Source organism: Bos javanicus, chromosome X (genome assembly GCF_032452875.1).
Source record: "Bos javanicus breed banteng chromosome X, ARS-OSU_banteng_1.0, whole genome shotgun sequence".
Classification (NCBI taxonomy): Eukaryota; Metazoa; Chordata; class Mammalia; order Artiodactyla; family Bovidae; genus Bos; species Bos javanicus.
Window position 1 is genome coordinate 136,161,683 of NC_083897.1, and position 522,853 is coordinate 136,684,535.

Below are 522,853 nucleotides of genomic sequence, written 5' to 3' on the forward strand. Positions count from 1 at the left end.
ATTATCTTCTCACTTTCTGATAGCCCATTATTAGTACATAGAAAAGCAACAGATTTCTATATATTAATCTTGTATCTTGAAACTTTACACATCAGTTTTTTTTTACATTTCTCAAGAGATAAATCTTGCAAAACATAAGTTTCCAATGTGGATGTGCACTTACTCATAAGATGGTGGCTCTATTGTTGTTTAGTTGCTAAATTGTATTTGACTCTTTTGCAACCCCATGCACTGTAGCCAGCCAGGCTCCTCTCTCCATGGGATTTCCCAGGCAAAAATACTGGAGTGGGTTGCCATTTCCTTCTCCGTACACATCAACTTTTAATGGGAAATACTAAGCTATTGTTTCTAGATACACCCAATTGTATAATAAAACCACATATACATGCAAAGAAGAATTATTATAAAAAGAAAAGGTGGTTAATTTTAAGGGGAAAGAGAATGTTGAGGGAGAATTTCAGAGGATGACTGGCAAAGTTCTATATCTTGATCTGGTTAGTGACAGAATCATGTTTACCTTATAAATGCACCAGGATGCACATTTGGTTTTTTTGTGTGGTTTTCTGTATATGTATTTCATTTTGAAATAAAAAGATTTTAAAAGTAATATTTATACTCATATTGCTATCAATTTTGGCATACTTTCATTGCATTTCTTTTCACCTACCTCTACTCACCCCCGAACTTACATCTACATCACTCTGGGGGCCCAGTACCAACATAAAGAAACTCCTTCTCAATTTCTGGATAGTAAAGTAATTGAAACCTCAGGGTAGGATGTATAAGTCACTCTACATGAAATTTTTGTGGTGTTTATGGATCTAAAAGTTTATTATAAACCATTTGCATCACAGAAATATAGGGACATTATTTTGAGAACAATGGCAGAAGGTTTCAGAGTACTGGGAATTGGGAGGCATTACTTTGTGAACATTCTTGACAGGCTTTGGGTATCTAACACTGGTGCATATGACATGTTCCCTGGGTTCTTTTGAGACCAGATTACAGGAATTTTTTTTTCCCTTTTGCATTTGCCCCTACCTGGACTGAATCTGATTTTTCGGCTTTTGGTAAGAATAACAATAAAATCTGGAAAGCCTGTCTATCTTGAAGACAAGTCTAGACAAGTAATTAGGTTACATGCCCGAAACATTTCACAATAGTAATATAAGGTGACATGCTAGAGAGGCATAAAGAATAATCCTATTATATTTACATGCAGATATTGCCCTTGGGGCTGGCCTAATTAGTCCCGTTAATCACTATGGCCCTTTCAGCGCTAAGCTGGTGAAAAGCTAAACCTAATTAATACTCTCTACGGCCAAGCAGAGTTTCAGTTATAGTGGAGCCTAGGCTCACAGCTGTCAGAGAAATATTGCTGCATTATTTTTCCTTTCCTTCCATCATCTTTGCGCAATTCTCCCCTTCCCAGGTTATGAGCATATAAGCAACTTGAAGGCAAAAACTGTCTCATCATCTTCATATTCTACCTACACTTAGCACCCTGAACTACACAAAGCAGAGACAAGGTGTTGTTACCCATTCAATTCCTTTTTACAGAAAAAAAAAAAATTATCTGCAAGGGAAGTAGGCAATTAAACTAGAATGGGCTTTAGCTTTGACTTTTGCTTCTTAATTTTCAACTTAGGTAGAATTTACATATGGTGAAATACATAGATTTTAGGACTATAGTTTGATAAATTGTAATAGGTGGATACAACTGTGTAACCCAAATACCTAGCACAATATAGAATATTAGCATGACCCATAATATTGCCTTGTGCCCCTCCAGTCTGCACAGGCCCTCAGAAGCAACCTCAGTTGTAACATTGCCATAGATTATTTTGGCCAATTCTGGAACTTCAGATATGAATGGAATGATGCAACATGTTTTCTTTTGCATCTGGCTGTGTAACACAACATGACATTTTTTTTATAGTCATCAGTGTTGTGTATATAAGGAACTCATTCTACTTTATGCTGAAAAAGCTGAAGTTGAACGGTTCTATGAAGACCATTCCCTGGTAGCTCAGAAGTTAAAGCGTCTGCCTGGAATGCAGGAGACCCAGGTTCGATCCCTGGGTCGGGAAGATCCCCTGGAGAAGGACATGGCAACCCACCCCAGTACTCTTGCCTGGAGAATCCCATAGAGGGAGGAGCCTGGTAGGCTACAGTCCATGGGGTTGCAAAGAGTAGGACACGACTGAGCGACTCCACTTCACTTTATGAAGACCTACAAGACCTTTTAGAACTAACACCCAAAAAAGATGTCCTTTTCATTAAAGGGGAATGGAATGTAAGAGTAGGAAGTCAAGAAACACCTGGGGTAACAGGCAAATTTGGCCTTGGAATATGGAATGAAGTAGGGCAAAGGCTAATAGAGTTTTGCCAAGAGAACGCACTGGTCACAGCAAACACCCTCTTCCAACAACACAAGAGAAGACTCTACACACAGACATCACCAGATGGTCAATACCGAAATCAGACTGATTATATTCTTTGCAGCCAAAGATGGAGAAGCTCCATACAGTCAGCAAAAATAAGACCCAGAGCTGACTGTGGCTCAGAACATGAACTCCTTATTGCCAAATTCAGACTTAAATTGAAGAAAGTAGGGAAAACCACTAGACCATTCAGGTATGACCTAAATCAAATTCCTTATGATTATACAGTGGAAGTGAGAAGTAGATTTAAGGGACTAGATCTGATAGATAGAGTGCCTGATGAACTATGGACTGAGGTTCATGACATTGTACAGGAGACAGGGATCAAGACCATCCCCATGGAAAAGAAATGCAAAAAAGCAAAATGGATGTCTGGGGAGGCCTTACAAATAGCTGTGAAAAGAAGAGAAGCAAAAAGCAAAGGAGAAAAGGAAAGATATAAGCATCTGAATGCAGAGTTCCAAAGAATAGCAAGAAGAGATAAGAAAGCCTTCCTCAGTGATCAGTGCAAAGAAATAGAGGAAAACAACAGAATGGGAAAGACTAGAGATCTCTTCAAGAAAATTAGAGATACCAAGGGGACATTTCATGCAAAGATGGGCTTGATAAAGGACAGAAATGTTATGGACCTAACAGAAGGAGAAGATATTAAGAAGAGGTGGCAAGAATACACAGAAGAACTGTACAAAAGGACCTTCACGACCCAGATAATCATGATGATGTGATCACTCACCTAGAGCCAGACATCCTGGAATGTGAAGTCAAGTGGGCCTTAGTAAGCATCAATACAAACAAAGCTAGTGGAGGTGATGGAATTCCAGTGGAGCTATTTCAAATCCTGAAAGATGATGCTGTGAAAGTGCTGCACTCAATATGCCAGCAAATTTGGAAAACTCAACAGTGGCCACAGGACTGGAAAAGGTCAGTTTTCATTCCAATCCCAAAGAAAGGCAATGCCAAAGAATGCTCAAACTACCACACAATTGCACTCATCTCACACGCTAGTAAAGTAATGCTCAAAATTCTCCAAGCCAGGCTTCAGCAATACGTGAACTTCCAGATGCTCAAGCTGGTTTTAGAAAAGGCAGAGGAACCAGAGATCAAATTGCCAACATCCGCTGGATCATGGAAAAAGCAAGAGAGTTCCAGAAAAACATCTATTTCTGCTTTATTGACTATGCCAAAGCCTTTGACTCTATGGATCACAATAAACTGTGGAAAATTCTGAAAGAGATGGGAATACTAGACCACCTGACCTGCCTCTTGAGAAACCTATATGCAGGTCAGGAAGCCACAGTTAGAACTGGACATGGAACAACAGACTGGTTCCAAATAGGAAAAGGAGTACGTCAAGGCTGTATATTGTCACCCTGCTTATTTAACTTATATGCAGAGTACATCATGAGAAACACTGGACTAGAAGAAGCACAAGCTGGAATCAAGATTTCTGGAAGAAATATCAATAACCTCAGATATGCAGATGACACCACCCTTATGGCAGAAAGTGAAGAGGAACTAAAAAGCCTCTTGATGAAAGTGAAAGAGGAAAATGAAAAGGTTGGCTTAAAGCTCAACATTCAGAAAACTAAGATCATGGCATCTTGTCCCATCACTTCATGGGAAATAGATGGGGAAACAGTGGAAACAGTGTCATACTTTATTTTTGGGGGCTCCAAAATCACTGCATATGGTGATTGCAGCCATGTAAAGTTGTCATGTTCTTTTACTTTCCCACAAAACAATCTATGCAGCCTCAGTTACTCAGTGCCCTCTTTGAATGTTCATGAGTGTGCATAAAAGGAAAGTTATGACCAACCTAGATAGCATATTCAAAAGCAGAGACACTACTTTGCCAACAAAGGTCCATCTAGTCAAAGCTATGTTTTTTCCAGCGGTCATGTATGGATGTGAGAGTTGGACTGTGATGAAAGCTGAGCGCCGAAGAATTGATGCTTTTGAACTGTGGTGTTGGAGAAGACTCTTGAGAGTCCCTTGGACTGCAAGGAGATCCAACCAGTCCATTCTTTTTTTTTTTTTTTAACTTTTATTTTATTTTTAAACTTTACAATATTGTATTAGTTTTGCCAAATATCGAAATGAATCTGCCACAGCAACCAGTCCATTCTAAAGGAGATCAGTCCTGGGCGTTCTTTGGAAGGACTGATGTTAAAGCTGAAACTCCAATACTTTGGCCACCTCCTGCGAAGAGTTGGCTCATCGGAAAAGACTCTGATGCTGGGAGGGATTGGGGGCAGGAGGAGAAGGGGACGACAGAGGATGAGATGGCTGGATGGCATCACCGATTCGATGGACTTGAGTTTGAGTGAACTCCGGGAGTTGGTGATGGACAGGGAGGCCTGGCGTGCTGCAGTTCATGGGGTCGCAAAGAGTCAGACATGACTGAGCAACTGAACTGAACTGAACTGAACTGAGAAGTCTATTGTACAGATGTAAGACAATTTGTTTTATCCTTTCTTTTGTTGATGAACATTTGGCTGTTTTCAGTTTAAGGCTGTAATGAATAAACCTGCTATGAACATTCTTGAAAAAGTCATTCTGTGAATGTGTTTTCATTCCTCGAGTAAATACCTAGGAGTGGGATTACTGGGTCGTAGAGTAGGTGTAGGCAATGGCACCCCACTCCAGTACTCTTGCCTGGAAAAATCCCATGGACGGAGGAGCCTGCTAGGCTGCAGTCCATGGGGTCGCTAAGAGTCAGACACGACTGAGAGACTTCACTTTCACTTTTCGCTTTCGTGCATTGGAGAAGGAGATGGCAACCCACTCCAGTGTTCTTGCCTGGAGAATCCCAGGGACGGGGGAGCCTGGTGGGCTACCATCTATGGGGTCGCACAGAGTCAGACACGACTGAAGCGACTTAGCAGCAGCAGCAGCAGAGTAGGTGTATGTTTGACTTTGTAAAAAACTGCCAATTGTGTAAAGTTGTCATGTTCTTTTACTTTCCCACAAAACAATCTATGCCAGCCCCAGTTGCTCAATGCCCTCTTTGAATGTTCATGAGTGTGCAGTAGAATCTTAGCGTGAATGTAATTTGTATTTTCCTCATAATGAAAGATGGTGATCAAGCTCTCATGTACATATTGGCCAACTGTATAGCCTCTTTTGTGAATTGTCTCATTTTTTAATTTATTTTTATTTCATTGTTTATTTTTGAGTTATGAGAGCTCATTCTAGATCTTGGATGTTAGTTTTCATCTGATATATATTTGGTAAATATGTCTTCCCCCTCTGTAGCTTGCCTATTCGTTTGCTAAATACTGTCTTTGAGAAGCAGCAGTTTTTACCTTTGATGAAGTTCCATTTATCAATTTTTTTTCTTTTATGGTTAGTGTTGTCTGTGTCCTGTCTGAAAAATCTTTGTCTATCCCATCATCACAAAGACATTCTTCTATTTGTTCCTGTGTCTCTGTCATCTCCCACATTCCCAGCAGCTATTCTCTGCTAGAGCTTGTAGTCTTGCCCTATGCCTGTGCAGCTTGTATTTGACTAAAGGGGTCACCTCTACAGATTTCTGCAACTCCTGCTCTGCTCAGGTCCCTCTATCCAGCAAAGTCCAGCCAATTTAGCAATTTTGATATCTGATCTCTGTTTCCTGAACCCCAACAAGACTGCTGTTCTCTGTCTGGGTTACTTCCCTGCTGTAGTTTGAAAAGTTTACTCAAGCAAAAAAGCCGAGCAAATATGAGGCTTACCTCATGCATCTCCTTCTCTCAAAGATCAAAAACCCCCCGTTTTGTCTACTGCTTCCAACCAGTTACTTCATGTATTTTGTGCAGCTTCATAGTTGTTTATGATGAAAAGATAAATCCAGTAGCCATAATTCTGCCATGATCAAAACCAGTCTTTAATTTTTATGTTTTTATATTGTTAAAGATTTCTTGGAGGATGCATGTAAAAGCCCTTGCGAATCAATTCTGATAGCTTTAATGTGGTTGCCCTCTGCCATGTATTTTGAGTCATACACACCTTTGAGAATCCAATGCAATATTTTTTTTCTTCTTTTTTTCCCAGTGCAATCTTAAGAAACTTTCTCCAGAAAAATACATGCATGGTCACATTTTACAGGCAATTCCAGAGATTTCATTGATTCCCTGAAGCCCAGCTGTGAACGATTGCTATAAACAGACTGAGAATTAAGAATCTCTGTTCAATATTATTTCTATAGCTCACATGTGTGGTTGTTTTTGTTTTATTTCCAAAAATGAAAACAAGATGATAATAGCCAACATAGAAAGTTTGGATAAATTTTATAGGATGTAAATAGGCTTGGATATGGAGCAAATATATTTCTATGCACACCTCAACAGGTTTGTGATTCACTATCTGAGCTTAGGAAAAGGCTTAAAAGGCTTTTTCTAAGGGAACCTAAATTTTATACCCACCATACTATACCCTTTGCACTTGTGTCTGAAAAATGGATTCAATTGATTTTTGTAGAGAAATCAATTGTTTTTATAGTTAAAATGATTGGTCATTATATAGTCAACCTATTCAGTTATGTGCTTATGAGTCTTCTTATGAATTGTAAATGTAAATACAGCAATAAGATGCAATTCAAAACTGTACAACAGATTCCCACCCTTTTCACATCAGTTTCTCCAGAAGCCAATTCTGAGATAAGGCCTCAAATGCAAGAAGTATATTTGGGAGGTAGTTTCAAGGACCATAGGGCTTCCCTGGTGGCTTAGATGATAAAAAATTCACCTGCAGCACAGGAGACGTGGGTTCAGTCCCTGGGTTGGGAGGATCCCCTGGAGAAGGGAATGGCTACCCATTCCACTATTTTTGCCTGAAGAATCCTATGGACAGAGGAACCTGGCGGGCTACAGTCCATGGGGTCACAAAGAGTCAGACACGACTGAGTGGCTAACACTTTCACTTTCACTTCTTTCCAAGAACGTTCGAAGGAGAGAGGAAAGTAACATGGGATGGGGAGAAAGCCAAGAAAGGGATTATGGTGAAGCAAGTTACTGCTTTGGAAAGCTAGAGCTTAATCCCACTGGGGAGCTCTGGGAGCCAGTCTAAAACACACACCTCAGAAATAGCACATCTGAAGGGCAAGAGAGTTGGAATATCTATCTGCCAATTCCCATTAGATATTGGTTGAAGGCTGTACCTAGAGGATGTTAATTCTCCAGCATGCCTGGCCTACTGTATGTGGGCAGACAGAAGGGATTCAGTGGCCAGAGAGATCCATAAAAGATCACCAGTGCTGACAGTTGAAAGTCAAGCTGTCTTATACATCAGTGCCAAGGTGATGCAAGCAGGACTCTAAGAGCAGCTGCTATTTCCTTCAAGCCAAAACAATAACTAGCCCTGGTGACACTTAGAGTAAATAGCAAGATTTCCCCCCATTTTATAGTTTCATTTTGTTCTACAGGATGATGGATTCTTTTCCTGGAGTCCCCAAAACTTGATATCTGTCTAGTAACATGGGCTCCCTAATATGTTGTGCTTAGAAAATAGCATTCAAATTTGCTGATTTGCTTTGGTTTGTACATTACTTCCCTCAGGCTATGACAGCTAGAGCATCATCAGAATATGTTTTAATAATAAATGGAGTCTCTGCAAACATAATTAATTTTCTCTCATATAGTTTTTTTTTTCTTGTGTGATGTCAGCATAGGATTCTAAATGACAAAGATAAACATAATCTTGATGGAGACTGCTTTAGTTCATCGTCTAAACTGAAATCTAGAGTAACTTCAGGGGGAAAATGTTTGCCTAGAGTGCTTTGCTTCCTTTGAAATAGCTCTCTAATAATGGCGAATGTTCTTTGAGTGCCAGGCTCTATTAGAAGCACTTTATGTGTATTAATTCATTTAAGATTCATACAGCCCAGGAGCTTTGTACTATCATCAGTCATATATTATAATTAAAGACAAAGAGGCTAATAAAAATTATTTCCCTTATATAGTAAAGCCACAGAAATGATAAGCAGAAGTTTTGTAATTGAATTCCTCCTAATAACCATAGCCCATTTTTTCCCATCTGCATGTCAACCAGCATGAGGTAACTATCATCCAGCAAAGTAAATCTAGAGATGACTTGCTCTTTCTTCTTAAACTTTTGCCAGACATAGATTCGAGCTGGGGTTTTTTTAATGAACTTCCAAAAAATCTTATAGATCATTTCAGAATCTTGATATACTTAATGATGGAGGCTGTTCCCACAGATATTTGGCAAACCAAAGTAATGTGCTCTAAACATAGGTCAACAAACTTTCTCTATAAAAGATCAGATCATAAATGTTTTCAACCTTACCAGCTCTATGTAGCCTGAAAATAATCATAGACCATACATAAACAAATTGGCATATCTGTGTGCCAATAAGGTTTTATTTACAAACACCAGCAGCACGCTGGATTTTGCCCACAGTCTAAGTTTGCCAACCCCTGCTCTAGAAACATAGAATACCAAGTATATTCATCAATAACTGCCCATGAGTTCCACTTTCAGAAAGCTTTGAATGTGTAAAACCATTATTACACAATTTCTAGGAAAGTTATGTGAAGTTAAAACTAGAGGGGACTTTGAGACTGAGACGTCCTAGTCCAATGAGGAAATTAATATGAAAGACATTCCCACTTGATTTTCTTTTTCTGTGTAAAAGCTTCTTTTAGTGCCCCTTAGCTTTGTTAATAAGTGTTAACTAGTAAAGGGAAGACTGTGAGACTTAGGAAGAGAATATTCGGGGGAAATGAATGCTTTCCTTGTTAAAATTAGGCATAACCTCAGAGTTCAATAAAGTTCTTCAGATTAATTAAATGGGAAAACCAATGATAAAGAATTAAGATCAAGTAAAGAATGTCAACCCTGAATACTCGTTGGAAGGACTGATGTGGAAGCTGAAACTCCAGTATTTTGGTCATCTGATGCGAACAGCTGACTGTTTGGAAAAGTACCTGATGCTGGGAAATATTGAGGGCAGAAGGAGAAGAGGGTGTCAGAGGATAAGGTGACTGGATGGCATCACCAATACAATGGACGTGAACTTGGGCAAACTTTGAGAGATGGTGAGGGACGGAGGCCAGGCACGCTGCAGTGTATGGGGTCGTGGAGTCGGACATGACTGGTGACTGAACAACAACAAAGAATGCCAATAAAACAACCTTTACTTTCTTGTGCAGAAGAGAAAAGAAAAATCATACCATTTATAAATTTAACTTTTGTTCATTTTTCTTACAATAAAATCAGGTGAGTATATTACTTTTTGGAGGTAACTAGATGACATATACGTCTACCTAATTTGAAAGATATTTTATTTTCTGGAAAAGAACTTAGATGTAAGAAAAATTGACTCAATTATATGTAAAAAGTTATAATGGAGGCATACTGAACTGACAGAGACCCTAGACCTTAGTTATTGCAGTTATTAGTTATTTTACAAATGGAGACTTGAGGCTCAAGTTCACTGTGATGCCAAAGGTCAACCAGTTAGAATGAAGCTGGGATAGAAGGCGCATGCATTGGTGAGAGTCACGTTCCAATTTTAGAGCCAAGAGGGTTCAATTCCAGCTCTGCTACTTGTAACTTTCTTTCAGGAAGTTACTTAAACTCTCTGAGTCTCCATTATATTATCTGCGAACTGGGGATGACTACTGAGCGTTCAAGGTTTTGTAGTGATTAAATGAAATACCCAGTATAAAGTTCCAGGTCCCTAGTAGTGGCTTAATAAATGATAGCTATCATATTTCATTGGATAATTATATATTGAGAAATAATATATGTAAGGTCTCCATCAAGGAATGGGGATGAAAAGATAAATAAGACAAAATCCTCATCCTAGACATGTTCATAGGAAACAGACCCATGAAGAGATGATTGGTAATATACATAGTCTGTGATAAGGACTAAAACTGAGATATTCTTTAGTGCTATGAGAATATAGGAGATGGAGCCTTTAGAACTATGCTATCCAATCCAATGTCTATTAGCTGTATGTAGCTATTAAGTACTTGAAATGTGGCTAATTCAAACTGAGATGTGCTAGGAATGTAAAATACAGGATTTTGAAGACATAATACCCCCCACCCCCCACACACACAAAAAGCAAAATATCTGATAAATAACTTTCTAGGCAGAATTCATGTTAAAATGAAATATTTAGATAATAAAGGCCAAATCCTGTCTCTCCACCATTCTAAGTCTGGTAAAGAAGACAGGCAAACAATTGATATAACACAATATTAGAAGAGCAATAGGAGATGTATACACACGGGGGAAAGCTGTGGGCCTGTGTCACACATGATATGACATTTGAGCTAGCTCTGCAGGCTGCATAATTCCCCGGATAAAGGAGGGAGGAAGAGCCCTCCAGCTAGCCAAACAGAAAAGGTGGGAGTGAAGACATGGAAAGAACAAGCAGTTGTTTCTTTTACCAGTTTTCTCAGATGTCCTTGAACCCACTGTGAAGAATGAAGTGCTGTTTGCAAGTCCCTTCCATAGTTTAGTTATTCAAGCAATATTTATTCAGCATCAAATAATATATTAGCTAGTATTTATTGAGTTCTTATAATGTGCCAGACACAAAGTGCTTTTCATTTAATCCTCAATAATTCAATGAGCTAGAAAACATCCCATTTATAGGTGAGGAAACTGAAGATTACAAAGATTAGTCACTTGCCCAAGATCATGCCATTAAAAAAAGGCAGAGATGGAATTACAGTTTTGCCTGATACCAAATTCATGAGAATACAGCCTCCCTGCCTTGTCTATACCTCCCAGCAGGCCTTGAGCAGGAAAAAAGCAGAAAGGTCACAGTATAGCCAGAGGGGACAACTCCAACTGTGGTCACCTGGGATGTGACAGCCAGTGTTCATCCTAAAAACAGCTCTATGTAAAGCACATTTTGAAAAAGCGGAGGACCCAACAGAGAATTTTCTGTGGAGATGCTTAGAGTTGCCAGAAATGGTCCTGGAGGGTAGAACTCTAGAGAGCAGCCAAGAGAAGCAGCTTGTGGCTGCCAGAGGGAAAGCTGCCCTTACCCAGAGCATCTCTGTTTCTGGAAGCTACTGTGAGCAGAGATGGCTGCTGAGGCTGCTACTAATAGAAGGGCAGGCTGGGGGAACATCATAATCAAAGGTTTACTGACCTCTGCCATCTCGAGAGAAAACTGTCTTGACATCAATGTGAAAAACTGACTCCACTGATCTTTTAGTAGTCTGCTTCCTAAAGATATGAAACAAAGTTCCCTACCTGTAAGTCTGGTGAGATTGGTCCCCAGAACTTCTGAGTGGGGGTTTCTTAGACCAACAATATGGAAAAATAGAAGAGAATTGTGTCAGAGAAGGGGAGAGATGGACTATGAGCCAACTAGGAAAATACAGGGTTACATGTGTGTGGCAAATAAGGGAATCATCTATCTATAGGCTTAACCCAAATAAATAGTTTTACTCCAATGACAGTTTTCACTTTTAAATATATATGACTCGTATATATATTTGATTCATATTTATACAAATATATGTGGAATTTGGGATTTCCCTGGTACCAGATAGTGACCAAAAAGATTTGAGTCACACTGGGAATAAGATTATTTTAAATTTTATGGAAGTATAGTTAATTAACAATGTTGTGGTAATTTTTGCTCAACAGCAAAGTGATTCAGTTACACATATATCTACATTCTTTTTCATATTCTCTTCCATTATGGTTTATCATAGGATATCAATTATAGTTCCCTGTGGTATACAGTAGAACCTTATCATTTATCCATTCAATATATAATAGTTTGAATCTGCTAACACCAAACTCCCAATCCTTCCCTCTCCCATCCCCTTTCCCCTTTGGCAACCACAAGTCTGTTCCCTATGTCTATGAATCTATTGCAGTTTCATAAAAGTTCCTTTGTGTCATATGTTAGATTCCACATACAAGTGATATCATATGGTATTTGTCTTTCTCTTTCTGACTCACTTCACTTAGTATGATAATCTCTAGGTCTATCCGTGTTGCTGCAAATGGCATTATTTCATTCTTTTTTATGGCTGAATAGTATTCTTTTGTGTGTCTATATACATGTGTGTATATATATATACATACACACCACATTTTCTTTATCCAATCATCTATCAATGGACATTTAGGTTGTTTCCATGTTTTGGCTATTGTAAATAGTGCTGCTATAAACATTGGGGTGCATGTATCTTTTCAAATTATAGTTTTGTCCAATTATAAATATATGCCCAGGAGTGGGATTGCTGGATCATATGGAAATTCCATTTTTAATTTTTTGAGAAACCACCATACTGTTCTCCACTATGGCTGCACCAATTTACATTCCCACCAACAGTGTAGGAGGGTTCCCTTTTTTCCACACCCTCTCTAGCATTTATTATTTGTAGACTTTTTATAGTTTAGTTTATTTATTTATTTTGGCTGTGCTGGGTCTTCATTGCTGTGCAGGCTTTTCTCAGTTGCGATGAGCAGGGGGAGCTACCCTCTAGTTGTGGTGTGTGGGCTTCGCACTGTGGTGGCTTCTCTTGTGGAGCACAGGTTCAAGGTGAGCAGGCTTCAGTAGTCGCGGCACATGGCCTCAGTAGTTGTGGCTCCCGGGCTCTAGAGCACATGGCCTCAATTCTTGTGGCCCACAGGCTCATTTGCTCCATGGTATGTGGAATCCTCCCAGATCAGGGATCAAATCCATGTCTCCTGCATTGGCAGGCAGACTCTTCACCACTGAGCCACAAGGGAAGCCCTATTTGTAGACTTTTTAATGATGGTGGGGGAATCAGATTCTTGAACAGAAGTTTAGTACATTTGACTATACTTGTGCCAGGCTGTATAGAGAGTCTGAGAACCCAAGTCTCAAAGAAGACTGTCTGGCCTCAGTTCCAGGCTTTTCCATCCTATAGCCATTTGACCATTAATGATGACTCCTCACTTCACTGAGAGCAGAAATATTCGTCTGTTGTGTTCTCTATGGAATCTCCAATGCCCCGTATATGCCTAGCATGTTGTCATTACTCAATCAAAATCTGTTGAACTAAACTACACTGGAATAGTATCATCAGAATCATTCTTGTCAAATATTTATTAAGTACCCTGTATAGTATGGTGCACTTGATATTGGGAAATTCAGAATCAAGGTAAAAGAATTCCAGCAGATGTTTATCCAGAACCTACAAATAGCTCTTACAACAAAAGAATGAGACAATCCAATTAAAACATGGACAGATTTGAATAGAAATTTTATCAAAGCAAATATACAAACAGATACCGAACATATGAAAAAAAGCTCCCTATTATAAGTCATTAGGGAAGTGCACGTTCAGCCCATGATGAAATACCATTTCCTACTTCTACAATGGCTAGAATGGTTGTATTCAATACAGCAGACACTAACAAGTGTGAAGAAACAGGAACTCTCATACACTGCTGGTAGGATGTAAAGTAATACTGCCATTTTGGAAAATAGTTTTGTAGTATCTTAAAAGGTTAAGCACAGGGCTTTCCTGGTGGTTCAGTGGTAAAGAAACCACCTGCCACTGCAAGAGACATGGGTTCGGTCCCCGATCTGGGAAGATCCCACATCCTGCGGAGCAGCTGAGCCCTTGTGTGACAACTATTAATATTGAACCTATGCTCTAGAGCTGGGGAACCACAACTACTGAAGCCAATTCGCCCAAGAGCCCATGCTCCACAATGAGAAAAGCCACCTCAATGAGAACCCCGAGCACCACAACTAGAGAAAAGTCCACACAGCAATGAAGACCCAGCACAGCCAAAAATACATCAATCAAATTATCTTTTGAAAAGGTTAAGCATAAATCTACCATATGCCCCAGCAGTTCTACTCCTAAGTATCTACCCAAAAGGAGTGAATATATATGTCCACACAAAGACTTGCATACTGTGAGTGTTGTAACATGAACCCCATGCATAGTTGAATCCACTGATGCTTCACTAAGTTCAGGAGTTTTTCCAAGGTCATAGAGTTAGTCAAGAGCAGAGCTAATGTTTTACCCTTGTCTGGTTCTTCTGTGGCTAAGTTGCTTCAGTCATGTCTGACTCTTTGTGACCCATGGACCATAGCCTGCCAGGCTCCTCTGTCCATGAGATTCTCTAGGCAAGAATACTGGGGTGGGCTGCCATTTCCTTCTCCATGTCTGGTTTTAGGGAGTGTTTTTTCCCTCATTGTATCACACTGTTCCCCAGATATATACAGATTATTTTTAGATAAGCTATTCTTGGTGTTATTAAAAGTTAAACATTCAAAGCTCATGGTAAGATGGACAAGAGATAAAATTCTATATAAGTTTGTTCTTTTATTCCATAAAGTTCTGTAATAAGACAGTTTTGGTAACTTCTCAGTATTTCTTTCCATTTTCTTATCCACAAAATGGATATATTAATAGCAGCTAATTCCAAAATTATCTGAAGAATTAATGACAGAGGATGAGGTAGTTGGATGTCATCACCAACTCAATGGACACGAGTTTGAGCAAACTCTGGAAGGTAGTAAAGGACAGGGAAGCCTGGCATGCTGCAGTCCGTGCAAGCATCCTAAGCCACTTCAGTCGTGTCCAACTCTTTGTGACCCTATGTACCATAGCCCGCCAGGCTTCTCTGTCCATGGGATTCTCCAGGCATGAATACTGGAGTGAGTTGCCATGCCATCCTCCAGGAGATCTTCCCAAGCCTGGGATTGAGCCCGCATTTCCTACATCTTCTGCATTGGCAGGTGGGTTCTTTACCCCTAGCGTCAGCTGCTGTGGTCCATAGGGTCACAAAGAGTCAGACATGACTTAGCAACTGAACAACAAAGTGAATGAGGTAAAATAAGATTAAGTGCATAGCACAATGCCTCACACATGGAAATGTTCAATAATGCTTATTTGTCATTTTAAATGTTGTTTATAAGCCTTATTATTTTCAATTATTTCTCCATGGACATTGAGGAAAGGAAAACAAGTGTCAGCTAATATATGAGGAATCTTCTCAAGAAGATTTAGCTTTAGAAATTGTGGAAAAGTCATAACAGAGCCTTGATGATGTCATATTGGATAGAGGGTAACTGCAAACATGCTGAATATACTTGGGTTGAGAATGTACTCTTGAATAATTTGAAATTATGTCATATTTGTCAGTGTAATGGGGCCACAAAAATGATTTACTTTCCAGCCTTGCTAAAATTTGTCTTCTTAAGCAAGATAAAGCAGTTAAGCAGCAGTAATTACCATCGTAGTTCTCTCAAGTGGATTTTACAGGAAGTGAACCAATAAGAAATAAGCTCTCAATTCTGATTGAAGAGTCATGGTGACAACCCTGCCCTGGGGGAAGGGTTGACAACCCAACCCTGTTCTCTGGACAGGACAAGGGGGCGGGGTTAGAAGAGGGGGACTGTTTACAGAGAGCTCAGCCCCTGTGGGAGGCTAAGACTGCTCTGATTATGACCTGTGGGCACACCTGAGTCCAGGCGGCCCAGATGATGGCCCAAAGAGTCATCCTCTTTATGTGCATCACCAGCTACATCCAGCCAGAAAGGGAAAGAACAAACCAGAATAGTACTGTACCTTGGGATCAGCACAGAGAGAAGGGAAGTATGCTAGTTCACTAGGGCTATCATAACAAAACTCCACAGACTCCATGGCTTCAGCTACAGGAATTTATTTTCACAGTTCTGGAGGCTGGAAATCCCATATCTAGGCGCTGTCAGAGTTGGTTTTTTCTGAGCCCTGTCTCCTTGGCCTGCAAGTGGCTGACCTCTTGCTGCCTCTTCACAGTGTCGTCCCTCTGGGGGGTGTGCATCCCTGCTGTGTCTCTCTGTGTGTCCTAATCTTTTTCTTCTTTTAAAGACACCGGTCAGATTGGATCAAGACCCACTTTAATAGCCCCATTTGACCTGAATCACTTCTCAAAAGACCTTATCTCCAGCTACAATCACATTGGGAGGCGGTACTCCTGTGCCAAAATATCAAATGTATAAAATAATTTTGCATTCTTAATGAATTCAATCAGGCATAGCCATTGGAAATTTGGTTTTTATGTTGAGAGGGAACCCAGAGGGATGGTGATTTCTGTCTGACCTGAAGATGATGCTGTATTCTCCATTTGGTAGAATAGGTGGTGGCCAAAGGGTTAATTCTCCCCTAGAGTCACATAAGAAATTTAAGAAAGATGTCATAAAATATATTTTCTGTGAATCAATATCATTTCTGAAGGAAATTACTTTAACAGAAATGTGTGATATGTTCTCAGAGTCACCAGAGAAAAACAATTGATAGAGGGGGAACTATATATATATATATATATATAAATCTTTAAACCTGAAATTGCCCCCAGCAGGACTGGAGGGAAGTGATGATATTTTAGGCCAAAGGCCCCAAGCCAATTGTGCTTAAATGATGCACTTGAGGCTTTTTTTTGAAAAGCTGAGTGCCATCATTGGTCATTCTCTAGTTGAATGGACAAGGTGCCCCAAGGCATCTCCCAGACACTTTTTCATTTATACTTTAAAGATAAAAGGCAGCAGCTTCCTCTAACACATTAGATCAAACAGAGAACAGAGGACAACAAGACTGCATTCATCTCCTTCTGTGCTAGGTGACTGGCTCCACTCACTCCATCAGCTCCCTGCTCCAGCAAAGCCTCCACCTCCCCTAGTAATAATAATAGTCATCATCATCATAAAAGAGCTAATGTTCCTTGGGAGCTTACTATGCATCAGGCATTGTTTTAGGCACCTTATGCATATTGTTGAATCATCGTGATAAACCTAGGTATCCAGATATCAGTAATAACAACATCATCCTGTTTTGCAGAGAGGAAAAAGGAGAACAAACAAGTGAAGTGCCTTGAACAAGATCATAAAACTTGTGACAGCTGGGAGCTAGACCCAGCCATCACGGCTGTGGGATCCGGTCGTGTTCCTGCTGCTCTACACGGCCCTGTCAAAGCCTTTTGTTACCTACCAGGACATCAGCCCCAAGTTACAAATCTCAACCCCACCTCCTCCCACTTCTGCCCTCCTTCATAGCAAACAAATGATTCTCCAGACAGCTTTCTTGTAGGTTTATTTTTAAAATAGCATATTTGGATGTTAGTCAGATCTGTTGAAAACATGAAAGTGGGCTACATCTTCCCTCGTTGTGATGCTTGTGTACTTGTCTTAACTCCAGTGGATTTTAAGAACATGGATCCATTTTAAGAATGTGGATCTATTCAACAAAGTTGGCAATTGTATATTGAAAGGAGCCTACTTGGACTGGCTTCTCTTTCTGGGTTTACACAACTCTAGTTGCCAGGCCCTGTGCTGGGCACTTAATGAAGAAGGATCCTTAAAGGGACAATTAAGCATACTGGTCTGCAAAGAGCCAACCTTCTCATCACAGTATTTTGTCAGCACTGGTTGCACATGCGAATCACTCGGGGGAGTTTCAGCATAAATATCAGTGCCCTTGCCCCACCCTAGACTTTTTGAATCAAAATCTCTGGGGGTGAGGCCAGGACAGTGGTAGTTTTTCTGGAGCTCACCAGGTGACCAAATAAGCAGCCCAAGCTTGCCTGTCCCTGCAGAGAGACACACATGTAAATGAGTAATTAGAAGGCCCTGTGGTTAAGATAAGAGCAGAGTGTTATAAATAGCATGAAGACAGAGCCACTGCTTCTGACCAGAGACCCTGCCGAGGACTTTACAGAGGAGGAGACGCTGACCTGGTCTAATTGGATGAGAAAATGCTCACGAGGTAGAAGGGAGTGGGGCCTGGATATTCCAGGCAGATTGAAGAGCAGGCATAAAGACAGAGTTATAGAAAAGGAAGATGCATTTTGAAAAGAAATAGGGTTCCCCCTGGCTAAACAGTAGGTGGGTGTCAATGGGGTAGAAGCCTAATCATTAATGGCCTTGGGTGCCCTGCTGGGTGCTGCACTTTAATCCTGCAAGTGAGGTTCCTGGCTGTTGTAACCCAAGTATGAACCGATACTCTACTTCCCTCAGGTCATGTGAAAGAGGACTCAATATTTTTCTATAGGAATTTTATTATAAAAATTTAGGGAGGAAAAAAACAGAAGTAAAACCAGAGAAAATCAAAAGCAGAAAGACTAAATAAATTTTGCAATAATTAACATATGGAACGCACCTTTGTTGTCTGTAAAGAATGCTCAAGTAGAAACCCTTATCAAACAACGATCATCTTCCCTTCTTTCCCATGAGTGTCTCTGAGTTCTTGCTACTTCCAGAAGCAAAAAGAAATTTCTTCATCTGCTTTAAATTCTCCTGTGAAGGAGGAGATAATGTCAGAGGCTTCTATATGGAAAATATGGAATGTGCCTAAAACTCATATTTATCAAGGACAGAAGACAGCCAAAGCTTTCCATCTGGACATGGGACTCCCATTCTTCCCTGTACCCCAAGCGCTTTAATAAATCTCTTCATGGAAATGTGGGCCCTGCAAAATTGTAATTCTTAGATTTTAACAGTGTATTATTTTGTGCCAGCAGTAGTGGCAATAAGCTATAGTAAGGATGGCCATTCACTGGTTGTATGACTTACTGCAAGCCATCTCACCTCTCTGAGCCTCGTGTTTCTCAGTTGCATCTTGAGAGGTTATGCTTAGTTCTTACCAACTCTGAGATTCTGTGACTTCTGTGGATTCTACACTTTTTCCAGCCTTAAGCGTGGTGATCAAAATCACTTCTGATGCTAACTCACTATGATTCCTCTGACAGCCCATGAAAACTATTTTACACCTTGGCGCCCCCCTCCCCAGAGAAATCAGCTTAAAATGTTTTTCTTTGACAAAAATGTGGGCTTAGTTCTTAAAAATGCTGTCAGGTTGCATGCAGTTTGATGGAGCTGCTTAAGAAATCTGTCAACAGCATCCTGGGTTAAATTGTTGAGCAAGCAAACCGATCCTGTACTAATGTAGTTGAATATTTTCTGACAGCCTGCGATAGCTTCTTTAGCTCTTTATGTTCTGTCAACTAGTGGAGATAGCTTCTTAAAGAGGGGTGAGTCTTTATGCATTAAAGAATGTCAAATGTAGTTCCGTCACTTACATTTCAAGGGCATTCTATGCAAGGCTGCCCTAGGTCTCTGTTGTAATGCCCAGAAAAGTTCTGCTAGCCTCTGCTCCAAAGAAAACTATTTTGTTTCTTCTTAGAAGATGAAGGTTCATTCTTGTCTGAGTATTTGAATTTCATCAAGAAGGTGCAAAGTCCTTGCTTTGGATACACAAAATTAAATCAAATTATTCAGTACTTTTTTGAGATGTCCTAGTCTCTTACCAAACAAACTGTGGAAAATTCCCAAAGAGATGGGAATACCAGACCACCTGACCTGCCTCCTGAGAAATCTGTATGCAGGTCAAGAAGCAACAGTTAGAACCAGCCATGGAACAACAGACTGGTTCCAAATAGGGAAAGGAGTATGTCAAGGCTGTACATTGTCACCCTGCTTATTTAACTTGTATGCAGATTACGTCATGCAAAATGCCGGGCTGGATGAAGCACAAGCTTGGAATCAAGATTGCCAGGAGAAATATCAATAACCTCAGATATGCAGATGACACCACCCTTACGGTAGAAAGCGAAGAAGAACTAAAGAGCCTCTTGATGAAAGTGAAAGAGGAGAGTGACAAAGTTGGCTTAAAACTTAACATTCAGAAAACTGATCATGGCATTTGGTCCCATCACTTCATGGCAAATAGATGGGGAAACAATGGAAACAGTGAAAGACTTTTTGGGGGGGCTCCAAAATCACTGCAGATGGTGACTGCAGCCATGAAATTAAAAGATGCTTGCTTCTTGGAAGAAAAGCTATGACCAACCTAGACAGCATATTAAAAAGCAGAAACATTACTTTGCCAACAAAGGTCCATCTAGTCAAAGTTATGGTTTTTCCACTAGTCATGTATGGATGTGAGAGTTGAACTATAAAGAAAGCTGAGTGCTGAAGAATTGATGCTTTTTAACTGTGGTGTTGGAGAAGACTCTTGAGAGTCCCTTGGACAGCAAGAAAATCCAACCACTCCATCCTAAAGGAAATAAACTCCAATACTTTGGCCACGTGATGTGAAGAATTGACTCATTGGAAAAGGCCCCGATGCTGGCAAAGATTGAAGGCGGGAGGAGAAGGGGACAACAGAGGATGAGATGGTTGGAAGGCATCACTGACTCAATGGACATGAGTTTGAGTAAACTCCGGGAGTTGGTGATGGACAGGGAAGCCTGGCAGGCTGCAGTCCATGGGGTCGCAAAGAGTCGGACACAACTGAGCAACTCAACTGAACTGAACTGATTCTCTTACCATTTCAGAGCTTCATAGCCTACCTCTTCCATTCCAAGAACCATCCCAACTGTTTCCATTACCAGTTTAGAATGGAGGCCCAAACACAGATAGCTACTGGTAATACTCTTTATGTATATGTATACTTTGTAGGTATGTATACTTTGCATGCATGTGTGCTAAGTTGCTTCAGTCATGTCCGACTGTTTGCGACCCTATGGACTGTAGCCCACCTGGCTCCTCTGTCCATGGGATTCTCCAGGGAAGAATACTGGAGTGAGTTGCCATGCCCTCCTCCAGGGGATCGTCCCAACCCAGGGATTGAACCCGCGTCTCTTGTCTCCTGCATTGGCAGACAGGTTCTTTACCACTAGCACCATCTGGGAAGCCCATATGTATACTTTACCCACACATTGTAAGCGTGAGACATACCGTTCAGCTGTTACTGCTGCCAAAAAGTGACATTATTACATTATTAAGTGTTATGATGATGATCATGTAAATGTTCCAGTTCCCTGTTGCTCAGAACACAGTGTGTACCAGCAATGTTAGCATCACCTGGAACCTTGTGAGAAATAATCTAAAGCCTCACCCTAGATGCGCTAAATAAGAATCTGCATTTTAACAAGATATCCAGGTGATTTATAAGCCCATTAAAGTTTGAGAAGCACTGGCTTAGAGTATAGACTTTGGAGTCAGACTAGCTGTGTGACTAGGCAGTGAAAATAAAATGTGACATTTACTAAGGGCTTAGTGGCGCCATAACTGTGCCCAAGTCATCCTAATTAAATAACACCTCTGAGTCCCTGTTCTTTTTTTCTATAGGAAAAAAACAAAGGTAAATATACTTAATTCATCCAGCAAATAGCACCACCAAACTGCTCCATCCTAAACCCCAGACGTCATCCTCGATCCCTCCTTTTTCCCTGCCTTCATCCAGTCCTGACTGCCCTGCTTGCGGTCGATTCCATCTACTTTTCCCTCTCTGCACAACCAACAGCTTAATTTTAATCATCATTTCCCTTGCCTGTACCACTGCAGTAGCCTCTTGATTGGTGTCCATCAACCATCCATCTCAACTCAATCCATTCCTCACATAACATTAAAATACATGTAAAACTCAACCATAAAATGCCACAGAGACAACCTATGACAAAAGCTCATCTGTAAGATGTAATAATTTCCACAGGTAAGCAAAGCCACCTGGGTGTGACCTCAGAGAGGCATATTTGATGTGGTTCTCATGGATTCTAGGGAAAGGAAGATCAAAATGGAAGAATTTCGGTCTTCCTTTCCCTTCTCCCCCTTTCCATCCACCTCACCTCCTTTCTAAATCTCTTATGCTATGAGAGTGGACATACATGCAGCAGTCTATCTTTGAGATCAAGCACTTGCCTCCCTCAGGCTGACTTTTTACTATCAAGTTTGCCTTCTGAGTATAATTTAAGTTCCCATGAAAATTCTCCTAAAGAAGAAAATGCACTGATAAGCATCTTGTCTACCTATCAGTCTTGCTTCTTAGCATGTTAATAAATTTGCATTGTTTTATTCATCTGTCTTTCACGTGAAAGTATTAGTCACTCAGTCGTGTCTGACTCTTTGTGACCTCATGGACTGGAGCCCGCCAGGCTCCTCTGTCCATGGAATTCTCCAGGCAAGAATACTGGAGTGTGGAGCCATTCCCTTCTCCAGGGAATCTTTCTGACCCAGAGGTCGAACCCAAGTCTCCCATGAGGTCATGCACCACCCAACCAACTAATTCTGAGTAGACTGACTAAACCACATTCTTGAGACCTATATAGATTTGGTTGCAAAACAAACCACCCAAATACATAGTGGCTTTAGGCACAACTATTTATTGAGCTCACGATTCTGTAGGTCATCAGTTTACACTGGGCTAAACTGGCTGGTTCTGCTGATTTGAGCTCCCCTGGTTGACCTTGGTTGGGACTCACACACATAGCTATAGTCAGCTGCCAGCCTGACTGGAGGCTGGCTGACTGCCCGTTCTCCTCCACATGGTGTCTAATCCTCCAGTAGGCTTTCCTAGGCTTGATGGCAAGATTTCAAGCACACCAAAAGGACAAGCCCCAATGTGCAGGCACTTTTCAGGTTTCTGCTCATGTTACATATGCTCTGGTCCCATTGGCCAAAGCAAGTCACAAGGCTAAGCCCAGAGTCAGTGTAGGAGGGAACTACTAAAGGATGTGGATATTGGAAGCCATGAACAAATTGAACCATCCTTGCAAGCAATTCACCAAGCATCTGAAGTGGATAGCCAGGACATAGTGAGGACATCAAGGAACCACCAATCATTAAACCCAGGCAGCTTCAGATGTTATTAAGTCATTGTCTATTTTCGGTATATCCAATAACTGCAATATTCTATACCATTTTCTTAAAGTAAGGTCAACCTACATGTGTGAAATGAATTCAAACAAAAAGGCCCTTAATCCATGGGAGGCACTGCCACAACTCTCTTCTCTGTATTTGGGTGTCATCACTGTGAACACAAAGTGTTAACGTCGTGGCTCATATCCATGCTGTATTGTCAGGAATGGGAGCAGGCAATGAGAAGCCAATTCTCCCCCTTGACATATAAGGAATCACAAGTTTCAACATCCACAGCAGATGTCAGGTTTTTCTGGCCTTGCACGTAATTTGACTTTCTCTGTTATGCTACTAGAACAAAAAGAGTGAGAAAATGTGTTTCCAAATACAACTGGCGAAAAGAACTCCTCATAATAACAAAACTAAATTAAAAACTGTCTAAAGTGGTTAGGTCAGAACTCTAGGGCAGATTTCAAAAAGACAAACTCAATTAAACCTAGGTTATCTTCTGAAACATTCTGGAATATTCTATGGGTATTGTGTGCTTGTAGGGGTGCCTGGTGAGCTAGTTCCCCCAGAGTCCTAAATAGGAAGTAAGATATGAGCCCACTCTTTTTGGCATCACCCATCAAACTATGTGGAACTATTTTCTTAATGCATCTTCACCTCTTGAGATTTCAGCCATCAGCAGGGGATGAAGAAAGGACACTAATGTTTGATCTCTTAAACCTCTTTCTCTTTCCTTGGCTCTTTCTCCCAGAACCGTAAGAACTTCCTTTCCCAGTGGAATAGAAGCATCTCTTCTTCACTTCCTCCTTCCTTGTGTATGATCTTTGATTTCTCCCATTCACTTCCTAGTCATAAACCTTATGACTCACAAGATAGTGGAAAGGGAGTAACACCTAAAAGGAAATTAAAAAACATATTGAGTTATTATTTTCAAAATACCATTGCCATCTAATTGTTTTCAAAATTGTATTTTTGTTGCAGCAGAAGTGGAAACATTGTCCAAGTACAACATAAAATAAATAGTGTCTGTGTAATAGCAAGAATATCCCAAACCTTGGCATAAAGATAAGCCAGAAAGGGATTTGTGTTTGTTACAATAGCAGTCTTACATTTCTCTTGTTCTCTTTCCTTTTTGTCTATTAACCTCCCAAATATTAGGGGATGCAGAGCTGAATAGTGGCAAGAAGATGGTTGTGGTTAAAAACATGGTTTAGAATCTTAGTTCTTCTACTTGGTAATTGTATGATCTGGACCAAATTCACCACATTTCCCTTGAGCCTCAGTTCAGTTCAGTTCAGTTGCTCGGTCATGTCTGATTCTGCAACCCCATGGACTGCAGCACGCCAGGCCTCCCTGTCCATCACGAACTCCCAGAGTGTACTCAAACTTGTGTCCATTGAGTCGGTGATGCCATCCAGCTATCTATTCCTCTGTCGTCCCCTTCTCCTCCCGCCTTCAATCTTTCTCAGCATCAGGGACTTTTCCAATGAGTCAGTTCTTCACATCAGATAGCCAAAGTATTGGAGTTTCAGCTTCAGCATCAGTCCTTCCAATGAATATTCAAGACTGATCTCCCTTAGGATGGACTGGTTGGATCTCCTTGCTGTCCAAGGGACTCTCAAGAGTCTTCTCCAACACCACAGTTCAAAAGCATCAATTCTTCGGCAGTCAGCTTTCTTTATAGTCCAACTCTCACATCCACACATGACGACTGGAAAAACCGTAACTTTGACTAGACACACCTTTGTTGGCAAAGTAATGTGTCTGCTTTTTAATATGCTGTCTAGCTTGGGCATAGCTTTTCTTCCAAGGAGCAACTGTCTTTTAATTTCATGGCTTCAGCCACCATTTGCAGTGATTTTGGAGCCCAAAAAAATAAAGTCTGTCACTGTTTCCACTGTTTCCTCATCTATTTGCCATGAAGTTATGGGACCAGATGCCATGATCTTAGTTTTCTGCATGTTGAGTTTTAAGCCAACTTTTTCACTCTCCTCTTTCACTTTCATCAAGAGGCCCTTGAACCTCAGCTTCCCTTTTTGTGATATTGGGATAAAAATGCCTTTCCTCACAGCATTGTGATGAGAATCAAATAAGATATATAAGCAGACACCCAGTTCAGTACCTGACCTATAGTGGATGCTTGGTAAATGATAATATTATCATACCCTCAGTTAATAGATTTTTCTACTCAAAGCATTAACATCCAATATCCCAATCCATCTCATCCCATGATGCACCCTCTAGCCTGCAGGTGTTACCAGCTTGTGTTACCAACTGCACACTTTTAATAGCTCAGCCTTTCTCTCTGCAAAGATTTCCCAGCAGATCTGCACTCCAATTCTCCCCAAGGCTGGGACAGGTAGGAGGGGAGGAAAGGCGAATTCTCACCACCTGCCTGCAGTGTGGATGCCATTCTGTTTGCATAATCTCTTTATGCAATGCCTCGAGTCCAAATAGCTCATGAAGCACTTTATAAACTTCACTGACTCGACAAAGCATGTTACAAAGAGAAAAGTACTAGGCCCACCACTGGGATGGTTCCCCTCCAGGGTACGGTGAAGATGTTGCAAAACCTGGCACAGTAGCTCTTCCCAGCAATTAGGAAGGCAAGTAAGGAGTAATGCTCTGACTTCACCTGAGGGCACAGGGGAGTTGGACTCTTAAGAGGAAATGACCCAAGCTGGAAGTGTAATAAGAAAAGAGAGATACCTGGCTTTCATAACCATGGGTAGCCAAGAAATTGGATTTGTGATGCATCTAGAGATTTAATTTGTTTTATTAAAGCCAGCATAATGCTCAGAAAATAATAGATCCAGGCTTCTCACAGCGTGGCTCGAGAGGACCACACTGGAATCATTTGAAGTGTGTTTAAATATGCAGGTTCGTGGACTCACCCCGCCTCTCTGGCTGATCCAGGGGATCTAGACTGAGGCCTTGGAGTCTGTATTTCAAAAGCAACCTCCAAAAATAAGTAAATAAATAAAAGCAACCTCCAGTGGTCATTTTTCCAGGAGGTTTGTCTTTTGTTTCATTTCCATCTCCTTATACTGCTCTCTGGGAAATGGTGGAGAAGCAACAGAAGAACAAGAAAATCCCAGAGGGACCAAGTACCAATGCTAAGGCACTCAGCTTCCTGTGGGCATGAAGATAAAGAAAACCTCTCCCTGCCCACCCTCCATCCTCAAGAGAAAGAGAATATTTAAAAGTACAGCCTTATGCCTTTTACAAGCAAAAGACTCCCATGAACTCCTACCATAGGTATCTCTGTTGGTCCCTCTCCAAATCTGTATTTTTAAGTCTCATAAACACTTATTTTTTACTGAAATATCTTAGATTTACAATATTGTGTTGGTTTCAAGTGATTCAGTTCTAAATATATGTATATGTGTACACACACACACACACATATATTCTTGTCCAGATTCTTTTCCATCATAGATTATTACAAGATTTTGAGTATAGTTCCCTGTGCTGTAAGTAGGTCCTTGTTGTTTATCTATTTTATATATAGTAGTATGTATATATTAATGCCAAACTCCTGATTTATCCCTTCCTTTATAAAAACTTCTTAACTCAGCTGATTATAACATAATTTCCTTTAAGACAATGGTTCTTGATATTTTTTAAGTCCAAGACTGCTTGAGACTCGTGGGAACTATGAATCCTCTCCTCACAAAATATTTATCAGTTCAGTTCAGTTCATTTCAGTTCAGTCACTCAGCCTTGTCCGACTCTTTGCGACCCCATGAATCATAGCACACCAGGCCTCCCTGTCCATCACCAACTCCCAGAGTTCACTCAGACTCACGTCCATCGAGTCAGTGATGCCATCCAGCCATCTCAGCCCCTGTTGTCCCCTTCTCTTCCTGCCCCCAAGCCCTCCCAGCATCAGAGTCTTTTCCAATGAGTCAACTCTTCGCATGAGGTGGCCAAAGTATTGGAGTTTCAGCTTTAGCATCATTCCTTCCAAAGAAATCTCAGGGCTGATCTCCTTCAGAATGGACTGGCTGGATCTCCATGCAGTCCAAGGGACTCTCAAGAGTCTTCTCCAACACCACAGTTCAAAAGCATCAATTCTTTGGCGCTCAGCCTTCTTCACAGTCCAACTCTCACATCCATACGTGACCACAGGAAAAACCATAGCCTTGACTAGACGGACCTTTGTTGGCAAAGTAATGCGTACACAATATTCAGGAGATAGCTCCAAGTCCTAGGACTTTAAGTGTGGTCCCCACACCAGTAGTATCAACCTCACCTAGGAGCTTGCTAGGAATGTAGATGCCGTGTGTGACAAAATGGATGAATCTTGAGGGTATTATGCTAAGTGAAATAAGGCAGACAGAAAAAGACAAATACTCCATGATCTCACTTATATGGGGAATCTAAAACAAAACAAAACAAAACAAAGGGAGGTAGGGGTAAGGTAATGGGTAAAGGTAGTTAAAGGGTACAAACTTCCAGTTATAAGATGAATAAGTTCTGTAATAAGCAAAACATGATTTTATTGTTCAGTCTCTCAGTCATGTCCGACTGTTTGCAACCCCATGAACTGTAGAACGCCAGGCCTGCCTGTCCTTCACCATCTCCCAGAGTTTGCTCAAACTCATGTCCATTGAGTTGGTGATGCCATCCAATGATTTCATCCTCGGTCGCCCCCTTCTCCTGCCTTCAAAGCCTGGTGACTATAGTTAATAAAGCTGTGTTTTATATTTGAAAGTTGCTAAGAGAGTAGATTTTAAAAGTTTTCACCACACCCACACAAATTTGTAACTATGAGGTGATGGATGTGTTAACTAATCTTATCGTGGTAACCATGTTGCAATGTATACAAATATAAAATCACTACTTGCTCATCTTGGGCTTCCCTGGTAGCTCGGTCGATAAAGAATCCATCTGCAATGCAGGAGACCCAGGTTCAGTCCCTGTGTTGGGAAGATCCCCTGGAGAAGGAAATAGCAACCCACTCCACTTTCTTGCCTGGGAAATCCCATTGGCAGAGGAGCCTGGCAGGCTACAATCCATAAGGACACAAGAGTCAGATACAACTTAGCGACTAAACTACCATGACCATTTGCACATCTTAAACCTACAAATGTTACATGCCAATTATATCTCAATAAAGCCAGGGGGAAAAGGAATATAGATACTTGACAAAATTCAACATCCTTTCACTGGTTAAAAACTTACAACAAATTGAATATAGAAGGAATGTACCTCAATGTAATAAAGGCCATATATGACAAACCCATATCTAACATTATACTCAAGGGGGAAAGGTTGAAAGCTTTCCACTAAGATCAAGAACAAGACGTGCCCACTCTTACAATTCCTATTCAACACAATTCAACACAGTGTTTTAAAGTCCTAGCCAGAGCAACTAGGCAAGGCAAAGAAAAAAAAAAAAGATGTCCAAATAAGAAAGGAAGAAGATTGTCTCTGCAGATTTCATAATCACATACATGTATATAACACACACACATATTATACACACACACACATACACACACACACATATATATACATGCATATGTATATCTCCCTAAAGATTCCACCAAAAAACTGTTAAAACTAACAAACAAATTCAGTAAAGTCAGGATACAAAATCAACCTGTAAGAATCAGTTGCATATCTATACACTAGCAACAAACTATCTGAAAAAGAAAACAATCCAGTTTAGAATAGCATTAAAAAGATTAAAAAACTTAGGAATAAGTTTACCCAAAATGGGAAAGAGCTCTGCACTGAAAATTATAAAACATTGATGAAAGAAATTGAAGAAGACACAAATAAATGAAAAGATGTCTCATGTTCACAGATCAGAAGAATCAGTATAAGTAAAATGTCCATACTACCCAAAGCCACCTATAAATTCAGTGCAATCCCTATCAAATTTCCAATGGCACTTTTCACAAAAATAGGAAAAATGATCCTAAGTTTTGTATGGAATCATGTAAGACCCCAAACAGTCAAAGCAATCCTGAGAAAAGAACAAAGCTGGATGCATCACACTCCATAACTTCAAACTATATTACAAAGCTATGATAATCACATTATATTATTGGCATAAAAACTGGCATGTAGACTGATAGAACAGAATCAACAGCCGAGAAGGAAACCCACACATATATGGTAAACTAATATTTGACAAGGAAGCCAAGAATACACAGTGGGGGAAACATAGTCTCTTCAATAAATGATGTTGGGAAAATTGGATATTCACATGCAAAGGAATGGAATTGGATCCCTATCTTACACCACTCAAAAACACTAACTCAAAATGGATAAGACATAATAAACATAAGAATGAAACCTTAAAGTTCCTAGAAGGAAACCCAGGATTTAAGAAGCTCCTTGACATTGGTCTTATTAAAGATTTTTTGGATGTGGCAACAGAAGCTAAAATAAACAAATGAGACTATATCAAACTAAAAAGCTTCCACACAGCAAAAGAATCAGCAAAATGTAAAGGCATCCTGCTGCTGCTGCTGCTGCTAAGTCGCTTCAGTCGTGTCCGACTCTGTGCGACCCCATAGACGGTAGCCCACCAGGCTCCCCCGTCCCTGGGATTCTCCAGGCAAGAACACTGGAGTGGGTTGTCATGTCCTTCTCCAATGCATGAAAGGGAAAAGTGAAAGGGAAGTAGCTCAGTTGTGTCCAACTCTTAGCGACCCCATGGACTACAGCCTACCAGGCTCCTCTGTCCATGGGATTTTCCAGGCAAGAGTACTGGAGTGGGGTGCCATTGCCTTCTCCGAAAGGCATCCTAGAGAATAGGAAAAATATTTGTAAACCACCTATATGATAAAGAGTTAATATCCAAAATATGTAAGGAACCCATACAACTCAACAGCAAAAATCAAATCATCCAACTAGAAAATAGGCAAAGGACTTGAATAGACATTTCTCTAAAGACAACAAATGGCCAACAGGTACATGAAAAATACTTAGCATCACTAATCATCAGGGAAATGCAAGTCAAAACCACAATGAGCCAAATGCCACACCTTTTAACTGTCTATTATCAAAAAGACAAGAGACAGCAAGTATATTCGAGGCTGTGGAGAAAAGGGAACCCTTGTGCACAATTGAATGGAAAACAGTATGGAGGTTCCTCAAAATTGTTTAAATACCACTACCATATGATCCTGCAATCCCACCTCTAGGTATATATCCAAAGGAAATGAAATTACAATCTCAGAGAAATATCTGCACCTCCATGTTCATTGTAGGATTATTTTATAATAGCCAAAGCATGGAAATAATCTACGTTTCCAACAGTGGATGAATAGATAAAGAAAATGTATACAATGTAATATCATTTATCCATAAAGCAAGAAGGAAAGCATGCCTTTTGCAGCTACATTGATGGACTTTGAGGTCATTATGCTAAGTGAAATAAGTCAAGTAGAGAAAGACCTATATTGTATCTTTTCATTTATATGTGGAAGCTAAAAACAGCTGAACTTATAGAAACACAGAGTAGGATGGTGGCTACTGTGGCCTAGGGGGTGGGGGGAAGAGGCAGATGTTGATCACAGAACACAAACTTTCAACTACAAGATGAGGAGCTAATGTATCTGGGGCTCTAGTATACAGCAGTATGGTAACTATAATTGACTGTAATGTATTCATACTTGAAAATTAATAGAGTAAATTTTAAATATTACCACCACACACAGAAAAGGTAATTATGGTAGGGGATAAAGGTTTCAACTAACCTTGTTGCTGAAGTGAAAGTGTTAGTTGCTCAGTCGTGTCTGACTCTTTGTGACCCCATGGACTGCAGCCCACTAGACTTGTTGTTAGTTAAATATATGTGTGTGGGTGTGTATTAGTTAAATATACATTTATAATGTATACATGTATCAAACATCACATTGTACACTTTAAACTTACGTATATTTCAGTAATATCTCTGTAAAGCTGGAGGAAAAAAGTAAATGTAGATGCTTGGTCCTGACCTCAGAATGACCAAGATAAGGACTTTCCTGGCAGTGCAGTGGTTACAATTTCACACTTACACTGCATGAACCCACAAATGGGTTCAATCCATGGTTGGTAAACTAAGATCTAAGATCCCACGTGCCATGTGGCCTAATGATAATAATAAAGTTTAGCTTAAAAAAAAAAGAACTACCAAGATATGATCTAAATTTTAACAAAAGTCCCAGGGAATCTGTATGCTCATTACATTTTGAAAAACTGTACTTAAGATACAGCTACATATGCAGTACTCAACTTGGGGAAATGTACTGTTGAAAATGTCCCCCAGGTGATTCTAGCATACAATCAGTGTGGAGAGCTATAGCTTTAAACCAGTGCTTCTCAAACTTTAGCAAGCTTGAAAAACCACCGATTGCAGGGCCATACTCCCAGAATGATTCAGTATGCCTGGGGTGGAGCCTGAGATTCTGTACTTCTAAAAAGTTTCTAGATCATACTGCTGCTTTTGATAGGGAATGAAACCATGAGACATTTTCTATCCCCACCATCCATGGCCCAAACTCCTAATTCAAAAAAAAGTTGAAGAAGCAGAATTGATTCTGAGGGTAAAAAGAATCATTCTTCACCACTATTCCAGCTCTCCCTACCAATCTGTTTCCACAAGATGAGGCCAAGGGTAAAGCACACTTGACTAGAAATTAGACAAGCTGGGATAATTTTATATTGAACAATTAGGATGCTGGGAGTGCACCAGAAAACTTTACTTCCCCTCTTCCCAGCCAACACTGTGACTCTCCAATCTCAAGACAGTTCTTTCCAGCTCCTTGAGTGAAATCTAGAACAGAACCCATAGGTCCTTATCATTCTTAGGCCTAAAAAATCCTCTGGCAACTTTAGTTCTCCAAACAGTATGAGTTCAATCATTCATATGTCCAGCCTACTTTAAGAAACAGAACTCCTATTTACAGCTTTGCTCTCCCACAACTACCAGCCTGCCTCCAGGGAAGAGGCTGAATTCGCCCCTCTTACTTTCCCACTTTCCCATCCCCAGTTCAGTGCTAGGTTCCCTTCTGGCTCCTCCAGATTTGGAGAAGTATGCTGCTGCTGCTAAGTCACTTCAGTCATGTCCGACTCTGTGTGACCCCATGGACGGTGGCCCACCAGGCTCCCCTGTCCCTGGGATTCTCCAGGCAAGAACACTGGAGTGGGTTGTCATGTCCTTCTTCAATGCACGAAAGGGAAAAGTGAAAGGGAAGTCGCTCAGTCGTGTCCGACTCTTCATGACCCCATGGTCTGCAGCCTACCAGGCTCCTCCGTCCATGGGATTTTCCAGGCAAGAGTATTGGAGTGGGGTGCCATTGCCTTCTCCGTGGAGAAGTATAAGTAGATTTTTTATTTATTTATTTATTTTTTGGCCCCACCCAGGGGCATGCAGGATCTTAATTCCCTGACCGGGGATCGAACCTGTGCCTACTGCATTGGAAGCATAGAGTCTTAACCACTGGACCCCCAGGGAAGTCCCTGGAGAAGCATAGATAAAGATGAGGGTCAGGAAGGGTCTAACTTAATCCATACTGTCACTGCCAGACATTGAAAGGCTTTAGACTTGTTAGGCAACACACCAGGTACCATTCCTATGGACTCCAGAGTGAATATCTGCCCCCACCCCTGGGAATTCTGGGCCTCTATTTCCCTGAGGCTGACTGTCTTCTCCAGATGACCTCTTGGGAAGCCTCCTTTGACTCTTGTCACCCCGGCTTCTATTCAATAACCTCTTACTACTGCTGCTGCTACTGCTAAGTCACTTCAGTCATGTCCGACTCTGTGCAGCCCCATAGACGGCAGCTCACCAGGCTCCTCCGTCCCTGGGATTCTCCAGGCAAGAACACTGGAGTGGGTTGCCATTTCCTTCTCCAATGCATGAAAGTGAAAAGTGAAAATGAAGTCGTTCAGTCATGTCCAACTCTTAGCGACCCCATGGACTGCAGCCTACCAGACTCCTCCGTCCATGGGATTTTCCAGGCAAGAGTACTGGAGTGGGATGTCATTGCCTTCTCTGCCTCCTACTACTAGAAACCCTTAACCCTGGGAAGATGCCCTGTTGACCATTCTTTATAGAAAATGCCTGTCCTGTTCTCCATGTGAATTCTGACAATGCCAAGCGTTGTGGCCATACCATATGGTGGAATTGCATTCTACTCCCATGGATGGCATAGCTCCCCACCTTCTCTTATGGGCATCTTGAGCCACCTGTATTTAATCTTCTTGATATGAATCAAAAACCTTGATATGAATCAAAAATTAAAAAATAATCAAAGAGTTTCTTTGCACCCTCATAATCCAGAGCATTTCATTATTGCTCACCCTCTCAACATGGCTGCCAGTGTGGCATATAGAAGTATGGTTGGCTTCTCTCTTTTCTCTGTCAGTTCCCTACTCATCTCACTAATTTTGGACTTTGATCATCCTAGAAGGGAGAGCAGGGGGGAAGAGTGAAGTTAAGAGGCAGGAAAGAACTTACTCTTTCTTTCATGAGGTGTTTTGAGGGAGACCTTGGAAATTCCCCACTGGGAAGCTACATGACCTTTCCCCTGTCTTGGACAATGAGTGTCTTCTGACTGATTGTTGATCCTCAACAGTTCTTACAGTGCTGATCCTCAACCCCTGTGCTCCAGAAGTCCACATTTGAGCAGAGTTCTTTTTAAAACATTCCAGGCTGGTCAAGATCTGGTTCCCAGGAAACACTCATTTAATTTGTTCCCCTTTGGTGAAAATAACAATTTGTTTAAATGTATCTCTGTTCCTTTGCTTCCAAGAGCCATGTTATGGGTTAAATTGTGTTCCCCCAAAAAAACAAAGTCAAAGTCCTGTCTTAACCCCCAATACCTCAGAATGTGACCTAATTTGGAAATGGGGTTATTAAAGATGTTATTAGTTAAGAGGAGGTCATACTGAAAGAGATGGGTCCTTAATCCAATATGTTTGGTGTCTCTATAAGACAATGTGAAGACAGAGACATGGAAGGAAAAGACAGAAGTAGAGATTGGGAATGAGCTGCCACAAGCCATGGAATGCCTGGGGCCACCAAAAACTGGAAGAAGCAATGATGCTGCTAAACATCTTGATTCCTGACTTGTAGCCTCCATAACTGTGAAATAGATTTCTAGTGTTTTATGCCACACAGTTCAGGGTACTTTGTTACAGCAGCCCTAGGAAACTAATAGTGGCTACTTTAGTCTTTCCCTTGCCAATTCCTTCTTTCATCATGAGTCTTGTACCAATCTCTGCATGCTCACTGAATCCAGAGGACACTTAGCTCTCTCTAAGAGGTGCCCATGAAGCTCCCCCTCGGTAACTTGAGGTGAGGGTGATGCAAAGACCTTCACATCCACCTCAGGATGAAGAAAGAGGAAATGTCACACAACTACAAAATCCCAGTACCCTCCCCACCCCTTTCCTGGCCTCTCAAGCATCAATCTTCTTATGTACTTCACTTGATGTTGAGCTCAGATTCCAAAATTCTGTGTGTGTTCATCACGTGCGTCTTGTTGGAACATTGGAACGTGAGAATATTTAACACTTTTTATTTTTTATTAACAACCTTTAAGACCTTAGCAAAAACTAAGACTGGTAGAATCCCATTTTAAAGTCCTGATACACTGGAGGGCAAAACAGCTTAGTCTCCCGTTACCTTGGAAACTTCTCTTATTTCTAGTCATGAGAAACGTAAGTGAAACTATTATCTGATAAGCAGGTAAGGTCCTCTTGCTAATTGTCTAAGTCAAACAGAAAGGAAATGGCATTCTGAAAACATCAGAACTAGTGTTTCCTTGAGTCCCCATAAAAATCATTACAACCACTGAAATCGTAACTGTGTACTGTTTACAGAATGATGCCCCCCCCCCTTTTTTTCTTGGAAAATCCAAGGGATTAGGGGGAAAAAAAGAATTTTCCAGAATACGTACAGGTAGTTTCCAGATTTTGGATAGGTTGTGTTCCAAGAGTTTATTTATAAGGTCTTTGAAATTTAGAACATATTTGCTAACAAAATGGTGTCCAGGAAAGTAGGTTTTCTGATAACCCCCAAAACTTAGTGTAGTTTGATTTTGTTTAGTTTGGTGCAAGAGATCCTGAGACAACTTTGTGCTGACACCGAGCAGGGTTGCAGTTGTAGCATCCACTGTTAACGCCCCGTCCCTGACACCCAACAGATGCTCAATAAATATTGCATACACCAATGCATTAATGCATGAATAAATGAATCTTAGTTGAGGAGGGCACGGACTTGCAGTCTGATAGGGCTGGGTCCATCTTTTACTTGTCTTATGACACTGGGGAAATCACTTACTCTTCATGAGCCTCGTTTTCCTTATGTGTGATATGGACATAACAAAATGCTGGAAGGACCAAATGAGATGTGTATGTAGAGCAGCAGGTAGAATGCCTTGAACATGGGCATTTGATAATGTTAATATCATTATAATCCTCTTGAATGAATTAATAACCTGCCAAGTCAATATGTCAATCAAGAAGAGAACAGTCTCATCTCTAACTGCGAGTAACTTTGCCCTTCCCCCAAGGTTGCATTTGGCAGTATCTGGAGACATTTGGGGTCATCATAAATGGTGATGGAGGGATTGCTACAGGCTTCTATTGGGTAGGGGGCTTCCCTGGTAGCTCAGATGGTAAAGAGTCTGCCTGCAGTGAAGGAGACCCGGATTTGATCCCTGGGTGAGGGAAGACCTCCTGGAGAAGGGAATGGCTACCCACTCCAGTATTCTTGCCTGGAGAATCTCATGGACAGAGCAGCCTGGCAGGGTCTATGGGGTCGCAAAGAATCAGACACAACTGAGTGACCACTTTCACTTTCTATTGGGTAGAGTCTAGTGATAATTGTTCAACTTCCTACAATACACAGCGCAGTCCCCCCAACAGAGACCCAAATGTCAGTTATGCCGAGATTAAGAAATCTTGCTACGTACTCACAGAACACACAGTTGGGTGATATACTTTCTTCCTTCTGTCTGACTCCAGCTGTTCCCTTATTTTTCTCCACCTCCAGCATCTTTAGAGTTGAGGACTCCCAGCATTGAAAGAGACTATCTTACTTTGGTTTCCCTCAAAATCACACCCTGAGACAAGGTTCAAGTGAAAGATATTTGGGAGGTGAATGAAACATTAGGAGAGTGAAGAAGTGAGTCAGGGAGCAGAAGGCAGATAATAAAGGGTGCAGAGTCAGCTGCCACAGTGGGCACCTAAACCCAGGAGCCAGAGCTGAACTTTTCTCAAAGTTACCCCACTCCGGGACCGAGCTGGGGTATTTATCTGTGAACCCACAGCAATCCTTAGTCGAGGGCTGCTCCCAGGATGTTGACTGCCTGTCTTTGTTGGTCTTCCACGTGAGTGGTGAAGGAGGATTCACAGGCCAAAGAGAAATGCAGCAAAATGCAGGTGCTGGGAGTTGGAAGTCAGGCCAGCGTGCCCTGGTGTAGTAAGAGTGATGGGCTATGAGCAGGGTAATGACAGCTTGTGTTGCATAGCTTTGTCCTCATGGCTTTGCTCTAGAGTCTCGGGGCTTGGATGGAAATTCTGGGTGCAACATTGACTTGCTCTGTGACCTTGAACAAGATACCAATCTAACCTCGGTCTCCTCCACTGTAGAGTACAGATGACAGTGGTGCCAACCTCATTGGGCTACTGCGAGGACGATACAAGAAAACGCAAGTGAAACAAGTCCCTCGCTCAGACAGCCTTAGCTATTATTGTGCTAAAGGTCATAATAATAGCTAAGCACAGTTGAGAATTGACTTCGTGCCAGGCACCCTTTTAAGTATGTGCTGTACACTGACTCATTTAATCTTCCCAATGCCTCTTGGAAGTAGAAGCCATCATTATCCCCGTGTTGTGGGTAAATACAAGGTACTGAGAGATCAGCCACATCAAGTCGTGTGCCCTGAGATAAGATCTGAAGGTTAGAAGCATCCGTTATACAAAGGAGAAAAGGACATTCCAGAAGGAGGAATTATGCGATGTTCATGTATGCAAAATCAGAGTCCTCTTTAAACTCTTTCTCTCCTTGTGTGGTGACAAAGTCAGACACTGTGAAAAATGACCAAATATTTCCTGATGATCCAAGTGCCAGGTGCAATCACTCACCTGAATTGCACGGTGACATTTTGCCCAAGCCCTGTGCTCGCCAAACCAAGCGGTGGGCGGCTGCTCCGTCCTCAGGAATGCGGTCTTTCTCAGCAGAGCCTGCAATTACAATGAAACCTGACCTTTGCAGTTTCATCTTCAGGCTTTTGAAATGAAGATGTCGGGATTCAAAATTGGACAACGTTGTCAGCAGGGAGACGCCTGGAAGCAGAAGAATATTTATGGTAATAAAAAACTTGAGCTCTCAAAGGACCAGCTAAATTACAGTTGGCACAAGGCATATTAGAGCTTGTCCAGATTTACTGTCAGCCCTCTGAATTCATGGCCTTAAAAGGCAATAAATTGTGGGAGGAGTATACTGCTTAAGCAGATCAGAGGTAAAAACGAAAATGGAGAGCCTAGAAAATGTAAATTATTGAATTCCAAACTTTTCTCTTAAATTTTATCAAAATAGAAGGTTTCCTTACATGAACTGGAGTATTATTAAGGAAACTGAAATTCCTGTTGCCATCTTACTCCTCAGTTCATTTTATTCCTGATTCTTCTCCCCCATAATGGTGAGCGAGGGCATCTCAGGATGTTGAAGGAAGAAAAAAGATCGAGCAAGAGCTAGCAAATGAGTTAATACCAGTTTGCTCATTTATTCTATTCTGTTTGCCCTCTTATGCTATAAAATTGTGAACACTAAATCTAGAAATTGAAAACATGTTAAAAATGAAAACAAAGTTCACCGTGAATATCCTGTAAGACTTTATGTATGGTATTAAGCATAGATGTTATTCCTTTCGTGACACACCCATCTATAATACAAATATCCTTAATTTACAAGTAAATCTAACACACTTATCAAGTTAGAAAGTACTATACCAGCTTTATGTGCAGTATAATAAAGGGATGATGATTAAACTTCATTCATACCATCCTTAATACACAAAATATTTCTCCCAAGAAAGCTGAAAAGAAAGTAAGCAAAAAAAGAGAAAAAAGTGTGAACACAAGAGAATGCAGAACAAGGTGTAATCGGTGGGGAAAATCTGTACTTTAACCTTGCTTAATGAGATGACAGGAGAAGGCAATGGCACCCCACTCCAGTACTCTTGCCTGGAAAATCCCATGGATGGAGGAGCCTGGAAGGCCGCAGTCCGTGGGGTCGCTGAGGGTCGGACATGACTGAGGGACTTCACTTTCACTTTTCACTTTCATGCATTGGAGAAGGAAATGGCAACCCACTCCAGTGTTCTTGCCTGGAGAATCCCAGGGACAGGAGCCTGGTGGGCTGCCGTCTATGGGGTTGCACAGAGTCGGACACGACTGAGGTGACTTAGCAGCAGCAATGAGATGACAACTTTGTGCTGCCTCCGCCCCGTATATCCACCTGGGTACCAGAATCAGCCAACCTGCCCTCTCTCACTCTCCCTATAACATACGCCATCTAGTTCTCCTAGTAATGATGTAAGCAATGACAAAAACTACAAGATAAATAGGAAACACAAACAGTCTTTAAGTATGTTTCACCTAGAATAACCATGCCCACTAGAGTGAAAAGAGGAGAAATTCTATCCAACTTGCAAAATATAGCAATAAAATCCCTTCTTTCCTCAAACCAGCTCCTTGGAAATGAGATTCCACACCCCACCCCCCACCCCCGTTATAACCCAGTTGAATTTTTAACAGGCAGGATGATGAAAAAGATCTTCCTTATGTCTAATTGAAATTCTTAATCCTGCACTTTAAAACACATTTCATTTTGATTGTCTTCACTCAATATAGGGAAAGTTTCATTTACCTAATGTCTGTTTTCTTATTTCCTTTGATCTTCTCGGAATCATTCAATTTCACTGTCATTCTTACTTCCACACAATCTAGGAATTTTCTGAGCTATGCGTGAACTCTCTAAAGTTTTTTTTATTTTATTTTTGGCCGTTCTGGGTCTTCGTTGCTATGGGGGCTTTTCTTTAGTTGCAGCAAGCAGGGTCTGCTCTCTGGTTGCAGCATACAGGCTTCCCATTGCAGTGGCTTTTCTTGTTGTAGAGCACGGGTTCTAGGTCCAGAGGCTTCAGTAGTTGCCACACGGGCTCAGTAGTTGCAGTTCCCGGGCTCTAGAGCACAGGCTTAATAGTTGAGGTGCACTGGCTTAGTTGCTCCGCGGCATGTGGGTTCTTACCGGACCAGGGATCGAACCCATGTCTCCTGCATTGGAAAGCAGATTCTTTACTACTGAGCCATCAGGGAAACCCTCTACGGTTCTTCTTCATGAGTTTTGTAATTCAAAATTACATAGTTTCTTTAAAAGAAGTGACAAAGACTATACATAAGCTATTTTATTTCAAATTTATTTATTATAGATAAAAATACATTCCCTTTGTAAAAAAAAAATTAAACAGTATAAAAGCATGTGGATTAGAAAGTAAATGAAAGTCCTATTTAAATCCATTACCCTTTCTAAGAAAGTAACTACATTTAAAATTTTGATGTGTCCTCTTGGACTATTTATTGTCTTTACATTTACAGACCTATGTATGTAAACATACTCAGTTGAACCTTGAACAATTTTGACTGCGTGGGTCATTAGGGGCACTGACCTCCCACCCCCATGTAGTCAAAAATTTCTGTACGACTTTTGCCTCCCCAGAACCTAACTATTAATGCCTACTGTGGACTGGAAGCCCTACTGATAACATAAACATCCAATTAACACATATTTTGTATGTTATAAGTATTAGATACTGTATTCTTACACTTTGTTGTTGTTCAGTCACTGAGTCATGTCCGACTCTTTGCAACCCCATGGACTGCAGCTCGCCAGGCTCCCCTGACCTTCACTATCTCCTGGATTTTGCACAGATTCACATCTGTTGAGTCAGTGATGCCATCCAACCATCTCATTCTCTGCTGCCCATGTCTCCTCTTGCCTTTAATCTTTTGCAGCATCAGAGTCTTTTTCAATGAGTCAGCTCTTTGCATCAGATGGCCAAAGTATTGAAGTTTCTGCATCAGTCCTTCCAATGGATATTCAGGACTGATTTCCTTTAGGATGGACTGGCTGGATCTCCTTGCAGTCCAAGGAACTCTCAAGAGTCTTCTCCAGCACTACAATTAGAAAGCATCAATTGTTCACATCTCAACCTTCTTTATGGTCCAACTCTCCCATCCATACATGATTACTGGAAAAACCATAGCTTTAATTATACAGACCTTTGTCAGCAAAGTGATGTCTCTGCTTTTCAATACTCTGTCTAGGTTTGTCATAGCTTTCCATCCAAGGAGTAAGCATCTTTTAATTTCATGGCTGCAGTCACCATCTGCAGTGATTTTGGAGCCCAAGAAAATAAAGTTTGTCACTGTTTCCATTGTTTCCCCATCTAGTTGCCATGAAGTGATAGGACCTGATGCCATGATTTTAGTTTTCTGAATGCTGAGTTTTAAGCCAGCTTTTTCACCCTCCTTTTTCACTTTCTTTTTTTTTTTTAATAATTTATTTATTTTAATTGGAGGCTAATTACTTTACAATATTGTAGTGGTTTTTGCCATACATTGACATGAATCAGCCATGGGTGTGCATGTGTTCCCCTCCTGAACCCCCCTCCCACCTCCCTCCCCATCCCATCCCTCAGGTTCATCCCTGTGCACCGGCTGTGAGCACCCTCTCTCATACATCAAACCTGGACTGGTGATCTGTTTCACATATGGTAATATACATGTTTCAATGCTATTCTCTCAAATCATCCCACCTTCACCTTCTCCCACAGAGTCCAAGAGTCTGTTCTTTACATCTGTGTCTCTTTTGCTGTCTCGCATATAGGGTCATCATTACCATCTTTCTAAATTCCATATATATGTGTTAATATACTGTATTGGTGTTTTTCTTTCTGACTTACTTCACTCTGTATAATAGGCTCCAGTTTCATCCACCTCATTAGAAATGATTCAAATGCATTCTTTTTAATAGCTGAGTAATATTCCATTGTGTATATGAACCACAGCTTTCTTATCCATTCGTCTGCTGATGGACATCTAGGTTGCTTCCATGTCCTGGCTATTATAAACAGTGCTGCAATGAACAGTGGGGGACATGTGTCTCTTTCAATTCTGATTTCCTCGGTGTGTATGCCCAGTGGGATTGCTGGGTCATATGGCAGTTCTATTTCCAGTTTTTTAAGAAATCTCCACACTGTTCTCCATAGTGGCTGTACTAGTTCGCATTCCCACCAACAGTATAAGAGGGTTCCCTTTTCTCCGCACCCTCTCCAGCATTTATTGTTTGTAGATTTTTGGATAGCAGCCATCCTGGCTGGCATGACGTGGTGCCTCATTGTGGTTTTGATTTGCATTTCTCTGATAATGAGTGATGTTGAGCATCTTTTCACATGTTTGTTAGCCATTTGTATGTCTTCTTTGGAGAAACGTCTGTTTAGTTCCTTGGCCCATTTTTTGATTGAGTCACTTATTTTTCTGGAATTGAGTTCCATGAGCTGTTTTTATATTTTTGAGATTAATTCTTTGTCAATTGCTTCATTTGCTATTATTTTCTCCCATGCTGAAAGCTGTCTTTTCACCATGCTTGTAGTTTCCTTTGTTGTGCAAAAGCTTTTAATTTTAATTAGGTCCCATTTGTTTACTTTTGCTTTTATTTCCATTACTCCAGGAGGTGGGTCATAGAGGATCCTGCTGTGATTTATGTCAAAGAGTGTTTTGCCTGTGTTTTCCTCTAGGAGTTTTATAGTTTCTGGTCTTATGTTTAGATCTTTAATCCATTCTGAGTTTATTTTTGTGTATGGTGTCAAAAAGTGTTCTAGTTTCCTTCTTCTGGGACCAGTTTTCCCAGCACCACTTGTTAAAGTGATTGTCTTTTCTCCGTTGTATATTCTTGCCTCCTTTGTCAAAAATAAGGTGTCCATAGGTGTGTGGATTTATCTCTGGGCTTTCTATTTTGTACCATTGATCTATATTTCTTCTTTGTGCCAGGACCATAATGTCTTGCTGACTGCAGCTTTGTAGTATAGTCTGAAGTCAGGCAGGTTGATCCCTCCAGTTCCATTCTTCTTTCTCAAGATTGCTTTGGCTACTCAAGGTTTTTGTATTTCCATACAAATTGTGAAATTATTTGTTCTAGTTTTCTGAAAAATACAGTTGGTAGCTTGATAGGGATTGCATTGAATCTATAAATTGCTTTGGGTAGTATACTCATTTTCACTATATTAATTCTTCTGATCCATGGACATGGTATATTTCTCCATCTATTTGTGTCATCTTTGATTTCTTTCATCAGTGTTTTATAGTTTTCTATATATAGGTCTTTTGTTTCTTTAGGTAGATTTATTCCTAAGTATTTTATTCTTTTTATTGCAATGGTGAATAGAATCATTTCCTTAATTTCTCTCTGTTTTCTTATTGTTAGTGTATAAGAATGCAATGGATTTCTGTGTGTTAATTTTATATTCTGCAACTTTACTATATTCATTGATTAGCTCTAGTAATTTTCTGGTGGTGTCTTTAGGGTTTTCTATGTAGAGGATCATGACATCTGCAAACAGGGAGAGTTTTACTTCTTCTTTCCAATCTGGATTCCTTTTATTTCTTTTTCTTCTCTGATTGCTGTGACTAAAACTTCCAAAACTATCTTGAATAGTAGTGGTGAGAGTGGGCACCCTTGTCTTGTTCCCGACTTTAGGGGAAATGCTTTCACTTTTTCACCACTGAGGATAATGTTTGCTGTGGGTTTATCATATATGGCTTTTATTATGTTTAGGTATGTTCCTTCTATGCTTACTTTCTGGAGGATTTTTATCATAAATGGATGTTGAATTTTGTCAAAGGCTTTCTCTGCATCTATGGAGATAATCCTAGGAGACTACTATGAGCAACTATATGCCAATAAAATGGACAACTTGGAAGAAATGGACAAATTCTTAGAAAAGTATAACCTTCCAAAACTGAACCGGGAAGAAATAGAAAAATTAACAGACCCATCACAAGCATGGAAACCGAAACTGTAATCAAAAATCTTCCAACAACCAAAAGCCCAGGACCAGATGGCTTCACAGGTGAATTCTACCAAAAATTTAGAGAAGAGCTAACACCTATCCTACTCAAACTCTTCCAGAAAATTGCAGAGGAAGGTAAACTCCCAAACTCATTCTATGAGGCCACCATTACCCTAATACCAAAACCAGACAAAGATGCCACAAAAAAAGAAAACTACAGGCCAATATCACTGCTGAACATAGATGCAAAAATCCTTACCAAAATTCTAGCAAATAGAATCCAACAACATATTAAAAAGATCATACATCGTAACCAAGTGGGCTTTATCTCAGGGATGCAAGGATTCTTCAATATTTGCAAATCAATCAGTGTGATACACATATTAATGAATTGAAAGATAAAAACCATATGATTATCTCAATGGATGCAGAGAAAGCCTTTGACAAAACTCTTTCATCAAGAGGCTCTTTAGTTCTTCTTCGCTTTCTGCCATAAGGGTGGTGTCATCTGCATATCTGAGGTTCTTGATATTTCTCCTGGCAATCTTGACTCCAGCTTGTGCTTCATCCAGCCTGGCATTTTGCATGATGTAATCTGCATATAAGTTAAATAATTAGGGTGACAACATACAGCCTTGACTGAATATACTCCTTTCCCTATTTGGAACCAGTCTGTTGTTCCATGTCCAGTTCTAATTATTGCTTCTTGACCTGCCTACAGATTTCTCAGGAGGAAGGTCAGGTGGTCTGGTATTCCCATCTCTTTCAGAATTTTCCACAGTTTGTTGTGATCCACACAGTCAAAGGCTTTAGCATAGTCAATGAAGCAGAGATAAATGTCTTTCTGGAACTCCCTTGCTTTCTGCATGATCCAACAACTGTTGGCAATTTGATCTTTGGTTCCTCTTCCTCTTTGAAACCCAGCTTGTACGTCCGGAAGTTCTTGGTTCATATACTGCTGAAGCCTAGCTTGAAGGATTTTGAGTGTAACCTTGCTAGTATGTGAAATGAGCACAATTTTCTTTGGCATTCACTTACAGTAAAGTAAGTTAAAGAAAAAAAATTATTAAGAAAATCATAAGGAACTATACTACAAAGCTAAAGTAATCAAAGCACTATGACACTCACACAAAAACAGATACTTAGATCTACGGACCAAGATACAGAACCCATAATAAACACATACAATGCAAGAGGCGCAAGAGATGTGGGTTGATCCCTGGGTCAGGAAGATCCCCAGGAGTAGGAAATGGGAAGTCACTCCAGTATTCATGCCTAGGGAATTCCATGGACCGAGAAGCCTAGCAGACTACAATCAATGGGGTTGCAAAGAGTTGGACACTAAACATGCACACATGTGCACATATGGTCAATTAATCTATGACAAAGGAGGCAACAGTATACAATGGAGAAAAGACAGTCACTTCAATGTGTACTGCTGTGAAAAGTGGACAGCTACAGGGAAAATTGAAATTAGGACATTCTCTAACATCATATACAAAAATAAACTCAAAATGGTTTAAAGGCATAAATATAAGACTGGAAATCATAAAACTCACAGAAGAAAACATAGTCAGAACACTCCTTAACATAAGTCCTGAGGATCTGTCTCTTCAGGTAAGAAAACAAAAGCAAAAATAAACAAATGGGACCTAATTAAAATTAAAAGCTTTTGAACAGTACAGGAAACCATCAATAAAATGAGAAGACAACCACTGAATGGGAGAAGATATTTGCAAATGATATGTCTCATAAGGAGTTCAGATCCAAAATATAGAAAGAGCTCATAAAACTCAATATCAAAAAAAAAAAAAACAGACATACACAACCAGATTTTAAAATGGGCAGAATACCTGAATAGACATTTTTCCAAAGGAGACATACAGATGGCCAACAAGCACATGAAAAGATGCTCAACATCACTGATCATCAGGGAAATGCAAATCAAATAACTATCATAAAAAGATAACAAATGATAAATGTTGGCAAGAATGTAGAGAAAAAGGACCTCTAGTACACAGTGGGTGGAAATAGCTTCCCTGGTGGCTCTGACAGTAAAGAATCTGCCTGCAATGCAGGAGACATGAGTTTGATCCTGGCTACCAACATTATACAGGAGGCAGTGATCAAGACCATCCTCAAGAAAAAGAAATGCAAACAGGCAAAATGGTTGTCTGAGGAGGCCTTAAAAATAGCTGAGAAAAGAAGTGAAAGGCAAAGGAGAAAAGGAATGATATACCCATTTCAATGCAGAGTACCAAAGAATAGCAATGAGAGATAAGAAAGCCTTCTTCAGTGATCAGTGCAAAGAAATAGAGGAAAACAATAGAATGGGAAAGTCTAAAGGTCTCTTCAAGAAAATTAGAAATACCAAGGGAATACTTCATGCAAAGATGGGCACAATAAAGGACAGAAATGGTATGGACCTAACAGAAGCAGAAGATATTAAGAGGTGGCAAGAATACACAGAAGAACTGTAGAAAAAAGATCTTCATGACCCAGATAACCAAAATGGTGTGATCACTCACCAAAAGCCAGACATCCTGGAATGTGAAGTCAAGTGGGCCTTAGGAAGCATCACTACGAACAAAGACAGTGGAGGTGGTGGAATTCCAGTTGAGCTATTTCAGATCCTGAAAGATGATGCTGTGAAAGTGCTGCACTCAATAGGCCAGCAAATTTGGAAAACGCAGCAGTGGCCACAGGACTGGAAAAGGTCAGTTTCATTCCAATCCCAAAGAAAGGCAATGTCAAAGAATGTTCAAACTACTGCACACTGGCACTCATTTCACAAGCTAGCAAAGTAATGCTCAAAATTCTCCAAGCCAGGCTTCAACAGTATGTGAACTGTGAACTTCCAGATGTTCAAGCTGGGTTTAGAAAAGGCAGAGGAATCAGAGATCAAATTGCCAACATCTGTTGGATCATCAAAAAAGCATGAGAGTTCCAGAAAAACATCTACTCTGCTTTATTGACTTGCCAAAGCCTTAGACTGTTTGGATCACAACAAGCTGTGGAAAATTCTGAAAGAGATGGGAATACCAGACCACCTTACCTGCCTCCTGAGAAATCTGTATGCAGGTCAAAAAGCAACAGTTAGAACCAGACATGGAACAACAGACTGGTTCAAAATAGGGAAAGGAGTACGTCAAGGCTGTATATTGTCACCCTGCTTATTTAACTTATATGCAGAATACATCATGCAAAATGCCAGGCTGGATGAAGCACAAGCTGGAATCAAGATTGCCAGGAGAAATATCAAGACCCTCAGATATGCAGATGACACCACCCTTATGGCAGAAAGCGGAGAAGAACTGAAGAGCCTCTTGATGAAAGTGAAAGAGGAGAGTGAAAAAGTTGGCTTACCCAGCAATTCCACTGCTGGGCTTACACACCAAGGAAACCAGAATTGAAAGAGACACATGTACCCCAATGTTCATTGGAGCACTGTTTATAGTAGCCAGGACATGGAAGCAACCTAGATGTCCATCGGCAGATGAATGGATAAGAAAGCTGTGGTACATATACACAATGGAATATTACTCAGACATTAAAAAGAATACATTTGAATCAGTTCTAATGAGGTGGATGAAACTGGAGCCTATTATACAGAGTGAAGTAAGCCAGAAAGAAAAACACCAATACAGTATACTAACACATATATATGGAATTTAGAAAGATGGTAATGATAACCCTATATGCAAGACAGCAAAAGAGAGACAGATATATAGAACAGTCTTTTAGACTCTGTGGGAGAGGGCGAGAGTGGGATGGTTTGGGAGAATGGCATTGAAACATGTATGATATGTGAAATGAATTGCCAGTCCAGCTTCGATGCAGGATACAGGATGCTTGGGGCTGGTGCACTGGGATGACCCAGAGGGATGGTATGGGGAGGGAGGTGGGAGGAGGGTTCAGGATGGGGAACACGTGTACACCCGTGGAGGATTCATGATGATGTATGGCAAAACCAATACAATATTGTAAAGTAATTAGCCTCCAATTAAAATAAATAAATTTATATCAAAAAAAGAGAAAAAGTTGGCTTAAATCTCAACATTCAGAAAACTGATCATGACATCTGGTCTCATCACTTCATGGCAAATAGATGGGGAAACAATGGAAATAGTGAGAGACTTTATTTTCTTGGGCTCCAAAATCACTGCAGATGGTGACTGAAACCATGAAATTAAAAGACACCTGCTCCTTGCAAGAAAAGCTATGACCAACCTAGACAGCATATTAAAAAGCAGAGACATTACTTTGCCAACAAAGGTCCGTCTAATCAAAGCTATGGTTTTTCCAGTAGTCATGTATGGATGTGAAAGTTGGACTATAAAGAAAGCTGAGTGCCAAAGAATTGATGCTTTTGAACTGTGGTGTTGGAGAAGACTCTTGAGAGTCCCTTGGACTGCAAGGAGATCCAAGCAGTCCATCCTAAAGGAAATCAGTCCTGAATATTCATTGGAAGGACTGATGCTGAAGCTGAAACTCCAATACTTTGGTCACCTTATGTGAAGAACTGACTCATTGGAAAAGACCCTGATGCTGAGAAAGATTGAAGGCGGTAGGAGAAAGGGACGACAGAGGATGAGATGGGTGGATGTTATCACTGACTCGATGGACATGAGTTTGAACAAGCTCTGGGAGTTGGTGATGGACAGGGAAGCCTGGAGTGCTGCAGTCCATTGGGTCGAAAAGAGTCAGACCGGACTTAGTGACTTAACTGAACTGAACAGTCCCACAATTCCACTCCAGTAATTTCTACCCATAGAAAACAAAAACACTAAGTTGAAAAGACATATGTACTATAATACCTGGAAGGTACTATGCTTAGTGATGTAAGTCAAAAGGAGAAAGAAGAATACTGTATTCTGCTTAAATGTGAAATCTAAAAAATAAAACAAATGAATTAATATAACAAAACAGAAACCAACTCACAGATACAGAGAAGAAACTAATGGTTATCAGTGGAGAGATTGGTGGGGGGAGAGACAAAATAAGGGAAGGGGATTAAGGAGTATAAACTCTTAGGTATAAAATAAATAAAACATAAGATAATGTACAGCACAGGAAATATAACCAATATTTGATAATAACTTTAAATGAAATACACTCTATGAAAAGTTGAAATCACTATCTTGTACACCTGAAACTAATATAATATTTGAAATAAACTATACTTCAATTTTTTAATTAAATTTTTAAAAAATCATATAGAAGATAAAATATATTTATAGTACATATATGCATTTATTGAAAACTAGCTGTGTATAAATGAAACCATGCAGTTCCAATTTGTATTGTTCAAGGGTCAACCTTAGTATGTTGAATTTTGTATAGGTTTTTTCTCTTTACATCATTTATTCTTATTTTTATATTTCTTGGAAATTTTACTATCCTGGTACATAACACATATCTGTTCAATACTAAAATTGATGTAACTACAATTAGGAACAGGCTAGAAATAACAATCACTTAAATTAGAAAACCATTCTCTCCAACCACAGCAGAAACTAGCTGGTTGTTCTTCAAGCCATATTTCTTTTCCTCCTGGACACACGGTTAAACTACACTTCCCAGACTTCCTTATAGTTGGACACATCCATGTGGCTGTGGTTCACCAATGAGCTGAGTCCTTATAGCCTTGTGTGCCACTTCCAGGCTTGAGTGATGAAACCATCCCACAGGTGATCGTCCACTCCCCATCTGAATGGACTGGACTCTAAGAGATACAGGATAGGGGAATCGCAAGCTGGAAGACCAGATCCCTATTTGCCACTTTGGAAGGATCTTCCCAGAGAGTCATTCAGCACAAACATCTAAGATGGATATTTTCATTTCCATGAATGAAAATGAACTTTCATTTTGTTAAGCCCCTAAAAATAGAGGGTTGTTTGTTATAGCAATGAATCTACCCTGAACACCACATTTCCCAAAACTACATCTGAGTTGAGCAGTCCAGGCCTGGCAGGGTGGCTCAGCAGAATCATCAAAAATCTGAACTTTTATCTGCTGCTTCACCATCCTTAACAAATATGATAGAGCTTGGTACCATCTTCTGTGCTTAGTCTCTGGATCTTGTGGGAAACTGAATGTGTGAGTCTCCAGGCTATCATCCCTTCAGTGGTTAAAATATATTACATGTCTGATGCCTAATCATTATTATGTAACCTGTGAACAATACATAGTAAGAGGACACTCATATCATAGTAAGAAAATGTAGCTAAGTCTTGTATAATGTCTTAAAAATGATACACAGTTTCCCAAAGCTCCAGAGCAATTTATTTGTTCACTATCTCATACACTAGGAGCCCCTCTTTTTTTTCTTTTTTATCTTGAAGTACAGTTGATTTAGAATGTTGTGTTAATTTCTGCTGTATAGCAAAATGATTCAGTTATACATATGTATATATATTCTTTTTCATATTATTTTCCATTATAGTTTACATCAGGATATTGAATATTTCACAACTTAAAATAGAGATAAAAATGTTACTTATCTCAGAGGTTAAATTAAATAACACATATAAAGTACTTAGAACAATGCCACGCACATGATCGCTCCTGGTTAAGTGAACACTTTGTGACAAATACATTTACTGCTCTTTGAATATCCATGTACCCCTGCTCCATGTTTCTCAGCCCCTTTAAAGTTAAACAAGACTGTGTACTTAGCTGTGTCCAATGACCTATGAGCATGTGATGTGTGCCACTTCTGGGCCAAAGCCTTTAAGAACCAGTATAGGACCTTCTTGTCAGGGTTGCTAATGCAAGTTGGAGTTAAAGATGAAATGTTTCCACAACCCTTAATATCAATACACCCCCTTGTGTTTCCATACAAGAGAGGATTTCCACACCTCTCCACCTGACTGTTCGGGTGACAACATCTCTCCCCAAAGGTTCCTCCCAACAGAAAGCATGAAAAACCCAACTGGTTAGAGTCGAGAGCTTTCATAAGGTGATACTTTTCTTAATCAGTAGTGTTACTGTGCCTTAATGACCACAGTCCAGTCGGCCCCCTTCTGTCTTTTCCCTTTGTAAGCTTAGGTGACATTTCAGGACAGAGTCCTCTACCTGCATATCTCACATCCGTGGAATGGGGCCTCCTGGACAGAGCTTCTCTAGGAAAAGGAAAATTTCTATTCCCTCTTTTTCAACATGTCCTACCAGCCACTCTGTATGTGAGGCAGGCCCGGCCCTGTGAAAGAGTACGGGTAGGTGGACATAAAGAGTGCCCTTCAGACTCCACTCTTCCAAGAGGCAGCACTCCAGAGAACTCTGAATTTGAAGAGTTAACAGTCTCATCCTGCCATTAATAATGCGGACATCATTTGACTTTGGATACTTTATGTTCTCCATCACCCAAGGGCTTAGAAAGGAGGAAGAGGAAATGCAAAACTCACCTCAATCCCCAACACAAAGAAAGGCACAGTTTTCCTTGGAATGCTACGTGTTGCATGATTCCTGCATAAACTGCCTAGCTCCCTTCTTTTTTTAAAAAAACACATATATGTATTCTTTTTTATATTCTTTTCCATTATGATTTATCCCAGGATATTGAATATACCATGTGCTGTGCAGTAAGTAGGACCTCGTTGTTTATATATACTCGTTCACATCTATTGTTGTTTGGTCAGTAAGTCATGTCTGATTCTTTGCGACACCATGGACTGTAGCCCGCCAGGCTCTTCTGTCCATGAGATTTCCCAGGCAAGAATACCAGAGTGCAGTGACATTTCCTCCTCCAAGGGATCTTCCTGACCCAGGGATTGAATTTGTCTCTACTGCATTGGCAGGTGGACTTTTTGCCTCTGAGCTACCAGGGAAGCCCAATAGTTGGTATCTGCTTACCCTAAACTCCCACTCAATCCCCTCCCCACCTCTTGACAATCACAGGTCTGTTCTCTGTATCTGTAAGCCTGTTTTTGTTTCGTGGATAGGTTTGTTTCTGTCATAATCTAGACTCCACATATGTGATATCATATGGTATTTGTCTTTCTCTTTCTGACTTCCTTCACTTAGTGTGGTAATCTCTAGTTGCATTCTTATCTCCCTTTCTTATCTTTTGTATATTTATAGGAGATATAACAAAAGACTCATCTGGAAATAAATTATGATAGCTACGTGGAAACATGATCTTTTTCATAAGAATTGCTATAGCCCTTCATTCAGTCGTAGCTTGGGAAAGGGGGCCTCTTATGTAGTTCCATATTAAAGTACTGCATCACTTATAAAAGAAATAACATTGCTATATTATGATGCATTTCTTTTCTGCTCAATAGAATAAAATCTGTAAAATCTGATCTAGTCAGTGTGCACAAACCAAAACTGTTTGTTCCTGCTGGGTCTTATTATGAAAACAAGAAATGGGTGTTCATAAATTTCTGTTTATATTATGTACACAGAAAGATGTGTAAAGTATGAATAGATATGTGGAAAATATTTTAGTGAGCTAAAGCTTAAGATATCTAATGTCACAGAGTGAACTAAAATGTTTGGATTTTTATAAATTATGCGGAGCTCACCTTCAAAGGAAATCATGATATGTAATTGTGGAATGAAGGCAGCTCAAGCCATGGCAGTCACAGAGATAGCCAACATATTTCAAGTGATTCATTTTAAACCATAGCTCCATCATGCAAAAATACTGAACTCTGGCTCTCTAAAAGGTTCACTTTAAGTATAGTGTTGCTTCTGTATTTTCAGTCTCATGTTATATTAATAGAAGAAAAAGAAAACATACAAATACATATTTCATGAAAGTGACTTCGTAAGCCTAATTAAGAAATTACAAGCTCTATGGTTTGTGTTCCATGCTTCAAACCTATGGGATTTGCTTTATGATGATGTAAATTGCTACCCTCTACAAATTTCTATTAATATGATACATGTCAACTGATTCCTGATCTTTCCCAAACACATCATTAATTGGGACAATTCACACACATCTTTTGATTTTAGGGTGTGGGGGGAAGGCAGTTTCCATTTGTGGCACACAACTTCATGTTACTTAATATTATGCTTTATCCAGTCAAATTTTTAAAACATGCTAGTTACTATTGATTGTGTTTATTGTATTATTATTATTGCATTGTGTTTATTGTATCTCACAATATTGAGATACTGTGTTATTGTATTGTACAATCCACTAACTTTAATTTCTTTGAAGAAAGGTTTTAAAATTGATTTTATTGATATATAAATTTACTCTCTATAGTTGATTTACAATGTGTTAATTTCTGCTGTACAGCAAAGTGATTCAGTTATACACACACACACACACATTATTTTTCATATCCTTTTCTGCTATGGTTTAACACTGGATATTTAATGTAGTTCCCTGTGCTCTACAGTAGGACCTGGCTGTTTGTCCATTCTGTATATGATAGTTTGCATCTGCTCACCCCAAACTGCCACTCCATCCCTCCCTCCCCTCCCCCTTGGCAGCAGCAAGTCTGTTCTCTATAAGTTCATTTGTGTCATAATTTAGAGCCTACATATAAATATTATATGGTATTTCTCTTTCTCTTTTTGACTTACTTTGCTTAGTATGATCATCGTATGTTTGCATTTCTCTAATTATTAATAATGTTGAGCATCTTTTCATGTGCCTATTGGCTATCTGTATCTCTTTGTTGGAGAAATGTCTATGTATGTTCTGCCCGTTTTTTTAGTAGGTTGTTTTTTTGATATTGAGCTGTATGAGCTGTTTGTACATATTGGAGATTAATTCATTGTCAGTCACATCATTTGCCAATATTTTCTCCCTGTCCAGAGGTTGTCTTTTTGTTTCGTTTATGGTTTCCTTTCCTGTGCAAAAGCTTATAAGTTTGATTAGGTCCTGTTTGTTTATTTTTCCTTTTATTTCTTTTGCTTTGGGAGACTGACCTAAGAGAACATTACTACGATTTATATCAGAGAATGTTTTGCCTATGTTCTCTTCTTGGAGTTTTATGGTATCGTGTCTTACATTTAACTCTTTAAGCCATTTTAAGCTTGTGTGTGGCCTGTTGTTTAGTCACAAAGTCATGTCTTTGCAACCCCATGGACTGTAGCCCCACACCTCCAGGCTCTTCTGTCCATGCGATTTTCCAGGCAAGAATACTAGAGTGGGTTATCATCTCCTCCTCCAATATGTGGCCTGTAATTTTCTTTATTTGGTAGTGTCTTTGGTTTGGGTATCAGGATGAAGGTGGCTTAGAATGACTTTGCAAGTTTTCCCCCCTTTATCCTACTTATTCTCTGTAACCGCAACTTCAAAACTTTCACATGGGGTGGTGTATAGCATCCTTTGAATGTGTCATATATTCAAGCTGGATTATACTGTCACCCTTTCTTCACAGTCCAACTCTCACAACCATACACAACCACAGGAAAAACCATAGCCTTGACTAGACAGACCTTTGTTGGCAAAGTAATGTCTCTGCTTGTGAATATGCTATCTAGGTTGGTCATAACTTTCCTTCCAAGGAGTAAGCATCTTTTAATTTCATGGCTGCAATCACCATCTGCAGTGATTTTGGAGCCCAAAAAATAAAGTTTGACACTGTTTCCACTGTTTCCCCATCTATTTGCCATGAAGGGATGGGACCAGATGCCATGATCTTCATTTTCTGAATGTTGAGCTTTAAGCCAAATTTTTCACTCTCCTCTTTCACTTTCATCAAGAGGCTTTTGAGTTCCTCTTCACTTTCTGCCATAAGGGTGGTGTCATCTGCATATCTGAGTATGGATGTGAAAGTTGGGCTGTGAAGAAAGCTGAGCACCGAAGAATTGATGCTTTTGAACAGTGGTGTTGGAGAAGACTCTTGAAAGTCCCTTGGACTGCAAGGAGATCTAACCAGTCCATTTTAAAGGAGATCAATCCTGGGTGTTCTTTGGAAGGACTGATGCTAAAGCTGAAACTCCAGTACTTTGGTCACCTCATGCAAAGAGTTGACTCATTGGAAAAGACTCTGATGCTGGGAGGGCTTGGGGGCAGGAGGAGAAGGGGACAACAGAGGATGAGATGGCTGGATGGCATCACCAACTAGATGGACATGAATTTGAGTGAACTCCGGGAGTTGGTGATGGACAGGGAGGCCTGGAGTGCTGCAATTCATGGGGTCGCAAAGAGTTGGACACGACTGAGTGACTGAACTGACTGAACTGACTGACCCTCAGCAAGGTGATTACCTCACTTGATTTAATTTTGCATTTCTTCAGCTCGTCAGATGTGTACATGTATTTTACCCAGATATATTCCTGCATTTTCCCTCTAACTAGAAAAACCTTTGAACTTGATTCTTCTCATGTAATTCTTGTCTCCCAAGCCCACATGACTCTTGCAGAAATTAAAAGCCCAATCAGATGATCTCTAATTTCTCTTGCGATTTTGTCTGACCACTTGATCATAAACCTACAGAAACTGAATGACTGGAGACACCTGGCCAGCTGCTCTGCACACATCTGTTGGGCTTCCCTGATGGGGGAGTCTAGTGACCCAGGTCTTGAACATGGAGTGATGAGGGTTTCTAGACACACACTGCTGTAACTGCCCACACCCTGCCCTCTTCAAAGAAGGCATGAAAAAAGATTATGCTACTTGCCCAGAGCATTTCAGAAGGGCTTGCAGCTTTCCCTTAAATGGCCACACTTTCTTTGAGAGTCAGTTTTACAAAATGATTTCACTTCCTCTCTCTGGCTAAGCAGCAGAATGAACACTGGCATCTGGGCGTGCAGGAAGTCATTTACTGAATGCTTCTCATGCACCCTTGCTCTATGCTAAATGTGTTTTCCATGTATCACCTGAACTTCATGTTTATAATCACCCTATGGGGTGGAGACTGTTCCCCTTTTACAGATGAAGAAAACTGAGGCTAAAGAAGATGAGTCTGCTGATTCTCAGAATTGATGTCTAAAAATAAAACAGGTTTTATCTAAATAACATGTTTCTTTACATTGGGCAATTTTCAAGTTTGTCATTTTTCAAATTGCCCTTTAAAAAAAGTGAACAAACTTTTCCTACAAGAGACCAAGCTGGTGAATATTTTTGGCTCTGTAGGCCATGAGTTTTCTATTGAAACCTACTGAACCCTGCTGCATTGTAGAGGGAAAGTGGCCCTAATAATACATGAATGAGTGTATGTGGCTGTGTTCCACTAAAACTTTATATATAAACTCAGATTGTAGTTTGCTGATGATGGAAATGTTCTGCAATTGGATTGTTGGTTACCCAATTCTTTAAGTCTACTAAAAAGTATTGAATTGTACACCAAAAATGAGTGGTATTATTGTATGTCAATTATACCTCAATAAAGCTATTAAAAACAAAAACAAAAAAAAAGAGTTGGCTTCTGGTTTTAGATAGCATGTATAGTCAAAGCTATGGTTTTTCCAATAGTCCTATACATCTGTGAGAGTTGTACCATAATGAAGGCTGAGCAGCAAAGAATCGATGCTTTTGAACTGTGGTGTTGGAGAAGACTCTTGGGAGACCCTTGAACAGCAAGGAGACCAAACCAGTCAATCCTAAAGGAACTCAACCCTGAATATTCATTGGAAGTACTGATGCTGAAGCTGAAGCTCCAGTACTTTGGCCACCTGAATCGAAAAAGAGCCAACTCATTGGAAAAGACCCTGATGCTGGGGAAGATTGAGGGCAGGAGGAGAAGGGGACAACAGAGGATGAGATGGTTGGATGGCATCACCAACTCAATGGATGTGAGTTTGAGCAAACTCCAGGAGATGATGAAGAATATTCACTAATCACAAACAGTTCTCACATAGAGCAAACCACCTCTTGTCTTTTTTTTTTTCTTTTCAAATTCCTCCTCAGTTTTTATTTATGATATATTCCTCTCAGGATGATCAGAAAAAAACACCTGAAAACCCACTGATGGACTAGAAACTCTGCTCACAAATGAATTGGCTCCATGGCTCCTTATTTGTATTTGCCTTCTTCTTAAATATACTTCTCAGGCTGAACAGAGGCAGCCAGTACTCTACTGTGAAACTGACAGTTCTGGAGAGTTCTTTATCAGCTCACATACAGGAGGGAAGATTCATGCTTCAGGTTTGATATCTATAACCTTGGCTCTAAATATCTGTTGCTCAAACACAGAGACACATTTGATCTTTCTGAAGCAATTAAATATGCATATGCACTAATGCCTGTTTTCATTTATAAATGCCAACACATAATAACCAACTAAGAATCATGACATGGTGTTACTTTCTTTTTATTTTACCATCTCCTTAACTGTGTAACACATTTTTAAAAAGTATTTCAGGTACTTCTTTTATTTTCATAGAATTCTAAATGATACATAGAAAGGTTTTGGTCTCCTCAGGGTGTAGCTCAATTGGTGGCAATTAATGAGGACAGAACATCATAGTGCTTCCTTCAAGGGTGTTACCAGCTGTGTGGAGTCATGTAAAAGCTCCTTGCAGTGTGAGTGTGGCTGGACCGTGGAAAATGCCAGAAGAAAAACATCAGGAAACCTCAAGAATATTTTAAGGCCCCTGGCCCCATCCTACAAGTTCACTCAGGATAAAGATGCAAAAGAAAAGGAACAGAGAAGCTCAAAAGTCATTGCTTGGGGGGTGGGGGAAAGCAGTGGTTTTCTGTCACATCAGATGCTGATGTGAGCCTTTATCAAAGCTGTCAAAACTAAATGAAAGAAAACAATCTCGTCTTCATAATTAATTTCCCTGTTTCTTTCCTTAATCTGCACTGCCCAGGCAGTTAATCTTTGCTCAATATGCTTTTGTCACCCTACTTAATTATTAATAAAATCTCCTACGTGAGAAGGCAGAATGCTACATGCCAACTGGGAGAGTGAGCTTCAAGGCTGTGCAAGATGATAGAAAAGAGGAGAGAAGGGCAAACAAGACATGGGAACAGTTGGATGGACCTAGAGGGGATCATACTCAGTGAAGTAAGTCAGACAGAGAAAGACAAATATATGATATCACTTATATGTGGAATCTTTACAAATTATATAAATGAACTTACTTACAAAACAGAAATAAACTTATAGACTTAGAAAACAAACTTATGGTTACCAAAGGGGATAGTGAGAGGGTGGGAGAGGAATAAATCAGGAGTTTGAGATTGTTTGTTTGTTAATTACAGTACGGTTGATTTACAATATCCTGTTAGTTTCAGGTGTACAGCACATTGATTCTATTATACATATATATTCTTTTTTTTTTACAATAATGGTGTCATTGATATACCTATTTTTTTTCAGATTCTTTTCCCATATGTGTTTTTACAAAATACTTGAGTATTGTTTCTTTTGTTATATAGTAGATCTTGGTTGGTTATCTATTTTATATAATAGTGTGTATCTGCTAACCCCAACCTCCTAATTTATACCTTCTCCCACCCTTGGGATTAAAATATACACGTTACTATATATAAAATAGATAACTAACAAGGACCTACTGTATAGTACAGGGGACTGTATTCATTATCTTGTAATAACCTATAATGGAAAAGAATTTAGAAAATAACACACACACACACACACTGGAGGAGGGAATGGCAAACCACCCCAGTATACTTGCCGTGAGAACTTCATGAACTGTATAAAAGGAGAAAAAGATACGACACTGAAACATGAGTCCCCCAGGTCGGAAGGTGTCCAATATGCTCCTGGCGAAGAGTGGAGGACAACTACTAATACTAATAGCCCAGAAAGAACGAAGCAGCTGGGCCAAACGACGCTCAGTTGTGGATGTGTCTGGTGATTAAAGTAAAATCCGATGCTGCAAAGAACAGTATTGTATAGGAACCTGGAATGTTAGGTCCATGAATCAAGGTAAATTGGACGTGGTCAAGCAGGAGATGGTAAGAATAAACATCGGAATCTTAGGAATCAGTGAACTAAAATGGACGGGAATGGGCAAACTTAATTCAGATGACGATTATATCTACTACTGTGGGCAAGAATCCCTTAGAAGAATTGGAGTAGCCCTCATAATCAACAAAAGAGTCTGAAATGTGGTACTTGGGAACAACCTCAAAAATGACTGAATGATCTCGATTTGCTTCCAAGGCAAGCCATTCAACATCACAGTAATCCAAGTCTATGCCCCTAACTGGAGAAGGCAATGGCAACCCACTCCAGTACTCTTGCCTGGAGAATCCCATGGACGCAGGAGCCTGGTGGGCTGCGGTCTACGGGGTCACACAGAGTCGGACACGACTGAAGCGACTTAGCAGCAGCAGCAGCATGCCCCTAACACCAGTGTTGAAGAAGGTGAAGTTGATCAGTTCTATGAAGACCTAGAAGACCTCCTAGAACTAATACCAAAAAAAAAAGTTCTATTCATCATTGGGGACTAGAAAGTAAAAGTAGGAAGTCAAGAGATACCTGGAGTAACAGGCAAGTTTGGCCTTGGAGAACAAAATGAAGCAGAGCAAAGGGTAACTGAATTCTGCCAAGAGAACGCACTGGTCATAGCAAACACCCTTTTTCAACAACACAAGAGATGACTTTACACATGGACATCACCAAATGGTCGATACTGAAATGAAATTGATTACATCCTTTGTAGCTAAAGATGGAGAAACCATATACAGTCAGCAAAAACAAGACCTGGAACTGACTGTGGCTCAGATCATCAACTTCTCATAGGAAAATTCAGGCTTAAAGAAAGTGGGGGTGAATATGCACTGGAGGTAACAAATAGAGTCAAAGGGTTAGGTCTAGTAAAGAGTGTATCTGAAGAACTATGAATGGAGGTCTGTAATATTGTACAGGAGGCAGTGAAAAAAAATCCCAAAGGAAAAGAAAAGCAAGAAGGTAAAGTGGTTATCTGAGGGGACTTTACAAATAGCTGAAGAGAGAAGAGAAGTGAAAAGCAAGAAAACAACAGAAGGGAAAAGACTAGAGATCTCTTCAGCAAAATTGGAAATTCCAAGAGAACATTTTGCCCAAGGATGGACACAATAAAAGAAAGAAATGGTAGAGACCTAGTAGATGCTGAAGAGCTCAAGAAGAGATGGAAAGAATACATGGAAGAATACAAAAAAGATCTTAATGAACAGGATTACTACAATGGTGTGGTCAGTCACCCAGAGCCAGATATTCTGGAGTGTGAAGTCAAGTGGGCCTTAGGAAGCACTGCTGTTAATAAAACTAATGAATGTGATGGAATTCTAGTAGAGCTCTTCAAAACCCTAAAGGATGATGCCATCAAGGTGTTGCATTCAATATGTCAGTAAATCTGGAAAATTCAGCAGTGGCCACAGGACAGGAAAAGGGCAATCCTCATCCCAATTCCCAAGAAAGGTAGTACTAAAGAATGTTCTAACTATCAGACAGTTGCACTCATTTCCCATGCTAGTAAGGTCGTGCTTAAAATCTTGCATGCTAGGCTTCAGCATTATGCAAACCAAGAACTTCCAGATGTTCAAGCTGGGTTTAGAAAAGGCAGAGAATCCAGAGATCAAATTGCCAGCATTCACTGGATCTCAGAGAAAGCAACAGAATTCCAGAAAAACATCTATCTCTGTTTCATTGATTATGCTACAACCTTTGACTGTGTGGATCATAACAAACTGTGGAATATTCTTAATGAGATGGGAATACCAGACCACATTACCTGACTCCTGAGAAACCTGTTTGTGGGTCAGGAAACAACAGTTAGAACCCTGTATGGAACAATTGATTGGTTCAAGATTGAGATAGAAGTATGACAGGCATGTCTCCTCACATTCTGTTTGCTTAACCTGTATGCTGAGCACATCATGAGAAATGCTGGGCTGGATGAGTTACAAGCTGGAATCAATATAGGTGGGAGAAACATCAACAACCTCAGATATGCAGATGATACAATTCTAATGGCAGAAAGTGAAGAGGAACTAAAGAGCCTCTTGATGAGGGTGAAGGAGGAGAGTGAAAGAGCCAGCTTAAAACTAAGTATTAAAAAAACTAAGATCATGGTATCCGGCCCCATTCCTTCATGGCAAATAGGAGGGGAAAAGGTGGAAGCAGTGACAGATTTCCTCTTCTTGGGCTCTAAAATCATTGCGGATGCTGACTGCAGCCATGAAATCAGAAGACGATTGCTTCTTGGCAGGAAAGTGACGACAAATCTAGACAGTGTGTTGAATAGCAGAGACATTACTCTGCCTACGAAGGTCCGTATTGTCAAGGCTATAATCTTCCCAATGGTCACGTACGGTTGTGAGAGCTGGACTATAAAGAAGCAGAGCACCAAAGAATTGATGCCTTCAAACTGTGGTGCTGGAGAAGACTCCTGAAAGTCCCTTAGACAGCATGGAAATCAAACCAGTCAGTCTAAAGGAAAATCAACCCTGAATACTCGTTGGAAAGGACTGATGCTGAAGCTGAAGCTCCAGTATTTTGGTCACCTGATGTGAACAGCTGACTCATTGGTAAAGTCCCTGATGCTGGGAAAGACTGAGGGCAGACGGAGAAGAGGACATCAGAGGATGAGATGGCTGGATGGCATCACTGATGCAATGGACATAAACTTGGGCAAACTTCGGGAGATGGTGAGGGACCTGCAGGCCTGGTGTGTTGCAGTCCATGGGGTCACAAAGAGTTGGACACAACTAGGCGACTGAACAACAATAACACATATACAAACACACATATATAACTTAATCACTATACCTGAAACTAACCCAACACTGTAAATCAGCTGTATTTCAATAAAAATTAAAATGAAAAAGGGAAAGAGAGAAAAAGGGAGGGAAGGGATGATGAGGCTGAGTAAGTGAACAGAGGAAGGGAAGAAGAAAAGTTGGACTTTGAGAAAAGATAAAACATTCAAGTTCTCCCGCAGCAATCATGTGTCTGAAGCCAACCCAGAAATTCTTTCTAGGAAAGCCTTGCCTGGCCTGTGGGTGACCCTGGGTAGGTCTGCCTGCCACCACGTGGTATCTGAATGGATTTCTTTCCAGGAAAATATTCAAGTTCCATTCTGTAAGAATCAACCCTCCTGAGTTCCAAGCTTCTGGATCCAACTCTATTGACAGCATGGAATCTCAGCCTGCTGACTACTCACCAAAAAAGAGAACCACCCACTTAGCAAAAGCTCAGTCCCAAGAAACAGTGTTTGTACATCATTGCCAGCCCACTCTGCTATCTTCTTGGTTCAACTGCACATACATTAAATGCTAGCCTTGTACAGACCAGATCATTGGAGATGTGTGCTCTTTATCCATTTTATTTTGGCACTTCCTAGTCTTGCATTTACTGCCCTGAGCTTTGGTATTAGACCATCAGGCAATATAAGAGAGTTGATAAAAAGTAAGTCAAATTGCTTTCTTGGTGTTTGGGCGGGGGGGGGGGGGGCGTTGTTTGGTTTTTAGCACAAAGCATATTGTTCTTTTTAGGATAAGCCAAAGAAGAAAATTCTTTCAAGACCCCAGGGCAGGGTCTATTACATATGCTCTTTCTGAACTACGAAGGGTCTTTAATTTGGCTCAAGTTGGGATATGGAGTGTCTCTGTCTCTCTAATAGAACTTATTTTTTAAAGCACTTTTGGGTTCACAGTAAAACTGAACAGAAACTGTAGTAATTTCCCATATAGCCCCCACCCCACACTTGCACAGCCACCATTATCAACATCCCCCACCAGAGTACTACATTTGTCACCATCAATGAAACTACATTAACACATTATAGTCACCCAGATTTCATCGTTATATTAGGGTTCAATCTTTGTGTTGTACATTCTACATATAGAATAATTTCACTGCCCTAAAAATCCTCTGTGCTTTGTCTATTCATCCTTCCCTCCCTCCTAACCCCTGGCAACCACTAATCTTTTTATTTCTGTATATTTTTGCCTTTTTCAGTGTGTTATATGGTTGCAATTATACAGTATACAGTCTTTTTAGATTGATTTCTCTCTCTTAGGAACATGCACTTACATTTTCTCTGTGGCTTTTCATAGCTTGATAGCTCATTTCTTTTTAGCTCTGAATAATATTCTATTGTCTGGATGTACCACAGTGTATTTATCCATTCTCTTATTGACATCTTGGTTGCTTCCAAGTTTGGCGATTATGAATCAAACTGCTATAAACATTCATATGCAGGTTTTTGTGTGGTCATTAATCTTCAGTTCACTTGAGTAAACACCAACAAGCATGCTTGCTGGATCATATGTTGATAGTATATTTAGTACTGTGAAATACTGCCAAACTGTCTTCCAAAGTGGCTATATAACATCATTCCTTACCAGCAATGAATGAGAGTTCCTGTTGCTCCACGTCGTCACCAGCATTTGGTATTGCCGGTGTTTCTAATAGTGTGTAGCAATATCTCACTGTTGTTTTAATTTGCATTTCCCTGGTAGCTCAGATGGTAAAGAATCTGTGTGCAATGTGGGAGACCTGGGTTCAATCCCTGGGTTGGGAAGATCCCCTGGAGGAGGGCATGGCATCCCACTCCAATATTCTTGCCTGGAGAGTCCCCATGGACAGAGGAGCCTGGCAGACTATAGCCTGTGGGATCGCAAAGAGTCAGACATGACTGAGTGAGTCAAACACGACTGAGCGACTAAGCATAATGACATATAATGTTGAGCATCTTGACATATGTTTACTTGCCATCTGTATATCTTCTTTGTGAAATACCTGTTTAGGTCTTTTGCCCACTTTTTCATTGGGTTGTTTGATTTCTTGTTTTTGAGCCATAAGAGTTCTTTGTGTATTTTGGACAGCAGTCCTTTATCAGATGTGTCTTTTGCAAATATTGTCTCCCAGTCTGTGGCTCGTCTTCTCATTCTCTTGAGAGAACAGTACTTCTTAAATGCAAGGCTCATCTCTTTTAGTGTGTTGGATGTTGGGATATACACTTGATATATTAAATTTATCCTTACTTGCTTATCATTTTTCTACCTTTAATTTCTTTGCCATATTTTTATGATTCTTAATGTTTAGTTTCTTGACACAAATGGAGTACATATGCACTATAGAAAATAAAGAAACATTATCACCCTCCTTCTCTCTCCCTTCATTTCCCACCCCTCAATACTTTAGTTAATATTTTGAAGCAATTTTCTTTTTTCAATTTGTACAAATAGTTGAAGTTCTTTTATAACATGAAATTGTTTCATAATACTTTTAAAACACTATTTCCTGTTATTAAGTATCTTCATACAATGTTATGTTTAATAGTTGTACAGTATTTCATCATTTAATCAACCACATTTTGTCAGATATTAATATTTTATTACCTTCCAAGTTTTCACAAAAGTTCAAGTGCAGACTCTAAAGGGATGAAAAATTTTAAAGATATTTATATTTATTGACAAAACATTTTCCAAAGAAGTTATATAAATTCATACATCTACAATTAGTATACAAAAATATCTCTTTCTTAGACTTTGGCTATTGTTGTTGTTCAGTCACTAAGTCATGTCTGACTCTTTGTGACCCCATGGACTGTAGCACACCAGGCTCCACTGTCCTCCACTATCTCCTGAAGTTTGCTCAAATTCATGTCCACTGAGTGATGTTATCTAACCATTTCACCCTCTGCCTCCCCCTTCTCCTTTTGCCTTCAATCCTTCCCAGCATCAGGCTCTTTTACAGTGAGTCATTTCTTGGCATCAGGTGGCCAAAGTATTGGAGCTTCAGCATCAGCAACAGTCTTTCTAATGAATATTCAGAGTTGAACTCTCACATCCCTACATGACTACTGGAAAAACCGTAACTTTGACTATATGGACCTTGGTTGGCAAAATGATATCTTTGCTTTTGAATACACTGTCTAGGTTTGTCATAGTTTTCCTTTCAAGGAGCAAGCATCATTTAATTTCATGGCTGCAGTCACTGTCATAATCAATCTGATTTCAGTATTGACCATCTAGTGATTTCCACGTGCAGAGTCATCTCTTGTATTGTTGGAAGAGAGTGTTTGCTATGACTAGCGTGTTCTCTTGATGAAACTCTATTAGCCTTTGCCCTGCTTCATTTTGTACTCAAAAACCAAACTTGCCTGTTACTCCAGGTATCTCTTGACTACCTACTTTTGCATTCCAGTCTCCTATGAGGAAAAGGACATCTTTTTTGCTGTTAACTTTAGAAGGTCTTGTAGGTCTTCATAGAACCCATCAACTTCAGCTTCTTTGTCATCAGTGGTTGGGGCATAGACTTGGATTACTGTGATGTTGAATGGCTTGCCTTGGAAACAAATGGAGATCATTCTGTTGTTTTTGAGATTGCACCCAAGTACTGCATTTCAGACTCTTTTGTTGACTATGAGGGCTACTCCATTTCTAAGGGATTCTTGCCCACAGTAGTAGATATAATGGTCATCTGAATTAAATTCACCCATCCCCATCCATTTTAGTTTACTGAATCATAAGATGTCAATGTTCACTCTTGCCATCTCCTGCTTGACCACATCCAATTTACCTTGATTCATGAACCCAACAGTCCAGGCTTCTATGCAATATTGTTCTTCACAGGATCAAACTTTACTTTTCCCACCAGACACATCCATACCCGACTGCTTTTTCCACTTTGGCCCAGCCACTTCATTCTTTCTGGAGCTCTTAGTAATTGCCTCTGCTCTTCCCCAGTAGTGTATTGGACACCTTCCAACCTGGGGGGCTCATCTTCCAGTGTCATAGCTTTTTGTCATTTCATACTGTTCATGGGATTCTCCAGGCAAGAATACTGAAGTGGTTTGACATTTCCTTCTCCAGTGGATCACGTTTTGTCCGAACTCTGCACTATGACACGTCTGTCTTGGGAGGCCCTGCACAGAATGACTCATAGCTTCATAGAGTTATGCAAGCCACTTTGCCACCACAAGGCTGTGATCCATGAAACCTCTGGCCATACTAGATACTATTTTGCTTTAATCTTTGCTGTTGGTTAGACAAAAATGCATTTCAAATTTCATTTTTTATCTCTTTAGTGATTGGTAAGGTTGAATTGTTTCTCATTTTCAATTTTATATTACAACCTCCTTATATTACTTGCCTGTTAGTATCTTTTGTTTTATTTTTCTAATGGAAGGCTCCTCTTCTTTTAACTGGCTTGTAATAGCTTTTAGATGCTAAGAATCACAATCTTCATCTGGCATACACATCACAGATATTTTTTCAGTTCATCATTGTTAAAGTCAGGTTTTGACATATAGAATGTTAAAAACTTTTACTCCAACCATTCATTATTTATTTTATTATTTTTTGCTTTTGCATGATGCTTATACAGTTGGAACTGGAGTAAGAGTTTTCCTTGTGGCTAGGAACTGGCACTAGAGCTAAAATGCTCCTTTTTGTTGTTCTTTTTTTTTTTTTTTAGTTGAAATATACTTGATTTACAGTGTGTGTTAATTTCTGCTGCACAGCAAAGTGACTCAGTCATACACATATACACATTCTTTTTATATTCTTTTCGATTATGGTTTATCCAAGGATATTGAATATAGTTCCCTGAGCTATACAATAGGACCTTGTTGTTTATCCATTCTAGATGTAGTAGTTTGCATCTACTAATTGCAAACTCCCACTCCATCCCTCTCCCTCCCCCACTCCTTGGCAACAACAAGTCTGTTCTCTCTGTCTGTGAGCCTATTTCTGTTTCATGGATAAGTTCATTTGTGTCATATTTTAGACTCCACATGTAAGTGATGATATATGGTATTTGTCCTTTTCTTTTTTTTAATTTTAGTTAGTATGATAATCTCTAGTTGCATCCATGTTGCTGCAAATAGCATTGTTTCATTCTTTTTATGGCTGAATAATATTCTATTAGGCTTCCCTGGTGGTTCAAATGGTAAAGAATCCATCTGAAATACCAGAGACCTGGGTTCGATCCCTGGGTTGGGAAGATACCCTGGAGGAGGGCATGGCAACCCACTCCAGTATTCTTGCCTGGAGAATCTCCATGGACAGAGGATCCTGGTGGGCTACAGTCCATGGGGTCACAAAGAGTCGGACGCATGGGCTTCCCTGGTGGCTCAGATGGTAAAGAATCTGCCTGCAGTGTGGGAGATCCAGGATGTGTGCCACATCTTCTTCATCCATTCATCTGTTGATGGGCATTTAGGTTGTCTCCATACCTCAGCTATTATGAATAGCTGCTATGAACATAGAGGTGCATGTACCTTTTGGGATTATAGTTTTGTCTGGATATATACCCAGGAGTGGGTTTGCTGGATCACATGGTAATGCTACTTTAGTTTTCTGAGGAATCTCCACACTGTTCTCCATAGTGGTTGTACCAACAGACATTCCCACCAACAGAGTAGGAGGGTCCTAAGGATGCCCTGTTTTAAAGAAAGTTATAAATACATGGGAGCAAACACCTCCCCCCAGGGCTTCCTCGGAGGGAGGTGAACTTCAGTGGCTGCCCTCTCCCACTTCTCCAGATGATGTTAGAAGACTGGGGCCAGAAGAGTCAATCAGTCAGGGGAGTCCAATGGCTTTTTCCTCACCTCCTCCATGAGCATCCTCACGATCCTGAATCCAAATGAGGGGCAGGCACCAGAAGGACCACTAACTGCACGTGCCTGCAAGGAAGATGCTAGGAGAGACTGCTGTCTGGACACTGCTTGACATCTACTCTGGCAGAAGATGTGCTTCTCAGCCTCTGGGTTCTTTGAGCAAGGGAGAGGACAACAGGTGGGGGACACCAGGCAGGAGGAGAGGAACTGGCAAGCTTCCTCCATGCCCTTCCTTTTGGTGGTCGATGGCCATGAGCCATCTGACCGGCACCCAACCCAAGAAGGCTCCCATGAGAAGGGAGCCAGCCCTGTACTGCTGTGGAGAGCACCACCCATGGCAGTAGCTGAAGGGAAGACAGAGGAGACTGTGCTGGACTCAGATTGCAAAATCAGGGACGTGCGTCATGAAGTAAACCTCGATCGCACCCTTCTGGCATGCCATGGACAGAGCCCATGATCGGGCTGCATGTCACAGAGATAACCCAGAAGATCAGCTAGTATTAGCCAGAGAAACAGCAACACCGAGAGAAGGAACAAATGAGACCTGTTAGGGAAAGAGAGGTTTTTCTCTTTCTCTCTCTGTCATCATTGATGTAGCAGGGGGTCATGGAAAAGGGAGAGAAGGCATCCCACCGCAGAGAACCATCTCAACTTCACATCAACACCACTCTAAATACAAGGCATCCGTTATCTGGGAGGGACAGTTTTATTGATGGGCTGACTCATTAGAAAGGATTAATGTCTAGGTCATTGATACCTCATGGCACATTTTCTTGGGGACGGAGAGGATCCTGTGGAGATGGACACAAGCCAGGTGTGTTTTGATGAGGAAGAGAAATCCAACTCAGTCTGACAGCTTTCTGAAAAGAGGAGGCAGAGAGGAGCCTGAAGACAAATGTGGCCTGCCTCCCAATTCTGGCTACTGCCAACCCTGGCAAAAACTGTTCTCCGCAGGATGCAAAAGTCAGGTTTGACTTGACGGGTTGTGAGACTGGACACCTGGTGTTTTTTGACCAAACTGATTATTCAGGGAATTTGCTTTAAAAGTAACCCATGGAGCACCTGCAGTGGTCTGGGGTCTCTGTGTTAAGCTGGCTGATGATGTGTAACCCACGTCAGGAGGCAAAAGAGACAGTCCTTCAAACAAAACCAGATTTTAACAGAATGCAGTAAATTAAGGCGGACAGAAGAAGTGTTGATCTCCCCTGCAGAATCTGTTACCCTCAAGACAGCATAAGTGGTGAGATCCAAAGATAAAGCCACTGTATTCTGCCCCTTTCTGTAGCATCCCCAAGGGAACCTTCTCCCTACACCCCAACTCGTGCAAAGGGAAGACCATTGCCTGTCCCCCTAGAAGTTGTCATAGTACCTTCCTCATAGGCTGCTTCAGTTGGTTAAGTGAAATAAGGCATCTTAAACACTTGTTATAGCACTTGGGAAGATCCCCGGGAGGAGGGCATGGCAACCCACTCCAGTATTTCTTGCCTGGAGAATCCCATGGACAGAGAAGCCTGGTGGGCTACAGTCCATGGGGTTGCACAGAGTCAGACACGACTGAAGCAACTTAGCACACACACATGCACATAGCATGTCCATATAATACATGCTCAGTAAATATTACTATTACAGTATTATTCACTCTGCTCCTGTCCCTCTCAGAATGACTTCCCATCAGCGCAAACTCGAATAACTGATGACTCCCCAAGGCCTTCAAAAATAACACCCACCCTTGTTAGGAGGGCATGGTTAACGGTTCCTGACCTGATTCCATCCACATGTTGAACCTCATCTCTTGTCACTTCTTGTTTTGAACCCTAGTTCAACCCAGGTTGAATAACTTGTATTTTTAATTTAATTTTTAATTTATATTGGAGTCTGGTTGATTTACAATGTTGTGTTAGTTTCAGGTGTACAGCTACTCAATCAGTTAGCTGAATAACTAGAATTTAACTGAAGGGGCCCTGCCTCTGAATACCAGTGAGTTGCCAGGTATTGTGTTCCCTCTGCACACTACACACGGGAACCCTTCCCTTTCCAAATTCCCATTCACTTGCCACCTCCCGGCCTCCCCGCTCACATTGCCTGCCGTCGGCAGCCAAGAGCCACATGGTGTTCTAGTGCGAGCCCATAGCACTGTGTGATCACGTCCACTCTGACACTTCACCTGTTGTCCTTGGCTTTTTAACTTGTCTGCGCTTTCTTACATTTTAATGGATATACAGATGACCTGGGCATCTGGTTGATGTGTGAATCCTGATTTAGTCCATCTAGGTTGGTGCCCAGGATGTGACACTCCTGACAGGCTCCCAGGTGATGTGGGTGCAGCCATTCCTAGACCACACTTGAGGACCAAGATGTGAGACAGTGATCTCCTTAATATCAGGAAGCCTGTCTCCTTAAGTCTTCATATCCCCAGCACCCAGCCCATCTGTATACCTAACACTCAATCCATTCTTCGGGAAAGTTTTTTTTTTCCTAAATGTTTGTTAAATGAATATATGATTGAATGAACAGTCGGAGACACTCTGCCCCAAATCCTCACTTGTACAACAAGCTAGCAGCATGTTTCCTGGTCAAGAAAAGTTTTCCCTCAACTTCCTGTTCTCTGCCCAGGATGGTGTTATAAAACATTTACTCCTATTGCACAGCTCACTTCTCTTCTCTTTCTCCTGTTCCTACCTGTGTGTTTCCCCTTTGACAATTTCTATCAATGAGACAATGACAGAGTGTAAAGTGGTAAAGACAAGCCAAAGGATAATTCATAGAAAAAGAGAAGAGGGGGAAAAAGGCAGAAAGGGGGCATGTAGATAAAAGGAAAGGAATAGAGGACATCAGAGGAAGGAGAAATGCCTAATTCTTCACCTCACATAATTTGAGTTCACACACCTATTATCCTTACATACCTGGCCTTCCTCTCACATATTTCCCCCTTACACTGACCTTGATCTTCTTTATTTATTAATTTATCCATTCAACAAATCTACTTTGTGTCAGCCACTGAGCCAATGATACATTCGTGAGTAAAAATGACCAGAAGCTTCGAGTTTATCATCCAGAGGGTGGGTAGAGAAAGAGATTAATTAATTAAGCACTCAGTGTAAACTTAACAACAATGTTAAGAGCAGAGACGTCTCTAGGAAATGAATGGTCGAGGGAACTGTGACCAGCAGTTAACCAGGGGATAGAGGAACGGAGGGTGTACAAGGCACTGTGGCTAGGGTGAGCATGGCACATTGGAGGAACCGAAGGGTCAGAGGTCCTGGCGCCCTGGAAAAGAGAGTTGGTGAAAGAAAGAGCAGGTGTGGTAACCAGCTCCGAGGTGGCCCCCTTGATCCCCGCCTCTTGCTGTTAGCAGTTTTGTGTATTCCTCTCCCAGTGACACCAGGGTTTGTCTGTGTGACCAGTAGCACACAGCAGAATGAAGGGAGGGCATCTTCAAGATTAGGTTACAAAAGAGTGTGGCTTCTTTCTTGGGCACTTTCTTGTGGTCCTCTCTCCTGACTCACTCACTCTGAGGAAAGCAAGCTGCCATGTTTTGAGCAGCCCTATAGGAATGAGAAGCCACTCCAATATTCTTGCCTAGAGAATTCCATGGACAGAGGAGCCTGGCGAGCTACAGTCCATGGGGTCACAGAGAGTCATACATGACTGAGCAAATAACACACACACACACACACACAGAGTCATAAGTTCCCAACAGTCAGTAAGGAATTGCAGCCTGGCAACAACCATACACATAAGCACAGAAGCAGATTCTACAGCCCCAGTCAAACCCTGAGGTGAATGCAGCCCTGGCCAGCAGTTCAACTTCAATCTCATGAGAGATACTAAGCCAGATCCACTCAACTGAGCCACAACTGGATTCCTAACCTTCAGAAAGTATGTAAGCTAACACGTCTGCTGTTGGAAGCTGCTAACTTTCAGGGTACTCTGTTATGCAGCAATAGGGAACTAGTCGGACCACGCACTGTATCACTAGCACGTTAATGTTTGTACAGCCTTGTAAACCCTCCCTAGTACCTTGAGGGAAAAAGATATGGTTTAACAGTATCACCTCAGAAAATAGAGGGATGCCCCTGAAACGTTCGGGGACAGTGGCAAGCCTATCGTGAACACAGAGATAATAGCTGGGCTCCTCCATTTGTTCCCAAAGCTCATCATAATCTGCTAATCCAGGTCAAGTCCAGGATACCATGAGCCCACATAAGTTAAAATGAAATACATCTTATAAAAGTTGAATATCTTTTCACTGGTATTTTATATTTTTCATAGTTAATCATAAGATCCTAAGTTAGAGTATTAAAACTGAAGCAAACAGAAGGGTAGCCTCTTACAGCTGTTCCACACTATGTAATGTATGGGACAGAGCTCCCATCTAGGAACAATGCCTGCAGGTCCCCCAAGGCAGAGAGAATACATCTATGACACCTGAAGGGAAGGTCTCCAGGGGACTCAGGAGAATTGCACCCCTCTCAGCTTACCAAGGATTGTCATCTGGGAAGCCTGGAGCTGAATGTCTGGATTCTAAGGACATCTTTAATAGCATGACATGATAGCTGCTGTGGATCCTTGAGGAATCTCCTTCTTATTGGAGTGATGTTGAGACCTTGAGGAGATAACTCACTTTCAAACTGAACCCTAAGGCAGAAAGACAAGCCTGAGGTCCTGTGAGAAGACGTGGGCTGCTGAAGAACATTCTAGCATCTGACTTAATAAAAGGGGGGAAATATGAATAGGAGAAAGCCAGTTAAAACTAAATCTGTCAGTAAATAAAGCCGAATCAAGCTGTATCGTGTGGAAAGTAGACTCTCTCACATGTGACTAACCATAAAAATCCTTAATCACCAGTGAGCTTTAACAGTATGCACCAGAATTTTGTAATAAGTGAAGAATTTTCTATTAAATATTTCCTTATCTGTCTTGTTCTGGGGGGAAAAAACTCCATTAGGGTCATAACCATCAAACTAAAAATTCCTTTCTTTTGGTTTAGAACTTGGAATCAAAGGACATCAAAAATAAATCTGCTTGGGAAAAAATTGTTTGAAGTTCTTTTCATCTTGGTAAAATTAGGATAGCATGCCATTTCGGCTTGGGTAGAGAGAAGAGGAATGTCTGTGTTTTTTTTTTTTTTAAACCACACTAAAACCTTGCTCTCCAGAGCATGGCAAGACATTGTAACACCTCCATGAATTTTAAGAGTGATTGGGCTTCTTTCACCTAGAACCTGGATCCTTTATAAAACTTCATGGCTATTTTTCCATAGGACCATTGCTTCAACATTCACCCACGTGTGTTATTCAAATGCATCTTATTTGGGTGCATTAAAATGTCCATATGGGCTGAGTTCCTTCACTGTTCACCTGAAACTATCACAACATTAATAATGGACTATACAGAGTCTGCCTGCAATGTAAGAGACCTGGGTTCAATCCCTGGCTTGGGGAGATCCCCTGGAGAAGGAAATGGCAACCCACTCCAGTTTTCTTGCCTGGAGAATTCCATGAAGAGAGGATCCTGGAGGGCTACAGTCCATGGGGTCACAAAGAGTCCGACATGACTGAGTGACTCACACACACACATACACATACACCAATACAAAATAAAAAGTTTAAAAAATAATAAAAAAATTAAATGCCCATATGATAATTTCCAGGTTCTACTAGAACCCAGAAATCTGCTTTCCAGATATTGGCACTTTCCTTGACACAGCACTCGGCTTATAGGAATGTTCCTTTCCCCAATGCTCGCAAATTTGTCAATAACAAAATTAATAAGAATTAAGAATTAAAATGTCAGTGACTGCAGTTAGATTCTGGATAAAGCCCATCACCTTCTCCGTACATGTTCACATTCCCACTGTGTTAGGATAAGGTGGGCAATGCTGCAGTACCCAAAAACAACCCCTGGAATTGTCAGTTGCAATGCAGAAAGGTTTCTTTCTTAGTCATACTCAGTCCATCCTCCTCCATTTTGTAGCTATGCAAACTGGAACCCATGGCTACAGGTCAAAGTAGCAGGCGAAGAGGGAGATGCAGGTGACACACAGACTCTTAATTGCTTTAGCCAGGAGCGACACATGTCACTTCCAATCCGTTCCTTAGCCCAAAACAGTCACAGGTTCAACCCTAGCTTCAAGGGACTATGGGAAACGTAGGAGTGGACATGGTGATTTATTAAGATTACCGTCTCTTCCAGACCCACAAAATAAAGTAAGCCTCTCTGAAAAATGGGCTTCCTTCATAGGTCGGTCGGTGAAGATCTGCCTGCAATGCAGGAGACCTACGTTCGATTCCTGGGTCGGGAAGATTCCCCTGGAGAAGGAAATGGCAATCCACTCCAGTATTCTTGCCTGGAAAATCCCATGGACAGAGGAGCCTGGTAGGCTACAGTCCATGGGATCACAAGAGTCGGACACGACTGAGCGACTAAACCACCACCTCTGAAAAATAGAATTGCTTTTCAGTGGGGAGAAGGAACAGCATAGATGCCCCCATACTCAGACTCACATGCTCCCCACCTTCCCCTGACCCTTGCACCTAAGGCTAGAACTCACGTGGTCCGTGAAATGACAAGTTATGGGAGACGACTGTTGCTTCTAACACAGTGTCCCAGCAAGACCGGGCATCTTCTTGGCAGTCACAGCTTTGAGATGACAGGCAGCACATACCAGAACTGAGAATGAAAGAGAACCGGGCCAAGCTCCTGCTTAAATGCTTGTGTTCCAACTCACCTTGTCATCAGAGGCACAAGATTTTTAGTTTCTATAATTAAGCACAATGCTTTTCTTCAGGGAAAGAAAATGCCTACCTGAACTATACTGGCTTGGAAGGAAGAGTTTATCAATAACAAATACATATAGCACCTGCTGGATGACTGCGACGCGAGGAAGCAAAGGGTAGTGTCCACGCCACATTACAAGGAAAGTGAGGGTGTAGCACGTGACCTGCCCAGGGTGTGTAGTGTCGGCTGAGCGGGGTTTCCCACTGTCTCCGGTGGTACCTGCCTGCAGTCCTAACAAGACTGGTGAAGCGAGGAGTCAACCGTATCCTACAGTGGCCCCTGGTGGGCATTCGGGGTCATTGCACCTGCATTATTCGTGCGTACACAGAGCTTTCCCAAGGGAAGAAGCTTCCTGGGAAGATCTGGACCGCACAGGTGATCGAGTGTGAACTCCTCATTTTACAGAAGAGGAAAATCAAATCTCGCAGAATGGAGTGCTTGAGAGGCTAACGTTAAGCCTAAAATAACGTAGATCCCTCCAGCTCTTCAGGCGGCCAGTAGGTAGGCAGGTTCCTCCTTAGCAACTAACATATTTGCTGTAACCCTCATCACAGCCCTGCGAGGTGATTATTATTATTCCCCAAAGAAACTCATCCTAGGCCTCACAGCAAAGAGTAAGCGTTCGTCTACCCTTTCCATCTCTTTTCCCTTTTTTCCTTTTATCTTCCCTCCATGCTTCCCAGGCATCCTAGAGGTTGTATGTGGGCTATGCCACCTTATCCAAGTGCCCAAAGATTGGAAAGTCATCATCACTGGGTTCTGCTTCCCTGTAATTAGACTTTTCTGACATGGCAGCACCAGACCCTCCTTTCACCTCTTTAACCAGACCAGTGGAGAAGAGAACTTCTTTGTTGAATGATCGCCCAGAGTCCTGAACAGGCTCTCACGGGCCAGGCTTGGGCCATGGGTGACCACATCTGGACTTGCAGGGTGGGGTCAGCTCCATGTGGACCATGTGGTTCCCTAATTATATACTAAGCAGGCAAAAAAAAAAATTCCCTGCATCCTAAGAAGTAGAGAGGTGACTCCCATGCTCTGCCCCTGGGTATTTTTAGGTCAAGGTCCCTTCACCCTGTAGTTTAAAATTCCTTAGCTGTGGAGCTATACTGCCAGGGCAAATTTAGGGTGACACATAAGGGTGTGTGTGCTGTGTGCTGTCACTTGAGTCCTGTCTGACTCTTATGCGACCCTCTGGACTGTACCCCACCAGGCTCCTCTGTCCATGGGATTCTCCAGGCAAGAATACTGGAGTGGGTTGCCATGCCCTCCTCCAGAGGATCTTCCCCACCCAGGGATCAAACCCATGTCTCTTATATCTCTTGCATTGGCAGGCAGGTTCTTTACCACAAGCGCCACCTGGGAAGCCCCAAGATAAAGGATAGAAGGACCTATCTCTTCCTTGCCCCTAACTCAGAAGACTCATGTATTCCTTCTGTTCTGTGCTGTTCAGATAGTAGTGCTGTGCACAGCTTTTGCTGAGAAAAGGAATACTTTCTAGACTTTGTATTGTCTGGAAGAGTCTATAACATTATTGAAAAGTATTTTGACCCATCAGTGTCTCCTCCATTCCACTATAGATGACATCATCTTGCAGAGGCTTGACTAAAATCTTTCTTTTATCAAGAAAAGTCTGCCTTGGCCAAAACACACAGCAGGAAGAATCACTGCTGTCTAATTCTTTCCTGCCCCCTACAGTTCAATTACACCAAGTTATCCATAGCTTCTAAAATTACATTTTAAAAAAGAGACTGACGTTCGCGTTTTTATCTAGTGGTTTGAACAGTAAGTGGGCCATAAGAACTAGTTCTACGTTTTGAAACCCTAAAATGGGCAGATCAAGAACTCAAAGAACAAAAATCTTAAACAGTTTAGGCAACAAGGTCAAGAAAGCCAGGCAGTTATGTCAAGGAAGCTGTTTCTCTACCTGAAAAGCAGAGTGCACCCAAGCTCTCTGAAGCTAGGCTGAGCAATTTATCAAGTATCTTCACTTCATTTTAGAATAAGTGATAAATTATAAGCGGTCATCCTTAGGTCTTTGGAAAAGTCCATTTTTAAGGATGATAAATCATCTGATGATAATGGTTCTGTTGGAACCCACACTTCAGGGTCAGCAAGAAAACCACAGACTCTTCATGACTCCATTGGAAGATTTTTATAGTAAATTAGGCCAAGTATGGGACACGCTGCCTTCATTCCCAACGCCTTCTACTTCTTGGGAAAGAAAGATTCTAACACTTCACTCAGATGGGCAAGGAACTGGATGTGACAATTATACAATTTTGAAAAATAGGAGCTACTATAGGTAGCTTTTTAGACAGCTATTGAAACCACACCTAATTTTTAGGTCGCATTACTATTTTCAGCCTTTACTGGCCTCCTTTTCTTTTTTTTTAAATTTTATTGATGTATAGTTGATTTACAATGTTGTGGTAATTTCTGCTATACAAGGTGATTTGGTTATACATATATACATTGATATATATACTTTTTCATATTCTTTTCCATTATGGTTTATCACAGGATATTAATTATAGTTCCCTGTTCTCTACAGTAAGACCTTGTTGTTTATCCATCTAGTATATAATAGTTTGCGTCTGCTAATCCCAAACTTCCAATCCTTCCCTCCCTCATCCCCTCCCCCTTGGCAGCCCCAGTCTGTTCTCTGTCTGTGCATCTCTTTCCGTTTCATAGGTAAGTTCATTTGTGTCATATTTTGCATTCCACATATGCTGCTGCTGCTGCTGCTGCTAAGTCGCTTCAGTCGTGTCCGACTCTGTGCGACCCCATAGTTGGCAGCCCACCAGGCTCCCCCGTCCCTGGGATTCTCCAGGCAAGAACACTGGAGTGGGTTGCCATTTCCTTCTCCAATGCGTGAAAGTGAAGTCGCTCAGTCGTGTCTGACTCTTCGAGACCCCATAGACTGCAGCCTAGCAGGCTCCTCCGTCCATGGAATTTTCCAGGCAAGAGTACCGGAGTGGGGTGCCGTTGCCTTCTCTGCATTCCACATATAAGTGGTGTCATGTGGTATTTGTCTTTCTCTCTCTGACTTAGTTCACTTAGTTTGATTCTCTGTAGGTACATCCATGTTACTGCAAATGGAATTCTTTAATTCTTTTTTGTGGCTGAGTAGTATTCCATTGTATATATACCACATGTATGTGTATGTATATATATATGTGTGTGTATGTGTGTGTGTGTGTGTATATATATCACATCTTCTTCATCCATTCCTCTGCTGATAGACATTTAGCTTGTTTCCATGTCTTGGCTATTGTGAATAGTGCTGCTATGGACATAAAGGTGCATGTATGTTTTTTAATTATAGTTTTGTCTAGATACAGTGTAGGAGGGTTCCCTTTTCTCCACACCCTCTCCTGTTTATTGTTTGTAGACCTTTTAATGCTGGCCATTCTGACTGGCGTGAGGTGGTACCTCATTGTAGGTACCATTGACTTGCATTTCGCTAAGAATTAGCAGTCATACTTGTCTCCTTTTCAACTAAGGGTATGGGTTGAAGACATGGCTTGCATAGTTTGCTGGAAGCAAACTTGTAGTCTGTAAAGGAACCAAGGAGGCCCATTCAGCCAGCATGCCTACCCACCAGCACCACCCCATCTTCTAAGGCATACTAGCTTTGGCTTTGAGCATTCCTGGAACCAGAAAGTTCTATGACACCCTGGAAAGCTCCAAGTCCACTAGGTATCTTGTTAACATTTGATTTCTCCATGTTTTGCTTTTTCATTGCTAAAAAAAATTTCATCTATGTTGTGATTAATTAACTATTTAGATTCATATTCCCACCTTTTAGGTCATCCTGAGTGCACTAAAAAATATCAGCAATTTATATTCCACAACACAGAGTTCTAGTTTGTAAGAGTATTAACTACATATGAAGGGAAAATGTATCAGAACCATGGAGGGAACAAAATACTCATGAATGAAAACTTGTACTCCTGGCATCTGGGAGATACTCCTGTTATTCAATAACAGCTGAACAGATAATCTGTGGAAGAACTGAAAAGATAAAATGATGCAAGTGATATATGCACTTCCAGAAAATCCTACGCATTGTGTTTATTGGGTCATTACATTTGTCCCTAAGATAATCAGCTTATAAAAACCGATTTTACAAGACCCATGGGCTATTTCACTATTTCAATTACATTCTAGTTTCATGGCTGAATTAATAATGAATGATGTTTATGGTTTGAGAAAGATTATAAATACTTGAAGTAATATTTTCAGGTGGTCATGAAATTTCTGCATAGGATTATTCTCATATTTGCAGATGAAACATGTTGTTTTTGTTTAGTCCCTAAGTCATGTCTGACTCTTTTGCAACCCCATAGACTGTGGTCTGCCAGGCTCCTCTGTCCGTGGGATTTCCCAGACAAGAATACTGGAGGGTTGCCAATCCTGGGTTGCCATTTCCTTCTCCAAGGGATCTTCCCAACCACATGTCCTGCATTGGCAGGCAGGTTCTTTACCACTGAGCCACCAGGGAAGCCAGATTAAACATGTGACCCACAAACTAGTAGCTCCAAATGAAAATAGTGTGCATAGAAAATAATTTTTTTTCACTTGAAAATGTGACCACCACTGTACTATTCAGTATATTCAGAAGTGGGCATCCCATGGGACATATCTTGGTCTCTGCCCAAAGGAATTTATTCCCACACAGATGATCTTCAAATGATCTTGTAAAAGAACATCTCATCTATAAATAGGTCCCTCAGAACACATAGCATCAATATATTAGTGTGGAACTTGAGTGGATTTTTTTAAAGCATTGGTAACAATAAAACTTTCAGGGAGGTGAGCCTAAGAAAAAATAAGAGGCTCTAACATGATATTTTTTCATTGGTTTGGAAATTTTTCCATCCATTTAAATGAACCTCTGATACACCAAGCACTGTCTAATAACTTTGTCATAAACTTTGGCCTTGTCAACTATCTCCATCTTCTGCTTATTCCCTAAAAATTATATACTTATCTCACCTTGTCTTTTAGCATCATTTTCCGAACTTTATTGGTCTACTACTTACCTCTTCCTTCCCTCCCACTATCTTCCACAAAGCCACCTCCACTACTCAAAGGTCTGTTTTGTAAATTAGCTCCCCCAGAGCTTCCCATTTTAACCCCAGTTGGTGTGACCAATGTCTTACTTCGAGGCCCTCTGAGAAATTCCTTTAATTTACATAATCTGACTTTACACTGGGTAAAATATTCTCTTCTCACAGACGCCTCCCCTAACACCGATCAGTCTAATGACTGACTCTATCATAGCATTTTTATCATTTGCTTCGTTGTATGTTTCACAATTAATGGTTGTGTTTTTATGAACACAATATGCTTCTGTCTCATGAAGCTTGCAGTGTATACAATGTATACACGAAAGAGAAGCGTGTTGTGTTCATCATTCTGTATCCAACACCTAACACGGTTCCTACTATACAGTAGGTCCCTGAGAAAATGAATAAATGAAGCCATTGTCCCCAAAGTTACTCCCTTTGTGGGTTTTTTGAATGCAAATTATTCAATCCCTAGTGTATTCCTGAATGTTCTGTAAACCGCTGCCCCCAATAACTATGTATAGGCAGTCATTCAAGAAACAATGAAGAAAACACCTATATTCAAACTATAGTAGAATTAACTGATACATGCCTATTCGGTACCAAGCAGAAAAACAGATGGTTAAAAACATTGTGTTTGAGGCTCTCCAAGTGGCATCTTAGGACCCCCCACTGACATATTATTAAGGCTCTGCCAAGTCTGGAATGTCTTTTTCTTACTTTTATGTATTCATTTAAATAATAACCTAAACTTTTAATATGCCACATTGTGGATCATCAGAGTGTCCTCTTTAAATCACAAACTGTCTTTTACTTTCAGATATGCCTCTTACTTTGTTTTTTTTTACAATCACTTTGGCCTCCAAGCAATTTCCCGGAGTGACAGTGTTTAACTCACAATGTGTTGATAAGCGTGTCTGGCTTCCTCTGTGTTGGCATTTCTTAATGTTCAAATGACAGCAATCAGCCTGCATCTGCTTTTGAAGTCAGCCTGAATTCTTGTACTAGATATAAAGGGAAAACTTGATTTTTCAGTAATAATTTGTGTTTGAGAGACATGATCATAGAATAAAACTTCAGTTTCTAAAGTATTTTTCAGAAACCAAGACTTTCTTGAACATAATGAAAACTTCATGGTATAATGAAATGGAGTATTAGGTTAATTATCAAGGTTAATATGAAAACAGAAGAGAAAAAAAAAAAGCCCAGATAGTTTTTTGTAGAAATTGAAAGCAAATTCTTAACTTCATATAGAAATGCAAGGGACTTCCCGTGCGCCGCAACTACTGAGCTTATGTGCCACAACTACTGAGCCCGAGTGCCTAGAGCCTGTGCTCCACACCAGGAGAAGTCACCACAACGAGGAGCCCCTGCACAGAAATGCAGAGTAGACCCCTCTTGCCACAACTAAAGAAAGCCCATACAGAGCAACAAAGACCCAGTGCAGCCTAGTTAATTAATTAAAAAAAAAAAAAAAAACTTCTACCAAAAAAAGAAATGCAAGGGACTGAAATTCCTGAAAAAGAAAAACAAAACTAGAGGACTCACAGTCCTGCCTTCAAGACCTACTATAAAGTTACAGCAATCAGTACAGTGTGATATTGACACATGATCCCCATTATGTCAACAAAGCACCATAGAGACAAGACAGATCCACAAACCTATGGCCAAATGATTGTACACAAAGATTCCACAACAGTTAAGTGAGGAAGGAAAGTATTTTCAACAGATGACACTGGAAAAAATGAGTATCCGTTTAAAAAAGGATGAACTTCAACCCAAACCTCACACCCTACACAAACTTTTCTCAAAGTGGATTGCCAACCTGAGCAAAAAAGCATAACTATAAAGCTACTAGAAAAAAATTTAGGCCAAGATTTCTAAGAATACAGAAGTCTTTACCCTTAAAAAGTCTTTACCTTTACCGGAGAAGGCAATGGCACCCCACTCCAGTACTCTTGCCTGGAAAATCCCATGGACGGAGGAGCCTGGTGGGCTACAGTCCGTGGGGTCGCTAAGAGTTGGACACGACTGAGCGACTTCTCTCTTTACCCTTAAAAGAAAAAAAATTGAGAAATGGACTTCATAAAAATTTGAAACTTTTACTTATCAAAAGAGATCATTAAGAAAATAAAAATTAAAGCCACTGACTTGAGAAAAATTAAATATATATTTAATTAATATTATTTAATATATATTAAATACATATATATCCAACTTGTGTCCAAAATGTGTAAAGAACTCCCACAAATCCATTACAAAAAGACAAACAATTAAATTAAAATTGGGTAATAGATTTGAACAGATATGTCAAAACAGTAGATATGTGAATGGCCAATGAAAGCATGAAACAATGCTTTGCACTGTTAGTTACCACATAAATGCAAATGGAAACAGTGAGATACCACTCCATATTCACTAGAATGGCTAAAATTTTAAATATGAAATTGTAATTTAAACATTAAAAACTATCAATACTAAACAAATGTTGACAAGGATTTAGAGCAAAGGAAACTCTCATACATTGCTGGCAGGAATGTATATGCCAAATCCATATGGCAATTTGTTAATAAAGTTAAACATAAAACTACCTCATGATTCAGCAATTCCATTACTAGGGACTGTACAAAGAGAAAGAAAAACATGTTCTCAAAAACACTCTGTCAAGTATATTCATCACTTTATTTACTATAACCCCAAACTACAAACACACATCAGTAGGAGAATGAAAACCAAATTGTGGTATATCTATCTATGAAATACAAATCAGCATTAAAGAAAAATTAATACTCATGCATGCAACAACATGGATGAATCTCAGAAGCACTAGTTTGGTTCTAAAAAACCAGACACCAAGAGTATATACCATACAATTCCAGTTGTATGAAATTCCAGAACAGGCAAAACTAATCTATAGTGATAGAAATCAGAATACATGTTCCCTGGCGGAAAGGAGAATTAACAGGGAAAATGTACAAAGGCTATTTCTCAAATGATGGAAGATTCTATATCTTGATTGAAGTGTTGGTTACATAAGTGTACATACTGTCAACACTCATAAATTGCACACTAAAAATCAGAGCATTGTACTGTATGTAATTATACTTCACACGCACTCAAAGAGAAAACAGGGGGGTAGGCGGAACAGCTTGTGTAGCATTTTTTTATGACATTGTTCCATGTGTTTTTATTTTCCTTCAACTGCAGTAGCACTGTGAAATGCTATTTTTAGAATGTAAGTCATAGAGGTGGGAGCTACATCTGTTTAACTTGCTTAACATAATACCAATCCCATTGCCAGTTACTAGTGAGGTTGTTAGATGACGGAGGGTGAGGGAGGGGACGGCAGAGGGTAGCTAATGTTTAAGTAACAAAAGCTTGCTTTTCGTGCAGAAAAAGAAATTAGCAGAAAGTGAAATAGTAAATATCTTAGCACATTTAAATTTAAGGTGCATTACTTAGGAAGCAATCTGTGTCATCTGAGTGTGCAGGACATCAGTTAAATAGCTTCTAACTGTGCAAGTAGTTTGCATCCCATTTCTTCTCTACTTCTGTTGAGTTCAAACGGTACCATCTGTTACACGAGTTTAAAACAGGTGTCTTTACCACCACCAATGACTTATGTTCTCGATCAGGACAGAGGAAGGGAGCGTGGCAGGTAATATACTAGTGATATTTTGATGACGCTGGAGAAGTAATAAAACATGAGGTCCTATGACCCCTTTACCCTAAAAGCAAGGCTTGATTATATGGAAGTATCAGAGCTTCTAAATCATGACCAAGGAAGCTTAAGAATACAAAGTGTCTTGTCTCGGCTGGCTGAGATTGCTTAAAAAGAGGAGATAAAAACATGTCGTCTTATTAGATAGCCATGGTAGGAATTCTGTCTTGAGAGGGAGGACAAGAAGGTCAGAACCTATTTAATAAACCCCAAAGGTAGTGGAAAACAGTCAAGCAATGCACATCCATGACTCATGGGTGTAGCTGAGTCATTTATAAGAGACAAAAAGAGCAGATAAGATACCTCAACCCTCATTCCCCCAGATGTAAATAGAGAAGAGAGGTGGCGGGGGGAGGGGTGTCTTAAAGCCTACTGGTGTGTGTGAAATCTCCCTCTAAATACCCAAGAGAATCTATTGTACAGGGATACATCAAAAGCATGGGAAATGTGATTCATGGAAACATCAATGACCAGGGAAACAGAAGCCATAGTTCTCTCAGATTTCTACTAATAAGCTGTTGTAACTCAAAGAAGTGAAAACTGTTCCCTAAGTGATGTGTACAGAGACGGTAGCGAAGCAGCATAAAAAATTATGCATCAATCCATTATACTAAAAAAGAAAGTGGAGTCATCCAGTGGAGTAAGAGTATCAGATAGCTGCAAATTACTGCTATTATTTTCAATGATGCTGTCAAATTCTTCTTAAAAGATTCTTTCAGCTCTTAAGACATTTTGATATACATGCTTAAAATTTCTAGTTCTAATGAACAAGTGGTAATGTGTGCCCTTATGGTGGGGTAGCAGTAAAATTCAGGGAAAATCAGTGCTTGGTAAATTATTTTGTGATCTGCCTTCAGAAAGTTTGCCTACAGACAGAAAAAGATTACATTGAATCTGAATTCAAATATCTGATATAAAATATCATAGCTAAGACAGTGTGGAACAGGATCGATAAATATACCTATATAGTTTGTATAGTAATAAAGTATTAGAGAACTATACCTATATAGTTTGTATAGTAATCATATATTAGAGAACTATTTTTTAAATTAATTAATGGAATAAAATAATAAATATTAGGTGTTCATGCAGCAATAACCAACATAGCAGAAAACTGAAAATAACATACACCTACCCATGGCTCCGATGGTAAGAATTCACCTGCAATGCGGGAGACCTGGGTTCAATCCCTAGGTCAGGAAGATCCCCTGGAGAAAGGAACAGCTACCCACTCCAGTATTCTGGCCTCAAAAAATCCATGGACAGAGGAGCCTGGCAGGCTACAGTCCATGGGGTTGCAAAGAGTTGGACATGACTGAGCGACTTTCATTGTCTTTTACACACCATTAGGGGAATAGTTAAGAAAATCATGATACTTTAATTAAATTAAATGCCATTCAGCCATTAAAAACTAAATACTTATAACCTGTAAGGGAAAAGAATCTTAAAAAGAATAGATATATATGTATGTATAACTGAATCACTTTGCTGTACACTTGAAACTATAATATTGTAAACCAACCATACTTCAATTTTAAATAATTAATTAATTTAAAGATAAATAAAGGCTATAAATCAGGCTAAAAAACTACTAAAAGTATACATATTACTGAAAATCATAAAATACCATGGGAAATGCACAGTTAAGTCACTAAAGCAAGATTCTAAACTATATGTATCTATGTTGGCAATACATAAGATATAGATAGATAGACACAGGGAGACAATTAGAAATGGATGTAATCAATTTTTTCTCTTTTAAAAAAATGGAAATTCTATTTTACATTGGTTTATAATTTTTAAAAAAGCATGTCTCGCTCCATCTCTCACTATGTTTGTAAGTAAACACATGCATATGAGCAGTAGGGTCTGTTTTTTCCTACTAAACTTGCATCATACTCTATATTTTACCCTGAAGATTATTTCCCCACTCTTCCTTAGTAACATCACTGCATGTCACTAAGTCTCTCTCTCTCTCTCTCTCTCTCTCTCTCTATATATATATATATATATATATGTAATTCATTTTTCTAGTATTCATTCATGGTAAGAATTTGCATGATTAATTCAACTGTTTTTCTACTGAGGAATATCAAAGATTTTCCAGTTGCTGCACTACAAGAAAAAGCTGCCTGCATATTCCTGAATGGGCTTCCCTGGTGGCTCGGATGGTAAAGAATCTGCCTGCAATACGGGAGACCCAGGTTCAATCTCTGAGTTGGGAAAATCCCCTGGAGAAGGGAATGGCAATCCACTCCAGTATTCTTGCCTGGAGGATTCCATAGACAGAGGGGAGCCTGACAGGCTACAGTCCATGGGGTCACAAAGAGTCGGACATGACTGATCGACTACACTTTCACTTAACATTCCTGTAGTTCTACTTTATGTTATGGTGTGTTCAATCCTGTAGGACAGATTCCCATAGCTGGAGTTGCTGAGCCAAAGACATATCCACTTTTTCATTTCTACAAATATTAAAAGATAGCTTTCCATAAGATTCTACATTCATCTTCCCTCACCAATATACATATGTCTGTTTTCCCAAATTGCCACCAGTACTGAATGTTATCAACCTTTCCTTTTTGGCAATTGGACAGGAAAAATTGTACTTCAACTCTACAATCCCTTATACGCTAACAAGATTAAATCTCCTTTTGTTTGTTTCTTCATTATTTGCATTTTAGTTTCTGTAAGTATGAACCTTCTTTTCTGTGTTGTTTTCCTAATAATTTCTGGGAGTTCTTTGAAAATTGGAGGTATTGAGTTTTTGCCTGTCATATGTACTGTGTGTATTTGACTCAATCTAATTCTTGTCTTTTGGGGTTTTCGTATACATTTTTTTCATTCAGAAATATTTTTTAAATGTGTATGACTTTTGATTATTGTCTTGATTGTCTCTAAGATTCCTTTCTTGATTTCTGATCTCTGTTCACCCACAAGGTTATGGAAATATTTTCCTAAATTTTCTTCACATATTCATAAAGATTTAATTTTACATTGAGATTTATTGTCCACTTGGCGTATAATTTTGTAAGTGGTATAAGGTCAGAATTTATAATAGTCTACCTCCAAATGGGTAGCAAAATAATACCAACATTGAATAATCTTCCTTTTTCTGCTGAATTGTAATGCCAGCTTTTCCAGTATTAACTTCTATATTCTTGCATATGTGTTGAGAGTCTTACTATTTTCCATTTTTCTGGTTAATATTTATCATGCCATTGACATTCTGTTTGATTACTATAGATTTATTATGAGTTTTATATGGTAATACAAGATCCCTCCCCCCGATTATTCACCTTCTAAAACATAAATTTTGTTAGCAAATCTCCCTCATTTTTTCTTCCACCTAAGTTTTTAAAACAATTGTTCTAATTGGAATTAAAAATATCTTTCTTTTGGATTCTGATAGAAATTATTCTGCATTTGTTTATATGTTTGGGAAAAAAATGACATTTGTATAATACTAAGCATTCTCAAACAGTACATGGCATGTTTCTCCATTTATTCAGGTGTTGTTTCAACTGATACAGACCTAGGTATTTTACAGCTTGAAGTAGCATTATAAATGAAATTTGTTATCCATTTCTTACAAGTTAGAAACATGCTTTATACCTATCTTGTTGCCTGTTCCTACATATTTGTTCCTCCATGCAGAGGAAAGAGCAGGTCAGCGGGTACACCAGGCTAGTCATGTACAAGGGAGTACCTCTTCTGTCTCTGAGTTATATAATGTGCAGTTGGATTACTGGGTGAAGAATACTACAAAATGCCAAGGCATGAACACAGACTCTGTGCATTAGGCCTGATGTCCCCAGACTGCCAGATCAGCCAGGTCTGAGTATTGTCCTGGATAGAGTTCTGTGCTACAAGAAAGGGAACGTTTTCCAGAAGCCCCGGAAACTTTGCTAACAAGCCCTAAACTGACTATGGCAAATGTTCACATTTGAAGAGTTTTTTCTCTGTTGGTTTTCAAAGCTATTAAGCATGAGTGTGTGTGTGTGTTTCTAATATAAAGCCATTTTTTTCCCTGAATCTACCATAGGGAGAAAAAAGAGCAACCTGGTCAAAACTTGATTTAAAAAAGAACAGACGATCCAGAGGGATGGTACGGGGAGGGAGGAGGGAGGAGGGAGGAGGGTTCAGGATGGGGAACACGTGTATACCTGTGGCAGATTCATGTTGATATATGGCAAAACCAATACAATATTGTAAAATTAAAAAATAAAATTAAATTAAAATAAAAAAAGAACAGACCAAAGGAATTTTACCTAAATATCTAAAAACATATAAATGTTTCTTAACATCTTTATGTTAAATATGCTATAGTTAGTGTATCCATATAGAGGCATCTGATACATCTATACAAAAGAATTTCATTCCGTCTATATAAAATATTTTTCTAAGAACATTTCATGGACTTCCTTGGTGGCTCAGTGGTAAAGATTCTGCCTGCCAATGCAGGGGATGTAGGTTCAATCCCTGGGTCAGGAAGACCCCATAGAGAAGGAAAGGGCAACCCACTACAATATTCTTGCCTGGGAAATCCCATGGACAGAAGACCCTGGCGGGCTACAGTCCATGGGGTTGCAAAGAGCCAGACAGGACTTAGTGACTATACCACAAGAAGAACATTTCATAACATTGCAAATGTTCATGCTAGCATATTAAGTTCAATAGAAATCTTCCAAAACTGCGTATTTAATTTGACATTATTTTTGGAGATAATGTATGAAACAGAACAGGTGGGAATTGCATATATACTAATATGTATAAAGGTCTCATAGTACTTTTATATGTGGAAAAGGATTATACTTCCTTTAAGATTAGCGCCCACTCTGTGACCTCACTTCAACTTGATCCCATCTGCAAAGACCTTATTTCCAAACAAGATCACATGCACAGATTTGGGGGCAGGGGGCAGTTAGGACTTGAGCATATCTTTAAGAGGAACACAATTAAACCATGACAGTCCACCCTCTGGCTCCCCCAAATTCATCTCTTTCCTACATGCAGAACACATTCACCCTGTCTTAACATCCCCGAAGTCTCCTTTCCCTTTCTCTCCCTGTTTCCCTCTCTTACATTCTTGTGGCTGATTCTATAAACTGAATGCAAGCATGACTGTGACATAACTCTAATGGACAACCAGTGCCCGTATAACCAGACCTTTATGAGGCTAAAATTAAAAGAGAATAGATCAATCGGACCCTCTGCTCCCAGACAAAACCAACATTTCCGTCAGTGATATAAAGCCAGGGTGAAGTCCTCACTTGGTGAAGCCCTCAACTCTCTCAAAAACCACGAACAATTTTATCAAGTGCTTTCTGGGCCAATATATATAATGTAGATCAGCCTTCCAGGCCACTGAAAAGTATTTTGACTATTTGGCCACCAAGCAGTGCTCCCTGATTTTAAAATCATGCTGCTTAGCCAAATGTTTCCATGTCTGTAGAAAAATTAATATCTCCCCTTCAGGAGAGGAGTTATAATTCACAGTTCAGCCCTGACAACAGCATGAGCTAATTAACCAACCTTGGAAACAAAATAGAGCCATTTTTTTTTTATTTTAAACCTGTTTAATAAAAATGATATGCGTAGCTACTCAGGCAGTAGCCACTGCCAGGAAATTATTATGAACATAAATTAGCAGCATAGTTTGTCTAACTCAGAGGTAAGCAAGTTCTCTGACTGATTTGTTTTTTAAAATAGAAACCAAAGGCATCAAGGCAAAAACTACATGCAAAAATGCTGAGACATTCATACAGAGGCAGAAAAGTAAAGTTTGGGGAAATTAAGGGAACAGACCATGAGATTGGGTTCAAGTCATAAGTCCCAAATTTGATGTAAATGAAGAGTAAATTCCATATTAGAAAACACTCAGATCTCCTCAGAGGCACCGATTCTATCTGCCTGTGTGTGTGAGCAAGGCAAGCACTCCCAGCAGGACTGCCTTCACCACTTCTGGGGCCCAGTACAAACTGAAAATGCAGGGCCCCTGATTCATAACCTAAGACTTTCAAAAAGGTTGCAACAGAGTAGGAAACCAAACACAAGGCCTTTCTAAACACAAGACCCTGTGTGACCACATGGGTTTTACTGTCTCTAGGTTTCAATTTTTTTCATCAGTGAAATGGGAAAAAACAAAATGCCATTTGTCTTGCCTCCTTCATGGGCTGTTTGGGATGATGGATTGAGATATCTGTAAAAAAAAAAAAAAATGCTTTGCAAATTTGAAAGAGGCCACAGAGAGTCTGGAAACACAAGCAGGGGTTTCCTGGATACCTCCTGCCCTCTTCCAGGAATTTAATAAAGGATAGCCAAATACCTCACCTATATGGAGCACTTTATAAATCACACAATTGAGATGGAGCCCGTTCTTTAAAAATTTCCACTGAATTCAAAGAAACCGGTTGACTAAATGCAGTGTGGTTTCTTGGATTGAAACCTGGAACAGAAAAGGAAGAGTAGTGGGGGAATTAGTGGAAACCCATAAAAGCTCTAGGGTTTAGTTACTAGTAGCATGCCACTGTTAATTTCTCCGTTTTGACAAATGTGGGACGCTAACATTGGAGAAGGCAATGGCAACCACCTCCAGTACTCTTGCCTGGAAAATCCCATGGACAGAGGAGCCTGGTCGGCTGCAGTCCATGGGGTCACTAAGAGTCGGACACGACGACTGAAGGACTTCACTTTCACTTTTCACTTTCCTGCATTGGAGAAGGAAATGGCAACCCACTCCAGTGTTCTTGCCTGGAGAATCCCAGGGACAGGGGAGCCTGGTGGGCTGCCGTCTATGGGGTCGCACAGAGTCGGACACGACTGAAGCAACTTAAAAAAAAAAAAAAAACAAACATTGGGGGAAGCTGGGTGAAGTCTGTGCAGGAACCCTCTGTGCTAGCTTTGCAACTCTTTTGTAAATCTAAAGTTATTCCAAACTAAGAAGTCTATGTAAAAAATGAAACTAGTCTAGTTTGACTGACTGGGAGGAAGTGATTCTTACATGAAGGCAAAAATAACAAAATTAGCTTCTGTATTAAAATGTGGAAACCTATCCTAAGTTCCCTAGACAATCATTTTAAGTTATATATACCTAAATAGATACATACATGTGTACATACATAGAAAGGAAAGGGGACAGGGGAGGAAAAAGACTGGAGAAATACGAAAAACTTGAACATTTTGTGGCATGTACACAGTAGTCTACATATTTCTAGTTTATTCAGAGGTTCTAATTTCATACCAGAATCTTCTTCCTTGAGCAGGCATTACTCCATGTTCTTTTCATACTAACATTTTTTTTTTCTGGTTGCAAGATTAATTCATGCTTGTTCTAGAAAATACATAAAAATGCAACCCTTCCCTCCTAAAAAAAGTATCTATAATCCTATCACTGAGAGGTAAACATGATCAGTACTTTGTCTCATTTTTACCACTCTCTTGGTGTGTATGTGAACATAAGCTATATTTAGAATGATGGAAGCCATTGTATTTAAGCCAGCATTTCCAAGATTTTGTTCCAGGGAACATTGGGATCTATGAACAAAACACTGGGGAACACAGCAGACCACCTTCTCCCTCTGAGAGACCCACTCTGCAAAGTAGCATAGAGAAAGCTGTGAGGAGTCCTGCATAACTTTGTAAACTCAGATTTCTCAATGTATGTATTCTATTATTAGCCCACAGAATACTCCTTGGGAAGCTCTGGTATAAATAGTTTGGTTCCAGGTTTTTTCACTTAAGATGTTAGGAGTATTTTCTCATGTTACTAAAAATTAATTGCAAATATTTAAGTTTTTTAATAATTTATTTTTATTGAAGTATAGTTGATTTACAACACTGTGTTAATTTTTGCTCTACAGCAAAGTGATTCAGTTATACACATACATGTACATTCTTTTTTATATTCTTTCCCACTATGGGTTATCCCAGGATATCTAATATAGTTCCCTGTTACAGTATTAACAGTATTCCCTGTTATAGCTATTATATAGTAGGACCTTGCTGTTTACCCTTTCTATTAATAAATGTAATAGCTTGCTTCTACCAATCTCAAACCCCAAGTCCATCCCTCCCCCACCTCTTCCCCCTTAGTAACCACAAGTCTTTTCTCTATGTCTGTGAGTCTTTTTCTGTTTCATGCATGCTAAGTCGCTTCAGTCATGTTCGACTCTGTGCAACCCCATGGACTGTAGCCCACCAGGCTCCTCTGTCCATGGGATTCTCCAGGCAAGAATACTGGAGTGGGTTGCCATGCCCTCTTCCAGGGGATCTTCCCGACCCAGGGATCAAACCCATGTCTCTTACGTTCCCTGCATTGGCAGGTGGGTTCTTTACCACTAGCGCCACCTGGGAAGCCATAAGTTCATTTGTGTCATATTTTAGATTTCATATATAAGTGGTATCATATGGTATTTGTCTTCTCTTTCTGGCTTACTTCACTTAGTACGATAACCTCTAGTTGCATCCAATAATTATCATTTTAACGGCTACAAATATTACATCATATGAGCATATTATAATTTATTATACCAGCAGTCATCAAAAAATTACCAAAAAAAGAACCAGATAGAAAATATTTGAGATTTTGTAGGCCTTGCCAGCATCTGTCTGCTGATTCAAGTCTGCTACTAAAGCATGAAACCATCATAGACCCCACACAAACAGGTGGGCTGTGTTTCAACAAATCTTTCATATAATTTTCATATCATGAATATTATTCTTTGAATTTTTGTCAACCATTTAAAAATGGTAGACTCGTGGTTGCCAAAGGGAAGGGGGTGAAAAAGGGATGGATTAGGAGTTTGTGATTAGAAGATACAAGCTACTATATATAAAATAGATGGCAAGGTTCTACTGTATTGCACAGGGAACTATATTCAATATCCTGTAATAAACCACAATGGAAAATATGAAAGAATATATATATATGCATAACTGAATGACTTTGCTGTACACCAGAAACTAACACAATATTGTTAATCAAGTATACTTCAATTAAAAAGAATAAATTAAAAAGTCAAAAAATATTCTTAGCTCACAGACTGCACGAAAACAGGTGATAGGCCATATTTCGTCCATAGCCCATAGTATGCCCACCCATGATTTTTCCCTAAAAATAAAAATACTATACTAGGTATTTGGAGAAATAAATCATTGTCTGAACTTTTGATCAATTCCTTTGGATAGATTCCTAATAAATTCATAAACCTAAACAACTAAGCTGGGGAATATGAATATCAGGTTCCAAAACATTTTGCTAAGTTGTTCCATAGAAAAGAAGTACAGTGCTCAACAGCAGCGTTCAAAAGTGTTTTGTCCAATATTCTCAGGGCCATGGGTCAGGAGACACTGAAAAAAGTTGGGGGCAACACAGTGAGGGTAATACAGCCCACATGAATATACCCTGGGGAAAGCGGCTGGCAGATTTCAACAGCAAGTATGAGAAACATTAGCCCAAAGCCAGTTTTCAGGGGGACTTACCTGGTGGTCCAGTGGTTAAGACTCTGTGCTCCCAATGCAGGGGGCCCAGGTTTGATCCTGGATCAGGGAACTAGAAAGAGTTCACATGCTGCAAATAAGACCCAGTGCAGCCAAATAAATGAATACTTAAAAAAAAAAAAAAAGAAAAACAGTTTTCAGGAAACAAGCCTGACTTGCTGCAACTAAGACCTGGCACAGCCAGATAAACAAATAAAAATAAATATTTCTTTAAAAAAAAAAAAAAGTGTTTTGTCTCATCATAACCATGCTAGTTTTTACTATTATCATTTTTTACCTTCTGGCAATTTGATAAATAAAAATTAGTATCATGTCTTATGATACATTTCTCTGATCACTAGTGAGGCTACACAATATTTCATGTTCACTGACCCTGTGTGTTTCCTCATTTGTGATGTGTCTGCTGTGCACGCTTATCTCATTTGTTACTTTGTATTCTTTGTCTGTTGAGGTTGTTTGTTAAAGTCATAGGAATTCTTTATATTAACTTCTTATTCTTGGCAAATATTTTCCTAATTTGTTGAGTTTTTGTTTTGATTTTGATGCTTTCATTATAGAGATAATTTTACATTTTATAGATGAATTATAGATTGACTATACATTGATATAGATTTATAACTCTGCTCATTTATCCACTTTGGTTTCTTTCTTTGCTTTTATGGATCAAAGTCATTTTCTACTTAGAGATCACTTGGACATGAAATTTTCTTCTGAATTTTATTATACTTTCATGTCATATCATATCTTCATATCATATCATTCATAACTCTTTATGTAATCTGATACTTATTTTTAGTGTGTAGTATGAGGTGAGGTCCTAAACTGTTTTCTTTCCAAATTTTTTTTTCTGATTTGACCTTTCTACTATCATACCCACCCCTCTGTCATGTATTTGTGAATATTCTTTTCTCTTATATAAATACTGTGGTCTAAATATGGTTAAAAATAAGATGTAATATGAGGTTAAATATGGGAGGTGGGGGTGCATTTCTAAGCCATTCCTTTTATCTGGCTGTTCTTTCTTACACCAGCTCAACACTATCATGATTTTAGCAGACATTTGAGCATCTGTTACTATTAAAATGTATGATAAAATACCACTCCAAATTCTTTATTCTCAGAAGAAATTAAAGGGCATCTTGGGAGTATTTATATGAGGCAATATAAATATATGACTGAATAGTCTCAGCAGAAACCACACACAGATACTTAACATCAAGTTTCAAAAACATCCAAATGCAAACCAAAAAAAAAAATTATATGAAAATGAGAGTGACAGAAGCACGCTGTCTTGGAACAAATTGTCTTTCCATTTCCTTTGGGCCTATAGATAAGCTCAGCCAATTCTTAATTCTTCTGGTTAAATCTGCTACCAAAATGCAGCTAGAACTCATGGATCATCAATCTCTTATTAGCCATAATTTTAGCCTTGTGCCCAACCCAATGCATTAGCAGAATCTTAACAGAAAGTGTGCTTTGTGTAAACAGCATCTCTCACTTCTGTCTCTAGCCATCTTCCTTGGGTAAGCTGTAAACACTGAAATCCTCAGTGTGTCACAGGGAGAAGAAACACAGCAGCTACAGCTCAGATAACTTACCCAGAGCTAGACATCCTGGTGTGTGAAGTCAAGTGCACCTTAGGAAGCATCACTACAAACAAAGCTAGTGGAGGTGATGGAATTCCAGCTGAGCTATTTCAAATCCTGAAAGATGATGCTGTGAAAGTGCTGCACTCTATATGCCAGCAAATTTGGAAAACTCAGCAGTGGCCACAGGACTGGAAAAGGTCAGTTTTCATTCCAATCCCAAAGAAAGGCAATGCCAAAGAATGGTCAAACTACTGAACAATTGCACTCATCTCACACGCTAGCAAAGTAATGCTCAAATTTATCCAAGCTAGGCTTCAACAGTACATGAACTGAGAAATTCCAGATGTTCAAGCTGGATTTAGAAAAAGCAGAGGAACCAGAGATCAAATTGCCAACACCTGTTGGATCATCTAAAAAGCAAGAGAATTCCAGAAAAACATCTGCTTCATTGATTACGCCAAAGTCTTTGACAATGTGGATCACAACAAACTGGAAAATTCTGAAAGAAATGGGAATATCAGAACTCCTTACCCACCTCCTGAGAAATCTGTATGCAGATCAAGAAGCAACAGAACCAGACATGGAGCAACAGACTGGTTCCAAATTGGGATAGGAGTACATCAAGGCTGCATATTGTCACCCTGTTTATTTAACTTATATGCAGAGTACATCATGCGAAATGCCAGGCTGGATGAAGCACAAGCTGGAATCAAGATTGCAAGGAGAAATATCATAACCTCAGATGTGCAGATGACACCACCCTTATGGCAGAAAGCAAAGAAGAACTAAAGAACCTCTTGATGAAGGAGAAAGAGGAGAGTGAAAAAGCTGGCTTAAAACTCAACATTCAAAAAATGAAGATCATGGCATCCGGTCCCATCACTTCATGGCAAATAGATGGGGAAACAGTGTAAACAGTGACAGATTTTATTTTCTTGGACTCCAAAATCACTGCAGATGGTGATTGCAGCCAGGAAATTAAAAGACACTTGCTCCTTGGAAGAAAAGCTAGCACCAACCTAGACAGCATATTAAAAAGCAGAGACATTACTTTGCCAACAATGGTCCATCTAGTCAAAGTTATGGTTTTTCCAGTAGTCATGTATGGATGTGAGAGTCGGACCATAAAGAAGGCTGAGGCCGAAGAATTGATGCTTTGAACTGTGGTGTTGGAGAATACTCTTCAGAGTCCCTTGCACTGCAAGGAGATCAAATCAGCCAATCCTGAGGGAAATCAATCCTGATCATTCATTGGAAGGACTGATGCTGAAGCTGAAGCTCCAATACTTTGGCCACCTGATGCAAAGAGCCAACTCATTAGGAAAGACCCTGATGCTGGGAAAGATTGAAGGCGGGAGGAGAAGGGGTCAACAGAGGATGAGATGGTTAATGGCATCACTGAGTTGACGGACATGAGTTTGAGCAAGCTCTGGGAGTTGGTGATGGACAGGGAAGCCTAGAGTGCTGCCGTCCATGGGGTCACAAAGACTCAGACACGACTGAGCAACTGAACTGAACTGACTGAAAGTTCAGCTTAGTTGTATACAACCAAGGCCCACAGGCCAAATCTAGCCCACAGCTTCTTTGTGTACATGTAAAGTTTTAAGAACCAAGCCCTGCTAGTTCTTTCTCTTACTTCTATGCAATGGCAGAGTTAAACAGTGGCAACAGAGACCGTGTGGGCTACAAAGCTGAAAATATTCACTCTCGGTCCCTTTAGAGAAAAAGTTTGCTGATGGTGCTGTGGAACATCTACTTCAGTAGACAACTGCCTTACTGATTGTCGAGACAGACTCTTATTTCTCTTTTACTTTCACCCCAGTAATTCCCATCTGCTTTTAATTAGAATCAAACCCAGACCTCAGCCATTCACATAGAAGACCAGAGGCTAATGCAGTCACAACTTTTAATTTCCCTCCACTAGGCTGCAGTCAGCAGTGAAATTCAGTCTGATTGTCAAGGTCTGAGACGTGTTCAAGCTAGGAGTAAGAAAAAAAAAATCAAGGTATGGAAATGGAGAAAAGGGCAAGGTGCCTCTTTCATTGTGCTATTTCTGATGTATAAGAGAAGCCTAGTCGAAGGTGAAAATAGCAGTGTGAAAATATCCAAGTTTCAGGATGTCTAAAATAGATGCATTATTTTTAAGTGCATTGCTTCTGTCAGTCTGAAACCTCTTCAGGTAAGAGCTGAGACATTTACAGGCCTTTGCCATCTGCAAGGTAATTGCTGGCTCTATCTAGCCCAAGAGGTTCATCCTGAGCCATAAATTGAGTGACACTTTGTACCAATAATCCTGTGTTTCCATAACAGTGAATGAGAAGGGCAAACCGAGTGGATGGTAATAATGTTCTGGGCTTACACCCTGTCTCAGACTTCCAAGTCCGAAGCATGTATATTGTTATTCAAATCATTTCCTACAAGCTCAGCCACACCTTTGGTGAACAAAATTATAGGAACACTTCATTTATTCTATTTTACCAGAAAATGAGGTGTTCCATATAGATAAAGTTTCCAAAGAAATAAATGTGGAGTTCAGAATTCTTTTAATCATGATCACTTTGAAAATAATTTTTTTTCCAAAATGTACTACTTTACTTTGTACTAAATGCAAAGCACTAGATTTTTTGTGTGGCCAAGGGCCATCACTGGGAGTATTTATGGCTCTGTCAAGAATCATCCTTGCCCTTGGAGGAATTTATAGTCCAGGTGTCAGTAAACATTTGAGGCTTTGTGGGCCACATACAGTCTTTGTTGCATGTTCCCTTACTGTGGAGAAATATAGTTCTAGCTGGGGACATTATGCTTTTTGCAGGATCTGAGTTGACTCCTCAAAGGATGAGTGACACAGTTTGTTTTCAAAGGTAATTATGTACCCAGAATATATAAAGAACTCTTACAACACAACAGAAAGACTAACAACCCTAACTGAAAAGGGGACAAAGGTCTTAAACAGATGTTTCTCTAAAGAAGATATACAAGCAGCCAAAAAGCACCTGAAAAGATGCTCAACATCATTAGTCATCAGGGAAATATAAATTGCTTTGTTAGTGAGGTGACTTTTATACTACACCTAGGGATGAGGGCTGGTTGCCAGGAGAAACAGCCATGTGACTAGAGGGTTAGAACTTTCAAGTTCACCCCCTGACTTCCAGGGATGGGAGAGGGGCCGAGGATTGAGTTGAATCACCAATAGCCAGTGATTTAATCAAGCTTATCTAGATAATAAAGCCCCCATGAAAACCCAAAAGGTCAGGGTGCAGAGAGCTTCTGGGTTGTTGGTGAGCAGGTGGAGGTGCTGGGTGAGTGGGATGCTCAGAGAGATCATGGAAGCTTCAGGGCCTTTCCCCTTCCCTTGCCCTCTGCCTCTCATCCATCTGGCTGTTCTTGAGTTACAACCTTTTGTAATCAACCAGTAACCTAGTGAGTGCATTGTTTCTCTGAGTTCTCAGAGCAGTTCTAGTACATTAATGGAATCCAAGGAGGGGTCATTGGAACCTCTGACATGTAGCCAGTCAGTCAGAAGCCGAGGTGACAGCTGGGTCTTGAGACTGGTATCTGAGAAAGAAGTGAGGGGGCATTCCTGTGGGACTGAGCCTTAACTCATGAGATCCAATAATGTCTTTAGGATCGAGAGGATCAGAATTGAGTTGAATTGTAGTATACCCAACCGGTGTCTGAGAATTGCTTAGTGGTATTGGAAACCACCCACTGCCCCCCCGCCACACACACACACATTGGAACTGGGTGTCAGTTCATTTCCCTGTTTTTCTAGAAAGGTTTTCCTTTTCTTGTTTCCTACTCCACCTGGAATTGATGTTTGTTTATGGGGAAAATTAGGGCTCTAATTTTAGAAATGAGGAGGACAGCAGATAAGATTATATCAGAATTTTGCATTTTGTTTGGTTAGTTGGTTAGTTTGGGTTTTGAAATTCAGTTTTCTTTTCAGGGGAGTGAATTTTTCCTTTTTTGAAAAAAATTTTTTTTATTTATTTTAATTGAAGGATGACTGCTTTACAATATTGGTTTGATTTCTGCCATACTTTAACATGAATTACCCATAGATGTATATATGTCCCCCCCACCTTGAGAGTTCTTTGTTTTTATTCTATTTTTTTCAATTATCTTTGCCCATATGTTGCTGTGGAGAATAGTTTTAACTGCAGATTCGCAACAGAACTGATTCAAGAGTAATGTTCAGAGCCTAACATTATGGCCCCTTTCCTTTTCATGGACATCTCTATGTTACCAGACTTGGTCCAATGGGGACTTGAACAAGACTGTACAGCTATAGATGTGAATAAAATGAAGCTCAAGTCAAAGAATAGGAAGGAAAAATGCCTGAGTGGTGACACCATGATGACATGGGCATTTATCAACATATCAACACTTATCAACAATCCAGATCTATGCCCACTTGACCGAGTCTCATAGAACTGGGATCTGGGACCAAGTTGTTGGGGCCACCATAAAGACTGTTTTTGCATTATGGTGCATGTAGTGCAGATAAAATGCTGGATAACAAGTTCATCCGTGTCCATTGTGAGTCTTAATTCACAAGTTTCAACAAGGAGCAATGGAATGAGGGTGATGGATGCTCAGAGACCTCAGGAAGCACCCAAGTTCTTAGAGCTTTCAACTCCCTTGGACTACTTGCTGGAATCCGCATGTAGACTAGGAAGGTAAGGAAGGAGACAGTGAAACTTCCTGCAGTCCTTGCACACATCTGGCCTGGCAGGCTGATAGAGCCTTTGTGTCTCTCCTTTATCTCTTCAGCTTGTGCCTCTTTCTGTGAGATTTAGCTCCAGCCCACTTCATGCCCATCTTTTTTTTATTTTTTAATTTATTTTATTGAAATATAGTTGATTTACAATGTTGCGTTGATTTCAGCTATACAGCAAGGTGATAGTTATATATATATATATGGGATTTCCTGATAGATCACTTGGTAAAGAATCTGCCCACAATGCAGGAGAGCCTGGTTTGATTCCTGGGTCGGGAAGATCCACTGCAGAAGGGAAAGGCTACCTACTCCAGTATTCTGGCCTGGAGAATTCCATGGACTGTATAGTCCATGGGGTTGCAAAGAGTTGGACACGACTGCATGACTTTCACTTTCACTTTCATAATCACTCAGTTGTGTCCAACTATTTGCGACCCAATGGACTATAGCCAGCCAGGCTCCTCTGTCCATGGGATTCTCCAGGCAAGAAAACCCGAATGGGTTACCATTGCCTTTTCCAGGGGATCTTCCCAACCTAGGTATCAAACCCCGGTCTCCTGCATTGCAGGCAGATTCTTTACCATCTGAGCCACCAGGGAAGCCCATATATATGTATATATACATATATATACACATTCTTTTTTATATATTCTTTTCCATTATGGCTTATCATAGGATATTAAATATAGTTTCCTGTGCTCTGTAGTAGGAGCTTGTTGTTTTATCTATTTCCTATCTAATAGTTTGCATCTTCTAACCCCAAACTCTCAATTCTTCCCTCCTCCACCTCCTTTCCCCTTGGCAACCATAAATCTGTTCTCTATGTCTGTGAGTCCATTTCTGTTTCATAGATATGTTCATTTGTGTCATATTTTAGATTCCACATACAAGTGATATCACATGGTATTTGTTTTTCTCTTTCTGACTTATTTCACTTAGGATGATAAACTCTAGGTCCATCCATGTTGCTTCAAATAGCATAATATTGTTCTTTTTATGGCTGAGTAATATTCCAGTGTGTGTGTGTGTGTACCACATCTTTTTTATCTGTTGATGGACATTTAGGTTGTTTCCATGTCTTGACTATTGTGAATAATGCTGCTATGAACATACGGGTGCATGTATCTTTTTGAATTATATTATGTCCAGGTATAGGCTTCCCTGATAGCTCAGTTGGTAAAGAATCCACCTGCAATGCAGGAGACCCTGGTCGGGTCTGGAAAAGACCCTAGACTTTCACTTTCACTTATGTCCAGGTATATGCTCAGGAGTAGCATTGCTGGATCATACGGTAATTCTGTTTTTACTTTTCTGAGGAAACTCCATACTGTTTTCCATAGTGGCTGTACCAACCTACCTATTCACCAACAGTGTAGGAGGGTTCCCTTTTCGCCATACCCTCTCCAGCATTTGTTATTTGTAGAATTTTTAATGATGGCCATTCTGACCTATGTGAGGTGGTACTTCATTGTAGTTTTGATTTGCATTTCTCTAATAATTAATGACATTGAGCATCTTTTTATGTGCCTGTCGACCATCTGTATGTCTTCTTTGGAGAAATGTCATTTAGGCCTTCCACCCATTTTTCAGTTGGATTGCTTATTATACCCATCTTTATCCCACTGTCTTACTTTCTCTTCATTGAAGCACTTTTTGAAAATGTTGCATTTTTTTACAAACAGATTTCCACGCTGTTATGGGTTGAATTGTGTCCCCTCAAAAGAAACATAGAAGTCTTAACCCCAGGTACCTGTGGATAGTACTGGAATGCAGTAGGCCTTAAATCCAACATGACTGGTGTCTTTGTAGGAAGAGGGAAATGTGGACACAGACACAGAGAAAGAACAGAGCTATGTGAAGACAGAGGCAGAGATTGGGGTTAAGCCACCCCACACCAGGAATACCTGAGGCTAAGAAACTTGGAAGAGTGAAGGAAGGATTCTTCACTAGAGCCTTGCTGCGGGCCATGGCCCTGCCTAAAGTGATTTAGGACTTTTAGCCTCTGGAACTGTGAGGGATTGGATTTCTGCCATTTTAAGCCACCAAGTTTGTGGTATTTTGTTCCAGCAGTCACAGGAATTGAATCCACATGTTTACAGTCTATCTTCTACCCAGACCCTGACCACATCCACCACAAACATGAAAACAAGGGCGAAGACAGGTCCTGTATGTCCGGCACTTAGAATAGCACCTAATGCATAGTTGGCTCTCATTAAATATTCCTTGGAAAGAGTGACTGTAACATGCTTTGCCAGCGCCCTCTTCCTCTACCTCTCTTCCCGTCCCTTGACTCTTGGCAAGTCTGACTCAAGACCCTACCAAGAAGCTTGCCCCAGTGACCTCTAACTGCTTCCATGTAGCTTCAAGCTGTGCTGTCCAGTTCAGTGGTGCATTGGGTTTGCCGAGCACTTGAAATACGCCTTAAGCTCTGGAGGAACTGAATTTCTTATTTTCTATCACTCTAATTAATTTAAATTTAAATGTAAAAAGAAATGCCTGATTCAGTTACTGGAAAATGTCTAAGTATGCTTGGAACATCTGGGGTATGTGAATCCACTTTTTTCAACTGTCATTTTCATGAAAACCAAATGCTAAGTAGGGATGTCAGATAAAAATTTAGCATCCAAATTGAGATGTGCTTTGAGTGTAAAAGACACTGGAATTTGAAGATTTCAGATGAAAAAAAGAATATGTGTTCTCATTGATAGTTTTATATTGATTGCATTTGGAAATGATAATATCTTGAATATACTGGGTTAAATTAAATAGATTATTAAAATTAGGCTCACTTGTTTATGTTTTAATGTGACTACTAGGATATTTAACATTATAGAAGTGGCTCACACTGTAATTCTGTTGGAGAGAGCTGGCTTAAGTTAACAGTTCTGCAATCAGATGGAGTCTGGTTGGAGCCTCCACTTACTAGGTCTGTGAACCGAGGCAACTACCACACTTTTCTGAGAGTGGCTATTGTCATCTATGGCTTGTATGATCTTGTTACACTTAAAAGAGATAAATAAGGCAATTTGTACAATGAATGGCATAGAAGGACTAGATAAATGGCAATTCATTTTGAATTGTATTATAATTATCGCATTTCCTGATGTGAGCATTACAATGTTTCCACCTGTTATGACCTGCAACAGGAACCTCCCTGTTAAAAATGATCTTAACTTGACCCTGGCTGGCTAGCTAATTTGCAGGACTCAGTACCAAATGAAGATGTGGGGGAAGAAAAAATAAAGTGCTCTTAAAGTCATTAACATATAGGAAGTTTTCTTTCCTTCACCAGTTCTCTCTCGGCCTGTGGCCGTGGTATTTGCTGTTCCAAGCCTGGTTCCCCCCGGGGCATTCCACCAGCATCTGTGGGGTACTCGTGATTGAGTACAGACCCTCCCAGACAAGGAGGACCCTGGCCTTGTAAATTGGTGTGATCATGCACATTTGTGCACCACCCCTTGGCTGCCACGTTCCTGCTCCAGCCCTCCACTGGTCAATGTGACAGGCTAGGCCAGGAGGCAGGCAGTCAGTCCATCTCCCCTTCCCAGGGGACTGTCACCACATCCACAGTGGCCAGGCATGCCCCCAAGGGTGAAAGGCTCCAGGCAGGACACACTCAGAACCCGGATCGTGGCGTGTTGTGGGGAGTACCCTTCCTCCCGCACTCCTCTCCTTCCCTGGGTGATGACAGCCACCCACTCCCACCCCAAGATGGAGACGTCATTTGGCGCGACTGGCTCCAAGGCTTCCTCCATCCTCCAGAGCTTGCAGGGATCAAGCCAATGCCGGGACTTTCTCATCCTGCACCCTCCCTTCCCACCTCTCCTGGGAGCACTTCTGTAGGAAATCACTTTCTCTCAGATTCTCACGTCAGGGTCTGCTTCTGGGGAACATGAGTTCTGACAGACCTTCCTTTTACTGCTTTTAGATAATAATATCATTTTTGAGGCCTGCCATGTACCAAGCATGGTGCTGGACGTTTTATCCTGTATCTGCCTTGGCATGGAACAGAGCAAGCAATGATGATTTGCTTGGAAAGAAAAGCACAAATGTGAAAGAGCAGTCATCATTTTGCAGAACAGAACGCTTAGATTAAGGGAGTAATGCGACACATCTTCAATTAGCAAGGCTCCCGAGCAGAATTGCCCTGTCATCAGTGTACTGTTTTCAGTGTTATTCAGGCAGTCAGATGGAGCTCCTTAGGATTTAAAGAAGCTGAAGACTTTATTTGCTACCTTTAAGCCAAAATATTCTTAAGATAAACATACAGACTCACTTAGACATGACCATATGTGACACCAAGGAGCAGAATCGTTTATTTTACGCTAATGGAGTAAATGAGAGAAACTCCACTGGAAAAAAATACACTACATGTGAAGGCAGAGTGCAGTCTTTCTTTCTCTTAAAAGCCACATTTTATTCAGATGAATAGTACCAGTTATCCTAGGGAGAACAGAAGAGAAAAAAAATCCTCTCTTTTAAGTAGGCAATTGGATCATCAAAGAATTTTTTTGATCCCCGAGAGTCTACTTAAATTAGAGAATTATGTCTAACGCTCTTCACTCCTGTCATCGTCCAGAAAGTAATTTTTCTGCTTTAAAATGAAAGCACGATTTTTCCCTTTTCAATTCGAAAAGTGAGCAACTGTACCCACAAGAAGGTGAAAATGCTGAACAAAATGTTTTTTAAAATTGGGCATAGGTATATTTTATGTAAATCCTGACAACTTACAAAAGTTCCGTTATGTTCATTTAATAAGTCTATATTTTAGAAAACTTGGAACATATAATCCTAAGCAAACAGTAGGATACAAGGTCAAGACAATTGAAAAGTCTATTTAATCCATAGCTAAGTAGAATATAATGTCATCATAATTTTTAACCAATTTCCATGTATTTATATGGATGATTCATCCAGAATGTTTGTTTGATATGCCCAAAGTCTGGCTTCTTTGCAATAGCATCCTGAAAAAGAAGGGCTATAAGGGGTGCAGAAGATAGTCCAAGCAAAAAAATGTTTGTTCACTGTTTATATCTGCATAGGTATTACGTAGATATTTTTAACTTCGTTTTTTGGATACGTATTAAATTTTCAAGGTATAAAGTTCAAAGTCACAAAGGAATACACAAAAAAAGTCACCGTGTCCTCACCTACCCATTTCTTCCCCCATGTTATTAGTTTCTTGTGTATCATCCAAAGGTTTTCTCTGCACACACAAGCAAATGGGAATCCATTCTTTCCTTCTCTTTTTATATCCATATCATACACTGGAATGTCCCTTGCTTTTTTGTACTTAATAATAATAATAATGATCTTTTTAAGCAAAGGCTATTAATAAAGTCTTCGAGGGTTTCCCTGGTGGCTCAGTGGTAAAGAGTCCACTGGCCAATGCAGGAGACACAGGTTTGATCCCTGATCTGGGAAGATACCTCATGCCACAGAGCAACTAAGCCCATGCACCACGATTACTGAGCCTGTGCTCTAGAGCCCAAGAGCCGCAACTACTGAGCCCACATACTGCAACTGTTGAGCCCTCACGCCCTAGAGCCTGTGCTCCACAAGAGAAACCACCGCAATGAGAAGCCCACACACAGCAACTAGAGAGTAGCCCCCACCTGCCACAATTAGAGAAAAATCCTGCACAGCCACGAAGATCCAGTACAAGCAAAATAAATAAATAAGTCTTTGAACCTCAAATTTAATTCAGTACCATAACAGGACATTCCCAAAGTGACAAGCTCTGGACAACCAATATCTGAATCACCAAAAGCAGATGTCTCAGCCCAGCTTAGACCTAGAGACTCAGAAATGTGTGTGTGTGTGAAGTTATGAGCAAAAGAGCACTGGAGTCAAACAGATCTGAGTTAGATTCAAATCCAGTCTCTCTGAGTGTGCCTACCTCAGGCAGGAGGGATAATGGTGTCTACCTCCGTGTCCCTGGAAGGGGTAGAGATAAGATGCATGTTCACAGTAGGACACTATATCAGGATCTGATGTGTCAGCCCATAGCATCCGGGGCTTCCCAGGTAGCGTTAGTGGTAAGGAACCTGCCTGCCAATGTGAGAGACATAAGAGATGTGGATTTGATCCCTGAATCAGGAAGATCCCCTGGAGGAGGAAATGACAACCCACTCCAATATTCTTGCCTGCAGAATCCCATGAACAGAGGAGCTTGCAGGCTGCAGTCCATAAGGTTGCAAAGAGTTGGACATGACTGAAGCTAGTAGGCACCCACACCAGCATCTTATAGCCGTCTCCCTGGAAGTTCTAGCAACTGCTCCCACCAGTCTCGCTTCTGGCCAAGCAGGGAGCTTCTTTGCTGTCCCTCCCTTTCTTGCCAACTTGTCACATTCCCTTGCTGCTGCTCAGTCACCCAGTTGTTTTCGACTCTGCAACCCATGGACTGTAGCCCGTCAGAAAATCCCTCTGTCCATGGGATTCTCCAGGCAAGAATACTTGGTGGGTTGCCATTTCCTACACACTCCCTTACCTTACCATTAACTGAAGAGATAGATCGTGAGTAAGAGGTTCATGGGTAGAATTCTTCCAGCACATTCATTCAGGGAGGTAACAGGCACAAACAAACAAAGTATATATTACTACACAAACTAAAAAGCAAACAAAGAAGATTTAAAGAAAAAGAACATTTGCAGGTGGTAGCTGAGAAAATCTCTGAGAAGTTGACATTTCAAGGTCACCAAAAAATTACCAGTTGATGTCAGACTAATGCTCGCACTGAAAACAATTTTCAGTGTTGAATGTGGAACAGAAAACAACCATTTGAAGGCACCACAGGGTATCTAAGACAAGCAGGGCTGGAAGCTTTGTGAAAAGAGGAGCCCTGGAAGTGAGTTCCACATTCACCTCAGCTTTTCCCTGAGAGCACTTCACACTCGTGGCCCCTGTGGACAGCAGCCATGTTTCTGAGCTGAGGAGATGGAGGTAACAGTCTGAAGCTGCCGGAGAGACTGGAACTTGACAGGGGGAAAGTTTCAGAGAGACGTTGAGCCCCAAACTCTGCACAAAATTTCCCCTCAAGGGATTGGCTATCTCTAGCCAATGCACAAGGTGGCTATCTCTAGCCTTGCGCACCTATGCACAAGGTGAAACTCTAGGAAACCCATCAGCAAACAGGAACTGAGGGAATTCCCGGGATGCCCAGTGGTTAGGACTGCCCAGGTTCAGTCCCCAGTTGGGGACTAAGATCCCACAAGCCACGAGGTATAGTCAAAAAAAGAAAATAGCAATTGACAGGCTAACGAGGCAGGCAGGGGTGGCAGCAGCCACACAGTATTAGAAAGACAGAAGTTAAGTGGCAGCTGCAACTCTACCAAGGTAGAGGGGCCTTTAGAAATACCTCGCCCTGGTAAACACTCCTAGGCTATGAGTGAGCACACGCAAATATGCTCTAGGATTAAGGGAAAAACTGAAATAGACCATTCCTCACAAAACCTAAAAACTGAGACTTCATAAGACCTGAGTGAGCCACTAGCATTTTATTTGCCTGCCAACAGAAAAGTTCACCCTCTTTGGAAGAGGAGAATATCATTCAGAGCCTCTATAGTTTGCTGCCCACAATATCCAGCATCCACCAAAAAAATTACAGACCATGCTAAAAGTAAAAAAGTAGGAGCAATGACCAAAATCCAAGAGAAATAAAATAAGCAATTTAAACAGAATGGTGGGTGATTTATAATATTAAAATCTTAAAATAATTAAGATTAATAGAATCTTAAAATAATTAATATGAAAAAGATGAAGATTCAGCTGATGGGTTTAACATTAGTTTAGATACAATTGGACAGAGGATGACAAATGAGTTGTAGTTGTTTAGTCACTCAGTCATGTCCGACTCTTTTCGACCCCATGGACTGCAGCACACCAGGCTTTCCTATCCATCACCAACTCCCGGAGCTCGCTCAAACTCATGTTCATTGAGTCAGTGATGCCATCCAACAATCTCATCCTCTGTTGTCCCCTTCTCCTCCTGCCTTCTATTTTTCCCAGCATCAGGGTCTTTTCCAATGAGTTGGCTCTTCGCATCGGGTGGCCAAAGTATTAGAGTTTCAGCTTCAGCCTCAGTCCTTCCAATGAATATTCAGGGTTGATTTCCTTTAGGATGGACTGGTTTAATCTCCTTGCTGTCCAAGGGACTCCCAAAAGTCTTCTCTAACACCACGGTTCAAAAGCATCAATTCTTTGGTGCTCAGCCTTCTTTATGATCCAACTCTCACATCCTTATATGACTACTGGAAAAACCATAGGTTTGACAATACAGACAAATGAGTAGACATATATAAATTGATGCACAGAATATAAAAAAATAGAAAATACAGAGAGAAGCTTAATAGCCATGTAGAACATAGAAAATAGGCCTACTGCACGTGTAACTGTACTCCTAGAAAGAAAAGAAATAAAGAGAATGGAATACAACCAATGTTCTAAGCAAAGTGGTAATAGCTAAGAATTTTTCCAATACTGATTAAACCAATGAAAGATGCCAACCCACAGAGTTAAGAAGCTCAGTGAACTCCAAACTGAACAAATACCAAAAACACACATAGGCATATCTTAGTTTAACTGTAGAAATGGAGACTTCATGGTGTGTTTTCAATCTCTGATTGGGACAAACATCTCCCTCAAGGGAAAAGAGGAGAGCTCATACAATGTTTGCATATCAGATGAGAATATTTCCATAGAACAAGAAGGTTACTTTTACATGTGAGAGAGAAGTAGGGCAGGGGGAGGATGACTGAAGGAGTGAAGTGCTCCAAAAAGGTAGAAGAGGATGGGATCCAGAGCTCAAGTGCAAGGGTTGGAGGGAAGAAAACCATTGCAACCCAGAGGTAGGGCCTATGCATTTGTGTGTGTGTGTGTGTGTGTGTGGAGTGGGCTTGCAAAAAATGGAGTCATTCTGTACATCTTGTTTTGTATCCTACTTTTTTAACTTTTTGCATTATCAAGGACTGTGTGAAGTGTTAGTTGCTCAGTTATGTCTGACTTTTTGTGACCCCATGGACTACAGCCCGCCAGGCTCCTCTGTCCATGGGATTCTCTAGGCAAGAATACTGGAGTGGGTTGCCACTCCCTTCTCCAGAGGATCTTCCTGACCCAGGAATCAAACCTAGGTCTCCTGCATTGTAGGTGGATTTTTTACCATCTGAGCCACCAGAGAAGCCCACATAAATGCTATCAGGGCCTCTAGTCCTTAGCACTTCAATGCCTATAACCCAGCTTCCTGCATCATCTCCTGTATCTCCTTTCTCAGAAGGCTCTCTGTGGCATTGTAGTTGCTCTGACCACCCACTGGCAGACTAGAAATGCCAGGGAATTAATCCCTCCTGGGAGCAGCTCTCAACAAATGACTGAAGGGAGGTGGTAAGTAAAAATACCTCAGGTCCCTTGCCCCTGAGCTGAGGTAACTCTGAGATATAGTTTTACATTGGCTCCCCAAGTCTCATCACTTCCCCATTCTTTACTACAGTTTCCTTCACCCCCCACCAAATAAACTACTTGCATCTGAATTCTTGTCTCAAGAGTCTTCTAAGGGAATCCAATGTAAGACATCTTTAGTGAATCCCCATAAATTGGAAAATTGCCAGATTGTAATTGGCACTATATGTGTTTGCTATCATTATTACTATTATTATTGTTACTACTATCTCCATTTTTAATGGTTGGTAACCTCACCATTAATAGTTGTCCTAAAATGCCTCCTACCTTGTTTTGCTAAGAAATCGTTTTACTCACCAAGAAACTGAACTTGCCCCATCATTTACATTTCCTAGGCTACAGCAGGCCTTTACCCGAGCAAAATTCATAGAAATTGAATTGCCTGTATCTGAATTACATTTTTTTGTTGTTATAATCATTCTCCAAAGCCTTCACACTCTTCTGTCTCACTCACATATAAGGCACACATTATTAATTAAATGACAACATTATTATAGCCAGTAATTGAATTACCCCATAGCTCCTGCCTGCAGTAATTAACATCTATCAAAATAAAAGAGGAGGAGTTGTGTTGCCCTTATTACAAATGGTTTGGCTTCATGGGGCTTTGACCAAATTAGATAGAATCAAACTAACAGGTGATTGAATTAAGTGAAAGGCATCATCCTTGCATTGCCCTTATTTGTTTCCAGACATGAACAAATATCAAAAGTCAGCTTTCAGATCAGATCAGATCAGTTGCTCAGTCGTGTCCAACTCTTTGCGACCCCATGAATCGCAGCACGCCAGGCCTCCCTGTCCATCACCAACTCCCAGAGTTCACTCAGACTCACTTCCATCGAGTCAGTGATGCCATCCAGCCATCTCATCCTCTGTCGTCCCCTTCTCCTCCTGCCCCCAATCCCTCCCAGCATCAGAGTCTTTTCCAATGAGTCAACTCTTCGAATGAGGTGGCCAAAGTACTGGAGTTTCAGCTTTAGCATCATTCCTTCCAAAGAAATCCCAGGGCTGATCTCCTTCAGAATGGACTGGTTGGATCTCCTTGCAGTCCAAGGGACTCTCAAGAGTCTTCTCCAATACCACACTTCAAAAGCATCAATTCTTCGGCGCTCAGCCTTCTTCACAGTCCAACTCTCACATCCATACATGACCACAGGAAAAACCATAGCCTTGACTAGACGGACCTTTGTTGGCAAAGTAATGTCTCTGCTTTTGAATATGCTATCTAGGTTGGTCATAACTTTCCTTCCAAGGAGTAAGCGTCTTTTAATTTCATGGCTGCAGTCACCATCTGCAGTGATTTTGGAGCCCAGAGAAATAAAGTCTGACACTGTTTCCACTGTTTCCCCATCTATTTCCCATGAAGTGGTGGGACTGGATGCCATGATCTTCATTTTCTGAATGTTGAGCTTTAGGCCAACTTTTTCACTCTCCACTTTCACTTTCATCAAGAGGCTTTTGAATTCCTCGTCACTTTCTGCCATAAGGGTGGTGTCATCTGCATATCTGAGGTTATTGATATTTCTCCCGGCAATCTTGATTCCAGTTTGTGTTTCTTCCAGTCCAGCGTTTCTCATGGTGTACTCTGCATATAAGTTAAATAAACAGGGTGACAATATACAGCCTTGACGAACTCCTTTTCCTATTTGGAACCAGTCTGTTGTTCCATGTCCAGTTCTAACTGTTGCTTCCTGACCTGCATACAAATTTCTCAAGAGGCAGATCAGGTGGTCTGGTATTCCCATCTCTTGAAGAATTTTCCACAGTTTATTGTGATCCACACAGTCAAAGGCTTTGGCATAGTCAATAAAGCAGAAATAGATGTTTTTCTGGAACTCTCTTACTTTTTCTATGATCCAGCGGATGTTGGCAATTTGATTTCTGGTTCCTCTGCCTTCTCTAAAACCAGCTTGAACATCAGGAAGTTCATGATTCACATATTGCTGAAGCCTGGCTTGGAGAATTTTGAGCATTACTTTACTAGCGTGTGAGATGAGTGCAATTGTGCAGTAGTTTGAGCATTCTTTGGCATTGCCTTTCTTTGGGATTGGAATGAAAACTGACCTTTTCCAGTCCTGTGGCCACTGCTGAGTTTTCCAAATTTGCTGGCATATAGAGTGCAGCACTTTCACAGCATCATCTTTCAGGATTTGGAATAGCTCAACTGGAATTCCATCACCTCCACTAGCTTTGTTTGTAGTGATGCTTTCTAAGGTCCACTTGACTTCACATTCCAGGATGTCTGGCTCTAGGTGAGTGATCACACCATCGTAATTATCTGGGTCATGAAGATCTTTTTTGTACAGTTCTTCTGTGTATTCTTGCCATCTCTTCTTAATATCTTCTGCTTCTGTTAGGTCCATACCATTTCTGTCCTTTATCGAGCTCATCTTTGCATGTCAGCTTTAGAGTCCACTAATTTTTCCTTAAGAAACTTCTTCCTTCTAAGTGCAAACCCAGGAACAGGACTATGCTTTTAAACTGACAAATGGTGTTCTCATCAGACTATATTTAAGAGCTGTTCTACACCCAAGGAACTACTTAGAGATAAGTTAAGAATAACCAATTAAATCGAAAAACGATTCTGCAGCCACTGTACCGATTATGGGCATAACCAAGGAGCAGTTTGTATGCAAGAATACTTGTAATATCAGAATGGTGTCAAAGTCGGTCAATAGCTATCAATTTTGATTAGTGTAAAGCAAAACAGTAACACGAGGAAGTGCTGAGCAGGCCAAAAACTGAATCAAACGGAAGTTCTCTCATGAATAGGCAAACAGATGGTCTTCCAAACAGAGATGTGATTATATACAGAAAAATCAGTAAAAAAAAAAAAAATACAGACCACCCCCAAAATAAAAGAACTTTTCACCAAACCACTTCCCCATCAGTATTCAGAGCCCCGTGAACCAAAAAAATGTAATGAAATCTGTATTTGTAACAATATGCATGACAGCTGTACACTTCAGCAGAAACAGACGACTTTCCTTCTCTACCTGAATTCACAATGACAAAACCTGCCTTAACTGGAACCTTCCTCTCTTTAGACACTGTTCCCTCACTCCAGTGCACAGTCATGCATGCTGCTGTAGCCATCACTCACCAGTTAGCTAATGGCAGCTTAGCCGAACTTGTTCTAGCCTAGACTGCCTGGGATAGTTCAGGCTGTTGTGCTAGCTGAATGAGGACTAGTCCTATTTCCTCTCAAAAGTGTCCTGATTTGGAAGATAAATTAGGGGTCCTGTGGTGTCCACATCAAAGGATTCCAACATGTATTTTCATTCTCTTCTGATATGACATAATAAAGAGTTCCAAATCTCAGTTAGCATTCCTGAACATTTCCAAATTTCCTTTCAGATGTTCGCTCAGATGCTAGAGCATGGTAGGCTTATGGAATAGATTCAGGGGAGAAGAAATGAATTAGGGAATGAAAGAATATCTCCTGGTCCTCATACAAATTTGAGATAATTTATACGTTTCTTAATTAAGATATTCTTCTCTTAATATGCAAATGATGGTCTACTAGATTGAAGGCAGGGATAAGTAGTATGCCTTTATTCTGAACTCTCAGGTGGCTCAGTGGTAAAGAAGCCGCCTGCCAATGCAGGAGAAGTAAGAGATGCAGTTTTGATCCCTGGATCAGGAAGATCCCCTGGAGGAGGGCATGGCAACCCACTCCAGTATTCTTGCCTGGAGAATCTCATGGACAGAGAAGCCTGACGGGCTTCAGTCCATGTAGTCACAAAGAGTCAGACACGACTGAAGCGACTTAGTATGCAAATGCAAAGCATTATCATGAAGCCGAGGTGCTTCCATGCTTAAAATTTCTTCAATAATAAAAGGGAGTTGTCCTTAAAGAAAAGCTGTACAAACAGCTCTTTAATTTCATCATAAATAATTTGAAAATCAAACTCTGTGACAACCTAGAGGGCTGGATGGGGTGGGGCGTGGGAGGGAGATTCAAGAGGGAGATAACATATGTGTCCTTATGGCTGATTCACTTTGTTGTATGGCAGAAACCAACACAAACTTGTAAAGCAATTATCCTCCAATTAAAATAAAAATAAAGCTGCATAAATATCAAATAAGATCAGGTGGATGTAAGAACATTCTAGAAGTCAATAACCTCACTTTTTCCTCAATGTAACAGTATTCTATCTGGCATTTACCTGTCTCAACAGGATCTTCTAAGCAATCATCCATCAAGATGATAAAGTATTGAAAGAGGCTGGCTACAAGAAGTAGTAGGCTCTTTGTACCTTGAGACATACCAGAAGAAAATAAATAACCACCTCTCCTGAGTGCTATGGACATTCATCTTCTGAACCAGCTGATTTTTCAAGTTACTTTCCAGCCATACAAACTCTATGATTTGTTGGAACTTTGAAATCTTCTGTAGGCAATAGGCTAATACAAATGATACAGCATTAAGTACATTCAAGGAAAATGCGACCTTGCGTAGACATAAATTTGCAAATGCCCAAATTAGAAAAATTAAGCTCACAAGCTTAAACAATAAAACAATTTATTTCTAAAAAATAAATTATAGTTACTCACTGGAGAAAACTTGGAAGACACAGATATAGCAAATAAGAAAAATCACTCACTTCCAACATGGTTAACATTTTGGTTTATGTCTTATGTACAACTGGATGACTAATGTATATACCCATGTAACTTCCACCAGAATCCAGAAGTAGAATATTTGCACTTCCCCCCAAAAGCCCCCTTGTGGCTCCTTCCAATCAGTCCCACCCTCCATAGGCAAACACTGACCTGATTGCCGTAACTGAAGAGTAGTTTTGCCTGCAAACTGCATAAAAATGGAATCCCACAACAAAATGCTCTTGAGATTCATTAACACTGCTGCATAGATAAGCAGTTAACTTTTAAAAAATTGCTTAGCCATTTCCCACCATATAAATATAGTGGCATTCCGTTGTATACCCCATTTTGTTTCATCTATTTCATATTGATAGCCAAAGTGTAGACGCGGTTGTAGAGGAGAGAACTGGAAAGTTCTCAAACCAGCCACAGAGATGAAAGCTATAGTCCTCACTCACTTTCCTCATAAAGATTTTGGCAGGAAAGATCAACCAGACTTGCAAAGAAGCCATTCCCAGAACTGATTATAAAATTCAAGGACATCCGAGTGGCACAAAGGATGATGCTCTGAGGCACCAGCAAGATTCCCTGTAAGGACTGAAGCACTCATTTCACCAACTTCCAGAAGTCCTAGTGGCTGATGACCTTCTTCTGAAGAATGCTGAGCTACCAAGGTTCTAGTCCCTCCCTGGGAGAAGCCAGCAGCCAGTGAGTGGTCAGAATGAGGTACAAAAGCCAGGCCTCCTTTACCTCAAAGCAGGGTAGTTCTAAAGGGCTCTCCATTGCAAGATTCCCTGACTGGTCGATTGAAGCAGCCCGTTGCAGCTCTTCAACTTTTCCCTCTGCTTATTCACACTTCTTTCACCACTCATGGGTCTTGTTCCTTTGAGCTCTCTCCCGTCGAGCTTCTGCAAGCACATGTCACAGTCTCAGAACCGCTTCCTTGTGGAATCTGAATCACAACGAGCAAGTTTTGAAGTGAGGTAAAGTCTTCCAATTTTGTTCTTCTTTTTCAAGATTGTTTCTATAATTCTAGGTCTGTTGCATTAACATGTAAATTTTAGAATGGGGTTATCTATTTCTACCAAAATGTCTTCTGGCATTTGGATTGGAATGGTGTGGAGTCTGTGGATCAGTTTGGGGCTGAGGCTAATCTTTTTCCCATATGGATATCCAGCTGTTCCAGGAATTTTTTGAAAAGATTATCCTTGCCTTCATTGAATTACCTTGGCATGATCATGTCATCTGCAAATAAGAACAATACAATGTTAAATGCAAACTATTATATAGAGAATGGATAAACAACAAGGACCTACTGTATAGCACAGCAAACTATATCCAATACCCTGTGATAAACTATAGTGGAAAAAATATGAAAAAGAATGTATGTATGTATATATATGTGTGTGTGTGTGCACACATGTGTATAAGAGAGTCACTTTGCTGTATATCAGAAGTTAACACAATATTATAGATCAACTGTACTTCAGTAAAATAATTTTTTAAAAAATACAATGTGGAATAGAAGTTGTGAGAGCAGATATACTTGCCTTCTTTCCAGTTTTTGGAAGAAGCATTTGCTCTTTCATCAGTAAATATGTTAGCTGTAGGTTCCCCTACCATGACCACCAAGTTGAAATACCATTTTTATTAAATACCAAATTCCCCTATATTCATGGACCTGTTTCCAATGAACTGTCTTTTCCCACAATAGCATCACCATGTTTTCATCACTATAGTTTTATTGATCATTTTTATATCAGGTAGATCAAGTTTTTCTTTTTTTATTATTTTCTTGGTTATTCTCCACCTGTTTATTCTTCTAGATAACTTTTAGAATACTATTTATTTGTGCAATTTTTGTTGTTCCTGTTTTTGCTTTCTTGCTGTCTGTGTTAGTCAAATGTTTTATTATTCCATTTTAATTCCTCTTTGACTTTTTATCTATAATTGTATTATTTTTATAGTTATTCTAAGCATTATTATATGCATCCTGAACTTATCAAAAACTATGTACATTTAACATTATACCACTACACATAAAGTATAAGACATTGTAACACTTGAATTCTATTAACCCCCCATTGTTTTCATATATATTATTAATGCCACAGAAAAATATCACTTTTGCTTTAAAGAGTAAGTTGTATTTTAAAGAAATTAAGATTAAAAACAAAAAGAAAGAGTCTTTGCATTTATGCAAATATTGATCATTTCCAGTTTTATTTATTCTTTTGTATTTGAGGTAGCCTTTCATGTCATTGACGCTGAAAACTCAGCCTCTGTGCACTGGCCCCAAATCAAATCTTGAAGACAGAGTTTTGGGAGAAGTAGGGAAGAATAGCTTTATTGCTTTACCAGGAAAAGGGGGACACAGTGGACTCCTGCCCTGGAAAACTGTATGTCCCAACCCAGGAGGATTCGATGAAGAGCTTTTATAGTAATGGTTCAGCAATGCGATTGGTAAGATTAGGGTATGTGCAGGGCCTTCCTTAATCTGGCCTTCCATAATCTGGTGGGCTCTGGATAAGATTCTTTGGTTCCTTTTATCTGGCCTCACGTGGTCTTCTCTGAAATGAAGAATGCTACATCTTGCATTTGCTGGGGGGTTTTGGTCTGCAAGGGTTTCCCAGGTGCCCCTAGTGGTAAGGAACCTGCCTGCCAATGCAGAAGATGTAAGAGACGCAGGTTCGATCCTTGGGTCGGGAAGATCCCCTGGAGGAGCACGTGGCAACCCACTCCAGTATTCTTGCCTGGAGAATCCCATGGACAGAGGAGCCTGGTGGGCTACAGTCCATGGGGTCGCAGAGTCGGACACAACTGAGCGACTGAGCACACAGCACTTTAGCTTTACAGAAGAGCTCAAAGATACCTTTCTGTGTATACCAGGACTCTGTCCCAAGGCTTCTTGGCTGCTCCTCCCTTGTCTCTGCATCCCTTCCCTTCCCTAATTAGCAACTGTTTGAGTCTGCCCTTTGGAACTTGGAGAAGGTCTTGGAGGCTGGAGTCTGTTCCTTACTAATAAGGAACAGGGCACCCACTCCAGTGTTCTTGCCTGGAGAATCCCAGGGACGGCCGAGCCTGGTGGGCTGCCGTCTATGGGGTCGCACAGAGTCGGACACGACTGAAGCGACTTAGCAGCAGCAGCAGCAGTAGCAGCAGCAGCACACAGAAAGGCTTCCGTGCCCAGGAGCCCCACAAGGTCTTGCTCAGTTTCACCATTTCCCTTGGGCCTAAAGAAATTCCTTTTTCATTTCCTGCACTTCATTTCTGCTTGGAACATATTCCTTCATCATTTGTTCTTCTCAAAATATATTTTTAATTTTTCCCTTTTATTTTTAAAAGACACTTTCTCTGGATATAGATTTGTGTTGGTTTTTATTTTTTTTTATTGAATATAGAATTCTAGTTGAATTTTTTTTTTCTTTAGGCTCTTTAAAAATGTCATCCCATGGTCTCTGGGTAGCTTTTATATCTGATGAGAAATCAGAAATAATTCATAGCTTTCTGATGTGTCTCTCTCCCCCCAGGCTGCTTTTAAGATTTTCTCTTTACCTTTGGTTCTCCTCGTTTTGACTATAATGTGCCTAGATGTAGTTTTCTGTGTAGTTTTCTGTCTTAATGTCCACTGAGCCTCTTAGACCTATAAAGTAATGGTTTTCACCATTGGGAACTTTTCAGCCATTATTTCTTCAGACTTTTTTTTCCTGCTCCTTTCTCTCCAAACCTTCTCAGACACCAATTACACATATGTAAGATCATTTGATATTGGCCCACCCGTCATTGAAGGTGGCTCATTTTTTTTCAATCTTCTTTTCACCTTATTCTTCAATTTGGATACTTTCTATTGATTCTCTTTAAAATACATTTATCCTTTCTTCTGCCAATTCCAAGCTGCTGTTAAGCCCATCAGTGAATTTTTCACTTCTCTTATTGTATTTTACAGTTTTAGAATTTCATTTGGTTCTTTAGGTTTTATTTCTCTGCTTTAGTTTCCCAGCTGCTCAATCATTATAATAATTTTTTATTGAAATTCTTGGATGTGATTATAATAGCTCCTTCAAAGTTCCTGTCTGCAAATTTTCATCTGTTTCATTCACTGCTGCTTTTTCTGACCATAGGTCACACATTTCTGCTTTTTTTCATATCTTATAATTTTTATCATGTATTGGACATTGTAGATGACATGTGTTCGAGAATCTAGACTCTGTTATATCCTATGAAATATTGTTGATTTTTGTTTTACCAGGTAGTTAAATTACTGACTGATAACCTCGAACTTCTGGAGGCTTGGTTTTACACTTTCATAGGAGTAGATCTGTTTTGATTTGTCCTTAGTCTTAGGATTAATTTCTTAGTCCTGTGACAGTTTTAGCACCCTGGGCACGGCCTTTCTGGAGTTTCAGCAGAAATCCAATGTATTTGCCAAACCTATATAACTTGGCAGGACTCACACTCTAGACTGTCTCCCTGGTTATGAGCCAGAACTTAAATCTCTGACCACATTTTTGAGCTTTCCAGTTTTTGCCTTCCACCAGTATCCTTGGGTGCTCCCTCCTGATTCAGGAATCAGCCTAGGATGTCAGAGGAGGTTGTACGCATATTTGTATGAATATGAGAGATGCGGTTATAGGATTTAAGGAGAAATTACATGCAACCACCTCTGTGACTCCTTCCTTTCTAGAATTTTGCCACTCAAATTCCAGCCAGTCTTACATCTCCTAATTTGGTCTCCTGACAGCTCTAGCCAGTATGATGTCAGCTTTCTGTTTGAGTTTTAGCATAGACTAGAGATTGCCTTTTGAGGAAAATCTGTGTAAACTTGGATCTTACCCAGTGCAGTTCCCTTGTTTCAAGAGTCAAACCCAATTTCTATAGCCTTTTTGTCACTTCCTAGTATCCTCAAATAATTGCTTTGTTAATATTTTGTCAAATGTTTGCAATTTATACATGTAGGAGGGTTAATCCAATCCAAGCTACTCTGTCATCAGTAAAACTGGAATGCCTCTAAATATACTGTTTGATAACTTGCTTTATTCACTTAACGATCTAGCTTGAACATTTTCATTTAGTTAGAATTTTCTTCTACAATGTAGCTTTTCAGATTTAAGCATATTTTTTTTCAAATGAACCTCACTGCATTTGTGTCTGAACCATGGAAACTGCTAAAATATATAACTTTAGTTTCCTCATAAGATTATGATGCCAGTCTGGTTTGAGGCATCATGGAGATGGTGAGAAAATATTAGTAATCTTTTGTGGAAATCCAGAATTTCACAAGCTATTCTGCTGAGAGTTCAAATAACTGGTTGGTGATTTCTCTCTTCTGACTGATGAACCAACCTTAGGGATATTAAAAAACTGTGACTCGGGCTCTAAATGGAAACCTCCTCCAAAAAAAGTAAATGTTCCTTGCACCTCTCAGATATTTTCCATTTCTCATCATGTGCTCTCTTTCCCCACCAGTATTTTCCTCAGGGGAGCTCTAGGAAAAGGTGTAGGAAGAAAAAAAATTGACACTAATGGCAACCCTTTACCACACATCAGAGCCCACCGTTACTTTATATTTCAGACACGCTCCATGATTTACAAACACAGTAAAACAAGAGAGCTTGACAGGATGTACTGTCTGTGGGGAACTCTTCATACCTAATACTGACTTATAAAATCCTATCATTCAGAGACAAACTGGGGTGCTTCTCTTAATACAGTTTTGGCAGCTCTCAGCACTTAGAGTAGATAAAAGTTTCAAGTATTAGTTATCAGCTCTGACAAGATTTATTTTCAGGTTTCATTTTTTAAATTCCAAAGTTTTTAGGCAATTCCATGTCCTGAAAAAGAAAATATCTCTGTACAGTTTATGCCTGTGTTTATTATTCACCACGGAGAGTAAACTGCTGAAATGAACACTGCTTTTCCTGGATTATTATTCTGCTATTGGGCTTTTAGAAGTGGAGCTGTAGTGGTCTTTACTCAGGCCACCGGAGCCCTTGCCTTCAAAATCTAAGCATACAGGAAAAAACAAGATTCCCCAGGCCTCAAATCATTAAATACTGAGCATCAGAATCTACAAGCATCCCGCTGTGGTTCTCTGTCTCTTGGATAGAAATACTGGTTAAAAATTCAGGTAATAAATTTGATGAATTATGCCATCCTACTTATACTAAGCTGTTCCTAAAAGATGTATATATTTTGAGGAACAAAAGGCATGTTTGTCTTTATTTTGACCAACACACTTTCAGTTAGCCACATATGAGCGTGTGCGTGCTAAGTCTCCCTGGACTATAGCCTGGAGAAGGCAATGGCACCCCACTCCAGTACTCTTGCCTGGAAAATCCCATGGACAGAGGAGCCTGGTAGGCTGCAGTCCATGGGGTCGCTAAGAGTTGGACACGACAGAGCGACTTCCCTTTCACTTTTCACTTTCATGCATTGGAGAAGGAAATGGCAACCCACTCCAGTGTTCTTGCCTGGAGAATCCCAGGGACGGGGAGCCTGGTGGGCTGCTGTCTATGGGGTCGTACAGAGTCAGACACGACTGAAGCGACTTAGCAGCAGCAGCAGGACTATAGCCTACCAGGCTCCTTTGTCCGTGGGATTCTCCAGGCAAGAATACTGGAGTGGGTTGCCATGCCCTCCTCCAGGGAATCTTCCCGACCCAGGGATCGAACCCACATCTCTTATGTCTCCTGCATTGGCCAGTGGGTTCTTTACCAGTAGTGCCACCTGGGGAGCTGACGAGTGGCTTGACCACGCATGACCACTTAGAGGTAAGACAGCTGAATTGAAGGTAAGGAGGTCATTTGTTTTGGTTTTGTTTATGGATGAATAAAACACTTTAATTTGAATCTTCAACTTTAAGTTACCCCTTTGTCCATGAGGAAAATCAGACATCTCTCTGCTGACCACTAAAGTGGCCTATACTCTATGAATTTTTCACCTGCATTTCTTTTCCAGACCCTCCTCTGAGGCCTATGTTTTCATACCCAAATGTTCCATCAGGGTATTTTCCCAAGTAAGGAGAGTTCTATCCCCAGGAGGAGTTCTGGCATCAGTTGACAAGAAATAGAGACAAGGGAACCAAGGCTCGAAGAAATTTAGAAATTTGCCCCAAGTTAAGCCACTACTTCATGGGAAATAGATGGGTAAACAGTGGAAACAGTGTCAGACTTTATTTCTCTGGGCTCCAAAATCACTGCAGATGGTGACTGCAGCCATGAAATTAAAAGACGCTTACTCCTTGGAAGGAAAGTTATGACCAACCTAGATAGCATATTCAAAAGCAGAGACATTACTTTGCCAACAAAGGTTCGTCTAGTCAAGGCTATGGTTTTTCCTGTGGTCATGTATGGATGTGAGAGTTGGACTGTGAAGAAGGCTGAGTGCCGAAGAATTGATGCTTTTGAACTGTGGTGTTGGAGAAGACTCTTGAGAGTCCCTTGGACTGCAAGGAGATCCAACCAGTCCATTCTGAAGGAGATCAGCCCTGGGATTTCTTTGGAAGGAATGATGCTAAAGCTGAAACTCCAGTACTTTGGCCACCTCATGCGAAGAGTTGACTCATTGGAAAAGACTCTGATGCTGGGAGGGATTGGGGGCAGGAGGCAAAGGGGACGACAGAGGATGAGGTGGCTGGATGGCATCACTGACTCGATGGACGTGAGTCTGAGTGAACTCTGGGAGTTGGTGATGGACAGGGAGGCCTGGCGTGCTGTGATTCATGGGGTCGCAAAGAGTTGGACACGACTGAGCAACTGATCTGATCTGAAGCACGTAGTAAGTGACAGAATCAAGATTCATTCTCTAGGGGCTTCCCTGGTGGCTCAATGGTAAAGAATCCGCCTGCCAATGCAGGAGACACGGGTTCAATCCCTGGTCTTGGAAGATCCCACATGCCACAGAGCCACTAAGCCTGTTTGCCACAACTACAACTGAGCCTGTGCTCTAGAGCCTGGGAGCCACAACTGCTGAAGCCCAGGCGCCCTAGAGCCTGTGCTCTGCAACAAAGAGAAGCCCACTCACTGCTATTAGAGAATAGCCCCCACTCGCCACAACTGGAGAAAAGCCTGTGCAGCAACCAAGACCCAGCACAGCCAAAAATAAATAAGCAAATAAAATAAAATTTTAAAAAAAGATTAATTCTCTAGAGTTGCACTGTCCCATACAGAAGCCACTACTTCATGTTGCTACTTCAATTTAAATGGCACTTAATTAAAATTAAATAGAATTAAAATGTCAGTTCCTCACTCTCACTAGTCACATTTCAAGTACGCAAGAGCTCATGTGGCTGGTGGCTCTTGTACTGGACAGTCCAGATACAGCACAGTTCCATCATCCCAGGAAGTTCTCTGGGACAGTGCTTCCTCAGATGTTATATATACTTCCCAGACTCTGCCATCTCTTGCACAGATGCCACCATTGGAGATGGTCTTGGATCCATCTTTTGATGTTGGACTGCCATCTGCTGTGCCATTTAGAAATGAGAAGAAGCACAGTGCAGAGTTACAAGTATGGAGTCTTTGGGGAAAAAAATCAGCCTCGTTTCTCTGTCAAGTGTGTGTAAGGCGCCTCTCACTTTGCACAGGTGCCCACCTTTAGGTGAGGAAATTGCCAGACCACGCTCTCCAGTGTTTCTGCTGGCCCTGGAAGACTGTTGAGACTGCCTGTCTTCCTTAAACAAAAGTTTCTGTTCATAATCAAGGCACTGGCCACTTTATGACCCTTACAGGTCTTTTGGACTCCCCAAGTGGCACTAGTGATAAAGAACCTGCCTGCCAATGCAGGAGATGTCAGTTCAATCCCTGGGTCAGGAAGATCCCCTGGAGGAGGCCATATCAACCTACTCCGGTATTCTTGCCTGGAGAATCCCATGGACAGGGGAGCCTGGTGGGCTCCAATCCAGGGGATTGCAAAGAGTCAGACACGACTGAAGCAACTTAGCATGCACGTAGGTCCTTTAAGAGCAAATGTGTTTCCTGCTCCTGCTACCCCCTTAAAAGATCACTCAGAGCAGTCTAAGAGGAGGAGCTATTAATGGTGTCACATTGATTAAAATGTGCCTACTCCCTCCCTCTGTGACAGTCCACACTGAATTCTTTCTGTTTTCTCTCAACTCTTTTGAATTCTCTGATTGTTACTCAAACTGCCACCATTTCTCTCTTTGTGTGTGTGTCTTAATCAAGAGGGTGACATAATCAGATATGCCTTTTTAATTTTTTTTCACTTTTTTAAATGGCAGTATACTCGATTTACAGTATCATGTTAGTTACAGGTGTCCAGCATAGTGATTCCATATTTTTATAGATATACCCCATCATACATGATGACAAAACAATGGCTAGGATTCCCTGTGCTATACAATATATCCATGTTACTTATCTATTTTGTATGTAGTAGTTGATATCTCTTAGTCTTCTACCCCTAACTTGTCCCTCCCTATCTCTTCATTTGAAGCTTTGAGAGCAGGAGGGATGATTCACTGGGATTGAATACCTTTAAACCAGTGCTTCTCAACTCCCCAGAGCAATCACCTGGGAGCTTGGAAAAACCCCGATGCGCAGGCCTTCTAAAAAGGGAAACTGGAATACAGCTGGCATCTAGAGAATCCTCAGAGAATCCCTATGCCAGTGAACACTATTCCATTCAGAATACAACTTTTCTGCCTCAAGGTCAGTCTTTCTCTCTAGCACCCAATCTGTTTTGTGATTGAGTCCATGGTCCCAGCATCTTGCCTTACACACAGGAGGTACTCAGTGAATGTTTGAATGTGAGTGACTAATATACAGAAGGATTTCTGTATTCATAACCTGACATGCAAAGATATTTTTAAAGGTCTACTTTTGACAGTCAAAAAAAGTCCCTTTTCTAACAATCAAATTAGTTCAATGCATATCTTTGCATTAAAAAAGTGGTAAAGTACAACTTAGGGAAATTATTTAAGTTAGCAGAAGATGGACCCTGCAAGCTGTCTAATTAATGCTTTGGGAATTAATGTCATTCCAATTTTAAATAAATTCTCTGAAGTAAGTGCAAGAGCCCACTGAAACCGCCTTCCACGTATTTGGATGAATTTTGCTCTCAAATGCATATAAACTAACCAGAAAAGGAATGAAAATAGAAACAAATGTTACTTTTTTTTCAAGAGGATTTCCTTGAAGAACCCCTAGCAGTTTCAGAGTTCAGGTTGGGGAGGGGGGTGGTCTCTGGCATTTATCAGAACTGCCTGTCAGTGGTTTTTCTCAAGCTTAACCATGGAAGTTTCAGGAGCTCAGAACTGCTAATGATTCAAAGATGCTCATCCAGGGACCTTGTAGAAAGAGGCCATGGTTATTTCCAAGGAGAGGGATCTTTCCTTCCTTCCCTTTGCTTATATTTCCTCTTTCTCATACAATAAAAATCTATTATTAGTTAATAATAAGTTTACATCTACCAGCTTAATAGTGAATGTTGGGCTTTCTGTTTTTATTCAAGTGTAAATTAGGACTTTTCATTTCTATTGGAAGATGGCTTAGGTGGTCAAACCAGTGTTCACTACTTGGTTGGAATCCATCTCTTTATCAGGAGCTTTCAGCAAGTTTAAACCTTTGATGATAAATATTAATCCATGATAGAATATTTTGTCCATCACACAAAATTTTCCAGTTGTGTATTCCTTTATTCATTCTTTGTAGATAAAGAAAGACTTCAAAATGGATCTTGAAAGTAGCTTAAGAAAATAATCCAAACATTGAAATTTGGTATGCCAGAAAATCTATCTGTAAAGGTAAAAATTTGGAAACAAATGTTCCCAGATAGAAGATGGTCTAGCAAATTATACTGTAGCAATTAAAAGAATATTTTGGAGCCATTTTAAATATTGATTATGAAGGATAACAATCTGGAAAATGCAAATCAAATACCATTTTTAAAAAAACAATATATCATCAACACTACACTGATATGCCACTTCATACCCACTAGAATGACTAAAATCAAAAAGACGTGTAATAACAAGTATTAAAGAGATGGGAATACCAGACCATCTGACCTGTCTCCTGAGAAATCTGTATGCCGGTCAAGAAGCAACAGTTAGAACTGGACATGGAACAACAGACTGGTTCCAAATCAGGAAAGGAGTACATCAAGGCTGTATATTGTCACCCTGCTTATTTAACTTCTATGCAGAGTACATCATGAGAAATGCTGGGCTGTATGAAGCACAAGCTGGAATCAAGATTGCCGGGAGAAATATCAATAACCTCAGATATGCTGATGACACCACACTTATGGCAGAAAGCAAAGAAGAACTAAAGAACCTCTTGATGAAAGTGAAAGAGGAGAGTGAAAAGTTGGCTTAAAACTCAAGATTCAGAAACTAAGATCATGGCATCTGGTCCCATGACTTCATGGCAACAATGGGGAAACAATGGAAACAGTGAGAGTCTTTATTTTGGGGGGCTCCAAAATCACTGCAGATGGTGACTGCAGCCATGAAATTAAAAGATGCTTGCTCCTTGGTAGAAAAGTTATGACCAACCTAGACAGCATATTAAAAAGCAGAGACATTACTATACCAACAAAGGTCCATCTAGTCAAAGTTATGGTTTTTCCAGTAGTCATGTATGGATGTGAGAGTTGGACCATAAAGAAAGTTGATTGCTGAAGAATTGATGCTTTTGAACTGTGGTGTTGGAGAAGACTCTTGAGAGTCCCTTGGACAGCAAAGAGATCCAACCAGTCTATCCTAGAGGAAATCAGTCCTGAATATTCATTGGAAAGACTGATGCTGAAGCTGAAGCTCCAATACTTTGGCCACCTAATGCAAAGAACTGATTCATTGGAGAAGACTCTGATACTGGGAAAGATTGAAGGACAGAGGAGAAGGCGATGACAGAGGATGAGATGGTTGGATGGCATCACCAACTCAATGGACATGAGTTTGAGTAAGCTCTGGGAGTTGGTGATGGACAGTGAAGCCTGGCGTACAGCAGTCCATGGAGTCGCAAAGAGTCAGATACGACTGAGTGACTGAACTGAACTGAACAAGTGTTGGTGAGAATGTGGAGAAATTTGAACACTCCTATATTGCTGATTACACAGCCACTTTGGAAAGCATTCTGGCACTTCCTCAAAAAGTGCCATATGACCTAGCAATTCCACTCCTAGATATATACCCAAAAGAATTGAAAACAAGTGTTCAAATACTTGTACACAAACATTCATAACAGCCCCATTCATAAGAGCCAAAAGGTGGGGAAAAAACAAATCTCCATCATCTGATGAATGGATAAACAAAATGTGGTCTTTCCATACAATGTTAACTCTAATAGATATAGTAATAAATGTTATACAGCCATAAACAGGATTGAAGTCCTGATACATGCTACAACCTTGAAAACTTTATGCTAAGTGAAAGAAGCCAGACACAAAAGACCACATATTGAATTAATCCATTTATATGAAATGCCCAGAATAGGCAGATCTAGAGAGACAGAAAATCTCTAGAGCAGGGAGGATTGAAGGGAAATAGGGAGTGACAGCTAATGGGTATAGGATGTCTTTTGGCGGTGATGAAAATGTTCTCAAATTGATTGTGGCAACAGTTACACAACTCTGTAGATATATTAAAAACCATTGAACTGTATACTTTGGATGGGTGAACTGGATGCTAGGTGAGTTATATCTCAATAAGAAAGCTGTTATTAAAAACACACCTAGCTATATTTCACACTATGACTAGAGAAAAGTACATGCGTAGAGAAAAAAAAATTCAAATTTTAAAATGCTTTGTAATGTGATTATATAATTATAATGACAGAAGTTTTTAATGAACCCAATTAATGGAGAGCAATTAGCACAGGAATTTCCAAGTTAATTTTGTGAGCATTCCATATGGTCTTCAGTAAAGATTCATTTTATCAGTTTCAAGCCAGACTTAGAACATCTGGAGACGGGGACTGAAGAAGTAGGAGACAACGTTCCCTAAAAGTCAAATGTGGAAGACAGATTAGGAAGGTGACTGGCAAGCACACGGTAGGTCCGCATTCATATTAGCCAAGAGGAGATTTCTCGTGTTACATCTGAGCCCCTTCTCTCTTCTCCCGGGCAGTTTCATTCTCTCCTGTAACTTTGACTTCTTTTGAAGTCATGATCCCAAGGCTGTTTCCAGCATGAAGCTCTTCCCTGACTTTCAGACTCCTGTAGCCATCTGCCTCTTGTAAATAATAAAGCTTATTAATAAACCATGTTCATTGCTATTAACCCTCTTGTTTTAGAATCAGCACTACTAAGAATATCTTTGACCTTTTTTGGACCAAAGGCAAACTTATTTTTATTTGAACACTCCCCCTCAACACAGGGGCCATGCTAGTGGTAAGATGTGAGGGGAGTGTGAAAGGTGGGGGAAGGAATTTAAAGCAGTCTTCCATTTGGAATCCAAAACAGATACATTTCGAAGACAACCCCGCCCTGCAACCCCTTTCTCACTCCTGCCGCCAAGTCATGAAATATTAACATTGAGGTTGTCCGCAAACAAATGCTGGAGAGGGTGTGGAGAGAAGAGAACCCTCCTATACTGTTGGTGGGAATGTAAACTGGTACAGCCACAATGGAAACAGTGTGAATGTTCCTTAGAAAATGAAAAATAGAGTTACCATATGACCCTGCAGTCCTACTCCTGGGCATATATCTGGAGAAGAGCATGGTCTGAAAGGATACATGCACCCCTTTGTTCATTGCGGCACTGTTTACAATAGCCAAGACATGGAAATAAACAATCTAAATGTTCATGGACAGATGAATGGATAAAAATGTGGTACATGTATACAATGCCATATTACTCAGCCTTTAAAAAGAATGAAAAAATGCCATTTGTCTCAACATGGATGGACCTAGAGAGTGTCATACTGAGTGAAGTAAGTCAGACAGAGAAGGAGAAATATCGTATGACATCCCTTATATGCAAAATTTAGAAGATGTGATTCAAATGAACTTATTTACAAAAAAGAAATCGACTCACAGACTTAGAGAACAAACTTATGGTTACCAGGGGTGAAGGATGGGGGAAGAGATAGTTAGGAAGTTGGGGATGAACATGTACACACTGCTGTATTTAAAATGGATAACCAACAAGGACCTACCGTAGAGCACAGGGAACTCCACTCAACGTTATGTGGCAGCCTGGATGGGAGGGGGATTTGGGGAAGAATCAGATCAGATCAGATCAGTCGCTCAGTCGTGTCCGACTCTTTGCAACCCCATGAATCGCAGCACACCAGGCCTCCCTGTCCATCACCAACTCCCGAAGTTCACCCAGTCTCACTTCCATCGAGTCAGTGATGCCATCCAGCCATCTCATCCTCTGTCGTCCCCTTCTCCTCCTGCCCCCAATCCCTCCCAGCATCAGAGTCTTTTCCAATGAGTCAACTCTTCGCATGAGGTGGCCAAAGTACTGGAGTTTCAGCTTTAGCACCATTCCTTCCAAAGAAATCCCAGGGCTGATCTCCTTCAGAATGGACTGGTTGGATCTCCTTGCAGTCCATGGATACATGTATATGTATGATTGAGTCCCTTTGCTGTCCATCTGAAACTCACAACACTGTTAATCGGCTGTACTCCAATATAAAGTAAAATTTTGAAAAAAAAAATTGAGATTGTCAAGGATAGGATCAAACAAATCATCTCACAGATACTGACAAGAAGCCACAAATGCCTCAAAATAGAAGAAGACGTATTTTGGAGATAATTTGCTCCCTGCTCTGTGTTCATGTTCCACATGCATTAGCCCATTTAAACCTCGCGTCAACTGCAAAGCAGGTGCTAACAACATTCATATATTCAGATGGATCCAGGCCGGCATAGTAAGTTGCTCAAGATTACACAGCTAGGAAGTGAGAGAATGAGAATTCAGGCACAGACTCCACTGCCTCACTCTGTAGATCAGAGTCCCTTCCCCTCGGCACCAGTGACATTTGGCACCAGATAACACTGCACCATGAAGGATGTCCTGTGTATTGTAGGGTGATTAGTTAACAACATTGCTGGCCTCTACCCACTAGATGTCAAAACTCCAATGTTGTCAAATGTTTCCTCAGGGTAAAATAACCTCCAGTTGAGAACCACTGCTATAGCTGGGGAGAAAACAAACAAACCTAGCTTAGAGATTAAATAAAGTGCCAATCTGTGATAACTAGTAAACAGCCCAACCTGTATTCAAATTTAGGATGACCTAATGGCATATGCTTGGAGAAGGCAATGGCACCACACTCCAGTACTGTTGCCTGGAAAATCCCATGGATGGAGGAGCTTGGTAGGCTGCAGTCCATGGGATTGCACAGAGTCGGACACGGCTGAAGCGACTTAGCAGCAATGGCATATGCTATTATGCTACATTGATCAGTATGGCAGAAAAACCAAGAGCAGAGAAAAAGACAGGAGGGACAAAAGAAAATAAGAGTATTCTTTGGGAACGATTTGCTTTTATTTAAAGCAAAACAAACAGAGTGGTCCCTAAAGACTATTAAAGAAACAGACTGTTAAGAATTGTTCAAAAAGGAGCCCCTAACCTACTTAAGCTTAACTAAGAGTAAGCAGTGCTTCCTAAACTCCGCTTTGTATTAAAATCACCTTGAGAGCTTTAAAAATACTGATACCTGAGTCCCAGCCCCTAGAGATTGTTATTTAAACGTTCTGGAGTGTGGCCAGGGTTGGTGGTTTTTAAAAGCTCTCCACACTGCTAGTGTGAATCCAAAGCTAAGAACCACTGTTATAATACATGATTCAGCTAGTACTTTATTCCTATGGGTCTTACCAGTTATGCATGTTAAATTGATTGCATTTGTTTAGCTTAAAAGAAAACCAAATGGTTACCTAATAAATTGAGTACATACATTATTCTCAACAATTATCGAGCTACTGATTGATCATCAAATTTGTAGATGTTCATAGCATCCTATAACCAGAAAGGAAAGTATTGTCTAGTTCCTAACCTTTTCTTGTCTCCTGTCACATTTCCAGTAGAAAATGAGCCAAAAAAGATGGAAAGGATATCAATTATTTCATAATTTATCACAACATTGTAAACATGTGATGGAAGAATTTTTTAATTATTGGGTAAAATGTAGTTTGGAATTGTTTAAGGGCCCTAAATAGTTTCTTTTGGATTATTCCAATATGTTTGGTGAAAATATTTTTAAAAAATTTAACCTTGTCCCTACCATCGTGAACAATCTAGAATTCAATAGATGTTTCAGTTTCCAAAATGTGATTTATTCAGATATCAAAAGGACATTGTCATTTTCATTAATATAGTTTTCAAACTATGGGAAAAAGAACCATGTACTCAACTAACTTTCTATCAGACAGTATTTTCTAATCTAGACACAACACTGCTATTCACTCCAAATATATGGCCTTTCATTCCCTGGACAGTCTACACTGCCCAGAGTAAGCAGTAAAGCAGGATAGACCTTCCCATCATTTCTCCAGTACTAGCAATCATTTCTAACCATGGTGAACAAAAATTTATCTTTCAACCACGACTCTGAAGAATAGGGGGTGGGTTTGCTTTGTGTGTGTGTGTGGCAATTGACAATTTCTGTGTGTACTTTTTTTTTTAATAAAGAGAAAGTTTGGAAGTGTAATCAGTTTCCCCAGACCCTGAAAGTCCATAAATACCTTCAAGAGTGGGATGGAATTCAATAAATTATGATAGAAACTCTCTTCAGAAGGGTGTCTACACGCCCAATATGGCCACCATTGAGTTGAAGTCTTACTTTAGACACCAGAACTAAAAAAAATAGCACTGGCCCTGGGTAGCAGAAATAACCGAATTCATGCAACACATATATTCGCTGAGAGTTAAGTGTTATTTATTTAGTTGATTACATTTAATTCCATTTTAATTGAACAAATGGTCCACTCTGCTCCTACAGTTCTTTATTTTACAAAAAAAAAAAAAAAAAAATTGGAGGGAAGAAGTATAAATGTGTAGTTCTTTTGAGTCTCCATGGCATCTAGCAAACTGCTTTGTATGTTAAAATATGCCTTATATGTTCAAAATCTATGCTATGTAGTAGTTGGCTGAGGGAAAAGATCCTTGAACCACATCATTTACTATTCTCTGATTTGTTTTGTGCAGTGTCTGCTTTGGATGCGTTCTTTTTTCATTGTTCCTTTGTAAACTGGAGGTAAACTTGTACCAGGATGAAGCCTATGAATGGCAAGGATGAAGTGGCGCAGGGAAAGAATGGAGCAGATGCAAGCATGGGCTTTTCCTGACTATTGATTGAATGACTCTGCCTTCAGTTTCCATTGACCTGTTGGCACTGACTGGATTTACTACTACTGTGCTTTGTTTCTTTTTAAAAAAAATTTTTTTTAGTGAAGTATAGTCGATATACAATGTTGTGTTAATTTCTGCTCTACAACAGGGTGACTTGGTTATACACATATCTACCAAGTTCTTTTTTCCATAGTTTGAAAGCCATGTTAATGAAAATGACAATGTCCTTTTGTTATCTGAATAAATCACATTTTGGAAACGGAAACATTTTTAAATATTCTTTTCCATTATGGTTTATCCCAAGAGATTGGATATAGTTCCCTGTGCTCTGCAGTAGGACTGTGCTTGTTTCTGAGAGTCTATAGTTTATTTGCCCTGGAGCAGAATCTCCCTTGTGCGTAGGTCATTTCCCTGAGACCTCCGTGTATCCAGGAAACAGCCGAGAGCTGAGAAGGAAGTCAAAATACTTCTGAGCAACTAAAATAGATGTGACTGTGTCTCCATTGTCCCAATATACAAAGCCAAAAGCTCTTTGGAGCTCTCTGTACATAATTCTAGCAAACCTGATTGTATGATTTTCTAACAGGGCATATTAGAAGCAGCAAATTTGGTGGGAGATTAGGACAGAAAGGCTGCCAAAGACTGAGATGCTGGCAATCACAAAAATGACACCTGATGGGCGGCAAGAGAGAAAAAGACCACACAGCAAAAAAGAAAACCCTTCAAAATACATCAAGGAAATCAAAACTCAGCAGAGATTTGATCATTCCATGTAGAGGCAAATAACCCTATACTTCAACTACACACGAAAACATCATTGTATTCTAGCATGGGAAAGAAACTGACATTTATTACAGTTAGCATGAGATAGAAAGAAACGAATATGTTCAGGAAATTGTAGGAAATGGCAGGAGAGTATGCAATACGTTTTACAAAGATTTCTAGCCAAAACGGTTTTGTTATTGTTTTTGTGTTAAGAGGAATAAGAATCAGTAAACAGAAAAAAATCAGATCCATAAGTCATTTACATATGCCACTTCTTCCCTAGCATACTGGATTCATTAAGCATTATTGTATTTTGAACAAAGCATGAAAATCTCTCTTAAAGTGTCAGGTTCTGCAAATATCACTATGACAGCAATAATGTGATTTAGGAAGGAGAGAGGCACACACATAGACTGAGATACAGAAAGAAAGAGACTGCTAACTCTCTGCCATGGCAGAGGTTAGTACCATGCCGTTTCACAGCCACTATGCTGTCAATTTCAATTATGGCACATAATTCATTCTGCTTTTAAATAAAGTCATCATTATCACTCATCAGATCATCCACTTCTGTAATATTCATAATGTTCATTCTAATGCCTGCCTAATATTCCATGTTCCTAAATTGCTTCCAATTTCACCAATTATCCATAAACAATACTGTAATAAACATCTACACACATATAGCTATTATGTCCTTTTATAGTTTTGAATTACTATCAAAAGAGAAAATTCCTCAAACTGGCATTTGAAATAGCTCTAAAATGAGAAACTTTCCTGGTGGTCCAACGGCTGAGACTCTGAGGGGGCCCTGGTTGGATCCCCGGTCAGGGAACTAGACCCCCACATGCCACAACTAAAGATTCTGCATGCCCCTTGAAGATCAAAGATCTCGAGGGCCTCAACTAAGACCTGGGGCAGCCAAATAGAGAAATCAAAAGAAAGGAAGAAAGAAATATTATCTGAAGAGTGACCTACTTTACAGGGTGGCGGTAAAAAAGAAAAGTTGTAGCACTATCAAAGCCCTCTTCCCATATTAGCAGCGATCTGAACCTCTCACCTGGAGCCTGCTTCCTCCCACCGCCCTAAATTGTCCAAGAACCTGGGATTCATTCAGTCAACCGCGTCACAAATAGAAAACTGCAGGTTCTGGCTGCCATCTGGTGGACATTTCATGACAGTGCTGTTGAATTCAGATCCACGCATCTAAGGAGCTATGGCTGTTACACATTAAGCACAGCCGTAAATAGGACCCGGTGGGCATCACTGTTCCTCTATTAACAGATGAAGACAGGCTCAAAGAAGTAGTGACTAGATCAAGGTCACACAAGTAATGGACAAAGTCAGATCTTCCATCCCCTAGAATAAGTCTTTGCCCATTTCATGAGCTGTTATGTGTGAATACAATTATCCATGCCAAGCAAAATCTGAAAGCAGTGGGGGAAACATTATGAACCTGATTTTCTCTTAATCCATAAGAGGGATACTGCACAGTATCTGTAGGTAGGTGTGCTTTACTTCTGTGTCATGACCTGTAAGATATCTTGTGAGAACAGAAAAACACACCATGTGTGAAATGAAGCTCTCAGAAACCCTGACACATTGTTGGGTACCAGTAATTTTAGCCTGGTGAAGTTAACAATATTATTTAGAGATTGTGTTGTTCAGTCGCTAAGTCTTATCAGGCTATTTGCAACCCCATGGACAGCAGCTTGCAAGGCTTCCTGTCCACAGTTCCCCAGAGTTTGTTCTGTTGAGTCAGTGATGTCATTCAACCATCTCTTCCTCTGTCGCCCCCCTCTCCTTCTTTCCCAGCATCAGGGTCTCTTGCAATCAGTTGACTCTTTGCATCAGGTGGCCAAAGTATTGGAGCTTCAGCATCAGTCCTTCTATTGAATGTTCAGGGCTGATTTCCTTTAAGATTGACTGGTTTGATCTCCTTGCAGTCCAAGAGACTCTCAAGAGTCTTCTCCAGGACCACAGTTCGAAAGCATCATTTAGAGATGAACTTTTACCTAATCCTGAGGCTGTTGAAGATAAAATAACTTTAAAAAACAATGTGAAAGAAGAGAATTGGAAATTCACTTGGCAAAAAATATATTATGGAACTTTTGGTGTACAGTCACACTCATTTAAATGTGATGACATATGTCACTCTAGTGTTAGGGCCGTTAAGAATAAGGCACTTCCCTTTACATTTCTCCATCAATAACTATGTACCATGTGCCCTCTGGTGGATGAAGATGGGTATTGTTTTGTGGATTTAATCCATAGACAAAACAATGCTTTATAATTATAGCTATTTAAACAAAATTTTTTATTACTTGAAACCTGGATAACCTTTCATAAATTAGTTGGTTCTATCCCACACCAATCCCCTAATCATCTTTTTAAATTACTGATAAAGAATTTCATCTACCAAAGATTCAAAACCATTAAAGATAAGCTCAGAAAAAAACTAAAGGAAGTTTCCCCCCCTCAAAAAAAAAAAAAGCTCAGAATGTTTGGTATGGTCAGTTGACCGGGACCCTCATTACTTCTCAAAAAAGTACTGATCGCTTAATATAATAATATAAACAGGGATTAATCTTTTGCCTGTTTTCCACATCTCAAGAAATTTCATAAGAAGCCCTTCATTATCCTATTTAAGTTTGCAGATATGCAAATAATCACAATTATTGTCCCATTTCATTTCTTTCTTAAAATTTTACTGAAGTATAGTTGATTTACACTGTTGTGTTAAATTTCTGCTGTACAGCAAAGTGAATCAGTTATACATATATATATTCTTTTCCATTATCTTTTATCACAGGATATTGGGTATAGTTCCTTGTGCTATACAGTAAGACCTTATTGTTTATCCATTCTATATATTAATATAATAGTTTGCATCTCCTAATCCCAAATGCCCAATCCATCCCTCCCCAACCCTGTCCCATTTCATTTACCCTTGCACGTAACCAGTATTCATTCCTATGTAGTATGATGGGCTGTGATGACACAGAACCAAATGAGGCCAGGCCCCAGCTCTCAGGTGTTGTACCACTGAATGAAAGATGCTGAGAAGTAAATGTACAACTGTAGAATCACATGTGTCGCGAACACCGCATGGCCCAATCTCCCTTTGATAAAGGACTTGTCCCAGTGGCCGAGAGCCACCTCATCCAGTGCCATGCACCTTTCTGGGGGCTCAAGTCTACTGACTGTTCAGTGTGGGCAAATATAGGCCCAGCCATTTTGACCCTACTTCTGACCATTCAGAAGAATGCTGCTAAAAATCTTACAATGCTCAGGAGCCTCGGAGGTCAATCGCGCCAAGGGTCAGAAATTCTGCTTTGATGAGTCCCTCCTCTTGAAAGACCCGTTAAAGCTTTGCTAAAATCCAGTTAAGGCTTATTTATAATTTGAGTTTTAGGCCTGAGGCTAATGAAAGAAAATATCAGGCAAGAGGGTGACGAATGGTCGGATTTATTTCCACCAGATGGCGCCAAAAGACAAGTTTTTAAAAAATCCAACCCTCAGAAGCCAGTTTTTCTGCAAGGTTAGATGTTTGGAGTAACAATCACCATCTTTCCAAAACGGATTGTTACTTTTTAAGTGTTTAGTTGTCCTCGCCATGGATATTTTCATGCATGTGAATGACAATGAATAATAATGAAAACTCTGCCTGGATGATGATAAAAACAGGGCCACCTCCTCAGTCAGCTGTGCAATTTCCACTCCCTGTAGCAACCAGTGTGTAGGAGAATCAAGCTATCTTCTCACCTTCTTGATCTCACTTTTAGCTGGCTACCTGGCCAGCAGACAGTGCCAAGACTCCTTTACCTCTAGGATGGCTGAGTGATGACCTTCTGGCCATTAGTGGGATTGGAGCAGAAGTGTGGGAAACAGAGTAGTAGTTAAAGCAGTGATTCTCAACTGGGGAGACGCTGTCACTTTGCCCCTAGGGGACATTTGGCATGTCTGGGGACATTTTCTGTCAAAACTGGTGGGGTGGGAGGAGGTATGTACTGGCATCTAATGGGTAGACGCCAGTGATGTTGTTAAACAAAGTATAACACACAAGAGAACTCTCAGAATACAGATTTGCTGCTGCTAAGTCACTTCAGTCATGTCAGATCCTGTGCAACCCCATAGACGGCAGCCCACCAGGCTTCCCCGTCCCTGGGATTCTCCAGGCAAGAACAGTGGAGTGGGTTGCCATTTCCTTCTCCACAGAATACAGAATTATCCAGCCTCAAATGTGAATTATGTTGAGGTGGGGAAACCATACCTTACCAGTGGTCCCCAACATTTTTAGTACCAGGGACTGGTTTTGTGAAAGACATTTTTGCCATGCACCTGGGCAGAGTGGGGATGGTTTGGGGATGGTTCAAGTATGTTACATTTATGGTGCACTTTATTTCTATTATTATTGCATCAGCTCCACCTCAAATCATCAGTCATTAGATCGAGGAGGTTGGGACCCTTGCCTCAGATGGAAGTGGCTTCACCTTTCTCCCTTCCCACTGGCTAGAAGAAAGATGCAATGGTGTACCATGTTGGACCATGTGTGCCAAGGTAGCAAACCAGGGAGTCTGAACCTACAAGGTAGGTGGAATTTGAGTCCCTGGCCTGGTGCGTCTCCCTTACAATTCTGAACACTTACATCCAGACAGAGAGAATACATATGAGTGTGTATATACACATACTGACTGTACTACTGTATATAAGTCATAGAACTCCAGTAACTACACGACCTGAAACACATCCACTCCAGGTCTGCTTCGTTGTGCTTTTCCGACGTGGGCCCCCTGAGCTCCTTCTCCCTGGTACCTTCCCTTCTCTCTTTCCTTCCTCTCCTGATGTGGTTTCTTCCCTCCGGTAGAGATTCCTCCAGGACCCAATTGATTTATCAGACTCAATCCATACCTGGCTTTTCCCAGGAGACACCACATCCCTACTCTCCCCCCACCCTTCTATCCTTAGATATCTTAATTCCTCCCACATCCACCTTCTGGAGGACAAATCTTGTCTAAAATAACCACCCTCAATATAAACACACTTTCTGGCCCTTACCCAGCTAGATTTTCTGCACAGAACTTACCATTGTGTACAATGATGTTATTTATTGTCTGTGCTCTACTCAACAGAGTGTTCAAAATTTGAGGTAAAAAACTGTCTTGTTTACCACCATATATCCAGTAAATGGATTAACACTGTCCCATAGACATATGTAATATGCAATATGCATGCAATATGTCTTGCATGCCCCATATAGAATGCTGAATGTTCTGGTAGCCACATTAATAGAGTAAAAAGATAAAGGTGAAATTAAATTTATTCTTATTTAACCTAAATGGTCCTTCCCTAACATGTTGTCACTATTTCAAAGTGAGATATCTTCCATTCTTTTTCTCAAACGAATTCTGCAATAGCTACTGTGTAATTTACCCTTAAAGCCCACCTCAATACAGACTACATCTCAAGCTCTCAACAACCACACAGGGTAAATGGCTGCAGTGGACTGTGCAGATATGGAATAATACCTGACCACAGTGGGCATCCATACAGATTCGTTACTTTTCTTCCACAGTATTTGATTCTTCTAGAGTATAAGAATAACATGAAAAAAAAGAATAACATGGTAATAACGTTCACACCATTGATAAAGCCTAATTGAACTAGCCATCTACTCTTATTAGGAATTTGTTTCCAATCTCCGGTTTTTGAAATAATTCTGCAGTGAGCATCCGGTTTATGTGTGTTTTTCTTTAGGATAAATTCTCAGAAGTGAACATTCTAGTACAAAAATATGCCCCCTCTCTGCTCTTGCTGCATTTTGCCAAATTACCCCGGGAAGGTATGCCACTTAGATTTCCAGTGATTTATGCTTGTTTATTATTGATCCTTTGCGACCCTAACAGCAGAGATATTGCTAATTATTGTGATGATAAAAATGCTAATTAATAGGCACTAATTTTTGTCTGTTATATACCAGGCACTGTACACTGGTATTAGTCACTTTTTCGGGACAAGAACCTGAGGCTTAGGGAGGCTAGAATCGGACTCAAACGCATCTCTGTATGACTATTTCAAAGTCAGGATGTTTCTTCCTGGGCCACAACCACGCTCCGTTTAAAAAAAAAAAAAGGAAAAAGCTAACTAAACACAAGGGAACGAAGGTGAGAACGTTGAGAGAAGAGCGAAGAGTTAAACGCCAAGAAACTGTTGTGGACACGGGACCCGCGCAGAGACGAGTACACCCCGCCACTACCCGATCCCACCCGAGTGCCGCGATCCGGTCACTATAACGGCCGTCCCCACGCTCCGCCTCAAGAGGAGGAGCCCCATTCCGCGCCACGCCCCTTGCGTGGTGCGGAACGTGGCGCTGGTTTGACGTCACCGCGGGGAGGGCGGGAGTTCCGGCGCGTCGCAGCCACGTGATCCGCGCCGGAAACCTTCTTCTAGTCAGCCCCGTAACGGTCGCCCACTAGTTTCAGCCAGTTTCCAAGCGGAAATAGGTCTCAGCTCGCCCACCGCCCAGGATTCGCAAGCTACGAGCCTTTGAGGTGACGCGTCCTCTCTGGGGACGGTTGGGTTTCATTTGGGGAGTGAAGGAAGAGTCCCGTGAGCTTGACTTCCTCAGAGGCCAGGAGAGCTTAGAGCTTGGCTATCACATTGTCGTATTTATCACCATCCCGCGGCAAAAGACGGGCCAGAGGCCCATGAGACCCCCTAAATCACTGGTGGTGAATTGTGAGAGGGGACGGGTTCCAGAGCCTCTCAGCTCTGCTGTGCATCAGAATCACTGGGTGGCTTTAAAATGCCCGGGCCTCCATCCCAGACCAGTTAAGTTCAAATCTCTCGAAGTGGGGCCCAGGTATTGGTTATTATTATGAAAGCGCCCCCATGCGATTCTGATGTGCCAGGTAACACTTTAAGCTAGGTCTGAAAGGTGAACTCGCTTTACCCACCCAGCCCAGTATTGGAGAAGAAGATAGCCCAGGTCAGCCTCGTTCTTAGAAGGATGTCTAGGATATTGGCCCGTCTACCCAAAAATTGGGATTTTCTCTTTTCCCTCGCATGTTGACCTCTATGGGAGATCTGAGGCTTTGATGGAAGTTATCTGGAGAATATTTGGCACCTACAGCCTTCTCTGCTCCTTACCTGAGGAGGTGGAGAAGGTCTTTTCCCTCTTTTCTTCCTCAGTAATTAAGTGAAGTCAAACCAGTTGCCAACGAAGTACCTTTTAGCTCCGAAATCTTGAGAGTTCCTTAGTATAGACCAGATGGTTCTGAACAATTTTTTTTTTTCAGGAATTTTTTTTTTAAGTTGTTTCACAAGCTAGGTTCTGTATTCAGCTGTTTTTCACTTTAAGTCAGAACATTACTTGAAAGTCTAGAGTGAAGATTAATAACACAAATCACATTTCTGGCATTACTTTGAGAGTTCCCAGGCTCCTGTGTGGTGTGTCTGGCTGACCCGACTCGTGGTGCCACCTCCGGTCTCTGGGCAACCCGAGGGCAGCGGGGCGAGGCGCCGTGGGTCTTCTACCCTGTGCGCTTCCCCGCTGCGGGCACCCGGTGAAGGCTGTAACCTTTACAAGTACAGTTTATACTAATATAGTTTATAGGAGTAACAGTCCCTTTGGGATGGCATTGTGAACAAAAATATATTTTCAAAGACCGTTAGCTAGTAACTCTGGATTGGCATGACTGAAGGCAAGTTCACAGTAAGGCATACAGAACTCTGATTATTCGTTGCTGTGCTAGGCAAGTATATAAACTAAAGCTCCAGAGAGAATTTTCATTCTAAAAGTGTTTTATAGATGGCAAAGGATTATTTTGTTTTTTAGGGTGCAACATTTAAGGGTAGGGTGAGATGAGAAGGATAGGGAGAAAATTGAACAAATAAGCATAGAGTAGAGGTTGGAGAATTCACAAAATAGATGCTGAACTCTTGGAACTTCATTCCAAGTAACTATTTCCAAGTGACTGGTTCCAAATAACTAGTCATGGTTAGACCTTTTTGGTTAATTTTCCATTGCCTGTTGTGTTCATGAGTCAGGAGTTAGTTTTGTTTGGGGGTGTCCTCGTATTTCACACAGGGAATTGGTGAGTTAGTGACATGGGGATTGGTGAACTTGGGAATAAATACATTCACAAATCCCTCACCCTAGCTGACGAAACAGTGCCATTCAGTGGGTGCAGTATGATTTGTATAAAACAGAAGAATTGTTAACTATCCTTTCAGCCTTTCTGCTCTCCCACCTGTGCCTTCTTTGTGATATAGCTTCTTTTAGCAACAACCAGAAGAGTAAACTGGGGTTTGGAATGGAGGGAATGAAAAGGAAATCAAACTCAGGTTTAGGGCTCCTTCACCCATCAGTTTGAACTGTTAGAGGCAGAGAGGGGCAGGCCTTCTGAACCCCAGCTCATGGGCTTGTAGGAGGCCTGTTCCTGGCAGAAATGGAGCTTGGCCTGCTGAGGGTGGGAAAAGGCCGTTCAGACTTGAGCCATCTCTGATGTCCAAATCACTGAGCAGGGACCATGCCAAGCCGCAGGAGGGAGCCTCTGAGGGCAGCAAGCCAGATGAATTTGCCAGCCTCAGATTGTAGCTAGGGGTGACAAGAAGAAGCTCTGCTCCCTAAAAACCTCCTTTTCTCATTTATATTAGTTGAGGACGTTGCTACCAGCATGTGTGTTATTGGGAGACATCTTTGATAGGGTTATTACCTCATATCCAGAGAGTCCGCAGAATCTCATGTGACTGTCTGTAATTCACATTTCTGTACCATGCAGTCATTCATTTTGAGGAGTCTCCAGCAGACCCGGTTTTTTCAACCTTGAAACAGTGTATACTGAAGGCCTAATTAGATCCCCCAAATTCTATGGTTGCCTCAAGAACCAAATTACTGAGAGCCTTATAGGAAACCTGCATAACTTATTTAATGACCAACACTAAATGTGTTTCTTTGCAAAACTCACAAAGTAGAGGAGTCTTCATGTATTCAATCTTCAGAATTCTAGTGGGAAAGCAGGATAGAGAGGAAAATCCAGTTATAGAATATCCATTATCGTTTCAAAGGGAATTTGTGTTTCATCTATCTGGTTGCTATGAGGTGTCCTAGACCCTATATTTATAAGAATCTAAATAGGCAGTTAAAAGATTGTATACAGTGTGACTACCTCTCAACAAAGGCACATTGCTTATAGGTGGAAATTTTCAACTGCTTGGTGGAAATTTTCAAGGACTCAATGGAAATACTCACGTTTTATTCATCGAAAACCACAAAGCTCTTGTCTGTTGTTGTTCATGTATAGTTAGGCATTTTTAAATATATCTCTCAGGATAAGCCGAGTCATTGAAGAATGAGTGCATTTTTTAAGAAGGGCTATATGGGAAAATGTATCATTCAAGACTCAGAGGCACTGTCTTTCGCCTGTGGGCCTCGGCAGTGTTTCGTGAATGACCTCAGTGCTGTTTTTTTCCTTCCTCCTCTGTTGGCTGAGGACAGACAATGAATTGGGTCTCTGTGCTCGCCTGGGCTCAGCTGGGCAGTGACTGTTGTGCCATTGTCCTCCCTGGGGAGGGCTGCCCAGTTGGTAGGGCTGTGGGTCCCAGCCTCCCCTGACATCAACCCTCTCTCTTCTATCAGCTCCACCTCCCACTAGGAGAAGAGTGGCCACGAAGCCAGGCGCCATAAAAGAGTACGAGACGCTCCTGGGAAGGTGGGGAAGGGAAGATCGAATTAAAGACCACTGAAAGGGCATCTCCCATCTGCTGTTCCCATAAGCTTTCTTTTCTTTGAGATGGTAGTAATGTGTGAAAGTACTGTGGTAGTGTCAAGAATTCTTTTAATGTTGGCTTTTCAGAAGCCCCAGCAGTTTTATTAGGTCCTTAAGCTCTCTGTGTGGAAAGAGTACCCAGTTTAAAAAAGTTAACAGGGCCCATTCCTCAGGGAGGTTCTCACCTTCCTTTGGGTGCTGACAGATGCGGTTAGCTGGGGAAGATATGGGTTCCTTCTTCCAAGGAATAGACACTCGGAACTCTCTCCTGCTTCCTGTCCCTTGTTGAGTTCCTGCAAGGCCCGGGCAGCTTGTAGGATCTCCAGCAGAAATCAGGGCACTGCATGTGCTTTCTAAGCCCTGTTGATTGATCCTCTTTTCCAGGAGTTAGAATTTTGTTTTGTTTTGTTCTTAATTAAGTCTTTAAGGTCTGTGTAGCTTTAAGAAATAGTCCGATTTGCTTATTTAGTCACAGACAGGATTCCTTTGTCCCCAGTATTAGGAACTGGTCACCATGATTTCTATTGGTCATAATCAGTTTTCTTGTTTGCACTGGTCGTATTCTGAGCCTGGTAACTTCTGAGCTGTGTGAGAATCTCAGTTCTTCCGCTGAGTGCAAAGCGAGGAATAGGTGGGATGCTTAGCATACTGAGGGCAGGGTCTCTACAGTATCATAATGGATTAACATTAGGGAGAGGTGGGCATGTGATGGCCCATGACTAAGAATGCTGTTTACATTGTTACTGGGTGGTCTTTTCAATTAAAAAAAAAAGAGGAAGGCTATGTAGCAGGATATGTGGCCCACAGGCCCAGAGTATTTGGCCCTTTAGAGAAAAAAATTTGCTGGTATAAAATACCAAGAGTAATACTGGAAATAGCCAGCTAACAATAATTACAAAGGTCTCTGCAAGCTACTTTCTTTGGACATGTTTTTCTATACTTTATTGTATTTGATTTGAGAGAGAATTGATTAATTTGTCATTCATTCTCAGGAACTATTTTTTCAACCTAAATAAAACTTTTTTTACTTATTATTTTTATTGAAGTATAGTTGATTTACAGTGTTGTGTTACTTTCAGGTATACAGCAAAGTGATTCAGTCATATATTCTTTTTCAGATTCATTTCCTTTATAGGTTATTACAAAATATTGAGTAGAGTTCCCTGTGCTATACAGTATGTCCATGTTGGTTATCTGTTTTATATATAGTAATGTGTATATGTTAATCCCAAACTTGTAACTTATACCCCCTCCCATTTCCCCTTTGATAACCATAAGCTTGTGTGGGTCTCTCTCTGTTTTGTATATAAGTTAATTTGTATTTTTTTTTAAGATTCCACATATAATCAATACTCTTTTTAATTGAGTATCTATAGGATTTTAAGAACCTTAAAGATACTTAAGATGTAAAAGCATATGACACATATGTTTTGGAATATGAGGAGGGAAAATAATAAAGCCAAGGACAGAAGGAGCAGCATATTGAACGTAGAGCCTGAGGACTCTAAACATGTTGGAAGATGGCACTATAAGTGTCCCAGTGGCTAAGCATAATCAGTAAAGGAAAGCATAATCAGTAAAATCGACAAAGTTGCCTGTATTCCATGATGGATGTAAATTCATCTTTCCTTCATGGCCTGGGTCTTAAAAGAGGCCAACCTCTTGGCAATGAATTGATAATGCTTTATTGATAGTCGGCACCCAGGGCTGAATCTGAGTGACTTCTGATCCAAGTGCAGGAACTGGCTTTCTTCATCCCAGCCCCTTGTCCTGGCTGCTTTCTTGCCAAAGTGCTAGAGTGCCTTTAGTGATTTCTGAGGCAGTGGAACATGGCAGTCCTTCTGTCAAATTATTTGTTGAATCAAATGCATACATAAGTAACCACTCCTCAAATTAGCACTCCCATCCCTTTTTAATCACAGCCATTGACATTTGAACTGCCTAGCAAACGTGATGAATTACACTCGAACCTCTTAAACAGTTGTCTACTCTGTCACATGTGCCTGACTTCTCGCTCTGCAGAGGGGAGCCTTTCATAAGCCATTTTGTGTATTTGCAGAATATTGGTACTACTGCTTCTAAAGCCAGACTGGACTTTCCCAATCATAAGTAAAAACAGGGTTGTCTGGGATCTGCAGTAGTGTTCAATCACAGTAATATTTATTACATATTGGAAGCTGTCAGATCTCCCAGTTTGAGATAATTAATATTTACATTGATCTGGTTCTAAGTACAGAGAAGGCGATGGCAACCCTCTCCAGTACCCTTGCCTGGCAAATCCCATGGATGGACGAGCCTGGTAGGCTGCAGTATGTATTTTCTAAGGTGTAGAAGTCAGGATTCAAAACTCTTAATTTCCCCAAGATGCACAGATGTCTCCTAGGCTTTTCTAATTTAATTCCTATGCTAATTGTTAATCTCTGAAACAAATTTGATTAAGAATCACATGAAGTTCACTTTAATGTCATTATGTGCTTCAGGCACTCAGAAAACTGTTCAGATTTCAGTGGTGGAGATAGAAAACCTGACAGGAGGGAATTAGCCACTTAAAGGCTACACCTTACCCTTTAGCACTCGAGTATTAATATACACTGATTTCTACTATAATTTCTCTTGTGTTTGTTTTACCTCTCTAGGTGGTTAGCTCCTTAATTGTATTGACTGTGTTTAAATGTATTTCTTCAGTAACCTATAAAGCACATAGCAGTTAGCCACACTTTCAGATACTTGCTCATGTTTCAAGCCTTTATAGTTTCAAACTAATGTGAACATTCATTTACACTTGTATTTTCACTACATTTGTTCACTTTCCCCCAGTTTACATTTACTATGTGTGTGTGAATTTAGAACAGGTAACAAGAAGTGTGGGCTGTGTTTAAGATAAATTTACAGAAGACCATGTCAGTCCTCTTGGAAATACTCTATTTGAAAGCTGCTTATATTTAAAAAGAATGTGAATCATTCTCTTTAGTCTAAATCTTAAAAGATGTGGTCAATTTAACTTACCAGTTTTCCACATTAACCATAGCAAAACATCTGATGGAGGTTACAGAATAAGTCGAGTTTATTTCTTAAGGCTTGGAGGTTTTCAAATTCTACCCTATAATTAAGTGAAGTAGGAGAAATAGGACTCCTTCAGTATCTGATTTCCAGAGTTTCAAAACCCAAGTACCTGTTTGCTCAGCATCACGTTGTTTAGGGGTTTCGTCTCATAGATGCTTAAATTCTCATGGGTTTTAGGCTATTGCTTTTGTTTAACTTTTTTCTTAGGTACCTTCTGGTACATGCTGGCACTTTGAGCATCTCTGAACCCTTGAACAGGAGGGAATTTTAAGTCTGTTTTAAATAGGTTGTAAAAGGTGCAGCTGCAAATTAAACTTTACCTTGAGGTGTTTCCTGCCATATCAGTAAATCACAAGAGGTAGCTATTGGGGAAATGGCCACAAACCTCACACCACTGGACTGACCAGATGTCTGCCCTGGACTTGTTCTTTTCTAGTTTCGGGGCTCGGTTTGGACTTTCACAGTCAGAGATGGAGGCAAAGGTAAGATTTTTCGTTTTAACTCATGAGAGGAAAAAAAAAAAGGTACATTTTCACTTTAAAAGTCTTAGTGTCTCATTGCATGATGGAGTAGAACAAAGGGATACATCAGAAAGCTATAAGTAAAGCACCATGGGATGCGTGGCTAGTCAGCTTCTGTCCCAGACACTGAGGGCCCGCAGGTGTTTAGGGGCCAGAGAGGGAGGGACCAGAGAACATCATCCTCAGTAATCCCCATGCTTCTTGGCAGGCATTTCTAACTTGGAATTGGTCACTTCATTGCAGCAGGTTGAAAGGTCCAGGATGATAGGCAGTGGCTCCTCATTGCTCCCTGCATGTCATCTAAAAATGATTATTATTAGCCTCTGTCCCTAGTTTTATCAGGGAGAAGGAAATGGCAACCCACTCCAGTATTTTTGCCTGGAGAATCCTGTGGACAGAGGAGCCTGGTGGGCTGCTGTCCATGGGGTCATATAGAGTCGGACATGACTGAAGCGACTTAGCATGCATACATGCATTGGAGAAGGCAGTGGCAACCCACTCCAGTGTTCTTGCCTGAAGAATCCCAGGGACAGAGGAGCTGGGTGGGCTGCCGTCTCGGGTCGCACAGAGTCGGACGCGACTGAAGCAACTTAGCAGCAGCAGCAGCTAGTTTATCATGGGCTGCCACCTCAGTCATTGTTCAGTGCCTACGTCATGTGCAAGTACTTCAGAACAAGTGTGCACTCATGGGCGTGGACCTGTCTTATAGCCTCTTTGGCCCCCAGGCATCCTAATGAGGAGGAGGTATTTAGTAGATACACAGTACAAAGGTTAGTTGATTGACTGTTTGAAGGTTTCTTTTGAGGCTGAACCCATGTGGTGTCTAGCCTGCAGTCTCTGTGTTTTGCAGTCGGAATCCACACAGGCTTCCGAGTCTTGGTCCTCTCATCCAGTCTATGCAAGGTACTGGCAGCATTACCATCAAGCCATGGCGTGGATGCGCAGCCACCAGAGTGCCTATCAGAAGGCGGTGGAATCAGTCGTCACTTCCCCATGGTACTACCCAGCCACTGATCTTGCCCAGAGCCCTGCCGCCAAGGGTGGCACAAGTCCTAAGTCCCGCTCCAAGTCTCCCTCGGCTTCCGGGGATGCCTGCCGCAGGCGTTCACGTCCCGGCAAGCCGGGACCACAACGACGCAGCACAGAAAAGCCAGCCCGGTTCGCAGAGGACAACGATAGCGAGTCCGACGACTGCGGCATAGTGTGCGACCTGAGCAACATGGTGATCACGGATGAACTGCGCCAGTACTTCGCGGAGACCGAGCAGCACCGGGAGGAGCTCCGTAAGTACAGCCCGCCCCGCCCTGGGCCTGTCTTCCTGCCCTCATGTACAAACTTCTAACCCCTTACTTGGGTCCAGGTAATAGTCAAACCGAATCCTAAGCCTGGAAAAAGCACTTGTGATGTGGTACCTCACTTACATTAGTTTTCCAGAGTTGTTTCAATATAGGACTTAAAAAAAAAAAATCCTTGTTGTAGTGGTGGTGGTGGTTTAGTGGCTGGCTCAGTCATGTCTGACTCTGCAAGCCCATGGACTGACTGTAGCCTGCCAGGCTCCTCTGTCCATGGGATTCTTCAGGCAAGAATACTGGAGTGGGTTGCCATTCTCTTCTCCAGGGGATCTTCTCCACCCAGGGATCAAACCTGCATCTCCGGTGTCTTCTGGGTCAGCAGGCAGATTCTTTACCACTGAGCCACTGGGGAAGCCCCTTTTAAATTCTAGAACAAAACTTATCCTAATAGCACCTCTATCACTGAATTTTAGGCAGTACACTGGGTGGAATATATTTGCATGCGTGTGTGTATGTATGTATTCCCTAACCTACACAACAATCCTTTAGGACTTTAAGCCCATTTCACACATGAGGAAACTGGACTTTTCTCATGTGTGAAACCTCAGGAGGTTTCTGGACTTGTTCTATGAGACCAACTAGTAATTTGCTATTAGGATTCAAACCAAGGTCTGTCCAGTCTCTGTGCTTATTCATCTAGCACAAGCTTAGGAAGGAGATTTTGTCCCTGAGATCATTCGGTTCCTAAAGTACTGTTGCCAGCTCACTGGTACACAACTGAGAGACTGCCCTGGTGCTGCAAAGCCACCAAGTCTTAAATCTCAAGCTCCCTTCAGAATGGAGACCAGTGAGAACCTAAACAGAGCAACAAAATGCCTGGTACTTACTCTCTCTTGTTTGATCCTTCATTGTGGCTGTCTTTCCCTAGGGTTGGAGAATTGTGATAATGGTCTTATATCTTCAGTCAGAAAGTAGGAATTTTCTTTTTTTAATTCCTCAGTAACTTGCCACAAAAAACTAAAGTTGTTCTTTGTACTTTCCTTACTATTAAGAGTCACCAGCCCATTTGCATTTTAAGTGTCTCTAACAGACATACAAATGCTTTTCTCCCTGTTACAACCAGTGTGTGTGCTTTGTTGCTCAGTTGTGTCAGACTCTCTGTGACCCCATGGACTGTAGCCTCCCAGGCACCTCTGTCCATGGGGATTCTCCAGGCAAGAACACCGGAGTGGGTTGCCGTGCCCTCCTCCAGTGGATCTTCCCAACCCAGGGATCGAACCCAGGTCTCCTGCGTTGTATGCTGATACTTTACCATCTGAACCACCAGGGAAGCCCATTACAACCAGTTCAGTTCAGTTGAGTTCAGTCGCTCAGTCGTGTCCGACTCCTTGCGACCCCATGAATCGCAGCACGCCAGGCCTCCCTGTCCATCACCATCTCCCGGAGTTCACTCAAACTCATGTCCATCGAGTCGGTGATGCCATCCAGTTACCTCATCTTCTGTCGTCCCCTTTTCCTCCTGCCCCCAATCCCTCCCAGCATCAGAGTCTTTTCCAATGAGTCAACTCTTCACACGAGGTGGTCAAAGTACTGGAGTTTCAGCTTTAGCATCATTCCTTCCAAAAAACACCTAGGACTGATCTCCTTTAGAATGGACTGGTTGGATCTCCTTGCAGTCCAAGGGACTCTAAAGAGTCTTCTCCAACACCACAGTTCAAAAGCATCAATTCTTCGGTAGGCAGTCTCAATATTGTTTTTATTGCATTCTAATCATATATATTTTACTTAGAATTTTCTAGTAAACAGAGGCATAGAAACCAGGGGATGTGTGATTTCATTTACATCTTGATTGATCTGTATGTTCCTACTTACAGGTGGGTGAGCATTTATTGATGCCCCCTGAGTGCAAGGAGAGAAGGCAATGGCACCCAACTCCAATACTCTTGCCTGGAAAATCCCATGGATGGAGGAGCCTGGTGGGCTGCAGTCCATGGGGTAGCTAAGAGTCGGACACGACTGAGCGACTTCACTTTCACTTTTCACTTTCATTCACTGGAGAAGGAAATGGCAACCCACTCTGGTGTTCTTGCCTGGAGAATCCCAGGGACGGGGAGCCTGGTGGGCTGCTGTCTATGGGGTCACACAGAGTCGGACACGACTGAAGTGACTTAGCAGCAGCAGCAGAGTGCAAGGAACTGAGCAGTGGGCTGTGTGTAAAGCCTCGTGGCCTTTAGTATCTGCCTGTGGTTCTCACTACTCATTCAGTTGTTTTACTTCCCTTCTTTTGATTAAACTGTTGGCTTCTTTTTTGCATATCAGAAAGTACATCCAAACAAGTCTTTTTAAAACTACTTTCTATTACACACAGAATACATGTCTTTCCATGATCTTCAGAAATAAATTTTACCTTTTTTCAAAATACACTGGAAATAACCATGGGTCTAATTTAAAAGTATATAAACGGATGAGGGAGGGTCGTCATTGGAGCATGTCCATTTGTGTTTGGAATGCTGTTACAAGCTTTTGGAAAAGAAAATATGAGGAAGCCAGTGCTTATTTCTCTTGTCCTTACCCAAGGCAGAAGACCATGTTCTTCCTGCCAGAAAGAGCACTTCTTTTGTGACAGAAGTTGTAATTAAGGATGGGAGCAAACCCCAGCCATAAAAGGCCATTTTGAATGACCTGCTAATTTAAAATAAACCTGAAATATCTATACCCAAGTGAGGAGTTAGAAGTTTCTGAGTGAGTGTAGGAGACAAGGGCATCTGCCCTGGAAGCATTGTCAGGTTCCTGGGAGACATGAGAGTTGTCTGGTGAGGGTGAGAATAGGCTTTGGTGTCAGAATTGAATCTTCTCACGAAAGACATGGTCTGTCTGAGAAGCAGCTGCTGGGGCCTGATGCTGCCCCTCCAAAAATAACAGGCATGGCTTCAGCAGCGCCAGGTTTTCCAGCAGCTCTTTCAGTGGTGTACAGGATCAATATGTGTTCCTCGGAGCAGTCATGAATGATGGCACTCAGATGTAAGTAATTGGAATGCCCACAGTGCTTTCCAATCCATTACCTCTGCTAGAAATGCTCACGGAGGTTCGGCTACACACACAGCTGGTAGATGTTTGAATAAAGACATGAGGGACCTGCATCGTGTGAATATTTGGTTGAAGTTGTTTTGCTCTTCGAGCCACTAGAAGCTATTTATTCAATCAGGGCAAACCCAGCCCATCACATGAATCATTTAGAGAACATAGATTGTATCAGATATTACTAGCAAGGGAAAACATAGATAAACTTGAAAGATTTAGCTTCTTCTGGATTACTCACCTGCACAAGAACTTACACATTTTACAGTTTAGTGTCATCTGAGTCTTATTTAATGTTTTCTTGGGATAAAATCCTTTAGCGTGGACAGCGTGTTCTTGTTTGTGATTACTGTTCTAGAGAATCTCTAATTTCACATATTTCCATGATAAATTTTTTTAATTAACTATGATAAAGAACTCCTCTTGTGCAGGGGTAACGGGCATGCTTTTGATGGTTCTATATCACATTTCCTTAATGGTTATTTCTGTTATTTAAAACTTCACTGGTAATATTACTTAAGGGAAATTAGATGGTTGTGAAGTTTTAAAAGGTTGACTTGTGTTGTCAGGTATTTCTTAGGGAAAATTACTGTTAGGTTAATAAAGGCATCATTTTTAGTCATAAATAACAATGAACTGAGACTGTGAGGTCCTCATCCTAATACTTAAGAAGGAGGCCCCCTGAAACAAACACCACTGTTGTCTCACTGAGAACCAGTCTGATACTTTGGGGGTAGATGTCAGGTGCAAACAGGGACATTGTCTCAAAGAGCATAAACTGGTGTGGGAAGAGAAGACAAAAATCGAGTTTAAAAGGATACTAGAAGAGTTGTCTGGGGTGCGGGTCATGGGTAGCTTTGCAAGTGAGGGGAAGAGCCAGTGGGCTCAGCTGTCAGAGGAGTTCCACCAAGTGATTGTGGAGAAATGGAGTGTGCGCTCAGCTTTGAGGTACTGGATCTGTGTGCAGTGAGAGGGAAAGGAAAGGGGTCAGTGCATGCCTGTGCAGCACTCAAAGCACTGTTCTTACCGAAGGGCCCAGATGTGGTTCGTGTGCGTGTGATGGGCATGTCTGCTCCACTCTTTGGTACCCACACCCGCTCCCCACCGCCTTCCCCGAGCAGGAAGGTGTAGACTCTAGGCTTCCTAGTGAGCCTTCAGTCAGTCTGCTGGAACCCCAGCCCATCCTCCCTGGAAAACCTGGAGGATATAGCGAAGTCTACGACCCGGTGTCTAGTGAGCCATCCTGGTTTCGTCAGTGAGGTTCAAGTGTAGGAGCATGCTGGTGGAGCACAGTTCCACCGTGTGTGTGTCTCATCTAGTCCAGATGTTCAGATGGGCATCAACAAGTTTGTGAGAGGACATGTGTGAATGGCCCTAGAAAAATGGAAGGGAGGGCTGGAAATGCACTTTCATTCTAAAAGTAAGCTGCCCGGCTAGCTCAGTTGGTAGAGCATGAGACTCTTATTCTAAAAGTAAACATGGAGATTGCCCATGGACTTGGGGACTGCATTTGTCATGGAGTCAGGGATGCAGGCTGAGGAGGGGAGAAGACCCATCAGAAACGGCTCCAGCTCTTGGCAAGCACCTGTGTTCTGGGTGTGTTGCTGATGAGCCAGAAACAAGGCATTAGTGATATAAATCAAGTCTGTGCTTTCGCTCAGTTCTGCTGAGGTCATTAATCCTGGCAACACAGCAAAGAATATAACCAGACATGCTAATCCTAGAAAAATGGGGGGAAATCACATTCTTTAACACTCTTTGTCTTAATGCTTTGTCCTCCAAAATGTTCTGCCTTTGGGCTGATTATCTGTGGAATACTGAATAAATGTTTTCCTGCTATGTCAGGGTCTCTGAAGTCCAAGTCACTTCCCATGATAGTTTTTTTTTCCTTTATAGACTTGAAGTCTACATTTGTAGCATCATGTGAATGTGTAGATTGAGGTGAAAATATCAAGGTTATATAGCCTGAACCCAGATGGAGTTGAGTAGAGTTTCTCCCTGATGGTCTAATGCTGTGTTTCCTATTTTAGCTCTATGTGCATGTTAACCCTGGAATTAGTTTCCTAGTACTGTTGTAACAAATTACACAAACTGTGTGATTTAAAACTACAGAAGTTTCTTCTCTCACAGTTCTGGAGGCCAGAAGGACAAAGTTAAGGTGTCACCAGCGCCACACCTCGAAAGGAGCTACGGCCTGCCTCCTCCAGCTCCTGGCAGCTCCTGGCTTTCAGTGGCTTGTGGCAACAAGGGCGCTGTCTCTGCTGCCATTTTCCCGTGGTTTCCCCCGTGTCTGTATATGCCCTGTTCTGTCTCACAGAAGGATACTCTCATTGGATTTGAGATCCACCCTAATCCAGAATCATCTCAATCTGTAGTTACATCCCCAAATTCCCTGAGCTTCTGAGGTTTTGGGTAGCTGGAAATTTGTAGGCGGTTTACCCCACTACAACCCTGTGTTAAAGGTGGAATCAACAAAGATACTCCGATTTGTTTTAAAGCAAGTTGCCTTGGGCAAATGTCCTGTACGAAGAAAGTGCTTAGTAACACTGAGTCCCACAACTGTTTCCAGGAAAAATGACTGACGTCTGCATGACAAGGGCCAGTTATATCTGAAGTGTGATGTTTAGCTCCTCTGCTTGTCAGCCATCTGGTTGGCTGAGCCCTCACCTTGTTTTGACAGAAAGAAAAATGGCCAGTGATTGACATTCCTTTCCTTCACTGGGATGGAGGAAGCAATAAATAGAACCCAAAATAAGTGGATGCCCTCAAATGAGTATTGATCCTGAGGTTTGCTTGGATCCCTGGGTCAGTGTGCCCTAAAGTACTTTCATGCGTCACCTGTAGCCTCCAGTCCAGCCAGTCTGAATGTGCTTGGTTTTAAGCTGACCAGGTTTCACGTCTGTATTAAGAGTCTAATGTTAGAACTTGGGTGTGTGTATGTAAGTAAAGGTAAAGCAACTCAAATTTGAGGGAACAAAATCAGACTACAACTCAGTAGTGCCTCTCCCCAGGGAGATTCAGAGGCCCTCCGGGAGAGGCTCTGCCCAGTGCCTTTTGAGAGGTGAGCATCTGTTTCTCTATCACTGGGTTGTCATTTTTCTCCAACAGCATCTGGAAGGGACAGTTGTTTACAAAGAATAATGTATGGCCTTTGCCTGAGCTTTCTGTTGACAACCACTTCTGACCACCTGCTTTGGGTCAGGCATTGCAGCCTCCCCAGGGCTGGGGAGATGGGGTGAGTAAAGGCCACAGTGCCCTCCCCGGGGTGGACTCCCACAGGTAGGCCGCTGGTGCCTGGGGCCCTGCTTCCTGTCTCTCTGATCTATGTTGGAGGGCAACTACCCGCTATGCAGGCTTCCTAAGTGACACTGGTGGTAAAGAATCCGCCTCCCAGTGCAGGAGACATAAGAGACGTGGGTTTGATCCCTGGGTCGGGAAGATCTCCCAGAGAAAGAAATGGCAACCCACTCCAGTGTTCTTGCCTGGAGAATCCCATGGACAGAGGAGCCTGGTGGGTTACAGTCCCTAGGATCACAAAGAATCAGACACATGTGAAGCGACTTAGCACGCACAATGTCCATGAGAGTCTTTGTCAGAAGGGCAGCAGAAAGAAGCATCATGATAATAGTCATGGTAAGTTACAAGGAAAACAAAGATGCAGAAGTAAAAAGGTTAAATTCACATATTCTTACGGCAGAGAGCAACACTAAAGACAGAGAAGGTTCCAGTGTTTTTTAAAACTTGTAAACTCAGAGACTGATTTCAACAGGAAGTTCAACATCTGTTGCGTCACTAAACCTGTCAGTGAGAATTATGGTAGTCTTAGGACAGGCTTGAGAGTGAAAGGCCCACAGTCTGGGAACCACTGCCCTCCACGTGCACAGGCTCTGTGGGACCGTGTGAAACTGTTTCCTCAGGGCCTGAGGATTATCAACATGTCCTAGGCTGTCACAGGCAGCAGGGGGGCTCTACTATCCCTGGTTTGGGTGGAGATGCCAAGCCTTCAGAAGAGAAGTCCCTGGCCGTGGCGGTGGGGGTGAGGGGGCGGTTAGAATTGAAACACCCGTATACCCATATGAGAATTGAACATCTTAAATCCTGAAGTTTCAGATTTGCCAGAAAGACCAGAAATGAGAAACAAATGCTTGTTGACCTCCCATTCATTTGCATGTCAGGCCAATATTTTGGTTTAGTTCTGCCTTTTACACTAGGTCAATTCTGTCTTTTCTGTGGATAAGGTAACAGTTATATTGTATTTCTTTTGCTTGACAGTCATTTGGATTATCCACATACTACCTCCTTATATAAAAAGAAGCTGCAGGTACGCTAAGACAGAAATGGCCACATGCATTTTTAATGTTTCCAAGCTTATAAAACTCCTCTCCAGCTCCACGATGTGATTTATAAGTGAATGAGATTTGTGAGTGTCTGTACCTAGCCACATCAATAGCATAGGCACATAAATATCTCACAGTTCACTTGTGCTCACTCTTGTGTTCCCTTCCATACTGAGCTTTCTTTCTACTTTCTTTTTTTTAACCAAGGAAAAAATGATTTATATCATTGTTTTATTCCCTACAACCATCTTCAGTCCTTACTAAGTAGCATTTCTCTTGGTAGCAGCAGTGGCTACAAAGGTGTGCATTCTCTGTTCTTGACAGTCACTTAGAAAAATCTGTAAGTTGGCTAAAATTTGACCTCAGGTTTTGTTGACATTTTTATGTTGTTTCTAGTTTACATAAGAATAAAAGTTATGCTACTAGGACTTATTACCGTAAAAACTGAGAGGGGAGGATAACCTGAGTAAATACGCGTTGCTTTACAAGAATCCATTTAGATGAGATGAGAGCATATAACCCACCATCATGAAGTTGAGCCTAAGCTGGCCTGGAGCGAAGGAAAAGCCCCATCCATCCAGAAGGAAGGTGGCCTGTGGGCTGCTGCAGGCAGCACAGAGGCCTTCCTGCCATCTGCAGAAGCATGCTTTCTCGGGCCTTTGGCCTTTGGCCAGCCTTGAAACCCGTTCACCTTTCCTCACGTGTGATTTGTGTTGAGGAGGTGTGTGGGGATCGTTTCTCATCCTCAAGTTCTCTAGCTGCTAGCACTCACCCTTTTCCAGATGACCTCAAACCCATACCTCTTCCACAGAGGTGATTGTTTTTCCCCCGCCAGCTCACTTGTGGTGGGAATTACTACTACTGCAGCCCTGGACTTGGCAGGAAGTGTTTCCTTTCCCAGCTGGCCAGGTCCAGTGTTGGAACCCACGGGAGTACCACTGGCTATGCCTCATGGGGCAGCTTGTGGGCAGCCATGTGGACCCAGAGAAACCTGAGGGGCTGCGTTTTTCTCCTCTGTTTTTCAGGCCCATTGCTGAACATGGATAGTTTGGGGGTGCTGAGTGAGTGAGAGATGCTCTTCCTAAAGGAGATAGTGATCACTGCACATGGGTTACGCCTTAGAGTCTGAGAAGCTCCCAGCCAGCGGGTTAGGGCCAAGTGCCCTGACAGTTAGAAGGGGAAGGCAGAGGGAAGTGAGGGCCAGCTGAGACGACCTGGCTCACAGAGCATGTTGCTTGCTTCCCAGGGCGGCAGCATCAGCTGGATGCAGCACGCCTGAAAGACTACGTGAATGCTGACCACGGCCTGTACTGCGACAAGCGCGGCCGCTCCACACTGCCCCCAACCGAGCGGCCTGGAGAGCGGCGCCAGGCTGAGATGAAGCGCCTGTACGGGGCCAGTGCCGCCAAGATCCAGGCTATGGAGACAGCCATGCAGCTCAGCTTTGACAAGCACTGCGACCGCAAGCAGCCCAAGTACTGGCCCGTCATCCCGCTCAAGTTCTGAGCCCCGCCCCGGGGGTCCCCCTGCCTGCCTCTGCCTCTGGTTGCCTTTCACGGTCACCCTCTCCCCCTCTCCCATGGCTCTTCTCAGGGAAAGGGGGCTCAATGCCGACAACTTAGCATGTTCACCCAAGTCCCCTGGGGGTAGTGATAAGGCCAGCCACCTGGAAGTGGGCAGAACACGTCCTATTGTAAGAGAGGTTTTCTTTCAATATAAAACAATAATTTCATATCCATCCTATTGGTTTTGAATGTCAATAAGAGTGACCAGTTTATTAAAGTTCTTACTTGCAGATCCTGCCTAGTCGTTATGTTTCTCTTTTCTTCTTTCTTTAACCCAGCTGAGCTAGGCAAAGGCTTTCAGGGGCTCAGATGTCCTCTCCCACCCCAAGTCCTCTAGCCCCGCTGTGAAGGATGCAAACCTGCTGGCCCAGGAGTACAAAGCTCACCAGAGTGCATGTGCTGTCAAGGGCCAGAGTTCCTAGTTCGGGCTTTCAGGCTGCATGGTCTGTGTCCCAACTCCTCATTTCTTCCCTTGCAGGAGGAAGACAGCCAGAGATAGTGAGTAAAGGCCTGGGCATCACCGCATGCCAATAAAACTTTATTGATGAAAACAGGCCAGGTTTGGCCTGTGGGTGGTAGCTTGCCAGCTCCTGCTCTAAAGGAATGAGAATCCGTGTCTGATGTCCTTCTGGTTACCTGCTCTTCTCGACAGAGCTTGAAAGTCATCCAGAATTGAGAGCCAAGGACAGTGATTCCCAAACTTGCTTACCTCTGCAGTCTCCTTGGTGGTAGCAAAGGTGTCATTGAACTCTTACTACATATAGCGAATACTGTTTTGATAAGAGAATATATTTCAGGGAACAAAAACCTAAAAATGGATGTCTCAGTCCACTTATAAAAGCCAGCTGCCTTTTAAATAAGTTATTTTGGTGCATTGCCAGGGTGAACTGCGCTGACCTGCGAAGATTAGCACATCCATCAAAGGTTGGTGAAAAGATAGAGTATTGACATGTTTCTCCCTCGAAACACTTAGCTGCGCGTTTCAGCCCCTGCCCTGAGACAAATACATTACTTTTCCTCAGCCCCAGGTGCTTATTTTTCCAAGCTCGTGTTTTATTACTGGAGTACAGTTTGTGCTTGGGTATTGCAGACAAAAATCAGAATTAACTTCCCCTGTGGTGACACGTGACCAAAATTTCAAATCTTTAGCGGTTCTCTGTCTTTTTTTCTTTGAAACCTGTACGCCTAAATAGAAAATAAATGTGACTGAGGCAGAAATACAAACTGAAGCCTCTAATTATGGCAGTTTTCTTGGCAATTTGAGAGTGAAGTGTTTATCCTCCCAAAAGACACTGCTACCTTCCCCTAGAGAAACCCCCAGGTTGGCCCCACCCTTGCTGATGAGTGCCTTTCACCTCCCAGGGCTTGGTGTTCCTCACTCCTGATGTAGGACTTCATGATACCTTGAGGACCACCTGGAGTCAGTGCCTGGAAAACACACAGCGCTGGCCACGTGGTATATACACAATCAATGCTGATGCTTATCTATTGCCTATCTTTAAAAATTGCAAGAATGCCAACAGAAGTCCTGGCTGTGGAGCTTCTTCCAGATAAGGGGACATATCTCCCTGTCGGCATTTGGAACAGATGGACTGGCTCCTGACACCTCAGCCCCACCTGTCCTTCTACCCCAATGTCCTTTGTGTGATCACTTGTTCATTCATTAACACAGCAGATGTTTAGTCCTTTCCATCCCAATTAGCTGGACCATGGTCTTTTCCCTTGGGGACATGGTGGTAGGCACTGAGGGTGGGGGGCAGTGCTGCAAGAGCTCAGGGGAGGGAGGTAAGGGCCGGGCTTCTTAACTAACCAAAGCAATGTCAACACTTGGAACTGGATCATTCTTTCTTCCAAAGAATCCATACCATGGACGCCTATTTATGAACTAAAACTGATAAACTTGGGAAATATTCACACACACCGGCTTCAGAATAAGAGTTTGGTTCTGGGCAGTGAGAGGATTGGAGTCCCCATCCAGGGGGGTTTCTCTGTCTCTCTGATGTTTCATTTCTTTATAACAAAAGTTATTATAGAACCCAGCTTCGATGGAAGCCCCCCAAAATTCAGCAAACTTCTGACAAAATCATTTCTCTTTTAGTTCATTTCTAGGATTAACTATTACATGAAGTTTTTATCAAACTCTTATATAGGGCTTTAAGTAATTGGTGGCTCAGACGGTTAAGCATCTGTCTACAATGTGGGAGACCCAGGTTCGATCCCTGGGTCGGGAAGATCCCCTGGAGAAGGAAATGGCAATCCACTCCAGTACTATTGCCTGGAAAATCCCATGGACAGAGGAGCCTGGTAGGCTACAGTCCATGGGGTTGCAAAGAGTCAGACATGACTTGACTTTATATAGGGCTTACCAGGGGCCACGTACTCTTCTAATGGCTCTACAAATACTGAATTTCTTGAGCAAGCAACCTATGACAAACCTATGAAGTAGCTATTACAGGCACACAACCTGTTTTCCAAAACTCTTCAATCAGATGTGTTTCAGAATTCAGACATTGTGGTACTTTTGAAAAGTCAAATAGCATATTATGGAACTGGTCTCATTGGGCTGGGGCAGCAGCCTGTCATCAAACTCAGTTGTTGCAGTAAAATGGAAGAATATTCTAAGCGGAATAACACCATAAATATTCCCAGTTCCATTCACCTCAGGTTTTGTCCTCATATCCTTATAGTCAAGTCAGGTTTGGCTGCCAAACAAATTATTTGAAAACAACGAAATATGACTTCCAGTTTCCAGAGCTTCAGAGGTTTCAGAAAAGTGGTGAAATATTATTTCCATTTTGCATATGAGGAAACCGAAGCACAGAAAATTAACCAGCTTAAGTTCATTCTCAGTTGGGGAAGAGAGGGTCAAACCTAAGTATTCTGACTCCTGAACTCCCTACTTTTAGGTGTTTTACCCTGCTGAGTTCAGCCTCGACAGCCGTATTCACAACCTGTGTAAAGCACAGTGTATCCAGAGCATGGTGAAGAATCTGGAGCTGATTACAATGCTCAGCAAGATTCCAGTATGTTCCATGCTGGAGCACAGGGTTAGACTCTAGTCCTGCTGGAGAATGTGTGACTCTGGATAATGCACTTGTTCTTTATCTGAATTTTAGAATTGAGCCTGTAACCTCGAGAAGAGGGGACACAGTTGAGCTATTAAGGAAACAGACGGTCTGTGGCTTGGCAATTTGGGGCAGGTGAGGAAAATTCTAGAATGGTTCAGGTTTCTGTCTTGGATGGTGGTTCTCATCACTGAGCTAAACAAAACATTGAGAAACAGATTTAGGAAGAAAGATAGTTAACTCCACTTGGGGCCACAGTGAGTTTGAAGAGCTCACAGGACATCCAGGGACACGGTGGCGGTCACCAGATACTTGGGCTTCAAACTCAGTGGAGAGAGTCGGCATCAAAAATACGAACTTCTGGGACTTCCCTGGTGGGTCCAGTGGTTAAGAATCTGCCTTGCAATGCAGGGGACATGGGTTCAATCCCTGGTCCAGGAAGTAAGATCCCACATGCCACAGAGCAACTAAGCCCATGTACTGTAACTACTGAGCCCACACACCTAGAACCCATGCTCTGCAACAAGAGATGCCATGGCAATGAGAGGTCCTCACACCACAATGAAGAGTAGCCCCCACTCCACAACTAGAGAAAGCCCGTGTGCAGCAACGAAAGAAGCTGTGCACTGCAACAAGTGTAACCCCCAAATATAAATATTAAAATTAATTTAAACAAAACATTAATATTAAAAAAAAATACAGACTTCTGAGTCCTCAGCCTTAGGAATATGGAAAGGGAGACCACATATAGACTCTTAGGAATGGACCACTGACAGTGGGGCCCTGAAGACAATGACTCTAACCCACAGATACAGAAGAGTCTGAAGGGAACTGAGAGAAATGGCAAAGACAAAAAGGGAGAAAATCAGGAGCTAGAGGTGTCTCTAAAGAGGAAATTACCACTGGAAAAGCTGGACAATACGCCTTCTATTGTGATGCTTTAGGAAGTTGACTACCCCACCAATGAAGTATTTTTTAAAATATATGTGTATATATATAATTAAGATATAGATAAATTGAGTTATGTATCAAACATACTGGAAATATTTTGCAAGTATGAAAACAATCTCATAAAGACTCTACATCTAATTTCCAATTTATAGGAAGTTCAAAGACTAGACTAACATAAGACTCTGTGAAGACAATGAACCAAATCCAGAATTGTGAAATTTAATAAGACAGAAAACCCAGTTTCTTCAGCAAATGGACTTTTATAAAGTGTGAGTTGGAGAAGGGGTCATGGTGCACAAGGAACTGTCAATAAAATATTTTTAAAGTTCTGATCTGTTGAAGACACAACTCCACAGTTGAACTCATATGATGTCTGGGGTTTCCTTTAAAGAATGTGTCCCAGTGGCAGAGCATGTGAGAGAGAACACAGTGGGCAAAATGCTGACAATTGTTGAAGTAGGGTGATGGATACATGGAAGTTCATAATGCTCTTTTCTGTAGCTTTATGTTTGAAAATTCCATAATAAATTTTTAGAAAATGAAATGGAATTTGAAGGAAAGAGATTAACAGTATTGTCACAGAAAGTTCTGGTAAATTAAGAATAGACAAATAGAGTTTGGCTTAACAATCTAGAAACCACCGTAACCTAAAGGGCCTTAAAGCAATTTCAGTGGAAAGGTGGGGAAGAATACCAGTTTATATCAAAAGCTAAGATCTTGGGGTTGGGGGAAGACTGCAGCATGTCAAAGGGACATGGGAGCCAGTCTGAAAGATCTCCCAGTGGCCAAATGGAACAATTTAAGCAACAAAATCTATAACAGAGAATTGGATTATAACCCAAAGTATAAGAGATATACACGACTTCATACTGATAAGTGATTGTATAATAAAGGAAGAGAAGAGACAAATCTTCCAGAAGAATTCTAAATAATGGCTGTAGATTCTGCCCCTTCTAGAAGTCTGACCTTACTCTTCCTCCCCTCCCCTTCCTGACCTTCTCCTTCCCCAAAGAACAGGGAAGAGAAAAGGGGAAATAACAACTTTCAGTGGAAAAGCTTCACCGACACCACATTATGCACACGCTCAAGGTCAGCATCACCGGTGGTAAGTTCTTCGGGTACCATGTTACCATGTGCTACTACCTGATGTCTCAGAACCTGTAACCCCAGTCTCACCATGAGAAAACATCAGATAAAGTGAAATTGGGGGACATTCTAGAAAATACCCAACTAGTCCTCTTCAAAGCCCTCAAGGTCGTGAAAAGCAAAGAAAGATGAAAACTCAGAGGAGACCAAAGAGACATGAAGACGAATTGCATCATGGGATTCTGGTTGGATCTTGGAGCAGAAAAGGGGCATTATGTGGGGAAGATGGTGAAATCCACATCAAGTATGCATCAGCGTTCATTTGACAAATGGCCCGTGGTTAACCCTAATTATGGAAGAAACTGGGTGAAAGTTTACAGGAACCATATTATCTTTACAACTTTTCTATAAATCTAAAATAATTCTGAAATAAAAAGGGGTTTAAAATAAAAATAGAAATTAAGTACAGGTTTTTCTAAAGAAAGAATTTACAAAGCCTCTTTCCTTACTTCTGAGTGCTGTAGAATCTGGCACTAGGACACCAGAATGACAAGGCCGAGAGCGAAGGTGAGGACCTGACCTTTTATTAGGTACCTGATGTATGTAGTGCTGGGCAATCTATACACATTACCTGCCTGTTTCTCCTAACAACCTGAAAAAGCAGCATCCCCAATTATCTAAAGAACAAATTGATTCAAACTAAGAAGAAGTAACATGCCTAATGGCTGGGAGGTTGAATGGAAATGGTGAGGGGTGACTGCAAAAGGGAGCAGGGTTTCCTTTTGAGGTGAGGGGACTATTTTGGAACTTGGAAGAGATGGTGATGATGCAACACTGCAAATGTACTAAATGCCACTGCATTGTTCACTTGAAAATGGTTACTTTTATGTGAATTTCAGCTCCGTGAAAAAAGGTGCAATACTTACTAAAAAGGTTGAGAAGCTGTGGTCTGGGGATGGTGAAAACACCTGGAGAGTGATGTGCAGAAATCACGTGGTATGTAGTAGCTCTCAATTTTCTTTTTTTATTGCCAAAGAACAGTCCCACAAATAAGTATTAGTATATGACTGAACACTACTAGTCCATAGAACAAACAGGGTTTGAGAAACACCTTTTCATTGAATGAGGCCTCATTTTAACAAAGAGAACAATGTTGGGATCTTATTTGGCTACGAGTGCCATAGAAGCCACCCACGTGGCTTCAGGAAATAGAAGAGGACCCAAGACCTGTTTGAAGAGAAGCTGTTTGGGGGCTCAGTCTATTCCTGGATGGGTATTTCAGACAGTATGTAAATGGCATGGCGCACACTTCAGGTAGAGTAACCTACAGCAGCAAGAAGCAGAAAATTTGGCTGTGTACGGGACACAGAATGGAGATCAATCCGTCAGAGTCCTGAGGTTCTCAGACCTGGTGGTATACGGGCATCACTTGGATCTATTCCAGCCAGTTGAATCAGCATCACCAGCAGTGAGGCCCAGGCACTGCTGTTGGATTGAAAGCTCTCTCAGTGGTCCTGATGTGCAGCCAGGGTTGAGCCCTCTAGCCTAGATCAGCTGTTCTCAAATATGTCAGAACCTACTGATATTCAGTTTGCGGTGCGGTCTTATCCACTCTGTATCCAAGCTTAGCATGTGTAGGAATCACCTGGTGAGTTTGTTACAACCGATTTCTGGGTCCTGCCATCCGATTGTGATTTAGCGGTCTAGGGTGGGGCCCATGAACTTACATTGGTACTAAGTTCCCAAGTGACGCTGGTGCTGAGTGGCAGTGATGTAAGCACGTCCATACACAATAAAGGCAAAGTCTGCAAACAGTTTGCTTTCTTCAAGGATATATAACAAAAGTAGATTCAAGTGGAAGAGGGACAGTGTGGTGGCTTAAGGGCAGCCACGCCAGGGATCACAAGTATCCCACAGCTTTTCATCCTTCATAGCGTGTCCATCATGATGGTGAGGTCATGAATCCGTGGGCAAGAGTCAGGGGCTCATGAAGGTGAGTAATGACCCAGGGAAGAAGGGTCTTCCACGCTAGACTATGGCCTCTGTAAACAACTGCAAGGTCTTTACAAAGGCCTGGACTTAACAAAGCCATTTCTCAAGAAGATGTTTGCAGTACCTGTTTGAAGGCAATTACAGTAATGGGAATGAATGGGGCTTGCCTAGAGAAGTGGCAGTGGTACTGGAGACAGAAGATGGATGCAAGAGACGGGCATAAATGGCAACTCCATCCTTCCAAGTGCTCAAGTGACTTTTCTCTTTCGCTCCTCCAACCAATCCAGTAGCAATTCTGTTGGCATTGCCTACTTGTCACATTGTCCCTGGGGTCCAGGTCCTGCCACCACCATCTCTCACCTGGGTTCACTCAGTGGCTTCCTAATCACCCTTGCCCTCCTACAATCTGTGCTTAATAGACTTCCTACAGAGATGCCTCTAAAATGTAAGCCAGATCACAGCACTTCCCTGCTCCCATCTCATTTACAATAATAATGCAAGTCCTCCCAGTGTACTCAAAGGCACGGCAAGATCTGGTCCCCGCTCATCTTTCTGAGGGCTTCCCTGGTAGCTCAGTTGGTAAAGAATCTGCCTGCAATGTAGGAGACCCCAGTTCAATTCCTGGGTCAGGAAGATCTGCTGGAGAACGGATAGGCTACCCACTCCAATATTCTTGGGCTTCCCTTGTGGCTCAGCTGGTAAAGAATCTGCCTGCAATGCATGAGACCTGGGTTCGATCCCTGGGTTGGGAAGATCCCCAGAGAAGGGAAAGGCTACCCACTCCAGTATTCTGGCCTGGAGAATTCCATGGACTGTATAGACCATGGGGTCACAGAGAGTCAGACACAACTTAGGGTCTTTCACTTCACTTCATCTTTCTGACTTGGGTTTGGTTTCCTTGCCCACCCTCTCATCTCCTAACTCTTTCTAGGACCTTGCGACTCAAACTGAGGTCTCTGGACCAGCAGCGTCAGCATCATGTGGGAACTCATTAGAAATGCAGAGCTTCAGGTCCTGTCCAGACCTACTGAATCAAAATCTGCATTATAACAAGAGCCCTGGGGTATTCTACATATTACCATGGGAGGCAGGATCCAAATCAGCCTGACACACTGCTGTCCACAGGATTCTGCATTTGTCAGTCCTCTACCCAGATGGCTTACCCTGTAAGGATCAGAAAGCATCACAAGAGTCCTCCCCTCCCATTCATATGACACCCTCTCAATGTCCTATTTAAAGTTGCAACCGACTCCACCAGGAGGCACTACTTAAGCCCTCTCTGCTTTTTTTCCCCACCCCCAAGCACTCACCACCACCTGGAAGTTGTGGCCTCCGGGGAGTGGAATCAGGTGTGGCATGATGGGGGCTAGGTCTCTGACTTTCCTGAGTCTGTCTTGCAGAGTTCTTTGACTTTAAAACTCTGTGCGTATATACCTTTTGTTTGTGTGTTGAGGTTAAAAATTGCCAGAGAGTCTGATTCCACATGTAAGGAGGCTGGGAGTCAGGGCTCCATCTCAGGAACAAGTAAAAACTGAGCAGACTGAAAAATCAACTCCTGTTCTTGGGTCTTTAAGAGGGGAGGACACAGAGCAACTTCTGCCCGCAGGAATGGAGATAAGAGCAAATACAGGACTCACAGCTACCATGGCAGAGACTCGGAGCAGAAACCTCATGGGAACAAGTGTCGGGTAGGAAAAGACAAACTGTAACTGACAAATTGGCGGAGGCTCAGTGTGGAAAAGCCTGAGGGTTAAGAACTCCAGGGGGTCCAGTGATAAGGGGGCCCCCCCACTACATGGTGGTATTTCTCTTCAGGAATTTGACCAGATTCCCACGGTAAATACCGGAGAAAGGTCCCCTTGGGTTTCCAGCAGGGGGAAAAAAACTGGGGTTTTTTTGGAAGATAATTGCCTTACAATGTTGTGTTAGTTTCTGCTGTACAACGAAGTGAATCAGCTGTATGTATACATACATCCCTTCTGTCTTGAACCTTCCACTCCATTCCATCCCTCTAGGTCACCACAGCCCACTGAGCTGAGCTCCCTATGCTATTCAGCAGGTAAAAGGAACCATTTTGAAATAAGCCAGGGCCCTTTCTTTTCTTTACGAGGCCTGCCCTGGGGAAAATTAGTTAACCAGACCTCCAGGAGTTGGTGATGGACAGGGAGGTCTGGCGTGCTGCGATTCGTGGGGTCGCAAAGAGTCAGACATGACTGAGCGACTGAACTGAACTGAAATGAACCGAACCTATGGGGATATTATTATCAGGGCCTAACTGACCTGGGGATGGGAAATATCCAACTCCAGCCATCCTGTCCACCTAAGGGAGGGAAAAAAACTGAGAAGCGTTTGTGAAGTTCACCATCCAGTGAGCTAGGGTCATGAAAAGGTCAAGACATAATCACCTGAGAATTCTTCCCCTCCCCCGACTTCTGACCACAGGACTGAAGGTCCACTTACAGCATTTCCTTTTACCAGGTATATCGTGTCCAATGATCAGGGAAAAATTACAGGGCACATCAAAAGGCAAAAAGCACAGTTTGAAGAGACAAAGCAACCATCAGAACCAGACGTAACAGGAACATAGGAATTATCAGCCCAGGAATTTAAAACAACTCTGATGCATATGCTAATAGCTCTAATGGATAAAATAGAAAACATTTAAGAACAGCTGGGCAATGGAAGCAAAGAGATGGTAATGCTAAAAAGAAATGCTAGAGATCAAAAAACACTGGAACAGAAATGAAGAATGCTTTGATGGGCTTATTAGTAGACTGGACACAACTGAGGAAAAACAACTCTGAGCAGGAGGAGAGATCAATAGAGTCCTCAAACACCAAAAAGCAAAGAGAAGACTGAAAAAAAGCAAGAACATAATATGCAAGGTCTGTGGGACAACTGAAAAAGGTGTACATGCATACTCAATCATGTCTGAGTCTTCACGATCCATGGACTGTAGCCCACCAGGCTTCTCTATCCATAGGTGTAACATACACGAAATTAGGAAAACTAAAACTTGGCATATCATCTTCAAATTACAGAAAATCAAAGATAAAATCCTGAAAGAAGCTAGAAGATAAAAACAGCTTTCCTATAGAGAAACAAAGAATTACATCCAAATTCTCTGCAGACACCATGCAAACAAGAAGAGAGTGAAGTGAAATATTTAAAGGATTGAGAGAAACAAACTTACAGTTCCCTACCCAGAGAAATACATTCTCAGGCAAACAAAAATTGAGTGAAAAACCCTTGTTGCCGAGAGACCTGCCTTGCAAGAAATGTTAGAAGTTTTTTGGAGAGAAGGAAATACAGGTCAGAAACTCAGATCTACATGAAGAAAGGAAGAACATCAAAGAAGGAATAAATGATGGTAAGACAAAAACTTTTCTCTTTTATTTTTCCATTTGATAGTTGGGTTATTCTGATGCAATTTCATTGTTTAAGGAAGTATGGTTATACTAATTGGTTTATTTTCATCCTGAAGAAAACTAAGAGCCTCTATGTAACAGCCTCTGTCTTGTGTGATTTTGTCAAATTCAAACTTTGGCTGGTTAAAAAAAATATCTTGATAAGATTTTTTTTCTGGAACATTTTTTAAGCCTTCAAGTAGTTTGGAAACATTTGCCTATTTGCATATTCTTCTGGGGACAGCCTTTCAGAGCATTTACCCCACCTGTACTGAAAATCGCTTTTCTCCCAGCTGATGGTAGTGCAGCTTGATGGAAGTGATCAGGGAAAAATGAGGAGTGAGCAAGCTTTGCAACCTACTTCTAATTCTCTTCATTAGTAGACTCTGAGCCACCCCAGCTCCTGCCTAGTCAGACCTGCAAATATGTGGCCAAAAAGCAGGATTGTAACTAGTACCAAGTGTGTGTTAGTCGCTCAGTTGTGTCCTACTTTATGCGACATCATGGACTGTAGCCCACCAGGTTCCTCTGTCCATGTGATTTCCCAGGCAAGAATACTGGAGTGGGTTTCCATTTCCTTCCTCAGGAGATCTTTTCAACCCAGGGATCGAACCCACATCTCCTGCACCGCAGGAAGGTTCTTTACCATCTGAGCCACCAGGGAAGCCCCAACTAGTACCAAAATACATTATAAATAAAATAGAATGTCTATCAGAAAGAGAATCAGTTGTGCTTCCCATTCCCACTCTTACTTTAAGATATCTGTATATTTAAGTTCACGGGGGACTTAGAAACCTGTTCTGCTTCAAGCAAAAATTCAGAATGTCTGAGTACATTCATTTTGCATGGTCACAGGGAAGTGTCTTTGGGAAATGGTGCAGTATGTCCCTCCAACATTAGCAATACAGTTGGTGTGTGAACAAGTAACGTGTGAAATGTGTAGGGCAGAGAGGATGAGCCTGATCATGGGCTAAAAAATAATTCTGAAATGTGATCACTGGAAAACTTGAGCTAATTATAAAGGAGGAAACAAAACTCATTATTTAACAATGTCTTGTTAGGCCGGGCTTCCCTGGGGGCTCAGATGGTAAAGAATTTGCCTGCAGTGCAGGTGACCTGGATTTCATCTCTGGGTGGGGAAGATTCCCCTGGAGAAGGAAATGGCAACCCACTCCAGTATTCTTGCCTGAAGAATCCCATGGACAGAGGAGCCTGGCAGGCTAGTAAAGAGTCAGACACAGCTGAGCAATGAACACTTTCACACTTGTTAAGCTATATAGGTGTCTCTTTTGGAAGCTGAATTCCAACATAGATCTAACTTAAAAGTTTCTTTTTACTTTTCATTTTACCTAAAATTTCTAAAAAATTTTAATTGTGATACAGTTGATGTATAACATTTGTTTTTGGCATCCAACATAATAATTTGATGTGGAAATGATGACCAGAATAAGTAGCTAATGTCCATCACCTCACAGTTACATTTTTATCTTCTGATAAAAATTTAAGACTTACTGTCTTAGCAAATTTCAAATATACAATACAATATTATCAACATTAGAATTAATCAACTGTTAACTACAGTTACCACGCTGTACATTGCATCCCCAGGACTTATTTATCTTACAACTGGAAAGTTCGCTCCTTTTGACCCCCTTCACCCATTTTGCCCAGCCTCCCTTCCCTACTTCTGGCAATCACCAATCAGTACGTAACTGATTGGCATGAGGTTTTTTAGATTCCACATGTAAGTGAGATCATATCTGTCTTTCTATGTCTGACTGATTTCACTTAATACCCTCAAGGTCCACCCATGTTGTTGAAAGTGGCAGAATTTCCTTCTTTTTATGGCTGAATAATATCCCATTTTATATTTATACTTTCTTATCCATTCATCTGTCATCACATAGTTTGTTTGCACGTTTCAGCTACCATAAATAATGGTGCAGTGAACATTAGTGTACAGATGTCTACAAGATAATGATTTCATTTCCTTTGGATCTACCCCCCAAAGTAAGACTGTTAGATTGTATGGTAGTTCTGTCTGTAATTTGGAGTGGAGCTGCCACACTGTTTTCCATAGTGGTTGTGTGAATTAATCTCCTGACTAACGTGCACAAGGGTTCCTTTTCTCCATCTCCTCGTCAACACTTATTATTTCTTGTCTTTTTGATAACAGCCATCCTGACAAGTGTGAGGTGATCCCTCATTGTGGTTTTGATTTGCATTTCCCTGATGGTTTAAAGCTCAACATTCACAAAACGAAGATCATGGCATCTGGTCCCATCACTTCATGGCAAATAGATGGGGAAACAGTGTCAGACTTTATTTTTGGGGGCTCCAAAATCACTGCAGATGGTGATTGCAGCCATGAAATTAAAAGATGCTTACTCCTTGGAAGGAAAGTTATGACCAACCTAGACAGCATATTGAAAAGCAGAGACATTACTTTGCCAACAAAGGTCTGTCTAGTCAAAGCTATGGTTTTTCCTATGGTCATGTATGGATGTGAGAGTTGGACTCTGAAGAAAGCTGAGCACCGAAGAATTGATGCTTTTGAACTGTGGTGTTGGAGAAGACTCTTGAGAGTCCCTTGGACTGCAAGGAGATCCAACCAGTCCATTCTGAAGGAGATCAGCCCTGGGATTTCTTTGGAAGGAATGGTGCTAAAGCTGAAACTCCAGTACTTTGGCCACCTCATGTGAAGAGTTGACTCATTTGAAAAGACCCTGATGCTGGGAGGGATTGGGGGCAGGAGGCAAAGGGGACGACAGAGGATGAGATGGCAGGATGGCATCACTGACTCGATGGACGTGAGTCTGGGTGAACTCCGGGAGTTGGTGATGGACAGGGACGCCTGGCGTGCTGCAATTCATGGGGTCGCAGAGTCGGGCACGACTGAGCAACTGAACTGACTGAACTGATGGATGGTTAGTCATGTGGGGCACCTTTTCATGTTCCTGTTCGCCATCCTGTTCTCTCTGGAGAAGCATCTATTCAGATCCTCTGCCCATTTTTAAATCAGATTGTTTTCTGAGTTGTATGAGTTCCTAATATGCTTTGGGTATTAGCCCCTTTTACATGATTTGCAAGTATTTTCTCCCTTTCAGTAGATTGCTATTTCATTTTGCATATTGCATTGCTATTGCTGTTTTCATTAGTTTCCTTTGCTATACAGAAGCTTTCTAGTTGGATGTAGTCCCACTTGTTGATTGTTACTTTTGTTGTCTTTTCATCAAATCCAAAAAAAAAAATCATTGCCAAGACCTCTGTCAGGAAGCTTGCCCCCTATGTTTTCTTCTACAAGCTTTATAGTTTCAGACTTTACATCTAAGTCTTTAATACATTTTCAGTTGATTTCTGTGTATGATGTAAGATTTTACCTTTTAGTTTATTTTTTACTTTTACTTTTTATTTTTCTTATTGTTAATTGATCTAACAGATAACAGTTCAAAATAATAGCACCTATCTATTTGATTGCATATAGGTATTTATATTGGAGAAGGCAAAGGCACCCCACTCCAGTACTCTTGCCTGGAAAACCCCATGGATGGAGGAGCCTGGTGGGCTGCAGTCCATGGGGTCGCAAAGAGTCGGACACGACTGAGCGACTTCCCTTTCACTTTTCATTTTCACGGATTGGAGAAGGAAATGGCAACCCACTCCAGTGTTCTTGCCTGGAGAATCCCAGGGATGGGGGAATCTGGTGGGCCTCTGTCTATGGTGTCGCACAGAGTCGGACGCGACTGAAGAGACTTAGCAGCAGCAGCAGCAGCAGCAGGTATTTATATATCTTGTGTGTGTGCCAAGATGGCTGGGGGAAATATCAATAACCTCAGATATGCAGATGACACCACCCTTATGGCAGAAAGTGAAGAACTAAAGAGCCTCTTGATGAAAGTGAAAGAGGAGAGTGAAAAAGTTGGCTTAAAGCTCAACATTCAGAAAACGAAGATCATGGCATCTGATCCCATCACTTCATGGCAAATAGAGGGGGAAACAGTGGCTGACTTTATTTTTATAGGCTCCAAAATCACTGCAGATGGTGACTGCAGCCATGAAATTAAAAGACGCTTACTCCTTGGAAGGAAAGTTATGACCAACCTAGACAGCATATTAAAAAACAGACATTACTTTGCCAACAAAGGTCCATCTAGTCAAGGCTATGGTTTTTCCAGTAGTCATGTATGGATGTGAGAGTTGGACTGTGAAGAAAGCTGAGTGCCAAAGAATTGATGCTTTTGAACTGTGGTGTTGGCGAAGTCTCTTGTGAGTCCCTTGGACTGCAAGGAGATCCAACCAGTCCATCCTAATGGAAATCAGTCCTGAATATTGATGGGAAGGACTGATACTGAAGCTGAAACTCCAATACTTTGGCCACCTGATGCAAAGAACTGACTCATTTGAAAAGACCCTGATGCTGGGAAATTGAGGGCAGGAGGAGAAGGGGACGACAGAGCTTGAGATGGCTGGATGGCATCACGGACTCAATGGACATGAGTTTGGGTAAACTCCAGGAGTTCGTGATGGACAGGGAGGCCTGGCGTGCTGAGGTTCATGGGGTCATGAAGAGTTGGACACGACTGAGTGACTGAACTGAACTGTGTGTGTGCATGTGTATATGCTTACATATGCTCATGTATCAGTGAAATGAGTGAGAGCAATGATACAAGGGATGAAAGGGAGGAATTAGGATTATTTTGTTATTATAAGGTCCTTACACTACCTGTAAAGTGGTATAGTGTTATTTTAAAATGGATTTGGAGTAGTTGTAAAGTCTTATTATTATTGTAGACTCTAGGGAAACCACTAAAAAAAGTAAAACACGAAAAGCGGTATAGCTGATATGATAGAGGAAACAAATTAGAATCCTAGAAAATGCTTCATTAAAATCACAAAAGACAGAAAAAGGGAGTAGAAGATAAAAATAGGAACAAAAACTCCAACCAAAAGAGAGAGGCACAAATTACTCATATCAGTAACGAAAGAGGGCACAGCATTCTGCCCACAAATATGATAATCTAGATAAAATGGACCAATTCCTTGAAAGACACAATCTTCCAAAACTCTTATAAGAAGAAATAGGTGATCTGCATTGGCCTATGTCTCTTTAAAAATTGAATCAATTTTTAAAGTTAATAACCTTCCAAAATAGAAAGCACCACACCCAGATGGGTTCACTGGTAAACTCTATCGAACATTTAAGGAAGAAATGACACCAAGTCTTTCAATCTCTTTCAGAGGACAGAAGCACAGGGAATACTGGCTTCCCTCATAGCTGAGTTAGTAAAGAATCCACTTGCAATGCAGGAGACCCTGATTTAATTCCTGGGTCGGGAAGATCCGCTGGAGAAGGGATAGGCTATCCACTCCAGTATTCTTGGGCTTCCCTTGTGGCTCTGCTGGTAAAGAATCCACCCGCAATGCAGGAGACCTAGGTTCGATCGCTGGGTTGGGAAGATCCCCTGGAGAACTGCAAAGCTACCCACTGCAGTATTCTGGCCTGGAGAATTCCATGGACTATTCAGACTAAACAGCAAAGAGTCGGACACAACTGAGTGACTTTCACTTTCATCCTGTGATTAGGCCAGCATTATCCTAAGGCCCAAACCAAACAAAGACCCTACAAGAAAAGAGAAATACAGACCAATGTCTCTCATGAACATAGATGCCAAAATCCTCAACAGAGAAGATATACAGATGGTGAATAAGCATATGAAAAGATGCTCCACGTCATATGTCATCAGAGAAATATGCACATCAGAAAAATGCAAATTAGAATAGTAATGAGACACACTCCACATCTGTTAGAGAATGGCCACTGACAAGACCACCTGCTAATGAGGATGCAGAGCAACAGGCACCCTCATTCATGGCTACTGGGGATGCAAAATCATCCAGCCACTTTGAAAACCAGTTTGGTAGTTTCTAACAAAACTCAATATACTCTTAGCATACATTTCAGCAATACACTGATATTTACCCAAAGGAGTTGAAAATTTATGTCCACACACAAAAAACTGCATGTAGTTGTTTGTAGCAGCTTTATTAATAATTGCCCCAAATTGGGAGCAACCAAGATGTCCTTCAGTAGGTGAATGGGTAAATAAACTTGGTACATCCAGAAAGTGGAATATCATTCAGCGCTAAAAAGGAAATCAACTATCAAGCCATGAAAAGACACGGAGGAAATTCAAATGCATATTACTAAGTGAAAGAAGGCAATCTGAAAAGGCACGTGCTGTGTGATTCCAATAATATGACATTTTGGAAAAGGCAAAACTATGGAGACAGTAGAAAGATCAGTGTTTGCTGCTGGAAGTGGTGGGGATGAGGGCTTGATAGAGCACAGAGGGGTTTTAGTGCAGTGAAAATACTCTGTGATATTTCAGTGATGGATAGCTGTTATTATACATTTGTCCAAACTCACAGAATGCACAACACCAAGAGTGAACCCTGACGTAAACTGTGGACTTTGGATGATGGTATGTGTCAATGTAGATTTATCCTTTGTAACAAGGTGCCATTCTACTGTGGGCTGTTGATAATAGGGGAGGCCGTGCATGTGTGCAGGCCGGGGCTATGTGGGAAATCTCTGGACCTTCCTCTCACTTTTATTGCAAACCTAAAACTGCTCTAAAAAAGCTAAGTGCAAGTGACGTGAAAGTTGCTGAGTGGTGTCCAACTCTTTGTGACCCCATGGACTATACAGTTCATGGAATTCTTCAGGCCAGAACATGGGAGTGGGTAGCCTTTCCCTTCTCCAGAGGATCTTCCCAACCCGGGGATCAAACCCTGGTCTCTCACATTGCAGGTGGATTCTTTACCAGCTGAGCCACAAAGGAAGCCCCTAAAAAAGCTAAGTCTTTTGTAAAACTGCCAGAGAATGGACACCAAACTAAGGAGCCCTGGTTCCAGCAGAACCTGCAAAAGGGACAATTCCACCACTGTGATACTGCTCCAGCTATCATGAGCTCAGGCAGTGAGTGCCCTGGCAACAAGGAAGGAGAAACAGCCTGGAAGCTCAGTGAATATCAGTCTTCATGCTTACCAAGCTGAGATAAAGAGCTTTGCCGGCTGTGGGATGTCCATACCCATCGAACTGTAGACACGGAAGAAAGGAGTGGCCACAGTTGTTTGAATGTCTGAAGGAACATGTGCCTCATTAGAGCTGTGTCCAGATATTTCTAACCCTCCTTCCAGCCAGCAGTAAGACAGCAAGGTCCCCAAGCCACGTGACTTGCTTTGGCCAATGAAATGCCAGCAGAAGCTTTTCAGCGCCTGCACACAGTGGTTCCTTTTTCCTGGGCGCCAGTGATGCCAATGCATGGATGACATGAGGCCTTGGACGGTGAGCCCCATCAGTCCGCAGGAGTGGGGATGTGGTGGTCAGCCTCCAGCTGTCCACTTGGTAGTGCAGTCCCACAAGGGATATGCAGTGTGAGCAAGAAATAAACCATTGCTTTAAAAGCCATGGCACCTTTGAGTCATTCGCACAGCCCAAGCCCAGACTAACTTCTGACTGGTGTGGGAAGGGACCACTGAAGAGGAGGAGATGAAGCTTTCAAAAAGTTCAACAGAATAAGGCCCAGTAAACAGAGCAGTGCCATCTCCTCTACCCAGAAATCGTAAGTCAAATTTACAGGATGCACACTCTTGGTGAAGAGCTGCAAGTAGCCCACCAGTATGCTTTGTTTGGCCATGATAGTATTAGTTTAAGGGTTTCAACCTGGAAGATTGGGTGTGAATGTGATTTATTTCCTTCTTAACTATAGTCCCCTGCTCCCTACTTACTCATGAACAGCATACTCGCTTGACCTGGGTACTTGCCTACCTAGCCCCTGAAGGCACTAGATCCCTGGTGGTTTAGGCATCAAACCCATTGAGAGAGGGTAGAGTAGGCATGACCAGGTTCACCTTGTTGTTGTTCAGTTGTTAAGTAGTGTCCGACTCTTTGCGACCCCATGAACTGCAGCACACCAGGCTTCCCTGGCCTTCACTGTTGCCCAGATTTGGCTCAAACGCATGTCCATTGTGTTGATGATGCCTTCCAACCATCTCATCCTCTGTCGTCCCCTTCTCCTCCTGCCTTCAATCTTTCCCCGCATCAGGGTCTTTTCCAATGAGTCAGCTCTTTGCATCAGGTGGCCAAAGTATTGGAGCTTCAGCATCAGTCCTTCCAGTGAATATTCAGGATTGATTTCCCCGAGGATTGACTGGTTTGATCTCCTTGCTATTCAAGGGACTCTCAAAAGGGTGTTCTGCAGCACCATGGTTCAAAAGCATCAATTCTTTGGCACTCAGCCAGCTCTCATATCCATACATGACTACTGGAAAAACCATAGCTTTGACTACACGGACCTTTGTCAGAAAAGAGATGTCTCTGCTTTTTAATATGCTGTCTAGGTTTGTCATAGCTTTTCTTCCAAGGATCAATCATCTTTTAATTTCATTGCTGCAGTCACCATCTGCAGTGATTTTGGAGCCCAAGAAAATAAAGTGTCACTTTCCACTTTCCCCCATCTATTTGCCATGCAGTGGCAAGTTCACCTAATAGATATGAAAACAGAGACTCTGACAGGTCCAGAGGCTTCAGCAATGACACAGCAGAGCTTGAGCCTGGACCCTGGTGCCTCTGTGCAGGGCAGGCTGTGGATGCCCGAGCTGGAGACAGCTGGCTGCTGCTGTCTGCAGTCATCCCAGGAGGTTAATCCATTGATTGCATCCTCTATTGTCTCATCAGCCCACACACTGCCTGAGTTTATCACCAGGCAAATTCCCACTTGTTTTTAACAGGAAAATCATGCCATCCTGAAATGCCTTGAACCAAACTCTGCAGTCTCAACAAACAGCTTGCCTTCTAAATCCATAAGCTAAACACAAATCTCTCTGCATGGTTTCAGCCAAGCCATTACAGCTCTTTTTCTCTGTAAGGCTGAACTTGTGCGTGATGAAGAGAGCCAAGCAGAGGAAACTAAGGAAATGACTACAGTGAAATATCTCCAAGACATATTGTACTATTAAGTGCAAAAAGCAAAGTGCAGAAGAGTATGTATAGAATGGTCCCACTTGTATAAATAAGACAAAATATTTACATACATTCTATGTATTTCTATTTATAGATGCAAAAAAATGTCCTTAATGATATGTGTGAAATATTAGAGTTGTATCAGGAAAGCAGACAGGGGTCAGGAGTGGGAGGGGCAGGTAGTGTTCGTGCCCCAAAGTTCTCAGGCCTCACCAACTCCAACCACTGGCCTCTGTGACTTGGCCAGAAGGCTCCCTCTGGCTACAGAGCCCTCTGAGTCCACACTCTGGACAGCTGGAAGTGCCAGGGATGAACACCCCTCAGTCAGTGACTGATGGGAACTGGTGGAGAAATACAACTGTTTTACCTCTTGGGGCTTTGCAGGTGCCACAGTGGTAAAGAACCCACCTGCCAATGCAGGAGCTGCAGGTTTAATCACCTGGAGAAGGGAATGGCTTCCCACTCCAGTATTCTTGCCTGGAACATTCCTTGCACAGATGAGCCTGGTGGACTACAGTCCATGGAGTCACAAAGAGTTGGACACGACTGAGTGACTAAGCACCCATGCACTTTGCCTCTTGAGCAGGGTGATTGTGAGAAAATTGGTGTGTGCTCCACACTGGCTTTCTTGGTATTTCAGATGGTAAAGAATCCACCTGAAATGCAGGAGACCTGGGTTCAGTTCTTGAGTCAGGAAGATCCCCTGGAGGAGGGAATGTCAACCCACTCCAGTATTCTTGTCTGGAGAATCCCCTGGACAGAGGAACCTGGTGGACACTGCATGGGGTCGCAAAGAGTCAGAGACCACTGAGCAACTAATACTTTCACACTTTGACTACACTGACTCTCAGAGCGTGGACATGCTCTTTGCTGGCTGCCTTTTCCTCTCTAACTTCCTACTTCCCTGCTCTTCCAAATCAATGCCGAACCCTGTTTCAGTGCTGGTTTCTGAAGGAACTATGCCATCTAATAGAACTTTCTTGAATGGTGTGTGTCCATTCAAGTGTTGGCTGTGTCCAGTCCAGCAGCCATAAGCCATGTGTGGCATCTAACTTTAAATTACTTAAACTTGAAAATGCAGCTCCTCGGTGATACGAGCCCTAGCTCAGGTGCTCCACGGCCACGTGGACAGCACAGAATGGAACTCTTCCAGCATCACATGAGGTTCTGTTGAACAGTATTGGTTGGCAGTCATTGTCGGAGGAAATGAGTGTAGATTTGTAACATATGCATGGAGAAGCAAACATGTTTTCAAAGGGGGGAAATATGATTTCACCTCTGTGAGGCCGTCGATGTGTGGGGTCTTTTAGTGAAACCAGATTCTGACCCAAGCATTCTCCTGTGTACTGCCTAAACCTAAACCCTTTCCATTCTCAGCTAAGGGAAAGACTGCTGCCAGCCCATATGGCAGCTTTGTGCCAATAAGACCAAAGCGCCCCTCCTTCCTGGTGGTTGCAGGCCCATGCCAGGGCATGCCAGACCTCAGCAGTGCCACTACACAGGACAGTGAACAGGGCACTCTGAAGGGTCTTCATGACTCTTCTTTCTGCATTTCAAGCCTTCCCTTAGCAATAAGAACAGGTGGAATGGCAGTGCTTGCATAAACAAATGGGCAGGAAGGCCAAAGGATAAAATAAATACCAAGAACAGCAACTTTTAAAAAGCAACACTAATAATACTACGAGTAAAAAATATGATCTTGGGAAGTCCTTGGTGGTCCAGTGGTTAAGACTCTGCGCTTCCACTGCCAAGGGTCTGGGTTCAATCCCTGGTTGAGGAACTAAGATCCCACAAGCTGCATGGCATGGCCAAATAAGTAAATAAAAAATTTAAAAAATATATGATCTTCTTGTGTTACTATTAATTTTCAAATATTCTACTAAAGGAATTAATGGTTGTCCTGTTTTCATATATGCCTGGGTCATGTCCTGATTATGTGATCATGCCCATTTAGTGACACATGTGGCTCTCTCTAGTCTGTTTAACTACTTAAGAGGATGAAGAAACTGATGACCACATACAGTATCTGACTGTTATATAATCCAGCTGTATGCAATGTCCAGAATAGGCAAGTCCATGGAGACAAAAAGTAGGCTAGTGTTTGCCAGGGATGGAGGAGATTGTGGGGAAAGGGAATGTTAGGAGTTTGGGTTTTTTTGGAGGGTTGATGAAAAAGTTCAAAAATTGATTGTGGGCACTGGTTACACAACTCTGAATATACTAAAATCCATTAAATGGTATATTTTAGATGACTGAATCCTACAGTATGTGAAGTATATCTCTATAAAGCTATTATAAAAATGCTTACAAAGAAGGTCTTATCTACAGAGGGAAACTTTATACTAAATCTCTATAACTCCAGTCTTTGAACATCTCAACATTTTTTCTAAGTTTCTACCAAATATATTCAACAGTTTCCTGATCTTCTGTGTTAAGAGCATGTTCTTAGTAAGTAAGCTTTACCTCTCAAGCTGATCTTCACTCTAATGGTTAAGAGTCTAACTGTTAAGAGTCTAACTGCTGGCACAAATTCAAGGGGTTCTATAACCCAGTTCTGCCATCTTGCTGTTGGGCATCATAGCACTGGAGACGGTCCCTCTCATTTTGACCACTTTCTTTCCATGCCCTTCCTGTGAAACAGACATGACTTATTAATCCTGTAGTGACTCAAATAATACTCTGGTTATCTTGGCTTAAGCTGCACACTTCATCTTCCTGACCTAAATGTTCTCTTTCAGGAAAACCAGAAACTTCGAGAGACCTAAAAATGTCATGTCACTCAACTGGTGAATGCACAGGTTAGTATCCCCATGTACTGATGGATTTGACAGCTCCCTTTGCTGCCCCCGGGAAAGAGGTCCTTTATCCTTTTGGCCTGTATTGCTTGAGTGCTTACTGACTGCTGGGTACCACGGATACAAAGCCAGCTTCTGCCCCTAAGGAGCTGCAGGCCATCCTGGGGACATACATGAGTATGATGAGAGTATATTCTCCCCTGTCACCCTCTCTACCCAGAAATTCATTAGCTCAGGAAAGGGATGAAGACCAGAAATAGAGAAAATGAGCCACCTTTGGACTTTTGAGTTCCAAAAGCCTCACACTCAGAAGGGCTAAATGGAACTCACATGTGCAACTACCACTGATCCTGGAGTATGTGAGAGAAATTAAAGCAATGCTTTGTCACCCTCTCTCAGCCACTCCACCCCACTAGATAATTCCTGGGATGGAGGCACTTGTCAGAGGAGCAATTATATGTGCAGAGATCTGTTCTGGGTTTTACACCCCCTCTGCCTGAAGAGCCTGGAGCCAGAAAAGGACAGATAGAAGCTGTGGCAGACGCCATCTTTTAATATTGTCCAGATAATAGGTGGCAAGGTGCTGAGGTCCAAGGAATGAATCAGGATGGTTCTAAACCAGTCAAGGTAATTCTTCTCTTTGCCAGTCAGTGGTTTCAGGGGTGCCCTGTGACCTGGCTGTGCCCTGTGAGTTATTCAGCAACAGGGTCTAATGAGGTTTTGCCTCCTCAAGAGAAAACAGAGGACTACTTCTTCCTGCTTTGGATGCAGGCATGGGAGAATGTGATAGTGCTGCAGCAAATGTTTGATGATGAGAAGAGGGAAGCCAAGAAATCTAGCCTGTCTACTCCCAGCCTTCTCCTCACGTGAGACGATTCAATCCATAATTTAGCCCCTTGACAGACAGCCAATACTGACGCCATGCAGGGATCCTGGAGGAGGTGTGTGTCTTGCCTCCAGGGTAGGACCCTGTGGCAGGAACAAGACCCCAGAGAAAATACAGCCCCCTGGTCTCTGTCTCAGGGGTCTCAGGCAGCCAGGCGTAGACCTGGGGAACAGGCTGTTCCCATATATCTGAGGGGGGCAGAAGTGGACAGAAGCGTCTCAGGGAGTTCTGCAGAAGTTCCCATGGACAGTCCTTCTTTTAAAAAAAAAAAAACTATTAAAAAATCACCACATTGAACAAATTTGTCTACATTTCAACAGAGCCTAGTGAATACTTTGTTGTGGGTTGGCACTGGTTCTAAGAGCGAGCATTTGGGAGCAACACATGGAGGACACGTTTCATTGATCAATTCCTGGCCCATTGTGGCAGAGACTGCCAGATGTGCCCCAATATCCAATGTCCTTTCTTCCATAGTAATAGAAACCCTGATTTTTAGCTGTATGCATGGAAAGACTACATTTCCCATCATCCCTTGTAGTTGGGTGTGGCCATGTGACTCTGTCCTAGCTAATAAAGTCCCATGGTTGCTGACATGTATCTTCTTTAAAAGATAGCTGGCACATGCCATTGTGCAGTTTTCTTCTTCATCCCTTCACTCTCCTGCTGCCCAGAATTCTGATGTGATGGCTGGTGTGCTGAACTTCATCTTAGACCATGCGTACTAAGTTGCTTCAGTCATGTGCAACTCTTTGCAACTCTATGGACCATAGACCACCAGGCTCCTCTGTCCATGGGATTCTCCAGGCAACAATACTAGAGTGAGTTGCCATGCCCTCCTCCAGGGGACCTTCCCGACCCCGGGGTTGAACTCACCTCTGTTATGTCTCCTGCATTGGCAGGCGGGTTCTTTACCACTATTGCCGCCTGGGAAGCCCCAAGTGGAAGGTTACACCCTGGGGTTTGGGGTGCAATGAGATGAAAAGAGTCTGGCTCCTTGAGGACTTTGAGAAACATAACAGCCACACCAGCTCTGGACCATCCTGTCCTGGCTTTTATGTAAGAAAAGTTCATTTCTATCTCCTTGAACTATTATGATTTAGAGTCTTTGCTACCTACAGTGAGACCTAATCCTTACTGATACACGTACCCCACAGCCATACAATGAGAAAGCCCCATGTCTGGACAGTCAGAATCTGGGCTGTTCAAGATGGAGAGCAGCTATGGTAACTTCTTCCCCTCATCTGCTCATGTCCTCTGCCCACCTTAAGCACGGTTCTAATAACTTACTTTGTCTGACTTTTCTATTTCCTTACGCATAGTTACTTTTCTTTCTATTTTCTGTTACGACCATTTCGCGAGATGCTTCAAGCTGTTTTCTTTTTTCTAAGTACAGTAGAAATAGAAGTAGTTACCAAATAGAAACAGCACAAGTAGCAGAGAATCTCATTATAACCATGCATGAAGTGGAAAGCAAAGGCATATAAAAATCAGGTTTCTAAAAAGAAACCAGAAAAGGCATTACTGTTCTCTCGTCTGTGCTTCCTTCTGCTTTCCCTGGGGTAAATGGCACTCCTTGTGCAAGTCTCTTTTGATGGTGAACATGCACATCTGTTATTTCTGTTTTTGAATATGATATGTCTCTTTGGGTCACAAAAAGCCATTGTTGCCCAAGTGATGAAAAGAAGAATATTAATCCACCATGAGTGTTTTCCAGCATATAGACCTTTCTGTCATCTTTCCAGCCAACAGTTTTGTGTACTAATTAGAAAAACAGATTTCTGATACACTATTCTATATTCTGTACTTAATCTTGTTTCATATAAGGAAACAAACGGCTGAACAAACATAGCCACAAGACACCCAAGACACCCATTCCACAAATTGGAGCATTGTTGGAGTCTTTCACGGTGATTTGTTAGATTGTGTTAAGAACCTAAGGCAGTAAGTCAGTTCACAGAAATAATAATATCTGTGGTATTTAAGTGCCTGATCAATTGCAACCCTCTTTCCACCCAAGTTCAGAACCAGTTGAGACATAAATTTAGGAGTCCAACCGATGTAGATGGAAATAACAACTGATGAGAAGATTGAAGCCTTAAATTCAGGGGCAAATGGACTTCCCAGTACATTCCCACTGACTTGAACTGTGGGCTCCACTCTTTCTGGGGCAGCACCCACCCCATGATCTCCTCTCATAGTAGAAAACAGACCTACTCTCTAAACCTTCTATGGGCAAGCCAATCTGAAAGAGAAATAACTCAGGAAACCCTGAGCCAATCATGTTCCTCTTTTTCTTCCAAATGCACCGTGTAGATGTGCCACTCCTCCTCCTCCGGGGAGAGGTGATGAGTGAGGCAGGGGCATGGAGAGAAGCTGGACCTGTCCACATGTCCTTGTATACCCTGCAGCAGGCCCTGCTCTTGCTCCTGCTCCACCTCTAGCCATCAGGATTTACCACCACTCAAGGCTGACTTCCCCGGAGAAGGCAATGGCACCCCGCTCCAGTACTCTTGCCTGGAAAATCCCATGGACGGAGGAGCCTGGGAGGCTGCAGTCCATGGGGTCACTAGAGTTGGACACGACTGAGCGACTTCACTTTCACTCTTCACTTTCATGCATTGGAGAAGGAAATGGCAACCCACTCCAGTGTTCTTGCCTGGAGAATCCCAGGGACAGGGAAGCCTGGTGGGCTGCCGTCTATGGGGTCACACAGAGTCGGACACGACTGAAGCAACTTAGCAGCAAGGCTGACTTCCCACTGCCCGTATTGCTATCTTTTTGCCCAAGGGATTTCTCAAAAGCCAGGGAGGCAGCAGCCCATGGCAAATGACTGATGGAAGCTGATTACCCTTGCTCCCTTGCCCATCACATAGATAACTGAGGTACATGTTCTGTGCCGCTTCACAGAGCTTTCTGGTGGGGTTAAACCCCAGTCATCCACAATGATAGCAACCGACTCAATAACATACTCCGTTTTTTAAGTTGAACTATAGGTGATTAACAATATTGTGTTAGTCTCAGGTGGACAGCAAAGTGATTCCTACATACGTGCTGTGTGTGTGTGAGAGAGAGAGAGAGATGGAGAACAGGGAACTATTTCCCTGTGCTATACAATAAATCCTTGTTTATCTGTATTAGATATAGTGGTATCTCTTAATCCCACACTCCTAATTTATCCCTCCCCACCCTTTCCCCTTTGGTATAAATTAGTTCCATAAATTAGTTTTCTATGAGTCTGTTTGTGTTCTAGAAATAATTTCATTTGTATTATTTTTTAGATTCCACATATAAATGGTATCATATATTTGTCTTTATTGGTCTGAATTACTTCTCTTAGTCTGACAATGTCTAGGTCCATCCATGTTGCTGAAAATGTCAGTATTTCATTTTTTATTATGGCTGAGTAATATTCCATTATGTATGTATATAAGCATTGATATATGCTTCTTTATCCATTAATCTATTGATGGACACTTGGGTTGCATCCATGTCTTGGCTATTGTAAATAGTGCTGCTATGAACATTGGGGTGCGTGTATCTTTTCAAATTGGAGTTTTTGTCTTTTCCGGATATATGCCCAGGAGTGGGATTGCTGGATCCTATGGTAGCAGTATTTTTAGTTTTTTAAGGAACCTCCATACTGTTTACCATATTGGCTATACCAGCTTATATTCCTACCAACAGTGTGCAGGGGTTCCTGTTTATCCACACTCTCTCCAGCATTTATTATCTATAGACTTTTTGATGATGCCATTCTGACTGGTGTGAGGTGATACCTCTTTATAGTTGTGATTTACATTTTTCTAATAATTAGTGATGCGAAGCATCTTTGCATGTGTCTATTGACCGACCATCTATATGTCTTTTTTAAAGAAATGTCTATTAGGTCTTCTACCCATTTTTCAAAAAATTTGTATTTATATTGAGTTGTATGGGATGTGTGTACATTTTGAAAATTAAGCCCTTGTTGGTTGCATAATTTGCAAATATTTTCTCCCAATCCATAGGTTGTCTTTTCATTTTCTTTATGGTTTTCTTTGCTGTGTAAAAACTTATAAGTTTGATTAGATCCCATTTGTTTATTTTTGCTTTTGCCCTAGGAGTCTGATCTAAGAAAACATTACTACAATTTATGTCAGAGAATGTTTTGCCTATGTTCGTTTCTAGGAGTTTTATGGGGTCATGTCTTATATTTAAGTGTGTAAGCCAGTTTGAGTTTAGTTTTGTATATGGTGAGAAGGTGTCTTCTAACTTCATTGATTTACCTGTGGCTGTCCAGCTTTCCCCGTACCACTTGCTGAAGAGATTCTCTTCCCAATTATATAGTCTTGCCTCCTTTGTTAAAGATTAACATAATAGAGAACCTAGAAATAAACCCACACGACTCCTATATTCTGTTCCACGCAGCACATGCACACTGTAAGAAATGAAGACCAGAAAGGGGCTAGAAAATGAGAAACAAAGTTTTCCCTCCTGCAACATAGACCCAAGTCCCACTACCAAGAAGTAGCATTATGGATCTTTCCATAAAGTTTTTTATACACATGTAATAATATGTAAGGATATCCATTCTATCACAAATGGATACACTACACCATCATATCACTACACGTGTGTTTGCTTTTATTATATCTTATATCACATAATCACATATAAGGTCCCAAGTCATTTCTTAAAAGGCTAGTTGTTGTTCAGTTACTCAGTTGTGTCCAACTCTGTGACCCCATGGACTGCAGCACGCCAGGCTTCCTTGTCCTTCATCATAAACTCAGATCCATTGGGTTGGTGATGCCATCCAACCATCTCTAAAAATGGCTATGGAGTATTCCATTGTATGGCTGAAGAATATTTAATCAGTGTTTTCTTATTATTGGGCAATCAGATTTTTATTTTTTAATGCCAGCAGTGCTACAATGAATATCCTTGAATAGTCATCTTTTTTTTTCTTGTCTCTATAGTACAAATTCCTATATGTGAAAGTGCTGAGTCCAACAGTATGTTCAGCTTTAATTTTCACAGAAATTGCCAGAGTGCTCTACAAAGACAAGTTCACTTGAAATTACCCTCCCCAACAGTGGGTGAGAGCGCTGGTTTCTCTTCCTTGCCAGCAGGAACTATTAACAAATTGTTGGATCTTTGCCCATCTGATATTGTAAAAATATATTTTCTTGACATTTGAATTTGCATTTTTAAAGTTATAAATGAAAGTAATCATTTTGTCAGTATTTATTGGCCATTGGGATTTCTTGCTCTGAGAACTGCTGATTCATGTCCTGTCTCATTTTTCTGTTAGCTTCTTTATCTTTTCTCATTGATTTATAAGAGCTTTTTGTAACTTTAGGAAATTACTCATAAGTCATATAACGTGCAAATTTTTCTCTAGCATATGTTGTCTTTTTACTCTGTTTATGGCAGTTTTCCCTGCAGAGACTTTGTTATTTTAAGTGAAATATATTGATCCTTATTAATATATTTCATTATTAATTATATTATCTATTACATATATTATATTACTTATCTTCTTAATTTTGTGTCCTGCATGGAAAGGCTGTCCCCATGATTAAAAATTAATTCCCCCAAATTTTAGTGTTGGATTTTTTGTGATTTATTTTTTACATGTATATCTTTGGTCCATATGATGTTAGAGACATACAGATTTCATCTTATTTTCTCCAAGTGACCAGACAGGTACTTCAAAACCATTTTTTGAGTAGTCCATCTCTTTTTTCTTGTTTTGATTGCATATGTGACTTTAATTATATTTTAAATTTTCATATGAATTTAGGTGTATTTCTGAACTCTGTTCTATTTTGCTCAATCTATTTTTCATCCAGAAACCAGACTGTTTTCATTATATTGCTTTATAATATGTTTTACTCTTTGGTAAAGCTAATAACCTTTTACTCATTAATCATCCCCCCCCCACCAGAGTTCTAGCCACTCTCACATGTTTATTTAAACTAATAAATGTTGAATGAGTGTTTATTATGTGTCAGGTTGTGGTCTAAGCACTAGGGATGCAGTAGTGAGTAGAACAGGGAAAATCTCTGCCCACATGGTACTTCCATTCTAGTCGTGTGAGAGACCAATTCTATTAGTCATTACAAACAGGGTCAAAGGGTGGTAAATGGGATGGAGAAAGGCAAAACAATGAAGTAAGATAGGAAGTGGGGAGAATGTAAAACCAGGTGGTCAGGGATAAGTAGGAGTAACATGTACAAAGGCCCTGAAGTTGGAGGCCAGTACACCTGGAACAGAATGAATGAGAGAATGAGAAGGAGATGAGGCCAGAGGAGTAATAGGGAGTGCTCAAGGTGGGCCTTGAGGGCAAATGAAAAGATTTGGGCTGCTTCTCTGAGCAAGGTGGGGAGCCATCAGGGCTGATAGAGCAAAGTGGCATCATGAACTGCCTTCAAGTTCCAAAAATTGATTCTCTAGGTATTTTGGTTGGGCTCATTTTGAAATATTACATTAATTCATGGAGGACAATGTCTTTATAGCCTGCATCCTCATATCCAAAAATAATGTATGTGGCAATATTATACGTGCACAGAGTGACAAACTGACGTGCTTCTGGGAATGTTATTCTACAGATTGCATACACAAAAGTTGCTATGTACAAGCATTGTTTCCAATGGCAAAAGACTGGAAACAGTGCAGACATTCATCTATCTACCAGTATGGGACTGGCTAAGTACATTTTGATGCACATACACAATGGAATAATATGCTACTCAGAAACGAATGGGAGAATTTTTGTGTACTGATTCAGAATGATCACGTAGATATATTGAGAATAATAGCAAGGTATGGAGTGATGTGTATAGTATGATACCATTTGGGTAAAAGGGGAAGTATATATTTTGTATGAATTTACTTTGCTAGTGATAAAATATCTTTACAAGAATACATAACAAACTGCTAGCAGTAGTTGTCACTAGGGAGGGCAGTAAATAATTGGGAGACAGGGATACAAATGAAATTTTTCTCTGTATCCCACTTTCTGTCTTTGGACTATTGAGCCAAGTGAATATACTATTCTATTCAAAAAAACAACTGTAAATTTTAATGAAACAAAATATATCTTTGTGTTAGGGCCATTTTGGTAATGTATTTGACATTGACAAACAGTTAGTAGGGACTGAAATCATATACAATGATCTGTATGATGAACATACATGTCCAGTTGTAAAATATACAAATAGACAAATGTTAGGTCAGATACACAATGTAATCATTTCTCTTCTCCCATCCCCAAGTGTTTTGGAAGAAGAATAAAGCACAAAAGGCAATTTGCACATTATTGCAATACAGGTGAGCTAGAGAGTCCAATCTTCTGACCTGCCAATTACAGATTAAGGCCTGTGTTGAATCAGTGGGCTGTGTAGTGTGTTAAAAGATGATGTGTCCTTTTATTTATTTTTTTAAATTTTATTTTATTTTTAAACTTTACAATATTGTATTAGTTTTGCCAAATATCGAAATGAATCCGCCACAGGTATACCTGTGTTCCCCATCCTGAACCCTCCTCCCTCCTCCCTCCCCATACCCTCCCTCTGGGTCGTCCCAGTGCACCAGCCCCAAGCATCCAGCATCATGCATCGAACCTGGACTGGCGACTTGTTTCATACATGACATTGTACATGTTTATTTAGCTGTGCTGGATCATAGTTGTGGGATGTGGAATCTTAGTTGCACCATGTGGGATCTAGATCCCTGACCAGGGATTGAACCCAAGACTCCTGCATTGGGAGCACGGAGTCTTAGCCACCGGACCACCAGGGAAGTACCTGATTCTTTTTTAAAGAAAAACTAATATCTAGAAAGAGCAATCAGGAGTGTGGGGTAGATATCTGAGATGAGAATAGAGTGTAGAGTTCTGAATTGGGTAGTTAGGAAGGCTGACTGAGAAGGTAACATTTAGGGCAAGATGTGAAGATGGGGAGGCAACTGGTGTCTGAGAGAAGAGCCTTCCAAGCAAAGAGAACAGCCAGTGCAAAGGCCTTGAGGCATGAGTTTTCCTGGCCTATTGAAAGTTCGGTGAGAGGGGGCCAGAGTGGCTGGAGTAGATAGACAGGGGGAGCGTGGGAGGTGCAGAGGAGGCAGCAGCTGCCCCAGGGCATTGTGAGCTCTGCTAAAGATGGTGCCTTAAGGAGATGGGAAACCACTGGAGGATATAGAGTCAAGAAGTGAAATTTGCACTTCGATTCTAAGAGCATCCCTCTGCCTGCTGGGTGGAGAACAGGCTGTAGAGAATCAAGAGCAGAAGCAGGAAGGCCAGGGCCAGAATGATTCTGTTGCTTCTCATTTCACTCCCAGAAGCATTCTCAGAGCTGATATTCAAACCAGCTATTGGTGAAGAACTAACATTCAGCACAGAAACAGAGTTTGTAAAAGCTCATTTCTTTTACAAAGTCTGTAAAAGCTCAATTCTTATATGTAATATAAGAATTACATATACTCACTGCAGAATAGTTGAGAAAAACAGAAAAGTATATAAGGGAGAGAAAATTTACCAATGCTACCTCTCAGGTACAACTCCTATTGACATTTCGGGATGTTTCCCTCTCATCTTCGTGGTTTTATATAGTCAGTTGATAATATGCACGTGCATTGGTATTCCACCTGATCTCTTAACCTAATATAAGAAGCATTTTAGCCACTAGAAGAATTATGTATTCTAATGGAAGAATAGTATTCTATTTTATGGCCATCTAAAATTGAACTCAACCAGTCCAGTAAATAATGCATCAATGAAGATTTTTATGCAGAAATTTTTATCTGCATTTTAAATTTGCTTTCCCTAAGACAGATTCAAGAGGCAGAACTAACAAGTCAAACAGAATGTGTTTTAGGCTTTTGATACTCATTATCAAACTGTTCTTCAAAAGAGTTATGTCTATATAAATTCCCATAGGTTTACTAAAGCCATAAAAAACCTTTAAGAAGAAAATCCTTCGTTAGCATCGACCTCTTAAAGAAAAATAAGTTTTAAAATAAGAAAGCGTCAGAATTTCACACATCATATGCATAGCAGAGAGGGTGAAAAATCAGATTCTGAAATAATCATTAGTTTTTAGACCAAAGCCACAGTTAAATTATGATCCAGCTTGAGGAGTACATATGAAACCAAATGCGTGTGGGGTGTGCTTTATAGGCAGAGAAGTAGTCATCACTAAATATATGTGGTTGCTAAGAGACTAAACTGGGGACTAGGAATTAAATTTAACACATTCTCCTCAAATTGAGTTATTCCAGGACAAGCCTTCTCTTCTTTTTAAATGGTATGACATGGTGATATTTGTGACAAATTGGTATTCAGCCAGAAGGAAAGAAATATGTAGAGATGAGATAGGGAGTCAGAAGATGTAGGTTCTAGAACAATTCAGTACTTCCTTACTCCAGATCCATCACTTGATCCTTTCAAGTGGGACTACTATGGCCTGTCTTGTCTACCTCACAAAGCTTTTATGCTGATAAATGGCAAAGTGATATACAACCATAGGGTGTTATTACCATGTTGAGGTCTCAGGCACTCTGCGTTGGAAACATATATAATGAGATGCTTTAATTCCTCTTGGTGGATTTGTCGTATATTTCATTATAGCGGATTCGATGATCTCCTTTTGGGGGAAATCCATTCAAAAAGGAAGTATAGTAGTTCAGGTCATCATTCTGAGCTCCCAATGAAACTGAAATTTCCTGAAGGGCAAGGATTGTGTCTCATTCACTCTTGTGAATAAGTGCCCCAAACCCTGTGTGAGGAGGAAACATGATTATACATCTCTGTCTGAGCTCATTCTTAAAGGTATTAATAATATGTGAGAGACGAGGGCAAGATGGAGCCCAGGGAGCACTTTCTTTCCTGCCTCTGATTCTACCCCACCTCCATCTCACTGTTCATTCTTCCCCCTCAGCTGCCAGATAAGCTATTGCTCAGCCCTCAAGTCTCAGGAAAGTCATCCTTCTAGTACTTTCTCTGATGCCATCATCTAATCCCAATCGTCCATTAGCACCCAGGACACTTCGTTACAACACTGTCTCATTGGATGCCACTATGCCCTTCTCCCACACTGCCTGGCCAGGCTCATCGGGCTTTCCCTGCCAACTTATCTCCTGTGGATCTACTGAAGCACCCAGGATAGGCTCAACACAAGGTCTTTGAATAGTGGAAAGGATGAGTTTTCAAGGGCCCATGTCACAAAAGGAAGCGAACAGAAATGAAAAGAGAAATAAAGCCATTGTGTACTTTGGCTCCAGAAGCATAGTGATAAACCAATCTCTCTGCACAGATACATGACTATATACCATCTACTTAAAGGCATTCACGCAGTCATAGGACCGGTATTCTCTTGGTAACACAAGAATGTTGAGAAGAGCAAGAAGTTGAGGTTGTTGAGCCTGATACTGATCATGCCAAGGTTTTAGAGCAGGGAGTCTTCCCTGGTGGCTCAGACAGTAAAGAATCCACCTGCAATGCAGAAGACCTGGGTTTGATCGCTGGGTCAGGAAGATTCCGTGGAGAAGGGCATGGCTACCCACTCCAGTATTTTTGCCTGGAGAATTCCATGGACAGAGGAGCCTGGCGGGATGCAGTCCAGGGTTGCAAAGAGTCGGACATGATTGAGCAACTAACACACACACACACTCACACACACACACACACTCTCACACACACACACACACATGCAGGCATGAGTGCACGTGCACGCACACACACACACACACACACACACACACACACACAGAAGAGCAGGGGCTTTTTCCATCTGGTCCGCCTAAATCCTCTACCAGAAATCGAAGTCAGTGGTTTTCAGTTGTCTGGTGATTCTGTAGCAGTGGGAAATCTAATAAATACTGCTGTCTGTGAAAACCAGCCTCAGAGATTCAGATTTCATTCCTCTGTGGTGGGACTTGGGCATCTGTACATTTTAAAAAGCTCCCTGGGGGATTCTAATGTGCAGCCAGGCTGAGAACCGCTGCTCTGAAGTGTCTCTGGTTGAGATGATGGATCTGACTAATTAAACCTCAAGGCTGAACACACTGGGCTTCCTGGACATCTGCATAGAGTCTCTTGCTCTCTCCCACGCTCTCACTCTCTTGTTCCCTTGCTCTCTCGCTCTTTCTTCTATGTATCCAATAAATTGCTTTGGAGTGACTCTGCTGCTTTGCAGCCCGTCTGGTAAGAACTCAGATCCCAATGGTTCATGTCGAAGCATCCTGGAATCTTTAAACCCAGGCTGTCGCAGGGTAAATCAGGGACTGGGAAAGAAGGACACAAGCCACTGGGTTCCCTTTCCTACTTCAGCTTGTGTTATACAAGTGTTCTCATTAATGGGAGGGGACAGAAGAAACCTAGAGAAGACATTTCCTTACCGGGATTTGCCAAACCTTCATACAGTTTCACTCTCAGAATGAGGTATGGACCCGGTACAATACCATCTGACTCCCAGATGCTGCAGAGCCGGTAAGCATCCTCAGATGCTCTGAACCAGGCAGTTCCTGCTTTTTTATTACAAGTCCCAGGAGCCTAAGGAGCCATGACTCTTGGACTGAGGTGTCTCAGTATCAGTGAGACAAAAGCACTCTCTACACAAGATCGTCCTTGCATGGGGTGAGTCAGCTGAGGTACTTCTTCAAAAGTCAACCTCTGTAAGTTCCCAGACACCTGTTTCTCAACCCTCACTGCCTCTCACAGAGGGATGGCCATCCAGCTGGTGCTCAGTGAGTACAGAAGACATGCCCTCCAGCTCCTCGATATTTCAGTAAACCACTGAAATCCCATGATTGCCTGATTGGCAGCATCAGAAATGGTTACTCTAGAGACATACAAGCCCTGAGGTTTCTTCCACTGGCCTGCTTAGAGCTATAAGATATGAAGCACCAGGGACAGGACTGAAATAACATGGATGCCTCCCTGGTGCCATGTTGCTCTGCTGGGGCATCTTGATGATCCAGGAGGTCACAGAAGACCTTGAGCTGCTGGCCCCCAGCATCCCCACACCGATCATCTCCCTGACAACCAGCAGTGGCCACCTGACTCATACATATTCGTTTGAAAGGTCTGAGCCCTACAATTTTCCCTGAGTTGCATTATATTGGGAGCTGATTCAACTGGTACTCCACTCGACTTTGATTGCCACAATCAGGGCCTCAACCATCATTAGGATGAAAAAAAGTAAAAAGCTGGTCACATCATGATACTTTTAGAAAATATCAAATAGAAAAATTCTGCCCTGCCTTTTATCTCCGTGTCTTGGGTCCATTTCCCTCCCCCACTCTGTATCATTGTGACGTCACATAACCGAGATTTTTATGCTAAGGAAAAAAAAGTTCTAAGAGAATGCTCTTTCCACTCTATGAAAATGGAAGAAGCTAATCAGAAGGCTTTTTGCTGGAAGGAAGCCCTGTTTCTGTTTTCACTGGAAGATTCTCAAAGCAAGATAATGCAGATTTCTCAGGGCCATGATGTTCCTTTCCCCAACTTGCCCTACCTAAAATCAAGGAACTCTCACACAGATACATTTTGTGTAATTCCATGAAGTAGATACATTTGATGGAACCTTTTCCTATAGCATCATTTCCTGCTAATTTTGAGTTGTGCCATTGCCCTGCCAGATAACACAGAAAACATGACTATTAATAACATTGGCCAGCCAGGACTCAGAGGTCCGTGGGCCAGGACTGAACCACAAGAGTGCCAATGGAGGAGGCTCTTGACATCCACGCTCATTTCTGAATTTGATATCGCACTGGCATTATGGCTCCCAAATTCTGTTTTTGAGTTGATTTTGTTTTTCATCATCTGCCAGAAATGAAGCCAGCATTTTTGCAGGTTAGGAGGCTCTAGAGTTTTAGGAAACTGCCCTGATGAGTTTTAGGAAAACTGTCAGAGCAGTGCATTGGTTTCCTTCTGTCTAATACTGAATTTAATTCCAAGATTTTAGACTACTGAATCAGCCTAGATTAAATAGTGTGTGCACATGCTAAGTTGCTTCAGTTGTGTCCAACTCTCTGCAACCCCATGGACTCTCTGCAACCCCATGGAGCTCACCAGGCTCCTCTGTCCATGGGATTCTCCTGGTAAGAATACTGGAGTGGGTTGCCATTTGCTTCTCCAGCAGATCTTCCCAATCCAGAGATAGAACCTACATCTCCTGAATTGGCAAACAGATTCTTTATCACTGAGCCACCAGGGCTTTGCAGATATTGCTAATTGTGATAATAATATTTCTTCATTATGAACTAGGCACTCATATGCACAGAAATCCACCATCTACAGTTCTAAGTAGATACAAAATTTCCAGACCTCACTTGGCCAAATTTTACAAAATTAAAAAGAAAAGACAAAAGTAAAGATGAAAAAGAACCAAATAAATAATCCGGGCCTTTTTCCCTTTTGCTAGTGTCTGAGTTCTGTGACTGTCACTTTTCTTCTCATCATTAAGTGGGAAGGATAGAAGATAAAAAAAAAAAAAAAAGACACAAATGGAAAGCAGAGGCGCAGGAAGGGAAGAGGCAGAAAGGAAGAGCCAAGTAGTGAGGCAACAGAAGCAGCGCCCCCGGGCCTGCTGTTCCCCTCGTTCGCCAGCAGCCCTGCCAAATGTGGCAACGTGCAGCCATATGAGATGCTGTAAGCTGACCCAGCAGCATTGCCCATCATCCAGGCCATAATGTAACTCACTTGAACAAACACAAATGCCCTTCTTTGTATATAAGGAACAACAGCCTCAGACCTTAGGAACTTTCTGGGAGATGGGGAAACAAGTGTTAACAGAGACACAATTGGAGGAAGCAGAGAGTTAAGTGCAGTTGTGTGGGAGGCCAGAATGCTGTGGGGGCGGGAGGGTTAGGGGGAGAGTTAGAGCCAGGCGATGTGTGTGGGCTGATGGGGGTCTGGAGAGAGTGCCGGAGAGTGGTGGGACTTGATCAGCCTTGAGGGTTGGGCGGCAGGGATGTGTGCAGACAGGGAAGAAGGGCAAATGCCTTCTAGATGCATCTTTCTCTTGACACTGCTCGGTTATGTGGCAGGGGCCTCTGGGGGACAGCATCTGCACTTTTCTTCAGGTGCTCAGCTATCATTTAAAATCAACCTGCTCACATGTGTCATTAGAGAAAGAATCAGCACTTTTTTTCAGAAAGGATTATTTGTCCAACACATGGAACATTCCTTTTTCCTGTCAATGTGCAGCTGATTTCCTGCCACATTTTATTCATTTATTTTTCCCATGCAGTGGATTTCAGCAGCCTCCATTGATGGACTCATCCTCCCGTTTTGGGTGTTATATTGTTGTTGCAAGGTGATCCTGCTAAAATGTGGACGGTTTATTACTTCTCTTTGCCACTCTTCCATCTCTGAGAGCTGTGGTTAAGTCAGAAGGCTAAGGGGGCACAAGAGAGAGAAAGTAAACTCCCATTTGTGATATTGGCTGCATTTCACTCACTATAAGACTCAAACCTCCAAATCAGACAAGCATACAAATGGTCTGAGACTCCATTTTAAAATGCTGCTCAATGTCTGGATTTAACACACACATGCACAGACACATGCTCACACACACAGATGCACACACCAGAAATTTATGGTTGAAAGAAAACCAAAAGCAGATGTCTAAATGCTATAGCTTCTTTTATGTGTACACTAAAAAAGGTGTACTGGTGAAGACAACCCACAGAATAGGAGGAAATATTTGCAAATAATTTATCTGATAAGAGACTTGGATCCAGGCTATATAGAACTCTCATAACTCAATAATAGAAAGATAAATAGCCCAACTGAAAAAATGGGCCAAGGATGTGAACAGACATTTCTTCAAAGAAGATAGACAAGTGGCTAATAAATAATGCAAGATGATTAGCACCATTAACCATGAGAGAAATGCAAATCAAAGCCACAGTCAGATGCCAGTTCATACCTGCTAGGATGGCTATAATATAAAAGATAGATAATAACAAGTGCTGGTAAAGTTGGGGAGACAATGGGACTCTCATACTTCCAGTGGGAATGGAAAATTGTGCAGTCGCTTTGGAAAACAGTCTGGCAGTTCCTCAAAAAGATAACCAAAGAGTTACCATACCACCCAGCTGTTCTACTCCAAGGTATCTACCCAAGAGAAATGCAAACGTATGTCTACACAGACATAGCAGCATTGCTCATAATAGCCAAAAACTGGAAACAGCCCAAATGCCCACCAACCACCTCATCCTCTGTCATTCCCTTCTCCTCCTGCCTTCAGCCTTTCCAAGCATCAGGGTCTTTTCCAGTGAGTCAGTTCTTCACATCAGGTGACCAAAGTATTGGAGCTTCAGCGTCAGTCCTTCCAATGAATATTCAGGGTTGATATCCTTTAGGATGGACTGGTTGGATCTCCTTGCAATCCAAGGGACTCTCAAGAGTCTTCTCCAACACCATAGTTCAAAGCGTCAATTCTTTGGCACTCAGCCTTCATTATGGTCCAACTTTCATATCCGTACTACTGGAAAAACCATAACTTTGAATATATGGACCTTTGGTGGCAAAGTGAGGGCTTCCCTGATAGCTCAGTTGGTAAAGAATCTGCCGGCAATGAGGAGACCCCAGTTCGATTCCTGGGTCATGAAGATCCACTAGAGAAGGGATAGGCTACCCACTCCAGTATTCTTGGGCTTCCCTTGTGGCTCAGCTGGTAAAGAATACGCCTGCAATGCGGGGGACCTGGGTTTGATTCCTGGGTTGGGAAGATCCCCTGGAGAAGGGAAAGGCTACACACTCCAGTATTCTGGCCTGGAGAATTCCATGGACTATACAGTTGCAAACAGTCAGACATGAATGAGGGACTTTGACTGTGTACACTATGTACTGGCAAAGCTTTTTCATCTGCTACCTAGATTTGTCATAGCTTTTCTTCCAAGGAGTGTCTTTTAATTTCATGGCTACAGTCACCATCCACAGTGATTTTGGAGCCCAAGAAAATAAAATCTGTCACTGCTTCTACTTTTTCCTCTTTGCCATGAAGTGATGGGGTCATATGCCATGATCTTAGTTTTTTTGAATGCTGAATTTTAACCCAGCTATTTCACTCTTCTCTTCCACCTTTGCCAAAAGGCTCTTTAGTTCCTCTTCACTTTCTGCCATTTGAGTGGTATCATCTGTGTATCTGAGGTTGTTGATATTTCTCCCAGCAATCTTTATTCCAGCTTGTGCTTCATCCAGTCCAGCATTTCTCATGATGTACTCTTCATATAAGTTAAATAAGCAGGGTGACAATATACAGCCTTGATGTACTCCATTCCCAATTTTGAACCAGTCCATTCCATGTCTGATTCTAACTGTTGCTTCTTGACCTGCATACAGGTTTCTCAGCAGGCAGGTAAGGAGCTCTGGTATTCCCATGTATTTAAGAATTTTCCACAGTTTGTTATGATCCACACAGTCAAAGGCTTTAGTGTAATCAATGAAGCAGAAGTAGACATTTTTCTGGAATTCCCTTGCATTCTCCATGATCAAATGAATGTTAACAATTTGACCTCTGGTTTCTGTGCCTCTTCAAAACCCAACTTGTACATCTGGAAGTTCTTGGTTCACATATTACTTGAAGGATTTTGAGCAAAACCTTGGTAACATGTGAAATGAGCACAAATGTACACTAGCTCAAACATTTCTTGGCATTGACCTTATTTGGGATTGCAATGAAAACTGACCTTTTTCAGTCCTGTGGCCACTGCTGAATTTTCCAAATTTGCTGACATATTGAGTGTAGCACTTTAACAACATCACCTTCTAGGATTTGAAATAGCTCAGCTGGAATTCTGTCACCTCCACTAGCTTCATTTGTAGTAATGCTCCCTAAGGTGCACCTGACTTCACACTCCAGGATGTCCAGCTCTAGGTGAGTGGTCACACCATTGTGGTTGTCAACTATACTCCAATCGAAAGAACATGAAGGGACAAAAATCAAATGACTACTCAACCACTGTGATTTTCTAGTATCCATCAAAACAGTTTAAAATGGTGCCCATTTATTTCCACAAATCAGTCCTGTTGGCATAAACAATCAATGGGGTGAGCACACCTTATAACGCAGTTTGTTGGCTAATAATAATAATGCTGTCAGCGGAGGAAGCTGTCTTAGAAGACAAGAGTCCCAGGTTGGGAGCGAGTGGTGCCTCACTCAGTAACAGCATCTCCTTGAGACAGAATCATTTTCGTGGGTTGAAGCCAGTCTGAATTGTTCAAGAACAGAGATGAGACATCATCACTCTATCACATAGTCTAGATGAAAAAGATTAGATTTCTGTGCTCCCCAAACAAGTTCACATTTTACACACACATATACACATTCTCTCTCTCTCTCAATGTACCACTGATTTCTTAAAATGTGCTTTTCTGAGTGTTTATTACCAAGGATCCAATAATTCCTCTTTTGAAAATCCATTCAGATGTTTATCACAGTATTCCTTAGATTGGTGAAAAATTACCCCAAATTGGGGGATGGTGAAATAAATCATTCTACTCTCATAAAGCCATTGAAATGATGATGGTAAAATTGTGGTTTTCAGACTATGTTCAGTGAAAAAACCTTTTCCAAGGATGAAGAGTGTGATGTGGAGCTTCAATGTCGGTGTGTGGAAATGTACACAAATAAAAATAGCAGTGACATTAAGGCATTGGGAGAGCAGGTGGTTTTTTCCTTTCTTTTCCCCCATTTTTCCATAATGACGTTTTATTACTTTTAGGAGAAAACGATTCAAAAATTTTTAATCTTGTATCTTTAAATATAAGATTTATATTATATTTAATATAAATCTTTAAATTTGTAAGAATTAAATGGCACTTTTTCCTTATAGAAAAGAATTATGACTGAACTTTTGCCTGTATCTTCTGGTTGCATGCAAATCACACGAGATCTTGTTTAAATACGGGATCTCAGCTAACAGGTCTGGGGTGGGCCTGAGACTCTGCGTTTCTAACAAGGTCCCACATGATGCTGATGCAGCTGGTCCATGCACAACACTTTGCGTAGCAAAGAGTCTAAGAGTTTCTTGAGAGAAATTGGCTAAAAATCAAAACCTAAATCAGACAAAAACACTGATTGAAGACTATTAGGTTCAAGAAGTGGCTCCTATAAATTGGTACCATGGACAGCCAGGGAGCCAGACTTCCCCCTAGGGTTTTCTTTTACCCCAAAGATGCTTTTATTCAAGAACATAAGCTTGAGAATGTCAGTTTTCCATATCATTACATATTTCACCACATTTAAATTAAAAGAAAATTCTGGTGAGATTTGTTTGTTTTTCAGTTGCTCAGTCTTGTCTGACTCTTTGTGATCCCATGGACTGCAGCACACCAGGTTTCCCTGTCCGTTACCAAGCCCCAGAGCTGAGACTCTGCATTCCTAATCTGGTGAGATTACTTAGAGTGAATAGAAAAGTCATCGTTTTGTCCCTGTCAAGTGACTTGAGTTCAGTTCACATATCCCAGGAACCAATCCGTGATTCCTTCCCTTTCTACAAATTGCCACTTAGCTGTTGGTTTCCACAGAAGGAAGCAATCGAGAGTCAGGAGCCCTTTTCTGTGAAATGTGCAATACTTTCTCCCTCTCTCCCAAGGGCAACAGCTCACCTGAGCTTTCTCTAGGCTGTCTCCAAAACTAAAATGTGGAGAAGCTTTTCTTCTCAGCTTCCCTCAGGTTGCTCACGGCCTTTGTATGCTGCCTGTGGAATTTACCACACTGTTCACATGGAATTTGTACTAGTTTCCTACCACTCCCATAGCAAAGTACCATAAATGCAGTGGCTTAAAAGTACACCAGTTTATTCTCTCACAGTGTGGGGGCTGGAAGTCTGAAGTCAAGGCACTGTGTTCCTTCTGAAGGCTTCAGGGGAGCATCGTCCCTCCCTGGTCTAGGAGCATCACTTGCACCTCTGTTTCTGTCCTCACATCTCCTTTGTCTGACTCCAACCCTCCTGTCAACATAGTCACAGGCTCTGGGAATGAGGTTGTGGACATCTTTGGGGGGAACATTATTCAGTGTATTACAGTGGTCTATGCACAGCCCATAGGAGAAGGCACTGGCACCCCACTCCAGTACTGTTGCCTGGAGAATCCCATGGACAGAGGAGCCTGGTAGGCTGCAGTCCATGGACTCGCAAAGAGTTGGACACGACTGAGTGACTTCACTTTCCCTTTTCACTTTCATGCATTGGACAAGGAAGTGGCAACCCACTCCAGTGTTCTTGCCTGGAGAATCCCAGGAACAGGGGAGCCTGGTGGGCTGCCGTCTATGGGGTCACACAGAGTCAGACACGACTGAAGTGACTTAGCAGCAGCAGCAGCAGCAACATGTTGTAATCAGCCTTCCAGGTGATTCTGATGTACACTACAATGTGAGAAGCACTGCTCTGATTGCAATTAAAAGGATTCATTGATGGATGACAGCAGAGTCATCCCCTGTGTGGCTTTAGTCAACACGGCTGCCTCTCATGTCTCTCTTCACATGCCAGCTGTGTGAGTATGGTCAAGTCACTAGTGTGCCCAGGGCCCTGGTTTCCTCATCTGACTGTGTAATGGGAATGATCTAACAACCCTTACAACCCACAGGATTGCCTGGGGAATCAACAGGACAGTCTGTGGGAAGAGCCTAGAATAGTTCAGTGGGACCCTCAGTGAGTCCCCTCACTTGCCTTTGGAACTGTGTGGCTTAACACGATGCGTAAGCATGATGGAACCATAAACACTGGCCCACTGGCTTGCAGGTAACAGTTACACATTGACAAGGATCTTGTTAGATATTGCCTGTAGAAGGCTGAATAATACCCACCCCATATGTCCATGTCCTAATCCTTGGAAGCTATGAATGTTACCTTATATGGCAAAAGTGACTTTGCAGAAGCAATTAAATTAAAGGTCTTGAGCTGGGAAATTATCCTGGTAGGCAAGGAGGGCATGTAAACCCACTCCAGTATTCTTGCCTGGAGAATCCCATGGACAGAGGAACCTGATGGGCTATAGTCCATGGGGTCACACAGAGTCGGACATGACTGAAGCAACTTAGCATGCACACATCCTGGTGGGCTCAGTGTAATCACAAGGGTTCTTATAAAAGGGAGTCAAGAAGGTGGGAGAGACTCACTGTCCTGAATCAGGTAACCCGAATGACTGTCAGATTGGTTGCTGGGACCACCAGGGCTTTGCCCGCTGGCTCTGCAGATGCGATGCTCACAGAGCATGGACACACACCATCACCTGGACCCATCCCCCAGGAAAGCAGAAAGAGCTGGGAAGAATGCACCCGTGACAACTGCCACTGCCCGCTAGGCTGAGGGCTGCCCATCTCTGTCTACAGTGTCGGCCTGGTCGGCATAGAGGGAGCGGGGCAGGAGACGGGAAAACCTGCCAAGCAAAGGGTGTCATCAGCCTGAGACCCATGGGAATTGGAGGAGGAAATGGAAACAAGCAAAAAAAAAAAAAAAAAAATTGAGGAGGTGGAGGAATAAGAAAAGGAAAATCAGAAAAGGACAGATTGAGAACAGTCAGTGATAATGAGTAAGATGTGGGAGCAGCAAAGCTGACAACTGCCGCGTGGTCCGAGCCAAGGACACGGTGGGCGTGGGGAGCCGGGGGCTTCTGTCAAAGCTCCTGGGCTGCGCCAGGGCACTCGGCCCCCACCTCTGATGCCCCTTTCTCCATGCAAGGACGTGCTTCCTCCCTTCCCCCACCATAAGCAGCTGGAAGCTGCTGGATGCCTTGACCTGGAAGAGAGACAAAGCTCTGCAGAAGAAAATTGAAATGAATGCTGGCTTTAGAACTTCACTCTAGAAATAAATCTCTGCTGCTTGGGATAAATAGCTTAAAGAAATGAGACAACCAAGAGAAACACCACTGGATGGTCATTCGGGTTACCTGATGCAGGACAGTGAGTCTCTCCCACCTTCTGGCCTCCCTTTTAGAAGAACACTTGTGATTACACAAAAGGGGAGCAAGGTTGATATATGTGTCAGTACATACACATGTACCCAGCCCTACAGCATCTCCATGGACACGGAGCAGAAGTGGGAGGGTGCCATCCAGCAGGATGGTGTTCTTGGGCCACACAAACACGCCCACACACACACACTAAAATGCACTAATAAACAAAGCCTTCGGAAGACCCCAGGCATGAGGAGTGATGAGGTAGGAGTCACCGGCACCCGGGTCCACCCAGGGCCACTCCGGCTGCTGTGGAAATGTAGACACTGTCTGTGGAGCCACTTAGCCAGAGCAAGCCTGTGTGCTGCACTCCGAGTGCATTAAGTTACTGCCTCTTCACAACCCATCTTCTGGGAGAGGTATCACTCTGCAGAAGAGGAAAGCCACGCAAGGCCAGTCAAGTCATGCCTCTGCAGGCTCCGCAGCTTCTCTGAACTGGATTTGAATCTAAGTCTATTTGACTTCAAACCCACTCTGTTAGCTGAATCCCTGGCTCTCACCTCTCAGCTGTGCGGACTTTGCTGGGGCAGACAAAGCGCCACCCAGCAGTGCCCTTCGCCACTTGCCCTTCTTACTAGGCTGTGACACTTAACTTCTCCAAGGAGTGAGCCAGGTTTCCCTGAGCCAGTGGAGAGGTGAGACAACACAGCAGGCACCGGGAAGAGGTGGAGAGAGGCATCTCCAAGGACTGGCCCAGAGGACAGACCCAGGGGAGGCGAGGAGACCCTGTGCACAGCTGCTGCGAAGAGGAAAAGGAGCCTGGCTTTTTAAGACAGCCAATCTGCTCTCACCACCCACACAAGAATCCTTAAGAGAGTGGAAACCAAACGCAGAAAGAGGATTAATGGTACCTCAACAGCCACACGCCTACATATTTTTTCCTGGCCCTTTGCTGTGGCATAAAGACATACACACTGAAAGGTCGATTAGCAAATTGGCTCCTAAATGGCATTTTCCTTGATAAGTTTAAATCACAAAACCACTGTTTTCAAATGCCAGAGTGGCAGGCAAACACAGGGAACTGTGAGGGGTAATGGGTGTGCTATTCAGTGGTGAAAAATAATGCAGTGTTTCATAATTGCTTCAGAATCAGTCGTTTGACTGTACAAAGAAAAAAATTAACTGAGATAAAATTCCCTTTCGGGGAGGTAATTATGATTATTCTAAAGCCATCATTATTCATTTTACATATTGGAAAATTGCTCCCCAAATATGACCTGTTTGGAGATAAAGAGAGATTTCAATGTAATTCTCTTAAAGGATTTTAATGCTTTATCTCCAATTCAATGGCATTTTAAGAAATCAAAAGAAATGTAACAGTTTTTAGAATTTGAATTAAGGTTTTTGATTGCCTTGTTTTAAAAAAAGGACATTATGTAGGTGGACTAATTCACTAATATTTTAGCCTGGTGTGTGCTGTGCTTTTATTTGTGACTCTCAAAGCTAAAAGGGTATTTTTCAACTCATGACTAGACAAAGAAGGGACAAAGCCTGGAGAGAAGTCTGGTTTGGGGCAGATCTGACTCAGAGTACCTACCTCCTAATTTGCTTCTGCCTTTAACAAGTAGAAAAAATTGAAAAGAAAGAATGAAATATAAAGCAGATACCATTATGGAAGGGGAAACTGAGGGTAAATTGAATGTGGAAAAGAGACAAATGCCAAGCAGCTGTTACTGAAATCCTCTTCCCAACCCTCCAAGGAGTGGATCGTCTTCAGTTTGCAGATTGAGAAACTGAGGGTCAGCTCATAAAGGCCCAAAGTGAGGTTTGATCTCAGGTCTGTCTGCTCTTTATATTCATTCATTCATTCAGCAAACATCAGTGAAGGGCTTAGGGCACAGAGGAGAAGAGGGGAAGAGTCCAGCTAGTCTTTAGAGCATCTCCTATTCCTTTATCATGAGTCTTGATTTCAAGCCTGTCAGTTTGCATCCCGGGTCTCTTCAGGGCTTTGTAGACATGATCAGAGACCCTTTGGTGAAGATGCACCAGGAAACTGGATTGAAGCAGGGGTCTCCATCTTGAATAAAAGAAGTGAGAGAGAGATTGATTTGACCAATCATGACAAAAACAAGAAAAATATAAGCCTGGATAAAGCCAGGCTTTATCTTAAATCATGTGTTTTGAAATACTCTCTGATAAACCTCCTCAGGTTCCCACAAGGGCACATGGGCCAATAGTATTCCTATCTGTCTCTCAAGCATGAGGAAGCAGGTTCAAAGGAGTGAGGTTACTTGTCCCAAAGAAACCAGCAGGTTGCTTAGTCACCATGTCACATTTCTACCTGGATGTTGATAGTGGTGGGTAGGACAGGAAATTGACAAAGAGTCGTGGTGGGCTCCAGTCAACAAGTTCTAGTTCTCATCATCCATGAGTCTTACAACCATGGCTGAGGCGCCCAAGCAGTCCCAGTCTCAATGACCTCTTCTGCAAAATATTGATAGTGTTGACCCTATCTACCTCTGCGTCATGACTCCATTGGGGAGATACTTGGTGACATGGATGGAGCATCTACAAATGTAGAGTTGCATTTAGTATGATAATGTCTGAGTCCATCCATGTCACTGCAAATGGCATTGTTTTGTTCTTTTTTATGGCTGAGTAATATTCCATTGTATATATGTATAACATCTTTATCCATTCCTTTGTCCATGAGTTGATGTACATTTAGGTTGCATCCATGTCTTGGTTATTGTAAATAATGCTGCAGTGAACATTAAGCTGCATGTATCTTTTCAAATTAGCATTTTATCTGGATATAGGCCCAGGAGTGGGATTGCTGGATCATATGGCAGCTCTATTTTTAGCTTGTTAAGGGACCTCCATACTGTTCTTCATAGTGGCTACACCAATTTACGTCCTACCTACAGTGTAGGAGGCTTTCCTTTTCTCCATACCCTCTCCAGCATTTGTTGCTTATAGACGTTTTGATAATGATTATTCCGACTGGTCAGAGAAGGCAGTGGCACCCCACTCCAGTACTCTTGCCTGGAAAATCCCAGGGACAGGGGAGCCTGGTGGGCTGCCATCTATGGGGTCACACAGAGTCGGACATGACTGAAGTGACTTAGCAGCAGCATTCTGACTGGTGTGAGGTGATACGTCATTGTAGTTTTGATTTGCATTTCTCTAATAATGAGTGGTGTTGACCATCTTTTCATGTGCTTTTTGGCCATATGTATGTCTTCTTTGGAGAAAAACATCTAGATCTCCCCATTTTTGGATGGGCTTGTTTGTTTTTTTGATACTGAACTGCATGAGCTGTTTGTGTATTTTGAAGATTAATCTCTTGCCCATCACATCATTTGCAAATATTTTCTCTGATTTCTACAATTAGGATCCCTGATCATTTTTAAAAGAAAGAAATGGTCATAAGGAACCAGCATATATTAAGGCACAACAGCTCCCCCCCGCCCTTTCCCCTGCCACTTCCACCTTCATTGCTTTCCTGGATGAAGCTTCTAGATGAGAGAAGAGGGCCATGTTCCACACCGTCTCTGGATTTCAGGAAGAGCTAAAGCGGAGGGTTAGCCATTCCCAGGAGAGGAGAGAGGGGGAGCCCTGAAACCATGCTGTATGGACTTGGGAAAGGAGCAGATATTGTTGCCCTGAAGTTGCTCCTTGACCTTGATTTCAGTGTGGCACAAGAGCTGGTTCCTTCCCCATGAGGCAGCTTCTGGGCCAAGAAATATGCAGGGGTTGCATAATTGCTACATCTGCTTCTCTTTCTGGGATTTAAATGGGCCTTGATTGCAGTTTGGAACTCACCCTATTAACAGGTGTCTGCCCCAGCTGAACAGCTGAATCAACCTCGAACTTTGTGTGTGCAAAACAGATGATGGCCTTTTTCCACAACAAAACTCATTTCCTTGTGGACAGGAACATTGAGCAATGTGTGCTGGGTGTCAACACAACTGAGGATCACCCTACTGGCTGAAAACAATCACACCCAGAGAATGGTGATCAATGAGTCAAGGTCAACTTGAAGGAAGAAAGAATGTCAGAATCAATATTTTTATCCTCAGGATGGATGAAAATTGAGAAAGACTGTTGGGGTGGCTAATATGTTATATAGAAGAATCAAAACTCAGAACGATACATATAAGATGACCTAATTTTTTTATACAAACAAGAATTTTAAAGATCCTCAGGATCAAAATGATATGAGTTCCAATGGAGAAGATATTCATTTAATAAAGAGTTGAGTATCTGATACATTCTGTGCATGGAGGTTAAGTAGTGATCAAGATAAGCAAGGTTCCTGGCCACCTGGAGCATCCAGTCTACAGGGTGAAACTGACAATAAGAAATGAACATAGTCATGACAAGACAACTCTACAGTAGTAGCACAGGAGACTGAAAAGTTGCATCTAGTGAAGGAGAAAGAAGACCAGAAATGTCTGGCTTCAGGAATGCTGAGATAAGAATATGTTTCTAGAAAAATGGAGGCCTCCACTGCAAGAGCCCCATGTGACCACATGGCAAGGATGATGGACACACAAAGCTTATCAGAGCAGGCTTCAGACAGTGAGAAGTGACGAAGCACAGACAGGAGGGATGATGCTCCCATGAGGTCTTGCTAAGAAGGGGAGCAAGGAAGTAACGCCATGGTAGAACACATGTGTGAACCAGTGGGAATGATCCGGGTCAAAGGGAGATACCAATGATGCAGGAGAAATGGAAGACCTGTTGTTGGACTAGAGTCCTGGGAAGGAGATGGGACATGAATTTGAAAACTTGATGTTCAAAAGATGTTCAGAATGAGGTAGCCACAAGTTCAAATTCTCACAGGGTTCCTCAAAAAGTTTTTCATTGGAGTTTGTCGGGCGTTTGGCGGGAGCAATTGTTAGTGGGTGTCGCTGTCATGTCTGGTCGTGGCAAGCAAGGCGGCAAGGCCCGCGCCAAGGCCAAGTCGCGCTCAAGATTTAAAAAAAAAAAAAAAAAGTTTTTCATTGTTTAATCAGCAGTAAATTAATCAGAGTAAATTAATTTAATTTACTCCCACTGTAGTCATAGCCCAGCAGAGGAGAAAAATATATTCACATCATCTGAAGTAAATGGCCACTGTGGCAGGTCCTAGGAAGGGGAGCTGGATAGACCATGAGACTGTCAGTTGGGGCATTTGACCGGATTGGGAGATTGGAGGGCTTCCTTGAGGAAGTGATACTCAGGGTTTGAGGCGAATGATGAGTGGGCTGTAGCCAAGCAAAGAGGCAGTGGGAACTGCCTGTGCAAAGGCTGTACATATAGTGGGGGAGACCCTGTGAGTGCAGCCAGGCTGGAGCACGGGGAATGGGGCTGCAGAGGCCATGGCAAGGAACTCTTAAAAATAGATTCCTTAGGATACCACCTCACTCCTATAGGACAGTTATAATGTTTTAGAATTAAATTAAAAAATCTTTTTTAATGGAAAATAAATATTGGAAAGGAGGCAGAGAAATGGGAACCCTCAGATGCTGTTGTTGGGAATGCCAAATGATAACAGCCACTGTGGAAGACACTGTCACAGTTCCTCAGAAGTTAAACATAGAATTCCCACATGACCCAGCAATTCCATCGGTATATATACCCAGAATAATTTAAAGCAAGGACTAGAATAGGTTCCTGTACACTGATGTGGATACATAGCCAACAGGTGGAAGCAACTCCAGATGGATGAATGGATAAACAAATTGTGGTCCATCCAGATGATGGATATTTTTGGATATTCCATTCCTGCAATGGACATCCTATCCATCCAATGGAAGATTAATCAGCTATTTAAAAAAGGAATGAAATACTGGTACGTGCTATAGCCTCATGCTTAGTGAGAGAAGCCAAGATACAAAACCCACCTATTGTATGATTCCATTTATAATGAAATGCCCAGAATAGATAGATCCATAGAGACAGAAAGTAGGCAAATGGTTACCTAGGGGGATGAGGAGTGACTGCATAATGAGTACACTTTTCCTTTGGGCTAGAGAAGGTATTTTAGAACTAGAGAATGATGATATTTACAACACGTTGTCAATGTACTAAATGCCACTGAGTTCTCCACTTTAAAACGGTTAATTTGATGTCATGTGTATTTTACCTCAATAAAAACAAATAATTCCAATTACTTAGAACATTTTCCACTCAAGAGAAGAGAGTTCCAAGCAGCTAGACATTTTCGTCTTACTCAGTGCTCACTCCTCAAAGAGGAACTTTACAAAATTTGAGAATGTCACCCATAAGACAACCAGGATGCTGAGAGATTTTTTCAAACTTTCATAATGAAGAACGGTCAAAGGAGCGGGACTCAGCTTGGAAAGAAAGGCGCCTCCCTCAGGGACAGCTGACGGAGGCTGAGAGGCACACGGGAACTTGGAATGGAAGACACTGTAACAATCACATTTGTTGAGAAGTAATAGTAGTGAGCTTCCTGTCCTGAGATGTAGTCAAATGTACCTGAATGGTTGACAGCCATGGACAGGACATAAGGGATTCCTGAACCTGGAGGTCTAGGTTGATTGCCTTATAAATTTCCCTTTAACTCAGAGATTCTATGACACATTTATAAGACTCAGTCAGGAGGAGAGAGGAACATTCTAGCCCAAAGCAGTATTATGTTTTCCAAGAGGCTACCCCAAACGGTGTTGCCAGGCAAGTGGGAAGTGTGGGATGGTTAAGAGAAATTATTGTCAGCTAATGAAAGTGATGGGCTTGTTAAATAACTTTGAGCTGTGTACATGGTTGCATTTTCAATTTTGTCTGTGAAGGCAAGGACATGCCATCAGATTAGCTATATTCTTTGGTGTTCTCTGATGCTCTACTGTGAACTCAGCAGGGCATTCATATATGAGGGGATTCATATATGAGGGGAACACAGCTACAGTGCAAAGGCAGAGTGTCCCATGAAAGACCGAAGCATCAGGGGTGGACATAACCCAGGTTTATGGATTGAAACACTCAGTACAAACCAAAGGAAAACCACTGGCCCTTCCCTGTGCTTCGTAAAGAGATAGGAGGAAGTGACCTGTGTTTTAAAGGCAGGGTCGGCTTTCAGCCAGCTTTGAAATCCAGGGCCCCCTGGCAGGCTGCTATTTTATGTCTTACCTGCATTCTCCTAGCTTTTAGCTGCAATTCCATATGAGGCATATGGCAGGAATAGCCACTTCCCCTGATCTCTAAGTCACAGACTAACTGGAGACTGATTCTGAAAGAAGTCCCTACAATGAACCCTTGCTGGGGTCTTGCGCTTGTTCCTGGTAGCCCAGACCAGAAATCTGATAATCCGAGCACATTTTCTATGGATGGTAACAAGGTGGAGGGGACAGATTTGCCATATACTCAGTGTGCGCCTATGACACATGATGTAATATGTCTTAAGACCCCATTTCTTCACCAAAGGAAACGTTGAGGAAAGGTCAGGAGGCCATAGAGAACCAGGAGAGTGTGAGAGGGCATCTCAGGCCCTCAGGAAGAGGGCCTCAGGGGAGGACCAAGGGTGTAGAGAGCTGGGACCCCCTCCCTCTGTCACCTGCAGGAGACCAGAAGACCCACTCAAAGAGTCACGGAGGCTCTGTTTTGTCCTACCCCGAGGGTGATTAGCCCCTTAAACATCTAGTAGGCAAAAATCACATCTTTTCTTCCATCCCCAAGTTGAACCTGGGAAGATGGAGGAGGGGGAGGCAAAGTGGAACATCTTGATGGTGCTTTAATCTTTATCTCAGCCTCTCCAAGACCCGGCAGCTCTTCCTTGTGAGTCTTCCTTGAGGGCTGCAAAAGGTCCCCCAGCCCCACCTCTGTTGCCCCCAGGGTTGGCCCTGAGGGCCCCTGCCTTTAGGGTGCTATGCTTTTCGTTCCCCTCTGACTTGCCATCTGCCCTTCTTCCTTTCAGCCTGCCGACTCTCAGCACAGCTGATCACATGTAGGCACTGAGAAGACCATTTAGAGTCACACTCAAGGTTCTGAGTGATCTTTAGTCTTTGGGAGCATTTGTAGTCTTAAGGGATGTGCATTCAAGTTCATTTTTTTTTTCCTAATTAAATGATGAACTGTCCAACTATATAGGAAAATTATTTTTTGTTAATTTCCTGTTGCTTCTTGCTACATTGGGTTACATTCTATATTTTCTGACCTCCATCCCTCACCAAATAGTAAATAAACATCCAAATAAAACAGTGTGATAGGAGAATGGAAATCAATCATCTCCCGCTACCCTCTGGTACAGCTGCTGCTGCTGGGAAGTCGCTTCAGTCGTGTCTGACTCTGTGCAACCCCATAGACAGAAGCCCATCAGGCTCTCCCGTCCCTGGGATTCTCCAGGCAAGAACACTGGAGTGGGTTGCCATTTCCTTCTCCAATGCATGAAAGTGAAAAGTGAAAGTGAAGTCACTTAGTCGTGTCCGACTCTTAGCGACCCCATGGACTGCAGCCCACCAGGCTCCTTCGTCCATGGGATTTTCCAGGCAAGAGTACTGGAGTGGGGTGCCAGGGCCTTCTCCGCCTCTGGTACAGATGTAGAGCCAAATGAGGGCTCCCTTACCTGCCTAAAAAAATAAGGAAGACATTGGGACCAACACTTCCATCCCTTTTGGCACCACAAAATCTTGGAATGCCTTCTTCCTAAAGCTGCCTTCTGGGACCCCTCAGCCTCTCCAGGGGAAATGGGAGAGATAGCAAAGATAACATCAACAACAATGTCAAATAGCTACCATTTATTGAGCCTCCAGTGCTAAGTGTCTTACTAACATTCCCTCCTGTAATCCCTACAACAACTGTATGAGGTAGGGACCATGATAATACCCATTTTATCAATATACATGGGGTATGTCTGGAAGTAAGTTCTCAGGAGCCCAGAAGGTGTAGAACTAAACACCCACTGGAAACAGGTGCTTTACTTGAATATGTACCTATATATCTGTCTATAAGTAATATATAATATACACGTGGTAACAGTTAAATTGAATAGTAGGGCTTGATGAAAAACAGTATTGCATGGCCTTGCTCCAAGTTGTTGTTCAGTTGCTCAGTCATGCCTGGCTCTTTGCGACCCCACAGACTGAAGCACCAGCCTGCCCTGTCCTTCACTGTTTCCCAGAGTTTGTTGAGTCGATGACGCCATCCAACCTCTGTTACCTTGCTTTCATCACCTCTCATCATCTTGCTCCAAGAGATAATCTCTTATTAACTCTTTCTTGCTCGAGTTGCTAGAGGGATGCTTCCACAATCTAGACACAGGGAGGTGAGACAGTTTGGATATTGGTGTGGGCACTTGGGGCTGTCATCATGAGGGGGAGGGGGCACTATTGGCATTGAGTGGGTCCAGGATGGGTCTCGGACAATGTCCCCATTTCTTGATTGATTTGCTAATGTCCTCTGGACATTTATGTAGATTAAAAATCTGCTTCTAATTACCAGTAACTAAGAAGTAAGTCCATCTGACATATAAACACAAGATATTTGGGGGTGGTTTTCAGAAACAGATGTTTTTCAGGACTGCAATTGCCATGTCAGTGGAGGGAAAAACGTGCTTTGTCTCTTTTAAAACCTTACCAAGTTGTTCACCATTTTGGAACATCAGGGCACTGATGGCAGGATCGCCCTTGGTATTTGAATGACCAACACACTACATCTCAGTAGGGTTAGCGTCTTAGCTGTCCCAGGCATGGCGATTCTGCAGCTCAGCTGCCCATCAGATGACTTCATTCCATCTTCCAGTGCCTGAATATTTACACATTGAGAAAATACAATTCATTTTAAATTACTTCTTTATACTGCAATTGAGGTGTTATATTGATATTTTTTTTCATTTGGATTTCATTCGTGGAGTGCCAAAGGGACAGTATATATGTTTGTTTATAAGTGATGTCAGATCTGATGGGCTTGGAAACAAGTGGCTCTGATCTTAATAATATGCTTAATTCTCTCTTTCTTGATTTATCAACTTTTGACAATATCTGCTGATTCCTTGACATGAATGATGAGGCTCTACGTCATCCCCCCTCACAAAGCTCTATTTGTTTTTTCATCAGAGTTTGACTGTATCTTCTGATTCCTGCTTGAGCAGCTGAGGACATCAGTAGTGCTGCCTTTTCATTCATATTCTCCCATGTCCCCCTGTGTATCAGCTATGTTTTCATTGGCAGAGTCAAACATTGTCAAAGTTTACTAATATTTTCATTTAGTTCTGCAAACAGAACTCAGTCTTTTTTCTTTTTTTTGCTTTGTCATAAGGTGACTATAAAAATCGAAAACCAATTCATGGGCTTCCCGTTAGTTTGAGAAATCAGTCAACATGCAGGATCTCAGTTCCCCCACCAGGGATTGAACCTGCAGTGGAAGCATGGAGTCCTAACCACTGGACTGCCAGGGAAGTCCCAAAAAAGCAGTCATCTTTCTGAGTGACAGGATAAAAGGTTATACAGGCTAGAAATTATGCCTGATGTGCTGAGAAAGTAACTAGAGAAGCAAGAAGCTGAGAGGAGATTTTAAGAGTCAAACATAAAGCAGGATTCTGCATATTAAGACTTTTGCTGGAGAGATAAGCCTCATGAGTAATTATGGAGCAGTAAGCAATGATATGCACACATGTGGTTAAATGCCCCCCCAAAAGATCAGGGCAGACAAAATGTGTCCTTATAGTTTATAATTAGTTGTACTCCTAGATGAGGCAATGAAGGTCAGTAAGATCTCAAATTGTATAAAATCCATTGGAAATAAGATTTCATTAATGGTCTAAAATTAAATTATTAGGAGAGTATCTCTACTGTGGAATAAGGTAAAACTATATACTCCCCCCCCCCATTATGAAAGTAATCTTGCTCTTTGTAGAAATCTGGGAAAACACAAAAGGGTATAAATAAAACAACTAAAAACTCTATTAATCCTTAGAGATAAACCCTGTCAATATTTTGGTATACATTAATATATTGATATATTAGTAAGGGTAGGGCCACTGCTAAAACTAATAAGCCCCTGAACACAGTGTTCAGCAGTTTCTTTCTGGTTCACATCAAAGTCAGTTCCAGGCTGTCAGTGTGTTGGGTAGGAGTGAGCCTCTGCTCCACAGAGTCATTCAGTCACCCAGGCTGGCAGGGGCAATTCCATCTTCAACATGTGGTTTCATAAGGCATGATGGGTGTCAATGTCACATTCCAGCTGAGAGGAGGGGAAAGCGCCGAGAAACACATGATGTGCTGGAGAATCTGTCCGGGACGCCTGGAAGTGGTGGACGTCACTTCTGACCTCATTGGCTAGAACTCAACATGTAGTCCCACCTAACTGCTAAGAAGTCTGGGAAATGTGGTTCAGCTGTGTGGCCAGGTAGCTGAGAGATGTTTGGTGAATACCAGTCTCTACCATAGTGTATTTTCTCTCAGCCTTTCCCAGTACATATATATGTGTATGACTAGGGTTATATTGTACATTTAGCTTTTTATTCTGCTTTAAAAATAACAACAACAACAAAAAAATATCTGAGCACTTTCCCACCTAATTCTTTGCAAACATGGCTGTGTGTTATCTAGTCATATAGAGCAGGGTTTCTCAACCTCAGCACTAATTTTTTGGAAATCTGTATTGGATTACAGTTGATTTACAGTGTTGTGTTAGTTTCAGGTATATAGCACAGTGATTCAGTTATACACACATCCACTCTTTTTTAGATTCTTTCCCATATAGGTCATTACAGATTATTGAGTAGCATTCCCTGTGCTGTACAGTAGGTTCTTATTAGTTATCTATTTTATACACAGTATTGTGTATATGTCTCTATTTTTTGACATTTGGGGCTGGATCTTTCTTTCATGTGGTAAGGCCTGTCCTGAGCACTGTAGGATGTTAGCAGCCTCCCTGGCCTCCATCGACTAGATGCCAGTAGCACCCTCTCCCCAGCTGTGACAACTAAAACTGTCTGCACATGTTGCCAGATGTCTCTTGGGGGACAAAGTCATCCACAGCTGAGAACCACGGGGCTAGATCAACAGTAATTTATGCAACCACACCCCTTTTATCAAACAGTTGTTGCTTCCTTTATTGTTTTTATTGTTTGACATGCTATTACATCTTGCTCTGTGCTAAATATCTTTTTACATTAATTTTGACTGAAACAGTCATGAGTTACTTAGGAGAGAGAGTCCCAGAAGCAGATTATTAGGCCAGAGGCTATGAATAGTTTTAAGTCTCTCGATACATCCTGCCAAATATCTTTCCAGAAAGGATCTACCAGTTTACTCTTCCACTGGCAACACAGTCTTGCTTTATTTTTAAAGGTTTTAGTTATATGAGAAAAATGGTTTATTATTTTAAAAGAGCATTCTTAGACTAATAGTCAAATGTGCATATTAGCTATCTTGTACACCCTGTCAGTAGCCTTGCTAATTTCCCAACTGCTGTTTTGTTTTTCTTAAGGGTTTTAGGGACAATTGCTTGTTGAAATCAGTCCATGACATTTCCAGAGTGAGTAAAAGTTTCTATTAAAATGTGGCTTTCCTTTGACATTGTGTACACAATGGCTATAACTTGGTTTTTAATCACAGCATCCCATTGTGACTGGCTCCAATATTTGGACAGCTGTTATTTCTTTTCTTTGGTTAAAAAAAAATCCAAGACTTCTAGGGAATGACAGAAAGTGAACCAAAGGGTTTACTTTTCATCTCAGTGCATACAGCCTTAGAGTTCTTGCTTCCAGAGTGGCTGAATGAGGTCATATCTTGCCAAAATACTATTTCAGACTGTGTGCCCAAGTCCCATTCTGTTGTGTTCCTTGTCTCCTAGGAGCCTCCCAAGATGTAGGAATCAACCAAATCAAATGCTCTTCCCTAAATCAGGACTTAAACCAACTGCTTGTTGCCCTTATCCCTTTGCAGGGGATCCCGCTTATTGTCAACTGCAGTTGGATTCCTGCATGCACGTGCTTTCAGCACTGGTTGAAATGGATTACTTTCCTGTAACAGGACACAAAGTTAAACCTATGAGCTCCCTGCCATTTTATTACTGCATGAAGATTGGTTAGGCATGACTGTTCCCATGGGACTGTGAAAATGAGCCAGTGATTTGCCTAGCACAAATCTCTGTCCTTTTGGGCAAAATATTATTAGGCTTTCTAGAGCTTTGCCTTGATAAAATCTTTCCTAATCCAATAAATTCAATAGATGAAATGTTTGTTTCCTCCACTCTTTCTCAGTCCTAAAGCCTCTTTCTTCAGGCTTAAATGTCCCTTAAGTGGACTATCTACTGTTACTGTTTATGTAACCCTCTGTTCAAGTAACACGATGTATTTTCAAAACAATGAAGAAACACAACATAAACTATCGGGGGGAAGGTTAGGCTCAGAAATGTCTCACAAAGCATTAGCCAGGGGGAAACTGCAGGGATCTCAGAGCTTTGCTAATACCTTTGGAGACAGGAGAATTCTTCTCTTAAGGAGGCAGAAGGAATTTAAGATCTGGACACTGTTAAACCATTAATTCCCTTACAAGCTCAAGCAGGAGGACTGAGCACTGGGAGAGGCCGTGTCTGGGGAGGGTGGGCAAAGCCTTCTGGAGCCTTCCAGGGTGGGCTTCCAGGGATCGGGCGGCTTATGGAAACCCCCAAATCAGTCACCACTCAGATGGGAGAGTGCCATCTGTGCCCTTCTAAGTCATTTGTTTTCCACAAGTAAGTCAGTGTGGCAACCTTGGCCGCACATTGGAACCAGCTGGGGAGATTTTGAGGCTTGGAGGCCTTGGTCCCACCCGCTGAGGCCCAGAAGAAACTGAGTTTCAAAAGCTCACCAGGTGATTCTAATGTGCAATCTGGGTGGAGACCCACGGAACGAACTAGCTCCCGCCGCCCCCACGTGAGCCAAAGGTTCCAGGACTCTGGGCTGGGGCGAGGCCGCCAAACACCGGGGCGGTCCTCGAGTCAGCCTCTGGGGCCTCAGTTTCTTTATCTGCACAATGGGTGACGGCCAGGACTGCCAAGGCCCCCTCCGGCTGGAAGAGTTCTCTTCTGGGACGCAGATCTGCGCCTCCGAGATCTTCTAAGCCCGCTCCCCTCGGTCCCCATCCCCCCCTCTGGCTTTTCCGGTTTCCTCGCCCCTCGGAGCTCGCCCGGGGGGTCCCAGAGGAAGCTGCGCGCTTCGCCGCCACCCCGGCGCGCGCGCTGCCCGGTTGGGGCCCCGGCTGCGGGCGCACAAAGCCCCCGGCGCTGACGTCAGGGCCCCCTCTCGGCGCGGCCGGCCCCCAGTGCAGGCGGAGCCGCGCCGCGCTCCCACCCCGGCCGGGAGTGATCACCAGCCGCCAGCCCCGCAGCCCAACGCCGCCCGCCCGCCCGCGCACGTGCCCGCCGGACCTGCAAACTTGTGCTGCCGGCTGTGTCCGTCCCCCGGGAGCCCGAGCGCCCGCAGCCCGCGCCTCCCGCCCGTCTCCAGCCATGGGTAAGCCGACGCGCTGGCCCCTCGCCCCGGCCACAGCCTCGCGCCCCCGCCCCCGCTCAGGTGGGGCCTCCTGGGGGCACCTCCCCGACCCGGGCCGGTTTTGGGGAGGCTGCAGGTGGGAGGGGCGCGGCGCAGGTGTCCCGAACGCCCAGGTGCGTGTCCCCGCCCCATCCCGGGGGCGTCCCCACTCCGACTGCGGCCCCCCTACCGGGCGTGTGACTCGCCGGAGGGGACGGGCGGGACCCTCCGGAGGGGAGCCGAGGGGGCGGACGGAGCGTCCCGGGCTGCGGGCTCCTGCTGTGATTTTCAGGGGGTAAGAGACAGTTGCTCCTGGTCCTTTCCCCGGGACGCTCTCCAGTCGCCCGATCTCCCGGCTGCGAGTCTGATCCGGTCCCACCCTGCCGGGGTCTTGTTCGCCTTAAGCCCACCTGAAATCAACGCCCAGTTCCCCAAGCCTGGGGTCTTCCGTGAGCTCGTTTGGGAACCGTGAGCCTTGAAACCAAGAAGGTGGAAGGGAAGAGGGACAGGACGGGACAGAGGGCGAGGCTCTTTGTCCCCCGTTTCCACTATCAGAAGGCGAACCTGGGGCGCAGGTGGAGCCTATGTGCCCCGCGGGGTCCGAGGCAGTTGGGGAATCGACTAGTCGGGGTGAAAAAAAGCCGAGCTCTGGAGATTACAAAATCTCCCACCTGGCCCGGGGCGGAGAGCAGGAGGCTGTAAGATTGTGTCTGTCACCTCCTGACACCTCCGAAATCCTGCAACATGTTTTACACGGGGACACCCCCGAAATCCTGCAACATGTTTTATACGGGGACGCTGTGTCTCTCGGAAAACTCGTTAAAGAGTGCGGTGGAAATCAACCTCGTTCCGCTGCACCCCCGAAAAATGTGTCTGGGAAAGGGTTTCCCCTGCCTGCTCTGTTATCCTTCTCTCGCGGCTGATAGGCTCCAGCCGCAAAAGCCACAAAGACTGTCACAGGAGCCCCTCGGAATCCGCATTCCAATGAGGGAGTCAGTGAATTTAACCATTGCAGCCCCTGGGGAGACCTTGGGCATTCCCTACCGGGCCCCAGCCCCCGCCCCCTACCCCATCCTGCAGTCCCTGTGCTGTTGATGGCGTGGGTGGTAATTTTGTACCGAGCAAACGTTTGGTGAGGGTTTGTAAGCAGGGCACATGATTTTGCGTTTAAAAGGAAGCTCAAAGAATTTTAGAGTTAAACCTTTTTTTTTTTTTTTCATTTTTTGGTTTATTTTATAAATTTACTAGGTGATCAAAATCTGAAAGAAAATAAGGTCCGTGAATCCACCAGGACAATTTCTTGCCAAAAAGTTAGGGGTGAGCTAGGATAAGATCCTTCTACAAAAGGGCAGAATTGCATGACCTGTATCTCATGTTCCTACTTGTTGTTCAGTTGCTCAGTCGTGTCCAACTCTTTGTGACCCCATGGACTGCAGCACACCAGGCTTCCCTATACCAATTCACCATCTGCAAGAGTTGGCTCAAACTCATGTTCACTGAGTGGGTGATGCCATCCACCCATCTCATCCTCTGTCGTCCCCTTCTCCTGTCCTCAATGTTTCCCAATATCAAAGGTTCCAACTAGTCATGTCCTGTGACTATCAATATTTCAGCAATGCTTGGCTCAAAGACGTTGAAGTTGCACAAAAGTGCCAGCTTGAGGAAGGCATTAACTAATTTTCCTGAAATAAAGTTATTTCTGTTTTTTTGTTTTGTTTTTGATCCTAGGCATTCGGATTTGTTCCGGTTAGAAATTGAGCGTCGAATTACCACTTGGGGACCTTCTTGGGAATGGCTTTCGGTGCCCAGGGCCTAATTGGGGGCGGGCTTTATTTTTAGGTAGGTGTGGAAGTTCCCCAGATTCTCATGAAGCAAAAGCCCAAACCAGAGGCCTGTTCTCAAGGAAGTACTTTGTGTCTTGGACAATTGTTGCTTCTACACTTCAATTGCCAATTTATGTTAATTTGTGCATACCTCACTGGTTCTGGCAGTTTCCTTGGTTTTAGTTTTTAGCTTTTACATTAAAAAAGAAAAAAAAAAAAGTCCCCCTCAGGCCAGAAAGGAAACATACTGATTTCCTTTGGTAGATTCTTGGTAAATACACCACAAGGCCGTGAACTGGTTTTATTTTTCCAGATGTATTTAATTACTGAACGTACCCCAATGAATGTTTTAATTGAAGTGATTTAATGCTGGGAAAACTCTGACCATTTGTCCATTGGCTGGAACTTTGATTCTTATATAAGTCACTTCCTTAATGTGGTATCAGTTCATTTACTGGTAAACTGGGTGAGGTTTGTGAAAATAAAAGTTCCTCTGGACTCAAATTTTAAGGTATTTAAAATCTTTACGTTGACCAAGAAAATAATGAGCAATGTGTGTACAGCTTTATCTTTCAGTGCATCTTAAAAGAAAGCATGCTTTTCAAAAATTGTTGAGCCAATTGACTTTTTTAATGGCTTTGTTGATAGAATTCACATACCATGTAATGCACACATTTAAGTGCACAAAATCAGTGAGTTTTAGTATATTCAAAGTTGTACAACCACCACCACTAGCTAACATTGTCATCACCCCAAAAAGAAACCCTGTACTCATTAGAAGTACCTCCTCAGGCTCCTAGCAAACACTGATTTACTTTCTGTCTCTATAGATTTGCCTGTTCTGGACATTTCATGTAAATGCATTGAGCCAATTGATGTTTGACGTGTGTTTGACTCTTCAGTACCTTGGATTCTTTTGCACAATGGGAAGATGTCATGATGTACTGTTTGTATGTAGTACACCACCTAAATGAGGCAGTTGAAAGTATTTCACTGGCTGAAGAGTTCCACATTTGGCCATTGTGCATGTGTATGCTCACTCTCTCTCTTTTCCTCTCATCTCACTCTCTCATTCAGTGTAACTCTGGTTTTCTCTGATAGCAACTCAGGTTGCCTAATAGAGTTTTGAACCTGTTACTTTATAGACCCTAAGACATGGCAACTAAATGGATTCCCTGCAATAATCTCTTATGAGGCTTTTGTGGACTATCCACCCAGAGTGAATACGGATCATGTATCCAGAGAGAGGGCCTCCCAGGTGGCGCTAGTGATAAAGAATCTGTCTGCAATGCAGTAGACGCGGGTTCGATCCCTGTGTCGGGAAGATCCCCGGGAGGAGAAAATGGCAACTCACTCCAGTATTCTTGCCTGGAGAATCCCATGGACTGAGGAGACTGGTGGGTTACAGTCCATGGGGTTGCAAAGAGTCAGACACAACTGAAGTGACTTAGCATGCACACATCTGAGAAGTGCCACTTTTGTTTCATTAGTTGCTTGTAATTTTAAATGAAAATTATATGTGAAATGATCAGATATAGCAAAACAACGAAGTAGTTGTTTAGATCTGTTTTTGTGATAAGGAAGTTTTTATGAGGATTATGAATTTAAACACAGTCAATCATTTCACTAAACAGCATTAAAAACACGGGTTGAGAGCTGTTCTTTAATGTGCAGGCAAGTCATCTGGTGATCTTGTTCAAAACGCTGATTATGATTCTCTGGGTCTGGGTGGGGTCTGAGTTTCTGTGTTTCTAGCAAGCTCTTGGTGGTACTGGAGCTGGTAGTCCCCAAGGCCAGCAAATAGAGAAAGCAGAGCAAGTCTGAGGCTGGGATGCCTGCCTCAGGAATTCCACGAACTTGCCATGTGAGCTTGGGTAAATAATTTTCATTTCTTAAGTTCAGTTTACTATACAGTAAAAGGATTTGATAAAATCATTTCTTCGGGCCCTTACAGATCTAAAAGGATGTACTTTCTTGTTTTTCTGTTTTTAAAACTTCTTGTTTTATGTTGGAATATAGCCAGTTAGGGCTTCCCTGGTGGCTCAGAGGTTAAAGCGTCTGCCTGCAATGCGGGAGACCTGGGTTCGATCCCTGGGTTGGGAAGATCCCTTGGAGAAGGAAATGGCAACCCACTCCAGTATTCTTGCCTGGGAAATCCCATGGACGGAGGAGCCTGGTGGCCTACAGTCCACGGGGTCTCAAAGAGTCAGACACGCCTGAGCGACTTCACTTTCACTTTCATAGCTAATTAACAGTATTGTGATAGTTTCAGGTGGCCAGCAAAGGGACTCAGGTATACATATACATGTATCCATTCTCCCCAAAACTGCCCTCTCAAAGGATGTAAGTTAGAAAAAAGAAATAAGAGGGTCACGTTAGGCTTGACAAACGTGACAGCACAGCTTCCTAATTGTTTAAACACCACGTGCTTCCTTGAAGCCAGCATCACAGGCATCATTGGTCGTTGCATTGAATGCCGGGATCTTGATGTGCCCGCCAACAGGACACCCAGCCATCCCCGAAAGACACTAGCGGAGGAAGCTGTAGTGTTCACCCACTTGAGGGCCTCCAGCTTTAGCTTCTCCTGCCCTCTTGTCTTTAGAGCTGGCCTCATCAGAGAGCCTTTCTTGATTCTACATGCAGGGCCCAGGCCACCTTCAGAGGCCAGAGTCAGAAGGAAGGAAGCATGCATGCCGAGGACCCACACATATAACGTTTGCTTCTGGCAGTTTGCTCAGGAATTCAGATGCAGCTGGAGACGAAGAATGCTACCCTGAAGATCAGCTGGGAAGGAAATAGTCCCAGGATGGTTCGCTTCCCTCTGTCTGAGTCTAAAGACCTAGGAACAGCCCACCCTTGGGTCTGGGAGAGAGTGCCCTTCAAGTCTTGGGGAAATTTTGCATAAAACTCTAGTCCAATAGCACAGAGTGTGGTTTGTGACAAACAGGAAGTAATTAATTATTGAGTATCTTTTTGCTCTAGCAAAACCTCTAGCCCAAACCACTTGATCCTTCCAAGGGGTTCTTAGAGGACATCCTTATTGGCTGCATCCGGGGTCAAGTAGTTGATGGTTTATTGAAAATGCCAAAGGGGTGAATCACTGTCAGTAACCATCTTACACATTTTGTTTAACTTTAAATATGAGTTCACCAGTATTTTGTTGCAAAGTTAAGGTCTTTGAGTGTGAACCCTGATTGAAATTCTTGAAGACTTCCGTGTAATACACAGCCAGAATTCAATGGGTTTTGATTTCCAGTTTGATCCTTTTAAAGTAGAGAGAGAACCAACCTGTGTGCAGATTCCTTGTAGATCAACAATCCCACTCCTCTTAAACCTTTAAAATTTTCTCGCCCCTACTTACACTGGCAACTGTTTTTCTAAGTGACTCATCTCTTAAGGCTTTTCAAAGCCAATCAACTTGGTTTTCAAAGAAATAAAAAACTATTTTTGGAGCTCATTTTATTAGCTTGTGTAACACCTAATTAAATGTCATAATTCTAGTAACAAGTACAGCTGGCATAAACAGACTTGAGAATATAATAGACTTCTGAGGTACACAATTCAACTGGTGGGAGAAGCAGTATATACATAGATGTCTTGGAGAGTAGCCTAGAAACCAAGTTCTGTGGGCAATGCCCAGTATTATTTACAAAAAGAATAGAGAATATTGGGTAATTGGGTGGATCCACTAGGTGAACATTGGTAAGAGGACTCCTACTATATCTTTAAGCCAATATTATCCATTTAACATTTTAACATGATTTTTCTGGTTCCCATTAGCTGGGTTGTTAGTGTTTATGTCTTTTCTGTTCACATGTCAAATTTTTCAAGAACAAAGATTGCTTTACTCATTGTTTTATCCCAATGTTCATTCAAATAATTGACATAGGTACTCCACAAGTATTTGTTAAAAGGATAAGGGTTTTATCATATAAAATCGATTTTATTAAGGCCTGTCTGCATTATAAAAGTATAGATTTCAAGGCATATAAAATTATATATGACAAACTGTGATAAACTAGAACAAATTAACTAGTGCAAATGACATGAATTATTATTCTTTAATAACATTAATACATTGAGCACAGATTAGCCCAGAATAACAGAATTTCAGGGCTTGAAGTCACTTTCGAAGTAAATTGATTGCTACAGGCATATACAGACACAAAAACAATTTAAAGAACAGTGTGAATTTTATTTCATTACTTTTTTTTTGCCTTTAGCCTTTTCTTTTGATGTTATAAAATATTTTCCTCTCTGGTGAAAAGTACTTCCTTCTTGTCAGATTTTTGAAGTGCACAAAATTTTTGGAGTGAAACAGTTTGTTTCAGTGTAATTCATTATTGCCCTGAGGATTAAAAGGTAACAATGGTCTTGAGCTTCCACTCTCCACTTGTGTAACTGGGTTAAATGAATACCTATTGCCGTGCCATGCAACAGCCATGTGCCCCTTTCTAAGTGTTTGAGTTCCGGTTACATGGCCATCACCGTGAAGGCTTTCAGGGAATATTAAGACAGCTGCTCACTCAACAAGTGTTCACAGAGTCCTGTTCAGATGAGCCAGGTACTGTGCTAAATCTTGAAGCAAAAATAAACAAGACCCAGTGCTGTCCTCAGATCACCACTGTTATTTCAGAGATGCAGATAAATAGTTATAATAGAAGTACAAGGTCCTGTCGAATAATTTCTTCTGTCTCGGAGAAAAAAGGGCGGAGTGCTATTTCTTAGGGGGATTTCCTGGGGAGGTGGTCTTCCTTGATCTGAGTCTTGAAGGATGAGCAGGATGACAGGAATCAGTGGCGGCGGGGGGCGGGGACATCTTGTACATAAAGTGTGTACATAAAGTAACCTGCTTTAAGTGATCACACATGGACAGACATAGCTGAATCTTGCAAGAATATTTTTGGTCTTGTCTATTGCCTCCTCCCTTTTGAAAGATAAAGCGGAGAAGGAAGGAAGTGTGAGCCTTTTGAGGGAAGGAAAGGGTCTCTTTGGTGTGACTCCAGAGGGGTTAGGCATCAAAATGAAACCCAGTTCTTGTCTATTTATACATTTGATTATTTTGAAAGTGTCATTATTTCTTCCTTAAATATTTGAAAGAATTCACCAGTGAAGCTATTTGGGTCTTGAGTTCTCCTTGTGGAAATGTTTTAAATTATGAATTATGTTTCTTTAACAGAGAGAGTACTATTCAGACTTCCTGTTTCTCTTTGTTTCAGGTTTGATAAGCTGTGTTTTTCAAGGACTTTTTCATCTTATCTAAATTATTAACATTATTGACTTAAATTCGTTCATAATATTTTTGTATTATATATCTAATCCTGTTGTCTATAAGATCTGTAGTGATGTTCCCACATTCATTCCTAGTAATGTAGGTAATTTAAGTATCTGTTTATTTTTCTTGATCAATCTTGGGCATTTATTTTAAAATTTATTTTAGTAGGTTGATGCTTACATCTGATAACTACATCTGATAGATGAGCTGATCACTTAATTAAAAAGGAGTACATTTTCTAGTAATCAGAAAATAGAATTTTAATGTCTAGAGGTAGAAGTTGCTTCCCTGATGGCTCAGACGGTAAAGAATCTGCCTGCAATGAGGAAGGATCAAACCTGGGTTGGAAAGATCCCTGGGAGGAGGGCATGGCAACCCGCTCCAGTATTCTTGCCTGGAGAATCCCATGGACAGAGGAGCCTGGTGGTCTATAGTCTATTGGATCGAGAAGAGTCAGACACAGCTCAGCAGCTAAGCATAGAAGTTGCTTACTTGGTTAGAAACAGAATCTGCCAAAGGAAAAAGTATTAAACCTGATCTTTTGAAATTTACTCTTAATGGCTCTATAACTCGGGTATTTGAACTTGGTTTGCCAAGATCTGTTGTAAATGATCTTGCATTAGAGTTATTGCTTAGTATCTGCTTGTGTATTCATTTTCTGTAGGACTGTTGAATTCTGCTTTCCTCTTCAGAGCAACTGGAGACAGACACTGAAACAAAAGAAGTCTTTCCTTCCCTTTCAAGTGTACTTTTAGATCAGGGTTTCTCAAGCTCAGCGCTTTCTGACATTTGGGGCTGGATGATTCTTTGTTGTGTGGAGACCATTCTGCGCACTGTGGGTTGTTTAGCAGCAACCCTGGCTTCTATATGCCAGTAACATTACCGTACTTGTGACAACCAAAAATGTCTCCAGAAATTGCCAAGTAAGAACTATTGGGAGACAAAATAATCCCATGTTGAGAACCACTGCTTTTGAGTAAGAGGGATTGAAAGCCTTTTGTGTTTCCCAAATATTATAAAATCTGAATAATGGCATGATTGGAGACTTGGTTGAGCACACCTACAGGATCACAAAATCTCTGGTTAAAACTGTTATCCTTCCAAAAGGGATACTTGACTTTTCTAGCTAAAGAAAGTTTTAAACCTTTTTTCAGCGTCATCAGAGAACCTGGAGATATAGCGGGGAGCCTTGCACACCACGTAATTCAATTTTCGTTTCAAGTAAAATGGTACCTAAACCATCTCAACAGTGAGAGCAAACCTCGAGTGTCTGGCTTTCCTTGGTAAATTGTTCTGATCTTCAGGATGCTGTATCTCTGAAAGAACTGAATCTATATGAAGTTCATTCTGCTTACCAAAGTTGTTTTCATCGTCCTTTGTTCTCTTCATTAAGTAGAGAGACCTCAAGGATCCAGTCCCCTTTCTTAACATCCTTAATTACCTTGATGGCCTTTCCAAATTTAGAATTCATCCCCTTAGCTGTAATCAAATATACCCAGATTAAGCCTTAAAGGCAACCTCCTGAACACTGTTTCATCCTTAGGGTCTGTAGTAATGACTTCATTACATTTTCCCCATGGGTTTGAGAAATGCAGAAGTTGTAAGAGAGGGGACTGATTCTCCCTTCCTGATCACAGAGATCCTTTTTGAACAGCCATTGATCTCCCTGCCCACTCCCCATCCCTCACTTCTTCCCTCTGATGGAGAGCTTAAATTGGTGTTCTCCAAGAGATCTGAGCACACTTGCAAAACAGTTCCAGTGTAAAAAGAGCAGGAACCTTGGAAATGAAAGTCAGAAGGAGCCTGTAAAATCTGCCATTTTGTGTGTGTATCAGGTCACCCTTTTAGGTTTAGGACTGCAGTGTTTCACGACTCACTGAAAAGATTGTTTAAATGGAGAATTTTCAAATGGCAGCTTCAATTCAGGCATCTGTTCCTTCACACAAGGAGCAAAGAATGGAGATGTAATTAACAAAGAAACTCACACCCTTAGGATGACCTTATTTGATGCAGCCCTCTATTTTGTATTTTCCTTTTAGTTTTCTCCTGTGGCATATTCTGACAATAATCATGATTAAGTAAAGCAGAATTCAGAACATTAAAGAGATGAATTTTTATTCCATGAATTACTGTCATGTTGCAAAGCCACTGTCCTGGATTACCAAAAACTGTTTTGAACTCTATTATATAATGATAGTTTGTCATAGGTATTTTTAGGTGTTTTGCGAGAGGCACAAGTATTATACAATCACTTTAAAATTTGATATTGAAGTATAACATACATGTAAAAAGTGGGCAGATATTAAGCATACAGCTCGATAAATTTTTGCAAACTTAACCAGTATGTAGATTAAGAAGCAGAATATTACCAGCTGCTCAGAAATCCCCTGCAAGCTCCCTTTTAGGCAGCCCTGACCAAGGGTAATCATTCCTAATTTCTGCAAACATAGTTTGGCCAGTTTGTGCACTTTATATAAATGGAATTACAGAGGATGAACTCTTAGGTCTGGAAGCTTTTGATCAACATGAATAACATTATGTTAAAACTCAGTAATATTTTCTGTCTGGAAGTAGACCTGCTTCTAAATCATTATGGTAAAAAGCATTTATTAAATGCCTTCATGTGTAGAGCTATGCTAAGGGGTGCATCAGCCACTGGTTCCTACCCTCTGTTTTAAGTAGAAAACATTGACATAGCAGGTGTATGAAGGACTTTGAAAATAATTGGTGGGAGATGAGATGGGTAACTGAAAAACATGCATACAGTGGAAGGGATTATAAAGATAAGGTAACCCCACTATCCACCTTGGAAATGGAAAATATGTCAGGAGGATTTGAGAATAAAGAGGAAGTTGTTAATGTTGTGTATTCAGGATACAATCTGTAAGAATGTTTTCTGGCTTCAGGGTATAAGGATGTAACAGATGTTAAGACCTCCTCCCAATTAGTTGCCTGAAGAAGATAGAATTTTAGGAATTGTTTCAATTAACAGTAGTTAGAGAACTGATGGCCAAATGGGTGTTCCAAGCAATGTGCAGATTTAGAAAAAAGATTGAAGGCCTGGGATGATTTCCGGTTATCTTCCTGAAAATTCTTAGATGTAAAATGGTTTTTGCCAAATTAACTTTTCTTCTTGCGGTGTTGGGACTTAGACAGTAAGCTGCCTTCGTTCCTTCAATGAGGTATTTTGTCATCTTACTGACTGAAGTGATGGTATAGTTGTTACCAAACCAAACTTGAATCCCTTTGCCTGCATGCAGGAAAGCCAATCTATTGATACCAAGTTATGGTGAAGGAAAAGTACAGCATTTATTGTTGGCGACAAGCAAGGAATCTGGGTCATTGGTGCTCACAAGACCCAAAGTCCCTGATGGCTTTCAGCAAGGCATTTTTAGAGGCTAGGTGAGGGAGGGGCATCCCACAGTGTGTGATCAGCTTGTGCTCGGTTCTCAGATTAGTTGAAGGTGAGGTAACAGGGCGGTGTCAAAGGAGTTAATATTATTAGGCCTTAGGCTCCAGGAGGAGCCTGTAAGACAGCTTACAATACATACAGTGATATAAGTACTTCAGAGAGGAGCTAAAGCAGAGAATATGGGGAAGGGGTCTGTCCAGGTAATGCCCCACCGGGTCCTGGGTTTCAGAATCTGCAGAATGAACACCTTGTCATCACATGGAGCTGCCTTTCAACTGTATAGTGTCACCACTGTCCCCCAAGTCATGGTATCAATTTATACCGTCACCAGGAGCATCAGAACATTCTCGTTTCTCCAAATCTTCTCCAGCATTTGGTGTTCTCACTGTTTTACATTTTTTTCAAGAATCTCATAGGTAGGAAGTATTTCATTGTTTTTTTTTATATTGAATTTCCCTAGAAAGGTTGAAACTTTGGGGTAGGTTATTGGCCATTTGGGTTTTCTCTTTCATTTATGTATTTATTTTGTTCTATTGATTTGTAGCAATTCTTTATACATTCTGGATACTAACCCTTAGTTAAATGTATTGTCAATATCATCGTCCTTTTTGTGGCTTATCTTTTAACTTTGAGCACATTTTGTGTTGTGCTGAACATTTTTTATTATAATAAAGCCCTAATTATCAGTCTTTTCCTTTATTCTTCTATGATTTGTGCCTTTTAGCCTTGTTCTAAAATTGTTCCTATCTCCGAGGTCATGCAGATGTTCTTCAATATTCTCTTTTAAAATGTGCTTTTCAAGGACCTATTGAAAAGCATAGGGAACTATAATATACTCAGTATTTTATAATAAACTGAAAGGGAAGAGAATCTGAAAAAGAGTGTACACACACACACACACACACACACACACAACTGAATCACTGAAACTAACACAACTTTGTAAATCAACTACACTTCAATTTAAAAAACAATTGTTTTTCATAAAAAGTATGGTTTTCAGTTTTCAGTCTTCATTCTATTAGGATTTTAGTTTTTTGGGTATAGTATGAGGTAGAAATCTATATTTTACATTTCCTATACAGAAACCACTACATTCTTAATATTTCCTCCTTTCCCCACTGATTTTTATATAATCTCATGCATTACATTTCTCTGCTGTACCTGTGCATACATCTCTGGCCTCGGTTTGGTTCTCTTAGTCTATTTTGCCATCCATCTGCTAAGACTACACTGTCGTAATTAGTATATATTTAAAGTAAGCCAGGATATCTCCTAGAAGTGTTGTCCTCTTATTCTTCTTTCAAAGTGTCTGAGATGTACACTTCACTTTTTGCTGTTTTTGCAGTCAGCCGTTGATGTTCCACCAACGTCCCTGCTAGGATTTTGAGTGGGATTACAGTGAGTTTATAGAATACTTTCCACCATAGTCACTGTGTTCACTGTACTGCACCTTCTATTTATATCCATGGTGTATGTTTTCACACAGTCAGATCTTCTCTTTCATTCCCCAATAATGTTTTTGCACACCTTTAAAAAACTAGTGAAGGTCCCTTATAGAGTGAGAAAGTAAATCCATTGGAGTCAAAACTAATTCCACAGATGTCATGGTTTCCTTCCACAGACCTGCAACGAATTGCAGCTGAATGTACCAAAAGTTCAGATTAATACACAGGCTGTAGGGAAAGCCGATTTTGAGTTACCACCTACCAGCCTGGTCATAAGAAGTGAAGTGAGGTATTCTTACTTCAACCGACCCTAGATATATTCTAATAAGATAAGAAAATATAATCCTCAGTATGTTAAAAATGTGGATTTCTTTGAAAAGAAAAGTATGGCCATATTTGCCGTATCATTACATTCAGGATGCAAACTCTCTGTGGAAAGAGAAAGAAAGGAAGCCAGTCTTCAGTCGGAGTGCACAGCCATGCAACCAAGGTAACCCTGCTGCTACTGCTAAGTTGCTTCAGTCGTGTCCGACTCTGTGCGACCCCATAGATGGCAGTCCACCAGGCTCCCCCATCCCTGGGATTCTCCAGGCAAAGGTAACCCTAGAGCGGTAGAAACCCGCCTCTTGTGTGGGAGTGTTACTTCCATGTTTGGCTGTGTCACTCACAAAAATGACCTTTTCTTGGTTGATTCAACATTACCTGGTTTCCCAAAGCGGTTTAATGGGAAACTTTACCTGGGATGGTTTTATATACTGCTCACCCCGCTGAGAGGAGGCCAGCGTCCGACTGGAGTGTGAGCTTGATTTATTCTGGAAAGCGATTTGTTCAGCTGTCAAATGAGATTACGTGTGTGGCTGTTACCCATCACTTCACAGAAATATTCTTAGTCCTCCACGTGGCCTCAGACTTTTATTTATTTATTTGATGGGAACAGAAATCACACATGTAACATCTCCTAGAACACATCTTTGGAAATGCAATTTTTAATAGAGCACGATTACCCCCTTACTGTTGATGATGGTGATGCTGCTGCTGGCTAGAACGGAACTGGACTGCTGGACAATTTCCCGCTGTCCCAGGACACCATCCCCCATCCCCCAACATATGGACTTCCATATATTTAGATTTGAATAACCTGGAAAGGCCCGTCATCAGAATCCGTTCTTAAAATTCACTTTTTTTTGTTGTTGTTGTTACATGTCTTTGTCTTGGAGTGGTCGCTCATTGTAGAAACTCATTTAAAATGGAAGTCTAATAGAAAACACACTTGTGCTTACGAAAAGGGAAAAGGGGTGAGGAAAGGATAAATTAGAAGTTTGGGATTCGCAGATACTAATTACTACATATAAAGTAAACAGTGAGTCCTACTGTATGGCACACAGAACTATATTTGGTATCCTGTAAGAAACCATAAGGGAAAAGAATATCATAAAAAAGAATGTGTATATATGTATATAACTGAATCACCTTGATGTACAGCAGAAATTAGCACAATATTGTAAGTCAACTATACTTCCAACAGTTATTTAAGAACTGAAGTCTAAGTCTAGATATGAAAGTTAAGTTCTTTTTACTTCTTATCATCTTATTTTTGCCCTTGGAGATTTGAGCAAAAATGGTGGTATTTCTGCTTTGTGATTCAATTTCTGTTTTCCTCAGCCTAACACAACGATGAGTGAGATATCGTTTAAAAGAAAAAGAAAACTGACCAAAATAGCTATGTCACAGCATGGATTGTTGACTGGAAACTTCTGCTTGGTTGGAGGCTTAAGAGGTGGGACGAGCCACCTGGGCAGGCTCTTGGCCCACGTGCTTGTTGGTGATGTTGGCAAAGTTAGGCACTTCTTTCCAGGACTCATGAGAAACGGTGGCCTCACAGTTCTATCAGAAGTGACCATGAGTTCTTTTTTGTTTGAAGGAGAGTTTGTCGAACCACTGATTTTCCACTCGAATTGATTTTTACCCCCCAGGGGACGGTTGGCAATGTCTGGAGACATTTTTGGTTGTTAGCTGGGGTGAGGGGGAAGGTGCTACTGGTATCCAGTAGGTAGAGGGCAGGGCTGCTGCTAAATGTCCTATGAACCCAGAGCCCACCCTTCCCCAAACACAGTCTTATGGTTCTCACCTCAAGAGTGCCAAAGGTGGGAAACACTACTTAGACTAAACTTTGTGTGTGGGTGTTAATTTCTGCTGTACAGCCAAGTGGTTCAGTTATGCAAAATATATACTTCTTGTTTTCTTTTCATTTATGGTTTACCACCCAATATGGAATATAGTTCCCTGCGCTATACAGTAGAACTATTGTTTAGCCATCCTATATATATATGTAATAGCTTGCATCTTCTCATCCCAAACTCCCAGTCCTTCTCTCTCCCACCCGCCTCACCTTCTTGGCAACCACAGTCTGTTTTCTATGTCTGTGATTCTGTTTTGTGGTTAAGTTCATTTGTGCCTTTAGATTCCACATATCTTATGGTATTTGTCTTTCTCTTTCTGACTTACTTCAATCAGTATGATAACCTCTAGTTGCATCCGTCTTAGTGTAAATGGCATTATTTCATTCTCTTTTATGGCTGAGTGAAAGTGAAGTCGCTCAGTTGTGTCTGACTCTTTGCAACCCCATAGACTGTAGCCTACCAGGCTCCTCTGTCCATGGGATGTTCCAGGCAATAATAGTACTGGAGTGGATTGCCATTTCCTTCTCCAGGGGATCTTCCCAACCCAGGGCTCGAACCCGGGTCTCCCACATTGCAGACAGACGTTTTACCGTCTGAGCCACCAGGGAAGTATATGCCTTTGTGTATATGCACCACATCTTATTTATCCATTGCATCTGTTGGGCTTTGAGGTCGTTTCTATGTCTTGACTATTGTGAATAGTGCTGCCGTGAACATAGGGATGCATGCACCTTTTTAAATTGTAGTTTTGTCCAGATATATGCCCAGGAATGGGATTGCTGGATCATGTGGTAGTTCCATTTGTATTTTTTTTTTTGAGGAGCCTCCATACTGTTCTCCATAGTGGCTGTACCAGTTTATATTCCCACCAGTAGTGCAGGAGGGTTCCCTTTTCTCCACATGCTCTCTGGCACTTATTATTTGTAGACTTTGTGATGATGGCCGTTCTGACTTGTGTGAGGTGATGACCTCATTGTAGTTTTGATTTGCTTTTCTCTAGTAGCTAGTGATGTTGGGCATCTTTGCATGTGGCTTTTGGGCATCTGTATATGTTCTTTGGAGAAATGTCTTTAGGTCTTCTGCCCATTTTTCGATTGAGTTCTCTGTTTTTTTGTTGTTGTTACTGAGTTGTAGACTTAACTTTTGAACACATGAAAGGCAATCTTTGCCAACCTTTAAACCACAGAACCCATGGTAAGGTTTAGAATTTGGCCTGAAATAGAGCAAGGGATTCTAGACACCAGATAAAGGGATCCAGGCGTAGAAGAAGCTGCTGAGTTAATTCAGAAGGTGCCTTTCTGAATGGGAGCCTTCAGGACAAGCCCCTCTCTGCTGCTGGCAAACCCAGTCCTGGTTGCCACTAGTTACTGGTGCCGATCTGAACCTGCTTGTTGAATCCAGTTGCAATCCATTGAACTCTTACCTTGCACAAGACCTTCTTTATGATAAAAAAAAGTCAAACTATGATAGTGTGTATGATCTAAAACCGAATCATAATCAGCTTCAGAAAATTCTTTTTGCCTGAGAAATTTCATTTATTATTTCAGCCTCTATCTAGGAAAGTCGCCAATAGTCCTATAACAAAAGAAGAGAGCACAGAATATTGTACTGAAGCAGTTATTTTTTCATTCACCATTTAGTTTCAAGCAATAGGTTTAACCTTTTTATTTTCTCCTAAGAGCTGCTAATGAATAGTACAGTAGGTGGGTTAAGTATCATATTTTCTCCATTTTTTTCCCAACCTTGGTGAAGATACTAAGTTGAGGCATGTAAAACAGACAATATTTGTCCATTTGGGGGTGTACAATATGGTATTTTCATATAGTTCAGTCTAATCCAGCATAGTTGCCCAACAAGCTAAAAAGAAGGTAGTGGCCTAAATATTCCTTCCCAAGGGCCTTTCCCAGCCTGAAATTGCCATGAGAAAAAAGAAATGCCCATTCATTTTTTTCTCTGAAGCTTTGCAGATGTAACTGAAACCTCATTCTGATGTGTCTTCAATGGACTCTGACTTTAAACCTGGGGTTTCCCTCATAGATATTTAAAAACCTAAGAATTCTGCCCTTCAACAGCTTTTCTGGCAAAGCAAAGAATCGTCCCCCAGTTTATCTACTGCTAAACGTGGATTTGGGTGTTGTATTCTCTTTAGGTATGTGATACACCTGTCTGGGCAATTGTTAAGCAGGAATTGTAGGAAGCTCTTAAGTTTGGTCTTTTTTTTTTTTTTTCCACTTGAATTTAGTGAATGCTTCTCAGTGGTTTAATTTTGGTGCAGAAAATTAATGATAGCTGATATTTGTAAGAATGTTTGTCCTCCATATTTTTAGTTGAAATCGATAAAAGTGTGGCCATTTCCAGGTAAGTGTCAAGGTTTTACGTCCGTACAGCTGAGTTATTCCTAAATGTATTTATATCTCTATGTTCCTGTGAATTTGCAATCTGTGCACCATTGACATCTTCGGGAGAAAAATCCAACATAATTTCACAGGTTGTTGGAAAGTCTTACTGTCTTGTAATTTTACCCTGCTTAGCATTCCTGAACATTGTTGTTGTTCAGTTGCTAAGTCATGTCTGACTTAGTCATGTGACCCCATGGACTGTAGCATGCCAGGCTTCCCTGTCCTTCACCATCTTCCGGAGCTTGCTCAAACTCATGTCCATTGAGTGATGCCATCCAACCATCTCATTCTCTGTTGCCCCCTTAGGTGAAATAAATATAAAATTGCTCTTTGAGGATGAAATGAAGACTGGGGAAACCCCTATCTTAGTTTCCTAGCATTAAGAATTTATCCTAATATGAAACAGCAAGTCATCAGAACCCTGTTTGTTTTAGCACTTACCCTGATGCTTGGAAGCAGGTGTTTTATCTTGAAAATGTTATTCAACAAAAACCCTAGAGCCACATATTGGCCCAATCAAAAAACTCTCTCCTTCCAGTTGTGATCCATTGGCAACCATGGATCCACCCCTGCCTCCAGTTCATTTGCCTGATCCTTCTTTGCACTGTCCACCATACAGGTGTACTGTTGTTATTTGAAATCTCTGTGATAAAAGGTCTGGCTTCTCTTGACCCTTCCCCAGTTGAGGAAAGTTTGGGGGGCTTCCCCAAAGAAGTAAATCAAGGGTGTTGAGAAGTTAAGAAAGGACGTGACCATGAAGGTGAGATTTGCCCCACTGTAACTCATGTGCCCAGGTAACTGGGAGATGTCTATGCTTCCATCCCCAGGAAGAAGTGTGTTTGTAATGTTACAGAGAAGGGCTACCATTTGGTCATTGTCACAGTCAGCTGCCACCCGGCCTGGGAAGAAAGGACAGGCTCTGAACATCCATGGTAGTTCTTTGCTGTGATGTGGCTTTTTGTTGATATCATCAGAGGCATCCTGGGAGACTTGGCTTCTTTGACCAGTCAGCTTCCCAGTTTTCACTGTGCACTTTCATCACCCAAATGTGACTGTAAATGCAAGAGCTATGGTGGTGAGTAAGAGGGCCCTTGACCTTGAGGAGGAGCCTGCATTCTGGTGGGAGAGATGTACCTGTGAGCAGAGAAATTATGATAAGATGACAATAAAACAATAGCAATGTGCTCAAAACAGCATTTTCATCTGATGATGTGTGTGTGTGCTCTGCGGCTAGGGGACAAATCTCTGTTCTTTCGCCAAGTACTAGCTGTTGTAATGACAATATGAACAAATGCCAGAGTTCATTATATCTGAATGTTGTGGCTTTTGCAGATGGACCTCCAGCCAAAACATACTCAGTTGGGGAGACTCAGACCTTCGCCAAAGGACGTTTTGTGAATGTAGCAAATCCTCGTCGATAGTTTAATTAGGGGTAAAATAGAAATGGTTGGTCAGAAAACTGATCAAAACCACAGATTGTATCACCAAATAAACCACCAGTGATGTCAGTAACTATAATGGCATAATGAGACATCATCATCATATGATGTTTCTTTCTTTAGAAGCCCAGCGACACCATCACAGGAAACTGAACGTTAATTAAGGTGTTGTTTGAATGCCTGGTGAATTTTAATCTCTTATAGAGTTTAGTCTTGAATGCGTCATTTAATTATTTCTATAATTTTATTACCTATGAAAACTTATCTTGAGGTAAAGAAGACAGGGTCTGTGTTATCGTTGCCATGGTGACTTTGTACTTAAAATGGCAGGCTGTGCTTACTTGGTTTAAAAATATCTACTGTGTGATTGCTGTAAAAATCTCCACAAGTAATTTGCTCATGTCCATACTGCCGTTTCATTGGCATTTCAGTGAACGACTTGATCACAGAAGTTGCTGTGAGAAATGCCAGAGGTTATCACTCTCAAGCACTAAAAATATTTTCAATTTCCACCACTAAAATTTTTGAATATTGCAAAATAGCTTCTATGTGTCCTTTCCATGTTCCTCTGAGTGAAACAATCTTAACTGATTGTGTTGAGGGACCAGAGGGACTCGGGGATGAATTGTACTTGGGCAAGATACGGGGTGTCTACAGTCAGCTGCCATTGTTGAGGCCATGTGCCCACTTTCCGCTCATGGCTCTAAGACACTAGATTGGAATAATCCAGTTGATTGCTGTCTCCCCTCTGCTGTTAGGTCCCGTGAGAGCCAATTGGCTGCCTGATTTTATTTATTTTTTGAAGATGGAAACCCCTTAAAACACACACACACAAATAAACAAATACATGTTCTTTGTAAACTAGCTTAAACAGCACAGAAATCTGCATTGTATTGCAGGCGATAGCCTGGAGTGGGTGCCCAGGAACGTCGTGGCTCCTTTGTGGAGTGGGCTTTGTGACAGCTGTTGACCACTCAGAGTCTTTGTACTTGACTGTTTTGCAAATGTTTTGCTTCCAGAACAGTTCAAGTCCTGGATAAGTGGGGAGTAACAGTGGATATAGATGCATCCATGCAGAAGCTGCATTCTGTATCCACATGGGGGATATAAACATGTCATTGTTCTTTTTATTGTTTTTTTTTTTTTGTAAATATCCACTTCCAAGCCTTGGAGGCAGTGTGGGAAAGAGTATTGCTTCACTTGTGAGCATCTCCTTCGTCCATTCCTGCCTGTCCCAGAACTCTTTCTTTGGCAGAGTGTGTTTGTCTTTCTGTATCAGCATCTTTTTTTTTTTTCTTCCCTCTGATGGCAGCTCAGATCAGTGCCCTTGGTCACTGAGAAAATAAAATGATAGTTCAGAGTCTTGTGAGGCAAGTCTAGAGATGGCTGCCTTGGATGCCTTGCCCCTCTGTATCCACAGCCTCCTCCCACCCTGAGGTTGGGCCACAGCAGTTGAAAACCCCGCTGGGCCATTTCAAGCCCTTTAGGGGACGTGTAAGTGGCAGATGCACTTAATTATTAGGTATATTACAAATGCAGGAGATTAAGCTCTGACAAGGTTTTGGACTCGGGACAGAAGGGCACTTCGTTTTTATGAGTCTACTTAGTTTACAAAGAAATCACAATATAGATGTCTATCAGTCAAGAAATGGAGATACACAGATACACGATACATGTAGACCACTCCCTGGTGGCTCAGATAGTAAAGAATCCATCTGCAATGCGGGAGGCCGGGGTTCGATCGTTGGGTTGGGAAGATCCCCTGGAGGAGGGCATGGCAACCCATTCTAGTATTCATGCCTGGAAAATCCCCATGGACAAAGGAACCTGGCAGGCTACGGTCCGTGGGGTCACAAAAAGTCGGATACAACTGAGCGACTAAGCACACATGTATAATGAATATATATGTTAAATATAACATACATCTATGTGACAGACATGCATGTGTATATATAACATGCATATCTATTAGATACATGTATCAGTACATGTGTGGTACATGTACATATACGTGTAGATACATGTGTGCTGTGTGTGCTTAGTCACTCGGTCATGTCCGACTCTTTGCAATCCCTGGACTGTATCCCACTGTGCTCCTCTGTCCATGGGGATTCTCAAGGAAAGAATACTGGAGTGGGTGGGTTGCCATGCCCTCCTCCGGGAGATCTTCCCGACCCAGTGATGGAACCTGTGTGCATACATACGTGATACATATACAAAACCTGTACTGACTGTGTGTGGGCAGTGCTCTAAGTGCTTTAGGTGCATCAACCAGTGTAATTCTCTCCATTTCTCAGATGTGACCAATGAGGTCACAGAGCCAGGAAGTGGCAAGGCCAGTTTTGAACCCATGCGACTCTGGCTTTGTCTTCGCATTCCTCACCTCCTCTTGATGGAGGTGGTACAGTCGGTATCATTTAACAGTATGGTTAACTTGGTTTGTCGGGTGTTGGTGCTTATAACCACAGGGAGTTTTGAACTAGTGGTGGATGGTGGAGGTGGAGGGATGTGGGGAATGCTCTCTCTCCTACTTGTTTTCTTGTGCCAGTGCAGGAAAGGGAGACGGAAACCTGAGGCTCATTTGTTTTAACTGTTTCAGCAGTGACACACTTCTGAAGGTGGGTTAGATTTTGGGGAAGTGGTCACAGTTGACTGGGCCAGATCCAGTGAGTAAGGGGAGTGGTCAACTTGAGGACTGCCACTTAGGGACCCAGCAAAGTAATGTAAATTGTTTATCCCCTCTGGAGATCCTTCAGCACCATTAGGGGCCAGGTGACTTGGAAGAACCATTCTTTTTATGTACACTTTTGTAGTTATCATTACTTTTTAATTGTAGTATAGATGATGTACAGTATTAGATAAGTTGCTGCTAAGCTGCTAAGTCACTTCAGTAGTGTCCGACTCTGTGCGACCCCATAGTTGGCAGCCCACCAGGCTCCCCCGTCCCTGGGATTCTCCAGGCAAGAACGCTGGAGTGGGTTGCCGTTTCCTTCTCCAATGCATGAAAGTGAAAAGTGAAAGTGAAGTCGCTCAGTCACTCATACAGCAGCCCACCAAGCTCCTCCATCCATGGGATTTTCCAGGCAAGAGTACTGGAGTGGGGTGCCATTGCCTTCTCCGATTAGATGTTACAGATGTATAATATACTGATTCACAATTTTTGGTTATACTCCATTTATAGTTACTATAAAATATTGGCTGTTGCATCCTTATAGCTTATTTTAAACATAATAGGTTGTACCTCTTAATCCCCCTGCACTATATTGCCCGTCCCTGCTTCCCTCTCCCCACTGGTAACCACAAGTTTGTTCTCTACATCTGTGAGTCTGTTTCCTTTTTGTTATAGTCACTAGTTTGTTCTGTTCTTTAGATTCTAAATATAAATGATACGCAGTATTTGTCCTTCTCTGTCTGACTTATTTAGCGTGATACCCTCCAAGTCCATCCATGTTGTTGTTGTAAATGGCAAAATTTGACCCTTTTTTATGGCTGTGTAGTATTGCATTTTATATACGTATGTACATACATACACCACATCTTAATGCATTCATCTATTGATGGACACTTAGGTTGCTTCCATATCTTGGCAATTGTAAATGATGCTGGGTGTTTTTTTGATATATATCAAAAAAGTGGAATTGCTGGGTCATATGGTAGTTCTGTTTTTATATTTTTGAGAAACTTTCCACCACATCCTCACCAAATTTATTTGTGTTCTTTCTGACAGGTGTGAGGTGATACCTCATTGTGATGTTGATTTTGATTTGCATTTCCCTAATACTTAGTGACATTGAACATCTTTGTCTTTTCATATGCCTGTTGGCCCTCTGCATGTCTTCTTTGGAGAAATGTCTATTCAGGTCTTCTGTCCATTTTTTAATCAGGTTTGTTTTCTTAATGTTAACTTGTATGAGCTGTTTATATGTTTTGGAATATTAACCCTGTATTGGTCGTAAGTAAGTTACCCCTTTATTGGTCGATGATTTCCTTTGCTGTGCAAAAGCCTTTAAATTTCATTGGATCTTATTTGTTTATTTTTGCTTTTATTTCCTTTGTTTCAGGAGACAGAACCAAAAAGATACTGTTAAGATTTATGCCAAAGAGTATTCTGCCTATGTTTTCCTCTGGGAGTTTTATGGTTTCTAGTCTAACATTTAGGTCTTTATTTTGAGTTTATTTTTGTCTATACTATTAGAGAATGTTCTCATTTCATTTTTACGTGTAGCTACTCACTTTTCCCAGAACCACTTACTGAAGAGATTGTCTTTGCTCCATTGTATATTCTTTCTTCCTTTGTCATAGATTAATTGACCATAAGTATATGGGTTTATTTCTGGGCTCTGTAATAATTATTTCTTAAGAGAACAAAACACAGATAATTTCATTACTTTGTCATCATGCTAATTAGCTTGGATATATGTTTACAATAATATACTCTCCCCAAAATGTTAATAATAACTGGTTTGCCAAAATTTTCCACCCTTCTGATGTAAAAATGCCAAAATATTATGGTAACTCTCCTTTAAAACAAAAGTCAGAGATCAGGACTCTGTCTTATTCTGTCCTACTCATGACCTGGCTTCCATTTCATGGTTCAAGACAGCTGCTGCAGCTCCTGCCATCACCTTCACATTCCTGCTAATAGGGAAAAGAAAAGGTTAGGCAGGCCCTTCTCTTAAAGGCCATTCTGTGAAAGTTGCCCATGTCACTCCTCACATCCCAATGGCCAGAACCTGATGGCATAATCACACCTGCCTGCAAGTGATTCTAGGAAATGCAATCTTTAGCTGGGCAGCTAGCTAAAAGTATTATTACTATGGAAGAGGAGGGCAGAGATATTAGAAAAAAAGGAAGCAGTGTCATTTTAGAAAGAAAAATTGGTGAAAACATAAAAAGTAAACCTTCAGATTTTTAAAAATCTCACATGTTGAAATAATTTGATTTTTCTTTCAGAATAATGAAATGCTTGCAACCCATAATCCATATTAACATAACAAATATAAAACTTGAAAGATCCATGTAGCTGATGTATTACTAAATCTATGATGGAGAAAGGGAAGTTTTTGAAGTAGCTGATAGTGTTAACTTATTTTGAATATAAATTCCCTTGCTTTGCAAAATGTTCCTAAGTGAAGACTGTAAATAAGATGGAACAAGAAGATGGCCGAAGTGTTTATTAACATTTGAACAATAGATTCAGGGACTGGCTCACCTCTTCTTTCCAGTCACGTTTTTTGGCTGGTGTAAATTGAGGAATTTACCTACTTTTCACATGATTTTCAATCATGTACAATTTCAAATGTAATTGAAAGTTACATTCAATACTGAGGCAGAACCCTACGTCTACATCAGGTGTAGTGGTCTGACAAAAAGGGGAACATCTGGGATGTGATGAAATTGTCTTTCAGCACTGCAAGCTTTTTATTCTAAATAATACTTTTCACCTGAATAAAAAGAAAGTAAGATATACACAGCTGTCCCTTATATCCATGGAACACTGTTCAAGGACGCCCCAAGGATACAAAAAAAAAATCTGTAGACTCTCAAGGCCCTTATATAAAAAGGCTAGTATTTGCATACAACCTAAGCAGATCCTCCCATATACTTTCAAATTGTCTCCAGATTACTTATAATAACTAATATAGTGGAAATGCTGTGTAAATAATGGCTCGTGGGCAGCTAATTCAAGTTTTGCTTTTTGAAACTTTCTAGAATCATTTTTTTCTGAGTATTTTCAATCTGAGTGTGGTTGAATCCTCAGATGTGGAAGTGAAGGATGTGGAGAGCCGACTCTACTGAATTTTCCTCAATCTGATATTATAAAATGGATGCAGTGATTTTTTTCCCCCATCCCATATGGAGTTTTCTTCAGGCCAAGGTCTGGAAACAAATTAGATTAAACTGGAAATTTCAGGTTTTCCTCTTCAAGTAACCATATGTGGAGTCATTTTGAAATAGCCAAAACTGGGTCAAGTATAGGAAGTATATGGGTCAAGTATATGATTATCTTAGTGGCGTTTACAACCCGAAGTGAACATTTGTTAACAGTGACCCATCTTTCCACTGGTGAAAGCGGGAATTCTGGTTAAATTCCCTTAGCTAAATACCCCAGCTATTTCTTTCACTGGGTTACTTCTGTGTTTTTTCTTTTGCCTTCAAACTGTGCCCCCACCCCCAAGTTTAGATGGTCATTCTCCTTTTTTACCAAATTTGAAATAATACCGACCTTCTTCCAAATGCGTCCGTCAAAAGATTGCAACAGAAGCATCTTGGTCCCTAGTCTTTTGTTCTCTGCACAAACTTGAAGTAAACGTTCAAGTAGGTTTCTGCAATTGGATTTTAAGTGCTAATAAAGCATTCTGTGTACAAACCGCTTTCTAGAGTGACAACCATTACATCTCTTATTGGTTCAGCACTACTTTGCTCTCTGAACTAGAGAGATTTTTCAGCAGCGGAGCATATAGCAATAGAGAAACTGCAGAAAAAATTGTCCTGTTTGCTTTAATGGAAAGTAGTGCTTTCCGCAGAGAAGGCAGTGGCACCCCTCTCCAGTAGTCTTGCCTGGAAAATCCCATGGACGGAAGAGCCTGGTGGGCTATAGTCCATGTGGTCTCTGAGAGTCGGACACAAATGAGTGACTTCACTTTCACTTTTCACTTTCATGCATTGGAGAAGGAAATGGCAACCCACGCCAGTGTTCTTGCCTGGAGGATCCCAGGGACGGGGGAGCCTAGTGGGTTGCTGTCTATGAGGTTGCACAGAGTTGGACATGACTGAAGCGACTTAGCAGCAGCAGCAGCAGTGCTTTCCAGAATTCAACTTTAGAAGTAAGAAGCCAGCATTTTAGGTTTTTATTCTTGGATTTACTCTCAGTTAAGCCTGTGATTATTTGGTAAGATTGTTCACCTTCATCTTGGCCTCGGTTTTCTAAGCTATGGAAATTAAATGGTGAGAGCATAGAGGAGAAAACACCTTATGTGGTTGGCATCTGGGGAAGGACTTGGGGTAACGGTGTCTTCAAGGCCACAGTTTGTGCCATTATTTCAGGCAGGCCAGGCGATTGGCTCCCAGTCAGTGGAGTTCATATTTGCCTTATCTTGAAACTTTTTCCAGTTCTTTGTAAACAAACAACATCCTCAACATGCAAAGAAATGTACAACGGCATTTCTTCAGGAAATATTTTCCTTGACTCTACTCCATTTCATGAATCACATGTTCCAGTTTATACCTGAGCCTGCTGTGGTGGTTTTGCCAGGCAAATACCCAGTGAGATCATGGAGATCACACTTGTTTAAACCCCTTGGTCTTTTATTTCAATAGAGCTTGCAGTGCACTGGTGAACTGTTAAATGAACGTGGAAACAGAGCCTGGAAGTGCATTTGGTTTGAGAAGTAATTGGAAAAGGTGACAGTGATAGGCCTTTCATGGTCTGTCTAGCTGTGTGTCCAATATGATAGTCACTAGCTATTTCAGTTTGAACTAGCTGAAATTAAATCCACATCAGCCACATTTTAAATGTTCCGCAGTCACATGTGGCTAAAGGTGACCATATTGGATGACACAGATCTAGTAAATTTCCATCATCGTAGAAGATTCCCAGGCACTGCTACTCTTTAGATGGACGCCTAGGAAAGAACTTTCTATGGTATAGAAAGGAAGAGGCTTGGAATGGAAGTCCAGCGTTGATTCTGTTCTAATGTGAGCCCTTAAATGCTATGTGATCTTATCTCTGAAACATTGCAGGCCTCAGTGGACAGGTCAGTATTGCAACCACTACCTTCATGTGCTTTGGTATGTTATGATGCTAATGTGAACAGATAGATAATCAGATGTAATAGTGCCGTTTTATGGTTTAGAGAGTGGCCTATGGAGTCAAACTGCTGGATTGAAATACCAGTGACCCTTAGGTAGGCTTCTCTGGGCCTTGGTTTTCTAATCTGAGAAATGGGGACAGTGAAGCACCTCCTTTGTATGATTGAGTGGTAAATGGTTTCATAGACATATATGAGACATATATCTGGCCCATATTTAAGCTATCATTACTATTATTACAATGATTACTTATTTCATCTGTTGCAGAGTATAAGGTGCTATCAAAAGGTCCTGTTGCAAATAATATTTTCAGTTTGCTGGCGTTTTCTGATTTTTAAACTCTTTGCACCCTGTCCTGTATCGAGTATAAGTGTGCCACGTTGTAGCTTCTTAATGTTTCTGTTGTCCTGCATAGTTTAAGCCCCTTTGGGGAATAAATTACGACTTGGACAGGTTCAAGGTTTGTTCTTTGATATTTCAGCTCTATAATTGGTTCTTTGCAAAAGAAATTAATGAACTTGATGTCAACGCTGAGAAATGCTAGAGCAGATAAACAGCTCCATAGATCGAGGAGTGAAGCAAATCACAAGGGCCAGTATTCTCTTGGGAAAGGTGTTGCCATGGTCCACAGGGAGCCACATCCTTTGTCAGTAGGTGGTAATCCCCAGTCTCCTTGCGGATAAGTGGGAGATGAATGCTCCCAGCCGTTCTCACCCCAGCCACGTTCCGGTCACCCAAGGGCTTTCAAAATGCTGGCACCTGGCTGCACCGCCCCCCGCCCCAGAGATTCTGCTGTGATTGTCTGGGGTGCTGCTTGGGCGTAGGGACTTTTTAAAATCCTCTGGTGATTTTAATGTGCCACCAGGGCTGTGAGCCACCAAGCCCTCCTCTCCCTGGTGAGATGGAGGAGCCACAGTCCAGTGCTTGAGACTTTGCCCTCCGCTGCAGCAGATGCAGGTGTGACCCCCTAGTCAGGGAGCCAAGATCCTATAGGCCTCATGGCCGGAAAACCAAAACATCAAACAAAAGCAGTGCTGTAACAAATTCTGATACCGTCTTAAAAGAACATGTTTGTTTTAAAAAGTTATGGCTTCAATACAACATCATAAATTGACTATACTTGAATAAAATCAGTTTGAGAAAAAAGAACAAGTTATTGCTAAGGTAATACTGCCCTGTTAAGTGGGCATGGGATATTTATTCATTTTTCAACATATATTTGTGTGCCAACTCTGTTTGGTCAACAGGAAGTTACCCCAGTTCACGAAGAACCAAAATGTTTTTGTTGTAAATATTTCTGGGGTGGAGATTTCTAAGATAGTTATTTCCATATGTGTGGAGAACCAAATTCAGTCAATTTAAACTTTGCATTTATTTTGAAATCATTTTGGATACAGTTGTAAGAATAGTGCACAGTTCGTGTCTATCCTTCCCTAGGCTTCCCCCAACGTTAAGTATGACTCAGAACCAGGCAATGATCCTTGGTGCAGTACTGTTACATAAATTACAGCTTTTATTTGGGTTTCATCTGTTTCTCCTCTAATGTCATTTTTCTGTTCTGGGATGCAATGGAAGATCCCACACAGCATTTAGTTGGCACATCTCCTTCTTGTCTTCCAATCTGTGACAGTTGAGTCTTTCCTCCTCTGTTCTGCTCTGATGAAGAGTACTGGTCAGGTATTTTGTTGCGTGTCCCTCAACTGGGACCTGTCTGATCTCTCATGATGAGATTGAGGTTATGAGCTTGGGGCAAGAATGCCACCGATCGTCTGACATTGTGCCCATGGCAGGGTATCGCTTCAGGGGATACGCAATGTCAGTAGGTTTCATTCCTAGTGATATTAACCCTGATCACCTGGTTAAGGGGGCATCTGTGGATATTGGTCTATTTTTGTAAGTAGCTTTGATAACGGATGCCACTCCTGTGCCATGCTTCAGTGTAAGAATAAGATGAGAGGAATTATGGCCAAGCATTAAATGGTTTCACACTGCTGTGCTTTGTACGTCTTATGTATAAGTCTTATCGTGTTCTCCTATTAATCTCATTGGTACTCTGAACGATGCCTTCTCACCATTTGCAGAGTTCTGCCCTGAGAGTCGATTGATAAAGCAGATAATCAAGCTGTTATAAGTGTGTGTAAAGTAAAAAATGAACAGGCTATAAATCGAGACTTGGGAGAGTCCTCTGGAAATCAAGTACGTGAACTTTAATAGGCGTTGTCTGAAGCAGTTTTTTTCCTGCTCTGAACAATCAAGTGCAATATTTGGCAGTCCATTCGGAAGTTAGACAAGCCCCAGTCTCCACTCCCATCAAGCCTCCTCTGGCTCGTTGTGAAGAGGAAGTGAAAAGATGTAAAGGGGGTGCTGGGCACCGCGTCTGGACACGGTAAATGGCCAGTGAACGTCAATTGCTTTCTGTGATTTTATCCCACGCAGGGCTCAGGTGGCCTCTTAAGAGCTGACAGAGCACGAAAGGATAAACAGTTAGCTTTATGTCCTAATTAATCTGCAATTGGGTTGTAGAACGAATAGGATACACAGAAGGAGAAAGAGCATACAACCTCTTTTGTGCATTTATCCCCTCAAATTTAAATGCAGTTGGATCGTTCTCAAGTTAGTGATCTTGCTTTTTATGACCATTTTCCCAGAACCTTTCCGGGGATGGCTATAAAACACAAAAGAGCATTTTTGTCCATAATTATCACATCACTTCCTAGTAAAGGAATGATATCCTGAGATTAACTTATTAAAATTGTTCTCTGGAATCAGTTTGGGGACTAATCTGACTGTTGACAAGATTTGATGAACTTGGGTGGTGAATTTCTTTCTGAGTAGTTACTCTGTTCTTTGAAGTACTAGCTATTTCTAGTGGATTTGATCCTAAAATGGGAAGGTCTTAACTGTGGTGTTGGAGAAGACTCTTGAGAGTCCCTTGGACTGCAAGGAGATCCAACCAGTCCATCCTAAAGGAGGTTAGTCCTGGGTGTTCATTGGAAGGACTGATGTTGAAGCTGGAACTCCAGTACTTTGGCCACCTGATGCTAAGAGCTGACTCATTGGAAAAGACCCTGATGCTGGGAAAGATTGAGGGCAGGAGGAAAAGGGGATGACAGAGGATGAGATGGTTGGATGGCATCACCAACTCAATGGACATGAGTTTGGGTAAACTCTGGGAGTTGGTGATGGACAGGGAGGCCTGGTGTGCTGCGGTTCATGGGGTTGCAGAGTCAGACACGACTGAGCGACTAAACTGAATGTAGGCCGGGCATTTCTTTAAAAATGCTGAATTTGTTCTATTTCTAGGAAGGTAACATCTAGTTAGACGTAGTGTGGAAAAGATCCGAATTCTGTGTACAGCCACTGAGTTTAAATTTCATCTGTGTCTGTGTCTCTATTTCTGCTTTGTAAATAGGTTCACCTGCACCATTTTTCTAGATTTCACATATATGCACTGATATACAGTATTTGTTTTCTCTTTCTGATTTAACTTCACTCTGTATAACAATCTCTAGGCCCATCTACATCTCTGCAGATAGCACAGTTTCGTCCCTTTTTGTGGCTGAGTTATCTTCCATTGTATATATGTGCTACGTCTTCTTCATCCATTCCTCAAATGTATGGACACCAAGGGGGAAAAGGTGGGTGGTGGTGGGATGAATTAGATCAGGATTGACGTATGTTACACTGCTGCTGCTGCTGCTAAGTTGCTTCAGTCGTGTCCAACTCTGTGTGACCCCATAGACGGCAGCCCACCAGGCTCCCCGTCCCTGGGATTCTCCAGGCAAGAACACTGGAGTGGGTTGCCATTTCCTTCTCCAATGCATGAAAGGGAAAAGAGAAAGTGACGCGACTCTTAGCGCACTAATGAGAACCTACTATATAGCACGGGGAACTCTACTCAGTGCTCTATAGTAATCTAAATGGGAAGGAAGTCCAAAAAAGAGGGAATATATGTATACATATGTTTGACTCCCGTTGCTGTACAGCAGAAAATAACATGACATTGTTAAATATACTCCAGTAAATTTTTTTTTAATTTCATTTAGTCATAAGTTGTTAATTTAAACTAAAAATCTCTTCATTGCTTAGCTCTGTGAGAAGTGGTTTATTTTGTTTAAGAAGTGACATCAAATTTTTACCAAAAAAATTTTAATTGGAGGATAATTGCTTTGCGATATTGTGCTGGTTTCTGCGGTACAACAGGAATCAGCCACAGGTATACATATGCCCCCTCCCTCTTGAACCCCACTCCCATCTCCTACCCCATCTCACCCCTCTAGGTTGTCACAGAACACCTGTTTTGAGCTCCCTGTGTCATACAGCAAATTCCCACTGGCTGGCTGTCTTACACATGGTGATGTATGTTTCAATGTACTCATCCCACTTTCTCCTTCCCCCCACTGTGTCCACGCATCTGTTCTCTGTGTGTCTGTGTCTCCATTGCAGCCCTGCCGATAGGTTCATCAGTACCATTTTTCTAGATTCCATATATGTGTGTTAATATACGATACTTGTTTTTCTTTCTCTGACTTCACTCTGTACAATAGTTTCTAGTTCGTCTACCTCATTAGGACTAACTCAAGTGCGTTGTTTTTTTATAACTGAGTAATATTCCATTGTGTTTATGTACCACAACTTCCTTATCCATTCATCTGTCAATGGACATCTAGGTTGCTTCCATGACCTGGCTATTGTAAACAGTGCTGTGATGAACATTGGGGTACATGTGTCTCTCTTACTTATGGTTTCCTCAGGGTGTATGGCCAGTAGTGGAATTATCAGTCATATGGTAGTTCTGTTCCTAGATTTTTAAGCAATCTCCACACTGTTCTCCATAGTGGCTGTATCAATTTATATGCCCACCAACCGTGTAAGAGGGTTCCCTTTTCTTCACACCCTCTCCAGCATTTATTGTTTGTAGACTTTTTGATGGTGGCCATTCTGACTGGTGTGAGATGATACCTCATTGTAGTTTTGATTTGCATTTCTCAATAATGAGCAATGTTGAGCATCTTTTCATGTGTTTCTTGGCCATCTGTATGTCATCTTTGGAGAAATGTAGTAGAAGTGGTTTATTTTTAATACATATCAAATCTTCCAAACATGGTGGCCAATAGAATCAAATGAATCTCTTGCCCCCCACCCCCTCCCCCACGATAGGAACATGGTGTCCTAGAAACAGCCAGACCTATACTAGGTCCCATTTTAGTCCTGAGCCTCCAAAATGGGTCTTTAGAATTAAATTTGGCTATTAGCCCAGATTTACTCAAATTTTTAACAAGCGCTGCTTTGTATTTCAGCATCCCCCCCCAGCCCCCTACTTTGTCACTGGTTAGGGGAGGGGAAGTAGGAGGGGGGCCCATGAACAAGAAACAAAAGCAGCTGCTGGAGAGAAACCCCAGTGAAAGGGGGTGAAGAAAAACAGTTCTGCTACAGCAGCTGCTCCAATTATCAAAAGAGGAAGCCCTTGCTTTACATTTGAGCACTCTCGAGTTTGGAAGGTATTTATCGCTCTTCTTTATTTGAGAAGCAGTGAAATGAAGTCTGTACAGGAAGCCAGTCGATTGGTGCAGAAATGAAATTGGCAAGAGACCAGTGACTCTTGAATCAACATGGCCCTTGGTTTTAAAATTCTGAGCCATTACTTAATATTCGACCTTGAGATGAATGTGGACGCTTGCGTTGTTCTGTCATATTCCCACTGTTAGACGAATGGAGGACATGGCTGTCATTGGCCCAGTCTTCTCCTATCCGAGATCACATAGAGGTTTTGAAGCTTACAACAGGAGAGGAACAAGTCCACATGGTATATAGCAGTGAGAACTGGGAAGGCAGGTGGTAAGATAGCACCTTGATCCATTTTACAGGGGTGCTCTTCTTATCGCAAAACACATATATGGCCGGTGTGCAGAATTGTAATGACCCAGAGCCACGTGAAAGAGGCAGAGTGGCTAGCCGGCCTAGAAATCTTGGAAGCGCTCATTTCCATGTTTTCCAGATGGCTTATGCATATGCAGTACATTTATCATTGCATTTCTCAGTCCCATGAGCAAGTTCTTCCATTTTGCAAGGGGGCCCACTTCAAAAGGTAGTTTTATTGTCGTATTACTTAAGAAGTAAGGAGCTGGAGCTCCTTGGTCTAAGAAACGGTAAAGGACGAATACAAACTCTGAATAGAGCGACAATTGCGTGCAGGACGAGGGGGTCTATGAAGGCCATGGCACGTCCTTGGAGGATCATCACAGAGTCTCAAAGGCAGAAGCAGGCCTGGTCGGCAGGAAGTCTGCTCTGGCCTTGCTCTTTCTCAGGCCCAGAGACAGACTTCCTGTGCAGTGAGCTTTGGCTCCCTCGAGGTTCAGAGAGTTCAGGAGGCTCGGAGGATGGGAGCAGCATCAGACGCTCCACTGGCCAAGCTGTTAGCATCTGCTTGGGACCCGCTGCCCCCTCTGTCACTCCCAGCATCAGACCTGAGCCCTGGCTGGCCCCAGACTCGCTGAGTCTGTCTAACACTGGGCTCAGCTGACTCCTTCTGTAAAGAGCCAGGTAGTCAGGCTTGGTCACAGTGACCCACCTGTGCCACTACAGTGGGGGTGGCCTTGTGCCAGTAAAACTGTATTAACATGAACAGGCAGCAGGTCAGCTTCGGCCTTTGTGCCATAACTTGCTGCGCTCCGGTCTAGAGCAAGGGCTTCTCAAGGGCTCTGTGGGCTAGAACTCAGAGGGCACTGGGGTAGGAAAAAAATATGCTCCTGTATTCACTAACCTCCGACAGAAACTGAGCGCCTGCTCTTGTATGAGTGGGGGCAACGCTTTAGCAGGCCTGTGACTTTGCCATGAATAGACGTCATGGATAGACCTGCACACTGTGTTTTATTGCACTTCGTTTAATTGCACTTCCCAGGTATTGTGGTTGCGACAAAATGAAGGCTTGTGAGAGCCCTGTGTCAAGCAAGTCTGTTGGTGCCATTTTTTTCAACAGCAGTTTTTTTTTTTTTTTTATAAAGTATGTACTTTTGGGGGAGGGCATAATGCTATTATTGCACACTTAATAGGCTGGTATGATGTAAAACTTTTATATGCACTGGAAAACCAGAAACTTTGTGTAATGCTTTCTGGCAGTGTTTGCTTCATCGCTGTGGTTTGGAACAAAATCTGCAGTATCTCCAAGGTTGGCCTGTATCCATTTCTCATTGCAGTTGTTTCAAGAATCTCCAAATATCATTATACTCGTCATGACTTTGATATTGTGTACTGTATCCTCAGCAGCATTAATAAAGAACATACATATTAATACATGTATATATAGTTGCATATTATATGATTACATATAAAGCTTTGACCCTGACATCCGCGTCTGGTTGTGGTCATTTCTATGACCTACTGCCCTGCCCTGGAGAACCCTGGGATGGTTCCACAGTCTCTCGGTGGAGTTGACTATCGATGTAGCCCTTCATAGCCAACAGAGTAGTCTTACTTGAGCCCTCTTCCATCTTGATGGAACCTGAACTTTAGTACCTTCTGTTTGGAACTGGGTCACACAGGCCTCCTGCAGTTCACCCCTTGGTACCACAGCTCAAGCGCTTGGAGGGCACCAGTCACTGTCATTGGGATTGTCCAGGCCATTGGGACAAGAATAGACAGGCTTCTCTGTGATTGGACTGGCCTTTGGTTGTGAGTGTGAGTCATTAGTCCTGACTGGGGTGGGAGACAGAGACCTGACCTCCTCCTCAGTGATTTTCTGCTGGCCTTTGGGCCGCTCCTTCGGTGGGGGCTGTTGTGGCTGAGTAGAAGGTGTTAGCAGAGGCCCAGGTGTCAGCACAGGGACTTCCAATGTCTTATCTCATGATCTCGGCCAAGCTGCTTAACCTCTGTGTGCTTGCGTGACCTTGTTGAAAAAGGAGTAATACCCTCCCCAAGGAGTAGATGAGATGGTGTAGAGAAATCACTTGATGGGCAAGCCATTGTCTGTGATCAAATGAGGGATGATCAAGTGAGATAATCAACACAAATACCCAGTAAATTCAATCCACCTTTATGGAATCACCTTTAATAACAAATTAAGAGAGAGAGAACATTCCTGTGTTTGGGCCTGTAGTATTTCCCACTTGTTTTTGAGGGCACCTCTTGCCAGATAGGAATAAAGACCTTAGCAAACAGGATCCTATTTGTGTTTCTACTGCCACAGAGATGTTAAAGGAGATTCTGCATCACTGATGGCGGACCAAATATGGAAACCATATTTGGTCTCCTAATTTTCTCTATCCACTAGTAGCCCAAAGATTGTATAGGAATTCTGAATTCAGACCAACAAATGATGAGTCTTGATACTAGAAGTTTACATTTCTCAGGTAACCTTATATTGTCACCTTTCCTCCTACGTGATGGTAAGCAATTCTTTTTTAAAAATAAAACTTAAAATTGGAGGTAATTTAATTAATGTGTAATGAAAAAGATAATCAGCAGGCCAACTTCAGCCTTCAAAGCATCTCTTTCTTTGTTGGGAAAGTTCCCTGGGATCTAAGTTTCAGGACCAGGTTGAGCAGAGAGGAGTTGTTGTTGTTCAGTCACTAATTCATGTCTGACCCCATGGACTATAGCATGCTAGGCTCCTATGTCCTCCACTGTTTCCTGGAGTTTGCTGAAATTCATGTACATTCAGTCGATGATGCCATCCAACCAAATCATCCTCTGTCGCCCCCTTCTCCTCTTGCCCTCACTCTTTTCCAGCATCAGGGTCTTTTCCAATGAGTCTGCTCTTCGCATCAGATGGGCAAAGTATTGGGGCTTCAGCTTCAGCATCAGTCCTTCCAATGAATCAGTCCTTCCAAAGGTTTGATTTCCTTTAGGATTTGACTGATTTGATCTCCTTGCAGTTCAAGGGACTCTCAAGAAACTTTTCCAGCACCACAATTTGAAAGCATCCATTCTTCGGTCCTCAGCCTTCTATGGCCCAGCTCTCACATCTGTACATAACTCTTGGAAAAACCATAGCTTTGACTGTATGGACCTTTGACTCAGTGGTAGAGTTGTTCTTCTGCCAGTGCAGGAGATGCAGGAGACTTGGGTTCGATCCCTGGGTCAGAAAGATCCCCTGGAGGAGGAAACCCAATCCAGTATTCTTGTCTGGAGAATCCCATGGACAGAGAAGCCTGGTGGGCTAAAGTCCATGGGGTCACAAAGAGTCAGATGTAACTGAGCATGCACGCATTAAGAGCAGAGAGTAACAGGAAGGAAAATTCACCGAGTTCACAGCTCCATTCTTGCAGTCTATGTCCATCTTCAGGTTCACATGCGTGTTCTCTGTTGAAGGAGATTTGAACGTGGAGTCCCTAAAACAAACAGAACTCTTGGGATTTGGCAGCATGACCTTGTCTGGCTGGCTGGGCTTTGGGAACAAGAGCTCTTCGTTCCTGGCAGGTCTTGGGGAAGAATGAAACCACATCACATGACTCTGAAGTCCCTTCCAACACTCTGACAGGAGGAATGGATTGAGCAAGAGTAATTTTTGTAGACTCAGGAGATTGAAACTTCTTTTTTAGACGAGGAAGTGGGACATTCCAGACTGTGAGACAAGAGACCAGGGAGACGAAAGCTAATAAAACCCTGAAGGAGGAAATGAAATTCTCTCTGGGTTGGTAGAGGTGACTGCTTTCCCTCACGTCTTCCTGTGTCTGTAAACTGCCTTAGTCTTTCACATGTTTATTTTCTATTTTATCTGCATTTTTATAGCCACCTCAATGACCGTTTTGTGCCAAGGTAGTAAAATAAAGAATGTTTTTGATATGGTGCTCCTTACTTTGTAGAGGGACAAAGTTAAGCTTTCTTCATGATTATCAGTCAATCCGTGTCCAGATTTACATTCAGCTGATATTTTTCAAGCACTGGCCCAGGTAATTTCAACATGTATTATCTCATCTCATCCTCAGAGCAACCTGAGTTGAGAGATTTGGTATCGGGGCTCAGAGAGGTGAAGGGACATTGCAAGGCAGACGGGTTTGCATGTAGACCCCTCTCTGTGAGTCTAGAATCCCCTCCACAGCTGCCTCCCATGTTCATCACGTTGTGTTACTTTTGTGAATTCTTGAACTCTGCAGCAACTCAGGAATGGCGTGAAATACTGTTCCTTGAAAGCATTGTTGTATGGCAACATGGGCTAGACATATCTCAAGACTTAAGACTACAGCTGATGGATCTGATTCTGAATTAAAACATCCATCAGAAAAAGGAGTCTTTCTTTTTTGCAGAACACCCAAGATGAAAAAATGAAGCCATCTGGCTTAATACAGTCAGCTCTGTCCTAGCTCCATTTTGAAATCATACATGTGTTCCGATGGAATTGATACAGTAGGGAATTGCCTGAGCTTAATGGGAATTTCACATTTCCTTACGTGCCATTTTCTCCTCATGAAACATTTGGTGAAAGCAGAGCACTACACCCAACTGAGCTGAGCAGAGTCAGAACACACCAGCTCTCACACCTCCTGCATCTCCGAGCTGACCCACATTAGGAGGTGCATCCCCCCAACCTGGGCTGCAGTGCCCCTCACCCCCCAGTTTGAGGTCTTCCTCTTCACAGTAACTTATAAGCTGTAGTACCTGTCAGCCACCCCAAAGCACCCTTCAGGTCTTCCTTCAAGGGAAAGGAAAATATTGATGGTTATATTTATATATTTCTTAATTGTTTCACTTATATAAAATGTTATCATTTTTATTAGGTTTCTTTTTTATAATGTGTGGCACTGATGAAGTTTTTGAGTATCGTGTCCTGAACCTCATTTTCCCCCATAACACATATGCTTTTTTATTGTGCATTTTTGTAAAGAAGGATATTTTTAGGATCACCTGTGTGGCATTATAGCCCTAAACCTTACATCTAACTTCACCCTGTTGAATACAGTATTTGGGGAGTGAAAGTGCTCTATAATAGGATGTACTAAAGTCCTGTTTATGATTTATTCAGAATCCAAACAAGGAATAGATTCATTTGCCAAAAAACCCTCAAAATTAATGACATTTTAAAAGTCCTTACATAAAATAAGCAAGCATTTACTGTATAGCATATGGAATTATATTCAGTACCTTGTAATAGCCTATGATGGAAAATAATAATTATATATATATATATGATACTAGATGATAGATTCCAGCCTAGGGTATTAAAGAGTAGGGCTCCTAACCGAGTCACTTTGCTGTATATCTGCAACTTAACACAGCATTGTAGATCAGTTATATTTTTTAAAAAGTTGCGGAATCATACGGCTAGAGAGGCTATTTAAGAGGAAAAGAGAAAGTTAACCTTGCCCTTGAACTTACCTTATTGCCAGGTCATGTTGAATGCCTTCAGTAGTCCCTGCATCTCATCCTCCTGACAAGGTACATGGTGGTGAGGATTTGAGGCTTTGAAGGAGAGGGGGACTCCTGTAGTGGGGAGGTGACCAGGTGGGACTCAGAGCTCCAGACGGTTCTCTCTCCCTGTCTGTGGGCTTTCCCGTTCCTGCTTGTGTGTTTCTGTCTGCTGACACAAACACAGGATTCGTGAGCTTTACCCAACGGTACATCGGGGTCTTAGAAGACTTTATCTTTCAAGAGACCATTTTTTCAAAAAATCATTGTTTCTCAATGTCTTATTTTATTATTGCTTTTTAGACATTTTCCCCCCAAAAAAGACATTTTTCCCTCAAAAGAAGACATTCCTCCCACCCCAAGAGGACATTTTAGATATTTCAAATACACCATCTGTATGTTTATGGACTGGATGTCTTTTTGTGCTTTTTATGTAAGAAGAGTAAGGTTTCCTTTTGCCCCTCAAGAACCCATTTTCATCATATTGGGGGTAATACTGCCCCTGTTGAAAATGCAGATCCTGGATCCTCAATTATCTTAAACTCATGTGCCTTTAAAATTACTGTCAGACTACCTGAGAATGGTATCCTTGAATTGGTGGGGGTTGACAACTTGTTGGGGCTGTGTTGAATGAGCCTGGCAGGAAGTACACTGGGTTGACTAACAGAGTACGGTCCCAGCAAGAAAGTGGGGTGTAAGAGCAAGTGCCCAATTCCCAGCACTCTGGGTATCTCTGTATAGAGAACAATTTTTTTTTAATTTGCTTAATTTTCTTTTATTTTTTTTCATTTAAAAAAAATGTAAATTTATTTTAATTGGAGGTTAATTACTTTACAATATTGAAAAAGCATGTATGGGGCCAAAAACAAAAGGGAAGAAATCAGCTGTTGAATAATAAATGATTCTGGCTCATCAGCCTATATTTAGCACCTTTAATTAATGAGTCATCTTCTTTGAAGATACTAAATGATAGATTCCAACCCAAGATATTAAAGGGTAGCACTTTCTCAGACTTTACTGCGCATCGCATCACCCATGGGTCTTGTTAAAGTGCAGGTAGGGGGTGGGGCCTGAGTCTGCGTTGCCAAGAGGTTTCCAGATGTTGCAGATGCTGCTGGTCCAAGGGCGCCACTTTGAGCTGCAAATTCCTAAGAGAACACAAAGGCAGTTATAAGGGCATCCTCAAGTATCCTCAGAATTTTAGAAAGTCTGAAGCAATGCTTCTCCGGGGGGTGATTTGCTCTCAAGGGGCCCATTGTCAGTGTCTGCAGACATTTTTCGTTGCCCATCTGGATGGCACTACTGGCATCTAGTGGGTAGAGACCAGGGATGCTGCTAAACATCCTGTAGAGCACAGGACAGTGCCCACTGCAAAGAATGATCCAGCCCCACATGTCCTTAGTGCCGAAATTAGAAATCCTTCCCTAAAGGAAATCGCACACTTGCCCCCTGTAAGGTAGCAGAGACTAAGACAAGTAGCTGCTTCTCCTCCTGGACAGCAGTGATTCTAACCCACTGTGGTAGCACCAACTAGATTGTAGTGGCCACGCTCTGCAATTGACAGTAATACATACTGCTAATCAATTTCAATGGGAACATTAACTCATGGTAACATAAAGAAGAGCAGTTAAGTAGACTGCAAGGAAGACTTTCGTAATCCTGAGATCTGCGGCAGTTGTGCATGTGTGTGTCGCAGGGGCCCCTGCTGGAGGAAGGAGGAGCATGCCTGCCCCTTGTGGAGTGTGAACGTGGTGGGCTGATCAGGCTGTGCACGCCTGGCTGTCGGGGTTTTTTGGCGTGGTATGTGAGTGAGCCCATCTGGACATTTTTGGAACAAACTTAGGACATTCCTTTGGATTCTTGAATATGACTTGCAGCTGGGTAGGAAAGTGGTGCAATGTTCTGACCCACAGATTGAAGATACTTTTTAACAATAAAAATAATTCACTGTGGACGACTTTTCCCTCGAGAATCATAAATACAGATTGATGTGTTAAGTCTAGGTATGCTGATTTGCAAACCAGCCTTGTTGCATGGGATGTACATGTGGGAGCATTGGGATTTTTCAGTGTATTAATATCATCCGTTTGTATTTGAATCATTTAAAACAACAGCAGCAGGAGATAAAAGTAGCTCCTCAGAGGATGGGTTGTTTGAAAATTCTTTTCTGTCAAGTGTAATTTTCCATTTACGTTAAAAGAATCTTAATATTAGGCAGTTTGCTCCTGAGAGATATTTGTAAATTTATACTGACTACAGTCTTTGTTGGAAGACAACATGATAGTCACCTCATGTCAACTGAGGCATGTTGATTCACTCAGCAGAAGGAAGAGAAGATTTGTTGGGTTATTTAAGATGACTTTAACCCTTGTTGACCCTGAAGGAGAGAAGATTCTAAAATACACAATTCTAACAAATCCTAAGACCAGTAGACTTTTATAGACTGAGCTCAGCTTTTGGTAAAAAATCATTGAGCCTGTGTGTTACATACCCTTAAGACAAAATCCAGACTTTTCCTACAAATAAAAACATGTCTGCTCAACAGTTGACTCCATCATCTGGAATAAATGTTCCTTATTTTTTGTTCCCACTGGTACAATCAGACTAATTAGCTGAATCATCACAGTTTCTCTGGTTTAATTTTTAAAAAGCTAGACAACCATTATCTTTTACCTTTTTCCATGTAACTCCTTTATTAGAGCGAACTACATGAAATTGCCAACATGGGACCATTTCCTACCTACAAAACTGGTGATTTCATATGGTTCAATCTATTATTTAGTCATGTATTTTAATTGTGCTATTTAAAAAGCTTTGAGAAGCGTGAGGGGTAATGCCTAGGTCTACTTTGTATTTTCCGATTAGCCAGTTCTGTTTGTTCTTTTCCTCTCTGTACTGGATATGGTTTCCTACCAGTAACACCTTTCATTTAGGGGGTGGCACCTGAAACCTCACAGTACGTGAGTCACGGTGATTGGTTCTGTCCTTTTCCAGCCATACAGAGGTCTCATTTTTCTTACTTATTTTTTAAAATGATGAACTACCTACCTTCTAGCTATATCTATTTTTAACTCTTGTTCATAATGCACCATATTTAAGATTTTAAAAAGAAAAAACACTCATTGTATCCCAACATTTCTATCCTATCAACCAGACACTAGTATCTCAAGATATTGACATATGTTCCTTAGGGGAAAATGGAGATTTTGAGGTCCTAGAAATGTCTGGAACACTGAGCTTTTTACAAAAGATTGCTTTGTTGTTAATCTTCTGAGACTAATTTCCATGATGGAGATATATATAAATTGTTTTTCAGATATTTAACTGTGGAACACTTCATAACATCCCAGGGTACTAGAAATCTTCAGTGTACAGTCTGGGAAATCCTTTCCAGAAAGGTTGGTTCCTAGTGGGCTATGATTTTTCCCTCCAGATGATAGCTGTTCTTTTTTTCCCCCAGCTTTTGGTCCATTCCAAAATACACATGAGCTTGACCTAAGAATTTTGCCAAAGGAATATTATTCCCCTCCAGGGAAATGAAAACAGCATGTTTCAACACAAGTTGAGAAATCTTAAAACAAAGTGGAAAAAAAAAGGACTAGATTGTTATTATGTTCGGTGGAAATTACACTTTCAGGTAAGTCACAGCCTTACTGTGGGGCAGGATCATAGCAAGGAGCTTATTGACCCTCCCACCGTGGGCTGTTGTGATTATGTGGGTATATTTAGAAGCTATAATGAAAGCAGAGCATCAGCCAAGATGCCCCAGTAGACACTCTCAAATGAAGATCTCTCCCATTATGAGAAAACCCCCCCAAAGAAAATATTTGCTTGGCAAGTAAAGAAGAGTGCTTTTCTCACCAAAATGATGTTGTAACGTTTCAGGGAAAACAGTAACCACGACTCATTTATTGTTGTCATGTGTTTCTCCTAGAAGCTGAGCGGTTATCAGAGAGGATAAGAGACAGGGAGTGTGTGGGAGCCTGCTCTGGGTCTCCTTTGATCAAAAGCGCCATGTTTCAGCAAATTGACATGCTATTTCCTTCAAATGGATTGAAAGCAGCAGACCCTTTTGTTGCAGATGCAACCTATAAAATGGAAAGTGGTCCCGTAGCCAGTTTGCATCCAGGAAAAGAACGCAACATGGCATTCCTAACCAACTCCTTGATCTGCTGTATAACTTCCTCTCATGTGGTTGTGTGAATTTTTGTTCAACATGAATAATCACTGGGGGAAATGAATGTATGAAGCTATGATTTAGTTTGTAACAAAGAGTTACCAAAAGAAGAAACACCCCCAGCATATGATTCTACCATATGAGTATGCTACCTAGGAATATTCCTCTAACCATAAGACAAATGAAATGCACTCTGAGATCTGTGGATGAAAAGAACTGCCTTATACAAACTCACACAGAGGGATCAAATTTGGGTGGTAATTGTGTGATAAACTTTTGCCATCTAGTTTGTCTGATTAGCCAGATTTCATAGCGTTTTGTCTAGTTTTACTATAGCAACACAGTGAGTGTTCCCTGAGCTGTCCTGGAGACAGAACCCTTTCCCCAGTGACGCCCGCAGACCAAATCTGGCCTGCCACTGGTTTTTCAGTGGCTCACAGGTTAAGAAGGATTTTTGTATTTTGAAATGGTGTAAAGAAAATAATATTTCATGATAGGTACAAATTACATGAACTCCAAATTTGTGTTCATAAATAAAGGCTTATTGTAGCCCGGCCATGCCCCTTCCTTTTTATATTATCCATGGCTGTTTTTGTACTACAATGGCAAAGCTGAGTCATGGCAACTGACTGCATGTGGCCCACAAAGCCTAAAATATTTACTGTCTGGCTCTTTACCAAAAAGAGTTCACTGACCCCTGATCAAAATGTTCCAGAGTATGTTCATTGGAAGTTTCATTAGAGGACCTTCCAAGTGAAGTCACAAGAGTTAAAGTTGCTTGTGGCGGTCTGGTTGACCCCTGAGAATAAATTGGCTAAATGCCGACTGAGACCAGGACTACAGGGAGGGCATGATCATCATGGCCAGCCTTGAGTTGTTCAAAGCCTCTGTCCTACAAGCAAAAACTTGCAGTTACTCCATGCATCAGCTGCACTTACCTCCCCTGCAAAATTCTTGCCCAGACCTGCTAATGAAAAGAGAGACTCAAAATGGTGCCTCAGCTTTGGAAGCATCACAGGCAGGCCCTCTCTGCCCAACCCCCACCCCCAGTGTCTGCCAGGAGTTTAGCAATGGGAGATCACAGAGCCCTCCATGGCGCAGTGGTAAAGAATCCGCCTGCCAATGCAGGAAATGTGGGTTCGATGCCTGGATTGGGAAGATCCCTTGGCGGGGGGCATGGCAACCCACTCCAGTATTCTTGCCTGGGAATTCCTGTGGACAGAGGAACCTGGCAGGCTACAGTCTGTGGGGTCAGACATAGCTGAGCACACGTGCACACACACACCAGCAGAAGACCACACCAGAGTTTAACTTGTGGTCACTAAAGGGAGAAATGATGTCTACAGTGTTCCCTCCCCCTTAGTCTGAGCCCACAAGGCCTTTTGGTTTCCTCTTATGGGGCTTACAGTGTTCAACCTTTAGTGATTTGGGTAACTATTTCATTCCCCTGGCTACCCTGGGAATTTTGTTAAAGGTCTCAAGAATGGATTTGATCAATGATAGAGAGGATAGAAGATATATCTTTTACAAGTCTTTGTTGGCTTATATCTTTATTTCTGGCCGCATTTCCTAATGTTGTTGTCAGTTGTTAAGTCCTTCTGGCCACATTTCCTAATGTTGTTGTTGTCAGTTGCTAAGTTGTGTCTGACTTTTTTCGATCCCATGAACTGCAGCACACCAAGCTTCCCTGTTCTTCACTATCTCCTGGAGTTTGCTGAAACTTGTGTCCATTGAGTCATTGATGCCATCCAACCATCTAATCCTCTGTCATCCTCTTCTCCTCCTGCCCTCAATCTTTCCCAACATGAGGGTCTTTTCCAATGAGTCAGATCTTCACATTAGGTGGCCAAAGTATTGGAGCTTCAGCTTCAGCATCAGTCCTTCCAATAAGTATTCAGGGTTGATTTCCTTTAGAATTGACTGGTTTGATCATCTTGCTGTCCAAGGGACTCTCAAGAGTCTTCTCCAGCACCATAGCTTGAAAGCATCAATTCTTCAGTGCTCAACCTTCTTATTCCCATATATGCTTTTTACCACCATCCTGCCAATTAATTCATGTCCCTTCAAACTTGCCACAGTCTTTCCTAGTGTTCCACCTTTGCATATTCTGTTCCTACTCCCTTCCTCACCTTGTCTGCCTAACTAGCCCCTAGTGTTGTTTCAGTGTTCCTCTCAAAGGCCCTTTCTTCTTCTCTGTGTAGACAGTTTCATTTTTCTCTCTTTTGTGGTATCATCCTGCATAGGTTCTGTCTCTCTTACCCATCAGATCACATGGTATTACATTGATTTGTTTACATGTCTGTTTCCTTCATTATCTTGTAAGCATTTTAAGGGCAATGATTGTGACTTGTTAAATTTGACAACAAACTTTATACATGACAAAGTGCTTAATAAATGGATACATGGTCACATGCACCTTCGCTGATTATTTCATTCTGTACTTAGGATGGAAGACTAAACGTATTTTCTGTTTGTCAAAGACTATTCCTTGGAACTCCCTTCTCCATAATTGGAAAAATTAGTGTATCTTTTTGAGCTCAGAGAAGTTCTATCCTTAAGCCTATCTGTGACTTTCTGCTTTAGCAGCAAGACCAAATGAAGTGATGTCACCCTTTAGTTTCATTTGTTTGTATATTTTTATTGAAATAATAGTTGATTTACAGTGTTGTGTTAGTTTCAGGTATACGGCAAAGTGATTGAGTTATACATATATATATTCTTTTTCATATTCTTCTCATTATAGGTTATTATAGTTCCCTGAATATAGTTCCCTCTGCTATACAGCAGGATCTTGTTATCTTCTTTGTATACAGTAGTGTATATGTGCTAATCCTATATCCCCTTACCCCTTTGGTGACCATCACCAAACATCACAGTTTGTTTTCTGTGTCTGTATTTCTGTTTTGTAAATAAGTTCACTTGTATCATGTTTTAGATTCCACATACGAGTGATGTCATATGATATTTGTTTTTGCCTTACTTCACTGAGTGTGAGCATCTCTAGGTCCATTCACATTGCTACAAATGGCGCTACTCTTTTTCATGGCTGAGTAATATTCCGTTGTATACATATATACATATGGTAGAGAAGATATGATACACACACATAAACACTGTATCTTCTTTATCCATTCATCTGTTGATGGAGACTTAGGTTGCTTCTGTATCCTGGCTATTGAGAATAGTGCCGCTGTGAACATTGGGGTGTGTGTATCTTTTTGAATTAGTTTTCTCCAGATGCTTAACCTTTTGTTAATAATTAGTTACCACTCACTACAGATACGTGCTATAAGGGAAATTGAACTGGAATTCCACACCAGAACATTTTACAAACGAGAGGAAACTCAGAAATGCATTTAAGGTTAAAACTAAATTGTCATGACACAAATCAGAGAATAGCACATTCATATTTCTCTTCCATTGCCTCAAATTATCTTTACCCAGTGGAACACCCTTGAGTAGAACATGCGAGCACAGAGCCATGTTTACCACAGAGGGACATACAAGGTGCTTCACTGGGCACAGGAAGAAAATACTGACCCCTCTGCATTTATTTAAAAACAACGAAATTAACCTTGTATTTACTATCTATCTAGTGCTTCAACCTAAATTTACATGTATTGGGAATATATGAGCTTTTACTTTTAAGTAATAGAGGTATAGCAATGAAAAAATTATTATTACTTTTTAATTGTAGTATAGATGATGTACAGTATTAGATAAGTTGCTGCTAAGCTGCTAAGTCACTTCAGTCGTGTCCGACTCTGTGCGACCCCATAGATGGCAGCCCACCAGAATCCCTGTCCCTGGGATTCTTCAGGCAAGAACGCTGGAGTGGGTTGCCATTTCCTTCTCCACTGTATGAAAGTGAAAAGTGAAAGTGAAGTCACTCAGTCGTGTTCGACTCTTCGCGACCCCATGGGCTGCAGCCCACCAGGCTCCTCCATCTATGGGATTTTCCAGGCAAGAGTACTGGAGTGGGTTGCCATTGCCTTCTCTATGATACAATCTAGTTGTTGTAAAAAAAAAACAAAAACAAAAAACGGGGGCTTACCTAAGGTGGTAGTGGGAGGAAGTGAAAAGTAGTCAGCTCTTAGATATTTTGATGGTAGAACAGATATAGGACTTGTTAAACTGTATAGAGCTAAACAGAAAAACTGGATACAGAAGTTTATGTTAACAGAAGTTATCTCTGGGTGATAAGATTAAACATGATGGTTCCTTTATTCTTGTTAACTTTTTTGGAGTAATTAAGCTAGCGTAACTTAATTCTAAAGACAAGAATAAATTCTTTATGTAAAAAAAATTTTTTTTTGAAAATGGGGGAGACTGTTGACTAAAGGGTCCATGTGATTACTTCCTAACCCTTGTGCACTGCATATGAGACCATTTATTTTGAATCGAAGCCTTGAAGGCTTGTCTGAAATAAGTCAGTATTCCTGGACTTCTCAAGCTGCTAGTTTAGGGACAACTCACGCAGGCCTCCTGGTGCCTAATCATCCACAGAAATGGATGGCATGACTTGTATTACCATGATCTTCTTTAGTACTTGCCAGAACTCATTTATGGGAGATACGGACATGACTCGTCAGGGTAACTGACAAATAATGACTGAAGATCCAAAGGCAGAATGATGACAGCCAAGCTGTGCCCACAAGGCAGTTTTGTGGGCAAGGAGATTCTCGGAACACTTTTGCTGTATCCACATCCAGCTAACCAGACCACCATTGCCTTCTTGAGCCCTTGCTGCTACTTCAGAAAATGGTTTCCAGAAAAAGAAATCCTCTCGTCCCCAAGGACTCAGCAGGATAGACAGTTCAAATGTTCATTTGCCTGGCCCCCGAATGAAATGTTTCTTAGGTACACAATTCACTGCCCAGATCAAGAGCTCAGCCCAGAAAGAAAAATGCCCCAGTGCATGGTAGGCAGAATTTTCTGCCCATGGACATTGACAAGGCTGCATTGTGGAAACAGAAGCCGCTCGGATTGTTCATTGTTCTTCGGCTCCTACTTTGGCAGCCAGAAGCGAATTCATTAGGCAGTGATTGGCATACTTCTTCTCTGTTTATTCCATGCCCTGAGTACAGTAAATACGTTCTGTGCCCCCCGCAGCCTCTTGCTTGGCCTCTTACTGTTCCAATCACCCCCCTCCTTCCCGCTCTGCACCTGTAGCCCTCCTGCTTCTCAAAGCCTAGAGTCAAGCCGACTTGGGACTGCTCGCCCTAAACAAGAAATAGTTCGGTCGGTCCATCTCCCCCAACTCAGAGAGAGGCACATTTTGTTCTCACATCTGTGCTGGTCAGCCAGCCAGCCCATGTTGATCAGGCACCCACGAACGCATAGCAGCGTGTCCAGCCCCCTCTGGGGGACTGCAGGCTCAGACAGAGGCAAACATGCCATATTTCTCCCTTGTTGTCTCCGCCCCCAAAGTGTGGCCTCTCGGGCTTGGAGGAGGGAACCTGAGAAGCAGCTCTTTCAAAATGACCATTTGCAACATTGGGTAGTGTTTTTTTTTTTTTTTTTTTTAAATCTGAATTGCTCTATGCAGCTCGGGGAGGAAAGATGAGCGTGACTGCTCACAAGGCAAGGTGCTATGTTTCATGAAGTCCAGAGCAGCATTTCTCAAACTTGAGCGTGCATTTGAGTTGCCAGGGGATAGTGATAATGTAGATTCGGATTCAGCAGGACTGCCAGGAGCCTGAGACTCTGCATCTCTCACAACTCCTGGGTGATGCTGAGGGTGGTGATCCACGCACTACCACGCTTGCGTAGCAAGTGCTAGGTTGGTGGTTCTCTACCTTGGGTGCGTGCATGTTGGCGTCATCTGGAGAGCTTTTAAAACTAGTTATGTCCATAAAATAAATTTTACAAATAGCTTATGGACGCGGTGGGGGTGGGGGACAGGAGGAAGGAGAGGGTGAGATGTATGGAGAGAGTAACATGGAAACATGTACATTACTATATGTAAAATAGATAGCCAGTGGGAATTTGCTGTGTGACTCATGGAACTCAAACCAGGGCTCTGTGACCCAACCTCGATGGTTGGGATGGGATGGGAGGTGGGAGTGAGGTTCAAGAGGGAGGGGACATATGTGCCCCTATGGCTGATTCATGTTGATGTTTGGCAAAAACCAACACAATATTGTAAAGCAATTATCCTTTAATTACAAATAAATAAAAAACCAACAGGGTTCTACTGTATAGCACAGGGAGCTATGTGAACTGTAATGGAAAAGAATATGAAAAAGAATTTTATATATATATATATATATATATACACACATACATACATACAACTGAATCAGTTTGCTGTACAGCAGAAATTAACACAACATTGTACTGGGTTGACTGAAAAAGTTCGGGGTTTTTTGTAACATCTTAGGGAAAAACTCAAACAAGCTTTTTGACCAACCCAATAAATCAACTATACTTAAACATAAGTAAAAAATTACTATGCCCAAGCCTCATCTGCAGATATTCTGGAATAACTGATCTGAGCTTGGGCATTGGGAATTAAAAAAACTCTCCCAAAAGGCTTTTCATATGTGCATTGGTGGGGCTGTCACAGCCTTGCACATGGAGTAAGTGGGTTTGTCCTCTTGGAAGGGAGGATATGTCTTCTTTTCGGGTCCCAAGTGAGACTGAGTCCAGTTCTTCAGCCCTTGAAAAGGTGGCACTTGAAGACAGCATCCTTCTGATGCACTGGTTCTCCACCAGGCCCTGGTGCTCCAGGAGACACATCTGTTGATGTCTGGAGATGTGCTTATTCACCGCAGCTGGGGAGGGTGCTACCAGCATGGGGCGGGTAGAGGCCAGAGACATTGCTGTACTTTCTGTGATGTGCAGGACAGCACTCACACCAGTGATCCAGCCCAAATAGCGACGGTGCCCTGGGGGAGGAAACTGCTCTAACTTACTTAATGCCCATCTTCAACAGGCCAGCAGGTTCAGCCCTTCTCTCTCCAGTGACCACTGGGAGCCATTAACTCAGAGCAGGTGGCTAAGAGCTTTTCTTTGGGGTCTCATTTGGTTTTACAGCATGAGACTGTGGCAGATGTTCTGAACTGGAAAGTCAGTTTCCTCCTCTAGAAAATCAGGCTGCAGAAGTACAAGCTTCCAAAAGCCCTTGCAGTTAAAAAAAAAAAAAATCCTACAGTTGTTTGAATGGTTACAGAGATTCTGTTTCTGGTGATGAGCAAGTTCTGAGAATGGATGCTGGTGATGGTTACTTAATCCTGTGGATGTATTTAAGGCCACTGAATTACAAAGTTTGTGTCATGCGTATATTAGCACAGTGTTTAAAATTCCATGATCAGTGATCGGACAATAAACAAACTCTATGTTTGCCCAGTTCTAATGTGAAGCCAGCACTCTGCTCCACTTCTTATTACCCTCAGTACTTTTTCCCTAGTGCCTATGGTGACTTAAAATTGCAAGGATTGGCATGATTATTCAAGTAATGTCTTTGCCCACTAAGGTCAGCTTGATGAGTGTAAAGACCACATCTGTCTCGCTCTGCCAGGTATCCCAAATTCCCAGCAGGGTTTTCTTGGGATTTGTAGGCATGCTGCAAATATTGGGAATGATTGAGGGAATGATTGAGGGCAGGAGGTGAAGGGGGCAACTGAGGATGAGATGGTTGGATGGGATCACTGACATGACATGAGTTTGAACAAAATCCAGAAGATAGTGAATGACCAGGAAACCTGGCATGCTGCAGTCTGTGGGGTTGCGAAGAGTTGGACAGGACTGAGTGACTGAACAACAACAACCACAGATATTCATTAGATGGATGGATTTACTATGGTTTATATGTTCACCTCCCTGGGAATGCGAATTGGCCATTATCCATATATTCAGACTTAGTATCTTCTGTCTTCTAGCCTCGGCTACTGGACAGGTTGTAAGATGGAGAGTTGGTGCCTGAGCACTGGTTTTCTGAGGGTCTTCTCTAGAAATTGGCTTAGAATAGAATCCTGGTTCAACTCAATGTCGAGTCTTGCCCCAGGGGCTTAGGTTCCACTGGTGTGCCCCAGCATGCCCTGAACTTGAAAACCAACATCTAAGTCTTTGCTTCTCAAAATGTGGTCCTGAGACCAGCAGCAAGACCAGCCCCTTGGGCATCTGTTGGAATTCTATATCCTCAGGCCCCAGCCCAGACCTGTAGAATAAGAAGCTACATGTTTTCAGATGGGGCTGTAAGTTCCTTTTTTCTTGCTTGTGTCCCATGGTTCTAGTTGGCCTAGAGGGCTGTTGATTCCTGGGTGAAGGAAAGTGGTGTGTGGTTTTGGAGGCCAATGGAGAGAGGTCTAAAATGCAGAAACATTTTACCAAGAAGGAGGTGTCATTAACCACCAGCACCAGTTGTGCTTTTATTTGTCAATAATTGGCTCAGGAAACAAAAGGCTGAAAGCCTACTTCATTTCTCGTCTTAGTTTTTAAAAACCATCCCCCCTACCAAAACAGAAAAAAAAAAAAAACACCAAAAACGGACCGAGGGTGAAGGGGGCTGTTGAGGAACCAAATGGGTAGACTTTTCAAATCATCTTGCCCTGTGCTGAAGAAAAATAAAAGGCAGAAAGTGCCATCTTTCTCTTCCAGAGAAAAGAATGTGTTTCCTGTTTGCCCTCACTGAGGGCCGGAACATAATGCTTCAGTGTGTGCAGGGCCGCTGAACAAAGAATATAGAACAGAGAGTTGGCTCCGCTAGAAACCATGTGACAAGCACAACTGCTGATTGCGTGTACCAGGGCAAGAGACAGAAATGTGTGTGTGTTTCTAGCTTCTGAGGCTTGAAAGACAGTTGAGGAGAATGAATTTTACCTTCAAGAGTTTTGTATGTGCTTTGGAAGATCTGTTAATGATTGTAAACTCTTTTTTTTTTTTTTTTTAAATCAGGATGAGGCTTGTAACCAAATGGCTTTGTGCAGGAAAGCAGAGTTCCCAGTAACCCACGGCCACATGGAAAAATGTTGCAATACAGGGACATTCTCTGTTAGTAATTGGCTTGTTTCCTATAGGATGTGAGATGCTACTAGAATCATGGAAAAAGAGCCCTTGGTTGCTGAAAGAAGCCTTAGAAATGATCAAATTCAGCGCATCTCAGTCTGTTTTTCTGTCCCCAACCCACCTGTAGAATCTAAACCTATGCCATTTAGGAGCATTGGCTCCGTAATGCATAAATGATAAGGGTGGAGATGTTGCTTGTTTGGGAACCAAAAAATCCTGAGTTCTCATATGCCCCACGTACCAGTGGTTGTCAAACTTTGCTGTACACTGGGATCACCTGGGGAGCTTTATAAGGTACTGCTCTCTGGTCAGGGATTCAGATGTGATTGTTCAGGGGTGAGTGGGAGGGGACCGTGCAAATCTCCCCAGTGATTCTGATGTTTAGTCTAGGTGGCGATCACTGCCTCAGCCCATTGTCCTTCTCTCCCCATGTTGCAAATCTCTGTTTCTCTACCCTGGGCTTCGAGAAGGGCAGGAAGACTCGGTGATTGTGTTGATGGCAGCTTTGTGATGGAAACTGACGAGAGGACCTCTGAGCCCTCTGACTGCCCTGCCAGGGATTCTGGTGGACTCAGACTGGGATGGGGAAGTTCACACCATTCACTCCAATGCCCTTACCTGTGTGTCCCCCCAGGATGGCCCCAATGTGCTCCCGAAGGAGAAACTCAAAATGATGAACTTGATTAACTCTTTCCACTTAAATCATCATCCTCTGAGCTTGACTTCTCTGTCTGTTCCCAGCAGTAGAGACATAGAGCAGGTATCAGTGGTCACAGTTGCGTGGACAGGACTGCAGTTCATGCAGTTGGAAGATGAAGGCCACCATTAGAGGGGGTATGTGTGGCTCAGTACCTGAGTTCATGCATCAGCCATGGAGGATAAGGTCTGTTTTGCTATCACCTCTGATTGGGCTTCCCTGATGGCTCAGATGGTAAAGAATCTTCCTGCAGTGCGAGAGACCCGGGTTCGATCCCTGGGTCGGGAAGATGCCCTGGAGAAGGGAATGGCTTCCACTGTAGTATTCTTGCCTGGAGAATCCCACGGACAGAGGAGCTTGGCAGGCTACAGTCCAGGGGGTTGCTGAATCAGACATGGCTGAGTGACTAACACTTCTTACTGATTCAACTGTGGCTTGAGATAGCCATGGGACCTCAAAAGCGGCATTCTCTCTCGTTGGGTGTTCCAGTTCCATCACGTTTGAGAGCTGGAAACGTGACATCAGCAGAAGGGTGGCTGTTCAGGGTGCAGTGGCCCCTCTCCATGTGGGCTAAGATCTGAGTCCAAAGCCCCAGATTCTATACCAGGCCCTGTAATGTCAGCAATGCTGGGAACTTATAAATACTGTCTGTGCGGAGGCACTTTTCACGTGCTCAAGTGAAACAGTGTTCTGATCCATTCAGAACTATAAATGTGAAGATGAAGGAATGCTATATGTAGAGGGGAATGTTTGAAGACTTCACTGGAGGAAAATGTGCTGGCACCTACAAAGATAGCTCTTGAGTTCCTAAAGGCATTGGGTTAAATTAATCATTGATTAAACATGAAACTTCAGGATAAGATTTTGCTTCCTAGTTCATTAGCTTAAAATCTGAATAAATTTGCATCAGTGCACAAGTAGAATACTAATTTGGTGAAATCCTTTTGCAGCGCATATCCAGAAAAGCAGTGGGTTTTATGCTTATGAGTTGTAGACTCAGAAGAAAGGGGGTAAATAGCAAGGTCAAAGTTGGATTTCTGTTGCTGATTGAACAAATGAACAGTGTATCGCCAAAGCAGAGAGCCTAAGTTTTTGTCCTGTTTGGATATTTGTTCTTTTTTAAAAAGTGAAACTATGCACAACCAAGAGATGCCAGCTTTTCACTTGGGGCCCTGATGATGACAGGTGGAAGCCATGGGGGTGCAAAACAAAAACTTCTCAAAATTCAGACATAAACTATGTCATGACGTTCCCATAGAAGGCAAACCTGGTCCTCCTCCTCTGCTCACTCACTGCTATTAGATGACTCCCTCCCTGCACTTGCACCGCTCCGTCCATCACGCTGGTCTGCTCCAGTGACTGACCCTGGCACTGGGGTTTGTTGACACAGATGTCGGGTGATAAGCACTTCATGGGGAGGGGAGCTGACGATGCCCTCATTCATGCATCCCTGGACCTGCCTCTGAAAATCTTGCTGAGGAGGGGTCAAAGAATCAAAGGACAAGATCTTTGGGTGTGGTGGGAGTCTGCTTCTAGAGTCCTTGCCTGTGAACTTCCCAACCAAAGCTTAATGGTACCCCCACTATTGGCAATACTATAGAGGATATTTTTGGAGGTGACCTCTATTTGCTGGGGTGACACTTACCTGGGACACATAAGTCCCAAATAAACTTGGGGGTACTTAGCTGCCCCTTAGTGGACATCCACTTGAATAGCTAAGAATTCCTCTTAGGGGGCAAGCAAGATGGCAGTTTAGCGCTCGTGTTAGCTAATATGTTGGTTCTGGATGAAATAAAGGCACAGAGACATTTTGTTTTCCATATGATGCCTATATACTTTATAATAGACCTGTCCTTCATGTATCTATACTTAATCATTTACTTATGCACAGTTTATAGAATTTACCAGAAGAGGGGTGCAGAATGCTTTTGTAAAAAAATGCCCTTGGGACTTCCCTGGTAGCCCAGTGGTTAAGACTTTGCTTTCCAATGTAGGGGCTGCATGTTCAGTCCCTGTCAGGAGCTAAAACCCCACATGCCTCACAGCCAACAAATCAGAACTTAAAACAGAAGCAATTTTGTAATGAATTCAATAAGACTTCCAAAAATTTTTTAAGAAAAAAAAAATGCCCTGGCCTCTAGTTTCCTCAGTTGGATATTGAAATAAACTGACCCAGTCAGGTCACTAGTGAGAAAGAACCACAGGGGACGTTCCCACTGTACTGTTCATTGTTGGAAATTGGGTTTGAAAAAACGCCTAAGGCAGCTACTGCTCACCTATCCAAAAATTAAAGATGGCAGCAAAACTGGCCAAGGAGCAGCAATCAGTGAAGAGCAGATATTCCCATCACGTTCTTAGATGATTGTTTTTGTGATAGAATTTGATATTTGTAGAAGTCCGATGAGAGGACAGGACTAACTTCTCTCATTTGGCCTTAAGGACAGAATTCAGTAGACATCCATTCTTTTGGTATGTATATTTATTTATGTATCCAGTTCATTATTTTCCTTAGAGTGTACGGGATTTGTTTCATGGATTCATATGGATTAAAATGGGTTTTTTTTTTATTTAAAATACTAAAAAATGTCCTCATCTGGGAATGCAGAGTTTAGGAACAAGACTTTTGTATTAATAGGTGACTGGATTTCTCCTAAAGCAAAATACATGTAGATACACAACAAATGTTTTTCTAGCTCTGCCGTTCCCTTCCCTTGGGTTCCTGTTCCCCCGCATATAAATTTGCGGACAGGACAAATCCCCTGGTGAGGCCTCTGCTGGGCCCATCCACTACATGGATCCTCCTCTGCTGTTTTAAATCTTTGTGCAGGCCAGAGGTTGTGTATTTCCTTCTGTCACATTTCTTTGCCTGCCTTTGTCTCTTTGATTTGAATCCTTGCTCAGGAACCCAGGTTCAGTTAGCTAATGTCTCTGGGAAAACTCAGCCCACTTAATGACATGCTGCATAATTTTGTAGCTCTCGAGGGAAAATTGTGGCAAGAAAATGGAGAATGCTTGTTATTTCTTCTTACACCATGTTTCCAGAATCTTCTAATGCAAGTAGATAGAGAAAGGGTGAGATCTGCAGAATCTTAGGGAGTTTTGCATTGCTGCTTGGTAGGTCCTTACAAACATTTCCTTCTATTTCAAAACAAGGCAGAATTGCTTTATGGCCATTAAATTTACTACTTTTGAAATAGGAAAATAAAGCGTAGAACATCAGATTAGTAGTTTTGTGTATTCTGCTAAATTGTGGGAGCCCTGATGAATCCATGTGACATTTAGAATCTAGAGGAATCTGATATTTGTTTCTAGAAAAAGCCTGATTAAGAAAATATGCATTTCCAACATGGAAAGCTATTCTAAAAAAAGACATATATAATCATACAGACAAATGAAAATAGATATAGTATCTTTTGCTCCAAAATTTTACTCATGAGTCAGTAAAACACAGTAATATAGAATCATCTGTTTATATATAAAAAAAGAAAATGTATATTTCCAACACGGAAAACTATTCTAGATATTTTTTCCAGTAGGAACTATTGTAGAATATTCTAGACTAGCACTGTCCAAGAGAATTATAATATGAATCACATGTTATTTTTCACAGGCTATTACAAATTATTTGAAGGGATAAGCAGGTATAATTAATAGCAAATTTATTTAATCTGATATATCTGAAATATCATTTCAGGGTGTAACCAATATAAAAAGTTGAGATATTTTACATTATTTTTCAGAGTAGGTCTTTTTGAAGTCCAGTCTAAATTTTCAACCCTTCTTAATGGTGACATGTGGCCAGAGGCAACTGTTTTGGACAACACAGCTGTCCATCTGCATTCCTAAATCCAGATAGTGAGAGACTGAGAACTAACCAGGAGTCTGGCCCTGATTTAGAAGGATGACTTAAATGCTGAGAAAAGGTGCTCTTGGAGAAAAAAAAAAGTGATAGAAAACTTAAACAGTTGACCTTAGGAAGTAAACCACTTTGCAAGAACTAAACAATCTTGGTTTTCATCTGAAGACCATGGTGGGGGACGACCAATCTCTTAAAATGTTTCTGTGTGAATTGGAAAGACATCTTTCAGTTTGCACTTGTGGAAAAAAACAAGATCCTGGGGACCTGGAAGGCAGATGGATTGTACTTGAGGGTTTAGGGCATGATCACTGTAGCTGCAGTGCCGGAGTTCACATCCCACTTGCTGGCTTTGTGATCTTGGGAAAATTCCTCTCCAGGCCTAGGCTTCTTTACCTGAAGGTTCAGGCTAGTAAAAAGTAACCAGCTTCTAGGTTTTTGAGAATTAAATAGCTAACAGACCCAAAGGACTTATTATATCTAAGCAGTGAGCTATTGTATCATAGCATTAGCTCATTTTCAAAAATTTTTTTCTTGATGTATAGTTGATTTACAACGTTGTGTTGATTTCTGCTATACAGCCAAGTAATTTGGCTATACAGATTGTATTCTTTTTCATATTCTTTTCCATTATGGTTTATCACAGAAAGTGGAAAATTGTTCTCTGTGCTGTACAGTAGGACCTGTTATTTATCCATTCTGTATAAATAGTTTACATCTGCTAATCCCAAACTCCCAATTGATCTCTCCTCCATCCACTCCCACTTGGTAGCCATAAGTCTGTTTTCCATGTCTGTGAATCTGTTTCTGTTTCATAGATAGGTTCATTTCTGTCATATTTTAGATTCCACATATAAGCGATATCATATGGTATTTATCTTTCTCTTTGTGATTTACTTCCCTTAGTATGATATCTATGTTGCTGCAAATAGCATTCTTTCATTCTTTTTTATGGCTGAGTAGTATTCCATTTGGAGAAGGGCATGGCAACCCACTCCAGCATCCTTGCCTGGCGAATCCCATGGACAGAAGAGCCTGGCGGGCTCACAAAGAGTCGGACATGACTGAAGTGACGTAGCACATGTGAATGTGGTATTCCATTGTTGTACGTACCACATGGTCTTTATCTGTTCATCTGGCAATGGACATTTAGGTTGGTTCCATGTCTTATTAGTTATTGTGTGTAGTGCTGTCATAGCATTAGCTCTTAAATGATCATCCTTCTCATTGAAAAGTTGTTCCTTTGCCCCATGTCTCATTTTGGACTGGCTTACCTGTTCATTCATTAACTTTTGACTGAGTGTTCTCTGCATTCCAGTTAGAGGTTGTGTTGCTAGAAGCGTTAGTGATGAATGAGGCGAAGGTGAAGCCTGCTCTCACATGGGGCAGTTCCATGAAGGAACATGAGAGGTAAGCAAGGAAATGAACAAGGAACAACAGGGAAATGAACAAGAGCACCTTGGAGGTTGGGCCCAGCTTTCCGTCTCTGACTACGCTCAAGCATAGCCCACTCCCTTGCCGCTATCTCCTCTGCCAGCCCTGGGTTTTGGAAAGTGTCATTTTCTGTCTGTAAAGCTGGGTGGTGCGGCCTTTATCCTAACATGGTCTGCCCTTCAGACTTAGACGTGACCAGGTGTGCACTGGCAGATGTCTCTAGGAGGATCAATGGGTGTGTCATCAGAGATCATTTGTGTGCTTTGCAAAGGAGGGAAAAGAAACCCTCACAGAAGCTGCAAATTGCCACTAGCCATTGAAACAGCTGAACTCTGTTCTTGGTCAACAGAAGGCTGGCTCTGAGTTACCTCAAAGTCAGATGATGGATTTATACTAGTGGTTTTCAAAGTGTGTTTCCTGGACCAACAGCCTCATCATCACTGGGAAATTTGGTGGAAACAAAAAATGCCAGGCCCCCATCCTAGCAGATCTGTTGGGTCAGACACTCTGGAAGGGCCCAGCAATGTTTTTTTGTTTGTTTGTTCTTATCTTAAGGGATTTTATTTTATTTTATTGTTTTCAGTTTTATTTATTTATTTATTTTTACTTTATAATATTGTATTGATTTTGCCATACATTGACATGAATCCACCATGGGTGTACATGTGTTCCCCATCCTGAACCCCCCTCCCACCTCCTTCCCCATCCTATCCCTCTGGGTCATCCCAGTGCACCAGCCCCAAGCACCCTGTCTCATGCATCGAACCTGGACTGGCGATTTGTTTCACATGTGATAATTTACATGTTTCAATGCCATTCTTCCAAATCATCCCACCCTCGCCCTCTCCCACAGAGTCCAAAAGACTGTTCTATACATCAGTGTCTCTTTTGCTGTCTCGTATACAGGGTTATCATTACCATCTTTCTAAATTCCATATATATGCATTAATATACTGTATTGGTGTTTTTTTTTTTTTTTTTGGTTTACTTAGCTCTGTATAATAAGCTCCAGTTTCATCTACCTTATTAGAACGGATTCAAATGTATTCTTTTAATGGCTGAGTAATACTACATTGTGTATATGTACCACAGCTTTCTTATCCATTCGTCTGCTGATGGACATCTAGGTTGCTTCCATGTCCTGGCTATTATAAACAGTGCTGCGATGAACATTGGGGTACACATGTCTCTTTCAATCAATGTTTTAACAAGCCTTCCAGGTGGCACAGTGGTAAGGAATCCGCCTGCCAGTACAGGAGACCCAGGTTCGATCCCTGGGTAGGGAAGATCCCCTAGAGAAGGAAATGGCAGTCCACTTCAGTATTCTTGCCCAGGAAATCTCATGGACAGAGGAGCCTGGCAGGCTACAGTCCATGGAGTCACAAAAGAGTCAGAGATGACTGAGCGACTAAAGAACAACACAGTAGGTGACTCACCCATCACAGTCGAGGGAACTGCTGGTTTTTGCTGATAGAAATGGTTGCCTGGAGTGAATAGTGCCGAGTGACTGAGGAGAGGGCTCCACTCCTTTCAGGGTAATCTTTTAAAGTCCATCTGGAGCATTGGGGAGCTTTTGGAATCAAGGGTTTGAATTCAGCTCTTTGTATTTGAGGCTATTCATGTTTTATTCAGGTTCTTCCTATCGGATGCTACTGTATGGGGTAATATTTACAAGGTTTCTGGGTTGGCTGCTTATCAGAATTTTCAGAGTTGTAGAACTGATGTAATTACGTCCTCCGTGAGCCAAATTGAACAGTGTAAATTGGTAGAAGCCTCTGGCTGTCCTGATAAAAAGTTCCTACTGGGAACAATCAGCAGCATTGTATTTGAATTTAAAAACCAGATTCTCAGTTGCCTGCAGGTGGGCGGTCTACACTGCAGCTCCCTCCACCCCTTGAGTTTTTAATGCTTGGGTGGCTCATGCCACCAGCCAACTTGTTTGTACATGAATCCTCTACTTGGTTACAAATGATCTGCTTGTCTCAGTCCACTTGGGCATCTGTTACAGAATACCATAGACTGGGTGGCTTACAGATGACAGAAATTTATTTCTCATGGTTCTGAAAAGTCCAAGATCAAGGTTTGGTTTGTACAGGGCTGTCTTCTTGCTGTGTCCTTGCATGGTGGAAGGGGGAGGGACCTCTCTGGAGCCTCTTTTATGAGGGCACTAATCTCATTCACATTCAAAAAACAAAGACCATGGCATCCGGTCCCATCACTTCATGGCAAATAGACAGGGAAACAATGCAAACAGTGACAGGCTTTGTTTTCTTGGGCCCCAAAATCACTGTGGACGGTGACTTCAGCCATGAAATTGAGAGACGCTTGCTCCTTGGAAGAAAAGCTATGACAAACCTAGACCGTGTATTAAAAAGCAGAGACATCACTTTGCCTACAAACGTCAAAGCTACTGTTTTCCCAGTAGCTATGCAGGGCTGTGTTCCTTTCTAGACGCTCTCAGGGCGGGGGATGTTGGGGGGAACCCATTTATTTGCCTTTTCCATTTTCTAGAAGTCGCCCCCTGCCCAGCCCCATTCCTTGTCTTGTGACCATCTTCCATTTTCAAAGCCAGCAGTGGCTTTACTGGGATCTGGGAGTGACCTCTCCTGCCACCCTCTTCCACATTTAAGGACCCTGTGATTACATGGAGCCCACCTGGATCATTTAAGCTACTCTCCCTGTTTTCAGGTCAGCTGCTTGGCAACCTTAATTCTGTGACCCTAATCCCGCTTTACCTTGGAAAGGATTAGGATGGGGGCATCTTGGGTGGTGGTGGTATTGAGAACCATGATTCCTACACAGCAGGCCATGGAACTGCTTTACAACCTCAGTTTCTTTATATAATGAGGATAGTAAAAAAAAAATTTCTCATGGATCTCCTTGAGGATTAAATGGAACATATGTGAAAATATCTGGCACAGAGCTGCTCTAGGAAATGCTCGTGGCCTTTTGTGAGAATCTGAAATTCCCAGCACGTTTATTTTTGGCCTCCCCAAATCTCTACATTGGTTTTTTACAAATTACTTAAATGCTTCCTTCTGGTCCCCCTTTGGTTTTTTACAAATTACTTAAATACTTCCTTCTGGTCCCCCCATTTGTTGTTGTTCAGTCGCTAAGTCACATCAGACTCTTTGACCCCATGGACTGCAGCACCCCAGGCTTCCCCGTCCTTCACTATCTCCTGGAGTTTCCCCAAATTCATCTCTCTGGTTTTTGCCTCTGCTCAATTCTTCGACACCCCTAAGGGGCTGCTCCCCCGCTGCTGTTAGGGAGACAGAGAGATAAAGTATTTGCAAGTGGAAGGTGGAGGAGGGAACAACCCTTCCTGCCCAAATAATCTGTGCCTGTTTTCCCCTCTACTTCAAACCCTGACTAGAAAAAAGTCCACAAAAGTGTGTGTGCTTCGTTTGATTGTTTTTAAATCAGCTTTAGTAAGGTATAATTTTGATTTTTTTTCCCTGTCTCTGCTTTTTAGATTTGTTTCTGTCTCATATCCAGGCCCTTGTCAAATCCTGGTCCAGTCAGACCAACTTGTGAATGACGTTTGGGAGGGGGCAGTTAGCAAAATTTCAGTGTGCACGGGTCTTGCATGATATTAAGCAGCTGTTGTTAACTTGTGTTGGGATAATAATAGTATTATTGTGGTTATGTAGGAAAATGTGCTTTGGGGGGATATACATACTGAAATATTCAGCTGTGAAATGTCTTTTAAAAAAAAGATAAAGCCAATATGCTGAAACGATTTTTGAAATGTTATCTATAGTCAAGTGACTCAAAGGACCCAAATGGCCAGAAATCTAGTTTCTGAAACAGTGATCTTTTTCTTAGTACCACACTGGAGAAATCCGTTGGATGCTCAGAGCTTTACCAGTAACCCCCCACCCCCACACACTCACAAACTCTTGTCTGTTGTTATAACTTGTGCTTTATCAGGAGCCTGAAGTGCTCTGCCTCAGCATCCCTGTCACATTTATGTGTTCTGATTGCTCTTTGGTGGGACCTCAGTTACATCTTTTAAAAATTAAAAAATTTTTGGCCATGTGGTGCAGGATCTTAGTTCCCTGACCAGGGATTGAACCTGCGGCCCCAAAGTGGGAGTCTGTAGTACTAACCACTGGACCACCAGGGAAGTCCCCTCATTTACAATTTTAAGAATGTCTGTCTTGTTATCTTTGTTCTGTTCCATACCACAATCCACTCTCCAGCTTCTAAAGGACACATCCTCTTCTAGATGGACAGAGAGCCGATACAATCATGTATAGGCCTAGCCAGGATGCAGTCGCCAGTGGATCTTCAGCTATGCCACTGGGTCACGTGGTGGGAGGATATGGACAGGGAAGTGTCCTCTGCTGCCTCATGACCCAGGCCTTGCAGTGACCCTGAGACACGCAGCTGGGCATTGTGTGACCCAGAAAACAGTCTTGCCTTTGAACTCATGGGAACCCCAGACTTGCCGCCCCCAGCTTGGGAATTGAGGTGGTGATTGCAAATTACCCCAGTGGCTTGAGCATTATTTCAGCAACTGGACGGGGGTGACACAGCATCATGGTATGTGCATGACCTCATCTCAGATGTTGCTGGACAACAGGCCCGCTCAAGTCGGCCCTGCGGCGCTCTGTAACAGAGGCTGGGCTCCGCTGGGAAACAGCTGTTCTCTTGTCCACCATCCGCAGTGTGGATGTGCTGTGCTGGGCCTTGCACAGGCTTGCAGAAGGTTCCTTACGCCTCCATAGCCAGCAGCAGGCCATCTTCACAAGTGGGAGATTGTTCCAGAGCACCCTTGACCGGCTGGCTGCGTCCGTCCCATCATCTGCCTTGCAGGTCACTGCTATCCCATTCCCTCATGTTTCTGGTAAACAGCTTCAAGTTGCCTGTGACATGATCTACTTAGGGTTTTGGGTACCACTCCTGGGTGACCAGTTATGCTGGGAACGCAGGACCTCTGGGCATTCATCAGAGACCATCTCAGGTAGAAATTTTGAACAAGTGTGACTTAAAATTTCAAAGACAAAGATATAGACACCTTATATATTCACCTTGATGAATAACCCAATCAATAACAATTTATCAGTGACCGGCTGCTGCTGCTGCTAAGTCGCTTCAGTCGTGTCCAACTCTGTGCGACCCCATAGACGGCAGCCCACCAGGCTCCCCCGTCCCTGGGATTCTCCAGGCAAGAACACTGGAGTGGGTTGCCATTTCCTTCTCCAATGCATGAAAGTGAAAAGGGAAAGTGAAGTCTCTCAGTCGTGTCTGAGTCTTAGCGACCGCATGGACTGCAGCCTTCCAGGCTCCTCCATCCGTGGGATTCTCCAGGCAAGAGTACTGGAGTGGGGTGCCATTGCCTTCTCCTTATCAGTGACCTAAAGACTTGTTAATATGTTTATTAGTGATCTGGAAGTAGGGTAGGGCCTAACCAGTAGGTTCAAACTATGCAGAGCTTTGAGAATGTTGCTTTTGGGTTTCCTTTTGATGTTGGATAAAAAAAGAATTGCCTTAGGTGCCGTACCAAGTTCATCCCATCCTGTTGACAAATGAATTACCATTAGTTCTCTTATTTCTACACAACATGTTACCCTGTCACACTCACCGTGGCTTTCTGTAGTTGTTCATCTGAAATCTTTCCTCCTTTTTATCCCTTTCATTGAATTTATTTTTACTTTATGGTTATGTATATAGGTATATATATGTAAAACAAATTTTTCCATCTAGCAATTTTAAAGTATATGATTCAATGGCAAGTAATAGATTCATAATGTTGTGCAAACATCACCACTATCTAGTTTTAGAACATTTTCATGACCCCCCCACCCCCCGCCAAAAACCCCTCTCCCTGCTCTCCTTTTCCTCTCCGCTCAGCTCCTGGCAACCACTAATCTGATTACCGTCTCTCTGAATTTGCCTGTTTTGGACATTTCATATAAATGGACTCACACAACATGTGGCCTTTTGTATCTGGCTTCTTTCATTTAGCGTATTTTCAGTGTCCATGTGCTTTGTCGCATGTATGAGCACTTTGTTCCTTTTTATGGGTGAATGCTGTTCTGTTGTACGTTTTGTTTATTAATTGCTGGATGGGCATTTGGGTTATTTCCACCTTTTGGCAATTGTGAAGAGTGCTGCCATGAACATGTGTGTACAAGTTTTTGTTTGAACACCTGTTTTTAATTTGGAGGGCTGTATACCTAGGAGTGGAGTTCCCGGGTCGTACAGTAATTTGATGTTTCACGTATCGAGGAACTGCCCATGGTCTTCTGTGCATGCCAGTCCTCCCCCACCATATATGTCCATTCTTTTTCAAATCCATGTTGGGACTCGCCTCCACTGTGATTTATTTGCCTGGTGACTCCCTGCAGTTTCTCTTGACTTGTGTGTGCCCCTCATTCAGCTCTGCCTCGAGAAACTTTACTTTTGCCCCTTTGTATCTTCATTCGCACCTGCAGTCTTTCTTTTGGCTACAAGGATATGTGTCCCTCTCCCGGCACCCAACTGCAGTCTCGCAAGGACAGAGACAGACCCTTGTTCTCTGCGCTCAAAGGCACTTGGTACTATTTTTGCCTTTCTATTGTTGGGCTATTCTAGTAACAACTGGAGATAACAAAAATAGATTTGATCCTGTTGTTCATGAAGCTCAGGTTTTCACTGAAATAGGGGTATCACAGATTCTACCATGTTTGAAACACTAAACTGTCAGAGGATTAAAAAGTAGGTCAAGGAGGGAAAGGGAATTGTTATGCATGCAGGGTAAAAAATTTAAATTCCAGAATGACGATAATGGCATTCATGCCACCTTCATGACTTTGATCTCATTTAATTTTCCTGATGGGCTTCCCTGGTGGGTCAGCTGGTAAAGAATCTGCCTGCAATGTGGGAGACCTGGGTTCGATCCCTGGAACAGCTGCCCACTCCAGTATTTTGGCCTGGGGAGTTCAAAGAGCCGGACATGACTGAGTGACTTTCACTTTCAGTCTTCCTGACAACCATATGAGGTGGATCCTATTATTATCTACACTTGAAAACAGGGAAACTGAGGCACAAAGGGATTTAGCCCTGGCTGAAGGCCTTGCCGCTCTTGCATGGCAAGGTCAAAATATCTGACTATAGAGCCTGTGTCTTTGACTCGTCTTCTATTCACCTTCTTAGGTCCTTGAAGAGGGCATGCCCAATGTGCCTCGTAAATTTGTTTCCTAGGGCTACTGTAGCAAAGCACACGAGCAGGATGGCTCAGTCAATAGAACTTTGTTCTGTTACAGTTCCATGGGCTGGAAGTCCGAAACCGCAGCAGGGCTGGTTCCACTGAAGGCTCTGAGGGAGAGCGTTTCATGCCGTCTCCTGCCTTCTGGTGCTGCCCACAATCCTTGGCATTGCTCGGCTTGTGGCAGCATCATTCCAGTCTCTGCCTCTACCTTCACCTTTTCCCCGAGTCTCTCCTGTCCAGATTTCCCACTGTTTAGAATAGCAGTCTTCAGGTTAGGGCTCACCCTAATCAACTGTGGCCTCATCTTGACTTGATTTCATTTGCCAAGACCCTGTTTCTGAGTGAGGTCAGATGCACAGGTATTGGACGTTAGGGCCTGAGCATATATTTTTGTTGGGACACAGTTCAACCTACAACAGTGTATAAAGTTAATTTTGCCCTCTGCCACACCTTGTCATTTCCAAGGCTGGACTGCCGTCATCACTCCCTATACTAGCCTTGCAGGAATTACCGATGAACCTCTAGCATTCCAAGCTGCTCCCCAGTTCTATACTCTGTGCTCAATGACTCGCTGTTGAATTTAATGGCTAAGGGATAGGCCACTGATTGTATTAATTTTTCCTAACATACATTTTCTTTCTTTTGGTAATTTTTTCCCTCAAGTCCCAGAAAACTGTTGGCTTTTGTTTATGAGATTTTCCGATTTATTCTTAGATGAGAGAAGCTTCAATCTTTATTTGCATCTGTTTACAAACTGTTGAAACAAACCTTTTGACTGCCTCATAAAGTCTTTCTTAATCCCATTCTTTTTGGATAAAAATGGTATTAATATATCCATTGTAAATCACTGGCAGCTCAATTTGAAATGTGTCTTTTTGCACAATAAGTACTATTAAATATTCTCTGGTGGTGTTTTTCAGGGTAAGAAAAGATGACACAGTGTTTTCTCCTATTTAAAGAAGCCCAGTGTTGTTTTTTTTAAATGCTGTATTTCATTTTTAAAAGACAAAATGCAGCTGAATGAAATGGGAGCTTGCTATTTAGATGATGGAAAGTGTGGAAGACAGGATACTTTGACACATTCTAAGAGGAAATGCATTTTTAAATATAAATGTTTGGTTTTTAATCACTCATTAGGGAAAAATTGAGACACTTGAGTGGTCTAGATCCCTTAAGCATGCTTTCATGGCACTTATATGGAATGAAGCAGCTGAATGATGACCTAATTGTGCTCAGTCTCATTGGAGCTTACGGCGTGTCAGACTGCGTTCTCATTGCATAATGTGGATTGCCTGACCATTTAATCCCAGGACCACACTGTATGAGGTCGGTAGCCCTCTTAAAACAAATTGAGATGAGATTCACATAACATTAACCATTTTAAATTGAACCATTCAGTGACATTAATGCATTTAATATAGTGTTGAACAACTACCAACTCTATCTAGTTCCAAAACATTTTCATCGCCCCAAAGGGAAACCCCGCTATCCACTTTTTAAGAACCAGGAGACAGAGGCATGGAGTAGATAAATCTGTGTCCTAAGGCGGTGGTGGTGGTTGTTTAGTCGCTAAGGCATGTCCGACTTTTTGTGACCTCATGGACTGTAGCCCACCAGACTCCTCTGTCCATGGGATTCTCTAGGCAAGAATACTGGAGTGGGTTGCCATTTCCTTCTCCAGGGGATCTTCTCAGACCAAGGATCGAACCCGTGTCTCCTGCATTGGCAGGCGGATTCTTTACCCCTGAGCTACCAGGGGAGCCCCATGCTAAGGTTACCCAACTGGTAAGTGACGGAGCCCATGTTTGAACCCGAGCACTGGGACTCAGGCCACTTGCTACCACTGTGGGCAGCTCTCTACTGGTGTCTGAGCGCCACCTCGCTGCTGGGGGGTCAAAGCGCTTAGCTTCTTTAACTTTGTGGTCTTCAGGGGAGATGACTGCTGGTTGCTGAGCCCTCATGACTACTCAGCGTTCCCTACACTATGCCCCTGAGGAATCAGGCCAGAGCTTTTTCTTCTGCCAATCTCTGGAACACTGGTTGCACAGAGTAGAGCGTGCTGTATCTGTTTCTTGCTGCCCCACCTCCATGTTTCCAAACATCAGTGCTCCCTGATGCATCTCCTTCACCAGCGCTGGGACTCGAGGGTGTGAAGCAAGAGAGATGTCCAGGGTGCAATCAATAAGGTGGTGTTCACTCTGGGGGTCATGTGTGCCCTGGGGCAGGGCTCTGTTGCCTCCCCTCATTCAGGACTTGCCCTGCACCTCCTCCAAGATAATGTTCAATTATCACTGCCTCTCCTTCTTGCCTCCCCTTTGAACTTCTTCCCTCTACTGGCTTCTGGGCTCCTCCTCCCTCCTGAATCCTCCGTCCTGTTTCTGATCGTTGATTTCAACCCTCTCCAATGGGCTCTTGCTCCTCCCGCCCCCTTCCTGCTGGTGGTCTCTGTCTCTTTTCCTGGCTCTGCAGACCCAGCTGGCTCATCCATCCACTTGGACTTCCTCCAGCATGTGGTGGTGATGCTCCCGCCTGTAGTTCTGGTCCTGTCCTCTCTCCCACCATCAGCCTCAGTGGCCATAAATCCCGCTTGACCTGCAAAGTCCCAGTGTGTGCCTGCAGTCCTTGGAATCGGTGTTGGTAGTGCTTCCATCCCTCTGTGCTCACATGGCCCTCGGTTTTGACCTTGGTAGGATGGCCGTCATTGCTTTGTGACATGTCTATGCCCTCTTCTCCCTTCTAGACTGAGAGCTCCTCTAAGGTAGGCCCACCATCCTGTTTTCTCTCTGCCTTTCCATCCAGGCCATTGCCATGGTCTCCTCTCTCAGACTCATGGGCTCTGAATCTCGAGAGGCTGAGCCCAGGAATGTGTGTGTGTTGAAGGCCTCGCAGGTCATCTTCTTTGCAGGCAGGAGTGTTCATTGTTGCTTTGGAGCCCCACGTTCTCCCTGGCACATGCAGATAGTGAAGGAATATTTTTCTGAGCCTGCAGAAATAAATTTGAAATTTAAAATGTCAGTGGAGAATCTTGGCAGACCCACCCTGGCCAAAGAATCAAGATTAACATCTTGAATAGTACATGGCAACACCACTCGCCCCTAATAATGCATCGCAAAGGATATGGTTTCTCTGGTTGCCTTCCCAGTAATGCCAAACCTCAGCCAAAGCCTGAGGGAATACCAGACAAATCAAACTGAGGGAATGTCTACAAAACACGTGACCAGTACTCTTCGAAAGAGTCAAGGGCATATGGAACAAAGACTGAGGAGCTGTCCCAGATGGAAGGTGACCAAGGAGACGTGACAACTAAATGCAGTGGGAGATCCTGGGTTGGATCCTGGAACAGAAAAAGAACATTGGTGGGAAGATTAGCAGAATCCCCCAAAGTTCTGTGCTTTCATTCATCCCGTTGTATCAAGCTTCATTTTCTTAGTTTTGATAAGTGTTCTGTAGTTACGTAAGCCACTAACGTAAGGATGAAGGATACGTGGAACCTCCCTGCCGCAGTTTTTGCCTAAAGTTATCCCACTCTCCTGCCAAAAAGAGTGGTTAAAAAGAAATCATGAATAAAGGAATGGGAAATAATTGCAGTGTCGCTGAACAGGGCGTTCTGGAAGGAGAGTAAAGGAGCCCAAAGGGAGACAATTACTTCAGCATTGAAACCCAACTGGATAATCACAGATGACACAGTGATGGCTCCTCATTTTCATCATTTCTTTCCCTACAGGTCATTTTCCGTTCATGTCTTATTCTGGACATTTATTTTTTTCAATTGTTTAAAAATTTTTCTTTATATTTGGCTATGCTGTGTCCTTGCTGCTTGGGCTTTTCTCTAGTTGAGGTGAGCAGGGGCTATTCTAGTTACAGTGTATGGGCTTCTCACTGTGGTGGTTTCTCTTGTTGCAGAGCATGGGCTCTAGAGCGAGTTCAGTTCAGTTCAGTCGCTCAGTTGTGTCCGACTCTTTGTGACCCCATGGACTGCAGCGCACCAGGCTTCCCTGTCCATCACCAACTCCTGGAGCCTACTCAAACTCATGTCCATCGCATTGGTGATGCCATCCAACCATCTCATCTTCTGTCATCTGAGTGAGTGGGCTTCAGTAATTGGGGCTCAGGGGCTCAGTAGTTGCAGTTCCTGGGCTCTCAAGCAAAAGCTCAATAGTTGTGGGCTTAGTTGTTCCACGGCATGTGGGATCTCCCCAGACCAGAGATCAAACACCTGCCTCCTGCATTGTCAGATGGATTCTTTACCACTGAGCCACCAGGAAAGCCTCTGGACATTTATGTTAAATGGTATTGTTTGTGATCTTTTGGGTATGACTTCTTTCACTTAGCATAATGTTTTTGAGATTCACCCATGTTGTAGCCTATATCAATACTTCATTCCTTTTTATGGACCAGTAATACTCACTGCAGTAGGTGATTGCAGCCATGAAATTAAAAGACGCTTACTCCTTGGAAGAAAAGTTATGACCAACCTAGACAGCATATTGAAAAGCAAAGACATTACTTTGCTAACAAAGGTCCGTCTAGTCAAGGCTATGGTTTTTCCAGTGGTCATGTATGGACGTGAGAGTTGGACTGTGAAGAAGGCTGAGCACCGAAGAATTGATGCTTTTGAACTGTGGTGTTGGAGAAGACTCTTGAGAGTCCCTTGGACTGCAAGGAGATCCAACCAGTGCATTCTGAAGGAGATCAGCCCTGGGATTTCTTTGGAGGGAATGATGCTGAAGCTGAAACTCCAGTACTTTGGCCACCTCATGCGAAGAGTTGACTCATTGGAAAAGACTCTGATGCTGGGAGGGATTGGGGGCAGGAGGAGAAGGGGACGACAGAGGATGAGATGGCTGGATGGCATCACTGACTCGATGGACGTGAGTCTGAGTGAACTCCGGGAGTTGGTGATGGACAGGGAGGCCTGGCGTGCTGCAGTTCATGGGGTCGCAAAGAGTCGGACACGACTGAGCAACTGAACTGAACTGAATACTCCGTTGTGTGGATGTATATCACATTTCGTGTATCCCTTCATAAGTTGATGGACTGCTAATACATTCTGGAGATTGCCCTGGTGGCTTTTGGTCAAATCCCAGAGAGTTATAGAATTTCTCCAGATCCTCCTACATTCTGTGCATCTTGTTGCTCTAGGAGGTAACTCTTGGGATAAAGAGTCTGTAGCATCTCCAGAGTGTCCCATGCAGGATTGTTTGCTTATCTTAACCACTTGAGAATGTCTTTTGAATTAAGGCAAGCAGTGAACCCAGGATCCCAAAAAGAAAAAAAAGTGTGTGTTACATTATGTCCAAATCAATAGCCACCACTTCAAGGAGCTTCTCAGTGAAACATTTTATTGGATAAGTGTGAGAAAAGAAAGATATTAGTTGTCCAAGAATGCTGTTGCCAAACTTTGTGGAAACAGAATCTTTTCTGTGAAAACAGCATACATTTTTTTCCTGTGCCATGGAATTTCCCCTCATTTGACCCAAGGGGTGAAGGAAAACTCTTATGCAACCATCTCATTTTAAAAGTTATTCTTTTATATGTAGGCTGGTTAATAACCAACAATAGACAATTTTATCTAAGAAGAGATGACTAAGATCCTGTATTTCACTTTTAGCGGGAGCTGATTTGCATATCTAATTCATGTTCCATTAGCGACAGTTAGGGTGAAAAAGGGAATGCAAGAAAAACCCAAGACCGGTTTTGCATCTGATTTCAATTCAGTTGTGAAGATTACCTTCCAAACTCAGAAACTGAGTAAACTGTCAACTTACTCTTTGCAGAGGTGTTGACTTTGACATTTTTACTTTTGAAATCCAACAGTTGTCAAGGGTTGCTCTCTAAAAGTTATTTTTAATACAAAGCATTTCCTCCCATCATTTAAATAACTTTTTTTAGGGGTACCTGTACACAAACACACACACACACACTCACACACTCTCTCTCTCTCTCTCTATTTCAGTGTCTAGGAAAAACTTTTCACTGTCTGGAAAACTTTGTGCCCAACTTGAGTGTTCCTCAGTAATCTGATTTCATACCTAAATTTGAAATGGAGACATTTCACAGAATCTAAGAGTTCAAAATGAGGTTCTGTGCTTATTAATTGGGAGGATAATTTCTGTTCTTCCCACCAGCCCTTCCATCCACCCACTTACTGGACTACTTATAGTTACCCTAGAAGTACAGTATTCAGAACTGGACCCCAAGCAACAGATGTTGTTTTGCTGTCACATTTTTGGTCGTTTAGCATAAGCCCTAATTGACCTTTTTGGGGGAACATGGCATTGGGCTCAAGTTGACGTTTATGTCTCCAAAGCCCTTCAGTCCCTTTTGATGTGCTGCTGATGAATGAGCCTGACCCTGGCCACCCCTTCTCACCCACATCTTGAAATCATGGAATTGGTTCCTAAGACGTAAATTTAGGAGATGACATCTGTCCCCACAACACAGCGTTTTCAGATTCTTGTTTTGTCAAGTTCCTTTTGGCTTCTGATGATTTTTGTCATCATGACAAAAGGGTGTGGGTTGGCCTCACTGCCTAGTTTCCTGTCACCTACTGACCTAACCCAGTGGGTGTCAGTAGGTTTGCTGAGCCTTGGAGGAGCAGGCTTTGGTAGCAAACGGGTCAGCCCCACACCATGCCAACCAGTGGAGGCTGCCGGGCAGCTGGTACTTCATCCCCATGGCTGGGCACAGCCTGAGGTCTGTTGAAACATCAGCATCACTAAAGATCGCTTCTTCCAAATCGATCTTTCTTGTGAACACTGGCAGTCTGAAAGGCCTTTACCAAGTGCCTTGCCATATCAAGTGACTTTGTGCCTGGAAAATTCCCTCATACTAATAATCTAATTAACTGAAGAAAAAAAAAAAAAAACCAGGAAGACAGACTAATCTTACATCTGATGATCCCTGCATCCTCTCTTAAGTGTGCACAGGACATTCTTTAATAATCTATTCTAGACTCTTGACTAGGATGTATATCAAATTCAGCAATCCATGGTTTTAAAGCCATATGTCTTCTTTTTCTCTTTGGAAAGTTACCACTACATTTCCTTGACTATTGGTATGACAGAGGTGTGTCCTAAGTTACTTCAGATGTGTCTGACTCTTGCGACGCTATGGACTGTAGCCCGCCAGGCTCCTCTGTCCAGGGGGTTCTCCGTGCAAGAATACTGGAATGGGTTGCCATGCCCTTCTCCAGGGGATCTTCCTGACCTAGGAATCAAACCCACACCTCTTATGTCTCCTGCATTGGCAGGCAGGTTCTTTACCACTAGTGCCACCTGGGAAGCCCTATGACAGAGAAGGGTTTAGCTGTTTTTTTCCCCAGGTCTCTTAAGAACCTGGCGTGTGATTTGTCTTCACTATAATGCTTAAATTCCTTTAGAAAATCTTCTAATCGATTTGGGTCCTCGGTTCTCTCTCTCCCTAGGAGTATCTCCTGTTCTTTTCCTGGCTGAAGGTCATTGTTCTTGGCCAAGAAATCAGAAGCAAAATGAAGTTGAGGAGACAATCAGGTTTTTCTTGTATCTGTTGGAATTGAAACACCAGCCCACAAGTTTAGCACATGACCTCTTTGCTCTTTTTGATTGTGGTGTCAGGACCCACGTCATCATTTACATGGTGCCCTCATGCATATTTGATTTTTATAATCCCTGGTAACCTGGAGTCTTTACTAGCTGCCTTTGAGGAATTCTGAGGAATTTCTTAGAATTCACTTGTGAGGAAATGGAACTGAACTTACGTGTGGTGACATGTAGGGTTGAGTGACTTTTCCCTTTTCTGCTCTTCATAGCAAAAGTAGGCACCTCCTGGCCTGTACACCACATGGCCTTTGGTGTGTTTCATCACCCATACTTCAACGCTCTGAGGCTCACCTTTCTGTCTTTCTCCTCCAAAGGCCTTGTTCATCCTTTCATCCAGACCCTTCTCTTTCATAGACATGGCCTGGGGAGGGAGATTCCCATAAACCATTTCAGCTCCTATGTTCCTGTTTCACATCTTTTGGGGCTGGTTGATGAGTATATGACCAGAATATCATTTCTGCGATTGTCCCAATCCTGTAAAACCATCTTCCTATGAAAACTCTGGTATCTGGAATCAAATTGGCCATTTTCTGAACCTTTGGAAAACCAAAAGGCTGGAACCTCTCCCTTCCCTGGGCCCCCTAGGCCGCCCCCCGCATTGTGAGAAAATGTAGCCCCTTCCTCCCAAAATTCCCTTCACTTCACCCACTTAGCTCCCAAGGGGGTTGGCATCAGTCTAGTAGAGCAGCCCCCTGGTTGACTTTCTCTGGGACGAAATTAGCAGCATTGCTAAGGAAGGTGATCCAGAATTTATCAGCTCCTCTGCTTTTTTGCTGAATAAGATGCGATGCAGATCTGGTTCAGTGATGTGTTTACATTACCTGGCATGTCCTTGGAGAGCTGGTGGAAGGTCAAGGGTCAACATCAATTTCTTTCAGAGTTGTCAAGCCTCTTGCTGACTTGCTGTGTTCCTTATACTCTGAGAGCTGGGCAACAGATGACCTTTTAAATATAACTTTATTGATACTGTGTTGGCAACTTTTTCTCTTGCCTCCACTAACCTCTCCCCACTTTCCAGAAATAAATGCTGCTGTCACTTGTTATCAAATCTGCATATAATGAAAGGCAGTCCCAGGAAGAATTGCTTGGGGGAAAATACTGATTTGGTTACCACATATGATCCTAAAGATAAAACTGCAACGTTGAGTCTTTCTTTCTGGTTTCTCTCACCACTTCCCAACAAACTTATGAAACGGGACAAGGATGGACCAAAGGGAAATTATTTCTGTGTTGTTCTGCCAAAGACTCTTCTCATTCCTTTTCAAAACACCACACATCCTGGCATTTTGAAAACCACTGTAATTATCACAAGGCAGCTCTTTCTCTGGGAAAAAACTGAGCAAGTTTCCCACTAGGAGATGACGATTAAAATAATCCGTTGGTGCTGGGACCAAACGTAACTAGCAAAGTCCGTTCAAAAGCTGCATTCATTGGGGAAAGAGAAAGAACAACCTTCTTCATAATGAGCCCTGGGAAGCGGCCAGCGTGGAAAGAGGTCGCACAATTGACAGCTTGGCGTCTGAGTAACTACTACAAGCCTATTTTTGCTTGCAGTGTTACAGCTTCTGTGGTTTTCTCTGGGGCTGATGCCTGGTGTCTTCAAGCAAAGTTTCCACTGAGTCTGTCTTTTTTTTTTTTGAAACCACCATGCATTGTGGGATTGTAATCTACCACTTTTGTAGGAGGTGAAAGAAGTTACTGTGACATGAGCAAGCAGAGTGGGGTGCACTGAACTTTTATTTCAGATGGATGTAGCATGGGGCCAGGACATTTGTTCTTATTCAGAAATGAGATGTTGTAAGATGGTGTAAACTTTTCTCAATCCTTTGCTGTTCACTTTTTGAAGATTGCCCCTGGAGGATGGTGTGGTAAAACTCTTTATGTGATAGGTTTAAAATGTGCACAATCTTCTTGTCATCCCAGCAGAGCTGACAAGGATACTGTTTGTAAAGGTTCTACTTGCTGCATATCCAACATGCAACACATTGGTGGGCTTGAGGGTGTGGGAGAGGGGAGAGGCTTCAAGGCTAAATGGCTTTCTGTGGTCCTACCAATTTTAAAACTTTACATTCATGATTGAAGTCAGAAGTGAGAAAGCTCTTTGGGATAACATTCTTGATACTTGGCTCACTGGGTATTTTTGAAAAGCTCTACAATGTGCTTTTATTTATTACTGTTGCTTCATATTATTTGTGTTGTACCTGCCTGCTATTGGCTCAGTGGTAAAGAATCTGCCTGCAAATGCAGGAGACCCGGGTTGGATCCCTGAAAGCTCCCCTGGAGAAGGGAATAGAATATGCCAGTATTCTTGCCTGGAAGATCCCATGGACAGAGGAGCCTGGTGGGCTACAGTCCAGGGGTCTCAGAGAGCCAGATACAACTTAGTGACTAAACCACCACCTGCGGTGCTGCAGTTAGTATTTAATGTTAGGAAAATGGTGTCAGGGACTGAAAGCAGAAACCAGGGGAGGGTTTTTAAGGAGTCCCAGAGGCTAAGATTGCTGCAGCCTCTGCTGTCTTCATCAGAAGAAACAGTCACTGACTCCAGAGGGTCCTGTGAGACCTTCTGTAATCTCTCCCATGATAGTATGTGACCTCAGTGGAGGAGGGACAAATGCCAGGGTTTCCCCCATTGTCTCCCTTTTCCTTCCTGGATCTTGACTACCCTGTCCATAGGAAGGGGGAGCCACAGCCGAAGGCAAACAGAAGTTTCCTTTGTGCACTTCCAAGGACCAAGACCTACTTCACACACACATACATACATACACATACCCCTTCCCCTAGATTTGACCCTACTGAGCTGTATTAAGCAAGACGAAGCAGTCTCTTGGTTCTCACCATTTCTGGGTTGTAGACCACATAAGAATCAGTTGAAAACTTATAAATTCCCTCTCCCTTAAAAGTTTCTCTTGAAGAAGGGAATGACAACCCACTCCAGTATTCTTGCCTGGAGAATCCCCATGGACAGAGGAGCATGGTGGGCTGTAGTCCATGAGGTTGCAAAGAGTCAGACGTGACTGAGAAACTAAGCACAGCACAAGTTCTCTACAAATGAATGTAGTGTTTGTCTATGGTTTCACAGGAATTCATGGCTTCCATGAAGCCCGTGCTGAAGGACTTACTTTTCCTGTATACCCTTATTTGTTTTGAGTTTTGTTACCATCTGCATGTATTACTTTTGTTAATTGAATCTGTCGAGGTCACTTTTGCAGTTAACTAACTAATTAATTAAACGACCAGGAGCCTAAAACTGGTTTTTCGTGTGTAAGTACAGCATTGAGTCCTGAGAATCGATTTGAAAGCCCAGTGTTCATTATTGACTTTTTCAATACCAAAACATTGATATGTGACTGCCCCCCAAAAAGTGATGAGAATCAAAATAGTAAAAAAAAAAAAAAAAATCAACAGTTGAATTTTTATCTGAATTATTTTAAATCAAAGAGTATGAAAAAAAGGCTCCTTATTTGAAAGCAGACATAAATATGTTCAGGGTTTGCTGTGTTAATTGCCTCATATTCACATGGGAAAAATCTTACAGTTGCCAAAATGGTTCTTTGACAGCATCGAAAGGATGAGAGTGGATAATTACCACATCAGGAGCAAAAATACTGGGAAAGCTCCCTGAAGGGTTTTCACCAGAGCTTATTTTATATGACTATCTTTTTTTATTTAAAAAGCTTCTTCTGGAATGGTAACAAGTGCTTTGCCTTAGTTGGACTCCACATGGGAGCCATCTTTCATAGTAAATCTTGCACTATACCAGAGTGTTATAAGATTCGTGTATATTTCAAATGGCAGTCATATTTTACTCTTCCCACAAAAGTTTTATGTGACATTTTTGTACTCTGTTCTTAAAATCCATAAAACTGAAATACTTAGGGGAGGGAAAAGAAAGAGATAGGTGAGGGAAGAAGAAATTCTAGTGAGGATTCTCTAGTCTTCTTATTCCTTCCTATGTAAAATCACCTGGCCCACTACCAGAGTTTTACTTTCAACTCACTGTGAATTATTTGTCTTAAGCACATGTTGGCATGGAATGAAGTTTCAGTTATTGCTGTGATGTGATGTCAGTTGCTCAGGTGATGAAACATGGATTTCTTTTTTACATCTGGGACTGAAATGGAGGATGGGGAAGAAAAGAGGGGTGAGCCGAGAATGAGGACAGTACAACTGCCAGGCGTACATTGGCGAGGTGCATTGTTCATTCATTTCAGTAGCTGCATGGCTTTAGTTTCAAGCACTATTGAATACTCTGCATGGTGGGGCCATGTGCGGCAGAGTGTAGTCGTGATAGCTAACAGTTATTGAATGGTTACTGTTCTAAGCACTTTATATGTATTATTGCTCTGTGAAAACTGTATAGGATAGCAATGTTCAAATTCTGACTCCTCCACTTCCTAGCTGTGTGTGCACGTGTGCAACTTTACAATTTTGTTTTAGATGAACCCTTAAGTACCCATCCCTTGGGGTTGATATTACCATTAAATGAGGTGGTAGCCATAATACATCTATAATTATGCCTGATACATAAAAAACTCAAAAGAGGTAAATAAATTAGCAATGAAAAGAAAATATTTATACAGAGACTTATAAGTAACTGTTCATAATGGCATTATTCACAGCAGCCCCAAACTGGAAACAGCTCAGATGTCCTTCAGGTGGTAATTGGATTAAGAAACAAACACACACACACTGTGTGTATCCCTGCCATGGAACAGTACTCAGCAACAAAAAGGACACACTTGTGGATGTGGATGTGCACATGCTCAGTTGCTCAATCGTGTCCAGCTCTTTGTGACTCTGTGGACTGTAATCTGCCAGGCTCCTCTGTCCATGGGATTCTCCAGGCAAGAATACTGGAGTGGGTTGCTGTTTCCTGCTCTAGGGGATCTTCCCGACCCAGGGATCCAATCTGAGTCTCCTGGATTGGCAGGCGGGATCTTTACTGCTGAGCCACTTGAGAAGCCCTATGGATATAACATGGCAATGGGGAAGAGTCTCAAGCATTATGTCCAGTGAAAAAAGACAAATGCAAACATACTGTATAATTTCGTTGATGTGACATTCTGGAAAAGCCAAACTATAGCAATAAAAAGTATATCTGTGACTCTGCTCAATGTTATATGTCAGCATGGATGGGAGGGGGTTTGGGGGAGAATGGATACATGTTTATGTATGGCTGAGTCCCTTTGCTGTTCACCTGGAACTACCACAACATTGTTAATTGGCTATACCCCAATACAAAATGTTTTTGGTGTTTTTTTTAAAAAAGGTATATCTGTGATTGCCAGTGGTCAGAGAAGATCAGCTGCAGAAAGGTTCCAGGAAACTTTGCAAATCAGCATTCTGTGTCTTGATTGTGGTCATTATATGGCAGCCCACAGTTACTAAATTTCAGCAGACTGCACACGGAAAAAAATAGGTGAAATTAATATATGGAAGTTATACCTCAAAGCTAAAAAGCTTACTTGCTGCAAATTGTAAGACTGTATGATATTAGAGGGCTTCCCGGGTGGCTCAGTGGGTAAAGAATCCACTTGCAATGTAGGAGATGCAGGTTTGATCCCTGGATTGGGAACATTCCCTGGAGAAGGGAATAACAACCCACTCCAGTATTCTTGCCTGGAGAATTCCGTGGAGAGAGGAGTCTGGTGGGCTACATTCCATGGGGCTGCAAAGAGTCAGACACAGCTGAATGACTGAGCACGCACATACATGATACTAGATTGTCTTATATTTTAGAGCCAAGGTGAATGGGTTTTTAATACAGATCCAGTTTGGAGGACTATTTAGATTATTTCCAAGGAGAAATAAAGCAGGTGCCACTGGGTGGTTACCATACACCTGTCTGCCATGAAAGAGACCCAGGATGCCACCAACGGGACCGATGCTAGTCTTTATTTTACAGAAATGGCAGGGAAGTTCCAGAAAGTTCATGTCCATGAAACCATCAAGAAATCCCATGAGCAAGAAGAATTCAAGGTGTGCAATGCAGATAAGTAATGGGTTGGATCAGCAAGAGGGGAGAGAGTTTAGTGGAGATAGCAGTAGCCACAGAAACCCCCTGCCAGAGAGAAGACTTGAAAGGGTTGGATAGACTATGCTGGAAACAATTTGGAGAGAGGTATGGAGGTCACAATATATATTTGAAACTGGCCAGACTGGAGCATGTTGGGAAGACCCAGACTGACTCTGATTTCTGTCAGCTTCACAGCTATGATGCAGGGCAGGGGGCGGCAGTGAGGGTTCCTGACTGCCCAGTGGTCTGGCTGCCTAGAGTGGCATGTACTGGTTCCTGCTCTGAGTATGAGTGCCCCCCCAACTCCTAGCTCAGCGACATCACATTGGTAGCTTACAGTTGGCCATGTAGTTCCACCAGGGACAAGGACAAATGCTATACAGACCAGGTCTCCCCACCCCCAGTGATACCCCAGTGTCTGTGTGTATAGTACATCACTGACAGTGGAGATCCAGCCAGTCCATCCTAAAGGAGATCAGTCCTGAATGTTCACTGGAAGGACTGATGCTGAAGCTGAAACTCCAAGACTTTGGCCACCTGACACGAAGAACTAACTCATTGGAAAAGACCCTGATGCTGGGAAAGATTGAAGGTGGGAGGAGAAGGGGCCAACAGTGGATGAGATGGTTGGATGGCATCACCGACTCAATGGACATGAGTTTGAGCAAGCTCTGGGAGTTGGTGATGGACAGAGAGGCCTGGCATGCTGCGGTTCATGGGGTCGCAAAGAGTCGGACACGACTGAGCTACTGAACTGATGGTGGTAATCTTAAATAATCATGAACTCGAGAGAGGGGAGCAAACAGAAGAATTGAGAGGTGGATAGGAAGGTGTTGAAAGAACAATAAAAAAAAGAATTCCTCTTGAGGGGGATGAAAAGTCACAAATACTTAAGATGAAAGAGGAAAAGGTGGGTAATTTTCATATATTTTCCCGGAGAGCTGAAGCAGTGGCAGGCGTTTTCACAGCACAGATGTCATCACCTATTACAAAAATGGGGTGCTTTCAGACTTCAAGAAAGGGGGCTCCCTCTTGATTCAACAACTGTTTTGAGATAACGCACAGCACTGGAGCTGTCATTGTGTGTGGTGCCAGTTGGGTCCTCCATGCTCCAGGCCTGTGAAAGGCAGTCGAAGTGGTGGATGAATGAAATCATGAACTAATCCCTCTCATAGTATAGTTCTCCAGTACTGTGTGCTTCCAACATAAAACCTGTCTTCCTTGTTTGTCTCCCCATTAGTGTGAGCTCTGGGAAGAGCCGGGAATTTTGAGTCTTTGTGTATCCTAGATCCTACCTCTACGCTGATTAAACTAGTGAATTCAGGCAATTTCCATTTTAGATACCATGCTGTTAGCAAAAGATCACTTAGGTTCTGGTCAATAACAGCCCAACCTTTCTTAAAATATTAAAAAGAGAGAGCTTTGGGTCATTTAAAACATGGTTCCCATCCTCATCTCTGGCTGGAGGGCACTAATTGGCCAACGCCTTGGTTTTCTTTGTACTATACCAAAGTTGAAGCATTTTACTCTCAAGGATTCTCCCGAGACTGAGGTGCTGTGATTCTATGAGGGAGGAAAGTTCAGACTTTGTGGGCTTAAAACTGTGGGTCCTTGATGGCTGTATGTTGGAGATGCAAAGTTATATGCTGCGAGGAAGTTTTCTCTTTTTGTTTGACTTCTTTGCAACACATTCTTTTACCCGTATAAATGATCATTGGTAAGTGATGCTGGCTAACAATCATTGCCTCATTCTGTCCCATTTCTCTTTCCCCTCATCTGCGATGTGCTGAATAATGCCCACCCCCTCCTAATTCCCCACATCCAGGTCATAATCCCTGGAACCTGTGAATGTATTACCTTATATGACAAAAGAGACAGCAGATGTAATTGAGAATCTTGAGATGGAGGGGTTATTCAGGTGGCCCAATGGAATCACAGTGGTCCTTGTGATTCCATCTCTGGTCTGTGGCCAGAGATTCAACAGGAGATGTGAGGATGGCAGTCAAGATGGGAGGGACAGGACTGGAAGATGTTTTGTTACTCGCGTTGAAGATGAAGAGGTCACCACCCAAAAGAGTACAAATGGGCCCTGCAGGCTGAAGAAAACCAGGAAATTCTCTCCCTAGAGCCTTCAGAAGGAAGCAGCCCTTCCAACAGTTTGACTTAACCTGATAAAACTGATTTTGAACTTCTGGCCTCTAGAACTATAAGAGAAGAAATTTATATTGTTTTAAGCCCTACAGTCTGTTCCTTGTGTGTTATAGCAGGGTTAAAAACCAGTAAATCATCTCTTCTCAAGATTAACTTTTTTTTTTGCTATGTTAAAAACCATTCAATTTTATTAATTAACATACTTTACATTCACAAATAGTCTAAATAAATTCTTTCACACTGCACTGTGTGATTCTAAATCAAAATACAGATTCTTGTACTCTAGAAAAGGGAACCCTCTTATACTGTTGGTGGGAATGCAAACTAGTACAGCCACTATGGAGAACAGTGTGGAGATTCCTTAAAAAACTGGAAATAGAACTGCCTTATGATCCAGCAATCCCACTGCTGGGCATACACACTGAGGAAACCAGAAGGGAAAGAGACACGTGTACCCCAATGTTCATCGCAGCACTGTTTATAATAGCCAGGACATGGAAGCAACCTAGATGCCCATCAGCAGATGAATGGATAAGAAAGCTGTGGTACATATACACAATGGAGTATTACTCAGCCATTAAAAAGAATACATTTGAATCAGTTCTAATGAGATGGATGAAACTGGAGCCTATTATACAGAGTGAAGTAAGCCAGAAGGAAAAACACCAATACAGTATACTAACGCATATATATGGAATTTAGAAAGATGGTAACGATAACCCTGTATACGAGACAGCAAAAGAGACACTGATGTATAGAACAGGCTTATGGACTCTGTGGGAGAGGGAGAGGGTGGGAAGATTTGGGAGAATGGCATTGAAACATGTGAAATGTCATGTATGAAATGAGATGCCAGTCCAGGTTCAATGCACGATGCTGGATGCTTGGGGCTGGTGCACTGGGACGACCCAGAGGGATGGTATGGGGAGGGAGGAGGGAGGAGGGTTCAGGATGGGGAACACATGAGAAATAAAGGAATAAAAAATTAAAAAAAAAAAAAAGAATTCAGAGACCTTCTTGTTCTGATACACTGATCTGAGAATTGTGATTTCTATGGTTTATAAAATAGAGGCTAGTTATTTAGTAAACATGGATATACATTAATTTTATGACCTTTTAGGAAAGGATTACCTATACTTGAATATCTGTGAAGATGTCTTTATTTGAACCATGTCAACTAATGTTCATAACTTCTATTGCTTTTATGAAGATATATCTTGATGTTAATGGACTGCCTTCTTTTTATGCTTAAAAAGCAATTGGAAATTAAAAAACAAAAAGCAATTGGAACACTTCCCCACCGGTCCAGTGGTTAGGACTCATGCTTCAACTGCCAGGGGCATGGGTTTGAGCTCCAGTTGGAGAACTAAGATCCCGCATGCTGCAGAGCCAAAAAATAAATTAAAAAAAATAAGTGAAAAAATAAATTTTAAAAAGTAAAAAAAAAAAAAATTCAGTTGAAACAACCATTTAAAATTTAGAGTGATCCTCGGCCTAACTTTGACACAAAGAATGATTCTCTGAACACTGAGCAAGTAAATCATGTCTGTTCAAGATTTACTTTTAAGTAGAGCACCCTTTGCTCTCCACACTTCAGTATCCATTGGATCATCTTGGTATCTGGTGAAAATGTGGTTGTGCTGAAGAGGTAGGCTCTAGAGGGTGGATTCATGATCTAGGCTTTGGTCTCCTCCATTGATCTGGTCCATGTTCCTAAAATATTGTATCCTGTTGGGGCACTTTTGTTTCTGGAGGCATGTGGAGAATTAGAAAATGTTCCAAGGCGAGCCACAAAGACTTGGAGAAGAGCCAGTGTGGGCAGAATCGAAGAGCTGTAATTATTCAACACAAGGAGAAGGAGGCTGAAGCATGGTTTGATGATGATACATAAGAACCTATAGAGTTAATCAGTGGGAAATGGTGATTAACTGCTCCTTGTCCTCACGGAGCCAACTCTCAGATAAAAGAACAAAAAGAATTTGGGTTGAGGAACCAGGGACAGGCAGGGAAGGCTGTGGCTTTATTTGATGTGCAGACTTTTGTAGCTGTGTGGAGCCCTGGGGCCCCAACTCGTTCCATCTCCTCATTTGCAGGTGATGAAACAGAAGCTGAGAGTGACTTTTGTAAGGTCACAGGCAAATGACAGAGCCTTGAGTCAAACCCGCGGCTTGATCCTATTCACTGCACTACCTTAGTGGAGCATGTGCAGTGGGTTTAAAGAGGGCTAGTAGCGTATCTCTTGGAAGTGATTTCAAGTTGAAGCAGTCTCAGGCAGCCTTTGAGGTTGATGAAAGTATTCCATGTCTTCCCCTTGGGTTGTGTGTGTGTGTAAAATCCATCAAGTTATATACTTAGGATTTGTGTACCTGATATATGCCTATTATTGATCAATTTTTTTAAAAAAATTATCAGCTTTTGGAAAATGAACATGCTGAACTCTTCATAATAGCCCCAAACTAGAAACACTCCAAATGTCCTTCACCAGTAGACAGGATGAATAAACTGTGGCATATTCACACAGTGGATTTCGATACAGCAGTGAGAGTAAGTTAACTGTATACCACAGTGCACAGCAACGTAGATGTATCTCACAAGCAAGCTATTAAATGAAAGAAGCCAATTAGGAGAGAACATTCCATGTGATTCCATTTATGTGAGAATCAAAGCTGAGCAAACGTATCAGTGGTGTTAAAAGTTGGGGTAGTGGCTAGCTTTGAGGGGCACAGGAAGGAGGGGATCTTGGGTGCTCGTAGAGATATTTTTAAAAATCTGGCATCGGGTTACATGGTTATATCCATTTTGTGAAAATGGAGTGAGATGCATGTGTCTCATTTGTGCATTTTATTTGTGTAGATTACATTTCAATTAAAGATTGACTTTAAAGATTAGAAGGTTTAGCAGGAAACCTCTTACAAGCCTTTCTGCTGTTAAGCTCTAAAGAATTTAGTTTGGGGATTTCTTTTAAAAGTGCATAGGTAGCCTGCATTAGAAAATGTGTGTTTCATAGAATCATTAGAAAATACCCACTACAGAGAGAAAGTTCCTGTTAAGGAATCTGTCTATTTCTATCTCAGCAGTTGTAAACCAAAAGAAATTCATTCCATGGAGTGCATGCTCCCTGAGCTAGTACAGTCTTTCTTTCATGAAAATCTATGAAGCCAGCACCAGCCCTCAGTTCCTTTTTAGCTCTTTGTAGTTCTATAGAATGAAAGAATGGGGTCATTTTTTCAAAGAAGCAGCTTGACATAAATAGTAAGTTTGTTAGGAGATGATTTTGTCATGCCAGGCACATTTTCCGGCAGCAGCGCCTGGAGTGCTCCATTGGGGTTCAAATCATGGGAAATGGTTCAAGGCAAGCAGCCGACCAATCAGAACTCATCCTTCTGAGCCAGACTTCGCTGGTAGCCACATCCACTTCTGGCCACTAGCCGGAGAGTTTCCAGCTAGCTGGTTAGCTTACCTGAGAGCATCTTATGAGTCCACAGAATGCCAGAAGACGGTAAGGACAGGCATCATGGGGATCCCCACAGCTCTGTCTTCTCAGCCTCTTTTAATGAGCCTGCTGCCTTCTTAATTTCATTCCTGCCTGTCCAGGCCATGATCATCTCTGACCTGAATTGCTGTACCTGCTTCCTGACTATTTCTTCCACATCTGTTTTTTTTAAACAATTGGATTGCATAATTTACACACTATTGAGTTCACCAGTTTTAAAGACATTTAAGTACTCTTAGTACAGTAAATTTGCTGAGTTATACATCTACCACCACAACCCAGTTTTAGAACATTTCTGTCATCCCATAAAATCCATTCATCCCTTTTCCCATCTCCAGTCCCAGGTTCCCTGGGGAACCACTAGTCAACTTTCTGTTTACCTTTTCTGAACATTTTATATAAATGGACTTAATAATATGAATTCTTTTATGTCTGGCTTTTTCACTGAACATAATGTTTGTGAGGTTCATACACACTGAAGAATGTATCATTGCTTTGTTTTTATTGCCAAATAGTATTCATCCCTGTATGGACCACATTTTGTGCGATTATGACTAATGCTGCTTTTTCATGTATGAGTTTTTCTTGGGTGTATACCTAGGAGTGAAACTGTCGTGTAGATAACCCTGTCTAACTTGTCTAGAGATTTTTGTATTGTTTCCCAGAGTGGCTAAACTATTTATATTCTTGCCAGCAGGCCGTGTATGAGGGTTCCGGTTTCTCCTTATCCTCACCAACACTTGTTATTATCATTTTGAGTATGGCCATTCTAGTTTATTGAAGTGAAGTGATATTTCATCCTTGCATTTAGTTTTGTCAGGTAAGAAACATTTGTGATGTGGAGCAGTTGTCGGAGTAAACAGGAAAAAAGTGTTTGAAACTCTTAGTTCATCTTTTCGTAGGCCCCTGAATATCTTTGTAATGGCCATTGAATATTCATGTGGTTCCAGGCTTAGAATATAGAAAGAAAATGTAGGTGTTTATTCTCTGCTTCGCCATTGTCCATGTCTTGAAACAAATATGATTAAAGAAATAACATAAAATTTTAAAAAATAATATTTAAATCACAGTATTCATACAATTGCTTGAAAAAGAACCTTTCTATTAAGCAAGTATTAAAGCTGTAATTTGGAGGGCCTTTTTGGCTTTATTATTAAGTCCAATATTGGAATCACTCACTTGATGTGATATATAGGAGCCATTTTCTAATGCACCAGTATTAATCCACTTATAGCTGAGTGGCTAATGGATTAGCAAACACTTTCATTTTCTATAAAGGAATGGATATTGTGAGGGCCTGAGAGATGGTGAGAAACGCGGCTGAAGAGAATCATACTTCATGTATTCAAACTCTGCAAAAGTTTAGGATTGATGGTGGGATTAATGTTGTGTTGGAGTTTAGATATTTATGCCTTGCATTTAGAAATAATACAGTGGATCCATAAAAAAAAAGCATACTTGTTTGTTTAAAGTAGACTTGGAGAGAGAAACTCATTAGTACATGTTAAAATTTGACCTCTGAATACTTAATTATATTAAAAATTGTTTGGATTTTTTTTTTAATTGCCTTACTGCTCTCATAACTGATTTTCTGCCAAATTTCTCTGTTCAACACTCAGAAGTTGGACAGCAAGTCGTGTGTAAGAATGTTTGCAGACACATAAGGCAGTATTTTCTCTCATCTCAAATCATTTCATAAGTCTCATTTTTATATTATTACTGATTTAGGACTTTAAGTACCATGTTTATATATCTAACATATGGAAACACAACAAGTGCTGGGGGAAAACACTTGGTGCAAACAGACATACTGACACAACACCAGGGCCTTCTGCCTGTCTTTGTCCATTAGGACTCATCTCGCTGGTGTAGTTCTGAGCAAGTGCTCACGCTTACTGTACAGGATTACTGTGCGCATTGGTGACCCACCACGTTACTGACATTTGCCTAAAAAAGTCAGTGCTAGGAAAGATGGTTAAAGAAGAAAAAGTTAGTTTATTAAAAAAGATAGAGTGATAAGTCAGGAATTTGGGAGTAACAGGTATACACAAATATATATATAAAATAGATAACAAGATCCTGCTGTATAGCCCAGGGAACTGTACTCAATATCTTGTAATAACCTATAATTGAAAGGAAATGAAAAAGTATATATGTGTGTGTGTGTGTGTGTATAACTGAGTCACTTTGCTGTACAACTGAAACTAACACAACACTGTAAATCAATTATACTTCAATTTTAAAAATTAATTTTTTTAGGAAAAAGGGTAGTGAGGAAAGGGAAGAAGTCAGGATTTGCTCTGGTTGGTCAGAGTCAGTTTCTTTACCTTTTACTAGATGGAATAAGAAAACAGAAATATGAGCCTCCATAGTGTAAGACAGACTTTGGGAGTTGTGGATATTGGAAGAGTGTTTTTTGGCTCAAGGTTCCTGAAAGTCATGTCTCGGAACACAGATCAGAATTAGATGAACAAAGTTAGAAATGCTGGGGGTGATTTGGAGATGCCACAGAGAGATGCATGAAAATTCTGAATTCTGTGGAGGAAATGCAAGTATGGAAAAGGAAAGGGGCTCAGATGGAAAACCCAGAGGTTTAGATACTAAGAGGAGGCGGGCAACTGGTGATAGAAGGGAAAGATGAAAAGTGAGGAAGGGAGAAAGAGTGGAGGGTGGAGGGCAGGATTTTGGGTGTTCTTCTCTGGGGAGTAGGAGAGTAGGACTCCCCATCAATTCTCTCCAAAACAGAGAACCTACCACTTCAGACATGGTGCCCATTCATGGCTGGGAAGGAATCTTCAGAAGGACACAACCTCCTGCGTGGACAGGGGCACATTTCTGAGAAAACCCATGATGAGAGCTGTTGATGTGAAGCTTGCCTGGGTTCTGTGTGGATGTGTCCCCCTTACAGAACAGGGAACTGAAAATTCAACACATGCTAAAGAAAGTTTCCTTGCAAGGTTGCTGATGGTCCTGAGGCTTTTTTTAAATCATCTAGTCTATAGACCTTTGTTAAATTTTATCAGTTTTCCCAAAAATGTCTCTCATAATTTCTTTTTCTCTAGTTAGGTCCTTAGTCTTAAGAAGCTGAAGCATTAGGAGTGGTGGAATGCTAAAGATTTAAGCAAAACCCTAAAACTCAATTTAGAAATCTAGAACTATGGTAAGCTGAAAGCTAACTTTTAGTTGACTATAAATACAAAAACACATATTGCAGGAGAGAGAATTTTTACTGGCAGTTTCCTCTCTCATGGAAAAAATCAAATCTATCTTCGTGTGTGTAAGAATGTTTGCAGACACATAAGGGAAGCCTTTTGTTTTTGGAATAGGTTGTTGGAATAGGTGGGATTGAAGGCCATTTCATACAAATGCACAGAAATTCTGTGAGAGGGAAAATGGCAATCGATCCTAAATAAATACTGAAGAAGCTGGAAGCTTTTCAACCGCTTAAATTTGCACCGTAGAAAAGAAGGCATTCTGGCCAGTGTTAGAAGATACTTGAATAAGTAAGGCAAGATACAGCCCAGCTTCCTTAGTCTGACTTGATAATAAAGATAATGAGTTGTCTCTCCTGTTATCTGATTTTAGTTCAGACGATAGTCAGTGGTAAAGAATGGTTAGAGAGCTGTAAGCCCTAGAGAGCTCAGATACCATTTGGAGTCTGTTGGTAGGTTCTGACGGTGGGGGAAATCACCTGGAGCTGTAGACAACTGGCAAATGCTGTGGACCACACCAGGAAATATTTTGTCTTACCTAAGTTTGAAACTCATTCCAGCATTGACCTGGAGAATGACATTCTCCAGTTCCTTGGACTCTGAGTCTCTTTGTGTTCAAGGTTTGGCAGTCATCATACAGTATCCAGCTAGAATAATAATGTTGATGCTGTTTGCTCAAATAATTCTGAATATACTAAGCTGATGAAATTGTTGGATGGAGTGTTTGACTTTCCTAGGATATATATGTAATCAGAGTACGTTTTAACTGTCAGAAGATTAAGGCACTAAAAGTTTTTGCCATCTAATGAACATCAATCAGTCCAAAGGTGAGATGAGGTTTTTCCAGTCACTTTTCATATAACCAGCATTTGCATTTATTTACATTTTTAGCTTTTTGGAACCCCCAAATAGCCAAAACTGCACAGCTAAATCAAGGCGGTGTGAGACTGGCATAAGAATAGACATATAGATCAATAGAATAGAATTGAGAGTCCAAAAGTAATTCTTGCACTTGTGGTCAATTTATTTTTGACAAGGGTATTGCTGTAGGCTGAATGTTTGTGCTTGCCTCTCCTTGCATTCATATGTTGCAGCCTAATCCCCAAAGTGATGCTATTTGAAGGTGGGGCCTTTGGAAGGTGATTAGGTCATAAGGGTGGAGCCCTCATGAATGGAATTAGTGCTCTTATAAAAAAGAAGCCCCGGAGAGCTCCCTCACCCTTTCCACTTTATGGGGACACAGGGAGGAGTTGGTCATTCATGAACCAGGAAATGGAACCTCACCAGACATGGAATCTGCTCGCACCATGATGTTGGACTTCTAGCCTCTGAAACTGTGAGAAATAAACGCTTGTCGTTTAAGCCAACCAGTTCATAGTAGTTTGTTATGGCAGCCTGGATCGACTACGGTACTAAAACAACCGTGGAAACGTGGTACAGCACAACTGGATATCCACCTGCAGAAGAGTGAAGTTTGACCCCTACTTGGCATCATTCGCAAACACTAACTCCACATGTATCATAGGCTAAATATAAAAGCTAAAACAAACAGAAAAGCTAGAAAATGTGGGAGTAAATCGTAACGACTTTGATTTCTTAGGTGGAACACCTAAGTATGAGTAATAAAAGAAAAAAAATTTAAAACGTTTGTACTGTGAAGAATCAAAAAAATGAAAAGATAACTGACAGACTGGAAGAAAATATTGGAAAATCATGTGTCTAAGGGACTTGTGTCCAGAATATATATATATATATATATAAATTTTATTTTATTTTTAAACTTTACAAATTGTATTAGTTTTGCCAAATATCAAAATGAATCCACCACAGGTATACATGTGTTCCCCATCCTGAACCCTCCTCCCTCCTCCCTCCCCATACCATCCCTCTGGGTCGTCCCAGTGCACTAGCCCCAAGCATCCAGTATTGTGCATCGAACCTGGACTGGCAACTCGTTTCATACATGATATTATACATGTTTCAATGCCATTCTCCCAAATCTTCCCACTCTCTCCCTCTGCAAGAGAGTCCATAGGACTGTTCTATACATCAGTGTCTCTTTTGCTGTCTCGTACACAGGGTTATTGTTAGCATCTTTCTAAATTCCATATATATGCATTAGTATACTGTATTGGTGTTTTTCTTTCTGGCTTACTTCACTCTGTATAATAGGCTCCAGTTTCATCCACCTCTAATAAATGCTGGAGAGGGTGTGGAGAAAAGGGAACCCTCTTACACTGTTGGTGGGAATGCAAACTAGTACAGCCACTATGGAGAACAGTGTGGAGATTCCTTAAAAAACTGGAAAAGAACTGCCTTATGATCTAGCAATCCCACTGCTGGGCATACACACTGAGGAAACCAGAAGGGAAAGAGACACGTGTACCCCAATGTTCATCACAGCACTGTTTATAATAGCCAGGACATGGAAGCAACCTAGATGTCCATCAGCAGATGAATGGATAAGAAAGCTGTGGTACATATACACAATGGAGTATTACTCAGCCATTAAAAAGAATACATTTGAATCAGAATATATATTTTTTAAAGTCTTACAGCTCAATAATATAAAGAGAACCTGAAACAAGAGACAAAGGATTTAAGAGTTATTTCTCCAAAAAAGATAAACAGATGATACGCACATGAGAAGATGTTCAGTATCATTAGTCATTGTGGAAATGCAGATTGAAACCACAGTGAGGTACCACTTCACACCCACTAGGATGGCTGCAATGAAAAAAAGATAGACAATAGCAAGTATTGGTGAGGACAGGGAAACAATGGCACCCTCATACCTTGTTGGTAGAGATGTACAATGGTGCTGCTGCTTTGGAAAACAGTCTTGCAGTTCCTCAAATGCTTAAACATAGAGTTACCATATGATCCAGCAATTCCACGCTTAGGTTTATACCCCAGAGCAATGAAAACTGAGATCCACAGAAAAACTTGTACATGAATGTTTATAGCAGTGTAAGTATAATAGCCAAAAAGTAGAAACAACCCAAATATTCATAAGTTGATGAATGGATAAACAAAATGTATATATAATATTGTTGAATATTACTCATCAATTAAAATAATGAAGCACTGTTACATGCTACAACATGGATGACCCCTGAAAACATTATGCTAAGTAAAAGAAGCCAGTTACAGTTTTCTCTGTATATATGCCCTATAATTTGAAAAGATGTTTGCACCCCAGTGTTTGTTGCAGCACTATTCACAGTAGCCAAGACATGGAAGCAACCTAAATGTTCATTGACAGATGAGCAGATAAAGAAAATGTGGTGTACACACACATATATACAGGAATATTACTCAGCCATAAAAAGAATGAAATAATGCCATTTGCAACAATATAGATAGACCTAGAGATTATCATACTAAGTGAAGTGAGTCAGAGAAAGACAAATATCATATGATATTGCTTATATGTGAAATCTTAAAAAATGATACAAATGAACTTACTTACAAAACAGAAGCAGGCTCACATACATAGAAAACAAGCTTATGGTTACCATGGGGAAAGGTGAGGGAAGGGATAAATTAAGCATTTAGGATTAACATAAACACTATTATATATAAAATAGATAACCAACAAGGACCTACTGTATAGCACAGGGAACTATACTCAATATTTTGTAATAAACTGTAAGAGAAAATAATCTGAAAAAGAATATATATGTGTGTGTGTGTATGTATTTGAATCACTTTGCTGTATACCTGAAACTAACAACATTGTAAATCTACTTTCTTCCAATAAAAAAGAAGACGTGAGTTACAAAGGACCATATACCCTAAGTCCAGAACAGGCAAATTTATAGGTAGAAAAAGTAGATTGGAGATTGCTTAGAGCCAGAGTTGGCAAGTGGGGTAGGGTTGGGAGGAAAGGGGACTGACTGCCAGTATGATCAGAGTTTATTTTAGGGGTGACCAACATTTTCAAAACTAGATCGTGGTGACAGTTGCAGCCATAGAATTGAGGCAAGTGGAAAGGGAGAGATAAACACAAATCTGTTGACTTGTGTACTTCTCGAATGGGTGAATTACATGGTATGGCAATAATATCTCAGTTAAGCTGCCTTTTTTAAACATGGATTTCGGCCTAATCATACATTTTAACCAGTGAAAGAAATATGTTGAGTAAATGTTAGTAATCCATCATTTTATGTTCTGCCCATTGACTCATATTTTAATTAGAGAAATATACATCTCTAATTACTGCCATTGTGTGCCTCAGGCTGATGTGTTTGGCTGAATCTCGTTGACCATGGAAATAATTGTTCTTTAATCAGGTCAATAAAACAATTACTGCTGGCAGACGGATGTGCCTCCTGTTCAACATCGAGGTCATTCTGAGCCCCTGGGCCATACAAACTGTAGGTCGAAAATTAAAACCACTTGGTGTTTCTAGAGATTGAGCCCTACCAATATGATATATTCGATATGTAAATTTACACTTAAAAATATACTTTGCCAAGTATTCCCTGTCTGGCAGTGAAGAGCTGTTAACTTACTAATTTTTTAAAAGAGGGGTTCCTTTGTAGTCCATTTTTATTTCTTTAAGACAGAAAAACTATACTGTTACTTTAAAAGCCACTGGATAAGCATAGCCAGGATCCTAGTAATTATTCTTTGAAAAATCAGTGGGTTTTCATTGAATGTGACTGCATTTTTCTCAACCTAGGCTCTGTGCTTTGGCAAGGCACCAGATAAGTAACCTGTGTGATCTCTCTCCCATCAGCGGTCAAAGCCTTTTTGTAAAATAGCAGATGGATACTTTCAGTTCAAGATAATTGTCATAATGTGGTCAATTCAGACACTGAGATGTGGTAAGAACCAAACCATTAGGAGGGTTCCCCACAAACTGGAGCCTTTGAGTTACACCATGAAGATGAGTAGAGTTAGAACAAGGATGAGGAGGGGGAAACATGAGGAGGAAACTGGTCCAAGAAGCAGAGGCAAGAAGGTACGTGTGGGGAGCCGCGAGGAGCCTGGCAGGCAAGCATGGATGACTTGGCTTGGAGGAGGGCGATCCACGTGGGTCCTTGAGACTCCTATTCTAGTAGGCAGGGGCCCCACTGTAGACTGTGGGAACAACTCAGTGAAAGTGTTCATTTTGGATGGAAGCCTTGATCTGGGACTTGAGATGGGAGATTGTAGAGGTTGATAACCAGGTGGACAGCCATTGCTACTGTCCAAGTCTGAAGCCAGGAGAGATTGGATAAAGGGGTCAGGAAAGAGTTAAGTCACACACACACACACACACACACACACACACACACACACAGACACACACACACAGAAATACATATATTTATTCTCTTTTCGTTTCTGTTCCCAGGTAGGTTATTACAGAGTATGAAGTAGAGCAACCTGTGCTAAACAGTAGGTCTTTATCTATATCTTAGTGTGTATATGTTAATGTAGACCTCCTAATTTATCCCTCCTTCCCCCATACTCATCCCCTTTGATCACCTTAAGTTTCTTTTCTAAGGCTGTGAGTCTGTTTCTCTTTTGTAAATTAATCTATTGGTATCATTGTAGACTCCAGCTCTTAATGGTATTATATGATATCTGTCTCTCTCTATCTGACTTACCTCTCTGACTTTGATCATGTCCAAGCCTCTTCGTGTTGCTGCAAGTGGCATAATTTCATTCCTTATGATGGCTGAGTAGTATTCCACTGTATATGTACCACGTCTTCTTTGTCCATTCCACTGTTGATGGACATCTAGGTTGCTTCCATGTCTTGGCTTTTAAGAGTAGTGCTGCTATGAACATTGGGTGCATGTGTCTTCTTGAATTATGGTTTTCTCTGGACATATGCCCAGGAGGGGGATTGCAGGATCATGTGGTAGCTCTATTTTTAGTTTTTTAAAGACCTTCCATACTGTTCTCCATTGGAGAAGGCAGTGGCACCCCACTCCAGTACTCTTGCCTGGAAAATCCCATGGACGGAGGAGCCTGGTGGGCTACAGTCCATGGGGTCACTAAGAGTTGGACGTGACTGAGTGACTTCACTTTCACTTTTCACTTTCATGCATTGGAGAGGGAAATGGCAACCCACTCCAGTGTTCTTGCCTGGAGAATCCCAGGGACGGGGGAGCCTGGTGGGCTGCCGTCTATGGGGTCGCACAGAGTCAGACATGACTGAATTGACTTAGCAGCAGCAGCATACTGTTCTCCATAGTGGTGGTGGTTTGTCTGAATGTTTGTCAGTGTTGTGAGTTTTAAAAAAATATATACTACGTGCCTAGTATGCCCCGAGCACCGAGTGAGGCCCTGGTGGAAGGGGGCCACTAGGAAATCTCAGACGTAGCCCCAACCCCTGGGGTCCTTGGCTGGGCAGGGAGATCACGCTGATAGCATTAGCGTGGCTCACAGTGGAAGAGGAAGTGCCAGGGCTTCAGAGATTCAGGCAGCTCACATCATTGGGAGTCACACAGGATACCCCGGCCATGTTTGTGGGGTGGGTGGTGTGATGCTTCAGCCACGTACTCCCCTCCGTGGTGTCCTTCAGGAGGAAGTCTTTCCCATAAACTCGTTCGCTCTGATGGAACAAACGTCTTTAAAAACATTTAAACCAAGGAGAACCTGCTTTCTTAAGCTCTCATTTTGAAGTCTACCTTGACACTTTCTCATTTGTGGACTGTGCTTTTGGGTTCTGTCCCTAAACACACATGCATGCTAAGTCACTTCAGTCCGACTCTTTGTGACCCTGTGGACTGTAGCCCACCAGGCTCCTCTGTCCATGGGATTTCTCCAGGCAAGAATACTGGAGCGGGTTGCCGAGCCCTCCTCCAGGGTATTTTCCCAGTCCAGGGATCGAACCCAGGTCTCTTATGTCTCTTGCATTAGCAGGCGGGTTCTTTACCACTAGCGCTACCTGGGAAGCCCGTATCTCTACATCCCCCAAACCCCAGTCGTGCAGATTTTCTCCTATAGTTTCCTCTACAAGTATTATAATTTTACATTTTGTTCTGTGATCCATTTGGAGTTCATTTTTTGTTCAAGGCATGTGTCTACATCCATGTTTTGGCCTCTGGACATCCAGTTGTTCCCATACCATATGTCAAAAAGAGTAACATTTCTGTCAAGTTACCTTTGGCGAAAGTCAGTTGACTATATTTGTGTGGCTCTGGCTCTCCATTCTGTTCATTGAGCTGTGTGTTTGCCCTTTTGTCAAAAGCACTCAGCCTTGATTGATGTTGCTTTATAGTACGTCTTGAAATTGGGTAATGCGAGCCCTCTGACTGTTCTTGGTTTTCAGAATGATTTTGGCTGTCCTCATTTCTTTGCCTTTCCATAAGAGCTGGAACATTTGCTCAATGACAGCTACCAAAAGGCTTGCCAGGATTTTGACTTAGCTGCATTCAGTCCATAGCTTGGACTACACAGAATTGAGCTGTTGTTTTGAACACTGAGTTTTAAATTGGGTTTGGGGACCTGGTACTAGGAAAGATCCAAACTGAGAAACCCCTAGGCCAGTGAAGCATCAGTTAGCAGAGAACAAGGGGCTGGGGCCTGTGCAGTAGATGAGACAGTGAGATGGAGGTGGGAGTGAGGGTTTTGGGGGTCAGTTAGAGAAAACAGGCTGTCAGAATTAGTGACTGGAGGTATACTGAGGTCCCAGGGTTGGGGTGGGGTTTGGACCAGAAGTTGTGTTTAGGTATCTCAGAAAGGCAGGAGAGGACCGCAGCTCTGTGGGGCGTGGCGAGGAGGCAGAGCAGATGGCCTGATGTCGTGTTTTTTGGCAGGAGGGCTGCCCTCCAGAGCCAGCTTAGCCCAAGCTGGTGCCTGGCTCCATCCTGACCCTGCGGAGAGCTCGAATGCTCCGAGTCTCCCCTTGGGAGGCCTTGAAAACCACCCACTTGGCCATAGGGAAGGAAGTGGAGCTTGTAGGGAGGAAGGGCATCCTTTCAAGTTATCCCTGATGGTGCTGGGTTACTATTAAAGCACTCTGAGCCCTTGCAGAGAATTCATTCTGAGCCAGAGAAATCTTCATTTCTCCCCGTTGAGTTGAGATGCTGTCTTTTGGAGAATGACTTTTTAGTGGCTGCTTAGAGATTTACTCAATTGATGCTTTTATGACCTTTCAAACGTCCTAGTCTGGTTGGCCAGCCAGTGCCTGTTGCAGCTTTAAGAGTCCCTGTTAGCCCAGACAAAGGTGATGGGGACTGCAATGGACAGCATCAAGTCTAGGGGAGCTGGAGAATCTGCGATGCCTTTCCATGTTTTTTCCTCCTTTTTGTTAATGGGGATTGGAAACATATAAATACACGTGGCAAGGGTGTCCCCGCAGAGGATTCCCCCCCCGCCATAAATATTTCCAATAACCCGATCTCTTCACATTGTCAGTTTCTCAAGGGAGATGCCATGCTCCATAGCCACATTGCAAGAAGAGTTTTGAGGGTTGATAAACTATTATTTTGTAATCAAGGAGTTGAATTGCAATTCAGTAAGAGGGTGAATGCAGATTACTCCATGGCCCAGTAGGTATTTTCTAACAAGTTTTGAGGCCCGTGGAGAGGAGGCTGGCTTTAAGAAGATGGAAAAACACGCTAGCCGCTTTGAGGGAGGGCCATGACTACATTCAGACACTGTTGCTAAGAGCAGCCTGGCTTTTCCCCTCCTCCTCACTCCCCTGCTTTTAAAAAGCTGCAGCTTAAAAGCCTCTATTGTGTGGAGGGGAGAAATATGCTAATTTGAGGCACAGCTCCCCTCGGAGTCTTTTTTGAGCCTGTCATAGCTGAGATATGACTGATGATAAAGAGAAGAGAAGGCGGGAGGGCTCTTATTGTGCCCAGAGAAAGGGGCTGAACCAGCGGCCACTCCAGTCACCCGTGACGCCCCCTGGGTGAGTGGGTCCCACTGGGCCCGCTTGCCCTTGATCCTTCCTACCCCACACTGTACCCTGCAGGGAGGCTGTACGCTGAAAATTATGAAATGCAAGGGATTGGGGGGAGGGAGGACCTTCCACCTCCTAGACACACCATAGCCAAGAAAAAAAAAGAAAAGGAATGGGTATTTTGAAATGGCAGCAAAACCGTGATTATACCCAGGCTGTGATTGAAGAGTTGATCTAGATAACTTGGCACTTTCCAAAGCTGGTCCGATCACGGTTTACCACCATTTGGGTCAGGTCAATTTCTGTCGTGTCTTCCCGTAAACACTTGGCTTGCCTCTTGGATCAGTCAAGGTGTTCCTCAATTCTGAGGCCTTGAACTTTGATTTTTTAGGTGGCTCATTGAGCCACCATTGGGTCTCTGTACAATGAGTTGCTGCTGCTGCTGCTGCTAAGTCACTTCAGTCGTGTCCGACTGTTTTGGATATGCAATGTTTCCTTTCACAACAGGAAAAACACATCTTCCTTTCTGCTCTGACTGGCTGATTTTTATGCAGGGAAGTGCACTGATTTAATTCCTTGTGGACACATTTGAGCGCAGTTAGTTTTTTAAACGTGTGAAGTTTATAACTGAAGAATAATGCAGGCATTACCAAACAGCCATTAGGACTTGCGAAAGTGCTTCCAGATTGAAATGTCACACGACTCATTGGAGGCAGTTCATATACTTGTCACTTATACCTGTAGTGTATCCTGTATATATATAGTTCTATGGTCTATTATACCATGTTTTGAAGTCAGAGAACAAATCTTGATTGAATTCTATGTTTGTGTTGAGTGACTGGTAGATATGGATGGTTGTATCCTTTATGTGGGAAACAAAAATATAGGATGCCTTTATTGAAGTGGTTTCTAAATGTACCTTTTTTTTTTTTTTTGAACACGTTAAGCGTTGGGACTTCCTGGCGGTCCAGTGGTTAAGACTCTGTGCTTCTACTGCAGGGGGCATGGGTTTGATCCCTGGTTGCAGAAGTAAGATCCCTCATGCTGTGCAGTGCGGGTTGTGGGTGTGGCAGGGGGTGGATTTCTTTTTTAAAAAATCAAGCATTATGTCTTTGTTTCTCTTCCTTATAAATTCTGAAAAACTGAAACATGAGAAATCTTTGCACTGTAAAAATGAGAAGTTACTCATAGGAGCTTCACTGGATAGAAACTAGGGTTGGAATTCCTTCATTCATCCCTACAAAGAAATAGCTCATGTACCTGGATGCACACACATATTAAATGAAGAAGACTGTAGGTTTGCTTCTTTCTGAAATTAAGGTCGCAGGAGTCCTCCCTTTGGTGGGTTCTGTCTGCTGGTATGGTGAGTGTGCTTTACCATTAAAATCACAGCCTATAAACAGCTTCCATTCATCTTTTTTTCTGAGTTGAGTCATAGCTGGCTAAGGATCTTATAGTGAAAAAACAGATCAAGCACCTATCTTAGTGATTTACTGGTCACTAGTTCAGTAAAATCAAACACGCTCAGATCACAAAGCAATGGTTTACTGTGCTTCCTTTGTACATTTTTTAAACCTCAACAGGTGGCATAAAATCAGTGTTTAAGAGCCAGATTATTCTGAGTAACATTTTGCATGTGCTTCTAACTCAGCTTGGGCACGCCTGTGAGCTGCGGCTGGGTTCGCCTTCTTGGGAGCTGACACTAGTATGTGTCTTGCTGAGTGCTTTTCACCTCTAGCAAGGATCATGAACTTAGACATTTCACCATAAACATGTAAAGACTGAAGGAAAGCGGGAGATCAGCAAACTGCAAACGCCAGACTTTCTGCCTCCGATTTCAAACTTAGTAATGCGAGGAACCCTCCTGGAGTTCTCGATGGCTCCGGCAGACTGCAGATCACAATGCTGTGACTTGGGAAGTGTCATGTGGTCATGGCTTTAAAAAAGGCGTGTGTACATGGCTAGCGTCGATCTCTACTGACATCCATTTAACACTTAATACTGTAGCCAGGAGCTGGTCTCACTACTTGGCTGCATTCTCTTTCATCTTCCCAGTCCCTTTAAGGTGGCTATACAGGTGGGGATCTGAGACCCAGAGGAGTTGAGTAAACTTGCTCCCGATGTTGAGCTGGAGAAACTCTTAAATTCCTAGTTTTCACCGTGGGCTCTAGGACTGTGACACAACTAAAAGTATCACAGGGAGAAAACGTCTGCTCGTTACCCCTCAGGTTCCCAATCAGATGGGGGCCTCGTCTCTGAAGCCTGCCTTGCCCCCCACGCTCCCCCCCACGCTCCCAGCCCACCAAAATCAGCCTTCCTGCTCGTAGTTCCCCCACATCCTCCCCTGAGCTCTGGGTCATGTGAGTTCAGGGTGGCCAGGTACCAGATCCCACCCGGTGATCAGTGAGCAGCATTCATAAATCAGTTGCCCTGGACCAGACAGTGGGCCTGCTCCTGGGAACGAATCAGAAGTGGAGCCTGTGCCCAGGCAGATAGCCTGTGATTCCAGCCACCCTGACAGTGCTCCCACATGACCGGATGGGGTGCGGTGGGGCAGTGGTCAATATTTGCTGAATCAGAAGTGACCGTGTGTTCCCATGTTCCCAAGAGCCCCGTCACTCCTGGAATGATTGTGCCTGGCACAATCCCAGGCACATGATACATGTGTTAAGTGAACAAATGAGTCACTGAGTGAAAAGTCTAAGAACTGGTTTTCGGTGTTGTTAGTGCTAAATTGCAAGTATTTACAAAGGAAAGAATGGACCGTCAATGCTGTCTGTATTTCCCTTTCCCATTGTGAGCCTTAATGTATTTTTAATCGAAATAGTGAGATATCTCAAGATGTCTGGATTTTTGATGAGTGAGGAAGAGGAGGGCAAAGAGAAGGGAATGGAAACGTTCTGGCTGCAAACTTCAAAAGTTAGCACTTCACGTAAAATAGATAGCCAGTGGGCATTTGCTGTATGACTCCGGGAACTCAAACTGGGGCTCTGTAACAACCTAGAGGAATCAGATGCGGTAGGAGGTGGGAGGGAGGTTCAAGAGGGAGGGTACATATGTACACCTATGGCTAATTCATGCTGAGGTATGGCAGAAATCAAACTGATACTGTAAAGCAATTATCCTTCAATTTAAAAAATTAATTAAAAAAAAGTTACCACTTCAGGCAAAGGCTTACTGCTTCTTATTCACAATGATACAAAAATAATCACTTTTCATGATAACAATTTAAGCTCTGAAATCATTCCTCTCTTTCAGTTCAATTCAGTCACTCAGTCGTGTCCAACTCTTTGTGACCCCATGAACCACAGGACACCAGCCCTTCCTGTCCATCACCAACTCCCAGAGTTTATTCAAACTCATGTTCATTGAGTCGGTGATGCCATCCAACCATCTCATCCTCTGTCGCCCCCTTCTCCTCCCGCTTTCAATCTTTCCCAGCATCAGGGTCTTTTCAAATGAGTCAGCTCTTTGCATCAGGTGGCCAAAGTATTGGAGTTTCAGCTTCAACATCAGTCCTTCCAATGAATACCCAGGACTGATCTCCTTCAGAATGGACTGGTGGATCTCCTTGCAGTCCAAAGGACTCTCGAGAGTCTTCGCCAACACCACAGTTCAAAAGCGTCAATTCTTCAGTGCTCAGCTTTCTTTATAATCCAACTCTCACATCCATACACGACTACTGGAAAAACCATAGTCTTGACTAGACAGACCTTTGTTGGCAAAGTAATGTCTCTGCTTTTTAATATGCTGTCTAGGTTGATCATAACTTTCCTTCCAAGGAGTAAGCGTCTTTTAATTTCATGGCTGCAGTCACCATCTGCAGTGATTTTGGAGCCCAGAAAAATAAAGTCAGCCACTGTTTCCACTGTTTCCCCATCTATTTGCCATGAAGTGATGGGACAAGATGCCATGATCTTAGTTTTCTGAATGTTGAGCTTTAAGCTAACTTTTTCACTCTCCTCTTTCACTTTCATCAAGAGGCTTTTTAGTTCCTCTTCACTTTCTGCCATAAGGGTGGTGTCATCTGCATATCTGAGGTTATTGATATTTCTCCCAGCAATCTTGATTCCAGCTTGTGCTTCGTCCAGCCCAGCGTTCCTCATGATGTACTCTACATATTAGTTAAATAAGCAGGGTGACAATATACAGCCTTGACATACTCCTTTTCCTATTTGGAACCAGTCTGTTGTTCCATGGCCAGTTCTAACTGTTGTTTCCTGACCTGCATACAGATTTCTCAAGAGGCAGGTCAGGTGGTCTAGTATTCCCATCTCTTTCAGAATTTTCCACAGTTTATTGTGATCCACACAGTCAAAGGCTTTGGCATAGTCAATAAAGCAGAAATAGATGTTTTTGTGGAACTGTCTTGCTTTTTTGATGATCCAGCAGATGTTGGCAATTTGATCTCTGGTTCCTCTGCCTTTTCTAAAACTAGCTTGAACATCTGGAAGTTCACGGTTCACGTATTGCTGAAGCCTGGCTTGGAGAATTTTGAGCATTCCTATACTAGCATGTGAGATGAATGTAATTGTGCAGTAGTCTGAGCATTCTTTGGCATTGCCTTTCTTTGGGATTGGAATGAAAACTGACCTTTTCCAGTCCTGTGGCCACTGCTGAGTTTTCCGAATTTGCTGGCATGTTGAATGCAGCACTTTCACAGACTTTTCCTGTCTTTGCTGCCACCGAATATATGAAAATAAACATCGGGTTAATGACTTTGAAATCTATATCTCATTTCCTTTACATACTTCTACTGGAGTTAGCAGTAATTAGTGAAAAATAATCAAATTTCTTTTTTAAAAGGAGTAAATACACTGGATAATTAACATTGACTGATCAACTCTTTGGCATGAACATAACAAATTACCTGTCACTTTTAGCCTTGAAACTGACAAAACAGAAGAAAAAGTCACACAGCCAATCCCTCAAGTAAGATTTTTGACATTTTAAGCAAGCTAATTATTAGGATGGCCACTTAGAACCAAAAATGTTTAAATTTTCTAAATACATGTGACTTTCACAGTGCCATGTTCAATTTATCTTGTAGATAGCAACCCCTGGGATTGGACACTTTTAAAAAATGCTGCAAACTTATATTTCCTTTGGGGATTTATAGAATTTGCCCAAATCAAGAATGTGCTTATTTTTCTGTTATTGCAAACATTGGTGGGAGTTTCTCCTTTGGCAGTTTAACACCAACAAGAGCTTGGATTCTTTTTAATGCTTGCTCATTTTAGGTGCTTTAAAGGCATTTCACATTCCCTTGAAGCATCTGAAAATTCTCAGCTGGGGAACACGTCACACTCATGTGCTCCAATTATTGGTGAAAAGTTCTAATTTGTTACTAATGATCAAGCATGGTGATGTGCACTGATTGCCTTATTCTTTTTATAAATGTATCGTCTTTTCTTGTCATATACTGCCATCACTCCCTTGTACTTTGATCTCCTTTCCTAACTGGGATCTCAGATTCAGTTCAGTTTGGTTCAGTTCAGTCGCTCAGTCATGTCTGACTCTTTGCAACCCCATGAATCACAGCACGCCAGGCCTCGTTGTCCATTACCAACTCCCGGAGTTCACCCAAACTCACGTCCATCGAGTCAGTGATGCCATCCAGCCATCTCACCCTCTGTCATCCCCTTCTCCTCCTGCCCCTAATCCCTCCCAGCATCAGGGTCTTTTCCAGTGAGTCAACTCTTTGCATGAGGTGGCCAAAGTATTGGAGTTTCAGCTTCAACATCAGTCCTTCCAATGAACACCCAGGACTGATCTCCTTTAGGATGGACTGGTTGGATCTCCTTGCAGTCCAAGGGACTCTCAAGAGTCTTCTCCAACACCACAGTTCAAAAGCATCAATTCTTCGGCGCTCAGCTGTCTTCACAGTCCAACTCTCACATCCATACATGACCACAGGAAAAACCATAGCCTTGACTAGACGAACCTTTGTTGGCAAAGTAATGTCTCTGCTTTTCAATATGCTATCTGGGTTGGTCATAACTTCCTTCCATGGAGTCAGCTTCTTTTAATTTCATGGCTGCAATCACCATCTGCAGTGATTTTGGAGCCCCCCTCCAAAAAAGTCTGACACTGTTTCCACTGTTTATCCATCTATTTGCCATGAAGTGATGGGACAAGATGCCATGATCTTAGTTTTCTGAATGTTGAGCTTTAAGCCAACTTTTCACTCTCCTCTTTCACTTTCATCAAAAGGCTTTTTAGTTCCTCTTCACTTTCTGTCATAAGGGTGGTATCATCTGCATATCTGAGGTTATTGATATTTCTCCCGGCAGTCTTGATTCCAGCTTGTGCTTCATCCAGCCCAGCGTTTCTCATGATGTACTCTACATATAAGTTAAATAAGCAGGGTGACAATATACAGCCTTGACATGCTCCTTTTCATATTTGGAACCAGTCTGTTGTTCCATGTCCAGTTCTAACTGTTGCTTCCTGACCTGCATATAGGTTTCTCAAGAGGCAGGTCAGGTGGTCTAGTATTCCCATCTCTTTCAGAATTTTCCACAGTTTATTGTGATCCACACAGTCAAAGGCTTTGGCATAGTCAATAAAGCAGAAATAGATGTTTTTCTGGAACTCTCCTGCTGTTTTGATGACCCAGCGGATGTTGGCAATTTGATCTCTGGTTCCTCTGCCTTTTCTAAAACCAGCTTGAACATCTGTGGGAGTGGGTAATTACCCAGAATCCTAGGCTGGCCCCCTGGGAGTGGGTGGAAGGGATGACCATTATCCATCCATTACACTTGGGCTGGGCTGCTTGACAAACACCATCCTGGAGTTTTATTGCCATTGTGTGAAAGCATAAACTGCCTATTCATCATAACAGCTACTTCTTATTGAGTGCTCCGAGCTCTTGTGCAAAGCCTACAGCATGCGTTAGATACTTAACCCAATGGCATGGTTTATCAGTGGCTTTTCATTAAAAAGATAAATTGACATTAAGAAGCATGTATTTGCAAAGATTTATGTTGTCTCCTCCCTTATACTCTGTCTTGGCCCAATATGATTTACTCTTAAGAGGTGTTTTGCAAAATACACAAACGTGTTTTTGTAAAGATGTGATGTATATTTTAGGAATTACCTCCATCCAATGTGCACGTTGCAGATCTGGCATTTGGGCCTGGGCCTAACAGAATATTTACTTTGATGACTACCCATCTCTCAAAAACAAGAGCGTGTTTGGCTAAGAGTCAAGAGACCTGAGTCTTTAGTCCAGTCTTTCCTGATTACACACTGGAAAAGCGAGTGATGGTTTTAAAATTTTCCTCCTGCTTAGAATTCTGTGTGAATGGAATGTGTATTTTGAGCAGGGCCAGAAAATCAGGCGAGGGTCAAACACATCTCTTCTCATTGTAGTTTCGTTGTTTGACTCCTGGGCCTCCATTTAAGTGGCCTCAGTGGTAAAGTGACATTGTCATGTCCACTGCCCCAGACCAAGGACAGAGTCCAGTGGTACAATCCTGGAAACCTTCCTCTGTGAATTGACATCCATCATTCAGTAACCACTTTGAAAGCACATTAGCCCATTCTAATTCCGCTTGAGTGTATGATTAAGTGACCTGAAATGTTGTTGATTACATGTGCAGGACGAGCACACTGCACCATGTTGAAATGCGCTGGCGTGTTGCCAGCCTTCCACCATCTTTTCCCCCAAAACCCAGGAAGGGTTTGATCAAATGGCTTGTGAGGTCAGAGTAGATGATGACAGTCACCTGCCTTAGTCATTCTCTCTTTAAAAACAAAGATTCCTTTTAGCAATACAGAACGCCATTGGTGTAAAAATAGTGAAGCCTCCATTTAGAATAAACACTAACTGCCCGACCCACCTGAAGAGGTGAATTCTGCCAGTTGGTGCTTGTCGTCTGCTGGGCAAAGCTCAGCAGTAGCCACAAACTTTTCAGAAGTGCTGGGTGTCAGCTTGGAAGGAAACAGAGGTAACAGGCTCTGGGAAACCAGTCCGTGACTCCAGCTGGCGCTGTCTTGGTGACTACAATGCTGATTGGTGAATGAATAACGTTGAAGATGTAAGAATAGAGTTTGACTAAAATTGATTCACAGGATGTTCATGGGAGACGGCAGGCTTTTTCCTCAGTGACTGGCATTTAAACATGTCAAATCCACAGATTAAATATTCAAATTACAAAAGAGCATAGGTTAGTTTTGTATCACTTGTGCCTCAGGAAACCTGGGCTGCCTTCTGGACATTCCAGTTTCCTGTTAGGAATATTCCTGAGTCATCTGTTGAAGAATCTCAAGTTTTTCCAGTGATCAGAGAGAACCCTGTTCTGTCTGCTTTCGAAATTTAGGACAATTTTTGTCTCAATTTTCAGCATTTCTCTGGTTTCACAGTGATTTTCTGTAGCTGCTATGCAATCACCACCTTTCAGGACCCATACAGAGAGGTTGTTCCTCACATTTTCCCTTTGCCTCTGAGATGCTCTGAATCTTTTAGACTTCCCAATAAGAAGTAATTGCATCAGAAGTAATTCATGACATCAAATAGTTTGATAGATTTCAGTGCGATGGCTAAGATGTAATCTGTGTTGGCCACCTTGTCAGTGCTCTAGAATATTTTATGTCTGACCTGGCAGGGACGGCTATTTCAAGTCATCCCAGTGGTTTCTAACTTGCAAAGGCAAAGTGAAAGTGTTAGTTGCTCAGTCATGTCCAACTCTTTGCGACCCCATGGACTGCAGCCTGCCAGGGTCCTCTGTCCATGGGATTCTCCAGGCAAGAATACGAGAGTGGGTTGCCATTTCTTCCTCCGGGGGATCTTCCTGCCCAGGGATTGAGCCACCTGCAAAAGCAAAAAGCCCACAGATTATTTTAGTGCAGTACAGGGCCTTAAATGACTTCATCCTACTTCTCCTCATTTCCATCCCAGAAAAGAAACAGAAGAGGCAAAAGTGAATAAAAGATTGCATTTGAATAAATGTGGTATATTTTGAAGTATGTGGTTTGGGTTCTCTTTTAGTGTAGGTTCTTAACAGCAGTTGACTAAATGACACAGCTCAAAGTTTTGTGCAATTTATATTTTATACCAGTCCTGGACCACCCATCTGCTGATCCACCAAGGGACTGATTTTTCTGTGGACTTTCATCTGAGGACACTTAAATTATGTATCAATGAATCCTGGGTGTTTCCCTGAACTAGCAGGAATAGGCATTCTAACGGCCCAAAGGAGATGTCATGTCCTCTGTCAGGCTAAGTGTTGGTAACGCGCAAATGTTCTGTCAAGCTACATGTTAGATAATCATGCTCTCCTGTAAATCAGTGGTTTCTAGACTTTGGTTGTTTATCAGAATCACTCGGTGTGAGACTGCCTGTCCACACTGCGCATTATCCTTCACCTGAGTCGCTGGTTTCAGGAAGGTCACGTTGACAGTAGGAGCAGATGACAGCCACATGCTCAGCCAGTCCACCTCAGTCCACACTGGGAGCTCATGGGCCAACAAATACTGTAGTCATTCCATCTTAGCCTCTCAGTAGCCTAATTTTTAATTGTCAAAAGTAAGCAACTGTATACTTCATTTGTACCAAAATTTAAAATCCCTGACCCACGAAGAGATCTTAATCAAACCTCAATTAAAACTTTTCTTCTACCAGGTTTCTGTGTGGAAAACCCCCAAACATTAGAACGTGACCTTCAGTGTTGGTATATTCTATTGGAAAGCACCATGTTTTATTCATTTTGATTAAAAAACATATTTCCAAGTGGCTAACAGGGTCTAAAATTTTCATTATGAAAAAGTTTTGTAATGGTTCTATTGGTTTTCATTGTCTTTGTTCTGTCAGCTTTTTCACTCTCCTCTTTAAGTTGGCTTAAAGCTCAACATTCAGAAAACTAAGATCATGGCATCTGGTCCCATCACTTCATGGCAAATAGATGGGGAAACAGTGGAAACAGTGGCTGACTTTATTTTTCTGGGCTCCAAAATCACTGCAGATGGTGATTGCAGCCATGAAATTAAAAGACACTCCTTGGAAAAAAAGTTATGACCAACCTAGACAGCATATTAAAAAGCAGAGACATTACTTTGCCAACAAAGGTCCATCTAGTCAAGGCTATGGTTTTTCCAATAGTCATGTATGAATGTGAGAGTTGGACTGTGAAGAAAGCTGAGCGCTGAAGAATTGATGCTTTTGAACTGTGGTGTTGGCGAAGACTCTCGAGAGTCCTTTGGACTGCAAGGAGATCCAACCAGTCCATTCTGAAGGAGATCAGTCCTGGGTGTTCATTGGAAGGACTGATGTTGAAGCTGAAACTCCAATACTTTGGCCACCTGATGCAAAGAATCAACTCACTGGAAAAGACCCTGATGCTGGGAAAGATTGAGGTCAGGAGGAGAAGGGGATGAAAGAGGATGAGATGGTTGGATGACATCACCGACTCGATGGACATGGGTTTGGGTGGACTCCGGGAGTTGGTGATGGACAGGGAGGCCTGGTATGCTGTGATTCATGGGGTCACAAAGTGTCAGACACAACTGAGCGACTGAACTGAACTGAACTGTGCTGTCAGCACTATGAAGATAAGTTTAGTGGAACTGCTTCAAGAAGCTCCAGGTTAGTCAGGGCAAAGCTGAGAGAAACTGAATTGCACCACATACTTCCAAAGGAAGAGGTGTTGGCATCTTGTTCCAGAGAATTCCAGGAGCCCAGCAGAATCCATCGCAGGGTGTTGACACGTCACTTAGAGCAGGTGAAACATGACCTGCACAGGAAGAGGATGACTTAGGTCCACGGGAACAGTGATGGAGGTGGTGGTGGTGGTGTGCAGAGCCTCTTACCTGATGTCTTTTATTTTTTGTAACCACGCTGCCAAACCGGTCATTTCAAGCTCAGTGGACCTTCGAGCCAGGACGGGCTTTGCAAAGCATCTTGTCCAGTCTTCTTATAGATGAGGGAGTGGAGGCTCAGGCATGCATTGCCCAAGTTGCCATGACTGGTAAGGGACGGAGCCAGTGAGCACTCAGTAGTAGACAGAACATCCTCACCTTGTCCTGTCGTTGACTCTTTCCCTGCCTCGTGGGTCCACTGGCTTCCTGTGCATGGGGCACTGAGTGCTGTATGCAAATAGGGGGCAAGGAGCCCATGGCTCCCCTGCTCACATGCATGTGCCATTGTCCCATCGGATTTCACTTTCAGAACAAAAGTTCACAGATAAGTTATTAAGAATTTCAAGACATTAACATCAGTGTATGAAACCAATCTTGAGGCCCTTCTGACGGTGGGCTCTATGTGATTTTTTTTAAAGCAAGCATCAGGGGCAAATCTAATTTGGTCTTGAGTACCCAGGTATTGGGGCTTCCCTGGTGGCTCAGATGGTAAGGAATCCTGCAATGCAGGAGACTCAGGTTCGATCCTGGATTGGCAAGTTCCCCTGGAGAAGGGAATGGCAACCCACTCCAGTATTCTTGCCTGGGAAATCCCATGAACAGAGGAGTCTGCTGGGCTACAGTCCATGAGGTTGCAAAGAGTCAGACACGACTGAGAGACTAACACACACACACACAGAGGTATTAGCAACATCTTCTAGATTCTAGAAACCAATTTGGACACTGTACTAACAAGTGCCCTTGGAGGCACATCTCTTTTTAATCCCATTGCCTTGTTCATCTCCAGGTCCATTGATTTGTTTATAGCTTATTCACAGAGGTCTCATCCAAGCTGTACCTCTGCACGGAGGTTTGGGGTGGGTGTGGGATGCAGAGTGCCCTTCGAAGTTCATTCAGGCAAGATGGGCACAGAAGGGAACACTCGTGGACAGGGAAAGTTCTAAAAGGATGCAGAATCACTATCTCTTCCTTCTTCCTCTCTCTCCATCCTCCTTGGATCTGTATGATTGTGGTGTGAGCATGAGAACCCAGAAGACAGAAATCCTAGCCTTTCGTGAGTACCCTATAGGACGCTTTGTACGAGTCTCTAAGGGCAGGACTTCATCGCCCTCACAGTAGCCTGAGGAAGGCAGGTTTCTACTGGCCATTTTAACAGATGACAAAGCTGAGGTCACATGGCATCACCCAGGTTGGTACCTGGTGGAGCTGGCCTTGAAGGAGTGGTGGGCATCCAGAGTGTGTCTTGGGCGGTGACCCAGATTCTCCAAGGTGACACAGCTGGTCACCTAGTCACCATCATGGCTGCCTGACCCTTGAGTTCCCAGCTTTGGCATCCAATGGCCTGAGTCAGTCAATGCTCAGTGTGGCCTCTGACCAGCTCTGTGACCTTGACTGAGTCCTGTTGGCTTCCTTTGATCTGGGTTCCTCTGTCCAGGCAAGGGGGTAATTATGCCCGCCTCCCAATGCCATCATGAAGGAAAGAATGAAGGAGCATGGGTTCAAGTTCCAGCAGCAATGTTGGTACAGAGGAGACCTCCCAGTCCCTGAGTTCTGGCCACTCTCCACCCCTTTTGAGCTGGTGTCACATCTCTGGGAGAAGGGGGGTATGGTGGCCTTCTGGACACGGTGCTACCTTGATTCCCCATCCACCCAGCTCTTTCGCTGTAGCTTTTAAAGGGAACTGGCCAAGTGTCCCTGGTAACTGATGCTTCCAGTCTTATATGATGACTTGCTGATCATTGCAGAGGAGTGTATACAATGACTGGGCAAGAATAAGGTCTTCATGCTCCCAGAGTTCTCAAGTTTAAAGAGTTCCCATCAGCTTTTTCCCTACCCTGACAGACTCACCCCATAATTTGCCAAATTCTTCTGCTGAGAATTTTTGAAGCTTCGATGTCTTCAGATTTCATTTTGAATTTGAAAATGTCCAGCTTCCTTCCCACCAGTGTGGGAGGTGGGTAAAGGGAGGTGATGTGTCTTTCCATTGGAAATTGCTGTCCTTCGGAGCAGCTGCATTTATAACTGAGAGAGGGATGGTTCGAGGGAAGAATGGGAGGAAGAGGAAATGGGTAGATTGAACACAGGAGGCCTTTCTGGAGGAGGGGGCTTTCAGCTGTGCCTTCCGGGAAAAGGGGAAGAGCTGGGGAGGCAGTGTGGGAGGGATTTTGGCAGATAATGCAGAGAAAAATCCCCCTCAGAGCACCCCCGACCCACCCAGCTTTGAGGTTGAGCTACCACCTCCCCCTGGGTAAGAGGACATCCTTGCCCCAGGGGTCTCTAGCTAGCAGAGAAGGGATGGCTCCATTGATCCCACAAGTGCGATCTCAATAGTTGCAGGTCAGCAGTTACCAGAAGGGCTTGGGAGACCTGCCCGTGTTCATATTGGCTGGTCCATGCTTAGCGGACGAGTTAATTGGGGGCCCTCCCAGGGAGAGCCCATTGATGGTACGCCACTCTTAATGAGGAGACTCAGCTCCCCACGGGATGTGATAATTAATCAGGAAGCATATTGTTAGGGGATCAGCTGCCTTGTCTCCTCATGTATGCCTTGTGTACACAGGAAAAAGGAGAAACTTGCCCTTTTTCCATTGAAACTGGTTGAAAAGTTCATCATCTCGTCCTTGTGTATGGTTTGGCTTTCAGCGTGGTTCCAGGGTGTTGGGGTCCGTTTCTGTCCGGCATGATGAGAACCCCAGTGAGGATATTATTTATCTTTCTCGTTCAACTTCTGGTTGCAGATCTCCTGAAGTCTCAGCCCCATTCAGGACCCCAAGCCATCTGCACTCAGAGCACACTGTTTTTCTGACTGAGACCAATCCCATCATACCTTCCCATCGTTATGGATGACATCCTAGAAGAAGGGGCCAATGATCCCTCACTCCTAAGGCTGTGATGTGAACTATAAAAAGCAAGTAACAAATGGACCCTTCTCAGGGCCTTACGGGGGTGTCTTTGTAACCTCCCTGTCACCACTACCACCTCTTCTAAGACGAAATGCCTTCAATCTTAGAGAAACTATTCCCTCCACTTCCTCTTTGCTTACTCCCACGTCAGAGGGAGCAGTGTTCCATCCTCCTCTGCCTCTCCTGTGACCTCCATCCGTTGTTTCTCCACCTTCACTTGATTCTCCTTAAGTCTCTTTCAACCCCCTATCTTCTTTTCAGCCTTCGGGGACTCTCTTCCTCAGGGTGTTTCTCCCCCTTCATCTGCCTGCATCTTTCTCTCACCCTCCCCTCATGTTTCTTCAGAGAGCAGGCTGCCCCTGCTTCCTCTTCTTTATTCCACCGGACTGTTGTCTAAAGTGGGTGGGGGGTGGGGAGAGCCAGTGTCGGGGGAGCTGAACCCTTAACCTCTGGGATCTGGTGCTGGGTCCTGGGAGTGTTGTACTTGAGGTGAATTGTAGGTCACCCTGGTGGTGTCAGAGAATTCCTTGGTGGTGTGGGGAAGTCCACCCCCATCTCTCCCCACCCCACACACACACACAGATTGGTGACCAGAATGGTTAGAGACAAAGTAAGCCTGGAAAGACCATTCTTAACGGAATAGATCATAGAAGAAAAATCAAAATGGTCTTGACAAGTGGAATACTGAACCCAGAGAAATAAACCTGGGCACACAGCCCTATTACAAGATTACAATTTCAGCTGGACCACAGGAGCCTTGCATCTTGAGTTATAGTTGTGCTCAGACTTGGGAATTGCCATCTTCCCACCAAAACCCTTCTCATGGAAGTTTCTCGGGCTGTGTGGTGGCAAAGGGCCCACTCTGCTTGCCCCTTGGCTTCTTCCTTGCTCCTCCTGTACTATTCAACTCTGTCTGACACTGTTAGCTTGATGCCCTTCATGGGACCTTTTTCTCATCCCATCGTCCCACTTTGGCCTTATTCCCTGGCTTTTCTGATTTTTTCCTTCTTGGGCTCTTTGACCTCCCTTTCAAGTGTTTCCTTAACCTTTATATTTAAAAGTCAGTGTTCCTTAAAATTCAAATCTCAGTGTTGCTGGACTTTCTAATCTCCCCCTAGTCATTTGTTTGCTGTTCATTTAAAGTATGTTCTTTGAAGACCTACAGTTGAGGACTGTTCTAGGAGCCGGTGATACAACAGAAGACAAAGAGACAAAAATGTCTGTCCATAAAGGGCTTATATTCTAAGGGAAGAGAGGCAATAAATGGATGAGTGAACAGCTAGATCAGTGGTGGATTGTGGTTAAAGTCACAGTGAACAACCAAGGTTAAGAGACTGAGCCTGTCAGGGCTCCTCTTTGAGGCAAGAGAGTCAGGGAGAGTCCCCTGTGAAGGTACATTTGAGCACAGATGGACTTTGTGCATTCCCAAGGGTCCCTCTAGACCACAGCCTCCTAGATACTCGTCTCTGGGAGCCCCCAGTCCACCAAAGCCACGTTCCCGATTGCCTCCTGGACAGCTTCCGCAGGCCATCTGGGGACCCCTGAAACCACAGACTGAGCTCTCATACCAAACCTCTGCCTCCTCCTCCGTTTCCCCATTTGGTTCACAGCACTGCCAGCTCTTCACTCCCCCAAGCTAGAGACTCCAGACTTCCCTTCCCACCTTCTCCTTTTCTACTCCCCTGATCCAATCAGGCGTCATCAGGGTCCTTGCCTTCCTCCTCATGCCCTCATTCACACGCCCCTTCTCTCACCTGTACTCCCTCAGGATACTCCAAATGAGTTTGGCAGCCTCTAGGTTTGCCCTGTGCCATGCTGTCTTTCCCATTACCAACAGGACGACCTTCGGAATTCATGAGTTAGATCTGCTCTCAAGCCTTCCATCTCTACCTACCCACTGCCTCCAGGATTAGCAGGTGTTCAACCTCCCTGGATCCCACTCTGCTGGTTCAGCTGCCTCATTTCCCTCCCCACTCCCACACCCTATGCTCTGGCCCCTCTGTCAAGCAAATCATCTACCCAACACTTTGAAAATACCCTTTCTCCTTTTGTATGCTTTTCAGAATTTCCTGGACTGATCTATCCCTGCCTCCGCCCCACCCCCTGCTTCCCTGCTCTTAGTCTTTTGCTCACCTACCTTGCAGGCTGGGAATCCCTGGTGGCTCATATGGTAAAGAATCCGCCTGCAATATAGGAGACCCAGGTTTGATCCCTTGGTCAGGATGATACCCTGGAGGAGGGCATGGTAACCCACTCCAGTAGTCTTGCCTGGAGAATCCCATGGACAGAGGAGCCTGGCAGGCTACAGTCCATGGGGTCGCAGAGTCGGACACGACTGAGCAACTAACACAACAACTCTGTAGGTTTTTAACCTTAGTGCAGTAGCCACCTCTGTTCTGTGAAGCTTTTCCCCATTCTCTTCCCCCACCTTGCCCTCCTCTCCTTTGTTGGGATACCATAGTGCTTGTATCAGATTGGACTCCCCTGGTTTAGAAGGGTTCTCTGAATTCCATTAGCCTACATTGTACCTGGTTGAACCATAAGAAACTCCTGTTCTTTTAGTCAATATCAGAAAGCTTGTATGGTTCAATCTACTGTATCCAGTTTATGTCAATACTTGTTATTCCTGTTTGGGCTTTGCTTTCAGAAATATTCATACCTTCCACCAGAATGCTTTAAAACGTGGGGCTCAGAATAATTTTCAGCTCTCGGAGATATTTTGCATCCTGTTCATTCTACATAGTCCATTTTTCTGGCCAAAAATGGATGTGAACTTCAGAAAAGTTCTCAGTGTATACTCCGCTTTCTTTCTGGCTATGAACAACTTTCCTGTCATGTTTCTTCTGATTCACAAAATTCTTCTGGTTTGTCACAAACACCAGTGAGGATTTGAGGATGCTTAGAAAGTGATGCGATGGTAACTTCTAGAATTGTCATACTCATTTTCTCATGAAAAGAAAATGACAAAGTTGTGAATAAGGCAAAAGCAACGCATAGTCTATTTATAGTTTTTCAAGGTGAAAAAGAGATCAGACTGTCAACTGGAGAATTTGTAAATATTTTGTCCAATGGTTATGATTTCCGTGACTCTGATACAGAACTAGAGTGGCCCCTAAATTTAGAATGTCTTTTATATTCTGCCTGCCCACTTCCACCAACATTTTAAAATGCTCTTCTTAAGTAATAACCCCCCCCAAATTATTCTGCCATTTCTATAATTGAATGATTTTGCTTTTGATTGAGTGATTGCACTTTTTAAATAAAACCCAGTAATGTAGCTAATCACAGTTGTGCCCTTTTGTGCTGAATTGAATTTTGTTTGGGTATTAATTCTCTCTTGAACTGCTGAGGGAGAACAAGCCTGTCATGAAAGAACATTCGGCATCTTCCCCTCTGAATACACCTAAGCCATTTTTGAAAAATGTTTGCAGACCATCCTATGTGGACACATCATCACGTTTTCCTTTGTGGGTTAGTTACATCACATCCGTGTTTCTTTTTGCAAGTCTGAAATCTTAGGCTGCCATGCTTCTCAATCTTTCCACCATGAGACAGTAAAGTTGTCTGGGGCCGGAATTCAAGGGACTGGCTAGTTGACTGTGGGCATGGTCTCCTAAGACAAGGCTGAAAGTGGAAAATGAGATGTACAAAATGAAAAATGTTGAAACAAGCTAAACTGGTTTTTAAAATCTTTTCTGGTTCAACCGGGACGGAGGCATTGAATGTAGAAGTCTTCAGGGATTATCTCACATGAATGCATTAAAAGCTCAGGTTGTTAGAAGATTTTGATTCAGGATCTTATACCTTTTTTTGTTCTCAACAAACAGAGCAACAGACCTTCAAAACTTGGGAGAGGACTTTTTAGGAGATGGTGGCCTCCTCCTTGTCTTTATGTCTGCTTCTGAGATGTGTTCACCCCTAAACAACTAGCAGACTGTCTGAATCAGGAAACCCATCACCCTGTACTTATTGGTGGTCATGAATGTATTTAACTCAAGTTTCTAGAATTTTTTTTTAATTGAGGTACAACTGACATACAATATTATGTTAATTTTAGGTATACAGCATATTGATTCAGTGTTTGCATACATGGCAAAATGCTCACCATGATATGTCTAGTTGCTGTCTGTCACCTTACAAAGTTAATACAATATTATTGACTGTATTTCCCATACTGTACATTACATCCCCACAAGTCACTCATTATTATAACTGAAAATGTTTATATCCTAATCTCCTTCACCCGTTTCTCCCTCCTTCCCAAACCCTCTCCCCTCTGGAAGCCACCAGTCTTGTCTCTGTGAGTCTGGATTTTGCTCATTTGGTTTGGTTTGTTTGTTGGATTCCACGTATAAGAGAAATCAGATGGTACAGTATCTGTCTTTCTCAGTCTGACTCACTTCACTTAGCGTCCATGGATGGACCTTGAGGGTGTTACACTGAATTTCTCTAAATCTTTTGAATAGGAGCAGTGAAGGTGAGCAGGTCAAACAAATGTTTAAAAATGGTGGAGAAATTAGTGATGTTTGGAACCATATAGCTTATAACTCTGATATATATGCTTAGATGGGTTGAGAACATTGGTTCAATAGTATCTGAGGATGCAAGGAGACTTGTGAGAGCAGTAGTCACAATCATTGTTTTTAAAATAGCCTTTCTGCTGAACAATTAGAACGTTCTTGAAAACAGCCTTTTGACTCCAAATGTGGGATTCTAAGGACTAAGGCTCCATACAGAAATAACCAGATCAAGAAGAAAAACCACTCTAGTTTGATTTTTTAACCAAGGAGTCAGCAAACTGTCAGCTAGATATACTTGTAGCATATTATGTTCCTTTTAAAATAAAGATGGATACTTTTTTATGAAATAGGTTTCAGCTGAAGGTTCTTACTATCTCATATGTTAGCTATAGATAAGGAAAAGGGTTCTGGGGCTGAATTGCTATACTGCTGTTGTTAAATCGGTGTTTAGGCCCTCCTCCTCCTCCTGTCCTTTTTCTCCCCTCTTTGATATGTTCAGGTCAATCTAGCTAGCTTGCTAGAGGTTGTGTGAAAGACACATTTTAAAAAATTGGAAGTGTGGTTGATTTACAGTGTTGTTAATAGTTTCAGGTGTATAGGACAGAGATTCAGAAGATACTCATATATGCATATCTGTCCTTTTTCTGATTCCTTTCCATTGTAGATACTTACAAGATATTGAGTATAGTTCCATGTGCTAGCAAGTAAGGCCTTGTTGTTTATCTATTTCATACATGGTAGTGTGTATAATCTCAAACTCCTAATTTACCCCTTCCCTCCCCTTTTGCCTTTGGTAACATTAAGTTTGCTTTCTTCCGTCAGTCCATGGGTCTCCTTTTGTACATGGTAACTGGTATCATTTTTGTTTGATTTTTACATTCCACATATAAGTGATGTCATATGGCATTTTGTCTTTTTCTGGAAAAACACATATTAAAGGAAGAAAAAGAAAACGGAGACCCCGGGCAAATCTTTTACCTGGATCCTAGGGTCTAGGGTCAAGGGTAAAGGAAATAAAACAAACTGATGCTGTGTCCAGGGGTCCCAGGGGAAGGTGAGAGTTCCCTTGTGGGAAGAAATGAGGCTTTCTGCAGAAACACACAGGGGCCGGCGGAGCGCCGAGTCACGTGGTGGGAGGGGGCTCTCTTCTCTCTCACAGCCCCTGCTCTGATGTCACAAATCTATTCTTTCCTGGGAGAATTAATTAGCATTCGTCGGGTGCAGTTGGCGAGGAGGAAGGAGGGAGCTGGAGCGCGCGTGTAGGCAGGCGAGCCAGAGGCGCAGCGCGGTCTGTGGGGCGCGGGGGGTGCCCCGCCCCGGGAGCCGCATCGGGGACTTGGGCAGCGGCGAGCAGGGGTGGCGGTGTTATAACCGGGATCCTCCGTGACGTATGGCTGCCGGCCCCTTGGCAGCTGTCTTTCTGGACCAGTAGGCGGAGGGGGATTGACGCCGCCGGAGACTTTTGCATCTTGGAAGGGACTGTAATCTTCTGGAGTGAAGAACCGAAGCTCTCCATCACCCGGGTGTAAATAAGAGCCGGAGGGGAGAGCAAAAGAAAAGGAAGAGGAGGGGGAGACGTGGGTGTCGGGGGCGGGGGAGCGGGCAAAGCATTTTTGGTGGATGGTATGAAGCCAGCCATGGAAACTGCAGCGGAGGAGAATACTGAACAGAGCCGAGAAAGAAAAGGTACCCTGGGCTCTGAGAAGAGCCCGTGTAAAGCTTTTCACTGCGGGGGGAGTGGCTAGAAAGGGGCAGCTGGATTTGTGTCTCTGAAACTATCCGGATGGCCTGGTCTGGCTCTTAGGGTGGTTTTCTCCTAGAGGCTGGTGTTAAATGAATAGAGAGCAGCCTCTCTTGAGTGCATCACTCGTCCAAATCTTTCTCCCAAACGTGGTATTGCACGGAAGGAGGTCCACAATCTGTCACCTTGGGAAGCTGGGTTGGGGAAATTGTCTGTTTTAATTACTATAATGAGCCCTAACTGAGATCCTAGGCTCGGCAAGTTATATTCCGGGGACATGGAATGCATTGTCTGTTAGTAATGCAGAGGGGAAACGGGAGGGACACGCGTATCAAAATACGCTTTGGTTCTGCTGATGCTGTACTGATTTTGGACATGCTCTAATTTTTGTATTTAATACGATTTCTATTTCTGTGTATCAGACCCTAACTCTGATGTGTAATAACCATTTACAGTTGGAGCTTGAGAGAGAAAACATCAGCTCTGTGGGCTAGTACTGATGGAAGACGGTTGCGGGGTGGTGGTGGGGGGGGGGGTCGTGGGTGGGTGGGGAGGTTAGTCTTTCGCTGTTTCTGACTTGGAGATCTCCAACAGGAAAATCCACACAGGTCCTGTTCTTCAAAGGGCATCTGAGAACACATCCCAATCTTGACTTTTGCGAGAAGTCAGTGTTTTGCGGTAGGAAGATGGCAGAAAATAGAGGCTAACATTAATCTCTCTCTTCCTAGATAATGACTGGTTTAGGTTCACTACCTCACAGAATCAGCTCAGGCCCTGTGAGGTGAAGAGCATCTCACTGCATTGTAATTTACCTCCTTCACCCAAAGTTACTGTCCTAAAGGCACCAGAACACGTTCGGTACCTGCAGTGGCTCTTATAGCAAAAGCTCCCCATGCTAGGGTTGTTTCTCCTGACCCTGACATCCACTAATAGTCACTAAACAATAGTCAGTCTCCCGGATAGAGATACAGGTACATTTTACATAAGCCTATGTAGGTTGATCCGTCTGAAATTCCTGATAGTCAACCATTTTGCATCTGCAAAAACAGCAATTTCGAGAATTTCACTGTGCTAGCATGCTTGGGTAGAACAGTCCTTGAATAACATTCTCCCCTAAACTGAGCAATTTCACTTTTTAAATTAATTGCTTTTCAAAGTATGATAAAATATGCAGAGAACAAAATGTGCCTTTTGAACCATTCTTAGATGGATAATTCGGTGGAATTAAGTACATAGCATTTAGATTTCTGCAATTGATAGTTGAGCTTAATTGCTGCGGCAAACCTACTGCCCCCCCCAAACAACAGCAAAAGCCAGCCCCCATATCCCCCTGCCTTTTCTTATATGTATACATTTGTTCATTTATATGAATGACCAAATAGCAGTAAGAGAAGCTTGCGGGAATATTTGTAAAGCTAGGGAACTGAGATAAAAGTTGAAAGATTGATTTCCATGACAAATAGAGACAAAGCTTGGGAGATGTAATCACGCAATAACAGCATTGTTGTGAAGAAGCCAATCACAGTTGTAGCAATTTTCCGCCAAACAGATGCTTAGAACACACTTTGTATTAATATGCAGCTGAAAGCACTTTTGGTCTCCACAGAAGCAAGAACAGGGCATAAAACCAATGTAGAATCCTTACTACCTAACTCTGGTTCTCACCATTGTTTATCTTCTGGAGTGCTATTAATTCATATCCATTAAATATTTATTATTTAATACCAAAAATCTACAGCTGCTACTCCATCCCTGGCAGTCTGTATATGAAAACTCATTAGTGAGGGTTCCAGAGACAAAATTAGAAGCAAAAGATAATTTCTGGAGGAACTTTAAAAATTACCAAAATGGATAAACACTAGCTGTTGAGTAGTCCAGATGTACCAAGTTACTGCAAGACACGGTCACACGTATAGCTTATACTCGAGTAAGAACATGGGCCCGGGATTGGATTTTGAGCACAGCAACAGGGGTCGCGCTTGCCCTTAACCCACCAGGAGTGTTGATCTGGACGGCAGCCTGCCTGCTGAGCTTGGTTTAAATGAACAAGTTCATCTGCCAGCCAGGCAGGGTCAAAGCTTCCACGAGTGTGTCTTTGTAGTGTGCCCAGTTTGCTCTCCCATCGTAGTCCAAGGCACATACAGAGGCATAAAATGATAAACATGTTTGGACATGCTCGCCACTCCAGGATTCCTTCAGACTTAATTTTAAATTTATAAAATCAGTGTTCACTTAAATTAATATTTACAAGTTTGACACAGAGAATGCATTATATAATTCTTGAGCAGGTGGATCTGGGGGGATGGGGTGGTTTCCTTTAAGCCTGTCACCAAAGGATTTATTTTAGTAAATTGAATCCTCTACATTTTGTCACTTCCCACAGAGCGTTTTATGCACATGTATTTTTCCCCCTCTATTCTTCCTTTCCCAGTTGTTTTCATTGTCGGTGGTATGGGCGATACTTATCTGAATTTGGAGTATTATTGCCCAGTGGCTAAAACCCAGTAGCTTGTGGATTAATGGCTTTAGATAATTATTAATAATGTTTACTAAGAATACAAGTTATTATAAACTGATCTCAGCTTTTCCAGACAGTCTCACTTCTCAGAGTTTTAGCAGGACAAAGAAAGCTGTTTCTTTAAACTCAATCAGAATGACTTTGTTCCTGTTGTAAACAAAGATAATCCAAGTCCTTAAAAAAAAAAAAAAAGCGTATGTGTTTTGAAACAGTCTCCTAGCTTTTGTCATGGAACCCTACTGGATGCTTAAAATTCACAAGAAGTAATTTAGCCTTTATTCAGGAATTTTTACAGAAAGCAAGAGGTTTTCTCAGAAGGATGTAAACAAAAAAAGCCAAATTATTACCAATGACAGTTTTTAAATCTGAAGCATTAAATTAAATCAAAGTGTTGGGGATTCAGTAAGCAGATTCACTGAAATAGAATAAGTGGAGGAAATGAAGACAGAATAAAAGCAACTAGATCATGAGACTCGATAATAAAGAGATGAGAGTGAGGTTTCTATTTATTTCTGTGGAGTATTACTTGATGTCAATTCATTTGTGAAAAACCAATGCATCTAGACTCACTGGGAGGGTGTAATCTAGGGGCAGAAAAAACAATGGAATCACTTGCTGTATTGGATGGGAAAAAAACCCTAAGTATCTGTTAGGAAAATTATTTTTATTACATGTAGGAAATTGGAGTCTACTGAAGCAATTGTAGTCAGGCTAGTTAAGCTCCTGTGAATCATTGCTCAACTACATTTCAGAACTCCAGGTGTCAAATTAAATTTCTAAGCACATAAAAAGAAAAATGTAGAAAATCAGGAATAATGTGTAATTTAAAATGAATTGCAGGCCATAGTCAACATAAGAAATGAATGTGAATGGTTGATATAATTAGAAAATGAACACATCCATTTAAATCTTTTTAATCAAATAGGTATAATTTCTTAGGTTTTTATTTTTTTTTAAAAATTGAGTGAAAGATGTGCACTTCTGGCCAAAAAAAAATTTATTTGTATTGTTTTTGTTTAAGAAGGAAAGCACTTCTCTAGAATATCTGACCTGTAGGCTAAAAACCCAGAGGGACACATTTAGCACATTACACTCATCCTGGTGATCTGGGAGTTATTTGATGTTGAGATTTTTATTGACATTTTCTGACTTGATTACGTACATATGATACGGAGAAAGTTGTAGATGCAGTTTTTTCCTATAAGGATCTTCCAAGGAGGACATTTGAAGGGAGTGTATCTGGGGATGAGACTGTAGAGAAAAGCAGGGCCGGCCAGATGGTGCTGGACATATGTGGCAGGTATGATACAGCTTGCTTTTATTTTTTTTAGAAAATTTAAATGTGGAGAAGATCTCAGCAAGCCAGTTGGTACCTCTCTTCCTTTGATACGATCATTTCCTGTCAAAGATTTGGCCTTGCTCATTCATTAGACAAAGAATTTGGACTCCTTTCTGGAGACGGAGATTTACCTTCCTTGGAAGTGAGCGGAAATCCTGAATTCCGATTGTAATGTTAAAAAACATCGTCTCTCCCTGTTATCTGGGAGTACATGCCAATGTAAACAGTCTTCATAACATGACTTATTAGCTTCGCTGTATCTGGGAACACATGACGTACCCAGCGTCCCCATGACATAAGTTTCCCCTCACTGGGGCTGGTGATAAATCGGCCTGTTCTGAGATACTCCCTTGCTTGTTTCTCCTTGAGACCCAGTGTCCATCCATGTGAGATGGTTGGCCAGGAATAAGGATGGCTGTGGGGTGGAGGAAGAAGGTGGCTTTTAAGAGAGGGAAGCCAGACTCCCACCTTCACAAATGTACCTGGTTGTGCATTCTTTGGTTCATTTCTTTATTCATTTAATAATGCTCATCTCGGAAGCATCACCCTTCTTCTGCCCTGTCAGCTCATGTCATAGGAGCAGAAGGTGCCAACTCATCATAGGAACCATTCTGTAGAGTATAATCGTGCTTTTTACAGTACTCTTGCTGATTGGTGGCAGATTAAATCTCAGAGGATGATGTCCAAGAGGAGAATTTTGATCCTTGGCCAGCCCAGAGAAAGTATAATAGAGAAAATAAAATATTTTCCTATTTTGTAGACTCATTTGATGAATTGCATTAATTTTTTTTTTTTTTGTATTTCACGCCTGACTGACTGACTTTGAGATCAGGGATCAGTGCACTTGATCTGTAATGGGCCCGAGAGTAAATATTTAGGCCCAATGGGCCATGTAGTGTTGTAACTACTCAACGCTTCCAGGTAGTGTGAAACAGCCACAGATAGTGGATAAGCGCATAGGTGTGGCTGTGTTGCAGTAAAACTTCATTTGCAAAACCAGGTGGCCATCACTGGCTGACCCCTTCTATATCCTGTAGTGTTGTTATAGCGTCCTTTAATATTTTAAACTCTACTTGAGAATGGAGGATGACAGACATAGCTTTCAGAGACCTGGCCCACTGAGTATGGTTTATTTATTTATTTTTATTTAGAAAGCTTAATCTTTGTTATTTAGTTGCTTCCAGTGATAATTTCCTAGATGGCAGAAAGCACACCAGCCTGCAGTTTAGTTATATAGCCTCATCCCTAAATCACAGCATCTGAGTCAATGGGGGGAAAGTGTCCACAGCATTATTTTTATTTTCTTTCGTCAACCCCCCCCCATCGTTTGTGTCGTGCCCATCTTTGGCGATGACCACTCAGTTCTCTGTCTCACCTCAGCCTCAACCATAAATAGTATGCAGTTGGCCAAGAAGTTCATTGGGATTTTTCGGTTCCCTCTTATGGAAAAACGCAATCAAACTTCTTGACCAAGACCATTTCCGAGATGTCATAGTATTCTGTGCTTCCTCGAGAATATCCAGAGGTCTCCTGCCCATGTCTCCCTCCTACTCTCTAAGGGGAGCATTTGCAGTCTTCCCACTGAAGAGCAGAAGCTGAAATCTTCCTGCATCTGAACGTTTTCCCCACTTCTTGGCAGTTGGCAGTCCAGAAAGGATGCCATTTTAAAACACTCCCCAAGCTGAGGTGTCCCCTCATGATCACGTGACTCCCTTTTAGATTTTGGGCCCCTGTTTTTTTAAACAAAACATATCCTATGTTCTTTAAAATTTTATAATTTGATGCTTACTGTCTTTAAGTTTGGCTCAGAGATACAAAATAGAGGGTTTTCTTTCCCTCCATATGGAAAGATGAATTGTTGTCCAGAGGCCTTGTCACGCACTTACTGACCCTGTCTCCACACCTACAGGAGGAGGAAGAATGCTGAACTGAGTGTCTTGGGCGTAGCCACCAGGCTTTACTCAGAAAACACGTTAGTGTTGGGCAGTGCATGGTTTTTCACTGTCATTGCCAAGTAGCTTGTGCCCATATGAGAGGATGAGGGCAGAGAAGGGATGGGCTGTTGACAGACATTTCCTGAATTGCCTACCCTGCCTTGGGTGAGGTTAGTGTGGTTGGGGGTCGGGGTAAGGGTGGGGACCTGGAGACCCGTTGCTTGATCCACAAGGTCCCAGGATATTCTCTTGCATGCAGCCAACTATTTATCTGGCAGACATAGATTGGGCACCTGCTGTGTATTGGACTTGGAGAGAGAAATTTTTTGAAAGGAGGGTGAAAACTTTTCAGATAGAAGTGATCGAGCTACAGAGGGCTTATAGCCACTTTAACCAGGAGTATGACTTGGTCTCCTGGTTCTTTCCATTGGCCCCAGTGGGTTGCCCTGCTTTTGGAGAATATAGCACAACCCACGGTGTGAGAGAAACTCCCCTGAAGAGTAAACCAAAACTCTAAATGCAGGAAAAGCTGAGAGTTCAGAACTTTTAAGAAATAGCATCAGGAGCTTGGGATCTGAAACACGTCTTGATGCACAGAAGCACAGTTTACCTCCAGACAGACCTCAGTAAAAGAGTAGAGACAGTGACAGCACAGGCCACAGTTGGATAACCTGCCCTCTGGAGTCATATCACCCACATTTACGCACAGGCTCCTCCCCTCCAGCTGTGTGGTCATGGGCAAATGACTTAACTCTCAGTTGCCCCTAGGTTCTTCATTTGTAAAGCTAGAGTAATAAGAGTACCTCCTTCATAGGATGGTTGTGACAAATACCTTGATCTCAAATGATTGAGGTCATGGTAACAGTGAGACTGTTTTTAATCTTATGTACTGGCATATCCCAAATGTTCTAAGCTGTGATTGCTTAGGAAGGTATCTGATTTAAACCTAATGCATGTGTAGAGGCCATCTAAAATTCACAGCTAAGGCAGATCCATCTCCTCTGACCCTAAACAGGGTCCTGAAATAAATTGCTTGAGGAAATCAGATCCCTGTGATTCCAGGTGGGAAACTTTGAAGTGTGTCCAATATTCTATTGGAGATCAAAGAAGCCCAACTAAAGAAATTGTGGACTGACTGGCATAACAACCATGGACTGAGCAAAAATTCTTTTTGGAAGGACTGTCTTGAAACTTAGGACTCAAACTTTGGAAAGACTAAAGTGATTGGCAGAATCAGAACATGTGACATTCCTTAAAAATGTATTGACTTAAATAGTTTTGCCTGTGTTACACATAGTTTTTTAAAAAAAAAACTTTAACACTTTGCATTAAAAAAAACTTCCTGAGGGAACAGGTGTAACATGCTTTGTGTGGTGCCCAGCACATTGTAGCACACATCTCCATTTAACAACAGAACCAGCGGCAGTAAAAATACTTTCATTGTGCAGTTCTGATCTTGTCCTCACATCCTTTTCCCCCCTCTCAAATGCCTTTAACTCTCTTTAATGTCTCTAAAAAACATTACTTTATCATGAAACCAAAGAGATTTGCCCTAAAACACCACCTAGAACCGTAGGTCTTCACTTCCCAAGTGGAAATACCACGAGAGTTTTCAGAGACTGTGGAGAGCAGAGTCAGGTTTCATAATGGCTGGGGAGGTGTTCAGTGGATCTGCTTGGGGCATTTGCTCTTTTACCTTACCATGTGATGGTTTGCCTAGTCCTTATCCTCAGTGGTCTAAGATGCCCGATGGGGCATTATAATGTGCTCTTCTGATGGAATAATTCCCCCACATCAATGTCAGCACCATTTGTTTAATCCTTAAATATTTGTGGCACCCCGGAAGCCATAACCCATCATTAGGTTTGATAGGATTCTCAGCTAGAAACTGGCCACAGCGACCTTATGGTCTCTTGGGATTTCAGGGTTGTAATTCAGCTAACAGTTACCAGCATCTGATTCTGTGTCAGGCAAGTTGGTAGATAGTTTTCTGTCCGGTTCCCTAAGAAGTATGAGATATAGTCAGATTACTAGTTGGGACCTACTTGAGTCCCCAGGAGGCCACTTGTCACCTTGTGTGTGAGGAAGCCCTGCTTCAAGCCCAATGCCCACAGCCCTTTCTCTGTCAAGACACTGGGAGATAATTGGAACAAGATTGAATGTGGAAAATTCTAGACTCTGATGTCCTGAGCTTAGATAAGATGAGATGACAGAATACTGCCGATGTCATTGGGAAAACAGGAGTGTCACCTAAGATTCAGCAGACCATGGGGTTATTGGCTGGAACTAGCTACCATTAGAGCAAGCCTGGGTTCACCTTCACTTATGTAGCTACAATGATGATTGTGCTCTGTGGGTCTGAAAGGGAACTGAACAGAAAGAAAAAATACAATGGTGAGAAGCCAGCTTTTCCTTATCAACAGTATCTGCCCAAAATGAGCATTTGGAGGGGTAAGGAGGATTGGGAGGAGATGGAGAAAATAGAGAAGGAAAATATTGGTGATTTTTTTTTTTGTCAACTTAAATTCAAAAATGGAGGAGGAGATGCTAACGTTCTCAGCATATCATGCCGAGTTGATAAGATGGTACTGCAAGGTTGCAGTTCAATAGCGTTTTTTGTGTATTCGTCGTTTCCTTTAATTATATGGTAAAAGAATACATTAAAATGCTGATGTAGAATCTTTGCTGGAGATAGAGACACTGACTCTTTGCCACCTGAAATTGGCAGTGAACAGCAGAGCTGAAATGGAAATTGGCAGGTACCACTGGATGTACCCAGGCTCAAAGAACCACCAGTACCGTCCCGTGCCAACCCTGGGGGACAGGGCTAACCCCTTGAGCAGTCCAGGTAAATACAGCCTCGGGGTGCATTCGCATAGCAACTCAACTGTTATCTTTAATATGATTTGTGATAGCTCTTTTGGTTTGGTGCTGTTTTCTGTTTTGCTTGATGCATTCATTTGTTCACAGGGGCTGGGGTGGAAGTGGCCCTTTAAACATTGTTTTCATCATCTTTCTTTTTCTCTCTTCCTCTCCATTCCACCCCATCTTTCCCCTCTTTCTTCTCCCTCCTCCCTATTTTCTCCCCCTCACCTCTTCTTCTCAAAGGGAGCAAGGTGCAATGAGATGTGCCTTGGAATTAAGCACGAAATGTCTAATATTTGAACCACCAGTGGGGTGGGGCAGTCATATGTGCCCATCATGGGACCAAGAACTGAACTGGGACATTTGAGGAGCCTGGGCTCTGAGAGTGCTGTCAGTGGCCCCAAACATCTCTCTGGCCACATGGCTCTTCAGCTCTCTGATTTATTAACATCAGTCTGTTACCTTTGAGAAGGAAAACTCAAAGCCCATGAAATGAGGATCATATACTTGGGTACTTGACCCCATCAAGTAGGTCCATGGGGTCCGATCTCTAGTCTCCTTGCTCAGAGGAACACTGGCCTCTCAAAACATCTAAGTGCTGGGTCTGAGTAAACTGTGCATCAGCCCGTCTGGGGACCTGGAAGGGGAGAAACCTGAGCGATATGCACACCCACTCTCCACATCCCTGAAGTCCACACAGAGCTAAGATTCAGTGGTTTTAAATTACTTAAAATGGGAATACAAAGGGATGGTGGTGGGTCAGAGAAACACGCCAGGCTTCAAGTTATTGCTGGAATTCTGTGTGAACCCATAGCATTGTTCATCCGAAATGTCTTCTTACTTCTGCAAGAATAAATCAGAAATGACAGCATAGAACCGAAAAGTCTAGAAAGAGCAATCTAGAGGTACAATGTAAGACCTACACTGAGTTACAAAGTCATAGCACCTGTCATTCACTTAATAATTAAAACTTTTTTCCTTTAAAACCTGAATTGTGGCTTCAGGTTAATTAACATGAAATCTGTGTTTGGATTTAGTTCTATGCGTTGAGTGACATATTCCTTCACTCCATCTCTGGCCACTAGGCGCCAGCTCTGTGTGCCTGTGTAGTGCCGGCTCGAAGAGGTGAGCAAGAAATGCCACCAGACATTTGTTCTCTTGGAGCCTTTGAAGGATGGAAGGTTCTAGAAGCTTGATTTTTTAAAATTGCCATTAGGCGTGATGTATCCATACAGTGGAATACTGTGTGGCGGTGAGAAGGAATGAAGGACGCATACTGCAACACAGATGGGTCTCAGAAACAGGATGCTGAGTCAAAGATGACACATGAGAGCAAATACTGCAGGGTTCCACTGACATGAAATGGCAAATCCAGAGAGACAGAAAATAGCTGAGTGAGTGCCGGAGGCTGGGGGAGGCAGCGCTGGGGAGTGACTGCTGAGGGTACAAGGATCCTTTATGGAGTGATGGAGATGTTTTCAAATTAGATTGTGGTGATGGTTACACCACGCTGTAAATTGACTCAAAACCACACTGGTCCGTACACTTAAAAAGGTGAATTTTCTATGTAAACTTAGCTCAAAAGCCTCCCCCGCTCCCCGCCCTGAAAAGGAAAATATGTATAATTGAATGGCAGAGAGGGAAAGAGAACGGGCAGTACTTGTTAACATGACAAGAAGGTCTCCACATTATCTGTAACGGCTGGGCTAAATTCTTAATTTAGTTAAGAATTCAGAAGAGTTGGGGCTTTTGAAAAGTGATGTGGTGCACATACCGTATGCACTTGCCGTGTCCCCAGCAAGGTCCGGGTGCGCCCCTCAAGTCCAACACATGGATCTTTCTGGAGCACTGAACTTAGGTCAGGGACATCTGCGAACAGCATCTGGGCCATTCAAGGTCAGTTCTGGATATCAAGGGAATTCAGAGCAGAATGGGTTTCACTGCCAGATGAACTCCACTCCCACCCCACCCCCAAAAAGAAACCAACCTTAGTTTTCAGAGGTTCGAGAATTCTGGAGTGGTATGATGAGAAACTGTAGAACTCTAATAGTTAATCACATGGCTGGTGATGTTTCAGCTGAGAATTCCAGGATCAAGCAGGTTCTTGTCAGAGGGGGAGAAAGAAAACCCCCAGAGGGAGGGACTGAACCTAGCCATGGTGTCACCTTCCCAGTGGCCCAGAGATTTTGCTGTCTCCTCAGTCAGCGCAGTTGCCATTCTGTGCTTAGATCCCAAACCAGATGGTGTGAGGGAAAAAATAGACGATTCCATATGGCTCTTGTGTCTTTTATTTTCCCCGTTTGCAGAGTTCTCAGTTTCTTTCCAGTGGGGGACAGACAGTGGGAAGAGGTTTTGGTCCACGCCGACGGGGAGATCTTTACCAAAGGAAAATGCAGGCACTGTGGCAGAGACCTCCTCCCCCAAACTGCTTACTCCCCGTGAGGGACGTCAAGGTGCTCCCAGTTTCCTTTGCCTCAGTCGTTTCCCATCTTCCTTTTTGGGTGAAACTTCTCTGTGGAGTTACATTTTTAGCACTTGGATAGTGAATCCTTCACCATCTGTACTGCTTTCTTCTTTCTGAATTAACTTCTTTGACCAGGTGGCATCCACATCTTCTTTGGGCCTCCAGGAAATCAAGGGGCGGGTGGCCACAAGGGCCACCTCAGGTGACACTGCCTTGGGGACCTAGGCCTGAGGCAGTGGCACTTGGGAAATAAGGAGCCCTTTGGGCTTCAGTTGTGTTCGATGGAATATTGTGCTTAGCGTGTAGGGTGTGGTTCAGGCTACTGCAGTTGTCACAAGGGCTTCAGTCAGTGTCATCAGAGAGAATTCAGATCCTCTCTTCCACGTGCGGTCCATGGGCCAGCAGGATCAGCATCCCCTAGAAGCTTGTTACAAATGCAGAGTCTCAGGCCACCCCAAGGCCTGCTGAATCCGAGTCTGCATTTTCAGAACTTTCCAGATGATTGCTGGGCATAATGCAGTTCGAGAAGCACTAATTGAGAGCAAGGTCCAAAAGCAAGAAGGGAGAAGACAGAAGGAATTGAAGAGGTGGATTTACCCTCAAAAGTCTGAGAAATCACTGTGTTTTCCATTGTCCTTTCTGTCCCTCTTTATGGGGAGGCAGGTGTAAGAATTGCCAGTCATTAATGCACTGAGTCCTGGTTAGTTTGAAAGGCCGGTGACCTTGGATTCTCTTAGCCACTTGTCTGAAAATGTGCCTCCTCTTATTTCTTTGTTTAAAATTGTGGTGAATGAGAATGGGGGGTGGGGCAGTGAAAATGGGTCCAGCTTGTCTCTTTCTGGAGAAAGCGAGGAGAAAGCAGTTGATAGGAGTTGGGAGAAGTTCTCAAATGCTCCTCATCATCTTCTTGAATATAATACAGTGACATGTAAGATGCTGTCACCTAATACAGCTGTAAGCTAAAAGACCAAGAATGACTATTCAGACACTGGTAAATCTGTGTAGTTCCGCATTCAGTCTACCAGGTAAGGAGTACAAAAACCACTCCCTTCAGCAGTTGCCAGTTCCCCTCCTGTTGTTGTCATGGATGAGTCACTAAGTCATGTCCAAGTCTTTTGCGACCCTATGAACTGTAGCCCTCCAGGCTCCTCTGTCCATGGGATTTCCCAGGCAAGAATACTGGAGTGGGTTGCCATGCCCTCCTTCAGGGCATCTTCCAGACCCAGGGATCGAACCCACATCTCCTGCATTGGCAGGCCGGTTCTTTACCACTGAGCCAGCAGGGAAGCCCTTTCTGGCCAGCTCACAAATCCTAATGGCTCTAATGCTTGGACTCAGATGTTTTAGATAATTCCAGAAGTCCAAAGAGATCACCCTCTCACATACGGATTAGAACTAAAGGTGTGGGGAGAGCATGAGGAATGTTGGTATTTGGCCGAGTGTTGAGCAGGAAGCCCCCGTGTTGGGATTTCCATGGCCAAGATTCCCGGGCAGCCATGGAAATCCCAACACAATGGAAATCCCAACACAGGGGCTTCCTGCTCAACACTCGGCCAAATACTAACATTCCTGCTTGCTCAGTACTGTGCATCAGGTCCCACTGTGGGCTCCTCCTATCTGCCCAGGTGGGACCTGAGAAGGCAGGCCCCTTGAGATCCCTAGCCTTTCTCCCTCTGGCCCCCTAGCCTGGGACTTCTCTGCCATGGATCCACTCTATAGAGTGACACCTGAGATATGAGAGTCCTGGGAAATGCTATTGGATTTGGTGTTACACTGTCTTGTCACACTGTCCTAACCTATAGTTGTAAGGCAACTATGTTTGAGGCCTTTTCTGAAAACACTTGAACTGTATTTCAAGGTGGGGAGCCTGTAATCTCTCTGTGTGCATCTTTGGTCTCTGTTGCTGGTCATGTGTGGACTATAGCCCGGGGTCTGATGGTGTCGTGTGAGTTTTCGGGCAGGGCAACTGATCCCCGGGGTCTGGCTGGAGAAGCATTCTCGGTTTACACAACCATGGCCAGGGGAAGCACCCAGCATGTGTGTCTGATGGCTGCCACTGACTGAAGGTGTTTCAGGTTACCTGGAGGTGAACAATGGACTCAGTACAAGCATGTTCTAGCCCGGGTTCATGCCATAATGTTTCTGAGTTTTTAAAGAGTTCTTTGCATTTTGTTTTCTGCTGTGGATTATTTATTCTATTTTCAAATTACCTGCAGTTTTCACCCCAAAATGTGCCAGTATAGGGCAGGTAACTATTTTATAACTTATTTACCAAAGGCTATTATGTCAGTCATATACATAGTTTTTCATTTACAAATGTTCAACTTTTTATCAGCTATACTGTTGGTATATGCTTAGCACTCAATTATGTAGCAGTGGCTGCCACTGTGTCTGTGACATACAGAACTCCCTTTGCCTTTCAGTCTTGTGTCTATTCCTCAGCTCAGAGCAGACAAAGAAAGAAGAGATGAAAAGCAGATCGGTCAGAACTGAGTGTCTATCTGGGGCTTTCTCTCAGGTACAGCATCTGGTTTTAGAGAAACTGACTTGGATTATTCAAAGCAGCAATTTATAGTCTCTTAGAAACAGTGACATCTTATCTTCATTACCTTTATAATACCAACCCCGCCCGTGTTGTATGTTTTCAGTTTGAGTTAATTAAAGTTAATTTTGTCTTGAACTCTTTTGCCTGCCCCCCTGCCCCAGAGAGCTAACTGGAGACATTGGGAAGCAGCTCAAGTCTGCTTTTAGAGGTTAGTCTTCCCACCTCCCCATGCTGTGTCCTTTTGTGGGTCCCTGTTCACTCACAAATAGGCCACACATACACCCATACCCGTGTGTTTCTAGATCTGTCAAAAGCTTTTGTGAAACGGCTTGTGCACCGGGAAGCAGAAAGCTCTGGAGGTTTGAGTCATCTAGGTATGGTGAGACTTTCTCTGAAGAGCAGCCTGTGTTTTCTCTAGGAACTTCCAGAGTCAGTGCTTTCACCCCAAGGAGTAACTCTAGTGGTGAAATGTCAGGCCAGTAGGAGCAAAACAGGTCTTTTCTGTGGTCTTAAGACAACCCTGTTCATGGTCATGTGCTCTTTCCCAGTGGTGATAGATGGAGATTCTGGAGATCTATGAGGACTTGGCTTAAACCAGGCTGATGATCACAACTGTGTTTCACCACACAAAAATCGCAACTGAGTTTTTGTGAATAAAGTTTTATTAGAACCAGCTATGGTCATTCATTTACAGATTGTCTGTGGCTGCTTTCCTACAAAAACAGCAAAATTGAGTAGTTTCAGCCATATGCTCTGCAAAGCCAAAGAGAATTATTATCTGGCCCTTTCCATTAAAAAAAAAAAAAAAAAAAAGCCAAGCCCTGACTTAGAGTGATTGTATTCTTAGCACTCATTATAAATCCAGTCACTTATGGTAGGCAAGACCTAAACATTTTGCTAGTCACTCAGTTTCCTAAAATCTCCACTCAAGATCCCTCACCTTCTTCTCTCCAGGCTCCAGAATCCTTGCTCCCTGGGGTACTGGTTGTTCACAGGCTTTAGGCTAAAGCTCAGTCTTTCTTCAGAGGGTCCCTTGACTCTTTCTGGAAGCTCAGGCCCTTTGGCCTCTTACAAGCCCTTTTCTGAGTGTTCCCACAAGAAACCAAGTCCTGTTAAATAGACACCATGGGCTGTTTTCATCTATTACTCCATTTGTTGTACTTTAGCGAGTTTTATTTTCTGTGTTAAGTAAAAGAATCACCAAGGATGCTGGTTAAACGTTCAGATTGCCAGATTCCCCCTTTGGGGTGGGTCCCAGGAATTTGATTTGTTTTAATAAGCTCCCCAGGCAATTCAGAGCCACACTGAAGTCTGACCACCACTACTATATATGTGGAGGATCAAAATCTTAATGGAGAAAATAGTTCCTCATGATAACATCTTTGGTAAAGTATTGTTTCAGGTCAAAATACCTTTCTGAAGGGCAACATAAACTTGAAATTGAAAGGCAACTTGTATACATGTTTTCTATCAAGATGCCCAAAGCCAAATCACCACATCCCTAGCAGAGAGTAAATTTGAAGCAAACTTCTCTTGATGTTTTAAGATTGTCATTGCATCTTTGTGTCATTGCATTTTTTAAAAAAATGCTTTAAAGATTCTATTGTAGAGCTGCAGGCATATACCAGAGCTGAAGCTGTGTATTAGTTATCTACTGTTGCATGACAGATTAATCTTACACTCGATAGTCAGAAACAACAACATATATCATCTCAATTTCTGTAGGTCAGGAGTCTGGACTCTGCTTAGCTGTCTCTGGGTCTCTAACAAGGCTGTGACTGAAAGCATTGGCCAGGGCTGTAGTTTCATCTGAAGGCTCAACCATAGAAGAATCCACTGCCTAGATCACTTTTTGTGGTTGTTGTCAGGACTCAGTTCCTCAAAGGCTGTGGAACTGAGGGCCTAGGCTACTCACTAGCTCTTGGCCCAAGACCTCCCTTGATTCTTTGCCATGTGGGCTTTCCCATATCTCCCTCATGACGTGGCGGCTGACTTCATCAGAGAGAGTGGGTGATAGAGTGTGCCAGCAATAGAGAGAGTGCTAGGAAGATGGAAGTCAGTTTTTTGAAACCTAATCAGGGAAGCTAGTCAGTAGGTTTAGCCCATACTTTGGGGGAGGGTATGAATATCAGGAGGTGAGGACCATTGGGGGTATCTTAGAAGGCTACCTGCTGCAAGCCATATAAATGTTTCAAAATGGAAATGCATCACGTGTCCCCTTAAAGCACTGGCTTCTCTGCTTAATGACAGTAGCCCCTACACTTTCCTGTCACCAAGTAGCCTATAGGTTCTGTAGCTGTAGGATATCTCCCTCCCCCACCACCAGCCCACCCCACCCAGGTCGATGTGGTTGTTAAGGCTCCTGACTTTTGCTGCCAATCCTTAGTTTCTAAAAGGGATTTATAACCTTTTACCATTACTAGCATCTTTTGTAAAAATTGAACTTAAGAAGCATATCTTGAAAGGAAAAGGAAAAGAAAAAGGTCATTTTTAAAAACTTTTTTTGAGTTACAGTTGATATGCACAACGTGCATACATGTAAAGTGACCTGTTGGATCAGCTTTGACATACATACGTGCCCATGAAACGAGCAAAAAATTGACATGTCTGCCAATCCCCCAGGTCCCTTTGTAAGCCCTTTCTTTCCACACAACTACTGATTCGCCCTCTGTCTCTGGGTGAGTTGATATTTTCTGGAATGGCCCCTAAGAAAATTCGTTCACATATATTCTCTCTTGTTTTCTCACCGAGCCATGCCTGTAAAATGCTGTGTGACTTTGCTTCACAGCCCCAAGCTTTGTCTGGTTTTTACCCTTCCTGCCTTCATTGAATACACCCTGCGCCCTTTGAATAAAACTCAAAAAGACGCATTCTGCTACCACCCACAGTGGAAGAGTTTAGTTTGCACCCACTGCAGTTCAGCCTACACGCTAGCACCAGATTAATCTCTTAAAAGCACACCTCAGATCATGTCACTCGCCTGTTCACAAACCTTCCCTCTCTCCTTACTGCCTACAAAATGAAGCACCCAGGGCTGCAGGCTGGCTCAGAGACCTCCCCACAGGAGGGCCTTGCCTGCCTCTCCAGCTTGTCTCCTGACACTGTCCCAATGCCCTTGACAAACTCCACCACACACGCCCTCAACTTTCCCTACTGGCGCCTAACCACATCAGTCCTGTTCTTCACTCATGCCTGTCAATCTCTCCTAACCACAGGATCCTTCTGTTCTTAAAGGCCTGTCTACACCACTGCCACCCACACGCCCCTTCCTAAGCTCCCCACACTAAGCCAAGGAGATGCCTCTACCTCCTTCCCCATGTCCCTGAGTCACCTCGCTCTTCATTCTACTTGAATATTTCTGCTGTGTTTGTGTCCCTCACCCCACTCCAAACTGTCAAGACCAGGAGGGCAAACCAAACCCCTGCAGCTCCCAGTATGGTGCCTTGCACATAGCAGCAATTCAATAGACACTCACTGAACTCAGTGCAATCTAGCAACACATAGACACTGAAACCTAGATGGTCAAGGAGGTTGAGTGATGCTAAAGCTTAATATTGCAGGGGCGCCTCAAATTTCCTGAACACCCTGCAGGAAATCTCTGTGCTCTTAAAACCTCTGTCATTTAGATTTAGAGCTAGCTTTCCAAAGAGTCTAACACAACTGAGCAAGCACACACTCATCCCCAACTTGCCTAGATTGCCCTGGTTCTTCTCTCCCCACTTCACTAGGCTTAGAGCACACATATGGTCTTTAGGAAAAACCTAAGCCAGTCCCCACAGAAGGTGAAGGACGGGACTAACAAGATCTCTGTCTTAACTTTATTTGCTCTCACCATGTGAACATAGCTTTCCTTTTCTGTGCTTGCTTATCTCCTACTCCAAGCCATATTGCACATGTGAGAGGCTCATCAATTGTGAGATGTTGCACAACATGCCACAAAAATGAAAAGTTTTGATTTCACAGATTTTAGGACCAGGTTTGAGAAGGATATCCCCAAAAAAACAGTTCTCTTTATATCATTAAAAAGTTTCAGTGTTCTTGGCATTATACAGTTGGACTTGTACATTAATGACTCTAAGAAGGTCTTAAGAGAACTAGGAAGCAAGCTATCATTTGGGTGTTTTCTTAGGTCTTTAGCAGGAAGCTCCCGTGTCCACTGCCTTCATGATACCTTCTTAATGGTACATACCAGTGGTTTACGGACTTTGGGGTGTAAAGTCCCTTTACTCTCTTAAAAATAATTGAAGGCCCTGAAAGCTTTTGTTCATGTGGGTTATATCTCTAGGTATTTTTGTATTAGAAATTATAACTAAGATATTACTTAAGTAATGTTTTCATCATAGAAGTTAAAAGTTATATAATTTATTTTTATATTGTCTTTATTAGTATTTGACCTCAGAAATAGATTATATTCTATCCTTTAAAAAATAATGAACTTATTTAAAATGTTACTAATAAATCCATAACCTGGTAACAAAAATAATGTTTGAGAAAGATAACTCTTCCCAAACAAGGCAAAGCTTGAGTGAGAAGAGCAGCACTGATTTACATTTTATCAGATCTCTGTAATATCTGGCTTAATATTCAACAGCTGTTATCTTTACATCTGCCTCTGCCCTCACTCACAGGCATCTTGGAGCATCTAGTTTTTGCTGAAGTGTATGAAGAAAACTCAGTCTCTCACAGATAGGTGGTTGGAGAAGGGAGGAATGTTTTAATGGCCTTTTCATGTTTTTGTGGAACTCTTCCTTGATAATGCACCAAAATCCAGCAAGTGGTTGATTGATAATGTGGAATAAAGATTATTGATAATGTGGAATCTGAAACTGTATTAGTGAACTTTTTCTACTCCGTTCCATTAAAATCTATTGCTCTCCCTTGCAGTCTGATCGGTCTGTATTAGAGAATGATTTTGTAACATCCTTCATTGGTCACTTGGAAAATACCGGTTCTCTGGCTGGTACAAATCTTCCAAGTATTGACACATTTTATTATACCATATCCCAAAAGTCACATTTCATTAACATCACCACTGATTTCATTAGGAAGTTTTCTAAGTACTGGTAAGCTGGGCCTTTCACAGGTGCAAGTTTTCCAAAATTGATTGGCAAGATATTGTCGCTTATTTTCTTTGAAGTTGACAAGCTCATTTACATCATTTTTAAGAAAATTTGTGCCAGATAACCAAGTCTGTGTGTGCATCATGTTTCAGGTACAGTATTACAATTCAGCATCTGTATACAACATCTGTGTACACTGCAGAGTGGTCATCACCACAAAATCTAGTTACCGTCCATCACCAGACTAACAGTTGACCCCTTCACCCATTTCACCCAACCCCCGACCCCCTTCATTTCTGGTAACTACCCATCTGTTCTCTATATCTATGAATTGTTTTTTGTTTTTGTTTTTTTTAGATTCTACATATGAGTGAAATTATATGCTATTTGTCTTTCTCCACCTGACTTACCCTATGTAGCATAATGCCCTCAAGGTCCATCCATGTTGTTGCAAATGGCAAGAATTTGTTCGTTTTTATAGCTGAGTAGTATTTCATTGTGTGTGTATGTGAGATGTACACATAAGATATATATCATCTTTTTAAAATTATTGAAGTATAGTTGGTTTATAATGTTGTGTTAGTTTCTGGTGTACAACAGAGTGATTCAGTTATACATATGTTCATTCTTTTTCAATTTTTTTTTCCTGTATAGGTTATTACAGAATATTGAGTATAGTTCCCTATGCTGTGCAATAGGTCATTATTAGTTTTCCATTTTATATATAGTAGTGTGTATATCAGAGAAAGCAGTGGCACCCCACTCCAGTACTCTTGCCTGGAAAATCCCATGGACAGAGGAGCCTGGTGGGCCACAGTCCATGGGGTCGCTAAGAGTCGGACACGGGTGAGCGACTTCACTTTCACTTTTCCCTTTCCTGCACTGGAGAAGGAAATGGCAACCCACTCCAGTGTTCTTGCCTGGAGAATCCCAGGGACAGGGGAGCCTGGTGGGCCGCTGTCTATGGGGTCGCACAGAGTCGGACACGACTGAAGCAACTTAGCAGCAGCAGCAGCAGCAGCAGTGTGTATATGTTAACCCCAAGCTCCTATTTTATCCTTCCTCCACGTATTTCCCCTTAGGTAATCATAAGTTTGTTTTTGAAATCTGTGAGTCTGTTTCTGTATTGTAAATAAGTCCATTTGTATCATTTTTAAAAATTAGGTTCTGCTTATGTGATACATGATGTTTGTCCTTCTCTGACTTAACTCAGTATGATAATCTCTAGGTCCATCCATGTTGCTACAGATGGCATTATTTCATTCTTTTTAATGGCTGAGTTGTATTCCATTGTATATATGTACCACTAAGTGGACATGAATTTGCACAAACTCTGCAAGATAGTGAAGGACAGGGAAGCCTGGTGTACTGCAGTCTATGGGGTCGCAAACAGTCGGAGGTGATTTAGCAACTGAACAACGACATCTTCTTTATCCATTCATCTGTTGATGGACACTGAAGTTGCTTCCCTATCTTGGTAAATAGTGCTGCAATGAACATTGGGTTGCATGCGTCTTTTCAAATTATAGTTTTCTTAGGATATATGCTCAGGCGTGGGATTGCTGGATCATATGGTAGTTCTTGAGCTTCCCAGGTGGCGCTCGTAGTAAAAAAAAACCTGGCTGCCAGGGCAGGAGACATAAGAGATGTGGGTTCAGGATTGAACCAGAGGAAATGGCAAGCCACTCCAGTATCCTTGCCTGGAGAATCCCATGGACAGAGGAGCCTGGTGAGCTACAGTCCATTGGGTCACAAAGAGTTGGACATGACTGATGTGACTTAGCATGCACGCACGCATGGTAGTTCTTATATCATCTTTATCCATTTATCCATCAGTGGGCATAGGTTGTTTCCATGTCTTGGCTATTATAAGTAATGTTGCAGTGAGCAGAGGTGCATATATCTTTTCAAATTAATGTGGAGATTCCTCAGAAACTAAGAACAGAATTACCAATATAACCAAAGCTGTTTTACTTCTGAGTGTTTATCCAGAGAACAGGAAAACATCGTTGGTGGGAATGTATTGGTGCAGCCACTATGGAAAACAACGGCCCACAGGGGCTCCCTTTTCTCCACACCTTTGCCAACACTTGCTATTTGTTGTCTTTTGGATAGTATTCTGACAGGTATGAGGTGATATCTCATTGTGGTCTTAATTTGCATTTCCCTGATGTTTAGTGAGTGATGTTGAGCATTGTTTATCATATGCCTGTTGGCCATCTGTCTTCTTCCCAAGTCTTAATAACTATACTGTGTTAGTCATTCTTTAAAGAAAAAAACAGCTGTCGGCCAGAAAACAAGATGCTAGTTCAGCTTGAAACTCAGTCGCACTTGAACTTTGCATAGTGCTCTGGTATGCTACCGGAGAAGGCAATGGCACCCCACTCCAGTACTCTTGCCTGGAGAATCCCATGGATGGAGGAGCCTGGTGGGCTGCGGTCCATGGGGTCACTAAGAGTCAGACACGACTGAACGGGTTCACTTTCACTTTTCACTTTCATGCATTGGAGAAGGAAATGGCAACCCACTCCAGTGTTCTTGCCTGGAGAATTCCAGGGACAGGGGAGCCTGGTGGGCTGCCGACTATGGGGTCGTGCAGAGTTGAACACGACTGAAGCGACTTAGCAGCAGCAGCAGCAGCAGCTGGTATGCTACAGAAGTCCTGGATGTGTCCTCATTTCATTGCACAGAATCTTCAAAAGGGTGTGTAGAGTTATCACAGTTGATAATTTTTTTCAACCACATCAAAGTGAAACTCTCTTGTTTTTTCCCTGTGAGTGTGTGGTGGTAAGGAATGAACTGCTGATTCATTCACTTTGGTGCCACTTCCTGATTTGTGCTATAGCCATCGGCAGTGTTCCTGTGGAAACGTCAACAGTGGGAAAAAGTCAGTATTATCTAGTGCTATCATGAAGACAGTTTGGGCCTCCTGCACCTCTGGAGTCTTGGGGTCTCTCAAGGCTGCGCCGACCCCCCTTGGAGAGCCCCTCTTTTCTACCCTTGTGGTTCAGTGAGGAGCGATGGCCCAGACCTGCCTAAAGAGACCCTGCATTGTAAGGAGTTTCCCTGGGAATTGATGTGCACATGAAAGGTGGAGAACCAGTGCTCCTGAAGAGCAAGCTGCAAACTTTTCCTGTAAAAGGCCAGATGGTAAATATTTGGCAACTACTCAGCTCTGCCTGTGCAGCTTGAAAATACCCACATACAGTACAGAAAGGATTGAGCTTGACCGTGTTCCAGTAAAACTTTATTTCTGGACATAGAACTTTGAATTCCATATACTTGTGTCACGAAGCAGGAGTATTCTTTGACTTTGGTATTTTTTCACAATCATTTCGAAATGTAAAAAAGCATGCTGAATTCACAGGCTCTGTGGAGAGCCCAGTTGGGCCCGTGGGCCACAGTTGGCTGATGTCTGCTCTAGAACACGTGTTCTCCAACTTAAGATCACTTGGGGAGCTTTTTTTTTTTTAAAGCAAAAAAGCAAAACCTCTAATTCTTGAATCCCACCTCTAGAAATTGCGATTTAATTTGGTCTGGGTAAAGTCTGGATGTCAGGGCTTTCCCGTGCACTCCAGGTAATTCTCTTGGGCAGCAAAATTTGTAAACTTCTGTCTGTAATATTTTTTAAACAAAGTAAGGTTATTTTAAGCTCTTGTTCTTTTTTTTAATTGTGGAGTTTGGCGGGCATGCTGGTGTCTCAGACCAGGATGGTACATGGTAGCCTGAGAGCGGGGTGTCTCATCCTTGACCCTTGGTGGCGCCTCATCCTTTGTTGTGTTTGGGGTGGGGACCGTCCTATACACTGTGGAGTGCTGAGTGTCACTGGCTTCTACCCACTACCTGCCAGTGGCACCTGCCCAGCTGTGATGACGCAGTGTCTGCACGCCTTGCCTGGGGGCAGAGTCGGCCCCAGGTGAAAACCAGGGATGTGAACATTGTGGAGCACGTGTGTGCATGCACTGTCTCAGGACTCTTCCCCCTTGGTGCTGCAGACATTGGGGTTGTGTAATTGTTGCGGGGGGCTCTCCTGTGCCCTGTAAGATATTGAGCAGCATGCCTGGCTTCCACCCACTAGAGCCAGGAGTGTCCCTTCCACCAGTCCTGACAACCCCAGGTATCTCCGGATGTCACCCCATGTCCCCGAGCGGGGCACAGTCACTCCTGGTGGAGAACTAAGTCAGGGAGACCTTGGTCCCCTACCATCCAATCTTACGTCTCTTAACTAAGGATTCTCTCTGCTTCCATTTTCCTGCTGGTTGTTTCAAAGTTGCAAACCTTGATTACTTCTTTTCTTTTTAATTTGATGGATTGTTAGGAGTTAGTAAAGTGGCAAGAAAGGTCCTGAATTGAGGGTGTGTGTGTGAGACATTCATTCCCTGGGGAAGAATCTGAGCCCTTATTGCTGCCAGCCCTCCTGGGAGCCAGCATGAGAGCTGCAGCCAGGATCACAGACAACTTGGGGCAAATGACTGGGCCGTTGTGAACTCCCAGCCATGGCAACGGGCATCTGCGAGCCCGAGGACAAAGCCAGTTTTCTTCTGTTGTTCTGCACAAAAGGTTCTAGAGATGCCGGAGACAAAATGGCCATTGAGAGGGAGAGGCATTGAGGCCCGTTTTTTTTCTCCCTACTGTGTGGTTTATATTTAAACCATCTTAGACTAATGCACACTGGAGTTTTTGTGCAAATCAAAACCGAAAAATCTCTTTAGCCACAGAGACCAGCTAAATGAAGGTTGAAGATGTGACTAACCTAATGGAGGTTCAGGAGGCCGGGTGAGAGGCACTGAGAATTACTAGTAAAATGTACTAGAAAGCCTAGCAGTGATTTGTTTTTTCCATGAGTTGTTAACAGTCATCAAAAAAATGCTTTCCTTGCCCTTTTCTGGTTCATATTCACCAGCGTTGTCATTGCTGGTTTGAAGCTTGGGAAAACTCAGCATGTGGATTTATGGGAATATCCAAGAAAAGCATTGCTCTTGCTTCGCTGGCATCCACTTTGCACGGCGTGGTGCTCTGCTGATACTCAGCACCACCTAACTCTTTTTAAAAAAAAATCAGCCTGGCCTTTGACTTCTCCTGCTGGGGACAGCCCAAAACCCAGGTGCTTTCTGAATGGGGGAGGTGAGGGGATAGGTCTGTGTTCTCAGACCCTGTCAGTGGTATGACACTAAAGCATCTTTGTTGTGAAAAATCTGAGCTTAACAGTGCTTGCTTGGCTCAGAAGAAACACTCTAGTGGCACTCTTTTCAAGGCGGCTGAACAGCTTGGAACACTGTGTTTTTCTTCGTTGTGGCCCCTGGAACTTGCCATTTGATTTGCAAGTGGCTGGAGTTAGGGCCAAGCCCAGTAGGCTTTGGAAAAAACACCAAACATGGTTGCACACAAAAGCAGGCACTTCACGGGGACTCGGGGCTCCGCACCTGGGACTGGACAGATGGGACTGGTGACTGGCAGTGGGCTTCTCAGACTTCCACGTTCACTCCTGGGGACTTGTTCTCACGCAGATTCCACTGACCCGACTGGGCTGGGGTGGGGCCTGAGACTCTGCATTTCCCCCAAACTCCCTGCTAAAGCTCTTGCTGCTTGTCCAAGGACCATGCCTGGCAAAAGAAAGGGTCTAAAGCACTTGGAACTGCTCAGTGCTCCCATGTCTTTCCTTGACCTCTGAAAGTTTTCATTGCGATCCTGAAGCTGACAGCATCCAGCATCAGCTCATCTGAGCTACAGACCCATGTGTCTGATCACCCCCTGGAATCTCTCCCTTCGGATGGCATCAGGACACCTCAAAGTCAGCACGTCTAAAACTGAACTCAACATCTTAAAAAAAAAAATTTTTTTTAATTTAAGTATAGGGACTTCCCAGGTGGTGCTAGTGGTAAAGAACCCGTCTGCTAAAGCAGGAGACATAAGAGATGCTGATTCGATCCCTGGGTCTGGAAGATCCCCTGGATAAGGGCATGGCAACCCACTCCAGTATTCTTGCCTGGAGAATGCCATGGACAGAGAAGCCTGGTGGGCTACAGTCCATGGGGTTGCAAAAGAGTCGGACACGACTGAAGTGACTTAGCATGCAAGCACACATAATTAAGAAGATTGGATAGTCATATAAGTGAATCCATATTTCATGGATTTCCATATTTCATGCAGGAAAATCTGTGCCCATTTAACTACAAATGTGACTCAATTATAGACATATAGACATTCTTTTTTAAGATTCTTTTTCTTTATGATTTATCACAGGATGTTGAATATAGTTCCCTGTGCTATACAGTAAAGCCGTGTTGTTTACCCATCTTATACGTAAAAGTTTACATCTGCTGGTCCCTCTATTAGCCTCTGCCCTGCTTCATTCTGTATTCCAAGGCCAAATTTGCCTGTTACCCCAGGTGTTTCTTGACTTCCTACTTTTGCATTCCAGTCCCCTATAATGAAAAGGACATCTTTTTTGGATGTTAGTTCTAAAAGGTCTTGTAGATCTTCACAGAATCATTCAACTTCAGCTTCTTCAGCATTACTGGTTGGGGCATAGGCTTGGATTACCGTGATATTGAATGGTTTGCCTTGGAAACACACAGAGATCATTCTGTCGTTTTTGAGATTGCATCCAAGTACTGCATTTCGGACTCTTTTGTTGACCGTGATGGCTACTCCATTTCTTCTGAGGGATTCCTGCCCGCAGTAGTAGACATAATGGTCATCTGAGTTAAATTCACCCATTCCAGTCCATTTTAGTTTGCTGATTCCTAGAATGTCGATGTTCACTCTTGCCATCTCCTGTTTGACCACTTCCAATTTGCCTTGATTCATGGACCTGACATTCCAGGTTCCTATGCAATATTGCTCTTTACAGCATCGGACCTTGCTTCTATCAACAGTCACATCCACAGCTGGGTATTGTTTTTGCTTTGGCTCCATCCCTTCATTCTTTCTGGAGTTATTTCTCCACTGATCTCCTGTAGCATATTGGGTACCTACCGACCTGGGGAGTTCCTCTTTCAGTATCCTACCATTTTGCCTTTTCATACTGTTCATGGGGTTCTCAAGGCAAGAATATTGAAGTGGTTTGCCATTCCCTTCTCCAGTGGACCACATTCTGTCAGATCTCTCCACCATGACCTGTCTGTCCTGGGTGGCCCCACATGGCATGGCTTAGTTTCATTGAGTTAGACAAGGCTGTGGTCCGTGTGATCAGATTGGCTAGTTTTCTGTGATTATGGTTTCAGTATGTCTGCCTTCTGATGCCCTCTCACAACACCTACCAGCTTACTTGGGTTTCTCTTACCTTGGACGTGGGGTATCTCTTCACGGCTGCTCCAGCAAAGTGCAGCTGCTGCTCCTTACCTTGGACAAGGGGTATCTCCTCACCGCCGCCCCTCCTGACCTTGAACATGGAGTAGCTCCTCTTGGCCCTCCTGCCCCCGTGCAGCCACTGCTCCTTGGACGTGGGGTTGTTCATCTCCGCCACCGCTCCTGACCTCGGGCATGGGGTAGCTCCTCTCGGCCGCTGCCCCTGACCTCGGGTACATGGACATCACCAGATGTCAACACCAAAATCAGACTGATTATATTCTTTGTAGCCAAAAATGGAAAAGCTCTATACAGTCAGCAAAAACAAGACCAGGAGCTGACTGTGGCTCAGATCATGAACTCCTTATTGCCAAATTCAGACTTAAATTGAAGAAAGTAGGGAAAACCACTAGACCATTCAGGTATGACCTAAATCAAATCCCTTATGATTATACAGTGGAAGTGAGAAATAGATTTAAGGGACTAGATCTGATAGACAGAGGGCCTGATGAACTATGGACGGAGGTTTGTGACATTGTACAGGTGACAGGGATCAAGATCATCCTCATGGAAAAGAAACGCAAAAAAGCAAAATAGCTGTGAAAAGAAGAGAAGTGAAAAGCAAAGGAGAAAAGGAAAGATATACCCATTTGAATGCAGAGTTCCAAAGAATAGCAAAGAGAGATAAGAAAGCCTTCCTCAGCGATCAATGCAAAGAAATAGAGGAAAACAACAGAATGGGAAAGACTAGAGATCTCTTCAAGAAAATTAGAGACACCAAGGGAACGTTTCATGCAAAGATGGGCTCGATAAAGGACAGAAATGGTACAGACCTAACAGAAGCAGAGGATATTAAAGAAGAGGTGGCAAGAATACATAGAACTGTACAAAAAAGATCTTCACAACCCAGATAATCACGATGGTGTGATCACTCATCTAGAGCCAGACATCCTGGAATGTGAAGTCAAGTGGGCCTTAGGAAGCATGAACTATGGCTTAGTACTTTGGCTTTGTTCATAGCTTTAGCACTGTGAACAAAGCTAGTGGAGGTGATGGAATTCCAGTGGAGCTATTTCAAATCCTCAAAGATGATACTGTGAAAGTGCTACACTCAATATGCCAGCAAATTTGGAAAACTCAGCAGTGGCCACAGGACTGGAAAAGGTCAGTTTTCATTCCAATCCCAAAGAAAGGCAATGCCAAAGAATGCTCAAACTACCGCACAATTGCACTCATCTCACACGCTAGTAAAGTAATGCTCAAAATTCTCCAAGTCAGGCTTCAGCAAATACATGAACCGTGAACTTCCAGATGTTCAAGCTGGTTTTAGAAAAGGCAGAGGAACCAGAGATCAAATTGCCAACATCTGCTGGATCATCAAAAAAGCAAGAGAGTTCCAGAAAAACATCTATTTCTGCTTTATTGACTATGCCAAAGCCTTTGACTCTGTGGATCACAATAAACTGTGGAAAATTCTGAAAGTGATGGGAATACCAGACCACCTGACCTGCCTCTTGAGAAACCTATATGCAGGTCAGGAAGCAACAGTTAGAACTGGACATAGAACAACAGACTGGTTCCAAATAGGAAAAGGTGTATGTCAAGGCTATATATTGTCACCCTGCTTATTTAACTTATATGTAGAGTATATCATGAGAAACGCTGGGCTGGAGGAAGCACAAGCTAGAATCAAGATTGCCGGGAGAAATATCAATAACCTCAGATATGCAGATGACACCACCCTTATGACAGAAAGTGAAGAGGAACTAAAAAGCCTCTTGATGAAAGTGAAAGAGAAGAGTGAAGAAGTTGGCTTAAAGCTCAACATTCAGAAAACAAAGATCATGGCATCTGGTCCCATCACTTCATGGCAAATAGATGGGGAAACAGTGTCAGACTTTTTTGGAGGGGGGCTCCAAAATCACTGCAGATGGTGATTGCAGCCATGAAATTAAAAGACGCTTACTCCTTGGAAGGAAAGTTATGACCAACCTAGATAGCATATTCAAAAGCAGAGACATTACTTTGCCAACAAAGGTCTGTCTAGTCAAGGCTATGGTTTTTCCTGTGGTCATGTATGGATGTGAGAGTTGGACTGTGAAGAAAGCCGAGCACCGAAGAATTGATGCTCTTGAACTGTGGTGTTGGAGAAGACTCTTGAGAGTCCCTTGAACTGCAAGGAAGTCCAACCAGTCCATCCTAAAGGAGATCAGTCCTGGGTGTTCATTGGAAGGACTGATGCTGAAGCTGAAACTCCAATACTTTGGCCACCTCATGTGAAGGGTTGCCTCATTGGAAACGACCCTGATGCTGGGAGGGATTGGGGGCTGGAGGAGAAGGGGACGACAGAGGATGAGAAGGCTGGATGGCATCAGCAACTTGATGCACATGAGTCTGAGTGAACTCCGGGAGTTGGTGATGGACAGGGAGGCCTGGCGTGCTGCGATTCATGGGGTCATAAAGAGTCGGACACGACTGAGCAACTGAACTGAACTGAGTCCCTCACTTCCAGTCCTTCCTTCCCCCATGCCTCTTCCCCTTGGCAACAACAAGTGTGACCTCTGTGTTCATGAGTCTGTTTCTGTTTCATAGACAGGTTCATTTTGTGCCGTATTTTAGGTTCCACATATAAGTAATATTGTATTTGTCCTTCTCTTTCAAACTCACTTCACTTAGTATGCATCCATGTTGCTTCAAATGGCATTATTTCATCCTTTTTCATGGCTGAGTAGTATTCCGTTGTATGTATTTACCATATCTTCTTTCTCCATTCCTCTGTCAATGGACATTGAGGTTGTTTCCATGTCTTGGCTGTTGTAAACATAGCTGCTATGAACATAGAGAAGCATGTTATCTTTTTAGATTAGAGTTTTGTCTGGGTATGTGTCCAGGAGTGGGATTGCTGGATCATATGGTAACTCTACTTTTGGTTTTTTGAGGAACTTCCACACTATTCTCCATAGTGGCTGCACCAATTTACTTTCCCACCAACAGTGTAGGAGGGTTAAACTCGGCATCTTTGTCCTCAAAGCCTAGCCCTCCTGTGTCAACCCCAGCTCAAGGAACAGCACAGCACCATGGGGTTCCATGTGCAGAAATGGAGGAGTTACTCTTGGTACTCAGCACCCATCCCCAACCCCTCCTTTGGGTTCACACCAAGTTGTGCCCATTTGCCATTTCAAACCTCTCTCCGACACATCCCTTTCTTCCACTTCTGCTGCCTTTGCCCTGGTCCGAGCACCTGTCCTCTTTTGCCTGCACCATTGCAGCAAGCTATTCACCTCCAGGGCCACTTTGTTCCTATCACATCCTCCAGAGGAATCTTCTGCAGCCCCGGTCTGTTCCCCAGGGTCAGAAAGGCTTGGTGGTGTCCTGTGATTCTGAGGCTAAAGTCCAGATCTCTTTGGGTGGCCTGGAAAGCCTCCAGTGCATCCAGCTCCCCTAGACCCCTCCTGCCTTCCTTGCCCCACCCTCCTCTCGTACTCTCTCTGTTCTGGCATCATCTTCCATGCCCAGGAACGCACCCTGCCCTTTTCCCCCACAGAGCTTTTGTTCACGCAGTTCCTGTTTGCTGGAACACCCTCCCTAACCATCCCATCCTTCATGTCTAAGCTTCATGTCTAAGCTGTGGAGGCTGTCCCTGGTTACCCTCCAAAAGCCTGAGTAAGTCCCTACTGTTTCCTAGCACTTCTGATCCCCACGCCATTTGGATAATGTCTGTTTTCCCCCAGGCTATAAACTGCATTAGCATGTAGCTTGCCTGTCTTAGCTCGCTGTCGAGTCCCCAGTGTCCAGCCCAGTCCGTGGGACCTCAGACACTTGGGTGAGCATTGAATGTGCTAATGGAATGAGATGGAATAAATGGACAGCTGTGCCCTCCCTCCCAGTGCTCTTGTCCTCACCCATATCTGTTACTACCCTGCTTAATTGACAGCTTCCATCCAATTAGGCCTTTAAGAAACCCCAGTACCTGAGATGATGATAACAGCAAGGTTATGGGGAAAAGCTTCTCCTGTTCCAGTGAGAGCTGAGCTGCACCTTCAGGTGACCCATACCAACTGCGTCTTTGAAACGTGTCACAGGGCGTTTCACGTGGCTTCTTTGGTTCTATTGAGAACTTAATCATTGACTCATTCGCCATGGGTGGTCCTTCACAGCCTGCTGTCTTAGTACCTTGAAGACCATTGTTGCATAGGTTTTATTCAGTTCGGTTGTGGTTTCAGGCTGGAGGATAAACTAGCTCTCTGATACTCCATCTTGGCCAGAAGCCAGGAATCGTTTCATGGTGTTCGGTATTTATTGTCACAGAGTTTGGCTGGTAATAAAAGAAAGCTGGTGGGGCTGCCACAGTGAAGAGCTGGTGTGACTCGTTAAGACTGTGGTTCTCAGATTTGAGCCTCTGTGGGACTCATCTGAAAGCCCAGATGCCGGGCTACCCCGCCGCAGCGCTGATTTTCTGATTCAGCTGTTCTGGGGTGGGACCCGAGACTCTGCATCTTTCCCATATTCACAGGTGATGTTGGTGCTCCTTGTCCTCAGACCACAGTCTGCATGTCAGTGCCTCCAGATAGGGGTCTGCAAACTTTTCCTGGAAATAGTAACTGTTGCAGGCTTTGTAAGCCATGCACTCTCTGTCACAGCTACCCAGATCTGCCTTGGTAGAGCAGAAATAGCCGCCAGCAATTTGTCAATGAAGGGGTGTAAGCTGTGTTCCAATAAAACTTTATTGACAAAATCACAGGCTCTAGTTTGCAGATCCCTGGTTTAGCAGAACCTGGAGCATTGGCTCTGTTGGGAGTAGTACAGTGGGTGATTCCTACTCCCTCTCAGAGCAAAGGGGAAGCTAGTAATTCTCCCACATGCCAGGCATTTGACCTCATGGGACGGTTGCTGTGCTCAGGACAACGTGGTAGGTAGGCAAGGTGACATCTGCCTTTCTAGGCTGTATTTCTATCTGACACTGAAATAAAACCGTGCCACGGTGGGCATATAAAGTAGGAAGAACCCCTCCCGTCTCCTCTCACCCAGGAGTAAGTATACCCAGGACTGGCTCTGTAATTTGTAGGCCAAGTGCAAAATTGAAAATTCAGACACCCTTGTGCAGAAAGTAGTAAGAATGTCAAGATGGCAGTAGCGGAGCATTATAATAAACCCAGGACCCAATGGGGCTGTGCCAGTGTACTCCTGTGAGGCTAGCCTGAACGCACAGTGTCACCATGGCCTCCACCCCCTACCTCTGCCACACTCATACCCATAGGTCAGAAATGCTCTTAATGTGAGGACACTAACAGTATTGATATCATATTTTAGAAACATATTTGGCTTTTTCTTGCCAGCTTTTTGCAGCACTCTTGGTTCCTCTGGGATAAGCGTGTGGCATATGACCAAATTACCCAGTGTTCAAAGATATGTTACACAGTGTAAGGAGAGATGGCTTCTAGACTGACAGAAAATATACAGTGGGGAGCAATCCATCCACAGCTGGTTGGATATCCACCAGAAATGCGTTTTTAGCCTTGTGGGTAACTGGCCAACCATGTTAGAATAAGCTCTGTATCCAGTTCTCTTATTTCCTGTGATTTTTTCCCAGGATGTATTTCACAGGCTCTGGCTCCTGGTGGCCAGGGGGGTCCATAAGAGTTTTAGGTGTGCACATGCAACAGCCCTGACCAATATGGAGACTTCTACAGGAGCCAGAGCTCTATGTTCATAAATAAAACCCACCAAAAACCTAAGAGCATTGGCTTCTGCTGAGAGAGTATGCTTCATTGAAGTGATCCCGGAAGTCTTGAGTCTCTGGTTTTCCCTGCTGTTCTAGAACTAGTCCATGAGAAAGACAAATTGGAGGAAAATGTTAGCCTTGATCTAGTGGTGAATTGGGGACTGAAGAGCATCATTCTTCTGATCCCCCCTCGTCTGTTTTGAGCCACGGAACAGCTGTGGCATTTCCTTTGAAAGCAGCAGACAGCTCTAGCCCATGTGGAGGAAAGATTGTTTTGAAGTTGCAACCATGGATTTGGAAGGTTGAGTTCTCTTGTTACAGGGTGAGTGCACTGCACTATAACACCTAACCATAACCCCAAATGATGAGAAAGGATGTAGGCTTAGTAAGATAATGTACACCAGTAATATGCAGATTTCTTCAAATTTTATCAGTGTCCCCATGTCAGCTGTTCACATATTTGGCATCCTAGGTTTTACTGTAGAAAGCCTTTCAGGATCCCTCTCCAATTTGAATTATATTTCCTCCTGTCCTTCTGTCTCTCTCTCCTCCACCTGACCATCCACTGGCCCTCCAGCAGCCTCTGTCTTGGTAGTCATCACAGTGTGCCATAGAAATTGTTACTCATCTAACTGATCTCCTTGAAGGCAAGGAATGCGTCTTATTTTATGTTTGTATTCCCAGTGCCAACAACAGTGCTTATCACCCTCTAGATCTTCAAAAAGGACCGAATGAATGAAATCCAAAGTAAAACTCAGAACCTAGCTCATGTCACAAGAGAGTATGTGGCAGGTCAAAATTGATCTTCCACAATAGCAGTGTTCTCCAGTGAGAGAATCTCCTGTATCTGTTCTGTCCAAGATGATAGCCAAAAGCCCATGTGGCTCTTGAGCACGTAAAATGTGACTTTCTACAAAGGAAGAGCTGAAGTTTTGATTTTGAGTAATTTAAACAGCCACATATGCCCAGTGGCCACCATCTTGGCCAACACAGTCTCAAGGCCACACATCTCTATCCAATAAGGACCAGAGATAACTTCATTAGCTATGGAAGCAGGCATTCATCTTGTGCCTAACTTCATCGTGGAGCCTGAGAATGGGAGAAGTGGGGATGATACAACACAAGAAAAAAGAGGTCTATTTTCTCTCTTGTTTGATGCAACACACATATCAAGGCCAAGAATTTTAGTTGCTGTTGGTTTGGGAGCCTGGAGAATTTGGACTTTTAGTTGTGTTCCTCTTACCTCACTTCACCCTGCTAGGAAGTCACGGGACAAAATGAGATTGACCTCCATCATCTGTGTTCACAAATCTCACATGTCCGAATCTCTTTAAGGTAGCGACTTGCTAGTGGACTTGAACTGTATTGTGTACTGGGTCCCATTTTGGGTGGTTTCATCAATCCATTTCAGGGAGGTTGGTCTTCTTGAAAACAGCTGGTCATCTTTTGAAATGAAAGGAAGAACACTTTCTTATGAGGGCCTGGCATTTTTACTTTCCAGTGAACTGAAGAGAGATATATGGGGTTATCTCCTAGGGTAGGTTTAAGCAAATGCTAGTTTAGCATGGAATGATCATCAAAATGGAAAGGCCTAGCTCCAGTGTTTCATGCTGGGTAGTCATTCCCTATCTACTGTAAAGGCCGTTTGGGGGAAAGAAATTTAGCCACCTTAATGTGCTTGCCCTGAAGTCATGAACTGCTCTTGATTGCTGTTAAACATCATAATGCATTCAGAGTTCGATTTCCCTGACAAGCCATTTAGTTAAGGGTCTGGATAGTATAAACAGGGACGCGAGGTCAGGAGAGGGACCGACATTACCCTGAGGCCTGCAGTGCTCCACTGAAACATAAAATGTCTCCAAACTGAAAATGTCACCTGACTTAGTCCCTGGGGAGGTCTTTATGGACATCTCAAGTCAAAGTTGATTTGAAAAATGAATGAGTTTAATTTCTCTCAAGAATGAAGAGTGAACTGTGGCTCTCTCCTTCATTTCACTTCATGGGTGCTCATTTTGTCCCCTCCCACCCCAACCCTGTTCCTTTTCCCTCTTCAAGTACTTAAACGTCACCCACCGGTTCTGGGTTCTTGCTCTCAACATGTGCATTGGGCGGGGGCAGGTGGAAGCTGAGGAGGTGGGTTCGGGGGATGAGTATGATTAAATTGCTTGTGCTGCCTGGCTCTGGGGGAACATTTTTATTTAAAAGCTGAGCTGATTTCTGGTATTGACATGAATGAAACCTGAGTGGGCCCATTTGAGTAGATCTGGGTGGCTTGGTACTTCTAGGGACCCATATGCCCAACCCCTTTCCAGACTGATTCCCTTGATATTTTTCTGATCACAGCAATAGTGTAATTACTGTATTTGACTCTTCTGGTTGCCCAGGAGGTCAGAGGCTGGGGAAAGCCATTGGCTGCTGCGAAAATAGAGAAATAGCTACCTGAAACCCCATAAGGGTGAGGCTGGGGGGAACTTGACGGTCACTTGTCTTCATAGAACGGCAGCCTCACTGCAGTTCTTCTGACATTGTTAGTGGGGTGACTGCTTCTCATTGTCACTTGAGCAGGGGTCCCCTAACCTCAACCCTGGGTCAATCAGGAAGCGGTAGAGTTGTGCCTTACTCCATAACCATTTGTCACTTAGCTGCTCTGCCACACACCCCGAGCAAATTAAGCTTCATTTCCCATTGAAGCCCCCAGGTCCTCACCCACAGAAGCAGATGAGGGCAGCTCCTCTTAGCCTCTGCGATGCTGAGCTGTTACCCAAAGAGCACGCGGGGCAGAGGGAAGAGTCGACCTTCTCTGTTAATGCGCGGTCTTCATGAAGTCGTAGGCGTTTTACCCTTACCAGCCATGTTTTCTCCCCCCTGGGTCCAGGCTGCTTTGAATGCTGCATCAAGTGTCTGGGCGGAGTCCCCTACGCCTCCCTGGTGGCCACCATCCTCTGCTTCTCGGGTGTCGCCCTGTTCTGCGGCTGTGGGCATGTGGCTCTGGCAGGCACCGTGGCGATCCTGGAGCAGCACTTCTCCACCAACACCAGCGACCATGCCCTGCTGAGTGAAGTGTAAGTTGCCTCCTTCCTTTTAGAAGTGCATTTAAAGTGCCACCACCCCAGGAGGGTTGCAGAAATACTGCTGTGGGCACCCCTGGGAGAAAATGGATGCCTTTCATTCACGCTCCCCAGGGGCAGACAGGAAAAGGGCCAGGAAAGAAGGGAAAAGAAAGGGCCAGGAGTGCAGTGGGTGTTGGGGACCTGGGATAGGACTGCGCCTGGGGAATGGGACGGTGCACACATAAGACACAAGGCACGGGTGGCCAAGGGGGATGGTGGCAACACTGCCCATCCTCTCACCAAGGGTTACCACAGTCCCCAAGTAACAGATGCCCTCCGGTGCTGTCAGAGAAAATGGCCAGCCCTGGCCTGGTAGGAGCCTGTCAAGGACTTAGCCCCACCCGAAGTCTACAGGAGCAGGACCTGGATGTTCATTCTTCAAGCAGAGGAAAAATCCCCAGGGATCCTCCAGTTCAGAAAAGGGGAAGTTTTAGGGGTATGGCCTCAGCCCTGCTGTCCTAGAATCCTCTTGAGTGTCCAACTCCCATGCATGGATTCTCATAAGCGTGCCTGCCTGGCAGCAGTGTATTGATGATTATCTTCGCGTGTCTTCCCCTGCCCCTCACTGTTTGCTTTTTCCTTCCTTACTCCCAAAGTTTGACAGTCTTTAGGTGCCTTGTGATTGGGAGATACTTTTCTACCAGCCCTTTGAAAAAGGCAGGAATGAATTTTTATGAAATAATAAGGGAAGCATGTTGGAAGAGTCCTTGGAAATTTTTTTATCTGTGAAATGATTCAAAGAAATCAGCAGTGGGGGAGGCCATGAGGAGGATCAAGCAGGACAAGGGATTCAATGAGTGCAAACTGGGTACAAAAAAAGACCAAGAAATATTTACCATGACTGAGCCTCAGGAAAGCATGGTAGTTTAATTAGCTGGTGATGTTGGTAAATGGCTCTCAAAGTTGGAAGAATGTTTTTTTAAAAAATCCAAAGGTCTGTGTTTCACCCCAGGCTGAGTCATAATCTCTGGGGATAGGACCCAGGTACCTGTAGTCTCTTACCAGCTGGTTCCACTGGGCAGCCAAAGGTTGTCATCTGCATTTCTGTGGGGTTTCATAGGACAAAATTAGATGTGAATTAACTTTTTGTATCTTAAACCTGCTTGATACATTATCACTTGTGTTATGACAGTGTCTTGCGCAGAAAGTGTTTGCCCGAGTTACTCCATAGAGAGGCCATGAATGCTTACTTAGGGGTTTTAGCAGAAAACCATTAATCACAAAGCCTGGTTGGGAGACATTCTGATGTGGTGGAAGGAACAGACCATCCACTGGACCCAAGTTGAAATGCTGGCTGTATGTGTGTCCTGGATGAGTGGCTGTAACTCATCAATCTCTGCATTTACTTACATGCAAAGGAGTATCATCTAGTAAGTCCATTGGGGCCCCGCCCAAAGGAAACATCTCCCTCATCTGGGAAGTTGCCCACCCCTTGGAAGAAGGGTCCAGGTTGCTGTGGTCTGGGCAGGGGTGCCTGTCTGCAGCACCCCCACCGAAGCCATCAGTGGGTCGGCTGTCACAGGGTGTCACCTACCCTCACAGCCTCCCTCCAGAGGCCAAAATCAGGCCGCAAATGTAACCACTTGGGATCTTCTTTTCACAGAATTCAGCTGATGCAGTATGTCATCTACGGAATTGCATCCTTTTTCTTCTTGTATGGGATCATTCTGCTGGCAGAAGGCTTCTACACCACGAGTGCAGTGAAAGAACTGCACGGGGAGTTTAAAACCACCGCCTGTGGCCGGTGCATCAGTGGGATGGTGAGTATGCATGAAATGATACGAAATTCAAGTTTTTTCTGTCTGGTATGGTTTTTGGCACCCGCTCCCCTTTGCTGACATGTGGTCTGTGACTGCATTCACTCAGCAAAGCTGAGGCGTGTCTGTGACCCAGTGGAACCTGACCAGTTCCTTCTCTGGCCTTTCACGGACAGTGTTTGCTGACCTCTGGCCTAGCAGAGGACAGAGCTTAAAAGGGGCTCGGTAAGAGAAAGGGGCAGAGAGTGCTCTATCACAAAAGGAGATTCAGGGGTGGAGGGAGAGGTGGGAAGGAGGCATTTTTGGAGTTGGAGTTGGGGGGGTTGTTGAAGTGGGGTTTATAATGGCCTATGCCAAGCAGCTGGATGTGTGGGTCTGGCATTTGAAAACTTGTCGGATGTGAAGAAAACAGCTGGGGAGTTGAGAGAGATGCACTCACATGGAGGCAGAAAGTCATGGAAGGAGGAAGATAAACACACAGGCTGCAGGGCTGAGGACACCAAATGAGCTCTCTGCTGTCCTGAGGTGAGGACTCTTAAAGGTGTAAAACCAAGCAAGACTAGAGGGAAATGAGCATTTGAGCAGGTTTACTGTGCACTAAGCTTGTGTTCATGGCTATTGTAAATGTAGTAAAGGCGCATCTAATGCTTTTTAGTAATTTCACAGGATCATGAACTACCCAGGTTCTTTTCCACAAAGAGCTTCCTGTAGTGGTGGCTGTTCTACAGCCCATCTATTATGTAGAATAAAGGCAATTTGGAACAGAGTTCTGATGCAGTGGCCTGTGAGAGCATCCACACACCTTGGTAAGTGTGGAACTGATATTTACAAGGCACGGCTGAAGGAGGCCCTGCCCCAGCTAGCTCAGTGACCTTGGACAAGGGACAGCCTGCCTTGGCCACTCACGTCCTTACTAAATAGGGAACTGCAAAGTTCCAAAACTTCCCTTGTATCTGCTATGGTCCAGTGACTGCATCCAGCAAGTTCAGTATTAGGAGAAATATATTATTCTTCCTCCCAGGGATTACACTGGTTGGTGAAGATTCTTTCTCCTTCTTGTCCTAGTTCGTCTTCCTCACCTATGTGTTGGGAGTGGCCTGGCTGGGTGTGTTTGGTTTCTCGGCAGTGCCAGTGTTTATGTTCTACAACATATGGTCCACCTGTGAAGTCATCAAGTCCCCCCAAACCAACGGGACAGCAGGAGTGGAGCAGATCTGTGTGGACATCCGGCAATACGGTACTTCCTGCACAGTCCCATAATCTGTTTGTGTTCTATGTGCATATGCAGGTCTAAATTATTATAGGGTCATAATAATAATAATTCTAATAATCATTAGGATGGAGAAGAGCAGAAGAAAGCAGAGAAGACTGAAGAAACGAGACTCTGGAGATCAGGGGATGAGACCCTAGAGACTCAGGAGAGGAACTTGGGAGACTTGGGAGACGAGACCCAAGACTGGAGACTTTGGAGATCTGGATAGGAGACTCAGGAGATGAGACACTGGACAGTAGACTCAGGAGAGGAGACTTAGGAGACTAAGGAGATGAGATGAGACTTAGGCTACTCAGGACAGGACAGTTAGGAGACTCGGGAGACAACACAGTGGAGACTCAGGAGATGAGACTCTGGAGACGAGACCCTGGATAGCAGACTCAGGAGCAGAGTCAGGAGACTCAGGAGACAAGACCTTGGAGTCTTAGGAGAAGAGACACTAGAGACTCAGGAGATGAGATCCTGGAGAGCAGACTCAGGAGAGGAGACTGAGAGGAGATGAGAGTTAGGAGACTCAGGAGATGAGACCCGAGTGATTCAGGACATGAGAGCCCAGGGTCTCAGGACAGGAGACTGTGAAGAGGAGACTCATGAGAGGAGATTTAGGCTACTCATGAGCAGAGACACAGGAGACTCAGGAGAGGAGATCTATAGCCACAGGAGATGAGATCCTGGACAGGAGAGTCAGGAGAAAGACCCTGGAGACTCAGGAGATGAGACTCTGGAGACTCAGCGAATGAGACTCAGGAGAGAAGACCCTGGACAGGATACACTATCGACTCGGGATAGCACCCTCAGGAAAGGACACCTAGGATACTCGGCAGAGCAGACGAGCCTTAGGCTTAGCAGACAAGACTCAGGAGATGAGACCCTGGTGTCTCAGGAGATCAAGAAAGGAGACTCGGGAGAGGAGACTTAGGAGATGAGACTCTGGAGGTTAGACCCTGAAGACTCAGGAGACTCCGGAGATAAGACTTAGGACAGGAGATAAGACCTAGGCTAGTCTTGAGAGGAGACTGTAAACAAGACTCTGGACACTCAGGAGATGAGATTCTGGAGACTCAGGATATGAGTGGAGACTTTGAAGATTCAGGAGAGGACATGCGGCTCTAGAGACTCAATGACAACATAAAATCCAGGCATATTTTAAAGTCATCCAAAGGGACTCTAACAAAGCCGAGCGCTGGATACCTATTCAAACATATTTTTCTGAGTGGGCACTTTACCTAAGTTCAGTTTATGTTGAGAGGCCACAGAAAGGGCCATGGCACCTCCTGTCCATCACTGCAAACCAGACATCCCTCCTGAATGAGAAAAGGCAGTTTCAGTAGTACTTCTGCCCAGAATGGTGGAAATCCTGTTCTTGGCAGGATCAACTAGGGGGAAAAAGTTTTCCATTAGAATTGAAGAGGAAATAATTGTTCTTTCAGAGCTTTTCTAGAAGAGCTTTCTTCCTGTCTGGCTTATCCTCAGCATCTTACCTTGAACCATAATACAAAACTTAACCTAAAATGCCCCTTGCACTGAGCTCTTCTCATAGAGCCAAAGGTTCAACTACACTGTTCTTTAGAATAGATGGAAAACAGAGACTCAAGTTGATTTTTTAAATATTTGTAAATGAATATCTAGGTGCATGTATCATTTCCCTACTCTTCAGCATTCACTACAAATCTCTGGTCATCAGTAATCATTTTTAAAAATCTTCTGTCCTTGAAATCAGTGGTTTCATCATTTCCCATTCATTTCCCATTCTCCTGAAACAAAGACTTACTACTGGTCCATAACAAAGGTAGAAGGAATAGTTTTTAAGTATTTTCCTTTCTGACCTCCTGGGAGACAAGAGAACTTGAGGTGTGTTTCATATTTAAGGGCACATAGAGGCATTGATGACAGAAAAAGCAGCAGCCGCCATGTGGACGAGGTGACCACAGAGGGGAGTTGGATACAGCAAGGACACCACAGGCTGAGCTGGCCTCGCTCTGTGGGGAAGTGCAGTGATTTTCCAAGCTTCCAATTGGACTTTCAATCCAAAGTAGTTCTGAGATACTTGTAAAACACAACAAAAAGGAACAGAAAAGCAAAGACATACCAAATGGAAGTGCAGATTACAGAATATAAACAAATTCCTCTGTCAAATTGCCATGAACCTTTCTGAGCATAGCCTCTCCCTTTCAGAACGGAGTCAGGGCCAACCATGGTGAAAGAGCTTGAGGAGCAAGGCCACAGACCATGACGTTCAGGGCGAGATGTGTTTGGCTTGAGGAGGAGGAAATGCCTTATAAGGGCAGGGGTGGGGGTTGTCCTGCAGCTGTTGAACTCGAGTTCATGAATATCAGCTCAGCTAACCAAAGCATAATTTGTCCAATTATCTCATGGACTAGTTGCCTTTGTTCTTGCCCTGTTGTCCAAATAGGACTTTTTATTATTCCAGAAAGTTTCTTCTGCAGAGGGCAGATACATCAATTGTTGATGAAGAGCACAGCACGTGATTGTGTTGTAATTGCCTCTGAAAGTGGAGGGGCCCAGTACAAGCAGGGGTGCTGGCATTTGTGCTAATCACTAACCTTCTGCTGGGATTCACTTCTAGGAATCATCCCTTGGAATGCTTTCCCAGGAAGAATATGTGGCTCGGCCCTGGAAAACATCTGCAACACCAACGAGGTAGGCCCCGGCCCCTCAGCTGGTCCTAGATGACCACTGGGCACTTCAGGCTGAGGCAGAGGGTGCTCCTAGGGAGAAAGTCCACGAGGGCTCTGAGCCACCATTTTCCACCTAGACAATGGCCCTGTCCATGGCTGAATCCAGAGTGACGGTCCTGCGCCACCAGACAGCTTTCTCTTTTAGGGATATTTGGAGAGTGATCCCAATCCTGCCCAGTCTGAATATATCTCGATTCTTCTCTTTCATCTTCAGATTGTTTTTCAAAGTAGAACATTTGTCATCGGACCAATGTAAATTTTCACATAGAGGATTGCCCTTAATTTGTATACAACTGAATTTTTATACATTGGCAACTTAGTCTTTTGTTTAAAGACTGAGTTGCTGCTATTGCTTGTTCATCCTTACTTGGCAGTAAATCCTGACACACTATGGTTGAAAAATCTCTCTGCCCTAGAACAGTCTTCAGGCATTGGCTTACAACTGTATATAAAAGCAGATTCTCAAATGCACTGGTGGGAGCTTGCATTTAAGACGATCCTGACATGGTTTAGGAAGGAACAACCGCAATAATCAGGGCCCGCTACCTGGCTGCTGGGTGTGTACATCCACGATCCGGGCCGCAGGTGGCAGGCATGCAGGAGCAGGATAATACCCTGTTCGTGGGGAGCAGCCCCAGCTGCTCCCATGTAATTGGCCTGAGGTGCAGCCTCTTGCCAAGTTCTGAAAGCTCCCCAGGTAAGCCCAGCATGTGCCCGGCCTTCAGAAATCAGCCCTACAGAGGAAAAGGGAGCGTGCCCAGAATAGAGGCGGCCATCATTCCCCCACAGAATGCTCACCTTGGTGCCCGGTTCTCTCCTAGTTCTACATGTCCTATCACCTGTTCATCGTGGCCTGTGCTGGAGCTGGCGCCACCGTCATTGCCCTGGTGAGTGCTGGCCCCCTTCCCTGCAGGCACCATCCTAACAGATTTCCCTTCCAGCCAACACACCTGGGACTCTGCCTTGGTTCAGGTGCCCCTATGTAAACGTACCCCGTGTCTAGCCTGCAGGAAGGACGAGGTGCTGGTCTTGGCATTCATGGTAGGTGATGAGATTCAGATTCGGTGGGAAGAATCCTTTTGCCTCTGTTTAAAGGCATCTTGTGGGGTATAACTTGTGGGATATAGTGCTAATTTATGAACAGTGTACCCAAGGCCGGCAGCAGTGTGCCCCGTCCTGACCGGAGCTTGCTGAACACATGTATTTTCTCTGTCAGGCCCCCTGCAGTTTCCCTGCGCTTAGGAACACTAGACGGCCCTTTAGCACTCTCATGAGGGACCACAGAAAGAGTGAGGTCACAAAAATGCAAAAACCAGGGCACATGATGAAAAAGACGCTTGTCTACAGCTTGCCATAGCTGCCAAGGCTGCCACAGTTGCCTTGGGCATGTCAGCTTTTCTGCATTCTGTGCATCTGCGTGGCCGTCAGTGCTGACCTGAGAGTTAGGGAAATTTTAGCACAAGGACATATTCACAAATACGGAAGATACCACCACACAGGTGTGCATCTGTGTGTATCCACATGGACCGAAAACTTGGGAGGGCTTGGCTTGTGGTGTCCAGAGTTCTAAGGTGGGTAGAATGAGGGGGAACCTCAAGTGCTGAGAAATGAGGAAGTGAGTACTTCAGAGTTTGTCCTATCTTTGATGTCATCCCTCCCCACGTGGAGGCAACCCTCTGTTCCCTCAGGGTGGGGACCTGTTCTCTGGGCTGATGACTTATATTGTATACGTGAGACTCCAGAAACTTGAGTGTGCGAGACATAATGGGCTTACAAATGGCAAAAAAGAAACACCCTAGGCTCTGAGCTGGCTCCCATCCCCGGCCGAGTTTAGAAGTATCAGGGCAGCAGCCCACACTGCCTGTATCTTACTGTCCTGTTCTGTTCTCTTCCACCAGCTGATCTACATGATGGCTACCACATATAACTATGCGGTTTTGAAGTTTAAGAGTCGGGAAGATTGCTGCACTAAATTCTAAGTTGCATAAGGCCAATAAGGAGCTTTAGAGAGCTATATTCCGTAGCGTGAAGTATCACTGACCCCCAGACTAAAGCAGAGCCTAGGCTTCTGCAGTTTTGTTACAGTAATTTGTAAATCGCTTTAGTCAACTCATTTTGCATGGTAGATTACTCAAATGACTTACCGTACATGAACTCCAAAATGATGATGAGATCTGGCTATTTCCACATTGTGGAAAGGATTCAGTTATTTACTGACATTGGTGAGCAGCCACTGAAAAACAATGTCTTTGTTTTTTAACAAAGTTCTTTGAACTTAAACTCTGAGCAGTATCTCTAAGTGAAGTATTAAAACTGGAATACCTGTGTTTTCCATTATTTTTGCTTGCTTGATAACCCATTTCAGTCATGAACACAAGCACTGAAGATGAATTGGAAGAGACCCGTTTTCATCTGGATTTGGTCTTCTCAGACTCTGTCTGGAAAATATTTTATAAGTATATTTAAAATCTGATTACAGTATTTTTAACGATTATAGGTCTCATTACCAAATAAATGCCCCTCAAATAAGCTGATGAAAATCTGAAGAAAAAGAGCTCACTTGTTATCTCTCAAGAAATGTTTATATGTAGTTTTATTTTTACACAACACTATCAGTCCTTTCAGAGCCCACAGAATGGATAACCTCACAGTGTTGGATTGGGGTGAGTAGTAACTGATTCCTCATAGCCACTTCTCAAACTGCACGTAAGATTCTAATGGGGAAAGTAATTGTGCTTGGATCTGAAAGTCTCCAATATGTTGAGAAGGAAATATAAGGAACTTGATATATAGATATTGCAGGAAAGATGAGGAAAATAAGTGGAAAAGAAGCATTTGCCACATCAAACTGTAAAGAATGATCATAACGATTTTGATGTTTTGTGAAATGAAATCACGGCAGTTATACATGAAAACTAGTTTCACTACTAAAAGTGTGTTAACACAGAGACTGCATGCTTTGCTGATAGTTCTTAATTTTGGTTTTGACATTGACTTAATTTTTCCATGTTAAATATGTAGTTTTATATTTACTCAAAATAAACACCATTCACACTTTCAGGCCTTTGGGGAAATTGATTTTTGTCCACAGATAGGAAAGATCTTTGCACAACACTCATTCTAAAATAACCACACAGCGTGTTTCTGAACTTTTGCCTTCGTTTTTAAAGTGACTCTTAAAATGGTAAAAAGCACCCTGTCGTATTTCATTTTTGCCTTTTCTTAACAGTAACTTGGGCCATTTTCTCTTGATTCATTATGTTTGTTTACTAACTTTTTTCACCCTTTTAATATGAAGCGTCCTAGCAGAGCTTGCACTCAGTCTCCGATGCCTCTGATAGCAGAATGAGTATTAATCCGGAATAACCCTCTCCATTTTTACAGCACAGAGCGTCTAATCTGCCTTCACAGCTCGCTTTGCCTTCTCACATGCTCACTAGCCATCATGCTCACCCTTCTTTTCCAGATCCACTTCCTCATGATACTGTCTTCTAACTGGGCTTACTTAAAGGATGCAAGCAAAATGCAGGCTTACCAGGATATCAAAGCAAAGGAAGAACAGGAACTGCAAGATATCCAGTCTCGGTCAAAAGAACAACTAAATTCTTACACATAAATGTTTGCCAGAGGGTCTCAGCCAACGAATTTACAGCTCTGACAAATCATCAGACAGCTGCTCTGCAGTACAGATGTGTACCCCACCAAACAAACTCATGTAGAAGTCCAAACACTTCACTGTCTGTCTCAAGCTGCTGGGATGTATTTCTAGGAAAACCTTCCAGTAGGTAACTCTTTTTCTTTACAACAGATATTGGAGGTTTCATGGGAGCCATTTTAAAAGGCAACACTTCAACAAAATGAATATTTATCCTTTTGAAATTTGTGGCATGTTCACAATCCTACCAAGACAGGCTGTGAGAACACGACACCCCTTGATAAGGACCATGCCATAACAGCATCAGGCGGTATGACCACACATTCACTTCTGCCATCTGTCCTCAAACACATCTAAATAGGAGCTAAAATGGAATTGATGTGACATTCCATTTCTGACAGCTGACATGTATGAAATTGTGGCTCAAAGATAAAGTGATTCTTAGAGTTGACCCTTGTAAGAAAAATATTAGCTGGTCTCCCCACCCCTCTTAAGTCCAGGACATACTAATTTCCTGGTCCAATCAGAAATTGTTTTTCTTTCCCTCAAGAATGCTAAAATGAGCCCACTATAATAATTCTGTATTACCTACCATGGATGAAGCTAGATTCAGACTGACAAGCTATCCAAAATCAATTTTGTAATAGATTTCTTTTAAATAAATGTCAGCTTTGCCTTAATGAGTATGTTTTCAATTTCTAAGAACTTACAATAGGTAACCCCAAATCCTTCAAAGAATTTTGTTCCACAAATGTTTTTCTTAATGAAGAAGTGTTACCTTATTAAAATGACCACCACTCAAAACCATTTTTATGTGGTCTAAATAGCAAGTTTACAGTTTCATACCAATTACCCAAAACCTAATTACCAACAGACCACAGACCTCCTACTTTTATAGACTTGAATATTGAATTAATTTCAATTAGGTTTGATATTTATTTCATGTTTTCTTATCTAAAGTTTCCTGGAATAAAGTTCAATATTCAGGAAAAGAAAAAAAAAAAAACCCCAAATGCTTGAGTTTAAGCCATCTTCAAAAGAAACTTGCCTTCTAAATCATTGTGTTTCAGAACATTAAGTGACTATAGGTATTGGGTATTAGTGATGGTAAACTTTGTGTTGTTCTTTATGAAATGATACATATAACTGTTGGGTGCATCAGTGCTTTTAAAGGGGGCTGCATAATATAATAGGGTTAACTATGTATATTCATGTTAAGAATTAACTTGTGGTTTGGCTGTTTCCTGGATTTTAAACATATCCACGTGCAGAAATGTGTTAAAATGAAAGGAAGCATACCTTTATCAGATGCTATTAAAATTGAACAGCAAGTATAATATTTCATTTGGATTCTCTTTGTTGGTGTTGTTGTTAATGCCTAAAAATGCCTATTTGGATCTTGACTATTTTTTCTTTTTCTAAATCGGGAGACGATCTCTTCTGTGTAGAACAGTTGTTCCAGAATAGCTTGGTGTTTTGTTTTCCTGTTGCATGACAGACCTAAATATTTTTTCCAGCAGTGGAGGTGCTGTTTGAGTCCAGTGTTCTAGAAGAGGCAGTGTCTAAAGCCTAATTTTACTTTTCTAATTCTGGTAGCTCTTACCAGGAATTTTTGAAAGTTTTGTTTAAGTAGTCTAATATTTTTTATGTAAAGAGCATTAAATTTTGCTATGTATAAATTTTTGTAACCTAACAGTGAATCAATATTTTCTATCAGTGCCAAGGGCTTCCTGTAGTTCTATTCAAGTGTTACAATAAATATTTGTAGATAATAGTCAATACCTGTGTATGCTTATTTTAAAGATCTATTTAGGTGGAAATAGCTGTGGCTGTATTAAGAGAAATGAAATAAAAATTATAGCTTCATTCACTTGCCTTTTTACCATACATATATACTCTCTCTCTGTCCTCGGTATGGTGTCATTTTTAAACAGTACGCATAATCAAGATTCTACATTTGTATGGGAATCAAGTTTCCAAGTGCTATGTGTTTCATTTCTGACAGACGCCTCTCTCAAAGCAAGAGCAATTTGAGAAAACACTGTAACCCACTGGGCGGTGTGTTACATCAATTGCCACTAACACTTAGGTATGAAGCTAGTCAGAAAAATGATATACTAATTTATGGGATTAATACAAAGCTTTCTGTTTGGAGACAGTGGGAACAGTGAGGAACCTTCATAAAAGTCCAAGTAACACTGGCTGTTTTACCAACCGAAGATACCACAGTCTATTCAACAACAGGGTCCCATTGTATAGAGCACAGGAAACTATAATCACTATTTTGTAATAAACTATAAAGGGAAAGACGAGTCTGAAACAGTGTATGTAAAAAACACATATATGTGTTTATATATACACACACACATGCATAACTGAATCACTTTTGTATACATCACTAACACAGCATTGTAAATCAACTATATTTCAATTTAAAAAACTAAGCCGCAGAGCTAGATTTCTTACTTAGGACTTCATTTTATAATCTCTTTCAACTACTTACCTGTTGACATGACTATACATGTGGACTGTCTATATCTGACCTTTCTGAGTAAGGACTGGCTTTTGGCACTATTGACGTTTCTAAAGGAGGCACTGCCTCTGGATTATCACCCTTCCCTCACGCACAGCAGGAGAACATCAGCAGTCCAATTATTATGCTGTTGGTCACACAGCTTAACACGTTCTGTTTATGGAGTGTTGTGTGCAGTTATTTCTTAAGTTAATCAGATCACAGGTACTATCTAAAATACTGACAGAAATCCTGCCACAAAATGTAGGAACCTCTAGAGGTTTAAAAGTAAGAGTTTTCCCTTTTTCTAGTTACACATTGTGAAAATTAATTTCTAAGGAATGAAAATCAAGTCAAAATTATACGGGACTCACCTACTCATTTAATAACCAACAAGCAAAATACTCTACATTGAAACAATCTTTTAGGGCTTTCTAACAGTTCCTAATCCAGGCAAACCTCAGACACTGCAGGTTTGGTTCCATACCACTGTGATGCAGCAAATGGTACAATAAAGAGTAACATGAATTTTTGGACTTCCCAGTGCATACAGGTGTTCTACACCACAGTCTATTAACACGTGCAATAACATTGTATCTTAAAAAATAAACAACATATATACCTTAATTAAAGGATACTTCACTGCAGAAAACACTATCCATCATCTGAGCTTTCAGTGAGCTGTCAACTTTCTGCTAGCAGATGGTTTGAAATACTGTACAGTTCAGTTCCATTCAGTCACTCAGTCGTGTCTCTCTGCGAACCCATGAATCGCAGCACGCCAGGCCTCCCTGTCCATCAGCATCTCCCAGAGTTCACTCAGACTCGCCTCCATCGAGTCGGTGATGCCATCCAGCCATCTCATCCTCTGTCGTCCCCTTCTCCTCTTGCCCCCAATTCCTCCCAGCATCAGAATCTTTTCCAATTAGTCAACTCTTCTCATGAGGTGGCCAAAGTACTGGAGTTTCAGCTTCAGCATCATTCCTTCCAAAGAAATCCCAGGGCTGATCTCCTTCAGAATGCACTGGTTGGATCTCCTTGCAGTCCAAGGGACTCTCAAGAGTCTTCTCCAACACCACAGTTCAAAAGCATCAATTCTTCGGCGCTCAGCTTTCTTCACAGTCCAACTCTCACATCCATACATGACCACAGGAAAAACCATAGCCTTGACTAGACAGACTTTTGTTGGCAAAGTAATGTCTCTGCTTTTGAATATGCTATCTAGGTTGGTCATAACTTTCCTTCCAAGGAATAAGCGTCTTTTAAATACTGTTAGAATTACCAAAATGTGACACAGACACAAAATGGGCAAATGCTGTTGGAAAAACAGCACCAACAGATTTGTTCGGGTTGCCACAGACCTTTAATTTATAAAAATCTTAGTATCTGTGACATGCAATAAAGCAAAGCACAGTAGGAGGAGGTCTGCCCATTTCAAGATCTAGAGGCGGCAATGCACTTTGTGAGTACCGTCTTGTCCTAAATGGTGACACCTGCTGCTAGCCAGTGCAGGGTTACTTTGTTCTTGGCAGTGTGTGAAAAATTACAGATTTTACTTAAGCTAACCTTTTCAAAGTGAGTGTTAGGATGAGTAAAACAACAGAAAGTTTTGAGGAAAAAAAATACAAAGAGAGGTCAGTCGGGTTTGGTAAAAAAAAAAACACTTTTTCTCAACCGCCCCTCCATCTTCCTGTTTGCTGTCTATATACTTACCCACCTGGGGAGGATTTGAACAGACTCCATTTGGGGGGTCTTGGGGAGGCAGGAGTAGGCAGCCTGCAGGGGAGCGTGTCACATTTGGCAGGCTGTATTCACTCGCATGGGGGATGATGTGACCACCTGCTGTGCTGCATAAAGAGAAGACTTATTGCTCTTGAAACAGACCCTAACCTCATCTGGAGTAATAAGAATACTGTTTAGAATTTAAGTTGACTGACAGGAAAAAAAAAAAAAAGAAATGAAGCGAACAAACCCCAAGCTAGAAAACTGAAACACAATAAATGATTTAGACAAGGGCTTTGAAGATGGGGGCGGGGGGGGGGGCGAAGTAATACTAGGAAGTGTTAAAAGTTATCTGAGGGTTTAGGACTAAGACCATGACATAGGAGCCTCCTGAACTCCCCCTCCTCCCATGGACACACGGCACAGGCCACTGCACACCAAGCAGGTTGTTCTAAAAGAAAAAACTAGCTGGGCTACTCTTACACATTGAGCAGAAAACACCCACATTGAAATGGACAGGAAAGGCTCAGACATAAGACTTACCAGAAACCCTAACTCTGGCACACCACCACACAATCTGGTGGGCACTCCCACCTCCACAATTCACCTTGAAGAGCAAAGGGTTCGGACCCCACATCTAGCACCTCCCCTTTTTATGACTCACCTACAGAAAAGACCATGCCCCAAACACCTTGTTTTAAGGTGTTTTGTGGTGTCCAAGAAACCCACATGGCTGTCACAGCCAGTTCTTACCCAGCTCGAGAGGACTCACCAACTCCCAAGTCTTTCCCTGAAAAGGGTCTATTTACACATATTAAAAGGCTGCCTAAAGTCAGGCTTCTAATTTAGCACACAGGGCACAGCCATCCTCCCCAGGGACCAAGAAACCACTGCACCCATGCTCTGCCTGCTCCAATCACCCATGTCTCCAGGGAGGAGCTGGTACACTGATCTGTGTTGCAGCATTGGCACCTGCCACCCAGGGGACAGATCTGAAGGCTATCCGGCTCTGACAGCCACCAGGACTGGCATTCACAAGGCCTACAGGATGTAGCAGCAGTTCTTACCAGGCACTGGAGTACGAGTACCCCTGCAACTATGCACCCAGGCCAAGTGCAGAGGGAGCAGGCAAAAACCACTAGCTCCCAGGACCGGACCTAACTGCTCACTTTCCCAGCTGCCATCTGAGAGGTCAGTTTCCCAATCAGCCTGCATCTACGTGCTGACTGTGATCTTCCCCACTGCCACACTGACCAGTCCTGACAACACCCTCAGCCACTAAGAAGCACCAAGAACAAAGAAGGTAGCTTGGACTATCATGAAGGTTTGAGAAGCAACCAAAAGCTTGGGCTGGGCTGAATGACAAAGTTCATCTCCCACAGAGACCACTCTGTTGAGACTGGGAGAGGTGACTGTTTTATCCAATGTACAGAAACCAACACAGACAAAGAAAATGAAGAAAAAAATATACTATATTCCAAACGAATAAAACTCCAGAAATAGATTTTAATGAAATGGAAATAAGTGACTCACCTGAGAGTTCAAAGTAACAGTCATGTAGATGCTCACCGAGATTAGGATAACAATGCATGAACAAAGTGAGAATTTCAAATAGTATGTCTAAAAGCACCAAACAAATCACATAGTTGAAGAATAACTGAAAAATTCAACAGATGGGTTCAACAACAGACTAAACAAATGGGTAAGCAAATTTGAAGACAGTCACTGGAATTTATCCAGTTAGAGGATCAAATAGGAAAAAAATGAAAAAGAATTAAGATAATTTAAGGGACTTACAGGACACGATAAGGTAAACCAACTATATACATTATAGAGGTCAATGAAGGAGACAAGAAAGGGGCAGAAAATTTATTGAAACAAATAATGGCTGAAAACTTCCCTAATATGGGGAAAGAAATATTCAGATCCACAAAGTCCATAGGGCTCCAAAAAAAAAAAAAAAAAAAGAATCCAAAGAGAGATACACACTGAAACACAATATTTTGTTTGTTTGGCTGACCAGGGACTGAACCTGCAGTGGAAGCATGGAGTCTTAACCTCTGGACTTCCAGAGAAGTCCCCGAGATACATTAATTTTGAATCATCAAAAGCTACAGACTAGGAAAGAGTCTGAAAAACACCAAGAGAAAAACAAGTTGGTACATATAAGGGAATACCTGGAAGACTATGGGCAGAAACTGTGCAAGCCAGAGGATACTGAAATGATGTATTCAAACTGTTCAAAGAGAAAAACTTCCAAGCAAGGATACTATGCCCAGTTAAGCTGTGCCTCACAACTAAAGTTGAGAGAGATTTCCCAACAAGCAAAAGCTAAAAGGAGTTCATCACCACCAGCACAGTCTTACAAGAAATGTTAAAAAAAAGTTCAAGCTAAAATGAAAAGATGCTAATTAGTGACAGAAAACCTATCAAAGTACAAAACTCACTGGTAAATATAAAGTCAAAATACTCTAATTTTGTAATGGTGGTAGGTAAATCCCTTGAAACTCTAGCAGAAGAATTAAAAGACAAAAGGATTGAAAATAACTATAATTTGTCAGTGGATACATGATGTAAAAAGATATAAACTGTGACATCAAATACAAAATGGGAAGAAGTAGTTTATAAATGTACAGCCTTTGTCTATGTTCAAACTTAAGTTGTTATCAGGTTAAACTGTTATAAATATGTTTTATGTAATCCCCAGGGTAACAGCAAAGTGAAAAGCTATAGAAGATACACAAAAGATAAATATACGCATAACGTAACAGAAAACCATCAAATCACAAAGAACACAAGAAAAAAACAAATGAATACAAAATAAAAAAATTAACAAAATGCCAAAAGTTAACATACCTATCAAAAATTACTTTAAATGGACTGAAAAACAGAATGAATTGAATCACTTTTCTGTACACTTGAAACTAACATAACATTGTACAATAACTTTACTTCAATTAAAAAAAACAGACAAATGAATTAAAAAAAAAAACAAAAAAAGACCCATAAATAATGCTGCCCACAAGAGACTCATTTTAGCTTTAAGGACAAACCAGATTGAAAATGAAGGGAGAAGACAGCTGGCAACTCATAAGCAGGATGCATCTGGATGGCCGGGCAGATACTTGTTGCTGGTCCCGATCTTCCTGGTGCACATTTCTCCACTTGGGGCTGACTGAGAAGCCGGCAAGATTATTTCTGAATGTCCCTGGATGGCGTATGACTGCCGGGTAGGGGACAGATTCTTCCCTCCCCATCACACCTCCTGACCCATGCTTGGCTGATTCCGGGGACTGGAGTTCACTTCCAAGTTTCACCGTAGGTCAGCCTCAGCCAGCCCAAGGACGTTGAGCAATTGTCACCATCACCCTCCGTCAGTATCACACTTTGTGCACACATGAAGAAAGTTTCCCTTTATCCCCCCCTCGCTGCCACCACAATAAAAGAACATCCATAAATGAGACAAATAAAAACAGTAATACTGAAAAAAAAATTTTAAAAAGCAAACAGAGGGAAAAATTTTATGCAAATAGAAGCCAAAAGAAAGCAGAGGTACTATACTTTTATCATACAAAGTAAACTTTAAGCCAGAGACTGTAACAATACACAAAGGAGGTCATAATGTAATGATATAGAGGTCAGTTCAGCAACACATGTAACATTTATAAATATTTATGCAACCAATATAAAAGCACCTATATTACAAAGTACAGTAATCAAAACAGTACAGTACTGGCATAAAAACACACACATAGATCAACAGAACAGAATATGGAGCCCAGAAATAAACCTATGTATATATGGTCAACTGATTTCCAACAAAGGAGCCAAGACTATGTAAGAGGGAAAGAACAGTCTCATCAATAAGTGGTGTTGGGAAAATTGTATAGGCATATGCAAAAGAACGAAACCTGACCCCTATTTCACCTCACACACGAAAATCAACTCAAAATGGATTCAAGACCTGAAGACATAAGACCTGAAACCGTAAAACTCCTAGAAGAAAACATACAGGGTAAACACTGGTTTTGATGAGGACTCTGATTTCACACCAGAAAGAAAAACAAGTGAGAAATCAAACACCTTTTGCACAGCAAAGAAAATCATCAACAAAATGAAATGGTAATCTATATAATGGAAGACATATTTACAAACCATGTTTCTAATAAGGGGATAATATTCAAAATATATAAAAAACTCCAATAACTCAATCCAACAACTCCAACTCTCACATCCATACATGACTACTGGAAAAACCATAGCTTGGACTAGACGGACCTTTGTTGGCAAAGTAATATCTCTGCTTTTTAATATGCTGTCTAGGTGGGTCATAGCTTTTCTTCCAAGGAACAAGTGTCTTTTAATTTCATGGCTGCAGTCACCATTTGCAGTGATTATGGAGCCCAAGAAAATAAAGTCTGTCACTGTTTCCATTATCTCCCCATCTATTTGCCATGAAGTGATGGGACCAGATGCCACGATCTTAGTCTTCTGAATGTTGAGTTTTCAGCCAGCTTTTCACTCTCCTCTTTTACCTTCATTATGAGTCTCTTTAGTTCCTCTTTGCTTTAAGCCATAAGAGTGGTATCATCTGCACATCAGAGGTTACTGATATTTCTCCTTACAATCTTGATTCCATCTTGTGATTCATCCACCCTGGCATTTCACATCATGTACTCTGCATATAAGTTAAATAAGCTGGGTGACAATATACAGCCTTGACGTGCTCCATTCCCTGATTCTGAAGCAGTCTGTTGTTCTATGTCTGGTTCTAACTGTTGCTTCTTGACCTGCATACAGAGTCTTCAGGAGGCACGTAAGGTATTCTGGTATTCCCATCTCTTTAAGAATTTTCCACAGTTTGTTGTGATCCACACAGTCAAAGGCTGAAGTAGAAGCAGATGAAGCAGAAGTATTTCTGGAATTCTCTTGCTTTTTTTTTCCAGAATGTTTTTCTGGAATTCTCTTGCTTTTTCTATGATCCAACGGATGCTGGGGCAATTTGATCTCTGGTTCTTTTCTGCCTTTTCTAAATCCAGCTTGCACATCTGGAAGTTCTTGGTTCACGTACTGTTGAAGCCTAGCTTGGAGGATTTTGAGAATGACCTTGCTAGCATGTGAAATGAGTGCAATTGTGCAGTAGTTTGATCGTTAGAAGCCTAAGGAATAATAAACACCCCCAAATCTCCTCCCTGTTTTAGTATGGAACTTAATGGCCAAACAAGCATCACCAGCAAAGACAACTAGCCCAATCTGAATATGTAAAGGGGAAAGAATCCTCTAGGGTTTCACTGGAAAGACAGAGTAGACAGACCCTGCCTGTGTTATGCTCTGGGTGACCACTGGTTAGCACTGAAACTCTAGAATAGAAAAACATGTGTTTGTATTTTCAGGGACAAACAATAAGGAGAATGCCAGGGAAGATGGCCTCCTATTTGACAGGAGGGAGCCCAATACTTAAGAGGAAGGGACACAACTGAAAGTTCGAAAAGGGAGGCCTAGAACTTGACCAATAAGATAAGTTCTCAAGAAGACATAACCTAAGACAAAAATGGAGGAAAAAATAGCTCATTTCAGTGTAATGAAAGGCCCAAGAATGAGAAACCCTAAGGAGGTGTCACTTGACCAAATTATTTTTCATTTATACACTATAGTAGCAAATAGAACCTAGGAAAAAAAATCACACTGGATTGCACATGATTTTTATTAAGCAGTCTGTCTCATTACAGAGAACTCACAGGCCGTTAGTTATGATATTGGAGTAAGAAGCTGGGCAGCCAACATGATTACCAAATGTCATCTGGTTCCTCGTGAGAAAAGGCCGCAAAACTAAATTAGGGAAAGACAAAAATTTTTTTAATCTGTTATATTCTTTTCAAGTTTATTCTGTGATCTCTATCATGTTCTCATTCCTTTCCTGTGGGGTTTCTGCCCTTGCTCATGATTTTTATCAGTAATTTGACAGGTTAATAAAATGCAATAGATTTTTTTTTTTTTTTAAGTCAGTCATTTTGACTGATTCAGTTACAGGCAGACTCAAATATCTGAACACTTCCCTGGCTGAGAATGAACCAGCAATATGATAAATGGGGACACCATACCTTTTGTCCTTAGTGTCACTAGACGGCAGCGTGTCCAACTGTGAGCTCTCTCGGACCACCTTTTTGGAACTCTGACACAACGAGGAGGGGGGGGAGAGGAATTTTGCAATTAGATGTATATTCATTTTATTTAAAACTTTATGATTTCTCTAAGAACTGTTTTTGAAATATATAAGTAACTGAGTCTATAAAAGCAGTGACTTTTAAACATGACATTCGGCAAGCACATCAGAATAAGCTACCTGGAAGGTATTCTCAACATAGTACATTAGACTTAGACAAAATGTTACTGTCTCAGGACTAACTCATTCATTATTCAATCATAGAGCTTTCATTTTATTTATCTCTTGTTCTGAAAATAATAAGATATCCCAACTTTTACAAACTTTGACAAATCAAAACTTCCTCCATCTTTTACTCAAACAAAACCCATGATTTGTCAGGAGTGTCAGATATTGAGAAGGCTGGAGCTCTATGTGACCTTCAGATTTTCTATGCTTTTCCCTTTGTCTCCAGTAGAGATGGCAGATCTTTACCACGAGGTTTTCGAGTACACCACAGAAGCCCTCAGCACTCCCCACCCACAGACGCCCGTCCACAGGATCAGCACCTTATCCGTGGTGTCCTCGTCTGGATTCTGTTGCATGATTTTCATGTATTTCTCTAAAGGATTTTCACCACTAACAGATTTAGATTTGTCTTTCATTTCCTGAACACTTGATTCGTATTCTTTTTCCATTTCCAACTTCAATGATTGTTCAATTAGCCTCTGAAACAGATGGGTACCAGAATAGGAACTATACATCTTTTAGAACTAATAAGGGTTGAGAAACACACAGTAATGTAATCCTGATCCTTTACCTACAACCCGCATGCCACAGAACTGTTTTTTAATTGAAGTCACTGCTACCATCAAAGGGGCACAAGTGAAGTGGCCTGAGTAATCTGTCTGGGACCAGCCTAAGGGCCAGGAGCACATCAAAGAAAAGAGGACAGGGGAGCCCTGAAGCAAGAGGCTCTTTTTTTAACCTCATTTACGATGAGAAAATCAACCGCAAAACAAGGTCCTCCTCATTCATGAGCCTGTTGCGAGGCCCAGATGAGGATGCATGGGACTGGGCTGGCCCTGCTACCCTGAGCCAGAAGGCCTGTGTGCTCCACAGCTCTCCTCAGGCCGCCCAGGGCTGGTTCGCGTCCCTGCTCCTCCTAGGACTTGGAGACCCAGGGGGCTCCCTCTCCCACCAGCATCACTACCCTCTCCTGATCCAGCTTTTCGAGTTGTCGTCGCTCCCTCTGCAGAGTTTCCTGCCACTTGCTCTGCCTCTGCTCGTCTCCCTGCCTTCGTTCCCTGGCCTGCTGTTCTCGGAGTTTTTCTTCTTCCTTCTGTTCTCCAAGCGATTTCTGGTTGACACCTAATGGGACAGAAAATAACGAATAGCTTCCGGCAGCAGATTTTTCAGACAAACGCAGGATGGGTACGCAGGGGTCTTGCCAAGCCCCAGGGAGATGGTGCGATTGTCAGCCGCTTCCAAGCCCTCAGCCCCAAACCTGGCAGCGTGCCCCGCCCACCTCTCAACTGTGTCCCCATTCCCTCCTTCCTCGCCGAGGGAGCCCTGTATTTCTCTGCCTCTGCATCTGGTTCTGAGCCCGCCAGATCCTTAGCATTCTGACCCGATCATTCATCCCCATTTACTCCCACAGCATTCTGGTCACTACCCCCACCCTACTTCCACAGGGGTACAAGAGTCTCCTGCCCAGAGCAAGACAAAACCACCAACCACCCTCCCCTCCCCGCTCAGGCCACCTGGCCGTCACTCCATCCCCTCCAGGCAGATCCCTCCCTGGGGTTTGGGGTTGCCTCTGTCCCCATCATCCCCCATGTTTTCTCCTGTCCCTTTCTGGCCTCACACCGATGCTTCTACGGGGCGGTTCCCTGCCATCTGCACGTGGCAATCCCACAATGCTGGCTTCCTTTGCCGAGCTCACTCTGTGCTCTATCCACCAACCTCCAGGGCTTCAGGCTCCCACCTCTCCTCATCCTGCTACTGCAGTGAGGGTCCTGACCACCCTTCACCCAGAGCACCAACACCACAGTCTGCACTCCCTGACACCAGTCTCTCAGCCTTCAAGCCAGTATGCTTGCTTAGCACCAGTCACCTCCCAAGGAGAAGGGAGGGACACACTGAGCACTGTCTCCGCTCCGGTAGAGTCCAGACCATGGCAGCCGAGGCCCCGACAAGCGATCTTTTCCTACTGGACTGACTTCCTCCACCATCACCATCACTTGCACATCCGACCTCCACAAACCCCCTCCCAGCACGTTCACCGTCACCTGACTCCAGCTGCTCTTCTCGTCCCCGCCTTTGCTCCCACAGTCTCCCCAGCTGGGCGTGCTCCCTCCCCATCTCTCCCCGGAAACTCCCCTCCTACCAGGTGAGCCCCCGGCCTAGCGTCCCCAGTGCCCCCTCTCCAGTGCCCGCCTTGTCCACAATGGTATGTGTCTACTTTCTGTTCCTTCTGGGCGTGGCCCAGGCTTCATTTGCTGACTCCTGAGAGCCCACAGCACAAGTCCCTGTGCCTCGTGGTTGAATTATCTTCCAATCCCATTGATGCTTATGTGGACTTTTCTCCTCCAGCCCTGGCTGAAAAACCTCATCTCTGAACCGCCCCCACCCCCCGCCCCCAACAGTGTGGAGAAACAGACAAATTCTCTAGTTCATCAGAGTACTCTGAATCTCTGTGCTGGGCCCTGGTTCCATATCACCCACGGAAGACAATACAGGCTTGTCTGGTCCTTGATCCTGGCCGTGAACCTGACTACCAGAGGCAGCCAGTACTCACTTTCATGGGCAGAAAGGCAATCTTCTGCTTGTTCCTGGGGGAGGTGGGTCACTCCTGAATGGTGCAGCCACACTTTTGAATACTCATTTTAGAAGACCTTATTATACTATCTAGTACCTCTCAGAGGCAGAACACCTATCTCCTCAGTTGGTTTCTCTTACTCTGTTATTTCTATTACCATCTCCTCCAGATGGCTGCCACCATCCCTATTGAATAGACTGGGGCTCCTTGGTGATGGCTTGCTGACCACCCCCTCCTCCACAACCCACCCCCCCTACCCTACTCTGAGATGCTCCACAAAGCAGGGGCTGATTGCAGGATGCCCAGCCCCCGGGAAAGTGCCTGGCACAGAAAAAGCTCTTGAACAAGCCATCCTGAATGGATGTTTTCCAGTGATTTACGCTGGACTCAGCAAAATCAACCCTCTCACAATCTTTCTTCTGTCAGCAATTCCTCCTGTTTCCGAGTACGGTGACTTCACACTGCCTACAAGAGGCTTTGCACAGCTTTGGGGGAGGATGGTTTTACTAGTAGGTGGTTTTACGTGAGAAAGAATGTGTACGAGGCTTCAATGCTTTGGTCCAAGGACAGAAAAGGACCTGTCCACTGGCCAAGGCCAGAACTACTTCCACACACTGGTGAGGGAAGGGGGAGCCTGCAGAAGAGATGGGGAGAGAAAGTGGGCCAGACAGGACGGAGGGGTATAATGACCACTTTTCCTTCAATGTCATCACTGTTTTGAAGACTGAAATGTAACAGGTTAACCATCCTAATTTTTTAAGGTATGAAGGAAGCAAACAGAGAGAAAGAAAACAATATTAAATGTTATTATTGACATACCTTGTTAGTTAGAACAGAGGAAAACTCACCCGGGTACTGAAAGGAGATGGGCCTGGTGGGCACAGGGGCTGCAGCGCCATCCACGTGAGGCATGTCGCCAGCATGATGGAGGCCCTCTCTCTTGAATTGCCTTGGCACACTCCATCCATCTATAAGAAGTGTTAAGTGAGTCTCCCCTAGCCCTCAGCAGCAGCAAGAGAAGAGAGGGTGGGGATAACTGCTTGCTGAGCACTGAAGTTTCAGACAAAGCAACTGGGCCAGCCCTTTCCTTACAGGGTTCCAGGAGCTCACTGGAGCCACTCGCCAATATATCTGCTTCTCCAAGCGTTCTTAGGAGATTCATTTACAAATTTGACTTGTTACTCAGTAGGGAAATCAGTCTAGTGACAGCAGAATTCATCTGGCTTGGTGAAAAACATCTGAATTCTATTTCAATTGCAGTGATTTAACAAAGTTACTGAAGTTGGTTCAAAGATTTCATAAAATATACTAAGCCCTTTCATTTCCCTGTTCAAAGTACTAGACAATCAGACTTGAGGATGAAGCTCTCAAGGCAAAACAATAGGTTAACACACAAATATAAAGACTTTCTGGGGGATGGGATCAAGATGGTGGAGGAGTAGGTCATGGAGTTCACCTTCTCCCACAAACACATCTGCATGTGGAATGATTCTCACTACTACGAAAACATCAACTAAACACTGGCAGACCACCTCAGACTTAACAGAAGGGCAAGAAAAACTCTAGGTAACTGGGTAGGATGAAAGGAAAAAAAAAAGGAAGGAATTGGGAGGGGACCTGCACCCATGGGAGGGAGCTGTGAAAAGGGAAAGGTTTCCACACCCTGCGAGCTGAGGCTCAGCCTTCAGAGGTCAGAACCTGGGAGACAGCCTGAGGGGCTAGAGTATGGTGTGTTACAACCAAGGGAGTACAGCAAGAAGCCTGGATCAGCTAGGTTGTTCATGGGGTCACAAACACTTGCACATGACTTAGTGACTGAACAACAACTGATGGATACCTAGGTTGTTTCAAGTTTCTGGCTATTATGAATAAAGCTTCTACAGCCAAAAAAAAAAAAAGACTTGATAAGCCAGAAAGAACCTCAGAGCTGGTTGATACTACATTCCTATTGTTTAGTGAAGTAGTAGGCTCCGAGGTAGAACAATCTAAGGCAGGACCAAAGCCAGGACAACAATTTCTAGTCTCTGAAGCTAATACTCTTTAATCTCCATTCTGTAACTAAGGAAGGTTTTTCTAAATCTGAGGCAATTGATGGAATCATTATAATTCAAAGTAAAGTCACTTAAACATGTTCACGTTCCATAAAGTGGCGGGGGGAAGCAAATTTTAAGAAGTTACTTATTTTAAATCTGAGGCAATCCTAACCTTCACAAAATAAGGATTTATTTATAGGCTTCATTTACCCCATGAACAGTATGAAAAGGCAAAAAGATATGACACTGAAAGATGAACTGCCCAGGTCAGTAGGTCATGGAGCCCAATATGCTACTGGAGAAGAATGGAGAAATAACTCTAGAAAGAATGAAGTGACAGGGTCAAAGCAAAAACAACACCCAATTGTACACATGACTGGTGATGGAAGTAAAGTCTGATGTTGTAAAGAACAATATTGCATAGGAACCTGGAATGTTAGGTTCATGAATCAAGGTAAATTGGAAGTGATCAAACAGGAGATGGCAAGGGTGAACACTGACATTTTAGGAATCAGTGAACTAAAATGGACTGGAATGGGCAAATTTAACTCAGAGGACCATTATATTTACTACTGTGGGCAAGAATCCCTTAGAAGAAATGGAGTAGCCATCATAGTCGACAAGAGTCTGAAATGCTGTACTTGGGTGCAATCTCAAAAACGACAGAATGATATCTGTTCGTTTCCAAGGCAAACCATCCAATATCAAGGTAATCCAAGTCTATGCCCCGACCAGTAATGCTGAAGAAGCTGAAGTCAAACGGTTCTATGAAGACATACAAGACCTTCTAGAACACCCAAAAAAGATGTCCTTTTCATTATAGGGGACTGGAATGCAAAAGTAGGAAGTTAAGAGATACCTGGAATAACAGGTAAATTTGGCCTTGGAGTACAAAATGAAGCAGGGCAAAGGCTAATAGAGATTTGCCAAGAGAACGCACTGGTCATAGCAATACCCTCTTCAAACAACACAAGAGAAGACTCTACACATGGACATCACCAAATGGTCAATACTGAAATCAGACTGATTATATTCTTTGCTGCCAAAGATGGAGAAGCTCTATACAGTCAGCAAAAACAAGACTGGGAGCTGACTATAGCTCAGATCACGAACTCCTTATTGCCAAATTCAGACTTAAATTGAAGAAAGTAGGGAAAACCACTAGACCATTCAGGTATGACCTAAATCAAATCCCTTACAATTATACAGTGGAAATGACATATAGATTCAAGGGCTTATATCTGATAGACAGAGTGCCTGAAGAACTATGGACGGAGGTTCGTGATATTGTACAGGAGGCCATGATCAAGACTATCCCCAAGAAAAAGAAATGCAAAATGGTTGTCTGGGGAAGCCTTACAAATAGCTGAGAAAAGAAGAGAAGCTAAAGGCAAAGGAGAAAAGGAAAGATATATCCATTTGAATGCAGAGTTCCAAAGAAGAGCAAGGAGAGAGAAGAAAGCCTTCCTCAGTGATCAATGCAAAGAAATAGAAGAAAACAATAGAATGGGAAAGACTAGAGATCTCTTCAAGAAAATTAGAGATACTATGGGAAAATTTAATGCAAAGATGGGAACAATAAAGGACAGAAATGGTATGGACCTAACAGCAGCAGAAGATATTAAGAAAAGGTGGCAAGAATACACAGAAGAACTATACAAAAATGATCTTCATGACCCAGATAACCACGATGGTATGATCACTCACCTAGAGTCAGACATCCTGGAATGCAAAGTCAAGTGGGCCTTAGAAGCATCACTTTGAACAAAGCTAGTGGAGATGATGGTATTCCAGTTGAGCTATTTCAAATCCTAAAAGATAATGCTGTTAAAGTGCTACACTCAATATGCAAGCAAATTTGGAAAACTCAGCAGTGGCCACAAGACTGGAAAAGGTCAGTTTTCACTGCAATACCAAAGAAAGGCAATACCAAAGAAAGGCAATGCCAAAGAAAGGCAATGCCAAAGAATGCTCAAACTACTGCACAACTGCACTCATTTCACACGCTAGCAAAGTAATGCTCAAAATTCTCCAAGCCAGGTTTCAACAGTATGTGAACTCTGAGCTTCCAGATGTTTAAGCTGGATTTAGAAAAGGCAGAGGAACCAGAGATCAAATTGCCAACATCCACTGGATCAGTGAAAAAGCAAAGGGATTCCAGAAAAACATACACTTCTCCTTTATTGACTATGCCAAAGCCTTTGACTGTGTGGATCACAACAAACTGTGGGAAATTCTGAAAGAGATGGGAATATCAGACCACCTTACCTGCCTCCTGAGAAATCTGTATGCAGGTCAAGAAGCAACAGTTAGAACTGGTCATGGAACAATGGACCAGTTCCAAATTGGGAAAAGAGTATATCAAAGCTGTATATCATCACCCTGCTTATTTAACTTATATGAAGAGTACATCATGCAAAATGCCATGTTGGATGAAACACAAGCTGGAATCAAGATTCCTGGGAGAAATATTTAACTTATATGCAGAGTACATCATGAGAAACGCTGGACTGGAAGAAGCACAAGCTGGAATCAAGATTGCCAGGAGAAATATCAATCACCTCAGATATGCAGATGACACCACCCTTATGGCAGAAAATGAAGAGGAACTCAAAAGCCTCTTGATGAAAGTCAAAGTGGAGAGTGAAAAAGTTGGCTTAAAGCTCAACATTCAGAAAACAAAGATCATGGCATCCGGGCCCACCAGTTCATGGGAAATAGATGGGGAAACAGTGGAAACAGTGTCAGACTTTATTTTTCTGGGCTCCAAAATCACTACAGATGGTGACTGCAGCCATGAAATTAAAAGACGCTTACTCCTTGGAAGAAAAGTTATGACCAACCTAGAGAGCATGTTCAAAAGCAGAGACATTACTTTGCCAACAAAGGTTCGTCTAGTCAAGGCTATGGTTTTTCCTGTGGTCATGTATGGATGTGAGAGTTGGACTGTGAAGAAGGCTGAGCGCCGAAGAATTGATGCTTTTGAACTGTGGTGTTGGAGAAGACTCTTGAGAGTCCCTTGGACTGCAAGGAGATCCAACCAGTGCATTCTGAAGGCGATCAGCCCTGGGATTTCTTTGGAAGGACTGATGCTAAAGCTGAAACTCCAGTCCTTTGGCCACCTCATGCGAAGAGTTGACTCATTGGAAAAGACCCTGATGCTGGGAGGGATTGGGGGCAGGAGGAGAAGAGGACGACAGAGGATGAGATGGCTGGATGGCATCACTGACTCAATGGACGTGAGTCTCAGTGAACTCCGGGAGTTGGTGATAGACAGGGAGGCCTGGCGTGCTGCGATTCATGGGGTTGCAAAGAGTCGGACACGATTGAGCAACTGATCTGATCTGATCAGATATGCAGATGACACCACCCTTATGGCAGAAAGCAAAGAGGAACTAAAGAGCCGCTTGATGAAAGTGAAAGAGGAGAGTGAAAAAGCCGGCTAAAACTCAAGATTCAAAAAACTAAGATCATGGCTTCTGGTCCCATCACTTCATGGCAAAATCATGGGGAAACTATGGAAACAGTGACAGACTTTAACGACTGAGAGACTTCACTTTCACTTTTCACTTTCATGCATTGGAGAAGGAAGTGGCAACCCACTCCAGTGTTCTTGCCTGGAGAATCCCAGGGACGGGGAAGCCTGGTGGGCTGCCGTCTATGGGGTTGCACAGAGTCAGACATGACTGAAGTGATTTAGCAGCAGTAGCAGCAAAATCACTGCAGATGGTGACTGTAGCCATGAAATTAAAAGACGCTTCATCCTTGGAAGAAAAGTTATGAACAACCTAGACTGCATATTAAAAAGCAGAGACATTACTTTGCCAACAAAGGACCATCTAGTCAAAGCTATGGTTTTTCCAGTAGTCACTTATACATATGAGAGTTGGACTATAAAGAAAGCTGAGTGCTGAAGAATTGATGCTTTTGAACTGTGGTGTTGGAGAAGACTCTTGAGAGTCCCTTGGACTGCAAGGAGATCAAACCAGTCAATCCTAAAGGAAATCAATCCCAATATTCATTGGATGAACTGATGCTGAAGCTGACGCTCCAATACTTTGGCCACCTGATGCAAAAAATGACTCATTTGAAAAGACCCTGATGCTGGGAAAGATTGAAGGCAGGAGGAGAAGGGGACAACAGAGGATGAGATGGTTGGATGGCATCAATGACTTGATGGACAAAAGTTTGAGCAAGCTCCAGAACTTGGTGATGGACAGGGAAGCCTGGCATGCTGCAGTCCATGGGGTCACAAAGAGTTGCACACAACTGAGCGACTGAACTGACAGGCTTAGCTCTGATTTGCAATTGTTGTTGTTCAATCCCTAAGTCATGTCCGACTCTTTGTGACCCCACGGACTGCAGCACACCAGGCTTCCCTGTCCTTCACTAACTCCTGGAGTGTGCTCAACTCATGTCCATCCAACCATCTCATCCTCTGTTGCACACTTCTCTTCCTGCCCTCAATCTCTCCCTAACTTTGCAATTTAGTTACCCTGAAATTTTTTAAAAATGGAACTGAGAACCTAAAAATCTTCATGATACAAAAACATGGCACTATATCTGTATCACTGATTTTATCAGAAAATAAAAATGTGTTACTTTGTAACTGTTTTGCATTTTGTAACAATCAGTATGTTTTGCCAAAACATTTTACATTTTGAAACAAGTTCTACATATAAAAGCAAGTATTAATATTTAAACTTACATTCAAAAGATGGTTCAAATCCCTCGTTATCCTTAAAAACTAGCTTGTCCGGATTTGAAAATTCACTTTTGTCTTGAAGTTCTGTATGTCTTTGATAAAGACTGGATGGGAAGAATAAAATTCAAGAATGTGAAACTTTAATAATGTAAGACATAAGAGCAGAGGGTGATGAAAAGCCTTTTGTGATTTGAGAAAATAGTTCAGAAAATTAATTTTTCGTGGACACATAGTGAATAGGAGCTACTCTGCACTGGGTGCTCTCCATGCACCAGACATCATTCCAAACCATTAATATGTATTAACTCAGTCACTCTTCCACACTGCCTCATGCCATGAGTTGGGTTCTACCATTGTTAAGAAAGAATATCCTGGCACTCTCAAAGCTGTTCCAAGGAGGAATTTTTATTTAAAGAACTTGAAAATTTTTTCAAAAAGCTCTTTACACCATTAGCATGAGCCAGCTGAAGATGTGTCCTGCCTCTCTTCTTGGCTTTAACACAGAAAGACCGATACGAGAAAAAATTACCTACTTTAGGACCAGACAAGCACCTGTGGTAGTTCTCACCTTTGTACAGTAGATGAGCATCAACACACAGACGCCCAGGCCTGAGCCGAGAGAGGAGTCAGAATCTCCTACCGTGGGGACTAGGCACAGGTAGAAGGCCTACCCTTGACTTGAATCTCAGCCTGCTGCCCACCCCCGCCCCCAAGCTTCTCGACACACCCACCCCATGCTGCTTCAGCCCATGTATCCTAGGACTAACTACCACTTTTGAATTTGTTTCAGTGATTGACACTGTGGAACCTTATTTGTTTACGTTTAAATGCCTAAATATTTGTAAGTGACTTTTTAATGATGTACGAAACTATTTAACGTTTACAGTGAATTGGTTTGCATTTGCAAATTTTTTATGTGTTTTATCTTTATAAACCAAGTCTATTCACAGAACTATGAAGATGCTTATTAATACCCAAGTACATATACTATAGGTCTTCCCTGGTAGCTCACTTGGTAAAGAATCTGCCTGCAATGCAGGAGACCCCGGTTCGATTCCTGGGTCAGGAAGATCCACTGGAGAAGGGATAGGCTACCCACTCCAGCATTCTAGGGCTTCCCTTGTGGCTCAGCTGGTAAAGAATCTGCCTGCAATGTGGGAGACCTGGGTTTGATCCCCGGGTTGGGAAGATCCCCTGGAGAAGGGAAAGGCTACCCTCTCCAGTATTCTGGCCTGGAGAATTCCATGGACTGTATAATCCATGGGGTCACAAAGAGTCAGACATGACTGAGCGACTTCTACGCATACACTATACATCAAGTTTAGCAAACAAGTAGAATCTTTTTTTCCTCCAGGCAATAATTCAAATGATTCTCAGAGATCATGCATCTTATAATCTGACTGCAAATTCTATCCTGCCACGTGGTCTTTAACATCACCTAAAAAAATGGAGCCAGTCCTGGCTGAGACCACAGGAAGCTAACCAGCCTCAGCAGAGGCCAGGCAGAGAACGAGGTACTTACCTGGCTTTCTGCTCCAGAGGGCTGGAGAGCGAGTGCACTGAAATGTGCCTGGACTCTGCAGGCGAAGGCTGTGGCTTTCTGTCAGGACAGGTGGTGGTGACAGTGGACCGGCCCAGACCTACGGGGCAGGAGCAACCAGGAAAAGCACGTTACAAACTGCATGGAGAAGATGGCAGTGCAGCTTCTAGAGATTTCTACCACTTTGAAAATGCATTCGATCATCTTTGCAAGCAGTGGGGTATGTGAAAATTATCCACAAAACTAACAATTCAGGCATGAAAATGAAACTTCAGTGATAACAGGAGAACACATGAAACTAACCAGCAGCCAAAGAAAAGCCACAGTCACTCTAAAAACCTCCACGTGCCAAGCAAAATGCTGGCACTTGACCCTCCATCCTACAGCCTGCACACCACCTGTAACCTGGGGTGGGGGAGTCAGGGTTCCCTAGGAGCCCACAGTTCAGAGGCTCCCATGACTCCCAGTTTATCAGCCTCCAGCTGCACTGTTACCCAGAGGAGAGGGGGGATGAGGAGCAACTGAGCCCCAACCAGAGCATCCACAGGCCTGTGTCCATAGCTCACCTTCCAGGTATGTTTCACTATCGAGGCTTCTCGGTTTGGGGAGTGGCGTGGAGGAGAGTCGCCTGGAGGCTGTGCTCTTGTGTGACCTTGAGGCCATGCTGCTGGGCACCTCGGACACCTCGCTGTCATCCCCTCCGCGCGTGCTTACTGGAGGCTGCTGAGAGGTGACTCTGGCATCCATAAAAACACACCTCTCGGGAACAGCTGCAGTGATGTTCTTGAGAGTCCCCGGCAGACACAGCAAGGGTGGGCTCCTGGCTGCCAAGCGGCTCTTGGTAGGGCACTGACTGACCCTTTGATGGTAGTTCTGGAAAGCTTTTTCCAGGCACTCTGCTTCTTGCTCCAGCTCTCTCACTCTCACCTTAGTGCTGGCTACAAACTCGAGGTCGGAATCAGGGGAACTTCCCTCTGCGCTGGCATTTGGGTATCTGGGGATCCGTGGTGTAACTGGGCCTGCTGTCACCTCCTCTTGTCTCAGAGGATTTTTCAAGAAATCCCCACTGATGTCGCCATCACGAGGTCCCACCCTGGTGCTCATTAACCCGCTGATGGAGCGATTCAGCAGAGAGTGGCTCGGGTTGGGGTACACTTCGTTCTCTAGTGCTGCAGGTCACAAACAGAGTGTGAGACAGGAAGGGAAGAGGTGGAGAACCAAACTGAAACGTTTCAGCAATTTTTTGGTTGAAAAATCAACTAGCACATTAAACAGTCTGTGGTGTGTGATCAAGATGGTGGAGTAGTAAGATGTGAAGCTCATCTCTGCCCACAATACATCAACAATACATCTACATGTAGAGTGATTTGCACAGAATATCTACTGAACACTGGCAGAAGATCTCAGACCTCTGAAAGGGCAAGAAAATCTCCATGGAACCAGGAAGGACAAAAGGGAAAAAAAAGCAAGGAAGAAGTTGGGACAGGATCTGTATCCTCAGGAGGGTGCTATAAAAGAGGCAAGGTTCCTGCACCCCATGAGATCAGCCAAGATGGAGGTGAGCTCCAGAGCCTCTGGAGAAGAACGCAGCCTCTGGAGTGCAGCAGCTGGGACGGAGAGACCTGCACAAAAGGTCAGCACCACTGCCCTATACTCCCCAGCCCGAGACATGTGTCCTCCCATGCAGGCAGGAGCTGGGTGCTGAAGCTCACGCTTCAGAAATCAGACCCAGGGAGACGGCTAGGGTGGGCTGTATGGAAACAGCCTGAAGGGGCTGGAGTCTGGAGCAGTCGCTCCTGAGGGTGTACATGGAAGAAGCTTGGGCCACCTTAGAGGCCAGGTGTTATTGATGGTTGGGGTGTGTGAGGGGAGTGGTGGGACGCACTACTGCAGCCTCTTCCACTGTTCACACTTTCAGGTGGCATGACACGGCTTACAGGAGCTTCAAGAGGGGTCACGAGCTGCAGCAACCACCACCTGCATGCCACAGGCTTCAGGATCGGTTCTGAGCCTCTGCTGTGACTTACTCCCCACACCTCAGGCTACAGAAGCAGTCTTGAATGGCCACCACTGCCGCCCTTCTGGGCTCCAGCAGTGGTCTCAAGCCATCAATGATCCCATCGCATGCTCTGGGAGTGTGTGAGATCCTCCACCAATGCTGAGAACCTCAGGACTGGGCACCAGCCACTGTACCTGCACACCCTGATTATAAGGGGATAATGACCATGGCCAGCACACGCTGAGCAAAGAGGTCACAGGCATCCATATCAAAAAACAGCCCTCATGCCAAACAAACACTAAACCCACAGAAGCTACACAGTGATGCTTCCGCATATAAATAGTCCCCCAAGACCACAACAGATATATTTCTCTTCTGTAAGTTTGAGAGAGAAAATTAAGTAAAATGAAGCAAAGGAACCACTCCCAGTTAAAAGACCAAGATAATTCCCCTGAAAGAGCAAACAATGAAACAGACCTCTTCAGTTTAACAGACACTGATTTCAAAAAAGATAATGAAAATATTAAAGGGAGTAAGAAAAAGTGTCAGTAAAAACGCAGAGTACTGTAAAAAAGGGACTAGAAACGATAAAGAGGAAGCAAGAGAATTACAAAACTCATTGCTGAGATGAAAACTGAACTAAAGGCAATGAATTATGTAGAAAAACAAGCAATTCCCTGGTGGTACGGTGGTTAGGACTCCACACTTTCACTGCTGAGGGTGTGGGTTCAATCCCTGGTCAGGGTACTAAGATCCTGCAAGTCATGTGCCAAAACATGGCCTGCATGGCCTGTTTGGCCTGCATGGCCAAAACAAAACAAAACCAGTAACACCAAAGAATGAATAAGTGACCCAGAAGACAGAATAATGTAAATCACCCATTCAGGACAGCAGAGAGAAAGCCAAATGAAAAAAAAAAAAAGAAACCTAAACAAAAGACCTGAAAGTAGTCAGTCGTGTCCAACTCTTGGTGACCCCATGGACTATACAGTTCATGGAATTCTCCAGGCCAGAATACTGGAGAGGGGAGCCTTTATCTTCTCCAGTGGATCTTCCCAACCCAGAGATCAAACCCAAGTCTCCCACATTGTGGGCAGATTCTTTACCAGCTGAGCCACAAGGGAAGCCCAAGAATGCTGGAGTGGGTAGCCTATCCCTTCTCCAGTGGATCTTCCCAACCCAGGAATCGAACTGGGGTCTCCTGCACTGCAGGCGGATTCTTTACCAATTGATCTAGAGACCTATGGGACAATAAAAAGCATGCCAAGCTATACATAATAGGGATTCCAGAAGAGGAAGAAAGAGAAAAGATCAAAAATGTATTTGAAGAAATCACGGCTGAAAACTTCCCAAACCTGAAGATGTAAACAGATATCTGGTGCAGGAAGCAGACAGGGTTCCACATAAGGTAAACTCAAAGAGACCTACACCAAGGCATATTCTAGTTAAAAAATGGCAAAAGTTAAAGAGGATTCTAAAGACAGCAAGAGAAAGAGAGTAAGAAAACATAGATTTTTTTCTCCCACTTCCTAGAATATTTTAGAGCCTATATGGCTACCAGTCTAAGGCAAGTAGATAAAGGATGGAGTTAACATACTTGAAAAACAGAGTAACTACAAATCAAAAACATACAACAGATTCACAAAAACCAAAAAGAAGAGAACATAAGTATAACACAAAAGAAAATCATCAAACCACACAAAGGAAAACAAAAAGAAATGGACAAATATAAAATCAATGGGAAAACAAGCCTTAAAATGGCAATAAATGTATATCTAACAGTAATCACTTTAAATGTAAATGGACTGAATGCACCAATCAAAAGACCCAGTGATTGACGGGGTTAAAAAAAACAAGAGCTTAGGGCAAAGGACACAGACTGAAAGTAAGGAGATATAAAAAGATATTTTAACCAAAGAGAAATGAAAAGAAAGCAGGGATCACAATACTTTAATCAGACAAAATAGACTTTAACACAAAGGTCATAAAAAAAGATAATGAAGGACACTTTATAATGATAAAAGGATCAATACAAGAAGAAGATTTTACATGTGTTAACCTAAAATATATGTGCCTAACATAGAAGCACCCAAACACATAAAACAAACACAAACAGATATAAAGAGATAAATTCACAAGAATATGATAATGGTAGGAGACTTTAACACCCCACTCCCATCAATGGACAGATCTTCTATGCAAAATAATAATAAAACAACAGAGATCCTAAATGGTACAACAGAGCAGTTAGACCTAATTGGTATTTTCATGGCATTATATCCAAGAACAAAAAACCAATACACATTCCTTTCAGCTGTGCATGGAACAGTCTCTACAACTGACCACATGCTGGAGCACAAACAAGCCTCAACATATCTAATGGTACAGAAATTATCACACATCTTTTCTGACTATAAACGCATGAAACTAGAAATTAACCACAGAAAAAGAAATGGGGAAAGACTAAACAATATGCTACTGGAAAACCAATGGATCAACGAGGAAACCAAAGTGGAAATTTAAAAATACCTTAAAACAAATGACAGTGAAAACAGAACCATACAAAATCTAAGGGACATAGCAAAAGCAGTTCTTAGAAGTTCACAGTAATACAGGCCTTCCTCAAAAAAAAAAAAAAAAACAAGAAAAATCTCAAATAAACAATGTAACATACCACCTAAAAGAATCAGAAAAAGAACAAACAAAACCTAAAGTCAGCAGAAAGAAGGAATAAAGATAGAAAATAAAGTAGCAATTATAAAATGGAAAAAGTCAATAAAACCAAGAGCTGGGTCTTTGAAAGAGTAAATAAAACTGATAAACCTCTGGCCAGGCTCACCAAGAAAAGAGAAAGAACCCAAATAAACAAAATAAGAAATTAAAAAAGAGATACAACAGCCAATACCACAGAAATACAAAAAAAAAAAAAAAAAAAACTAAGGGAATACTAAGAACAATTATATGCCAATAAATTTGACAACTTAGAAGAAATGGACAACTCTGTAGAAATATAGAGCTCACCAAAACTGAATCAAGAAGAAATAATTTGAACAGACTGATCACTAGAAGTGAAAGAGAATCTGTAATTAAAACAAACAAACAAAAAAATCCATATAGACAAAGTACAAGACCAGATGTCTTCACAGGTGAATTCTTCCAAATATACAAAGAAGAACTTATACAGATCCTTCTTAAACTCTTACAAAAACTTGAGGAGGTAGGAACACTCACAAAGATCTTCTATGAAACCACTGTCACTCTGATACCAAAACCAAAGACACCACCAAAAAAGAAAATTACAGATCAGTATCTTTGATGAATATAGATGAAAAATTCCTCAGCAAACTATTAGCAAATTGAATCCAACAATACATACAAAAGATCATATACACAACCCACATGAAATTCATCCCAAGCTCACAAGAATGGTTCAACGTACACAAATCAATGTGAAACACCACATAAACAAAAGACAAAAACCACATGATCATCTCAATAGATACAGAAAAACCATTTGAGAAAACTCAACATCCAGTCAAGACAAAACTCTTACTAAGGTGGGTATAGAGGGAACATGTCTGAACACAATAAACCATTTATGAAAAACCCACAGCCAACGTAATACTCAATGGTGAAAAGCCAAAAGCCTTTCTAGTAAAATTTAGAACAAGACAAGGATGCCCACTCTAACCTCTTCTATTCAATACAGTACTGAAAGCTCTAGCCACAACAATTAGACAAGAAAAATAATAGGTATCCAAATTGGAAGGGAAGAGGTAAAATTGCCACTATATGCAGATGACATGAAACTACACATATAGAAAATCCTAAGGACTCTACACAAAAACTACTATTTCTAATAAATGAATTCAGCAAAGTAGCAGGATACAAGATTAACCTTCAGAAACCAGTTGCATTTCTTTACACTAACAATGAAATATTAGAAAGGGAATGTAAAAAAACAGTACCTTTTAAAATTACTTCCCCCTCCAAAAAAATGAAAAATAAACTTGACCGAGGTGAAAGATTTATACATTGAGAACTATAAAATAGGATTCTTTACCAGCTGAGCCACCAGAGACACCCAAGATACAGGAGTGGGTAGCCTATCCCTTCTCCAGTGGATCTTCCAGACCCAGGAATTGAACTGGTGTCTCCTGCACTACAGGTGGAATCTTTACCAGCTGAGTTACTAGGGAAGCCCATCAAATATTAATAAAGGAAATTAAAGAGGATTCAAAGAAATGGAAAGATATCCCATGCTCTTGGACTGGAACAATACTGTTAAAATGGCAATACTACCCAAAGAAATCTATAGATTTAATGTGATCTCTATCAAATTACCCATTATATTTCTTCAAAGAACTAGAATAATCAATCCTAAAATTTATATGGAACCATAAAAGACCCAGAATTGCCAAAGTAATCCTGAGGGAAAAAAAAAAAAAAAAACAAGCCAGAAGGCATAACCCTTCCAGACTTCAGACAATACTACAAAGCTACTGTAATTAAAACATCATCGTACTGACACAAAAACAGACATATGCATTAATGGAATAGAATAGAGAGCCCATAAATAAACCCACACATCTACAGTCAATTAATCTTCAACAAAGGAGGCAATAATATACAATGGGAAAAACACAGTCTGTTTAACAAGTGGTGCTGGGAAAGCTGAAGAGCTGCATGTAAATCAACAAAATCAGAACACACCCTCTCACCATACACAAAAATAAACTCCAAATAGCTTAAAGACTTAAACATAAAACATGATACTATAAAATTCCTAGAAGAGATCATAGGAAAATATTCTCTGACATAAATCACAGCAATTTTTTCTTAGGTCAGTCTCCCAAGGCAATAGAAATAAAAACAAAAATAAACAAATGAGACCTAATCAAACGTACAAGCCTTTGCACAGCAAAAGAAACCATAAACAAAACAAAAAGACAACCTATACAATGGGACAAAATATTGCTAACAATGCTACTAACGAGGGCTTAATTTCCAAAATACATACACTCAATGGCAAAACAAACAAACAACTCAATTGAAAAATGGGAAAGAGTATGGAGGTTCCTCAGAAAAGTAAAAATAAATTACCATATGATCTAGTGATTCCACTCCTGGGCGTATATACAGACAAAACTCTAATCCAAAAAGACATATGCACCTGTATGTTGACAGCAGCACTATTCACAATAGCCGAGACATGGAAACAACCTAAACCTTCATCAACAGATGAGTGGATAAAGATGTGGTGTGTACACACACACACACACACACACACACACACACACACAGAGGAATATTACCCAGTCATAAAAAAGAACAAAATAATGCCATTTGCAGCAACAGGGATGCAACTAGAGAATACCATACTAGGTGCAGTGAGTCAGAAAGAGAAAAACAAATACCATGTGGAATCGCTTTTATGTGGAATCTAACATATGACACAAATGAGCACATCTATGAAACAGAAACAGACTCTTAGACATTGAGAACAGACTTATGGTTGCCAAGGGGGAGGGCGTTGGGGGAGGGATGGAGTGGGAGGCTGGGGTTAGCGGATATAAGCTACTATGTATGGAAGGGGTAAACAACAAAGTTCTACCGTAGAGCACAGAGAACTATATTCAGTATCCTGTGATAAACTGTAATGGAAAACAGTACCAAAAGCAATTTATATATGTGTGTGTGTGTGTGTGCGCGTGCACGCGTGCAAGTGAATCATTTTGCTGTACAGCTGAATCAACACAATAGAGTAAATCAACTATACTTCAATAAAAAAAAAGTAGTTTGTAAAACCAAAGTTATGCCTGGTAGCTCAGAGGGTAAAGAATCTGCCTGCAATGCAGGTGACCTGGGTTCGATCCCTGGGTGGGGAAGCTCCCCTGGAGAAGGGAATGGCAACCTACTCCAGTACTCTTACCTGGAGAATCCCATGGATGGAGGAGCCTGGTGAGCTACAGTCCTTGGGGTCGCACAAGAGTCGAACACAACTGAGTGACTAACACTTTCACTTTCACAGCAGAAATCAACACAATAGGGTAAATCAACTATACTTAAACAAAAAAAAGTCTGTAAAACCACAGTCAAAACACTAATTATTAACGTTTGAGAGCTTATATGTACCAACTATTGCTTCATATGCCTTCTTTTGTAATGCATACTATTACTTCACAATCCATTATGCACGACCTTGAAATCCATAAAGCTCTGAGAACTGAAAAGGCATTCACAATGTATTCGGGGACAAAGCCTAACCAGACTTGAACTCATGTGGTTGAAAAACCTGACCTGATCTGATTTAAGCCCATTTATAATCTTTATTTAATCAGCAGGAACATTCACACACTTGACTTCAAAATAATGAATGTGTCTCATTACAGGATGCCACCTCCAAACTCCCAGGGCTGCAGCAAAATCTACTGCGTACAGCCTGAATCTCAGAGAGGGGAAGGGCATGTGGTCAGGGCGCCACCGTGGGCCCAAAACTCTCACTGCTCCCACGTCATGGACAGGAGACTATAGCTGAATCACCCAATTGCAAAGCACCAAGTCACTGGGCTAGCCTAATGCAAAGCCACCACATGTGACCGCTCCTCTCCTGCAAGGCCACCTTGATGGTGCCAGGGACAGATGCTTGGCAGGCCTGTGCTCGTGAAGCTTCCATCCTCACTGAACTATTTCTAATGATCTGAGCTCAGGATAGTTTCAGCAGTGTGAAGTTTGGCAAATGCAGAGTTGTGGCTAGAAAATGAGCAACAGGAAAGAGTAGAGATGAGTGAAGAGACGGAAATAAAAGTAGGGTGGGGAGAAGGGGCCAAGGGCCCGAGGGGGAAGAAGAGCAAATAGGAACTGAGGATGGCTCAGAATCACAAAGTCTCATGAACTTCTGCTGGGCTTGAAAGCAGCTCAAGAAAGCGTCAAAATTGGCACTTGGTAAGAAGGAGGGGCAGATGTCATGCATCCACAGGAAGACACAGTAATAAAATGACAGCAGTGGCCATTTCCCCAAGTGTTTTATGTGCCCCAGGCACTGCACTGGAGCCAACCACATATCCCCTTCATCCTCCACTGCACAGAAGGTATTATCCTCATTACAAAGAGGGGACTCGAGGCCCAAGGAAGTTAAAAGAAATGTACCCAAAACCAAACAACTTAACTGCAAAACTGGGGTACAAAACCAGTTTTCTGATTTCAGCAGCAGTGCTCTTTCAGCCAGGCCACGCTGCCTCTCCCACTCACATAAACCTCTGTCAGGGAATATATAAAACCACTCAAGAGTTGATTGATCTTATTATCAGGATGTGTGAGTGTCAGTCGCTCAGTCATGTCTGACTCTTTGCAACCCCATGGACTGTAGCCTGCCAGGCTCCTCCGTCCATGGGATTTCCCAGGCAAGAACACTGGAGTGGGTTGCCATTCCCTTCTCCAGGGGATTTTCCTAACCCAGGGATCAAACCCAGGTCTCCTGCACTGCAGGCGGATTCTTTGCTGTCTGAGCCACCAGACAGCAAATAAAAAAGGAAAGCCTAGGTCCAGGATGAATTTGGGGGCTTCTGTGTCACTATCACACCTATCTGTGGTATGAGGTTCCCCCAAGCATGGGGCACCTGTGAAAACAAGTCACGCTGGCTGACTTGTTTGGTTGGATACCTGGTTGGTATCCCTGAAATGGACAGGGAGCGTGACTTCTGAGATGGCACATTTCTCTATGACTTTTCCCTACGAGGTGCTATGTGTGCTCAGCTGTGTCCAACTCTGTGGCCCCATGGACTATAGGCCGCCAGGGCCCTCTGTCCATGGGATTCTCCAGGCAAGGATACTGGATTGGGTTGCCATTCCCTTCTCCAGGGGATCTTCCCCACCCAAGGATCAAACACATATTTCCCACGTCTTCTGCATTGGCAGGAGGGTTCTTTACCACTGAGCCACCTGGGAAGCTTTCCCCTACTATGAGAATTACTAAGAATTCAATGAGTAACAATTACATTTTCACAAATGTCAGAAGTTTTACACACACACACACACACACACACACACACACATAAAGGTTAAAAATGTCTCTAACCTGTCTGAGTTTGTTTTAGTTGCAATTTTAAAATTGAAACCTGTGTAGTTAACCTCTTGACAGAAGCATCATATTCTAATACCTGGGCCTTCAGCTGGGCAGAGCGCTCAATCTGCAGAGAATTAGAGAAGAAAAGAAATGAACATAAAAGAAATCACAGCTCACTTCAAAGGGAGCTATTCTCTCATTAGGCTTATTCTCTTTTGCCCTTTTGCCAATTCTGAGCAGCGTTACACCCTTAACGCACAGGGTCCCTACAAGATGACGAAAGATAAAACAAGTTTCCACCTCTTGTCACATGCAAGTTAGAGCAGCTACTCCAGGGCAGACACAAGAGAGATGGCAGTAGTATTTCCAAGTCACAGGGTGAGAATCAAGACACTGCCACTGTGGGCACCACCAGGACTTGAAAAATTGTGCATTTAAGTGAGTTTGCTTGCCTCTGGATTTTGTGACAATTATGAATATAAAGTCACATGATCACTGGAGAGTTCTCTCAGATGAGAAAGCACATACTTTAGCGCCTTGGGGGAGCTCTGATGTTGAAGTAAACCCCATTTACACCGGTGTGGTGTGTGCCAAGTTCACATATCTATGCAGCAGACTGGCCCGACCCCTGGCTGCACAAGGAGCAATACTCACCTCGCTTTGAAGCTGTTTTTGTAGAGCTTGCTTGTGGGTTTCGAACTCCTTATGCTCAAATGCAATAGCATTTTCTGCTTTCTTTAATTCTTTCTGAAAAATCAGCAGTTCGGGAGACGGCTGAGCTATGCCTAGGAAAGTAACAGATAGTGATTGTTATCAACCTGAAGTTTTCTCATTGAGCTTTACTTTTAAAAGCAGCTAGAGAAGTTTCAAACTGTTCTTCCTTTTAGGGCATGCACACAATTTTCTAACAGCTCCATCAAATGGACAACGAGCAATTCTGCCACAGGAATTTGAAAACAATTTAATGCACATAAATGCAAATTTTACTATTCTTGAGTCCTTCTCAATCCTGACTATTCATTGGAAAAACCGATGCTGAAGCTGAAGCTCCAGTACTTTGCCACCTGATGTGAAGAGTCGACTCATTAGAAAACACCCCAATGCTGGGGAAGATTGAAGGCAGGAGGAGAAGGTGATGACAGAGAATGAGATGGTTGGATAGCATCACCAACTCGATGGACATGAGTTTGAGCAAGCTCTGGGTGATGGTGAAGGACAGAGGAGCCTGGCATGCTGCAGTCCATGGGGTCACAAACAGTTAGACACGACTGAGCGACTGAACAACAACCCAAGGCAATCTACAGATACAGTGCAAACCCTATCAAATTACCAATGGCATTTTTCACAGAATTAGAACAAACAATTTCACTATTTGTATAGAGACACAAAAGACCTCGAACAGCCAAAGCAATCTTGAGAAAGAAGAATGAAGCTGGAGGAATCAGGGTCCCTGACTTTAAACTATACTACAAAGCTACAGTAATCAAGACAATATGGTACTGGCACAAAATCAGAAATATAGATCAATGGGACAGAACAGAAAGCCCAGAAATAAACCCACGCACCTATGGTCAATTAATCTATGACAAAGCAGGCAAGAATATACAATGTTGAAAAGACAGTCTCTTCAAGTGGTGCTGGGAAAACTGGACAGCTACATGCAAAAGAATGAAATTAGAACATTCTCTAACACAATATACAAAAATAAACCCCAAATGGATTAAAGGGCCTAAATGTAAGCCCATGCATATATGCTCAGTTGTGTCCAACTCTTTGCAACCCCATGGACTGTAACCTGCCAGGCTCCTCTGTCCAAGGGATTCTCCAGGCAAGAGTACTGGAGTGGATTTCCATGCCCTCCTCCAGTGGATCTTCTCGACCCAGGGATCAAACCCAGGTCTCCTGCATTATGGGCAATTCTTTACCACTGAGCCACTGGGTAAGCTCAGATAGTATAAAACACTTAGAGGAAAACACAGGCAGAACACTGATATAAGTTGTAGCAATATCTTTTTGGATCCACCTCCTAGAGTAATGAAAATAAAAATAAGCAAATGGGACCTAATAAAACTTCAAAGCTTTTGCACAGCAAGGGAAACCATAAAAAAAAAACCAAAAAACAAAAAGACCACCCAACAGAATGGGAGAAAACATTTACAAATGAAGTAACCAACAAAGGATTAATTTCCAAAATATACAAATAGGTCATGCAGTTCAAATAACCCAATCAAAAAGTGGGCAAAAGATTTAAATAGACATTTCTCCAAAAAAGACATACAGATGGTTAAAAAGCACATGAAAAGATGCTCAACATGACTAATTATTAGAGAAATGCAAATCAAAACTACAATAAGATACAACCTCACACCAATCAGAATGTCCCTCATCAAAAAGTCTATATACAATAAATGCTGGAAAGGGCATGGAGAAAGGGGAATCCTCCTTCACTGATGGTGGAAATGTAAACTGGTACAACCACTATGGAGAACAGTATGGAGGTTTCTCAAAAAAATAAAAACAGAACTACCATGTGATCTAGCAATCCCACTGCTAGGCACATATCTGGAGAAAACCATAATTTGAAAAGATACACATACCCCATTGTTCACTGCAGTGCTATTTACAATAGCCAAGACATAGAAGCAACCAAATGTCCATGGACAAATGAATGGATAAAGAAGATATGGTATATATACACAATGGAATACTGCTCAGCCACAAAAAAGAAATAATGCCATTTGCAGCAACAAGTATGCAACTAGAGAATACCATACTAAGTGAGGCCAAGTCACAGAAAAAGACAAATATCTTACAATATCACTTATACGTGGAATCTAAAAAGTCATACAAATGAACTTATTTACAAAACACAACAGACTACACAGACTTCAAAAACAAGTTTATGGTTAGCATAGGGGAAAGGCAGGGAGAAGGATAAAATTAGGAGTTTTGGGTTAACAGACACACAGTACCATATATGAAATAGATAATAAGGACCTACTGTACAGCACAGGGAACTTGACTCAATAACCTGTAATGACCTACATGGGAAAAGAAGCTGAGAAAGAATGGATATTTGTATATGTATAACAGAATCCCTTTCTCTACACCTGAAACACAACACTGTAAATCAACTATACTCTAATCTAAAATAAAAATTAAATTTAAAAATGTTTATTCTTACAGACACTATGAATTATGGAATAGCAAGCAACAAAGAAGGAATTTCAATCTGGAATTTTAGTTTTATAAAAGCTTCCCAACTGAAGCCTCCCCTAGAGCAGTTTCCTGGGATTTCCCTGGTGGTCCAGTAGTTAGGGCTCTGCACTTTCACTGCAGGGGGCACAGGTTTGATCCCCGGTTGGGGAACTAAGATCCCACATTCTCATGGTGTAGCCAAAAAGAAAAAAAAAAGTAATTTCCTATTATGAACCTAACATGAATTACAAATCATTTTTTAAAAAAGACTTACGGTTTAGGAGATGCATGTTTTCACTTTTCATGTCTTCCACTTGTTGTTTAAGTAGTTTATTTTGTGCCTGAAGCTCCAGTTTTCCTTCTTTCAGTAGAGAATAGTCACTCATCTCTTTAACCTTCTCGCTTAGCATGTGGTTTTGCTTTGTTAACGCCAAACATTGAGCTCTGACAGACTCCAATTCAAGCTGGAATTGGAAAAGGAAAACTCGTATTTGAACAGAGACTTTACAGGACTGAGTAGGTAAATGCTGACAGTCTGCTCTCAGCTTTGTGGCATAATTTAATTATGGTCAGCTCGCTGGTCTGCTGCTCTGTAACAAGACGACTCTAACTACAACAACTTTGGTCTTGGAGCTGGGGCAAGTTCGTACAACTCAATTTATGCAGAACCCTGTCCTACATAGCAAGTCCTTCAGATTCTCACCCAACTTTCCATATGCAACTAAGGACCCAAAAGCCATCACAGATTTAATAATGTGCCTGTTTTTTAATATGAAAAGGTGAGATAGATACTACTAAGGTGCTGGGAGGTGCTCTCCTTCCCTCAGTCTGATATATCTCATTTGAAGACAGGAGCCTATAAAGTTCTCAAGTAATTCATCACAGTTGCAAAAACAAATCTTATATACAGAATATATTTTAAGTATCTGAAGGTCCAGTTCTGGGCTTTGGATAGCAAGCACAGAAACGAACAGAAAAAAAGTAACAGTATCATGTGAAAAATGCCTCTCATTTTGCTTTAATCTGTGAGATCCCGATGTAGTGATAGGAGCTTTTACCTGGTGGTGAGGGGAAGGGGAAAGAAGCTGAGTAGATACTAGTACATGCCAGCCACCTGCTATGGAAAGGCAAAGAAACCAGCTGAAATCCCTCAACAAACCATGGGATGTGGGCAATATTCCAGAGCTTACAGATAAGGGATCTGAGGTCACAGATCTTGCCCACAGGCACACAGTGAGGGATTCAAGGACAACTCTGGGCTCCAAAGGACATGCTCTTTCTATGCTTCTCTAGGAGACAAAGACTGAAATGAACAACTACTGAATTAAATTCAGCCATCACCCTCTGAATCATATAATAAACAGTCTAAACATACAAAGAGGATCACTTGAGATAAATTATGTGTGACTGAAGTTAAAATTTCCTGTGTTGTCTAACATCTATTTCAAAAAATCAATATGATTAACAATTACCTCGAGTTCTTTCACACGGTTTACAGAACGATCAAGTTCTTCCTTCTTACAATTAAGAGCTGCAAGTTCCTCTTGCAAATGTAAAGCTTTCTCTGAAAGACAGAGCCAAGCAACTAAATATCATAAAGGTTTCTCAGTGAATACAAGTCATTTAATCATTTATAGCCAGTATGTCAGACCTAATGACCATTATTTCATCATCTAAAATAGCAGAGGGGATTCCCTGGTGGCCCAGTTGTTAATATTCCATGCTTTCACTGCCCAGAGTGCAGGTTCGATCACTGATCAGGAAATTAAGATCTTATAAGCCCTGTGGCATTCCCCTCCCCCAAAAAAGATATAAAACAGCAGATATTGGGTCAAAAAAAAATTAGCAGGCAAGTAAGTCCTGTTACTCATTAGGTAATGTGAAGTCAGTTGTAATGGTCATATATGTGGTGAACTTTCTGCTACACACAAGTCACCAGAGTTACACCACCCGTGTGGAATGTGGGGCCCTCATGCCAACAGCTCTGAATTTCCTTAAAGACAAAGACTGCTCTGGTAAGATTTTATAGTTATTATTTTGTCATTATCACTTCATCTAACATAAGGCTATATAGATGTATCATCAAAAAGTCACATGCTAACTACATGGCAATACCAATTCCTACAGAAGTATTAATATTAGTCTGAGCACGACAGGCGCCAAGGAGCAGCCACGCACACCTGGTGGCCTGCTGATAAGGACCAAGTGCCCAGCCCTGGCTGACTCCTTGCAATCCATTTGAAATAGCCACCCAAAACTCTTGTCACAGGATAGTTCCTAGAGATACACTGCAATGTCAAATATCTGAAAGATCAATTACCTAACTCTCCTCGTCTCGGGGTAATATATACAAGAGTTTAGGAGGGTATATGTGAAAATAAAATATCATGAAGCATAAATACGTGTTAGAAGTTAAGAAAAATAAGAAATCAGGTCATAACACCTCTCATGGTTTAGAGTAGTATTAACCCACAGCAGTAAGTTGATGCCACATTCTTGACATCACAGATTTATTCATCAAGATATACTGAAATATAGTTGAATAAAATTCTACCAATAAATCACTGATCTTTGTGAATATACAAAAAGTTAAACAAGAAGGTTTACAAAAACATTGAAAGACAGTGATTATTTTTTTCACTCTGTAAAATTAAAAGGACAAAAACTATGTCAGTTAATAGTAACGATGAAGTGGAAGGTATATATTTTTTGGATTAAAGAACAGACCCAACTTAAGAAGCTGATAACCTGTGTTGAAACTGAAAAATACAGCTTCCTGCCCTGCTCCCCAAATCACCTTTATTTTTCCTTTCATCTTCGATCAGTCTGTTGGTTCTAGTGATATAGTCCTCCTTCAGTTCAAGTTGATACCTGAGAATCAGAAGGATGGAAAATGAGTTTTGGTCACTTCCCTAGACAGACTGCTATCAACAATGAGCTTATCTTATGGCATCAGGGCACTGAAGGGTACTAAGCAGGACAACACATGAACTTCTGGAGCACTCAGTGCTAAGGCCAGGGGTCCAAATTCTGGCTTTAAAAAGTCCACTAAAGTCTTGCTGCAGTTCTATAAACTGGGTCCCAAAACTCAAGCACAAAATGAAGGGTCATGTTACTGAGGCTATAGAGGGCACTGTTTCCCAGCTGGCATCCAGTGACACAAAAAAAGTAAATGTACTTACTTTATACTGTGTACAGCAGACTCTAAATCCCAAAGGATAACAAGTCAGTCACTTCCAGTCCACCTGTCCCGCCTTCCCACCCTCAAGCAGGATAAGACCTTTCACCCTAAGGAACTGAACAGTAGTACCAAGAGCCACTGTCAACAGCAAATATATTTGGACTGGTGATACCAGAGTCACATTTTCATGGAATTTTACCACCCCCACCAGCTGTTAGCAGCTGCCTTTCTGGTTCAAAGATTAGAGAAAAGAAAGAAGTACTCCTGTGGTGAATATCCTCAGAACCTCAACACCTGCCAAAGTCATATAAGGACACCCACGGACAGACAAAGATACCTGACAGTCCACTCCATAGCTATTATCAAGCTAACATACACACTTTTATTCACTTATTCCTAAAACTTTAACAACTATAGATTCCTTATAGAGCTCATCTCTAAAATATGTAGATAAATCCATAAAATATGTGGACAAAAATCTACCACATCAAAACTGATCCACAGAAAACTGCTATATTTTTTATTAGAATTATTTTAAAGAATAACCTCCAAAAACCTTTGAAGGTACTATATCATGGACTATCAATGACAAATTATGGACAAAGCAGTAGAGAGAGGCCAATGATGAAGAAACATCGAGAGTTGCTGTATTGAGTCATCACTTCACTATGAATTCATTACATCAATAAACATTAAGTGAACACTTACTTTGTGCCAGACATTACACTGAACACTGGAGAGAAAACTTACCACATATGCACTTAATGCCTCTGCACTAAGATACTATCCACTAGAACACAGCAAAATGCAGACTAGAGGGAAGCCATGGTACCAGAGCTGTACACACCTTCCTTTCCCTCTATCGTTTTTTGCTTCATATAGTTAATTCTAGTTTGTTCCTTTTGATTCTGGCTTTTCAGAATCTTGAAGGAATACAGATCAACAAATACTATAACGAATTAGCAGAATAATTTACAGATCATTAGCTATTCCATCTGAATGGCAGTATAAGTGGGGTAGAGGAAAACATAAAAAGTGACTATAATCCCCATTTGATAGCTTCTCAGCAAGGTACAAGGTGCCCTAAGAAACTCAAGCAAATCACAGGCCCTCAGTAAATACTCCAGAAGTGACAAGAACAAGCAGAGGATGCTATTTCCTGTACTGTATCTTTTTAAAACCATCCTAACTCGAGTATTCACAGGAAAAGCTTGACTGTCAATGAACATGTATATTCTTTTTAAACACTGGATTTTGCCATAAAATACTAGTCTTATCTACTTTATTAGTGTTGCTGTGTTTCCATCAACTTAATTCAAATACGATACTTTTTTTTTAAGATGCCAAACAATTACTTTAGAAGTTCGTTCTTGAGCTTTTGGTCATAGGTCTCCTCGATATTCTTTATAGTCAACTCCCGCCTCCGCAGTCCATCAGTCATGCTTTTATTTTTTTCTTCTTGCAGTCTCTGGGCCCTGAAATTAGCAAAAACAGATAAGGCAAAATTGAAAAATATTAATATTGGGGAAAAGACACCATGTGTTTTTAGCCCCACAGACTCAAACTGTTCTGTGACTGTCACGGCTAGGGAGTAAAAACAAAGGGCCAGAAGTGTCCCACTATTTTAGGAGCTGATCTAGTGATGATGGATCTGAACTATAGACAGAACTCAATAGTTCTCTGGCTGGGGTGAGTGAGAAAATGCCAAAACCAAAGTGGTGTCTCACAGGAGATGGTTCACACTTAAAAAAAAATGGTCACAAGTGGTAAGCGGCCATAATCAATTCAGGGGTAAAAGATTAATGTTTTAAGTTACAAAGCTACACACAAACTTCAGTTAGTATACTCAAGTGCTTGTTTCTTTTATAATACTGTTTCTAACTGACTAGCCCAGAGCTATTAAAGACATAAAATGTGTTCTGGCCTTTCATAATCTACTAGTTCAACATCAGTGAACTAAATCAATACTGAAGAGAAAATACTGAAAAGAGAGCAAAAGATAGATGGATCAATCAGAACGTCCCAACACTAAAGAAAGGAATGGTCTTAATAGTGAAACCTCAAGTCAAGCACAAAATCAATTCCAGAGCCGGGGAACTGGGTTCACAGGGATTCAGATCAAGCTAAAAACAGAAGCGCCAGTCAACAGAGACTATTCCAGGCAAAGGATAAAACGCCTCTGTTAGCGCCCTCTGCTGGTTAGTCTGTAAAGCAATGGAGCAGTATTTAGTTTATATGATATTGCTTCCCTGATGGCTCAGATGGTAAACAATCTGCCTGTGATGCAGGAGACCTGGATTCGATCCCTGGTTGGGAAGATCCCTTGGAGAAGGAAATAGAAACTCACTCCAGTATCCTTGCCTGGAGAATTCCATGGACAGAGAAGCCTGGTGGGCTACAGTCCATGGGGTCACAAAGAGTCGGACACGACTGATGACTTAACATGTTCATTTTCAGTATGCTTAGAAAGGAGGAGGAGGGAAAATGGAGGTAAATAAGTGATTACATAATCATTAACTATCAATGCCCAAATTGGTTTCCTTTTCTCGCTTATGGTCCATTTACCTCTTCAGTACTGCCAAAACCACTAAGGTTGGTAGAGAGAAGAAATCAAATGAACCTAGCCTACTTAAATGAGAAAACAACATTCATGAAAACGAAGACAAATCTTTTAAGGAAAGAAGATTCCTGGAGTGTCTGTGAGTGCCAATTAATGGCAGATAAATGGGAAAGAAGGCTTATTCCATAAACTATACAATGCTGAGCTTGCTATGTATCCTAGGTAAGATGTGAAGAACCAAAGACTGGTGAACGTTTAGAAAAAAGCAACACACACACTACAAGCAACAATTTCTCCCAATACAGGTCAACTCAGAGCCACCGTGTTCCCCTTTTTTGCCAGCAGAGCAGGTCAATCTGGCAGGTCTGGCTGTCTGGAATTCAGTTACTACATGCACATGAAACCGTGAGACCTGAATGGTTGACAGAAATGGGAAACGTATGATCTCTTAAAGCATTATTTGCTTCTCCAAATTATTTGTCTGGTCCCACTGTAGCCTGATGATGGCATTTCCTTCCGCTTTCATCCCAGTGTCTAATATTTCAAAAAAATACTCATCCTCATTTCTCCTGAAGTGTGCCTTTGAAGCTAGGTGATATCACCTTTACAAACAAGAATTCTATTCTGTAGTATTAGAATATGTAGACATATTGAGTAGTTCTTTTTCATCTCGTTCATTCTGAAAGTCCAAAATGGACACGTATTACTTACAATTCAAAGGCTTCAATTCTTTGTTTCAACTCAGCTTCTCTGCCTCTCAGCAAATCTATGTCTTTTAGTAGAAGCTGCCTTTGAGCATAGATTTCTTTTGTTTCATTCTGTAGAAGAAAGCATTAATTTTTACCAAGCAAGCTAAAGAAGACAAAGGAGATTTGAACTAATACATTGCTTCCTAAATTCTAGAAAACAAAGGATGGACATTAAAGAACAATTTTCAAGAGGTTCCAATTCAAGGTATATGTTTTGCCTTTTTATCCTCACAAAAATTTATTCCCCTCCTCCCTCAAGGACTGTTAAGTTACATTACCCTGTATTTCCAGCATCCCTTGTGTATAATTACTTTGTTACATCATTAACATCTCTCAGACACTTAAAAAAACTTCGTTAAGTTCCACAGCAAGAGAAAAATGAAACAAAATGTTCATTCAGCAATAAAATAAACTTAAAAGATGATGGCCCAAATGAATGGCCACACTTCATGTATGTGTTCCCTGAACACCTATCATGTGTTCAAGGCCACACTGGGTGCTGGGTACACAAAGATGGACAGATACAGGTCAGTCCCCACCTTAAAAAAAACTCAGTTTATTCAAGGAGAGAGAGACAAACCAAGAGTTACACCACAGCGTGATGATTTCACAAAGTACATCAAGACTCCACGGGACGAGCAATGCCTAGAGGAGTCCATCAGTGGGGGGTCAGGAGAGGCATCACAAGGACCTGGCATTCCAGCTGGATTTTGAAGGACTGGATGGTTTTATCAGGCCAAGAAGGGGAGGGGCATTCCAGGTGGTAGAATAAAGGCATGATACTCTTCATAAACGGCAACCTTCTCAAGAGCCTTCAGAGATCAGTTGAATAAACCAGGGTTCGAGTCTGTGAACTGGTTGATCTAGTCAGTCATCTTTTTTTATTTAATGTTATTGAAGTGCAGTTGATTGACAATGCTATGTTATTTTCTGCTGTACAGCAGTAACTCAGTTATACAAATACATCTTTTTTATATTCTTATCCATTATGGTTTATTACAGGATACTGAATATGGTTCCCTGTCCCATGCTGTAGGACCTTGTTGTTTATCCATCCTATATATAAAAGTTAGCATCTGCTAATCCCAAACTCCCAATCCATCCCTCCTCCACATCCTTCCCCCATGGCAACAACAAGTCTGTTCTCTGTGTCTTTGAGTGTTTCACAGATATGTCCATTTGTCTCATATTTAAGATTCCTCACTTAAGTGATATCATATGGTATATTTGTTTTTCTGAATTTGGACAACTCAGCAGTGGCCACAGGACTGGAAAAGATCAGTTTTCATTCCAATCCCAAAGAAAGGCAATGCCGAAGAATGCTCAAACTACTGCACAGTTGCACTCATCTCACACATTAGTAAAGTAATGCTCAAAATTCTCCAAGCCAGGCTTCAACAATATGTGAACCATGAACTTCCAGATTTCAAGCTGGTTTTAGAAAAGGCACAGGAACCAGAGGTCAAATTGCCAACATCCGTCTGGATCATCAAAAAAGCAAGAGAGTTCCAAAAAAACAGCTACTTCTGCTTATTGATTACACCAAAGCCTTTGTGTGGATCACAACAAACTGTGGAAAAGTCTGAAAGAGATGGGAATACCAGACCACTTGACCTGCCTCTTGAGATATGTGTATACAGGTCAGGAAGCAACAGTTAGAACTGGACATGGAACAACAGACTGGTTCCAAATAGGAAAAGGAGTACATCAAGGCTGTTTATTTAACTTATATGCAGAGTACATCATGAGAAACGCTGGGCTAGATGAAGCACAAGCTGGAATCAAGACTGCTGGGAGAAATCAATAACCTCAGATATGCAGATGACACCACCCTTATGGCAGAAAGTGAAAAGGAACTAAAGAGCCTCTTGATGAAAGTGAAAGAGGAAAGTGAAAAAGTTGGCTTAAAGCTCAACATTCAGAAAACTAAGATCATGGCATCTGGTCCCATCACTTCATGGGAAATAGATGGGAAAACTATGGAAAGAGTGACAGACTTTATTTTTGGGGGGCTCCAAAATCACTGCAGATGGTGATTGCAGCCGTGAAATTAAAAGATGCTTGCTCCTTGGAAGAAAAGTTATGACCAAGCTAGACAGCATATTAAGAAGCAGAGATATATTACTTTGCCAACAAAGGTCCATCTAGTCAAAAACTATAGTTTCTCCAGTAGTCATGTATGGATGTTAGAGCTGGACTATAAAGAAAGCTGAGCACCGAAGAATTGATGCGTTTGGACTGTGGTGTTGAAGAAGACTTTTGAGAGTCCCTTGGACAGCAAGGAGATCCAACCAGTCCATCCTAAAGATCAGTCCTGAATATTCATTGGAAGGACTGATGCTGAAGCTGAAGCTCCAGTACTTTGGGCACCTGATGCAAAGAACTGACACACCAGAAAAGACCCTGATTCTGGGCAAGACTGAAGGCAGGAGAAGGGGATGACAGAGGATGAGATGGTTGGATGGCATCACCAACTCGATGGACGTGAGTTTGAGTAAACTCCAGGAGCTGGTGATGAACAGGGAGGCCTGGCGTGCTGCAGCCCATGGGGTCATAAAGAGTCGGACACGACTGAGTGTCTGAAATGAACTGAATGGTATATTTGTCTTTCTGACTTTGTCACCTGTCTTCAAGATGACACTGTTAGTGCTCGCTTTGGCAGCACATATACTAAAAGTAGAATGACACAGAGAAGATTAGCATGGTCCCTGCACAAAGATGACAGGCAAATTCGTGCAGTGGTCCATATTCTTCCTAGAATAGTGCTTTGCCATTATTAATGAACTGTGAGAAGTAGCTCAAGGCAGTGTTCCTCACCAGTAACTCCAGGTGAGGTAAGTTGAAGATGACTGAAGAAAAGGCTGGCTGTTGTTTAAGAAAATAACTAAAACCATCAGTTACTGGTTTCAGCTGACAACAGAATGGTTTATTGCTGCCACTGTCCATGCCTACACATAATTTATTTTGTATTTTTGAATAAAGACATTTGTACGTTCTTAGTAAATGAGCACAAGAGCCATGTACCAATATACTGCTTTCAACTTAAACCACTGAGGCATTTTTACTACAATGCTGTTAAAATCAGGATTTTAGTGTTTGCCATCACTCGATGAGAAGTTAAGCAGCAGCTTTTCTATGGAGAGTAAGAATAATTGTGTACAGAGTAAAGAAACATCCAACTGTGTGAAAACCTTTCTATAATAAAAATTGTTTAAAGTTAGGAAAAATAGATGATATTGTTAGTATAAACACAATCCAAGCCTCACAAACACCTGTGCCTCCAACATTTATTTTACAGCTTGTTGTTCAGTCACTACATCGTGTCCGAATCTTTGTGAATCCCATGGACTGCAGCACACCAGGCTTCACTGTCCTTTACTATCTCCCAGAGCTTGCTCAAACTAATGTCCATTGAATCAGTGATGACATCAAGCCATCTCATCCTCTGTTTCACCCCTTTCCTTCTGCCCTCAATCTTTCCCAGCATCAGGGTCTTTTCCAATGAGTCAGCTCTTCACATCAGGTGGCCAAAGTACTGGAGCTTCAGCTTCAGCATCAGTCCTTCCAATGAATATTCAGGGTTGATTTCCTTTACGAATGACTGGTTTGATCTCCTTGCTGTCCAAGGGACTCTCAAGAGACTTCTCTAACAACACAGTTCCAAAGCATCAATACTTCAGCACTCAGTCTTCTTTATGGTCCAATTCTCACATCCATACACGACTACTGGAAAAACATACCTTTGACTAAAGGGACTTTTGTCAACAAAGCGATGTTTCTGCTTTTTAATACACTGTCTAGGTTTGTCATAACTTTTCTTTCAAGGAGCAAGCGTCTTTTAATTTCGTGGCTGCAGTCACCGTCCAGTGATTTTGGAGCCCAAGAAAATAGTTTCTGTCACTGCTTTCACTTTTCCCCCATCATTTGCCATGAAGTGATGAGACCAGATGCCATGATCTTCATTTTCAGAATGTTAAGTTTTAAGTCAGCTTTTTCACTCCCCTCTGTCACTTTCATCAAGAGGCTCTTTAGTTCCTCTTCACTCTCTGACATAAGGGTGGTGTCATCTGCATATCTGAGGTTATTGGTATTTCTCCCAGCCATCTTGATTCCAGTTTGTGATTCATCTAGTCCAACATTTCGCATGATGTACTTTGCACAGAAGCTAAATAATCAGAGTGACAATGTATAGCCTTGTTGTACTCCTTTCCCAATTTGCAACCAGTCCATTGTTCCATGTCCAGTTCTAACTGTTGCTTCTTGATCTGCATACACACTTCTCAGGAGGCAGGTAAGGTGGTCTGGTATTCCCTCCCATCTCTTGAAGAATCTTCCACAGTTTGTTGTGATCCACACAGTCAAAGGCTTTGGCATAGTCAGTGAAGCAGAAATAGATGTTTTTATGGAATTCCCTTGCTTTTTCTATGATCCAACGGATGTTGGCAATTTGATCTCTGGTTGCTCTGCCTTTTCTCAATCCAACTTGTCCATCTGAAAGTTCTCAGTTCACGTTCTGCTGAAGCCTGGCTTGAAGGATTCTGAGCATCACCTTGTTAGCACGTGAAAAAAGCACAAGTGTACAGTAGCTTAAACATTCTTTGGCGTTGCCTTTCTTTGTGACTGGAATGAAAACTGACCTCTTCCAGCCCTGCGGCCATTGCCAAGTTTTCCAGATTTGCTGGCATATTGAGCACAGTATTTTAACAGCATCATCTTTTAAGATTTGAAATAGCTCAGCTGGAATTCCATGACTTCCACTAGGTTTGTTTGTAGTAATGCTTCCTAAGTCCCACTTGACTTCACACTCCAGGATGTCTGGCTCTAGGTGAGTGATCACACTATCGTGGGTATTCGGGTCATTAAGACCTTTTTTGTACAGTTCTTCTGTGTATTCTTGCCACCTCTTCTGCTTCTGTTAGGTCCTTGCTGTTTCTATCTTTATTGTGCCCATCTCTCCATGAAATGTTCCCTTGGTATCTCCAATTTTCTTGAAGAGATCTCTAGTTTTTCCCATTCTAAGTGAGCCCAATTCTCAGAACTGTTTATACCAAACTTGTAGAGGGGGTGCAATTACCATTCAATAACTGGGTCTTTTTGAGAAGCTCCAAGCAAGGGTGGACACTGGGAGGAAGTCTCTTACTTTCAACACAACTTCCTGACAGAAGCCCTGGCTGTCCACAGGAAGCAGGGCCCCAGATCCAGTCTGGTCTAAGATACAACCTTAACAAAGGAACCTACTTTTCCTAAAGCAATGGATCCAATCTCTCCCCACTCCCACTCCTGCCACTGGGCAACCCCTCTACCTCCCATCCAGCCACCATGCTGGTGGACAGGATCACACGCCCACGTGGCAGCCCTGTATGCCTCCACCTCTGTTCCCATGGCAGCACGTTGCATTTTGTTTGCATTCTTGACCTCAAACCCCTACCTGCAACTCTGTCCTCTTGACCCATCTTCTTCTTCCACCCGTCAGAATCCCAAGACCTGCTTCTCAGTGTCTTTCAGGCTGCCATGTCACGGTCCCTGTTGCTTTATATTAGCGGCCACCCGCCATCTTGAGCTCCCTTCCCTACCCTGCCCAACACCAGTGTCTTCCATGAAATGGGCTGCCTTTCTGAAGCCAAGGAGTTTCAGCTCTCTCAAGCTCATCTCCCTGAGCAACTCCATCCCTCCAACCTTGCCGACACTACACACCCTCCTGAGAGCTGCACTGGGGCCATCACCTGGAAACCCTGGACTTGGTCTACTGCTGGTCCAGGCTGCCCGCCTCGGCTGAGCCCTTGACACAGCTCAGCAACCCTGTCTGCTTTCCAGGGCTTCGTTTCCTTTAGTGACGGCAGCTACTTCACACTTCTGATCCTCTCCTCCCTGCTGTTAACCAAACCTCAAAGCTGCTGCTTCTTTGGTGCAAGTTTCTCCCACTCCCAGCGTGGACCAGCCCGTTTGCAGTCCATTCCCTCCAGCCGTCTTGGACAAAGGATGCCTGCACATCCTTTCCAAGTCCTGTGCTTTCCCTTGTGCTCTTGACCCCAGGCCCTACTCAAGAGATAGCCCAGAAATGCCCCCCCAATCCCAGTAAATGATTTTAGAATATTACCTCCTGGTGCTTTTGAATTCTCTCTAGGGTTATCTTTTCCTGAGACATCAGGGCTTCAGATTTTGCTTGACAAGTTCTCTCAAATTCATTCTGGAACTCAACAAGCTCCTTCTCATACTTCCTTTTTTCTTCCATTTTAATTTTCATGATTTCAGTATCTTTAAAGTATTTCAACTGCCAATTGATGACAAAAAATTGTAAATACCAATAACTATAGTAAAGAAACAGTAACAAATTCTCTCTTCACTGTTAGCTTTAACATTAACGCTATCTAAATATATTTAGTTTAATTCATCTTCATGTTTCATCTCATTCACTACACTTACAGGGTGTATTCAAAAGTCATAAAGAACTGACATCATCTGGCAAGAGAAACAGTACGCACAACATTCATTAGTAAAGATTATAGTGATTTCCCCACATACTGAAGGTGAAGACATTAAAAGACAAGCAAAAACATCACTCTTAATGATAACAAGATAAATCTTACCTTCTGACTCATTTCTGCCCGTAGCTGCTGTTCTACTTCCCTCTTATATTCGTTTAACTTGATTTCTAAGGATTCTAACTTTGGCTGCTGAGGGCAAGCACCTGCAAACTCATTGTCAATAAGCTGAAGCTTCTCCGCTACCAAAAAATAATATAGAAAATGAGGTCAGAGAGACACGGGCAGGTGAGCAAATGGCCAGAGCTCTGTTCAAGCACAGCGTATACTTAGGAGAAAGTGTTAAGGATGTCTGCCATTTACTTATTAATACAAATGTATCCAAAAAGTGAGAGAGCTTAATGGACAGACAGGTAAGTGATTAAGCAAGTATAACAAATTTCATGGCAGACTCGAGGTGTGTAAGTGTTCGCCATAAAGCTTTCAACTGTTCTGAAAGTTTGAGAATCCAATATAAAATATCAGGGGAAAAGAAAACAAAAAGTATACTTTAAGTCAAATAACAGTGGCATCCCTTTCTAGTGTCTACGTGCCACAGGAGAGGGCTCTTTGACTGCACTTTGGTTAGAGCTGACTCACACTTTCAAAACACTGACCCTACGAGGAATCAAAGATCACGTGTTTCACTTCCTCCACTTCACAGAGGAGGAAACTGATGCCCATCCAGTTGAAGGGACTTCCAGAGGGCTAAACAGCTACATAATGGCATCAGTGGGGCTAAGGCCAGGTCTATGATTGTCTCACATTCCAGCAGTCTTTCCAGGAGACTCCCAGCCCTCAAACCAACTGTGGATTTGAAACCAACCATGAAGCACACTGCAAACCTGGCCCTCTCATACAGTCTTAACCATGTGTGACACCAATATCATCAAAAAGCAGGCAGAGGAAAAAACGGCTGGCAGAAGCAGACTAAAATATGTGTGCTCATTTGTATCTGACTCATGGACTGGGGCGTGCCAGGCTCCTCTGTCCATGGGGCTTCTCCAGACAAGAATGCTGGAGTGGGTTGCCATTCCCTTCTCCAGGGGATCTTCCCAACCCAGGGATTGAACCCAGGTCTTCTGTACTGCAGGAGAATTCTTGACCGCTTGAGTCATCAGGGAGTAAAATATTGGCAGTGATGTCTCTGATTGGCAAAATGTCAGCCATGGTTTTCCATCTACTTTTCTGTATTCTACAGAAGCCTGTACAGCAGAAAAGGGTCCAGGTCATGGACCAGAAAACCTGAACTCTGGTATCAGTTCTAACCCAGACAGGACGTTGCCTAATTGTTCTTCCTCAAGTGACCTTAGCTTTGTCAACTGTAAAATGAAAGGATGGCCCACTGACTTCTCTAGTTCCCTGCAATGCAAGTAGTCTGAGATCTTCCCACTTTAGTGGCTATAACATAAAGTCACATGAGACACAGGGAAGAACCTCCCAGTCAAGAGAGCTTCAACCCAACAAACAAGAAAGGAAGTGAGCCTATGGATCCCCGTGAGAGGTGGAAAGCATAGCCCTGGTGGTCAAGAAGGAAGGAGCAGCCCTGGAGAGCAGTTCCTGGTCCTTCTGAGAAAAAATGAGCAACAATTCCAGAAAACATGCCACCAGCAGCCTGCATCCCTCTCAGTGAAGCAACAAATACATAATACAGTACATCAGGCCGTCACCTTCACTGAAAAAAGAAAATGGAAGAAGTGTAATTATGGAAGAGGATCACAATTACCAAGAGAGTCTTTGACAGGAAATGTTGAACTTGTCTGAGTTTCCATATTGCAACTTTCTTTATTCTGATGATATTTTGCCAATTCTTTCAGAAACTGTATAAGAAAACCTGAAAGATACAATGTATACAGTTTTGTTTCACACCTTTCTTTCATTCAACTATTGCTCAAACACTGTTTATGCAATCTTGGTTTTATAACATTATCTTTTTCACATCATGTATCTTTTAAGAATAATTTCTGAGGAAAGGCCTTTCCAAGTATGACATCAAACATGAAAATTAAGAACTTATATAAGGCATGAAATAACAAAGTCAAAAGACAAATGATACACCAAAAACAAGTATTTGCCATAATATGGAGACAGGACTAATTTTCATAGCATAAAGAGCTTTTAACATCAGCAAGAAAACAGAAAAATAGGGCAAGACACGGACAAAGTTTACAGAAAAAATTTTCAGTGTTAAATAAACATGAACAAAATAAAAATAAATGCAAATTAATACTACAAAAGAAATACTATATTTTCTCAATACACATATTATCAAAGTTTTAATCTTCAGCACTCTAAGTGTTGGCAAGGGAGCAGGGAAGCAGGCATGCTCTTACACTTGGGAGGGAAATTGGTCAGTGTTTATGGATATTCATAATCCAAGTGCCCTTTAACCCAGTCATTCTACCTCTCTGAATTTATAGAACTACACTTTCTCAAAAGGGTGTAGCACTGCATACCACATGCTTCTAATGGCAAACGCCAAATAATAAAATCTTCATCAACGTGGGGATAATTAAATACATTCTTTAAACATAATTAGTCTAAGTACACTGATAAAAATATATTGCTGGACAAAGGAAGCAAATTGCACAATAGTATAATATAATCCCATTTATGAACATATGTGGTTTAATTACATATAGACTTTGACCCCCCTAAACTAAATGCTGGTAGGATACACAAGACACTCTTCATTCTAGTTATCAGCAGAAAGTGAAATTAAAGAATATGAACAGAAGTTTCTATTTTTCTTTTACTTTATACCTTTCTGAATAGTTTGAAACTTTTTTTTTCTTTTTGGCTGTGCCATGTGGCTTGTAGGATCTTAGGTTCCTAACCAGAAATCGAACGTAGGTCCCCCGCAATGGAAGGATGGAGTCCTAACCGATGGACCACCAAGGAATTCCCTGAAACTTGTTTTGGGTTGTTTTTTTTTTTTAAGTCATGAGTATAAGTTTTTAAGTTAGTATACGTTTATAAGTTTTCACTTTCTTAGAACAGATGACTGGATTTCTGCATCAGCCAAGGGCCTTTTTTCCTTTACTACTGAAGATATTACAATATACTAGATCTTTTTAACTGTGGCTGATTGACAATGTTACTTTCCTCTGTACAGCAAAGTGATTCAGTTTTACATATATGTACTTTTTAAAGAATATTCTTTTCCACTGTGGTTTATCATAGGATACTGAATATGGTTCTCTGTGCTCTACAGTAGGACCTTGTTGTTTATCCATCCCCTATGTAAAGCTTACCTCTGCTAACCCCACCCTCCCCCACCTTGGCAATCACAAGTCTGCTCTCTATGTCTGTGAGGCTATTTCTGTTCTACAAGTGCAAGTGCAAGTGAAGTCGCTCCGTCGTGGCCGACTCTTTGCGACCCCATGGACTGCAGCCTACCAGGCTCCTCCGTACATGGGATTTTCCAGGCAAGAGTACTGGAGTGGGGTGCCATTGCCTTCTCCAAAACTATGTATTCTAATGCTAAGTCGCTTCAGTCGTGTCCGACTCTGTGCGACCCCATAGACCACAGCCCACCAGGCTCCGCCGTCCCTGGGATTCTCCAGGCAAGAATACTGGAGTAGGTTGCCATTTCCTTCTCTAAAACTATGTATACATACTTATTTATAAATATCTCTATGTCTCATCTGTATCTATGTTAAGCTAAACATAAGTTCATACAGATGTCTCCAATGCCACCAGTACCATATGAATCTTAGCCTCCTCCTGTTTATCTCTAAGTTCCCACCTGGCTCCCACCATCTATTATTCCCTTACTGTATTGTTCAACTCCAGCCCACACATATAACGGTTTCAAAACTTTCAACCAGCACCCCCATGAGAAGTAACTCACCTTGACTACATAGCCTATGTAGTTTCTTCTGCCTTCAGTTGCAATCTTCATCCCTCTCCAGAGTTAGACAGGTAGGCATATCTTTCCCCCACCCCTTTCAGTGGGGTTACTATGGTTACATTGTTTTGTCACAATCAGCATTTAATCCTGAGGTCACCTGACCTCTTACCCTTGCATACATGAAGGCTCACTCTTTGTAAAGCTCTACAGGATTTGACAAATGTCTAGCGCCATGTATTCTACCATTACAAGTAATTAAATTAAATTACAAGTAATTTAAGAACATTTTCACCATCCTAAAAAACATCCTATGCTTCCCCTCTTCAACCTGCTACCCTTTCCCTCCACATCCCTAGCAACCACCTAGCAACAAGGTGGTCAGGTGTGCTGCCCACCTCTATAGCTTTGCCTTTCCCAGGATGTCACATATATGGAATCATAGACCATGTAGCCTTTTCAGAGGAGCTTCTTACATTAACAACACAGAGTTGTGATTCATTTCTCTCTAGCTATCAAGCTTCATGGCTTGATAGCTCATTCCTCTTAGCTGAATAGTATTTCCCTGTTGGGATGTACCACAGCCTGTTTATCCATTCACCCACCAAAAGACATCTTGTTTGTTCCCAATTTCTGGCAACTGTAAATAAAGTTGCTATAAACACTCACATACAGTTTAAGTCACTTGGGTAAATACCTAGGACCATGACTGGTGGATCATCCAGTAAGACTATGTTTAGTTTTACCACCAAACTACTCCCCCCCGCAAGTGGCTATACCATTTTGGATTTCCACCAGCAATGAGTGAGAGCATCTGTTACTCCACATCCTTCCAGCACTTAGTGCCATAAGTGAGCTGGATCTTAGCATCCCAATACATGGGAAGTGTTATCTCATTTCTGTTTTAACTTCCATGTCTAATAACAAACAACATGGAGCATCTTTTGATATGCTTACTTGCCATCTGCATATCTTCTTTGCAGAGCTACCTGTTCAGACCCTTTGCTCATTTTTCAACTGATTTGTGTCTTTATTGTTGAGTTTTCAGAGTTTTTGGTATATTTTTGACACAAGTCCTTTATTGGATGTCTTTTGCCAATACCCTCCCCCTGTCCGTAATTAGTCTTTTCACTCTCATAGAAAGGCGTTTTAAAATTTTAACAAAATCTAACTAGTCTATTTTTTTTTCTTTCATTTAATCATGCTTTTGATGTTTATATCTCATCACCAAAACCCAGGTCACAAAGATTTTCTCCTAATGTTTTCTTCTAGAAGCTGTATCGTTTTGTGTTTTACATTTAGATATATGATTCATTTTCAGTTAATTTTTGTGTAAGGTGTAAGGTCTGTGTCCAAGTTCATTTTTATGCATATGCATGTCCAATTGCTCCAGCATCACTTGTTGAAAAGTCTAAGTTTCCTCCACTAAATTGCTTTTTCCTTTGTCAAAAACTAGTCGACTATGTTTGTATAGACCTATTTTTGGGTTCTCTATTCTGTCCCACTGATCTATTCTTTTGTCAATCATAGGTAAGGATTTTAACTTCAAGAAAGAAGAGTCAGTGTCCAAATTTTCCACCCAGCTATTTTCTGGGTACCATTTATCTCTGAAAGGAAAAATTAGGTGTTGGAAGGATGTGTAGTGGAATCTAGGGGAAAGTACAAAAACCATACAACAGATCAGCATCCTCAAAGTATAAACAGTTAGATAAGACCAATGATCTCTGTCAGGAAATACACAACTGTCAGGTCCAAAATATCTTCCTACAGGTTTTTTTGATGGTCTCAATTTCTTGATGCTGAAGCTCCAGTACTTTGGCCACCTGATGTGAAGAGATGACTCACTGGAAAACACCCTGATGCTGGGAAAGATTGAAGGCAAAAGGAGAAGAGAGCGACAGAGGATGAGATGGTTGGATGGCATCACTGATTCAATAGACATGAATCTGAGCCAACTTTGGGAGACAGAAGACAGGGGAGCCTGGTGTGTTGGCAGTCCATGGGGTCTCAAAGCATTGGACACAACTTAATGACTGAACAATAACAACAATTTCTTAATTGGAAGTCACCAATTTTAAAATCATTTCGTTGTAACAGTAGCTGTTTTACTGTTAGCCAAGAGTTTTATCCAAATTATGCCACTAGGATACATGACGTGTCTGCAATTCAGTTTTTCTTACTTTCAGGGATTTTACTAGGAGGCTGGGTGAAGCTGGTATGAGATGTTGACCAGACGTCTTTCTGAACTAGAAAGGTTCAAAGAACGAGTTTAAAAGCAAAAAGCTATTTTTAATAATATACATACCTAGAAATAAGTGGATTATTTAAAAACCCCTTACAGCCCCTAATTCCTTCCTGAAATAGTTACACTACAGACAGCAGCTATTTACTTAGATCTGTGCAGTCCAATGGAGAAGGCAATGGCACCTCACTCCAGCACTCTTGCCTGGAAAATCCCATGGATGGAGGAGCCTGGAAGGCTGCAGTCCATTGGGTCGCTGAGGGTCGGACACAACTAAGCGACTTCACTTTCACTTTTCACTTTCATGCATTGGAGAAGGAAATGGCAACCCACTCCAGTGTTCTTGCCTGGAGAATCCCAGGGATGGGGGAGCCTGGTGGGCTGCTGTCTATGGGGTTGCAGAGAGTCAGACACGACTGAAGCGACTTAGCAGCAGCAGGAGCAGTGCTGTCCAATATGACAACCAGTAGCCAAAAATCGTGTAGCTTTTTAAATTATAATCTCAGTTCCTCACACCAACTACATTTGAAGTGCTCAGTAACCCCATGGTGGCTAGTGGCTACAATATTAGAAAACACAGATTCAGACACTTCCATCATCACAGAGTTACACTAGACACCATTGCCTTAGACTGTACAACCCCGGATCACCTATCATCCTCAGCTTCAGTAAGGATGAGCTACTCTGCAGGTGGTCTAGAGTATCTTGTGATCCAAATATTATATACAGCATGGATAAGCAACAAGATCCTACTGTACAGCACAGGGAACTATGTTCAATATCCTATGATACTGGATATGAGGGAAAGAATAGGAAAAAGAATGTATATGTATGTATAACTGAATCACTTTTCTGTACAGCTGAAATCAATGCAATACTGTAAGTCAACTATACTCCAATAATACAATGAAGTGAAGTGAAGTGAAAGTTGCTCAGCTGTGTCTGACTCTTTGCGATCCCATGGACTATACAGTCCATGGAATTCTCCAGGCCAGAATATGGGAGTGGGTAGCCGTTCCCTTCTCCAGGGGATCTTCCCAACCCAGATCTCCCACATTGCAGGTGGATTCTTTACCAGCTGAGCCACAGGGGAAGCCCAACAATACAATAAAATAAAACAAAAATAGAATGTCATGTGATTCACTTATTCTCTGCTAACATTACGCCCAGGAGGCCAGGCAGTTAAGTGACAGACAAATGACTGGCAGAAACTAGGTACTCAAGTGTTTGCTGAATGGTAATGAATGAATGTCCCAATGAGGATGGTAGCAATGTTGGCAACAGACAAAATCCAGGAGCACACCAACATTAAAAGGGCCATTACATCATGTTACAGATTTTTTGAAAAGCTCTAAGTAACAGCTATGCAATACAGGCAGGGTACTGGCTTACATTCATACTACCAAGTCCATCAAGTCTAGCCCATGGCCTGGCACCCACAGCAGCCGTAAAGGGAGAAAGAACCTCAGCTTCCCTCCTTCTGTGTAGGCAAAAATCCACCTCTCACCTCTCCACTCCCTGTCAGCCTCCTCGGCTTTTACACAGAATAGGGCACCACACTTCACTCCTGGCACCCCTGCTCACCCAGAGTGTGGGGGTTTCTCCCCACACCAAGCCATACTCTTATGAGGCCAGCTGCGTGTCCTACAATTTAACTCAATTCTGACACTGTCCACCTGGAGCCAGGAACTGAGCCCACCGGTGAAGGGCCTCATTACCATAACACTGGTCCCCCACCTCTCACAGATATCTTAACACGTCCTTCAGATGCCAGCCCCAAGCTCAGGTTGTCACCTGTGCTTCTGAGCAATGGCTATTGATAGGAGATGCCATCCTCCTCCTTGTGCTTGTTGAATGTGTCCGACAGCTCACAGAACTCAGTGAAGCGCTTAGACTTGGCAGTTTATTAAAGGACATGATAATGGATACAGATGAACAGCTGAATAGGAGAACTACACAGGAGCTGAGCAGGAGCCTGAGTTCCATGCCCTCTCCAGGCATGCCACTCCCCCAGCACCTCCACCTGTGCACTGACCTGGAAGATCTCTGAACCCCGTACTTTGGGGATTTATGAAGACTTCATCACACATGCATGACTGATTATTAACACCATTTTTAGTCCTTTTCCCTTCAACAGAATGGGGGGGGGCAGGGCTGAAAACCCCAAGCTTCTAATCATGGCTTGGTCCTTCTGATGACCAGCCCCTATCCAGGAGCATACCCAGTGCTGGCTCATTCAAACAAGAGACACCCAGAAACTACAAGGGTTTCTGGAGCCCTGTGTCAAGAACTGAGGTCAAAGACCAACACCAGAACAAGAGATGCTCCATGTGTTCTTAGGAAATTACATGGGTTTGGGGAGCTGTGTGCTGGGACTTGGGGGTAGAGATCAATATATATTTTTTCTATTATCTCAGAGTAGTCGGGCTTCCCAGGTGGCGCTAGTGGTAAAGAACTCACCTGAAATGCAGGAGACTTAAGAGATGAGGGTTCAATCCCTGGGTCAGGAAGATTCCCTAGAGAAGGAAAAGGCAACCCACTCCAGTATTCTTGCCCAGAAAATCCCATGGACAGAGGAGCCTGGAGGGCTACAGTCCATAGGGTAGCGAAGAGTGAGACATGACTGAAGCGACAGCATTAGAGCTATATAAACACTTGATTACAAAAATAACATACAACATACAGTTCATTCTTCAAGCAAATACGAATACAATACTCGATATATTGTACTTGGGGGATATCTAGGATACAGAGACAGATGCCTAAACATTGTTCTCTTTGTTTTGGAGGTGTTTCATACAGTGGGTATCTTTGAAAAAAAAACTAGCATTCAACCGGTTTGTAGGGCTTTTGATGCTATCTCTAGCTCTCTTATTTGAGTAAGAGCTATCTTAAAAGGTTGAAAATTGGGGGAAAAAGATCCACATTTATCAAAATAGATGAATGGTTCTATTTTAAAATGAACTGCCAGCAAGGAAAAGCCGATGATTCAATTTAAATTCCCTTAAATGATTCAATTTAAAGTCCCTATTCTTCCACCTAAAAATTATTAGCTTCATACTTTTATACAAAAAAACACATAACAAAAATGTTCCAATTGTCTACAAAGATGAAGTCTCCTACCTTTTTGGTTTTCTTTATCAAAGCCTGAAATCTGTTAAAAGAAAACAGTTTACTTTTATTCAACTATTCAGTTATTATTAACAAACCAAAGCAGATTATTAAAAACTAAACAATCCTACCAGTGATTTGTAGAGACTGGATTCAGGACTGATTTTAAAAAGATGCAATAGATTCTGCATAGTAAATACCTTAAAAAAGAAAAAGTACACATATTTCAACATCAATGATTAAGTGATGATTTAGGATGTTTCTGAATATAAGACTAAAAATCATGGTTCAGACTAAATAAGATTATAAATATATGCTAATAACGTAAAATGTAAGCTTTCTCATACTATTAAATAAATTACACTAAACTTTGAGGTCAAAAGGATAAAATTTCTCTTGATCATGTAACTAACCTCCAAATAATTCACATCAAAGATGATATACCTGGGGCTTCCCTGGTGACTCAGTGGTGAAGAATCTGCTTGCCCATATAGGAGACATGAGTTTGATCCCTGGTCCGGGAAGATCACACATGCCACGGAGTAGGTAAGCCTGTGCACCACAATTATTTTATTTAAATTGTGGCTCTTCACTTAAATTACACTAAACTTTGATGTCCCCACTTGACAGGGACCTCAGGGAACCTCTCGTGTTGCCTCAGGGAAGTCAGGCCTCCTTTCGAGTGAGGGGGAACTTTCAATTGCTCTCGAGTTGCTGCAGGGGAATCGAGAGTCATCTTGCATAGAGTGGGGAATTGAATGGTCTTTCTTGAGTTGTGGTGGAAAGCTTGGGGTTCCTCTCGAGTTGCAACGGGGACCTGAGGGAACCTCTCGTGTTGCCTCAGGGGAGTCAGGCCTCCTTTCGAGTTGCAAGGGGGTACTTGGGATTGCTCTCGATTCGCTGCAGGGGAATTGGGCCTCATCTCAAGTTGCAGCGGGAAACTCTACAGCTCACCTGCTACAACTACTGAAGCCCACCGGCCAGAGAGCCCGTACTCCACAAGGGAAGTGCCGGCAAAGAGAAGCCTCATGCTGAAACAAAAAGTAGCCCCACTTGCCACAACTAGAGAAAAGCACGTGCAGCAATGAAAATCCAGCACAGTCTAAAATAAATTCAAAAAAATTTTTTAGTATCTTTAAAAAATGACATGCCTGACAGAATAACAGAAATGGTTAATGGCTTACAGCTGACACTCAAATATCTGAGTTCACCCATGAACATGTGAGTATATTCCAGGGTCTCTCAATGGCAATGAAGTTTTAAAATTACTATTGCTTCAAAATGGAAATAAACTAAGTTTTTACTCTCTTTGAAACTATGAATGTTTAAAGCTATTTTAGGTACACCTGTGGTCAAACATTTTGCGTAATTTTTTTTATGTTATTTATCCTGGTTGCACTGGGTCTTCGTTGCTGTGCATGGGCTTTCTCTAGTTGTGGCCAGTGGGGGCTACTCTTCACTGCAGTGTGCAGGCTTCTCATTGCAGTGGCTTCTCTTATTACAGAGCAGAAGCTCTAGGGCTTGGGGGCTTATTTGCTCTGCAGCACGTGGGATCTTCCCAGGCCAGGGAATTGAATCTGTATCCCCTGCATTGGCAGGCGGATTCTTAGCCACTCCACCACCAGGGATGTCCTTTGAGTGAATATTTTTAACATGTATTTCTACTATCATGTGTATTATTATGTCTACCCTGAGGAAATTGATATAATCTTCTGTTGGTTTTCCTTTAAAGAAAATATTTTATAGTACAGAAATCTTTAAGTGTGTGAACTACATCAGTGTTATAACTATGTGATTGACTATTATTCGTTTGAGTGGCAAAATTGTGAAATATGAGAAACACAGGTGGAAGGATCAAAAAAGAATTTCTAAGGCTGGTAAAATTTGGTTGTTTAAATATACTGTATCTATTTATTATTTGTTTACTTAAGTATTTATTTATTTACTTGGCTGGGCTGGGTCTTAGCTGTGGTATGTGAGATCCAGTTCCCTGACTGAGGATTGAACCCAAAACCCCTGCAATGGGAGTGTGGAGTCTTAGGCACTGAGCCACCAGGGAAGTCCCTATACAGGATATTTAAATTTTAAGTTTTTCCAATAACAACACTGTTGTTCTCTTACAACTTCTGAGTATTCCACTTTTGGGCAATTATGGCCAAGATAAACAGCAAAAACACAGGGACAACCCCAAGACTGAACCCTGATGTTAACTACAGACTTCAGGGGATAATGAAGTGCCAGTGTAGGTTCACTGAATGTAAAAATGTACACAATAGAAAATGCTGGGGTTGAGGGGGAGGCTATGCTTGTGTGGGGTCAGGGAGCAGATGCACTGCTTTTTGCTATAAACATAGACTGCTCTAAAAAATTAAGTCTATTAAAAAAACCCAGAGAGTTGGCTATATCTATCTACCTTTAACATAACACAGTGTAACTACTATGTTCAATGGTTGGTGGAGAGACAGTTAAAATAATTAGGAAAAAGCTGTTTCGCTATTTAAGAACTCCACAGGTTTTTAAAAGGTACTTATTCTTCTCTTCGGAGAAGGCAATGGCACCCCACTCCAGTACTCTTGCCTGGAAAATCCCATGGATGGAGGAGCCTGGTAGGCTGCAGTCCATGGGGTCGCTAAGAGGCAGACACGACAGAGTGACTTCACTTTCACTTTTCACTTTCACACATTGGAGAAGGAAATGGCAACCCACTCCAGTGTTCTTGCCTGGATAATCCCAGGGATTGGGGAAGCCTAGTGGGCTGCTGTCTATGGGGTCACACAGGGTCAGACACGACTGAAGTGACTTAGCGGTAGCAGCAGCAGCAGTATTCTTCTCTTACTTAATCACAAACAGGACAAGTATCTGAAGAGACTGTAGCAGAGTTACGAAAGTACATCGTAGATGTAGATTAATGCCCTGGTTGCCACTTACAAATCATGTCCGTTTGAGTAAATCATCTCACCTCTCCAGAGGCTGGATCCTCACCTCTAATTCATCTACTATAATGGCAACCCACTCCAGTACTCCTGCCTGGAAAATCCCATGGATGGAGGAGCCTGGTGGGCTGCAATCCATGGGGTCCCTAGGAGTTGGACACGACTGAGAGACTTCACTTTATTTTTTCACTTTCATGCATTGGAGAAGGAAATGGCAACCCACTCCAGTGTTCTTGCCTGGAGAATCCCACGGACGGGGGAGCCTGGTTGGCTGCCGTCTATGGGATCGCACAGAGTCGGACACGACTGAAGTGACTTAGCAGCAGCAGCAGTCTCACAACAGATGTTCAAGATAAATGGCAGTTTAGGGTCTCAGACTACATGGAGTGTCAGGTCAATTCTAGCTCCAAAACATCACAATTTTATAAAGACAGAGCAAGCCGCCAAGGAACTGGTAACAATGTTAGATTTCATACTCCTTTGTCACATTAACAAATACATGATGTAATTTCAGAGATAAAAAGGAAACAGACCCAGCTATCCAGGGAGCACTTAGTTATTACCTGAGGAAGAAGCTACTAACACAAAGTTCAGAAAAGCAAAGATGTTACCTTTTCTTTTGCCAAGCCACTTTCCGGAAAGAAGACAGAAAGCGAATACTCATAGCCACATCTCTGCAAGTGATCGGCCACTAGAGAGTTGGAAGCTCCTATTAAGAGGGAGCTCTCTTCCACTGAGATGGATGGGGACTGCACTTTACCATTTAGAACAGGGTGCATCAGTTCGTGAATTAGCTGGTTTCTGAGTTGCGTCTAGAACAAATACAAAAATGAAACAAAAGAGAAAACAATTTCAGCAGGACTTTTTTCCACTGGAGGTACACGGATTTGTCACACGAATTAGAATCCTTCCTTTTATTTCCAGAATGGCTCAAGATTCATGGCCACAAGTTAAGAACCTTCTCCTCCACACTCTGTCTTACCCTGTGAGACAAACAGCCCAGTGGGTTCTGGAAAGAGCAGCTTGACTGGGGGTGAGCCACAATGTGATGAGACTCACTTCACTTTCCAGTTCAGGAACTTTTCATTGGGGTTTCAAATATAGGAGAAAATTCGGCTACTCCCTCAATTCTCTGCAGATTATTGGAGGAGATGAAAATATCTGGTTAAATATGTTAAAGTATATTAATCAAAGTAAAATAAGGTTCCCAAAAGGGAAATAATATATGCAAGAGAGAAATCAGTAAACCCAAAAACACTTACTAAGATTCACTTTCATGTGGACTATTTATAATTCTAGACACTGTAAAACGTAATAATTTTCCTCTATCTTACAAAGGATAAAATTAAGGTTCAACGTGGCTAATTTTCTCAAGGTTATAACATGAGCATCATTATTCATTTGGGTTTTAAGAAAATCCCCTAAGTTATTTGAACTAATGGATATTTATTTTAACTATTTTGCACATAATCTGGAAACACACAACTGGGCCGAGTTTAAGAGTACACTGCCTAGATTCATGGCAGTTCAGCAGTAAATAACATCTAAGAAATTGTTATTAATAGAACACAAACAAGAAACAAATGGAGATCTTGTTCCATCTCTTTCTTCTATCCTTTAGCTAAAGAGTAGAAAGTATATACTTAGTAGTGTAGAACAGAACTTATTATATGTATTATATGTATATCTAAACTCCTATAGTAAACGACACTTTTACACTAAATGAATATACATGCTTTGTCTCATCTGATGCAGTTAAGTAACTGAAAAGAGAAAACTATAGCCTTCCCCACCAGTAAAATGTAATGGTTTAATTTAATTTGAAACATAGTGAAGAAGAAATACATTCAGATCCAGCTTAACTAAAAGGATTTAAAGTGTCTGGCAAACAAGTACTGAAATGGGTAAGAATTAAATTAGGGCTATAAGTAGGGTTAAATGAAAAGAAGAGTAGCAAACAGTGGAATGACATTACAGACGAATTTCCATCTAAACAAACACAAAAAGCACACCATCTAGCACTTGCTAGAAGGAATCCAAAAAGTGGCTGGGGGCTTTCCAGAAGCCAATGCAAAGCGGGAAATCTATTTTCAGAATTCAAGCCTGCAATGTCCCTAAGACAGAAATAAGGACAGAGCCCTCACCAGAAAATTTGCCTATTAAAAATTTCTCCCCCAAAAGCACTGGGGAGTTTTGGATTTTGAGCATGAGCCACCTGTTCTCCTTACTTGGCCCTACAATAAACCTTTCTCTGCTCAAAAAACAAAACAAAAAACCCCACAAATGTTGTGGGTGGTGGAGGAGAAGTGGGAGAGATGAAAATTATGGACCCTCAGCACATCTCTCAGAAATTGACAGAGTATAAAACCAACATTACTCTATCCAGTAAGGATCTCACTCAGATTTAACGGACAAATCAAAAACTTTACAGACAAGCAAAAGCTAAGAGAATTCAGCACCACCAAATCAGCTTTACAACAAATGTTAAAGGAACTTCTATAGGCAGGACACACAGGAGAAGAAAAAGGCCCACAAAAACAAACCCCCCAAAATTAAGAAAATGGTAACAGGATCATGAGTGAGTGAGTGAGTGAAGTCGCTCAGTCGTGTCCGACGCTTTGCGGCCCCGTGGACTGTAGCCCACCAAGCTTCTCTGTCCATGGGATTCTCCAGGCAAGAATACTGGAGTAGGTTGCCATTTCCTTCTCCAGTGCATCTTCCCAACCCAGGGATCAAACCCAGGTCTCCTGCATTGCAGGAAGAAGCTTTAACCTCTGAGCCACCAGGGAAGCCCTTGAATGGAAATGGATTAAATGCTCCAACCAAAAGACACAGACTGGCTGAATGGATACAAAAACAAGACCCATGTATACGCTGTCTGCAAGAGACCCACTTTAGACATAAAGACACATACAGACTGAATATGAAGGGATGGAAAAAGATATGCCACACAAATAGAAATGAGAAGAAAGCTGGAGTAGCAGTACTCATATCAGACAAACAGACTTTAAAATAAAGATCATTATAAGAGACAAGGAAGGACACTACATAATGATCAAGGGATCAATCCAAAAAAAACACAACAATTATAAATATATATGCACACAATACAGGAGCACCTCAATACATAAGGCAAATGGTAACAGCCATAAATGGGGAAATTGACAGTAACAATAATAGTGGTGGACTTTAACACCCCAATTATACCAATGGACAGATCATCCAGACAGAAAATAAGGAAACACAAGCTAGAAATGACACATTAGACCAGACAGATAGACTTAATTGATATTTATAGGACATTCCATCTGAAAGCAGCAGAATACACTTTCTTCTTACGCACATGGAACATTCTCCAGGAAAGATCACATCTTGAGTCACAAATCAAGCCTCGATAAATTTAACAAAATTTAAACTGTATCAAGCACCTTTTTCAACCACAATGCTATGAGATTAGATATCAGTTACAGGAAAAAACTATTTTAAAAAACACCTGGAAGCTAAACAATATACTAAATAACCAAGAGATCACTGAAGAAATCAAAGAGGAAATAAAAAAAAATACATAGAAGCAAATGAAAACAAAAACACAATGACCCAAAACTTATAGAGCACACAACAAAAAGCAGTTAAAGGAGGGAAGTTTATAGACATTCAATATCACCTCAAGAAACAAGAAAAATCTCAACAATCTAACATTACACCTAAAGCAACTAGAGAAAGAACAACAACAAAATCCTGTAGTAGAAGAAATCATAAATATCAGAGCAGATATACATGGAACAGCAACAAAGAAGACAACAGCAAAGGTCAATTAAGCTAAAAGTTGGTTACTTGAGAAGATGAACAAAATTGATAAACCTTTAGCCAGACTCATCAAGAAAAAAAGGGAGAGGATTCAAATCAATAAATTAGAAATGAAAAAAAAAGAAGTTACAGCTGACTCCACAGAAATACAAAGGATAAGAGACTACTACAAGCAACTATACACCAATAAACAGGACAATCTGGAAGAAATGAACAAATTCTTAGAAGGGTACAACCTTCTAAGACTGAACCAGGAAGAAATAAACAGGTGAATGATCAGTAATAAAATTGAAACTGTAATTTAAAATCTTCCAACAAACAAAAGGCCAGGACTAGATGGCTTTACAGACCAGTTCTAACAAACATTTAGAGAAGAGTTAATACCTATCCTTCTCAAACTCTTCCACAAAATTGCAGAGGGAGGAATAGTCCCAAACTTGTTCTACAAGGCCACTATCATCCCGATACCACAACCAGCCAAAGATATCACAAGAAAATTACTGACCACTATAACTGATGAACACAGATTCAACAATCCTCAACAAAACACTAGCAAACAGAATCCAGCAATGCATTAAAAGGATCATACACCACGATCAAGTGGGATTTATCCCAGGGATGCAAGGATTCTTCAATATAAACAAATCACTGTGTATATACCATATACCATATCAACAAGTTGAAGAATAAAAAGCATATGATCATCTCAACAGATGCTGAAAAAAATTGACAAATTTCAATATCCATTTATGATTAAAAAAAAGAAACTCTCCAGACAGTGGGCATACAGGGAACCTACCCCAACAAAAGCCCATAATAAAGGCCGTATACAACAAACCCACAACTAATAACATCATTCTCAATAGTAAAAACCTGAAAGCATTTTCTCTAACATAAGGAACAAGACAAGGATGTGCACTCTCACCACTATTATGCAACATAGTTTTGGAAGTCCTAGCCATGGCAATCAGAGAAGAAAAAGAAATAAAAGGAATACAAATTTTAAAAGAAGTTAAACTGTTTTCAGATGTACTCTACATAGAAAAATCCTAAAGATGCCACCAGAAAAACTACTAGCACTAATCGATGCATTTGGCTTGCATTCCTATACACTAACAATGAAAGATCAGAAAGAGAAATTAAGGAAACAATCCCATTTACCAATGCAACAAAAAGAATAAAACACCTGGGAATAAATCTATCTAAGGAGGCAAAGTGAAAGAGGAGAGTGAAAATGTTGCCTTAAATCTCAACATTCAGAAAACTAAGATCATGGCATCTGGTCCCATCACTTCATGGGAAATAGATGGGGAAACAGTGGAAACAGTGTCAGACTTTATTTTTGGGGGGCTCCAAAATCACTGCAGATGGTGACTGCAACCATGAAATTAAAAGACGCTTACTCCTTGGAAGGAAAGTTACGACCAACCTAGATAGCATATTCAAAAGTAGAGACATTACTTTGCCAACAAAGGTCCGTCTAGTCAAGGCTATGGTTTTTCCTGTGTCATGTATGGATGTGAGAGTTGGACTGTGAAGAAAGCTGAGCACCGAAGAATGGATGCTTTTGAACTGTGGTGTTGGAGAAGACTCTTGAGAGTCCCTTGGACTGCAAGGAGATCCAACCAGTCCATTCTGAAGGAGATCAGTCCTGTGTGTTCTTTGGAAGGACTGATGCTAAAGCTGAAACTCCAGTACTTTGGCCACCTCATGAGAAGAGTTTATTCATTGGAAAAGACTCTGATGCTGGGAGGGATTGGGGGCAGGAGGAGAAGGGGACAACAGAGGATGAGATGGCTGGATGGCATCACCAACTCGATGGACTTGAGTTTGAATGAACTCCAGGAGTTGGTGATGGACAGGGAGGCCTGGCGTCCTGTTCATGGGGTCGCAAAGAGTCAGACACAACTGATCGACTGAACTGAAGTGAACTGAACTGAAGGAGGCAAAAGGCCTGTACTCAGAAAAGACTGATGAAAGAAATTAAAGATGATATAAACAGAAACAGATGTCTTACATTGGAAGAATCAATATTGTGAAAATGACTATACTACACAAAGCAATCTACAGATTCAATGCAATCCCTATCAAATTACCAATGGCATTTTTCACAGAATTAGAACAAAAATTTTTACAGTTTGTATGGATACACAATACACTCTGAATAGCCAAAGCAATCTTGAGAAAGAAAAACAGAATTGAAGGAATTAGGCTCCCTGACTTCAGACTATATTACACAGCTACAGTAATCGAGAAAGAATGATACTGGCAGCAAAACAGAAATACAGATCAGATCAATGGCACAGGATAAAAAACCATAGATAAACCCACGCACCTACCATCACATAATCTGTGAAAAAGGAGACAAGAAAATACAATGAAGAGAAGACAATCTCTTCAATAAGTGGTGCTGGGAAAACTGGACAGCAACAATGTAAAAGGATGAAATTATAACATTCTCTAACATGATACAGAAAAATAAACTCAAAATGGATCAAAGACATACATGTAACACTGGACACTATAAACTCTTAGAGGAAAACATAGGCAGAACACTCTTTGACATAAATCACAGCAAGATCTTTTTTGACTTACCTCCTAGAGTAATAAAAATTTGTTAAAAATAAATAAATGGGACCTAAATAAACTTAAAAGCTTTTGCAGAGCAAAGGAAAACATAAACAAAACAAAAAGACAAGTCTCAGAATGGGAGAAAATATTTGCAAATGAAGCAACTGACAAAGGACTTATCTCCAATATATACAAACATCTCATGCAGCTCAATATCAAAACAACAAACAACCCAATCAAAAAATGGGCAAAGATCTAAACAGACATTTCTTCAAAGACATAAACACAGTCGAGAGGCACATGAAAAGATGCTCAACATCACTAATTATTAGAGACATGCAAATCAAAACTACAGTGAGTAATCAGCTCACACTGGTCAGAATGACCATCATCAAAAAATCTATAAACAATAAATGCTGGAGGGAGTGTGGAGAAAAGGGAATCCTCTTGCACTGACGGTGGAAGTGTAAATTGATACAGCCACTATGGAGAACAGGATGGAGTGCCTTTAAAAAGCTAAAAGTAGTACTACCCTATGACCCAGCAATCCCACTACTGTGCATATATCCTGAGAAAACCATAATTCAAATAGACACATGTACCCCAGCATTCACTGCAGCACCATTTACAACAGCCAGTACATAGAAGTAACCTAAATGTCCATCGATGGATGAATGGATAAAGAAGATGTGGTACATATATACAATGGAATATTATTCAGCCATAAAAGGAAATGAAATTGAGTCATTTGCAGAGATGTGGATGGACCCAGAGTCTGCCATACAAAGTAAAGTAAGTCAGCAAGAAAGAAACAAATATATTAACTCATGACAAATATCATATATTAACTCATGACAAATATCATATATTAACCCATGTATGTGGAATCTAAAAAAAAAATGGTACAGGTGAACCTATTTGCAAGGGAGGAACAGAGACATAGACACAGAGAAGGGACATGCAGACACAGGGCAGGTGGGGAACGAATTGGAAGATTAGGAATGACACATATACACTACCATGTGCAAATAGACAGCTAGTGGGAAGCTGCTGTGTAACACAGGGAGCTCAGCTAGGTGCTCTGTGATGACCCAGAGGGGTGGGATGGTGGGTGCAAGAAGAAGGGAGGAATATATAGGTGATTCACTTCATTGTACAGCAGAAACTAACACAACATTGTAAGGCAATTGGTGTATACCAATTTAAAAAAAGAAACTGACAGACTAGATTCAAAATAAGGAAAAAGATTTCATAAAATTCATTTAACAGATATTGATATAACTTTGGACTTAACCATTAAAACAAACTCTTTTCAAACACTCAAACAGAATGTGAATTAGACCACTAAACACTTCAGGGAATTTAAAAAATTAGAACTCACCCAGGCCAGTCCTTAAACTGAGAAAATAAATTAGCTCAGACTGAGAAAGTAAAAATTCTCCCTGTCATTGATGAAACTAGTGCAACAGAAACCGAATGGTCAGCTGCAAAGAACAAAGAGTATTTCAGAGGGTAGGCTGCAGCTGTAAAGAGAACAAGGCTAGCATAATCCTGATACCAAAGCCAAAAAAAGGATAATGATAGGTCACTATCAATTGTGACCACACACATGAAATAGAATCCTACTAAACTAAATCCAAAGCACAGTAAAAGAACATACACCATGCCTAGATGCAAGAAAAATTCTGCATAAGAAAGTGGACTAATGCACGACATACTACAATTAATTCCAAGTAGGTTAAAGAGTTAACCACAAAAAATGAAACCTTTTTAAAAACTTAAAAATTGAATATTCATTCTTAGTGGAAATGACTTACTGAGAATAATCAGCAGAAAACAGTAAACTAAAGATTTGACCATAGAAAAATGCAACTTCAGCCTTTTTAGAGCCAAAATAAAATTGAACACCAACTGTATTGTCACAAAATTGGAAAGATGACTAATTTTCCATAGAGCATATATCAATAAGAAATACATCAATAAGAAACACAGCAAAAAGAAATTCATCAATAAGAAAACACTAGCACTCTAGGGGGAAAAAATGGGCAAGGGGAACATGAACCACCAATCCACGGAAAACATACAGCCAGAAAATATGCACAACCTTCTTGATAATCAAAAGAAAGAATGTTAAAACAATAAGGGCTTCTCGATCTTAGATTGATTTAAAACATGTCATGATGATTATATTGCTGAGAGATAAGCATTTTCAAAATACTGGTGGAATATAAACTGAAGTTGACTCTCGAACCAGAGTTTAGGGGCCCCGTCTAGATCCCCAGATTTGATTACGTGGATTCAACCAACACAAACAGTGTGGTACCATAGTAGATATTTATTAAAAAAGTCCAAGTATAAGTGAACCTGTGTTGTTCAACGGTCAATAGATTACAATCTTTCTAGAAAAAGACACATAAACCAAGAGCCTTAAAATGGCTCACACCTTTTAATTCACTAATGCCACTTCATCTATCCAAAACAAAAAGTGAGAGGTGCAATTGCAGGAGTGTGTAAACCTCAATATAACTTAAATATTCAATAACAGAGGAATGCTGCATAATTATGTATATGGCACCAGGCTCAGCTTTGGACAATGAAAATTAGAATTTCAAGAAACATTTAAAAACAAAGGAAGGGCTTCCCTAGTGGTGTAGTGGCTAAGAATCTGCCAGCCAATGCAGGAGACACAGGCTGGATCCCTGAAATGGGAAGATGCCACATGCTGCGGAGCAACTAAGCCTGTGCACAACTACCGAAGCTCGCACACCTCAAGCCTGCTGTGCTCTACAACAAAAGAAGCCACCGCAATGAGAAGCCAGAGCACCTCAAGGAAGAGTAGCCCGCACCCACCACAACTAGAGAAAGCCCGCATGCAGCAAGGAAGATTCAGTGCAGCCATAAATAAATAAAATGTTCTTTTCAAAAACCACACACAGGAAAATGATCACCACGTATTAAAGAAGATACACAAATAAAACAGTACGCCAACTAGTGGTTGTGTTAGAGATGACGTCTCTTCTGTATCTCTATATTTCAGATGAGTTTGAAGTATTTTTAAGGCTACAAAAACAATGGAGCAGCCAGAAGAAAAAGTTTTCCCTCAATTTCCTACTTTAAGTGTAAAATACTTTTATGAAATATATATAGAAAACACATTTGAGCTAATCCTACTTCCTGCTGTTAATTCATACACGAAGTGTCCTAAAAAATATTTGCTGCTCAAGTATTTATACCTTTCAATATATTTTAAAGAAGAAATTTCTCATTTCCCAAACTTTTCTACAGTAAGTAGTCCCTTAATGTTTCCTATATGGTGTTAATATCCTCCATTCAAATACGAGTATTACAAAACCACTTCATAACTCAGGAACATCTAAGATTTCTAAAACAAACGTTACTAAAATGTGTTTATTTAACGATTAAAGAGTTACACGGGAAACAATGTAACTCACCAACACAATCTCTGTATCACGTGATACCCAAGACACGGATGTATTTACATGCACCACCTGTCACAGGTTACACTTGCAAAATCTACGTTAACAGACATGCCTAAAATTGATACCTTGAGTGTGTCCAGTACACCCCGATCCTTAAACGTCTGGTACAGCTTTTTGCGCAGATCATCTTGACTCAACACATCAGATTTGGGGAACATGATGGACCAGGAGAGAAATCGGTTATGGTTTACCTGGCGGGCAGAGGAGATGTTAAATTCTGCACACAGACCAGTGGTCTCCAAGGAAGCCCTCACAAGCCCAGGGGAGAAAGGCGTTTTAACGGAACCAAAGGCTTCACTTCCGCCCGCCTCGAGGAGGCGGCAGGTGATGGCACGTGAGCCATCAGGTGTCGGCTTCCTCCCGAGCCCGCCCCACCGTGCCCCAAGTTTGAGTCCGAACCTGGGATGCGGGCCCTGGCCTAGGGGAACCCCTGCCTTCAGAGTCCTGCCTCAACCCCAGAGTACCAGGAGGAACAAGCTGAAACTTCCGCTTTGGACTGCAAACTAGGAACTCGGGCAGAGACGCGCGCGCCCTGGAAGTTCTGATGGGGGGGGCGTGGCTGTGGCCCACGCGCGACTCTCACGGGCGGAAACCGGAAGACTGAAGGCTAAAGAAAGTGCAGCGTCGGCCGGAATTCGCGCCGCCCAAAGCCAATCCCAGCCCTCCCCGCAGTCCGGGCACTACGGCGCAAGCGCCAAGCTGCGTAGGGCTGCGGCCAGAAGCTCCGCCCACTACGCGAGGGCGGTACCGCGGAGTATCGCGAGGGCTGCTTCCGGCGTCCCTACGGAAGTTGAGGAACGCGGTTCGGTTCCGCGGCAACTGGGCGTTTCGGTTGCTGGTGTCTCGCCGCAGGTAGGGGGATGGAGCGAGTGGACGGTTGGCGCTTGGGGACTCTGGGGGATGTGTCCTATCCCGCGGGAGCCGGGTGTTGGCCCTTTCTCTTCCCTCTGTCCCTGGCCGGCTGAGCTCATCAACAGCCCAGGGGCCATTCCACACCGAGATTCAATCTGCAAACGTCCGTCTGCTTAGGCGCTTTGCTTCTTGTAATATCTTTCATTGGGTTGGGTTATTCAGCCCACCCTGGCTCTCTTCACTGCGGCACTATTGCCGTTTGGAGTCGGAAAATGCTCCATTGTGGTGCTGTCCTGCGCACTGTAAGATGCTGAGCAGCATCCTTGGTTTCCACCCAATCGATGCCAGTAGCACCTCCCTCCCAGTTCTGACAGCGTCCTGACATTGCCACCTGTCCCTGGGAGGCAAAGTCGCCCCTGGTTAAAAACCAGTGAGCTACACTTGGTGTGTGCTGTGAAGAAGATAGGTGAGCTGGGTGCCCAAGATGCTTAAATCTAATTAGAAAAGTCTCTCAAGAAGCAATGCTGAAAACATAGCCAGAGAATTGGCTAAGAACTAAGATGCATTGTGAAAGTGTTACCCGCTTAATTGTGTCCGACTTTTTGCGATCCCATAGGCTGAATTGGGAGAAGGCATTGGCACCCCACTCCAGTACTCTTGCCTGGAAAATCCCATGGACCGAGGAGCCTGGAAGGCTGCAGTCCATGGGGTCACTAAGAGTCGGACACGACTGAGCGACTTCACTTTCACTTTTCACTTTCACACAATGGAGAAGGAAATGGCAACCCACTCCAGTGTTCTTGCCTGGAGAATCCCAGGGACGGTGGAGCCTGATGGGCTGCCGTTTTTGGGGTCGCGCAGAGTCGGACATGACTGAAGCGACTTAGCAGCAGCAGCAGCAGGCTGAATGGCACCCCACTCCAGTACTCTTGCCTGGAAAATCCCATGGACGGAGGAGCTTGGTAGGCTGCAGTCCATGGTGTCGCTAGGAGTCAGACACGACTGAGCGACTTCACTTTCACTTTTCACTTTCACGCATTGGAGAAGGAAATGGCAACCCACTCCAGTGTTCTTGCCTGGAGAATACTAGGGACCGCAGAGCCTGGTGGGCTGCTGTCTATGGGGTCGCACAGAGTCGGACACGACTGAAATGACTTAGCAGCAGCAGCAGACTGTAGCCTACCAGGCTCCTGTGTCCATGGAATTCTCCAGGCAAGAATACTGGGGTGGGTTGCCACTCCCTTCTCCAGGGGATCTTCCCAATCCAGGAATCGAACCAAGGTCTCCTACATTGCAGGTGGATTCTTTACCATTGGAGTCAGAGATGCATTGTAGACCAAGTAAAGGTTTTAGAAAAAGTGGTTGGGGGTGGACATAAGTGGGCACATCTCTGAAAACTGACTTCATCAGGGCATTGTTAGGTAGTATTTGGATAGTGGACAAAAAGCAAAGGAGGAAGGGCGAAAATTCTGAAAGGAATAAAAAAATCAGGACCCTTTCAAGAGCAGTGAGGCATCTGGCCTGACTCCAGAGCCCCATGCTGTGGGTATAAGGTATCTAAGGCCTACCTACAAGGACAAAATTGGGCCAGTGTTAGCTTTGTGAGCAGCAATGAAGAGTACAGTGAATTTTCACCCCTAGCTATGAAAGGCTTAAACGATTTAATAGGCATCAAGAGTGACAGGACTTAAATAGGAGGTAGAGACCGTGTAGGTTGGGTTGGGAAATACTTGGAGAAGGAAGGATTTGGGTAGACTTTGAAAGATGGGTAAGGTAAACATATAGAATTAGAGTATTCCAGGCATGAAGAGAGAAATAAGTCTGGACTGGACACAATCAGCTGGAGAGGGAAAAAATAAGTATACCAATCCACTGTAGCTGAGGTAGAACAACGTGGTACTAGGTTTTGGATACTGGTATTTAGTTGGATGAGAAGCACTAAGGCTGTTGAGCAGAATAGTGAGCTGATGAAGAATGTTCTAAGATGTTAGTATGGAGTCATTTCACAAGGCAACCTGATAATTCTTGGTTACTAAGTTCTCAATTATATTCACCCAAATGTCTTTCCAGGTAACTTCAAAGGAGCAGCCCTAGGCTTGGCCTCTGGAACAGTCTGGAATAAATCTGTCTAGTTCAGATTTAGCAAATACTTGGCACTCACATAGGCGCTGCCCTTTCCCACACCCATAGCAGACGTGGTAACTGATCACAGCAATCTTTCCCCCAACCACCCTTAGTCTCAGAATCTTTCTCAGCACTAGTTCCTGGCTATCACTACCAGCTGATAAGAACAAGCTCATGGGGAAAAACCAGTTGGCATCCCTAGTCAAATCCCTTCCCATAGACGGCATCATCATATTTATAAAGATTGCATCTATTCCACAAAAGGTCTTACCTGCCTCCATTTTAAACATCCTCAGCTCCTTCAGTAGCTTTTGTCTTGTTCCCACGGCATTCCTTAGTCTAAATGCTTCCCTCCTCCCAACACACACAGTTCAGAGTTAATGAATTTTAAAACTGTGATTCCCAGAACTGAGTATCTTCCCCAGAGATGGTATCATGAGGACATCATCTTTTCTTAATGCAGTCTGGAATTGCATTAGCTTTTCTGGCCAGTGTATTAGATTGCTGCCTCTGACTGAGCTGGCAGTAAATGAGAAGCGGTCCCCATAGATGAGCTACTCTAACACTAGGTTTCCCTCATCCGCTTGTGCTGTTGATTTTTTCAGCCCAAGTATAGAACTTTATTTCGAATTCTTTAAATTCTGTCCTGTTCATGTCACCTATTTCTTCTAGCCGTGGAGGTCTTTTGAATCCTAACTTTAGCCTTCTAATAAATTAGGTGCCTTTAGCACGTTATCTTTGGGTGTGAGAAGTTGGCTTCATCTCAGTTACTGATGCAAACCCCTTGAGCTGCACTAGGTGAAGGTCAACCTCCAAGGCTCCCTAGTGACTCCATGCTGGCCAGTGACATGGAGCATGTGAACGTTCCAGTCAGGCCCCTCCTGTCCCTCCCTCAGCAGAGAACGTGCACACCCTGGGTCCCCAGCACTGCTCTTGCTCTGGGGGTACCCCAGGCTGTCACCCAGGCTACTGGTCTCCCATGAGTTTTTAGGTGGAGAACCACATGACTTCAGAAGGTGACTCACCATCTCCCTAGTTCCCTTCCACAACAGGGAGTGCAGGTCTGGAATGACTTGTTCTTCTAGAACAAGGGAGTAGTAACCCACTCTTTCTAAGGATACACGTTAAAGGACTTAGTTTATCGTAGAAGTTCCCAGCATAGTTAGTGTCTGACCGAAGACAGGCATTTCATACCTGTTTCTGTTGGTGTTTTAATCTCTTCAGCGGTACTCTGACTTCAAGATAAGCCTCTTTGTTTTCTGAAAGTTGGCGTAACAGTTACTAACCTCTGAAAGCCTGGCTCTTTCTATTCCTATGATTTCTCAATGTCCCTGGTCAGTAGTCACACCGTCAGAGTTGTTAACCCAAATGTTTTTTTAACATGCCCATCTTGGGGTTCATAGCCTGCCAAACTCATGTCTCCCACACTTGCTGTGTGAAAACCATTCTTTGAGAAAACTCAAATTTGACACACCTGTGTCCCGTGTTGTTTACACACCAGGTGCCTCAAATTATTGACGATTCTTCCTTGCTTTTTCCTGATAGTAGCCTGCACGTCTCTTGTTTTTCTGAATATATAGCACACGTTTCAGCTTGTGTGGGGCTTTTGCCCTTCTGACTCAAGCCTCCTGGCTTTCTGGTCCCACGTTATGGCCATTACTAGCTAGTGCCCTACTTCTCACATCTTGTACATGGTCTCTTCAAGAAGTCTGGAACTCCTTGTGTGTTGATTTCTTCACTTCTCTCTCTCTCAAAAGCAGTTCAAGACATTTTAACCACCACAGACAGCTGTTCTTGGCACAGACGGGAGTCTTGGCTCCCCTCTGTTCAGCCAACAAGTCCTGCCCTTGTATAGGAGGGTTTCTTCATCCTATTTTAACAACTGTGGCAGCTTCTCACAAGCGTGCTGTTCGTCACCTGACACTGGCTTCATCAGTCAAAGCCCTGGAGGGCCTCGGCACTAGAACTTTCAGAAGGTTCCCGTCCTTGTTGAGGCTAGTTAATCCTGCCTCCTGCCCCCCCCCCACCTCCTTCCTGCCTTCCCTTTCTTACATTCCAGCACTGTGCCTTCCCCCTGGAGGAGGAAATGGAGTGGAAATACCCACTCCAGTATTCCTGCCTGGAGAATCCCATGGACAGAGAAGCCTGGCGGGCTACAGTCCATGGGGTCGCACAGAGTCGGACACAACTGAGCACACAACGGCACGCCCTCCCCCTGCTCCCTGCAGGTCCGTCCCGCTAGTACCAAGCAGTTTCCTGTTCGAGGCTGTGTTAGGAGTATGAGACCCTAGCTAGAAAACCCAGCTGCTGTTCTCTTCCACTCTTGTCCCTGTACTGCTCTGAGTTGCTCTACCTTGATGCACTATTGGCCCCCCACCCCCCATTTCCACGGGGCTCTGAACCCTGTGACCCATGGAAAATAAGCTCACTCTGTCCTAGTCTCTTCTACCTCCCTTTTTCTTAAGCCTGCAGGTTTTTTCAGCTTTGACACGTTCTTAGTTTCCTACTGCCACCATAATGCATTACCACAAATTTACTGGCTTAAAACGACACAAACTTATCATCGTACCATTTTGTAGGGTAGAAGGCCAACGTGGGTCTCACTGGGCGTAAATCCCTTCTGGAAGCTCTCTGGAAGAATCTGTTTCGTCATCCTTTCCAGCTTCTAGGGGCCACCCACATTCCTTGGTTCATGGCTGTTTCCTCCATCTTGAAAACCAGCAAGGTTTCATCTCTGTGGCGATCCACCCACTGCCACGTTTCCCCCCCTCCCAAGAACCCCCAACTCTTTCCTGGGGTTCTATCCTCTTCCACTTTTAAAGACTGGTGATTACACTGGATCCACCTGAATAGCCAGGATCCTTGTCCTACCTGAAGATCAGCTGATGGGCAGCCTTAGTTGCATCACCTTAATGCCCTTTGCCACCTAGATTAATTTTCAGTTTCCCAAGCTTAAGATGTGGGCATCTTGGTGGGGGCCAGGGGACCTTATTCTGGCTGCCACCACACATGCAGAATTGACCCGTTCATCTTCATCCCTATTCCTTCCCTTTGTGATTTCCTTTGTAGTTTCATCACCTTGATATTCTGCTTGACTCCCTCAGCCAGACATTTGGCAACATCCTGAATTCTTCCTGCGGTTCCTCAGTTTCACCCACTGCCAAGCTCTATAACACCCCCACACCTTAAGACCTTGGAGACACTCGAAGGGCCCCTATTTCAGGTGACAGAAAGACTGCGTAGATGGAGATCATTTCCCTCCTTGCAGAAAGTCCCATCTATCAGACAGCACAGAATTCTAGATCAAGTCTGAGCTCTGCTCGGCCCCGCGTATTAAATGGCTGTAGACGTTGCTTTCCTGGGACAAGGTGGTTATGTGCTCTTGCTGCTTCCTTTTCGTCCACTGCGCCGGTCAGCTTCTCTGCATCCTCTCTTCAAGCCTGTGTGAGATCACGTGACTAGCAGCTCACGTTCTATGTAGCTGACGGGTTTGTGACCACCCCTTTCTTTCTTGCAGTTTCTTGTTTATCCTTATGCTCTTCTTAGGATATGCTTTTCTCCCCAACACGAGTTTCCACATGGGGCTGAGTGGGTTTGGGGGCCAGAGCAGAAGGGTAATCTTCCTTATACATATAGTGTCTTCTGCTGCTGCTTAACATGTATGCAGAGGAAGAAGGATCTTCCTTGAGTATTTTTTTCCCTGCTGCTTCTTAAATGTTTGTGCTGAAGAAAGCAAGCCCTTCCCTTGGCAAACTCCACCTATGAAACCTTTTCCAGCAAGAAGGAATGATGTCATTGTTTGCTCTGTGAAAATTGCAGGCTTCCACCCCCTTCCCTTCACTTGAGCTTGAGGATCATTGCCACTTCTAGTTTTGCAGAGCTTTGGTATCATCCCTGCCTTTGTCTTCAGGTTTCATGGCATGGAAGTCCCGCTGAGGCTCGATGAGCCCTGGGTTCTGACATACCTTACTGTCGACGCCTGGTTAAGCAGGTCCCCGCTCCACAGGGTGCCCTTCCTCTGCACATCTCCGTGTGCCTGTGCTCGTGTCGCTAGAGCTAGACATGAACCTGGCTTTGTCTGATTCAGAAGACCCTGTGCTAAAACAACATACACGAGTCCATTGCCTGTCTGCCCGTCCATCCATCCAGATTGTGATTGTGCTAAAAGTCACAGAATCATTGATTTCTCCCCCAGCACCCCTGTTTTCTCTTTTTATGCCTTTAGCAAACCTGTCAACCCTTGTTCCAAGAGTTCTTTATGCCTCAGAATGTCTTCCTTTGGGATTATGATTTCTTCCATCTTTTCTAGAGTACAGCACTGTTTCTTCCTCTCTTTGGAAAGATGTTTGAGGAGGCCTATCACAGGCTCCTTTCTGTGCAGAGTTACATCCTAGCACAGAGCCGTCAGGTGGGAAGAAGACAAGCGCCTCACAGTCTGATGACTACGGCAGTGCTGCACAGCGCTCTGCAGCTGTACATTGTTTCCCACTCAGCGCCCAGGCTCACTGGCCCAGTCCACAGTGAAGCCGGCTTACCCTCCATGGTCCACACTTTCCCATCAGGAGAATGTTGTTTTTATGATGTCATGTTAGAGGTCTTCTAATTTCCCTATGAAAATGTAGTAGTGGATTCTCCAGAACATATCACAAATAAATAAATTGTATCAGTCACAAGCTATGTATCTATAGGAATGGAATGATGTCATTGTTTGCTCTGTGAAAATTGCAGGCTTCCACACCTTTCCCCTCACTGGAGCTTGAGGATTATTGCCACTTCCAGATTTGCAGCACTTTGGTATCATCTTGGTATGGTATCTATCATTTGGTGTCTATCAATCTTGGCATGGAAAGCATGCCACTTTAGGGGCCACCTCCTCTACAATTTAAGTTTAAGTTAAAAATGGAGTTCTTCACTTCCGGGGTTTTTGTATTGAGTACTAAAAATACACATTATTTTCATTTAATTAGGAGCTATATTGAAGACGATGTCTGGAAGCTTCTACTTTGTCATCGTTGGTCACCATGATAATCCAGTTTTTGAAATGGAGTTTTTACCAGCTGGAAAAGCGGAATCCAAAGTGCGTATGAAACCTTAAAAAAGCCCGTAGCACTTGTGTTGCTGTAATGATACTGGTGTGATGTGACTGTGGAACTGGAAGGGGTCTGGACAGGTGAGGTCACTGCAGACCCAGCACAACTACAGGTGGCTTGCTCTGCACTCCTGCAGGTTGAGAGGAGCCAGCCGGGAGTGTCCTCTGCATTGTGTGTGCGTGCTCTAGTTCAGCACACACTTGGCACAGGCTCACAGGATGCCCTGGGTCTCCTTTCCCTGGTTGCCAGTCCCTAGATCACCCGCCAAAGACAGTGATCATACTGGGTCTGCAGGGGCAGGCACTCTAGCCCTGAAATGCCAAGAAAGCCCCTTCTGTGCCCTCAAATCACCTTTTCCAGCAGGACAGACAGGCTAGAGGTTGACATAGACCTCGACTCCCATGTCCTCCTGCCACCCCTGGGATGGCAGTTGTCATCGACTTCCCACAGCATCCACTGGCCACGTGGGGCCCTCATGCTCTCCTCCATGGTGACGGCACCCAACTTTCTTGTTGTCAAGAGTGGTTCTGAAAAAACCAGCTTGCTTCAAGAACGTGGTGCCACTCGAGTAAACAGAGCTGTAGGGTCCTGGGATGAGGAGAGATGTCCCTCCATCTCCCTGTACAAAGCCATATTCCAAGTAAATTGCTGACCATTGCGCTGTGTTTTTCTCAGCCTCCAAAAATAGGCTTTAACGTCCTTTAAGACAGAAACTGATGTTTGAAAGTAGTCATGATGTGTAATGTCCAATGTAGGACGCTTTTCAACTGTTCAGACCTTGCCACTGAAATATGATAGAAATCCAAGGTATTATTTGAGCAGGTGTTGTTGCTCCGTCATTTGCCCACATTCCCAGGAACACACTGCTCTTTGAAACCTGGATGGGAGGCATCGCTGCAGCAGTAGTTGCTTTGTGTGGTATGCAGCTACTTATAGTTTTTCTCTCATTCCACTGGCCTCGTGTAGGCAAAGCAGTGCCTATAAAAACTGTTGCATTACTTGATCTTAGTTCTTTCTCCTGCTACCACTCACCTTTGTAAACCATTCCTACAGTTTTCTCCTGATCTATCAAGTTTGCTCATAGGTGCAAAGGGAAAGACTGCCATGAGCCAGACACAAAACATATCCATTTCTCTGAGAAATAAATTAAGTTTTGTCCGTGTGCTGGGACTGAAGTATAAACATGCTTTACTTATGTGAGGGATTCCAGGGCACCTGACCACCTTCCTCCAGTCCAGGCACAGCCTCCTCAGCCAGGAAGCTCCATTCGTTTCCCAAAGCTGCAGTCATAGTACCAGACACTGGCTGCCTGAGAGGAGCAGAATCAGATTGTCTCACAGTTGGCAAGCCCAGAAGCCTTGAGATCAAGCCATCAGCAGGGCCAGCCCCGTACAAAGGTGCTAGGGAAGGCCTGTTCCAGGCCTTTCTCCCAGCTGCTGGCAGTTCGTGCCTTGTGGCAGAACTGCAGTCCCTTGCGGCTTTCTCCCTGCATGTGAGCCTGTCTCCAAATTTCCCCCTTTTTATAAATACGTTAGTCACTGGATTAGGGACCCACTTGCTGCTAGCATGACCTCATGGTAACTAATGACGTCTTCAACAACCCTCTTTCCAAATACGGCCACATTCTGAGGGTTAGGACTGCAGCCCAGGAAATGGGGGAACCTAGGGATCCTTTGAAAAATTCACTTTGAAAGTAAGCATCTCATGTGCATGAGGCTGCATTCCAGGTTGTGAATTCCCTCCACATTCAGGGCGACAGCCCCGCCTTCTTCAGTTAGGCCTTTTAGGCCCATGAGAAGGACATCTCTAGCTTGACAGGATCACCTTGCGCTGTCAGCACAGGTGACTGCACACAGCTGGTGCCGAGCCGGGTTGGCAGCCCTGGGATCTCCCTGCGCCTCAGAGTAGCCAGTGCCAGGCTGTGTCCCCTGCTCACCAAGCCCCAGCCCCGCCCCCACCCGAGGCTGGTCCCCGCGGCTTTCCTCGCCACCTCCCTGGCCTACCTTGTATTTTCCTGTCTTCCTCCTCAAAAGATGTGTACTTCTTGAAAGGAGGATCTGAGTGGAGGGGAGGGGAAGGGGAGAAAATTGAAAGCAGGATCTACTCTTTGTTTTTTAAAGGAAGTTTCCTTTTTTTTTCCCCCATGCTTAAATGCTCATGCAATCTGATAATTTCCTTCTTGCCAAATTTTTAAAAATCTTTATAGTTTCTTGAATACATTTCATAAGTAATTGGCTATTTCTATTTGAGTTTTAGATACCAGATTAGAAAATAGTGTGAAAACACTGAAGACCTTTAATAGCAGAAAGCTTCCCCCCACTCCCCATGAGCAAGCTGTGTCTAGAATTCCCTGAATGGAAGTGTTAATCTGGTGTCACTCACTGTCACCTAGGACGATCACCGCCATCTGAACCAGTTCATAGCTCACGCTGCCCTCGACCTCGTAGATGAGAACATGTGGCTGTCGAACAATATGTACTTGAAGACGGTGGACAAATTCAATGAATGGTTTGTCTCAGCATTTGTCACTGCTGGTCATATCCTTACCTGTTTAATAAAGAGCTCTAACAAAGGGTTGGGGTGACAAACCAGACCAGCATGAGATCTGGATGCCAGGTTCTGAGTCTGTGGACTGCAAAGTGTTAGGTAAAAAATGGCCATTGATGGTGCTTTTTAATTTTTTTTTAGGGGGAAAAAAACATCTTTTGTTTAACAGATAATTTTAAAGTCTAATCTCATAAAATTAAGGTTTATCTGAACCATATCAAGGGTGATTTTATTTTGTAGTTACTTTCTAACTTAAAAAAGATTATGTTCTCTTCAAGATAAAACTAATGGCACCCCACTCCAGTACTCTTGCCTGGAAAATCCCATGGATGGAGGAGCCTGGTGGGCTACAGTCCATGGGGTCGCTAAGAGTCGGACATGACTGAGTGACTTCACATTCCCTTTTCACTTTCATGCATTGGAGAAGGAAATGGCAACCCACTCCAGTGTTATTGCCTGGAGAATCCCAGGGACGGGGGAGCCTGGTGGGCTGCCGTCTATGGGATCGCACAGAGTTGGACACGACTGAAGTGACTTAGCAGCAGCAACCTAACTCTGAATCCAGTTTATGGGTTTATCTTTTCCATCGCACAATACACTGCATGTGAATCGAAGACTATTTTATCAACTGATCAACTTTTCAGTTTTCATTTCTAAAGATTATACCTTAATTATTTCACATATGAGATTTATTATGCTGCATGATGTCAGGCAAGAAGATGGAATCAAGAACTTCTTTACTGATGTCTATGATTTATACATAAAGGTATGGTATGTTCTGTACCTTGTAAAATCTGATTATAAAAGACATGCCAACTATGACAGGACACTGGCCTGTAGAGGGAACCCCCTTAGATGCCCAGTTTTCCTCCTTGCTTAGCTTCCCCCCAGCAGGACTGTTCGTCACAGCTCCCTCAGCAGGCAGGTCTCTATCAGCAGCTTAACACACATGCAGGACAACTCGTAGTCATTTTTAGATCAGTTTCATTCTTTCCCTTTTGGTGCACATAGTTGATTTTATGAGGGAACCATAACTAGAGACACAGAAGCAGTCTAAGGGAAGTTGCTTCATGATTTTATTTCAGACTGTTTCCCATCTGCTTATTAACAAGTAAGTTACAGTGCAATGAATGTAGATCACAAACCGGTAGGAAGTGATTTCATGTATTATCAAAGTCACTCAAGGAGAAAGGGGCCACTTGCATTTCTTGATACTTAATTAGGAAAACTGAAATAGTAATACGATGTGAGTGGTTAAACTGCAGTGCTAACAGTATATTAATAATTTAAATGTTCTTTATTTGCACAAGATTTTTTTGCATATCACATAGTTAACAATCAATATTCCTAGTCAGAAGTAGCAGAGAATATTTAGCCCTCTTATAAAGATGGACACCACCAATCGATTAAGGTATAAAAGTTGGTAACTCCTTTCCTCACTTGTGATTCCATCCAGTACTAATTTTCCCTCACATATATTATGGTGTACTCATTATATCATCTGAGAAACTGATCACTTGCCTTGTGTTAAAGCAGAGTATTAAAAATCTGATTGTTAAAAATTACCACACTTTTAAAAGTAGTGTGGTATTACTTTTTCCTTCAGTCAGAGGATATGGCAGATTTTTAGTGTGTTTTATGTAGCCTTCCACATGAATCAACATCTTGATAGTTGAAAGTGAGTGTAATTGTATTTCACACATAGGGTGGATCCCAGGAGTTGGTTTTGCTTACACAGGTAGTGCTTAGATATGTGCTGCCATGGGTTTTGCCACAGGTACTACCCTGGAACACCAAGACAGAAATTTCCTTAATGGGACATTAACATTTAAGAATGGAACATCTTCACTGAAACTTAAAAATGTGGTCTTTAGACTTTTGTTTTGAATGCCTTTAATTACTTAAAACTTTAAAATATCTTCCTTTTAGAGACCTATGATTTGTCAGCCTTTTTTACTTTGACAAGCTCACCTGAGTACTTTCTTCTCTCCTAGTTTGCAATGAATCCATTTTATGAACCCAATTCTCCTATTCGATCCAGTGCATTTGACAGAAAAGTTCAGTTTCTTGGGAAGAAACACCTTTTAAGCTGAATGCAAAAAAATTCAGAAGTACACAATGTCACTACAGTGGGGTATACTCAGGAATGTGTACATTGTAAGTAATGATTAAATAGCATGGTAAAGTTTTACTGGTAGTCTGTTTATCTAAGCCTAATGAAATTGCTTCTATATTTTAAAAATAGTATATTCAGTTTCTTACAGCTATGAACAGATTGATATTTGCTTGTGAAAACTTATTTATAAAGAGCTCTTTATTGGTAATCTTGAAATGTCTTTATTTTAAAAAATTGAGAATAAGCTTTTGACTTTCCTCATTCAGATAGTTGATCTTGATGAAGCACTCCAGAACCAAATATCATTAAGATTTGGTAGGCAGACTTAAAACGATAAGCTTCTGCAGTAGGGAATGAAGTTGATAGCACATACATGGGCTCATCTGTAGATCAAGAGATGTTATGAAAACACATAGGCAGTATACATAGCTCCGCCCAAGAAGCCAGAGCAGACTGTGTTGCAGTGCCAAATGCCACAGGCCTGCCCCTATCAGACTAGAAACAGTGATCCTGCTGTAATTCGAGACTCCTGAGCCCAGGTTTGTATAGTGGGAGGCCAGGACCACAGTGACAAGTTATGTTCTTGTTTCCTTTCCATCAGACAATAAACTAAGGATTAAGTGAACCTGTTGATAGATGTACTAGTAGAAGGTTGTAAGGCAGTTTTAGAATTGTAAACAAAGAAAAGCTTGTATCACATTAGCTGTACTCTAGGCTTTTCAGGCTGTATACCTGAACGGGCGGGAGTGGTCTGTTTTTTTACTATAACAGTGTGGGGTCTTAATTGTAAACCAGTAAATGTCCATTGAAAAGCAAGTAAATGTTCATTGAAAACCAGGTATTTTCTGTGCTGTGAGCACTTGAAGAATTTTGTTCCATTCTGAATGACCTGAGCAAGGAATTCTCAGTTTGGTCTTGTGTCTTTGTGTGAAGCTGCTATCACAGTTTTTTACCCTATTTATTTGATTTCCTAAATAAAGATGTTTGTCCAAGATTATGGAAGCTTAGTATCGATTTTTTTTTTTAGCTGCGCTGTACAGCTTGTGATGTCTTAGTTCCCTGACCAGGGATTGAACCCGGACCCTCAACAGTCAAAGGCACCAAGCCCTTGACCATTCAATCACCAGGGAATTCCCAATGTTGAATTTTTAGGTGCTGCTCTCCCCACCTCCTCAACCATTTTAGTCCTATCTCCCCTAATGAAAGTCTGCAAACATACATTGTAACTCATTGTACAGAATCCAGATCTCCTCAAACCCGGTGCCAGAGCTTTGGGAGCAGAAAAAGATACTCAGAAATCCAGGAGTAACTCAGCCATGCTCACTGGAGAGACCCACACATGTACTTATCGTATACAGTTTGCTCTACCCTCCCGGAGCATATAAGGCAGAGGGGAGGCAGTGCCCTAGTCAGGAGCTGAGCCATGTGGTGTTTGATGGTTCCCATCCCCGCTCATCCACAGGACAGCAGTGCCCTGCAAATAGCCTTGTCACCAGGCTCTTGACAGTGAGATGGGAATGAGAGCACAGGCCCTGTGGCAGCAGATCCCTGTGGCTAAGGATCGGCTTTCATATATGCCTGCCTCTGTCAGAGCGTGAAGGCAGATCTAGTGATGGGCATAAGAGTGGGCAGGATCTCAGAGATGGGCTGTGCTGGAAAAGCCTGCTGAAATAGGACAGCTCAAAGGATGGAACCAGGACTCATGTAAGGGGAAGATCAGGGACTGATTATTAGGAAAACGAAAGCAAAAAATGCAAAAGAGCTTGCAAAAAAGAGTAAGTGATGTCACTGAAAGTTCTGGAACACAAGATGAATTGGGGGACATCAGTAGCACCCTGGGCATTGGGCCCACCAAGCACACACAAGTCAGCGTTAAGCCTGTCATCTACACTAGCACTCCCAGTGATCCAAATAAAATGCACAAGCCCGGTTCACTCCTCTTTCACTACCTAGGATGCTTCAGTGGTGCCCACGTTCTCCACCTAAGTAGGGACCGTGGGTCTCCTCCGCCCTGCTACACCCACATCCATCCCCTCTATGGTCAGGACAGTACTTCCTGGTTGACAGTCCACAGTGGTAATTTCTCAGAATCCACGGACTACACCGAGCCTTCTTCCTACCTACTGCTTCCCTGCCCCACCACCCCAAGCTGCTGGCACTGTGAAAGCTTATACAAGGTTTCACAGAAACATGAAATGCCAGGTTTTAACATGTGGACCATCTTCGATATTTTAACTTCAGTTGGGGAGTTTTTCCCAAGGGGGAAGAAAGAGACAAAAACAGTTAAGTATTCACTAACAAATATGCACTTTGCCATCTTCCATGCAGCACACTGTAACCGCTACATCAACTGTCAAATGTACATCTGTCCACCTCCCAAGTTCAGTAGTTTGCCTTTTCCTTAACCTTGCCCTGTCTCAAAGGCTTTATATCCAAAGACAGCACAAAATCCCCCATCGGACCTGTAACCCTGGGGTCCCTGGTCCAGACAGGGACAGCATGCCCCACTTCCCTCCTGCCTGCTCCCTTGGGGCTCTGCAGCTGCTTGCACCCTTCCTGCCACTGCAGTCGCCTGCTTTGCTCCTCAACTCTCACTTTCTCCGTTTCTCATCTTTGTGCAACACCAATCCGAGTGCCTTTTACTTTCTTAAAAGAATCAGACTTTCAGCTACCTTTTGCTGCAGCACGAAGAGCTCTTCCATCAGTGAGTTGTTGCTGTGACAGCCGAAGCTCTTAGTTGGGTCTTGTTCCTCCCCTTCTTGTCCCATTTCAGTTACTGGCCTTGCTCAGGGAGCCTCTGTTCACCAGGTCTTTTAAGTTACACTGTGAAGCTAGATTACTCCCCCTTCCATCAGCCTGTCTTTACACACAAAAAAATATGGTCCTTGGATAAAAACTTTTTGCTGCCCAGCTCTAGACCTCTGAAATGCCAACTAACTGGAAAAAAGTTACTGAAAAGATGCTTCAAAGTTTGGGGAAATCACTAAGCTATTAGTTAAACCTATACAAGTATCAAAATTACATTTTGTAAATACCTACACACACACTGTATATATGGGGCTGAATTGTGTCCCTCCAAAAATTCATATTCAACAAGCCTAACCGCCAGTCCCTCAGAATGTGACTATATTTGGAGACAGGGCCTTTTAAAAGGTAATTCAAGTTAAAATAAGCTCTTTATATGTAAAATAAACAAGGTCCTACTGTATAATACAGGGAAATCCAATCTCACTAGTAGTATTCTAAGAGGAGGAAATCTGGACACAGAGAGATGGGGTTGAGGAGGTAGGGAAAGAGTTGTATGCAGAGCAAAGGTCCTCTACAAGCCATGATGAGAGGACTCAGGAAAAACTAAACCTGTCAACACCTTGATTGTGGACTTCTAGCCTCCGGAACTATAAAAGAAATCCCCATTGTTTAAACCACCCAGTCCACGTGTTATGGCAGCCCTGGCAAACACAATATTCTTTCCTTATGTACTAAAAATCTACGTGGATATCCAAGAGACTGACACATGGCTGCCTGCACAAGCAGGAAATGGAGACATTGGTTCCTTATGCCTTCTACTTTTCAACCATGTGACTCTATCATCTATTCAAATAATAAACAACAAAAAATGTACTCCTAATATCCGTTGGTGACCAAGGTATAGGAAACGTTAATATCCTACTGCCAGCTAGCTAGCAGTCAAGAAGGGCTTGACTGTGAGACATCCATGTGGCAAATAAATGAGATGGGTCTACTATAATGGAAATACATCCAGACAGATTAAGCGAAAAGGGCACGTCACCAAACAATGGGCAGGCATACTTGGTTTAAAATAACAAAGCAAGTCCCCTAGAGAAAAAAATAAAGGCAATATATAATATACACTAATTTGTTAGTAGTGGATGCCTATTTTTTGAGTGGAGGATGAGTTTGGAGAAGCAGAATTGATTATAAATAATAAAAACTAGAGCTCTCTCTTCATCAACCTGAGAACATAAAGAGATTTAATCTCCCCAAATTTAAAATGTGAAAATGTTTTGCTTACAGCCAAACTGTCTGCTGTGTTAGGAAGTTAAAGACTTTCAAAATCTTAGCTTACTGTAATGATATTCTTTGTCAGTGGTTCCCAAGCTATGGGGCCAGGGAGGGAAGTATCTCAGTCTAGCTGTTCCCAAAACATACTCCCCTGCCACAGGCCCACCCCCACAAAAGCATGTCCCTTGATCACCCACTGCTCTACAGGCCTGGGTGCTGTCTTCACTCACATGCAGCCCAGGCATCAGTGTGCCTCTGCAGGGCAGGATCAGCGTGAAGGACACAGCACTCACAAAAGACCATGATTTGCTTTATCAATAAGTCTGGTCATTGAAGCAGAGTTGACAAAAGATCTCCTTGCGACCAAATCACCACACAGTTCAGTGACACTGGATAAATACATGCCCAAATAAAGAGGTCTTTGTTTACCCTCACACCAAGTACCAACCAGAAGTAGGATTTCCTCCAAAAATGATACAAGCTGGCTTCTGTGTTGAAGGGGGTGTGGCTCACGTGTGGCATTCACAAATGACAAGTGATTACTCGTGAGATCAATTCTGATACGCAGAGTGAAAAAACGAACATAAAGAGAAAGAAGTAGTAATCAAATCAAATAACCACAGTGCAAATGCATTCAATTTTAATCTTTAATAGCTAACATTATTGCTTTAGGACATGCTTTCCCTGAACCAGGAACAGAATGCTAATTACATAAAAATATACACATAGAAAAAGTAGTTCTCCATATTCCCAGGGAAAAGACAGTAACTTCTAGGATACTTAAGTGTTTTAATTATAAAGTCTTGGTCATTTCACTTATTAGCTCTGTAACATACATATTTAAATTAAACATTATTAGACAGCCGTTACAATGGGTACGTGTCAGGCGCCATTACTGAGTAAATGGATTCTCCCATGAGGGGATGTGTCGCTTCCCCCACCCACTGACAGGCAGCAGCACGGTTAACGGTTGAGTATGTGATGCGTTGCTGCACATGCGTACCCTCTTCTCCGCCCAGAGCCCATCTGCGCATGTGGGTGAGCTGGTCAGGTTGCACTGGCTACCTCTCTAACTTCCACAGCAAGACGAGCTGGGCTTGGGCTTCCGGTGCAGACGGACCGTGTCTGTCTGAATCAAGGGATCCGACCTATCCTCGGTAGCGAGCACTCTTCGAACTGCTTCCTCAAAGGCTGCGGCGACATTCGTGGCATCTTTTGCACTCGTTTCAAAGTAGGGATAGTCGCCGTTGTCCCGGCACCAGGCTTGGGCTTCTTCTGCAGACACTTGCCGCTCGCTGATGTCAACCTTGTTGCCCAGAATCACAAAAGGAAAGCTTTCGGGCTCTTTCACATCTGCGTAATATATGAATTCTTTCTTCCAGTTACTCAAATTCTGGAAGCTCTGAGAATCATCGACACTAAAGGTAAGCAGGCAACAGTCAGAACCTCTGTAGAATGGTGTCCTCAGGCTTCTGAAGCGCTCTTGACCAGCCGTGTCCCAGATCTGCATGGTGACAAAGTGTCCATCCACCTCCAAATCTTTATTTAAAAACTCCACACCTATTGTATGGAAGAGCTGGGCATCAAACTTATTAGTCACATATCTGTTCATTAGAGAACTCTTCCCAACACCACCATCTCCAAGGAGAATGACTTTGAAAAGCGATGATTTTCCTGCCATTATTAATCTCAAGATCTCTGACTGTGGAACCCTGTAAAACAGAAGAGTACCATTACATTCTGTTAGACCTGTACCTAGTTCCACGTGCCTCTCTGAACATCAGTGCTAAGGGAAAGAAAACGCAGGGAATACGTGACAGCAAGAGATGTCACCTATTGAGCTCTGCACCTCGCGCCAGGCACCATCGGACCATCACTCCCGACAACCACTGCTGAGGGCTCGTTCTTCCCCTTCCTCCGGTCACCCTTGACTGAGGCTGGCACTCAAAGCCGAGTCTAACCTCCAAACCATCCTCTCAGCTCACAACAAGCCCTGCCACCATTTGTTAGGCAGCAGGAGACTGAAGTGGGCACATTTCCAGAGCAACTACAAACCGCCCTCTGGTGGCATGGTGCCCGTGTTCACTGATGGCTTTCCTCTCAGGCCAGGGGGCTTCTGGACAATCCCCTCTGTCTCTCTCCCAACACTATCAGCATAGGAGCTGGCAAGCAGGGAACAGGAGACAGAGTTCACTGATCTGGCTGTGAACAGACCAAAGCCAACCACTTGAGTAAAGGACTCTGTTCTCTTCACTGGGGATACTTAGTTCGCTAACATTAACGTCAGCACCAATGGAATTTTTATTATAATATAGTAACCTACCACATTCTACCCATAAGATTCGTTTGGGCAGCTCCAACACTTCTGAACAAATGGGAGCCTGGGCTGTCTGTTACTTGTATTTCGAGGGGGGATGCAATGAACCTTAAACCAAAATGTGGTATGGTGCCCATGCTTTAAGGGGAAGCCCTGGGGAAGGACTAGACTGCCCCGTACACCAGCCTGGGGAAGTGAGGAGGGCAAGGGTGGGGTGGCGTGGCATATGAAGATTCAGACACCTATTTACAGCCTGGTGGGAGCGTTGTTCTTATTTAAGGCTTCTATTTTAACTCTTTATTATGGAAAATGTCAAACATACACAATTTTGGAATAATGAGAATAATTAATGATACCGCACAGACCCTAAACCTAGTTTTGCCAATTATCAACTTACAGCAAATCCTGTGTGCTCCATAGTGTCCCGTTTTCCCTTCTCCCAAATTATTCTGAATCAAATTATAGCATGTAGTCTGTAAATATTTCAGTATAAAATGGCTTTTAAGATATGAAAATTTGTAAAAGCAGACAATCTTTAGTACCGTCTAACAGTACTCTCTGCAACAAAGGAGACATCCTCCATGTGGACTGTCTGATATGACAGCCACTAGCCACATGTGGCTATTGAGCACTGAACTTGTGCTCAAGTTCAACTTGGGAGAAAGGAAATGAATTTTAAATTTTCTATAGTCTTAACTAATTGGAATAGTCACATTTAAAGAGCAAACAGCTGTACTGGATAGCACAGCCCTACAGCAAAAATGGCAATTAACTTTCACATGCAAGTAGATAATGTGAATCCCTCAATGGGTAGGTAGCAAAGGCGTGAACAATAACTGTTATATTGACTAGGATGATTCACTGCAGTAGGGACCTCCCTGGAGGTCCAGTGGTTAAGACTCCATGTTTTCACTGCAAGGGGCCCAGGTTCGATCCCTAGTTGGGGATCTAGTAAGATTCCACATGCTGAGCCATGTCACCCAAAAGAAAAAATAAATCATTGCAGTAAACAAACATTATCTGGCAATCTCCTGGTATACACAAGCATGACCCAGTATAACGTAATTGAACACTCCCCATAACCAGCAAGAATTCATCTTCCTACTACATGCTACCACACTATTCTTACAAACATGTAGCAACTTGCCCCTCTTATTGGCTCTCTGAAATTACTTGCTACAGTAATTACTACTATAATCTAAACAATTTAAATTGGTGAGGCAATCAGGGAGCATACTACCTGGAGACTTTTCAACCTCAGCACATGGCTCTGCCCACCGCCCAGGCTAAATTACTGTCAGAAAGGAAACTGAAACTATCTCAAACCCCTTCATTTCCTGACACAGTAACAGTGCACTAAATCGGTTCCTTTGTTTAATTCTTTGGAATCTTGCTTACATGACTTCAACCCAGAAAAAAAGAGTAGCAAAACCAAAAATGCACACCAACTATTCTTACATAGGGAAAGTGAAAGTACTAGTCACTCAGTCCTGTTCGACTGTTTGCGACCCCAAGGACCATATCCCGCCAGGCTCCTCTGTCCATGGGATTCTCCAGGCAAGCATACAGAAGTGGGTTGCCATTTCCTCCTCCATGGGATCTTCCCAGCCCAAAGATCAAACCCGCGTCTCCTGCCACTCCTGCATTTCAGGCGGATTCCAGACAGATTCTTTACCACTGAGCTACTGGGGAAGCATCTGCTAATGCCCCCTCCTTAACATTCTTCAGTGGTCTTCCAGACTCAGGTCTAAGTCCAACTTCTAAGGCAAGACACCTGGTCCTGTTCCCCATTCTCAGCATCAGCCATCCAGAAATGCACTGTCAAGTGGAAGTGAAATTCAGATCCACGGGCTCAGCCCACATACTCACCTTTACCCTGGCCCACGCTGCTCTCCCTGCTGGCGACCCCACCCACTACGTCTAAGTAACCTGGCCCTCAGAACGCTCTGTCATCCCTAACACTGTAAACTTCCCCCAGCAGCCCCTCATTTGAGGACTGTTCCTTTCCCAGGGTTTTCAAGATACATAAACAGGGACGTTTCATGTTGTGTTGTAAGGGTGTAAAAGACGTGCTCAATTCTAGTCTACCATTTACCCCAGGACTCTAGTTAAGTCTCTAGTTAAGTGTCTAGTTTGCTAGACACAAACTTCCACTGCACAGCATCAACTTGTTAGTATCTTTACATCACATTATAAACCAGACTGTGCAATCTAACAGCCTCCACCCAGACGAGAGGTTACATATCTACCGAATTAAGTCTTAGAAATTCCTTGAGATTTGTAATCATAACTTTTATCAGGATACTTTGATAGTTCTTTTCTTCTTGCATAATAATGTGGGATTTGGGATACGCTAGACTCACACACCAGGAAATAGGTACATTTTTTTACATTTCCCATATGTAATTTGGGGCCTCCCAGAGGGGAAGTGTGGTGGGCTGCCGTCTCTGGGGCTGCACAGAGTTGGACATGACTGAAGCGACTTGGCGGCAGCAGCAGCAGCAGCAGCAGCAATCCTATTTGGGGGTATGTTGGCATTTGCTCAGACAACTAATATAGACATGCACAACTCGCTCAGTCTAGCTGCAGCACTGAATACAGACACACATATGATAAAGATGATTATACAAACTATCTTATTTCCCACTCACATCTAACAAAAGTTAGCTTGATGCAGTCTATCATTAACATAACATAATTAGCTTATGAACATTAAAATTTTTCCCCTTTTCTTCTCTAAAAACAGAAAAATCCTTTGAAACCTCTTTAGTATAAGCTGAATGAATAAAGGTATCCTGCTATGTTCTTTTCAAGACTTACCTTAAAATGTAACATGAAGCCTTTTATACTTCAGTTTAGGATTGCCCAAAGGCAATAATTTTCACCCAAGCTAAAATATGACTTTCGCAATCAGCTAAACACTATAAAGAAATCTAAATAAGAAAAGCATAACACACAGGCCATAAATCTTACCTTAATTGTTCAGTTCAAGCATCATCATAATCTGCAAAGAAAAAAATGTGAAAGCTCACCTTAGCAATATACATTCAGTCTGTTTTCATAATTTTAAGAGTAAACACAATAATTAAAAAGTAAAAGAAATGTCCGACTTTTATTAGTAGCTAGATTCTTAGTTTATAACTGATTCATGTTAAGGTTTGACAGAAAACAACAAAATTCTGAAAACCAATTACCCTTCAATTAAAAAATAAATTAAAAAAAAAAAAAAAGGAAAACTGCACCTGCAAGCTGTCTATGAACTTTCTCAGCCTAAAAGTAGCCCTAGAATCAAATACACTTTGTTTTTTTTAAGAAGTACATGTCCCCATCCACCCTACTTTTCTAAGTATCCCATTCAGACAAATATAAAATCTGGTTAAGATGAAATGTAAAATATTTCATTTGTTGTTCAAATTCTGCCCAAATTTTGAGTGATTTAGAATAATCACATTCCAGAGAATACAATCAAGGCATCACCAACTCAATGGACAGGAGTTTGAGCAATCTCCGGGAGATAGCGAAGGACAGAGAAACCTGGCATGCTGCAGCCCATGGGGTCGCAAAGTCAGCTGAGCAACTGAACAATACCAACAAGGATAAAAGAAGGGCCACTCAAGGGACAGGCACCTAACGTGACACAGGAAAATCTGGGCTAAGGCAGCGCAGAATATCCTGAAGCTTCTTTCTGGGCAGCCAGAGCAGAGGGGAAACTTTGTGAGTTAACAAAAGCCACTGGCAGAAAGGAGAACTGGCTCCCTGTGCCAAAGCCCAAGAGCCCGTACCCACGGCCAAGCTCTTGGACACCCTGCAGCTTGGGGACTCTGGCAACAGCAGGACCTACCGGAGGGCTGAGGAAAGATTCACTGAGACACAGACACCAGGGAAAGCAGCTCACCACTGTGCCAGGCTCATGGCCTGAGCGCAGACAGCTTCTGTGGAACAAACACATGAAGAAGCCTTTACTGATAGTTTCATGGAAACCAGACAGGATTCTTTCATGGCCATTTCTTCAGCCAAATTTCTAGAAGAGTCACAGGCAGAACAAATGAGAGGGCAATGCAGGCCGATATTAGGAAGCCAAAGGAGCCTAGTCCCACACACCAAATTCAGTGTGGAGGTTTCCTGGGCCAACTAGGCTGTGCTAAAGTACTAGCCTCTTTCCAACTAAACCAACAGTTTCAAACTCCTCTCCCTCCCTTTTTTAAAAGCAAAGGGCATTTCTGTGGGACTTAAATGAATTCAATTATAAATTCAATCAATGAAAAACACGATACCCTTCAAAATCTTGACATTAGGAGTTAAGGACAAAACCACCACCACCCTCACAATTACTGAGCCCTTCAGGCCACTGACTTTGCATTTCTGCATCCACTCGCCACCAGCTACCCTAGGGATGAGGACTCTGACTCAGAGAGGTGACATTCCTTGCTGGCGGTCACACAGCTAGGAAAGGGGTGCAAGTGTCCACCCCAGGGGCCTCTGACCCTGACAAGTGGCTCTGACCACTGCACAGCTCCGGCTGGAGGAGGAAGGAACTGGGGCAGGCAGGGTATGACTGGAACCAGGACCGGGGTGCAAAGGCACCCACGTGGCCAGGGAGAGCCCAGGGCAGACCACCTGGAGCCAGCGGTGGGGGGCGCCGTGGCGAGGTGGAGCGAGGAACGAGCTGTGCGGCCACGGGACTTTACGGGTAGGCCACCAAAAGACTTCTGCCAATGCCCTCAGAGTGAGCCTACCCGCATCCCTGAGCAGATGCGGAGTCCAGAAAAGCATCTGTCTGCGATCACAAGAGCAGGCTATATGGGGAGGGCAGAAGGGAGGCCAGGGGCAGAGTGGTGGTGGCTCACTTACCATCCCTCTCCAACCACTGACGGTGTCAGCGTGCTCTGGGGTGGCTGGCCTCCTACTAGAGACTGCAGTAAGCTACTCACCCCAAACCCCTCCTCCCGCTCACCCCTGGCCAGGCGGCTAGATCTCAGCTCCCTGGAAACCCTGCCCCCGTGCTCCTGGCACCCCCGCAGGCACCTCTGCATGCAGAGGCAATACTGAGATCAGAGTGCCTCCCAGGGCAACTTCACGTTTGTAAAGAGGCAAGATCTCAAAAAAGATTCAGTTAAGGGAAATGTCTTATACTATGATAAAAATGCCCAGATTTTTCCCTGAGCCATCCATTTTCTAAACTCTACACCAAAAATACATTCCCATACCATTCTAAAACTACTCGCCCTCAAAAAACAGCAAGGAGAAAAAAAACATTGCAAAAATGTTCCCAGTGGAGCAAATGGAAATGACCTAAATGCATAATTGGGGATGCTCTGCAGCCCTTGATTAGACTGGAGACACAGGTCTGTAGAAATGTATTAAGTAATAAATCCAAAGAATGTGTACACCGTGATGACACCATGTAAAAAATTCATAGGTTAACATGAAAGTCTGCAAGAAAATCTCAAACAATCAACACCAAGTCTTTAAAGTCCTGACTTGATTTCACACTCATACTCCTTTTTCAAATATCAAAAGTATTCTTTTAAAGCAAGAACAATCATTTATTTTGCTCTTGAATCTGCAATTTGGGCAGGGGTTGGCAAACTCAGAAGCATTTTTTAAAACTTCATTTTCACTTAAAGCCTAGCTTGACTGAATGCTGTAATTGAAATAGAAATAATTTTCTTTTAAATTTTCTTCAAATACTGCTACCCACCAGACCTTATGGACAACTGCTTCCTAAATTTTTCTATAACTCAGATTATATTAAAAATAATTCAACATGAAACCCAAAACACAAGCAACAGAAGAAAAAATAGGTCAAATGAACTTCATCAGAATCTAAAACTTTTGTGTTTCAAAGGGCACTATCAAGAAAGTGAAGACAATCCACAGGATGGGAGAAAATACTTGAAAATCATTTATCTGATAAAGGACCAGTATCCAGGAACTCTTAAAATAATAATTTAAAAAGCAATTTAAAAATGGACAAAAATGGTCAATATCATTAGCCAGGAATGAAATGCAAATGAAAACTATAATGAGATACCTCTTCACACCCAAAAGGCAGACAATAACAAGTGTTGCTGAGGATGTGAGAAAACTAGACCTGTCATACACTGCTGGTGGGAAGGCAGAATGGTGCAATGATAATGAAAACAATCTGCGGTTCCCCAAAACGGTAAACACAGAATTACCATCAGTTCAGTTCAGTTCAGTTCAGCTGTTGTGTCAGACTCTTTGCGACCCCATGGACTGCAGTACTCTCCTACGTATGTACTCAAGAGAAATAAAAACACATCCACACAAAAACTTGTACATGAATAGTGTTAGTGTTAGTCGCTCAGTCGTGCCCGACTCTTTGCGACCCCATGGACTGCAGTCCACCAGGCTCCTCTGTCCGTGAGATTTTCCAGGCAAGGATACTGGAGTGGGTTGCCATTTCCTTCTCCAGGGGATCTTCCCAACCCAGGGATTGAACCCGGGCCTCCTGCACTGCAGGCAGATTCTTTACCGACTGATCTATAAGGGAAGCCATGTACATGAAGAGCATAGTATTAATCATAATAGCCAAACCATGGAAACAGCACAATGTGCATCAACTGATGAATAATAAAAATGTGGCCTCTCCATACAATGGAAGATTAATCAGTCACAGGAAAGAATGAAGTTCTGATACATGCAACTACATGGATGAACCTCAAAAACATGATTATTTAAGGAAGCCACACACAAAAGGCCATACATTATACCATTTACATGAAATGTTCAAAATAGGCAAATCCACAGAGACAGAAAGTAAATTTGTGTTCCAGGGAACGGGGAGTGACTGCTAATGGGCACAGGTTTCTTTTTGTGTGTGTGTGGGGAGAAGGTATATGACAAAAATACTCCAGAATTAGTGGTGATGATTGCATAATTCAGTGTCTATACTAAAAACAACTGAACTGTACACATTAAAAAGGTAAGCTTTATTGTATGTGAATTATAACTAAATAATCTAGACATATTTTTATTGATACACACACACACACACACACACACACTCAGCCTGAGAATTAGCAATAAGACCCTAATTTATATGTGCCACAAATGATCTCCTTGTCCCTTCAGCAGTATCCTTTTCAATAAGCAGTTACACACACAGTAAATACTCCGTCAGGATTACAAGATCACGTGCTGGCAACAATGAAGGTTAACTATGGTGCACACTCATCTGAATGGGAAGTTGGTTAAGTAGGTTACTGGCAGGAAAGAAAATGAACTATGTTTTCAACAGATACCTCAAAACTAAAGATAAAAAGAGAGCATTGAATGCCAGCCCTTTGCTTTTTATAACACTCTTTTCCAACTTTTCAATCGTGCACTTTTATCTTGCACTATCAATTGTTTACGGATAGTGTAGAGGAGCCTTTTCTCTGGTCTCTATCTCCATGCTCGCTTCCAAAGCTGATTATTACAACAAACCAAGGGGGGAGTCAAATCCAAGCATGGAGAATATATATCTCAAACAGAAATGTTTGTGTGGATTAAAGGTAGACCCTTTTTATTGGTCATGGACCTAACTGCTTCCATCCGTACACATAACAAAACCCAATTCTTTGTTTATTACTTTTATTATATAGGATTTTGAGCACGGCATTCAAAGAGCTCTCCAACCTCACATACCTACCTGCTTGTCCCAATTATAACCCTACAGGTCACCACTCCCAAACCTATCAGGCATTTACTGTCCAGCCTTTGCTCAGGCCCTTATCTGCACTAGGAGTTCCCTCCCCACATCTTGACAGCTATGAAAATCCTAGTTATCTACAGGCCCACTTTTGCCATGTCCGTCACAACCTAATCTTTCTCTTCATTTTCATCATCATTCCACTTCTATTACAGCTCTCATTCACTTATAGTTTCCTAATTACACTGTCAGCTCCCTAGAGGGACACACAACACCTAATGCCACCCGTTCACGGGCCCTTTTTTGGGTCTGCAACATCTAGTACACAGCTTTCCACACGCTGAGGTATCAAATGAATGCTAAATTGAGAACCATGAGTAAACTACTTCCTCCTTCATTCTTGCTATTCTTTTTTTTTTTTTTTCATTCTTGCTATTCTATTCTTATTTTTCTATTTGTACTTTCCGTACTTGCAGTTTTTTCTCTATTCAATCAGTTCTTCCCCCATTCTGTTTTTGAGGTCTATTAAAATATGTGGGAGAAGACAAAAAAAAATTTGATTCTTACTTGAAACTCAAATGAGAAAACCACTTTAAAATAAGTACTCTGGAATGCAGCAGGAAATGCTGAAGACCCACATTCCTGTTAACAAGCTGCCGAAAGGATGCTAGGTTTATAAACGGCTTCCTCAAATTCTCAGGTTTTCAAATCTGAAACCCCTTGACTAACTCTCATTTCCAAAAATTTAAACTGAATTTATCACTCCTGACTTAAATTTAGGAACAGATCTTTTTTTTTCTTCTTTTCAAAATCACATGTTTCTTTTGCACTCACTCTTAAATGTCCCCGTTAGAGGCACGCCACTTTATTTCATATCACAGCTTGAGAAACTGAGGCTCAAAGAAACTAACCAAGGCCACAAAAGCATGGTTAATCCCTCCATCGTTTCTATTTTCACCTAGGCTGTATTTATTTCCTTATCTCTCAATACAGGTGTGTCTCGCTTAACAGCCTCTTAGCTCCACTCTTTTATTTCCGGTCTTCCTGGGTGTCTTGCTGAACAAGGCATGTCAAGGAAGTCATTAAGTATAATAATGGGCACTATCTCTACAGCAAGAAGTGGAGCATAACAAAATGAATTAAGCAAATAGCACAGGCACAGACCAACTTGGAAGGCACAACTTGCCACATGAAAACACGTTATCTAGGTGACCACTGAGCCTTGCCTCAGAGACTGCTAGAGAAGGAAAAAACTGTACAAATCAAACCACGCTATATCACGAAGTCAGAGCAGCTCATCCTACTTAAAGAAGTCGTTCCATGAGTGCTCTTTTATGAAGATCAGGCATCTAGTAGAAATATAAACTCTCAGTTTTGCTTAAAACAAGGCACCTTTGTAGTTAGATATACTAACTAATCATTAACAGTGGTGGAGTGAGTAGGTAGGGAGAAGAGAGGAGAAAAAAATACATTTGGTTAAGGAACTCAATTTTCTTAAATTATCCTGAAAATAGAGAGCAGTGTGCTCCAACACAACTTTCTGTGATGAAGGAAATGTTCTTATGTCCAATATAGTAGTCACAAACCACATACAGCTACTGAGCGCTTGAAATGTGGCTGGTCCAACTGAGGAAGTGAAGTGTTAATCTCATTTCAATTCGGTTACATTTAAGTTGCTACATGAGTACTGCATTGGAAAGTACAGGCATGGAGTGTGCTTAACTGAGAGTCCATGAAAGAGCTGCAGGGGGAAAATGCACCTTCTAGAATCATAGGTGAGACAAGGGTGAGTGAATGGATGGAACTGTGCTTGAGCCTTCCTCTGGAAAGAGTCAAAAAGGTTTCATCAGATTCTTAATGGAGTATGCACCTCAAGAAATGATCAATTAAATATATTTTTTTTAAAAAAGAAGTGATCAATAAGCATCTGCAACATTTGTATATTTCGTGTGATTAATTTGTGTAGTTCATAAGACCCTCAAGACTTTTACCTTTACTTGCCATTACTGTTTCGAGGTTCTCTCCCTTACCCATAAGACTTCATTAATATTACACTTGGACCATGAACTGTGACAGTTCAATCAAGAGACTTATTCACAGGAAACTGCTAATCCTGTGAGGAAAACATTTTGTTCTTCGTTTTATTTAATGAAGTCCTCAAAAGGAACAAGCATAAATTTACCTGTAACGAAGACACCTGAAAAATGCACTTGAAATGCTTGACAGAAAAGAGTGGGGATAGTTTTAAGGCTGCACTTTGGAGGACAAAATTAAAATGCAAACAAATGAATAAAAGTCACAAAATAGGAATACTACACTATGAAGTAGAGCAGGGTATTTCAGGAAGAAGACTGCATTGTGAAAGAAAGGAATGTGAATGTGCATGTTAGAAAAATATATTAAGAGCAACGAAACACAAACTGAACATGATCTGCGATGATCTGCTGTAACTTAAGGGAACCCTGCTTCTGATTCGTCTCTTCAAGTTAGGTAAGAAACCTGCTTGCTATCTTTAATTTGAAGCAGAAAGGGGTGAGGGCTGGAGAAACTTCCATGTAAGCTCAAGGAAGAGTCAGTATAGCAACACTCCCCACAAGGCATGAGGCCACAGCAAGGTAGAACTTTTTGGCTGTTAGAGAAATGAAGTAAGAGGGGTGGAATTTCCCAAGAAGATCTATTTCAAGAGAACAGCTGTATATCCAGCATATAGGACTGAACTAGATTAGAGATTCCCATTCTGCTGGGAAACCGTCACCAGGTCAAAACGAGAAGAAACATCAGAGTGCTGCAGGGAGCCTTCTAGAAAGTTCACCACACGTCTCCATCGCTGATGCTGTAGTCTTCAGTACCCCACCAAGGTACTGAAGCTGACTTGGCTTACAAAAACCTTCCCGAGCCCAGACTTACTCCGTCATCATGACACACTTCGCTCTGTGCCTGATCAGCTCTGCACCTGCTCACTGAATGGAGGTTCTCAACCTCTCTATCCCCCCGAGCATCAGCAGAAGTCATGGGAGACTTCCCAAAGGCCAATCCAAGGGCTTCTCTTCAGTCCCCATCTAAAACCCCTAAGGCACACGCAGCCCTAAAGCAATTGAAGAAAAAAGTGTCCCCTGAGGACTTCCCCGTGTACGCTTCTACAAACACACCTCCTGGTTGACCAGTGTCTTCACGAGAGGCCCACCCAGTGGACAGTGAATTCTAAGATGGATCAATTTGTCTGAATGTATTACCTGGCATCAAAGCTCAAAGGAGTACCCTTCTGAGGGCATTTGTTTTAAAACAAGTAAGATAATGGAGGCCCAAATGGGAAAGGGTCTTGCAAGTACCACACCTCTAACTAGAGGCATCAGTGGGACCTTCAAGTCTTAGCCAGGACTCAGTCACCAGTACTGTCTGTTAGGTCTAATGGCCTAGCAATGACCTTGAAAATGCTTCCTACTTCACTGTCCATAAAGCTACCCTGCCTTCTCTGCCCCTCACCCCATTAGCTTTCTGCAACCCAAATGGCTCCCTTTTCTAAGAGGCTCTTAGAGTATATATATCACCAGGTTGATGCCCTTGCTGTTGTTCAGTCACTAAGTCATGTCAGGCTCTGTGACCCAAGGACTGCAGCCTGCCAGGCTTCCCTGTCCTTCCCTCTCTCCCAGAGTTTGCTCACTCATGTCCGTTGTGTCAATGATGCCTTTACCTCTTCCCAAACCATATCTTCCTGGGATATAAAAACCTAGTGATTCCTAAAGCCCACCTCCACCCTTCTGCCCCTTGGGCGCCAGATAAGAATTCCAACCCCTTTTATAATACAGTCATCTGATGAATTCAGATGGCAGTTCAAATTCGACAGATATAAAAACCAAGCTAATTATTTTCCCCATTTTCAAAATCTCTTTCTTCTGTCTTACCCATTTCACCCACACAAGAAACGTGTCCAGTTCACTCCCTGCTTACTGCCACCATCTTGTTTGCTCAAATAACAAATGCTATGACTACAATAACATCAGCCGCCACTGTTCTCTGAGTGTCTACTAGGTACCTGGCGCAGAGCACCTTGAAGTCACCTGCAACGCAGATGCTACCACCCATGCTTTATGGATCAATAAACCAAGTTCATAAAGATTGAATAACTTCCCCCTGGTATAATTGAACAGGGCAGGTCAAACACGTGTGACCTTCACTCCCATCAAAAGAAAAGAAAAGTCAAAAAAATATACAAAGCCAAAAAGGACAACAAGAGAACAACTGTAGTGAGAGACAGCAACAAAACCAGGAAGACGGAAAGTCAAGTGACAAACTGAAGAGCCAGGAAACCTACCTGGGGAGAAACAGCTGTCAAGGAGAAATCGGCCCCGAGGGCATGGGGCGCATCTCAGCAAAGACGCATACAGGCTGGCTGGGTAGAAAGCACAAGGGGAAACCCCATGACACCCCCTCGGCAACCAGGGGCCCCCTCCCTACCAGCAGACCTACTTCCTAATAAACTGTTCGCAGCAGGAGTTGGGACTGGAACTCTCCAGATGATGAGGGAGGGGACAGCAAGCGACAGTGCGTGCAGGGAACTGGGCAGGGCAGGTTATATGACATTTCAGAGGGCGTCACAGAGGTGCTGGCAGTCTGCAGGATGCTTCACAACCGGCGCTCAAAAGGGAGTTCATGAGTTCACGGTAGATCACACCACATTCCTTTCTATGACATCGTATCTTTGGGAGGCGGGCTTCCCTGGGGCTAGTATGATAAAAATCAGGTGCTGCACAAATATTAATGCGGAACAGGGTAAGAGGGTAGCAGCTGTTTGTTCCCAAACATTCTGAAATGTTACTGAAGAGTACTGGAACTCATTCTAGAAATGCTTTGTATTTACCAACACGTGGCCTTCCAGCAGCTCTTCTGTTCTGACTTCCAACGAAACCACAGACGTATGTTCAGGTGCGTCCACCTAATCACTGCTCTGATTACATACCCCAGCGCAAGACTGCGCCCACGAGAGTGGTCACCTAGCCGCATGCCGCACTCCAGGGAGTTCTGATATTTGCAAACCTGTTAAAGCAGTCAAACCCTCCATTATCTGTGATATGCTTCTACAGAGCAAGTGCCAGGAAGAGAAATCTGTAAGGCGCTTTTTCAGACTTCTCCAACACTGACAAATACAGCCCCTCTCACAAGAATGAACCTTCTGGAGACGACCTTAGCCTCTGTTCCCCCAAAACCTAACCCAGTTCACAAGAACCTGGGATGAAAATGGTTCAGCCCACACAGACCCAGCAGTCAGTTCACTGGATGCCGTGCTCTGCTCTCCTTCACTCCTGGATAATGAATGTGGCCACGGGATGAATGTAGCAAGCTGTTCCATACTGTTTCTCCATCCCCCTCTAACAATAGCAGACACTGGGAAGGCATCAGGCCGTGGACACAAGTGGGGCCTGTGTTCTGAGTCCCTGCACTGCAACGAGCAGGTTGAGGGCAGCCAGTTTGGTGAACCTCCATGGCCTGTCTTGCTCCATTCTGTATTTCTTCCCAGACACAGGGCTGGCTCTCCCCAGCCCACGCTGATCTAGCTGCGACCTCACCTACATGCGCTCACCACTCATCATCCTCTCTATGTTCGCGATAAGCACCAGCATGCCCTACTCTGCACCCGGCATGGTAAAAAATTAACAGAAGGTAATGGAAGAACCCAGGATGTGCAAACACCCGGAGCTCACCTTCACAACACGTGCTATGCCAAGAGTCACGCTGGGGAAGTTCTCTCCAGAGCAGAGGCACCCCCAGCCTCCCTGGCAAGCTCCAACCTCCCCTCCCCAACACAGGGCAGCCAGGCCCCCCTCACCTACACACCTGGGTCCCCCAGCTCTCCTCCAGAAGGAACCTTGACCTTTCATCTGCATCACAGCTCTCCAAACGCCCTGGGGCCTTTTGTGAGTTTACCAACCCCCTCAAAAAAAAAATTCTTAATACATGTTCTGTTGATGATCTACTTAGTCACAGGCTCTATTTTCTTTTCCTTGGTTTTGATTAACAAATTTATTACCAAGCTACCTTTCAAGTGAGACCTGTTTCTCACACACACAGACACACACACACTTTTCCATTTGGCTTATTTCCTTCTGTTGCTTCACCAGCTTGCCTGAGGCAGAACTCCAGGCAGCCCTCCTTTTACTGTGCTTCACAGTTATTAGGGGCTTTTTACAAACTGAAGGTTTCTGGCACTCTGCATGAAGCAAGTTTATGAGCGCCATTTTCCAACAGTATTTGCTCACTGCTTGTCTCTGCATCACGTTTTCATAATTCTTGCATTATTTTAAACTTGTTCATTATTATTATATTTGTTACCGTGATCTGTGATCAGTGATATCAGCAGTGCAAAAAGATTACAACTCACTGAAGGCTCAGACGATGGCCAACAATTTTCAGCCACAAAGTATTTTTTAATTAAAGTGTGTATGTTGGTTTTTTTAGGCATAACACACAGGTATGGTATAAACGTCTTGTAACTTTCATAAGCAGTGAAAAACCAAAACCTTTGGTCTGAAACCAAATCCAAAATATCTCCGAGGTATATCTGTACTTGGAAGCCAATAATTTGATGTCTTTACTTGGTGTCATAGATCCACAAAGGCATTACAAAGTACAACCAGCTCAATGTTACAAAGAAATGTGGTGACCTAACTTGGCCAGAGCAGCAAACCAAGTGCACATGGAGCAAGACTCCCCAGAGCAGGGGGTGCTCCTCCTGCACCATTCTCTTGATTCTCCCCAGGATAAAACCCCTGCAGTAGTAACAGAGCACACACCCCTTTGGTAGACTGCACTTGATAGCAATCATTTTTAGGTGTATAATTCAGCATCCCCTCTACCCCACAGCAGACAACTCCTGATACAAGGCAGAAAAATCTATTCATTGGCAATGAACACACTCAGTGTCCAACAGCACAAGGCAAAAAGCAAAGCTCCTCACAAAAGATGCCATGTTGACCAAATGAATAACACTCTCACAGCAATTCCTAAATAGAACCAATCTTTTTTTTTTTTTTTCCTGGCCACGCTGCAGAGCTTTCAGGATCTCAGTTTCCCCAACCAGCAACTGAACCCAGGCCACGGCAGTGAAGGCCCCAAGTCTTAATATGCCACCAGTGAACTTTCAGGGCCAAGCCTTTAGGACTCCTCTCACTCACAAAGTTCACCTAGGAGTTACATCTGCCACCAGAATGAAGCAGTACATGGACTGAAGGGGCTAGTTTTAGGCATGATGAAAACATGCTGGAAAAAGTCAGGAAAGAATGCAAAAATCAATTAAAAATTTTTATTGCTTATTTTTTGAATTCATTGATAAAATCCATGCAGAATTATTGTCCACTGAAGCTAATTTAAGGAAGAATTTTATACTCAACAAGAATGGCTTCTCGATTTGTTTCTTGTAAATATTCACAAGTGTTCAACTTACAAAGTTATCAAAACCACATCAACCAGGGCTTGGGATTAACATACACACACTACTATGTATAAAACAGATAATCAACAAGGTCCAACTGAGTAGCATAGAGGATTCTACTCAATATTCTGTAATAACCTATATGGGAAATGAATGTGAAAAAGAATGAATATGTATAACTGAGTCCCTATGCTACACACTGGAAACTAACACAACATTGTAAACCAACTATGTGGTAGCTGCTCAGTCGTGTCTGACTCTGTGACCCCATGGACTGTAGCCTGCCAGGCTCCTCTGTCCATGGAATTCTCCAGGCAAGAATACCGGAGTGAGTTGCCATGACCTCCTCCAATAAAATTGAACACAAAAAGAAAAACACATCAACCTTTCCCCATTTCACCTAAGTCCACACACAGTAAATACCATGAAACAGGTACCTATGAGCTGGTTTGCAAATGTTTTGTTTAACAACACCTGGCCCACGACCTTGAGTAGGCTGGGTAATGAACTTTGTGGGAAGACAAAGTTAGATCCCAATCTCATGACTGTGATCAGACTGTACGCTTCAGGGAGGGGGGGAATCCCCACTGCCCTTGGTATCACTAGCACCTTTTTATCAGCAACCGAAGAGCTACTCAGAAAATGTTTGCTGACAATTCGAATACTGAAACCAAATTTCCTAAGTCAGCTTCAAAGGCCCCGAATGCCCCTCAAGTTCTCTCCAACACTTTTGCCAACGAAATAGAAAGGGGGAGCAGGGGGAGATTTCTGTTATCAGAAAATTTTTGGTCACTCTTATTCTATCAAATGAATGAATATGTCTCTCGGTCAAGGGAAATCTCTTCAAGTTCCCAAGTCCAGGAAGTTTCCTAAACAAGAACCAACAGCACATTTGAAGGACTTAGAGAAGCACTGACTGTGAGCTCTGGAGTTACATGGACTGACGTCAAGCGGGATTTCTCAACCCCAGCACAAGCAACATTTTGAGCTGGGCAACTCTCTGTGAGGAGCTGCCCTGTGCATTGTAGGATGTTGAGCAGCACCCCTGGTCTTTACTCAATAGATGCCTGCAGCACTCTCTCACATGTGTGAACCAAAAAGGCTGCAGAGGTTGTCAAATGCCACCCCTCACTAGCACTCTAAATTCACAGGGGCCTACTCGGAATCCTGGCTCTTATCTTCAGTCCTCCAGAGAACCACAGTCTAGATGGAAAAAGTGGCGGAGGAAGAAAAAATGGAAAGAGGAGAGCTTGGACAAGAGCGAACAGCACTGAAGTATTTCCTTAGTCTCCAAGAACTCGGCCAGGAGTCAAGGCCAACAGTGTTCTACTTAGTTTTCCTCAGTCTATTCTAACCTGACAAATGACGAACCAAAAATCTCTCCAACTCACAAAACTCTCCAAAGTAAATAAGTCAGCAAGCCAGAAGCTTTTTAGTATAAACTAGAGGAATTTACTATTAATACAATATCCACACACAAAAAACTGAAGACACCAGACGGCCACACCAGAGAAAAGAAAACAAAGAAAAAGAGAAACGAAAAACAGTCTCCTTAAAGGTCCGTGGCAGAAGAGTACTGAGCTTCCTTCATGTCTTGAGTTTTGTTCCACCGAAAAGTTTCTGAGATTACAGGCAATTTAGCGATTTTCCACTACAATTATGATGGCAGAGAAAGACAAGCACGAAAAATAATTTTTCATTAATTTTTTAAAAAGCAAACAAAATCTATTTTTATCAGGCCGCCGAAATCCTACATAAAGAGCGTGTTCACGTGACGATTTGGAAACTACCCGAAGTCATTCCTCAAAAGAACCCTGGTCACGGGATGTATCATCACTTGAAAAAAAAACAAAAAAAAAAACCCCAAACCCAACTGATACTCTTCGACTTAATTAAATCGGCACTTAAAATTTTCATCTTGTCTCTTTAAAAAACGAAGTGGAAGAACGAGAAGAACGCCATTCGGAAACCTTGGCCAGAGTCTGCATCCGATAACGGCCCAAACCGCCTCCAGCCCCTAGGATTAGTTTTATATTTCCCCCCTCGTCTCCGGAGTGGTACTAACACCTCAGCAAACGTTCACCTGGGAAGCAGGTCAGAAGTCGCCAGTATCAAATCGTGAGCGCCTCTGCTTTCTGTGAGTCACGTCAGAGTGGGTTGCTTTGGGGTGCCTGGGTGGATTTCTCCGTGTATGCGTGTTTCCCTGCGGGTAGCATATGCCCTCTCCCGCCTAGGGGTTTGTGTGGCTGTGTCCCTCTCCCTGATCCCAGCTGCTAATGGATCTCTTTCCCCGTGTGCGTCTCCAGGACTTTTAGGTGCCTGTCTTGGGGCGTGTATCTCTCTCCCCGGGTGTGTAGGTGTGGGACCCCGTCTTTCCACCTGCGTCAGACACAGTAGGAGGCAAGGGGCTACAAGTCGTCCCTTCTCCCGGGGGGTGCGGAAAAATGACCCGCACTGGCCGCGCGCGCCCCCCGCCCCAGTGCCCGAAGCCCAGGCCGCACTCGCCGTCGGCGGGCTCCGCTCAGACCCTGACGCCCGCGCAGCTGGCCCCAACCCCCGCCCAGCCCCGAGGGGAGTCGGCGCCCCGCTCACCTCACGGCCACACGGAATAAGTTCGGGAGCTTCGGGCCGGTCCGTCCGGGGGCAGGGAAAAAAAGTGAAGAGGGTCGAGGAGCCAGCAGGCAGGAGACGTCGGCGGCACGGCGCGGGTCAGTCTGCGGTTGCCCCCGTCCTGCACGGAGGGAACAACATGGCGACGGGCCGGGGCGGGGCCCGGGAAAAGCGGGCGGGACCTAGTCGGCGGGGCGGGGCCCGGGGTGGCGGGAGCCCTGGGAAGGTGGGGCGGGGCCTGGTCGGCAGGAGCCCTGGGAAGTCGGGGCGGGGCCTGATTAGGGGAATCGGGGTGCGGGGCCTCGAGGTCGCCTCTGCCCTGCCCTCACCCACTCCTTGCGGATCCCCTCTAGCTGAATCACGGGTTTTCTTCGGGTTGCGTTCTCGGGAAAAGACAGCACGGATACTAGTTACCTTTAAAAGCTGACGTAAAATGGGAATAAACAGACCGCAAAAGCACTGTCACACGATGCTATGACTATGCGGCGAAATGAATATGCAAATAGACAAGTGAATAGATTGAAAAATGAAAACATCTGTGATACTGTGAAATAACAGGATTTTTTGATTAATTTTTTTTAATTTCCTTGCTCTTAAAATTTTTACTGCCTCCCGCCTCTCTAAATATAAAGCAGTAGTGGGGAAATGTATAAAGAAGCAGTGGGAAAAGGCGGTATTGGAACTCTTAATTCCTCACTTGAAATACGGAGTTAAGTGCAGGTCGATACTGGAGACCAGAGAGGGATTTTTAGTCCCTCTATAAATATATTTTGTAGGGCAGATTTAGTTTGTTTACTTTCCAAGAAAAGGATCTCACCTTTATTGTTTCCTGGGCCCACAATCATTAACCTCTGGCTCTTTCAGTTCAGTTCACTCGCTCAGTCCTGTCCGACTCTTTGCGACCCCATGAATAGCAGCATGCCAGGCCTCCCTGTCCATCACCAACTCCTGGAGTTTACTCAAACTCATGTCCATCGAGTTGGTGATGCCATCCAGCCATCTCATCCTCTGTCCTCCCCTTCTCCTCCTGCCTCCAATCCCTCCCAGCATCAGAGTCTTTTCCAATGAGTCAACTCTCTGCATGAGGTGGCCAAAGTATTGGAGTTTCAGCTTCAGCATCAGTCCTTCCAAAGAATACCCAGGACTGATCTCCTTTAAAATGGACTGGTTGGATCTCCTTGCAGTCCAAGGGACTCTCAAGAGTCTTCTCCAACACCACAGTTCAAAAACATCAATTCTTCGGCAGTCAGCTTTTTTCACAGTCCAACTCTCACATCCATACATGACCACTGGAAAAACCATAGCCTTCACTAGACGGACATTTGTTGGCAAAGTAATGTCTCTGCTTTTGAATATGCTATCTAGGTTGGTCATAACTTTCCTTCCAAGGAATAAGCGTCTTTTAATTTCATGGCTGCAATCACCATCTGCAGTGATTTTGGAGCCCCCCAAAATAAAGTCTGACACTGTTTCCACTGTTTCTCCATCTATTTCCCATGAAGTGATGGGACCAGATGCCATGATCTTAGTTTTCTGAATGTTGAGCTTTAGGCCAACTTTTTCACTCTCCTCTTTCACTTTCATCAAGAGGCTCTTTAGTTCCTCTTCACTTTCTGGCTCTTTAGGAAGTCAATTTTGGGTAAGGAATCTAAGGTAATTATTCAGTACTAGAACAGTTCCATTTGAGAGAGTTTGTCACAAGCATAAAAGGCAATTTTAGAATCCTTGTGAAAGTGAGGCATGTGACTGAATTCTAGTTTAAGCTTAAATGAATTTTTCTTTCATAGAAAAAAATCATATCCATGCAGGGTATTTCCCCTAGCAAATATAAGTAAAGGTTTATAAAATGCAAATCTACTGATAATAGGGAGGATGAAGAGATTCATTGGCTTATTTTAAAACACATAATTAAAACTACACAACAAAACATGTAAGAACTTTAATCTTTCAAAAGAACACCAAAATAGACAGTGTTAGATCCAGTGGACTAAATTGCAACAAAGAAGCCATGGGTCACTAAGGAAATGCTATCTGAAAAATTCTAGATCTATGTCATAATCATAGACAAGGAGTGATGCATTAAGGGTTTATCGTCATAATCGCTAATACCAACCAGCTATTAATAGGTGCACTTATGAAATTAGTGTATCTTGACTTAAAGAAAGCCTTGAGAAATCTAAGAATTTTCAAGAAAGGGTCCTAAGAAGGTCCTACAAGTGATTCTTAGGCTGTTTCAAAATGTGAGTGAGCCATATAGACATATCTGGTTGTAGCCATAGTCAGCACCTGAAGAAAGAACATGGTGGTGGTGGTTTAGTCGCTCAGTCATGTCCAACTCTTGGGACCCCATGGACTGTAGCCCACCAGGCTCCTCTGTCCATGGGATTCCCTAAGCAAGAGTACTGGGGTGGCTTGCCATTTCCTTCTCCAGGGGATCTTCCTGACCCAGGAATCAAACCCAGGTCTCCTGCATTGCAGGCAGATTCTTTACCAACTAAGCTATGAGGGAAGCCCCAAAGAAAGAATATGGAAAGGTACTTTTTCTGAAATAACTCTTACTTGGACGCTAGCCAACTGACACTTAAGAATACTTGTATATTCTGGTCTCTTCCACCATTCACTTCTTTACCTAATTGATATGACAATGCGAGAGTAGGCTGAGTGGAAAGATTCTTCCCTGAAGGGCAAGTTTGGGGATTTTTCCTATGGATGTGTATAGTTGGCAAGCTGACACAAGTTAGATAAATATGGTCTCTATTGCTCTTGCTTCATGAACTTATTTATTAATGAAAAACATTGAAGAACTGACCTAGTTTGGCTCCCTTCATATAATTAGGGTTTTTGCCTTTATATTCTGTAAACATCTAGTGCATCACTCAAGGCGGAAAAAGAGATCAAGATTGCTGGGCATTAATCATGCCTTTCCTTAAGTAACACCTACTTATTACTATGAGTGCTGGGAGTTAATACTCCATTTAAAGCTGGAGTCTGAAAGAGATCACGTCTGGTATGTCTGATGAAAAGCTACAAGTAAGTAAATATTATAATATTTATTATAATCAATAAATATCATATTTATTATAATCAATAAGAAATATTGACCATAATTAAATTGATTGTGGACTTCCCTGGAGGTCTAGTGGTTAAGACCCTGTGCTGCCACTGCAAGGGGTGTGTGGGCTGGATCCCTGGTCAGGGAACGAAGATCCCACATGCCTCAAGGCAGAGCCAAAAAAATTAAATTGATTATACTTTTAACATATAAGGAAAAACACAGAACTCAATGGTAGGCAATTTGACCATTAAAAGACAAATCTGAATAATCAGACCCTGGTGGCTCAGTGGTAAAGAATCTGCCTGCCAATGCAGGAGATGCAGGAGACCTGGGTTCCATCCCTGGGTGGGGAGGATCCCCTGGAGAAAGAAATGACAACCCACTTCAGGATTCTTGCTGGGGAAATCCCATGGACAGAGGAGCCTGGCGGGCTACAGTCCATGGGGTCACAAAAGTGTTGGACACAACTGAGTGACTCAACAAGAAAAATAATCAGAAATGTGGCCCCTCAAGTACTGAGACTACAGCAGATAGACAAGACACTGGAGTAATTCAGGGGTGTCCCCAGACACTCTCCCACATTTTTGCTTCTATCCTCCAGCTGTGTTTATATTATATCATATGACCTGACCTTGCTGAATAAAATAGATTCAGTCTGTTTCCTAAGAGAGCTCAGAAGTGTAGAGGAGACATTCAGTAAGTAAGTACATGAATGTACAGTTATAAATTGGATGAAGGGCCTTGAAGGAAATAAACGAGGTGCAGCTGGTGGGAATACAGGGTGATGGGACCAGAGAATGTGTGAGTGAGGAGGTGATTCAAACTGAGCCCCAAAGATGGCAGTGGGTAGGGCTGGTGCAAGTTGAGGGGACGGCAGTTCACTAAGAACCTAGCACATTGCTGCAGCCAATAAAATTATAAATAAAGATGCAAACTTACAAAATCTTCAGAATTGGTGGAAAAGCTGAAATTATATTTGTTTTTCTAGTCATAACTAGATCTAATGTGCTATCTTAAAAATAACAAGTAGGTGTTGAATAGGGCTGCTCTTTCTTTCCCACACTGTAAACATAGCATAACCCAGGTAATTACAGAGGGCAGAATAAAACAGGCATTAACCTTCAGGAATGAGGTGGGGAATTTGATCCCTTTGCTGATTTCCTGATGAATGTGAGTCATAAACTGAACTTCACCTTTAAGGGCAGCAGAAGGAAAATCCCATGGTATGTAAAAATATGTTTGTGTGTGTTTGTGTGGGTCTTTGTACATATGAGTGTTTATTTAAAAAAAGAAGAAGACGAACGGAAAGGAAGTAGGAAAATCAAAACAGTTGAATTGTTACGGGAGTAGAATTTTGGGTAATTACTGAAATTTTGAATCCCACATTATAATATGCTTTTGGGCAATAGGTAGAAATAGGTGAAAATAGGTTGCAAAGAGTCATACATGGATGAGTGACTGAACAACAACAACAACAATAGGTGGAAATTTTTTACTGAAGCAATATTAGGCAACCTTTAGAAATCTTTGCCTTAGGCTCCACTGGTAAGAGCCAGACAAAAATCCAGTTATCTTAGCAACTTATTCCTTCAGATAGAAGTCCTTCCAAATCCCAGACACATCTAAAACTTTGAGCTGCTCCTAGAACTCAGGACAGTAACACGAAAGTGTGGTCCTCCTACCTCCCCACTGCCGAACATCTGAGCACCTGATGCACATCAGCAGCTTTCTTGACCTTTTCGGTACAAGAGCTGAGACCACTATCGTGCTCACATAAGCAATTTCTTTCCTCTCATGTCACTGTCATCCACATAGGCATATCCTCTCATGTCATCAGCATGAACCCAATCTGGTTCAGGCTGCTGGCCACAGCTATAGTTAGACTCAGCCTGAACTCAATCCCTGACTGGATTAAATGATAAATCCCTCAGCCTATCTGCCTATTGGAGGACAGAGGGAACTCTCAGTGGTGGAAGATATTAACTAGAGCATTTATTTTTCATTTATCCACAATGCCCAGCACACAACAAAAAAATACTAGCCATGCCAATAAGCAGCAAAAAGTGACTCATAATCAAGAAAAACCAAAACAACAGGGGCTTCCATAGTGGTCCAGTGGTTAAGAGTCTGCCCTGCAATGCAGGGGACACTGGTTCGATCCCTGGTCCAGGAAGATCACACATGCCATGGAGCAACTAAGCTCACACGCCACAACTACTGAAACCAGCGAGCCCTAGAGCCTGTGCTCTGTAACATGGGAAGCCACCTCTATGAGAAGCCCTTGCACCGCTGCTGGAGAATAGCCTCTGCTCACCACAACTGGAGAAAGCCCAAGTGCAGCAACATAGACCCAGCACAGCGAAAAATAACTAACTAAATAAAGTTAAAACAGCAGCAACAACAATAGAATTGAATAAATCATGACAATTTAAATGTATCTCAGGAATATATGCTTAGGGAAGCCTGGCATGCTGCAGTCCATGGGGTCACAGAGTCGGACACGACTGAGCAACTGAACTGAACTGAACAGGAATGCAAGGGTGGTTTAACATTAACAGTTTAAAAGAAGGAGAAAACATACAATCAATTCAATAGATGAAGAAAATAGTACATTCAATTAATAGCCATTTGTGATAATCTCAGCAAACCAGGAATAAAAGGCAAGTTTCTTAACCTCATGAAGAATATCTTTGAAAACCTACACTGAATATCATTGATTCTTAATAGTTAAAATCTGTAAGTATGCGCTGTAAAGCAGGAAAAAGGTAAGTATGTCTCTTTAATATTGCACTGGATGTCCTAGCCCACAGTAGTAAAAGAAAGAACAAGTATGACGACTGCAAAGGGAGAAACAAAACAGTATTAAACACATGATATGCTGACAAAATCCAAAGGAGACTATAGAAAATTTACCAAAGAGTTTAACAAGTTGTCTTACTGTAGACTGAAAATTTGTATCCCTTCAAAATGCATATGTTGAAATCCTAGCTGCCAATGTGATACTCTGGCCAATCACATACTCTCTTTGAAGGTCGGAGTCTCGGGGTATCCAGTGACCACAGATAATGCCAGTGGTGATGATACCAGTGGCAGAATCTAGTACCTCACAAAGACAGCATCTTAATTAAGTCATTCACGATCTGGATTCCTGTTTTTCTTGTGCATGTGTGTGCAACCCTATGGACTATAACCCACCAGGCTCCTCTGTCCATGGGATTCTCCAGGCAAGAGTACTGAAGTGGCTTGCCATTTCTTCCTCCAGGGGATCTTCCTGACCTCGGGATCAAAGCTGCGTCTCCTGTGTCTCCTGCATTGGCAGGAGGATTCTTTATCACTGCACCACCTGGGACGGCCCCAGTGTCCAAACTCCACGCTCCATCCTTGCCTCTAAGAGCTACCCAGTATCTCCCCAAGAAATTCCTTTTCTAAGTTGATATCTTTATTTGCAACTAGGAACTCTGAATGGTACAGAGTTAGAATGTATCTTATAGATTATCTAGTGCCAACTTACTGTGATTCATCATATAAATGCAGCTAAATGGAGTTATACCTTTCTTGATATTTTTGGATCGGCCTCACTTAGGCTTAGCCACGGCAATGGTAGAAAAAGATGACCCCTCCCCAAATCTCCGTGGCTTACAAAAATGAAGATGTATTCCTCACCTTCACGTCCATTATGGGTCAGCTGGGGCTCCGCCCCATGTCATCCTGCTGGATCCAAACTGATGAACCTGAGCTAGCAGAGCAGCCTCTGTCTGATGTATTGCAGGTCTCAGTGGTTGAAAGAAAAAGGACCAAACTAATATCCCTGCTAGCTCTTAGAGCTCCCACCCAGAAGTGACATTCATCGTTTCCACCCATGTGTATCACCCACTGGGATGTACATTCCTTCTAAAGGGAGGGGCACTGCACGTCACGTGGCAAATCTGATCTGAGTGGTGTGGTGTTCTACAACTGGCTCACTGGGAGGGTCACCAAATATTTGAACAGTAACACAGTCTAACAGAGCTCTTACCACTCAGGGCTTTGTTTTATTAATTTGATAAGTTTTACAGTGCATAACAGCAATGAAATAAATTTATTTTGAAGAAGTTCTTTTTCTGGAGGTTGGGTTTGAAACCTAAACAATAGTAACATTTGATCTAGTTTATTAAATTTGGATGCAGGCTTCCAAAGTGAGAGATGGAATATGAAGAATACAAACACATAGGAACTCATACTGAAATTACACTCGAAGTAAAAATCTATTTTACAAAGTCTCATTAAGCAGAGTTAGCCTCAGGGCTTTGAGAGAGATAAATACAACTAAGATGTGCACAGGGAACTTGATGGACAATTCAGGGGGAAAAAACATGTCCACAAATAATATAAGGCAATGATAAAATAGAGATAGGATAGAGAACAATTCATAGGATTAGCTAAGTGCGAAATCCTCCAGCCTAGAGATATGATAAAATTGTATGAGGAAGGCACTACTTTACAACAAACCATACAATTCAAATGCACAATAATTTTACACCACAGGGTATGTGTGTTTTAGACAGAGACACGGAGAGGACGGAAGATTGATCTAATATGTTGCTAAGAATTCCTAACTTTAGTCCTTACAACGGTTATAGTGATGACATTTGATTAAACCCATCTTTGCCAACTAAATTAAGAAACTAGGGGGAAATATCCAAATTTCCTTTTTCTTAAAGAAAACAAAATTTATGACCTTTATCCTATAGATAAAAGGGGGTTTTTGCTTTCAAAATGTCAAATTTGGCATGTGGTTAACCAAAAATAATTGCTGACACAAAAGTCTGAAGAAGTGTAATTGTGACAGATGTAAATATTAAATTATTTACGTAAATTCAGTTAGAGCTGCACTTTAAATAAAGGTCAGTAGAGTTCTTTTGGTTAGTAAAAGATGGCTTCTTGAGTTTTCAAAAAACCACTCATGTGAAAGAAGCCAGACACCAACAGACCACATATTGCATGATTCCATTTATAGGAAATGCCCAGGACAGGCAAGTCCATAGAGATGGCAGATAGACGAATAGTTGCCAGGGGCTGGGGGGACAGGGGAATGAAGAGGGACTGCTAATGGGTACAGGGTTTCTTTTTAGGGATGAAAATGTTCTGACATTGGGTAATGGTGATGCGTATACAACTTTGTGAATTCACTAAAAACCACTGAATTGGAACAAAAAACAAATGCACAAAAGCTTAAAAAAACCTCTTAAGTTGCAAATAGGGTATATAAAAGACCCACTTTTAGAAGTACTGATCTATAGTCAAGTACAGTCTGTAATGCATAAATAATTAGGTCAAAACAACAAGAAAATCACCAAGCAGCTCTTTTAATTCTATTCCTTCTCAAATATTTGTAGGGTCTTCTGGCAAGTAACACAGTGAACAAGTAGAATTTTATTTTTTATTTCCTTTTCCTTACTTATTTCTGGTGACAATGCTATTGAACATGAAAATGGAAAATGCAAAAGAAAGGGAAAGTTATAAGACAACTGGACAACTGTCTGTACGCTAGTTTGAGCATGTGGCATAATACTTGAAGGTGTATCTGATGCTCACTCAAAGACACTACATGGGGAAGAAAAGCTCAAAAATATTATGGAAAAAAAATGTATGTTCTCTCTTTTCCAGTTCTCCATTCTCTCCACTCTGAAACTGTTTTGCCTGTTGTAAATTACAATCACTCCTTCTAAACTTGCTTTTAATCCTTCATATCGATAGGTCACATTCCTGGCTCTTCTGGTTTTCTTAAGTACAGAACTTCCACAAATATTTATTGAAGCTTTTCTATGGGCCAGGAACTGTCCTAGGGGCTGTGAACCAAAAAGGCAAACATCCCTGACCCTATGGAGTTCACAATTTAGTTGGGGGAGGGAGGAAGCAGACAATAAATTATATAAGCAAGGCATTGAATTTAAGTAGCAAATAAGCTCCATGAAAAACAAAACAAAACAAAACAAAACAGGGTGCTAGGAAACGTAATAAACAGCCAGAAAAGCTTCACTGCCCAAGATGACATTTGAGGTATGGCTTGAGAAAGGTAAGTTAAGTTGTTAGGAATCTGGGACAAGAGCATCCCAGGCAGAAGCAACAGCCCATGCAAAGGTCCTAGGGGCAGGCGTGTGCCTGGCACAGTCAAGGACTAGCAGGAGGCCAGCGTGACTGAGTGCAGGACATAGTGAGTAGGGAAGTGGCGGTGAGTTGGGAAAGGCAGGAGAAAGTTGAGGAAAAGTAGCAGAGGGGCCAGACAGGTAAAGCTTTAAAGAAAGACCACGTAAGAACTTCGCTTTTCTCATAGAGACAGAAACTAACAGAGAGTTTTGAATAGAGGGGTGACATGATTTGATGTACATATTTCCGAGAATCCCTCTGGCTGTTGTGTTGGAAATACACCCAAGGGACAAGAGTGGAAGTCAGGCAACCACTTAGCAAGGTGTTGTGGTCACCCAGGTGGGGGATGATGCTGGCTGAGATACAGGATGGTGGCAGAGACCATGATGCAGTCAGATTCTGGATACTTTTACCAGCTTTACTGAAGTACAATTTACATATAATAAAAGTCACTATTTTAAGTACACAGTTGAATGAATGTTAGACTTTGTATAGCCATCACAATCCAATTGCAGAGCGGCTCCATCACCCTGGTTGGATCCCTTGTGCACAAAGGCAGTCACTTCCCAGTCCTACCCCCAACCCCAGGCTCATCTACTTTCTGTCTCTGGGTTTGCCTATTCTGGACATTTCCTGTAAATGGACTCATAGGAAGTGTGGTCTTTTGTGACTGGCTTCTTTCACTTAGCTAATGTTTCCACAGTGGTGGTGGTGGCTTAGTCACTAAGTAGTGTTTGACTCTTGCGACCCCATGTACTGTAGCCCTCCAGGCTCCTCTGTCCATAGGATTTCCCAGGCAAGAATACTGGAGTGGGTAGCCATTTCCTTCTCCAGGGCATCTTCCCAGCCCAGGGATCGAACCCAGGTCTCCTGCATTGCAGGCAGATTCTTTACTGACTGAGCTACCAGGGAAGCATTGCTAAAGCACATATCACTGCTTCAGTCCTGTATGTTACTGAACCAATTGATGGACATTTGGATTGCTTCCACTTTTTTGACTATTATGAATTATACTGCTATGAACATGCACATACAAGTCTTTGTGTGTATGTCTGTTTTCATTTCTCTTCAATATGTACCAAGGGGAGGAAGTGCTGGGTTTTTTATATAACTTCTTCTTTTTTTCAATATTTATTTTTATTTATTTGGCTGTACCGGGTCTTCGCTGTGGCATGCAAACTCTTAGTTGCAGCATGTGGGATCTAGTTCCCTGACCAGGGATATAATTCGAGCCCCCTGCATTGGGAGTGCAGAATCTTAGCCACTTAACCATAAGGGAAGTAGCTGCGTAACTTGTTAACAAATAGCCGAACTATTTTCCAAAGTGACTGCACCATTTTACATTCCTACCAGCACTGTATGCGAGTTCCAATTTCTCCACGTCCTCTCCAACACTTGTTATTTTCCAAGTTTTTGATTATAGCCACCCTAGTGGGTATGAAGTGGTATCTCATGCATGTTTTGATTTGCATTTCCCTAAAGACTAAGGATTTGGGGCATCTTTTCATATGCTCATTGGCAATCCCTGCATCTAATTTCATCTTCTTTGGTGAAGTGTCTGTTCAAATCTTTTGCCCATTTTTAAGTTGGGCTTCTGGATATGTATTTGGAATAGAGCCAATAGGATTTTTTGATTGCCTGCAAGTTTGATGTGAGAGAAATAGAGGTATTAATCATGTCTTCAAGGTTTTTTAGCTCAAGTTATGCAAAGGTGGGTGGAGAAGGAAATGGCAACCCACTCCAGTATTCTTGCCTAGAGAATTCCGTGGACAGAGGAGCCTGGTGGGCTGCTGTGCATGGGACTGCACAGAGTTGGACATGACTGAAGTGACTTAGCATGCATGCATGCATTGGAGAAGGAAATGGCAACCCACTCCAGTATTCTTGCCTGGAGAATCCCAGGGACAGAAGAGCCTGGTGGGCTGCCGTCTATGGGGTCACACAGAGTCAGACACGACTGAAGCGACTTAGCAGCAGCAGCAGCAGCATGCAAGTGCAGAGTTGCCATTAAGTGGACAATGTGAGAGAGCCTTGATTTTAAGCATGTTAAGGGTGAGATGCTTATTAGACATCCAAGTAGACTTTTCAAGTAGGCTGTTAGACTTCTGGATCTGGAATGCAGAGGAGAGATGCAAGCCTGATGATAAGGAAGGGAAGTCATCAGCATAAATGGTACAGAAAGCCATGGAACTAGATAAATCAACAAAGGAATATGTGCAGATATCCAAGGTGTCCAAACACTGAATTCTAAACCCTCCAAAATTAGGAAGTTGGGAAAATAACAAGGAAGCAGCAAATAATATTGAAACAGGGTGGCCAGTAAGAGGGAAAGCCAAAGAAAGCACAGCCTACTGCAAGCCATCTGGGAAAAGGTGTCCTCAAGATGGAAGCTAGTGTGTCAACTGCTGCTGTTAGGGTTCTGGGCTGAGACTTATCCCTTCAGTTTAGCAACATGGAGGGTGCAGGGGGCTGGTAACCAAGACAGGTGGGGAGAGCACAGTGCTGGTTAGGAACTCAGGCATTTCATCCAAAAGTATATGTAGGAAGGCAGAGTTCATAGGCCCAGTTCCTGTGGATGAGTCAGCATCATGCAAGTGGTAACATACATAGGAACCACTCAGAGTTTTGTAGAAAGACAGATTTGGATTCATTAGGCCCAGGATGGGGCCCCCATTTCTGAACTGGATCCCAGGTGATGCTGGAGCTGCCTACCCCCGGGCCACGCTGTGAGGAGCAGGAGTGTGGGGTGAACTTTATCTGCAGCTTCTTTTCCGTGTGCAGATCTAACTACAGACATCAATGTCAGCCTGCTCTGGGTTGATTCTGTATGATTTTCTGTGTTCCAGGGGCTTGATGTCATCGATGGTGTAGCTCAAATGTGTGGCTTGAGAAATGGGGAAGAAACGGAAGGGGCAGTGATCGTGGAGGGAAGCTTTAGCCCTGTTTGTTGTGTGGCTAAAAGAGGGAGGGGCCTTCTACACAGAATGCAGAGGCCAGAGCCCAGTACACGGCCTCGAGACAGGCCAGGGTTGCCTGCTGGAAGGCTCCTCTTTGTCAGTGAGCTGGTGGGGTGCCTCCCAGAAGGCCCCTTTGAGGAAGACTGCCAGTATTTCTCCATGATATGTGTGAGTAATTGGGATCCTAAAGGTTCAGAATGACTCACTGAGATAAATATCCAATAAAGATTCTGTCTTTGCTTTCCTTCCTCACTCCACCCTCATTTGACTTTTTAAAATAATACCTTTATTGAGGTATAATTCACAGACCATTGAATTCACCCATTTAAAGGGTATAATTCAGGGGACTTTCCTAGTGGTCCAGTGGTTAAGACTCTGCGCTTCCAACTCAAGGGGTGGGGGTTCGATCACTGGTCAGGGAACTAAGATCCTACATGCCACACAGCATGACCAAAAAACAAACATAAATGAAATAAATGGTACAATCCAATGGTGTTTAGCATATTGGTGTGCAGAGTTGGGCAACCATCACCACAATCAATTTTTGAACATTTTCATCACCCCTGAAAGAAACCCTGAAGTCCTTGAGTCACTGGCTCATGAAATATGATATCAAAATCCACTATGATGTTTGGAAACTTTCTGCTCAGTCATTTGTGAGATTTCACAAAGCTGGGCACAGGGGAGGTTAAAAGTCTATCTGCTGCATGAAAACACTCTGCAGAGATGGAAGTCCTCAGTCTAAGAAGACATTAAAGACCAGATCACATGGCCTGGTAGACTCAGAGATGCCAACACATGATCCACTAGGAGCTCTTTTCTGTTGGACATGGGTGAATGTCACTTGGGCTGACTCACACCATCCCAAGAACCCTTGGAAATGTCTGAAGTTTTTGTTTCCACCCACAAAGGTGAAAGTAGCCAATTATGATCCTATTTTGATTATTTAAAAGCAACCACTGGGAGCTCTCTCTGTTTATATACTGAATATATTCCAAAAAAATATGAAGTTTTGAAACAGGCCCTGTTTTTATTTGCTTATTAATTAGAGCTGTAACTTTTCTATGGCTGTTTTATATTTTTTTTTAAATGCACGTCATCATATGAAAAAGATTAATGACTACTTAGAACCTACTCCTATTTGTACCTTGTTTGCATTTTAAAAGAAAGCAAGACTATGTAAGACAAATGTATTTTAATTCTATTTATTTTCAATGTCTAGCATGCACATCTGTAGTAATTTAACAAAGGATGTAAAACAGCTTGCCTCTCTTGTCATAACTGATTATCTGTGTCATATATTAATAGTTTCCCTAGGTCATAAAGAAAGAGAATGAAAATGTAAAGGCCACTATATTTTATAGGAAATGGTATTTGCAACTGCATTTATATAGTCTTCAAACTCATAAAAGACATATACATGTCCCTTTAAAGTGTTAGTCACTTAGTCATGTCCAACTCTTTGCAGCTTCATGGACTGTAGCCCACCAGGCTCCTCTATCCCTGGGATTCTCCAGGCAAGAATACTGGAGTGAGTTGTCATTCCCTTCTCCAGGGGATCTTCCCAACCTAGGGATCAAACCCAGAGCTCCCACATTGCTGGCAGATTCTCTATTGTCTGAGCCACCTAAAACTACATGTTTTTGTATGTTATTACTAAAATGTAAGTATTTTATACATAACTAGTGAGAACCTACTATTTAGCACAGGAAACTCTACTCACTGCTCTGTGGTAACCTAAATGGGAAGGAATAAGTATTTTATATATAACTAATGAGAACCTACTATTTAGCACAGGGAACTCTACTCACTGCTCTGTGGTGACCTAAATGGAAGGAAATCCAAAAAAGAGGGGAGGCATATATATATATCTATTTGTTGCTCAGTCGCTCAGTTGTGTCCAACTCTTTGTGACTCTGTGGACTGCAGCATTCGAGGCTTCCCTGTCCCTCACCATCACCCGGAGCTTGATCAAACTCATGTCCATTGAGTCAGTGATGTCAAATATGTACACATATAACTGATTGACTCTGCTGTACAGCAGAAACTAACACAACATTATAAGGCAATGATACTTCAATAAAAATTCATTTTGAAAAGTTTAAGTATTTTAAAAATCACTTCCTTTTCAGAAAATCAGATTAAGGCACCTGGGTGTCACAAGAAGGTTCAAGAAGGTCCCCCTGTGTCAGGAGCACCAGCAACCACTGCCAAGCACTCCTGGGTGATCACTCCACAGAGGGACTCTCAGGACTGTGCTATGGTGACGGCTGCAAACTACACACTCCTGTCATTGGGAAAACAAACCACAATTGAAAACCAGCTGTACCCTGCATGCCTGGATGTTTCTGGAAGCAAACTGATATGCAAAAATAAAATAAAAAAAAAACCCACCTGTTTTTTATGAATAGCCCTGGCTTTGTCTTTGTGTACCCTGGGCAAGTAATTTAATGTCTCTCAGCCTCAGTTTTCTCATCACTTAAGTTGCTGGCTGGCTAGTTGTGAGGCTTAAATGAGATGCTGTATATAAAGTGTCAGGATCTAGCAGGTCCAGTGGTAGAACATCATCCTTGCTTCCTCTGCCTGGCTTACTTGCTCTCAAGATTTGCCCTAGGGGTCACAGCCTCTTAAAGCCTTCCCTGACTCACTGGGCCCCTTGCACCTGTGCCTCTCTAACAGTTCTTGAAATAGAAAATGACTGTGGCTACATTGCCTGCACGTTGTGGGTCCTGAGGCTTAGGATGGTGTCTAGCTCATCTCTTCGCCCCCAACACCTGGCAGAGTATAAAACAATGTGCAATCATCACTTTATAGCGTTTCTAGTAAAGCTTAGTAACATCTCTGGAAACCTAATTTTAAATAATAAGGTAAATGAGACTATATGAAGTTATCATACTGTAAATGGGACTATATGACGTTTTCATCAGTGGGACAATAGGAAGTTATCAATAATGGAAATGGGACTATATGAAGTTGTCAGATTGTGGGTTCTTCTGAAAGCAAGAAGGCACCTTTTACAATCAAGGTATTTACAGTAAATACCTCTGAGGGATGAAAAAATATTTTAGGAAAATATTTACCATTTACTGGGAAGTTATAGATAACAAAGCAAATCTGACCTAAAAGATGAAGGCCCAGTCCTTTTAAAGGCAATGGAGCCCTGCTAGTTGCAGGCTTCCTGACTGGTGTTTAGAAATGGTAATCAGGAATGAAAGGAACCTCTCATCACAGGAAGTGCTCAGAGAAGAGACAGAGCTGCAATTGTATCCAATTTTTAATCTCAAAAAAAAAAGCAGCATGGACAAAAGGAGAGTGATGTGTGAAAACCCATGAAGACACCCTGCCACAGTCAAGTATAACACTGATGTATATGTCCTGTGTGGGTATTCCCCGTAACTAGGGCAAGCAGGAGCCAGGCTATACTTGTGCCGAATTTCTGTGCTGTTTGTTATGTTTTTAATTATAGATCATGGGTTGGGAATTCAGGGTTGTGGTATTTTATGAAACATCCATTTCCAAAACTGCCAATGTAGGAAAAGAAAAAATCATTTTCTCTCCTAACCATCTAGTTCTTGGCTGGGGCTCTGAAATGAAAGACAGATTAGTCAAAACAAAGTATACACGGTTGGGAAACTGGACAGATACATGTAAACGAATGACACTAGAACACTCCCTAACACCATACACAAAAATAAACTCAAAATGGATTAAAGGCCTAAATGTAAGGCTGGATACTATAAAACTCTTATTAGAGGAAAACATCGACAGAACACACTTTGCCATAAATAGCAGGAAGATTGTTTTTGATCCATCTTCTAGAGTAACAAAAATAAAAACAAAAAACAAACACATGGGATGTAATTAAACTTAAAAGCTTTAGCACAGCAAAGGAAACCATGAATAAAACGAAAAGACAACCTTCAGAATGGGAGAAAATATTTGCAAATGAAGCAACCAACAAGGGCTTAATCTCCAAAATATACAAACAGTTCATGCAGCTCAATATCAAAAGTAAGGAAAACAAATCAATCAAAAAATGGGCGGAAGATCTACATAGACATTTCTCGAAAGAAGACATACAGATGGCCAAGAGGCACATGAAAAGATGCTGAATATCACTAATTATTACAAAAATGCAAATCAGAACTACAATGAGGTATCAATGCTGCTGCTACTGCAGCTAAGTCACTTCAGTCGTGTCCAACTCTGTGCGACCCCATAGACGGCATCCCACCAGGCTCCGCCATCCCTGGGATTCTCCAGGCAAGAACACTGGAGTGGGTTGCCATTTCCTTCTCCAATGCGTGAAAGTGAAAAGTGAAAGTGAAGTCGCTCAGTGGTGTCCGACTCGTAGCGACCCCATGGACTACAGCCTACCAGGCTCCTCCATCCATGGGATTTTCCAGGCAAGAGTACTGGAGAGGGGTGCCATTGCCTTCTCCGGAGGTATCAATGGTCGTCATTTAAAAAATGTACAAACAATAAATGCTGGAGAGAATGTGGAGAAAAGGGAACCCTCCTACACTGTTACTGGGAATATAAACTGGTACAGACAGCCACTATGGAAAAGAGTGTGGAGGTTCCTTAAAAAACTGAAAACCAGAGCTAGCATATGATCCAGCAATCCTGGGCATATATCCAGAGAAAACCATAATTTGAAGAGATACATGAACCACTATACTCATAGCGCTATTTACAATAGCCGAGACATGAAAACAGCCTAAATAGCCATCAGCAGAGGAAAGGATAAAGAAGATGTGCTACACATATACAAAGGAGTATTAGTCATAAGAAGAATGCAATAATGCCATTTGCAGCATCATGGATGGACCTGGAGATTGTCAGACTAAGTGAAGTTAGTCAGACAGGGAAAGACAAATATGTGATATTGCTTTTATGTGGAATATTTTTTTTAAAGGTACAAACTTATCTACAAAACAGAAACTGAGTTACAGATGGAGAAAACAAACTTATGTTTACCAGGTGGTTAGGGGATGTGGGGAAGGATAAATTGGGACGTTGGAATGGAATACACACATGGACATACGCACACCACAGTATATGAAATAGATAACCAACAAGGACCTACTCTGTACCACAGGGAACTCTACTCAATTGTCTGTAACGACCTACATGGGAAAAGAATATAAAAAAAGGGTAGATATATGTGTATGTATAATCAATCCCCTTTGCTGTACACCTGGAACTAACACAACATTGTAAATTGACTATACTCCAATAAAAATTAAAGGGAAAAAAGAACAAAGCACACACATTTCTGTAATATAAATTTTATCCAATCTGGGAGGCTTCATAAGGAAATGGAGACTCAAAGAAACAGTTACCCCTGAGTGTTTCTATACTAGATCTGAAGAAGGGTGGAAAGTCGTTGGAAGTTTCAACTGGGGGTAACCCAGCAAGGACAGTTCCTTCAGATTCCCTCCAGCATCACTCCATCTGCAGAGAAAGGAATGCTCCTCCCCTCGGGTATGGGGGTGAGGGGCACCTCTAACCTGAGGGTCTTATGACCTGCCTCGGGGGAAGGGCAGAGACCTTCCTGCCCCTACCATTTCTCAGATTCCTTCACCTTAAAATATTCACTATGCCAAACTGACAGATGGGGTAGTGTGTCCTCAGTCCCATCACCGAGGACTCCATCAACTGTAAGGATGCAAGGAGTGCAGTCTTTGTGCTCTCTTGCTAGAAACCAGTTAAATGACACTGGGGCCCCTGCCTTGCTTCCCTCCTCATCTGCCTTCACACAGCAGCCAGAGAGATGCTTCCTGAGGTCATTCAAATTGGATCACTACCCACCCTCAGCTACCATGGCTTCCTATCAAGCTTGGCAAAAATTCCAAAGTCCTCATCATGACTCCCCAGGGCCCTCATGAGCCTGGCGTCTCCTGGATCTTTCATTCCCTTTCTCCTACTGTGCCTCAGCTCTGACGGACTCTGCCTGTACCCTGTCTGTGTCAGACACCCTCCCATCCTGGGGCCTTTGGACTTGCTGTCCTTGTAAAAATGATTTTAACAGAAATGAGAGCTCCTTTACCCCATGAGCACTTTAAAAGAAAACCCCTTTCTTTTCAGGAGATAAGCATAGGATGTATAAGAACTCTTATCTATACTTGGAAAATGTAATGCTCTCTCATTGACTAAAAGAAAACAAAAACCAGTTACTATTTTCCTATCTATAGCTGCAACACTCACTGAAAAAGGTGATACAAAATGAAGAAGACATGCATACATATACATATATCAGTTGCTCCCTTGTGTCCGACTCTTTGTGACCCCATGGACTGTAGCCTGCTAGGCTCCTCTATCCCTCTATCCATGGGATTCTCCAGGCAAGAATCCTGGAGTGGGTTGCCATTCCCTTCTCCAGGGGATCTTCCTGACCCAGGGATCAAACCTGGGTCTCCCACATTGCAGGCAGATTCTTTACCATCTGAGTCAACAGGGAAGGTGATCAACTTAGAAAATGTAATGCTCTCTCACTGACTAAAAGAAAAAAAAAACAGATTACTATTTTTCTATCTATAGTTACAACTCACTGACAAAGTTGATACAAAATGAGGAAGACAACTCAGATTTTTAGATCTTGGAGAATAAAGGAATTTCCATTTCAAGTGCTTCCATTCATGTGCACATTCAGTTTAAAAAATTCTGGTACAAACAAAAAACACCAAAATAAAAACCAAACAAAATCCTACCCCCTAAAACACACCCCCAAAGCCCCCAAACAAAAGATAAACCCTGACGTGAACTGATCCTACGCGGGTTTCACGTGCTGTGCTCTTTTCTAACCACTGAATAGTTTTGAAGACCACTCCAAGCAAGTCACACGAAACCACACTTGGTGAACCTTGAAGTTCTAGTTGGCTGTGCAGAGTTCTTCTTTAAAAGACTTTACATCACAATAGGCAGTGCTCGGAAGCCTCCAGGAGAAAGATAGCATAACAGAATTCCTCCCAGAGGGCCTCAAGCTGCTTTCTTTAAAACCGTTTGAAAACACAAATATATTTGCTTTGTATGTTCTGCACATTTGGGGGAATTCTGTCATGAGGCAGGTAAACTGTATAGTCCATGAAGACTTCAGAGCTCTGCCAAAGGGTCTTAGGAGAGTAAAGAAAGAAGATCTGGTGAAAATGTGTAGGTTTGGTGGTAACTTACACACTATAGTGAAAACGATAAAAAGTAAAATTCTATGAACTTCTAAAAAAAATTAGCTGTAATCATACAGAAGGACTGTTGTATTTCAACATTATACAGGTTGGTTCGACACTATTTACAAAAACCTCACAGAAGTGATTCCCTTTTCCTTGAGGAGACAAACATTGGGAGATTCAAAGACCGAGGTAACGGACTTCCTCTGAGAGGTTAATGCCAGTTTTTACAAAAGCAGGGTTCAGGATTGGGAACACGTGTACACCTGTGGCGGATTCATGTTGATGTATGGCAAAACCAATACAATATTGTAAAGTAATTAGCCTCTAATTAAAAGAGAAAAAAAAGAAAAAAAATACAAGGGCAGAAAGATCATTGGAACTGAAAGCACACAAAAAAGAGGAAACATGGCTGAGCTCTCTGCCCTCCCCCAACTGCCTGAAAGCAGACCCAAAATCCCCCTTGTGAATTCCCTACCAGGGGATAAGTACCCGATCACTGGAGGTAGCATGGCACAGAGAGGAGTCTACACAAACCATACTAGACGACCCATATCGTCCATCGTTTCCCCAGCTAAAGGATCTTCCCACAGCCTGCTGCCCCTAAAAGCCTACAGCCATTTTCCTTGGTATTAGTTGGAATTTCACTGAAATTTGTTGTCTCTGCTCTCATGGCTCAGACGGTAAAGTGTCTGCCTACAATACAGGAGACCGGGGTTTGATCCTTGGGCCAGGAAGATCCCCTGGAGAAGGAAATGGCAACTCACTCCAGTACTCTTGCCTGGAAAATCCCATGGACGACGGAGGAGCCTGGCAGGCTACAGTCCATGGGGTCCCAAAGAGTGGGACACGACTGAGTGACTTCACTTTCTTGGTCCTTCTCTACAAATGGACTGTTCTTTCTTAAAATGTTGTCTAAGCCCAAGTTCTAACCATCCCTTTGAGTTACTCGTCACTGAGTTTCTCCTGCAGGTATAGGTGCTGCACATGTAAATAAACTTGACTTCTCTCTGGTTCCTTTGTCTGTCTTTCTGCAATTCTAATTTGCAGGGTCCCAGCTACAGAGTCTAGGGTTTTTTTTTTTTTTTTTTTACTCCCCTACAGATCTAAACACATGCCCTTGAGGACATGAAGACTTCCTAACATCAATAACCAAATGTCCTAAAGAGTTTATGTACTCTGGAGAAATTGTGTGGAGGAAAAACAATGTGTGACTCCTATGACTGAGCAAGAGGGCTGGAAACAAAATTCTAACTGGAATTAATAGGGGAACTTTCAGGGCTCCAGGGAGACCTGTAAAGTGGAAAGAGAAAAGAGAATGGAAAACAACAAAGCTCACATCTGCCAATGTGGGAGCTTGAAGACACTATTCTTTTAGTTCCACATCTCCAGGGCTCTATTTCTCAGGAGTCAGTATGGAAGCCATCTCAGACAGGAACTGGAAGGAAGAAAATCTAGCCGCAGTTCAAGTGTGAGTATTTACGGTTGTGTTGCCGAGGTGAGCCACAGGACCTCTGTGGACATTTCCTCAACTGTGAAGTCTACAAAATAACACTTTTCTTAAAGGTGACAAGAGGATCAACTGCAAGCCTTTGGAACTCTGATTGCAACTTCAAGTAACTTGAGGAAAGAAAACAGAAATGTTGATGCTGGGCGGCATCCCCATAGTAAAAAGGCAAAGTGTTAGTTGCTCAGTCATGTCCGACTCTTTGTGACCCCACAGACTGTAGCGCGCCAGGCTCCTCTGTCCATGGGATTCTCCAGGAGAGGATATTGGGGTGGGTTGCCATTTCCTCCTCCAGGCATTCCACAGATCCAGATGTAATTGTCCTGGGGTGGTGAGTGGTCAAACTATCCCCCAACAAAGCACAAAGAATTCTCAAACTACCACACAATTGCACTCATCTCATACGCTAGCAAAAGGAAAGGAAAATGAGGTTGCTCAGTCATGTCTGACTCTTCGCGACCCCATGGACTGTAGCCTACCAGGCTCCTCTGTCCATGGGATTTTCCAGGCAACAGTACTGGAGTGCATTGCCATTTCCTTCTCCAGGGGATCTTCCCAACCCAGGGATCAAACCCAGGTTTCCTGCATTGTAGACAGACGCTTCACTGTCTGAGCCACCAGGGAAGTCCATGCTAGCAAAGTAATGCTCAAAATTCTCCAAGCCACACTTTAACAATACGTGAACTGTGAACTTCCAGATGTTCAAGCTGGTTTTAGAAAAGGCAGCAGAAACAGAGATCAAATTGCTAACATCTGCTGAATCATCAGAAAAGCAAGAGAGTTCCAGGAAAACATCTATTTCTCCTTTATTGACTATGCCAAAACCTTTGCTGCTGCTGTTGCTGCTGCTGCATCGCTTCAGTCATGTCCGACTCTGTGTGACCCCATAGACGGCAGCCCACTAGGCTCCTCTGTCCCTGGGATTCTCCAGGCAGGAATACTGGAGTGGGTTGCCATTTCCTTCTCCAATGCATGAAAGTGAAAAGTGAATGTGAAGTCGCTCAGTCATGCCCGACTCTCAGAGACCCCATGGACTGCAGCCTACCAGGCTCCTCCGTCCATGGCATTTTCCAGGCAAGAGTACTGGAGTGGGTTCCCATTGCCTTCTCTGAAAACCTTTGACTGTGTAGATTACAATAAACTCTGGAAATTTTTGAAAGAGATGGGAATACCAGACCACCTGACCTGCCTCTTGAGAAATCTGTATGCAGGTCAGGAGGCAACAGTTAGAACTGGACAACAGACTGGTTCCAAATTGGGAAAGGAGTACATCAAGGCTGTGTATTCTCACCCTGCTTATTTAACTTATATGCAGGGTACATCATGAGAAATGCTGGGCTGGATAAAGCACAAGCTGGAATTAAGATTGCCAGGAGAAATACCAATAACATCAGATATGCAGATGACACCACCCTTATGGTAGAAGACGAAGAAGAACTAAAGAGCCTCTTGATGAAAGTGAAAGAGGAGAGTGAAAAAGTTGGCTTAAAACTCAACATTCAGAAAACGAAGATCATGGCATCCGGTCCCACCACTTCATGGGAAATAGATGGGGAAACAGTGGCATATTTTATTTTTGGGAGCTCCAAAATCACTGCAGATGGTGACTGCAGCCATGAAATTAAAAGATGCATACTCCTTGGAAAAAGCAGAGACATTACTTTGCCAACAAAGGTCCATCTAGTCAAGGCTATGGTTTTTCCAGTAGTCATGTATGGATGTGAGAGTTGGACTATAAAGAAAGCTGAGCACCAAAGAATTGATGCTTTTGTACTGTGGTGTTGGAGAAGACTCTTGAGAGTCCCTTGGACTGCAAGGAGATCCAACTAGTCCATCCTAAAGGAGATCAGTCTTGAGTGTTCATTGGAAGGACTGATGCTGAAGCTGAAATTCCAATACTTTGGCCACCTGATGGGAAGAGCTGACTCATTTGAAAAGACCCTGATGCTGGGAAAGATTGAAGGCAGGAGGAGAAGGGGACAACAGAGGATGAGATGGTCGGATGGCATCACCCACTCAATGGACATGAGTTTGAGTAAACTCTGGGAGTTGGTGATGGACAGGAAAGCCTGGCATGCTGCAGTCCATGGGGTCACAAAGAGTCAGACATGACTGAGCGACTGAACTGAACTGAATCACTTTGCCATACGTATACTTGAGACTAGTAAAACATTATAAATTAACTATACCTCAATTAAGAAAAAGAATAGTATGTATAAGATTTAAAAGACAAGCATAAAAAGGTGGTACAGATAAAAGATATCACTTCAGTTATCTGCTGTTAAAAGAACATTTATTTATAATCACAAGCACACCCACTTGCTATGATACCACTGCTCCCCACATTCATTGCAGATGACATAGGTCATCATTTCTTCATCTGGGCCTGCATTCCGCACCCAACTTGGAAGGAAGAGTGTCCCTCTGGGGATGACAGTGACCTGGCAGTTGAATTTCTCACAGCGCTTGCATTTTATTTTCCTCGTCGGTGTGCCTTCCACCACTTGGGGCAGGTAATGTTCCCGTAAGGCAGATTTCGTGTAGGAGGCTCTCAACTGCTTCAGTTCCTGGCTGGCCATCTCCATGGCGGTCATTTTGGCAAATTCTCTCGGAGACATGGTCCCAGAGAGCAAGTTCTGCTGTAAGTGAGAATTGCGGGGGTTCTTTAGATTGGCCACTTTGCTGCGGATGCATGTTTTGTATTTTTGGAGGTTCTTGGGGTGAAGGGCAAAAACGTGCGCTTCGATTTCTTGTGCCAAGTTGGACCACACGTGGGCTCTGGGCTGGGACGGGGAGGAAGCAGTTAGAGCTTCGTACAGCAGCTCTGTGCATCTGGCTCTCACAGGCACTATGGGGTCCAGCTGCCCACTCTCTGCCAGGTCGGTGGACTGAGGGTCCCAGGCACTGAGAGGCACTGCCTTAGTCTCCACTCTGCTGCAGCTGTCTTCCGGCATGATCGTTTCAACAGATCCCGCCACATCTTGGGATGTGACCAGACAATTATACCTAGAGCCACCCCGTACCTCCTCCTCCTGATTTGGGTCAGGAGGAAGTCCTCGATTTTCTTCTTGACTTCCACCCAGAGGAAATCGTTTAGGGCTGCCCTCTGGCTTGCAGAGAGTATCCTTATACAGCACTTTCCATTCTGACAGCAAACGCTTGGCTTTCTGCTTCAAAGCCCCTGTGGGGCAGTTTTTGAGGACTCTGTACACCGCCCTGACCACCCCCGTCTCCTGAAGGTGCTCTGGAGTTACATGCAGAGTTTCCAGCACAGTGAGGTGATGGCCGAGATCCTCAAAATTCCTTTGAGACATCAGCTGCTCGATAAGGGAAACTCTGGCCGCTATCTGGTTCTTGTCAGACATCGTTTGAGCTGCCAAGAAAAAAGGGCTTTCCAGGTTCTCAAGCTTGTGTTTGCCGGGCGCAGCTCCGTCATACATGCACCGTGCTCTCTGCCAGTTACCTAGGCAGAGAAAAAGAAGAAGAAAGTCGCTCAGTCTTGTCTGACTCTTTGTGACCCCAGAGACTATATGGTCCATGGAATTCTCCAGGCCAGAATACTGGAGGGGGTAGCCTTTCCCTTCTCCAGGGGATCTTCCCAAGCCAGGGATAGAACTCAGAGCTTCTGCATTGCAGGTGGATTCTTTACCATCTGAGCCAGGCAGAGAAAGAGTTAGGTGATAAAAGTGGGTGTGACATGTTAGAAAATGCAATCTGCAATGCAGTATGGTTCAGTCTCAAAAGTCTGAGTCTCCATAGTTAAAAACAACAACAACAACAACAAAAATAGTGGCCCTATAAACAGCCTCTGCAGTAACAATCACTTAAAGGAGGCTTGCTGAAAGAGCTGCTGTAACTTTCCCATCTCTACTTTTACAAATGAATGCCCTTTCCAGATCAAGACTAGTCAACTCCTGTGTGTGGAATTTGGTGGTTATGTTGGGAATGAAAACATGCCAATGTCAGCATCCATGGGGAAAGGCTGAGGAGGCCAGACTATTTTCCCCCGTGTTCAGCTATTTAAACTGAAGTCCTTGCTGATTTTATAGTTTTACTTTTTTTAATATATAGCTTTTATTGGCTGTACTGTGGCTTGTGGGATCTTAGTTCTCCAATTAGGGGCTGAACCTAAATTCTTAAAAAGATGGTAATATCAGACCACCCGACCTGCCTCCTGAGAAATCTGTATGCAGGTCAAGAAGCAACATACAGAACTGGACACGGAACAACAGACTGGTTCCAAATCAGGAAAGGAGCATGTCAAGGCTGTATATTGTCACCCTGCTTATTTAACTTATATGCAGGGTACATCATGAGAAAGGCTGGGCTGGAGGAAGCACAAACTGGAATCAAGATTGCCGGGAGAAATATCAATAACGTCAGATATGCAGATGACACCACCCTTATGGCAGAAAGTGAAGAAGAACTAAAGAGCCTCTTGATGAAAGTGAAAGAGGAGAGTGAAAAAGTTGGCTTAAAACTCAACATTCAGAAAACTAAGATCATGGCATCTGGTCCCATCACTTCATGGCAAACAGAAGGGGAAACAGTGGCAGACTTTTATTTTTTGGGGTTCCAAAATCACTGCAGATGGTGACTGCAGCCATGAAATTAAAAGACACTTACTCCTTGGAAGAAAAGTTATGACCAACCTAGACAGCATATTAAAAAGCAGAGACATTACTTTGCCAACAAATGTCCGTCTAGTCAAGGCTATGGTTTTTCCAGGAGTCATATATGGATTTGAGAACTGGACTATAAAGAAAGCTGAGCACCGAAGAATTGATGCTTTTGAACTGTGGTGTTGGAGAATACTCTTGAGGGTCCCTTGGACTGCAAGGAGATCCAACCAGTCCATCCTGAAGGAGATCAGTCCTGAATATTCATTGGAAGGACTGATGCTGAAGCTGAAACTCCAATACTTTGGCCACCTGATGCGAAGAATCGACTTACTGGAAAAGACCCTGATGCTGGGAAAGACTGAAGGCGGAAGGAGAAGGGGACAGCAGAGGATGAGATGGTTGGATGGCATCACTGACTCAATGGACATGAGTTTGAGTAAACTCCAGGAGGTGGTCATGGACAGGGAGGGCTGGCATGCTGCAGTCCATGGGGTTGCAGAGTCGGACACAACTGAGCGACTGAACTGACTGACTGGCTTGGGGGATCTTAGTTCTCTGATCAGGGGCTGAACCCGGGTTCCCTGGAGTGGAAGCATGGAGTTCTAACTGCTGGACTGCCAGGGAATTCCCTGATTTTATAGTCTTGAAGTAGGACTTTTCTGAATATAAAAGCATGAAAAACAGAGCCAAAATCAGATGCTGTTCAGAAGTCCCAAGGAATCTACAGAAATGATGAAACACCACAGGTTGGGAGGCAGCTGGACGCAGGTCAGATGGGCCCCAACAGTCACCAGGCCATGCGGTGCTGACGTCTACATCTTCTGAACATCGGGGTCAAGGTTCTGACTCTGCAATCCAGAGGGTTTAGGACTTTGGACTAACGGGTCCCTAGGCCAGAGTTTCGTTCCATTTCCTTTCTCCGCCCTCCCACCACCACTTTTAGGTGTAAAAAGCTGGTTATGTCTGTGTGAACCTCATCCCGAGGAGGCAAAAGTTCACTTTATCTAACCCGTCTCTTTGTCTCTCCACCTAATGCACACAACCTTGCCTACAAAATACCCTTGGATCTGTATCTGCCTGTTTGGTCTAAATGTGAACAAAAGCATTTTGATGGCAGGGATATCATCTTTTCAAGACTCCATGGACTCTTGTATTATAGCACGTGATATTAAATAACAATCACCAAAGACACACAGGTACACCACACTGAAGTAATTATAGAGATAGTTAATGCAGTCTTCCTAGACACCACCTGACAAGTGCTGTAAAGCTTAAGGTCCTTTTAGTCAGCAATTCTATTTCTAAAAATTTACTTTAAGGAAATGGGAGATGTGGAGGCTGTTTTTGTAAGAATTTTCTGCAAACTTAGAAGAAACGATGAGGTTCCAAATGGTTAGGCTTGCACACAAACATTCATAGCAGCGTGGCTTGTAACAGACAAAAAGTGGAAACAATACAAATGTCTATCAACTGAGGAATCGAGAAACAAACCCTAATATATCCATACAATGGGATGTTGTCAATAAAATGAAATTCTGATACAGATAACATGGATGAGCCTTCAAAGCTTTATGCTAAATTGAAGACACAGAAGACCACATATTGTATGATTTCATTTACATGAGATGTCCAGAATACACAAATCTAGAGACAGAATGTAAATTCGTGGTGGACAAGGGCTGGGATGGAGGGAATCGGGGAACCAGTGGGGTGGAATGAAGAGGCGGTGGCTATTAATGGGTACACAGCTTTTCTTGGGGGAGGTACAAATTCTTCTCTCAAATTGACTGTGGTAACCATTGCACAGCTGTGAATATGATTTAAAAAAACCCACTAAACTATACACTTAAACTAGGTGAACTAATAGTATAAAAAGTGTATCTGAACACAGCTGTTTTTTAAAAACAACATCGAGGGAATGCCTTGGCAGTCCAGTGGTTAGGACTCAGTAGTCTCACTGCTGAGGGCCTGGGTTCAATCCCTGTTCGGGGGACCAAGATCCCATAAGCTGTGCAGTGTGACCAAAAAAAAAAAAAAAAAGCTAAAAATTAATAAAAATAAAAACAACATCTAATTCCATTTATTTTTATCTTTACTATTTTTTTCTGGTCATGCTGCACAGCTTGTGGGATCTAAAGTCTGATCCAAATTTTATTTAAAAATCACATGTGAAGACAAAAGACTGAAAACAGATACAAAAATTTCCTGACAGTGTTACTTTCTGAATGGCAAGCTCTTAAGTGATTTTTGTTTGTTCTTTTACTCTTTTTTTATATTTTCTATTGATGTATACACATGCACTGATTTCCTAACCAGAAAAGTTATGGGTCTATTACAATTTCACAATAAACCCTATATATTCCAGAGATTTGCTTACTGAAAAATGCCATGGTTCATGGATCATCCCAGTCCTACTGCCCCTTGGAATCAGGACACCAGAAGGGAAGCCTCACCTCACCTGTGACTGCATTCATATCGGCTCTCACCTTCCTCAGAAGCCCACTGCTGCACTGCAAACAGTTCTATCTCCCCTCAAACCTGATCCCCAAATAGGAACAGGTGATCACCCACAGCTACAACTCTGAGGTTCCTACTGGTTTTCCCCATTGCATAGTGCACATGATCAAGATTCTGGGTCTTGTATTTTTACCACCTGGTGGTCTTTTTTATTTATTATTCTTTTTTAAAGTCAGATAACAAGAACTCAATGGGCCACTGATTCTGGATTGTAAGTGGTATTGTCTAATTATCGAGAACTGGTACTTCAAGATCCTTGTTTTTCCTTTTTGAATTCCATTTCTTTTTCTGAATGATCAGAATGAAGATCTATGTATTGATTAATTTTTTTGTACATAAAGTTTTATTGGAACACAATCCTACCCATTTACTTATATATTGTTCCTTTTAAAATTTTATTGTAGTTGATTTACAATGTTGTGTTAATTTCTGCTGTATAACAAAGTGATTCAGTTATACATGAATATTCTTTTTCATATTCTTTTCCATGATAGCTTATCACAGGATGTTGAATATAGTTCTCTGCACTCTACAGTAAGACCTTGTTGTTTATCCATTTGTATACAGCAGTTTGCATCTGCTAATCCCAAACTCCCAATCCTTCCCGCCCTCACCCTGTCCTCCTGGCAACCCCAGTCTGTTCTCTATGTCTGTGAGTCTGTTTCTGTTTCATAGATAGGTTCATTTATGTCACTGTCATATTTTAGATTCCATAGATAAGTGATATCATATAGTATTTGCATTTCTCTTTCTGACTTATTCACTTAGTATGATAATCTCTAGGTCCATCCATATTGCTGTAAATGTCATTATTTCATTGAAATCCACTGCAACAGTAGGAAGGGTCTTCCTAATAATCAAAGGCCCAGTCAACAAAGAACAGGCAAGACAGCACAGAAAAATTAAAAATACACATCCTCACTTGCTGACTTCTGCTCTCAGCACTGTCCGCTTGAGATCTCGGGACCTGGAGGAAGTCAAGCAAGGGAGTCACGATGGTCCGGTCACAAGGAGCTCAGGGCACTTGAACCCTCCCCCATGTGTGGGAACGTTTCCTAGCAAGGACTCAGTCTCCTCACGTTCTACACTCATTCTCTACGCATCGTTACCTGAGAAAGCAGGATTGAACTGGGCTGAATGTCAGCAAGGGGGTTAATAAGACACTGGTCTAGAGTTCCCCCAAGGAGGTTAGGCAATCTTTAACTCGGGTCAAATTTCTCAATGAAAGGTCAGAACTTTAAGGAGATTCTGAAGGCGAAGTTAATAGTAGCTTCAGGGCTTCAGGGAGATGGAAGCATTGTTCGTTGAAACTTTTTCTTTACTCATGGAAATCTACTGAAGTTAAAGGTTTCATATATATAAGCACTCTGCTCTTCATTCCATAACGCTTTTATTTACTGTTCCTCTACATTAAAAAATTTTTAATTGTGGTAAAAATGCACATATAATTTATCATCTTAACCATTTTGACATGGATAGTTCATTAAGTACATTGACACTGTTGTGCAACCAGCTTTTGGAATGCTAGTTGTCTTGCAAAACAAACTGCACCTGTTCAACAGCTCTCCACTTCTTTCTACCCTGCACTCCCTAGTAACCATCATTCTACTGTCTGAGTTCGACTACTTTAGATACCTCATATAAGTGGAATCATACAGTATCTGCTTTTCTGTGTCAGGCTTATTTCACACAGCATAATGCTCTCAAGGTTCATCCACATCGGAGTGTCTGTCAGAATTTCCCTCCTTTCAAGGCTAGATAATATTCCACTGGATGGGTAGACCACATTGTGTTATACATCCATCTGCTGATGGACCCCTGAATTGCTTCCACCTTTGGGCTCTTGTCAAGAATGCTGCCATGAACATGAATGCATAAATATCTTTCTGCTTTCAATTCTGTTGGGTATATACCCAAAAGTGGGGTTGCTGGATCATATAGGCATTCTATTTTTAATTTTTTGAGAAACTGCCATATATATTTTTGTAAAGCCAGGCTTTATTACTTTGCCAGGCAAACAGGGAATACAGTAGGCTAGTACCTCAAGAACTGTGTGTCTCTCTTCCATATTTTCTGCAACATTTCAATGATGTCAAACTTTCTATTCTCCCTGTAGGACAGTCATGTTGATAGAAAGCAATTTATTGCCTTAGGAGGCTGTAGTATTTAAGCAACTGGGATACAACATTTTGAGAACTGCCATAAAAAGATGAAGTAGGCTGTGTGTCCAGTTTAGAGTTCTACACAGTTCACTGAATAAATATCTGTTATGTATCTTGTACACGATAGATGCTGAACCTAACGGGATACTCTCTGCCATAAAGGAGCTGATAGCCCAGCAGAACACAGACAAGAAACTGGCAAATACAAGGACAGACACCGCTGCTAAGGGGCACACGTAGGAGGGATACACAAACCAAACCTCTACTTCCTGCTATCTGGCCGGCTCCAGTTCTTCACTGCTTTCACTCTACGCATGACATTTTGTTAGAGGGATCATCTTCTCTTAGAGATTTCAGCAAAAGGCCCCCTCCTTTTCTTGCTTAAGGCCCTTCAGATGTTCCCCTCTGCTCTCAGGATGGAGCCCAAGGTCCCTGGCCAGTAGTGAAAAGCCCCTTTCCAGCCTCCTTTGTGATCTGACTGAATCACTGGCAGGCACTTGCATCCCCCAGCTCAATGACTTTGCTCCACTAGCTCTCTGAGCCTGTGTGTGGCTCTCACTCCTGCCTGCCAATCCGTGTCATCTGGAGAACTTACACAGCCAAAACAAAAACAGTGCCAGGGCCTCACCCCAGACAGAATGAATTGGAATCTCTGTGGGAAGGCCTGGGCACATTGAAGCTCTCCAGGTGAGTGTGATCTAAACCAGAGCCATCACCACGGCCCTGAGCACACAGGCACAACTCCTCTCCCGCAGCAGGACCGACCCAGCTCGTGGGCCTCCACCCAAAGGCAGTTCCCGACATGCTCCAGGGCTGAATGCACACCACCTCTCTGACTTCACATTCTGCTGGAGGGAGCCTCATTAAATTGTGAAATGTTTAAAACAAAAAACCTGCTGTGCACAACTCGCCTGAAAACCTTCTCTACAAATCCAACCAGCGACTGCAATGTTTTCTGACACAGTGTCACTGTGTACCCAGTCCCCTGCATTCATTCCTGCACTTACCTCCTAACAGCAGAAAGCACTGCACGTGGAGAAAGTCTGTGTGCTATAGACGCTCATCTCCATCTTCACAGGTACAGGGCTACCGCCATCTTACAGAGGAGGAAACCTGTTAAGAACATCAAATATTTGTACATTTTTTCCCCCATGGTGCATATCACACTAAAGAGGAGAGTGAAAAAGCTGGCTTAAAACTCAACATTCAAAAAACGAAGATCACGGCATCTGGTCCCATCACTTCATGGCAAATAGATGGGGAATCAATGGAAACAGTAAGAGATTTTATTTACTTGGGCTCCAAAATCACTGCAGATGGTGACTGCAGTCATGAAATTAAAAGACGCTTGCTCCTTGGAAGAAAAGCTATGACAAGCCTAGATAGCATATTAAAAAGCACAGACATTACTTTGCCAACAAAGGTCCATCTCGTCAAAGCTATGGTTTTTCCAGTAGTCACGTATGGATGTGAGAGTTGGACCATACAGAAAGCTGAGCGCCGAAGAACTGATGCTTTTGAACTGGGGCACTGGAGAAGATTCTTGAGAGTCCCTTGGACTTCAAGGAGATAAAACCAGTCCATCCTAAAGGAAATCAATCCTGAATATTCATTGGAAGGACTGATGCTGAAGCTGAAGCTCCAATACTTTGGCTACCTGATTCAAAGAACTGACTCATTGGAAAAGACCCTGACGCTGGGAGAGACTGAAGGCAGGAGAAGGGGACGACAAAGGAGGAGGTGGCTGGATGGCAGCATCGATTCGATGGACATGAGTTTGATCATGCTCTGGGAGTTAGTGATGGACAAGGAAACCTGGTGTGCTGCAGTCCATGGGGTCGCAAAGAGTCAGACATGACTGACTGAACTGGACTGTATCACGCTAAATCATTTTTTTCTTGTCAGCATTTCCTACAAGACCACAGAAGAATGATGTCTGTTTCATTCACTGATACACACCTGGCAAACGTCTGGCCAGGGCTCACTATTACTCAACAAATTCTCCCCTCTCTGCTTGTGAGCATCATCCTTTGCACCACAGACTGGTTTGCTTGTACCCACTGCGCCTAAGCCCCTCAGCTTCTTCCACGGGAAACCAACCTTATCTCAATTTTAGTTTAGAAAATCATTTTAAAATATCCTAGTTAAAAAACAAAAGCAGCACAGTGCCTCCTGTGGGCTAATCAGGTCCCCAGGAGTCAAGTCATTTGGGGATAAGGAAGGACTAGAAGGTACAGTTCCCAGAAGTACGATGAACATGTTGAGGGGTGGAGGGAGAATGCAACATCATAGGATTAATATGAGAATTAAAAGGGATAGTCCTTACAAAGTCCTTGGAACTATGTCACACACTAAGCTCAACTGAGGATTATACAGCAATGAAGAGGAATAATATATATTCATTATATATACAATGAAGAGGTTTACATGTATCTACCATACCTGACCTTGTTCTAGAGCAGAGGTTCAGCAAACTGTTTTCTATAAAAGGCCAGATGGTAAATACTTTAGGCTTTGTAGTCCATCCAGGAGAAGGCAATGGCACCCCACTCCAGTACTCTTGCCTGGAAAATCCCATGGACGGAAGACGCTGGTGGGCTACAGTCCATGAGGTCGCTAAGAGTTGGACACGACTGAGTACTTCACTTTCACTTTTCACTTCCACACACTGGAGAAAGAAATGGCAACCCACTCCAGTGTTCTTGCCTGGAGAATCCCAGGGACGGGGGAGCCTGGTGGGCTGCCGTCTATGGGGTCACACAGAGTCAGACACGACTGAAGTGACTTAGCAGCAGCAGCTGCAGCAGTCCATCCAGCTTCTGTATGGACTACTCAGCTCCACTGTTCTTGTAGCAGGAACAGCAGCCACAGACAATAAATATTGTGTTAGTGGGTAGTTCAGATCGTAAAGAATCTGCCTGCAATGCGGGAGACCCAGGTTGAATCCCTAGGTTGGGAAGATGCCCTGGACATGGAAATGGCAACCCACTCCAGTATTCTTGCCTAGAGAATTACATGGACAGAAGAGCCTGGTGGGCTACAGTCCATGGGGTCCCAAAGAGTCAGATACACCAGCCACAGACAATATATAAATGAACGGATATGGCTTTGCTACGATAAATCTTTTTCAAAGACAGAAAGGCTGGATTTGGTTGCAGGCAGTGGTGTCCAACAGCAGTATAACAGCAAGCCAGACAAAGAATTTAAAACTCTCTAGTGGCCACAGAAAAAAATATAAACAGGTTTTTGAAATTAGTAATAAAGTGAGGTGAAGTCGCTCAGTCCTGTCCGACTCTTTGCAAACCCATGGACTGTAGCCTACCAGGCTCCTCCCTCCTTGGGATTTTCCCTCCATGGGATTCTCCAGGCAAAAGTACTGGAGTGGGTTGCCATTTCCTTCTCCATGGGATCTTCCCGATCCAGGGATTAAACCGGGGTCTCCCGCATTCTAGGCAAACACTTTAACCTCTGAGCCACCAGGGAAGCCCAAAAGCTGGTAACAAATCAGCAATAACCTAGACGGGTTTAGACCTAAGATCTAAAGAGAAAAATTAAATTTCTAGTCACAACCCAGATACACCTCTCTGGCTATACAGGCAGCCTCTTCCTCTATGGCGAGAAATTATGCTGTCAGGAGCGTCAGTTTCTGAAGTGGCACAATACTGCGCTAGCGCCCTTCTGCTTTATGACGACCAATAGCAAATAGCCAGCGGAAGGGACGAGGGGAAGGGACTGGCACAAGAGCCCACTCTGGCCTGGGTTCGGGTTCCAGTGGGTGGGGTGGAGCCACAAGCAAAGTCGGCTGCAAGACTTCCAAGGGTGACAGCCTGGCACCCAGCACGCAGGGAGCGGCGGCCCTGAGGGATCTACCCACGCTCAGCTGGAACAGCGGCAAAGGCGAAAGCACGTCCGGGTCACCGGGCCCGGCAACACTGAGACCCTCCCCGAGCGGGGTGGGCTTCCACTGGGAACAACTGGGTCGCCTGTGTGCAGCCAAACAGACATTGGCAAAACCTGAACACCGCTCACCGAGAAGCACGGACGAAACCCCTTAGTCTTCGGTGTCCTCGGTGCCCGAGAGGGCTTCCGGTGCCGGGGCGGGACCACGGAAGCTCAACCAATCATCCCTCAGACTGGAGAACAAGGCCCGGGACTCAACGCATGCGTTATAGGAAAGTGGCGTCTGCGCAGGGCGATCTGCCGGCAAGAGGCTGGCCCCACCCCCCACTCCCCGCAGCTCCCAAATTCTGGTCCTGGTCTGGAGCCGGCAATCTGCAGCCAGCCACGAATTGAAAAAAATAAAAAGAAATAAGCAAGCAGCCCCACTGTTGCTCTTGAGCATCCAAGTTTGTTGAACTACCCTTTCTGTTTCCCATCAAGACTGCGCTCGGCTAAATGTTGACAACACTTAGGACGAAAATGAGTGTACTTAACGCGGTAATTAATTCAACAAGTACTTATTGCACCCCTCGCATGCATCAGTTGATATGAAAGCAGAAGACATTCATTAAGGAGCCTTGTGCATGCTGCGTGTCCCACCTGTACACATTCTTTCCCTGCCAGGATCCCGTAAAGACACCCTGATGGTAGGACTAGAGAAAGTGGCAGCCTTCTTTGCTGATCCTTTACTCTAGGGTAACTTGGGGGACGGTTCAAGGAAGCAGCGTGACTGTATGATTGAGCCACGTGATAAACGTTACCTAGAAGGAGGGGAGCGGAGAAGGCGATGGCACCCCACTCCAGTACTCTTGCCTGGCAAATCCCATGGACGGAGGAGCCTGGTAGGCTGCAGTCCATGGGGTCGCGAAGAGTTGGACACGACTGAGCAACTTCCCTTTCACTTTTCACTTTCATGCATTGGAGAAGGAAATGAAAACCCACTCCAGTGTTCTTGCCTGGAGAATCCCAGGGACTGGGGAGCCTGGTGGGCTGCCGTCTATGGGGTCACACAGAGTCAGACATGACCGAAGTGACTTAGCCACTTAGCCAGAAGGAGGGGAGACAGGACCAGGACTAACGCTGTAATCAGTAACACAGGAGAAGCAACTCCATCTTAAAAACTTGAAGCACTGCAGATTTATCCTAGATGTAATCTAAGAGACTAGTTTCAAAAGGCTATTGCCATGAAATTGTTTCCAGCACAAGAACAAAGTGAGACACCTATTAATCTAATTTATTGAACAGCCCCGGCTCTGTAGGGTATAAGTTAGAAGAAACTTTAAATTTTTCCTCACCACTGCCTTGAAAGACACTGTTGGCTGTCTTCCTGCATCTTGGCTGCTCTAGGGCTGGAGCTTGAGGCTTGAGCAAATCCAACAGCTTTTCTTTTCCTTCCAGTTTTATTGATATATAATTGACGTGCAACACTGTATAAGTTTGGGCTTCCTGTGAGGCTCAGTTGGTAAAGAATCTGCCTGCAATGCAGGAGACCTGGGTTCGATCCCTGGGTTGGGAAGATCTCCTAGAGAAGGGAAAGGCAATCCACTGCAGTATTCTGGCCTGGAGAATTCCATGGACTGTATAGTCCATGTGGTCACAAAGTGTTGGACACGACTGAGCAACTTTCACTTTCACTGTATAAAAGGTACAGCATAATGATTTGACTCATATACATCATGAAATGATGACCACAGTATGTTTCGTGAACATCCATCATCTCATATAAAAATAAAAGAAAAAAATTGTTTTCCTTGTGATGAAAGCTCCCAGGATTTACTCTGAACAACTTTCATATTCAACATACAGTGATTGTTAATAATCTTTATTATGGTGTACATTATAGCCCTATTGCTAACTTGTAATTGGAGAAGGAAATGGCAACCCACTCCAGTGTTCTTGCCTGGAGAATCCCAGGGGTGGGGGAGCCTGGTGGTCTGCTGTCTGTGGGGTCGCACAGAGTCGGACATGACTAAAGCGACTTACAGCAGCAGCAGCAGCTAACTTGTAACTGAAAGTTTGTGTGTTTTGACTACCTCCATCCAATTCCCCTTCCCCTTGCCTCCCCATAGATTTTTCTCATCACTTTCAATACAAAGAAACAATCTTAAGTTGTTAAAAAGTCCATTCTAATCAGATCTTCGATTACTTAACCAATTCAAACACCAATGCTCCCTCAGTTCAGGTGTGATCTGTAACTCTGTGGACCAGCAAAGGACACATGGATCTATTCCTTCACTGTCCTTCTTGTACCCTTTCTCGGCTTCCTGCACAATTTTCTGGGCTCTCCAGGATAAGCACAGGAAGAAGGAGGGGTAAAAAGTTTTATCTGATTAGTATTGTGGATTGAATGGTGCACTGCCTCCCCCAGAAAGATATATTCACTTCCTAACACTGGAACCTATGTATGTCACCTTATTTTTTTAAAAAAGGAGGGGGGATCTTTATAGATATAATTAAGTTAAAGATCCTGAGATAAGATCATCTCGGATGACCTGGGTGGACCCTAACCCCAGTGATGAGTATCTTTAGAAAAGACAGAAGAGAAGACACAGAGGCAGAGGAGAAGCCATTGAAGATCAAGGTGGGCATCAGGGTGATGCAACCACAAGCCAAGAGACTCCTAGAGCCACAAGAAGCAAGGAAGGATTCTCCCCAGAGGATTTTGGAGGAGCATGGTCCTGCCAACACTTTGAGGTTGAACTGGTAGCTCCAGAATTGAGAGAATAGATTTCCGTTGTTTGAAGCCAGCCAGTTTTTTATGGCAGTGAAAGGAAACTAATTAACGATGGTGTTACCTGGCATCGGAGCACTCTGGATGCTGATATTCAAAGGCTGCCTCTTTTGTGTGCTCACTTTGGGGATATTTTTTTGGAGACCCCCCCCTTGCTGGGGGGCCCCTACTCACCCATTCTCTGGTTCAGATGGTACAGTGGTTGACCACCAGCTCCTGCATTTAGTGGCATGTTGCACCCAGCCTTCTGTTGAGTCAGGCCACCTGCAGACAGGCCTCTTAAGTGAGGTCTTTCCAGAACAACCCAGCTACTTGCTTGCTATGCACTTAGCCCTTGGGAAAGTCCTAGCAGCTCTGCCCTCCTCCCCACCCTGCCACAAGCCCTGGAAGCAGAGGCTGCTCCCTCTGCCATCAGAGGTAGACTTAAGCAGCCCCCACTAGCTCCTCACCTGTAGGGTTTTTCCAGGGAGTCAAGCACCTTGTGCCCTTTCAATTCAGTTCAGGAGTGCCTGTCAGCCTGTCTTGAATGGTTCTCTCAAGTTCCTCTCCACTTGCCGGAAAGGCCAGAGGAAGTTTCTAGAATTCTAGCAACCGTCTTCCAATTTTGCCTTCTCTTGTGCATCAGCTGAAAAGGGATGACAAACCACGGTTGGCAGATGTAGTGTTGGGCTCCCCACTTAGCCCTATGTCGACTGTCTCTCTAGAAGAGTGCCCAGCGGGCATTTAAACACTGAGCTCAGATCTAGGTGAAATCAAAGTCAGGAAATTTCCGTTTAATATCCTCTTGCCCTTGGGGTGACCCGGAGGTCATTTCCATACCTGTTGTTCTCCTTTCCCACACCTTCTTTCCATTCTGCCCTTTCTCTGGAAGGGAAGTTCTTCTACCATAGATTTGTGGCAACAGAGTAGGAGACAATGAAGGATCCACAAGCCAGGCTCCCATTACTTGGTGGTACATATCATTCAAGAGGCAGAGAAACAACATTGATACTACTTGGTCACTGTTGGCAGGGGAGGGCTTCACAATCCATGTAATCAGAAAAATAGAGAAAAAGTACAAAAAGAGATGGGATGAAAGGATACCAACTCAAATACCACCGCTACCAACTCAAATACTGCCACCTGTCTATTCAGCTGACTCCCGCATTCCTGTTAATAAGTTCGAGCTGAAGCCCACCCCCTGGAACGTCACTCTGTCAGTGACTTGTTACCGTGAGGAACGCATCTACCTGTGACGTGGACTATTCTGTGAGAGCCCCCACTGCATTTAGTTCTCAGGGTTTTCTTTCAAAAGGATGTCGTTTTGTAAGAGCATTTCATCAGGGGAGCAGCATGCATCTGACTCTTTGTGACTATAGCCCACCAGGCTCCTCTGTCCATGGGGATTCTCCAGGCAGGAATACTGGAGTGGGTTGCCATGCCGTCCTTCAGGGGATCTTCCCAACCCAGGGATCGAACTCAGGTCTCCTGTATTGCAGGCAGATTCCTTACCATCTGAGCCACCTGGGAAGTGCAAGATGTAAGCAGTGAACTAAAATCCATTGACGTATGCTGCTTCCTTGGTCTTTCGTGCTTGTACCCCACAGCCTGAAGGCTTACTGTCCCAGATTCACCACTGTACATAGCATCCACAGACCCCCTTTCCCCACATAACAAGGGCATGCTGCCAGAAGCGACCATTCATCAGGAACGAGAATATGAAGGAGAACCATGCTCATCCCAGGTCTTCTGAGTCTTCAGCAGGAGATGCATCTGCCCAGAAGTGTACCGTTCTAATTTATGGTGCCCAAGAGAAGCAGTTTTTCCATTTCAGCCTCACTTCCCCCCATAACAACCTACCACACTGTAGTTGCTACATCATTTGGTACATACAATAGTATTTCTGTTATTATTCATTTCAAACCTGACCCAAACACCACCTAGGTTTCTAGCTGCTGAAGACGATGAAGGTGTTCAACTCCTTGTCATGACAAGAGTAAATCACTTAGCTTGCTATGTTGGCTGGGACAATTCCATGTACTCAATACCAGCTTTTATGTGACGGCGTTCATGTGGTGGACTCGGACAGGTTTTGCAACCCAGCTTTCATCCCACCTTCTGAACAGCCCATCAGGTGCCCTGCTCTGCCCTAGCCAGGTGGCAGCTACATGACACAAGGTGGCCTGATCACACACCTCTCTGTGGAAAGTGACTTTTGTGGAACAATGTGGAGAGTAACTTGGTACGAGATTTTTCCAGCAGATGGTGGCTTCCTGATCGACAGTGGGTTTTTCCCATCCACTTTTAGCCCTGGAGCTTATTTCCAAGGCTGGGTTGCTGGGCTTTCCATCCTCACACACACTCGTCTTTCCTTACTGTAACTTCCTGTTCTGTAGGTTAGCAGAGGTCTGTTTTCTGTTGCTGGCTACCAGCAAACACTGACTCAGCCTCCATCTTAATGCAGCTGTGTGATCTGAATCATCAGAGGAGAATCTCTGATCTTACACAGTGCTGAAAGTGCCTTCTTACCTGTTTCTTGGTATTAAGGCAGTGGAAGCTACTATTACAAAAGAGTAAATATTATTTGGGCTTCCCTGGTGGCTTGGTGGTAAAGAATCTGCCTGTCAATGCAGGACCTGTAGGTTCGATCCCTGGGTCATCAGGAAGACCTCCTGGAGAAGGAAATGGCAACCTACTCCAGTATTCCTGCCTCAGAAATCCCATGGTCAGAGGAGTCTAGCGGCCTACTGTCCATGGGATCACAAAAGAGTGGGACACGACTCAGTGACTAAAGAACAACAATAATTACTTAGTGTGGTTACAGTTCCAGCTCTTTATTCCTTAAGCCTGAGTTTTTTTATAAGGGCCGTTTCCTTTTCATTTGTCAGAGATCAACAGAAAGGGACAGAGGACAAGTCAATGTTGACAGGGTGAACAGGGAGAGAATGAGAGTCCTGCAAGCATGGATTTTCAAGAGCTCAGGGGTGAGTGACTGGAAGGTTCTGGGTACCCAGAAAGAAGCATGAGTTCACAAAACACTAGGGAGAGGAGAAATGGGAAGAAGAGGAAGCAAGAGACGCTGAAGACAGTCCTCTTTTGCCTTCTTCCTGCTAGCAGCCACCCATGTGCATGGAAGCTGCCACGAGAGGGCACTGCGGGAACTCTGAGAGAGGAGCTAGAAACCAAGGGAAGCAAGGGCCAACTGTGCCTTTCAGCGGTGGAGCTGGGGGACTCCAGCTCAAATTCAGGAGGAAAAGCATTCTAAAAGGACAGTGACAGGGAGAACAAAGGGGGATGTGGAAACTTTTATCACTGTCCAGAAAGACCAACAAATGTGGCGGAGATGGGGGTCCCAGGCACCTGAACAGCAGGAAAGAAGATACTCAGGCCTGAACCCCTGGGCCTGTTGAACCCACTCCTCAAGATTCCAATGCTGGGATTTCCCTTGTGGCCCAGTGGTTAAGACTCCGTGCTTCCAATGCAAGGGACCCAGGTTCCATCCCTGATTAGGGAGCTAAGATCTCATATGCTGCGTAGCGTGGCCAAGAAGTGCTGCGGGCGGGTTCCAAAGCCATTTATCTCCAGGCCAAGGTCCCTGGGTATCCTGGATGGCAGGCTAGGGGACATCCCCAAGGTCAAAGTCATTAGTGGCTGGATTATGCATGAGTCTGTGGAACTGCAGTCACAACCTGCCTGTATTGAGAGATGAACTCATGTCCCAAGTCAGCAGGCCCCAAGTCACACTGAAGAGGTTCATCTTTAAGAGGGGTAACACTTTCACTTAAGTGAAGCAAGGACCACCCCCAGAAGTCCCCCTGTGTTCCTTCCTAGCACCCTCTCCAAGGGTAAACACAATGCGAATTCCCCACCATAGATTCATTGCATCTGATCTCAAAACTCATATAAGGGTGTGTTGGGGGGAACTTATATATGGAACCACACAATATGTACTTCGTTGTTGTTTTTTTTTTCTTTTTTACTTTTCGGATGTGCTGTGTGGCTTGTGGGATCATAGTTTCCCAACCAGGTTTGAACCCAGGCCCTCGGCAATGAGAGCATGGAGTCCAACCACTGGACCACCAAGGAATTCCCAGGCTTCTTTTGATCAGTGCCATATTTCAGAAATTCATCAGTGTTCCTGTGAGTAGTATTAGTTTGGTCGTTCTTATTTCTTGCTAATATTTCCCTGAATAAATATACCAGTTTATTTATCCTTTCTACTGAAAAAGGACGCGATGGATATTTGAGTTGTGGAGGGATTGGGGGCAGGAGGAAAAGGGGATGACAGAGGATGAGATGGCTGGATGGCATCACAGACTCGATGGACATGAGTTTGAGTGAACTCCGGGAGTTGGTGAGGGACAGGGAGGCCTGGCGTGCTGTGATTCATGGGGTCGCAAAGAGTCGGACACGACTGAGCGACTGAACTGAACTGAACTGAGTGTGACTATTATAAACAGTGCCATGATGCGTTCCTATGGAGTATATACTCAGGAGTGGAGTTCTGGGTTGGTAAGATGTGCTGTTTTTGGTCATAAACGATTCGTGACCATAAATTAACATATCAAGTCTTCTGTACGATTTTTGTACCCGAAAAAGGCACTTCCAAATGTGTTTTGAGCAACATTGCCAGTGAAATACATATATAGGCTCTCAAAGAAATTACTGAGAAGGAAAGAGTAATTGGTTCTCACCTAATTGCACTGAATCCGCCACCCATCATGGTCTAGAAAGTGGCACAGGGTGGGAGAAACCATAACAAACAAAACCACGACCTAGAAATGGAGAACAATTTCTATAACATTCCCAAACCGACTAGAGATATATACAGGACAAGTTTCGGTAAAAAATAGGCAGATGTAACCTTTCCATTCTAAACCCACTTCGGGGAGCCCTCCTCCGCTCCAGGAGGGGCTCTCACTGCCCCACAACTGTCTCTCAGATAAAAGTCAATTTGCAAACTGTGGTACAGAGTTTTTTCACATATGTGCTAAGGATGGAATTTTTATGAAGCAGGCTAGCATATTTAAAGATGTAAGAGTTCCCCAGAGGTCATAAATAACTACACCAATCTACAACTCTATTTTCCACAGGAAGGAAGAACCCCTATCTGTACACATTACAGAAATCCCAAATTGCTAACTGCTTTGCTGTTCCCTGGCCACACAGAATGAAGCTGCCTCCATGTAGCACAGGATAAGGCTTTGAGTGGAGACCAAACACAGCGATCTGCATTTGCAGTCACTGTTTCACTGACTTGAAGAAGAAAACGAAAAAGGTTGAAAATATCCCACTTACATGTGGATCTAAAAAGATGACACAAATGAACTTATTTACAAGACAGAAACAGACTCACAGACTTTGAAAACAAACTTATGGTTACCAAAGGGGAAAGGTGAGGGGGAGGGATAAATGAGGAGTTTGGGACTAACATATACACATTTCTATAAAGTAGATAATCAACAAGGACCTACTGTATAGTGCCGGGAACTCTACTCAATATTCTGTCATCACCTATATGGGGAAAGAATCTGGAAAAGAATGGATATATGTACATGTTTAACTAAACCACTGTGCTGTACGTCTGAAATACAATATTGTAAATCAACTCTACCCCAATGTAAAATACAAATAAAATTACAAAAAATAAAAAAATTTGATAGTTCTCTCTCAGAACATAGAATGCTTTTATTTTATGTCTGTTTATTTTGCAGAAACTAATTCACCTGATTTCTTCTGGTCTGATTGGAAAAAGATTTAAACATTGGTCCTGGAAAAGTAAGTTCCAGAAAGCAGTAGTATCAAAGGTGAGAATGTTAGCTGCCAAGTTCTAAACTTCTCAGGAGCCCACACTGCTACCCAGCTTTTCGCACTGCCATCCCCTCACCCAAGTGACTCCTGAAAGGTGCTAAGAGGCTGCTGTCGGGAGGCCATTCTCCATGGGTCTTGCGTGTTTCTGCCCATTTTCTGTACAAAGGCGTTGGCAGCTTTTGTTCTGTGCTGTCTTATCAAGGAGAGTGGTGGGGCACACAGCCTGGGAGAATAGAGATAGTATCTTATTTCTCGAGAGCAGATTTGTTTCCTGACAAAGCCAAAAAACCAGTCTCCTTCTAGGGCAAAGTTTGGGCAGGTGGGCTAGTGGTCCCCTTATAAGTGTGGGGCTTTCCTTAACTCAGGACTCCTCAGCTGGGACACAAACTCACCCTGTACCTGGCATCCTTCTGGATGGGCCTCTTTGTTGGCCCGCCCGCTGGGAGACTCGGGGTGGGGGGTAAGGGGCAGTGGACTGACCGAGGCCCATGCTACCTGTTGTCCCATGAGAAATAAAGTCTCTCTCTGACCCAGGAGGCTTGTCTTTTCTACTGATACCTAATAAAACTGTGACAGGTCAACTTATTAGCTTTGCAAGTAGGGCTACGGTTCTTGACATCTGAAAACATCTTCAGGTAAAAGTATTCCAGAGTCATCCCACAAGTATTCTGTGCCTGAGGAAAAAAGAAGAGCACCAAAAATATAGGTGACATCAGGCCACGCTAGAGATCAGTGCATTCTTCGGGACGCATCAAGTGCCCGAGCTGAAGGTATTCCTCCTTGTTTAGGAGAGGAGCAGGTGTGGTGGGGAAGGGGCAGAAATGGTGGGAGTTAGTGTCCAGAGGAGGGAGCCCATAACAGCGAGGGGGGAGAGAGTGGGAGAGGATGAATGACAAGGGGAGTTCCATGTTGAGTAGTGGCCAGGGTCCACAGGTATGGGAGTCGTGGCTGAAATATTTGACCTTAGGTTCGCCAAAGGAATCCAATGGGATTCCGTGCTGCTGCAGGCTACAGATCCATGATTATAGGCTGTGGACTGGAATTCGAAACAAGATATTGGTGTTTAACGTCCAAGAAGTTAGTCCCAAAGACTGTGTTCTTGCAGTGGACATGGCAAGGCAGCCCTCTGGGGCTCAAGAAGAATGGTCACCTGACATCGGATTGTGTTTTGTTTGGAATCCTAGATAGGCCAAGAGAGGATTTCTTTTTGTCTCATGTAACGTCAAGCAGTGACCAGTGTGGGACAGCGTAGACATGCCACCATGTCATCAGGAACCCAGCTTTCCTCCAGCTGTGTACTCCACCATAGGCTGTGGCCCTTGCCCTCATGGTCACAAGGCAGCTCCCAGAGCTCCTGCCTTCACAATCACATTGCAGGCAGGAAGGAGGGAGGGAAATGGCAAAAGGAGCTGCCAGCTGAGAGCCTTCTTTAATGATCCTTCCTGGAAGCCTCACCAATGACTTCAGTGAGCCCCTCCATCTGTAGGAGAGGTTGGGAAACACAGCCTTTTAGTTGAACACATTGCAGTCCCCCCATATATATTTATACATGGTCATACTGGTAAGGAAAAAGGTGAGAAAGGCTATTGGGTAGGCAACTAGAAGTCTCTGCTACAGATACTAGAGAAATGTGCACTATTACTAAATTTAATTTAAATCAGCTTCATATTGATTTTCTCCCTATATGTAACATAATTGCAGGCCTCCCTATTTCATTTCAGTTTAACATCTCTTCCTATCACATGGGTTACTGGGGCACTGACTGGCCTTCACTGCACAGCCTCCTCTCTATCTTCCTTTACTCTAAGCCATGACTATGCTCTCAAATTTCCCTGGTCACTGAGGAGACATGGTGGGGGAGGTCTTCTTCAGGTTCTAGCACCGTCATATAATAGAAATCACTTGTGTCGGTCAACTTTTGCCATGTAACAAACCACCCCACATTTTCATTTTCGCACCTTAACACAACCATTTTATAATATTATTATGTCTTACAATTCTGTGGGCTGATTTCACTGAGCCAGGCAGTTCTTCATCTGGTCTCACTAGAAACACTGTTTTGGGGGTTTCTGTAACTAGTAGTTATCCTAACAGATCCCACAGTCCTGTGTCGACTTTCTATGGGAAAAGAACTTCACACTAAACGAAAACAATGTATTTTTCCCCACCATCTTAAAAGGTCGATTTAAGCCCTTGGTACTCCTTCTTCTTGTCTTTTTTTTCTTTTACATAATCCTTCTTATTTAAAAGAAAAAGACAAAGAAGAAGAAGGATACAATGAGTTTCAATATAAAAAATCTTTAAGAAAAAGGCTACAAATTTTAAGGATTAGTAGGTGGACACATTCTCGCTTTCCTTCCTTTTACAGGTCAATGCCTTTGTTGCTTCCAGGGCTAACTGGCAAATATCTGGGGAATCTTCTGTTTGGGAGCTGTCCCGAACCACCTTCCAACCTAGAATCTTAAAACAAAATATACTTTCATCCGCAGGAATGTA

The 522,853-nt window shown here is 42.5% G+C and overlaps 6 protein-coding genes, 1 long non-coding RNA gene and 1 other non-coding gene across 25 annotated transcripts; 4 read left to right on the plus strand and 4 right to left on the minus strand.

The window, feature by feature from the left end:
* Positions 1–136,419: 136,419 nt before the first annotated feature.
* GEMIN8 (gem nuclear organelle associated protein 8) lies at positions 136,420–153,878 on the plus strand. The gene is made up of 4 exons (XM_061408138.1): positions 136,420–136,571; positions 143,290–143,335; positions 144,225–144,657; positions 153,328–153,878. Exons 2-4 carry the CDS (start codon positions 143,324–143,326, stop codon positions 153,585–153,587), a joined length of 705 nt encoding a protein of 234 aa, XP_061264122.1. The 5' UTR covers positions 136,420–136,571; positions 143,290–143,323; the 3' UTR covers positions 153,588–153,878.
* Positions 153,879–206,466: 52,588 nt separating this feature from the next.
* On the minus strand, positions 206,467–212,182 carry LOC133242118 (uncharacterized). The gene is made up of 2 exons (XR_009734770.1): positions 212,099–212,182; positions 206,467–207,487 (listed from the first exon to the last, which is right to left on the minus strand). It is a non-coding gene; the product is annotated as an uncharacterized LOC133242118 (long non-coding RNA).
* On the plus strand, positions 212,099–373,127 carry GPM6B (glycoprotein M6B). Of its 6 annotated transcripts, none has more exons than XM_061408156.1 (8): positions 212,099–212,183; positions 268,390–268,481; positions 361,643–361,829; positions 363,481–363,637; positions 364,700–364,871; positions 367,495–367,568; positions 368,428–368,493; positions 371,073–373,127. In XM_061408156.1, exons 2-8 carry the CDS (start codon positions 268,475–268,477, stop codon positions 371,220–371,222), a joined length of 813 nt encoding a protein of 270 aa, XP_061264140.1. In that variant the 5' UTR covers positions 212,099–212,183; positions 268,390–268,474; the 3' UTR covers positions 371,223–373,127. The 6 variants fall into 6 exon arrangements, with proteins under 6 accessions (XP_061264140.1, XP_061264141.1, XP_061264138.1 ...); XM_061408154.1 differs by lacking the exons at positions 212,099–212,183; positions 268,390–268,481 and adding exons at positions 326,511–326,975; positions 335,550–335,669 and having other exon boundaries at positions 369,505–373,127; XM_061408153.1 differs by lacking the exons at positions 212,099–212,183; positions 268,390–268,481 and adding exons at positions 326,525–326,975; positions 335,550–335,669.
* Positions 372,222–441,693, minus strand: OFD1 (OFD1 centriole and centriolar satellite protein). 7 transcript variants are annotated; one of them, XM_061408141.1, is made up of 23 exons: positions 441,488–441,693; positions 441,089–441,214; positions 431,757–431,957; positions 428,344–428,412; positions 428,225–428,255; positions 420,736–420,843; positions 419,076–419,212; positions 418,586–418,759; positions 412,451–412,557; positions 410,535–410,654; positions 408,796–408,869; positions 407,471–407,562; positions 406,273–406,462; positions 403,455–403,585; positions 402,813–402,924; positions 393,303–393,905; positions 392,719–392,836; positions 391,200–391,300; positions 385,307–385,426; positions 382,851–383,008; positions 382,207–382,365; positions 381,597–381,667; positions 372,222–381,324 (listed from the first exon to the last, which is right to left on the minus strand). In XM_061408141.1, the coding sequence occupies exons 2-23, from the start codon at positions 441,179–441,181 to the stop codon at positions 381,282–381,284; spliced, it is 3,012 nt and encodes a 1,003-aa protein (XP_061264125.1). In that variant the 5' UTR covers positions 441,182–441,214; positions 441,488–441,693; the 3' UTR covers positions 372,222–381,281. The 7 variants fall into 7 exon arrangements, with proteins under 7 accessions (XP_061264125.1, XP_061264123.1, XP_061264126.1 ...); XM_061408139.1 differs by having other exon boundaries at positions 441,423–441,693; XM_061408142.1 differs by lacking the exon at positions 441,488–441,693 and adding an exon at positions 432,128–432,277 and having other exon boundaries at positions 441,089–441,179.
* LOC133243558 (U6 spliceosomal RNA) lies at positions 415,135–415,241 on the plus strand. The gene has a single exon (XR_009735114.1). It is a non-coding gene; the product is annotated as a U6 spliceosomal RNA (small nuclear RNA).
* Positions 441,694–441,773: 80 nt separating the features above from the next.
* Positions 441,774–454,749, plus strand: TRAPPC2 (trafficking protein particle complex subunit 2). The gene is made up of 5 exons (XM_061408163.1): positions 441,774–441,875; positions 448,967–449,076; positions 451,482–451,625; positions 452,316–452,402; positions 453,631–454,749. Exons 2-5 carry the CDS (start codon positions 448,984–448,986, stop codon positions 453,727–453,729), a joined length of 423 nt encoding a protein of 140 aa, XP_061264147.1. The 5' UTR covers positions 441,774–441,875; positions 448,967–448,983; the 3' UTR covers positions 453,730–454,749.
* A 3,659-nt stretch (positions 454,750–458,408) lies between these two features.
* Positions 458,409–477,960, minus strand: RAB9A (RAB9A, member RAS oncogene family). Of its 3 annotated transcripts, XM_061408159.1 has the most exons (4): positions 477,768–477,960; positions 463,934–464,024; positions 463,066–463,096; positions 458,409–459,487 (listed from the first exon to the last, which is right to left on the minus strand). In XM_061408159.1, exon 4 carries the CDS (start codon positions 459,454–459,456, stop codon positions 458,845–458,847), a length of 612 nt encoding a protein of 203 aa, XP_061264143.1. In that variant the 5' UTR covers positions 459,457–459,487; positions 463,066–463,096; positions 463,934–464,024; positions 477,768–477,960; the 3' UTR covers positions 458,409–458,844. The 3 variants fall into 3 exon arrangements, with proteins under 3 accessions (XP_061264143.1, XP_061264144.1, XP_061264146.1); XM_061408160.1 differs by lacking the exon at positions 463,934–464,024; XM_061408162.1 differs by lacking the exons at positions 463,066–463,096; positions 463,934–464,024.
* Positions 477,961–500,867: 22,907 nt separating this feature from the next.
* TCEANC (transcription elongation factor A N-terminal and central domain containing) lies at positions 500,868–512,107 on the minus strand. Of its 5 annotated transcripts, XM_061408148.1 has the most exons (4): positions 511,927–512,107; positions 508,905–509,010; positions 506,658–506,702; positions 500,868–502,059 (listed from the first exon to the last, which is right to left on the minus strand). In XM_061408148.1, the coding sequence occupies exon 4, from the start codon at positions 502,034–502,036 to the stop codon at positions 500,900–500,902; it is 1,137 nt and encodes a 378-aa protein (XP_061264132.1). In that variant the 5' UTR covers positions 502,037–502,059; positions 506,658–506,702; positions 508,905–509,010; positions 511,927–512,107; the 3' UTR covers positions 500,868–500,899. The 5 variants fall into 5 exon arrangements, with proteins under 5 accessions (XP_061264132.1, XP_061264131.1, XP_061264134.1 ...); XM_061408147.1 differs by lacking the exon at positions 506,658–506,702; XM_061408150.1 differs by lacking the exons at positions 506,658–506,702; positions 511,927–512,107 and adding an exon at positions 510,345–511,906.
* Positions 512,108–522,853: the final 10,746 nt, after the last annotated feature.

What these genes read in the sequence shown, in the direction of transcription:
- RAB9A (XM_061408162.1), bottom strand. Translation starts at nt 459,456, where the DNA reads ATGGCAGGAAAATCATCGCTTTTCAAAGTCATTCTCCTTGGAGATGGT.
- OFD1 (XM_061408141.1), bottom strand. Translation starts at nt 441,181, where the DNA reads ATGTTCCCCAAATCTGATGTGTTGAGTCAAGATGATCTGCGCAAAAAG. An exon ending in GAATTCAAAAGCACCAGGAG is followed by an intron (nt 412,558 to 418,585) that starts GTAATATTCTAA and finishes TTTCTTCTACAG; the next exon opens with AATGAAACAAAAGAAATCTA. An exon ending in ACGAGGACACCACGGATAAG is followed by an intron (nt 381,668 to 382,206) that starts GTGCTGATCCTG and finishes TCGTTGTGTCAG; the next exon opens with AGTTCCAAAAAGGTGGTCCG.
- TRAPPC2 (XM_061408163.1), top strand. Translation starts at nt 448,984, where the DNA reads ATGTCTGGAAGCTTCTACTTTGTCATCGTTGGTCACCATGATAATCCA. An exon ending in CTGGAAAAGCGGAATCCAAA is followed by an intron (nt 449,077 to 451,481) that starts GTGCGTATGAAA and finishes ACTGTCACCTAG; the next exon opens with GACGATCACCGCCATCTGAA. An exon ending in CAGCATTTGTCACTGCTGGT is followed by an intron (nt 451,626 to 452,315) that starts CATATCCTTACC and finishes TTAATTATTTCA; the next exon opens with CATATGAGATTTATTATGCT.
- GPM6B (XM_061408153.1), top strand. Translation starts at nt 326,915, where the DNA reads ATGAAGCCAGCCATGGAAACTGCAGCGGAGGAGAATACTGAACAGAGC. An exon ending in ACAGAGCCGAGAAAGAAAAG is followed by an intron (nt 326,976 to 335,549) that starts GTACCCTGGGCT and finishes TGAAATTGGCAG; the next exon opens with TGAACAGCAGAGCTGAAATG. An exon ending in TAACCCCTTGAGCAGTCCAG is followed by an intron (nt 335,670 to 361,642) that starts GTAAATACAGCC and finishes CCCTGGGTCCAG; the next exon opens with GCTGCTTTGAATGCTGCATC.
- GEMIN8 (XM_061408138.1), top strand. An exon ending in GCAGCACCGGGAGGAGCTCC is followed by an intron (nt 144,658 to 153,327) that starts GTAAGTACAGCC and finishes CTTGCTTCCCAG; the next exon opens with GGCGGCAGCATCAGCTGGAT.
- TCEANC (XM_061408152.1), bottom strand. Translation starts at nt 502,036, where the DNA reads ATGTATGACGGAGCTGCGCCCGGCAAACACAAGCTTGAGAACCTGGAA.